The 523,018-nt window shown below is 43.6% G+C and overlaps 12 protein-coding genes across 39 annotated transcripts; 5 read left to right on the top strand and 7 right to left on the bottom strand.

Moving 5' to 3' along the window:
- Nucleotides 1-608: 608 nt before the first annotated feature.
- LOC101164563 (nuclear factor 1 X-type) lies at nucleotides 609-175,845 on the top strand. Of its 19 annotated transcripts, XM_020705512.2 has the most exons (15): nucleotides 609-2,451; nucleotides 23,573-23,656; nucleotides 30,004-30,039; nucleotides 55,890-56,421; nucleotides 139,435-139,500; nucleotides 141,931-142,005; nucleotides 144,092-144,212; nucleotides 144,449-144,484; nucleotides 144,841-144,971; nucleotides 146,120-146,194; nucleotides 155,576-155,704; nucleotides 161,893-162,059; nucleotides 164,275-164,422; nucleotides 167,385-167,476; nucleotides 172,081-175,845. In XM_020705512.2, the coding sequence occupies exons 1-15, from the start codon at nucleotides 2,449-2,451 to the stop codon at nucleotides 172,093-172,095; spliced, it is 1,710 nt and encodes a 569-aa protein (XP_020561171.1). In that variant the 5' UTR covers nucleotides 609-2,448; the 3' UTR covers nucleotides 172,096-175,845. The 19 variants fall into 19 exon arrangements, 15 of the variants coding, with proteins under 15 accessions (XP_020561171.1, XP_020561174.1, XP_020561177.1 ...); XM_020705515.2 differs by lacking the exon at nucleotides 30,004-30,039 and having other exon boundaries at nucleotides 611-2,451; XM_020705517.2 differs by lacking the exons at nucleotides 609-2,451; nucleotides 23,573-23,656 and adding an exon at nucleotides 27,785-28,141.
- A 10,339-nt stretch (nucleotides 175,846-186,184) lies between these two features.
- Nucleotides 186,185-196,891, bottom strand: rad23a (RAD23 homolog A, nucleotide excision repair protein). The gene is made up of 9 exons (XM_023957763.1): nucleotides 196,641-196,891; nucleotides 195,821-195,982; nucleotides 195,520-195,716; nucleotides 193,042-193,085; nucleotides 192,479-192,606; nucleotides 190,417-190,504; nucleotides 187,639-187,769; nucleotides 187,394-187,555; nucleotides 186,185-187,307 (listed from the first exon to the last, which is right to left on the bottom strand). Exons 1-9 carry the CDS (start codon nucleotides 196,704-196,706, stop codon nucleotides 187,194-187,196), a joined length of 1,092 nt encoding a protein of 363 aa, XP_023813531.1. The 5' UTR covers nucleotides 196,707-196,891; the 3' UTR covers nucleotides 186,185-187,193.
- Nucleotides 196,892-219,120: 22,229 nt separating this feature from the next.
- LOC101168467 (guanine nucleotide-binding protein G(I)/G(S)/G(O) subunit gamma-13) lies at nucleotides 219,121-238,218 on the bottom strand. Its single transcript, XM_020705526.1, has 3 exons — nucleotides 237,625-238,218; nucleotides 226,294-226,419; nucleotides 219,121-224,803 (listed from the first exon to the last, which is right to left on the bottom strand). Exons 2-3 carry the CDS (start codon nucleotides 226,389-226,391, stop codon nucleotides 224,698-224,700), a joined length of 204 nt encoding a protein of 67 aa, XP_020561185.1. The 5' UTR covers nucleotides 226,392-226,419; nucleotides 237,625-238,218; the 3' UTR covers nucleotides 219,121-224,697.
- Nucleotides 238,219-257,752: 19,534 nt separating this feature from the next.
- Nucleotides 257,753-271,377, top strand: traf7 (TNF receptor associated factor 7). Of its 2 annotated transcripts, none has more exons than XM_004071851.4 (21): nucleotides 257,753-257,863; nucleotides 260,817-261,037; nucleotides 261,130-261,221; nucleotides 261,299-261,415; nucleotides 261,494-261,586; nucleotides 263,596-263,629; nucleotides 263,712-263,934; nucleotides 264,007-264,141; nucleotides 264,239-264,334; nucleotides 264,407-264,528; nucleotides 265,309-265,382; nucleotides 265,483-265,531; nucleotides 265,618-265,745; nucleotides 266,514-266,596; nucleotides 266,683-266,722; nucleotides 266,811-266,927; nucleotides 267,164-267,286; nucleotides 268,156-268,275; nucleotides 268,425-268,556; nucleotides 270,430-270,549; nucleotides 270,634-271,377. In XM_004071851.4, exons 2-21 carry the CDS (start codon nucleotides 260,986-260,988, stop codon nucleotides 270,646-270,648), a joined length of 1,965 nt encoding a protein of 654 aa, XP_004071899.1. In that variant the 5' UTR covers nucleotides 257,753-257,863; nucleotides 260,817-260,985; the 3' UTR covers nucleotides 270,649-271,377. The 2 variants fall into 2 exon arrangements, with proteins under 2 accessions (XP_004071899.1, XP_011476923.2); XM_011478621.3 differs by having other exon boundaries at nucleotides 261,133-261,221.
- A 3,214-nt stretch (nucleotides 271,378-274,591) lies between these two features.
- On the bottom strand, nucleotides 274,592-392,083 carry caskin1 (CASK interacting protein 1). Of its 7 annotated transcripts, none has more exons than XM_023957765.1 (24): nucleotides 391,393-392,083; nucleotides 335,786-335,837; nucleotides 325,232-325,329; nucleotides 325,018-325,163; nucleotides 320,836-320,931; nucleotides 320,615-320,745; nucleotides 319,621-319,729; nucleotides 313,161-313,269; nucleotides 311,656-311,747; nucleotides 309,538-309,655; nucleotides 305,580-305,825; nucleotides 301,009-301,113; nucleotides 300,225-300,343; nucleotides 297,575-297,656; nucleotides 297,141-297,241; nucleotides 293,461-293,571; nucleotides 291,529-291,630; nucleotides 290,070-290,208; nucleotides 288,405-288,548; nucleotides 285,019-286,184; nucleotides 284,437-284,733; nucleotides 283,185-283,758; nucleotides 280,124-280,619; nucleotides 274,592-278,835 (listed from the first exon to the last, which is right to left on the bottom strand). In XM_023957765.1, the coding sequence occupies exons 1-24, from the start codon at nucleotides 391,478-391,480 to the stop codon at nucleotides 278,739-278,741; spliced, it is 4,818 nt and encodes a 1,605-aa protein (XP_023813533.1). In that variant the 5' UTR covers nucleotides 391,481-392,083; the 3' UTR covers nucleotides 274,592-278,738. The 7 variants fall into 7 exon arrangements, with proteins under 7 accessions (XP_023813533.1, XP_023813532.1, XP_023813534.1 ...); XM_023957764.1 differs by having other exon boundaries at nucleotides 311,656-311,750; XM_023957766.1 differs by having other exon boundaries at nucleotides 283,185-283,734; nucleotides 311,656-311,750; nucleotides 391,393-391,480.
- A 3,268-nt stretch (nucleotides 392,084-395,351) lies between these two features.
- Nucleotides 395,352-405,569, top strand: LOC101168959 (phosphoribosyl pyrophosphate synthase-associated protein 2). Its single transcript, XM_004071852.3, has 11 exons — nucleotides 395,352-395,482; nucleotides 398,600-398,760; nucleotides 398,857-398,909; nucleotides 401,940-402,006; nucleotides 402,086-402,258; nucleotides 402,325-402,440; nucleotides 403,264-403,319; nucleotides 403,397-403,545; nucleotides 403,629-403,699; nucleotides 403,769-403,915; nucleotides 403,997-405,569. The coding sequence occupies exons 2-11, from the start codon at nucleotides 398,678-398,680 to the stop codon at nucleotides 404,153-404,155; spliced, it is 1,074 nt and encodes a 357-aa protein (XP_004071900.1). The 5' UTR covers nucleotides 395,352-395,482; nucleotides 398,600-398,677; the 3' UTR covers nucleotides 404,156-405,569.
- Nucleotides 405,570-408,397: 2,828 nt separating this feature from the next.
- LOC101165312 (neurabin-2) lies at nucleotides 408,398-433,512 on the bottom strand. 2 transcript variants are annotated; one of them, XM_023957772.1, is made up of 15 exons: nucleotides 433,383-433,512; nucleotides 430,226-430,597; nucleotides 427,408-427,598; nucleotides 427,127-427,330; nucleotides 426,257-426,916; nucleotides 416,878-417,010; nucleotides 416,511-416,631; nucleotides 416,084-416,188; nucleotides 415,869-416,004; nucleotides 414,550-414,693; nucleotides 414,415-414,468; nucleotides 414,176-414,307; nucleotides 414,014-414,111; nucleotides 413,845-413,941; nucleotides 408,398-410,836 (listed from the first exon to the last, which is right to left on the bottom strand). In XM_023957772.1, the coding sequence occupies exons 2-15, from the start codon at nucleotides 430,533-430,535 to the stop codon at nucleotides 410,783-410,785; spliced, it is 2,439 nt and encodes an 812-aa protein (XP_023813540.1). In that variant the 5' UTR covers nucleotides 430,536-430,597; nucleotides 433,383-433,512; the 3' UTR covers nucleotides 408,398-410,782. The 2 variants fall into 2 exon arrangements, with proteins under 2 accessions (XP_023813540.1, XP_023813539.1); XM_023957771.1 differs by having other exon boundaries at nucleotides 426,995-427,330.
- Nucleotides 433,513-435,413: 1,901 nt separating this feature from the next.
- On the bottom strand, nucleotides 435,414-458,222 carry LOC101169363 (calcium-regulated heat-stable protein 1). Its single transcript, XM_004071854.3, has 5 exons — nucleotides 458,027-458,222; nucleotides 442,162-442,274; nucleotides 441,040-441,148; nucleotides 436,929-437,051; nucleotides 435,414-435,948 (listed from the first exon to the last, which is right to left on the bottom strand). The coding sequence occupies exons 2-5, from the start codon at nucleotides 442,241-442,243 to the stop codon at nucleotides 435,786-435,788; spliced, it is 477 nt and encodes a 158-aa protein (XP_004071902.1). The 5' UTR covers nucleotides 442,244-442,274; nucleotides 458,027-458,222; the 3' UTR covers nucleotides 435,414-435,785.
- A 1,735-nt stretch (nucleotides 458,223-459,957) lies between these two features.
- naa60 (N(alpha)-acetyltransferase 60, NatF catalytic subunit) lies at nucleotides 459,958-467,770 on the bottom strand. Its single transcript, XM_004071855.4, has 7 exons — nucleotides 467,546-467,770; nucleotides 465,616-465,731; nucleotides 465,388-465,517; nucleotides 464,783-464,879; nucleotides 463,290-463,524; nucleotides 461,368-461,533; nucleotides 459,958-461,299 (listed from the first exon to the last, which is right to left on the bottom strand). Exons 2-6 carry the CDS (start codon nucleotides 465,723-465,725, stop codon nucleotides 461,377-461,379), a joined length of 729 nt encoding a protein of 242 aa, XP_004071903.1. The 5' UTR covers nucleotides 465,726-465,731; nucleotides 467,546-467,770; the 3' UTR covers nucleotides 459,958-461,299; nucleotides 461,368-461,376.
- A 3,461-nt stretch (nucleotides 467,771-471,231) lies between these two features.
- LOC101169858 (deoxyribonuclease-1) lies at nucleotides 471,232-478,168 on the top strand. Of its 2 annotated transcripts, none has more exons than XM_004071856.3 (9): nucleotides 471,232-471,318; nucleotides 472,523-472,661; nucleotides 472,965-473,053; nucleotides 473,143-473,223; nucleotides 476,197-476,312; nucleotides 476,439-476,551; nucleotides 476,627-476,781; nucleotides 476,855-476,948; nucleotides 478,061-478,168. In XM_004071856.3, exons 2-9 carry the CDS (start codon nucleotides 472,524-472,526, stop codon nucleotides 478,109-478,111), a joined length of 837 nt encoding a protein of 278 aa, XP_004071904.1. In that variant the 5' UTR covers nucleotides 471,232-471,318; nucleotide 472,523; the 3' UTR covers nucleotides 478,112-478,168. The 2 variants fall into 2 exon arrangements, with proteins under 2 accessions (XP_004071904.1, XP_023813542.1); XM_023957774.1 differs by lacking the exon at nucleotides 471,232-471,318 and adding an exon at nucleotides 472,008-472,117.
- Nucleotides 478,169-478,248: 80 nt separating this feature from the next.
- On the bottom strand, nucleotides 478,249-484,296 carry eci1 (enoyl-CoA delta isomerase 1). Its single transcript, XM_004071857.4, has 7 exons — nucleotides 484,165-484,296; nucleotides 481,744-481,851; nucleotides 480,724-480,851; nucleotides 479,538-479,684; nucleotides 479,337-479,458; nucleotides 479,086-479,264; nucleotides 478,249-478,671 (listed from the first exon to the last, which is right to left on the bottom strand). The coding sequence occupies exons 1-7, from the start codon at nucleotides 484,205-484,207 to the stop codon at nucleotides 478,505-478,507; spliced, it is 894 nt and encodes a 297-aa protein (XP_004071905.1). The 5' UTR covers nucleotides 484,208-484,296; the 3' UTR covers nucleotides 478,249-478,504.
- A 6,081-nt stretch (nucleotides 484,297-490,377) lies between these two features.
- Nucleotides 490,378-497,462, top strand: LOC101165559. The gene is made up of 4 exons (XM_020705528.1): nucleotides 490,378-491,136; nucleotides 493,098-493,273; nucleotides 495,052-495,859; nucleotides 496,680-497,462. The coding sequence occupies exons 1-4, from the start codon at nucleotides 490,764-490,766 to the stop codon at nucleotides 497,408-497,410; spliced, it is 2,088 nt and encodes a 695-aa protein (XP_020561187.1). The 5' UTR covers nucleotides 490,378-490,763; the 3' UTR covers nucleotides 497,411-497,462.
- The last annotated feature ends 25,556 nt before the right edge of the window (nucleotides 497,463-523,018 follow it).

A 523,018-nucleotide genomic window follows, 5' to 3' on the forward strand; every position in this document is an offset into this window, starting at 1 on the left:
TTGCAAAACAGCAAAATTATGCTAGTAAGTTTAAATAAGTTGAACGTAAAAAATTATCATTAAAAATACTATATATTCTTCTTTTATTTATTTATTTTTTGATATCCAGGTGAAGCAGCTGCGGTTGTGTCGGATATCAGGCACGTGCAGCTGACCACGCGCCGCAAAAAAAAAACCTGACATATTTGTAAATTCCTATTTTAGACATAGACTTGCCATGCGGGGCGTTCAGAGTCACGCGGGCTCCCATTTGTCCCGCAAAGGCCTCAACTGACTTTCCCGCAGGCCGCGCGCCGGAAAAGGCCGCATGCACGTGCACGTCCGCATTCACAGTTGAAATTATGAGCTACCAAAACAAAATAATCCAAATGATTCAACTCGACAATTTTATTTGGAAAGATATAGCAATAAAGCCAAGTACGTTTTAGGGTATCTTCTTTTTAATGGGGCTAAAAATATTATATACACTATAATTTAAAAAAATCTAAATATAGATTTGACTTTCACAGATGAATAAAATGTTTTGTTTTATTTACTCTTAAAGTTTTACACAACATTTTCAGGCCCAAACATAAAAAGTTGGCCTGTTTTTAAGCTTGCATTGTGGAAAAAGTCAAATCTATTTCACTCAATAAATTATTCTTGTCAAATAATTTAAGACACAATTTTGAAATTAGCTGTAAAACAATTTTCAGAACATTTTTTAGATGGTCATGGTTTCTCCTTGTCTGTGTCAGTAAGTTCTGAAAAGAAGGGAAATATTACATTAATAACTACAATGAAGCATTTCTTTTACTGAAGTTAGAAATGTCAGCTGTTAGAATACAAAATTATGAATGTTTTAGAGAATTAATAAAGCTGACTGAGCATCAAGCTGCTTCCTCAGGGGCACAAACTCTTTTCTTTCACATGTCAGTGAAAAAAAGGAAGAAAAAAAACCAAACTGTCTGCAGATTTCTTTTTAAAATCACTTTTCTTTTCCAGCTCAAATCCGTTTGGGGTCTTTCTCTCTGAATCAGGGCGCAGCCTCTCCCTCTGACTTTTTTATGCCTCTTGCAAATGACTTAATGTGTGTTTTGGCAGAGGTGCACGCGCTCCAGCCTAGACTTCGGCACCTGCGCCCTTCAACTTTCTCTGCCCACGCTGATTAGTTCCCTCGAGGAAAAATAAACCCTGGCGCGGGGGTCTGAACGGAACAAGCCGGTGCGGCCCGTCATAACTGGATCTGGAATTGTGGCAAAAAAAAACCAAAAAACAGGTGCAGCGCGACTTGTGGGGCAGTTAAGTGAGGGGAGGGCAGAACGCGCAGGAATCTTCACGCAAACGCGTGAACCGATTCCTCAGTAACTGTGGAGCACATATATGTGTGTGTGTGTGTGTGTGTGTGTGTGTGTGCGTGTGTGTGTGCGTGTGTGTGTGTGTGTGATCCAGATCCAGGTCTGTCACACTGTCAAAAAGCAACCTGCATCCTCCTCGCCCTCCCCGCCTCCCTCCTCCCCCCATCGCTGCCCCAGCACGGCCGGCGGTGCGAGTCTGTAATCCCCCGCGTCCATGCTTTGCCCTGAGCCCGTATTTAATTCCTCTAAACCCCCAGCTGCCGCCCTGGCTGCTCGCTGAGCGGCAGACCGGGAAACGCTCCGGTTATTAATAATTCAACTCCTCTGCTCTGCGCTCCTCCATCCGCGGCCGCAGGACACCGGCGCGCCTGCAGCCACGCGGAGGTTCTTCTCTGTTCTGTCTTCCTACTTTTACGCGCTGTTCGTTTCAGCTGCTCGGTGCCTCTCACGCTCTTTTTTGCTTCTCGGAGGGGGGACAAAAACCGGCAGTCTCGCCGCGGCTTCGCCAACCGCTGCGCGCTGACTTTGTTTGGGAACTCTGGCGAACAGGTGGAGGAGAGCCGAGGAGCACTGCCACGTTTTCACGCACGCATGAAGGCAAGGCGCGTGGCGGCGGCGGCGGCCCCCTCCTCCCCTCCTCGGCAGGAGCAACAGCTGATTTGGTGGAGCGCGTAAGCAGCAGCAGACGGTGCGGGCAACTTACTGTCGGCGCACGGCCACAATTGTCAGGCAGTCGGGCTCAGACCGCGGCGGGGGTCGGACGCTACGGTACCGGGACAGATCGCTGCGCTTAGAGCCGAGCTCGGTGCCAGGCCACGCGCCGTTCTGGAAGGATCCGAACCAGAAACGCGGAGAGACAAGAACTCAGGAGGCGAACTTGGATTACTCTGGCTCTTCTTGGTCGAGGAAAACCGATCACAAATTCCAGCAAAAGCATGTTTTCCCGCGCCGCAGGCCGTGATATAGGGCTGCTTTGCTCCCGGTGAGGCCCGGCTGAACAGGAAACCGAGCACGTTTCTCTCTCCCACACACACTTTTTTTTTTTTTGGAAGCCGAACTTTTGAGTGGAAAATGGGTCTCTGAGAGTGTTGGCACAGATCCTCACCCCACAATGGTACGTGCTATGCAAACCAAATTGCTCACTTATGCGCAGATCTTTTATTTTTGCCTGGTTTTAGCAGCTAATATAAACAAAACGGTTCATTGTTAGAAATAAAATTTGCTGTTTACATTATGACATTCACATTCTGTTTATGTTTTTTAACGTGTCTGTCTTCAACTCTCCAACCTGCACTTGTCTTTGTCAAATTTTAGGATTTTTAGAAAAAACTGGTTTGTTTACATTAAGTCAAAACTTTTTTTCCCACTCAGTGTTTTGTTTTCTCCACCCCACCCCCCATCTCGATGCGTTCTGGGCTTTAATTCTCACAATAACCAAAGCCCTCATAAGTATGTGTCTTTAAGATAATATTTTCAATTCGTTTTCAATTAGTGGCTGATAAAGATGTGTCCGCACGTGCTCCCAAAAGCAAAATCGTGACATATTGGCTCCTCATACAGGACACACACACACAAAATATCCACAAGTTCTGTATTTTTGGCTGTCCAAGAATTGATCATATTTGCGCCAAGATTTGATTGTGCGCCTTGTGCGTAATTACGCACAGGAGTTCGGACTAATTTCTAGATTAATTAATGGATTCATTTGTGCCGCTCAGTAGCAAACTTGGCCTTCAAAAGGTAAAGTTTCATCCCACTTTCTCTGGAAACGATGCCATTTGAATCATTTCCTGCTCAAACATTCATGCATCTTTTTAACCGGCAGTGTTCTTTCAAAATAAAATGTCCAACACTGACTACTATCCCAGTATTTTCCTTGACAGTATTCTATTTCTTGTCTTGTTAGGTCCTGAAAACAAAAGTTTCGAGAAAAGTAGTGCACGTGTTTGCACTTTTACTCAAATATATCTTTTTTTTTAACCTCATCCTTGACCCCTGATTCTGTTTTTGGCACAAAATGACTCAAAGAAGGCAGTAGTTAGGGGAACCTCCCACATACAACCTTGGAGCTGCTTAGATACCAGAAAGGGATCTTATTTGCACATGAATGTGGAAGATTATTAGTAGGAATAATTATTTGTTTACGCGAATCCTCGGCTGACATGGCAGCTACCCAAAAAGCTCATCAGTAAAAAATGATACGGAATTCAGGACAGGCCTCACGCGGGATTATCTTGACTTGTTTTCCTGCTTGCTGCGGCAACTCATCCTTTTCTTGTTTTTAAGACTTCCTGAATTCCTGCCAAGCATTTTCAGCTGCATGATAGTCTAGTCAGAATGCACTGGAGGCATCTGTCAGTCAGCGTCAGGAATCTGCCATCTTTGCCTAAGGATGATGATGATCTGCTCAAATAAATACCCCAAACAACATGTGTTTGTGGAGATGAACTGTTGATTTGCAGGTTAGTGGCTTCTATTATTGAGGCTGAGGACTACATGCAAAGTTTGCAGTGTGAACTGATCGGTTCCTGACAGTGTTGCACAGCTATATCAAATTTTTATTCATCAAGCAGGGAGAAAAAAAAAGGTTGAAATGTAGCTCAGCGTTTAGTGGATGAATCGGGTTGTGTTTGTGTGCACAAACCGCCACATGATGAACAGACAGGCAGCTTTACGCTCTTGTGAGAGCTTCCTCCAGGCCGGTGCAGCTTGTTGTGTAAACTGAACATCAAGTCATTATGCTTGTTCTGGCTTCGCTATGTCCCTGGAAAAATAAATATGACTTCAAGCAGGCTGTAATGGCTGGCGTGGTGTGTAACTGTGGTTTGAGGATGAAAGCTCTGATATACGGTCAGGCTGCATGAATATTAAGAGGCTGAGCTCAGGCTGGCTTTTCAGCCTGATCAGCTTGTAAAGCTCTAATTTAAGTCGAGGCTTCGGAGGATATGTCATCCGATTGATTCGGTGTCTTTGAGTGGATGTCAAAAGTTTGGAGGGAAAACACACACACACACACACTCACACTTGACGATTAAGCTGTATTTGCATTTGGAGCCAAGCAAATTGTGGACACAGAAGTCGGAGACATGCAGGACGCTCTGCTGTGATTTGGTGTAGAGCTTGTGCACAGTTTGCGGACTTACTCTAATATGCACCAAATGCTGTCGTTTGGTGGCAGATCTGGACCACACCGAGGCCAAATTGGAACTCAGACGCTGAGATTAGTACTTGTGATTTTCAAAAAAAGATTTAGAGTTTTGATGCAGAATACACACACACACATACACACAAAAATCCACCGCAGTCTCCCCGATTTAGCTGAGCTCAGGGTGAGGCGTCTCAGACCTGCTGCTGCTGCTGCTGCTGCTGCTGCTGCTGCTGCTGCTGCTGCTGCTGCTGCTGCTGCTGCTGCTGCTGCTGCTGCTGCTGCTGCTGCTGCTGCTGCTGCTGGTAGGGAGTGTCAGGCCAAATTTAGTGAAAAAAAGCCCAGTTCACTGACTGTTGTGTTTTTAGTTATTTCCAAGCTCATGCTGATTCTCTAAATGTTTGTCTGTACCTAGAAAAAAATTTAACAATTTTGCTTATAACGGAACATGAAACTCAAATCCCCAAATGTTGCCCTTTTTTATAAAAAATAAAAGCTTGTTTTTTGTTAATGTTCCAAAAAGTTTTGACAAATTCTACTCTTTTCTCAGCTGAACCTATTAGCAGCTGGCGTTGAACAAATAACAATGTGATTGTTTAGCAATCGAGCTGCTCAACAGTTTTAAAGTGCCTGTACTATGTTACTTCTAAGCCTTTCAGAGTAAACCATATATGTGATAATATATGACCTGTGGCACACTAAAGGACTATGTTTTTAATGAAATATGAGTTATTTTCACTCTCCAGTCAAGGAAGACGACTCTATCTCTGAGGCTCCGCCTTTGCTCCATGTGGGTGCCGCCCATATAATGACATCATCCTAGAGTCTCGTCTGAGAGGCCTCGTCTGCGTCTCTCCCATGAAAACAAACGACATCCGAACTTTTGCAAAGATGGGTGTGCAGATTGTGCATGTAAAAATGAAAGCATTCAGCCGATCACCGCTAGCTGCACTGTGGAAGTGGGTGTGTCTGTTAGCTTGGGGGCGGGGCTGGCAGCTCAAACTCTTGCTGGAATGGGGTGTTCATTTTTGTGGATTGGAAGGGGCTGGTGCTCAGAGCGCAGGTTTTTAGAGGGATACTCAGAAATGTGCGAACGGATAAAAATACCACTTTGAGGTTGATTTTTGTCTTGTAATTGACATTATAATATCGTACATTTAAAAGCTCAGGGCGTTGATTTTGCATGATAAAGATCCTGTAAAACTTCTCATATTTATGTATATGTATGTATAAATGCATCAAGTGTCTTCATTAGCGAGAGAGGTCTGGACTGCTGCTGTGTGGTTCGGCTCTTCGCTGGTCTTCCCTGATGGAGGCTTGAATTTCTCCTCCTCGCAGCGTTGATGGTTCCCTCTCCAGATGTGCCAGCTGCCCATTTCATTTGCAGGAGGGAATATTGAGAGGGCAGCTGGCACAGCCTTTTCATGGCCCACCAAGAAACCAGGGCCTTTGAACTGAGAGCTCATTACAAACTCAATGTGCGCGTCGTCTTTGGTCCGGAGGTTTCCTAACAGAATCCCAAATTCATTTCATCTGACCACACGACGGTTCCTCTTTTTTTACCTCAGTCCTTTTGAAATGAGACTTGGCTGAAGGAGGAGACATCATCTCTGGATCTTGGTCCTCTTTGCTGCATGTAGGTGTATTAAGCTGCATTTTCGGATGTTTTTCCTTTATGCTGTGGAAATGTTCAGGAGTCTGTTCAGTATAATCCACAGCAACATGATGTCTGTTTTAGTCAGTGCTGTCTGTCCAATATGGATTTTTAGATTGATCTCCCGCACACAGAGATTTCTTCAAATTCTTCTGTTGATGATTTTATCATAAGCCAAAAAAAGGATTCCAAAAACACTGTTCCTCTAAATATTTACTTGTTTTGTGTCCTAATAGGAACCAAACATGAGTTTGAGATCATTTATAAGGATTATAAACTGTTTACTCAAAATATAGTCAAATCGCCCTCAGATTTAGAATCTTTGGTTTTCAAGCAAGTCCATTGTTTTTTCTACATGAGACTGACGAGTTGACCCAGAAACATTGATACTTTTACGTTTTTCTCTATGTTTGTTCGCAGTTTCTCACTAACTTGTCTTCTCCAGCAGCTTAGAGGCTCTTGAGTTTAGTGTTAGAACCAGGGTTTGGTGAGCTTTGGACAAATGAGGTCTACGTTTGAATAAAACTATTATTTATTAAAAAAAAAAAACATTTTACTGGGTATTTTAGAATGGTTTTTAAAACTTTGGTTCAGAGGGAGAGAGAAATTGGGGATGGAGGGAGTAACTAAAAGTCATTAAAAGACGAAGAAATGATCAAGGATTGAAAACGGAAACAGCAGAATGAGAAATTAAGTTGTTGTTACTGTTATTAATGTCATTACAACTTTAAAATATTACCTCTTGGGCGGATTTTTGTGCATAAACTCACACATCTGCATGAATACACATAAGTCTCAACCTCCATACAAACATTTACAGACTAACAGACATGCACATATTTATGCAAAAACACATTTCTGCTCCATTTTGATTGAAGAATTTACTGCTGATGGTAGATGTGGCTGCAGGTAAAGGAGGTGGAGCTCAAAACGAAAGGTGTTAGGTCAAACTGCAACCTGTTGTCAGGTGAAAGAATGCAAAGCTATTTCTAAGAAAAAGAAAAGAGAAACAAAGAGTTGATCAATATTTGTTAAGGGAAAAAAGGCTTTTTGGTTTTCAGTCAATGAGCCAAAGGAACAAAAAAACCTTGTTAGAACTTCTTTGGAGTGACAAAAGTGAGAAAGAAAGAGAGCGAAATTAAACCTATTAATACTAGCGATGTCGCTGCCGACACCTATGTAACACCCTCTTTGACATGCTGTTTACGTGATAATGGCGTACACGGATGAAGAGTAACGGTAGTTGAAAGAATCTAAACACTGGAGCTAAAACCCTGGTGTTATAGGGTTAAATGAATAGGAAGTTCGTCTTCTATATAGATAAATAATGATGCACTAAAACTAGGGTTGTGCTTCTTTCTCCCTCACATCAGTCGATATCCATCTCCATATGTGGTCCAGAAATCAACACATAAGAGATTCAACATACTTTGTGATACGAGACAGTCCATTTTTTTAACCTAGATGGATACAATCTAGATCAACATTATTCACTTGATGTTTAAAAATGTATTTTAACAGAGAAATGTTTGTTCTTTTCCTTCTAGCACTTTTTGTTTTAAGCAGCACAAACCAAATGTCTGACTTCACAGATTCAAGCATTTAAAGCTGAGATTTTGGGCCTTTTAGACATTTTTTTCCTTTCAGGTTAAATAAAGTGTTTGAATTTATTCAGGTTTCATTTGAAGTGCTGTGAACTTAAAGGGTTATTATATGTTTTGAGAAAACATCCCTCACTGTGGTTCACCTTCAGCCAATCATTGACCCTATTGGGGGAATCAAGGCTGTGATTGGACGTCTTTGTGTTTGCATTACATGTTCATAAAAAGACAAAAGAGAGTAGATACACTACCGGAAGAGAAACTGACAAAGTTTGACACAAACCAATGATTTGATTTCCTGATGTTTTTAATCTGTTTTACCAACATGATCTTATATCTGTGGCTTTCAACCAATAATGCTGTGACTCTCAATACTAGATCAATGTTTCCATTTGTCTTTTTCCTCTACATCCTTAACTAAACGTCAGAAGGGTCTGACTGAGGCATATTTTAGGAACTCTATCAGTTCAGTTAGTTCTCAACAAAACTTTTAAGGCTGCAGGTGATGAGACTTTCCTGTCAGACTCCCAACACGGTGAACAAGGTGAGCATCGGGAGAGGCTGAAAAGTAACATCTGTAGTGGTGATAAGCATTTCTACTTTGTAGATTTGTCTGTCCGGTTTAAATAAGACCTCCAACCGAGACGGTTTTCCTCCCTTCGTCCACATAATGTGAGATATGTCTGCTGACTTCTCTGAATTGTCCTTATGTGTGAATATGTGTTTGATTGTGTAGCCCTGCAACAGAATGGCAAAAAATTTGCCCAACAGTAGCTGGGATTGGCTCCAGCAACCCCATGACCCCAAAATGGATTCAGCAGATTCAGAAAATGGATGGATGGATGGACGGACGGACGGACGGATAAACGGATGGATGAATGGATGGAGAGATGGACGGATGGATGGATGGATGGACGGATGCATGGAAGGACAGGCGGATGGATAGATGGATGGATGGATGGATGGATGGATGGATGGATGGATGGATGGACGGACGGACGGACGGATAAACGGATGGATGAATGGATGGAGAGACGGACGGATGGATGGATGGATGGATGGATGGATGGATGGATGGATGGATGGACGGATGCATGGAAGGACAGACGGATGGATAGATGGATGGATGAATGGATGGACAGACAGACGGATGGATGGACGGACGGATAAATGGATGGATGAGTGGATGGATGAATGGACGGACAGACGGATGGATGGATGAATGAATGGATGGATGGAGAGACGGACGGATGGATGGATGGATGGATGGATGGATGGATGGATGGATGGAAGGAGAGACGGATGGATGGACAGACAGACGGATGGATGGAAGGACGGATAAATGGATGGATGAGTGGATGGATGAATGGACGGACAGACGGTCGGATGGATGGATGAATGAATGGATGGATGGACGGATGGATGGATGGACGGACAAACAGACGGACGGACAGATGGATGGATGGACAAACAGACGGATGGACAGATGGATGGATGGATGGATGGACGGACGGATAAACGGATGGATGAGTGGATGGATGAATGGACGGACAGATGGATAGACGGATGGACAGATGGAAGGACGAACAGACACATTGATGGATGGACGAATGGATGGACGGACGGATTAACAGATGGATGGGACTTTTAAGTTGTGACATCATTTTAGTTGTCAGGTCTTGCGATGAGGAAAGCTTGTCTCTTCAACACTGTCATTTCCTCAGAATGTGTTGAAGGGGCTGCTTTAGGGGTTGGCCTTGAGGGGCCTCGGTGTCGAGGTGAGATAAAACAGTGACAGGTCATAATGGGACCATTGCTGTACGGCTGCAACCTCCACCGGTTTACTGTACAGATAGAAAAACAAAGATTGGTTGGCCTTAGGAAGCATTTTTCATTTAGCTTCAGACTCTTAATCTGCTCCAAACTCGGGCTCCTCCACTTCAACCTGTACAGTTGGGCTATTTAGTAAGTTTTTGGGGGAGCATCCTCTCCAAAATTTCACAGCTGAAATGGTTGTTTATTTGTTGACAGTGGATGGAGAAGGTTTGAAGACGCAATCCAATCTCTGAGCAGCTGCTGCTTAGCGCAGATCATTTGGATCAAAGCCCAACAGAAAGGTTTCCTCTGAGAAAATGTTCACTTTGACACAATCAAAGGTCAAAATGTTTTCACCTCAAACAATAAAAGAAACCCTGAAGTCTAAAGTTGTCTGCAGAACAACACCTAAGTTGGTTTTCAGATTCTATTTCCTGATTTAATTGATAGGTTTTTTTGCAAGAACCGAAGCCTCATGCTCCAGCATGGATGGTCTTATCTATGTGACATTTCCATTAAGTGAGTGAAGCTTTTTGTGGTTTAGAAGCATTTACCTCTAAGCCAGGGAGTTGGTGGTTCAATTCCTGGCAATTCACCTGTGAGGGTGTCCTTGGGTAAAATGCCGAGCCTTTATTGTTGATGCTTTATTGTTGTGTCTGTGTGTGTTCAGAGGACCACTGTCCTGCTTGCTTTCAGCAGCAATCCCTCTTCTGATTGGCTGGGTACACCTGATCCAGGTGATCGACATTGTCGGGAAAGAATCTCCATAAGCGTGTAGAGACTCTGACCCCTGAGGTCTGGAACTTCCCCAGGTGTTTCGTGTGTTGTTGCTTTTGACAGCGACCAGGTGTTGAAGTTTATGCAAACGAAGCTGTGTTGGAACCTGTCGATGCAACGGGTACGGTCTGATCCAGACTCATCGCGAAATACCGACATTTTTATATGTTCCTCTTCCTCACCACCAGAGTCATCCTCACACCACCATCCTCTGATGACTGGTTGCACTCTCCTCAGCCACAAATTTACAGTTGCTGATCTCTTTCAGGTTACAACATCTGAACAAGATGTCTTCCTTTGCTCCCCTCTTTTCTGGAAAAATCTCATGACACCACTAAACACCAAACCTCTTCATGAGATCTCAGAATTTCTCCTTCTCCTCTCCAACCTTTGAAGCTTTATGATCTCCTCCTTCTTTATTCTTTCCATCCACAGCATAATCTATCCCATCTATAAGCTTGACTCTTTCTTTTCTTTTGGTCTCTTGAACACAGGGACGATCCACCTTTCTTCTTTCCGTCATGTCGACCAGGTCTCCTGTTATGGGTTCGACGTTCAAGCACATGTATGCAGGTGTTTGGTCTAGCGTGTGTTTGTGTATGTAGGCATTTGTAGTCATGTTCATGGCAGCGGTACGTGTTCATGGCAGCTTGTGTAGCGTTTTTGTGTTCACAGTATTTTGTGGGAGGGGCCTACGAGCAGTAAAAATGAGCTTTTTTAACAGGAAGAGAGTCTTTGTGGGAGGTGAACCTAAAATATTTTTTATGGTACTTTCTCTTCACCAAGCAGGCAATTCATTGACGTATTATTACTGACATAAAATCCATTTTGTAAATAATCCAGTTTGTAGAGATTATCATATTATGATCGCATTTAATCACATTTGATTGACTGCAAAAATATTTTTAAAAAGCTGATTGAGTCTTGCAGCGCCCGCCACAGAATTCAATCGGCCAATGACTGATGCTGCCCCAGAATCTGCTAATGGCAAGAACATTCTGAGGTCAATATATGGAGGGAGTATGATGCTGTGGGATAGCCCCCCCACCCCCACCCCGATTTCTAAGCATTATGTCATCGTTGCAGGCCAGCCTCAGTGCAGAAAGATGTCGAGATGAGATTCTCCATCCAGCGGTACCAAGTCGGTGAAGGTTCACATTTATCCAGGTGATGCTCTGAAGTTAAGTCGTGGCATCTGGACTTTAACTCTTTCTAAAAATGTTTTGCCAATGACTTCTGAAAATGGACACTTCTTCAGGCGTCATCCCGCTTATACTGTGATCACTTACAAAAAAAGGATAAATATATTCAATTAGTACTTTAATCTTGTTATTTTAGGTTTAAATAATTTTTCACAAACTATTGGTGTGACGTGTTGGTGTCTGTCATATGTTGTCATAGTGATAGCTACCGAGCCTACACCAACCACGCTCTGCTGCAGCGAAGGAAAGTGGGATATAAGCTAAACCTCGTGTAAAGTCATCCAAAGCATGATTTCAGAGGAAAAGATCCCGTCTTACCGCTGGTTTTGGTCCAAATGATGAAGTTTGTTTCAAAGAAACAAAGTCCGCATTCAGATTGCTTTTATTGTAGAAATATCCACCATTAAATGTGTATCATCCAACAAACCATTTCTTTCTATATTTAATTATAACATTATTTTTAAACATGTATTTAACTTTCAGCATACAGTAAACAAGACAGAAAGACAGACAACGGTTGTTGTTGACCTTTCAGCTTAACCCATTGGGGTCGCCACAGTGAATCTGCCTCCACTAATTCACACAGGTGCAGGAGATTTGAATGTCCTTCCTGACACAGCTCTGTATTAGACCGGCACAGGGAGACCCAGACTTTGGCCTCCTTGTGGCTACATAAGGCAGTAGCGCGAAGGGTCTTGCCCAAGGACCCACACTGAATGAAGCTCATTGCGCCACCATTAGGAATCTAACCCTTCCCTGTGTGCCAGTCCTACACCCAGCCAACTGAGCCGTCCAACCACAGAAATACAGACAACAAACTATTCAGACAACTTTGCCGTTGATGGTAAAACATGACAGACCTATTGTCATGTCCATCATAGAGCCATTTGAAGGACAGACATCTTTTCTACTGCCTTGTTGTTGGAATAAACTGTGAAATAACATTTTCCACCTCGGTTCCCAGTTTCTGTTGACCTTGTTACTAACTGGCATTTGGGCCAGTGCAATAATATAGAACATTAAGGCTATGTCAGCTAAAACTTATTTTATAGGTGTGCATTATGACTTTCATATGACTCCCTGCAGCCAATCAGAATTGACTTTTCACCTGGACAATGATTTAACTCCAGGGTACTCAACTTCAAAATGATAATAATCGAGGTTTATCAGAGACAACCTTGAGTCCGGTGCTGGAATGGTCTCAGCTTGACTATCAGACACTGGTGGGACCTGTTTGGACATGAAAGGACCAACGCCACTACATTAGCTGGCTTGCATTCAATGATAGTTAAACATTGGGAGGCCATCTCCACCCAAACTGGCGACCAGCATGAGGTGGAGGTGCCAAGCTGATGCAGCTGTTTTGTCTTTGCATTCACTGCAGAGGCTTCTGCTATATACATACAATTTGAAGTTATCCTTATATTAAGTTTTTTCCAATTTCAGACATTCAGTGCACTAATCATCACCAAATGGGAGCGAGCAGCAAAATAATTGCCTGGCATTGACGAGGAAGATCTGGCAAATTTTCCATGGCCACAACCCACAAACTCAAGTCTGCTGTTCATCTTAAAAATGCACGTTCTGTACTAATATGACACGATTTAAATAAAAAGGATGAAGATTTCAGATTTATTGGCAATATTTTTAAAACAAAGAAACAACCTGAGAGCACCAGTGTTTTCTGTGGCTACAGGATAATGCAAGATTAGAAATATTCAACAAAAAACTAAAAACCTCTGAAGATAGTTTCTGCTCCACATATTACTGTAATGTGGTCATTTATCTGTACTGATGAATGAAATGTCATCCATTGACTCTTTATGAGGACTGAGTGAGTGTCATGTCCCCCATAGAAAATGCTTTACTCCTGGGGCCAACCAAATAAAGTCAATACAGTTGCCATTTTTTCCCAGTATTCGCTCCATGTTGGAGCCAGACAATGTCAGTAGGCAGTGATTGGTCCAAGTCGGTCTGAGCTGTTGTTTCTTTGGCAACCACTCTCTCCAATCAGGAGGAAGCTTGTCAGAAGGCAACACCGCTGCCACTTGAAAGTTGGCTACACGAAATCTGTCAATCAAATGTTTTGAGCGTTGGATCTGACACCACCTACGGTGAGGCATCTGATTGGTCAGACAAACTTTGGAGAACTTTGCAATAAATGAATCTTAATGAAATACATTAAGATGAACAAAAAAGATATCAGATCAAGAATGGGTAATGTAAATAATAGAATGACTGAGTAACAGCTGTTTATTTCTCTACAGAAGTCTATGGGATTTTGGCTTTTTGAAGCCAGCGGGAACTTCCTGTTAGGGACGCCGGGAGGAGGGATCATTCAGTCCAGTTATCATATGCAGTCAATAGCTGCGTTTCCATGACACATATGCGCGAAACGTTATCAAAATTCTACAAATACTTAAAAAAACACAATTTCGCAATTACACTGTTTCCATTAAATCATGATTATGCAAATAAACAGAAATCAACTAAGTCATTCAAAAACACAGCGATGGATTTGAAAAATACTTTGACAGCAGATACATTCACATTTCTGCCACAGCACTAGCGCTCATCATCATCTATCAAAGGAGTCGTCTGCGTCTTCTTCAGGCCATGGAGTGGCGAGCGCCTCACACGTAGCAGCGGCTAGGGATGAAGCCATTTTGGGAAATGGTGGGTGGTGATTTTTCCAGATGAGCTGTGGATCCAACAATTCCACATGACACACATGATGAGCTGTGTGACACTGTGGGCCCTTGGTGGCGCCCGCTGTGCAGCGCCCAAGGCCGCCGGTTCCTACAAAGAAGCGCATCGCCATCCGGTTGTTGGTCACATGACTCATTTTTATTAGAAAATATTGTTTCCATTGCAAGTTTGGCAAAACATGTAAATTTCCTCAAAAACCACCTCCTCCAAAAACAAAAACAATCTTTTTATGTAAATGTGAGTTTTTTCAAAACTGTCATATTTCCATTTGGTGAATTTATTATCGCAAATCCAATTTGCACAATTTCCTAGTCTATGCACATGCAGCTATTAATGCCATCTTGAATAGTTGGGAAAATGGATTGAACAATGAACTGATGATAAAAAGGGGAAAAAAGAAATCATCCCACATCGATAGCTTTGTGATTTGAGTATTATGGGATACTTATTATTTTTCTTGTAATAAGATAGACCCCCACATTGAAGTGCCTTCATGTATTATATATTAGATTGGTGTAATTTTGACTTTTACTTTTATCATGAATCTCTATAAAATAAAAGAAAGTGGGGTTCTGTTTTATTTAAAAAACTAATGTTTAGGTTTCTGATTCGATTTTTGGAAATGTTTATTATACATCAAATTATTGACATTACTACAATGTAAAAAAGAAGAAATTATTGTACAACAATCTTTTATTATTTACCTCCCCCGCTGTAAAGAAGTCAACAGGAAAAGAGCCTCAGAATTAACAGGAAACCGTCTTCAGGCCTGTTCACACCAGGACGAATTTCGCGCGCGATATTCGCCGATGTTTAACGCCTCGTGACTAAACAAAGGGCACCAATGTGATTGTGCACACCGACGCGAAAAACGCCATGCGTAAAAGCATAGAAATGCCTCGGGTTCGTTTTTTTGGTTTGACGCGCCGCGTCAAAAACTACACGACCAATGAGAATGGCGCTTTTGCACACGTGTCTGGAGCTTCTGAAGTGACAGTAAAACACAACTGGGGGGCGCTCAAACACAAAACTGTCTTGCTGAGCACACATACGTAACGGCAAAGAAGATATACACCAAGTAGCGTCTACACTGCCGCAAACAAATAAGACGAAGAAGATGCACTCACTGACACATTTTCAGCTCTTGTACCAGTCGATAAAACTCCCCATGTTCTTCTCTTCTCGTAACTATGGGATTTACCCAAAATCGGCGTCTTTTCCGGCGTCTTTCATCATTCAACAGAACAATAATTTCTTCATCGCTGGAGCTACTGGTGCTTGAAATATTCATGTTTTCTTTGTATGATTCTGACAATCGCGTAAATACTTGCTCTCTTCTTCTGAGTGAAAAGCGAATTTAAGAAGCGTAAAGTTGCGCAGCGCCACCTTGTGTACAGGAGTATTTCTGTTTTACATTAAGCGCCATCTAATGTCAGGGAATGAAATTGCATGTTCACTCGGCTCATCGTCAGCGAAATTCGCTTGGGCTTGAACACAAAAAACGCTGTTGAAAAACGCTGGCGAATAACGTGCGCCGTTATTCATCCCGGTGAGTACTGCCCATTATTCTGTGTTGATCAGTGTCGTCCATCTCTAATGTCATCCGTCACCCCGCTGACTGTTTTCTAACCTTTCCTCTTTTACTTTATTAAGGCTTAACACTCAGAATAATTAGGTTCACAAGACATCCCAGAATGCACAGCAGCTGTGTAACCCTGTAATCTCAGTTAACTCAATTTAGATGCTGTTTATCTGCATTTATTTAGGAAGTGCAAAAAAAGAAAAAAATCCCAATTTGGATGTTTCCTCTTCTGTTTTAGGCCTTAATGAGAAATCCGAGCCGATAGCATTATTCATTCAGCTGAGCGTGCCAGCTTTTATCCCGGCTGCAATATTAGCATACTTGTGAAACTTTTTAGTACTTGTAACCAGGTTTGGCGTTTTTAACAATCTTGCATCAAATAGATTGTAGCACATTAAATGTTGGGAAGAGAAGAACCAGTGGCAAGCCCCAGAAACACAGTAAACACACACACACACACACACACACACATGCTCTTTTAATTACTGCCTCCCCCGCTCCTATTCTGCACCTCCTGAGATGCAGGTGTAAAATATCACATTTTTCCAGCATTTCTCCCTGAGGTAAAGCTGGCTTGGACTCACACAACATAAATTTCCCCTTTCATATTCCCCCACACATTTTTTTTTCATACAAACAAGTTCCCCCTCCCAGTCCTCCCTGGCTTTGATGTGCTTTCCACATCTGCACAGGTTTGTTAGCTTGTTACCAGCGAAGAATGGGGATGCAATTAGAGCTGAATGCGGCGGGACCGTGGAGGCCGGTCGTCGTGTTTAGCGTGTCTGATGCTCCAGAAAGCGTCCGGCCCGTCAGGTCGATGCTGCGAGTGATTCGGTCGACACGCTGGAACCATCAGGAGGCTGTTAATCAGCCGCTGCGAGGAGCCCCGCCCCTCGCGGATTGTTGCGTATCCATAAATAAGGAAGCCCAGGTGGTTTCTGCGCCGTGTGAAGAACACAATGAGCAAGACAGGGGGAGGCGGGCATTATGTATATGTGCTCCGATTAATCCATTTGAGAGGCAGCCAACTGAGGCATCCAGCCCCTGATTGTGGTTGTCAGAGCGAAGAGAGCGGGCTGAGCACAGCAGAGGGGCTGGACCAACCATAATCTGCACCATGATCGTCTTTGTTACGTTCAGAGAAGTTCAGCACTGTGAGGTTCTAGTGCAAGAATTTGTTCTTCCAAAAAACGCCAAATGAAATGAAAATGTCCAGAACGGCATTAAAGCATCTGAGAAGCAAAGTCCTCACCTGTTTCCTGATTCTAAGTTTAACACTGCACAAAGACTGTATTCATGGCTAATCTGGTTCTAATTAAAGCTTTGAAATGACGCCCTCCTTCATTCTTAAAACTTTGTAATCAACAGGAGGGTAAAACAACCACTTGTGGTTGTTTGAAGGGCAGATTTGGAGAAATGAAAGTGGTCTTGATTTATAAAAATGTCATCGGGTCTCTGTTTCCCTGCAACAGGCGGTTGCTCTGCCAAAGACACACAACCCAAATGATCAGCTCCCAGCTGAAGGGAGGGAAACTTCTCCAGATCAACTTTCCATTCAAAGTTTACTCCTGCTGCCTACAGCTAGTCAACGGTGTTCTAAGCAACCATTGATGTTGGATAAACGATGAGCAACTTTGCTCTTTAAACTAGTTTAAGTCCTACTTATTGTTTGTTTCCGCATTTGACCCATGCCCTGAGGGAGCAGTGAACCGCAGAAACAACCTCTTAATGTTGAGGGTATTAGGTCTCGTTTTTGGAGTCTTTGGTATGACTCAACTATAGATTTGACATAATGTACCGGCCTCAGAGCCGACACTCTACCACTAAACCATTGAGTTGATTAAGAGATTGGCTAAATAATAAAGTTGAATCAGAAGAGTGATGCCAGGGCTGCACAGTGGTGTAGTGGTTAGCGCTCTCACATCACAGTAAAACCGATAAATGGTCTATACTTGTAAATCACTTTTCTACATTCCTTGAAGGCCCATGGCGCTTTACAATCACAGTCCCATTCACACACTGATGGTGGCTCTGTTGCTAAACACTGGCACCAACCTTCCACCAGACTCTAGGTAGGGCTCAATGACTTGCCTAAATTGTCCCTAGGTGAAGGTGTGCATGTGTCTGTCTCTGGTGTTGCCTTGTGATGGACTGTCAAATCATTCAGCGTATACTCTGCTTTTGCCTGAAAGTAGCTGGAATCCGCTCCAGCAACCCTGTGACCCCAAAAGGATTGAGTCCTTTCGAAAATGGACGGATGGACGAAATGTCCGATAGCCAGTGATCCTGTGAGGATTCAACGATCCAGCGCTTGCACTTCCTCTTTGAGGTTTGACTTTAAAACAAGAATATTTGGAGAATATGATTCACGTTATTTTTAAGGATCTGTAGTAATGATGTATCATCATTGTGATCTTAAACCTTGGTCATACGCACCTACACAGGTCAACCCCTGTATGGTTGCTGCAGGTTGTCCGGGTCCATGGAGAGTTTTGGAACAGAGCGGTTTCATCTTAAGGTGAGCGCAGGTGTGTCTTGAAGTTCCCCCGAGGATCGTACAGCCACCTTAAAGGACATCCTGAAACTGGAACGTACCATTGCATGTGTATATCTTGAAGTATTCGTAAGGATAATGTCAGTTGCACACACTTATGTCGTACGGCTAATGCTGTCGTTTGGTGCCCTTACACCACACTCTAGTCATTAGTAAGATGCCAGTACTGGTTACTTACACAAATGCTGGACACATGGGGTGAGCAGGTGATCCGTAATGCCTGTACGATGCCTGCAGGATGTCCACCACACAGGCCGGACTCTGAGAACACATTGATCACTTGTGAACTTCACAAAGTGTGGATTTTGAGGGCGTTGAAAAATATGAAAGATTTGTCTGACGCCTGCTTCTCACCTACTTCACCCTTGCTTAACCTTGCTTGTTGTTTAAGTGTTCTCTATGACCTGTCGCTTGCAGCATGCATGAACAGTGCACTCTACGGGCTCTACGGGCAGTCTATGATATTCCATCTTTTTGCCCCACACAGGTTTAAACTTGTTTTGCTTGCAGTTGGCCCGCATTCAAACGTGAGGGCAGTTGTGACTACCGCTTTAGGAGGTCACACGAAGGCATCTTAAGAGGCTTCATTAGTCAAAATGAGGCTTGTCTTTTGTCTCTTTCATTTTCCCTTTGTTCTTCCTGAGGCAGGTTTTGCTGTAGGTTCCTTCCCATCAGAGAGAGGGGATTATTTTTCATAGGGACCTCGTGCGTGGTCTGCACCAAAAGCATTTTGTCCAAATTATTACTTCCCTCACTTTGTAAACCAGGACATATTTTTTTAAATAAACTGGACTCTGAGGATACTCCAGATATCAGAAGCTGACACAGTTGGTTCACCGCTTTTCTTAACTATCTTTAGATCCAGCCAACACACGTCTGTTTCAGTGATTCTGAGGACTCACAAACAAACTGATGACACACTTTGAATGTGACCAATGAGAACATAACATCTTATTGTTACTTATGAAAGAAATTATATTGGAAAAAGTATATTTTTTAGAAAGATTTTGTCCTTCTGCTTTTTTTTTTTTTTTTAAACCTTCACAGTTTTCTTTTGTCTTGCCTCTTTCAAGTCAACAGATACCCCATCTCCCCATATAGTGACTAATGTTGTCAGTGTGCTAATCAACCGTCACCTTAAACTCCATAACCTCCTTTAGATTTCACTCTGGCTGAATAAGATTCGACTGTTTCTGCCATAAAACCAAAAGCCTCCGAGAGACAAAGCAGAGCTGGAAACTAATTCTCTGTTGGCCAGTGCATCCCTACAGATGGTCATGTGATCTATTGTTATAAAATGTGAAATATAGCTATACTTCAAAGGCACTGCTGCAGACCTCCACTGTCCATTCACCACAAGTCATTTATCATCCTGAAATGGCTAAAACACGCCAGGAAGAGGAGGCAATGTAAAGAACCGCTCGTCTGCCACTTTTTTTATGCGCCTCGGTGATAATCAGCGGAGTGAAAAGCATCCCTCATTTTCATGATGGCATCATTTAGTGGGATAAATGGTTTCAAATGGTTTTCCTCCAGTGTTTCCCCACATATAAGCTGTGACACGCCAGAGGTTGTGTGTTGTGAAGACGACTCACGCCAAGCGCATTGTGAGCAAAAGCGGCTCTGCTGAATAAAACCGCTGTTAGGTTTATGGTAATCAACCTGCCGGAGACCTTTGGCCGCAAACGCAGTGAAACCCCACACACAGATATCCTTCCTGTGGATGGTAGAGGGAAAAAGACGGGGCCGTAACCTCTCATTCTGGAGGATATGAATAGCCTGCGCCTCCCGCCGCAGCTCAGTCAGTCCCAGTCTGGGACTTTATATAGTGTTGTGTGTTTATGTCTCTGCAGGTTTTTGGTCAAGGGCAACCCCATGTCATCCTCTGCATGTATGCAAATGCTAAAGTTAGCTGCCAGTGCCTGTTTGGCCCCCTTGGAACTGTTGATCCCACATACAAACAAAGTTTGTTCCTCTTCCGGGTGGATATCACTCTCAAAAGCCGAGCTGAGGAAAACAGGATTACTTCTCCTCCTCTTACTCATAAAACTGAGTCTGAGTGCCTTCAGGAATAATACCTTCAACATTCTCGCAGACTTTTAGTTATGGCCCCACTCTGATCATCATTTGATCTATTGTAAAGTCGTTTCCTGTGGTCTTTTAATTATAATGATACCATTTTTAGCCAAAATTAAAAAACCTGTGTCGATATCTTGGACATAGTTTCTGCAGAGCGGCAGGAGGTCATCAAAAAAATTCACCTCTAAGCTTCCTAAGGGCTGTTGGCACTTAATAAGCCCCACCCCTCTTCCCATTGCTTGAAGCTCTCTGTTTGCGTGCCTTTCCACTAGCTTACACACCTCCAACCTGTCATTACTGGTGCAACAAAAATGGCGAGCAATGTCAGAGCTGTCCAGCCGTACAGTTTAGATCCAGATTCCAGCTCAGACCAAAAAAACAAAGACGTTCATGTTTTGTGGCCTGCCCAGAGAATTTCCTACCTCACACATACTATCGTTTTTTTTCTCTTTCTGATTTACAACAATGTCAATAAAGAAATATTCAGAAATGTAATGTTGACCTTAATTTTTTTTTTCATAAACCATATTTGCCGCACAAAAGGCTGCTCTGGTTCATGAAGCGCACTGTTAATAAATGGCCTATTTTTTATTTTTATGTCATATATTAGGCACACCGAACTATAAGAGGCATTAAGCAAGATAAAGAAATCAGAGATAAATCCGTCAGTCAGACTTTTTTAACTGTGTTCACAGTAACTTGTTTGTAACACGCTACACGTTAGTGTTAGAAGCATTAGTCACATTAGAAGGATTGGGGGCCGGTTTAGCTCGTGCTGGCTTGCGGCGCCTTCCGTCCGTGAAATCAGGGTTCGAATCCGGGCTGCTCCCTATTCCCTTCTCTGGTGCTGTACCGGTCCCAAGCCCGGTTGGATTGAGAGGGTTGCGTCAGGAAGGGCATCCGGCGTAAAAACATTGCCAAGTTTACCATGCGACTCATCCTCGTGGGAAGGTTATTTCGCTGTGGCGACCCCTGATGGGAGAAGCCGAAAGTGACAGTCACATTAGAAGCATCAGCCACATCAGAACTGCTAGCCGCAAGTAAAGTGTTAGCCACGTTAGAAACATTAGCCGCATTAGAAGCGTTATTCACATTACAACCGTTTGGTACACTGGAAGTGTTAGCTATGTTAGAAACGGTAGCCACATTTAAAGCATTACCCACATTGGAAGCATTAGCCATGTTAGAAGCGTTGGGTAGATTAGCAGCATTAAACACATTTGCAGTGTTAGCCACATTAGAAGCGTTAGGCACGTTAGAAGCGTTAGCTACGTTATCAGCATTAGCCACATTAGAAGCGTTAGTCACATTGGACACATTCGCCAAATTAGACCGTTTGCCACATTAGAAGGGCTAGCTGCATTAGGAGCTAGCAAAAAACTAGTCAGACATCGCAATGTTCAAACATGTTGACCAAGCACGAGGCGCACAAGGTTAAAAGGCATATCGATGTTTTTCTGTAAAAAATTAAAGCCTTTAAGTGTGGCGTATAACGGGAAAAATGTGGAAATTTCTCTTCATATTTGTCCTCCAGCATCAGAAAGTTGCCATAAGAAAGTGTTAAAAACTAGGGCTGGGTTGATAAATCAATCAGAATGGATCCAAGCTAAATAAATCATAAAGAAAAATTCTGCTAGCTTTATGCTAACGTATAATGGAATTTCCCATAGGACGGTTAATGCTAACGCTTGTTCGACTTAAACATACGTTTCTGACTAAATGAACAGCTTTAAATACACACAGGCATGAATTTACCAAACTCTTTTAAGGAAACTTTTTTTTAAGTAACCATTTGTGGTATAAAGCTCAGTTTTTTTGCTTCTGGAATAAAGTGTAATGCTATAGCCCACCTAGTGGCCAAACTGAAACGCCATCCAGGAGTGTCGAAACAATAATCTGCACATTTTTGTTGGAGCTTCTCCTTTTTACAATTTTACAGCATGTGAACAGTATCAGAACAATATAAATATCTTCAAAACGTATATGGATTGTTATTGTTTTTATATACAAATACGTGTAAATTCAAAATCAAATCGAATTGAAACCAGTGGATCAAAAGAATTGAAAAAAATTGATCCAGGCTCTGATGAATTGAATCGATTGTGGATTATGGATGATACTCAGATTTATTAACCCTTGTGCTATCTTAGATGACCCCACCCCTTCCATTGACGTGTTCTCCCTACCATGACAAAGGTGGATAAAGGTGGAAAGATTTCATGTAATCCATGAACACCAGTGAAGATCACAAATCATTGAAGAAAAAAGGTTTAGAGCACTGTCTAGTGGGTCTAGATGACCCAACTCCAAATGTTAAAGTGCCTAGGATAGCACAAGGGTTAAAAACACCATTTTCATCGGAGTGGGGCTTTGAGGCCTAAAAGTTTTCCTTCACTCCCAGAATAAACAGTGAAATTTATCCACCAAGAAACAGAACTTGTTCCAGTTTTGAAGTGGAGAACGGCGCCAGAGCCAAACAGAACTTGCCCTCCGACCCAGATCTCCAGCTTTCGGGTTCCTCCCGTCTCTGCTGTCTGGCCCGGCTGCCTGAATTGGCTTCAGGAAGAAGTCGATGCTCATTCAGGGCCTGGCGTGTCGCCGCATACAAATTAACTGCGCTGAAAAGGGGGAGAAAGGCTTCATGTAAACACTTTATGCGAGCGGTCTGCGCTCGTCTGCGTGGGGGCAGACGTGTGGCCCGGGGTCTGCGCTGAATGCCCCCGCCTGAATGATTTGTGCTGAATCAGTGAGCACCCAGGTGAAATAGCCAGAGCAGGAAATGCTTTTGTGTTTGTAGGCACTGTGCTAAACGCTTCGCTCACCGACCGCGCTGGGCCAGGCCAGGCAAGGTCTGGCCGGGCCTCAGGTCTGCGCAGCATATGGCCGCGGGGAGGCTGTGCACGCCAGCAGCCATGTGCGTGTGCAGATTTTAAAGATGAAAGCAGTTATCTGTTGGAGGGACTTGAGGATGATCTTTAAATAGGTCAAGCAGGAGGATGAGGAGGATTTTCACGGAAGAAATCTGCTTTAGCGGGTTTTGGGACCGGCTTTTCCGTGTCTTTTAAGTTCCCTGATCTTAAATACAACGTTGACTAATGAGTGAATGTTGTGTTTCAGGCAAACGAAAGCTATCTGATGAACGAGGAGCCCTCCAGAGGTCCTGGGATGCCTGAGTGCTTCGTGGTGTCAGATTCTTACAGGGTACGCATCCACTTTGAGTGTCTTTCTGCCTCATCTGTGCGTCTGTCCGCCTAAATATGTTGTTGAAGTCATTTGAAGTCATTTCACTGTCTGCTCCAACTGTCTTGGTAATTGCTTCACAATCATAATGTCATTGTTAAAGCCCCCCCCCTCCTCCTCCTCACTCAGCTGCAAACCATTACAATTATTATTTCCACACATGAACCAAAGAAGAATCTTTACTTCTCGCCACGTGGGAGTGAGAGTTCATGCTTAACGCTTAGCGCCGTGCAGAGGAGTAGAAGGTTAAAAGTGAGAGAAGCAAGGAAGGAGAGGTTGGACCCATGAAGTCCAAAGACTGCAGTGGGGGGGGGGGGGGGGGATTGTGGAGCTGAAAGTGGTTAATGAGGTGGGAGCCACTTTTTCTAGGCTGCGCTCTTTGTTTTCCAGAGTTAAGGCCCATGCCAAGTCTCCCAGAGAATCTGGGTTGCTACAGCGTGCCGAGTGTCTCAGGAGGACAGAAATGAACCGGTCTCGCTGTAACCGAGCAGTTCGGTCGCTAAGGTGGAGAGTTTTTTCAGAGATGGAGGGGTGTTAGAATCTAGAGGTCAGCGGGTTCAGGAGCATCCACGGCTCCTTGTGGGCTCTCCTCATGGAAGCGTAGGGTCCGACTTGGCGTCCCATTCTTGTGCTTTGTTCTTTCAATCCGCAGCCGACATGTGAAGCTCACACTCACACATAACAACATTAAACTGCTCTTTTAATTTCTGTATTGGAAGCAAAAAATAGAGGTCAATAATCCCCATCGTAATTTAGATCTATGGTGTTTTGTTGAGATGCCATTTCTGTTAATACAAATAAAGATTTTGCATCACCAGCCAGCTCGGCTGAAACAGACGTTTCCATGTGTCTTTCAGGCTTCAGGGCTCAGCTTTTGCTTTTCAGAGAATAATTGTGGCTAAATTAAATGCTAAAAATGTGGGCATTTTTTCCTGTTTTGGCTCAAACTCTTCTGAGGTAATGAAATGTATTATTTTAACACAAAAGGGTTTTATTTTAATTAACAGTTACTCAGCTTAATTTTTTTACTTTTTTTTCTGTCTTCAAAAAGATAGTGCCTTATTTTCGGGAGATTTCCCAGAAGCCAGAAAAACACTAAAAATAAAAATTTGAAAATGCTGCAATTCTACAAAAAAATATATATATATTTGAGGATAAACAAAAACTTATAAGAATGTTTTTAAATAAATAAGAAATATAAAATTAATGGCCAGTTAAGAGTTAATCCGGAATCCAGAAATGCCAACTGATAATATCTGATCATTTTTGCAATAAAAAATTAAAAAACTTATTTTATCATAAAACTATTACTACTTTAAACAACTATAAACTCAGTTTTGTCCTCATCAGATGTCTGTAGTTTTTTTTTTAATCCAAAATGTTTTTTCCAAATGCTAAAAAGTCAGATTGAGGATAAACAAGCCATAAATATATCAGTAATTTGCATTAAACTTATTTGTTGAGTTTAAATGTGACCATGAGTCTAAAAGATCAGCTTCAGATCAACATCAGCCAACAAATAAATAAACAGATAGATAGATGAACACATCTAGTTTGAGTGTTTCTTCTTTCAGACATATTTGTTGGTCTACGGGACCAAACCCTCGAGTTTCCTGTTCGGTTGCAGCTCTGCAGAATTACTTGGGGAGGGGGGGCTGTCAGCTGAGCGGCACTTGGAGCAAAAGGCAGACATGTCAGCGCCGGGCTCCAACATCTGCTGAGGGCCAACCGCACCTTAGCTTATCTCGTCCAGACGCCCCCCCCCCCTTCCAGGCTCGGCGGGCAGGTGTGGCGTCCTCCTCCCCAGCTGCGCGGTCTCTCCCATCCTCGTTTAACCTGTTCCAAGCGCCTGGAGCTGCGGTTGTTGACGCTGCGGCTGCAGAGACTCTGGGAGGGCTCGTCGCCCGTTAATGGAAGCTGTGGTGCGGGCGTGCAGCAAGCGGGCTTGTTGCAGAGCTGCAGCAGTGGTAAATATGTATATTCCAAGCGTGTGAAAAAGCAGGACCACAGCAGACCCACCAACCGCAGCATATGGCTCTGCCATGTGTTAGTTAATGAGAGATTTACTCACACAGACCACTAAATGTGTGGCTCATTTAAGGAGCCGCAGCAGAGGAGGCTTTTCTGTGTGAGCTGCAAGGAGGCCAGCTCTGCACAAGCTCGCCGTGACCTTTTGCCCCCACTGGGAGAAAGCAAAGCCAGGCCGTGGAAAGCTGCTGACAGTTGTGAAGTCTGTCAACCTGCCTGGGAGGAAAGAGGCGTGCCCGGAGTTTGCATACTGCTGGTGTAATTACAGGGAGGACTACCGGTCGTGACGGCAGGCTTTAGTCGGCACGCTGACCGCTTGCCGTCTCCCTCTCCGCCTGGCCCCCGGCAGTAATTGGGAGCCCGGCTCTCTTTTGTTTCTCCTGCAGAGGCTTGCGGTTGAAATGCTCGAGCATCAGGCCTCGTGAATCTGCACTCTCTGTTCCTTCGTGTTTCCCTCTCATCCAAACGGCAGAAAAATGTCCCTTTTTGACGTTCCCATGAATCACTCGGCGCTGCTTTGCGTGTGGGAGGCACGTCGATGTCTGACACGTCCCAGTGTAGTATTTAGATTCAGCTCGGAGGCGGTGATTATACGTCTGTCTTCACTGTTTGCTGTGTTTCGACTTCCTTGTGAGCGCCGGAGTCAGTGTTTGGCTTGGACTCACTTCACTGGCTTTGAAGCTGCAGTTGTGGCTCGCAGTCTGGGTCAAATATGGTTCAGTAAATAAATAGAGTCCGGCGTTGCAGCCAGGATGAGAGGATGCATTGATTCAGACGGATTCAAGGAGAAATGCACCTTTTTTTGCTGAAAAACGGATCCATCTCAAAAAAGTATTTGTGCAGCTTCTTTTTCAGCAATTAATGGAAAATTCTGACTCCTACGCAGGACGTCCGCACATCAACATCAGAGAAGATGTTATCCGAGTAAAAATAGTAGTACTTAAAGCTCAACTCCGATAGTCTTTTCCTCTATTTTAAAGGCGTTCCCATTTTCTAGGACATTGTTTCTGCAAAGCGGCAGCAGTTGTGGGCGGGACAGTTGGTGCAGAGTAAGCCCACCCCAACTTCCTGTGATCCATCTCTCCTGCTAGCTTAGAGCTCCTCACACCCCAAATCTAACATTAGTGGTGCAACAAAAATGGTGAGCAATATCGTAGCTATCCAGCTGCAGCTTTGATCCAGATTCCAGGTCAGATGAGGAAAACAAAGACGTTCACGGATCTGTTTGGATTTATCAGAATGGAGAGGAGCAGGCACCTTGTGACCCACCCAATGTCACGAATACAATCTTTTTGTTGACTGAATTTTTTATCTACTCCTGATATTCAACGATTTGAATAAAGAAATACTTTGAAATGCAATTTTGGGCTTTTATATGTCCTTCATCATCAGAAAAATGCCACAAGAACATGGTGCAAACACGGGTTTAAAAATAAATAAATCCATCTGGTTGTCACAGGGTTGCTGGAGCCTATCCCTACTGTTACCCTAGGGTAGGGTCCACCCTGGGTGGTTCCAGTCCACTACAGGGCACCTAAGATTAATATTAAAGTAAAAAGTACCCATTCAAATGAGAGTATCCTGGGGAAAATACTCAAGTTGACAAAAGAAAACTAAAGTTTGAAGAGAAATATTTGAATCTTTATTAATTCTCTTCAAACACTTGGGTTGGTCATGTTGGGATATACTTTTGGAGCAATACTAATTTTTAGGGGGTTATATTGGTTTCATTTGAACCTAATCTATGAGTGTTGTTTTTTCCTGAGTTAAAATAAACCAGAAAAAAAGTTGGTCCCTTTTTAACCTTGGAGTTTGGTTCAAATGAAGCCGACGAGTTTTTGGTGTGAATGACAGTAAAAGTCAAGTTCAGATGCTTTACTTTGAAGTCTACTGTGTCAATCTGCCATTAGGTAGAAGACTGAGTCAAACTTCTTCTGATGGTGCGTTTACGTCTATCGGATGCGCGCCTCACAGCCTCCGATCATTGTTTGCGTGCTCGAAACGCCGCGCGCGCGGGCCAGTAAACGCAGCTCCAGCATGGCACGCGCGCGTGCGTGCAGTCGTGAGCGGAGTGCGCCTTATGGAAGATTTGAACCAAACCCCAGATCTGGTTCCTGTCGAGACCCCGAACTCCCCTCGTGATTGCGCGTCGTCGGGATATCGGGAGACGTGGCTGCGGGGAGGAAAGCGATTTAAAAAAAAACGGGAGGGGGGTGGGGGGAGAAAGTTTTTCGCTGAAAGTTTGTGCAAGCTTTCACTTTCTAGGCGGGGTTACTGTAAGCTGCAGCAGCATGGACTGAGAGAAGCAGGACGGCAAACGATTGCAATGCGGCACCGAGCTTCCATCCAACTCCAATAAGCTCTCCAGTCCTCCCTCCCAGTTGAACAACCATGTACTCCCCGTACTGCCTGACACAGGTAACCCGGCTTCTCTTATTTCTCGGTTCGGTTCGGAAGCAGCCAGAACTCTTCTGTTTTTTTTTTTCCTCTGCATGCGCCGTTTTTGCCTCTGCCTTCCATTTGGGTTCGGTTTCTCTGAAACTTCCTCTCCGCTCTCCCCGCTGGTCCCGGCTTGTCGTGCGTTTGCGGCGCACATGGTTTTCAAGGGAGAAAATGGCGCTTCTCCTAAAATGTATTTCATATATTTTTTTAAAGAGAGAGGAGGAGGAGGTGGTTGGAGGAGGAGGAGGAAAGGAGGGGAGGAGGAGAGCGCGGCGCGCCGGGAAATCCAGAGAAAAGTTTCAAAATGAACCGCTGGAGTTTTCCAAGCGTCCGAGCTGGAGTTGGTGGGGTGAAGGGGGTGTTTTTGACCGGGAGAGGAGGGGTTTGAGCGGGGGGAGCGGGGCGCTCACCGCCGCCTTCAGGGACCGCTTTTGTTTGGGACGGAGACCGGGAGCGCGAGCCGCGTGAGGCGCGCGTAATGACTCATCCAGCGACACTTTCCAGTCAAGTGTTTGCACTTAAACGCAGCACGTGAGGCTCCAGCTTCATTGGAGACTCCATGATTTCATTTGTCGTGGAGCATCACAGGGATTTTATGGAAAATTAATAGAAAATGAAGCAAAAAGTCGGAGTTATGAGTGTTCAGTTTTACTCTTTGAAATCAGCTGATAGGGTTTGGTCACGTGCCACTTTTGTTTATAGGTGCATTTATTGCAAATGTATTTTGGGATTTTTTTGTTGTTGGGTAAAATGTGTATTTTGCTACTCAATTGCCATATTGGCAAATTTGCGATAAAATAACTTTAATTGGATTTTGTTTTTACATTAAAAAAATCGATAATGCTTCACCTTTAACCTGTCTGTGCCGTGACTCCTGCCGCTTTTACCACCACTTCTCCCACCTCGGAGGGGTAATGCTGCTGCAGAAGCTTCACTCCCATGGCTCGTCCCGTCCTCTTTGGATTTTTGGGATGGTCTGGCCTCGGTTAGGTGCGTCACTCACTCCTGGCTCCTTTGCTTGGCTCCGCTCTGAGCGTCGGCCGTGAGGCTCCGAGGATGCCCTCGGCTCCTCTGCAGGCGCAGCTCAGGTTTCCATTTGGACTCACCATGAAAAAAAATCATTTAAAAACATACTTTTTTATATATCACAGAAAATTTTAGTGCAGGAAGGACGTGAGAGTTACTGTTTATTCCCGCTTGGCGCGTGTTTGCTCCAAAAAAGCAAAACGATCCGTCATGGATATAAGATATATTATTCCTTAGACATTTGCAAAATGGCACAAAGGCAGCACAGCGAGGAGTATCAGGCCTAAAATGGGTTTTTGGTTTTTGCGCACTTGAGCGTGCGTGAAGGAGACTTCGCAGATCACGCCCGCGCATTACCGAGCAGCTCCGTGCGTAAAGGGAGCAGATAACGAGAACCCCTAAAGTGCAGCTGATGAGGAGAAAAGGAAATTAGGAAGGATGAAAAAGGGGGCTGTCTGGAGGGGAGTGAAGAGACAGGCCTGTGTGTGTTTACAAGGTGCATCCATCACGCGCTCAAACTGTTGTTTGACTTGTATTCATACATGCGTCTTGTTCGTGATAATCCACACCAACCATGTGTGTGTGTGTGTGTGTCGGTTTGCAGCTGTGCGCGCACTCCTATAGGCCAGCAGTGACGCAGCACAGTTTTTGTGTCTTTTTTCATGGTATTTTCTTGCTCTCACTGTATTTCCAGCTGTCTTGTCACCTCTCTTTCTCTGGTGCACCGTTTTAACATGTTCCTTCCCTCTGCCCCCCCCTGTGCCCGCCTGGACGCTGACCCATGCTCTTCCTCGCCTCTTAACACCCTAAAGTATTACCCCACTCACCTTCTAAACAATGCCTTAGTGGTAAGTCCTGTGAAGTCGCTGTTTATTCAGCATTAGGTGTCTGTCTGTGTTTGTTTTTTGTCCTTTCTTTCCTCCTCAGTTTTCCCTCCCCGTTTGCGCTCCTCCCGCTGCGCCACTGAGGCGCGCGCGCGCGCTCCTGTCCACCTGGAATAGCTCCTCTGCGCAGGAGACGATGCAAATGCGCGAACTTTCTGATGACCTGTACGATTCTGGCAGTGGGAAAAAAAATCCAGAAATCTAGGTTTTACCAGAGAAATCCGTCTGACTAATTACTAGTCAATAACGCGCCCAGAGAAAAGAATCCGTCAATTAGCGGACAGATCCTTCAAAGCTGCCCACTGTAGATTATTTTCTCCACCTGTAATTTTTCCTGAATAATAGTCACAACTCCCAAAAGGCTTCATTCTGCTTTTCGCGTGCTGAAAGGCTGCAGAGGATTATAGTTTTCGTGCGTCACTCAGACGGGCGCATCCAGGTTTCGGGGAAGCAAATGGGAACCCTGATTGCAAAGGATGAAAGTTTGAAACAATCTATTTTCAAGGCTCAAATGAAACAGAGATGTTTTCCATTTTGGTCACAGATTCTGCAGGAATTCTACAGAAAAATGGGATTCAGAAAAGAAAATGCAGAGTTGCAAAAAGCTGAAGGAAACTGGCAGGCAGAGAAAAAGCAAAACTCCTGCAGTTTTCACACATTCAAAAGAAAAGTTAACCCTGCTTCACATATCTTTAGAATTGATTAGTGTTGTGGACATTTCTAGAAGTTCTCAGTTTATTTCATTTCATTTCCAGCCCTTTGTTATTATTTATATTCTTATCTTGACCATATATTTCGCACTAGAGGGGTCACCGGGTTATAAGACGCATTCGGCGAGACAAGAGTCAGAGACAAGTCCGCTAGTCAGTCAGACTTCACTATGTCTGTAGTAACTTGTTTGTAACACGTTAGCTGCGTTAGCAACAGTAGCGTATTCACAATACCTGTGACTCCTGACGTTGTTAGTAACTCTTAAAAAACCCACAGTGCGATACCGCTACACGTTAGCCGCATTAGCGTATTTATAATAACGCCCAACCTGGTTTGAAGCTCGGAAAATAACAGATCGATAACGCTAAAACAAACATCACTGTGGCTACGCTAACTCCCCTCTTTGTTAGTAGCATGTAAAAAAAACAAAAAAAAGATCGGGACCGCTACACATTAGCTGCGTTTTAGGTGTTTGAAAACACTGTTAGCCTCGCAAACCTTTTGACTCCCAACTTTGTTTGCAACATGCAAAATAACAGACAGATCGCTAAAACAAGCATCACTGTTTCCCAGAGGTCTCTGCGAAAAACCAGTGTGCATCGATGTTCACCAGATCGGCGTATATAGACCACAATGCATTGCATCGGAACAATTTTCGCCAAAAAAAGATGATTGTTTTAATAATTTTTGTCTTTAGAGGACAGTGGATTCATAAATAATCGTCGTATTACGTTCATATCAACTTGATTTTCACTTTGTGATGACGTCATATTTAGGGTTTAAAAATAAAAAAAATAGTGAGCATGGTTTCTGAATTGCTTTTAGAATTCAGGGTCACTACAGTCCCACACTACAGTTTTTTAGTAGTTAGGGAATAAAATCAGGGCTTTTAGGTTCGTCTTATAGTGCTGAAAATAAAATACAGTGTGTGTAAAGCTGCCCTCTGCCATACAGAACCAACTGACCCTAAAGACCAGATCAGCGTTTGCTGGTTGGGTGGGTTGATGTCGGTCAGGTTCAGGTTCTGAAGCACGGACGTTTCGGATTTTGGGAAGCGTCTTCCCTCCCCCACTCTTTCCGTCACCCCATCTCTTCCCATGGCTCGAGTCGGAGCAGCTGTTGTTCGGATCAAACCCCCCCCCCCCCCGACTGGTCACAGAAGAAATCTGGACTGTGGCGGCCCGCACGCAGGGTCCGGCCCGGCCCTGGAGTTCTGCTTTGTGCTCCAGCGTCAGTTTGTGGGATTTGATTACTTCCAGAATAAGATTCCCACAAAGGTAAATGAAGTGATCATATCACTGTGGGGTTCTGCTTGAGCTGCACGCAGCTTTAATTGCCATGACTTTGTATACATCGTGGTTGAACTTGCTAAACATCAAGGAGAAGTAATATCCTCTGAATGTTTGAGACGCCAAGTGATGCGGAGGCCAGGAAAGCACTCTGCGGTTGGCCTTCATACAGCCGCTGAACTCAAAGCATATGCCACTCAGTCCCAGCCGTTGGCTTTCTTGGAGCGGAGCACGCAGGATGCTGTGCAAGCAGTCTTTGCTTCTTCTCAGGACACCCAGAGGTCGCCAGGCCACAAGCCGCCCCCCAACACCTGTCTTCCATTAAATTCCAGGAAGAGTCCATCTCCATTTGTTCTCCGGTCTTTGCCCTCCCCTTCCATTGGGACCCACACTGATGAGAGGTCGCAGGTTCTTCTCCACCTCTGATACAAGCGGACAGACTTCTGCAGTTCATGTCACTTCCTCTTCAGTTCCTGTCGTTCGGGGATGGGGGGCCATCACATCTCAGCGGGGGCTCATTTATGGCAAAACTCACTGGTTCCTGCTCAGAAATCCAGTGTTTTCTTTTGGTGGCGCGCACAAAGATGAGCTGAGCCCCCGAGCGCCTTGGCAGCGGACAATATAGATCTGAATGAAGTAGCGTGTAGTTTTTATCTGGAGCCGCATGCAGAGAGAGGCAGACCCGACCGCGTCTCATTCAGCGTCGGCACAGCTGTCTCAGCATCCGTGGAGAATGGATTCCTGCCGCTATTGCCATGGGAGGCTCCAGCCAAGAAGAATGGGAGGATATCCAGTGTGTGCGCGCTCAGAAGGAAGGCGAGGGGCGAGAGGAGAAACGGGAAAAGGCTGTTGTGTCTGTCTCTGTCAATTTGGGGATGAATTTCTTTCATTTTTTTATTTTTTTTGCATGTGTGCGTCGCCTCCTCCCGCTTCACTCCGCCTTCACTCATGTCACCTCTGGCATGGATTATTCTTTGGCAGGACCTCAGCAGCGCCAGTGGCCCCCGGTGCGGCTCTGCGGTTGCCGATATGTTGTGCTGTTGCCGTGGAGACGGAGCACGCACGGCTGCTAAATTACATAATTGAGCTCGAATATACAGAAACAAGTACTTTGTGTACAAGAGGATTGGACAAGTGTGAGAAGATGTACGGTTTGATGGGGGAGGAGGCGGTTCTTGTTTGGAAACCACAAGAACAAAATGTGGTTCCAGCTGGAAGAACCGCGTCACCTGTGAAAAACTCACAAGCTTTCCACGTTTTTCTCGAAGTTTGGGGGTTTCACGACACTAAAGCATACGTTTGTAGCAGACATTTGGTTTAGAGCCTGAGGACTTTGGGGTTTCTGTGGAACTGCGGTGCCGTCAGGTCTGTCGTAGCTGCTGCAGCGCCTCAAATTGATGTCTCCTTCATCAACTCTTCAGGGAATTCTTTTAATGACGCATGAAAATTCCTACAATCCTTTCGATTGGCTGATCTGTGGACATCTGGGAATCCGACAGAATCAGACGAGATGTCTAAAAGTATTGATTTCCACGCTTTAACCTCATTTCACATCATGAAATATTCTCTACCTCCTGAAACGCTTTCCCTTCCTCCCTGAAGCTCATTTCAAACTGGAGCCAGGTCCCTTCACACGGTGCTGAACATCATCAAAATGAATCTTCTTTTCAAAGGTGGGACCATCGGCTGTATCTGACAACTGGAGCGAGTGACGTCATCCTTAGAAAACGCTTTACTTCGAAGTCTGTCGCCTTTTTTTTTTTCGTGGACGCCGCCATGTTGGAGGCAGAAGTCTATGGGATTTTGGCTTCTATGAGCGAGCAGGTACTTCCTGTTTGGAACGCTAGGGGGGGGGGTCACTCAGTCCAGTTCTCATGTACAGTCAATGAGTGTGACAGCTGTTTTTATTGCGCCATCCACTGTTTATTCAAATTCATTTTTATTTATAAACTCAAAATGCTTTAAATAAAATCAAATAAATAAACAATAATAAAAATAATAGCAATAAATAATAAATAAAAGCCCCCCCACCACAATTATATATTATACGAAAACAAACAATCCATGAAATCAATAAAAATCAAAACTTCTCTTCATAACTGAAAGGTCAGCGGTCACAATGAATTTAATTAATCAGCCTGTGCAATTCGCACATTTCAAAAGAGCCTAAACTGTGATAAATAGTTACTTTTAATGTTTACATTCAATCTCATGGTGACTTGAGGCCTTTTCCATTTTTTAACAAATAGGATCGGCTCCTTAGCGTCACTGACCAATCGAATGACCTATGTTAGATGCCCGCCTCTTATGTAGACGAGGGTCATTTGGAGCTTAGTCTAAGTTATGTGGACTTATTCAAACAAAACTGTTGCAGTGAAATGAAACGATGTATTCGTTTTTGTTTTTTCTATTTATTGATGGATCGCAAGTTATGTCAGCATTACAATATCGATTGCTGGTGTTTCTCATATCGTCCAGCACTACCGCCAGGCTTGTTTTGTGTCCCTTTTTGGAACCGGTAGGGGTTTAGTGACTTGGTGAAAAGCGATGGGTCATGTGACCTCAGGGTTTGTCCCCCTTTTTTTTTGTAAACGTAGAGTTGAACGGTTTTGTTTCTTAAAAGAATTCCTCCCTAAAGTGCAGACAGAACCGTACATGATGGCGTCTGTCATCACTGAGGACAGAAGTATTTCTAAGAGAGCTTTGTTCTCTTGGAGGGAACCTGAACAAGTGCCAGAATCAACACATGGAGGCAACGTTGACAGTAATTCATCTTCTCCTCTTTCTGTTTTCATTAAGATGCATTTCCGTAAAGGAGAAGCAACCTGAGGTTCAGTCATGAGCCATCATAACAAAGTCTGCTGCAGGTCAGCGGATAAAGAGCTGATGTGAATATGAGGCGGCCCACTCAAGGTCACTTCAGCGTGGGCAATCTGGATCTGCTATTTGGCTTGTCCTGCCTGTCAGTCTGACCTACATCTGACAGCAGCAGCTAAATATATACAGTAGACCTCTCATTACAGAGTTTCCAGATTAATCTGGATGAAATCTGAGCTCTGTTTGCCCTCCGTGTGTTTGTCCCCGCAGGCGCACGCAGACCGACTCTCAGGTCTCAGTCAGCGCCGCTCGGCATCCAAACACACACACACACAAAAAGCAGGTGCACACATTCATGCAACTGTAGCACACAATCCGCCGCTGCTGCGAGGAAGACGGGAACTTTTTCTGAAGCAATCTGTCTGAACACCTCCAGAAAGGTGCGTCTGATCTCAGCCTTCGCGGCGGCGGTGGCGGGGTGCGTGCGTGCAGAATGCACCTGCACGTGTTTGATGGCTGCAGAAACGCAGGTGTGCATTCTTTATTTAAAAAAAAAAACACTCTTTATGACTGGAACAGGTAAGAGTGTTCTGCATCTGATTAAAGTGAGCCTGGTTCCTTTTCTTCCCCTTTTTCACTCTGAAGGAAAGATGATAAATGGTTGCTGGTTAGCTTCCCCAGCACCACCACAGTGTGTTGTTGACTTCCACATTTTACAAATTGTGCTAAAAAATATTTAATTTAGTCAAGAAGTTTGAGTATTTTAAACCATTTGTTGAATTTGTTTTTACTTTGATAACTACTCGTTATTAACACTGACATTTCTCATAGTTTGAACATTGAGCAGTGTTCATTTCCTCAGCTTTCACCACAGTCTCATCAGAAATAAAGGCTAATTTGGTCTAAGGCATTAAAAATGGAAGAAACGCTGAACAGCCAGAGGTCAAATGACGCTGATTTAATTGAAATTCTGCATGTAAATTTCGTTTCTACTATTAGGATCTTTTATGGTGTCTGAACTCTCAGCAGGAACTGACATTTTTAAACCCTAAAATAAAATAAAAACATACATAAAAGGTCACTTTGTGGTTTATTAGCATTATTTTGTTATTTTCCTACAAAGTAAATCAATTAGACAACTTTTAGGCGTAAAGGTCCCGTCACCCAGCTGCTACGTACATTTTGCGCATTTCCCATGGAGGACATCTTGGTCTTTCGTGATCTACGCCCTTCATGACTGTTTCTTGCGTTCGTCTTTCGTCGATGTGCGCAGATGTCCGTCGAGAGTATCGGTTATCGGGTCTTTCCGATAAGTCTGTTTTGAACTGTTCAGAAGTTTTTGTCAGTTGAGAACTACACATTTTGTGTAGTTTATATGCAATTATTCCGTAAATCTTACGCAATTGTGTGTGCTTTTTGCGTGATGCATACAGAAACTTGGGTCTTTCCACGACTTTCACGCATGTACCACCGATGTATAACTTCTAAATCACATATACGGCGCACATATCGCATTAAAATTACATAACTGACGGACATATTTTGGGTTAGATTTGGCTTTTACATTGATTTAAGTGATTTTTGTGTGGTTTGCTCGTACTTCTTCCGAGATTCATACGTGATGCATCTGTGAAAATTTCACGTAAAGACCACAACTTTTCTCCTTTTTTTCCCACGTACGTTCACGCATGACCAATTTTCATCCATGCAATATGCGTAAAGTGTTCTTAGTGGCTGTGTGACGCGGCCTTAATGTATCCCTTATAGTAACTAAAAAAAACCCAACAAAAACGAGCACCAATGTAAGTGAACCCAGCATGATTTGCTAAATGTTGCTGAGTTCAGGAGGCGGCGCTAATTTTTTACCCACCTGCACTTTTAAACATGTATTCCGGGGCTAAGTCCGAATTCACTCACTACTCCCTTAAAACCCCTGTGCTATCTTGTGGGGTCCTAATGACCCACTGGTTGTTAACGTTGGGAGCTGGTTAGTGCAAATATTGCTCCCCATTTTTTGCTGCACTACTGACGTTAAGTTGGGGGGGTGGGAAAGTTTGTAAACAGAGAGCTCTCATTTATGGGTGACGGGAAGGGGATGGGGTTCCAACTCAAGACAAGACTTATGATGCAATTTTCTAATTAACTCCTGCCACTCTGCAGAAGCTATTTTCTAGTGAACCACATAGGTTTTCTATTTTGGCTAAACCAGGAAACCCCTTGTGCTATCCTTGGCACGTTAACGTTGGGAGTGGGGTCATCTGGACCCACTAGACAGTGCGCTGAACCTTTTTTCTTCAATGATTTGTGATCTTCACTGGTGTCCATGGATTACATGAAATCCTCTTCACCTTTATCCACCTTTGTCGTGGTAGGAATAACACGTCAATGTAAGGGTGGGGTCATCTGGACCCCACAAGATAGCACAAGGGTTAACTAACCCATAGAGACTAGCGTCTACCCAGTACTCTGGATTTTAATATTATTTGGACATGCGCTCACTCATTTATTTATTTTTCAACGCCAACTATGACGTCATCCAAGTAAAAACATAAAAAGTATTAACATTTTACGAAGACTATTTATGAATCCACTGAGTAAAAAATAAAAGAAAAATGTTATTTTTTTTTTAAATTAAAAACAGTTCAAACCGGTGCATTGTGGTCTATATATTCGCCAATCTAGTGGGCATCGATGCACACTAGTTTTTCGCAGAGACTTAAGGGAAATTTTCCAGGGCAGTGGATTTTAGAAATGTAGATTCGGACACCCCAAAAATACAAAAATATGGTCCTGTACAGAGCACTAAGTAGGGAGTAGTGAAGGAAACAGGGTTGTCGTGTGTCTTTCTTGATTTATTACTTTTTGCTTCTTGTTTGTATCAAATTAAAGATATTTCATGACTTTCGGAATAAGAATTATTTGAGTTAGAGCTTTGGTCTTGCTGTAGATTTGTACTTGTGGATATCCCTGGACCATCTGCACGAGTTTTCTGTTACGGTGACTGATGAGCCAAGCAGCGTGCCGGTGGAAGCCACCATTTCTGTTGGAATCGCTATTCAAACCACCTCCACATGTAGTTTGGATCCAATTTGCTAACGCTGTTAAATGCCCAGACTTTGCTAAAATCTATCTTTTTTCCATTCAAAAACGAAAAAAAATCTGATTTGAGTTGGCGATGTGAGCGAGGCCTCTGTGTTCAGGTGTTGCATCCGACTCAATATGCGGATTTTAATCAAACGTCTTATTTTTTCAAATTAGCCGAGCTACTCTGCATTCCTTTCACGTGCCTCTTGGCAACTGCAAATGTACCCCCAGGCACAAGTACCCCTGGCTGCAAATTACTATTACAGGAAGCCAACAAAACAAACACTCGGCTGGTAATCTATTGTGTTCATGTGTTCCCTGCATCTGTCCATCTAACCATCCATTTTATTAGCAGGAAAAAGATGCATTCACCTGGTGAAGCCAGGGGGGGGGATGACAATCATTTGTCCAGGAAGAGCTCTCGGGGCCAAAGTTAATAATGAAGTGGCAGGTAATAGCAGGGATGTAATGACATCTTACAACCAATGAGGTCAGAGCATTCATCATTGTCTTTTTTAGCCTTTATTTAAGACTGCGATGCTTCAGTGACACAGCCTCACATTTCCCAAGGCTTTTTTTTCATTATCGGACTGCATGACCTCATACTGTATGGTCCTGCATTTCTTGATTCCATGGGAGTTAGCCTTTCTTGAACCTGACAGTCTTTAAAGTCCCACTTCGATCATCTTTTGATCGATTTTCAAAGTGTTCCCAATGGTCTTTTAAGTATAACAATGCCGTTTTTAGACAAAATCTAAAACTTGTGTTGTTTTCTGGGACATAGTTTACACCTCCGACTTGTGGACGGGACCGTTGGCACAGAGCAACCCCGCTCCCACTTCTCCTCTATGCTGCTGAGAGCTCTTTGTTTACACGCTCTGCTGCTAGCTTCACACCCCCAACCTTACATTACTGGTGCACGAAAAATGGCGAGCGATATTGGAGCTATGCAGCCGTATGGTGTTGAGCCAGATGGATCAAATTGGAGCGGAGCAGAAAGCCTCTTCCAGGGTCGTTTTTACATAACAAACCCAATAGTTTTTGCACTGAAAAGCCGTAATATTTTTCAAAAAAAACGACAGTGCGCCTTATAATATGGACCGCCTCATGGATTCAATGTGGTTGTGTTCACTGATGTTAAAGTAATTTCGAGAGGCAAACGGCGCGCTGTCAAAATGTTTGGTTGGGGGTTATTGTGAATACGCTAACGCGACTAACATGTAGCGCGGTTGGACTGTTTTTTTATGTGTTACTAGCAAGTTTGGGAATTTGCGTCGTCACATTTACAATTGTTCTAGTGGTCTCAGTCTGTTCTTTTAAGAGTTTCAAACAAGGTTGGCTGTTGTAAATACGCTAACGTAGTGTTTCTGACTTTTTTCTTTTTAATGCGTTACCAACAAGTTTGGTACGCTAACGCTGCTAACGTGTAGCGCAGGGGTGTCAAATTCATTTTCACCGAGGGCCACATCAGCATAGCGGCTGTCCTCAAATGGCCAGATATACATGTAACTAAATGTAATGAAAAATGAATGTAACTCCTCCTTAATGTTAAATAACTCATTTATTTATTTATTATAACTTTTTAAAGTGACAATTACAGTTGCATAGAAAACACGTGTTTGCTTGTTACTCTAGCATAAATCCTTTTAAATTTGATTCTGACAGGTTAGGTTATATTGACAGTGTTTAAGTCCTAATGTGTAGTCGCCCATTTCAAGTCAGATTCCCCCTAGATATGAATAAAAACACACCAATTTTTATTTTTTATTTTTTATTCTAAGAAATTAAAAACTTTTGTGCTCTCGCGGGCCACCTAAAATGACATGACGGGCCACATTTGGCCTGCGGGCCTTGAGTTTGACACATGTGGTGTAGCGGGTCGGACTGTTTTTTTTTCTTTGTGACAGTTACTAATAAGGTTAGGAGTTATTGTAAATACGCCAAAGCTGCTAATCTGTAGCGTGTTGGACTGTTTTTTCTTTTTGCGCTACCAACAAGGTTGAGAGTTACAGGTATTGTAAATATGCTAAAGCAATTAACGTGTAGCAGCTAGCAGTGTCTAGCAGTTTTTGTTTGTTTTTTTTGAGTTACTAACAAGGTTGCGAGTTTGCATAGTCAAGGTAAAGTTTGCTTTAGTGGTATTAGTCTGTTTTTTTTTACAGGTTGCAAACAAAGCTAGTAGTTACAGGTACAGTGACTATGCTACATAGCTAACGCTTCTCATGTGGTTAACGTGTAGCGTGTTACTAACAAGTACGATGAACGCAGTTCTTTTTTGTTTAATGCGTCTTAGTTTAGAGCCCCTTGTATATGCCATAAGTTCAAAAACAGACCATTCATTGACGATATGCCTTATAGTGTTGAAAATACTGTAAGCTATTTTTCAAACATCTATATTTTTGTGATTCATAACAATTTGAATAAATAATTTAAATTTAATTTTAATCTTAGTTTTCCTTATATATTCCTCCATTCTCAGTAAAATTCCACAGCAACATGTAAAAAACACCAGAAACACCATTTTCATAAGAGTGGGTCTTTAGACGTCTACATACTTTTTCACTCCTGCTCTGCTCGGAAATGGCCTTTATTGGCATTTATTGGGTTAAAGTTGGAGGGAAAATCTTTTCCTGTCTTGGGGGTGGGAGGAGGAACTTTGACGCTCGGAGGCTCATGAACCCGCAAGTCAAACAGTAATGAAAACAGTTGTGACCTGATTTCCAGAGCAGCAGCAGAAAACAGTGAAAAGACCAGTTTTACAGAAAACCTACATCCCAGAAGAAGCTCGCTCTTCTTTGCTTCTTTCTCCCCTTTCTTTATGTCGACGAGAATCTGTCAGCACAGGGAACAAAGTGCTCCAGCTTGCTCTGTGGAGCAGGAAGTTGGCGCTGGCCCAGGCCTGGAAAACCTATACTGGGTTGCATAATATAGCATATCTTTACCTTAGACGAACTCTGAGGCCTGGCAGCTGCAAGCGGCAGAAGCTGAAGGGCGGGAGAGCGTGTGCGCTGGAGTGACTGTGTTTGCGTGGAGGTGTTTGGCGTGAGTGCGTGCTCTGTGCTGCTTGCAGCATGTGTTTGCAGGACGGACGGCGCTGCAGGCCCGGGGCTGTTTGACAGTGCAGCAGAGGCTCAGGGTGAGACGCAAACACAACTCTTTGGCTTCCCCCTTTGGCCCTGCTGGCTCCTGATCCCATCTGCAGCTGCAGCGCTGCTGCGCCGACGCAGAACTCCACTTTCTGCTCTGTTTAAGTTCAGAGAAGCAGCGTCGGGATTAGTGTGTAAAAAAAAAAGTCCACATTTGGGTCAAAAATAAGGATTCCTTCAGACGCCCTCCATGTAAAACTGAGGTGGGGTTGAAGCAGCTGGTCTCTCAGGCCAAATTCTAGTCTGGATCCATTGGTGTCTCACTTGCATTTCAGTCTAGTCCAGAGATTATCTGCAGGTTCTCATAGGAGCCTTCTTTCCTCTTTTGTGGCTCCAGCCTTTTGTCTTTTGCTAAAATGGGACGTGGAAGGCCCGAAAGCACTCGGCTGTCACTCTCTTTGGCAACTTCTATAGAGAAAGGCCCGGCTGAAACTTAAACCTGCTCTCATTATGGTCCTCGTCTGGAATAAAGAGCAATCATATCTGCCACCTGTGGCACGCTAAAGGCACTATCTGTCTGTGGACTCGTATCACCTAACACGCACGGAATCGGGTGATTTTGAAGGTGCTTTCCTGCAAATCGCCGGCATGCATTTTGCGGCAAGTGTCCGTCCGTTACGGGTTGAGAGACCATAAAACAGCGGTTGCTGCTCGAACGGAAGGAAGTGAGGACAAAAAAAAGGGGAAAGAATGGATGGAAACGAGGCTGCAGAGCCCTCCACATCCTCCTGTTTTCTCTGCCAGCATGATTTGTTTGATTTGCTCTCCATCCGTCAGCAGTGGACGTATTGAAACGATCCTGAAGTATATTTGAGAAAGTCTCTTTATAGCCGTGGTTGTTTGGATTCTCCTTCTTCTTTCCCTGGAAGCAGACCGTGATTAAAACAGGCGATATAGGCGGATCGGGTTTCCTTGAGGGACTGGGAGGAATGCAAATGCATCATAACCATATTACATTAGTTAGGAGAGCAGAGTGTTGCCAAGCCTCTGGATATAGCAGAGGGCTGACAGAGTTACTGCGAGCCCCCAGAAAGCGGTTGAATCCCACAACAACAGGGTGACATCTGACTCTTGTGGACCGGCTTTGACATTCGGAGAAGAGTTTTTTTTTTTTTTTTTGACGAAGCTCGGCCGAGGAGACCCCCGAAAAACGTGTTTGTGCGAGCGCCGGCGAATCGGCTCGGCATTTGGGTTGTGAGGGAAGCATGCTGCTGGTGGGACTTTGGCCTGCACAATCCCTCCTCTGTTAAAACAATGCACCAGTTGTCCTCCCTAACCTAATTACTCCCTCCAGGGGGAGAAAGGCAACAGCACCAAAATCCCATAGTTAGGAGCTCTGATCTGGGCCCTGCTGTAAGAAAAGGCCTCATTCATTTCTGCCTCTTTTCATCCACAGCACACACTTTCCTTCTGCTGCAGCGTCGCTTCATGTCACTTTTTCTGCTGGTTTGCTGATTTCTACAAGTCAAGATTTAAGGATTTGAGGAAACACGAAAGCAAAAGAGTATGACACCCCCCCCCCCCCCAGAAAAAATGTATTTATCTGAAAAGAAACATCTCTATTTGTTCAGTGTTTTGGTTTTCCAGCTTCAGGCTCGCTGTTTAAATAAACCGCACAGATGCGAGGCGTTTCTGTTCCAACAGTTGGGCTCTCCTGAAAAACACGGACGTGGCAGCAGCTGCTGTTGGCAGTCAGCTAACTTTGCTGCCTGGTTGTACAGCCGTCATCGCTTTAGCCGCCCTAAACGCCGTGCTTCGCCGTTTTTCTGATGATTAAAAAAAGAACTCCTGCCTTCTGCGGGCTGTAAACTTTCTTAAAAAAAAAAAAAAAGATTAATCAGAGTTTCTGGGTAATGGAAGCTTTTTCTGTGGTCTTTTAAATAAATCAAAAATAAGCTATAAAAAACTACATTTACAGCTGAACATGTGACATTTTCTTTTGCTATTCTTTACCAAAATGAATAAATAATAAAATATATGTTCATCTAAACTAGTCAGCAATAAAAAAAATCACGTTTTTCTGATATCCAGATTTTTTTTCCCAAACAATTTTGAGTAAATTTAAAGTTTTACCTGCATTTTGGGGGATATTGATGTGATTTTATTTATTCATGTTAATAAAAATGGGATTTATTTTGTAAACTTCATTATTTTTGCAATAATACAATTAATATGATTTTTTTATCATCATAATTATGACTGTTTTTTTTTATTACTGATATAGAGAAAATTGTAAAAAGAAAAAAATATTATAAAAAAAGATGAAAAATTAAATGTTTTAAAGATTTTTTGCATCATTAAAAAAAAAAAACATATAAATTATAAGTACAAAAATATTGATTGATTGATTTTGAAGTATAGAACTAAAACTGCAAATGAGGACGAATAAATAAACATCCTTATGGGTTTTTATAGATTTATGTCCTAAAGATAGAAGACGTGGGTCCAATGTCCAGCCTGCCTGCTGGTGCTTTCCTTTGTGTCCTTGCTCCTCTTCTCCCTCAGAACTCTAAAAAGGCATCAAGCTTCATTTTCTGAAACTTTTCCGGACATTTCTATCATTAACTATTTTTAACCTGACTGACCAAAAAGACATTTGTAGCTGGGGGGCTGCTGGCTGCTGCGTCACACTGGTGGACGGCCGATTCTTGCTTTTGCTTCCCTGCAGCTGAGCAAACAGACAGAAGCTGAGAGCCTCTTGTGTTGGACTGATTCTATTTTTATACGTGGGCTTCAGTTATAAACTCTGGGCATATATTTGCATAAACCCCCTTTGTATTTGAAACTTTTGTATTTTTATGGATTATTTTAACCTAAGTTTTTTTTTTTTTACTTTAGAAGCAAAAAGTGAAACAGACAGGGAAAGGGGAGTTTAAAACATTTAAAGAAAGAAAAAACTAGAGGAATTAAAGAATAAAAATGTTTTAAAAAAAGTCAATGAAAGTTGCCGAAGGCTTAATATTATGTATGTCATTAATAACTGCTAACATGACATCCCTCTTTGAAGTGTTTCTTTGCAGCCAAAGGTTGTAAATGTTTGTTTTAACTTAAATTCTCTCAGATGCCCACTAAACAACGTTAAAATGACAATTTAATAAATTGATTTGTCTCTTGGTCTCTAAGTGGTTTTAACAAAAAAAACCAACCAAACGTTTTTTATACGGGGTGAGACGACGGTCAAAACGACTTATGTACTTATAGTTGGACACAAAAAGAAAACCATTTGGTTTGACATTTCTGCATTGAATATGAAATATGGTCTGTGAAAGCAAAGTGTGCACGTGTTCTGATTATAACTAGAGAGGGATGTGAGGAACTATTTACATGCTTCATAAACAACTTAAGTTTTTTTTTTCCTGTCGAATTATTTTAATAGTTATTGTTAATTAATTTTGTAGTTATTGTTAATGATCATTGATCACAAAAAATTGGCCCCGTCGCAGCAGTGACATCATAAATGCGAGACGGTGTTGTTTAATGAAATGAAATAGGGTAAAATAATAAAATTACACTACATTTAAGGGTGTGGAGCCAAATAAAATAAAAAAATCATGGCATATGTTAGCAAAAAAAAAGAGAAGAAAGTTTGGTATTTTGATCGGTTCTTTGAATAACTTTATTTTAGGTTTATCTGAACCAACGTCACCAAAAATCTAAAACAAAACAAACCTCGACAATGATGTCACCACATGGTATAAACAAACACAACACACGATGTTACATAAATCTGACAACAGATGATACAGACAAAAGCATAAAGACACGGTATTTTGATGCTAGAGATGTTTTATTTAAGCCAGTACCACAGTAGGATGCCGTTTACTTAGGCTTTGAGTTAGCTTACTTGTTTTTGTTTCGTGATTCTCTTAATTTGAACCTTTTTTTTGACAGACGTGGACTTTTTTTTTTTACACCTAATAAATGTAGCGGCAAGCCTGCTCCTCTGTTTTTGGACTATTTTCCACCACCGAAGCGCTCTGCGGGTCCTTCGTTTACACCGTCAGCTGTGGTCGCTTGGCAACAACAACACTCGTTTTAGGATCAGTAAAGTTCTATTCTATTCTATTTTAGTGAAATAAATGCCTGAGTACGCATGTGCATCTTGCTGAATCCATGTTTTCGGGACTACATTTATAGGCCTAAGACCTCATCACAGTTAAAACACACAAACTGTATTCACAACAGACGTGTTAAACTGCAACTAAACGTTGTATTCGTGTGTTTATGCATAGGTTTCATTTTGATGGTCATCTTATTCCATACATTTAGGGTTTGTATTTTTGTGCATTTGTCAGCTTCTCATCAGGGAAAAGCATTGTGGGTATTTTGTGCATCTTTGCCTGCAGGCAAACTCGACCGCGGTCAGTTTTTGAAAGTCTTTCTCTGGTCTTCCTCCTCCTCCTCCTCGTTGCCGTTTGCTCTTTGTCTTGGCTGGATCCTTCCTGCCAGGCGAAGTCCGTCTTTATCAGGGCCGGCGCAGACACGTGAACCCACACCTCAGTCAAACGCTCGCCGGCTCGGTCCACGCCTTGTGCCCACCGAGGGCGCCGGACCAAGCACAGCCCCCTCCCCCCCCCCAGCGCGCTCGGCTTTTCATTTCATTCAGCATCCATACGTGCAGCACCTCCCGCCATCGGGGTGTAATTAATTACTCATGGCCGTGGCTCCAGATCAGTTACTGGGCAAAATTTTAAAGATAAATGTAAGGGGGATATACCAGGCAGCCGTTGGGGGGGGGGGGGGGGGGGGGGGGGTGCACATGCACAGAGGGTGAAACAGTGGGGGTTGTGAGTTAGAGTTAGGGATGGCAGTGGAGCATTTGCATAAAGGGCAGGGCAGCATGCCCAATGGTGGGAAAGGTTGGCATCACGCCTTTCAGACTGGCAGAAAGGGAAGACTGGGGGTAGGGGGGGTAGTCAATAGTGCATCCCTTGTTCAGAAAGAGGAGGTCCTTAGCTGTTGGCAGCAGCGCAGGCTAAGTCTCTATTTTGATTGTGTGCTAGATTGGCCCTTTATTTGTCTGATTGCAGGGCGTTCAACGCGGCGGGCTTTACTCCTCTGCGGCTTCGATTCAGGAGGGACTTTTTCTCTCTGTCTCTTGGCGTGTTCGCTGATTGTCTCCACACATATGTCACCAAGTGGAATCAGCGCGTCGGGCGATTGGGAAAAGTTTTGAACGTTTGTGTCAAGTTGCCTGTCGCTGCAAGTTCGCTCTCGTCATGATCACCATTATGCACTTTTATAGATGAAAACCGACGGTTTTCATCTATAAAAGTGCATAATGGTGATCATGACGCAGCATGCTGGTCCCCTCATGCATGCTGCGCTCCAAACAATGAGATGCGCGGTGAAAGATGTGTTATTTCTGTCCTCCAGTCCATGAGTAATGCGCATGGAGTCTCGGTGCTGAGCACGTTGCCGGCTCACCGCTCATTATGTCCGTTGACAGTCTGATGCACTTCAAACTCGCCGTCACCAAAACTTTGCAAACTATCAGCACTTGAGGCCTGCGTCTCCATTCAAGAAATATGAACGCACGCCTTCGTATTTCTGTCTTAAATAGAAACTTTTAAAAGGGATAAAAGTTGAAAAAATACAAACATAGAGAGAGAAAAAAATTTTAACTATAGGGGAGCCATACATTTAAAGAACGCTAAGAAGGTAAGAAAATGATGTGACACCAACTAATCAAAACAGTCGCAATTAAATGTTGAAATTATTTAAAGGTGTGTTCAGACTGGAAACACTGAACCAGAGTTTGTTTCCCTCGATAATCAAATGTTCAGTCTGAATGAACCCAAACGAACCCTGGTCCCAACAGGAATAATAAATCCGTAGGATATCAACATCTATTAAAAAAAGACCCTTTAGCATTTAATAAATGTTGTAAATGAAGCTCAAGATTTTGGTTTTTCTGACTTAAGTGACCAACATTTTCAGAAGGGCATGTCCTTCTTAAAAGGGGAGGAGTCACAGCTACAAAAAGCCAGTGTGCATCGATGCTCACCAGATCGGCGAATATAGACCACAATGCATTATGTCAGAATTGTTTTTAACAAACAATGTATTTCAATGTATTTTTTTTAATAAACCATCAATGTTTTTATCTTTAGAAGACAGTGGACTCATAAATAATCGTCACAAAATGCTTATACCAATTAGATTTTAACTTCGTGAAATCAATGACATCATATTGGCCATAAAAAAAAAGGAGTGAGCATGGTGTCCAAATTGCTATTAAAATTCAGGGCACTACATAGTTTTTAGTTGTTTTTAGTTTGTTGTTGGAAATCTGACACAACAAAACAGCTACAGTCTGGCAGCGTCGGACAATGCAACCAACACAAGTTTAAAAAAAGATTTAACTTCAGCAAAAGTTCATTTTTGAATCTGTTGAAGCACCAGTTTCACTCTAGGAATTCTTTTACGGTGCCCATCTGTACCTGCAAACCTCATGTTAGGTGAATAAGATGCACAGGTGTGTTTTAATTTCTTATTTGCAGACCTTTTTCAATATGTTTGCTCATTCTGAAAACCACACAGACTCAAAAATGTGCACAAAACAGCAGTCATTACAGAAAATCCTGTTTTCTCCAAGTCATAGTACTTAGGAAGTAGATATAAAACAGAGAAATGTGCAGGAATTCACTTCAGTAAAGTTTCCTAAAATGTTCTTTTTGGTTTGAATTGTCATTTTGGGTCAGAGTTTCTCAGAACTCTTGGAGCAAAGTTTCTGTGGAAACAGACATTTGAATCTCCGCTTATCTTGATTCATCAGAGTCAGACTATTGACTCAGACTTCAGAGTCTGAATTAAAACACAGACTGTGGGTTTTGGCCGCCATGGAGGGCCATTCCAGGTTCACACAGAGAGGAGAGTTTTTTTTAAAGAAAACTCCAGTTTAAAGTCATCGTAAACAGAGACTCCCGGTCATCTCTGGTGTTGGAAGTATTGGAAACAGGAAACGACTGGCTTTACCGGGTTGCTGAGCTCAGGTTATCATTTGATCTGGCTCCAGCCAAAGGCTATGCGGAGCTCTATGATGAAATCCACCTGTGCACATGGAGGGTGGAGACACAGCCCCTCAAGTCACCAAGCCTGAGTGCCTTTTTCCCAACAGCAACCAGATTACTGGAGTGTTGTGCACAGGTGTAATGGTCAGGTGTAGCGGTCAGGTGTAGCAGTCAGGTGTAACGGTCAGGTGTAGCTGTCAGATGTAACGACCAGGTGTAACGGCCAGGTGTTGCGGTCAGGTGTGATGGTCAGCTGTGATGGTCAGGTGTAATGGTCAGGTGTAGCAGTTAGGTGTAGCAGTCAGGTATAACGGCCAGGTGTAGTGGTCAGGTGTAGCTGTCAGATGTAACGTTCAGGTGTAACGGTCAGCTGTGATGGTCAGGTGTAGCGCTCAGGTTTGATAGTCAGGTGTAGTGATCAGCTGTTATGGTCAGGTGTAATGGTCAGGTGTATCGGTCAGCTTTGATGGTCAGGTGTAGTGGTCAAGTGTAACGGTCAGGTGTGATACTCAAGTGTAACGGTCAGGTGTTGCGGTCAGGTGTTGCGGTCAGGTGTGATGGTCAGCTGTGATGGTCAGGTGTAATGGTCAGGTGTAGCAGTTAGGTGTAGCAGTCAGGTATAACGGCCAGGTGTAGTGGTCAGGTGTAGCTGTCAGATGTAACATTCAGGTGTAATGGTCAGCTGTGATGGTCAGGTGTAGCGCTCAGGTTTGATAGTCAGATGTAGTGGTCAGCTGTTATGGTCAGGTGTAACGGTCAGGTGTAATGGTCAGGTGTGGCGGTCAGGTGTGGCGGTCAGGTATAACGGTCAGCTGTAGCAGTCAGGTATAACGGTCAGGTGTAGCGGTCAGGTTTGATAGTCAGGTGTAGTGATCAGCTGTTATGGTCAGGTGTAGCGGTCAGCTTTGATGGTCAGGTGCGACGCCCAGATGTGACGTACAGGTGTGATAATCAAGGAGGGACGACCAAGTGTGAATCTCAGGTGTGACTCTCAGATTTAAAGATCAGGACTGACAAACAGTTGTGACGCTAAGGTGTGTTGTTTAGGTTTAACACCCAGCTGTGACTCTCAGGTGTGACTCTCAGGTGTGATGGTAATGTTTGTTTCTCTGATGTATCACCCAGATGTGATGCCCAGGTGTAACAGTCAGGTGTGACGCTGCTTCTGTTGCAGTTTAGCTGCAAGACAGACATTGTTCCATCACCGTTCCCCTCCTGGCTGTGTGTGTTCGGCCTTATTTTGACATCTTGGTTCACTTTTGGGGTAAAGGGAGGTAAAGCCCCCCCAGCTCTGCGGAGTGACGGCTCAGCACATGAACGGCACGCTCCCCTTTCATTTCAGGCCCTGCTGAAACTCCAATTCCAAAGGATCTTTTTTTATGCGAGTGCGTACAGCGTCCTCTGCTTTGAGCATATTGATGAATCTGTGTGCTTGAAAGTCTCTGTGATGTCGACCGGCCAGACGGTGCAGATCAGAGATCATGTGACTCGAAGCGCGGGCTCTTTGCATGATATCTCACTTGATGAAACGCTTCTGACAGGTTCATCAAAAATGCATCACCGTCTCTCAGACCAAAGGAGGAATGCTGGATGAAAGAGGATGGATTTGTTGAAGGTGTTTCTTTGTTGTGGGCTGGCTGCAGAGTTTTCTCATTATGAAGACCCAGCACAGGCTAAAAGAGCCAGCTGTGGCTCCTAAGTTAGCTAACAGGATTGGAACTTTTCAGTGTTTTGTTCTCAGAAGCCACATCCAGCAGAAACACGCTTTGTAACTTTCCTGTGGTCTTTGGATCAATCTCTGGAGGGAACTGAAGTCTGAAACCACCTGCACTGCTGGGGTCCCAACACTTGGGGGCAGTAATGAGCTCTGACAAGACAAGGAAAGGAAGCACGAGGAAGAAGACCGCCTCATCCCGCTAGCTCTCGGACTTTTCTGTATTACATGCCTCGAATTCACGTCCGCCTCTTCTCCCGGTGCGTGTGGGAGGAGCTAATATCAAAAGGTTTCGTCCTGGTCGCTACATCTAGCAGAGTCTGTGTATATCTCATTTGTAATGGACGGAAGACACGGATAATCTTGAGAAATCGGGTTCATTGGTTTTTCAGATCTCTATACAAAAGCGTCTGTAATCACGTCTCCATGTTTAGGTTGATGACATCATTCAGAGAATGACGGCGCTTTCAGCTGTACTTCTGCCTCTCTGTGACCCAGTTTGATGACTTGCTGCCCCGCAGGAATGGTAAAATAAAATAACAATAAAGTAGAGGAACTTTGTCTTAGTTTCTCTGTGCAAATAAGTGAAATATAAAGTTCTAGAGGAGAATAATGAGATTGATGTCCATGTTGCTTTTGGACTCCACCCGCTGATCACGTCAACACCTGATTGGTTGACGCAAAGGGCTCAGATATTTGAGCTCTGGAACTCGTGCCTCACACCCCTGTAGCTAGACTGCCTGATGCTCAAAAGGCGCAGCAGGACCCCTCAACACGTCTGTACATTGACTCTGATGCTCGAACCGTGTTGGTTGTGACAGCAGCCGTCAAAAGTGCCTGTTTCTCCACAGTTTACCGTCGAGAATGTTGGTTTGGATTTTCAGGGTGGGCTGTTATCTTTCCTTTGGGTTCTCCTTCATTATTTACTTCCTTTGGTTCCTTTCTGTCGTTTAACCTCCATCCTGTTCACACACCGTACCAAAGTCCAGTTCCAAATGAGTAGGGCTGGAACCATTCATTTTAACAACGATTCTGTTCATTTCATAATTTATGCTTGATGATCCGATTCACTGACCTAAAATCAATCCAGGACGTCTTGAGCCAAAACGTCATCCAGTGGGACTCAGAGAGAAACGCTGGTACTGAACGGTGCAGGTGATGATCAAGATAATCAAGTGTCAATTCAATCGGACTGTAACAAGTATCTGAGTACCCAGATACTCGCGATCTACTATGGAAATTCACCAATTTACTGTATATTGTAAAGTGTAGTAAAAACAAAACTCAGGCACAATGTACATGTATATATGTTGCCCTAGAATCATGTCGGATTTTAAGTTTATAAACTGAAAATAAAACGCTTCTGTCACCAGAAGTAATTGAAGAAAAAATTTTCAGCTCACTGTCTTGTGGGGTCCAGATGACCCCACTCCCAACGTTAATGTGCCTTAACGTTGGGAGTGGGGTCATCTGGACCCCACAAGATAGCACAAGGGATATACTATTTAGGGAATAGGGAAGGAATTTGCACACAACCCAAGTCCACACAGATGCCCGCTAAACCTCTGCCAACATCTGATCTTCAGGAATACTACTCTCAGTTCCTGCCCGGTCTGGAATCAAACCCGCGTGTTGTCAGGCGTGCTGACCGGAGATTTTATAGGATCTTAGGTGAAGCGTTTTCGCTGCAGCCCCTCATATTGCTGCTGTCTAACCTTTTGGAGAGAATCTGAGACGCAGCCACTTCCTGGATGATTGGCGTTTCATTTGTGGAGTAAATCTTCTTCATCGACTCCAAACAGTTTTGCCGTTCCTTCAGAACTCTTTCCAGGTTTGCCTGGAACCACAGCCGCTTCCGCTGGATCCTGTGTTTTTGCTTCTTGGGGCAACACACCTGAAGGTTAGAGACCAGCATGTTTGATAGAAGCAGTAGGGTTTGTTTTTCACGCAGTAACGAACCAAAATCACAGCCAGAGTGGCCAGAACTCTGATTGATGGGGGCTTGGCCGTGCTCGCTTTGGGCTAAAGGCGGAAAGAGTCTGGTTTGGATGAATGTGGAAAAGTTTCAAACTTTCTGAGGCTCCGCCCCCACCAGAAAGGTTTGCAGCATCACCTCTGGGCCCTTCTGACCTCCCACCTTGGCCGTCTGTCAGCGGTCTGTGGCGGCGGCGGCGGCGGTCGGTGTGAGGGCTCGGTGTGGGGTCGGGGACGCCCCACCAGCTCAGAGCTGCACTAATGACGGGGCCCTGGCAGCTGGGAGGCCCTCGGGTTACGTGGACCATTGATTTAATTGGCCTAATGAGATGCAGGGAGGTCAGGTGCCACAGGACGGAGAGGCCGGCTGCCGGGTCACCGAGGCAGAAAGTTTCTTTTTGCCACTATGGTGTTATTTTTGCTTTTACCAGAACGATGGCGTGCTCATTGATGAATCACTACAGCATCTCAGAACATCCAGAGTGGGGGTTTAAGGGAGCAAGATGAGGTTTTTTGCCAGAATTTTGATTGTTTGGCTTGAAGTCGTGGACTTTAACCTCAATACTGCATTTCAAGAGGACCGACAATTAGACGAGGCGGATGATTCCAGGAATTAGACACATCCATACCTACTTTTGTTTAAGAATTCAACTACATTTTTAATTTCTAAACGTTAGAATGCATTTTTCATTAATAAAATATTGGAATAATGTGACATTTTACAACAACAATACTAGTAAGAATTCTGAAAAATATGATATATTTTTTTTGTTTTGATGACTTTTTAGCCATAAAAATGCATTTGAATGTGTTGAAGTTGTGCCTTCAGTGGATTCTGCAGTTGAACAGGCTTGAAGTTCCAAACGGCGTTTTTTTAACGGCCTGAAGGAGTTTTCATCTGAAGTTGGCAGAACCTCCGCGTTTGTCAGAGAATCACAGAATCAAACATTTTTCCTCATTTTATTTTTATGTTTGTAAAAATACTTGAGCTGTTTCAGCCCGCGTGGCCTGTTTCGCGCAGATTGAAGGTTGTGGCGCTTTTTTCCCACCCAAAAACCACGGACAGCTGGTGAGTTTTTGTGCGGGGCCTGCGGGCCGGGAAACCGCATCTACCGTGATTATTTTATGCCCCCCCCCCCTTTTTTTTAAATTCTGCTGGCAGAGTTCATCCCCTCCTTTTCTCATCTTTGATATTTCAAGTGCCCTGAGAGAGGAGTGGAAGGAGCGGCGGCAGTGAGGGTTCATTTTTAATTGCCTTCCCGCTCCTCGTGACGCGGGCCTCCTCGGTGCGTTCCTCTGTTTTTGGAGCAGAAGCCAGACATGGTTTGAAAAGAATCCATGACTTTAATTGCGCGAATATCCGTCTATTAGTGGGAAAAAACTCGCAGTGGGATTGTTTTTGAATTTTTTGATATCTTTAATAAACTGTTTCTGGATGGATGAAAAAAAGGAGGCGGGAAGCTCTTTGCGGGTTATTGATAATAAACTTCAATTGAAGCTGAAGGCCATTTGGCCTTTAATTGAATTTCCAGGTAAGGTGATTATCTCCTAGGCTCTTCGATAACCCAAATAAGCGTGTAGCCTACACACGTTCCATTCGTGCGTAAACCGGCGCAGCAGAGCGCCTCGTTCCATCCAGACTTGGCTCTTTGCGTGACGGCGGTTATTCCTGGGAAATAAATGTGACTTTTTTTGTTTTGTTTTTTTATTTGTGGATGGCAAACAGCATGGCTAAGGAAAATGACTGAAACCTCCTCGCAGTCGAATTCTACTGACATCTGAATGGCGGCGTATTTGCATTTTGGCAGGGTCACTGCGCGCAGCTTTAATTCACTTTGAAAGGCGCAGACGCGCGGAATCACATTCAAGTGCCAGTTACCGTCTCCTGCTCTGCACTGAGTTTCTGCAGGTGCGGGTCCACGCACGCAAACGCGCGCCTCGGCAGCCGCGGAGCCTGCCCCCCGCGCGCGCCCAGCTCTGGCTGAAGCGCACGGATGTCTCTGACACTTTGACACATTTTTGCTCAAATTAATGTTTTAGAGCAAACAGGAGACATTTATGAACTGCGGGATTTGATTATTGCGCCAATAAATAATAAGAATCTGTGGAAAAACTTCAAAGGAGTTATTTTTTTTCCAAAACAGAAAGTTATTATTTGTGACTTATGCACGCTGTTGAGACATTTTAGGTTTTTATTTGTTTTTTACATTTCATAAAATTGCATCTGGGGCTTGTTGAAGTGCGGCGTCACGCGGCTCCCTTTCATTTCCCCCCCCCCCTTCCCCCACGTCATTCACGCGCGTGTGCGCAACGACAGAGGGGCTGCCTGGGTTCGGATCTTCCTCTTTGTCTGCCGCGGTGAGCCCACGAGCAGCTGCGGGGTGGCGGCGGGGTCTGGAGGGACCCTGGAGCTGCGCGTCACTTTGCCATCCTCTGCCAAGGTGGCATTAGAGGACCGGGGGGTGGGGGGGTACTCGGGTGCAGAAGACTTGCCCCCCCCAATCCCTCTGAACTTTGACTCCATGTCAGGGTGGAAACTTGTCGATTTGGCAAATTGCAGCGCGTCAGACGAGGGTGCGCGCTCTCCTCCAACCCCACCTGCTTCTCCACCCCTCCACCCGTCCATCTCTCTCTCTCCTTCCCTCTTTCTCTTCCTCCCTCCCTTTCAGCTCTTGAAGCGAACGCATTGGCTGGGCTGCGCGCGTCTCGCTGCCAAATAGGTGGGCCTACCCCGCTGCTGGCAGAGGCTCAAGCGATGGTTGGGGGAAAGAGCGCGGAGAGGACGAGAGACGGCCAGCGACACGCAGGAAGAGGAAGAAAGAGAGGGAGAGTTGGAGAGAAAAAGGGGGGGAAGAGCCGCGGCAGTCGGCTTTGCCAGCGGTCCTGTGCGCGCGTCCAACATTGATTCGGCTCGATTTTTTTTTCCTTTTTTGCGCTCTGCTCTCCCTGGCCCCCCATCTGTGTGTGTGTAAGGGAGAGAGAGTGTGAGTGTGTGTGTGTGAGTCTTGCGCCAGGCCCGGGGATCAGAACACACACCACCACTAATTACATTTTGCCAAGGATTTTTTTTCCCCTTGCAAGAATCAAACATTTTTTTTTGCAAGGCGCAAAGGATTTTTTAGGTGCATTTTGCCAACAATATTGAACTTTTTTTCTGACATAATTACATTTTATTCCATTTTTTTTACAATTTTTTTACAACCTATGGCTTAATCCAAAATAAGATAAAAGAGAAAAAAAACTTTGGCTCTGCGTAATTTTTAGCGAGTTCTGCTAATTATTTTTCCTGCTCTCACTCATCCTATCCAATTTTTTTTTCATCTCCACTCTGTGCCAAACCAGCATTTGCTTTACATCGGGGAGCGCGCGAGGAAGAAAAAAAAAACTGGTGCAGGAGAATTTTTTTTCCCACTTCTTTAAACGCTGTGCCAAATTTATGATGAGAGTGCAAAATGGTAACTACCAGGCCGTCTGTCTTCCTCTTGCAGTGTGCTTGTCTGTGGTGATTTGTGCCTGCCGTCAGTGTGTTGTGGAAATGTGAGTCTGGTTGGAGCTCCCGCGCGCCACGGTGGCGCACAGATAGGAAATGGTATGGCTGATCTCTTAGCGGCGCATTTCAGCAGTGGTCTTGTGGCGGCAAAGCTTGGCGGGGCTGAGAGACCGATGTGTGGCAACCCTGGCACGGGAGCGCTGTGGCGAGATCTGGGTTTTGTCGCCCAGAGATATGTAGTGAAGGTATCCCGGCCCGGTTCGGATCACTTGTGGTATTTTTTTTTTTGTAGATCAGCGGGAGCGCAACTTGACTTAGTTCTATTATTATTATTTTTTGTGAATTTGTATTTACTTTTATGTGATTATTGACTATTTTAAATGTTATTTTTTTCCTTTTTGGCTGCATGTTTATATGTTTAAACCAAAAATAACCAAATATTTCATTTATTTACTGTATTTTTGTTTCAAGATATTCAATAATTTCATATTGATTTGCCAAAAAAAGTGATTTATTCAGCATTTGGTCCCACAGAATTCCAATGAAAAGCCTTTTTTCCTGCTGTTTCCTCCTCAGGATGAATTTCACCCCTTCATTGAGGCCCTCCTCCCCCATGTGCGTGCCTTCTCCTACACCTGGTTCAACCTGCAGGCCCGCAAGCGCAAGTACTTCAAGAAGCACGAGAGGAGGATGACGAAGGACGAGGAGCGCGCCGTGAAGGACGAGCTGCTGGGAGAGAAGCCAGAGATCAAGCAGAAGTGGGCCTCGCGCCTGCTGGCCAAGCTCCGCAAGGACATCCGGCCCGAGTTCCGCGAGGACTTTGTGCTCACCATCACGGGCAAGAAGTCCCCCTGCTGCGTGCTGTCCAACCCCGACCAGAAGGGCAAGATCCGCCGCATCGACTGCCTCCGCCAGGCGGACAAGGTGTGGCGGCTGGACCTGGTGATGGTCATCCTGTTTAAGGGCAGCCCCTTGGAGAGCACGGACGGCGAGCGGCTGGTCAAGTCGCCCCAGTGCTCGAACCACGGCCTGTGCGTGCAGCCGCATCACATCGGGGTGACGGTCAAAGAGCTGGATCTCTACCTTGCCTACTTCGTCCATACGCCAGGTACGCCCGCCAGGGACACACACACTCACTCACAGATGGGAGGCAGCGTTTCAAAGGACGGGCGGCGTGAAAAAAGCCCGCCCCTCGCACGTTTCCGCCCGCTTCAAAGACATACTGACAGTTTGACAGTCCGGCTTAAAACCTGTGTTTGCCGAGAGACGCCTGCGCATTTGAGCATTTGCTCAAGCATTTGTGTGCAAATTTGTGTAAATCCAAAGGCGCGTGTTCCGTGGCGCCGTCGGTAAACAAAAGCATCTGCAGACCTGTTTATCTGCGCGCGCACGCCGAGAGCCACTTCTGTCATATGTCCGTAATCCCCCGTCTATGCCAGCCTGTCAGGAAGCAGTGCGGCGTGCGTGTGTGCGTGGCGGTCTGCAGCGACCTGTCTGTCTGCGACCCGACTGCCACACACGTGCACACACACACAGGCACGCACACACGGGCAAACACCCCAGCTGACCCTGCTCAGGATTTTTTAGGTGCCGCACATTTCCTGTGAAGGAGAAATGATGGGAGGAAACAATCTGATCCTAAAGCATCAACATGTTTGACACTTTCCATGAAGTGTGGACGAATGATCAGTAATTTATACAAAAATCGGTCAATTTCTCCTCCGTATTGATTGGTTCTTCATCACTGGGATGTCACGGCCTTCATCCTCTTCTGTGACACATTTCTCAGATCTTCCCCCGTCCAGACCTGGACCTCGGTTCTGATTCAGCTCTAAAGGGATGCATTTGTGCTTTGGAGCTTTGCAGAAACTCATCTTTCTGCCTCGAAAAGCCCAAATATTTCAGATCTTGCCCCCCCCGGGACACTCGGCTGTCGTCGGTGAGGCGAATGGGGAACTGATTTGAAATAAAAAACTTTTTTTTTTTTTCCCAGGAGGGAGGCTGAGGTGAAGCAGAGTTTATGGAGGGGCCGTTTTATTCTTAGCTCCACATTCTCAGGAAGCAGCCGAGGTTTCGTTCGGCTCTGCTTTCAAGAGATAGACCCCCCCCCCCACACGCACAGCCCTCCCCGTACAGTATGTGACCCCCACGTTTGTCTGCAGACCCCCAAAAGCAGCTTTCATCCTCATCTCCGGTGGATTCCGTCTACCCAGAATCCTTTGCTGGTTCTGCTGGAGGCTGTCACGGCTCTGGCATGTGCAGGAGTCACGGCGCAGAGGCGGGTGGGTCTGATCTCATCCGAGACCCCGGCTGGAGTCATGCTTTCCAAAGCCCCGACGCTCCGGCATTAGTCATGTTTGGAGCGCGGGCCGCCTCATACGGCTCTCATTACTCCTCCCGATGTGAGAGAGAGAGAGACGCCTCAGAGAGCCTCGCCGTGCGCCGTGTCGGTGCTGGAGACGGGCCGACGAGCCAACGCGCCAAACGCCGCCGCATGTCCACGCCGCGTCCAGCGCCTCTGCTGGCTCCGAGGTGCTCACTCTGTCCTCGGAGCGTCTTTGTCTCGGCATCACAAATGACCCAAAGAATGCCTTTTAAAAAGGGACAAACAAAGGGAGGAATTGGAAACAGAGCGGCAGCCTTCACGCCACGCTAATCCATCAAACACATCTTATCTGCTTTGTCCAATATCCTGAGCTTCAAAGGGGGAACGTTATCAGATGGGCGGTTATATAACGGGGAAGAAAGCGAAAGGGACAGAGCTGGATTTGTTTTTTTTTAGTGTTGTTTTAGCAGACACTTGCAGATCTGGTGGTTTGCAGATTGTTTGGAGATTGAAAGCTTTGGAGAAGCGGATCCAACATCTCTACCTTCATTGGAAAGGGGAGAGTTAATTAAAACGTTGATCTGCAGGTAATAGGATTTTCACGGACATCTCCACTGGCGTCCTTTGACCCCCCCCGTGTCCGACCACTTCCACTCCAAACTTTCCTCACCCTCCATCCATGCAGCTGCCGAGCTTCCTGGTTCGGTTCCAGCCTGCTTTAAATTCACTGTAATTATCCAGTTTAGTGAATAATGCTGCAGATAAAAAGCCCAAAAGGAGCAGAAAGTGATTGAATTCTGAAAAAGTGCTGCAGCTTTATTGTCTAATTTCACTGTATGTGACTTTTAATTACTGGAGTAATTAGGATCCATACAGAAATGCTCAATTTAGTCCACTTTTTTAATTATCGTTCAGCAAATGTATTTTCTTAAGAAATGAAATCAGAGAACGGAGCAAAAAGAAAGACTCCTCCTGGCTCTGGAATGGCTTTTCTGTCATTCCTGGAAGATTGTTTCCACTCGGTTTTACTCGCAGTGAAAGTTGACGTGGTGTCGGTGAGGACGGCTCCTCGGCTCGCTCTGTGCCGGCGCCAGCTCTGAAAACATACGCGTCCCGGTGCAGGAGGGGGCTGCTTGGCGAGGGGCTGTTTCCCGATCGGACCGCTGGAGCAGAGCGGGCCCTGTAATCGGCGTCGGCTCTTTCCGTGAGGAAAACTGGTCTGAAATTCCCAAAAAACACCAGATTTTTATCCAAAAAGACCCCCCCCCCAAATAAAAAGAGCGTGTTTGAATTTCCTTTTGTCTCTGCATCCACATTCATGTCATCTCTAGCTGCTCAGACGGTACGGAGCGCCGATAAAAAAAAATGGAAAAGAAAAGCATGGAGTGAAAATAATGCCGAATATCACGCTGGAAACAAAGGCGGAGGGGGGGGGGGGGGGGGGGGGGGCGCTCGTTCAGGCTGGTGGGGCTGGTTGGCAGCGTTTGGCACCCGAACCCGCCGCTCCGTTTGAAAGGTGCCAGCTTTTCAAATCCACACACAGTCGCTGCCAACTTCTCCTTCTCATCCCCTTTTCCCTCATTTTAACATTTTGCAGCCGTACGTCCGCGCGTCTCGCTCCGCGCGTCAGCCCAACGCCGTTCCGCCGCCGAATAAAACCCTGTTCCTGTTTGTTTTTTTAAAATGTCAGTTATTTCAAACTGTTTAGTTGAAACTGGGGTCCAAAACAAAATGGAGGACGCCGCGCGCTTTTCGTCCAATCAGAGCACAGAACAATTCCACATGTGGAAAAGACAAAAAAAAAAAAAATACCCACAATTCCCCTCTGCCCTAAAAATACTGGACTGTCTTGTTCCCGGCTGGCTGAGGAGGAATCGGGCCTGGGGGGACTAAAGGTCAACGGACCCCCTCTCAAAACGATGCTGTGAGTGATGGGAGCAAGCGTGTGTGTGTGTGTGGGGGGGGGGGGGGGGATGACTCAATAATGATCAGAAAATTAGAGCCATTATTTAGGGAGAGTAAACAGACCTCTCTAAGTGTGAAAGGCCCCCATTCAGCCCCGACCAGGAGCAGGGCTCCTTTCTTCCTTTCATGGGTCACCCATGGCCTCAAGGGCCCCCCCTTTGTCCCCTTAAAATAACAGAGTGAATACACGGGGCTGCAGAGGTGGGGGTCCCGCTCCCAGCCTCCGACTGGCTTCATCTCCAGTTAGCCTAATCGGCTCTTCATTCCGTCCGCTTAACTTTTCCGTTTAGACGCAGCAAAGTCACTGAGTTCAGAGATGCTGGCAGCTTCCAACTTTTTTTTTTTTTTCTCTGGGAGTGCACCTGGGCGTCGGATTTTTTCTTTCTTTCTTCATTATCATCCGTTGAAACGCGGCGCTCCTTCTCCCTCCGCATCCGGGGAGGAGGCATCCAGTTGACTGGGGGGGGGGGTTGTGGGTGTAAACGAGGCGCTAATGCGACCACTTCCGAATTGACGGTGCAAATGCTCTAATTAACAGAAAGCGGGTAAATAAATAAACTTGCCACGTCTCGGAGCAGCTGAGCTGCAAATGTGGCGCTCAGATGGGAGATGAGGAGGAATTTCCAGTCGGTGGAAGAGAAGACGCCGCAGAAAATGTTGCAGATGCACAAGACGGGGGGGGGGGGGGTTCTCCTCTAGAAGTAACTATAGGAACTATAAGCTGCAACTAATTCATTCATTCATTCATTTTTTCATTCATTTTTTCAAGCTCTGGAGGAATCCAAACATTTCGACAAAACCAGGCAGAAACAGGCGACCTTACCACTGAAAGGATGCTTTGCATCACGTCAAAAATGTTTACCACTTCCAGGCTCTGTGGCCGTTACCATGACAACCCATTATAAAATAGTCTGTTTTTTTATATATACATAAAATAAAGTTTTCAACCTAAAAAATAGCAAGGGTTAAGATCAATACTTGAATATTTCTGTCTTTTGTAAGTGACCATAGTATTAACGGGTTAATGCCCTTTGAGGCAAAAGCAACAGCCTTCCTCTTCGTCCTTTAATGATTTATAACTGAAAGGGAATTATTGCTTACATAGTTATGGATAAAACATGAGATTAAAGTGCACTAATTTGCATTAAATCTGCCCATAGAGCTAGCAGAGTTATTCTTGGTGAGGTTTTTTAACATAAATTGTGATTTTTCTGCAGGCTTTCAATCAGCTGTAAATACTCAGATTGAGGTATTTTGCTCTGATAGTTTGAAATAAAATAGGCATTTATTGCTCAAAAACGTTTTATGTCTTTAAAGTTTGTTTTTATTATTTACCCCCCAAAAAAATCTGCTTTGAGCTCTGCGTCATTATCTGAAAATGAAACATTTAAAGATACATTTGTCCAAAAAAATTCAATGTGAATTAGGATTAGAAGAGTTTCACTAAATCAAGCGCGTCTGTTTCTTGAAGCTTCTGCTTAAAAATATCATGTAAAGTAAAAAGAAAAAAACTTGAAAAAGGAGGTTTTTCAAAAACAAAATCAAGACGTTTCATCTTTCTGTTAAGTTACTAGTCAGTTAAATGTATTGAATGGAAATATTGAAATAGAAACGGAGCCAGAGGACGGTTGGATTTTGTGGTCTTGCCGTGTAAAAGCGGCCGTGCTTCCTTTATTTCCCCTCATCTCAGCTTCAGACAGTAAAGCTGCAGCTTGAATGAATCTCTCAGGGATGAAAGTCCCGTTTCTGACATGCCGTCACTTATCTGAGCTCCCATTCCTGCGAAGACGGTTCTCAGGGCGGGACCCGGTCCAGGACTGGGCTCCTGCTCAGAAAAAGGAGGAGGAGGCAGCGATTCACCTGCAGCTCCTTCCTCCATCTGTTTGCTTTTGGATGGAAGGCCGGCTCAATTTCACAGCCTGACTTTGGACAGTCACATTCTCTGACAGCGAGAAACTCTCCCGGCTAGAATTCCAGCCTCGTCTGAATTCCTATCGGCGGCTTGGATTCTGTTTTTACTTGCTGAGCGATGAAATCTGGAGGAGATTCAAGAGGGTAAAACCGTCATTTCACGTCACATTTGATGCGTTCCTCTGTCTGAACGGAGCGTGAATGGGGTTGCCATGGCCACTCTGCTTTGTGTCTGTCTCGCCGTACCTTTCCTGGGTGACATCCAGAGGGGGTGTCGGCCACTGGGGCGTAGGGCCGTTTCCTTTGCGGCGCTTTGGCTCCGCTGTGGCAGCTGCCAGAGAGCATTGGGCTGCTGGAATCCACTTGCACTGTGTCTGTGGCCTCCCCTGCACCCTCGTCGATGCGTAACCCTTGTCCTATCTTGTGGGGTCCAGATGACCCGATCCTTACATTGACGTGTTCTCCTTATCATGACCAAGGGGGATAAAGGTGGAAAGATTTCATGTAATCCATGGACACCATTGAAGATCACAAATCATTGAAGAAGAAAGGTTCAGCGCGCTGTCTAGTGGGGTCTAAATGACCCCTCTCCCAACTTTAACGTACCTTGGAGGCACTTTAACGTTGGGAGTGGGGTCATTTAGACCCCAGAAGATGGCACAAGGAAAAAAGCAGACACGTACGGCGAGGTCACGGCGTCCATGAAGCTGCGATCTAAAACACGATGCACCTTTGGGTGTTTATTGGACCATAGCTTAACTTCTCGCTCTCTGTCGTAGGGCTGGATATCACCAGTAATTTCCAGAATCGATTCACCGAAGCCTGGATTGATTTGATTCACGATTCCGATTTTATTTGAAATTTACACATTTTGAGATATTCGTATAGAAATACGTCGATGATCTGTATTTATTTTGAAGAGATTCTTAGTATTCGGATACGGTTCATACGGCATTACACTTTATTCCAGAAGCAAAAAACGGAAACCACAAATGGTTACTTAAAACACTTTTCCTAAAAGAGTAAATTCCTGCCTGGGCGTCTTTAAAGCTGTTCATTTAGTCAGCAAAGTATGTTTACATAGAACAACCGTTAGCATTAGCCGTCCTATGGGAAATTCCATTATACATTAGCATAAAGCTAGCAGACTTTGACTTTACTGCTGTTTTCCCGAAAGGGCAAAGGCATAAAAGATCAAGATATATATATATATATATATATATATATATATATATATATATATATAAACATAACGGATTTCCTCATTTTGAAGTGAAACAGGGCAGATTGTTTAGTATTGAGACTGAAGCCAGAGCATCTGACAGAAAAGTAGCTGACCATTAAAAGAAAAATATCTTTTTTTCTTGTTCTGCTAACCTGAGCTCAGACTATTTTCTTCAAATATGATGTTTTTCAAACTGTATTCTTGCGTCTGCTCCTAATTCATAACAATTTGAAATAAAGAAATCCTCAGAAATGGAAGTTTAAGTTAAATTTTCTTAATATATGTCCTAAAATAAAACCTAAAAGAGTGGGTCTTTTAGGTTTTCCTTGCGTCCTGACTGAATGTTTTCATCCAGTTGCCTGATCCTGGCTCCGATTCAACACAGCCTCTTGTTCTCCACTTCTCCAACAAAGGAAGTGGAGAAGGAGTGCTTCCCAGCTGCATCTTCAGACGCTTTGATCTGCCTTTTCTGTCCTTCCACACACGGCGCAGGTATCTTCCCTTCCGCATCTTTTGGAACTCCGTGGCTGCAGTTGCATCTCCGGTCGGATGCGCAGAGATCAATCAGAATGGTTCAACTTTAAGGCGGAGGAAAAACTCAAATCGTTGCGAGTGGAACTTCTGATCAGCATGGTTTGGTGGATTGGAAGTTCTCAGGATCTGGAGAAGACAGTGTCTTGCATTAGACGGGGCACGGCTGATGGCGAATGAGGCCGTTTTTTTGCGTGTGAAGATCAGAGCAGCGTCCCTGTTGGCGGCGCCGTCCTCGGAGGTGAAGAGCGTGAAGAAGAACGCTTTCAAGTGCGTGCATGTGCCCATGTGCGCCTCGGTAGCAGGCGGAGTGACAACAAACGCAGTCTGCAGAGCAACACATGAGTGTCCTCGCTGGATTCAGCCTGCACCTGAGCCCCCGCCCGGCCGCCCCCTCCCCACACCTGAATCCTGGAGATGAAGAGCCGAGGTTGAATGCAGCCGCGTACAGAGCGCGCTGATGCGACCCAGCTGGAGAAAAACGGGAGGTAGACCCCACCCCCCCAGCCCTCTCATTGGTCTTTGACTGCAGTCTGTCACCACAAACATGGAAAAATCCAAAAAAACCTGGACTTTTTAAATGATGCGTCCACTGGGAGAAAGAAACCTGCAAGCCATTCAAAGGTGCTGAATCTCCTAATTATTCTCTGGTATTTGAACGTCTCTTAAATCTCTCATCCTCCCTCTCTGTGGCAGCTTTTGATTGGTATATTATTAGCCCCAGACCACCCTGCCTTGCAGCCCCACTTGAGTTTCCATTCTTCTGCTGCTCGGCTTTAATGACAGGCTCTCCTCCAGCGGCCCAAACAGGCCGAAGCGAGTCGAGTCGAGGGGAGGGGAGGCGCACCCCCGCTGCGAGCGAGTTCTGCTCCAGTGGAATGGTGATGGAGAAAGTAATCCAAGCCCGGTGTTTATTTTAAGAGCTGATGATCTAGAGATGGCTGTTAAAAGCAGAGGGCAAACAATTTAGGGGCAGTAAATCCAAAGAGGAGGACGGGGCAGGGAAAGGGGGCGGGGCTCTGCCACTTGCCCTGTCCCGCTACGAATGAGAGCGAGCTGGCCTTCGATCTGTGGTTAGATTTTTATCTGCGGCTTTGGCTCTGAGAGCACCCCCCCACACACACACACACCCCCCGTCTGCTCTTTTATTGCTGTTTCTGCTCATTTCGTCTTGCTGTGCGCTCCTCTCTGGCCTCTCCATAAAACAGGCCTTAACGAGGTTCCATTTACTCCCAACAGCATCGCCAGCAGGACGGCTAACGCCGCCCCCGCGTTCGGGGTCGCCTTCACCCTTTCTCGACTCTAAAACTGCCTTAGAGGCCCGCCCTGATGAAAGGTGGGCTGCTCTTAACAGCGTGTCTGCATTTCTCTGATGATGGAGGACACAGATGAAGAAAATTTGGATCAAAACTGCACTTCAGAATCTCTTTTTGGTTCTGAAAAGATCATATTTGTGATGTAGAAAATATGCTGGGCGGGGCCACAAGCTCCCTGCTCCGCCCCATTTTGATTCAGATAAATACATCTTTGTTTTCCTCGTCTGAGCTGGAATCTGGATCTAAGCGGTACGTCTGGATGGCTCCGCTATTGGTCACGATTTTTAATGTTGGGATTGTGAGCGGCTTGGAGCGGGAGAGCTTGAAAACAGATGGGTGATGAGAGAGGGGCGGGGTTGCTCCGTGCCAGAAGTCCCGCCTTCTGAGGTGAATTTCTGCTGAACTCCTGCCGCTCTGCAGAATTTACGTCCACAGGTTTTTTTATTTTGGCTAAAAATGGCATCATCATAATTAGTGCTGTTATGCGATTAATTATTTTGTCTGATGAATTAATCGTTTTCTGTAATTAATTAATCTAGGTCCTCTTTCTTTACCCAATAATTGTTGTCAAAAACGCCTCATTTTGAGCGATGTTCCTTTAAATTCATGACATCGTGGTGCAGGAAAAGATCAAATTACAGCCAAAAAAATAAGCCTTTATGAAGTTTTCCCAATAAAGCAGACATTTTCACACCAACAACATTTTGAATCTCAAACAGTTAAGGAAAAGAAAACAAAAGAACGAAGAAGCATCTCTTTTCTGAGAAATCCAGAGAATATTGACCCCCTAGATTCTTATTAATACCACGATACATGTAGACATTCTTTAGTCCACGAACCCCATTCGTTTATGAGAACGAACACAGCAGCGACGCGGTGAACGAAGACGATGAAGAGGCCTTTTTAGTTCATGCAAACAAACAGTTGGACCTTTGTTTTGCATATTTGAGAACTCGACAATAGTTAAAGATTAAGATTGAGAAAAATAGGATTTTTTTTAAATATCGCGATCATTTGCCTGTAATTAACTAATGATGTGACCCTTAATCATAATTAAAAGACCCCTGAGAACGCTGTTACAATAAATCAAAAGATGACTTTAGGGGTCAATTCAAACCTGCAAAAGGTCCTTTTTTCAGATCAACATAATTCTTTATTTCTTTAAATAAAATTCTTTATTAAATAAAATTCTTTATTTAAAGAATTTTGTTGCTAAAAGTTGGAAAAAAAGCCTTCCAAAAGTGTTTGTCGCATCCAAACGTGCAGATCGTACCCATTTAGCTCCAAATCTCAAAGCTGACCTTTAAAACCTTCAAATTACGGCTCCGTTTGGCTTTCAAAGGTTACAAAAGACACTTGTGAGCAGAGAATTGGAGCGAAACGGAGCTCCGTATGAATTTTCTGCCGTTAAATTAGCTAAACATAATAAACATTTGCAGCCGTTAGCTGGAAGTGGTGTAGAAAACCTCCCGGCGGAGACAAATGCTGCCGCTGACGGAGTGTTTGAGTTCATCTGAGCCCAGAAAAAAGATGTCAGAGCAGCCCTGCTGCACATGGTTAGACTCTTGTCAAATAGTTTGCAGTAACTTGATGGATCTCCACTGAGGTCGCTATTCTGGCACCAAAAGTCCTCACAGCATTTTTTTTTTGGTTGTTGTTGTTGCGTTTTGCCGAAGCTGTCTTCAGTAGAAACACATTCGATTTGTTGTTTGGATCTGTTTGCCCAAATTTACTTCCCAACTTTGAAAAGAAGGAAAACCTCAAAAACAACTTTGAAAAATATAAAAATAACTGCTTCTGGGTTTTCTCTGAGCTCCAGTTTATCGGTCTTTAGATGTGTGGGGATGTGTTTCCATGTCTTTTCTAACACAAACCAACCTTTCTTCCTTTAAAGTCTCACTTGAGGCAGTTGTTACACCCAAAAAACATTCTCCTTTTTATCCCACTTGTGCTCTCAGTGGGTCTGTCCCGGTGTAGGTACCAAAAGTATTCGGCCTGCAATAACTGTTCGGGGTCCTGCGACTAATGATGACATCATCATTATGTGCTTTGTGTTTACGTCGGTCTGATGACGTTAAAGATAGTGATTGGTCTGCAAGTTTACACGCTAACACCGTTCTTTGTGAGAAACATGGATGACTTGTACATCCAGATTTCCCTCTATATATCAAATGGGGGTTAAAAAGGGACTCCCCTATCAGCATATCATCTGTAGAGACGAGCAGAAAATTGGATTCGAGACATTTAGCATTTATTTTAGTGCTAATTCTTTGTTTTTTTTGTTTCAATAACTTGAATAAGACATAAATGAATTGTTTTTTTAATTAGTATAATACTGCTTTCCACCTGTTTTAAAAAAAAGAAATATAATCTTTGCAATCATAACTGTAAGAAACTGACAATTGGGCTTCTTAAACCAGGCTGCACTCCATAAATAAATATTGTTTTTCATACAGTCATTCATTTACTCATGTTGGAAAATTAAGTTTATATTGTAAATGTCTCTCCCTGTTATATATTTGGTGTAACAAACAATTATGTCAGACACTCCTTAAAATTCAATATGGCATTATTAGTTATGAGGGAAAAGAACTTTAGGTTACAAAATTAAACATGAAATGACAATATAGAGCCGTAGCAGATCTGGACGCCCATAGCTATGTAGTTTGTCCCCCGAACAGTTATTGCAGGCTGAATACTTTTGGTACCTACACCGGCCAGAAGTCGTCTCTGAGCTTCAAGCACAGAGATCCTTTTGTGGTCAAGATCTTTTTTTTTTTCCTAAAGGTGTTTTTGAAAACTGCTCTTTTTTCCCTCCATTTCTTTCTTTAGATTTCTTCTGGTCACGTCTTACCTTTAGGCATACTATCTCATCATTTAAAACTAAAATCCACTCACACCAGAAAACGCCTTATACAACATCACTGCTGCTTTGTCTTGATGCACATAGTTTATTTTTTATTTAAAAAAAAAGATAAAGCACAAAAATATGTTTCCTTCCCTGTTTTCTTCTGGCAGAACTTTGTACATTTAAACCCTGAAAGCTAATTTGAAAAGATGAAAAATGCAGTCCAGTCCCTCAGCACCTACTAAAACCTCACTAATGAGAAAATTAGAATGATTGTGCCAACAAAAGCAGATTTTGTAAACACTTTGTTAAAGTAGATGGAAGAAATGATCCGGCACAGAGAAACGTGAATAAATCAGAGCCTGGGCTAACGGGGAGAGTTTTTGGCCGCTGCTCCTCCACAGTCTGGCCGGGAGGCAGAGGACTTCCTCTGACTCCAGGGCCGCCATGCCTTGATTTTGGATTGGTTGGTCTGAAGCTTTAGGAAACGCTTCTTCGTCTTTCTCTTTCGGCTTTTCCCATCAGGGGTCGCCACAGCGAATCATCGTTTTCCACCTCACTCTATCATGGACATCTTCTACCCTAACATTAGCCAACTTCATGTCCTCTGTTAAGACATCCATGTATCTCCTCTTTGGCCGTCCTCTTGCCCTCCGGCCAGGCAGCTCCATCTCCAACATCCTTCTACCAATATATCCACTATCCCTCCTCTGAACATGTCCAAACCATCTCAGTCTGGCTTCTCTGACTTTGTCGCTAACACAGGCAACATGAGCCGTCCCTCTGATGTACTCGTTCCTTATCCTGTCTAACCTGGTCACTCCTAAGGAGAACCTCAACATCTTCATCTCTGCTACCTCCATCTCAGCCTCTTGTCTCTGTCTCACTGCTACCGTCTCTAACCCATAGAGCAGAGCTGGTCTCACCACTGTCTTGTACACCTTTCCTTTGAGTCTTGCTGACACTCTTCTGTCACACAACACTCCTGACACTTTCCTCCAACCGCTCCAACCTGCCTGCACTCGCCTCTTCACCTCTTTTCCACACTCCCCATCACACTGAACTGTTGACCCCAAGTACTTAAACTCCTGCACCTTCTTCACCTCAGCCCCCTGTAACCTAACGCTTTTACCTTGATCCCTCTCGTTCAGACACATGTATTCTGTCTTACTACGACTGACCTTCATGCCTCTTCTTTCCAGAGCAAACCTCCACCTCTCTAGCTGTTCCTCCACCTGCTCTCTACTCTCACTGCAGATTACAATGTCATCCGCAAACATCATTGTCCAGGGAGATTCCTGTCTTACCTCGTCTGTCAGCCTGTCCATCAGCTGCTCCTAAATGTTCTCATGCAGAATTCCTGTTTTCACTCAAACACACTGACACAGAGGAGAAAGATAACATCATTGTCAACTTATTTCATTTTCAAAAGGCAGCATGCCCAACAGAAACGAAGATCATCAATGCAACAATTTGACCAAAGCTGGCAAATTCAATCTGACCTGCCAGATGGAAATTAGCCTGTGGCTAAAATCTGGCATATTTGATTTAAAATGTTCATTACTATACAATGGCTCTTTTTTAAATTAACATTTATGTGATGTGTCAAATGTGCAGGGGCGGAGCTAGAACATTTTATATATGGCAGGGGGGCGGACGACCATGGAAGGGCGGCAAAACCCCAAGAAGGGATGGAAGGATCAAGTTTTTTTTTTTTTTTTTTACGGTTTCATTATTATTACTGTTTTTATTCATTCAAAAAACATTTTTTTGTTAAAGCTTTTTTCATTTCTTAAAGAAGCTTGTGTTGGTAATTATGATACTAATATTGAGTCAACGATTGTTTGCACACCAGCAGCTCTGCTCTTTCAAATACGGCAACAGAAAACACTTGCATGCTGCTGAGCAAAATGTATTAAAATATGTTCAAATGATACATTTCTAAAGTAAACTACTTTGATGTATTCAGTGATAGTAAAAATCAATATCCTAATTATTTATTAAGAAATTCTAAGTTTTTTCTTTAAAAAAAAGGGCTAACCTAGCTACAGAAAACTTAGCCACGTTTTAAACTATTTTAACATTAAGGATGCAATCTTTTTTTCATTAGTCGATTATTTTTTTAAATATTGGATTAGCTGATGCAAATCTAACAGTCGATGCTGCTTTTTCTTATTAAGCATGCAGCTTGACAGAAATGATTATTGAGGGTCAGTAGAAGAAGAAAAAACAAGCTCTCAAAAGGCCATCTTCAAACTTTTTAGCTTCTAAAATCAGACATAGCTTTTGTCCATTTTCAATTCCTTTAAAATATAATCATGAATTCTTCATTCTCTTTGTATAACAAGTTTTTTTTTTCCCATTACCTTAAATAGCTACTAATTGCACTTATCTGTACTTTTGGATGTAAGACGGCTAATTAAATGCTGCACGTGTACACGGCTGCTTTGTGGTGCATATCATGTTTTGTGCACGTGTCCATGCTAAGAATAATCCCACTTGGCAAACGACATCATTTTTTTTGTATGTTCGACAGAAGAGCGCACACTCCATCACTCAGGCGGACATGTACGTCGCACCGCCTGTCATTAGGATGGCCTTGATGTGGTCGGGGGGGGGGGGGGGGGGGGGTCGAGGCTTCATATTATTGTCCACTTGTGAAAACTTTCACTCTCCCTCCCTCCTCTTTTCTCGCTTTTCCCCCTCTTCCTCTCCTCTCAGTCCCTCCTGTCCTCTTTCATATTCAAACCTCCGTCCATTTCTCCCATGATGCAATGGGATGCTTGATTTGGTTTGTCGATGGTTTCTCAGACCCTCGAGGGCGATGATAGGAGGGGTTTTTTTCTTTTAGGGGATATGAGAAAAAAGAGATGGAGTTGGCCCAGACCTTCATTCCAGCTCTGTTGGTTGTGTCTGACAGTTATTGTTTTTGGTTCTTGAATAATAGCTGACCACCAATAATTAGGATCTGCATAAATCCCAAGCAAAATGACAAAAGACGGATTTAACCGGGGGAGTATTTGACATTTGCAGGACTGTTTGTGTTCCAGCCTTTGCCCCCCACCCCCCACCCCCACCCCGCCACACCCCCACCCTGCCACCTGTCACAGTTCTGTTTGGCTTTGACTATTTATGACAGTATGATTTGTTTACCGTAGGTTTCATGGTAATTCATTTTTCTGTTGCCTGAAGTTGAATAAACTGTACTGATTGAATAAACTCACCTCCCGCCAGCCGAGAGGCTGGAGTTTGGGGGGTAATGGTCGTTCCAGAGATCACTCTGTTAGAAGAAAAGTCAAGCATTTTCAGATGTTTAAATAATCAACCTTAGATTTATATGACTTTATGTGATGCTAACTGCAGTTAAAGCTGTCAGAGTCTATTTAGAAAGTAAAGGGCATTTATGTAGACCTTCTGCCTGTATGGGAGAGAGTTTAGCATTCTGCACTTCCATTAAAAGTAGGTTTGGATACAATCTTTTCCACGTTTTCGTTCCTAGATAAGAATATCAACTCTGCTTGATGTCATTTTTTATGCCATATAACCCTGACTGTATAGAAGAATTTGACCATTTTAATGTGACAACATCTAAAGACAATGGTTTACTTTCGGCTCTAACTTCTAAGGTCATCATGTTGAAACCCAAAGTCGTTAGTAAGCGGTGATTGGTCCCAGTCAGTCTGAGTCATCATCTCTATGGTAACCACTCTCATCAATCAGGAGTGAGATTGTTGGAGGTCCATACTCACTTGAAAGCCACACGAAACCTGTCATATGTTTCTAACGTTGGAAAGTGGGGACCATTATTGGGCGAACCGTCAATGAATGGTCTATTTTTGAACCTATGACATATATAAGCTGCAGAGCGATAAGTCTGGACGTTCGTGCTTCAGTCTGACTTTATTAACTCCGTTTATAGTAACTCTAGAACTTGTTTGTAATATTGTTGGGCGATGTTTGCAGTAAACCATCGGGATGGACGATGATATCATTGGGGGGGGGGGGGGGGGGCTATTTCTAATTTTTCGTTATTATATAATTATTATTCGTTATTTTGCTTTATTTGTTCATTTATTTTATTTCCCAATTAATGACTCATCTACAATGATCCAGTATAAACTGAGGGAAGTGACTTTAACAAAAATAAAAATAAAATAGCAAACAAAATAGAAAGAAGTAGTCCGCTCCTGCACTTGATTAGTCAAGTGGACCGGTGGACCGAGCGACCGTGTCTCTGAGCAGAGCAGATGGACTTATAGCTTTGTGTTTGAGGGGAAGGGAGGATGCTTTGTTACTCTCTATGTGTGGGAGACTTCGGACTGCGAAGCTCTAGGTGAACAAGCTACCGAACTCAGGAGAACCTGGTCTCCCGGTAAAAGTGTGTGTCCGGGCAGAGCTCGGACCATCAGCTCACACGGCGGCTTTGGGGCGGTGTGTGAGCTTTTCAAAGCAGAAATGTCGCTGAGTCTTTAGAAACCGTTCAGATTTTTTGTTTCCTGTCGTGTCCGGACAAAATAAAGGCTGATGTTATTCCCACATCTTTACGTTCAGCCAAGATGCAGATTGCAGCATTTACCGCATGGATTTTATGTTCATCAAAGGCTAAATGTTGTTAGCCCGTGTTAGCCTCTCTTATCCCTGGCTTCTTCCAGCTCCATTCTTCCACCAAAAAAGCACTGACCAGATGGATTAAAATTAAAATGATGAGCGAACAGGCGCTTCATAATAACCGTAACATTAATAAAAGCACGTTTAGAAGATCATCTATGATATTACGGAGCTGCCACATATCTATGTATGTAGCTTCTCAGCGGAACTCGTTTCCTCTTCCGGTATTTCAAACACTTTTGCGCACTACTACACTACGCGAAATCATTCACTACGCGAATGATGTATTCCGACCAAAGTGTGCCCCATTTGAATGTTTGTTATAACTGGAAAAAGTTTTTCTGGGCCCATGTACACGGTTGAATTCTAATCCGACCATTGATCCGATCAAGATATTTTGCACATGTAACCGCGGCTTATGGTGTCGACTCACAGCGTGGCGGGGGCGTGGCATCAAGATGGTGTCTCTCCATCGTGATGTCAGTCAGCCATCACGATGAACGATGATATCGTCCATCGGCACAACCCTAGTTTGTAACACGTTACATGTTAGCCACATTAGAAGGGTTAGCCTATTGCCAATACCTGTAACTCCCAACCTTGTTTGCAAAACATAAAAAAATCAGAATAATACAGGTGAAACAAAAGTTACTGTAAATATATACTAACTCCCAACCTTATTAGGAATAGGAGTGAATTGATCAAATTGATTAATCGATCTGAATCGATCAAAGCTTAATCAATCAATCAATCAATCCATAAAAGTAGAGATTGATCTTTTATGCCTTACCTTTTGCAGTGACCCAACACTTAACAGCAGTAAAAGCCAAGGTCCCCTAGCTTGATGCTAACGTATACTGGAATTTCCCATAGGACGGCTAATGCTAACGCTTGGTTGACCTAAAAAGACGTTTCTGACTAAATGAACAGCTTTGTGTACTCACATGCATACTTTTTTCCAAATTCTTTAAAGAATACATGTGTAACCCTTGTGCTATCCTAGGCACTTTAACGTTGGGAGTTGGGTCATCTAGACCCACTAGACAGTGCGCTGAACTTTTTTTCTTCAATAATTTGTGATCTTCACTGGTGTCCATGGATTACAGGAAATCTTTCCACCTTTATCCACCTTTATTATGGTAGGGAGAACACGTCAATGCAAGGGTGGGGTCATCTAAGATAGCACAAGGGTTAAAAGTAACCATTTGTGGTATAAATCACAGTCTTTTTGCTTCTGGAATACAGTGTAATACTGTAGCATGAGCTCCACCTAGTGGCCAAACTGAAACGCCATCTAGGAGAGTCGGAACAACAATCCTCACATTTTTGTTGGAGCTTCTCCTTTTTACAATTTTACATCATGTGAACAGTACCAGATTATTATGAATATCTTCTAAATGTATATAGATTATTATTGTTTTCTATACAAATATGTCTAAACGTGTAAACCGTGTAAATTCAAAATTGGATCGTGAATCGAATCAATCCAGGCTCTGGTGAATGGAATCCAATCGATTCTGGAAATTATTGGTGATACTCAGCCCTAGTTAGGAACACTTAAAAAAAAAGAAAAAACAGTCCGACACGCTACACGTTATCTGCATTAGCGTTTACACAACAGCATCCAACTATGTTTGCAACTCGTACAAAAACAGACTTATACGTTGTCAGAGTGTTGGGTACTTCTCAAAATCACTTCAGCGTCAGTAAACTGAACCAGAATGAATCCATATATAAGGCGCTCCAGAATATAAGGCGCACTGTTGTTAAGGATTTTAAGTACATGTTGTAGTTTGGAAAATACGCTGTATATACTGTAGTACATTTCTACTAGTCAAACGTTTCTCTGGGAAATTCATTAATGATATACATTGGAAAGCAAAACACTTATTCCCCGTATTTATAAAGTTTCAGTTGATGATTATTCTCTCATGATAACAAAACACTTATAATAATTGAAAGTGATGTCTTATGTCAGGCTTTGTAACAGTACAGAAATGAAATGTTATTTTAATAAAAGACATTTCTGACCTTCCTTTAAAGCAGGGTTACCCAAATCCAGGCCTCCAGGGCCGGAGTCCTACACGTTTTCCAGGAGGCCGGTCCTTCGAGGCCTGGTTAAAGCGGCGACTTTTCATCAAAGCTTAAATGTTAAAATCAACTTTGGGACAGATGCTTGTCGTAGCCAAGTTGGGGGGCTGGGGTGGGATGTGGCAGACAGTTAAAAGTCATGGTCGTGAGTTTTGAACCCCCTGTCTGAGAGGATGAACAATGTCCCACCAGTCAAAGTGGCTAGTGAAATAGTCTTTCTAATCGCCAAATTAAAGTTTTACCTGCATTTGGCGGGTAGGCGGGTGTCAATTGTGAACCATTCCTATATACACGTTTCCTTTTTTGTATGGATGCATCTGATTTGCCATTTTATAACTTGAATGTTTGCACTATAGAAAAAAAAGAGGATTATCAAGATGATGTTAAAAAAAGGTATCAGAGCCAGAATGTTTATTCTGACCAATAGAATAACTGAGTAACTGCTGTTTATTTCACTATAGACGTCTATGGAATATTAGCTTTTTGGAGCCACTTCCTGTTTAAATCACCAGGAGGGGAGGAGTCACTCAGTCCAGTTCTCATACAGTCTATTCACAAAATTTATCACTTTGGTGGAGATTTTATGGCCAGGAGAGGTAAAGCGGTCAATCGTGTCGAAATGTGCTTGGGCAAGACACTTAACCCCCCAGTTGCTCCTGGTGGTTGCAGGTTCATCGCCGGTGTTCGGCAGCAGAGCCGCCGGTCGTAAGGTCGTAAAGTGCTATAGAAGTATTAGTTTACGCCATTTCCCAGTCCTGTTATGGGACCAAACAAATGAATCAAAGGAATACATGTTGAACTGTATATTTAATGCTGCATGTAGAGAAAACGGGCAGAGGATGGTCAGAAAGCGCTGAACTAAACAGAGAGAAAATGTGAACCCCAGACAGTCTCCATGGGTTAGTAATTAGCACCTCTAACTAAATTAGAGTAGTAATTTGTTTTTTACTGGAAGCCCCGTGACTTGATAGCCCACAAAGACTGCTGACCCACAGTCTGAAGTCTAAACCCAACGATACTTTTTCACAAGATCTGGAGCTCATGATGGCAAATGTCTGAAAAAACCAACAGGCCAACCTTCACTCCCGTCTCAGAGATGCCAGCGATCGTATAGGAAACTTCAACACATCTCGAAGCTGTTGAGGGAGCTGCCATGTGGGCGGCTTTTCTCATTACACATTTATTTATGAGGCCGCTGCAAACCAATGGGCTTCCTTCCTGATCCATCTGTTGTGTGAGTGTAACTTACAGTAGTATGGAGGGTCTCCTGAGGTCAGGGAGCTGAAAATCACAAAGACATGTGGAATGCTGTGGGTTGGCCAATAAAAACAGACAGGCCCGGCTCTCCATCTGCGTGAAGCTTCAGAACTACCAGGCCAGCTTAGGCCAGTTCTTTTGCAAAGCCCAGGAGCAGCACGGCTCGGATTCTGTCCACCACGTGGTGGAGGACTGCTAAAACCTCATGTTTATCACACATGTTCATTATTAGCTCTTTATTTTACGTAGAAACAAAGACACTTTAGAAAAGTTTTCTTTAATCGGATGAATCTCTTGTGCCAAACAGTTTTGAACTTCTCGCAATTTTCTTCCAAATGACCACCAGATATGAAACCTTCGTCAGACCGTGTGGATGTGGGTGTAGTTGTGCTCAATAATCCAAGAGTTCTGGATTATTGAGGTAACTCTGGTTCATTTTAAATGAACCAAATGTGTCCAGTCTGAATACACCCTAAGCAAAGCTGCTTTTAGCTGGAATAGAGAACAAAAAGTAGAAATTATATTAAAACTACGTATAATAAGTATATATAATAGACATATTCAACATCACTTGAGTAAAACATTGTAGAAACCCCAATGGAGACAAAAGTGGACAAAAGCCTAACCAGTCTAAATGACAATAACAGGTTCAGATTCATCTTGGTGGTGGGGGTCCATTTGTTACCATGTAAACAGACAGATAAATCGACTGCTTCTTCCAACAGCGCCAAACGGCTGATGGATGCGTTGGACTTTGGGGTCAAAGCCCGGCATAGGGGCGTCGATATCTGCTGCTCAAACAGCAACAAAATAACACATTTTTTTGGCGAAATGATCATGTTTGTGAGATTTGTGTTTGTTGTCTCAGAGGAAAATACAATTTTAAGGTCTAGCTTCACATTAGAGCAGAACCAGACTGGCTTCCCAAACGGGTTTGTGGGCCCGGCCCACATCCACAACCATTGAGGGCCTTTGGATACAACAGAACCAAAATGACAGGAACAGTTCGAGTTTCATTTACTAGGACTCATAATGAGAAAACACGTTGTGGTTTGGGAATTATGGGTACGGGCTGCAGAGGCTCACCAGGTTTGGATTCGGGGTTGATTTTCTTTTTTTTTTTAAACCTAAAATGACTTTGCCCCCTGAGTCTTACTGGAGGGGAGTCTGGTGCTGCAGGCAGAAACATGTGCAGCTGAGCTGTGAGGGAGAGCACCTCCAACAGCACAAAGCCCCAGAGTTCAACATGGTCACGAAAACGTTCCACGTATCCGAAATGCTGATGCCAGAAAGGGAGGAGGTGGAGATGGAGGGAGGGGAGGGATCTGTCCTCACATTTGCTATCAATTTAGTGCACTGAAAACAAGCAGCAGGTTTCAGTGGAGCTGAGCAGAAAAACCTGGAATGTTTTTCTATATAAAACCAAAGGGGGGGGGGGGGCAGAAAAGAGACACACGGAAAAGGGAAATGAGCAGAAGAAGCAAAGACGAGGCCGTTCGGCCGTTGGGTCTCAGATGTGAAGCCACGGTATTCTGGGACGGAGGCGGGTCATTGTCGTGACGACCTCACGAGCAAATGCAGGCTGAGCCTGGGGGGGGGAGTTCTACCACGGCTGTTTGAAGCCTCACTCTGATGAAGACGGTGTTTCTAACCTGTTATTGTGGCATTTTTCTGACGATGTAAACAGAAAGCTCTCACTTCTTGGTGACGGGAATGATTTTCTAATGAACTCCCGCCGCTCTGCAGAAACTATGTTGTTTTGATTTTGGTTAGAAACGGCATAATCGTCATTAAAAGGCCACTGGAATGCTTTAAGTGGGACATTTATACGTTTGGAGAGATAACCTCTGACCTCACCACAAGTTTGCTCTGCCCACCTTATAACAGTGCCTTCAATGGCTTATGGGTTCACCCATCTGTCAATCAAAAAGGCTAGTGACCCTAGATTTGGAGCTGTAAAAGAAATCAAAACAATTGATTAGAAAAAAAAGGAAATGCATAAAGCAGTGATAAGTGTTCCCTCATTGTTACACAGATAAAAACAGTGGTATTCTATATGTTTTTTGACTGTAAAATGCGTCACTACGCACTTTCCATGTTTTTCCTCAAACAGACATGAAGATTTTCACACTTTTCTCTGTTCTTTAAACTTTCAAACCGTCATAGCAAAAAAAGTCCAGGATTACAGAATGAAAACAAAGTTCTGATCACGCTGGAAAATTCATGTAGAACTGTCTAAACTGAATGCATTCGGTACTGGAGACACGACGCAGAAGAGATTGATTGACAATGGTCGGCAGCCAATCCGGACGAAGAACACAGTGCACTGTAGAAGAAACAAAACAACCGGAATATTTAACTTCATTGGTCATTGGTAAATGGCGTATACTTATATAGCGCTCTTCTACCTACAAGGCCCAAAGCACTTTACAGTCACAGACCCATTCACCCAGTCACACACACGTTCACACACTGGTGGCGGCTCCGCTGCCAAACACTGGCGTCAACCTATCACCAGAGGCAAGGTGGGGTTCAGTGTCTTGCCCAAGAACACTTCGACACATGGGTGTGCAAGTCGGGAATTGAACCTGCAATATCATCATGGGTCGACCGCCCTACCGCTGCACCACGGCCGCCCCTTGGTCCCATTGGAAAGTGGCTGTCTTCAGTTTCCAGCCTCCAGTGGTCTTTTGAGGAACTGCAATATCAGTTTTTTTAAAAGTAAATAGACTTGTGTGTTTTAGTGGAACTAGGACAATTGTGTAGGTTTGATCAGTAATGGAGGATTGTTTGTTGAAGGTGAGGTTGAGTCAGGGCATCTGGACTTCAAATCCTCTTCCTCTTCAGTCTTCATCCATCTGCTGGGTTCAAGGATGGGTGGGAAACTGTTTCAAGGAGGAAGTTCTTCATTCCAGAGGCCACATCACCCTCACTTACACGTTTGTTATTTAGTCTGACATCATGAAGGTTACCTGGTCGGAGAACTTCAACCGTAGCCATCTTTGTTCCTCACTTACCCGAGGATTAAGTCTCAAACTTCTCTTAGATCTTCTTCCTCATTCGCTCGACTCTACCTCTCAGCACTCTGGTGACCTCAGAAATGTCGGTCCCTTCCTTCAAATCGTCGCTCAAAGCTCCTCTGTTTAAACTCGCTTTCAACTTGTTACCATGACGACAGTATCTATATTTAACCTGCCATTCATGTCTCTGTGTTTGTTCTCGTCGGGTTTAATGGATTTTTCTATTTTTAAAATGTTGTGATGTGTCATAAATCGTCATCACTAGAACTCAAATGTTTTTATTGTGGAGAAAGTTTAATCAATTTATTGATCTGGCACAGTGAAGGTAAGAGAGGGCAGCCGAGTTTATTCATTTTATCATTTAGGTCTTCAAAACTATATTACTGGTATTCCAACATTATAATGACATGTTGAGGGTATTTACGACAAATAATCAAGCTCAATGGAGGAGAAAAATTCTGCAGAAAACGGGTGAAGCCTGTCTAAGTACCTGTGGGAGGGGCCGAGTCACTGACTGCGGTATCCACGGATTTTTAAGAGGAAAAGCACTAAATGCAGCACAGGCAAAATCCTTACATTTTTCCCTTTACTCAATAAAATTGATTTGCGGTAAATCTCTGGCAGTATCTGAACTATTTCAGGAACATTCGCTCAGCTAAAACATAAGAAGTGAAGAAAACAACATGTTGGCTGGAATGTTTAAAGCCAATATTAGTCAGTAGTGTCCCAAAATGTAGAATATATTCTCATGAGCTCTAAACATTTTCTTGACGATTTTCTGTGAACAATAATTCTATTTTGTCTTTGCTCAAAAAGCACAACATGACGCTGCTGAAGTCAGATTTGGTTTGTTGAAACAATACGATTAAGTGTGACTGAACAATGACAGAAAACCACGAAAATGTTGCAGGAAAATAAATGTGGAAAAGATAACGTTAACCCTTTAACAGCTGCGCTTTGGCTTCAGTGTTGCCGTCCATTCGACCACCGTAGCTCTTTCCCCATTTTTTGTTATTTGCCTTGTGTCGATGTGAAACGTTGTTGAAGTATTTACCTAAATCCGCTGGTTTTGTCACAGAGAAAATAAGCTTCCCGCCGTTGTTGGAGAAAGAAAACAGCCGCAGTCAGAATCCGCTGATTAACGACGATCGGGTAAACGGTCGAGGAGTTACGATACGTTAAAGAGTTTACAGTCGGGTGGTAATAATTACAACTGTTTTCCCAAAATTTGCTAGTAATTACTGTGACGTTGGGATCACTATTTCATGATTTTTATTAAATAGTAAAATACACTTTAAATCAGGAAAATTATCGCTCTAAAATGCCAGAATAATCGTTGTTGGATCTATGAGCCGTAGATTTTGATTCGTGAATCAAATGGCGTGATACAACACTTTAAGTTCCAAAAACCTTACATTAGTGATGCGCTGCAAATTGGCGCAAAGCTGATATGAAACGCCGCTTTTCTCCCCGTCAGGATCAGCTGACTGGCGTCGATCGCGTAAAGGGTAAGACTTAAGGTACGTTAAAAAGGCGTGTGTGGTTTTGATGTCGCCGGCGGCGGCTCTGGTGTTAAACACGTTACCTGCAGTGTGTCGATTAGATTTGTAACCCTGAAAATAGGTGTACGAATATTTGTGACATCCGAGATCGCTAATATAGTTACGTATTGTAGAAAACATTTTAGGAAATGTAATTATCGCTCTGAAATGAGAGAATAATGTTGGATTTGAAGTATATACACTAAAGGAATGCACAACTGTCACCAGAAGTAAATAAACCTTTAAAGTCAAGTGTCAGGGAAGGTTCTCATCCTCACAATCGTGGTTTGATCTGAATCAAATCACTGGATTTTTGGTTTGTATCAAATCAAGCAGCTGGAGCTCAGTTGGTGAAGTCCATGATGGGCACATGGGAAATCAGGGTTCAATTCCCAGGGGCGTGCAATGAGCTTCATCCAGTGTGCGTCCTTGGGCAAGACCTTTAGAGCTGCTGCCTAACACAAGCTGTGTTTCTATTGACTATTTATTGCAATTATCAAACAACGTTTTTGCTCTTGGAGGAGGTGATTTTTGAGGCATATCGTCATTGACATGTTTCCAAAACGGTAAATATATTTTTTATTTTCTTATTAAATGAGTCATGTGACCAACAACCGGATGGCGGTGCACTTCTTGGTAGGAACTGGCGGCCTTGGGCGCTGCACAGTGGGCGCCACCCGAGGTCCCACAGCGTCACACAGATCATCAAAAGTTGAGCGTGTTATAAGGAATTGTTGGATCTACAGCTCCTCCGGAAAATCACCAACCACCATCTCCCAAAATGACTTCATCCGTAGCCGCTCCCACCTGTAAGGAGCTCGCCACTCCATGACCTAAAGAAGACGGCGACGTCTTCTTTGTATAGGTAATGATGAGCGCTAGTGCCGTGGCAGAAATGTGAATGTATCTGCTGTCAATCAAAGTATCGTTCACATCTGTCGCCATGTTTTTGAAAGACTTATCGCGTGAGTTGATTTGTGTTTATTCACATAATTAGGATTTAATGGAAACAGTGTGATTGCCAAATTGTGTTTTTTCAACATTTCTAGAATTTCTATAACGGTTTGCGGATACGTTTATGAAAAAACCGCTTATGAAGCCACAAGGGCGCCTATGTCTGGGTTTCCCTGTGCCGATCCCCAGCCCGGATAAAATCAGGAAGGCCATCAAAATCTCTGCCAAACCACCTGTGCGAGTCAGTGAAAGCTGATGGGGGGCGGAGGGAAAGAAATCAACCAAATGTGTGTTTTTGTTTGACGTTAACAGAAACCAAACAAAGAGTGAAGAAGAGGGACGGAATTTGCTTTTTTCTATTAGAGCCTCCTGTAATGAAGTGAAAGCGTTCAAAGTAAGTGGTGGATTGTGTTGGGGGGGGGGGCTTACAGTATGTGATTACCCACCAGCAAAACCACATTCATTACACTAATTGCTGCAGTGGTCCATGTGGTTGGGGGCTGGAAAGAGGGGGAGGTGGGCTGCATTGTTAACATTTGTTAGGCTCGTTGACTCCACAGTTTCTGTTATTATAGGCCGCCACGTGATCCTCTAGAGTCTGTTTTTAACCAGCTGAGCTAACGGCCCACAGGAACAGAACTCCCCCAAATCTCTCGGGGAACCACATCAGCATCCCCAAAAAAACTCCAAACGCGCGCAGAAGAACCAGCCCATGTGGGATCCATTTGCCTGAAAAACGAATTATCCATCAGAGGAGTGCTGGGAGAAGACGGGAACGATGGAAGGACGAGGCCCTTCCTGCGTTTCGGGCTGTTTTTCCAGCAGCTTGTACCAATATTTCAGCGTGTGTGCAGAATGTGTGCAGAAGGCCCCCGGCAGATGACACAACATGTGCGATGGTGAGCACAAGGAGACTCACACAGCTCAATCTGCTGAGTGCCGGGAGCCCGTGTCAACCCTACCGGGGGGGACTTGCCAGTTGTGATTGCCAATATGGCCAACAGTTGCAGCACATCGCTGAATTCTTCAGTGCGTCTTCACAGGAAACGGAGCTCCAACGCCGTCCTCGTAGACTCTGTGTGCTGGCTGACCAACTCCCCGCATGGCCTCTTCTTCCTCAGCTGGACTTCTCGGACGTTTCGGAATACGGTCAAACTTTCCCAGCCGTTCGCCTCCTTTCTCCCTGACCCAATGCCCGCGGTGAGAATTAGTATCTTCACAGGTTCATGCGCTCACTCGATCCGCCCTCCAAGGGTGTGACACGCAGATGAAGGCTGCTCGTCTTCATCTGCATGATGAGGAGGTTTCGTTGCTTCTGTCCCACTTTTACACGGATAACAGTGTGATTCTGCGGGATGGACATTTCTAGGACCAATTCAGATCTACATTTAAGGATGGAGCTCAAACTTTTGGAGCCCTGTGGGGGTCGTTGGGGGAAGCGGAGTCAGGTTGTCCAGAGCCTTGAGGTCAAATTAGGGTTTGTTTGGTGAAAAAGGTTTCCAAAGTGTTTGCAGAAGTTTTCGTTGGAGTTGCAGTGTCTCAGCGAAGAGGCGTCAACGTGCAGCCTGATTGTTAGTTCCAGGTGAACAGCATGCATCCAAATCTTCAACAGGTCATGTGACCAATTCAGTATAACAGCAGATGAAGTTGATCCAAAAAACAATCCTCTATGTACGTCCTATATATTTCACAACCTTAAGAGTAAAAGGAAAACACTTTCTGCAGCAGTTGTGCATCATTTTATTTTGAAAGTCTGTAAATCCACAAGTAATAACGTCATCATGGTATAAAAACATCCAGCAACCCCAAGAGGGATAAAAAAAAGAGGCAAAAGTGGATGAATGGATGACAGGAAGGATGGATGTTTGTATGCATGATGGATGGATGAATAGATGGAGAGATGGATGGATGGATGGATGGATGGATGGATGCGTGGATGGATGGATGGATGAATAGATGGAGAGATGGATGGATGGATGGATGGATGGATGGATGCGTGGATTGAAACATGGATGGATGAATGTATGGATGGTTGGACAGATGTATTGATGCATGGATGGATGGATGGATTGATGCATTAATGGATGCATGGATGGATGGATGGATGAATGGATGCGTGGATGGATGGATGGATATACTCTTTATAGATCTCATATATATAAACATTCAAGGGCAGATTTTCTAATGTAATAAAGAAACATTTAGCTGCGAAGAATCAATCAAAGAATCAAAAGAGGTCAAAGAGGTCCAATCAACAGAACAGGCTGTCATGACGGCAGAGTGAACGTGAAAAAGTTTGAAAACACTTTTAATATTGAAATGAACACAATGAAACCATCGTACTGTACTGGACATCAGCAGAAAAACAACATTACTTTTGAATTATTAAGAACAAATCAAATCATCTAAAAGTAGAATCAGAGAAGATGATGTCACTGCAGGTCAGGTTAGTGTGACACATCAGTCACTGCATCAGCTGGAGGCTCTGCTTCTTCTGGTTTACGGACATCTTTGCAGCTCAGGAGGTCCAACGAGGAAACGCCACTGAGGTCGCTGCGGTTGACTCCTCCTCCCCATTCAGTGTTAGTTGGAGCTTAAACGGTTCCACGCCGATGGGCGAATCAAAGACATTCTGGAAGCTGACAGCCACGCAGTCTGTAAAGTTTGGCCGCAAACGCACCGCCAGCGCTGATCACATGTGCCACACGTGTGTCTCTGTCCTGCAGCTCTGCCCTACGCTGTCAGGCCTCAGAGGTCAGAGGTCAGCCGCCTCAACGCCTTTGGCAGTTCCTGACAGCAGAACTGGGATCTCAGGCAGCAGGTTGACAAACCGCACAAAGACCAACGTGTTGATCGCAGTCGACGGTTTGGCGACCTCCGAGTCGTCCCAAACTGCCGTTTAACTCTGAGAGAAGAACATTCACCTCTGTTTGGGATTTCTGGAAACTAATGGAAGAATTTGACAAAGAGAAAACGTTTCCATCATTCCTTTGCATTCCAGAATTTTCTTGTTTTTCCTCTGCAAGTTGCTGAACGATTCCCCATCCTGGTTTTCGGCCAGGTCGGGCGTGGATGGAGCGGGCCGCCGTGAAGCAGGGCTGACAGCTCCTGCGAATGACATCACATTTCTTCATCCTGGCACATCAATACCCCCCCCCAGACCTTCCATCCATCCATGCAAGCCTGGCTGGGTGGAATTCTCCCCGGGTCAGAACGAAACCGCGGGGGCCTGAGTAATCGGACCACACAGGCGACCGGGGAGGAGAACGGCGCTGATGTGTGGGTTTATTTTTCGACGCTCTGGAAGGCAGAGGGGAGCCGCTGGAGGTTTCGGATGAGGGAGTTTTGCGTGCTGTATATGGAAATCTGTGGCCTCGCTGCAGAAATAAAAGCAGCGTCAGAGGAAAAGGACGGCATTCAAAGAGGACCAATTAGGGTTCATGAACATTCAGAGTGTGAGTAGGTAGAGTTTCAAATAAAGTTAGCCTTTTAAAAGTTGCTTATTTCCCCCCTTTCTCTTCATTTGTAACCATATCCTGCTGCCTTTTGCAAAAAAAACAGCCTTTACAGTCAGGTGGGTTAAGCTCTTTTTATTGGCATAAATCTTTTTAGTATAACCCCAGATTCCTTTTTTTTTTACAGATATTTTTTCATTAATTTCACAATGAAGTTAAAATTGTCTAAAAAACAACATTTGGAGAACCGTATTTCCTGCACTAAAAGGCGCAATTAAAATCTGTAATTATTTTTTTCAATGAAAGTGTGCTTTAAATACGGATTCCTTTTGGTTGTGTTTTTTTAGGTCAAAGTGATTTTAAGAGGGACACGGCACGGTGTTAACATGTAACGGTGCTGGGCTGTGTTTTTATTGAGTTTTGTTCTTTTTTACGTATTACTAACGATGTTGGGAGTTAGCATAGTCACTGTAAAGCTTGTTGTAGCGGTATCAGTCTGTTTTTTTAACATGTTGCAAAAAAGGTTGCGAGTTACAGGTATTTTAATTGCGCTAACGCAGCTAATGCCTCCACTGCAGCTAATGCTTCTGACGCAGGTCATGTGCAGCGTGTCAGAATGATTATTTCCCCGCATTACTAACAAGGTTGGGAGTTAGCCTAGTCACAGGGACTTTTGTTTTAGTGGTATCAGTCTGGGTTTTTATTGGCGCAATCGAGGTGGAGACTCAGGTATTGTTAATAAGCTCACATGGCTACCATGTAGCGTGTTACAACCAAGTTCTAGTTCTCCCTATTTTCCGCACACAAGGGCACATCGTCAAAGGATGGTCTATTTCTGAACTTATGGCATCTATAAGGTCTGTTAAATAAGACAAAAGAAAACTTGTGATTTGCAATATTAGTGATCAAAATTGCGATGACGATACAACTTGTGATACATGAACAAATAGCAAAACAACCAAAAACATTGTTTCCATTTCACTACAGCAGTGTAATTTAAATAAGAGTCAACATAACTTAAATTATACTCTAAATGACCCTTGTCTACATTGGAGGCCAACATCTAACATAAAAAGAGTCCATCCGATTGGTTAACAACGTAAAGGGGTCCATCCGATTGGTTCAATTTCATTGTACAACGGACAATGACAATAAAGCAAATCTACTGTATCTATCTAACAACATGAAGGGGTCCATCTGATTGGTCACCAACATTAAGTTATTTGTAACATGCCGGGGCGGCCATGGTGCAGCGGTAGGGCGGTCGACCCATGATCGTAAGACTGCATGTTCGATTCCTGCCCTGCATGCCCATGAGTTGATGTGTCCTTGGGCAAGAGACTAAACCCCATCTTGCCTGTGGTGGGAGGTTGGCGCCAGTGTTCGGCAGCGGAGCCGCCACCAGTGTGTGAATGTGTGACTGGGTGAATGGGTCTGTGACTGTAAAGTGCTTTGGGCTTTGTAAGTTGAAAAGTGCTATACTGTATAAGTATACGCCAGTTACCATTTACCATGCTTTGCTTAATGCTCCTCATAGTTTGGTTCACCTACTGTATATAACATAAATAGACCATTTTCTGATGGTATTTCTTATAATCCAGCGTACCCTAGAGTGTAGAAAATCCAGTAGTAGATTTTTATTTATTTATTTATTTAGTTTTAGTGAAAAAGCCCCCAAAAAATTAAGATCAAACTATTTTGTATGTTTTACAACAAAATCATATATGTAGAGACAAAATAAAAACTGTTTATATGCAAAGACAAAGTCAAAACAACATGTAAAAGACCCAGCAAAGCTCCACTAATCTATATCTAATGATTTATAGGCTACTTTCTGTACCTGCCGGCAGTATCTAACTAAAGGGACACGTTTTATTTTTTTAGGGGGGTGGAGGTATTTCTCATAAAGTTCTCCAATACTCTTTGAAGGATCCTTTTGCTTTTCTTCATATCACATATGTAACTTTGGACATTTTTCTTTGTTCAGGCTTAAGTTACACCAATGCGTTTTTTCTTCTTCTAGCAGTTTTAGAGGCAAACATTCCTCTTAGATCCATCTCTGACAGGAAAAACATGAAGGAAACGATGTGAGCAGCAGATTTAAAGACGTGTAGAAGGAAAGCCTGAGCGTTTGCATCAGGTTTCCTTTGGGGGGGAATCGAACGTGCGCCCCTGTGCTCGGCGTGGACCTCGAAAAGAGACGTGGACTTCAAAGAGGCGGCTGTAGGTTAGTGATCTGGTCTTGGGGGTCCGTGCAGCTCTGCGTCGGTGTTGACAGCTGACCCTCTGGGCTGTGTTTGCTCTTTTTTCCCCTCCGTGGCAGGAGGGGCTCCCTTGTTTAAAGTGGCTCCTGGGAGGCCCCGGAGTGTGCCGTGGGGTCAGAGGTTAGAACAACTGGGCCTCCCAGAGATGGGCCCTAAATCCTTCCAACCTCGTCACGGACACGAGGAAACTTTTCACTTCCAGGTCCAGAAAACAGAACCAAAAATCTTCTGACATGCATCAAAAAATGGTCTCCAGCAAGCTTTAGGAAGCTCTGGATCCTAAAGATGGACACTGAGCACGTGGACATGCACAGACTCATGCACAGATTCATGCACAGACTCATGCACAGACTCATGCACAGCCTCAAGCACAGCCTCATGCACAGACTCATGCACAGACTCATGGACAGACTCATGCACAGACTCATGAACAGACTCATGCACAGACTCATGGACAGACTCATGCACAGACTCATGCACAGACTCATGCACAGACTCATGCACAGACTCATGCACAGCCTCATGCACAGACTCATGCACAGACTCATGGACAGACTCATGCACAGACTCATGAACAGACTCATGCACAGACTCATGGACAGACTCATGCACAGACTCATGCACAGACTCATGCACAGCCTCATGCACAGCCTCATGCACAGACTCATGAACAGACTCGTGCACAGACTCATGCACAGACTCATGGACAGACTCATGCACAGACTCATGCACAGACTCATGCACAGACTCATGCACAGCCTCATGCACAGACTCATAGACAGACTCATGCACAGACTCATGCACAGACTCATGCACAGACTCATGCACAGCCTCATGCACAGCCTCATGCACAGACTCATGCACAGACTCATGAACAGACTCATGCACAGACTCATGCACAGACTCATGGACAGACTCATGCACAGACTCATGCACAGACTCATGCACAGCCTCATGCACAGACTCATGAACAGACTCATGCACAGACTCATGCACAGACTCATGGACAGACTCATGCACAGACTCATGCACAGACTCATGCACAGCCTCATGCACAGACTCATGCACAGACTCATGCACAGACTCATGCACAGACTCATAGACAGACTCATGCACAGATTCATGCACAGACTCATGCACAGACTCATGCACAGACTCATGCACAGACTCATAGACAGACTCATGCACAGACTCATGCACAGACTCATGCACAGACTCATGCACAGACTCATGCACAGACTCATGCACAGACTCATGCACAGACTCATAGACAGACTCATGCACAGACTCATGCACAGACTCATGCACAGATTCATGCACAGATTCATGCACAGACTCATAGACAGACTCATGCACAGACTCATGCACAGACTCATGCACAGACTCATGCACAGACTCATGCACAGACTCATGCACAGATTCATGCACAGACTCATGCACAGACTCATGCACAGACTCATGCACAGACTCATGCACAGACTCATGCACAGACTCATAGACAGACTCATGCACAGATTCATGCACAGACTCATGCACAGACTCATGCACAGACTCATGCACAGATTCATGCACAGACTCATGCACAGACTCATGCACAGACTCATGCACAGACTCATGCACAGACTCATAGACAGACTCATGCACAGACTCATGCACAGACTCATGCACAGCTACATGCACAGTCTCATGCACAGCCTCATGCACAGACTCATGCACAGACTCATGCACAGCGTCTCTGAGGGAGGCTTTTGTCCCCCCCCTGCAAACAGAGAGGAATCCGTCACTCGCTCAGCGAGCTGTGAAATTGCACTGCCATCCGCTTCACCTATCAGGGCCGTTGGAGTGACTGCGATCCTGTGGAACACTCGTTCTCTCTGATAATCGGTCATGCTTCCTTCCCCTCCCCTCCACTCAGATCTGCTTTATAATAGGCGCCATTTTCCTCCACCCCCCCCCCCCCTGCAGACACTAACATCTGTTTCCAGTAAGGACCAGAAAGGGGAGGCCGAACTCTTCAAATTAATTAGCGCATTACAGAATGTGAAGAGCCCCCAGTACCCCCCCCCCCCCTCCTCCTTGCTCCTCCCTCTGCTTCGCTAGGCCCCCACGTCTCCCTTTCAGTCCCAGGGGGCTGCTTTATCACCCCGGACCAATTAGAGTAGGAAGTGGGGGTCGCTGACCCTCTGTCAGGCCTCATCAGCTGCCGTGTCACCTGACGGAGGCCATGCCCCCGTGCAGGAGAGTTATACAGCCAGCGGGGGGAGGCGGAGTCAGAGGCGCGTGCCGCCGAGATGCAGAGACGTCCGGATACCTGAGTGGAAATAACAACCCTCCCTTTTTTTGACCTCCTTAGTGTGTTTGTTCAGGTGAACAAAGGTTCCTCTGAACTTCTTCCCAAAAACCTGGACGAGGTCACCTTTAGTCCCAAACTTCAGGTTCTGTGTCACCAATCCCAGAGGATCAGCAAACTTTCCTGACATGCAGTTTGCAGGAACTCTCAAGATGTTTTACAGAACATTTTGCTGCTCTTACTAAATCATAAAAACAATAGCTGTGGTTACCCGGACAAAGGTAATCAGAATAAACGCCTGATCAGAATAAAAATGCGTCATGTAAACACGCCGTTTGGAATCCTCTGTCCCGATCAGACTCATTTTGGATCAAAAACGTTTTCTGATGGAGATAGGTGGGCTGATCCAATCGTGGTGCATAAACAGTTTATTCCGATGTGGGTCACTACTGCTTTGGTTTTACGTCATGCGTAGACGTTGTGACGCTCCAGAGAAAGCTGTGGAGTGCAAACAGGCCTGGCGAGCGGGGCATCTGTCTGAGCAGAGCAGCCAGACTCATAGCTTCATGTTTGCGGGCAGGGGAGGGAGCTTTGTTACGGCGTTGACTCCGGAGGAGGCTTCGGACCGCAGTCAGGCCGGCTGCTCTGCCGGACATCAGGAGAACTGTGGGACGGCTTTGGGACGGTGGGTTTTGAATTCAGAAATGCCGCTCCACAGTCCTGAGAAACCGTGTAAACAATCACGTGAATTCATGTTTCCAATCGTGTCCAGACAAAATCCAGGCTGAAGTTATTCCCACATGTTTACGTTCAGCCAAGATGCACATTGCGGCACTGAGTTTTTAAGTTCATCCAAGGCTATCTTGTTGTTAGCACGCATTAACCTAGTACTAACCCTTCTTCTGGGTCAGTGGGGCCAAGAGAAAAGCACCAAGTCATCATAAATCAATTAACATTAAATCTGCTAGTTTAGCTTTTTTTTTTTGAACATTGAGATTTTCTTAATAAAGTAAAATAAATTTGATCTGACACAAACATTTCAGCTGGTTTCTAACCCACAACCTCATTTCTGTCTTTCATGTTTCTGCTGCTGATCTGCTGCGGTTTCCTCAACAGGTAAGACGTTTATGTTCTGAAAACCTCCTCTGTTTGTGTATTTTTGTTGCTGTCTTTCTTCTGAGCATGCTCATGAATTTCTCCTGTTTGATACGCTGAGAAATGCACCTATTATGCTTTCATGTGAGGTTTTTCAAAACTGCACTCGGGGGGGTCCTTACCCTGACGGAAACACTGATGTCACGTTTGCATCTCGCTTTGACCAAATGACCTTTGTATTTCACACAGAGTCAATTTTTTTTAGACGTTTCAAATTATTTATGGGTCGTGTTATGAGCATTTTAGCTTAAAAAGTGAAGGTGAGAGGAAACCTACTCAACTACTAAACTTTGAGACACTGAAATGTTTCATACTTTAAAACACAGAAACTAACAAGTTAGGTATTTTATACACAAAATATTAGATGTATAGAAGTCATTTTACATGAATTCTGGATCATTTTTAACATATTGAATTCACTAATCCTGCAGGTGAGTGTTATTAAGACCAGAGAAAAACTAGAATCTATATTGGAGGAGAAGTTCTGTAACCTGGATTCAGATATTGTTTGTTCCCTGATCACATCTTTTGTCAATCAGTTCAGGCTCCTGCAAATTATATTTGAATTTTTACTCTCTTTGGGATTTAACCAAATATAACCATTCATATCTCGAGGGAGGGTTGTTTCGCTGTGGCGACCCCTGATGGGAGAAGCCGAAAGTGAAAGTAGATGACCATTCATATCTCATTTGAAAAGCTTCATTTGAGACTCTCTGTCTCCTTAGCGTGATACAAACTGTCCTTGCAAACCAGTTGTATAGAAGTTGGTCCATGTTTTCTGTCCTGTAGTTCATCATCATTCGACTAGGGGCAGTAGAAGGCCTTTTCCTGTTCAATTCAAAATGGCTGCTTCCGTGTAATCTCAAAAACACTTTAGTTTAGCTAATTTTCACAACTTTATGGTGAAAGTAACTCGTGTTGTCATGCATTTCATTAAATGACTACTTGCTATATTAAAATAATGAAAAATTACCATATTTTCTGCACTCTATTTTGTCTCATAAAAGCCCTTTGTCCCCCAAAAAAACGTCAGTGCGCCGTATATTCTGCTGCGCTTTATGTATGGATTCATTCTGGTTGTGTTTACTGATGTTGAAGCGATTTTAAGAAGTACACAGCTCTCTGTCAACACGTCAGTCTGTATTTTTACTTGTTCCAAACAATGTTGGGTGTTATTGTGAATACGCTAGCGCAAAACTGTGTTTTTTGTGTTACTAACAAGGTTGGGAGTTAATAAAGTCACAGTTATGTTTGTTTTTGTGATATCCTTCTGGTTTTTACATGTTGCAAACAAGGTTGGAAGTAAAAAGGATTGTAAATATGCACGCTAATGCTTCTAACACGGCTAACGCTTCTAACGTGTAGCGCTGTCGGACTGTGTTTTGTTGCAAACAAGGTTTGGAGTTGGAGGTACTGAAAATACGCTAATGCTTCTAATGCGGCCAACACTTCTGACAAGTGTAATGTGGCTAAAGTGTAGCGTGTCGGACTGACTTCTCTTTTTACATTTTGCAAAAATAAGTTGTGAGGTAGAAGTATTGTAAATACGCTAACGCCGCTTATGCTTCTAATGCGGCTAACGCAGCTAACGTGTAGTAGGGTTGGACTGGGTTTTTTACGTGTTGCGAACAAAGCTTTGAGTTAGAAATATTGAAAACTAACCCTTCTGACACGGTTAACGTGGCTAACGTTTAGCGGTGTCAGACTGTTCTTTTTTTTTTACATTTTTTACATACACAAAGTTGTGAGCTACAAGTATTGCAAATACGCTAACACCGCTAATGCTTCCAATGCGGCTAACACTTCTGACACGTAGCGATGTCTGTCTTTGTTTTTACGTGTTGCAAACAAAGTGGAAAGGCAGACATATTGAAAATACGCCAGTGCATCTAGTGCGGCTACAGGGTCTGACGCGGCTAACGTGTAGCAGTGTGGGACTGTTGTTTTTTTTTTTTACATTTTGCAAAAAAAGTTGTGAGGTAGAAGTATTGTAAATACGCTAACACCGCTAACACTTCTGACGGGGCTAACCTGGTATCAGACTTCTGACGCGCTATAATTTCTAATGGGGTTTTTCTATTGCCATTCCCTCTTTGCATTTTCACTTTAATTATGTCACAGATTAAGCAGTGTTAAAGTAGAAAATGAAAACATTTTGGAGGATTGTTTTTTAATTTAAGTTTTGAGTCAATTGATGCAGTTACATTGTGAAAATGAAAAAGCATTTCTGTTAATCCATTTTAATTGTCCAATTAGACATTTCTAAAGGAATTTTGCTACCCATTTACTAGAGAACTTTTTGAAAATGAAATGTCAAAAACCATTTTCTTTATCATTTTAATTAAGTGACAGAATGAGTGGTGTTGAAGAAAAAGAAGAAGAAAAAGTGGATTTATTTTTAATTTTAAGTTTGAGTCAACAAATGCAGCTTCATTTTGAAAATGAAAAATCCTTTCTGGTTTTGACTTTTATTTTTAATTATGCTACAGAAATGCTTCCATAGATAGCAGGCGAATGTGTGGGGATAACACAGAAGCGAAGCTGAAGTCCAGAATCAGATCAGGACTCCAGACGTTCTCTGATTGTTCTGCTGTAAAAGATGTCTTTGAAGCTCCCACTCCTCCTCCTCCTCTCCTTCTGTTGGATCTCCACTGCAGCACCTTGGTTTGTTCCCACCCCTCCTCATCATCATTCATTTCTCCTCCTCCTCCTCCTCATTGTCCAAATTGTCAACTCCATCTCTCATTACTCCTCCTGCGTAGCATCAGGTTTATTTTTTCTCCACTTAAGATCTCTGTTCCTCTCCTCCTCCCTCAGCTGCCTTCATTTTTTCCCCTCCCTCCTCCTCCTCCTCCTCTTCCTCCCTCCTCCTGCTTGTGTCTGTTTACCTCCATCATTCCACCAGATGGTACGCGTTAAAACTCAGCCTTTGACAGCTTTGCCTTCTCCTTTTTTTTTTTTTTTAACTTTTCTGATGATATTATTTTAACATCTTTGTACAGACCTGGAGGGGCAGAAGAAGGACATGGGGTGTGTGTGTGTGTGTGTGTGGGGGGGGGGGCTGATGTAGTAAAAGCAATTATTCTGTCAAGTCAAAGGCCCTTTATGGTTTGGTTCCCTGTGTCATTTTTTAAACAAATAATGGGACGTATAATGTAGTGCTGATTTAAATCACAGCTGTGGGGGTGATTTCACCCCCCCCCAACCAGCCTGCTGCGGGAAGGGGGAGGCGGGCTCTGCAGTGACCGAAATAACGGCTTGTTTGCTGGTGTTTCCTGAAAATCTGTCAAAGAGGGAACAGGCTGCCGCCACGGCGAGCGCAGGGAAAGGTCGTCTGAGCAGATAGTGATCTGGCAGTTTGGCTGATCAAACGCCACATAAGCGCTGCTTTCAGGCCACAGGAGGAAAAAGAAAAACACTTTTCATTTTAAGCTTCTTTTATTATTATTAATATTAATATTAAGGCCGATGTCCGTATCTGTGTACACTTGAAGTTGGGGTGAGAATGTGTTGAAGGTCGCTCGCCATTTTTGTTACCAACCCAAATAGTGGGTTGGGGTTGTGAGGGGCTGTAAGCTAGCAGGAGAGAATGTGAACAGAGAGCTCTCAGCCACAGGAAGGGGAAGATGGGTGGGGTTGCTCCGCACCAAAAGGCCCTCCCACAACTGTGTAAGCTAGCGGGAGAGCGTTTCAACTCCTGCCGCTCTGCAGAAACTATGTCCTAGAAAACCACACAAGTTTTTAGATTTTTGCCTAAAAACGGCAACATTGTTATGAAAAGACCACTGGGAACGATTTGAAAATACATCCAAAGATGAGCAGGGTGGGATTTTAATTAATTATATTACGATTTTCTTTTTTGCATAAATAAACAAAGAGAAAAAAAATCCAAATATGAAATAGTTTATAACTTGTGGTTCTAACTTTTGACGTCTTTTCAAAATAAAAGGCACTTCCACCAAAGGATCATCTCCATGCAGCAAATGAAGTAGTAGGTAGTTTGATGTCAGCTGTGATTAGAAAAAGAAAAAAGAAAAACTATTCACAGTTATTTTACTGGTGTTGGTGCATTTCAGCCAGAAATTTGTAAACGTAACAAAATAAAATTTAACCAGAATTAAATGACCTTTACTGGCTTTTCTGCCCTTTCATGGTGCATCTTAAATCAGTGATTTTGTTCAAAAATGGAAAATCTGCCCTATAATCTGCCGAATGAATTCTGGTTACGAAGCTGCACTGCCTGATGGTCTCTTGGAGCATTATGGGTACTGTAGTCCAAAGCCTCACAGAGTGATACGTCATGTCCTTCAACTGTTTGTGAATAAGTTGAATAAAGTTTGACTGTTTTGTTTTGCCGTATTGCAAGGCAAAAAAAAAGTTTATTTTTAAAAATGTAAAAACATTTTGATATTCTAAAACCAGAGAGCCAAAACGGAGGGGTGAAAGAGGCACGTGTGGCCCCGGGGCCTCGGGTTGCAGAACCGTCCACATGCATGAAGAAAAGCACGGTTTGCTTTTAGCAGAGGAGGACGCCGATGCAGAATCTGTGCTGGAAAAGAGGAAAAGTGTTCCTGGAAAGAAAAGCGCGGAAGTTTGGCGCTGCGTGTGTAATCGAATGAAGTGGATTCGTTCAGCGGGTCGGAGAAACCGGCAATGATCTCAACCTAGAGAGATGAGTGTAGTTTGCTGAGCTGCGCTCTAATCGAATTGGCCATCAGATAAAAGCCTTCACTTCCACTTCCTGCAAGGGACTTGGGCATGCTTGACACGCTTCCTCCCAAACCCTCGGTCCTCGCCGCCTCTCGTCAGTGCTGTTGGGCGCTCTCAGCGGCGGTTCTCCCCTAAACGGGCTGCAGAGTGTCAGTCTGCTCGTCTGCCAGCTTCCATAAAGACGCAGGAACGAGGGACCAATCTCATTAGGGGAAGATTAGGCCAACATCTGCTGCTGCTGCTGCTGCTGCTGCTGCTGCTGCTGCTGCTGCTGCGGCGGCGGGGGCCCGGGTTGCAGCCGGCATGAACAAGAAACTACCTCACAAAGTCTAAGCATTGTGGAGAAATTCCTCGCCACCGTCCTCGCCGTCAGCCTGACAGAGTCTAAGTGCGCCCCCTTTTGTTCTGCTGCACGGTTCCAATCCCAAATACCCCAAAGGGTACGAGCAACGGAGCATGCCCAGAACACAAACAGCAACGAGAGCTGCAAGAGCAACAAGTGAAGGGGAGACAGGGCGAGGGGTGGGGGGGCGGCGGAGGAAGAGGAACACGTGAGGAGGTTAAATGTAACAGAGGGTGTATTGTTTGCGGTTCTTCAGGGAGGGAGGAGGAGGAGGAGGAGGGGGAGAAGAGGAAGCAGACCTGCTCCGTCAGCCTGCAGACTTGCCCCCCCCCCGCCTGATAGTGGGACTAATGCCGCTCAGGAGGCAGCAGGGAATCGAACGGCTGCAGAGACGGACACTGCACACCCTCGCAGAAACGCTGTCATTTCTGCATTTGGGTTCTTTTAGATTCCAATGAAAATGTGGCATTTTACTGATGATGGAGGACAAATATAAAGAGAATATTTCATAAAAATTGCATTTCTGAGGATTTCTTTATCATTGTGAATCAGACAAAAACATGCCGTTGGAAAAAGATGGTAGCTTCCTGCTCCGCTCCATTCTGATGCAGACAGACGGATCCATGAACGCTTTTGTTTTCCATCTAAACTGTCGAACCACTTAGCTTGGGGTTATGAGGGGCTGTAAGATAGCAGGAGATTGGTCAACAAAGGCCTGATGGGAAGTAAGCGCAGGCTTACTTTAGCCCCGCCCGCAGCTAAGAGGTGACTTTGGAATGACCTCCTGCTGCTCTGCAGAAACTATGTTCTAGAAAACGACACAGGTTTCTAGATTTTAGCTAAAAAGGGCATCATTTCACTGGGAACGTGTGAAAATAGATTTAAAAATGAGGTTTTTTTTTCTGCAATTGAGTTTGCAGCAGAAAAATATAATATGAGGAAAAACTCGCGATATTAGTGATCAATATCGTGACGTAACTTGTGATACATGAACCAATAGCAAGACAACTGAAAACATCATTACCACGTTACTACAACAGTTTAATTGAAATAAAAGTCAACATGACTTAATTACACTCCAAATGACTCGTCTACAGAGGAGGAGAACATCTAACATGGAAGGGCTCCATCCGATTGGTCAGATGCCGAAAGGGATTTATGTGATTCGTTAAATACTTCAAGCTGCCAGACGATTGTTTTTGCACTTTTAAGGTAACCATTTATCGCAATTTCTGCCGTCTTTTGCGATATGCTTATTGCACAGCTCGATGTCGATCAACGATACATTTGCGATTAAGCGTGCGGGCCTAGCAGGAGCGCCTACACGCATGAGCACGCATGCGTTGGAAACACAGGAACATGTGCAGGTTTTCATGCATGCATGTGCAAAGACCCGCGCGAACAGCAAGTGTCACATGACGCACATTCATGTTGATGTAAGCTGATAGGCGAGCGTGCTGACCTGAGGGGGGGTGTTCTTCATGCATGCTCCACGTGACCTGCAGAGGACGCCTCTGAACAGTCGTCTTCTGTCGCATGTTGGGCTGCAGTTTCTGACTCAAATTTCACGTCTGACATCTCCAGCAGTTTGTTTCCATTTCTTATTTTTTACTTCAGATTCGACGGTTTGTGGTTGCGACTCTAACCCCTCGTCTGTTCTGTCGTGTCTGTTGGCAGTTTAAATAAAGTTGTAAGACAGACGACCGGGTAACTGTAATGCAGACGCTCCAGCTAAAAATAAACAGCCGAGGCTGGAAGCGTTGGGCTGCGTTCAGACGCCTCTCGGACGTTGCTTTGGAGCTGCAGAAAGCGGCCGTTCTAGCGTCGGGTTCTGCTGTTCTTTGGGTTTTTTCCGTCGTGTTCCTCACCGGCTTTAAGGTTCTGGATCTTCTTGATGCAGTGTAGCAGTCAGGACAGGTCGTGTTTTGACCGTTGACTGTACATGAGAGCTGGACTGAGTGGCTCCTCCCCCCTGGTGTTTCAAACAGGAAGTAGCGTTTTTGGTCCTCAGTCTGCTCAGCTTGATGTTTTTTTCAGTGTCTGCTCCTCTTCCTCCTCCACCTTCCTCTCATCTCATGCTTCAGATTTTTCTGCTCTTTAGTTAAATCAACATTTAAATAATAGTTTTTTTCCTTCTTTTTTAACCGTGAACTTTATTTAACAAAGTTTCTGTCGGTGCGTCGATGTCATTTCACCTGCAGAGCTTTATTTTGAAGGTCACTACAGGAAGAAGAGAAGGTAGCGCTCTGATTCTGAACGCTTCTGTAGGAAAATACAGTTTTTGCCGATTTCAAAAGTCAGTCTGCACTGTCAGTTGTAGTTTCTAGAAATAAAAACATTAACCCCTTAAAACCCGGATGCAACGGTAACTTAGTGACACACGGTGTGAAAAGGTTGTCCCAAAAAAGGATGCATCTCGAGTTATTTTTTGTTGCTTGGCTTCATTCTTGTCGTCTTTTTGAAGTTTTCATTAAATGCCACATCGATGGCTAAAATACAAAACTTCAGAGATTTAGAGTTTTTGCATCAAATGGTGAGAAGAGGGATAACGGCACATTTTAGGTGAATCTTCCAGAACACACTGCCCTGTTTTTAATGTCATAAAGGTCACAGGTCAAAAACCTCTGGTCACCATTGGATCAAATGTTTGAAACGTTTCCTAAAAATAGGCACATTTCAGAGAGAAGTTTTTGTATTTTGTTACGGTTCATAAACAGATATTTGTGAGCAGAACTCTCCGATTCGGACCAAACCAAATCCTTTCACCCCCCTGCAGAGAGGAAATGGTTTGGCTCCAGTGTGGAGATGATGCAGCTCATCATCATCTTTACTGTGACTTACTCGCTTCATGCCCAGTAGTTCCACGCTTTGAAGGAAGTGAAAAGATGGGATTTTAACATTTGTGCCACCTGTGTGTGTTTAGGCTCCGCCCCCACGAGTATTAAACCACTTAGACTTCCTTTAAAGTGATTCTTTCTGACTGTCACTGTCCACTCCCACCAGCTTCCAGACATCCGGCGTCACGGGCCGTACAGCTCGGTTCCATCCGGCGCTGATCCGAACAGCAGCGATCTGGAAGGGACCCGGGTGTCACCGGGTCACACTTGACCCCACATGGGAAAGGTCACCTTAGAAGTTTCCTGGAATGGAAGAAAAACCGTATTTTATCTTTACAGACATTTAGAAATGAAGGCTGCATGCTGGTCCAGGGGTTAGCGGCTCACCGTAGAAGGTTCGAATCCCGGATGGGTGCTTCCTGCGTGGAGTTCGCGTGTGCATGCGTGGGTTGGAACTCCGTCTTCCTCCTACATGTTGATTGACGGTTCTGCATTGTCCCTTGGTGTGTGTGTGTGTGTGTGTGTGAGGCCTTTTGACAGACTGACATTGGTTAGGATAGGCTCCAGCAACCCCGCGGCGCTCAAAGGGATTGGTCCTGTTCTGAAAACAGTTTTTTTACGATGAACGCCGTCACCGTTTGACCAAACAGACTCTGGAAAACGCTGAGGTCCTTACTGGAAATCCCACCTTCACCCTTTCATCGGCCTCGGCTCTTTTTCCACGCCGGACTTTTCCTGAAAGGAGACGGCGGTACGGAGACAAAGCGCTGCGTGCAATCGACACATTCCAGAGCTTCTTCTGCTTTAAGAAAACGATGCAACAAATGTTCTGCCGCAGCTCACATATGTGCCCCGAAGTGAGAAAACGCCGCCGTTCTTGGAGGCGTTCACACGTAGGAGGTACAGCGAGCAAAGCGAGAATCAGAGCGCCTCTCTGCTCCTCCAAACGCGTCCTGGAGTCCATGTTTCTGTTTTTGTCCTGCTGTATATGTGTAATTAGCCTCAGACAAGCCTCGTACTTGGAGGGGGGAGGGGGGGCTTCTGAAAACAGAGTCATGCCACATATGCACATATGCAAATGTGCCGCGCGGCGCTCTCGGCGGCGTCCTGAGCCTGTGTGGCCCAGCGCGGCGATGTGGAGGGAAGCAGGAAATGTGTGAGCCATGAAGGCATGTGTTTATGCTGGCTGCAGCCGCCCATCGCCAGCCGGAGGGAAAACAGACACCGGCAGCTCCGCTCTGCGTCCCCAACGCTCCCCCAGATCCACCGGCGGGATCTTTTCTCACCTCCAGGGCTTCTCCTCCTCTCCTCTCCTCTCTCTGCTTCTCGTCTCAAAGACCAGATTGTGGCTCCGATTGTACAGAATCTGCCGTCGACTCACACAAAACGTTCAATCAACGACCCGGTTTCAGTGTAAACATGTGCAGAAGTGCAACAGGGAAGCCGTTTGTCATTAAAAAATGTCCAACAATAAATAAAGGAAGACTCGTTGGCGAAATCCTGCAGAATTCTTGGCTGGAGCCCCGGATCAACAGTCTGCTTTCAGAGAGACGCTCCCTGCTCATGGTTTGGACATAAAACATTTCATGGTACAACAAGTTAACAAGCCTCCAGCCTCTGCTTGGAAGACAGCTACATTAGTTTGTGCTGGTGTCTGACCTCTGACCTCCCTGCAGAGGCGTCCTCATGCCGGGAAAATCAAGAAACCCTCCAAGCTAGGACATTTGATCAGACAATTTCAGCAATTTTACTGATCCGATAATGTCTCTATTCTGTTTATTATTAGTTGGGTTTCATCAGTTGCTTTAAAGGAAACATATTTATATGTTTCTGTTATTTAGTATTGGATTGATTGGTTTTTTGTCCTGAAAGTCCTTTGCAACCAGCCTCTAGTGGTCATTTGGGGAACTGCAGTGTTTCAAATCCAGGAGGCGGGGTCTTGGCTGTCAAATTGACTTAAGTTTATTCAGTTGCTGCTTTCATATCCGTTTTCTTAGCTCTTTTCTTTCCCGTAGATCTGTTGTTCTTGAGGCATTTCCCTGATGATGGAGAACATACATGAAGAAAACTCAAATTCTATTTTCATTTCTCAATTAAAAAAAGCAGCTGTTTTTGTTTCTCTGGTTCCCTCTAGTCGTATAACCCAAAAGTCAAAGATAACAAATGGATAATTCCAGATTTTACTTTGTGTTCAGGTCCACCTGCTCTCTGGCGTCTTTGGTTTTCTCAGACGGGACAAGATACGGATCTGACATTTTATTAAAATGGTCATAGTCTGGGACACTGGAGCTTATTGCCCATCAGGCCGATGCGTTTCCCATCAGCCACCTCTCCCGTCCTCAGCCCCAGCTCTTACCTGTCAAACTACACTATAGAGTCAAACAAAGACTTGTTATCAGACTGAAAACTGGGTGAGATTTTAAAAGATTTGTCTGTTATTTCAAATGCGTAACGGGTTTGTGGTGCAGATCGGGGAAACGCTCGCCTCTTTGCAGGGATGCCGTTCATTTCCTGAACTTCTCGTCTCACAGAACCAGGCTACGTTTATCTTCAGGGTCTGGAAACTTAGAAGATACCGGGTCACAGGAGGACAATGTCATTCTGGGGGGGTGGAGGGGGTTGTTGACTGTCTGACAGTTGACTGTATAAGAGAGCTGGACTGAGTGAGCGTGACGTCTCCCATTGGAAGCCATTCACCTCCAGCTCCGACCAAAGTCCCTTCAGTCGCCATTTTTCTTTGCGATGCGTACGCCGCCACGTTGGAGGCAGACGTCGTTAGTGAGCAGGGATGGGTCCGAGTTGGTCTGAGTCACTGTTTCTATGGCAACCACACTCATCAATCAGGAGGAGGGCCTTTTGGAAGGCCACACTTTTACTACTTGAAAGTGTGAGACCGCCTACTTCTACTAAGGCTTCCGATTGGTCGGTTTCTAACTTGAATAACTTGAACTGCAGTGAAAATATCAGGATAAATAAGGATCAGCAAGAACAGAGGCGTCAGAGTGAGAATGCTTCTCCTGAGGTCCCTAAAACCCGTCGGTCCTGCAGACGGCGAGATCCGTTTCGTTTGTGGAACCGCAGAGAACCTGACCTCTAATCCTGCCTCCACCTTCCCTGTGGTATCATCCTCCATGGCGAGCCGCCGCTGGCGTCGGAGGACCGGTGGATACAGACGGGGACAGATCGGGGGCTGTGGGTCAGCGCAGAGATTTAGCCGCCGTCAATGTCACGGGGATCTGCGGGGCTAAGTCCCAGCCAGCGCGTGGATCCCGGTGATTGAGTGATTGAGCGCTTAGTGTTTTGAGCCTGTGGACAGCCCAAATAAGTTAATCCCCGCCCCCACCCAGCATCGCTGACCTCCTCCGCCCACCCTCATCCTTCCACTAACTCTTGCTTTAGAGGCAAACATCCCCAAATCTCCTTAATGGTTTAATCACCACAGATATGCAATTGCTGTAACGTGGAGGGGGGGGGTTTGCATGGCGCTCTGCGGCCCCGCTCAAGCGGGGGAGCTGTGATTACGGAGCGGGATTAAAAACGGGGTTGTGCTTTTTGATTAGGGACGGAATGAGAGCTGTGGAGGTCAGAGGTCAGGTGGGGCTTGTAGGGAATTGGATGATCCGTTTCAGAATCCACTTAGATTTGTAGACACGCGACCGCAAAAAAATATGACCTTTTGGGATTTCAGACAACCCACACGAAAGCTTTCCGATGAACGCTGGCGGTTACAAAAACGTTGCATCATCTTTCAGCATTTAGGTGATGCTAAAGCGTGAAGATCCTCCAAAATCCTTCTGTGTCCCCTTCGTGCTCCTTTATTCTATGATGTCTGTGCATTAAAAGCATTCTTTTAGAGCTAGAACGCCTTGTTTTTAATGAAACCCCCCCCATGCGGAGTTCCGGTCTCGGTGCTGCTATTGTTGGCGGCACATTCAGAAGCAGCATTTTATGATTCTGCCAAATGTCTAAAATCCTTTTCTGTAAAGTTTCTCCTTTGCAAAAGGCTTAAAAAACAAACTGGAGACGACTATAAAAGTCTGAGGCTCGCGCCAGGAGCATTAAGACCAGAACCAATTTAAAAGGACCCCCCCCCCCCCCCCCCCCCCCCCGAATGAAAAAAATCCAGTCAAATGTTTGGAATGTGGAGGCTCATTTCAAGCAGGAGGCTGCGTTCGGCATTCTTTCAAAATAAAAGGGTTGTGAGTCAAAGGTGATCTGGTTGACTTTTATCTCATAAAAAGGCCTAATAGTTTAACATCAAACCTAGAGGTCAGCAGGTCATCCACGGGACCACTTCCCTTTTCGGACAACTGAGTTTTACATTTTTTAAATACAGATTGTTCTGTCGTAGAGCTTTGAGACGTTCTTCTGTACTGTCCTTCACCTGTATTACCCATAATTCAGCTGGCAGGCCCTGTACCTCCTGTGGGGAGGAGATGTTTGCTGATTTTTCAAAGAAGCTTGAAAAAATTTAGAGATTTCCAGCATCTAAACCGGGGTCCTGCAAGCTGAGGCTCTGGGGCCACAGGGGTGTCTTTGGCCCCTCCTTTTGTGGCTCTCTGGTTAAAGAAAAAAAACTGTTTTTCTGCAACATCAAGTGAAACAAAACTGTCAGAAAACTTTATCCGACTCATTCCTTAACAGTTGCAGCACAGAATGGATCCCCACATTAGGCTCCTGACTACAGTACCCACAATGCCCCGACAATCCATCCAGCAGTGTGGCTTTGTAGTTCAGCAGCGTCAAAGATTTTGACAGATTTTCTGGCGCCGTGTGCCACAGGAAATCTTTTTGAGGTCAGCAGGTCTGATTATGAAGTTGTAGCTGAGATGCAATAAAAAAAATTGTTGAGTGTTGTTGATCTTTTGTCATGACATCACACTACCTACTTTTATTTTGAAAGGCAGTCATGTGAACCAAAACTTATAAACAGTTCCATGTCGCATGTTATTTATGCCAATAAACAATAGTTTATTCATTTTGGATGCAAGTCAGTGTCTTATTTCTTTAAAGGGTGAAGTCTGACTTTGTGGTTCCTACTGGGTTGTTGGGGTCAACTCCAATGGCTCTTTCACCCTTGTGTTATCTTGTGGGGTCAAAATGACCCCACCCTTACATTGATCCTTACAAAGATCACAAATCATTGAAGAAAAAAGGTTCAGAGCACTGTCTAGTGGGTCTAAATGACCCCACTACCAAAGTTGGTAGTGGGGTCATCTGAACCCGACAAGATAGCACAAGTGTCAGTGGTGCCAGTCCGGTGAATCTGGCTCCAGACTTCTAGCCGTTCTCATGAACACTGCAACCTGAGGAAATGGAAATTTGTTTTCTGTCGTCGGTCCGAATCCCGCTCAGTGTTGCAGCGAGCTCGCGGATGAGGTTGTTTACTGCGGCCGGCCGCCTCCCGCCGGCCTCTGGCTGAGCGTGGAGCACAGTAAGTGCAAAAGCAGGGCTGACGTGGCGAGCAGGGATCATGAAATCGCCACCTGTGTGTCTTCGCTGACATCGATCCGGTCGGTTTTTTAGAGCTCTCCCGAGTTAATATTTTCATTGGAATAATCCGAGTTCTCCGCCGAGGCCGGTGTTGATGCGGACGTTCTGTGGTTCTTCTTTGACTTGGTTTTGCTAAATGAATGAGACAGACGATGTGAAAAAGGGAAACTAACATCCTTCTTGTAGGAGGAGGAGGAGGAGGAGGACAGGAGGAGAGACGGAGGTTTTAGTTGGAAAAAAAAAAGATGAATCGAGCCGAATGGAAAGATCCGGCTTCTCGGATCACACCAATTACAGGAACATTCAGGAGGCCGTTTCTGCTGAAAACATTAGCTCCTGGGTTTCTGCTCTCCTCTCACTCGTTTCGTCTTGTTCCCCCTTTCCTTCTCCGTGACTCTTCCCTTTTTTCCATTTTATGTGGGGATCCCAGAGGGGTATCTGCAGTTCCTGCAGTAAGTTTTCCTCCCATGATTGCTTTCTCTCACAACTGTGGAGCATCCAAGCAGAACTGATGCGTTCAAGGACCCTTGGATCTCACTGTTTTCGTCCATCAAGCCTAGCTGCTAGACTAAAAGAACCAGAAGGTCTGAGTCCAGACTTTCTCCATTCTGGACCTCTGTTAGTCGAGCTGCAAAAAAACCCAATGATTGTTCGGCTTCGTTTGAGGACTTTCTCATTCATGTTTGAAACGGGAAAAAAAAGGTTTGGACCCCTTTCCTTCAGATTGACGCAGAGCCCGCTCTGTCCAACCAAAGGTACCGTCTAGTACCATCACACAATGAAGGTACCGAGACGGGCCTTCAGAACGCAGCGGACTCTGGCGAGGACCGGTGGGATCGCTGCACCTGTGATGTCATGTGACCCAACTGTTTTGGCATCAATTAACCAAACTTTGAACCACAGGAAGCTGATCAGTGTTAAAAAAAAAAAAAAGACATGTCCAGTTACACACAAGCTTTCGTCTGTCCTTTGTCCCTTTCGCTCCAGTCTTTATATTCTTTGGACAACCGGAAGTCGTCAACGCCATTATTGTAATTCCAGCGGATTTTGAGGTGGAGAAAAGCGGCGTTGAGCTGATCTGCAACGCTTTACAGGAGCGGCTGATTTATGAATCAACACATGTCACGTGATAATGTCGGTGAGAAGAGCAGTTTTGCGCAGTTATGCAGCATTTTAGACTTATATCGCCAAATACCACAGCGCCGCCACCTAAATGCAGCCTTGTTCAGCAGATATGGCAGGTGGCCGCACGCCGGCGTTTGTAATGGGGAGGCAGCGGTCACATTTTTACACGCCGCATAGCCGCCGTGGAGGAGTTTGGAAAATGACATTGAATCCAACACCATGTGCAGTGGAAAGACAAAAACTAACAAAATATAATGTAAAAAATGAATAATAATAAAAATAAAAAACAGTCATATTTACTATATTTTTTCTCATAAATTTACGACTTTAAATCTTGTCAATTTATGAGAAAACACCAAAGTTGTCAGTTTATCGGAACCTTGCTTGAAAATGAAAAATGTGTCGGTAGGACCGGTTTCAAAAACAAAGACGACTCAAAATCAGATTATTGTCAGTGAAGCCGTCTTTCCAGGGTTCGGTGTCGGTAAAGCGGAGTTTCATCTGTAAAATAGGGATCTCAGAGACACGTTTGGGTGAAGAGGACCGCTACTTTATCTTCCCTTTTCATTCACGAACCCAGAAGTCCATTTGTCCCTTTAGAAACACTAAAGGGGAAGGGAAACAGTGTTACATGGTCCCCTGCTCCAGATGAAACATCCTGTTTGAACAGAAAACAACAAAGATGAATGAAAATAGTCAGTTATATTAGAATACGAATGTTGAAAATGCAAAAAGAGTGCTCCTCCTTGTCTTTGGTGGAGGAAGAAACGGCTGCAGAGATCCTGCAAAACATTAATAAATCGGAAATCGAACAGAAGATCTTCCAAACATTCGTCTGTAGAAATTTTTGCTTAAAGGAAAGGTTTTCGAGATCACGACTCAACAAGAGGTTCAGGTTGTCTTGAATCCTTAAAAACGTACTAAAAGTTACTAAAAGAGGTAAATTTGTCTTTTGTCAATCGTGATACGATGTTAAAACTAGACAAAAATATTTGGGATTTTGTGTTTTAGCGGGAATGTTGGAGTCTGTGCAGACTCACAGAGCGATTACCTTTCTTCACCTGATGTCTGAACGGTTTGAAACCCTTTGAAAAGCCAAATGGAATGGGATTCAGCAGAACTGCTCCAAGCTGAGCAGACAGTTTCAGCTCCTTTACATCACAGGGAATGGAAATCTAGCCTGTCTAAGGCATACTTGTTGAAGGTGACGGCGTTTTGAGGGCTGTTGGGAAATGTTTCAGATGGTGTTTCTTCTGTCAGTTCAGCCAGGAAATGAGTTCAGGGTTTTTCATTTCTGAAAATCATTTGAGCTCTTATTGTGAAGGGAAAGCCAGCAGAGGAGGGTTCTCCAGTGAGTCCTACCGGGCCTGGAGGACGCCGGTTCTGCTCCCACTGACCCGGATCCAGTCAGGACCCGTGTTGATGCTATCTCGCGACTCGTGACCTGGCTGTAAAAGTTCGGCGCGTTTGGTCAACGGTGATTAACGCTAATGACTAAATGTGTCCTTTGGGAGGTTCAGAAACGTGAGACGGGTTCACTGGAGGTCGCAAACGCTCAACAATCTCGCTCGGGATCCATCCTCAAAGTTCGCCAAAGCGTGACGTGAGCTCCTGCATCAGGTAGACGCTTCCTTCGCCTTCAGGTAAAAGGAGTTCGGGAAAAACCCAAATGAAAACCGTTTTCTTGCAGGTCCAGTGTTTTCCTGGGGTTGGAGTTTGCCAGAGTTTTTATGAATCCTGGCGACCAATGCAGTTTTTTTTATTCTTTTTTTTACAGGCAGCAAACCTTGAAGTGAAACCAAACTGGTCGTTTCATTAGGAAAGGGGAGAGGAAAAGAGGCAGAGACAGGGAGATGACCATTAGTCCCTGCTGTTCAACTCTAATTTCACTCAAACTTAAGTGAAATCAGGTGTTGGCAGCAGATCCAGCGGAACAAATGAAACAAAAGAGGAGTAAGAGGAGAATCATGGGAAGTGTAGGACAAATGAAAAGCAGGCCGAAGAGGGCTCATAAAAGTCTGTTTGTTAGCATTCGTACATTCGGACTGGAGTGCTGCTTTTGACCCTTTTTGACCCGATGGTAACCGAACGGTGGCGAGCTGCTCCACGGATGTCGCGACCGTCTCCCAGCAGCCTCTCTGAGCCTGGAGCCGGTTGAGGACATGTGGGGCGGATCATAGCAGAGGGTTCTCACAGAGGAGACCACGCCGATGTGAACGGCCATCCAACAAAGTCTTACCTTTACTTCACTAATCTGATCAGAGAGGACGTTTTTGATAAAATACCACCTAAAAAAGAGAGTAGACGACTGTTCCACTCATAAAAACTGCAGCTTTGAGGCTAAAGCTGCTGTTTTTAAAGTTAAATTAGACTTTTATTTATTAGAGGTCATTTAGCTTTAGTCCTTCCTACAAAATGTCTCCTGATCTACCGTCTCCCATCACCGCCAAACCTTTGGTGGTCTGCTACGTTTCCTACTGCAGCAACAGTCCCTGACCATCATACTACCACCTCCTTTCCAAGAAAGAAGCCCAGCTTCTTTCTTCAGTGCCGATGACACCAAAGCCAACAGAGATTCTCGATGGGGTCTCCCGCAGGTGATAATCTGTCAGCCGTTTTCCCAGATGAATCGCTTTTTCTTTATGTTTGCATGTCATTTCTTTTGTTTTGCATCGCTTTTTTTTCTTTTTTGCTGTGATGGTGGTTATTATTTGCAGCGTTTATTTTTTATTTGCATTTCCTCTTTTTTATTTGCATTTCATTTTCTTTTTGATTGCAGTTGCTTTTTTTTTTTTTTCTTTACTGCAATGTCGGTTCTCGGCCACCGTACAGATCTAAGTGGAATTTTCTTTATATGTTTCCTCCATAATCAGAAAAAATGCTAAAAATGTTAAAAACACCCAAAAAAAGAAAACAGCCTTTTCATCAGATTGCGTCTTTAAATACTTCCTCAGCCTAAGCAGATTTAAAGATGTTGTTTTTAACGAGGCCTTAGATTCCTCCAGATGTTGCTGCAAAAGCCTCCACTTCACAGAAACGCCACTTTAAGCCGTTTTCATCTTCAGATGCGGCGTTGCATCACGCTCCTCCTCCACATGCATTTGGTTTCCATACATGCAGCGCGGCACTCCGCCATGCTTACATGTGGAAAAAGAATCGGTTTAAATGTGCAGCCTGGCTGGTGTTTGCTCATGGACACTGCGGCAGAGCGTTTGCTGGATTTCTCCTCTGAGTCCACTCCGTCTGCCGTTGATCCCGACTGCTTTCCGTGGCTCCATTCATCCTCTCACACCTCCCTTATTTCCTTTCCCCCCTTCCTCTGGCCCCTAAACTCCTCTTCTTCTTCTTTTCCTGCATTTCTTCACTCCTCCCCTCGTGGGTCCCCCCCCCTTTTTCATTTGCAATTACAGTAATATGTAACATCAGGCGTGGTGAGATTTAGGGCTTTACCTTACATAACCCTGGGATTTAGCTGCAGGGCTTTAAGGCTTCTCTGAGCCGCTGAGCTGGGGGCAATCGGGCCTCTTTAAAATATTTTCAAATGATTGAAATCCCCAAAGGGCCAATGAGCGAATAGGGATAGGAAGAGGTTGACAGACGTGATCTGGCACCAGCATTACCGCCGATCCCGATCCCTTTCAAATGCAGCCTCCTCGGTCCGGCGCCGCGGGCACGCGCACGCCGCATCCCACGGTGGAGGTCGTGCACCCCCCCCCCCCCCCCCCCCCCCCCACGCGCTCGAGCAGGGCGGTTGCACGTGTGCGCCGCCCCTGGCTCTCGTCGGTTGATGTGTTGAATTTAATTTGATCTGATTTTATATTCAAGCGGTTGGAGAAGTTTGGCCGCCGATCGCCACGGCAACCCAAAGGCTGATTTCCATCCCTCCTCGAGGCGGACAGGCCGTAAATCTGAAATAATGAACTGCCTGGCCGAACTTGGCGAACTGGAGGAGGAGGGGAGGGGAAGAGCTGGGTACGGCCTGATGCAGAAAGAGGGGAAGGGGTGAAAATAACCTTGACAGATAGCGCCGTGAACAAAAGCAGATGAGGATGTCAGCTGAGGACAAGGCCTTCGCGTGGGAAGCGGCGGAGGTGCAGACTCCAGGACTGCGGAGGCAGAGGGATGCGGCGCGAAAGTCTCCCGCTTCATAGGGGGATTTTTTCATTTCTGCCTGGCAGGGGTCCTAGGACAGAAGGAGGGGGTTAAAGATGTTGGGATTAGGCCTCGCATGAGGGGAAGACACAGACGATGAGCCCCCGCGGGGTCGCAGAGACCGCTGCTGTCAGCGGGAGACTTTGCAGCAGCCCTAAGTGTTGGCGTGGATGAGGAGAACATGAGCTGCAGATGGAAGTGACGGACGGACGGACGCTGAGGCCCGTGAAGGAGCTCTCAGACTGAATTTACGACTTTCGCTCTGGCTTCCACTCTTTCCTTGCTCATTTTCTGCTATTCTGTAACTGCTCTCCCTGCGTTTTACAGGCTTTTCCAGCCGGCCTGCAGCTGCAGAGCAGAGCAGGGTGAGGAAAAAGGGAGTTGGAGGGAGGAGATAGGAAGGGAGCAGGAACTGAATCATGAAATGAGGACCACATTTCCACTCTTGTGACTGCTCTCCTCCTCTTTCTGCGGCGCGTTCCTCCGTGTTTGTTGGTCTTCCTGCTCCTCGCTCCCCCTCTCAGCCTTGAGCTCGCGTAAACTTTGCCTTTTGCCGCACTTTTTGGGCATCTCTGCTTTCCATTAAAGTCAGAGGAGCTCGCCTTCCACTCTAACTAAGACAGACGCCATTTCAGTTTTTTCCTCCCTCCAGATCCTCAGCTCCTTTTGTTTTGGGTCCCAGCTTTCCCAAACTGTGTCTTTCCTCTGAAGGAGAGGTCCTGGCTGTGAGGAGCCAACAGCACACACTCTGCCCCTGACCTCAGCACCCTGAGATGTCTGTTTTCCCGCCGCAGACGCACACACACGCCTGCAGCCGAGCGGGCCGCGAGCATCTGTTTACAGAGCTCCTTCTGCAGTGTGAGATAATGATGGCCAGACGCAGCCCACAGTTAAATAAACACGCTGCCACCTCCATCCTGCAGGCCTGGATTCACACGCTGTGGCGCTGCAGAGGGTCCAACAGCAGGAGGAAGGCTCCAAAATCCCCAGCAGGCTCCAGAAATGGGGACTTTTTTTGGGGGGGGGGCATCAACATAGACCTGCAGTCTGCAGGGATGCGACAGGCTCATTTGACCTGCAGCTGCACAGTATTATTCCTTTTAAGACCAAGCTGTGTGGAATATTGTGCTCATGTCGAACAAGTGCGCAGAGATGAAGACGCTTTAACCTGCCCTGAGACCAGATGGACGGGGATTACCACATCCGCTTTGGGTCAGGGAGGTTCACCGACACCCAAAACGAACTGCCAATCAGCCGATGGTTGGACGATTTTCTGCGCTCTCTCTCCTCCAACAGCTCTCTCATCCCGCATCAGATGGAAAAACAGCAAATAAATGGAAATGTATCTAGTTCTTTGATCAAGCTAGCAAACAGCTGATGATTGTTTTAGTAACTCAGTGATAAGGTCTGATCCCGGGGCATCATGACATGTAAAAGAGTTCATGTTTATGTAAGACTAGGAGGCGCAAACACACGTCTGCACACGCTCAAATGAACTGCTCTACAAACGATCCTGCGTCTGAGGCCATTCCCTTCTGGAGGGGCTGGGTTTCAAGTGTTTGGTAGATTTTGATGAGCAGCATCTGCTAAAAAAAATAATTGTAAGTGAGCAAAACAACAGAGAAATCAGCTTTAGAGGGAACTGACCTCTGATTGGTCGGACGGGTTGCCATAGAAATGTTGACTCAAACCGACACGGACCAACCACTGCGTGCTGACGTCGTCTGGCTTCAGCCCGGCGACTGAATTGACTTCAGTTGGGTGGGGCGGAAGTGAACCATATTCTATGGATGACGTCACGCTCGCTCGGTCCAGTTCTCATATACAGTCAATTGTCATGACCCAGAGAGGTCAGACGTTTACTGAAAACACTAAGAAAGGATTCAAAAACCTTCTTAAGGTTACGGTCACAGCTACAACTGCCACTGCGCGATGGGGAGGCATCGGCAGAATCTTCGAGATGAGCTGCTGTCTGCGTGGTCATGAACGTAGATGGCGGCTGGCAGTCAGGCGGGGATGATGCCTTTATGGAATCTGGCAGCTACAGGGCGGTGGCAGCCGGATCCCCGGCCGGCAGCAGCTCTGATTGGACGATGTGTAAATGTCGGCGACCGTTCATATCAAGGATCACCGGGCGCCTGGTAGCCGGGGCAGTATCTCAAAAGCGGGCCATTCTGCACCCCTCTGCACTGCAACCTCACCTTTGCCTCCCCCAGCAACCTCTTCTTCGTCCTTCTTGTTGCAGCAAACACAACGTTCTGTCTTCTTCATATTCTTCTCAGTATCAACCGGAATTCGCCAAGACGGCTGTGTCGGAGTGGCTGTGGTGCTGTCAATGAGTTTTGTGCATCATCATCATTTATAATCAGGACCCATGCTTGCCTCGGTTGACGTCCAGTCATCGCCAGGCCGCCCTCAGCCCACGTCAACAGCCCTCATGGAGTTCCCGCACTGTCACCGTACGATATGTAACAATGGGACGGCAGCAGGGGCAGGGGGGGTGGCTGGAGGGTCTGACATCGACCTTGAGGTGGTTTGGGGGACCTTGGAGACCTTTGCATGAGTCAATTATCGCACTGCTGCCTGACTGCTGCACTGCAACTTCCAAATCCGCCCACCAACCGATGTCAAAAAACGTTCTGGTCGTCGTTTAACTTAAATTAACTTTTTCCCTAAACTGGAGCCAGACCAGTTCCCCAGGTGACCACCGGGGGGCTTTTTGCACTGCCACAAGTACACAAACAGCAGCAGCATTGTGGCTACGCTGAAAATAAGTCTTTTTTTTTATCAACAACGTTTCTCGACAGTAAAATAATCTTAATTTAGGAAAACATGTTTAGTGACTAGAATATTTTTAATTAAAATAAGAACCATTTTGCTCTTCTAAATAGTGTTTTTGTTTAGGAATTCTTGACTTATTTCTGACGACGTATTTAGTCGGATCTGTCTTCAGAACCACGCTGGCGCTGACAGCAGTGTTTGTGCGTCCTGTAAACGGTGTCTTTTTGGGTCTGACACAGCGGCCTGCGGCTGTGTCTAACGTCTGGAGGTAAACCTTCCTGAAGACCAAAGCTTTTTAAATCTGCCAAAGTCAGAAACGAGAGAGTCAAAAACTTCTGTGATCTGATCCTCTTGCCTTATTCTTTTTTTGGTCTCCAACTTTCCGGTCCAGAACCTAGAGCACATTTTTCGCCTCCACCTGGTGCGTGTATAACGTCTGGATCTATGTGATCGTGTGTTTATATAGCGTGTGATGGGAGTGTGGAGGCTGACAGTGCCGGCGTGACGCAGACCAAAGCCACAGACCGGACCCCTAGGAGCAGATCTGCTGAGGAGAACAGGGATTGATGGAAGGCAGAACCCTGTTGCCCCATCTGAAAATAAAAATATTTAGAGTCTCAAAGTCAAGCAAATATTGGGGCACGTTGGTCCCAGAAACTGTTGGGGGGGGGGGGGGGGGGGCTCGGGCTCCTCGGGGGCATCAGGAAAAAGCCCCGCATGCGGTCTTACCCCAGAGGCTGACAGAAGGAGTGGGACAGATCACATCATCTGATTTTTTGCTGTCCAACCTCCTCGTCGTCTCCTGTCACTCAGCTCATTCTCCTCTGCCTGCACCCCCCCCCCCTTTTCTGTTTGGTTTTCATAAACTCCTGGCTGCGCCGGAGCCGGTGATCCCAGAGGCGCGGTGTGAAACGCTAGACATTTCTGAGCGCCTGCCAAGCAGATGCGGGCTCATCTGGCCGACGGCACAAAGTGAACATCCACCCCGTTTAATAACGGCGAGCCAGGAGTCGCACAATTCGCCGCCACACGGCCATTTAATGCCGTTAACAGGGGCTGAAAAGGACCGGCAGGAGTTCCCAACGTCAAACATGCTGTCCTGCTGAACCGTCAAGGCACGCAGAGGTGGATTGTGGGAATTTAGATGAATTTATGGAGCCGTTCTGATTCTACAGTGGATGCAGACAGTGGTGTCTATTGATTCGTACAGATTTGAAAACAGATCAGTGGATTTCGCTTCTAAAGCTTTTGATCTGGGTTAATAAGTTAATAGATGGATTGATAGATTGTAGGAATAAATCTCCAATTATCAGCTTTGCAGAAGGAGAGTCTGACTGCGGCCATAAGCTGTCCAAACTAGGCTAATCCTCCGGTTGCGTGGCTCACGTATGCCGCAGGAAGCGTGTCAAACGAGGGGGGAGGCGACGGGTTCTGCCTCCAGCCTGCAGCTGGAGCCTCGGCGAAAGGCGGTCTCTATCGGTCGGCTCGTCAGACGCAGGAAGAGCGGGACAGTTGTTTACCCACCTTATCGGGCGGACAGATAACGCCGGCTGTGACACAGACTGTGACAGTCGAAGCGCCGTAAACCTCACTCAGTCAGGTGTGCACAAGGGGTGCAGCGGCCTCCCGCACGTGTGTGCGACGGCGAGCGCCTGGTGGCCAGTGACCCCCGGGGTCGCAGCAGGACACAGACAGGACAAATGTGGCTGAGCGGATGGTGGTCAGAGGTTCCCTCGTTTGGGCTGATCGCCTTTTCTCAGGCCTTACCTGCCTCTTCCCGTCCGTCTGCCTCTTCCTGTTGTTCTCGCTCCCAGCCGACAGGAACCGGGCAGGGATGCGGATCTGGCCCGGCCTCGCTTGGGAACGCAGACTCAAGTCGTGTTTAAAATCTGAAGCTACTTTCAGGTCTCTGTGGGGATTTATTGATTCACTGAGGTGGCAACCGTCTGAAAATAGATCATGGTAGGGAAAAATAAATAATTGCGGTTTGTGTCCGGCCTCGAGTTATATGACATCAGAATAGAGCGGTGAAATTAAAAAAAAAGCCGGATTTACCAGACTTCCACCACTCTGCCAGTAGGTGGCAGACATTCGCTATTAAGCAGTAAAAAAGAAGAAGAAGAAGAAGAAGCCCCTCCCTGCTTGTTCAATGTGAACACCACATGCCAAAAGCGCGTTCTTGAACACGCGTCGCCATAGCTTAAGACAGATTTGTGCAAACAGTTAATTTTGGTGAACAGGACCCGGTAACTGGTAAGACAGTTTGCATCGTCGTCAAAGCCCCTTTGAAGAAGAGGCTCAAAACGAGACGCACATGCAGACAAACCGAAGAGGGAGGAGAATTTCCCATCATCCCTGAGAAGAAGGGGCAGCAGCAGAGGCGGTGAGGATGTTTCAGTCCTTCGATTTGTCATAGATGCTCAGATGCCAGTTTAGGAGAAGCTTTAAGGGGCAAAAACGCATCCCTTATGGAAGTTAAAGCAGGTTGAAGAAAAAAAACTCTCGATGACGTCATCAATAGTCGCCGGTCAGCTACGTTAGCGTGGAGCAGCTAGCGCTCGGAAACACATAAAAGCGTCGGTTTAATAACTAAACAAAAATATATCACATACATTTGAATGTAAACTTCTGTGTATCAGGGCACACCCACGTGAAGAAAAGCGCCTGTCCTCCACGCCACAGCGTGACGTGGAAAACCCTCGTGGTGGAGGTTTAGCCCTTAAAAAATCAATTTCAGACAATCCTACCCCTCCAGATGCCCCTACAAATGAAGGGGTAGGGGAAGCATTGCGATTTGGCCTAACCCCACCCTTAAACACATCGATATTTTATTGAATATAAAGGGAATTTACCGCACACCAGCAGAACCTGACCCAAAACAAGTTCCCGTGCAGCATCTCACCGTTTTCCGTGCATCAAACCAACATTTGTTTTATTCAGTTGAGTCATTCTTTCGACCTTATCCCGATCTTCCATCTTAAAAAATCAAACTAGCTTTTTTTTTGTCAAAATCTTTAGGAACACTGTCCTGACGCCTCCAAGAGTGTTTGCTGCTGAAGCCCCCTCCCACATCCCAAATCTGTCCTTCCTCAGCATCTTCTTCCTTCAACAGATTGTAAAATCTGGTGACCCCTCTCTGTAACCCAGTTCACATGGCTGTTTAGTGCATTGACTGTCTTCTGCGTCCTGATTGGCTGCAGGCTGTTGTCAGTCAATCTCATCTGTCTCCCCTACATAAATCTTTCTTTGGGATCAGATGATTTTCTTTCTTTAATACTGGACTCACTTTTCTGTGAACTTTGAGAGTCTAAGCAATAGAGAAAATGTCCACGTCTGTCTGATAATCACGAATAAAGTGTGTAGTTTCCATAGAAACACAAAACTTTGGGTCAACTCGTTGAAGCTCAGGGTGTTTTAGTGTTCCTGTGGTTTGTGCTCCACCGGCTGATGTAATGGTCGGGTACGGCTGTTGTGGTGGTTAAGATTAGTGAAAGGAAACCAGGTAATTAGGGACTCTGCTGGTGGAAAAGCCTCACGAGTCTCTGAGCTCCTCGTCTGGGTTTGGTTCACTTCAAGCTTTTGGCATCGATCTGAAAGGTCAAGATGAACATCCTGACTGGAGTTTGCGGAACTGTTACTGAGATAAGCAGCCTCTCTTTATGATCCTGCAGAGCACACACACACACACACACACAGCTGATTCAGACACCGTGCAGGTTGTGCGTTAAGTCGCTGCTGACTTCACCCGGGGAGGATGTGGCGTCTTTTTACACGCCCATTCGCTCCCCTAATTCATTAATCCAAATGAGCATTTATGCAGAGCGCACATTATTTTTACGGGCCGGCTTTATGTGTTTGTGTGGAGTTTTACAGCCCTCGTAAAACACGTCCTCCAAGCTCCAGATAGAGATGGGAGCATTTATTTGCATAGTTCAGAAACCCAAAATAAATCTTGAGCGTTTTTTGGCCAACGTTGCATCAGGCTGCAGGCCTCTCGGCGTCAATAAAGAGCGCGGCGGCGATGCAAACAATGCTGTCCTGTACCGAACAATGTTTTGTTGACACTGCAGTGTGGGAAGAATGACTTCATTCTAGCCGACTTGTACTGGCGACGAGGCTTCAGTGGAGCCGCGCCGTTAAACACGAGCGCTCTCATTCATGAGCACGCCGTTTTGTTCTGTAAATGGTGGTTTCGCTATGTTATGCTAACCTGTTAGCCTCGTTTATACGTAAAATCAGCTTACACGTCAGTTTATGAGAGGCTTCAACGTGGTTTCCTAGATCCTTTTTCCCATCATGCAAATCTGCAGAGCACATCCTCAGAAAACCCGAACTACAGCATTAGAGTTCAGTATGTCTCGTCTCGTCATCTCGTGTAATTGTTACTGAACCCTAACATGACCATAGGCAGGGAGGACGCCCAAACTGAACCAGGGTTTGTATGGACAGAAACGCTTGACAAAGCAGCAATTTGTTTAAAAAAAGTAGCTCACTCATCAAATTTACCTAAGCAGCAAAAAGAGCTGATCAAAAGATCAGAGCTGAAGACATCTTGTGTTGAACAGATTTTACCGTTACAACAGGGGTTATGAATATTCAGACTCATAAGGTGTATATTTGTATAAACTCCTTTTGTACTTGAGGCTAAACTTGATTTATTTTGTGTCTTTCATACATTTCTTGTTGGACCGGATGGAAAAAAAGAAGAGAAAAGGAGGGAATGGGTTGTTGAAGATTGGGCATCAGGGTACAAATAAAGAGGCTTAAAGAAGTAGGAGGGGGTAAGGTTACAAGGAGGTTTATCCTCATTACTGACAGGTGTGAATGTTAGTCAAAAGGGGCGGGGCCTGTCCACACAATCAGATACAAACGTAGCTGTTGGCTCCAAAGATCTTCACACACAAACATGTCAACTTGTACCCAATACAACTACAGCAACGCATGTGCCATTCAATCACTCATACGTTTGGGGCAAACGTATGAGTGAGCTGGTATCTGTGCTCAGGTGACTGTGTTCTGCTGTGGTCCATCCTCTTCTAAACCCTCTGAATTCCTGATTGAGTAAAGCTTGGGAACACCCTGGACAGGTCGCCAGTCCATCAACAGCACACATTCACACCTGGGGTAACATCCATGAAGAAATGTTGAGGGGTTTCTTTGAGGCTCTGGCCCAGCAGGTGGTGGTTTTTGGTGTTGATCATGGAGCCCACAGTTTATTTACCTGAAAGTAAAATATTGTGTAATTGGTTAGGCAAGGGAAGTTTATCTAAAAAGCACATTTGTATATGTATATGCATTTGTATAATACTCCAGACATCCCACCGTGCGTTCTTTGGGAAACAGCAAAGGCAGTCATGAGAGGGAAAATCATTTCTTATTCAACGCACAAAAAACGCAAAGAGAAAGCAGATTTATTAGAATTAGAAAATAAAATCAAAACCCTGGAGACTGCTTATGCTGCTTCTGCACAGGAACGCATTCTGGGAGGTCTGAAAAATTTAAAGCTGCTGTTAAATGACATCATTAATAAACGAACACAATTTCAAATACAAAGGCTACGACTTGAAAGATTTGAAAACTCTAATAAATCTGGCAAATTTCTGGCTAATCAGCTTAAAATTAATAGAGAAAAATCATCAATCACCTCTATTATGGACCAAACAGGAAATGTCACCCATGACCCGGTCAAAATTAATAACGCATTTGAAAACTTTTATAAAAACCTGTACACACCGCAGATCAATCCGTCAGAGCAAAGTATTGACTCATTTCTTAATAATGTAAACCTACCCAGGCTAAATGAGGATCAAATCACAAACTTAGATTCTCCGCTCTCGCTGTCTGAACTTCATGAAGCTCTGTTACTTATGCCCAATGGTAAAGCACCAGGGCCTGACGGCTTTCCTGCTGAGTTTTATAAGGAATTCTGGGAACAACTGGCACCAACATTTTATAAAACTGTCACATCTATTAATGAGAACCAATCAATGCCACCTAACATGAACTCAGCCAACATAATTCTTCTTCTAAAACCAGACAAAGATCCCACTAGTCCTTCAAGCTATCGCCCTATTTCTCTAATCAATGCAGATGTAAAAATTATCTGCAAAGCACTAGCACAGAGAATAGAAAAAATCACTCCTCACATAATTCACTTCGACCAGACTGGATTCATCAAAGGCAGACACTCGGATGATAATGTCCGTAGACTAGTTAATATAATAGACTTTGCCACCATTGAAAACCAGGAAATGACGGTACTATCGCTGGATGCTGAAAAAGCCTTTGACAGAGTTAATTGGAAGTTCCTTATTGCTGCCCTCCATAAGTTTGGTTTTGGAGAAGCATTCATCAATTGGATCAAAATATTATATCACAACCCCAATGCATCAGTTAGAACTAATAAACAGACTTCAAACAGGTTTTTTCTTGGAAGAGGAACCAGACAGGGCTGCCCACTCTCTCCTTCTCTTTTTGCTATATTCATTGAGCCTTTAGCTGCAGCAATAAGACAGAATGAGAGCATTATAGGAATAAAAACCAAACACAGCCATCATAAAATTAGTCTTTATGCGGATGACATATTACTGTTTTTAAGGAATTTACATTCTGTAAATGAAACAGCAATGATCATAAATGAATTCTCCTCCATATCAGACTATTCCATTAATTGGAATAAGTCTGTTTTATTACCACTCAACAGGAATATGGAACAAAGACTCACAATTCCAGTTAAAACAGGAAATATAAAATATCTGGTTATCTACTTTTCCCCCAAACTATCAGAACTGGTGCAGCTAAACCACACCCCATTACTGAAAAGCATACAGGACGATCTAACACGCTGGACCAACCTGCCTCTGTCCCTTATGGGCAAGGTAGCCACGGTTAAAATGAAAATCGTACCCAAAGTTAATTATCTCTTCTCAATGATTCCCACACAACCGCCATTAAAATGGTTCAAAACATTAGACTCATCCATATCAAGCTTTCTATGGAACAACAAACCTGCAAGAATTAGTCTAAAAACTTTAAAATCTGCTAAAAGCTGTGGAGGATTAGAATTACCAAACTTCCACAATTACTTTCTTGCAAATAGATTGCAATACATCTTAAAATGGTTAAAAAATAATCCAGAAACCAACTCATGGTTAGACTTGGAACAGGCGTTATGTGGAAAGATCAACCTGTCACAGCTACCATTTATTAGCCAAACAAATAAAAAACAGGATTGTTTCAAAAGCATTAATATAAATGCCACCTTAACAGCCTGGTGGGAATTTCTCAAAATATCAAAATCATCAATTCAACCGTGCAAAATGACACCCATGTGGAACAACCCGGACATCCTTATTAACAAAAAAATGATTCACTTCCCAGCTTGGCAAGCAGGGGGCATAAAACAACTAGAGCACGTAATTATTGATAGAAGATTCATAACTCCCCAGGAACTTCAAGACAAACATGGAATAAATAACTTCTTGGAATATCAGCAACTTAAATCAAGTATTACTAAAAAGTATAAAATTAAAGACGACGATTTAAAGCTACCAGATGTAGTTACCACTCTGATTAATTTTTCAATGAATAGAACTCTCTCCAAAATATACAAACTTTTATGTAATTTAGATAACAATATTGCCCTTCCAACAAAAAAATGGGATGCAGATTTGAGCATCAGCACAGATGAAAGCTTCTGGTCAGAACTCTGTCTAAACACCTTTAAACTGACAAAAAGTCCAAATCTGCAGCTAATCCATCTCAAAACTCTTCACAGAATTTACTACACTGGACAGAGGATGTTCAAGATGGGTCTCAGTAACTCAGACATTTGCGAGCACTGTGATAATAATCTACCCGACAGCTACATGCACGCACTGTGGTTCTGCACTCCTGTCCAGGCTCTCTGGCAGCAGGTATGTGCCGATTTATCAGTCTGGCTTAAGGTTTCAATCACTGCCTCACCGTCACTTTGTGTGCTTGGTGACATGAGTGCCATCGATATAGAAGAAGGATTAGCATCTATCATTTTCATAACTCTTTGTATTGCCATAAAAACTATTTTAATAAATTGGAAAAACAAGAAAAATATAAACATAAGTCAACACAGAAATCTGCTGTTTGATCATATCAGCTTGGAAAAAATGTCAGCCCAAAGCTCAAGTAACTTTGAAAGAATTCAGTCTCTCTGGTCTCCTGTGGTTGACTCCATGACTTAGGGGGTGGGGGGCTTGGTCGTCGCTGCTCCTTGCCCTTCTGCCGTGGTTTGGGGTGGGGTCGGGGCCTCCGGTGCCTGGCGGGGGCGGTGGGGGGCTCCGTTGGTCGGGGGGTCGGGTCCGGTGCCTGGGTGGGGCGGGCTGGGGCGCTGCGTGGTCCTCTGGGCTTGGGTGTGGGGGTGCGTGGTGGGGGGGTGGGGTGGTGGTCTGGCTTGGCTTGGGGGGCTGGTCCCTTTGCCTGTGCTGGGGGGGGTTGGCGGGGGGCCCTGCTCGGGTGGGGGGGGCCCAGCGGCGCCGGATGGGCTGCCCATCTGCACCTGGGGCTGGGATCGGCCCTTCCCTGGCTCTGGGACGGGACGGGACAACCCTCTCGGGGCCCCCGGTCGCTCTGGGTGTCACCCGCTTCGGCTGCGGGGTCTGGGGTGGGGTGGGGTGGGGGGCTTGTCGGCCCTGTCCTGTGGGGGGGCGTTCTGGGGGGGAGGGGGGGCCCATTATTAGTACGGGTCGGGGGGGCTAACGGGTCGGGGTCTCCGCTGAGGCAATCAGTGGTTGCCTCGGCCGGTTGGCCTCCTCGGTCCCGTCAGGGCCTGACCAGAGCTCTTCTAGGGCCGGCGTCTGGGGGTGGGGGCCTGGGCTTGCTCCGGGGGGGGCGACGCTTTCTGGCTCCTCTCTCTCTGTGTGGGGTGGGTGGTGCCGGGCCTGGGGTGTCGGCGCCTCCGGGGGTGGGGACCCTGGGCTGGGTGGCCCTGGCCCCTTTGCTGGGGGTGGGCTGGGGGACGGCTGTTTGACCACCGGGGGACAGTCTACCAGCTGTCCCCAACTTACCCCCTTCCTTATATAACCTCATATTAGGGTGAGGGGGTGGGGGGTCTAGCCTACGATGCGCCTTGGGGGGGGGCTACTTGGGAGTGGCCCCCTCCTATGGTTGCCGTATGGAGTGGGCCCCCCCTCTTTCGGTTTTATTTGCACCTTAGACATGTAGGGTCCTTGGTAGGGGGGGTGCTTGGACATCACTGCAAGCAAGCAGCAGATATCCTCCTGGCACCCTACCCGCCAATTTTAACCGCACCTTAGACATTTAGGGCCCCTTGGTGTGGAGGGTGAGGGGACATCACTGTGAGTAATCAGGAGATGTCCCCTTAGTGCCCTACTCGCCAATTTTAACTGCACCCCCCTTAGTACACACACCCCTCCCCCTTCAATATATACATTCAAACATAAACACACACACATGCACACAAACACCCTCTCAAACACCCATACACGCACACACATTTTACAAGGAAGGTGGGACCTGGGTCCATCTGTCCCCTACCCCTTCCCTGGTGGGGGGTGCGGGCCCCTTGGCGATGGCGGCCGTGTCCCTTGGGTGCCGGCTCCCTGGGCCCGGCGGTGCTCTCTCCGCGCGGTGGGGGGGTTCATATTACACCTGAGCCGGGGGTGTTCGTGTCCCTGGGGGGTGGGTCCTGGTCCTTGCCCCTGGGCGCTGGGCCCCGCCAAACTTCCAACATGGCCGAGCCTGGTCGGGCCATATTTATAACACCCCTTGTGGGCCGCCCTTTTTTCCCCGGGGTTCCCCCCTCCTGGGCGGGGGCGGCGGGCCCCTGCCTTGCTCCTACCTGGACCAACCGTGGGCCGGGTGGGTGGCTGCCTGGAGTGCGGAGCGGGTCTCCCTTGGGGGGTCCTGGCTCGTACCTGGGGTCGGGGCGGGGGGATGCCCGGAACTCCTGGGTGGTGGTGGGGTGCTCGTCTGGGGCTGTGGGCGTCCCTCTCCGGTGGGGCCCTGCGTTGGGCTCTTCCGGCGCGGCGGGGGGCTGCTTTCCTGGCTGGGCTGGGGTGGCGCTCTCTTTCCCTCTGCGCCTCCCTGCTCTCTGGCTCTGGGGGCCTCGCGGCGGTCCTGCTGGCCCTGGCCTGGGTGGCGGGCTTGGTCGCCCGGGGGGCGGTTGTTCCCTGCCTGTTCCCGTGTGGCGTTGGGGGTATTCCGGCTGCCGCTGCTGCTGCGGCGGGGGTCTGGGTGTGGGGGTGGCTGGGCGCTCCTCCTCCTTCTTTTCACATTCCACCATCCATTTTAGAAGAACATAAATACTCACTTGAGCACAGGTGTTAGCTCACCTTTGCACTAATAGTTTGCATGATTGAATGAATGAAAGATTTCACACTAGTTGGTTTAAAGGCATAGGTATGCGTTCGTGAACACTATCTGTTTTGTGTGCATGTTGACATGTGGACATTTTTGCGGCTAGCAGGTGTGTTGATAATATTTGAGTGTGTGTGAACAGGCCACGCCCTTTCTGTACTACATTTGAACCGTACCGTAATGATAAACAACCAGTAAACCTGTCTGCTCTATGCTGCTTCATGGTCTTACCCCCCTTCCCCTCCTATTATCACCCTCCTACCCCCCCCCTCTCTCTAACGTCCCTCTCTCTTCTTCCCCTCTTTCCTTTTCCGTCCGGTCCAACACCAAAGATTTTCAAACATGATTGAAATTAATAAAGTTTGGCCTCAATTACAAAAGGGCTTTATTCAGACATACCTTTGGTTTGTCTGAAGATGAATAACCCCTCTTGTTAAAATAAAATATGTCCAACACAAGAGGCCCTCAGCTCTCATCTGTTTGCCTAGCTGTTGGACAGGACAAGTTAAAAAAAAAAAAAGCACATTTGTTGTAAAAAGACAATTCAAAATGCTTTGCATAAGAAATGCGTCTGCAATATTATTGTAACGGAGTGGATTTTTGCACAGCCAAACCCAGGCAGCACTTCCAGCTCAGTCTGATATTCTGATACCGGTCTACGGTTCTGCCGTTTAATGTAAAAGAGAACGGGACTGAGTGAGTGTGATGACACCCATGGAAGATTCCGGCTCCAATAAACTGAAGTCAATTCAGTCCCAAATCTTTTTGTGATATGGAGCCAGATCTCGTCAGTAAGCAGGGATTGGACCGATTCCGTCGAAGTCCTCGTTTCTATGGCAACCACTCAGGAGTGAGCTTGTTAGAAGTCCTTGAAGTCCACACGAAATCTGTCAAACGTTCGACATGAGACCACCTACTTTTATTGAGATGTCTGATTGGTCAGTTTATACCTTGAATAACTTGAAGTACAGAAAAATATCATGAAAAAAAGGTAATCAAAAATAAATATCGAGAATATTTTTTCAAAAAAGTATCAGAGCAAGAATGGTTCTTCTACCCAATAGAATGACTGAATTTATTTCTCTATAAAAATAAACGCCGGCTACTTCCTGTTTGGAACACCAGGGGGGAGGGTTCGCTCAGTCCAGTTCTCATATACAGTCGATGGGTTCTTACAGCACAGTCCCTGGCTTCACTCATAAGCTGTTTTTACCACGACTGCCCAGACACGGTACAATCTTTGACACATTATTGGATGGTCGCTACGTCTGTTACCTTTAAAATCCACCACTATCCTGTTCTGAAGCACAGTGGCCACTGCTGTGGCCCCCCTTCTGCAAGGTGGGCCGGTGCCAGGGGACTGAGGCGCCCTTTAGGGGCCAGATGGACTCTGACCGTCTGTGTGCTGTGAGTCGGCCCTAAAGGTCAAGTCTCTGACCTAACTGGGATTCTAGCATGAGTTAAACGGGCCAGATGTAGACCAAATGTCAGCCCTTTGGCTTTCATGTGGGTTTCCACAACTGCTGGGAGAGCCAAACCATCAAAGAAATCGCACATTCGCAGCCACACTGACCCCAGTTTGAAACCTGTCAGCCCAGGCCAGTGCTGGGCCAAGATAACTATGGCTGTAGGTCATGTTTGGCTGAACACGCTCTTCCATCTGGGAACCACCTGTCGTGGTATAAATAGATTTCTGCTTGAAGAGGAGACTTATGGAGGTTTTCGTCAGGTTTTTGTTAAATATAAAAACCTGGAGCACAGAGAGCATCTGCAGAGTGGCTGACAATGACGCATGGAGCAGACTTTTTGCCGTATCTGTGTGAGACGACTTTCCAGCGTCCGGGCGGGTCCGGGGACGGGTCCGGGGACGGTTCCAGGGACGGTTCCAGGGACGGTTCCGGAGACGGTTCCGGGGACAGTTCCTTCCATCTTTAGGAGACAATTTCATAGATGTTGAAGGGTCAGTAGGTCGCGTCACCGTTTCAGCCCTCAGACCCACTGAGGCCCGTCTCCGTTTAGGTGGCGTGATGTTCCCATGTGATGTGGTAACAGTTTAGCATGTATTTGCTTTCCCTTGCCCCCCCCCCCCCCCCCCCCCCCCCCGCACGCTGTAGTGTTGATCATGTCTTACCCCCTTTTGTAGCCTCCTTTGCTCTCCTCATCTGCTCTGCCAACAGATCTCTCTTTCTTTCTCATTCCTCCTTTTATTCTCTCAGCTTGTGTTTTCTTTGGTAAGGAAATGTTCCCACAGCCCTCCCCCCCCCTCCCCCACCCAACCTCCCCCCTGGCTCTGTCTCTTTACCCTCTTCCCCCAGTGAAGTCCCCCCCCCCATTTTATCTTATATATCTTATTTTTGTGGTCATAACTACTTCCAACCTCCTAGTGTAGCTGTTTTTTACCTGTGCACCCCCCCCCCCATCATGTGATCTTACGCCCCACTTGACCCCCACTGCACACACGTGCATTGAGAGTTGGAGCTCTGCTTTATGTTCTGCTCTGTCTGCATGAAACATATACACATCATCGCAGAGAATACAGGCTCCTCCCACTTGAGGTCTGGATGGGGGGGGGGGGGGGGGGGTTCTGGAAATCAGGTGAGAACCAGATTTATCTAGCATGTGTTTCATTGCTGCCCCCCTCTGCCAGCAAGTGACACCTGCAGGCCGAATAGAGGAAGGACACCTCTGGCCTCCGGAACCAGACCTTTATTTTCTGACTGGGGAGGGAAAAGTGGCGCCCTCTCCCCGTCGCATCTCTGCTCGTCGAGGAGACAGAGAAGCAGGGGGTAGCAGGTGGGCATCCTGCCAGCCCCCGCCGTCCCTCTACCCCCTGCCCTCTTCTTTCTCCCATGGTTGATTCCCTTTAGGCCCCTCTCACCCCCCTCCCCACCCCCGTCTCTGTGTGGCGTTGGCACGGAGAGGGCGCAGGCGGCACACAGACGGCCACGCAGATGGGTAACGGGCATCCCAGGGCCGCCTTCCCACACCTGCTCCTGCTGGCACGGGGGTTCGAGCCCCACACACACAGATGTGCAGAGTTCCGCCTCTCAATGTATTGACTTTCCCACGTATAGAGGAACCCTGGGGGGGGGGCATGCAAATGGAAACCGCCATCGACGTATGTGTTTTGATAAAAAGAGCCCGTCCGCCTCCCACTCGCCGCCGCTCAGCCTGCCTGTCAGTCACAGATGGCTCCGCGCTTATCTGCCGCCGCGCCTCAACATGTGCTGCCCACCAATCTCTGCGCCTGATTGTAAACATATATGTAAGAAAGATCCGCACCAACCAAGCGGGGTATTTATAGCCCCAATTGCCTACACGTTCACACTTCAGCACCGCCTGCACAGAGACAAGCTTCACTATCAATCACGCCGCCCCCTGCTGCGCTGTCACACGGAGTTACATGCCACTCGTCAGTAACGCACCGCCGTCGTTGCTCTGCTGAGAGCGCGCAGACGCCTCCAGACGGACATGGAGGTGGAGAAAGGAGGAGCGGTGGAGGCCGCCAGCCACAGCCAGGTTTGGGTTCTGCTTTAAGAGCTGGGGTGTGGAACAGCAGGCCAAACGGACTTCCCAGGCAGGCGACAGAAATAGCTGAACGGGAAAATCCCTTCTAAAACTCAGATCCTCTGGTTCCGGTTGGTGAGGACTCCTGAGGAGGGATGAAGGTTCGCTCCAGGCCTTTGCATCAAACCGCTGACTATGGACGTGTTCCCTCACTACCTACTATTATATGATGGTTTTGTCAGGTGTCGGGGCCGCCCTCGCACACCTGGGTGAGGATTGGGTACGGCACACCTGTTCTGCATCTGATCAGACAAACCTTGACCTGTTCATCCACACCCTCCAGCCATCGATTGGAAAATATCGACCACAATGCATTGCGTTTAAAACGTTTTTCTTGTGAATAAAAGGTGTTTTACTTTGTTTTTTATAAACCATCCAATTTTTCAGTAAAAATTTCATATTTATTAAGGTTTCACCTTGAAATTTGAGTGACATCATGAAACTATCTTAATTGTGACTGAATTGCTTTTAAAATCCAAGGCACTTTTGGTCTCTAAATCCTTGTGCTATCCTATGACCCTACCCTTGCATTGACGTGTTCTCCCTACCATGACAAAGGTTGATAAAGGTGGAAAGATTTCATGTAATCCATGGACACCAGTGAGGTTCACAAATCATTGAAGAAAAAAGGTTCAGAGCACTGTCTAGTGGGTCTAGATGACCCAACTCCCAATGTCAAAGTCCCTAGGATAGCACAAGGGTTACGGACATGGCCTGTTCATGAGAACTAGACTGAGTGACTCCTCCCCTCTAGTGTTCCAAACTGGAAGTGGCTCCAAGAAGCCTAACTCCCATAGCTGTTACTCAGTCATTCTATTGGTCAGAATAACTGTTCTTGTTCTGATACTTTTTCTTTTAATGTTTGTAAATTATAAACCGACCAATAAGATGCCTCAATTAAAAGCAGGTGCGTTCATGTCCAACGTTTGATTGATAGATTACGTGTAGCCCGCTTTCAAGTGGTAGGGGTGTGGACTTTCAATAAGCTCACTCCTGATTGGTAGGAGTGTTTGCCATAGAAACGGTGACTAAGATCGACTCGGACCAATCAGATGCCTGCTATTGATTTCTGGTTCCAGCATGGCGGCCTTCATATTGTAAAAAAAATGGTGACTGGATGGACTTTGTTTGGTTGGAGCCAGAAGTAAGTTATTTTTTATGGGTGACGTCACACTCACTCAGTCCAGTTCTCAGATACAGTCATGGTTTAAATCCTGAACCAAAAGACACCAAAAGAAACTCGTGAGAGCAGAAAGCTGTGGATGAATCAGAGAGCCGAGGCTGGAGAGGCGGTTCCAGATGTCCTCCACTAACAGCTCAGCAGGAACAACCACAGTGGTCTTCTCCTTCCCTGTTATTATCCTGTTAGCCTTTACTGTCTATTATCTAATGAAACAGAGTCCTATGAACCTTCCTCAGGCGTCTGAGACTTTCACTGAGTTTGGCCCCTCCCTCAGGCAGAGGGTCCAAAATCTCAGAATGAAATCAGGTCAGACAGCAAGAGGTGTGGCGGTAGAGCGATCAGAGGGACGTTTCCATCAATAAACACTGGAGAAAGACACAAAAAAAAGTAGCAGTGAGGTCCAACAAAAGAGCCGGGCGGACATCTGTGAGGGATAGCCGTGGGGATTGGGAGGGTTTGGAACATTTTAAGCGCATTAAAGATAAAAAAAAGGTCATATTGTTTAGCAACATAGTGATAAACCTCTTAAGCGAAACCCTGTTTGGGAAGCTTTTGGTGGAGGCTGGAGATGTTTTGGTCAATTCAACACTTTTGATTTTTATGTTTTCTGCTCTGCATCTGCAGAAAACCTTAAAAGAATTCCAAGCGATAAATCCTTTCAGGTCTATGTTTCTATTTCTTATTTAAAAAACATGAAAATGTGTCTTATATAACATGTTTCGCACTATAGGGCACACTGGATTACAAGGAATGGTCTATTTTCGAGCTTTTGTCATATTTAAGGCGCACCCAACTTTTAGGCACATCAAGCGAGACAAAGAGATAAGTCTTTTAGTCAGACTTTATTAACTCCGTTCACAGTATTTAGAACTTGTTTGTGACAATCTGCATGCTAGCCATGTTAGAAAAGCTAACTATATTAGCATAAACACAATACCTGTAGCTCCAAAGCTTGTTTGCAACATTTACAAAAAACAAACAGATGCTGCAAAAAGAAACTAACTACGCTAACTCCCAACATTGTTAATTACCCTTTAAAAAAAAGTCTGACACTGCTACATTTTAGCTGCGTTAGCACATTTGCAATACCTTTAACTCCCATGCTTGTTTGCAACACGTGAAAAAAAAATGGTGGACATCTCTTAAAAGAAACGTTACTGTGGCTACGCTAACTTCCAACGATGTTAAAAACACGGAAAAAAAACAGAAACAGTCTCTGGCTATGTCCGAATTTCCACCCTAACCCCCACATAGTGCACTATATAGTAATATAGGCATTTTGTCGTGCCGTCCGAATCTACAATTCCAAAATGGAGTGTCCTAGAAATTTCCCCAAAATTTTTCTAAATTCAGACACAACCTCTGTGTCCAAATTCCCACCCTACTCCCTAACTACTAAAAAACTATATAGTTCGGGACTATGGAGTGCCCTGAATTTTAAATGCAATTTGGACACCACACTCACTATTTTTTTTAAACCACGAATATGATGTCACTAATTTCACAAAGTTAAAATCGAATTGATACGAGCGTTTTGCAACGACCATTTATGAATCCACTGTGTTCTGAAGATGAAAATGTTGATGGTTTATTAAAAAAAAAAACATTTAATTGCATTTTTTGGGCAAAAATTGTTCAGACATTGTGGTCTAAATTTGTCAATACAGTGAATATTGATGCACACTGGTTTTTTGCAAAGACTTCTGGGAAACTTCTTGGGCATTCGATTTTGGAATTGTAGATTCGGACAGCACTACAAAATGAAAGAAATCTGTTAGTCAGTCATTATTAAGTACAGTACAGTATCTTTAGAGCTTGTTTGTTGGTTGCTACATGTTAGCCGCTTTAGAAGCGTTAGAGTTGTCACGGTGAGGGGTGGCTCGAGAGCCGGTTGGACCCAGACGCAGAGGTGGAGGCATGAGGATCAGAGTCTAGAGGGTTTAATGAACAAACAAAAGGCGCTGCAGAGCAGGATGACAAAACTAAACAAAACTCACTGTGGCGTGGAACAAGAAACGAGGAACATGGCATGACAAGGACAACCAGGACAGGAATAACTAATGGACCAACACAGGAGGAAGGCAGAGACAAGACTTAAATACAGACAGGGCAGACAAGACACAGGTGGACACGATCAGGGCTGATGGGGACCAAAGGAAGTAAAACTCAAGAAAACAGACAAGACAGGAGACTTTCAAAATAAAACAGGAAACAGAAACAAGACAGAACAAGGACCAAAAACAAGACAAGTTCAAATCATGACAAAAGTATTCACAATAACTGTAACACTCAACCTTATTTGCAACACAAAAGAAATATAAAAAGACTGAAACTACTACAACAAAAGTTACTGTGGCTATGCATGTCCCAACATCGTTAGTAACAGATAAATAAATAAATAAAAAACACTGCTACACGTTAGCTGTGTTAGCGTATTCAGAATAACAGAATGCCGTGTACGTCTTAAAATCAGCAAACACAACTAAATTAATCCATATGTAAGACACTCTGGATTATGAATCGTATTTTCCTTTTTTGAAAAAAATGAAGGCTGGCTTGTTACAGTGTGGAAAATATAGCTGTCTTTGAATTAGCATAATTCAAGCTTACATGTAGGAAAAACACATTATGTATCATTATGCCATAAACTGAAAGCACACTCGGGACCTGATGGTGATCAGCAGCCAGGTGTGGGTAATCAAAAGCCTGTAATTATCGGATCATCAAAAGGTACGAGGACCTCGGCTGAAGTCTGCCGCGGCGCGTTCACACATGAGACGTCCGCGGCGATGGCAGGAAAATAATCATTACTGCTGCTCAATCTGGAACCAGTTACAGAACAATTTCCAAAGAACGGAGAGTTCACCTCTGCAGAAAGAAGAGTATTTACGCAAGAGGGGAACGTTTGAGACAGAAGACGTCCCATAAATTCACGCCAAAGTCAGGGCGTGTGGGGATCAGAGGAACCGGGAGGTCGTCCCGTTACTCCATGACCACAGGGTGGAGGTCCGTGTTGCTTTCGTTCGTTTGCAGATCCTTTTGTTCCTGTAAACTCAACCTCACAGCAGCGGTTTGAGGAGTTTTCAGTCACAAAAATATGTCTTATTGATCAATTTTGCACAGAAGAACCCTCAAAGGAACCCTCCTGGCAGGTGCTACCCCTCTCGCCGCCGCCCTTCGACCTGTCCTGTCCTCACTGGCTGAGTGTCTGCTAGATGCCCCCCCCCCCCCCCCCCCCTTCCCTTCTCACCCTGCCATCCTGGTCAGATTTAAAAAAAAAAAAAAAACTTTTTCAAAATAAGAGCTTTTAAGTTGTTGTTTTTTCCAGAGCAACCGTTTTATGTTTGGGTTTGATAAGAACTGGCAACAGTAAACATTGTATCATTTAATTCAGCTTTAGACAATGATGCATGAGTTACGTTTTCTAAATATTCCAGTAAATAATTGCGTGAGCAACAGGGAGACGCCCCGTTTTTGAGCTTGCTATGCTAATGGAAGGATGCTTATTGGGAGTGGGGTCATCTAGACCCACTAGACAGTGCGCTGAACCTTTTTTCTTCAATGATTTGTGATCTTCACTGGTGTCCATGGATTACATGAAATCCTCTCCACCTTTATCCACCTTTGTAATGGTAGGAATAACACGTCAATGTAAGGGTGGGGTCATCTGGACCCCATAAGATAGCACAAGGGTTAAAATCTACAAACATTGTTTCCAACATTTTTCCCACATAGCTTCCCATCAATGCTCGAGGAGTTAGAAGGATTTCACATTTCCTGCTGGTACCAAGGGGGATATTTTGGGGGGTAAATTCAAGATCGCAGCCTCTCACTGAGGTCAAAGGTCAACAAAACCTCGGTTGTGGTTGTAGTGTTAAGCTGGCGGTGTGTGTTTGAAACTCTTCTTTCCCCATAATGGGAATTGGCCACTAAGCTGTAGCTCCTGTAGCCGGACATCCCATAATAATATCAAAACGTTTTTTGGATATCCCCAACCCAAGTTTTGGCTTCATTAGTGGCTTTTGAATTATTGCTTTTGAGCCCCATAATGGATTTCAGCCTTATCTCTTTTTTTTTTTGGACAATGTCTTTCGCTGTGATGTCATCCTTTTTTGAGGGGGTTAGGGGGGCACACTTTGTTTGCGTACATTTTTTTTTAAATTTAGCATAGATGAAGCAGTGTGGTAAACAAAAGAGAAGGTCCAGGAATAAAAATCACAAAAACCCAGTCCAAACTGAACTGGTTTCCGGTTTTTCTCTTTGAAATGAGCTTCAACCCGGAAGTAACCTCAAGGAGATCTGGAAAAGCTCCTAAATTTTAACATTTTAACATTTCTATTTAAAGTTTTTGCAGATTAAATTCAGATAAAAGTAGAAAACATTGAATTGTTTCTGAGTTTTCTGTTTCAGTTAGAATGGAGACGCTCCGTGAGCTGTGGGAGATGCCACAGGTTTCAAATCTGTATAATCTGACAGTCCTTACAGTCTGAAGCTTATCTCCTTTAGCGAAGGAGTGTGCTATTGTTGGCTGAACTACGTGAACGCGACCCCCCCCCCCCAGCTGCGTTTCTCCTGCAGCTCTGATGCTGCTGCTGTCCGGCAACAGGGATAACGGGATTCAGATGCTGCAGGGAGCAGAGGAGAAATCCAAAGATGGAGGTAAAGGAGCTGTGGAGCAGCGTGGGGTCACAGCAGAGTGGCGAGGGGGCAGCGACAGAGGAGGGGAGGAATCAGCCTGCAGCGTTCTGCAGCATTCGCTGGAGGGGGGGCCGTGAGGAGACACAGTGCAGGAGGGTGGAGGAGGGGGTCCAGGCTGCAGATATGCATTGCATGCATGTGTGCATTCGAAGACTCTTGAATGAAGTCACGTTTCAACAGCATCTCTAGTTTTACAGCGGTAAAACTGTGACTATCAGAAACAAACATCTACATGTCTGCTGCTAGGAATAAAAAAACACCCAAACCAACATATATTCATTCTTCAAGCTGTCGTTTCTCCAACAAAGATAATCTAATTTACCTATAGGGGGCACTAAGAGCTGTCAGTGAGGACACAGAGCCGGAGGCTGAAGCTCAGTGTTTCCAACTGAAGCAGGGTTTGGACATTTTTAGGCATCAGACGCCCTTTTTACGATTCAACACTGTCCAAACACAACCCTTTAGTTAGAAAACAACAGAAGATTTCATATAATTGGTGAAGCTGAGCCGAAAAACGCAAATAAAACTCATTTTACACACTGCAAATTTTCTTTTTTCTCTTTTTCTTTGTTGGCTGCATGCTGGACATATTGGTCAGGGGTACTTGGTTGATCTGAGCTCCGCTAAAAGAACAGTTTCCCTCTGAAATAATTAAAGTATTCAGATCATTTTTCTGCAAAGAGGCATAATGATGTGTGTTGTAAATGCTGTGTATATTTGATATGGTTACAGACATGCAGAATCAGGCACCCTATTCTGAATGGACGGACAGCTGGATGGATGGATGGGTGGATGGATGGACAGATAGATTGATGGATGGACAAATGGATGGATGATGGACGGGTGGATGGATGGTGGATAGATGGAACTCTGATGGATGGATGGATGGAAGGATGGATGGACGGACAGATAGATGGATAGATGGAGGGATGGACAGATGGATGGAGGGTGGATGGATGGATGGATGGATGGATGAATGGATGGATGGAGGGTGGATGGATGGATGGATGGATGGATGGATGGATGGATGAATGGATGGATGGATGGATGGAGGGTGGATGGATGGTGGATGGATGGATGGATGGATGGATGGATGGATGGATAGATGGATGGACAGATGGATGGATGGATGGATGGATGGATGGATGGATGGATGGACGGACAGATAGGTAGGTAGATAGATAGATGGATGGAGGGATGGACAGATGGATGGATGGTGGTCGGGTGGATGGATGGTGGATAGATGGAAGGCTGGGTGAATGGACGGATAGATGGATAGACAGATGGATGGATGGTGGATGGATGGATTGACGGATGGATGGCGGATGGAGGGATGGATGGATGGATGGAAGGTTGGATAAATGGGTGGATAGATGGATGGATGGCGGATGGAGGGATGGATGGATGGATGGAAGGTTGGATGGATGGCGGATGGAGGGATGGATGGATGGATGGAAGGTTGGATTGATGGGTGGATAGATGGATGGATGGACAGACAGATAGATGGATGGATGGATGGATGGATGGGTGGTGGACAGGTGGATGAATGGATGGACGGACAGATAGGTAGGTAGATAGATAGATAGATAGATAGATAGATAGATAGATAGATAGATAGATAGATAGATAGACGGATGGATGAATGGATTGACAGATGGATAGACAGATAGATGGATGGACAGTCGGATGGATGGTGGATGGGTGGATGGATGGGTGGAAGGTTGGATAGATGGGTGGATGGATGGCGGATGGAGGGATGGATGGATGGAAGGAAGGTTGGATAGATGGGTGGATAGATGGAGGGATGGATGGATGGAAGGTTGGATTGATGGGTGGATAGATGGGTGGATAGATGGATGGATGGTTGATGGGTGGATGGATGGATGGCGGATGGAGGAATGGATGCATTGATGGATGGTATTTCAGGCAGAGCGACCAGCAGCTCATCCTCATTGGACGTTGGCGTGTTGGTGCTGAAAGTTGGAGGTCTGGATTTCTGGCTGTAGGGATTTGTGTTCCTGTCATGTTTACCTCAGGAGCTGAACCATTCTGCGCCGCTGACGTTTGCAGCCTCTCCTCTGGTCGCTCGTTTGTTCCCGTGAAGCACAAACAAACACTCAACAGTGAATTAGCAGAACGTCTGCAGTGAGCGTCTGCTCCATGCGTGCAGTCCGTGAGTCCATTAGCACCAGCCATGGCTGCCAGAGCGCTAAGTGAGCACATGGATTCTACCTTCAAGTGTCTCTTGATGATTGGCACTTTGGTGCGTGCACGTTGGCGTGCCAGCAGTTGGCCGCCGCCGTCTGCCTCTGCGGCGTGATGGATGGAGCTCCACTAACTCTGCTGTATATTGTCCGGGTCGGCAGCAAAAAATGAAGTCAGCGTGTGATTAGAGAGATTGTGCGCTGTATTATCTCTGTCGAGCCATGCGCCGGGGGGCCACGGGGCGACTGTGCACAGGAGATAAGGGTGATTCATCCGTGTTTGAACATTCGGCGTGTGTGAGAGCGCCGTTTGTGCGCCTTGAACCTGGTTACACATGCTGCAGTCACTGTCATGCGTGTTAGCCACGTGGGCGTGCACAAAGGGCTCCGCAGGGATTGAGGCCTGCTCGCAGTGATTCCTCGCCACAGGTGGTCCATAGAGCGCCTATGATAAAACAATCCTGCACAGCTTCTCCATTGTTTTCCTGAAGAGAAGTGGAGCTCTGTGGTTGCAGTTCCTTCTGTGAGGGAACCTTTTGATACCAGCGTGTTCATTAGATACAAAGAGGGGCTTTGGTGCACATCTGCAGGTGGAACATGTGCAAATATCAAAAACAGGGACGTTAGTTTCAGCTTTCTTCAGGTTTTAGACAAAATCAGGAAACTTCAAACTAAACTTTTTATGTAAGTCTAAACTTTCCAGATGTTTACATTGAGATCTCCTCTAACAAAAAGATCAGGAAGAAACTTCCAGCAGAACCAGGATCAGTTACTCAGACCTTCTGCAATCTCAGGCTGGATGACCGAAAAAGTACTTTTTTTAAACTTTTTTTTATTTCATTCAAGAATGTTTGTAGACAAATCAGTATTTGGTTAAAAACGTAGACATCCTGGTGAAGAAAGTAAAAACGGAACCAGCTGTTCTGGAAAACGACACTATTCTGTGACCCGGAGAGGGATTCAGCAGGTTCAGAACATGGATTTATGGACGAACGGAAGGACGGATGGATAGATCAATGGATGGATGAATGGATAAATCAATGGATGGATGGATGGATAAATCAATGGTTGGATGGATAAATGGATGGACGAACGGAAGGAAGGATGGATAAATCAATGGATGGATAGATCAACGGATGGATGGATGGGTGGATGGATGGACGAACAGAAGGACGGATGGATAGATCAATGGATGGATGGATGGATGGATGGATGGATGGATGGACGAACAGAAGGACGGATGGATAGATCAATGGATGGATGGATGGATAAATCAATGGTTGGATGGATGGATGGAAGGATGGACGAACGGAAGGACACATGGATAGATCAATGGATGGATGAATCGATGGATGGATTATTTGGAGTTTTCTGGATCACCATAGTCCCATCTTGGAGGGAGGAGACGTCCGGCTTTGATGGGTTTCTCTGCACACATTTGAGTTCTAAAGTCTTATTCAGTTTATCCCGGAAAACTCTTGGATTCTCTCCACCACATTCATGCCCAATCGCTCGGTCGCGTGTCGAAAATCCATCCGCTACTTTCTTTAAGCGGCTGCACTGAGCGCCACGTTGAAAACCCCCGAGCGTATTTGGAAAGTTTCCTTTCTCGGAAAGGAAACAGAAGAAGAGTCTTTGACTTCATAATAAACAAACAAAAACCAAAAGTCTTTCATCCAAGTATGGATTTATTATGACAGTTGTTCACACAGACTAGGCCTGCACAATAAACCGCAAATTGATTGTTATCGAAATATCAAGCTGTGCAATATGTATGTAGCAAAAGACGGCAAAAATTGCAATAAATGGTTACCTTAAAAGAGCTGAAACATTATTATGGCAGCATGAAGATTTTAACTCTGGTCTGAACCCACTTAAGGTCCCATAGACTTGTTATAGAACTCAAGGTCACCTGGCACTCGCTGCGTTTCCATTGACTTGTTGTTTCTCTTTCGGCTTTTCCCATCAGGGGTCGCCACAGCCAACGAGTCGCATGGTAAACTTGGCAATGTTTTACGCCGGATGCCCTTCCTGACGCAACCCTCTCAAAGTAACCGGGCTTGGGACCGGCACAGAAGTAGAGAAGGGAACAGGGAGCAGCCCGGAGTCGAACCCTGGTTTCACGGACGGAAGGCGCCGCAAACCAGCCGAGCTAAACCGGCTCCCGCTGTGTTTCCATTGACTAAATTACGCAAATTGGATTTGCGATAATAAATTCACGCAATGGAAACAAATCTGTTTTGAAAAAAAACTCGGAGGAGGGGGTTTTTGAGGCGTATGGAATTGACATATTTCGCTAAACTGCAATGGGAACACGTTTTTCTACTTAAATGGGTCATCTGACCAACAACTCTCTTGACAGTTTGCATCCGTTTCCTTAACCCGCTGGGGTTTGCATGAGACTGTCCCAGCTGCTGTTGGACATGGGAGGGATAGACCCTGGACGGGTCGCCAGCGACCGCTGCGCGAAGGGGAGGCAGCCGGCTTGTGCCGCCTAAAACTTCTCATTTTCATCGAGACAATAATAGAAAGATCCTGTAGTTTGCTTCTTGTTTTTATTTTTCCCCTCGTGAACTGATGAGGAACTGCGAGTCATCAAACTGTGACATGAAAGTAAAGAGCAGCAGGTGTGAACCAGCTAAAGACGCTGTGTTTTTTTAAAAGAGCTTTTAATTATTCTGTTCTGTTTATTGTTTATTTCACTCTGTGAAGCACTTAATGATTTTGGTGTTAAACAAATAAAGCTTCTAGTTTGAAAAAAAACGCCTCTCTCTCCAAATGAGGCGACCAGTCCCTGCAGGGAAGCTCGGTTTGAAGAGTTGCAGACTCAGTCGGAGTGGGGTTGCAAACGCAGAGACATAGTAATAAAGCTGGCCTCATGGCAGCATGGCTCAGCGGCTGTCGTGCGTTCGATGCCAGGAGATCCTTAAACAAAACAACACCCTGAGCGTTTGCCAGTGAGCTATATTATTATCTTCATCCCAACTAATTGCCAGACCGAACAGTGACACATATGCACACATGGGCTTCAACAAGCACTCGTCTTTAGGGGCTTCAAGTATAGTGTAGCGTTTCTGATGTCACTAAAGCGCTGGAGCGAGTTCTGGCAGGGGGTATTTTTTATTTTTATTTTTAATTTGCTTTCTTTGGTTGTGAAGGACGGCCTTTGCTGACACGAATGATGTGCTGGAGTTTCTGCCTGCAGGTTTTCCAACACTTTACGAGCCGGCCCTGGCGTCCAGCGCTCGCCGCCGTTAAACTGGTGCAGTTTGTGCACAGGAGGCTGTTCCTGCAGAGGACACGGCGCTCGCAGGACTGCAGACAGACCTCCCGGAGCGCCGCCCTCCCTCCATTCGCCCTGCATATCCTCTGTAGGTCTTTTTATCTTTAAGACCACGGAGGCTGAGGGAGGCTGAGAGAGGCAGAGGAAGCTTCACGAGCATGTGCGTCTGTTTTTGTGTGTGTGTGTGTGTGTGTGCGTGGGCGTGCCGTCAGCTAGCAGGAATGCACAGCTACCGCCAAAGCTAAGATGGCTGCCAAGCACTAAGATGGCTGCCAGGATTCCACTGAGCGACAGAGTGAAAGGGAGGCTCGACGAGTGGGAGAGAAAGTGGAGGAGAGGCCTGAAGATAACTCTTGTTGGATGGTGGGGGGGGGGCTGGGTTTGTGCTTCTCTCCGTCTTCTGTTTTGGCCCAAAACGATGCGGGGATTTTGTGTCTCCTTTTGTTTTGGTGTTTTTGGCAGCGGGGCCGGCGGGGTGAAGAGTGCAGCACTTTGCTGGCACACAGAGCACCGGTGCCACCCAAGATTAGGACTCTGATTTGGGCTCAGAAATAACCGTTATTGGGAGCTCTGAGTGCTTTCTGCTGAAGGGGGGGGGGGCAGGCAGCAGTCGAGGAGCCTCGGCTCAAGGTGCTTTTAAAACTCAAGCGCTGAGTGGTACCTATACCGTACAGCCATAAAAGCCGGCTGCATTACACATCTGAAGGAGAACGGCAGCCAGCGTGGGCCAAACTAAAGGAGCTGAAGTAGGCACCTCTCTGTGGAGGTTAACGTTCCAAAGAACGTTCAGTTCTGAAAGCCTCTTCTTCCATCAAAGAACTTTAAAAACGTGCATCCATACGGGGGGTGACCCGTTCGGCCGCTGCAGGTTTTAATAATAAAAACAATAATTTCCAGACGGTCAAAGCTCTTCCAATGTATCCGTTATTCATTCATACTTGGTAACTACTGATGCAGCCTCAGCTGCCCTGGGGCAGACTGCCAGAGCCGTGGCTTCCGGTTCGCGCATGCCCCCCCTCTGACCATCACCGGGATCATTCACACACCAGTGGAGCCACACTGGAGGCAGGGATGGTGAAGTGTCTTACCCAAGGACACAACGACAGTTGACTGGGGGGAGCGGGGATCGAACCGCCGACCTGCTACACCACCTGAGCCACTGCCGCCAGTTTTGGCTTGTTCGGGCCCATAGAGAGAAGTGCTCACATCTTGAGGGGAGCGCAGGTGCTGTTTTCCAGTTCTCTTAATGCCCTCGCGGCTACTTCATGAAAATGGAACGTACCATTGTTGTGGGGGGGGTAAGTGTATCATGAGGTATACAAGGGTAATTAAAGTAACTTACAACATAAGGGCGATGCTGTTGCATGGTGTCCTCACATTTTGGGGGAGTGGGAGTTGAAAAATTCATACGGCACACCTTCATCTCACGTGCTTTGCCTTTAGTTACACTTGCGTGTTGTAGACGTGTTCGCCACGACCTGTCGCCTGCAGCATGCCCGCGTGCATTACCGGTAGTTGTGACTAATACATAAACGAAACCCTGTAAAGCTATGAGTGTTCAGGAAACAACTCCTTTATTTACCCTCTGCCTCAAATCTGATCCACACATTTGTGACATTTGTGTGTATTATGAAGCATTCATTATCAACAACTCTTTCAATACATCAATTAGTCAAAAAAAGGTTATTCTCATCATAATAAATGTTTGAAAATAAGCTCAACTTTTGCCGCCAAAAGTCTTTTTTGAGATTTCATGGAAGCAGCTGTTCTGAAATGTGCAGGAAAAGTCCTTCTACTGCCCCCAGTGGGATAATGATGAACTGCAGGACAGAAAACATGGACCAGGTTCTTTCCAATGAGTTTTTAAGGGTAGTTTGAATCATGCTGATGAGATTGAGGGCCTCAGACAAGTGTGTATCAAATATGATACAAATGGTTATGTTAGAAAAAACATGATCAAAGCAACTAGACTTAAAATCGGATCAAACTAAAGGGCAAAATCTGTAATTTATTCATTTCTTATTGCTTGTAGTAAAAATGTTTCAGCCTCCATCTTTGAAAGCTGTTCTACCGCCTTAACCACAGTCACACCTCAAAGACAAAGAAGCCTTTAAAGACAGAAAAACCCCGGAACAGGTTGAGGTAAAACGTTCCGTTCACAGTTTTCACCATCGAGTTGAAAATCCAACAAAAAAATAGGTCGAAGAACGAAAGAAAAACGGCTTGTTGAGGCGGTTCCACGCCCTGCTGGGAATCCCAAATGTCCAAACTGTCAGTTACGCCTCAACGGTGGAAAACCAGGAGGTTTTGATGGGAGTTTTGGATGTCAGTGCATTCCAAAGTTTCAGCTTGAAGCGTTCACAGAACCTCCCCATGTATATTTGTACAAGTACCCTTCAGTGTCCATGAGAGCATTGAAAATATTAGGCTTCTGGCTCCTTCTTCAAGCTGCACAGTGATTGGTGTAAAGAAAAAGCCTTCAGAGAGATGACGGGAATGACTGTTGACTCGGATTCACACCTGTTTGCATCAGCAGTCAAAGAACTTTGTGGAGTTCTTCCAACTTCTTTCTGACCATGATGCATCTCCAGTTCGTCTCATCCTTTTTTCCTCTGTTTTTTTATCCTGTTTCCAGAACAATCAGGACAATCAGACAACTCAAACCAGCAAGGAGACACAGATGTCAAACCCCCGGCAAATGGTGAGTGTCTCACTGCTCCAACGCGTGCATGCCTGACCTGAGAAGCTCGGTTAACGCCGCTCACGTTCACGCACGCCTCCAAAAACACACCGGCCTCTCTGTTTGTTGCTGCAGTCGGCCCGATTGTTATGGTAAGGAGAGCCCGTGGGGGCTGTGCTTGGTTTCGGCGGGCCGCTCATAAATCACGCTGACGTTATTGGAAGATGGGAAACACATGGCCGTTGCCGAGCCGACTGCTGACCTCATGCGGCGTCCCCGCTGCGGTTAACCCTGGGCAGGGATGGAGAGGCGGAGGAGAAGATGGAGAAATGGAGGGAAAGGAGGGAAGGGGGGGGGTGAAAGAAGAAAATTAAACAGTGAGGACAGGGTGATGGATGAGTCTTCATAGACAACTAAAGCTCTATTCTGTTTCACCTTTAGCGAAGCCGGAAACACAGGTTCATCCGGCCAAGTCAGCAGCCAAACCAGGACTCAAAGAAGATATTCTATGGATTAAAAGATGGATTATAAACGGCGCTGGAGAGCTTTAATGTAGCCCAGCCATGATCTGCAAATGTCTTGCAGGCCTGATTCACGTCACGGCGGTTCAATATCAGGTTCCTGCAGAGACGATGAGCTGCGTGAGGCGCAGTAGACAGAGACCGACGGGAAGACCTGACGGTCAAAGGAGGTCAAACAGCCCTCAGCAGGTTTAGAAGACTGTTCAGGTCATCCGAGGGGAGAGTTTGGAGTCAAAGAGAAGAAATCCTGAATTGATTTTCAAAAAGAAAAACATTCTGAGTTGGCCTGCACTAGGAATCGCAAGTTTATCGTGATCGCGATCTCAAGCTATGCAAGACGCATATCGCAAAAGTGGTTGAAAATTGTGATTAATGGTCACTTTAAATGTGTAAAACAATCTTATGGCAGCTAGAAGTATTCAACGAGTCAAATGAATCCATTTATGCATTTGACCAATCGGATGGACCCTTTTGATGTCAGTTTCCCACCTGCTGCTATGAAATGGAAATAATGTTTTGCTATTTATTAATGTATCGCAAGTTATATCGTTATTTTGATCACTATATCAAAAAAAAAACATTATATCAGGCAGCCCTAATTCTGATGTTAGAATGCATAAAAAGTGTTGAGGATGGTGTAGTGGTCGACCCAAATCCAGGACTTTGGAGTTTTCCCCGACGTGCCACTCTGATCATCTTTGGATCTATTTTCAAATCCCTCCCAGTCGTCTTTTAATTATGATGATGACACTTTTAGCCAAAATCCCCAAAAACTGTGTCGTTTTCTAGGACATAGTTTCTGCAGAGCGGCAGGACTTCATTAGGAGTTCACATGTGAGTTGGTAGTGGCACTGATGGCGCACAGAGCACTAACCACCCCCACTTTCCCTCACCGTTGCTGAGAGCTCTCTGTTTACACTCTGGCTAGCTTATCAGATCTAACCATCCGTACAGTTTTGATCCAGATTCCAACTCAGACGAGGAAAACAAGGACGTCCATTTATCTATTCGTCTGGAAGTGGATGCATCAGAATGGAGCGGAGCAGGAAGCTCGCGGCCCCGCCCAGCGTTTTTTCTACGTCACAAATACGATCTTTTTCACCTGCTCCTTCCTCACAATGAGTAAGGAAATACTCAGAATTGCCATTTTCTGAGTAAGATCATCAGGAAAATGCTACGAGAACTCCTTAAAAACACCAAAAACATGAACAGGAACTTTATTTAAAAAATAATTCACAAATGATAAATTAAAGACATTTCACTTCTAATCCAAGACACTTTCTCAACGACTTAAAAAAATAATTCCAGAAGACTGAATGAGAGTCTTTACCAACATTTCATTTATTCAAAATTGTAAGTAATCTGTTAATAAACACAAAATGATTCTTCAATTTAGAACATCAGGAGGTGCTGATGAACCAAGACTCTGCAGACGGGCAAAGACAAACAAAGGCTACGAGGAGGAGAACGTTGGAGAACCAAAGCCAGGCGTGAACATTGAGCATACAATGGACATTTCTGCCACACACAGAAAATGCAATAAAGGTTTGGGAATTGTGGGAAGATGGGTGTCAAGAATCCAGTGAAATACCAAAGCAGGTTTAAAACTGAAAGAGATGGCCATGAAGGTTAAGAGGCAGAAATGAAAGTCACCATCAAATTTCATGAAAACGATTCCAAATTCGTGACGTTATCTTTATTATTCTGTGGAGATTCCTGCTCCTGTTCCATAACAGTATGTCAGTGGAAAAAAGGACATTTTCTTCCGGAACCAAACATCTATAGCATGTTATAGAAAACAGGTGAATGTCAAGCTTGTCCGAACATCTGGTTTTCAGCTCCGGTTCCAGCGTTCATGCCCGTCTGAACATGCATGTTCCGTGTCGTGATCGCCCTCACACTCTCCCTTCTGTGTGTTTCTTTCTCCCAGGCCACTTGAGTTTCCAGGACTGCTTTGTGACTTCAGGGGTGTGGAACGTGGCCGAGCTGGTGCGAGTGTCGCAGAGTGAGTCTTTCTCCGCTGGAACCCTCGCCGTCAATCAAGCGGTTGGCCGTCCCGAGCACATGTTGGGCGGCTCCTCCGCTTTAGCACCTAAGATGATTAATGAGCCACATTTGGAGGAGCATCAAAGCTCCAAAAACATACCCACAATGCATTAGCTCATCTAATGGTTTGAAAGTCAGCGCCAGCATGGAGATCTCTGGACTTTATCAGGACGTTTTGGTCCGACTAAAACTGATTCCTTTCATATATAGAAGATTTCCACTGAACAGAGAAGCCCATTAGTGCTGTTCATGTGTGTTGTCCTTGTGTGCAGCCCGACTGTTAGAAATTAGACAATCAGTATAGTTTGATTGGACATCTTTTGGGCGTCCTATGGGATTTTAAGTATCACCTGCACACCTGTACCACCATGCAACACCACACATCACCCATACGTCATAATTAACTTACAGTATCCCTTACAGATACTTCCCGACCCCGTATGAGGTCAACCCCCCATACGATGTGACTTTATCAGTTCAATTTCTCCAAGAAAGCCTCTTTATGCATTGGTTTGGAAGAATGCGATGGGTTTTCTTTCCTTAGAAGATTTGGGGGAAACAAATGTTAAGTTCGTTTAACGTGTGTTGAGTTCCTGATCAAGCAGGTCTTCATCAAGAGGAAGCTCAAGAAACGGTATAACTTTAAAATCAGTTCAATCTGACCCATGTGGGGGCACATTTACAAAATGTTTTGCCCTTTTTGAACATCTGAAAACTCTCAAGCCATGCATCAGCCATCCATTTATCAAATATTCTGCACCGGACTAGCCGCGTTAGACACACCGTCAACGAATGGGCTATTTTTGAATGTGTGTCTTAAATAAAACACATTGAGGGGACAATGAGACAAAAGAGTTACTTTATTACTTTATTACCTTCACAGTAACTCTAGAACATGTTTGTAACACGCTACAGATTAGAAGTGTCAGCCATGCAAGAAGTGTCCGAATTCCCACCCCAACCCTTAGCTTCCATAAAACTATATAGTGCCATGAATTTTAAAAGCAATTCGGACACTAACTAACGTGCTAACTACTTTTTTTTTAAAGGCGGATATGACGTTGTCGATTTAATTAAATAATATATAATTAAAGTTAAAATCTAATTAAAAGCGTTGAGCGATTATTTATGAGTCCACAGTCTTCTAAAGATAAAAACGTTGAAGGTTTATCAAAAACATACATTTAAATACATTTTCTTGGTAAAAAATGTTCTGATGCAATGCATTGTGGTCTACACTCTCCAATCTACTGAGCATTGATTCACGCTGGATTTTTGCAGACACTTCTGGGACGTTTCCAGGGCACTTGATTTTGGAATTGTAGATTCGGACAGCACTACAGAATGGTGCACTATATAGGGGTTAGGGTGGGAGTTCAGACATACCCTAGAAATAATAGACACGTTTCATCATTTCTGTAATGAGTTCGAAACATTTTTTGTGAAATTTTTATTGTATTGACTACAGTGTTTGAAATAAATCAAACAATCGTGTAGAAAACACGTCTACACGTTGGCCACGTTAGCATGATTACAGAATATTCCACCTTGTTTGTAACTCGATTGACATGTTGACCGATCACCGCGTTCCTCTCTAAATCGCTTTAACTTCTTGAACTGGTTTAACCCTTGTGTTATCTTAGATGACCCCACCCTTACTTTGACGTGTTCTCCCTACCATGACAAATGTGGATAAAGGTGGAAAGATTTCATGTAATCCATGGACACCAGTGAGGATCACATATCAGTGTCTTGTGGGGTCCAGAAGACCCTACTCCCAACGTTAAAGTACCTAGGATAGCACAAGGGTTACCATCAGTAAACTCAAGCAGATTGAATCCATATTTCAGGGGCTCTAGGTTTTTAAGGTGGACTGACTTCTTTAAAACAATAAAGGCTTTTTAGGTGCGTCTTATGGTGTGTGTGTGGGGGGGGGGGGGGGCATGTCAGGTGACACCTTTACCTGGATTGCACTTGCTCTGGGAAAAAAAGAAACAGAATGTTAAATTCGGAAATGTATTTTTCTTTCTGCTCCCGTTTCCCAGCTCCAGTTGCCACGGCAACCGGTCCCAATTTCTCCCTGGCAGACCTGGACAGCCCCGGCTACTACAACATCAACCAGGTGGCTCTGGGACGGCGCTCCATCACCTCCACCCCTTCTACCAGGTACAAACTCCATCAGTGGGGACAAAAACTCCAGTACTAATGCTAATACTTCTCATTTGCTAACAGTCTTACTGTTTTCCTAACACTTGGCCTGCTCTTCTTTCTGATTGTGCTTTCTGGTTTTTCTCTCCTTGTTTTTCTGTTTCCCCACTAATTCTTCTAATTCCTCCTCATCCTCGATCTGTGTCGGGATCTCTCTCTTTCTGTCCCCGACTGCTGCTCACCTGATGCTGCAGGACTGAAATGGAGCTTTATGCAAGTCTCCCACGGAGGTAGTTACACTCATGGCAGGATATTTGGCTTGATGCTAATGCAACACAGACGGCACTCCAACAAAAGCCACACACGCATGCTGTACATTCACTGCCCCGTTTTACTCGATTGGACCCAGATGTGTGAATTCAGCAGGACCTGCATGTTTTACCAACGATGTGTTCGATGACGAGGCTGCATCAGGCCGCTGTCTGTTAGCGTCCTGGCTGCTCTCGCCGGGACGCTTTGTTCCCTCGGGCTGCAATCGAAAACAGAAAGGAGAAACCTCAAGACTCCGCCCTCCTTTTGGTCGGGATTTCTGCTAAAATTCAGACTCAAGTGGGGAAAAAAATGTTGTCTGTTTTCCGTCTTTCAGCTCCACCAAGCGCAAGTCCATTGATGACAGTGAGATGGAGAGCCCCGTGGATGATGTCTTTTACTCGGGCCGTTCCCCAGCGGCGGGCAGCAGCTCCCAGTCCAGTGGTTGGCCCAATGATGTGGATGCAGGTAACGCCCCCGCTCGCCGCTCTCCTTCAGAATCAGAATCTGTCTCCACGTGTTGCTCTGGGAGCTGGAGTCGGGTCTCCAGCTTTAACCAGAGGGTGTAGGGGGTGAAGGGGGAATTCTGGGCCTAGTGAACGATGACATCAGAGCAGGCAAATAATTTTTGGCTCCAAAATCGCTTATGGGCCTCAAAAATATACTTTAAAATCAAACTAAAACATGGCAGGGATATCCAAAGGAATTAACCAGAAACGTCAAACACACCTTCATCATCCTCCTTCATAGCATCCATGGAGAAAAAAAGCTTTCAGTTCACCACAGATGAAAATACTTTTTTCCATTTAAAGCAGATTTTAGTGTGGATTCGTGCTCATTGTAATGAAACAAACTGATCAACAGTAAATATTTACTTCACAGCAGTGGATGAACTCCATTTATCTGCTCCAAAAACCCTTTTGGCCTTTTTTAGCCAAAATCCTAAAAACCTGCGTCGTTTTCCAGGACATAGTTTCTGCAGAGCGGCAGGAGTTCGTCAGAAATTCACCCCTGAGTTGTGGGCGGGGCCTCTGCTTTGCTGAGAGCTTGGAGATCGAGGCGTGGGGCAGTGGATTTTTTTACATGACAGATCGAGTGGGACTTTAATCCAAAAGTTTAGAAGAATCTGACTCAAAACAATATTTATAGCTGCATTAGAAAAATCAGTAATGTTCATTCATGCAGGAGAGAATTACATTAAATAGATCAAATATTAAAATGACATAGACGAATGTTAGTTAAAGTGCAAAAACTGACTTTTTCAATGCTAAGTATGTGTTAAAATAATAATTTAGCAGACACGATCAGCTGATAGGGTGGGAGGGGCTTCCTGGTGCCTGCCGCACCTTTTTTTACTAAGTTTCAGGAAAGTGGAGGCTTAGTTAAGCTCACACTCCCCTTCAGGGGTCACAGCAGTCTGAACAAAAGCGTGCTGCAGGGTCATTTCAGAGAGGGGGCCCATTAACATTTTCTGCCTGTGTGAACCCGGACCCCCCACCACCAAGGACCAGTTTTTTAAATGACGTCCATCACGTTAACCTGCCGTCTCTCTGTCTTTCCTCCTCTTCCTGTGTCTCTCCTTAACTTCTCCCTTCTCTCCTTGTTTGGCCTTTCAGTGCAGCACCATTTGGCCAGTGTGCAGGAGAGGAAGATTAAGCATGAGAGCGATGGAGTGCAGTTTCCTTACCATGGTTAGAACATTAAACCTTCTATTGTGTGTTCTACATCCTCTTCCTCTGCTTCCAACCTCCTCCGTCTGTTTGCGCCTCCTCTGAGCTCTGGGAGCTCCTCTGCATCCTCCATCCGTGCCGTATCTTCTCTGCGCCCTCTTCCCTCTCTCCTGTCTTGTTTTTTGGCTGCTGCTGGCTGGAGTTGTGTCTCTGCCAGATGTCTGGTTTTGTCCGTTGTGGGTTTACCGAAGCCGTTCGGTAGCCCGAGCAATGCCATGATATCCAGCGCCTGTCTGTCTGTCTGTCTGTCTGTCTGCCCCGGCGACGCTGCTGAAGGTCTGTGAGGGTCTCTGATGGGGAGGAACAGCATCAGAACCATGGATGAAAAATGCCCCTTTGATTTAGATGATGATTTTCTGTTTGAAGTTATTAGTATTGGACATTTGCAGCTCAGTCTCGTGGATTTCTCCTCTCCAAGGTCCCACCACAGCATTTCAGTGGAGATGCAAGCCAAACTTTGACTGGATCTCTGCGTCTGTAGATCCACTGCTGGGTTTCAGGTCACCCTGATGGTTCACCTGTCCAACCTGAGGCTCCGGCTCCTTTATCCCTCCATCATGGCTCTTTGGTGTGAAAGAAAATGCTAAGGATTAGAAAAAAATGTTTCATTTAGTTTATATGGTTGAGTTTGGTCATATTGGATTTTAAGATAAATGATGGTCAAAGGTTTATCTTCTGTCAGAGGGCTTTAGTACTATTACAGAAGGTTTAAAGCATCATCGGATCTTCTGGTGCAAAACCGTGTCCTGTTGCCGTCCAGAGGCAAAGTTCCTAAAGCAAAATGACCGTTTCATGCAAAGATTTTTGTTTATAGCTTAGATTCTAAACCAGTGCTGTTATGTTTATGTTCAATAGTAAAAGATGAAAAGGATGACAAAAGACGTAACGATAGGATGGATGGATGGATGGATGGATGGATGGATGGATGGATGGATGGATGGATGGATGGATGGGTAGGTAGGTAGGTAGGTAGGTAGATCAATCGATCATGTTTGACTCGAGTTTCTTGAAGTTTTTATTCAAATAAATCTGCAGCAAAAAATATAAAGCTGGGTTGCCTTGTCCTGCCACGTTTTTTTGATTTCAGGTAAAAACGGCTTCCTCATAATGAGAAGAGCGCTGGGAACGCTCTGAAAACAGATCAGAAGACGATCGGGGTGGGACTTTAAAACTGGTTTGATGTTGTGAAGAGCAGTAGTCCACTATGGTGAGGTTTTTGTTCACACCAAACAGAGTTTGATGGGACTGAAATGCGTTCCTGACCAAGAAACGAGAACTTTTATCTTTAGGTTTTGGTTCAAATCTTCCCTTGAATCAGAAAAACTTTCAGCTTTAATGGGTTTAAGGTCTGAAATGTTGCCAGTGGTTTGGATCACGGCATACCTTTAGTATCTGATCCCAGCAGTTGCTGGTTCTAATCCCTCATGTTGCAGATCTCTCACAACAGTCTAGGAAGCCCCCAAGACTCAAACAGACACAGCTGAGGGCATCCTGGCGTACAAAGCTGCCTCTGCGTGTCTCATTTGCACAAACGCCGTTTGCTTGCATCCGCGGCCCCGTAAACGCTGCCTGTCTGGAGGGGAGCGGCGTTCGGCTCCAGATGGCGCCTCCATGTGTCTACAGTGAAGGGAGCTGCCGGGTTACAGCAGACATCTGCTCTGGTGATGGTAGCCGAGGTGTGCAGAGAGTGAAGATGATGGGACGGGGGCGGGGCCTCTGCCGGCCGCGCAGGTGAATCCCGGTCTAAACGAGGGGCTCCCAGGCGCTGCAGGTGATCATGTACTCCATCATTTTGGTGGTGGTGAGGGGGGGGGGCTCTTCAGCAGCAGAGAAAAGGCGCACATCCTGTGCAGAACAATCCCCAAAACCGATGTGTGCTTTAAGCGCTAACGATGCTCCGTGAGGGATGCGGCAGCACAGATATGTGTGGCCGCCAGCTTGTTAGCGTGGTAAGACTGCGGGGTCACGGGAGCAATTGGCTAGCAGGCTGCCGGTGCGGCGTGCCAGGAACAGGACGCAGAACGCGGGAAGCGCTGGAGTGCAGACGCACACACCCACTCCCACACAGCAGCAGCTAGCAGCAGACAGATCACAGCCACTTCTGTTAGCTTCAGGAGACAAAGCTCTCCCTGGACATCTGGGTCTCATTTGCTGCTCCTCGCTGAGAAACCAGGGAAGATTCAGACTAATTAGGGAATATCACAGGGACTCCAAACAATATGTATAATTTAAGGCTCTTCATGCAAAATGAGTCGTTGTAATTGACGCCAGGATGTGCCGCCTTTCCAGCGTGGGCCACAAAGGAGCTGCAACCCGCTGGAGTGGAGTCATCTTGTCCTCCGATTCATGAGCTGATTTTAGGAGCCAATGTGGATTTGAGTCAGTGCGAGGAAGGTTCAGACAGATCTGACGACTTCAGCGTTTTTACGTCTCAGTCGAAACACCAAAGGTTGTGGATAAACAGCTCCGGATCACCTCAGCAACCCCAAAGGTCCCATCACCTTTAATCCGTTCTCAAATGTTCCCTGTGGGCTTTTAGCCAAAATCCAAAAACCTGTGTCGTTTTCCAGGACATAGTTTCTGCAGAGCGGCAGGAGGAAATACCCCTCTGAGTCCTGAACGGGAGTGTTGTTGCAGAGCAACCCCGCCCCCACTTCCCCTTACCGTCGAAAGCGTGTTTTCTATGTCCCAAATACAATCCTTTACAAACTGCATTATGAAGAAAGAAATTCTCAGAGCTTAATTTTTTCTACATGTGTCCGCCGTCATAAGAAAACAAGGAAAAGCTCCGTTTTCATTTGTGTGGATCTTTAATCAGCCTCACAATGTTCCTATTTTTTGGTTGTTTTTCAGCAAAAGCCTGAAGTAATCAGGATTTAATGAAAAAACTGTTTTTGACCCCAGCATGTATTCTAATAACACTTCAGCGGGGTTTAAAGGAAAACTGGATCAAGCAAGAAACAGAAAATGTGATTTTTGTTATTGTTAATTTTTAATCTTATTTTTCTACTTTTCGTACCCTTGTCAAAAAAAAAAAAAAAAAAAAACAACTCAACCACAAAAAAGCTCATATGATTGAATCATTGCTGCTTTTTTTTGAGGAATCCTAAGACGTCATCATGTCGGGTAAATGAAAGCATCCTGCAGCTTGTAACTAACAAACAGATTCATGAGGAAAACATCTGCAGAATACTGACTCCAGGTTATGTTGGTGGGCAGTTTGTGCTTGCAGGGGGGGGGGGGGGTGTTATTCCTCTGGCGGCACGGGAACATCCAGTTTATGGGTCCCAATTTTTTCTAAATCTTTTTTTTTTCCTGAATTAATTCCATTATTTTATTATTTTCACAAAGTGATAAAGTCCAACCTTAAACTAATAAAAAAAATCTGAATTGTTTGTTTGTTGGTTTGTTTTACTTTTTCATGCTAAGAATAAACAAAGTAACATAAAAGAAAGTAAACATGACGGTCAACAATAAAAGCAGACGAACTATAGATTATTTTAATGAGATGTAAATAAAGGGGGACTTCTGTGACTCCTGGCTGGAGTTAAACTCCACGTTGGTGTTAATTTTCCTGCTGGGAATAACTCTGTCTCCTCTGTTGCTCTGCTAATTAACCTGTTAAATCTCTTTACCGTCATAAACAAACAGATGACATAAACAGGTTTATTTGCCCACACAACTCCAAAAGAGAACTGATTATGATGCCAGACGGAGGAGAAATATTATTTATTTCTTTTGTTATTTTGTTTATTGTAAACTTCTATTTAAAAAATGATATTTTGTATTTTTAAAGTCCCACTCCGATCATCTTTTGATCTTTTTTCAAAGCGTTCCCAGTGGTCTACATTTAGCCGATCTTATTGCCAGAACATAGTTTCTGCAGAGCGGCAGGAGTTGGTTAGAAAGTTACCTCTGAGATGTGGCGAGGAGCAACCCCGCCCCCATTCCTGTTGCTGAAAGCTCTGTGTTTACATGCTTTATCGCTAGTCTACACACCTCCAAGCTAACGTCAGCGATGCAACAAAAATGGCGAGCAGCTTCCCGGTTCTGATCCAGATTCCAGCTCCGACGAGGAAAACAAAGACGTTCACGGATCTTTTTGTCTGCAGGCGGATGCATCAGAATGGAGCTGAGCAGGGAGCTTGCGGCCCTCCAACAGTTTTTACATACCGAATACGATCTTTTCCAAACTGCAAACTCCTAAATCACAATATGGATAAAAAATACTAAATAATTTTCCTAAAAAAAATGCTTCCCCGTGAAAAAAATGCCACAAGAACATGTTAAAAACAGCAAAAGCGCCATTTTCATTGGAGTGGGTCTGTAAGTCTTTGGATAGATCAGTGTTTTCCAACCTTTTTTGAGCCAAGGCACACTTTATCCTTGACAAAAATCCCGCGGCACACCAAACTTAAAAAAGGAGAAACTCTATAGTCTGTATCCATGTACGTCCTTCTGAAATATCACGTGCATTTTTGTGATAAAAAGCTGGAAGTTGCAGCTGTTTTTTCTAAAAGATGTAATAAAAGTTAAGTTAGTTTTCTGTAATAATTTTCAGCTAAATTATGTGTAATTTTACCCTGATAGTTGTTTTTTTCTTCCAGTTTATCAACATGCAATTTTATGTAACCTCACTAAAAACCAAATATAATCTTTCTAGTGATTTAGCTTTTAATTTTTTTTTCAATGTTGGTGCAAAGGCAATTGTAATTTTGTGAAAACTTACATGATCAACATATGTTTGATACATTTTACACAAAAAGACTAACATTATGTTAATGTTTTCTGTAGCTACACAAAAAGTGAACATGTTGAAGCTTTATTAGTTTTTCTTTTGTCTTAATCAAAGATGAAGTCTTTGAAAACTTCAACAAAAATGTTTTATTTCTTTTTAGATTATTAAATTGATTCAGTTTAGTTTAATGGTGTCTGTTGGCCACTTCACCTTATCCTGTTTTCTTAAATGTAGTTACTACTTCTACTTAAGCTTAACTTTTAATTTTTCAAAAGTGACATAAGTTGTGGTTTCAAGATGTTTAACAAGGAAAACCCATTGTACGCTGAGATGCTGACACTTTAACCCAATGCATCATGGGAGATGTAGTGCAAAAAAGTGCAGCAGATGGCAAACAGACTCGCTTCTCTGAGCTTCATTGTTTTGTTCACTTGTTCCACGGTCTGACACCGGATTCTGTGGAAAGCTTCACCCCTAAAGACGAACTTTAGCTGGTATTTTTGTTAGAACTGAGAGACTTTACGAGCTAAATCAGAACAAGAAAGTGAATACTTTAACCACTTCTGATTGGTCAGACTGATGACATGTGATTAAGCCTTCAAGAATGATTGGTGGAGACAGTTGAAGGGGCGGGACTTTTCCGAAAACGGAGCTGAAGCTGTGGCTAAATGGCAGTAATGTCTTTAATTTAATCCAATAAACACAAAGAAAATTGTATTTTATGATCTTTTATATTCCTAACTACTCAGTGTTTTATCAGGGGCTGTTTGGATGAACACAGAGCTGATATCCTGGAGATGCTGAATGTTTTTAAATCACAGAATGGGTCATTTCCCACCAGCACACTGGTGTAAGAAGTATATTATCTGAATACTTTAGACTAAATTGGAACATTTTAAGTTTGCCACATATAAAAAGCAAATGTTTAAAGCAGACTAAGTATATCTACATTTAAATAGACTATTTTGTGCGAAGGAAAATTCTTCTTGGGAGTGTGTTGAGGCCTTTAACGTTTGTTTAAAGGCAAACCCCACCGTGGTTTGGAAAAAAGTCTTCACAAAATAGTTTTTTGATGTCCCATATTTTTAAATTTATTAACTTAAACTATTTTTTTTAGCAAAAAATACTGTTTTCTGCTTCTTTAGAGGTCCTTTTAGTTCTGAATATGATGGTTATTTTCTTTTTCTTGGACTTGGAAATGCCGCACTTATGAGCTGAGGCGGTTTAGTCGTCATGATCGCTCCACTCAGTCAAATAAATGCTGCTGTCTTCCTCCCCCCTCCCTACTGCATGTGCAGTGACAGTGAATAGAAATGCTGGCGCCCACCTTTTTCTATACTGGTCGGCGCCCACACAAGCACAGCTGCACCCACAGCGCCTGAGAGCGCCGAGGCGAACAGCGGTAAAATACTTCCCAGTGCTGCATTTAAAAGCGAGCTCCTCACAAATCTGCTGTTAGACTTGAAAAGCGTCGCTCATAAAATCTATTTCCACGTCTCTCAGGGCCACGCTGAAATTACCCCCACTTTTATTTGCCTGTGTTTGTTTTTATATGTGTGAATATTGTGCCGTTTACTTTTTTATGGTCCTTTTTCGCTCGCCAAGGTTGTTTATCACCCCTTCGACCCAATCTGAGGCAAACAAAACGTGGGCTGGGTAGGTTTGTGAGAAACGAACGGCGATGCTCCTCGCTGGGCTTCACGTCCGTCCTCGTTATTTAGTTTTATGGATTCTCCTTCCTGGAGTTTCACTTCAGCGCAGGCTCTGCACTGCGGTTCCTAGCTGAGGTCAGATGCACCGTTTGGCGCTGGTCCTCAAACCCGGGGAGTCTAAATTGCTCCGTTGGATTACCATACATCAAAATAAATTCCCGCAGCCGTCACCACACACAGCCTTGATCACAGAATGGAGCCTCTTTTATCGGTGGCTCTCACACGTTTGGCCATGTTTCTGGTCCGCTGGTGAGCCAGGCCTGTACTTACTCTGTCCTCCTTTTTTCTCCTTTTTTACCAAGCTGAGGCTTGTTTTCCTGCCACTCTTCCTCCAGAGGTGAAGCACTGAAACTGAGGACACTCAAGTCCCTGAGCAGTCTTCTCCTGCTTGACTTTATCTTTCCACGTCACCCGAGTGGGCGACGTGTTGGTGTCACCCGAGTGGGCGACGTGTTGGTGTCACCCATCAATGTTTGTGTCTAAGCGCAATTGTGAGACGCAACCACAAGACCCTGTAGATGACACACCAATGACTCAGACTGTGTGTTTAAAGCACAAAACCATCTGTTCGTACCGTTGACAGTATATCAGAACTGGACTGAGTGGCCCCTCCCCCCCTGGCTTTCTAAACAGGAAGTACCTGCTGGTCCTAAGAAGCCAAAAGCCCATAGACTTCTATAGAGAAATAAACAGCTGTTACTCAGTCAATTTGATGTCAGAAGAACCCTTCTTGATTTTTTTTTTACTTTTTCTTTCTTATTATAATTTTATTTTCATGTTATAAAGTAACCAATCAGAGGCCTCAGTAAACGGTCTCACATCCGATGTTTGAAATGTTTGATTGACAGATTTCATGCTCTGTCAAGTGGTAGGGGTGTGGCCTTCCAACAAGCTCAGTCCTGATTGGCCAGAGAGGTTGCCATAGAAACGTTGACGTAGACAGACTCGGACCTATTACTACTTACTGACGACATCTACCTCCAGCATGGCGGCGTCCAATTCGTGCAAAATAATGTCAACTGAATTGATTTCCTTTGGTTGGAGCTGGAAGTGAACCCTTTTCTGTGGGTGACATCACACTTAGTCCAGTTCTCATACAGGCTATGGTTCAGCCAGAGGATCCTTTTTCGGTGTCTTCTTATGTCACAGCTGAGAGATCTGGTTCTACACCAATTCTTCTTGTTGTTTTTGATTGTATTACACCTGAAATAGGAGCATAAAAGGGGCTTTTTTTGTGGTCTTGTTAATTGGCAGGAGGGTAGTTTTAACAAAAGTTTGATTTCTCAATCATCTAGTGTTGGCCGAGCCACTTAAGGTTTCACAGTCCCTGTTTTAGCGCATGTTTACCTAAAGGGTTGAATATAAAACGTCCACATTTTCCCTCCAAGCATCACATTTAAGCACTGAGTCAGTCTGACAGCCAAGACTTGCAGACTATGTTCGCTCCTTTATTGAAGTTGTGACATTTCTGTATAAATTCTACAAAACGAATGTGGACTTTGGAATTCTGGGATCTTTTTTAAAATGAAGCAACATTAAAACTCAATAGCTTCTGTTCTTGTTTTTACAAACAACGGGTGTGTGTTTTACCTCTCAGGTACAGTTTTCCGATGCCGCTGTTTGTTAACAGAAGGTTCCGTACCTGGGAAGCGTCAGCTATTTAACATTCTAGAGTGTTTTCTATGTCCTACCTGCAGTCCAGAGTATCACAGGGATTCTACCAGACTGGAAGTTTTGAATCTGACGGCAAACAGGCTTCTGTCAAAGCCCTCAGTCACAACTGCCCTTACGGGTGGGTTCGGGTTAGAAAATGGGTAACCCTATATGGGGCACAAAGGTGGTCCACACTAAATACTAAAGCCGTAGGCGGCTCGATGAACCCGTAGAGTGAAGACGTTCATGCACTTCTTTGACCCCACAAGATGACTGAACCTCTTTTCTTCAATGATTTTTGATCTTCACTGGTGTCCATGAAATCCTCTCCACCTTTATCCACCTTTGTCATGGTAGGGAAAACCCATCAATGTAAGGGTGGGGTCATCTGGACCCCACAAGATAGGACAACGGTTAAGATGCAGTCGCTCTTCTTTCAGACCCGGACAACCCAAAAACCAGCAGCACCCGAACGGGTCGACCCCCATGTGACTTGGGCTGGGTGGGCTGAGGGTCAACAGACACACCAACACACTAGCCACATGAGCTAGTGTCTTCATACATACAGTTGGCTTTGATTTGGTTGGGGAAGACCAAACATCTACTAAGTTGTCCTTGGTCTCCATCGTCTCTATGGAGATAAATTTAGGACCATCCCACATTTGCTGCTGTAGCATCAACCTGAGCTGTCCCATCTGGTGGGAGTCCAGCCTGGAAGCTAGTTCTCCAGTTCTGCTAGCGTTGACGGATGTTAGTTGCAGACTGGTTGGTTGTCGGTTGGAGTGCAGTCAACTCTTAACTAGTTTGGACTCTAGATATACCGGTAGTGTAGTGCCCCCCCCCCCCCTTCAATGGCATCTTCCAGCTCCACTCTGTCCTGCCTCTGTGACCCCCCCTCACCCCTCCTCCTGTCCTCTTAACCCCGCCACCTTAAACCCCGCCCCCGATCAGACAAACGTGGTACAGCCCGCTGACTCTACCCCCACTCCAAATTTCTGAGAACCATCTATATGTTCCAGCCAATCAATCAAATCAATGAATGACTCGATCGATCAATCCATTGATTTCAGTCATGACCATTTGATTCCTGTAATCAAACTACAGACGTCTTGATTTTTTTTTTCTATTTTGATTTATATTTTTCTTCTTTTTTTGAGTAGAGTCAAAGTAAGCAAAGAAGCCATGTTTGATTAAAACCTCGTCTCTGTTCTGCCATTCTGTTGATCCCCTTTTTGCCAGGACTCTCGTCGCCTGGTTCTCATAAGAAGCCGGGGAAATTCGATTTCAGCGCCCTGTCCTCCCAGACGAGGCCCCCCCGCATGGCGTTCACCCACCACCCACTGCCAATGCTGGCGGGAGTTAGACCAGGTGAGACCAACCCAGCTCCCGATCCCGCTAATTCCCAACCCCCTCCCTCCTCAACTCTTCACCACTTCCCCCTCCCCACCCACCCACCCCTCAGAGCCCCGCCCCTCTCCATTTAGCTTAGAGGCGGGAGCTTTGGGGCAGGAGAGCAGCTGGGAGTTTGACCGGCAGGTTGTTCTTCCTCCTCTGACCCTGCAGGGGGCAATTATCTTGCTGGGGATGGAGCTTTGGCTGTCTGTGGGTTTCCTGGTGGTGTAGCGGTTGGTGCTGTTCTATCCCGTCGTTTCTGTCCTCAATCAAGTTTCATTTTCTCTGAATAGCAGAGAGTTGAAGGAAAGCTTGCTTTTTTTTAGCTTCAGCTTTGACATTTGATGGGATTCTTTGGAATGGTCTCTCCAGCCGGCAGCAGTCAGTGTTGGCCTCAGGCCTACAGGAGCCTCAGCTGTTTTCTTGTTGTGTAATGCAGAGGTGGGGTCTGACCTCAAACAAGGCGGACCTGCAGCTAAAGGGACTTTAAACCATTGACTGTAAATGAGAACTGGACGGAGTGAGCAGGACGCCTATAAAAATCGCTGAACTTCCGGCACCAGCCAGATGAAGTCACTTCAGTCGCCATTTTGTCACGATGCAAATGCCGCCATATTGGAACCAGATGACATTAGTAAGCAGTGATTGGTCCAAAATCGGTATGAGTCATCGTTTCTATGGCAACCACTCTCACCAGTCAGGAGTTAGTTTGTTGGAAGGCCACACCCCCTACCACTTGAACGCATGAATCAAATGTTCAACATGTGGCCACCTACTTTTTCTTTGTATTGAGGCCGGTACTGAGATTGGTCAGTTTATAACTTAGATAACTTAAAATATAGAAATCGTGAAAAAATAAGTAGTTATCAAGAAGATGTTAAAAGAAAGATCAGATCAAGAATGGTTCTTCTGACTGAGTAACAGCTGTTTATTTCTCTAGGATTTTGGTGGGTACTTCCTGTTTGGAACGCCAGGTGGGAGGGGTCACTCAGTCCAGCTCTCAGATAAACTTAGTGGTTGAAACCCGACCACAGGTGGATCTGCAGCTGAATCGGGCGGCTCCTAAACATGAATGTAGAACTGTGGGAGAGCAAACGGGGTGTTCTCGTAAAACTCATTCCTCCACAGAGCCGTAAAACCAATGCCAAGATGTTGACGTCCATTCTGTAAAAGCTTATACCCGCTAATAACCTACCGGTTCTCCATGAGCACATATGGAGCCATATTTAATTCAGGAAGGTGATACATTTAAACTGTTAGTGCAAAATATATTGTGACTTCTTTCACAGTACATTTTGGTAACTCAGATTGAACTTTTTTTAAAAATAACCTTTTCAATGTCAATCCACGTTCCGTGTCTGTAGTTTGTAGCTTGAATCTTCTTGATCCCTATTTAAGCCTTTTTTTCCTCGGAGTCCCCATGTTGCTCCCGTAGACTGTATGTGAATGACCCCTCCCACTTTGGCGTTCCAAACAGGAAGTTGCTCCAAGAAGCCAAAATCCCACAGACGTCTACAGAGAAATAAACAGCTGTTAGTCAATCATTCTATTGGTCAGAAGAACCGCTCTGGATAATCCTCTTTTTCCCCCCACATTTTTTTCCATACATCAAATTATTTAAGTGACCAATCAGATGCCTCGATAAACGTAGGTGGTCTTACGTTGACCGTTCAAAACATCTGACCGATGCTTCTGACGGTCTGACAGATTTCGTGTAGCTGACTTTCAATTGGTAGTCCGTATCACAGAAAAAATGGCAGCTGCATTGGCTTCTTTTGGTTGGAGCTGGAATTAAACCATTTTCTATGAATGACATCACATTCACTCAGTCCAGTTCTCTATACAGTCAATGGTTGCTCCCAAAGAAGTGAAATGTTGACTTTGTCGGTTCTCGAAGTCACAAGGTGCTTCACAGGTTACACAATCATCCCAAGCCCAAAATAAAAACAGTTTTAGTTTAAATTCTTTGCAAAAATAAGTTTTTATTTGACTTTTAAAACAATATATAGAGTTCAGGGTACGCAGATTTTATATTGAAAGCGGTAAGCAACCGGGAGCCAATGAAGAGCTTCAAGCATTGGGGAGATCTGGATCAACTGCAGAGCAGACAGCTCCTTCTTATTCGGACAGGAAAACAGACGGTCACAGTAGTCTAGCCGTGTAGACACAAATGTATGAATAAGAAGTTCAAGATCTTCATATGACGCCATTTTCCTAAGCTTGAAATGTTCCTCAACTGGAAGAAACAGTTCCTGATCAGCTGTTTGGAGCGCTGCTCCAGCGACATATCTTTGACAAAAATGACACCCAAGTTTCTAAGGCTAGGTTTGACAGCCTGGCCAAGAGAACTGCTTAATCCCTGGAAGAGCATCATCAGGGGCAATAACTAGTGTTTCTGTCTTCTCTGAGTTTAGCCACAGAGAGTTCTAACAGGCCCGACCATTGTTTTATCTGCATCAGGTAGTTCATCAGAGAGTCCAGAGCAATATAGCTGGATATCATCAGCAAAGAAGTGGTGGGAGACATCGCCGAACTCCGGAATGATCTTTCCAAGGACGTTTGCTAAACAATAAAATGATCAGACGATGCTCCTTAAACATGTTGGAAGTCCAAAACTGTGAATTCAAAGAACCAAAGAGGCGTCATGTAGAAATTCTCTGATCTGCAGCAGCTTTTTTCTCATGACGCCACAGAAACAGGCTCTCTGAGTTCCTCGCGCTTTAAGTGGCAGCGTTTCATCGAAGTATTTAAAGCCACCGAGCAGATGTGGGGTAAAAAAGTCAGGCAGCATGTCGTTACCCTCCCCTCTGCGGCCGCGGCAGACCCCACGCCTCCGGAGCTCAAGCTGCGGCGAGCATTTGAGCGTGTCAGCGCTCGCACACGTCCTGCCCTCGCCGTGGTCGGGTGTGTTTGGAGGCCGGCGTGTTTGTAAGCAGTCGCGGCGTTGCCGGGCCAGAGCGGTCAGGGGTTTGGTGGAACTGGAGTCACATCTGTCGTTTTGGGAAACTACTGAAAATCTTGAACGGTTTCTTGTCATCAGCAATAAAGAATAAAAGACTGGATCGTCTGTCGTGGTTGAATTACAGCAATTTCCTACACAATTAAAGACTTTTCAGTATCCGTTTTATTAATGTTTGATTCAGAGCACTGAAATCCACTTCTAGAGAAAACCTTCAAACTATGACAGCTCAACAGTTAGCAGTTAGCCTTAAAGCCGATAAAAAAGGAGAAATTGAATTCCAAATTCTTGTAAATAATGGTTCCAGGAAACTCTAGCAGGATTCATGTTTGAGAAAGAAGATGATAGTTTGAGGAAAAATTCTACCTAGATGTTTTAGTTAAAAGCTATGGATAAAACCAACCATAATCATTGCAAAATAAACACAATCCAGAGTATTATAGTTGATTTAACCATTAGAACCTTTTCATGATGTCAGATTTGAACTGCCTCAAATGTAAGGAAAGGTTACGACGATCCGCTAAAATGCAAGTCTTAAGTCTTAAGTTAAAGGATGACTGGTTTAACTAAATGTTGATCAATCTAAAGGTTTTTGATAAAAGCTAAAGATCATTTTGATGAACAAATGATGAATTATTTGACCAAATGGGACCAAAGTGATGAACGGCGTCTAGTTTCTGCTCATTCCAATATTGTTGGGGTTTTTTTTGTTCAAATGTGTTTAAAAATAGTAAATGAACTAAGAAATGAACAGGCTAAAGCAGGCATGTCCAAAGTCCGGCCAGATTTCTACTGGCTTGTAGGCTTGGATCATAAAATTCATAATAAATGGCCCCCAGCACTTTCTAAGAACTATGATTTCAGGATTTTGATTGGCCAAACGACACTGTAAGCCATGGTAAACATGAGGCAACAACCCGTGGTTACTGGACCTTAAAGCGGCGTTCACAACAAACATGGCGGAAGCGGCCAGGGTTAACGTTAAGTCAACGGTACAGATGTGATCTGAGGTCCTGCGGTGCGAATTGGGCGGAGGCCGCGGCGTGCTAGAGTTTGAAGATAATCGGACCTCTTGGGAGGTCGCCAGGTTTCAGGAACCCGTCCCGACTACTGGACTGACAGCCCACTCGGGCCTCCTGAACGTTCTGATATTTTTCTTATTTTCATGGTAATAATAAAAAAAAGGTCTGCTGGTGTTGCTAAACACCCAGATTTTCATTTCTGCTATCTGAACTCATCCAAAAGGCAGATGCTGAAGGAGTCCAGAGAGTACAAAGACGATGCTTCATTTCTGAGATGAATTAATTCTGCTGCCCTTTCATCAGAAAACTCCAAAAAAGAGATCATAGGGTCGAATAAATACCATACATAGAAACCATAGATTATATAGTACACAAAGTTTGGGAGTAGACAGCTGTAGAAATGGGAGTTGGGAGGAAATGCAGGGATTCCCTCCTCTACATCGCATCCACCTTTCCCCCCTCTAACACCGCCCCCATACCTCCTGCATTTGGCCTCCACCCAGCGTCTAATGGGATTACTATGGGGCTATAGAGGAGGGTGACAGATTCGCTCGGGAGCAGGCAGCCTGGCACAGGCGGCGAGGCGCTGCAGTGCTCAGAGGCATCGCCTCTCTCTCTCTCTCTCGCCTGCATTCAGCAGAGCCGGCTCCCTAATGAAGTACACTTACACAAAATGTAAAGGATGGAGGGGCGTTGGCAGAGCAGCGCGGGCAGCTGGAGGTCTGGATGGATGGGCGTCGGGCTGGCACGGCTCAGCGGAGAACAGGCTCCTAATACAAATCAGGGAGATTTAGTGAAGGCTGTAGGTCTGACACACGGCTTTGTTTGTTCTACCAACTGCTCACGCACCGCCGCCGTTCATCCCTGTACAGAGCCGTTTTTTCATCTCTGCCTCTTCCACGGACACGTATATATTTAAAGATATTAAGCTGCAAACATCAGCTTTAAGTCAACCTACAGATTAGTGAGGCAAGAAGGGAAAAGAAAATAACGGATTTGCCACATGAATGCCAAAATGCATCAGCGGCGGTGACTCACCGCCACAGTGCAGCGTTAAGAGCAGCTAATTTAGGTCTCAAAGACCCCGATGTTGAAGCTTTTTGGGTCCGATTCAAAAGGTAGAGCACGTGATGTTGTGTGTCGACATGTCTGCCACTAAATGTCAGCCAGTTCATCTGTTAGCTAAAGTGTGAGCTAGCTCCACTCTTTGGACGTCAGTGTGCACATTTTTTTTGAAGTCATGTTCATTTTTTTAAACTTTTGGCGTCGGTTTTCTTCTGCCACAGGAAAAGATTTCATCAGAGCTTTTCTACAGTTCCTTAATATTAAAAAACCTGATCTGTCATTAACCCGTCCTCCATTTAGACTTTTGACGGAAGCTCCTCCCACAGCCCAACATTTCTTAAGCTACAGACCAGCTTCATGTAAAACTATTCATTTATGTCTAGTATGAAGAAAAATAAGGCTTTCGGAGGATGAGGTGCATTGTGGGAGCTCACTTTACTGGTTTGTTATGTCAGACTGACTTCTTACTGTCTGTTATCATTATTGTTGTTTGTGAACCTGTGAGCTGGATGTGTGGGAGGGGCTTCATTTCAGTTAAGTGTCTCTCACCTCAATTGTTTTCTATTTGACCTGGAAGTGACTCAGGATTGCGTACAGATTTCACTCTTTTGGACCAATCACTGCTTGCTGATGTCATCTGGTTCCAACATGGTGTTGGGATAAATCAGGGACCAGTGGCTTGCTGGCTTGACATGGGACGTCACCTTTAGCTGTGCAGTGGTCTGCCCCCCCCCCCCCCTACCCCCCACCCCCCCCACCCCCACGTATGGTGATGACAAAAAACAGGAAGCCAAGAAGTCTGCATATGACGTTGACGAAACGTCCACATTTAAACACTCGGAGGTCCTGGTCTGTAGACCGTTGTAGACGTTGGGAAGGAGTTTCACTCTGGGAGGGGGTTGACATCCAACACAACCTAGAAAACACAGCACTCGGACCCCCCCTCTCAGGGGTTTTTGTTCTCGTTTAAGGCAGTTATGACCAGTGCACACCCCTGCATTCTTGCTTTTATGTATAGATCACCTGATTCATAGACGTTACCTTGTGTTCTCACCTTTTCACTGTTTCCGTGTGTTTCTAACAAAAACTTTTGTGTTTTTTATTTTTATTTTTTTAAGGGAGTCCACGTGCTTCAGCCTCGGCCTTGCACTTCCCCTCTCCCTCCATCATCCAGCAGTCCAGCCCCTACTTCACCCACCCCACCATCCGCTACCACCACCAGGATCCCCTGAAGGAATTCGTGCAGTTCGTCTGTACTGACGGCTCGGGGCAGGCCGCCGGACAGGTAGGGCTCGAGCTCGGGGCAAAAGGGCGGATCTGAAGACCATCAGAGGGCTTTTTATAAAAAAAAAACTTTAAAATGATATCAAAACACAAAACTTCAAATCACTTAAATCACAAAAAAGTGAGCCGTCAAACTTTTTAAGGGGTTCAGAGTTACAACCAAAAACAAATGTGACATTAGAGGATGGCCACAATTTACATGAAGACTTAAAAAATCAAAAGCAGATAACCTTTGTGAAATGTAACCCTTATTTGTGCCTATAAAAAAAGTACGGGCGTCACATGACAAGCTGATCCTGTTTCATCCAAAAGTATTCATTTCGATTTGCTGCAACTGAAAGGTTTTGGATATTTTAGCAATTTGCAGATTTTAATCGAGCTCTGGTCCCACTGAAGGCGGAAGCAGAGGAAGCCTGACATCAGTAGTTTTCAAAATAAAACTACTTTGATTAGTGTTTTGTCGGAAGGCTCTGCTCCACTCCTGCTTTCATTTTTACGGAATCTAAAGGAAATATAAAGAGCTGTTGAATGATAACTCGTTCATTTTCCACAAGCATCCACACTCTGTTTCCAAATTTATCAACAACCAGGAAGTACTTAAAATTGCTTTTCCTCAAATTACCACTGGAGTCTGGTTTCAGGAAAAAGCAATTTTCTATTGACTGTGTGTCAAAAGTCTAACTTAATACCAAAGAGAGGTGTACATATAGCTGTTTTTCAAAACACTCGTTGATTAGATTAATTAGATGTTGGAGTGTTATTAGTACTCACATTTGTGCAGAGATGCTCTCAGTGGGACTTTAGAGCGCATACCCTCTACTTTTTCATAAGGTGGAACATATCTTAAAAATTCATTTCTATCATGTGGTTTGAAAAAAAATGCTTTCTGAACTTTTTAAATGTTGACCTTGGATCATTGACTGTATAAGAAACCTGGACTGAGCGAGTGTGACGTCATCCAAAGAAAATGGTTTATTTCCAGTTTCAACGAAATAAAGTCAATTAAGTCGCCCTTTTTTTGTGAAAGGGCAGACGACATCAGTGATTGGTCCAGATCAATCTGAGTTAGTGTTTCTATGGCAACCGCTTTCGCCAATCAGGCGTGAACTTTTTGGAAGTCTACATTTGAAAGCGAGCGACAATGAAATTTGTCAATCAAAGGTTTTGAACGTTGGACTGGAGACTACCTCCTTTTATTGAGGTGTCTGATTGGTCAGTTTATAATTTAAATAACTTGCAATAAAGAAAAAATATAATGAAAAAAAGAGGATGTCAAAAAAAAGTACCAGATCAAGACCAGTTATTCTGACCAATAGAACGACTGAGAAACAGCTGTTTATTTTTTCTGTAGACGTCTGTGGGATTTTGGTGGGTACTTCCTGTTTGGAACACCAGGGGGGAGGGGTCCCTCAGTCTAGTTCTCATATACAGTCTATACTTTTAATACTATCTCGTGGTGCAATGAAATTGCTCTTTAAAAAGGTGTATCGTTATTTTAAGTGGATGCTTAAAATAATGGGTGGTGTCCACTGCAGATCTCCAGTCGTGCACCCGCATCGACATGCAGCCAGGCATCGCTTTAGTCCAGAAACCTCGGCATTGTCTCTGTGTGTGTCATTTTGCCGTTTCCCGTTTCAGACCCCGATTTTCCCCGCCTCTCTTTTTTACTTTTGCTTTCGCTCCACCCAACCCCTCAGAAGTTGCTGCCATCAGTGCAAAAGTGAATAAGTCACAGCACGCCTCAACCAAGCACATCCTTCTTGTGTTGTGCCATCGTGTGCCTGCTTTCATCTCTAGCTGTTCCGATTTTAGTTGGAGTTTGGCTGTTTGGTGCTGGTACTGTTGGTGGTGTTGTGGTTGTGTAGACGAGTGTTCTCTCATGGTTTTGATTTCTCGCCATACGCTGGATGAACACAGTCCAATGATTTGCTCTTCCACACCTACTTCACCTGGAAGGAACCACCCCTAAGGAGCCTTCAGCTCTGAGTCCCACTTCCAACCAGTCCTTGATTATTTTTCACCCCTCCATGACCAACGCCGTCCACATACATCATCTCTTTAGTTGTTTGTCCCCTTCACTCCCTCCATCGCTCCCCACTCCTTCGTACCTCATGGGCATTTTTGTTGGACTGGCTTTGCGAGCCATGTCCCGTTTCCATTCCGTGTCCACGGACTGTCGCATGTCGCCCTCCTGACCCTATTTGTGTTGTCTGCAGCCAAACGGGAGCGGCCAGAGCAAAATGCCAGGCTCCTTCTTGCTGCCTCCACCTCCCCCAGTGGCCCGCCCAGTGCCCCTCCCCATGCCCGACTCTAAACCCAACAGCACGCCCCCTGACGGCGGACTCTCCTCGCCCGCATCTCCGTGTAAGTGACCCCGCAGAGACCGTCCTCTACGTAAAACCAACACACAAAAAAAAGTAAAACTCCGAACCCCCCTCGGCCCCCCCCATTGAACAGACCCGTGTCATTATTCCCTCCCCAACTTGTGCCTTCATTGTGTATCGAGCATCTCACTTCCCTTTGCCGTCAAATGGCTCCAGAGGTCAGAGCACAGAAGGAAGACAGGACGGCCCCCCACAGGTCCAAGGGTCCGAGACGATTACTTCTGTGGTGGTCAGCATGGCTCTGTGTTAGCCCCCCCTGACTTTCCATGGCTTCTGTGTTGTGCCGTGGAAACTGACTTATCTGTGGAGAAATTTTCCCTCCAAGCCTTCCTCCTTGACGTTAGTGGAGTGTTTTTTTTTTTTTCCTTGGGTTAACATTTGAGAGGAAGAACAGGGTTTTCAAGGTAAGCAAGCAACGTCCCACATGGACTCATTTGTCTGACCTGTAACCAAAGGGGCACTGGATGGAGCACTTTTTTTTGTTGGATCGTTGCTCTGTTCTAAAATTAATGTTTTCATCTTATCCCCAGTCAGCGTCTGAAAGTCTTTCATGTCTTTTGTATGTTATTCCAATTCCAAAAAGACAACATGGAACTGCACTGTATCTTCCTGCTCGTCTCTCATTCCTGTCCTCCTCCCTTTCCTGAACACAAACAGACCCACATTCGCTCACGTCTGCCTCCCCAAAGCCCGTGGGGTAACTCCAACTGCCCTAAATTTGTCAGACTTTGATGCTCGTGGGTTTTGAACGTCCCCGACTGCCGCTGCGAGTCAGGGTTCTGGTGCGCTTGATGACTTCCAGCAGGGCCGATTCCCCGCTTTGAATCACTTTGAGAGATCTAAGTTGGAATACTAGATCAGAGCAAACATTCTCAAAAGGTTTGATGACCTTAATGTTACACCTCCTATGTGGAGTTCTAGCTTTTTTTTCTAAATTAGCTCATTAGCAGTAATTTAATACTTTGATCAATGCTGTTTTATGGTAAAGCAGAAGCTGCAATAGTTTGCTGGAAACTCTGAGTTATTTTCTTAGAAAAACAAAGTTAGAGTCAACTTAATGACCATAACCTTAAATCTGTGATCTAATTTGAAAACTCAGTCGTCTTTTCAGTGGTCATTTCCGCTGTTTTTATTTAAAATTTCAGGGAATAGTCACAGGAAAAAAGTACATAACAACTGGACCGTATTTTCCACATTTTAGGTTGCACCAGATAAAAGGAGGCACCATCAATGAATGGTTTATTTTTGAACTCATGTCAGATATAAGGCGAGCTGATCTATAATGCTATATTCACACTGGGTGTTTGAAGAACACGCTAAACCCGTGTCTATCCCGTGGTGTTCACACTGGATAAGCAGGGAGGAGCTTCTTCTTACCATTCTTTTGTTTGCTAGCGCATGTCCATCACCTGCAGTTGGAAGAGACTTGGAGCTAAATGTCAAAGCGGTGCAAATATCGTAAATCTTTCTCCAGGCTTTTTTTTTACAGCTCTATTGTGATATTTGGTGTCATAGAATTCAGGCCAGGCACAAACTGCAACTATTCATTTCTCCTCCAAATTCAATTTTAAACATTTGGCACTTCCGTGAATTAAAAAGAACACCATCCATGCGTTACTACCAAATCCAAGTCCCTGATTGGTCAAAGTTCGACTGTGTGGAAGGTTTGGTTTAACCTTCAACCTTCAGATACTCGTTTTGTACGTAGAGTCCAAAAACGGTCGTAGAAACTTTTTTTTGAACGTGCGTTTACATGCCTTTACATCGAGTTTTTATTGGAAGTGGTCACTTGAACACACATTCACAAGGACGGTGTAAACATTAACCCATCTTGACCAAAACCAAAGAGTCTGTCAGTCAAACTTTATAAATTGTGTTCACAGTAACTCTACAACTTGTTTGTTACACGCAACGTGTACTTTAGCCATGTTAGCATATTTGCGAAACCTGTTACTTCCAATCCTGTTTACAGCGCGTAAAAAAAGACTTATACCGCTAAAAGAAACGTTACTATGACTATGCTAACTCCTAACCTTGTATGTAATACGTTAAAAAAAACACAGTCCGACACCGCTACACGTTAGCCGTGCTAGCTATTCACAACCTTGTTTGGAGCACGTGAAACAACCGACTGACATGTTGACAGAGCGCCGTGTTCCTCTCAAAATCACTTCAATGTCAGTAAACGCAACCAGATGAATTCATCTCTAAGGTGCTCAGTTGTCTTTTGAAAAAATATGTTAGCTTTTAAGTGCAGAAAATACGGTACAATGATGTGCTGCAACAGGTGAAAGAAATGTATCCGAACCAGTGACAGTAGAAGCCATTTTTCTGCCTGGATGCAAGTGTCAGCCATCTTTGCTTCTTAAGTTAAGCTTGAATATACAGCCTGGAGGCCAAAGCTTTCCAGCATGGAAGCATGAAATGGAGCCCAAGTCCCCTAAAACGAGGCCTGTAATCTGAGAGGAACGCTCTTTTAAGGGTTTTCCCATATCCAAGCAGTTTCAGAGGTCAGCCACATGACTGGACCATTTGAAGTTTGGTTTAGAGGAAGAGTTGTGTGTCCGAGACGCTGCACTTTCCAGGATGTCTGAAGATGTTCTGGATCGGGCGAGTCCACCAGGGTGATCCAGGTCATCTGCAGGGCAAGCTGGAAAACAGGCAGCAGTAGATCTGTTATAGAGGATCTCTCTTCTAGAGTATCTCTGTTTCCTGGTCAGTCTGTTGCTTTTTAAAGAACTTTTCTACCAACATTTTAGCCACAAATTTACTGAAAACAATAAGCCAATTGTAGAACTTAAGAGAACTTTGAGAGGGGTAAGCGACTGGACAGAAAACTGAGAATCTGAGATCTGTTTGACCTTAATTTGTAAAAGCCTGAACAGAAATGATCTAAAGTGCTCACTCACTAAATAGTCGCTGTTGATGTTCTGTTTTCTTAGCATACTCCACGCCAGGCGCCACAGCTCCCAACAGGTTTGTCGGCATCGGAACACGGGACAACAACTTTCTGAACATCCCGCAGCAGACACAGGTAAGGAAACGCTGACAAAAAGGAGTGATACACACCTTTGGACTGAGCATCGCCCAACTTTTATTGAAGGGCGCCCAAATCCTTTGCCCAAACCCTAAACCTTAACCCTAACCGTTAACCCAGGGGTGTCCAACCCCAGGCGTTGAGGGGTGACCTCCTGCTGGTTTCCAGAAATTCTGCCTTATCTGCTGCTGATTACCTGAATCAGGTGTATTTAGCCAATAAGGAGCTTCAATGGCAGGTTGGTTGGAAAACATGGTCCTCGAGGCCTAGACTGTTACACCCATAGCCCTAACCCCTAAGGAGGGCCCTCCTTAGAGATCCTTTACCCAGACCTCAACCTTAAACTCTAACCTTTAACCCCTATCCTAACACCTAAAGAGGGTCTGTAAACGTACCTTCCAACAGAGCAGAGGGGCAAGTTGTGATGAACTATTCATCAGCCAATCTCTATCAAAGGGGGTCCAACTCCTTTTCTAAACCCTAATCCTAGGCCCAAACCCCATACCCTAAACCCTGAACCTTGGCTCTAACCTTAAATTCTAACCCCATTTGTTCAGCGTGAGCACAGTGTGCGGTTGGAGGTCCAGAGTCTTATCAACTGAGCTACAACCGTCCTAAAAATCCCCGTTTTCTGGGTTCCCTCTGCTTCTCTGTGCTCACCAACCCACAAGTCATCAATCTGCGAGTTTGCACATCTGTATTTTACTGTATGTGTGGTTTGCCATATGTGTTCCAGTGTTTATGTGGCACACATGGAGCCCACCCTTCAGGCTCAAGGCTCTCTTTTGTTTCTACGCCGGTCCCCTTGTGCTACCTTTCCTCGCGCCGTGGCCTTCTCTCTGGCTTTCCCTCTCCCGCATTTATTGTTCTCTCGTTTGCCACCCTGCGCCTCCTTCCCGGGCCTCCTCCATTATCACGAGCACTTTTCCTATTAGTGTCTAACCACACCCGCCTGGAGCCAGCTCAGCACCACTCCTCAACACATGGAAACCATCTGAGGGTGCAGCGAGGATCCCCTCCCTCATTTCTCCAGCTTGGCTTCTCCTTCCATTCCTGCCTTTGCATTGGTTTTTCACCATCGTCTCGCTCTCACTTTTTCATTCTTTTGCACGTTCGTTTCCTTTTACATTCTAGAAGAAATGCCTCATGCTAAGACCCAAACTTTAGAGGCATCCTGGGTTTGATTCTCCTCCACAACTTTGGCTTTTTAAGGCTAAATTTAGGCTAAAAAATATGGAATGTTCATTTTCTTTAATGACTCTTTTGATTAATTGTATAAAACTAACACTTATTGACTACTAACAGCTGCAGATCTGTTTTATTTCAAAGATCGGGCTTGTTGTGCCCTCTAGTGGCAAGAGATTGACACCACAGCCAAAGCAAAGGTGCAGGAAAAAGGGAAAAGGATTGTCGGAGAGCGACAGATAAACATTTTTGACCCAACGTGGAGTCACGTCCCGGCCTGTCTGGTTACCCCCAGTAACCAGACATGATGTCATAGCCAGTCGATCTTGAATTTGAGACGCGTTTGCTCCAGAGGGGGCAGGAAACAAAAAGAGGGTGGTCACCGTCTGCTGCCAAGGATTTAGTGGGAGTGTTCACGCGGGATGGGTGGATTGTGTGTGTTTGTGGGAGCAGACACACAAGGACAGAGAGTAGCTAAGAGGGGAGGTTACAATGCCCGGGCCCACTGAGACCATGCCCGGGGGGAGTAGGAGTGGGGTAACAGTGGAAGGCAAGAGGCAAGAGGAGGAGGGGTGTGTGTTATTCATGCAACCTGTTAGATTCAAACCAAACAAAAGGCCTCTTCCTTTGGAGAAGCGGAGCAGTTTCCAAGGCTTGACTTCCAGAATGTTGGCACAGCAGAGCCGGAGCCTGCAGGCCAAGCGGGGCGGCCAACAGCAGCAGCGGTGACCCTCCACTGCCCTCCGCCCATGCTGAGTGGAAGGCACCCACACGAAGATGCCGAAAGTGACGGAGAGCGCCAGACTGCCACCCCCTGCTGCTGCACGGTCATAATGAGCCATTTACTGCCTGGCCAACAGCGCTTTTCCCCCGAAACACAGAGACTCTGTTAAAAAGGATGACAGGACGTAGCGGGAGGTCATTTCTGGTTCAGTGGACAGGGTCAGATGTGCCTTTGGGGTCTCACTGTTGCTGCTTCTGGACATTCCAGCAAGTCGATACAGCCGAACAGCCTGCAGCTTTTCTGAGGAAAAACCCAGCAGCAGTTTGTGTTTTCTGAAAGATCTCATCCTTTTGAAGAACTCCACTCGCTTCAACTGTTGAGGTACGAGAGAGTCGGACGACTGGTTCCTTAGTTAAATGCACTCCACTCTCCAAGTATCAGAACTTCATGCTTGTAGGTCGCCTCGTTACCCCCAGGTATCAGCCCCACCACCGTGGTGCCATCGGTGAATTTGACAGTGATGTTGTCTGGGTGGGCCAGATGTATAGAGAAGTGGACTGAGCCCTGAGCAGAACCCAGTTTCACCTGCTGGGCTGGGTTGAGCTTTATCCATGACCAGGTGGACGATACGAGCCCCAGGTGGGCTCACAAAGTGCACAGTCCCCTCCCACAGCACGCCTTTTTTTTATTAAATAGCCTATGCAGGCACTTTGACATGTCTGCAGGTGATAAGGGGTCATACCTGTTCAGGGTCCACAGGTGGCCTGCAGGAAATATCAAGACTGCTCGGTGACCCACAGAGCAAAAAAATTCATCAACATTTTTTCTCCAGGCATGAAACAAATTGTAGTGAATATTTAAACAAAAGGTGAAGGTACGTACGCACCGGCCAGGTGACATTAAGCCCATGATGTTCACACTGGGCAAGCGGGGAGGGGCTTCTTCTTCTCTCTTTCTATAGTTCACTTATCCCAATACCATGAGCCAGTTTAGCTCGTGCTGGTTTGCGGCGCCTTCCGTCCGTGAAACCAGGGTTCGACTCCGGGCTGCTCCCTGTTCCCTTCTCTACCTCTGCCGGTTCCAAGCCCGGTTTGAGAAGGTTGCGTCAGGAAGGGCATCCGGCGTAAAACATTGCCAAATTTACCATGCGACTTGTTCGCTGTGGCGACCCCTGATGGGAGAAGCCGAAAGTGGAAGAAGAAGAAGACTTATCCCAATACCATGGTCCGGGTGAATTCTCGATTCTGATCAGTTGCTGGGTGTGCCATAAAAAGTGATAACGCATAGTGAAAACCGCACACCTAAAAAAGTAGTTCCGGTCAACTTGCTTAAATGTTTTGTATCACTGCGTCGGCTTCTTTAAAAAAACCTTTAGCTACATCATCTGGACAAAAACAAGCGGTAAGAGGAGAACTTTCTCTCTGAACTGATGCTTTATTTAACCGATCAGCACTTATATCGCTTTCCTTTGCCGCTGCTGGTTATATGATGCTGGCTCAGCACCTCGAGGCCACACAACCAATAGTCCAGCTTGTTGTGAAAACAGCGATCCAAACCAAACCAATAACAGAAATAAAGTACTAAAAACCGATTAAATATTTTTTTCTTTTGTAAGTGACCATGGTTTAAGCGGGATAATGGTTGACAAAGAGAGCATTATCAGAATTAACGCTTCGCGTCAGACGGTTCAGGCTTCCACGGCGTGCATTGATTTCTGAACAATGCACGCTTGGTCGGCCATTAACCCTTACATGACCGCCACCTCCAGTTGGAAGAGGCTTGGTGCAAATCTCGTGAAACGCACATTTACGAGCGTTTTTACATGGACTTTTCATTGAAAGTGGTCAACTGAGCGTGCTTTGCTGCGTTCTACAGATTTTTCCCTTTTCCCAAACTTCCCAAACCCTGCACAAAGGGGCGGTTGGTGCTGTGATCAGTATGCGCTACTTGTGCAGAGTGCAGTTTGTGTAAGCATCTCACGTGCAAACCCTGTGCGTGCAGCGTTTGTGTGTGTGAGTGTGGTGTAGGAACACTATAAGACCAGCTCAGTGGCCTTGTGTTAGAGTGTCCGCCCTGTGACTGGAAGGTCATGGGTTCAAACCCAGGCCGAGTCATACCCAAGACTTTAAACAGGGGACCCAATGCCTCCCTGCTTGACACTCAGCATTAATGGGTTAGATTGGGGGGTTATATCCACCGAATGGTTACCGAGCGACTCGTCTGGAGCTCACCACTCCCCCAGGGGATGGGTCAAATGCGGAGAACAAACACCTAGGTGTTTGATTTATTTAATTTAATGACAGCATCACCGGTACGCCATAAGTGCGTGTACCTTCTATTACCCTAACAAATACTTCACGATACACTTACCACACCCAAGACAATGGTACATTCCATCTTCATGACGTCCCCTAAGGTGGTCGTAACTTCAAGACACACCTCCAGTACCTTTAACCCTTGTGCCATCTTGTGGGGTCATCTGGACCCCACAAGATAGCACAAGGTCTAAGATGCAGCAGCTCCTCTTTATGAGCCTCCACGGGTCTGGAAGACCCAAAAACCTGCAGCACCCATATGAGTCGACCTCATGTCTACGACTCAAAGATTTCTTCAACCTCTGTTGGACGGGATAACATGATGAAAATAGCAAGCGCTGAAACTAACGAAATCTTTTCTCTTTTTCCTTTTTCAGTCTTGGTTCCTCTGACAAGATCTGTGCTCCAACCAGCAAGTAGAATGCTTTCGTTACAATCAGAAATGAAAAAAAGGAAAAAATAACACAGAAACCACCCTACAGGATGACACGAAACGTCCTCGAACGACCCGCCCCGACTGTCCGTCTCACCCGTCTCACACAACCAGGCAGCAAATCCCAGCGGCACGGCTCTTTTGGTGGAGCCCGCTCGTCTGCGCGGTCAGGGGGAGGAGCCACGGTGAGGAGAAAGGCGCACAGATGGAGAGATGAGTGGAAGGACAGGGACGCCGGGGGATAAGGGGAAAAAGTGGCAAAAGCGGGTCTTCTCCGGCCAGCATAACCAGCGCGGCAGCGAGAGGAACAAGAGGATGTCTGACAAACAGCCAAGGAAATCAGCAACTCCATCGAAAAACCCGTCAGTATTGAAACCACAGCCAGAAAAACCCGATTGGAACCCTCCAAGGCCCGTCAGAGAAATTCCAATTGGCCGACGTTTCCGTCGCTCCAGACTCCCGCCCTACTACTAAAGAGACCATGCCAAAACATATCAATGATGAAAGGTTGCACTGCAAGCTGAATCAGTTAACACTAATCTTATCGATGTGCACTATTTACCTACGTGGCATGGCAGGTAAACGCGTGAAGGTAAAAGACGCCTTCGCTTTGTCCTCCACTTCGCTCGCAGTGAGCCGGCGCTCTGAGGATCCTTCAGACGCTCCAATCAGATTTGAAGTTTGGCCGGATTCCCAGACACGACGGTTTTGGGCCACTGAGTGGTACAGTTTGGGTCAGAGGGGGGCGCTGCGCCATCACAAGTGTTTCCTGTGTTTTCAAAAGAATCCAACAATCTCTGTTTGGAATTCTTTTTGTATTCACCTCCAAATTAACCAGTGGAGGAAATCCCACCACAAGGGGGCAGAGCGGTACATTTTTTGCCCACCGGAACTGGACTGTACCACTCAGTACAAACATGCCCTTGAAATGCTGAAACGTGTATCACCTTTCCCCTCCTGTTACGTCCATCAACACAGGCTGACGTGTTTTTTGGTTCTTTGTGTTTTCTCTTATTTGAATTTACTCCTGTACTATTTTGTAATTGTTTTGTATTTGTATGATAGCACCTTAAAGAGAAGAAGCAGCAGCGTGTTTAGGGCGGCGCACAGCGGACCCGCTTGGTCAACCAGATATGGTAGAGCTCAAAAACCCTCTTTTGGTTTTTCCTTTTGCTTTGTTTCTATGTTTTTTTTTGCCTATGTTTGATCATTTTTGGTGTTTTTGGTGAGTCACAGCAACATTTTATGAGGACAATGGGAAAGAAATTCAGCCATTTATAGAACCCTAAAAAAAACAACAACCCATTTTTAAACTACATTTGCAGAGCTGTGATTGGCTGCTGTGTTGCCTTCCTCATTATTGGACTTTCTGGTGTTTTGGCCACATTCATGTATGTTAATGCCGACATCATAAAAGCCCCCACCAGTTGAAGGTTTTAAATTCCTTTTTGCAACTACATCCTACAACTTTCCTCATGATGACAAGATTTAAAAGACAATCTAAAGTTTTTAAACCCAAAATGTTGAAATGTTTAAACTTAAAAGCTAATTTTGAATTGGAGTGTTGTCCTCTACCAACAGTGACTGAAAACTGACAGAAGCAGCTTCAGGATAAATGCCATATTTCTTATTTTGATAGGTTTCTTTCTTTCTTTTTTTTGTCCTAAGCCAATTTTCAAGGAACTTTCAAAATTAAGTTTGTATTTAATGCCTGAAACTCACAGGTTAGACATTTTTCAGCCTTGCATACAGAAATTCCTTCAGATTATTTCAAACTTTTGATTAGTCCAATTTTACTTCTCCACAGGTATGTTACAGGCCTTATAATAAGCTAATTTACTTTGTAAAGAGCTGGAGGGTGTCCCCTTTGGGCCCCCTCATGGCCCCCCCTGAGGAATTTCTCATCAGTAAAACTTCATTTGACAGTATTTCCTGGGGAAATGACGTTTCGGTTCATATTTCCCACACATTCCCGCCTCTGTTATGCAATCAGTATCCCAACTCTACAGAAGCTCATTGAAGTACGTCGGTTATTGACACGAGGATCATTGAGAATGACAGCTGTTGAGGTTTTAGAGCCAGCATCTAGTGGTCATGAGTGGTACAGCACTTTAAGATCCTTTGTTTCAGAGTTTGATGCGTTTGAGACCGCTTCAGATTGACGGTCAAAACCCAACAAACGGCTTCTCGGCTGACATTTCTCCCCACACGGTTCCATTCTCATCGGTCCCAGTACGACCTGTCAATCAGGAAAAAAACTAAAACCCGGATTTTGGTTTTTGACAATCAGAGGAATCGGGCCCGCTAAGACAGAGAACTCGCTTGTGGCGTCAGGCCGGCGTTGTGGGGAGTGGCAGCTGGTTCTGGAGGGAAGGTAGCTAAAGATGGGACTCTCCCGTCGGTTTACCGTTTTGTTTACACTCCCGGACGAGCCCCCGCTCCAAGAGCAGACGCGGCCGCGCCGTGGAGCAAAATGAATATGTGACATATCTGGCTGGTTTTGGAGAGAAGAGGAGGAGGAGGGCCCCTGGGGGCCCGCCGTGCAACGATTACAGAGACAGACTGCCCCCCCCCACCCCACCCCAAAAACATGCACCAGCACTCCCCCCTGGCTATTGTGAATAGAATAGTCCTTCTAGATCAAACGACTGCACTAATACAATCATGCCAGCCAACCTTACTTTTGTAGGCGTGACAGCAGATTGACGACACGTCACGCTTCCGACCAGCGGGTGGAAAGAGCACAGATCAGTATTTACCACCCCCCACCCCCCCAGCCCTTCATAGGTTCATCCAACAGACAATCTGAGGAGGCCTTTCAGTCGCCTTATTTCCAGTCCCAGTCAGCCCCATCCCAGCTCACAAAATAACTGGACTGCCAGGCCCGGTTCTGCGCTGCAGGGAACGCCGCGGGCCGCCAGACCGCTGACCTTCATCAGCTTCGTAGAGAGAGCTAGCTCCGCTCTTAAGGTGGAGCTAGCTCCGCTCTTAAGGTGGAGCTAGCTCCGCTCTTAAGGTGGAGCTAGCTCCGCTCTTAAGGTGGAGCTAGCTCCGCTCTTAAGGTGGAGCTAGCTCCGCTCTTAAGGTGGAGCTAGCTCCGCTCTTAAGGTGGTTTCTCCTCTGATCTATGGAAGTGCCTCTGGATTCCCATTATGCAATTTGTCAAACATCAGGTTCTTTTTCTCACATATATAAGCTATAGTGGAAAAAAAAAATGTCAGGAGGGGGGAAATACTGACAGCTCACTAGATAATCACAAGCATCTTTATATACAATACACATATATATTTATAGATATGTACTTTTTTTTTTCTTTTTTGCAAAAATAAGCTCTGTGGCAGTCTAGTTATTTTTGGAAGCGTGACTCACCGCACAGTCATAGGATGCGCCTCCAGCCGAAGCCCCCGCCAACCCAACAGGAAGTCCATCGCTTAGCATTAGAGACCAGGAAAAGAAAAAAACGAGTAGCTGAAGGGTTGAAAGCAGAATAGTCTGTGTTGTTTTCATTACTGTTGTGATGGGAAGTTTTGTCCTTAAACTACATGATGTATGTTGATTGAGCCATGTGCAATGCCTTGGTAGAGGAATTGTGTTTGTTAGATTTGAGGGCGCCAAGAGGGAAGACCCTCGCCACCTTTTCTTTGTGGGTTTGTGTGTTTTGAAGTCCGCGCGCTCCGGGACTCTAAAAAACGAGCAGCGACAAACAAAAGAGAAAAGAAAAGAACATTTGGGGATTCTGGTTTTGGTGTTTTTTTTTCTTTTCTTTTATCACTTTGAAAAAAAAAATGTTTCTATGGATTTTTTGGAAAATGTGGGGGGGGGGGGGGGGGGGGGGGCTGAATACAACAGTCTATTAGGACCACCAAGGAAAAAAAATGAAAATAAATTCATAAATATATGAGAAAAAAGTCCAAATGTTACGAGAACAAAGCCACAAAATTCTAAGAAAGAATAAATTTGTAGAAAAGTCAAAGAATGTTACGATAATTAAGTTAAAATATGAGAAAAGCTTACAAAAATTCACAAGAAGAAACGTGTAAAATTGTGAGAAAATTGTCAAAATTTTACAAGAATAAAGATGTGGGAAAAAAACAAATAAAACATTTTTTATAGTAATCATTTTTTACAGAAATTATGAGAAAAAACGTCTTAATTTTTTAAAAAAGAATAACTAAAATATGAGAAAAAAGCCAAAAAGAAGTTACAAGAATAATAGGAGAAAAGTTGCTAAATGTGACAAGAATACATTTTTAGAATTATGAAATTAAAGTAAAAAATGTTTCAAGAATAAATTTCCAAATATATGAAAAAACAGTCTAAATGTGTTGCATTTGTTGTAAAGTTGCAAAATAATAAGCTAAGTGGCAACATTTTACCAAATAAATTTGTGAAAATATAAAAATAAATAAATAAAATCTACAAGAATAAATTAATTAAATTGTGTGAAATATTTCACAAGCAAACATTAAAAAATGATGAAAAAAATTGCTTTTTAAAAATATATTTGTACAAAACATAATGTAAACAAGTTCAATTCAACGAGTTTCTTTCAAAGAGACACGGCTTTTGCCTTGTAAAAAAATAACTTTTTGAAGCATAAATTTCCAACTTTATTCATAGCTAACAGTTATTATTTTTTTATATCTGTATGATTTGCTTTGTAATATTTTTTTTACTTTTTGGCATAAATTTACAATTTGATCAAGTAAAATTTGGACTCTTCTTCCTTATAATTTTTCCACTTTCTTCTCATATATTTATGGTTTTGTTTGTGTTTTTTCGGTCCTAATACTCCATCGTAGCTAAAGCTCATAAATATATATCAATATGAAAACTGGTGCTGAGGAAGAAAGGACGTTCAGTCTCTATTATACATAAAGAATAATAAGCAAAACTAAGTGTTATTGTAAAAGTAATTTGTTTTTTTTAGGAAAACATGCATTATTCTATTTGTCTTTTTGTATTTACCAGGGAGGGGGTGCTTGTGTGTGTGTGTGTGTGGGGGGGGGGGGGGGGTTTGTACACAAACATATTCTACTCCCCATCATGTAAGATGTTGTAAACCTCACTTCCTCGTAGTTTTTCCAACCCCGTGTAGTCCACGGCGAGGGGGGGTGTGGGGTTCAAAGGCAGCCCCCCACCCCCACCCCGCCCCCTAGCTGTGGCGAGAAGCTGCAGATGAAGTCTGGTTGGGATTTTCAGTTACATTTAAAAATGAAAGAAAAAAAAAACACACTCACAGACTGTCTGCGTGGAGGGCGGGGGTCCTCAGAACCCCGCCCCCCCCCCTCCACCCACATGCCCCCCCCATCCACCAGCTGTAAATGATTATAAATATTTGTTTGGTGACGTAGTGTTTTAGACTCAGAGCATCTTTAAAGGTTGTCCCTAAAAAGTGCCTTTTGTTCACAGATTCCATCTTGTTATCCTGAGTGAAAAGAGAAAAAAAAAAAGCCCCCCCACCCACCCCTCCTTTAATATCTTTCTCCTCTTCTTGCAGCTTTTTAAAGCAGTATACATAGTACTAAAGGAAACTGGTGTGATTTAGTTCTTTTGTTGAATAAAAAAGAAAAACGCTGAGAAAACTCCAAAAAAAGATGCTTCTTTCTGTCTCGTTTCTCTTCCTCTGTATCTTCGTGGTCTGTCTATCTTGGACACTGGAGTAGTCTGTAGCCTTCTCCCCATCCTTCTCTCCCTTTCTCTGAACGGCGGGGTTATGAAAATGTTGGTTTGTTTTTGTTTCCTTCTTCTCCTTCTTTGTTTTGTTCTGATTTTGTTTGCGTCGGAGCAGACTGCAGTTAGCTCACATGTTATCCTTGTCTGTACGCTTCACATTGTATCACCATACCCATCTCCTCCAGCTTCTCCATGCAGCAGCTAATGTAAGTGAACAAGTGACACCACTGGGGCTCTGGGCCGGGCGGAGGGGGCGGCTCCTCAGGCCACGCCCACAACAGAAGGCGGGGGTTTTCCTCGGAATTGGATTTTTTTTGGGTTTGTTTTTGTTCCGATGCTGCATCCGGATCTTCCTGATGTTTGAGTGACAGCTGGAAGAAAACAGCAGGATGGAGACTAAAAGTGACTAAAAGCACCTTAAAGGCGGAGACGTTCCAATTAAGCACAATCATCACTAATTTGACCAAAGCTTCCAAAAACCCAATTAGTGACTTTTGACACGGAAGTCCAGCAGCAAAAGTGAGTGTGGAAAAACACACACTCACACGTGCACAGTCTTTCTTTACCAAGCTTTGACAAAAGACGCAGCAGAGCCATTTTACTGGAGTCTGCGGGGTCCCGCCCCTTTCTTCCCTCCCCAGAGGAGAGGCCCCGTCCAGAGCCCGTGGTGAAATGCATGTGTTAATTACAGTTTCTTTTCCATAATAATGAGAAAAACAGTTTGAAAAGAGCAATGCCTTTACTTGATTGAATAAAAGGATGTTCTCAACTGTATCTCTGCTTTGTTGGCTCCTCTTTTTTTTTTGTCTTTCAAGGATGAAAGAATCCGGGGGGAAAAAACACTTAGAGAAGATGAATTTACAACATTGAGATCTGTTTAAATTTTCTCATAACATTTATTAAATAATAAAATACATACAAAGAGTTTTAAATCAATAATGGACTCATTCAGGATCACTCACCCACTAGGGTGATGATATGAAGAAAGTTGAGCTTAAAATTGCATTTCTGAGTATTTTCTCAAATTGTTGCAAATCAGAAGCAGACAAAAAATATATATATATAAAAATATAAAACCGTTCAAATCATTGCACCGTGTGACAGCAGCATTTATCTGTAACCCTTGTGCTATCCTAGGCACTTTAACATTGGGATTTGGGTCATCTAGACCCACTAGACAGTGCTCTGAAGGGTGGGGTCATAGGATAGCACAAGGGTTAACCCTTGTGCTATCCTAGATGACCCCACCCTTACTTCGACGTGTTCTTCCTACCATGACAAAGGTGGATAAAGGTGGAAAGATTTCATGTAATCCATGGACACCAGTGAAGATCACAAAGCATTGAAGAAAAAAGGTTCAGAGCACTGTCTAGTGGGTCTACATGACCCAAATCCCAATGTTAAAGTGCCTAGGATAGCACAAGGGTTACATAGGAGTGGGGTAAAAAGAAATCTAGTCTGATCCCACCCCTTTTTTACAACACCTGATGATTCGCATTTTTCAATTTACAGATATGATAAAAGTGTCTCATTTGAAAGTTTTTTTTCTTCAATGATTCTTGATCTTCACTGGTGTCCATAGATTACATGAAATCCTCTCCGCCTTTATCATGGTAGGGATAACACCTCAATGTAAGGGTGGGGTCAATATGACTCCACAAGATAGCACAAGGGTAGGGGAGTGGGTATTGTACACAGGGGTTTGGAAAAGTTGGAGAAAGACTGAGCAGAGTTTTGTAAAATAGAGCAGCCACAGAATTTTTCGACGACTGAACCATAAAGTCTGATTTACTGACGACCGAGAAGGACAGTGGTGAGTTTTCATCTTTAGCAGCAGATGCTTACAAGCCGATCTGTTGATGACATCACCACAATCAAGAACAGGAAGGACAGTTGTTTGAACCAATGGTCATCTTGCACATTCTGTACAGAGGGCCTGTTTTTGATTTTACCCTTGACTTCAAATGGCCAATGTGGGTTGAGAAGGACAAAGTGTTGTCCAGCCAGATTCCAGGATATTTGTACTCTGTAACCAGTTCTGGATGTGTCCCATCAAGCGTGGAGATGGTGGAGGTCCCGTCTAACCGAACCATGCAGTCTGGAGAATGAAAGTTGGGTTTGTTGAAGCTGATTTCTCACTAAGTCCAGGGAGGGGCCATCGGAGGGAAAAACTGTGTCGTCAGCGTAGAGATGAATGAAGGAATCACCGACGTTATTGATATATGTGGAGAGAAAATGTGGGTCCAACGATAGAACCCTGTGGTACGCCAATAGTGACACGAAGGGGAGGGGCGGTTGGCCTGATTGAACATGTTGTATTCTTTCACTGAGATGTCAGGAGTCATTAACAGTCAAATGTTATTCTGTTTCACCGGATGATCTTGTTTAGTTTAGTTTTTACTTTTTCACAGCAAATATTAATAATAATAACCTTCGTTTAGACCAGGGGTGGGCAACTATTTTGACTCGCGGGCCACATAGGAGCAGATGAGTGGAGTGAGAAAGAAATAACATGGAATCTGGATGAAAACATTTGGATTGAAAATTATATTTTAAAACCCCATTTTAGAGTTTTAGGTTAAAACTTTTGTTCTCGTTTTAGAGCCAATGGCACCAACGGCTTGATGAACCTCGTGTAAAACCTTCATGTTGTGTTTGAAGGATCAGAAGAATGAAAAAGAACAAATCTTCCAACACAGCATGGATGCTAAAGCGGAGGCCCCAAACTTTTTCTTGTAAGGCCATAATAACTGTTTTTCTTTTAACTTCTGTTGTCTGTCTTTCATTGTAAAGACCTATAATAAAGTTTGATTGATCCATGATCCTTTTAATACATTTTTTTTTAAAATGACCAAATAACTGTGATTTTCAAAGACAAAAAATCAAGAAAAATTTACTAATACATTAAAAATAAAAAATAAATAGTGGATCCTCTGTCGTCATTTTCTCGCTGAGACGTTGAAGCTGCAGCTCCTCACATGTCTCACAGTTTGCAATAAAACTGAGCAGCTGTGTCCTGCACGTCTGTTTCTCATCCAGTAACCACGAAAAAGCTCATTTCTGTGTCTTCTGCTGCAGCTACGCATATATCTGCGTTGCCTTTTCATCAGTATAGAGTTCCCTCGTTTGTTGCAGGAGTTACGTTCCAAAAAGAACCAGTTATGGGTGAAATCCACAGAGAATGATTACAGACGTTTATGGCAGTGAAACTCCTCACTACTCACTTTCTACACTTTTCTCAGACAGACATGAACATTTTCACCCTTTTCTCTTGTTTAAATTCTCAAACCTTCATAGAAATTAAGTCCAGGAACTTAGAATGAAAACAAAGATCTGATCCATCACAGAGTTCTGTAGATCTGAAGAGCTCCACGTTTCTGTACAGGACAGACGGAGGAGATTGATTGACAGGGTCTCCAGCCAATCAGGACACAGAACAGGGTGCGCTGTTTAAAAAAAGCAGCATCATCGCTCTAAAAGAACGAGCTAAACTGGGAAAGATGAACTGTGACGTAGAAAGGAAAGACTGTCTTCTGTTCTGTTTGACAGAGATTTTAGAGGGTTTCAGATCGGGACACAGACTGCAGAAGGGGGGAAGAAAATGTCATGTCGTGATCGTGTGGCCAGATAAAAATCAAAAACATGCGTCTCTGATTGGTTCAGTGGGCCGGACCAAACATGGAGGCGGGCCGGATCCAGCCTGCGGGCCGTAGTTTGCCCACCCCTGAATTTGACACAGTAGGGGTCTGTTTGTGAGGGTAGGTGGTGGTGGGGGGGCAATAGCCTACGTGCACGATAGAACTTCCGGTTAACTTCGGTGTGTTGAGTGTAAGGCCGACAACTTCCTGTTGATCGTGTTATTGTTGTGGGGAGTTTTGTTGAGTTGCTAGTTTTGACTAAATATGAGCGTATTTAGGGTAAAAGAGAGGCGTTTGGTGTTTCAACGCGTGACAAAGACATCACAACATTGTTGTGTACCCCTGTGTGCGAATTTGTCAAAGTACAACAGTACTATAAGCTTTCATAGCTTTCCAGTAGATGTGTCGGTGAGAGCCGAATGGATGGTAACGGCGGGAGGACTTCACCCCAAGCAAGACGAGTCATGTTTGCAGCAGGCAATTCCAAAAGGGTGATTTTGTTAACAACCCCGGGAAATTGAGAAAGTTGAAGAAAGGAGCCATTCCTACTCTTTTTTCCTGGAATGATTTTCAAATACCGGCACCGAAGGCGAGCGCGTGGGAGTGGAGACCCAGACCAGATAGCCCCCCTCCTCCTGTCCATGACATCGACTCAGAAGAAGAGATGCAACTGGATACCCTGGCACCAGATCATGATTAGTGTATTACTCCTACAACAGCAATGGTCGCAGATCAGTTAGCTGAGGAAAACGATACACTTCGCCAGAAAGTTAAGGAGCTCGAACTACACATTGAGGCTCTCCAGCTGCGGAGTTGTTTTGGACTGAAGCGGTTTGCAGGATCGGACGAGGACATCCGATTTTATACCAGGTATGTCATAATTAAGGTTTTTTGAATTGCAGTAAGCTGATGTCTTGTACCATATTAACAGTGATGGACAGAAAATCATGTACAAAGTCATGCACTTAAAAACCCTTGTGCTATCTTAGATGACCCCACCCTTCCATTGACGTGTTCTCCCTACCATGACAAAGGTGGATAAAGGTGGAAAGATTTCATGTAATCCATGGACACCAGTGAAGATCACAAATCATTGAAGAAAAAAGGTTCAGCGCACTGTCTAGTGGGTCTAGATGACCCAACTCCCAATGTTAAAGTGCTTAGGATAGCACAAGGGTTACGTGAAAGTAAAGACGGGCTACCACACATGTAAAATGTTGCTCCACTAAAAGTCCACCTTACAAGATGAAGAGTAGAATGTACAATCGAAATCCTTTTTCACGCTTACAACCGGGTGCAGGTGAACACTGGTCGACAATCCTGTAGATGTCGTTCACGTAGATTTTCGGGAGACCTTGTAGACAATGGGTGAAATATGCCAACTTTCGCAATCAAAATCGGAATTTTTCTGTCCTCCATTCATTACCTGCATTAGTGTCTCCTGTTTGAACTGCTTACCGGCATAAAGACACCTGTCCACACCCTTAAACAGCCAGACTGTGAACTCTCCACCATGATCCAGGCCAAAGAGCTGTCAAAGGACACCAGAGATCAGACTGTAGACCTGAACCAGACTGGGATGAACCAATCGACAATAAAACAGCAGTTTGGAGCAATTATTTAAAAAAAATAAAAGATCACTTGACAATCTCCTTCCACCTGGAGAAGATCTCACTTGGTGGAAACAAATGATCTTCAGAACTGTACCGAAACAGTCCGGAACTACCCAGGAGACCTGGTCAACGACCTGAAGAGCTGTGAGCACAATAACGAAAGGTACAGTGGTAACACATGCATCATATAATCTCAGGAATCTTGCTCCAGGCTTTTTCTTTCACAGGTCTGTACCCATATATGAAAGATTTGGTGTCGGGCACAAACTGCAATTATTAATTTCTCCTTTATGATCAGCTTTCAAGATTGTTGTTTCAAATGGTTGGCACTTTTGTGAATTAAAAAGATCATCATCCATGCTTCCGTACCAAGTCTGAGTCCCTGATTGCTTTGAAGGAGAAAAAATGATGAGTTTCATTCAGAGAACACCATACCCACTGTGAATGTGTCAATCAAACTGTCGCAAAGACGCTCGGTTTGATCTAATGAGCCGCCGTGATGTCAGAACAGCTCAAGAGCGCAAACTCAAAGTCTCCAGTGGATTTTTCCGGTGGACTGCTCGTGAATCTGGACAAAAGTTTGGTTGTTTGATTTGTAACCCTTGTGCTATCCAAGGCACGTTAACGTTGGGAGTGGGGTCATCTGGACCCCTTAAGACAGTGTGCTGAACCTTTTTTCTTCAATGATTTGTGATCTTCTCAGGTGTCCATGGATTACATGAAATCCTCTTCACCTTTATCATGGTAGGGAGAACATGTCACCCCGCCCCCCTGATTTAATGAAGATTCCATGTAGTTATGAACATGGTGCATGGGTTAAATGAAGATTCTAAACTGACCGTGAATGTGTGGCCTTGCAACAGACTGCCATCCTGTCCAAGGTAAACCCAACAGTTGCTGGGATAGGCCCCAGCAACCCCATGACCCCAAAATGGATAAAGCAGGTTTGGAAAATTAATGGATGGATTGATAAAGACAGGGATTATGATCCATTCAGATCAATCACAATAAAGTCCATCTTCAGTAACCCTTGTACTATCCTAGGCACTTTAACATTGGGAGTTGGGTCATCTAGACCCACTAGACAGTGCGCTGAACCTTTTTTCTTCAATGATTTGTGATCTTCACTAGTGTCCATGGATTACATGAAATCTTTCCACCTTTATCCACCTTTGTCATGGTAGGGAGAACACGTCAATGTAAGGGTGGGGTCACCTAAGATGGCATAAGGGATACTTGGTTGGGAATCCCTTTGGCTTAATAACTGCCTCAATAGGTCTTGACATTGACCCAATCAGCTTGTGGCGTTATGGAAGCCCAGATTCTGGTCGTCAGCTTTTCTTTGTTTTGCTGTCTTGTTTTTTCTCTTAAATCTTCAATGGGGTTTGGCGAGTACTGCGGTTTTAGCAGGTTTTGGGCCAGGTCCTGCTGGAGGATCAAATCTCCATCTCCATCCAGATCCTCAGCAGAAGGAATCCTGAAGTCCTCTAGGACATTCTGCCAGACTGTTGCGGTGGTTTTGGAATGAAGAAAGCAGAGTTTACCAACACCAGCGCCTCCAATGCAGCCCAAATCCTGACTGACTGGAGATTTCTCTCTGGAACTTCATTAGCTCGGGTTCTGTTCGTCACCAGTCTTCCTCCATGGCCCTTGGACCTAAATTCCCAAATGAAAGGAACACTTTCCTTCCTTGACAAAAAAATTCTGCGCCCTGAGCGGTACCTTATCTCCAGGTCAAATGCTGCCAGCTGAGCTGCCCACTGTTGCTCCATGGCCTCAAGCTTGGCGGTGGACAGTTAGCCAAGGGGGTTGTTGTCAGTGAAGAACATGCATTTCTTTCCCAAAAGGTACTCCCTGAAGTTCTCCGCCACAGCCCATTGGAGTGCCAAAAGCTCCAATCTCATGGAGCTGTAATTGATAGGATTCCTCTTGGTAGGCTGCAAGGCCCCGCTAGCATAGGCTATCAGTCCATCCTGTTGCGGCAACAGTCCAGTTCTTTATCTCCTTGGTCCAGTTGAGACTTTTCCTCCGTCTGTCCGGGCTCAGAAGTGGTTTGGACCCAAGGAATCCAACAGTTGTAGTCCGTCTCCTGACCACGATGGCTTTTGAAGCTGTTCCTCCACCGCCATTCCACTCTTTCTGGAAGTCTCCAGGTTCTTGAATCTTGTCCTTTTGATAGGGATCATTGATGGTTTTCTGGATAGTTAAGTCTGAAGTCTTTCCCATATTTAACTCCACCGAGACAGCTGAATGACGTGTGGGGAATCTGTGCACATTTATTAGATTTTTTTAGCTGGTGAATCTCAGTTTCAAACATTCATGTCCTGTTAAATTTGGGCAGATTTCTCAACAGTTTTCAATTTTTTTGAAATTCTGTTCGAAGGCACCATCAGTCAACGCAAAACCAATCAAAACCAATTTGCTTTTTGTGGACGGCCAAGTGACTGCCCGTCACCTCAGAGACATCATAGAGCTACGGGTGTAACGATTGATCAATTTATATACCTGTGATCCAACCAGATCAATGTCTGAGGCAAAATATTCTTCAAAACAAATGATCTTGAAGAAATCCAAGGAATCTGGAAAACTTCCCCTGGAGTGGGTGATGTTTTGGATAAAGATGTCCTGGATCCATTTCAGGTCAGTGAATCGGATCGTTAAAATGAATTATCAGCCCCAATTCCGCCAAAACCCCCCACTTTCTGGTCATGGAGGATGCTCCACCACATGCTGCCAGAATCGTCACAGCTAGACTTCAGGAATGACTTGAACCCCATAGAGCAGGTCTGGGACCAGCTGAAGCAGAGACTGGATGATGGGATCCCCAAGTGACCTGGTAGAAACACCGTGTAGCCCCAGTGGAAGAGTGGACCGCCTCAGAACGACATCATGAGGCCGGTGAGGGGGCAGGGGACGCCGCTGCAGTAAATGCAGGAATTGGCACGGTCCATGTTTGTTCTTTGGGGTAATAAAAAAAATCAAACTAACGCAAAATGTTTCTTCTCATACATCATCAATAATATCAAAGGAACTTTAACATCGCATACTTATTTAGTAAAGACGTGGCGCCGAAATGTTCATGTTCTACGAGGAAACCTCTTAAATAAAAGCACGGAGCCGGTTGCCTGAAAGACTGCTGATATTTAATGTAGCACAGCAGAGTCTGAGATCATGTTGATGCTGTAGGACAACCATCAGTAAGACTGCCTGAACACAGATGCAGCTCGCAGGACGCCGCCTCACAGACCAGGAAGCTCAACGCCAACAGCCTGAAGATCTCTGGACATCAAACCTGCCGCCGTTCTGCACCAGAAAAGTCTTTAGGCTTTTATTTGGGTGACTCAACCCCATCTGTTCCTTTAAATTTGTTTTGTTGCCCCCCCCCAAAACTTTTTTTCCCCCCCAAATGTGATGTCATCACTGTCAGTTCCCGCAGAAACGGAGCGAATTGGCAGACGTGGGGTTGAGGGTCCAGCAGTCGCAGAGCTCGGCTCAGAGAAGGTTCTAGTGGTTTGGGGGGCGTTCGCTAAAGGCATGCATCAGTCCGAGCTCTGCGACTGCCACCGGGCGATTCCTGAGGCTGCAGGTTGCTGGTTGAGCTCCCGGGCGCGGCGAGGCGCTGTCATTTTTGGACGCTCACACGAGGAGCAGTGAGGACGGCCGCTCCACAGCATGAACAGGTCGTCTCCTCCAGCCGGGCCGTGTGGCCTCCACCTGCTCAGGCATGACATGGACATCAGACATGGATCCACACACGCAAGACACGCACTCCCCCCTCCCCCTCCCCCATATGTTCACAAAGCGCGCCTAAAATCAAATTAGAGATCTCCCCTAAACGAACCCCACACATTCCATTGGAATTCACGTGGATTTTTTTCATCTTTCTTCCACACTTCTTCTACGCCTTCACCTCCGTTTGACCTTTACACCCCACCCCCCCGTCTCTTTCCCTCCGAGATGTCCCTCCCCCTTCCCGTCCCTCAGCCCCGCCGCCACCGTTCCAACCCCCTCCCCCGGACAGCTCTCCTCCCCCGGGTAGCTGTACAGTGAATCTCGAGGGGGGAGGGGGGAGTTGCAGTCTTTATGCTGAGGGGAGAGGAAGGGCGGGAGGGGGAGGGGGCAGCTCCTGTTCAGTCGTCCTCCAGACCCTGGTTGAGGAGGAAGTTGGCTGCCAGGTTCTCGTTCTTCTCGCAGGCAAAGTAGGCCTGGATCACGAGGGCTTCGGGGAACCCCAACGCTTTTAACTGTGGGTGGAGGGGGGGAGTCAGGTTAGGGGGGGGTGGGAGCACCCCAAAAGCATAAGCCCCGCCCACCCACGGGTCCCACTCACCCTTTCTATGGCTTCCTTCTCCTGAGGTGTCACCTGGATGTAGTTGACAGGCGCTCCCTCCTCACCTGCCGCCCCCATCTCACCCACCTCTGGGGGGTCTCCTCCCTCCCCCACCGGCTCGTTCAGCATCTGAATGAACAGCTCCTGGTGTTGGCTGATTTGCTGCAGGCAGACGGACAGACGGCTGTCAGCAAACTAACATCTGGAGGACGGCGGGAGGCGCCCTGGGGCTTTGGGACTCCCACCTGTAGAAGTTGGGGGTTCTCGCGGCCGAGCTGCTGGAGGAGGGTGGGCAGCAGGGCGGGGTTCTGCTGGATGGCCTGTCTCATGTGCAGGAACTGAGGCTGGGTGCGCAGGAAAGCCAGCGGGTTCTCCCCTGAGGAGACAACATGAACAGAGAGCTTCAGGAACCACAGAGCTCCTCTGGATCCCTTTGGATGCGGAAATGCAGAAAACAGCCATGGAGTCTGTCTTTAATCAAATCGTTGAGTATGAAAAAGATCGGATTTATTTCCTAGAAAGCGTGCTGATCATCAACGGTCAGACAAATAGATCCATTTGTGTCCAGGGGACCCTTTGAACGTAGCAACCTGGCTCTCCTGTCCCCCATGAAGACTCAAGATAAAACATGGACGGTTGCAGCAACGTCCTCACAGCTGGGGCTCAAGGTCAATAGAGCCAAGAACAAGGTCAACGTAGCAAACGCTGTGCCAATCAGGGTGGACAGCGAGGCGCTGGAAGAGGTGGAAAACTTGGCAGCATCGTCAAGCTGGGCGGTACTGACGCAGATGTAACTGTTGGCATCAGTAAGGCAAGAGCTACATTCCACCAGCTGAAGAACATGTGGGGAGCAACGGATCTGAAAGATGAGGATCTTTAGCACCACGGTAAAAGCCAAACTACTCTACAGCGCTGAGACATGGAGGACTACTGCTAAGCTGATGAAGACACTCCAGAGCTTTATCCAGACCCGCCTCAGAAGAGTCCTGAAGGTGCGCTGGCCTGACATCATCAGCAACCATGAGTTCTGGGAGAGGATGGAGCAGCAACCAGTAGAGGAAGACGTCTCTAATAGACGATGGCGATGTATTGGCCACACCCTAAGGAAACCGGCACCCAGCACTACAAGGCAGGCGCTGACATGGAATCCCCAAGGGAAAAGAAAAAGGGGGAGACCTTGGAACACATGGCGCCGAGATCTGGAAGCAGGGGCCAAGAGCAGGGGGAAAACGTGGGGACAGCTGGAAGAACTCGCTCAAGACCGGTTTGCCTGGTGAGCTTTAGTTTGTCCCAACCGGCAGAGGAAGAGGAGACGCCTTGGTTTTCCTCGTCTGAGCTGGAATCTGGATCTAAACCGGATAGCTCCGACTGCTCACCCTTTTTGTTGCACCGCTAATGTTAGGTTGGGGTTGGGAGAGGCTGTAAGCTAGCAGGAGAGAGTGTAAACAGAGAGCTCTCAAGAACAAAGAGGGGAAGCCCTGCAGAAACTATGTCCTAGAAAAACAACCGGATTTTGGCTAAAAAAAAACCAACATATTTATAACTAAAAGACCACCGGAAATGCTTTTAGAATAGTGGGACTTTGAGGATTCAGAAGAAAGTCACTGAAAGTCCTGCTTCTTATTGAAAATCAGGTGACAGTTTGTCATTTACTTCATTCTTGAGTCTTTGAAGTATTTTCTAGATCCATTGATCGACTTGATCGTGTTTTTAAAGCATCAAATCACTTCTTTTTTGTATATTAATCCCATTGTAAACATCAACTGCAACAAACATCCTTTTAGGCTCAATTGTCTTCACAAAGGCTGCGTCTGAATTCCCTAACCCGTACAAATCTGTGTGGTGCCCTGGAGACGACCACTCAGACTCTCACTGCCGTCTTTTCACGGCCATAAGGCGCACTTCAAGGTTTTCTCCAAAATGTACGGCACGCTTCATGTGTTGAGTGACTTCTGTAAAGAAGACGTAGGAGATGAAAGCATGAGAACGGTAAGCAACCCTGAAAATGCAAAGAGACACGATATGAAGCAGAGTTTGAACTGCAAGCTATCTGCTACGAAGAGGAACATAAGAATAGAGCAGCAGCAGCAACGAGAGAATTCAAGACTCATGAATCCGTGCTTCATGGGAATCGTCTCTACAGTCTCCAGTCGACTGAAGGCAGAAACGCGCAGAGGAAATGAAAATTGAACCCTTTCTAGCAGGTCCGTCTTGGTGCTTCCGTTTTATGAAACGCCGCCGTCTTTCCACCGAGCGCCGACTACGGTGGCGCAGCGACTTCCAGTGGATTACAATAGAAAGCTGCTCCTGCTGCAGTAAAAAGATCGCCCACAAACACATCCAGCCCAGCCGCATCACCACTATGGACGAGGCGCCGCGTCACACTGTCGAATGGCAGACGCAGTTTCACAAAGACTGGGAGGCAGCAGCGGGCGAGCTACGCCACAGTTTATGAATGGATTGAAGAAGCTAGGGCTAACGTGTCTGCTTTCTTCTAGCTTTCACAAAAGCCGGCATCATTCATGAGGAGCCGCACGGCAACCAGACGGACTCTGACGATGACGAAAGGGGAGCTGGCGTGTTGGATAGAAATGTAGCCCAGCTGTTCATTTCAGATACAGAAGATGATGACTTTGATGGATTTTGGATGCTGATTGATGACTAAAAATAAACCAGTTTTGCTTCCGCTTCCTTTTTTAAAACACACACATTTGCATGCGTGTTTTACCGGTGTGTGTTAACGCGTTAAAACCTGGTGCTCCTTTTCTCCATGTTAAATACAGAAAAAGCTCCCATAACGGAAACTGCGCCTTATGGTCGTGAAAATACGATAGTTTTGTTTTTTTAACAGCAAATCTGACGTCACCGGTTTGCCAAACTAAAAAACCTAATCAATAGGAACATTTTATGACAACTTTGTTCTGTGTTGTGATAAAGAAAAGGTGGATAATTCATAAAAACTCATTTATGTACATTTTTTCAAATGACAAATCATTCAAAGGCAATGCATTGTGGTCTCATACCTTCTGCTAGAGAGGGGGCGTCTGTGGATCCAGAGGTGGGGGGCTGCACTGGGGGGTTGCTTTCTTGCACGGGGCTGCTGGGAATACCCTGGAAACACAAGAGCGCCTGTGAGCGACCACTTCCTGAGCTGGACAGCGATGTTTCATTCTGAGGCATCTAGAGTCACAAGTTCGACCTAATCAGACGGCTGGTGCCACACAGCGGATGCGGTTACACGCCTTCATTTCCAGATTTACACCCAGAGGCTTTAGCTGTGGTCTCCACCGCACTCGCAGGTGGACACGGCTGTCTGTGGGGGGAACGTGGGCACACCTGGGGGACCATTTTAACACCGTAGACTGTAAGGCGAAAATGCTCGTGCGCAGTTTTTTCTACGGACGACAGGTCGCAGTGAACGCTTCTACAACACGTGAGGATGAAGCAGGTGAGACACAGGCGTGTCGTCAGGACTTTCATGTCTTCAACCCTCCTCATTCCAGCAGAAAGGAGCCGGTGGTGCTGTTCACGTGACACGTGCGCGCTCCTCACATGCAGCCTGACTTAGAAATTAGACAGAGGACATCCTACAGGCACCTGCGTATCAAACATAGCATGTCGTCAGTGACGCCTTACTGATGACTAGGGGGCCATACAACAGCATCACGTGCAACTTACATCATCCCAACGACAAACTTACCACACGCACGCCAATGGTACCTTCCATTTCATGACATTTCCAAGACACCTGCGTTTCCTTAACCTTTAACACCTACGTTGTCACTAGCGACAAAAAACAACAAAAAACACACGCTCTTGGATTGTTTACGTTACTTTTTAGTAATTCTGACAGAGAAAACGTTGCAAAGCTTTGGCTTTTCTGCATAAACAGTTCAAGAGTGGCGGTAGGCTCCTCGCTACGACTTTCCACGTCCCAGACGACCTAAAACCCCGCAGCACCTGTACGGGTGCGTGTCGCTAAAGCCGCGTTCACACCAAATGCGATTCACGCATCAATGTCCAGACGCCATCTGGGGTCTGAACGTTGGTTCTGCAGCAGCATGTTTTGGGCATCGCAGCGAGTCGAATTAAACTTCAACCGCATGTCAACCAATCAGGCGTGGCGGGTTCAGTGATGCAATCGGGAATCACTGAAAAGATTAGGACCATTATTTTGTTTTGCTTTTTCCGTCGATACAATAATGGAAAGTTCCTCTAATTTGATTCTCATTTGTATTTTTTCCCTCCCAGGACTCATGCGGGACAGCGAGTCGTCAAACTGGGTCAGGGAGAGTCGGGAGCAGCTGTCAATCAGACGCAGCTCCTGCAGCAGACGGTGAAGCTCAGCGTACCGGGAGAGTCTCTGAATGATGTCATGAACCCAGACGTGGAGGCGGGATCACCAATGTTTCTGTAGAAGTCTTTTAAAACACGTAAACCTGATCTCTAAACATCATCCGTGTCTTCCATGCACTGTAAACGGGATATGGAGTCAATGCTTCCAAAATCTGAACCGGCAGCTCGTCTCAGACGTCCATTTATGAACGCGTTCTTTGGATAAACATTAAGCAGCAGATCTGACGCGTCAGATACGCGTTTGGTGTGAACGTCTCACACAACCTCACCTCCTGTTGGTCGGATGTCTGTTGTGTGAATGTCCAGCGACACCAGAGCTTTAGCGCCAGTGTTTACATTCTTTCCACTACCGTAACCCTACGACTGTTCACGCAACGGATTCTGAAGTGGAGAAAATGAGCTTCACACTGATGGGCAACACTTTACAGGACTCAAGTGTTTACACAACCAACAGCCGATTCTGCCGTGGCGGAAACAGCTTTGCGCCGTCATGCAACACTTTTAAAGTTAGAAATGTGTGGTCTATCGGTGCAAAGCCAACATGAAAAGCCGCTTTTGTCCGTGTCAGAATCAGCCGATTCGTGTTGATTCCCTACTAAAAAACAGGTTAATGAAAAGAAGAATTGCGTACGCAGTCGAAGGGTTACGGTAGTGAGAGCATCACACCCTGGCTGGGAGCTCAGAGGCAGCGTCCCATCCGGCAGGTGGGCGGGGCCTCAGCATACGTACAGTGAGGAGGTACTCCACGGCTCTGTGCGGGTTGTTGAAGCTGGCCCGCAGCGCCGCCACCACTCGCTCCCTCTCGTATCCCATAGACATGATCTCCGTCAGCATGGCCTCGTACTCCGCTCCAGTCACTGAAACACAAACCGGGAATCAAACCTCTGTGCAAAGGGGGTCAAGCCTGAGCTACAATCAGTCAAGTTTTACGGGTCAAATAAAGAGTTTCGGGATTTGAATAGTCCAAACATTTCATGATTATTGTGTCAGGCTCCCCTGTTTTAAATGGGAACGGTCTCAACTTGACTTCAAGACCAAAAGGCTGAACGCAGAAGACAGAGGCTCTCTGGCACTTGACTGACAAATGACGTGACTTCCTGTCGCCTCTGCGTGCAGCAGATGTGCTCATAACTGCATCACATGGGACTCCCCATCCCTCTGTGTGACCCCGCAACAAGAGCCAGCTCGCTTTTGTCGCCCTCTAATTACAGGAAGGGTTTGTGTTGTGTTGATGAGAGCAGCAACTGCAGGCGGAGCATAGAGTCATCAGGTGAGGGTTCAGCGTCACATACCCAACGCTGAAGAGGCGTCCAGGCCCTGATTCCCGCCGCTGGAGCTACAAAAGACAAGGAAAATCCTGATTGATTTGAAATCCTATCACGTTATTTTAGCTTTATATACAGTAAAACAAATCCGCCTTAATGTGAAAGACTTCAGACCCTCGAAGAGCTTTATCAATCCAACATTTAAACAGCACAAACGCCTAAATTATTCAACAAAATCGACAAAAAACAACATCAATCCATCCCCTAAACCGGCAGAATCAGTTTTAGAGTCACATGGTTGCTGGAGCCTATCCCAACTACTATTGGGTGAAGGTGGGCTACACCCTGAACAGGTCGCCAGTTCACATTCACGCCTAGAGACAATTGAGATTCACCAATTAACCATGAAGCGTGTTTTTGGAATGTTTTTTGGAGTTCCACACATGCAGACAGAACATGCAAACTCCACGCAGACAAAACCCGGCTGGGATTGGAACCAGAACCTTCTCGCTACGAGGGAGGAGCGCTGGCCACTACACCACTGTGCAACCCCTCCACAAAAACACATTTTAAATAAATTTTAAAAAAAGAAGAAAGCAGAAAAGCCGAAAAAAATCAACCACCTGATTTCAGAAACATGACCATCAGTGTTTTCTACTATAAACAGATCTATTTTCATTCTACAATACTGGCCTTAGATTCTGTGAAGGTTTGAACTTTGAGACTTTAAACAAGAGACAAAAGTGTGAAAATGTTCATGTTTGTCTGAGAAACGTAGACAGGTGTGTAGTGAGAAGCTTTACAGCCTTAAATACCAGAATTATTGTACATATAAAGCTTCATTACTTTGCAGATTTCCTATCAAGGGTTATTTTTAGAATGTAATTCCCAAGATAAATAAGGAATCTTTGTTTTTAAAGTTTATGCCATCTCATCCATCTGGCATGTCCAAAGTCTGGCTCAATGACATGCAGGCTTCTGTCATAAAATATGGGGTTTAGCACCCAAGTGACAGACATGCAACCGAAAAGATCTGGTAGTTTTTCAAAATAAAAATATTTTTCAAAATAAAAGCTAGTTTAGCCTCCACTCAATCAACCCCTCCTGCTTTCACCGCCCGGGTGGTAGCCTCCTGCTTTCCCTCCTAGAAGCCTCCTACTCTGAAAACTTTGGAGGCCCCTGTTTAACAGCAGAGAAGTTATTAGTGATGTCCAGATCTGATCACGTGAGCAGAAATCAGGCCGACTGAGTCGTTTCGCATTGGACTGGAAAAAATAACCCCGATCAGGACATCCCTCTAAATTTACTGAATAATGTTGGATTTTACGTTTAGAAACTAAACGAACTTTAAGCGCTTCTGTCCCCCGAAGTAAATAAATCTATACAGTAAAAGTGTTTTTATGTAGATTAAAAAATTGGACAGATGTTCATTTCACTGAAATAAGTTCCGGAAAAGTACCGTAAATTCCGGACTACAAAGCGCACCCAATTACAAGCCGCACCCACCCATTTTCACGTGTTTAACTACTTTTCTACATACACAAGCCGCGTCGGAGTACAAGCCGCATGTATTAGGCAACATTGTCATCCTGACAAATCACGTCCTGCCTCCCAGAGTAAGTGTGATGGTGGATTTTTTCACGCTGCTTCTAACGATTGCTTTTAACTTGAAAGCTTCATCATATTGCAGTGGCGATCACGTGCACGTTGGGTCTAATGGCACCAAAGGATTCTGGGATGCGGCTGGGCATGCGTGTTTCGTTTGTGGAACCATGACTGAAGTGTCTAAGACCTGAAGTTAGGTCCATGCTGTTTGGCTGCCTAGACGTGTATTGAAAAACAAATGACTTGCCCTTGGTGTTAGATAGAGAATTCTAACCATTCACTGTGTCCGAAAGTACGTACATGGCGGCCGCCAAATAAAACCATAAATTAGCCTCGTCACTGAATAAGCCGCACGGCTGTAAGCGCAGGAAAAAAGTAGCGGCTTATAGTTCGGAAATTACGGTAATTGTTTTAAATATGGTCGATGTTATTCGCAGGCGTTTACGTGCAACCAGCACAAAAACTGATGGAAAAACATGTGGATCACACGAAAACCATGTGGCCCAAATACACATTGCTGCACGTATTTGAACCCTAACCTTACCTGTAACCATAAGCCCTGCCCTAATTACGGTGAAATAGTCACTTCCTTTAAATCTAATTGTCGATTTAAGTAAAAAATGTGATACAAAAGTTAAGGATATTATGAAAATCTTGTAAATGATTTGCAAAGTCATTGTAACTATGATGGAGACGTCAGTGTCTGAATCCCGCAAAACAACAAAATGATGTTTGTTTTTGTTTTGTTTATAAAGAAAACAACAGCCGAACTCACTGCATTCTGCTGAATTAAATGCTAAGTCATCGTACAAACCCGCTCAGATTTAAGTGACTTCTTTCCCCATTTCGTCTCCCTTTTCTACCAGCTGACACCGGCGAGCGTGGCGGTACGCCTGTTACCTGGCGGGCTGCTGTGGTTCTGTGGCTTCGGCACTTTGCTCCTGTTTGGCCTCCTCAGGAGGAATAGGGACAGCTGCAGGGGTGGGTGCAGCAGGAGGATTTGAAGGCGGGGCAGCGGTTGATGTGGAGCCAGAGTCCTGTGCGGGGGGCTTGGGGGCTTCCGGGGCTGGTGCCGAGGTCGTGGCTGCAGGCTTAGCCTAACGTGTTCAGAAAACAAATGAAAACGTCAGAGGAACTGCATCCAGACGCGAGTCCGCTGCACACATAAAAAAAGATAAAAAGCTGGACCATGCAGTCTCACCTTGGATACCATCACTACAACAAAATTCTTCTCATCGATTTTGTAGTCTTTGATTGGCGTATCGTCTTGCAAGATTTTCCCGGCGTATATCAGCTTCTGCCCAGAAACAGGAAAGTTGTCTTTTCCTCGTTCAGCCTCTATCTTCTCCTTCAAGGCCTTGACCTGACACACAAGAGGGCAGACATGATGGTCGGACTACCCGGAGGCAGCCTATCCTCAACACCTGAAAGCCACACCCCAGCCGCCTCCATGCGAAAAAGGCCAAATCTGGAGCACCAGCGTGTATTTTACTTTTGTTAGACATCTAAACAGTAGAAGTTAACCCAATCCATCTAGGCTTCCAGAGCTGGGCTATCTATCAGGAGCTAGGCGTGATTGGCAGTGTCATGATGAGCATTTAGAGCACGCGCATCATCCTTCGTCACCACCAGCGCACTGACTGAGCGTCTCTGATTCACACATGTTGGTGGTTTTACCTCATATATTCACAGCCAAAAAGGCCGCAACAATCCTCTGTCAGCAACTTCAACTAGTGACAACCAGCTTTCAGGTGGCGGCCCAATGACTCTGTTAATTTTAGCAACATTAGCTTGAAACCTAGCTTAGCGAGGTAGCTTCAGCGCGTAAAGGAACAGGTGTGTTCTTAATTTTAAGCATTTTTTGTGTGGCTTAAATGTTCACACAATTCAGAAATTAATTCGATGTGATAAAAGTTAGTTCCTTTCACTGTACCTGCTCTATGGAGCTGTCGGGTGTGCACGCGGAGCTAAAAGACAACTCCGGTGCTGGAAGCTAACGCAGTTAGCTGTTAGCCACTTACCGTTTGTTCGGGGTCTATTTCAATCTGAATCGTCTGCTGCTGCAGCGTTTTCAGAGTGATCTGCATGGCGGCGTCCGGTGTGCTTCAAACTGGAAAAAGAGCGGCGCACTAAAGGAAAAAAAAGTCAGTCTGTGTCTCAGGTTCGCGTTTTGAGTAAGATAACAACTAGCCGAGAAATGTGTGTATCCATGAGCACTCAGCAAATCGCCATCTTTGGTGACAAGTTACGGGCACTCCTGCTTGGAGGCTGTGAGATATCGCGAGAAACCACGAGAGGGCCAGCAGCACAAAAGCTTTAGAAAACAAGCAAGACAAACACACGCGCACAGAAATCACAAGACTTATAACTTTTTAACTATATAGAAATACATTCTGATCATGTTAAGTGCCTGTGAGACTCAAAGTCCCACTTTGATCATCTTTTGATCTATTTTCAAAGCGTTCCTGGTGGTCTTTTAGTGACGATTATGCTGTTTTTAGACAAAAAAATTCAAAAACCTGTGTTGATTTCGTGGACGTAGTTCCTGCAAAGCAGCAGCAGTTCATTAAAAATTCACCTCTAAGTTTGTAGGAAACACTTCTGGTGCGGAGCTACCCAGGCCCCCCTTCCCATCACCCTTCTGTTTACATGCTCTCCTGCTAGCTTACAGCCCCACACAACCTAACATTATCAGTGCAACAAATATTGGTGCTGACCGGCTTTGAGCCAGACGCCAGCTCGGACGAGTAAAACAAAGATGTAGCCTACATGGATCTGGTCTACAGGCGGATGCATCAAAATGCAGCAAAGCAGTGAGTTTGTGGCCCCGCCCAGTGTATTTTCTAGGTCACAAGTATCCGTGTCACAGCTACAAGCTTTCTAAGATGGCATTTTTTTTGTCTGTTCCAGATTCACAAAACTTTTATACACATCATGTTCTGACCCATCCCCTGGGGGAGCGGTGACACAGCTGTGCTCGGGATCCCCCCCAATTTGAAGCTGAATTTTCTTTATATGTGTTCTCCATTGTCCGAAAAATGCCACAAGAACAATTTAAAAACCCCACTTTCATTGGGGTGGGTCTTTGAGTCTGAAGCGACGTTTACAACGCCAAATCACTACCAAATCCGAGTCCCTGATTGGTCAAAGTTTGACCTGGTTAACCTTTCATCACACACAGTCAATGGTCGCAAGTTTTGAACACAAAAACCTATAGCTATGCGTGATGCGAGACGCCCAAAACACGCATTTACTTAAACTTTGCATTAGAAGGAGCCACATAACCATAAACTTCATCGTGCTGTAAACTTCTTTTATTCATCATTGGGTATAATATTAACTCACTCTTTGTTTATTTCCTCCTGATTCAGGCACAGTGGATATCTGCATTCACACCTGGAGGGCCTTTTTTCTGCACAGCAGACTTTAATGCCACTATCACACGACCAACACAAACTGGTTCAAACGAAAGGACTTTGGTGTCAACGTGTGTCAATGAAAACCTAGGAGAAAGGGATTCTTTGGGTATCTGCTGCATAAAAGAGTTTAGGAAGTGATTTTAAAAGACAGAATTGAGCACTTTGAACATGATTTGTGTGTCAAATTGTTAAAAATTGGATCTTCCTTACTCATGTGGGAGGAGCTACTAATAAACTTTAATTTTATGGGGAAATTGCTCTTTATGGAAGGTGGATAAGGGTTAGAAAACATCGTGTTTATTTATTTTGGAGAGTTCTACCACAGTGCTGGTAATCACGTCTCCGTTTCTGGGTTCAGGAGATCACTCAGAGACTCGGTGAGCTTCACCATCTGCTGCAGGAGCTGCATCTGAATGACGGTCGCTTTCAGCGGGACTTCCCAACCGAACTCCACAGAAGTTCCAGCAGGAGGTGCTGGACCCCTAAACCAAACCCAAAAGTGGACCAACTGCAGACCCGGCATGATCAGGATGGTCAAAACCACGTTTCAAGCATGCTGCAAATGTATCACAGGACCGACTGAGGAGAGCGCTGCGTGTCCCTTCTGCTTTACCCGGTTTACAACCACCACTGACAGCAGGGAGGCTTTAGGTCCCATTTTTAAAAAACAAATTGTAGGACCTCACCTGGATTTGAACTCTCTGTTGAGACACTGATGATGAAGCCATGAGTCTTCATTGTGTAACCTTTAGTCCTGCTATTATCACCTGCAAAAATCGCCCCTTTTTGACATAATGAGACATTAAAACAAAACTTATCTCAGTCTCTGCTCTGTACCTGACCATGTACCTCGTCTCTGCTCTGTACCTCGTCGTGTATCTCGTCTCTGCTACTGCACCTGGATGTGGATCCTGTCTCCGTATCTAGAAATATCAACAATACTTTCAATATGGAATACAATGACTTAAATTATAAAAGTCTGTCGACTCAGCTGCCTGTAGAGATTTTTAGGGTCCAGCAGGTGTCAGTATGTAGTGACACAGTACCAGTACAAGTTGGCAGTTTGGGAATGTGTCGAAACGCCTCATCTACCCAACACTGTCCTACAGTTAGATCAGGCTGACCCAAGACAAGTGGAATCGGACCAGCATTCGACTTTTAATGGTTAGCCAGTTGCTGATGGACTGCAAAAAAAAAAAAAAAAAAAAGTCCCGAATACAGCCAGGGGGAATGGGGCTGGCTTTCAGGTGTGGCACACAAAACCGAGCCCAAGAGAAAAATGACAGATGTCAGCAGTACCAAAAACAACCAGAAGAGGGAGACAAAGGACCAGACAAACCATGACACCTTATCTCCAGATAAAAAGCTGTTTTTTATTCCGTTCGCACATTTTTTTAAATCTAATTTAACTTTTTGAGATAACTAGCTGAGAAAACTCTTAGCAGACATAGCTGCACTTTTGTTTTTCGAAAATTCAGTTAAAAAAAAGTCAAATGTTGTAATTTTGTTCTGTGTAAAATCCAACAAAGAATCTACATTCATTCTATGGGCTGGCACTATTTAATTAACCTTAACTTCTGTTTCTAGAACTGAGGTATCTTCAACGATTGTTAGTTACCATAGCAACCAACTCCATAAACTCTATAAATTCAACCAGGTTGAATTCCAGGTAAGTTTATACTCCACTAATCACACCATCACAACTTGTTTTGTTGGATATATTTATATTCTTCTTGTACTCTGGATCTCTATATTATGTCTATTTTAAGACTAATTTCTTTTGATTTAGTTTTTTTAGTTTTTTCATAGATTTTGACAAAAAACATTTTTAAAAAACATGACCTGTGCTTTTTCAACCAGCAATATATAATATTATAACAAAATAAGCTCACATTTTTGGAGGCAAAGTTAACCACTTTAAAATTTTAGAAGAGCACAAATTTTTAAATCTATTTGAAAACCGGGGAAAATAGAAATAATAAAACCTCAAACAAAAACACTTAAAAATAGCTTAAAAAAAGAAAACATAAGAACCTTAAAAAAAAACCAATATAATGAATCTAAAATAAAAAACTTAAACAAAAAGAACTTTAAAAAACACTTAATACACTTACAAAAAATGCAAAATAAAAAAAATCTAAAATTTATTAAAAATATAAAAATCTAAGAACCTAAAACAAAAAATAAAAATAACTAAGATGACGCATAAAAGAAAAGAAAAAAAGTTAAACAAATTTTAAAAACTTGCAAAAAAACTGAAAAAAGAGAAACAAAGAAAGCCCTAAAACAAAACAAAAAACTGAAAATCAAAAAGACTATTTAAAAAACGTTAAAACACCTAAAAATAACTTGCAAAAAGAAAGAATAAGACAAAGGAAACCTAAAAAGCTCATTTATCATGCAAAATCCATTTGAGCTTTTGAGTGTTTTATTATGTTCACAAAAAACATCCCCAAAACGGAAAATTTATCCGTTCACACATTTCTGAGTATTCCTGCTCTCAGAGCACCAGCCCCTCCCAATCCACGAAAAGAAGAGGGTGTCACATTGTGACATCAAAGTGAGAACAGCCCCTTCTCAGAAGAATCTGTGCTGCCAGCTCCGCCCCCAGGCTAACACACACACACACACTTTCTCTGTGGAGCTGGCTGTGATCGGCTAAAAAGCTTTCATTTTATATGACCAATATTGTCACAAGAACAGGCAGACGGCTGGATCCAAATGCAGCAGGTTTATTAACTCTGCTAAAAGTCCTATAAGTTCTAAAAAAGGCTCACTGATAGTATGGCATCGGTCTTTCAGTAAAAGAAAATACATTTAAAAAACTCTGAAAAACTTAACCTTTAAAACGACTTACAAAAACACAACAAAATGTACAAAAGAAAAACACAAAAAGAACCAAAAGCAAAAAACCTAAAAATCACAATAAAGAAAAGAGGAAAAAAACTTAAAAAAACACACATTTTACAGAAAAGCTAAAAATAGAAAAAGATAAAACAAAAAAATATATAATAAGAATTATTATATATTAGTATATATTATCATAAGAATTATTATATATTGAAAAAAGCAACAGTTACACCCCCCTGCTGGTTACAACCAGCAGGGGGCAGACTTGTTGCACCATGCAGACTTGTTTTTTGAGAGGACTTTTTGGCAATTCACAAACACTGTTTTGTTTGTTTGTTTTGTGTGTCATTTGTTTATCAAGTTCTGTGGTGATGTGGACATGACGGCCGACTTCCCAAACATCAGAACCTCAACAGTCTGCGACTTTGAAAAGCACAGACAGGAAATGAGGCGTTGGTCGCATGTTTCTTCAGCTGGATTTGCTTGTCAGAAACAGAACACTGGAAGCCGGATTTTTTTGCCGTTTTACTGATAGCCCGTGACCTTACAGATGCCCACACAAACTCACACAATGCAGCATTCAGCGCCGTCTGTGGCGGCCGGTCAAACCTCCCAGCCATGAATTTTGCATTGAATTACCCTCGATCCATCGCTCCTCGCCAGGAGCCTCCCTGCCTGTCGCTCCCCTTCTTTCTGCTCCTCCGTGTTTCTGCTCTATGTTCCTTCTTACCGTCCACATTTAAGCTTTCTGAGGAATTTGGGAGCAAATGGGTTCAGACATTTCTTCAGAGTCAACGTGAAGCCGGCTGTGTGAGTGGATGAACGAGTGCCCCAAATGTGAACTCGACTGGCTTAATTCTTCAGGACAGAACTATTAAAGATTAACAAGCAGTCGCCATATTTTATGGAGACGAGCTGCATTTACAAACACGTGAACTCTGATCCTTAAAGCCACGAAGGGGAAGTCCTCACCTCCTGATTCCTGCAGAACACAGCGCTTCGTGCAGACGCAGCTTAGCTGTTTACGGAGAAGTCATTCAAATTCAAATTCAACTTTATTTGTACATCGCCTATCCTGTTGCACAACACCCCAAAGGGCTTTACACAAAACAAACAAACGACTGTAAAAATAACAGTAAGAATAATAATAGTAATTAATTTTTTGTAATTTTTGTTATGGTGGCTTTTCTAATTTTCTGATGGTTTTATCACCATAGCAACCATTTTACTTTTTGGTCGCCTCGGGGTGACGAACAGAACTTGGTCAAACTCAGCAAAAGTAACCTTTTGGATTTCCTTGGCAACTGAGGTTTTTTGCTGACCCCACCCACATTCCTGGCATGTTCATATCGAATTTCATACCGTTTTGTTAAGCAGGGATTCACGCATTCAATTTTCCACAATGTTCCGATAAAAAAAGTGTAAGCGACAGGAGAACGCCACTTCGGCGAACTCACCAGGCGTTAAATGTTAAAACCAAAATATTTGTCCAAGTAGCTTCCCGATGACGCTCGAGGAGTTTCAATTTGTGGCTGGTACCAAAGGTGTATTTTTTTTTTTTACATTTAAGATGTTTGGATCTTCCCGAGGTCAAAGTTCAATCATACTATGTTGTCACTATGTTGCATACTTGACCTAGTGGTGTATGTCAAACAAAAGTTGAACTTTGTTCCCGTTTTATGATAAAATAAAAAATGCAATAACAACAGCTGAGCAGCTGGCAGGGGACAGTTTCTTCAGGTGAATGCAAAACCTCTGTGAGGAACAATGCGTCCAACTTCTTCCTGGTGTGAAGCTCATTAAAGGAGAAGGTCTTTTTTTGTAGCCGACTGGATGGCGCCATGGCAGCAGCAGGACGCAGCCGGACCGGTGACGGATACCTCCCGCGTGGACTCCCGTTTCGTGACAGTAGTTGATGCGATGTAAGCGCCATTGGCCAGGGGGGCACTGAGGACCAACCACCGCAGCCTCCGGCTGAGATGGATGGCCCCCAACCACAGATACGGTGGTCATCCCATAATAGTTTCAAAACTTCCTTTAGATCTCCCTGACATGTGGGTTTTGCGTTCATTAGTGGATTTGAAAATGTTTCTTTTGGCCCCTTACGAATGTTTGGCCCCATTTTGTCCGCTGTCATGTTATCATTTTTTTGGGGGCGAGGTCAATCACTAGGTCATAAATTCATGTGGCGGGGCCGAAATTTTCACTCAAAGGCGCACCAGGAGGAACTCAATGTAGGAGCAAAACCCAAATCAAATCAGAGCTTCTTCGTGTGCAGATATAAAAGATTGGACAAAAATCGGATTAAGATCGGATAAAGATCGAAAAAAAATCGGATAAAAATCGGACAAAGATCGGATAAAGATAGAAAAAAAATCGGATAAAGATCAGATAAAGATTGGACATAGATCGGATAAATATTGGACAAAGATCAGATAAATATTGGATAAAGATCGGACAAAGATCAGACAAAGATCGGACAAAGATCAGATAAATATCGGACAAAGATCAGATAAAGATAAGTTAAATATCGTATAAAGATCAGACAAAGATCAGATAAATATCGGAGAAAGATCGGACAAAGATCGGATAAAGATCAGATAAAGATCGGACAAAGATCGGATAAAGATCAGATAAATATCGGACAAAGATCGGACAAAGATCAGATAAATATCGGATAAAGATCGGACAAAGATCGGACAAAGATGGGATAAAGATCAGATAACGATCGGAAAAAGATCGGACAAAGATCGGACAAAGATCAGATAAAGATCGGACAAAGATCGGATAAAGATCAGATAAGGATCGGACAAAGATCGGACAAAGATCGGCAAAAGATCAGATAAGGATCGGACAAAGATCGGAAAAAGATCAGATAAAGATCGGACAAAGATCGGATAAAGATCAGATAAGGATCGGACAAAGATCGGACAAAGATCGGAAAAAGATCAGATAAGGATCGGACAAAGATCGGAAAAAGATCAGATAAAGATCGGACAAAGATCGGATAAAGATCAGATAAGGATCGGACAAAGATCGGACAAAGATCGGAAAAATATCTAATAAAGATCGGACAAAGATCGGAAAAAGATCAGATAAAGATCGGACAAAGATCGGATAAAGATCAGATAAAGATCGGACAAAGATCAGATAAAGATTGGTTCCATGCTGAAGAGAATCGGGTTTTTCTTCACGACATTCACATTCATGTTCTTATGATTGGATCGCTGCTATTTTCACATGAAGGACACGATCAGTCAGGAATCAGCTGATGACGGGATCTTCAGTGTTTCTGGAAACAGACTCCCTGCTGGAGGCAGTTAGCGGATTTAAAAACAAGATCGGAGATAAAATCCTTGGAAACAACCCCCTCCTCCCTCCACAGTGTTTGGGGAGGGGTTTTCCTTTGGGACTAGCTCGCTGCTTGAGGTCTGGTTGCTTTGGAATGCCTCCTGAACTCCTTCACCAGGAGGTGTTGAAGCTGGCGAAAAGTGTCCTCCGGCTGGAGGAGAAGGAGGGTGTGCTGCCCGGAAGATGTGCCTGGGTCACGGAGCTGCACCTGATGGACAGACTCATGGGGGGCCCCCCCACTCCCGTCCACCACCGTTCCCCCCCTGAGCCTCATGTACTGTGTCTTTGTCTGAATATGTGCTATTTGTGTTTAAACGGTGTAGTTTTTTTCTTGTATCAACACATTGTACGCAGTGTAGGGATACAACTTTTTTTTTGTCACCAAACCCAACCCCCGGCCCTCTTCGTGGTCCATCTGCATGCTATACAAAGGTGCGCCGGCGCAGGTCATCTAAGGCGCTCGGCTGCATTGACCTCAGTAACCTCTCGAGATGTGTGCGTATCCTGTGTTGTTGTTTGTCTGACCTTCTTCATCGAGATGTACTGGAACTGAGTTTCTCCTTGTTGGGATTAATAAAGTTTTTTTTTTCATTCATTCATTCATTCATTCAAAAGACACTTTGGTGAGAAATCTTGTGACGTTTGCACCTCCTCTTGTCCCAAACCTTGTGCCATCTTGTGGGGTCCAGATGACCCCACCCTTCCATTGACGTGTTATCCCTACCATGACAACGGTGGATAAAGGTGGAAAGATTTCATGTAATCCATGGACACCAAAAAAGCTTCAGTGCACTGTCTAGTGGGTCTAGATGATCCATCTCCCAACGTTAACGTGCCTTTGAGGAACATTAACAAGATACCATTACAAAGATAGCACAAGGGCTAAAGTAGATCAAACCACAGAGGTCAATTAGTGACCCTTTTATGAGCATGGGGGGGATTCAAAAAGAATCGGAGGGTGTCTGTTTTTTAGATCCAGATCTGATGATGTCGTGGGCGGTTTTACATAAAACCCCTCTGCGGAGAACCGCCCACTCCAAGCCGCGTTTGAAGTCCTTCCTAATTGGGATGGTGCTGGCAGAAGAACAGCCCCCCCCCCCAGGTGCGCCCCCACGGTGTGGTGTCATCTGCACTCCCCTTATGCGTCGCACCGCTCTGTGCACACGCTCAGATAGTGGTGGTGGTGGTGGGGGGTTCCTCTGTGAGTCATGTGAGCTTCCTGCTGGGATTTCTGTTGATGACACTCCTGACACCCACAAAGCCCCCCCCCCCCCCCCCCCCATGTAAAACTGTGATGTGTAACTAATTAAAATCAGATTATTACGGGTTTTTAATTAGTTATTTCAAATCCTGAAGCCTGACTCAGACTGTAAGAATGAACTACTAACCAGGTCAAGTTGAGAGTTTAAATCACTTCAGATTCAGGTTTTCACCAAACACACTAACCAGCCTGATGTGTGTGAAATATAAATGCGTGATCCCAAATATGGAAGCTGGTTTAAATTTTCCATAAGCCACGTCTAAATTTAGAAACGTGCAGTTTACTTTTTAAGCGAAACAACAGAATGAGAGAAACACCATATTAAAAGGACTGGCTCACCTGCCTTGACTCCAGTGCCGTCCCATTCCTAACCCATAGAGTTCAATATCATGTGGGTCCACCTTTTGCAGCTTTTACAGCTTCAGCTCTTGTAGGAAGGCTGTCCACAAGGTTGAGGAGTGTGTTGAAGGGAATTTTGGATCATTCTTCCAAAAGTGCATGGGTGAGGTCGCACACTGATGGTGGTGGAGAAGGCCTGACTCTCAGTCTCCGCTCTTATTCATCCCAAAGATGTTCTATGGGGTTCAGGTCAGGACTCCGTGCAGGCCAGTCCAGTTCATCCACACCAGACTCTGTCCTCCAAGGACCTTGCTTTGTGCTCTGGCGCACAGTCATGTTGGAAGAGGAACAAACTGTCCCCAAAAGGTTGGGAGCATGGAATTGTCCAAAATGTTTTGGTATCCTGAAGAATACAAAGTTCCTTTCACTGGAACTTAGGGGCCCAAAAACAATCCCACACCATAATTCCTCCTCCACCAAATTTCACACTCAGCACAGCGCAGTCCCAAATGTACCGTTTTCCAGGCAACCTCCAAACCCAGACTTGTCCATCAAATTGCCAGATGGAAAAGCGTGATTTATCTCTCCAGAGAAGGCGTCTTCACTGTTTTAGAGTCCAGAGGCGGCGTGCTTTATGCCACTGCATCCAACGCTTTGCACTGCACTATAGGTGATGTGTAGCTGCTCGGCCATGGAAACCCATCTGTGTGCGGTACTTGGGCTTGGAGCTCTGTAGCCGTTGTCTGTGCAGAAAGTCGGTGACCTCTTTGCACTTCAGCATCCGCTGACCCCTCTACATTAGTTTACGTGCTCTACCACTTGGTGGCTGAGTTGCTGTTGTTCTCAAACTCTTCCATTTTGTTCTCATAGAGCTGACAGTTGGCTGTGGAATATTTAGGAGAGATAATATTTAAGGAAATGTCACCACTGGATTTGTTGCAAAAGATGAGGACACCTGATTCTGATCTTTTAGATGGGTGTGCCAATACTTTTGGTAGTATAGTGTATGTTCTGTTTACGGTAACTCTAGAACTTGTTTGTAGCACCCTACATGTTGGCCCCATTGGAAGTGTTAGTCACATTAACAACTCCCAAACTTGTTTGCAACACATTCCAAACACAACCACGTGTTAGCTGTGTTAGGGTATTTTACAAAACCTTGTTAGCAACACAGAAGAAATACAGACGCACATTATGATACGTGGTGCAGAAGTAGGGCGGTTGACCTCTAAACAGAAGGTTGGAGGTTCAGTTCCTCAATGCGTTCTCAATACCCGGCCATGTGTCGAAGGTCCTTGGGCAAGACGCCGAACCCCACATTATTCCTGGTGGTTATAGGTGAAGCCGAGTGTGAGCCAGTGGGAATGTGTGTGTGCGTGAGTGGGACTGTGACTGCAAAGCACTTTGGGCCTCCAAGGAAGGTAGAAAAGCACTGAATAGGTATAAGGCACTCACCATTTTACCATTGATGACCAAAAAGACAAGCTGGCAGTCTAGGTGAGGAAATGATGTTTGAGATTTGCAATCATCCAGTAACTTCAATATGAAATGTAACATTTATGTGAGAAATGAGGACTGCACGGTGGTCTACAGGTGTAGAGTTTGCATGTTCTCCTGGTACATGTGTGGGTTTTCTGGGTACTCCAACTTCCTCCCACAGTGCTACATGCTTCATAGATTTATTAATCCCTTTAAATTTTTCCAAGACGTGATTGAGTGGTCCTTCAACAGACTGGTGACCTGGTCCTGGTGAACGCCGCCTTTACCCGACAGTAGGTTGGTTCCAGCAGATCTGTGACCACGAAAGAGATTGAGGAGGTTCGGATGGATGTGAGAAATGAGCAATTTGTTTTCCTACAGTTTCCTGCAGAAAACAGCTGCAGGCCTTAGCAGACGAGCTACACACATCTCATTTCACTTAAAGTTTATAGCAAACGTGCAATTCAGCACTGAAGCCACAACAACCCAGAAAATATTCAAAAATTTAGACAAATTTTCTATCCATTAACACAGGACAACTTGGTGACAGAAATGAGTTTGGGTAACATTTGCACGATTCCAGGCCAGTGTGGTTACATTTACGCTTGTGTACCAAAACCTTCTACCCTCAGTCAAACATGAAGGCTGTAAATGTCTCTTTAGCTGCAGTTTCCCAAACCTTTGAGAGAAAAATCCCTAAAATTGTCCCCTGATCCGAATTCACAATCCCATTTCTCCACAACCTTAAACTTCTGCTCATCCATTAGCTGACAAATGTCTCCTCCTGAGAGCAGAATCAGCTCCAAGGTGACATCCAGTCATGCCCACCGCATCCTTTGGTTGCCGCGGCAACGGCGGATGCACGCCTCCCACGGTGATAGCCCAGAGATCATGCTGTGTAAACACGGACTCCCCTGGGAGCAGGACAGCCGGTAATGACACCGCGGTGGAAAAACCAGACGCACAACAAAAAAAACACACACACACACGCATGAAAGTCGCAGGAGAGCCAGGTGCTTCAGTTGTTAACAAATCCAACATCTCCCTGCGAATCTCCTCCCGCTTCTATCTATATCTGTCCTCTCTAACCCCGTCCTTTTGCACTGTCTTCTCCCTTATTCAGCCCAAACTGGGCCACGGAGCAAAACCCAGCACACACTACAGTACAGGAGCACATGTGTGTGCGCTGGCGTGGACACATACCCACACAAGGAGCGGGTCCATGCTAATTATCTCCACAAACAGGACTGGGATGGCTTTGCGAGTCGGGGTTACAGAGGGGCAGTGTGCTTTTAACTAACTAGCGTGTCAGGATTTCATTTTCTGTCCTCATTTGCGGAAATGAAGTTTGCCCCCTGAGTGACCTACATCCCCCGACACATGGACGCCAGGGACGGGAGGAACAAGAGAAGGGCCGAAGAAACGCATCCTTTCATACAAAATTGGCAGAGGAGGACACCAGACTAAGCTAAAGTGGAAAAAAGGGATGGAGGCGAAGATATGATGCAAACAGGACAGAGATCATGAGCTGGACTCTTCCTTCTAAGGCAAAGAGGCACTGTCGGCGCTCTCAAACCAGAAAGTCAGCTGATGCACGGCCCTGACCACCTTAATAAGCCAGGTCCTTGATCTCCTCTCTATATACTGCCTTGTAGGTGCTGCAGCAGTGATCTCCTGTGACATTAGAACACATGGGGATGGTGCCCCTCTGCATCCTCGCTGTTCTCTTCCTGCTCCAAAAGAATAAAGGATGATAGAAAACCACCTGGGTCTGGTTACAACCTCATTCAGTGTGTTCAACTCACGTCATCAAGGTTTTTCTGTTGGTATTTCTGCTCAAATATTAGGATTTTTTTATTTATCTAAACAGAAGCAGATTATCTGACAAAAGGCTGGAGTCAGTTATTTTTGGGGATTCAGCCGGTAGTCAAATCTCAGAACCGGTAACAACGGCACAGTTGGCGTGCTGGTCGTGGAACAGTGGGACCAATGTGTTTTGTGGATTTGGAGAAGTTGCGTCCCCTTCCGTCGAAGCTGCTCTGGGCGTTTGGGGTCCATGGAGCCTCACCGTTGACTGTCTGGTCTCCAAATGACCGGAGCAGTAAGACGGACCTTTTCCCGCGGTGCATTTTGGAGTCCGGCAGCGCTGGCCTATGCCATCGGTTCTGTTAATCTTTGTTAATCTTTATTTTAGTTTTTTTTATGGTCCTGCAAATAAACACAGCATTATGCAATATGTAAGGATGAAGTAGGTAAGACGCAGGGGTGTCGTATGGATTTTTCATATCTTCAACCCCTTCCAAATACCGTGGACTGTGCAAGGAGCCCGTTAGTGCTGTTCACTTTACTGTACACGTGTGTGATCCTAGCTGGCGCCTGACTGACTGAAAATTAGACAACTGGAGTGTAGTTTGTGTGAACGTCCCATGCCCGGTCAACAAGGAGCCAGTACGCCCACATTACTGACGCAGGATAAGGGCACTTCCAAACACAATTAACGCAAGTACGGCGTTTTATTTCCATGACATCACTCAAGGGGGCCGAGCAAGCCTCAAGAGAACCTTCTGACACACCGTGTTCAACCCAGTCAAAGATTATCCTATGTACTTTATTATTAGCTGCACTTAAGGTGGATCATTAAGGGATCCAGGACATCTTGAGCCCAAACTTCAACCAGTGGGACTCAGAGAGAAATACCTGGTACTGAATTTTGTAGGTAAAGTTTTCTAGATTCCTTGTATTTCTTACAAGATAATCAAGTGTAAATGAAATATGTGTCCAAACAAAAAAGTATACTGAAAAAAGTAACTGAATTTCCCTATGGGGCTTAATAAAGTTGATCTTAATCTTAATCTTAAACAAGAATGAATGTCAAATCCATTCAAATTTTAGTTTAACACAGCCCACTGTTGTTTTTCCACATCGAAACAACCCAAGGGGAACTTGCACACATTGGACTGGAATGATGGTTGTTCAGTTTTTGCTGCATCACATGTCTGTTGTCTGCTGTGATGCACTAGGCCATTTGTACCTTATAGTAAAAAAAAAAACCTACTGCACCTCAATCAAAAGGGTATTTTCCGATTTATATTGATGTAATCGACTTTTTTTATTTTGAAATTGTTTTTAATGATTAATGTTAGGTCTACTCCATTAACAACATGCCTCAGACGGATCGATCTGGTTGGATCGTAGGAAATAATTTTTACACCCCTACTTAATAATTTAAAAACTAACTTAACGCAAACTAAACTGGCATTTTAGGCTATGTGTCCGACTTCCCACCCTAATCCATAACTACTAAAAAACGATATAAAGCGGGACTGTATAATGCCACTATTCTGACACCATACTTACTACTTTTTTTATTTTTAAACGGCGAATATGACGTCATCGATTTCATCAAGTTAAAATCTACAGCAGTTAATATGAGCGACGACCATTTATGAATCAACTGTGTTCTGAAGATGAAAACATTGATGGTTTATTAATAAAGAACATTTAAATACACTTTCTTAGCAAAAATTGTTCAAACGCAATGGTGGTCTATATTCCCCAATCTAGTGAGCATCGATGCACACGTATTTCGCAGAGACTTCTGGGAAATTTCTAGGGAACTTGAATTTGGAATTATAGATTCGGACAGCACTGAAAAATGGCGAACGCACTATATAGTGCACTAAGTAGTGAGTAGTGAAGGAATTCGGACACAACCTTACTAAGTATTTGTAAAATCTCCATTAACCATCATTACCCGAGTCTACATGGGCCGTGATGCGTGACCAAAAGAGGACTGTTTCCCATTTTCCTAACTAGGTATTATAATTACATCTGGCATAACAGTATCTTGTTGGTCAGTGGACTTTCCTTATTTAGACCAGTGCAATGAAAGCATGATGTAACCACACCGTGGTCACTTGCTGCATTTGAAATCTGTCTTTCCATTCTTCTGCCATAAATAAGCACTTGTGAAGCTAAAATTGCTCCAGTGTGAGAGCGAAAGGAAGGCTACCCTGAGCTGCCCCCCCAGCTAAAAAACAAACCCCTCTGGGTGTGACAGCATCATGTGAAGGTCTGTAGGGATCAACCCTTGCAGTGACAATGAGGCCTCAGGACGGTAAATATTTGGGAGATAAGAGAGAAGGGAAGAGCTACCGCCTGTTTTCTGATTGCTAAAAATAGCTGCAGAAGGGAGGAGACACAAACAGATCTCACTTGTTTCAGTTATGAGACAGAAGATGATTTTTCAGAGCTGGATTTTAGATCAGCACGTTTCCCCCTCTTTGTCTAACCTTTACATCTGTCACCATCACGGCGGTTTACAGTCTCTGACGCTGATCAGCAAACTGAACGTCACATTTCTGCTCATGTTTCTACTCGTCCTCATTGTTGGAGCTCTGTGTGCTGCAAAAAATTATAATAATAACAAGGGATTTCATTTGTTTTCAATTAGTTCTTACTTTTCATGACTCTCGCCGTTGATTGAAAGTATCTTCGTGTTGAAGAATAAACCTAAAGAAGTGACGTTTAAGCTTTGATTTAAACCTGTAAATTCAATATTTTTTTATTTAATATGGTTTAAAATTTTTTGACTATGTTATTTTTTATGTGAAACAGATAGTATCAATTGTGTGTCAATGTTTTTTTTACATGAGTGTTCAGAAAAAACGCACCCAACTTGCCCACTGTCTCAAATTTAATCCAAACATTTTTAACATGGTGTTAAATATTAATTATCAACAAATTTTGCATCTTTTCGACACAGCGAGTAGTCATTTGTCAAAAATAGAACAATAAGTGAATTATTCCCACCATAAATATTTGAAAATTAGCTAAACTTCTGTCCGTCAAAAGTGGTTTTGAGATTTTACGAAAGCAGTCGTTTTGGCAGGAAAAGCTCTTTTACTGCCCCTAATGGCATGATGGTGAACTACAGGGCAGAAAACATGGAACGAGTTCATTACAATGGGTTTATAGAGAAAGTCTGGATCATGCTGATGAGATGTGGGTCTCAGAAATTCTGATGTCAAATGTGATACGGAGGGCTATGTAGGGTTAAACACTGGTCTTGGGTTTAGGGTGCAGAGGTCACATGGTAGAGAGCTCCAGAGGTGAGGATCCGACCTGCTGAATGCTCTCCACCACATGGTACTCTCTTTTGTTTCTTTGATGTCACCATCTTGTCTAAGATTTCTAATTAGAAATCATTGGGGCAGCCGTGGGGCAGCCGTGGGGCGGACGACCCATGATTGTAAGATTGCAAGTTCGATTCCCACACGCCCATGAGTCGATGTGTACTTGGGCAAACCCAACCTTGCCTCTGGTGGGAGGTTGGCGCCAGTGTTCGGGAGCGTAGCCACCATCACTGTGTGTATGGGTGTGTCACTGGGTGACTGGGTGAATGGGTCTGTGACTATAAAGCGCTTTGGGCCTTGTAGGTAGAAAAGCGCTTTATAAGTACGGTATACACCATTTAGACCTGTACAGCAGCATTCCTGAAGAGTTTGTTTGTGTTGATGAGACGGCCAGCCTTTTACCCAGAAGCAGAGTATTTAGCATTAGCGATTGTTAATTCTGTGTGTGTCTGGGTGTGTCTAGTGCTTTCTGAGGTGGAGTATTAATCCTAATCCAGTGGCCGGCAAGCCATTAGTGTCAATCTGACATTAGTGCGTTTGTGAGGCTGAGTGTCCATCTGCACATGTTTACTTCTATAGATTATAAACATCAGTCAGAAGTAGTGCTAACCTGCTTCTGTGACTCATTTCTGTCTTTCTTATAGGAGATCAGTTTGTTGCTGCGCTGTTTTGAACTGAAGATCATCTTTAATATCGTTGTCCCTCTTTCCCGCTCCCCTCCAGGGCAGTGGTTCCAGATTCCAGTTGGCCCGTCTGTTCTCCTTGTCCGTGGAACTCGTCTCTGGCTCGTCTCGCGCCCACAGCCGTCCCCCAACTCCATCAGCATGAAGCCGGTCTACTATACAATTCTAACATGTAGTTGTAGAGTTAGATAAGTTCATTCTTCTCCAAGAGTTCTGGTACATCTCCTGTCCATCCTGGGGAGGGTCTGTGGGCAGGGATGCCCTGTTTAGTGTAGTTTAATTTAGCCATTACCTATTATCTATGTATTTTATAACTGATTTTATGTTTTGTAAAATCAGTGAATATTACAACTGTATTCTAATATTGGTCTATAGAAATAAAACTAAATTAAATCGCTAGTGCTGTTTCCAATAAACAAACAATTGATCCTCGTCAATAAAATAAATCCAAAAAGATTAATTTAAGGGACTCAGTGATGTATAACTTTGTGTTTTTACATCATTGAGAACAAATCAGAACAAAAATAATTGAAATGATTGAAAGTGCGGGTGCTGACGACAATAATTTAAATTTTGCAGTGTAGTATTTTAGGGAAGTAGAGCTTTAGATGCAAATTGAGGGAATCCTGAGAGAGAATTCTCTCTGTGAATGCAGCCGTGTTATTGAACGTTATGGCTTTTAAGGGTTTCTTATTGTGCATTTGCTTAGTGATTTAACAATAACAATTATTCTTACAGAAACAAGGAACAAGGACTGCAGTTATATCAATATGGGCCGGACAACCCAAAAAAGCAAAAACCCACAGCACCAATATGGGTCATGTGACTAAGGCTTAAGCATCACGTGTTCAGGGTCTACCATCCATGATGACTGGAATGAATCTCTGGGTTTTAATGTACAATTTATTTATAAAGTGATGATGAATGACATGGGTCATTCATTAGCTGTTTCCATCACACATATGTGCCCAACTTTTATAGAAATTCTACAAATGTTAAAAAAACGCAATGATGCTGTTTCCATTCCTTCCTAATTGAGGGAAAAAACACAAACCAACTCACGCGACAAGTCTGGCAACGGATGTGAACGATACTTGATGAAGTACTGTTAGTTAAAAGAATACTACGGATGAAGCCGTTTTAGGTGATTTAACAGAAAAGTGGTGGAGCCAACAATTCCACATGACACGCTCAACTTTTGATCTCGATAAATGCGAGTTTTCTCAAAATTGGGCAAATTTATCATCACAAATCCAATTTGTGTAATTTCATAGTCTATGGAAATGTAGCTAGTGTTGTAGACCAGGGCAGTCCAACCCTACCTGTGCTCTAAATCTCCCCTCCCAGTTTGCTCCTGATTTGCCTACTCAGGTGATTCCACATCCTGATTGGCTGGAAACACATGGTTTAGGTGGTAAGCATCCAGCAACAGGCTCTTGAGGACCAGGGTTGACCCTTTCTGGTCATTGACAGACCTTAACCCAACGCTATCAAAGTGACAGACATGAGGGGGAACCATTTTTGATACCCCACATGAATGCACTGAGTGGGAATTGTTTTTTGTTATAGTTGTGTAATACTCATATGTCCAGTCTCAAAAGTGCACTGTGAAAGTAGATTTGACAAGAAGACGTGTGACATTTGTCCCCGCTCAAAGGAACTTTGCTGACCCATCCCAGTCTGCACTTACAGGGCACTCACGGACGATGCTCTGGTATGTGTGCTTCTGTGTGATGTGAGTGTAATCTGAGAGTGAGTTTAGGGTTAGAGGGCCATTAAGCAGTGCATTAGCGCAGGCTGGAGACGGAAAAGGACTGAGGAGAAAGCAGGCGTGTGCCTGTGGGTGTGTGGGTGTGGGTGTGTGTGTGTGCGTGGGTGAGTGTGTGTGTGTGCAAGCAGGAAATACAGGGATTTCAGGGGGAAGAGACAATGAGGATTTAGAATAGAGGGTCAGAGAGATTGAGTGCATTAGCGAGAGCATGTGTGTGTTGAGGGGATTGAGGGGATCTGACCCATAAAAAGCATAGAGACACGCCCTCTGTGCCTTCCAACCCCCTCTCCATCCTCCCATCCCTCCAATTTGTAAGAACTAACCATTGTCTAGTGAAACATGCAATTAAAGCACAACCCCTTCAGGGTCAAAATTGAGAAGAAGAAAACAGAAAACGTCAAAATGTAGTTTAAAAACATGAGATACCAAGAGGAACTGGGGGAAAACTGTCCTATATTTGATATTTTTAATAATTAACAAGCTGATGAAGACTGCAGGATGGATAGAGGAAAAACTGATGTTGCTTCATCTCTTTCATTGTCTGTGTTTCTCCCTTCGTACTGCATCTGCTAACTGCATCAACCAACATGTTAGCTAAACAGTTTTCTACTATTATTTGCCACCTCCTACAACTGTTGTGCAGAAAGATGATTCTTCTTACGGTTTAGAAAAAAACAAAAAGAGAGCATCCAGCCATTCAAATGTGCTCTGAGTTGGCTTCCTTCTGGAAGTCCCTCTACTGAGGTCCAGGAACGTGCGTTAGCAAGGCGCGTTAGCAAGGCGCGTTCAAGCGGCCACGTTAAGGAAAAGTATATGCACCGTTTTTTTCAGAGAATAAGTTAAGTTTATTTGCATAGTTTGACCGGGGGATGCGATTTAAAATTAAAAATCACAAAATAGACTCATACGTGTCTCAAAAGTCAAGTTCCGTGAGTGGGGTTTGGGCCGCCGAGGCACCTGCCTTTGACTGCCACCCAAACCACATTGCACCGCCCCTTTTGAGGTCTCCTACGGGTGTTGGGCTCATGGGAGAGTGTCCCACATCGTTCCTTCAGTCTGTAGTTGCATCATGAGATTTGTTTGCTGTTTTGTTTATTCCGTTTATTTAGAAGCATAAAAATGGTTGAAGAAGGGTTGAGTGATTCAGACGTAGCACTACTAAAGGCCCGTCCGGGTGTGTAATGCGGGGTCCGCCATTGCATTTAGACATGAATGGAGTGGTGAATAGTTGATTCTGATTGGCTGCTGGGTGTGCATTAAAAAGTGTTAATGCACGGTGATAACCGCACGCCCCAAAAAGAAGTTCCGGTCACCTATCTTAAATCTTCTGTATCACTTCTTTAAAACAACCTTTTGCTTCATCATCTGGACAAAAACAAGTGGTAAGAGGTGAACTTTCTCTCTGAACTGATGCTTTATTGAGGGAATCCTGAGAGAGGATATACATATATATACATATATATATATATATATATATATGTATATATATATACCCTCTATATCGCCGAATCTTGACTGAAGTGGCACCTTGTCACGTTGACCATGTAACAAATAATCTGCATTTTGTGAAAAAAGCGAACCAAATCGGAAAAAAAAACAAGAATTAAGGACTAAAAACTGGTTAATATTTATTTCTTTTGTAAATGACCATGGTACAAGCGGGTTAATGGCCTTCGAAGTGTGCATTATCACTTTTTAACGCACGCTGTGGAAGCCTGAACCGTCCATGTAATCCATGGACACCAGTTTTTCATCTAAATTAAAAAAAAAAAATTCTTTAACAGAAATGAAAACTGTTAACTAACCGAGTTCTGCTTTTGCAACCGGACACAAGAGAAAACGATAAGAACCAAAACATGAAGCTGGAGACATGCCAGTCATCACTGGTATAGTCATAATTACACATGTGTGTCTCAAGCATGACAAAGTTGTAAAAGTTTCTTTAGAACACACTCTAATGACTTGGTCACATGACCCGAATAGGTACTGGTGGTTTTTGGGTTGTTGGCTTGTGAAGGGTCGTAGAGAGGAGCGTATGCATCTCTAAGGGAGCACAGGTGTGTTTACCCCGGTTCTTTGAGTCTCGTACAGCCACCTTAAGGGGTGCCATGAAAATGGATCATACCATTGTTGTGCATGTATTCTGTTGTGTTGTGAGGTATTCGTAATGATAATAGAAGTTACTTATGACATATGGGGGTTGTTGTTGTACAGTGCTCCTAGACTACACCCTTGACCAGGGGTGTGAGAATCCAGGCCTCGAGGGCCGGTGTCCAACATGCTTTCCAAAAACCCGCCATTGAAGCGCCTTATTGGCGAAACACACCTGATCCAGGTAACCAGCAGCAGATACGGCAGGATTTCTGGAAACAGAGGCCGGCCCTCAAAGCCTGGAGTTTGACACCTGTGCCCCAGACCAATCTGCACCCATGGGGTGTAGGTGATTAGTGCCTGTAGGATGTGAGGGTTGTGGGCGGTAAGGCTTAAGTTTGGTTCTGGTGCGTTCATGCATTGATCTTGACTTCTCTGTTCCAGTTTGTTCAGCAACTGGACATGACCTCATCCTGACAGCCGATCGCAGACTCCATCAGACTCCATCTATCATCTTTAGGAAACATGGAGGTCCAGACTGTACTTTTACCGCCCTTCATCCTTCAATCCTTTGATCTTTACGGACCGAAACCTATCTAACAATTGATCCTTTTGCTGTATTCATGCTTTCCTTTACAAACATTGTATATCCCTTGTGCTATCTTGTGGGGTCCAGATGACCCCACTCCCAACGTTAACATGCCTTGGAAGCACGTTAACGTTGGGAGCGGGGTCATCTGGACCCCACAAGATAGCACAAGGGACAAGAGAGGGCTGTAAAGATTTTGGACCTTTGGTTTTCGTTGGTTCAAACAATAACTCTGAACATCGGTTCCGTCACCTTCTGCTGCAGGTCCACTAGCATCCAGCTGTGATGCTCAAAAAAAAAATCGAACATCCAACTTCCAGCTGAGAGGTTTGTGTTCATCCAGCAGCAGAGATAAGATAATCTTTGGGGGAATCAAGTAGAAAATATAATATGGAAGCCGTGCTAATAAAAAATAAACACCCAGAATGGAAAAGAACTTAAATTCTAGTAATTGGCTGAATTCTATTAAACATTTAACCCATTGTTTTCCTTTTTCTCTTTCTTTATTATAGAATCTTCCTCTATTTTTTCGGCACTTAACTCCTTCTACAATTTTTCTGCTATTTTAACCATTCAACTATTCAAATGTTCAGCCCTTTCAGCTATGACTTTTGGTCCTTCAAATCCTTTAACTTTTCCAGACTTTTCAAGATTTGCAGGATTTTTGCCTCCATTGAAATAGATAAGAAATCCTTGGTGCATTAGCTCACTGGTTTGATACCTGGCACTGGCAATGTTCTACTGGAAATGCAGCTCTTTCTAGTGTAAAATTGTAGTCAAAGACCATTATGGGTGGATACTTGCTGTTTGTGGGTGAAAAATTGAGTAAAACATGGACCTATTGGCATTGGATTGGATTTAGCCTAGAATCTTTCCCATTTGTGGATTATTTTATTTGAATGCCAACAAGAATCTTTTTTTGTGTTCTCATTTGGGTGGGGTCTTTATTTTTAAATGTCCTGTGCAACGTGACCCGAGGAACCATGAGCACCATGATTGTGCATTCATCCAGAAAAAGCATAAAGTAGCCGTGATAATTTGAACGTTAAGCGCAGATCCATTGGTCACTTGTTCAGTTCAGTTTGGGCTCCGTAACACACCCATAATTGCCTTGGAAACATTTTCTTTTCATCTGGACAAGGCACAAAATCCACAAATCGCTGCGTAGAAACAAGACAGAGTGATGTGGTCTCGCTTCATAGAGTCGCTTCATGGCCTGTGGCAGAATCGGCTCCGGACTGCCTATTAGGAAGAGGTGACTGTTGCATGACAGCCTTCTGCTGTTGTAAAAATAATGATAAAAAACATGCTGCTTAAACATTTTCCCCCAAATTAGGGCCACGGAGAATGTTGATCCCTGCAGCCAGGACAGTGACTCAGAAAAACACAATACAGATGAATCGCTTTAGCCATCAACTTCACAAAAACTGGAGCTGTAAGCATGCTGAAATACTCTGAAGAACAACAGTAAACCCACTTTTAACCAGGTGTTCCCACTGAAATGTTGCAGAAAAAATGTCCAAGACAACGAAGCTGTCTAAAAATTGTCTACTTTATTCAGTAAGGTACAGTAAATGTAAAACATTCCATAAAAAAACAATCTATAACTTATTGCTTGTTGTATTTATATTAGGACTTTCGATCTAATGCATTTTTTTTCCAAAGCACACATACAAGGAGTTTTTTTTTTTGCTAAATACCTAAACAAGAACCTATGCAGTCATTATGTTGGTAAAAACATACCCATGTGAAACTGATAGAATACCAAACTAAACAAGTACGGTTACAGTAGCTGGAAAACAGACAAGGGTCAGACAGACCCGGGAGTCCTCTCATGCACTTTTATGACAAGTTTTTGATTAATTTGATCCTTTTTTTTTAGATGTTCTGTGCTTTTTCTGGAAGAAATTTCTAATGTGGAGAAAAGTGTTCCATTTAAAATTTAAGATGATTGTTAGAGACATTATTCAGAAGATGAAATCCCACTTCATAAATAAATTACTTGTGTATTTGACTCTGTTATTTTAATTCATATTTTTTTAATCAGGTTGTGGTTTCAATAAAATTGGCTTTAAATATTTAAAAGGTTCAAATTCTAAAAGTGCATCACAAAAGGTTTTATAGAATTAATGTCAAAAATCTCTAAAGATCCTTCTAAAGATTTAAACTTTAGAGTAATTGTTCATTCTATTATAAAAACTAATATTTATATTATAATGGAAATGAATGTCTGGGTAAGCCAAACTTTGAGATTTGGAGGAGAAAATGTGCCCTGAACAGGAGTAACCACAACATGTTTAAAGATATTTTAAACATTTTTAGTTTATTTTTACTTTTCAAAAGGTTTAGGATAAAGGAAATGTTAATTCAAAAGGCATTAAAGAAGAAAATAAAGGATTTTCACATTGACAGAGCAATGTTAAATGATTATGCTTTAAAGAAACAAATTCATTCTAACGCATTTAAGGAGTTAATTTCTGTCCAAATCCCAGAACTTTTTTTAAACATCATTCAAACTCAGAGATACACATAGAATATTTATTTATTTGCAAGAGGCAATCTTTAGTAGGCCTCTTACAGATTCAGGCTATGTTTGTGTATATTAACCTACATATTTTAGTTTAAGGACTCACCAAGACTACTTCAGTACACAATAAATATTATAATTTTCCTAATTTAAAATAGCTAAATAAATAATTTTTACACTAAAGTTCAATTAACACAGTTTTGTTTTGCTCTGTGGTTTGCGATGTTAGCTAACGGAACCTTTAAAATGGCTTTATTGCTCGATATGAAAACTATAGAAGCTAGCATTAGTGCAGGCTAACACATGGGCTAGCATGCGGCACTGCTATGGTTTGAATCAATCAGTTATAAAGGATAGAGCCGCTACGCCAGGCTGTTAGCATTGTCCAATGGACGTAAAGTTCTGACGCCATATTGGGAAGAGCCGTAAACAATGACATGCAGCTTAGCAGACACAGTAAAATGAGCATAAAATTCTTAATTTTGGTCTGATTTTCAAAAGAAACAACTCTGGTCATCACAGATATAAGATCCTGGTCATGGTACTAATGTTTTTGTACAAGCTGCAACAGATGAACGACATTTCAAACTTTTCTATAAACAAATTCGTCATTATATAGTAAACGTAACTGAACCTGATGCATAGTAGTTATCAAATTCAAATCTACACACAAACTAAGAGTTACACAAACTGTTAGACTCCTTGGTCCGTATATAAAGAGGCGTCGGGTGGGTAGCTGACATCGCCTCAGACCCCCTGCGCCCATTGTATGTGGGCCGGTCCCCACCCGGGGTGGCGTGATGGTCAACACTTGCACCGTCGCAGGGGGGCCCCATCCCTCTACTATCTTTCCCTTTTCAATATAGCGCCCAGCTTTGCATATGTAACACGTAGCGCTGCGACTCTATCACATATAACACACGGGCTTGAATAATGTAGTCCAAATATAGAAATAGATGTTTAAACAGAGGAGTTTGGCTCTAATATCTTCCAGAAATTATTTAAAAAATAAGAGTTATTGAGCCTCTAATTCATTCTGCTTTAATTTTTAAGTTTAAATTGTGGAGGAGGCATGTTAGCACATAGCAAAACGGATGCGGAGGTTTCTCAGTAACAGCAAACCCTTAGTTTCTACAAAAATAAACAATCCAATAACTATCTTTAAGTAGCTTTACAGGGTTTACATTAATTTTTTTTTTCATTATTTACCTTAGGTAATAATAAGGGCATTTAAAAAAAAAACTCATGCCATACTCAGACGAATAAATTAATTAAATGTATAAATTCAGTACAGAGAGGACTGGAGGATCTGCTGTCCCAAGTCCCTCAGAGAACCTCACGGTCCTGCTTCCTCCTCCATGAACGTTTTCTGAGAGCTTTGTGTTGAGTCTGTGTGCTCGTTCGCCCCGTGTGCCGTGCAGCTCCGTGTGTCCCACAGCCCCATAACCCTTGTGCTATCCTATGGGGTCCAGATGACCCGATCCTTACATTGACGTGTTCTCCCTACCATGACAAAGGTGGATAAAGGATAAAGGATTTCATGTAATCCATGGACACCAGTGAAGATCACAAATCATTGAAGAAAAAAGGTTCAGCGCACTGTCTTGTGGGTCTAGATGACCCAACTCCCAACATTAACGTGCCTAGGATAGCACAAGAGTTAAGGAGACAAGTTTTTCTAAAACAAGCACACATAAAGAGCGTTGCCGCCACGTGCAACACAGGGCAGCTCTGAGGTCAGCGATGTTTGTACCTCATGCCACGTATTTACATTCTCACCTTAAGGAAATTGTGTACAAGGCAGTATCAGACGGTGATCTGGATCAAAGTCTGGAGGGATAGTTTTGTCTACTGTTGATTATTTAATTGATTTTTATTTCTTTTTTGGGGGTAATTTTTCTAAGTTGGCCACCAGATAAAAGGAGGGCAAAGAAAGCAGGAAACTTAAGGGAGGAAAAGTTCCCATCCATAATAAATAAATAAGTTAATAAGTTACAAGGGTATGTCTGTACATGTTCAGAGTGTGCTTGAGTTGCGGTGGTTGGTTTCCGTGTCTGCATGCTTGTGGTTGAAAGGCGGGCTAAACGGCAAACCTTCTCCAGAGGCCTGCTTTCATTTTTCCTCTGGCAGCACAACAGGGCTGGTGTGAAATTAAAAGCTGACTTAATGTCACAAAGGTTTGAATTGGATTTGAGGTTTTTACAAGCGACAGCAAAAAAAAGAACATGTGAAGAAAACAGGTTGCAAATGTAAAAGACTGTAAAAATCTTCGGCTGAGGCATCGAGTTTCTCATACAGACAGGAAAGTAGATGTGCTTCAGATATAAGGACTCAATAATGCTCTTAACTCTCCTCTCAACTTATCAAAGTTCATGAAATACGAGAAGTCAATTTGTAAATAAATATTTAAGGATGACATGCAGAGATTAGTCGACTGAACTTCACCCCTGAAGTCAAATGGTCAAGTTTTGTATCAAGACGTTAACATTCCATCATGTGTTTCTTAAATAATTCACAAAGTTGGCGATTGTGCTTGAAGTTCAGTTTGCTTTGATAAATGATTCCATGTCTTTGTGCGAGAACCGTATATTCTGATAAATTGTTTAGGGTTAGCTTACCTATTCAAATGAACCGTACGGTAGATAAATAAACCTTTGTCACTGTCACAACTGTAAATACGCCTGCTTTAACTGTCTGTGGGAGGGGCAGAGTCACAGGCTGCAGCATCTTTGATTGTTGAAAGGGCAAAACAATAAATAATTTACATCTGCGTAAATCTTTAAAATATTGGGGGGGGGGTGTTTTGAACACTTCTGAAGACAAGGAGGAAGAAGGGAAAATAAGACTGTGGTGTCACTGTTGCGCCACCACCAATGTGTGCAGGTTCTCCATTGTCAAAAAGCTTTCTGGACAGTTGTATGTGCGGCTGCACCATAATGCCAAAAGTATTCACTCGTCCATCCAACAGCTAAACTCAGGTGTTTCAATTTATTCATCCTGACTTGCAGGCAGCTTCTACAGACCTTAGTGAAAGAATGGACTGCATTCAGGAGATTGGTGAATTACAGTGTGGCACCATGTCAGGATGAACTCTATGCAACAAGTTTTATCAGGAAATGACCACATTACAAAACACTCCAGCCAACTGTCAGCTAAATTATAACAAAGAACAAGCATCTAGAACAATAGCAATTCTGCCATGATGACCTGAAGAACCGTGTCTAGCGCTTCATCTAATGCAGGGGTCCCCAAAGCCTGGCCTGGAGGGCCGGTGTCCTGCTGGTATTCCAGAAACCCTGCCTTATCTGTCACTGATTACCTGGATCAGGTGTTTTGAACCAATAAAGAGCTTCAATGGCAGGTTGGTTGGAAAGCATGTAGGACACCGGCCCTCCAGGCCAGGATTTGGGCAACCCTGATCTAATGAATTTTTATAGTTGAATGTCTAAATCCAAGTCCTTCATCTCATAATACAAGACAAAGTGTTGGATGCCGTCTGTAAAGTGTGCTGCCACTTTATTTGGAGTGACAAATCAAACTTTCCCATTTTGCCAGATGGGAAATGTGTAGGAGGGGCTATCATGGTGTGGGCTCGCTTTTCATGAGCTGAGTTTATCCCCTAAGTTCCAATGACAGAAACTCTAGAATATGAAGAGATGTTGGAGGGTTTAATGCTTAAATAATGTTGGGAACCTGTTCCAACATGACTGTGTGCAAAGGAAAGTCCAAAAAGACATGGAGAAGCCACTCAAGTGGGAAGGTACAGAACAGCTGCAAAGGGTGAGCCTATTATTGTTTACCCCATGGATTCCGAATGCAATGTCACTTCAGCTGATGCGTATGTTGAGTAATGGAAGAGGATACTTTTGGCACTGTGGTGTACATGCATTAACAGTATGAAAGCAAAAAAGACGAGCAAGCAATCTGATTCGGATTCCAACCTTCATCACTATGAAATCTTTGTCTCCATCCGTATCAAAAGGCATTTGCTGCAGAGCTCTGAACTAGAGCAGAAAAAGGAGTCAAAATGTATTTTAGAATCATCAAAACTTCCTTTTTTTACAGTTGATTGAGATTGAATTGAAAGAAAAACCTGTTTGGTTTGTCTCTAGAAATCAGAGTGGTATAAATTTCCCTCACGCACCTACATGCAGCTTGGCAGTGGTGACAGGACTCTTACTAACCATCAGACATTATTAGAACTGGGTAAAACAAATCCGCACTGATTGAAATCTGCATGAAAAACCAGCAGGTGTTTCTTTAGATGAACTTTAAACACTGATGCTGTTCTCCTGTCAAGGTTACTAGGAACCGCCGTGGCTGCAGTCATAATGTAGTGAACGTGGAGACGAGACAAGCCCAAGTGATCCATGTGAGAGTGTGTTTCCATGCCCTTGCTGTGTGGGAGAGGGGTTGGAGGGGTTCTGCTGTAGTACATTCATGGTGAGAGGTTGGTAGGCATTGTCCTGCCAGTGTCCTCACAGGTCAGGAGGGAGAGATCCAGGGGTCAGACATATAAATATAGATGCGGTGTGCTGACGCTGTTGGGTGAGGAAGATTGGGGTTGGAAGATAACTTTTTCCTCAAAGAATGACGCATTTCCCTTTCTCCACCCACGGGTTGTTCTTCATTAGCTCCGGGTTCAGGAAAGGATCCTCTGGAACGCCATCCTCTATCCACTTCACCAAACTTGAAGAGCAGAAAAGAAAGATATTTGCAGGACAGACATGTAGACCATGTACAAGCAGTAAGGTCTGACATTCAAACGATTTTTTTAAGTAAACTTATACCGGATGTTAGCAAAAACGGTAACATTGTAAATGAAACACACTTAGATAGCGCTCTACTACCTTCTTAGTAGGCCCAAAGCTCTTTACAGTCACAGTCCTATTCCCACACACATTCACACACTTTACTGCCAAACACTGGCGCCAACTTTTAACCACCAGGAGAAATGTGGGGTTCTGCGTCTTGCCCGAGGACTCTTCGATACATGGTCGGGCAACGATACATTGAAAAACTATCCATTTAACCCTTGTGCTATCTCAGATGACCCCACCCTTACATTGACGTTTTCTTCCTACCATGACAAAGGTGGATAAACGTGGAAAGATTTCATGTAATCCATGGACACCAGTGAAGATCACAAATCATTGAAGAAAAAAGGTTCAGCGCACTGTCTAGTGGGTCTAGATGACCCAACTCCCAACGTTAAAGTGCCTAGGATAGCACAAGGGTTACAGAATCTTAGTCCACATAATGGAACTTCTGATCCTTTTTCAAATCCGCCTAGATTTTGACGAGAAAGAGCATTAGTTTGCATTTTCAGACGATTGTAATTTCTGATGGAGGTTTGCTAACATTTACAGGTTTCATTGATACAGTCATGCTGACTGCAGAGATGAAGAGGTTGAGGTTCTCTCTGGGAGTGACCAAGATGGAGAGAATTGGGAGTGAATCCACCAGAGGAACAGCTCATGGTAGATGTTTTGGAGATTCAGATGGTTTGGACAAGATGAGAAGATTTTGTGGCACAGGCACCAAATTTGGCATGGATGTACCTTAGGATCCCCTCTTTCAGAAAAGCACATTAGCCACGAGAAAAATTCAAAATTTACAACCAATGAGGCCCAAGAATTGTATGGTTTGGTCCAGCTCTATAGATGGATCTTAAAATGGAAACGCTCAAAATACCGGACTAGACCAGCCCAGATTGTACCACTCAACGGAAACAAGGCCCTTTTTTCCCAAGAGCCTCTACTGGTGAAGCATTTGGACCCCGTGTTTTTGGACACTTTCACTTTCACAAGCGATAAATCCACTTCGAACCCACACAACTTATCATTAAAAATAGGCATTGTTGATGTGGAAACGTTTACCTGCCAATTTTAATTGAAATTGTTGTTTTTGTTGTGCTAAAATTTCGAAAAATACTTTTCTTCTGACATTTGAGCATTGATCTCCTTATCTTGTCTTATTTTTTAACCAGGATTATATAAATATCTATAGTAGTTGCTCTTCTTCAGGTGAAAAAAGGCCTTGTAAAAAAGATGCTACATTTTGTTCTCTGCTTGCAGGGATTTCTCCATTTTCTTTACCTTTTATGTAAATGTCCTGTGAGATAATGGAGCCAAGTATTTTTATTTTAGCATCATAAATCGGTGTTTTGAAAGACTCACTCTGTTACGGTTTTAGAGGACTTCTCCCGTTTGAAAGCCAGCTGGTATTTCAGGCTCTCCACCTCCTTCTTCATCTGGGGCAGGTCCATCTCATCCATGGCTGCAGTTTGATGTAGGCTGTTCTACCTGTGCACAGACAGAGGAGCCCACAGTTATATTTATGCAGCACACTGTTAAATAACGGGCAGACGATGCGTCGCTGCCCTGCAGCAAAATCCCCCCCCCCCCCCCCAAAAAAAAAAAACCATCTGATTTATGGTTGCTGTTCAGCTTTTCCACCTTCAGTGGGGAAAAAACTGAATTTATTGGAGAACAATCAAATGCTGCTACATCTAGTTGCTGGTCTGCATTTTTCTTTTTACCTCTGTAAAAAAATAACACAAAAATGCCAGATTTAGTTGTTTTTGCTGTTAGAATTTTGCTAATTTAAAAGTTTTCCCCTTTATTTCCTCACATAACTCAAAGCTTCAGATCAATAAGAGCAGAAAAGCTTTGGCATTTCCTCCAGTACAGAGAAAACTTACATTTGTTTCTGTCTGTACCTGCAAACATTGAAGAATGTATTCAGACTGGAAAAGTCTGTCGGGTCGCACCGAGCCGGCTTCATTTGGTCCGGATCGAGTCCTGAAACCTTTGTTTGGTCTGTATGCAGACTGTCAATAACCGGACATTTCTGATTCAAACCTGAGCTTGTAAACAAAACCATGTGACTAAATACCCCTTCAGACATTGGCCAGGGATTACGAGGGCGGGGCAAAGTAACGAAAGGGGGGGGGGGTTAATGGAAGTCCTGCGCTTTGCAGTCCTTGTCGGGAGAGTTCACTTTATGTTTCGCTGACTGGTTTAGAACGTCTGTTTCAACGTCAGGTACAACACTTTGTGTGTGGCATATAGATTGTTGGGAAAACAGTGAGAAGCAATGTGGATGAAATTACAAGTTGTTTTAATGAGCCTGCATTCATCCGATATAATTTTAACGAGTTGCTGTGTCTCATCATCATGGTTGCTTCCGTTCTAGTCTGTTTACATCCCATAAATCCCAGCTATGATGGCTGTTTTGGTTGAGTTGTTTGGCTCCAAGCATGGAGCCTATTCTAAACCAGTCTGATTGGAAACGACCCGAGACCACCGCCAAAGAGAGTGGTTGCTGGTCCCGGACCAGGGTTCACTTGGGTTTATGCAGACTGAAAATTTGTCCCGGATTATCGGGGGAGACGAAATCTGGTCCGCTTAAAGCGAACCAAATGTGTCCAGTCTGAATAGACCCTAAAACATTTGTGAAGTTCTGATCTCGCCAGAGGTGAAACATTTTAAAGTATAAATAAAAAATAAGATAAAACTTTTGGGATTAATTGATCCTGTTGTTAACAGTTAACATAAAAGAAAAACTGGACAATATTCTTATTTTCAGTTCTAGAAAGTGTTTCCTTATAAACTGGGTCTCTGACAAATATCCCTCCAGGTCACAGTGGCAGAAAGTTGAACTGAATTTGTCTCTGTTGATTATTATTGTGACTGCATCACAAAGCTTCGGATTTACATTTGGAAATTAAACCAGATAACAGAAATGTAAATTTGTACAGAAATATATCAAACATGGTATAGGATAGAATAATAATATTAATGGGAAAATACACAAATGCCCACACTAGTACATACACTAGTAAATAATTACATAACTTAATCTTGAATAAACATAATAGCTCTTTTGCATATAGTTCATGACACAGAAAAACGTTCAACAGATTGCTCAAAAGGGAGTGGGGGGAAGTGAAGATGACGTTTTCTTTAAAACATGGGATCCTTGTTTGTCGTGTCTTGGATTTGACACTCCTACAAGCATTTGTGCTTTAAAACTAATTGGACCCATGAACAGAACCCACTCTATTCTTTTCTTTACCACCTTTTCATTCATTTTTCTCCTTGCACACGCAAACTATCCTTGTATTTATGGGTCAAGTGTTGTGTTTTGTGTTTAAAAAAACAAACAACAAAAGGAGGGCGAGAACAGATAATAACTTTGTTTCAGATGAAAAACTTTGCTAAAAAACTAAGACCAGAAGACGAAATAGAAATTAAGCAGCGCTAAATAAAGTTCAGATTAAAAACTAAGACACAAACGTGGCTGAAATGTGCTAAAAACTAAGTCCAGATGAAAATCTAAGCTTGAAATGGCAAAAAAACATAGTCTGGAAACGCTTTAACCCTTGTGCTATCTTGTGGGGTCCAGATGACCCCCCCCCCCCTTCCATTGACGTATTCTCCCTACCATGACAAACGTGGATAAAGGTGAAAAGATTTCATGTAAACCAGTGAAGATCACAAATCAGTGAAGAAAAAAGGTTCAGCGCACTGTCTAGTGGGTCTAGATGACCCCACTACCAACGTTTACGTGCCTCAGAAGCAGGTTAATGTTGTGAGTGGGGTCATCTGGACCCCCCAGAACAGCAAAAAGGGTTAGAACAGATCAAAAGACGATCGAAGAGGAACTTTAAACACAAAGAAGTCGATCCATCCATAGAATCCAGAAAAACCTTCCTTCTGGACGGGAGCCACTTTTTGAAGTGGCTACTCTCTACGCTTTCTTTTGTTAAATGTGTTTTTTTTCCAGTAAATATTTGTGATCTATAAGCTTTAATTGAAATCTTCTTCAACTATTTCTCCTCATTTTTAAAGTCGACTGTTTAACGGAAACCTCCCAGGAACATGCAAACCTAAGTCTGTCCAGCAGGGCCTGGACTCAGAGCGGAGCCACAGAGGATGTTCACGCCGGAACACAGCACTGTTTTATCTATGGAATCTCCAGCGTCGCCATGGTGACGGGGATCCGGTTGGTCTTTAAACCTCGGGCGGCGGTCAGGGTGAGCGCTGGAGCTGCAGGTCTGTGCAGAAACCATCATAAAATAAAATAAAAGCTCCGTTTTGTGTTTGCATTTTTTCCTGACTCCATAAACGTCCTTCACACAATAATAACAATAATGGATTGGATTTATCTGCGCTTTTCAAGACACTCAAAGCGCTTACAGTGTGTCCATTATTCATTCACTGGTCATTCACACTTGGTGATGGTAGCTACTGTTGTAGCCACAGCTGCCCTGGGGCAGACTGACAGAGGTGTGGCTGCCAGTTCGCGCCTACGGCCCCTCTGACCATCACCAGGATCATTCATGCACATTCACACACCAGTGGAGCCACACTGGAGGCAAGGAGGGTGAAGTGTCTTGCCCAAGGACACAACGACATTTTGGCTGGTGGGAGCGGGGATCGAACCGCCAACCCTTCGATCATTGGACGACCCGCTCAACCACCTAAGCCACTGTCGCCCTGATCTGATCTCGAGGGTAAACAGGAACATCGTCACTCGCTGAGGTTTCATCTGTTGGTTTTGTAACGTGACCCTCGGAAATGGAGCGGATTCCGATCGTTTTGTCATCGTATTGATCTGAAGAAATGTTTATAAAAAAAAGTCTGAAATGAGCAAGTTTCTGTGCACGAAAGAGCTTGGAGGTCAAGCGCCCTATTTAATGTTCACTCACATGATCCTTCAAACATGTGAGGATGGGTGGCAATATATTATTCCCCCCCCCCCCCCCCCCCCCCCATACCCTTAGAAAGCAATTCATCAAACCTTTTTTGTGTAGAGTTGTATTTAATGGATTCCATGTGTGTTTGTATTGTTTCAAACATGTCTATTTATAACTATGCTGTGATTTTTTATGAAATTCGATCTTAAATACATTTGATATGTCAATGTATTTTTACTTTTGTCTTTTTAATTGAATTTGCTTGAAATTAATCAATCAATTCCTTATTGGTTCGATCAAATATTGGATATTCTTGTCTGTTATTACCAGTCTTGTAGATGAATCTGTTCTTTCTTTTGACACGTGAACAATAAAGGTTACGAACACTGACCTCTGCGTATGAAAGACCCACTTCGACCGTCTTCTGATCTGTTTTCAAAGTGTTTCCAGAGATCTGTTAAATATAATTATGCTGTTTTAATCCAGAAACCTGAGCAGGGTGGTCCAGTGTGTTAGTCCAGTGTGTTTTCTATGTCACAAATAAGCTCTTTTTCCCAACTGCCTTCTCCCTGATTCACAGTCATTTGAATAAAGACTCAGAAATGCCATTTGAATCTTAATTTTCTTTCTATACGTCCATCATCAGACAAATACTACAAGAACATGTTAAAAAGAACATTTTTTTTATCAGAGAGGGTTTTTTCAACACTTAGCTTATCAAATCCATGCAAATATCTATGTTTTCATTGATTTTATTGGTACATTTATGGATAAAAAGGGATTTCTTTGACTCGTAAAAAGTTCACTTGTGTGACAGAAGCTTTTAAAACTCAACAAGACGACAGAAACTTTCATTTTTTGACTTTAACTGGTCTGAAATCATTTGAGTTGTGGTCTAAGTTAGGCTGTTGGACAAATCATTGATGGTGCCAAACCAAGCCCAAACCATGACACCTCCACCACCGTGTTTTATATGGCGTTAAGGCACAAAAACAGAGCTTTGGGTTTAACTAAACTAGAACGTTTAGGATTTATTTGTGTGTGTTTATTTACAGAGATGATGCTAAAGAAGTAGAAGAGGATGTTCAAAGAACAGGAAAGGGTTTCTAAAAATAGCAGCAAATCCACTTTTCCTCTCGTTCTGTTGCATTTTCCGTTCCTCCTTGCAGATGTCTCTGGTTTCTCACCCACGTCCCCCTTCTGAGCAACGCTCGAGTGAATCCTTAGAAAAGTCCAGGTTCTGGTCTGCAGCATTGATCCTGGTGAGCCAGCTGACCCACAAAGCCCGGTAGTGTTTTTACAGAGCGTTGAATAACACTTTCTGTTACACAAACCTCCTTCCTCACAGGCCGCAGAGGGAGAAGACGGCAGCAACTGGGAAAAACCTCGGTGCTGTCAGGGCAACGCCCACTTAGGATGCAACGGTTTGGTAGGAACCTGAACCCAAGCCCGTGGCGCCGGCTGCCCGCGCTCCATCAATCCAGCTTTTCGCTCTCAGCTCCTCCCACAGAACACCTCGGGGCTCAGGCGCCGAAAATAGAACGACAGCAGGGATTTCAACCCCGTCCTGTGAGGGGGAGTCAAACGCTTCTCGCTCTGCAGCCACATCCGGCTTTTTCATCCGACTTGTTGAGTTCAACCCCAAAAAAAACCCTGCAGATAAGGAAGCCATAGCCCTCCATGATAGACCCGACTTTACTCCAAAGCCTTTAGTTTCCATCAAGACAAAGAAAAATTATATTCAAGCTGATTTTTTAAAATCCTGCTTTGTTTTTTAAAAGTTCAGGTTCTGAATTCAGATTTGTTTTAAATCAAGAGGGAAAAAAACAAGTTTAGAAATGTAGTTACACTGCAAAAAACGGATATCCAAGTGAACACGTCATCCAGAATCTGACATGAATCTGTCAGAATATATTCTCTGTCATGTTAACAGCCTGATGAAGAAGGCCCGGCAGCGTCTTCATCACCTCAGACACCTGAAGGACTCTAAGCCTTTAACACTGGCGCTTTTAGCTCCTCTGTTCACTTTCTTTTGACTACCGAAACTCTTCAACCGTTCACGGTTGATTCTGAAGTGAAGAGAAGCAGCCGTACACGGATATGACACGGACACTTTATGGTCGGTCCCGCGATCAACATCAATCAGATGATTCTGTCACTCAGAAAAACGTCTTTACTTTAGCAACCTGTTGCACATTTTTGCAACGCCGATGTAAAAGCCGCTTTTCTCCACGTCAGCATCAGCTGATCCGCGTCAACCGTGTTTTGTTTGGTCGACGCCTGTGACATCTCTGGAGTCAAAAGGCTAATTTGCCCTCAAAGGTGCTAAAGACGTTCCACACCGGTACCACTGAGAGCTTCCTGACGGGAAGCATCACAGCCTGGTTTGGGAACAGCCCCAAACAGGAAAGCTCCCCGGAGGGAGGTGGGATCAGCAGATCAGCATCTTCAGGCATCATCTGAATCGACCTGGAGACCATCGAGCAGAGCAAAGAGGTCCTGCAGGGCCTCAGTCCTCCAACAAGCAAACCTTTTTTCTGTTCAGGTTCTTGTTTCCCAAACACAGAGAGGATGAGGAGGAGCGCCTCCCTGCAGGTCATTCAGGCCCTTAATACAGCGTTCTGCCAATTGAACTGAACTGGGAGGCCCCTCCCCCTGGGGTGGCCCCAGGGAGCCAAAATCCCAAAGATTTCTTTAGAGAAATAAACAGCAGTTGCTCTGTCATTCTATTGGTCAGAATAACCATTCTGGCTCTGATAACTTATTTTGACATGTTGATGATCATCCTCATTTTTTTTTTCATAATATTTTTTTTTCTGTAGTTAAAGTTATTCAAGTTATAGACCGACCAATCAGATGCATCAATAAAATTAGGTGCTCTCTGACGTTTGAAAAGGTTTGATTGACAGATTGAGCCCCCTTTATTTGTTAGAGGTGTGGCCCTCCAACAAGCTCAACCCCGATTGGTAAGAGTGGTTGCCATAGAAACAATGAATCAGTTCTGTATATCGTGTAATAGGCTGTATTGTCTCTTTTTTTTTCATTTCATTTTTCCATACATAATTATTTATACTTCCTGTTTTAGGCCTTTTACATTGTTGGACAGTCGTGGAATACTTTTCTCTCCATATGCGTGTACAGTAGATGCAGTAGATGTATGGGGGGAAAAAAATCACATTTTAAAGATAAAGCTGCTGGAACGAAAACATTCATGAGCACAAAATCAGAGCAAGCTGGAAATATTTAAAGCCAAAAGGACGGTTCTGATGCAACGTGAAGAAAGACGTTATAACGAGCAGCTTTTAACGAGCCTTTCAAACCTTTTTTCCTTCCTTTTTTACAGGAAGTGGTAACTTTAAGAGAATCAGGAAACTGTTGAATGAAGGACACACTCAGTGTTTCCCACAAACGTATTGTTTTGTTATTTTAAACTATAAATAAAAATTACAATTACAATAAATACAATTTTAATTCATTCTTTTTTGTTCATTTCTTGCTTCCTGGCCTTTTATTTTACTGAAGCTTTGAATAAAAGTTCAGGTTTTCGTTGGATTAAAACCTGCTGTTTCCATTCGTCCTCAGCTGCAGATGTGCACCGTCAGCACACCTGTTGGAGCCTACAGCCGGCCCATCGGTGAGGGCCGTGGTTCCACGCCGAGTTCTGCTGCTGCCTTTGAGCAAGCGCTGCCTGGCTTGGACAGGATTCAGAGCGACAGCGACGCGTCAAGCAGCTGCGGCAGGACGTTTGTCAGACGGTGCAGCAGGTGCAGCATTAACAGCCACGGAGCCCGCTGGTGCTGCTTCCACTTCCTGTCTGGGATCAGATTTCAGCAGCATCCTCAGGGAGGGGGGGGTTCGGACGCTACCCTCTGTCCAACTCCATCTCTCTTTTACATCCCTCCGCTCAACCTCTACCTCCCCTCCACGTACATATCGGGTTTCAGGCTGCAACCATCTTTTTTGCTGAACAAGAAATCACCTTTTCCTTCCCTTCCTCCGCCTCTCTTTGTCCCCCGGTAATTCATATTCCAGAGCTTCGCTTTAGTGTCCTCCGGAAAGAACACGAAAACGCCGACTCCACTGCTCAGAAAAGACTGTTTGGTGGTAAAATGACAGAATAATAATAATAATGACGGGAAAAAGAGGATTTATCTCATCTATGACACACGAACGGTCAAAGAACAAACTGCTCTTATAAATAGGAATGATTGCTTGTTTTTGTGCTGATGGAGCATGTGGCGACAGGAAACAGTAACAAGTGCAGAAAATCACACGGGAAACAGTCGTGTAACACAACTCTAGTGTCTTTTTCTACTGCTGCCTTTAGGGGGCGCCACCACAAATTGCCTGCCTCTAATCCTCTCCATCCTTACTCACTCCAGCCTTCCTCTTGTCCCACTCCAAATATCTTTTGATCTAATTTCAAAGCCATCTTTTAAGTATGAAGTAACCCTTCCCCGACTTCCCATCATCCGTTTGTTTACACACTCCCACTAGCCTACAGCCCCCTTTCAACCCCAACCTACTATTACCAGCAAAACAAACATATGAGCTCAAAAATATAATCTTTTCTTTTCCGTCTGCTTTATATTCTCAATGATTTGATTAAAAAAAAATTCTTTATAAATGTCTTCCATCAGCATTTTCAACATAAGCTGACCCACCAATAAAAGGAACAATAAATGAATTCATCTTTTGCTAAAAAGAACACATAAATTCACCACCAGGTTTAAGTGACATCCTTTCTATAAAAACAAAAATCCTTTTTTGGCAACTTTGACAAATAAATGAAACGTTTTCCTGATTCTGAGACGGCAGGGAAGACCAGTCTGTGCTGAAACTGCACTGAGCACAGAAGAAACCCAGATCTGAACCCATTCTCCAGAGCAGAACCTGGTCCTGGGTGCTGCAGGAAAACCCGATCTGCTGCCGCTGGAGTTTTAGGAAACCTGACAGACATCACCTGTTCTCTGAACGTTTCTTCTCCTACGAGCACCAACACAAACACAACTTCAGGCTCAATAATTCATGAAAACAGCCTTTTTCCAAATTGGATGTTGGGGGTCAGCAATGCAGCCACAGTGGGCGGAGCTGGCTCCGCCTTCTTTGTGAGCTCAAACCTGAACGCACATAAGTTGGGCAAATGCCAGGACACACAAGAGCTCTGGTGGGTTTCAGAATCTAAATGGATCCATTATAAAGGCCGTTACAAACGTCAGGTCATCGGGACAGATCCCCAGTCTGTCATACGCAAAAAGAGGATTTTCTCCACTTCAGAATCCGCTGGAATAACGTTAACCGCATTAATAGTTGAAGAGTTACGGTACTCAAAAGAAAGCCAACACTGAAGCTCTGGTGCCAAGGGTTAACTAGTGGGACAATTTCTAGTACATCGTTTCTCTCTCACTGATTAACACGTTAAATTTTAAAAAGTTATCACTCAAGAACCATTTTATACGTCCCTAATTTACTAGTAGGACATTTTGGCCATTCTATAACTGGTAATGTCTAAACAAGCCCCACTACTGAACTTGTTGAGAGTTTATATTTACAAGTTTGTAACAAACTGGCCAACTTTCTCTTTCACTACCAAACCAAAAAGCTTTACTAGTTCATCCGTTGACATTTTAAGGACACTTTGGTCGCACTAGTTGTTGTGTTCCTCTGTTGTACTGCAGACGAATCACAGACAACGTCGTGCTAAACTCTAGACTCGTCTATTCCGAGATTCCACACACAATCCTCATCGATACGTCACATGACCAGCATACTGGTGTACTTCAGGGCCCAGTGGGAATAATCAGCATTGCCTGAACCAAAAGCTAATTAAGTCTAAATGAAAAGAGAGAGTTTCCATTTCATTTGATAGCTAGTAAGGACTTTGTAACACATTGGCTAACTAACTAACTTTCTTTTTACTGGTTAACTAGTAAATTTAAGGATGTTTTAACTAGTGAACCAGTTGACGTTTAAATATTCATGGCCTACTGGTAAGACAATGTCTACAAGAACTTTACTACTGCATCTCACAAGTTAGCTGGTGGACATTTTGCAGCAGACGAGTTAACTAGTTAAGGGTAGTTGTGATTCATTTACAATAACTGCATAAAAGGCGCCATATGACAGCATCACCCATACATCATAAGTGCGTGTAACTTCAACTAGCCTCACGAATACCTCACGATACACTGTACTACACGCACGACAACGGTACGCTCCGTCGTCCTTGTGCTATCTTGTGGGGTCCAGATGACCCCAATCCCAACGTTGGGAGTGAGGTTATCTGGACCCCACAAGATGGCGCAAGGGTTAGGGTGACCGAATGGCCTCAAGGAAACTGCAAGACAAACCTGGGCTCCCTTTAAGATGCAGGCACTTTTCTCTGTGACAGAGACATGCCCTCTATCATCGGTAAAAAGCTACAAGAACATGTTAAGTGTCACAGGAACAGGCAGACGGCTGGCACGAGATCATCAGAGGAGAGACAGGAGTAGTTAAAATCCAGGCGAGGGTCGGGGCAGGCAAACAGAGTCAGGAGACAGAAGATCAGATCCAGCTATAACGCTCGGTAATGAAAGCCGAGCGGCACAAGCAATACTTTGTGCTTAAGTAGACTGTGGTGGATTGAGTGAATGAGAGTCAGGTGTGCGGCACCCAGGAAGTGAGCGCTGAGGATGCTGGGAGATGAAGTGCCTTCAGTCCACTGCTCCCACCAGTGACCAGAGGAGGAGACAGAGCTCTATCTTCTGACATTAAAAACATCGCTTTTTTTTTTTACTTCATCATTGTGGGCACTTAAAGCTGGTGCATTATAATTTGGAATCAAAATTGTTTTTTCCTGTAGTTTGTCGAACACAACGCCCACCCCCTAAAAAAAAAAAGATTCTGTTAGTGGATTAATAATAGGTTTTGGAGGTGAAGTATTATGTGGGGGTTTTGGGGGTATATGTGGGTCAAACGATGAATTGGGCCACAAGAATCCAGCTTAACCTTTAAAGCCCCCTCTCCTCTGCCATCCCCTACACTGCAGTGGGGGTGGGGGTGGGGGGTGTTTTAACATGATCTGTTTGATTTCTATGGTGACGGTTGGAGGCTGGAGCAGGAAAGCAGCTGTGAGGAGAAAAAAGGAGAGTCAGCAGGAGTGATGGGGACAGAAATGGAAACAGAGCGACTCCTCTCGCCTCCTCTCACTGCTGCGTTGTAAATAGAGGCTAAAAATAGACGGAAGCAGGCAGGCAGAGCTCCTCGGACCGGCCGAGGCACAAAAAGAGGCCGTCCTTCCTTCGGTCCAGCTGAGGGGAGGGATGCTGACACATGATCCCTGCGGCGCTTTGTCATGACGAGGGGCATGTGGGGCACTTTCTGTCGATAGATCCTGATCTACATGAGGCTCGGACTCGTGTCGGCCTGTTGATGTGGGAGGGACGGGAGAGCCTTTCATGACTGCCAACGCCAGCAGCAGACCCCGCCAAAAGCATCCCAAAGTCTCCCAGGAGGAGAGGAGAACCACCACAAATGCCCAAACTTCACAGAAAACAACCGCTGGACTCCACACCAGCACAGACCTGCACCAAGCCACCAGAGGAGGAGAGGATGGAGATGCTTCTCTTCTGTAAAAAGCCACATTCTGAAGTGCATGCGTCTCTAAATGCACCAAGTGACCGTTTAGAGATTTAACAGAGTTCACTGATGCGTTCAAACCCTGAACTTTTGCTGTAACACATCAGCAGCGGCGGCGGGAAGAGCTGATCATCCTTTGTGGGACAGTTAAATGACAGCCACGGATGCTGGGAGACACCTGTCTTACCTGCTGGGGGGCTGTTGGCGCAGCGGGGGCAGAGGAGGACACCGGATGGAGGAGTGACGTCCAGCTGGTGGAGGGAGAACAGGAGGCTTAGATCCGCAGCCCGGGATGCTGCAGCTGCGGCGGATGCTGCTGCTGCTGCTGAAGAAGAAGAAGAAGAAGATTTCCCTCCTGCAGATGAGGAAGATGATACCGAGGAGGAGGAGGAGGAAGAGGCGGTTGCCGGGAAGAAGTTGAGGAAGTACGGCGGCGCGCGCTGCGCTCTGCTCTGTCTGTCCACTTCCTGCCCGGATCCCGCCTTATGAGGCAGAGAAACGCTGCGTTACCGACGCGTGCGGGGATGCGTGATGTGGGGGAGGGGAGGAGGTGCGTGAGGATCGGAGCGCCTTTTCTCTTTCTTTTTGCTTTACTTCTGCTTCTGCCCTTAAATGGACTCAGACGGCATCAACTCCCACCTCCGGACCGGTTTTGTTTGGAACCGATTCAAATCCTGTTTTTGGTGTTTTTAACATGTTTTTGTGGCATTTTTCTGATTATGGAGGAAAGGAAATTAAAATTGCATTTCTGAGTATTTCTTTATTCAAATCGTGGTGGATCAGGAGGTTTGGAAATGCACGTATCTGTGACGTAGAAAACAAACTGGGCGGGGCCACTAGCATTCTGATGCATCCATCTGCAGACGACTATATCCATGTGTCTTTTTTTTCCTGCTCTGAGAAATTACAGTGAACCCAAAGACATTCTAAGGATCGTAATGAAAAATAAAACAAACCCTGAAACCAAAACACAATTTTTAATAAATGAAACAAGATTAAAATTCAGTGTTTCAGAAAACAAATGTAATTTCCAGAAATCAGAAATAAGTGTTAGAAAAACGAAACACAATAAGAAAAGCAAAATGGTTCTTTGGTTTTATGATTGGTACGGAACATTTCCACTTTGTGCTAAATAACTTTCAGTTGAAACGTGATCATCCAATCAGCGACGTCCCATAGTGCTTATCTTTTCTGGGTTCTGTAAAAAACAATTTAAAAAATTGAAACTAATTATGGGAAGAATATTAAAGAGACAAAGAACCCAATTCCTAAACATACGATACAATAATGGTTCCGGGTTCTAAATTACATAAACCAAACTCAACCACTAACACGATACAGACCAATTTGGGGGGAAAAATCCTTCACCCCAGGTTAAGCGGATGCCACCTTTAAAATATGGGCAGCAAAGGGTCTTTCCACCATCCGGGACTTATATTTTCCAGATTCTAATGTTGCCCCAAATGTATGGAAATGAAAGGAACATACTTCCACTGTACTTGGGAATGCAAATGTATGCAAACTTTTTGAGAAGGAGTGAAAGTCACAATAGAGAAAATTACTTAAAAGCAGATCCCACTGGAGCCAAAGTTTTTTTTATTAGGTATATTTCCAAAAATAGACAACTACATCAAAGGTGAGAGAGCGTTTATAAATCTCAGCTTGATTCATGCAAAAATGTGTGTTGCCAAATGATAACACTTACAGTCCAAGCAAAACCCAATGGTTCCAACAAATGCTGGCAGGGGTCCCTTTAGAAAGAACTACTTACATTTTAAAAGACAAAGTAGAAGAATTTGAAAATATATGGCAACCTTCCATATGTTTTGTAAAGAATATGGATCCTTTAGGATAGAAAATTGATTATTATTTTTGGATGGTTACTTTTTAATTTTCTTAATTTTAAGTTTATATTCTTAATGTTGTCAATGTCTAAAGGCCCGTACACACCGGGACAAATATTCGCCAGGCGTTCTTCGCCAGCGTTTTTCGCCACGTTTTTTGTGTTCACACCCAGGCGATTTTCGCTGACGATGAGCCGAGCGAACATGCAATTTCATTCCCTGACATTAGATGGCGCTTAATGTAAACAGAAATACTCCTGTACACAAGGTGGCGCTGCGCAACTTTACGCTTCTTAAAGTCACTTTTCACTCAGAAGAAGAGAGCAAGTATTTACGCGCTAGTCAGAATCAAACAAAGAAAACATGAATATTTCAAGCACCAGTAGCTCCAACTGGTGCTTGGTTCGGGGATATTTAAGAATGTCCGTCATTATTTCTTCACGGCAGTGTAGACGCTACTTGACGTCTATCTTCTTCGCTGGTATGTGTGCTCAGCAAGGCAGTTTTGTGTTTGAGCGCCCCCAAGTTGTGTTTTACTGTAACTTCAGAAGCTCCAGACACGTGTGCAAAAGCGCCATTCTCATTGGTCGAATAGATTTCGACGCGTCGAAAAAAAAACCAAACCCGGGCGTTTTTTCTTTTTGACGCGTGGTGTTTTTTCGCGTCGGTGTGCACACTCACATTGGTGCCTTTTGTTTAGTCACGAGGCGTTAAACGTCGGCGAAAATCGCCGGCGAAATTCGTCCCGGTGTGAACGGGCCTTAAGGAGAGACCCTCTTGTTCTTAGGGGGGGGGGGGGGGGGGGGGGTGTTAAAATAAGACTGTGAACAAGAGAAAGCATTACCTAAATACTGTCGATAAAAGTTGCAATTTTTGTAATGGCTGAATCGAGTTAAATGTAAAATCTTTTTTTGAGTTTTTCATTGCATTGATTAGATTAGAACTCCACCATGTTCGTGGGCCCAGAAAAACTTTTTCCGATTGGAACAAACGTTCACACGGGTCACGCTTTCAGTCGGAATGAATCATTTGGGCGCAGTAGTGTTGAAATGCTAGAAGCGGAAATGAGTCGCGATGTAAACAAGCCAAGCGGCCACATACATATATTTAGCAGCTCCGTAATGTACGAGCTGATCTTCTGAACGTGCTTTTATTATTGTTATGGTTATAATGAAGCGCCTGTTTGCTCATCATTTTATTTTTAATTTGTGTGGTCATTGCTTTTTTGTGGCAGAACAAAGCTGGAAGACGGTTAACACGCGCTAACAACATTTAGCCTGGATGAACATGAAATCCATGCGGGAAATTCCGCAATCTGCATCTTGGCTGCACGTAAGTAAATATGTGGGAATAACATCAGCCTTTATTTTGTCGGGACACGACTGGAAACACAAATCCACGTGATTGGGGCAGAGTATTCCGAACGGCATGTTTACATGACGCATTTTTCTTCCGATCAGGCGTTCTTTACGATTACCTTTCTCCATGTAAAGGCAACTATAGATGCAGAACTGACTTGATGCAATTATGATGCTGAGAGTTAAATGCATTTTGTAGTTATCTGTGGTAAATTCATCAAAATAAGCTTAACTTAAACACAATTTTAATCTTCATTTTTTTCTACATGTCCTCCATCGTGACACAAATGCCACAAAGAAATGTTAAAAACACCTAAAACGCCATTTTAAAGAATTACAGTTGTATAGAAGACGCTTTGATTGACAGGGACACAAACAGTCTGAGAAAGTCAATCTTAATCTGTAAAAGTTAGTGATGTTTGCTCACATGTTCCTGCTCCTTCCATCAGCTTGTTGCCCTGATGTTTGCTCTGTCCATCTGGAAGCTCAGCATGGATGGAAGACCAGTGAGGAGCATCAGGTAACCAAAAAATCATGGGCTTTGAATGTGGGTCAGTGGTCGATTGAACCATCGACCTGTGGTTGTTTTGGATCACAGGCAAACATCTGAATAAGGAAATGCTCTCCCTGCAGCATCAATACTTTAATGATTATCTGACCCCCATCAGCCACGTGGGTTTTCTGGACTGTTGACTCCAAGCCCGTACCTTCACAGCAGGAAGTATAGCAAAGGCTGCAGTTCCCCTAAAGCCCACTAGAGGCTGGTTACAGAGGGGCAGAAGCACTCCATCAACTTTCATGTTGAAAGTCTAGAGAGCCTCGTTTCCACTGAGCGGTACAGTTCAGATTGGTCAAGGCAATTCAGGCGAGTGTTTGGACCCCATGCGGGGTGTAGAGGCATCGCTTCACATCCCAGTAGAGGCCATCAGGAACAACAATTGAGGTCATCCAGCAGCTCTTTTTCCCTCTTGGCTTTTGGTACTTCGTGTATACAAGCCAATTAATGTTTGAGAGAAGATTGCAGGCGGCTGAGAGGAACGTTGGTGCTGGTTTGCCGCTTTCTTTTGTCGTAATGACCTTCCGCCAATCAACAGGTTTTATCGCCCCATCCGCCCCAACCATTCTGTTTCATTTTTCTATGGATCTACCAGAAATGGAATGGCTGGGTCTGGCTTAATGGGCTTAATGGGTCCATTGGTAAAATCATTTTTCTTTCCCCACTGTTAGTTTTTTTTTTATATAGAAATGTTTTCAAATTGTAAGAATTTTTGACTTATTGCTAGGGACCTGTTTTTAATATAGCTTTTAATATCATTATGTCAGAAAAAATAAACTATTTTTACCATTCATTTTGTGGCTGTTTGGTTAAGTCCTGTGGCAGATACTTTGGGAGGGGTTTTGTTAATAAAACTGTGCAGCAAAAATGGTGAAAAACTCAGTCAGCAGTAAATCGATTCATGTTTGGATAAAGAAAAACTTTCAGGATAAGAACTTCTTCTAGAAGAACCTAAAAAGGAAGAGCTCCTGTGAGGAAACTGACCGACAACACCAAAACAAAAAGCCCCAACAGAAAAGAGAAGATACCAAAAGTCCTGCAGAAGAGCCGACCTTTTGCAGTCTTTCCAAATGAAAGCCTTTGGAGGACACAGAATGAAGGTGGAGTTTATTTCAATGATTTGAACCGTTGTGGAGATCTGCAGTCAGATGCTGAGATTCAGAAAACACCAATGGTGCTAAAATGCATGAAAGATCTAAAACAGTAAGCTGAAAAATGAGTTTGGGACTGAAGATTAAATTCCGTTTCAATTCACAAACTCACATTTTTCCTTCCAACTCAAAGATTTATCGTTTCTAATCAATTGGATTATAAAATGGTTGGGTTTGGCTATAGGAAAAAAAAACATAATAAATAAATAAATTAGGCTTATAATGAACAGAAGTGTAAAACAATGGGAATTGTTTTGTTGAAAATGTGCAGAAAACAACAGGTTTTACCAAAAATAGATACAAAAAAAAAGCTACAAAAGTGAACAGATTTGTGGACTGGATGAGTCAATATTGCATTTTCTAATAAAACTTGATTTGATTTAGATCAAATCAAATCAGCAGGAGACTGAAACAAAAAGCAAAACAAAAAAAAGCAACTTTAAATTTTTATTAACATTATTAAGCCTCATTTTCGACAGTACATTCGAATGAGACTCGTGGTTTCATTTACGAGAGAGAATAACATCAGCGTTAAAATAACTTTCAAAGTTCACTGAAGAAGAGGAATAATTCAATACTTTTATATCAACAACATTGGATTCATTAAAAAGCGGTTCTCATGTTTTTCGGTCCGTTCAGTAAAACTTTAAAGCCCCTGAGTGTGAGCGGACAAAGAGACGGTGACTCATTATTCACAACAAAACATTTGTCTTTAGAATCTAAACACCTTTAAACTAAATCTCTTTAGTACAGCATAGGCAGATTTGAATCATGAAGACATAAATGTCAACATGTTGCTTTAATGCTTTAATCTGTCAAGTTTGGGATTAGAAACTGCTTGGATCGTTTTGAACAGAGGTCGCAATGCGAATCATTTGAGTCTCTTGACTCTCTCAGATGCTTTTATCCAAACCAGGAAACAAGTCAAAACGTTCTAAACGAAGCTCTGGAGGCTGTCCAGAGCATCAAAAGTCATGGGGAGAGCCGGTTCTGCTCAATCCTGATGACCACAGAAACCGAGCCTATGAACAGAACTTCGAAATTGAACCAGGTGATTATTCACCTTCAGAGTTTACGACCCGACCCTATGAAACAGTGTTCTTAAAAATTTTCTTGTGGCATTTTTCTGATGATAGAGAACATAAATAAAGAAAGTTAAGCTTAAATTTGTATTTACAAGTTTTTCTTTATTCAAATTGTTGGGAATCGGGAGTAAACGATAAAATGCAGTTTGAAAAAGGTTGTAAAAAAACGTTTTTATTTTGTTTATTTAATCAGATAAGCTATTAAGAACATGTTCTTGTTTACAGAAACGACCTGGGAGCAAACCAAGGAACCAGTGGCCTCATCACAAAAAACCCTGATAGGTTCACATGACTTCTACTTGAGGGGACAGATGCTACCGGATTGCACCGCGGAAACGGGTGGAGTAAGTGTGATACGAGGAGCAAAGAACGCCGCCCCGCTTCTGCATCTCCAAACGGTTCACTGCTCCGTGTTTCTTCAGGGAATTACCTGAAGAAACCTTTCGGTTCGTGCTCAACCCTTCTTACGTTGAAGAGATTTCCCATCAAATATTTCAAAACAAATTCCATTTATTGTCGTCTGCGCTCTGTCTACAAGGAAATTCTGACTTTGCTGCCCACAGGGAATGCCAGAATAAAATAAGCAAGTAGCAAATGACAGGGGTAATTAAGCATGACACTGTAAAAACTCCAACATGATTTAAAAAAAGAAAAACAGAAGAAAAAAAGGAAAAAAAACTGTAATGCGCGCATGTCCAAAGTCCGGCTCATGGGCGATGTGCGCCTTGTGTTCAAATTTTCACCGGCCTGCAGGCTCCTGTCATAATATCAATCATTTGTGGCCCCCAGCACTTTTTCTTTCTCATTCGGCTTTTCCCATTAGGGGTCACCGCAGCGAAACAACCTCTAATACAAGGATGAGTCCCATGGTAAACTTGGCAATGTTTCACGCCGGATGCCCTTCCTGACGCAACCCTCTCAATTCATCCAGGCTTGGGACCGGCACAGAAGCAGAGAAGGGAATAGGGAGCTGCCTGTATTCGAACCCTGGTTTCACGGATGGAAGGCGCCACAAACCAGCATGAGCTAAACTGGCTCCCTGCACTTCCTGAAAACTAAGATTTCTTAATTGTAAATGGACTAAATTACATTAGCAGCTGTTCTAAACCTCTGGGTTCTTGACCTTCAGAGCCTGAAGGGCCAAATGAGAAGTCCAGATTTATTTGATGAAAACCCCAGTGGTTTCTGACTCAGAAACTGTAATATAATATGTAATATGCATATAACATTATTATTTATTGATATATAATATAACACTTCATTTGCGCACAGATTTAATTTTGACAGAAGTTTTTTTTTTTTTAGACAGGGTTATTTTCTTTATTTTATTTCTGGTCATCAAATCAGAAATTCACAGTAATTTTGGTGAACATGTATTCAGAAATATTTCTATTTTTTGTGCAGAAATGAAAATTATCGTATTTATTTTCATTAAATAGTCCATTTGCTTTTAAGGCTATGGTTCAAAGAATGCAGGCTGAATGGTCGGTGTAGGTACCATAACCATTCGGCCTGCAATAACCGTTCGGGGTCCTTTCAACTGAGGATGACGTCACACTTGGACAAACTACGTAGCTTCGAGATCTGCTCGGGCTCTACAAATCGTCATTTCACGTTTCCTTTTGTAGCCTAAAGTTATTTTCCCTCATAAGTTGTCTCTGACATTACTCTTTGCAGTGTTTATAGAGAGATTTTGCCACAACCCACCTAGTAAAAGAATGAACCTGCTGCTCCACACAAGTGAACCGTGTCTCTGAGCAGAGCAGCTGGAGTCTCGTAGCTTCGTTTTCACAGGCAGGGAAGCTGCTTTGTTATAGTGTGCGGCCTGGAGAAGGATTCGGACCGCAATCCGTTCAGCTGCAATGCACTCCATAATAATCATAACAATTAAAGCATGTTTAGAAGATAGTCTCGCTCCATGTCCGAGCTCTTGTTTGAAATGGACCGGATGATATCTTCTTCTATGGTAGTATCGTAATTTGTCCAGACCAATCACTATCTGACACGTCATCGGACCAACGGACAGCCAATCACATAATGCGACGTCAGCACTAGTCGAAGGACCCTGAACGGTTGTTGTAGGCCGGATGGTTATGGTACCTGCATCGGCCCTCATAAATTTTCCCCTCACCAAATCTGAACTGCTTTGCAAAAGGTTTGGGGACCCCTGTAGTAATGAAATCTAAAACTATTAACTCCACAGTCATGAAAAAGACAACAGGATTTCCTAAAGAAGATGGGGATTGTGTCAGGAAGGGCATCCGGCGTAAAAATCTTTGCCGAACCACCAACCACTGCCACTGCAAAAACGACTCAAGAGTCAGACCGGGTGAATCCACTTATCTGATCCAGAATCGAACGGTTAAAGGAAATAATGAGTTTCTGAGTCTGGAGGTCAAACATTCAGAGTTTTCCACTTTCAACCATTGGCTGTTCCTGAGAACTGCACCCAAGGAAAATGGGTTACTTCTGGTTCCAACCAAATGAAGGCAATTCAGAAACCTTTTTTTTCCATTTTGGAAACAGACAACGTCAGTTAGCAGTGATTGGTCCGAGTTGGTCTGAGTCATTGGTTGTGTCCGAATTCCCACCCTAGTCCCTAAATACTAAAAAACATTACAGTGTGGGACCATGTAGTGCCCTCATTGATTTTTAAAGCAATTCGGTCACAATGCTCTCTACGTTTTTTTTAAATTGTAAATATGACGTCACTGATTTCAAAAAGTTCAAATCTAATTGTTTTATAACGACTATTTATGAATCCACTGTGCTCTGATGATGAAAACGTGGATTGTCTATTAAAAAGAAAAAACATTAAGATACATTTTTTTTGCAAAAATAGTTCAAAGGCAATGCATTGTGGTCTATATTCACAAATCTAGTGAGCATCGATCCACACTGGTATTTTGTAGAGACTTCTGGGAAATTTCTAGGGACACCATTTTTGAATTGTAGATTCGGACAGCAATAGAAAATGGCAAACGCACTATATAGTGCACTATGTGGTGAGTACTGAAGGAATCCGGACATAGTCCCTGTTACTATGACTCAGCCCCCCTGGCCAATCAGGAGTGAGCTTGTTGGAAGGTCACACCCCTACCACTGAAAGTGGGCTTGGGAAAGTCTGTCAGTCTTTTTTTTTTTTCAAGACTTTCATTGAGGCATCTGATTGGTCAATTTATGGCTTGAAAAACTTTTACTGAAGAAAAAAAAAAGACAAATTATCAAGAAGATGTTTAAAAAAGGTATCTGAGCAAACTGGTTATCTGACCAATAGAATGGCAGAATAAAAGCTATTGATTTCTCCATAGAAGTCTATGGGACTTGGCTTTGTGGGCCAGTGGGTACTTCCAGTTTGGAACGCCAGGGGGGGGGGGGGGGGGGGGGGGGCACTCAGTCCAGCTCTGACATACAGTCGATGTTTCAACCTGAATGGAGAGCAGCCCATGTGGAGTAATGTTCTTCAGAATGGAGGCAGCCCTCTGTTTATTGATCTACTGTGATAAATAACATGTCTCGCCTCTCCCCAGGTGTTCCACACCTGTCGGAACCCATTTTTAGTACAGCTTGAGAAATGTAAGCAAACATACGCTGGTCAGTCATTTCTTGTGACTGACTGCTGATGAACATGAGAATCTTGTTTGTGTCAATAAAGTTTGAAACCTCAGGTGAGTTAACGCTCACATATGGAGGCAGTTCCTGCAGTTTTCAGGAGAAAAATAAACATTGTCCCTTTTGTTGTGTGTGTGTCTTTTATGGACTGCTAAAGCTCTGGGATTCTAACATTCTCCATCAAACTCGGACAACGGAAATTTTCCACAGCAGGTCCAGAGGTCCTTCAGCTGCTGCTTTGGAGAAAACAGTGAATATTTCTGGACCTGCAGAACTTGCTGGCAGACTCTGCAGTTCCAGCAAAGGATTTACAAACACCTTTAAACATTTAGGAAACTGCTCTGCAATAATTCACCGCCAGCAGTTGCTGCTCTGTGAGATTAAAGCTTTCAGGAATCCAGGTTTCGTTCTAATCCCAACTCCCTTTGTTTAATGCATTTATCCGGGTTGAGATCGATTAAACAAATTGAACGTAAACAAAACCGGACTTGCTGCTGTTGGAATCTCAAACGTTAGCATGCTAGCTCTGTAAACCCATTCAATTAAAGTGTTTCCTCTTAATCTGTGATAAAAGTTCACGTCTGGATTATTCCAAATGTGTGTCAGCTCTGCTCAAAACTGGTTTCCACACTGAATATCTCACCTGGGGGATTAGGATTAGGAGGTTATAATTCAGAAAGTCTCTCTTTTTAATCCTCTAACATTAACAGTGTGGCACATGTGATCTCTGCTCACAGCCAAAAAAGAGCAAAGAGGGTCTGGATTAGATTAGATTAGATTACAGCTCTTTGTGTAAATGCACACTAAGAAATGGCGCTGCTCTGGGATTAAAAGTCTTTCAACAGATTACTCATTTTACATTTGTCAACATTGGATGTGAATTTTGCATAAACATACGTTTCTGAAACATTTATTTTATTCTATGAATGAAGCCGTTTTCAATGTGTGTGTGGAGGAGGAGGAAGAGGAGGAGGAGGAGGAGGAGGAGCTTTTCCAGAAGCAGTAAACAAAGTGCTTAGCAGGGCGGCTGTGAGGAGCAGCAGCACTTAGAGAAACGCTCTTACTCAGCACTGATCATTAATTCATGACGTTGTTCTCCGATCAGGAACCTCAGCTTTCCGTCCCCAGCAGAACCAGAACCCATCGGATCCAGACAGACATTGGAGGCTGGTTGGATCGAGAAACGCCGACATGTTTTTGTTCTGGTGCTAAAAATATCCTCTCCCGTTATGGAAGTTTTCCACTCCAGCTTTCCCATCATTCCTTTCTGCCTCTGCCCGGCTCCTCTGAGCTGAACTCCGCTGACCCGACACCAGATCCTGAGCCTCCACCAAGCAGATGAAGTGGATGGGGGCGGAGGTTTTCATGCTCTTCCCCTCAAACCACAAAATAAATAAATGCCAGACTTAAATAAAATGATTCAAACGTTCACTGGGACCAAAAGAATCTTCTGGAACAGATTGGGTTTTTGTTTTTGTCCTGTTGTTCTTTCATGCTCCTCTTCTCACCCTGCACCCCCCGTGGCCTGTTTCTGTAACCCATGTGGCCTGGCTGCCCGTTTGCCTCCTAATGGATGGAGTGATGGAGAGTGACCCCCCCCCCCCCATCGTCCATCCGGGTCATCTCAGTTCTTCTGGATCTGTTTGTACTGTAGCTGTTTTGCATGTTTGTGTGAGTGACCAAGGTACTCCTGTTGACTTCTCCTTGTTTTTATTTGTTATTTTGCCTTCTCAGTTTATTTTTTATGTTTGTGCTGTAAACTCAAACACCAATCTTTTTTTCATTTAAAAACGGGAAACACCGGAACCTTCCAACTGGAACTTGGATTCTCCCAAATATGTGAAACTCCTTTGAATTGTGTGGAAGCAGCAACATCCGAGACGTCACCCATAGAAAATGTTTCAACCAATGAGATCAATTCAGTCGTGATTTTTTTTTTTTTTTAAATACGGATGCCGCCATGTTGGAGATGGACATCATCAGAAAGAAGCGATTGGTCCGGGTCGGTCTGAATTATCGTTTCTATGGCAACCGCTTTCGTCAGTCAGGAGTGAACTTATTGGAAGGCCACACCCCCGACATTTGAAAGTGGGCTCACTGTCATGGCTAACATAACGGACAGACCCAGACGCTGGAACCCGGAAGAAACACAGGTGAGTTTGTGGGTGAGAAAAAGAGGTTTTAATATTGATTCTCGGTTAGTAGATGGGTCCTGGCGGAGCTGTGGCGTCCCTGGGGGAAACCGATGGCGGGGATGGTTCGGTTCGGCGGCCCGTGGCTTCACTGGTGGAAACGACCGTAGGGAGACAGAGGCTCGTGGTGAGACAGGAGGTTTTCTGTGGCTTGGATCCGAGGGGAGGATGACTGCTGCAACCACTTGTGGTGAATGAATCCTGGAGACAAACGGAGAGCAAGGCTTAGAGAAGAGCAAAACAAGGACTGTGGCTATGAACGTGGCGACCATGCTATGAGCCATAGAGAAGCAATGAACTGGCGATGAATCCTGGTCCTGGAACTCCTCATGAAGGCCATGAGATTAGGTGAGTGGAAGCAGCTGTGTCTAATCAGGAGCCAAGCAGAGAGGGGAGGGGGAGGAGTCTGACAGAGGCACCATGACACTCACATTGGACGTGAGACCACTTATTTTTATTGAGGCATCTGATTGGTCGGTTTCTAACTTGAATAATCTGAACTACAGAAAAAGTAACATGAAAAAAAAAGGTATCAGAGCAAGAATGGTTATTCTGTCAAATACAATGACTTGGTGATTGCTGTTTATTTCTCTGCTTCTTGGAGCCAGCAGGTACTTCCTGTTTGGAACCCCAGGGGGAGGAGTCACTCTGTCCAAGTTCTCAAATACAGTCAATGAATTCAACAACAAAATCCAATCTCATCCAGTTATGACAGCACCACGATCTGACTCCTGAGCCCAGGGCCCGATGCCTTAGGACATCTCTGCGGGGCGAGCCAGGGGCCAGAGCCCGGGGGCGGCACCACAGGGATCACAGCAAACAAAAGAGCCGGATGGTTCCGGCATCACCCAACTGTGTGCTGTGAGCAAGCCCCTGTTCTGGTGACCAGAAAAGAAAACATTTCAATAAACATGAAGTTTTACTCTTTTTATAGATAGCGGTAACAATTGAAACTAAATACACAAATCGGAATATGAGGGGGATTGACTGACCTGTAGTTGACGTGGTAGGAGCAACGTTGTCAACAAGGACCTCAGCGGCTGTCAGCGCTGCTGTGGATCCTCATGACCTGCAGTCACCTTCCGAAATGGATGCAGCTCAGAGTCAAATAATGAAGCCATTAAACTTTAAACACACTTCTGGGCTAAAGGAATCAGAGAACATCACATATCTTCATTAACCAGACCATATGGGTCCTGATTAGACAGTTGGTACTAATGATTTATTTAATAGCCGGGACAAAATCAATAAAGTTCCAAATTAAATTTCTAGCCATACTGACGCCAGTCCTCAAAAGATGAATATCCTCTGTGGGGCTGGATGTCGCTGCATAAAACTGAATCCATCTGACTTTCATGTCCAGTTTCAGAATTCAATACATTTATCTGCTTACATCTTAAATTGATTCTGTTTGGATATGAAAAACTTAAATCTAAACAAAGGGGTAACATTTATTACTAAAATCAGAAATATGTAATAAAAAACACCCTCAAAAATCTTTTTTTTGTCTTAAGACCATGAAAAATAGCTCTTAAGATGAAAAAATATTACATATTTCAAATGAGGGTCACCTTAGTTAAATTAAATGATAATTTTTTTCAATTCAGTACCTCCCTACGGAGCCCGTGTCCTGACATTAAGATATAAAAATATATCTTGTTCCCACAGATTAATATCTCGTTTGCACGAAATACTATTCCGTTCCCACAAGATACTATTGCGTTCCCTCAAAATACTATTCCGTGCCCTCGAAATGATTAACTCGTGCGAACGCAATAATTATGTCGTTCGAACACAATAATTAATCCGTTCGAATGCAATAATTATTCACGTCATAAGTCATTCACGCGGATATGCTCTCTGTACGCCGGCAAAAGCCGCTTTCAGCGGTAACGTCCGTGTCTCTGTGACCCATATTCGTTCAAAAAGGGAACATGAAAAACAAAAATGATCACTTTATTACTGTCTCAATGAATATAAGAAAAATATCAATAGATTTATGATAACTAGGCTGCTTTGTCATACGATAGCTCCTGCTAGGCTACTACTAGCTCCGCCGCAGACCTCTTTGATGTATGCCGGCATTTGGGCAACTGGCTGGTCTGTTGTCAGACAGCTGATATTGTAGTTTAGGGTCGAATAGGAATAATAATATTCAGGACTTGTCTTTTATTAACTTTAGCAGTCAGTTGCTTTACATTCGAAGGCTATAAGGATACATGCTAACTGACTAGCCGATCATTGATGCTGTTATTAATTTACGTCATAGATTTACAGCAAATACCTTCACATTTCTGTCTGTGTGTGTCTCATTACATTGCATTGAAGACACGGAGGATGTTTAGAGAACAGATTTATTTATTTCAAAAAGCACAAGAGCATCCATCGTATTTACGTTCATTCACATGATGATGATGATCTGGTACGCCCTCCGGTCATCTTGCTGCAAAAGCCGCTTCCTGCCGCTACTTCCGTGTCTCTGAGCATTCAATAGGGGTAAAAATAAAAGCAAGAATGGTCGATCTGTTATTGTCTCTACGTCACGTTTCCCAGCATGCTTTGCTGCCAATCATTGGCCAATCACCGTGTCCCTGTGACCAAGGTCTAACAACAAGACCAATGATTGGAAGCAAAGTATGCTGGGAAACGTGACGTAGTGCTATTGTTGTTATGCTACGAGCTAAAGGTAAGTGCATTAGGCGAAGCAGCCAGCTTAATATGATATTTTTCAGATTTTCATCGAGAAAATAACAGATCAACCATTGTTGCTTTTATTTTTACCCCTATTGAATGCTCACAGAAACACGGAAGTAGCGGCAGGAAGCGGCTTTTGCATCAAGTTGACTGAGGGCGTACCAGATCATCATCATCATGTGTATGAACGTGAATACGATGGATGCTCTTGTGCTTTTTGAAATAAATAAATCTGTTCTGTAAACATCCTCCGTGTCTTCAATGCAATGTAATGAGACACACAGACAGAAATGTGAAGGTATCTGCTGTAAATCTATGACGTAAATTAATAACAGGATCAATGATCGGCTAGTCAGTTAGCATGTATACTTATAGCCTTCGAATGTAAAGCAACTGACTGCTAAAGTTAATAAAAGACAAGTCCTGAATATTATTATTCCTATTCGACCCTAAACTACAAAATCAGCTGTCTGTCAACCGACCAGCCAGTTGCCCAAATGCCGGCATACATCAAAGAGGTCTGCGGCGGAGCTAGTAGTAGCCTAGCAGGAGCTATCGTATGACAAAACAGCCTAGTTATCATAAATCTTTTGATATTTTTCTTATATTCATTGAGAAGGTAATAAAGTGATCATTTTTGTTTTTCATATTCCTTTTTTGAACGAATATGGGTCACAGAGACACGGAAGTTACCGCTGAAAGCGGCTTTTGCCGGCGTACAGAGAGCATATCTGCCTGAATGACTTATGACGTGAATAATTATTGCGTTCGAACGGATTAATTATTGCGTTCGAACGACATAATTATTGCGTTCGCACAAGTTAATCATTTCGAGGGAACGGAATAGTATTTTGGGGGAACGCAATAGTATCTTGTGGGAACGCAATAGTATTTCATGCGAACGAGATAATAATCTGTGGGAACAAGATATTAATCTGTGGGAACAAGATATATTTTTATATCTTAATGTCAGGACACGGGCTCAGTACCTCCCCATTTCGTGCAAACTAAAATATTTCGTATGAAAAATGAAATTAACTTTAACAGCTATCAGCTTCTGTTTATTAATGCACAATGTTGTTCATTTCGGGAAATGGTGGTTGGTGATTTTCCAGAGGAACTGTGGATCCAACAATTCCACATGACACGTTCAACTTTTGATGAGCTGTGTGACGCTGTGGGACTTGTGGTGTGCAGCACCCAAGGCAGCCAGTTCCCACCAAGAAGCGCATCGCCTTCAACATAAATTGAATTGTATTATTATGTACAATGACAATAAAGGATTCTGATTCTGATCTACAAACTGCCTATGGTCATGTGACTCATTAAATTTGAAAAAAAGGGTTTCCATTACAGTTTTGCAAAATACGTTTATTTTGGTGCACATCAAAAACCACCTCCTCCACGTAGAAAAACAGTTTTTCAATAAATGCAGGTGTTAAAAAAAATTGTTTCCATTAGCCGAATTTAGTATCGCAAATCCAATTTGTGCTCTTTCATAGTCAAGGGAAATGCGGCTCCTGTTGCGTTATGATAATCCTAGTTAGGGTTAAATGCCCAAATCATTGGTACTTCCTGTTTGGAATGCCAGGAGTCACTCAGTCTAGTTCACATATACGGTCAATGTTCTGGGACATGACACTCTTGTAGATGTTTTCATGTGTACATTTTAATATAAAGAACAGGGTGTCCTTCACATAGAAAGTTGTGAATTCAGGTATAGAGAGACTGAATATGAGTGCAGACTTTCTCCCTGCAGCACAGTAAAACCTTTAAACCCGACAGACAGGACGTGTTTTCTGTGTGGAGCAGGAAAAGCAGAGCAATGTGCAGACGGTTCGTCGTCACCAACATTATCTGCACAGAAGGAGACAAGTGTTTTGTCAATGAGAACTGAGTCACTGGGATACTCGGTAATTACACATTGAGAGACACTGGCAGATATATACTGTGGAGATGTTTGACGCCTCTTTAGTTTTAAAGGAAGAGCCGTTTGGAAATGAATGCATCTCAGAAGACGAGATCTTGGTAAAAAGCCTCATGGGAAGGGTGGCTAGATGTACTTTTTGATGCAAGTTTGCATGTTTCTGTGATAAAGGGTGTGTGTGAGGGGGGTGGGGGTCCGGGTAGTGCTGTCCTACACAAAGAAGAAAAAGCCAATAGTGCTGTGGGTCTCCTCTAATGGAACGCCGAACTGAGTGTGTGCAAATGTGTGTGTGTGCATCCACAAAGCTGCATTCAAAACATCTTTTATTAATGGTTACATTCAAGGCCGCTCTTGTCTCTCTGCTATTTCAAGCTGGCTGTGCGGCTGAACATGTGGGCATGTGTTCGGCAACCATTTGGCAGGCAACACGTCACCCTGCAGCAACATGCCTCGGGCTAAAATTAACCTGCTTTTCTTCAGAGGGTTTATTTATGTTGGGTTTTTTTTTAACTGCATTTAACTTTTTGTTCACACAAAATGTCACAAATGCAGAATTGTTATATTTGCATTAAAACCAAAGAGTTGTTTAGTCAGTTCTAAACTGAAGAGCACAGCCAGGACTTATGTCCCCCCCACATATGGTAATTTACACTTATCATTAGCTACTGTAGGGACATGTAAACTTCCAGGAAAATGCATTTGCATGGCTTGACACTACTGTTTCAGGCCTTTCTTTGAATTGGTTCAAAGTACTTCTGGATGGGGGGCGCCATCTTCTGGACAAATTGTGGCAGCTTAAAACGATAAATGAGAAAAATTAACAATTTTATTCCTTTAGGGAGTCAGAGAGAATTCTGGGAAATGATTTCTGCAAATATTCAGCACATCACGTGAGTTTACAAATGTTTATGTGTGCAAATGCAACCTGTGTGTGGGTGTATTGGCGTGTGTGCATCTCTGCATGTGTGTTTCTTTATATGTACATATGTGTCTTCATGTCTGTGTGTGTGTGTGTGTGAGTGTGTATGTGTGTAAAGAAACAGATGTCTTGAGCTGTTGCGGTTGTGCTGAGGTGCAGCCTTTAATAAGATGTCATCTGCAAAACAAAGGAGGGAAGAGTCATTTACGCCAACAAATACATAAAAGTCATTAATACCACGCTCCACAGAACTCGATTCCCACCTCGAATTTGTGTCTACTGCCTATGTTTGGACACGCAGCAAATTCCCTCCTCAACGTTTGACCAAAATATTGTTAATAAACTTGAGGCCCCAGGCCTGTGGGGGAGGAGCTACCACTAAAGGTTTTTAGCCTCATTGATTTACATCTTATTTACAATGTACGGAGGACACGGATGATGTAGGGAGATCAGGTTTATTTGTTTTGAAGAGTTCTACAAAAGCATCTGTAATTCTCAGGGTTATGACATCCTTCAGAGACTCTCCAGTACGGTGAACCCCACCATCTACTGCAGGAGTTGCATCTGAATGACGGCCGCTTTCAAGTGGTACTTCCCTCACTTTGTGACCCAGTTTGACAACTTGCCCTCACACATTACTCAGAGGAAGTAAAAAATAAAAATAAGATTAGAGGATCTTTTTATTTTTGTCTTGACACCAATAAGAAAAATATCAACAGGTTCAGTATGAGAATGATCAAATTCTCCTCCATGTTGGTTATGGACTCCACCCACTGATCGTGCCTCAGGACCTCAGATCGCCACTGTATGTTGACCTGAACCTGGACGCTTCTCCCGCAGTGTGAATGCAGCGTAACGAATGCCTGAGACGAGGCCCACGACAAAGAGGACAGAAGCTTGAATTTCAGACACACAGAAGGGAGACTGATCGCCCTTATAACAGGTATAACAAAATCAGTCTTTTTTGCAGGACAATGATAGTTCTATGGATCTATCCTCATTGGTCCATGTGGACGTCTTCATGAGGGTTAGATAAAGGAGGCGGGTCCATGTGGCCATGCATCGTCCAGCTGAGACAACAACTGATTTTTATCAATTACCTAAGTACCCTAAGTACCCTAAGGTACCTAAGTACCCTTCCTCTCTCATAGACCCGCAAACACACACGCACGACCCATAAACAAACACACAGACTCATACACAGGTAGGGTGAATACACCCTACCTGTAAGGTGTATTCACCACCCTACAGGTAGGGTGGTGAACATACCCTACCTGTAGGGTAGGGTGTGTTCACCCTACCCTACAGCGCTGGAGCACTTTTTCCCCTCTGGTTTAGTTTTTTTGAACACCAACAATGTATATCTGCACGTGTCCTTTCGTAGGCCAACAGGGACTAACCTCAGGTAGTGTTATGGGTATCTGTAAGGGCATCAGCTACCAGGTTAATAACAAGGTTGTAGGGCATCACCAATTGGTTGTGCACAAGAGAAACCCTAGTAGGTCAGTGCAAACAACAACCTGAGATTGACTTCAAAGTGAAGTAAACCAGGAAAACAATGTCTCCTGTTCAATGCTGGGATAGATCAATTGATGTTTGTTAAACCACTTGGTATAGACACTAACAAGATGCTATAAATCTTCTGCATCTTCCTGCAAAAGGACGGCACCTGATTCTTGCCCAACCTCCAACTGAAAATGTTTTGGTTGGGTTGGATGCAACGAGAAAAGGCCACAACACAACAAACTCTTTGTACTTTCAAAACTATGCAGTCAATAGGAAGTCCACTCAAATGTTGCTTTAGGGCTGAGCAGGGTGGTCCAGAGACAGACCGCTGTAGAGAAGTTTTGACAAAGGTTTTGGTAAAAACCGACAATTTCAAGAACCTGGTGCTACTCAAGCCTTGAGGTCAGAGCGGAAAAGTTTAATATAGCCTTGACCAGACGTTCTTTACCTTGGCCTACTTGGTAGTAAGTAAAACACTTGGTGGCTATTCCCAAATTCACATCATGTAAGGAATGCTTAAGACTTGCTTTGTTCATTAGAGATTCTCCTCTGATTGGGGGCGGGACTGTTGGTGCAGAACATCCCTGCTCCCCTTCCCATTATCCATAACTGAAAACGCTCACTCTCACTCATTTACTTTTCTAAAGTTTGTAAATAAATATGTACTACCGTCTGACTTTATCTGTATCAAGCAGGGTGAGCTTAGACCAGGGTCTCCTGTTTCATCAGATATCATCATATTATCATTAGATAACACTGGCTTTGTTCTGAGTTTGTTCCAGTTACCTTTATGTCATGTTAGGACAATGGTGGGATTTGGTACATTCATGAAAAGACATTGTAAGTATGCAATACATGAGAAAATAGGACTCCTCTGCTCCTCCTGTAGATGAGTAAGATACACTTTCATCTACAGTTTTTTTTTTTTAACATTTCAAAGCAAATTAAACTGGGGAGGTCAAAGGGAGTCTTTATATGGTCACACCTTGTGCTGCGTGTCCCTGTCTGTTCTGTGTCCCACTTTTTCCTAACTAGCCTTTTTCCCTTCAAACTCGCCCGAACTTTTTCATTCAAGTTTTCCTAAATAACATTTTTGGTTAATTGCAAAAATAAAAATGGGACCCAAAAAAAGTTAATTTTGTAATAACATAGTGGCAACACTTGATCTTCCAGCTCCTCCGCGACGTTGGTTAGTTCCAGCATTAGCCTCAGCAAGAACCACCCCTCTAAAAAAATTAAACTAAAAACACGTAACATTACAAGTGCTGAGCTTTCGAAGTAAAACTTGTTGAGTTCTTCTGACAAATTCTAGTTCTTCTGATCTGTCAGCTCGCCTTCAGCAAGAGCTAACAACAACGTAATAAAAGTATTTGGCAATACTATTCTGTGCAGTTTTTACTTTGGAATTTACCTTTCACAAGTGGACTTTGGGGAGTGTAGTCCATAACTAAACATAAGAGCAGTGACATCACCTTGTACGTACTACACATCCCAGAATACACTGCTTCCTCAATGGTTGGTAACGAGAGGAAAAGAGGAAGAATTCATCCACAGACATGGAGTAATGCAGGCGAAACAAAATGTAAGTTTTTGACCCTTTTCCCCGTCGACCGTTTTAAAAAACTTGTTGATCCAGTTAGAAAACAGTCCAAATTATCCGGTTGTACTTAGCAGCGTTCGCTGAAGGCTGCTAGAAGGAGTGATGCTAATTAAGACAGGGAAATTAGCTAACTTAAGCTAGCAAATTCTTTAGATTGTTGAGAATAATGTTTGAAAAGACGACAATCATATAAACATAACCCAGCGAGGTGGTCTCATTTCCTTTTTTCCGCGCGGGTGAGTAGTTTTATGTGTTAAGTTTTAACATTTATTCGGACATATTCACCGGAAAGCAGCGAACTTTGGCTGCGTTCCGCCCCCTTTCTGCTGGCTCGAGCTTCTTCTCCTTTGCGGGCTTGTTGCGGCGGCACACGGAGGCGCTGTGCGGGGCAGAGGGCACCTCCTGCACCTCCAGTTTGTGGGACTAACTTCCCAAAAATGCGGTTCATTTGAATAAAACATTAAAATTCCCACTCTGACCTTCTTTTGATCTATTTTCAAAGGGTTCCCAGCAGTGTTTAATTTACGAATATGCCGTTGTTAGACTAAAACGTCAATGCCTGTGTCGTTTTGTTGGACATAGTTTCAGCAGAGCGGTTGGAGTTCATTAGAAATTCACCTCTGAGTTGTGGGCCAGACCATTTTGCAAAGCAACCCTGCCCCCCTTCCCTTCCCCGTTGCTGAGAGCTCTCCGTTCACATGCTTCCCCGCTAGCTTACAGCCCAGCACACCCCCCAACCTAACATCAGTAGTGCATTAGATCCATTTTTATTGTTAAAGTAGGTTTTTTTTGTTTAAAAAGATTCATGTTTGGGAAGTCTAGATTGTATTCTCCCAGCGCTCTGCTTCCTTGGGTTTCCATTGTTCGGAGTAAGGTCAGCCTGCCTGTTTCTCGCTGTAGACGAGATTTAAATCTACTGCCATGTCGCCTAGCCCTACAGTCCAGTTTTGTGCCAGATTCCTGCTTAGACGAGGAAAACAAGTGGATGCATCGGAATGGAGCGGAGCACAAATACAATCAAACTGCATTTTTTCCTTCTGCTCCTGACAATCATTTTAATTAATAAATACTACGAAACGCAGTTTGATGCTTATTTTTTTTAAGATTCTCATTAATTTTTCCTATACAGTAAAGCCTTCTTTTTCGCGGGGGTTACGTTCCAAAAAGAACCCGTGATAGGCAAAATCCGGCGTTTGGCACGCTGTTTTACGTACGTGTACATATTAAACTGCAACGTTATTGACGCACAGGTAGAGAAGTCGTGGAGGGACTTTTTAGCCAATCAGAATGCGGAACACAATGCACGATGCAAATCCATGAAGTAGCAAAACCGTGAAAAGTAAACCGCGTTATAGCGAGGGATCCCTGTATACTGTTTTTTTGCTGGATTATGTAAAGAAGTTTTGACAAAGGTTTTGGTAAAAGCCAACAATTTCAAGAACATGAGGCGCACTGAACTAAAAGAGGCATTAGAGGAGACAAAAGATTAAGAGATAAGTGTATCAGTCAGTCAGTCAGACTTTATTAAGTGCGTTCACAGTAACTCTAGAAGTTGTTAGCGTTAGCCACGTTAGCGTAATCCCAACACCATCCAAACATGTTGACAGAGCGGTATGTTCTTCTCAGAGCCACTTCTCCATCAGTAAACACAACCAGAATTAATCCACACATAAGGTGCTCTAGACCAGTGTTTTTCAACCAGTGTGCCGCGGCACACTAGTGTGTCGTGGGAGACGGTCAAGTGTGCCGTGGGAAATTACTCTCATTAACTGATCTAAAAACATTTTCCATCTCCAGGATATCAGCTCTGTGTTCATCCAAACAGGCCCTGATAAAACACTGAGAAATTAGGAATATGAAAGATCGTAAAACATTTTTTTCTTTGTGTTTATTTGATTGTATTAAAGACATTTTGATAAGATTGACGGTACCGCGATTTAGCCGCAGCTTCAGCTCTGTTTTTGGAAAAGTCCCGCCCCTTTAACTGTCTCCACCAATCATTCTTGGAGTCTTAATCACAAATCATCAGTCTGACCAATCAGAAGTGGTTAAAGTCTTCACTTCTTTGTTTCGATTTAGCTCATAAGTCTCTCAGTTCTAACAAAAATACCAGCTAAAGCTCGTCTTTAGCGGTGTAGCTTTCCACAGAATCCGGTGTCAGACCGTGGTAAAAGTGAACAAAACAATGAAGCTCAGAGACGCTTGTCTGTCTGCGGTCGGTCGATATTTTTGCACTACATCTCCCATGATGCATTGGGTTAAAGTGACAGTGTCTTAGCGCACAATGAGTCTCTCCTCTTAACGTCTTAAAACTACAACAAAGACACATCAAACAGTTTTTAAATCTTTTAACTCAACTTTTATTACATCTTTAAAAAAAACAGCTGCAGCTTCCAGCTTTTTCTGCCATAATTATCACAAAAATGCATGTGAGATTATGGAGGGACTGTAGATTAATCCAGACTATGAGCTTTTCCCAGTTTTTCTTTTTTCCTTTTTTTTTGGATGCTGTTGTGCCGCGGGATTTTTGTCAAGGTTAAAGTGTGCCGTGGCTCAAAAAAAGTTGAAAAACACTGCTCTAGATTATAAAGTGCACTGTTTTAAAAAAAACAAAACAATTAAAGCTTTTATCAGATCAAAAACCCCATGTTCATCAGAGTTGATCTTTAAACAATTGTCTTTGTTCATATCTTTGATATTTAATTGTTTTCTTTATTGGGAGCAGAAGCAGAACAATGTGATGTTTATTGTTTTTCTTTGATCATTACAGCTGATTCATCAGTCGTCATTTCTTTTAAGTTATTCAGACTCTTTCATTTTAGCTTCCAGTCAGTTCCCTTCCTCCTCCTCGAGGGAGGAAGGTGTACTCGTCTTCCATTTTTGTGGAACGTTAACCTCCTTCCGTGATGGTTATTCACCGCGCTGTGCTTCTCAGATCTGAGACCAGCCCGCTGCTGGCGTTTCCTCCAGTGTTGGATCTGTTATGCGCGGCGGTAAAACTCCCTACAACCTATACTCCGGAGGAGCAGCAGCACCACCCACGTCCTCCTCCTCCAGCAGCCCCTCCACCCCCCATCCATCCCACTTTTTCCTCTGCGGGCAGGATGGAGGCGTCGTTTGGCCCCGCCTTCTCAGCGGTGGCTTCTGGAGCCAAAGGTGAAACACAGATTATACCTTTCCTTTGGTTTGTCCTCAAATCCGACAAAATGAGATCTGCTTTTTCCAATTGCTCTGTGTTTTTTTTGTAGCAGAAGCATCCAACAGTTACAAACAACACCGGAGGACTCCCTCCTCCACCTCCACCCTCAACTACTCCCCTCGTGAGGAGGAGGATGGAATGGTAAAAAGAATGCACACTCCCTGTAAACGTTGCTCCTGTCAGTGCTAAACTCCTCTGGATGCTTTCTTCATCCTCAGCCTCCCATCGGCACTCCCCGAAGATCCGACTCCGCCATCTCCGTGCGATCCCTGCACTCCGAGTCCAACATGTCCCTTCGCTCCACGTTCTCTCTGCACGAGGAGGAGGAGGACGCGGTAAGACTGGAGGAAGGGTAAACCTCGCTCGCGCTCTGCGGCCGCCTCTCTAATGGAGCGCGTCTGTCTTTGCCGCAGGAGCCTCAGGTGTTTGCAGAGCAGCCGTCGGTCAAGCTGTGCTGCCAGCTGTGCTGCAGCGTCTTCAAGGACCCCGTCATCACCACCTGCGGGGTGAGCCTCCTCCCAATCTCCTGCTTCCGGTTTCTCCAACTCTGCTGCTGTTTGTGGGAAATAAATGCCGGATAGATGCTGAACTCCAGAGATTTTAGCTGCTCGTCTGCAACCTGTGGTTGCCGTTAGCAACGTTTCTGCTGCTCGCATTCCAACATTTGGCGGATAAATCTTCCTCCTGCGCGTTCTGGTGGGTGGGTGGAGGGAGGGAGCCGGACAAATTCAACAAATCCCAATCAGCCAATGCCAAGTGTGAGGAATTGGACTCCAGTAACGTCAGTTCTCGAGAGCTTAAATAGCTGTAAAAACAACAAAAAAATCTGAAAATATAGCAGATACATGCAAAGTCTAGGAATTTGTACAGCAAATATTTATGAGCTAGAGCCTGGTTCGCATAGCCGGCAGTAAATCGGACCTTTTCCCGCTGCGTGTTGGACTCCGGCAGGGCTGCCTTTCATCACCGGTTCTGTTTGTAGTTTTTATGGACAGAATTTCTAGGTGCAGCCAGGGCTGGATGGGGTCTGGTTTGGGGGTCAGGATGACCTCTCTGCTCTTTGCAGATGATGTTGTCCTGTTAGCTTCATTGAGCCAGGAAGCGTCTGGAATGAGGGTTAGCAGCGCTAAATCTGAGGCCATGGTTCTTGAACGGAGAAAGGTAGTTTGCCATCTCTGGGTGGGTGGAGTGCTCCTGCCCCAGGTGGAGGAGTTTAAGGCGTTTAGGGGCTTGTTCACGAGTGAGGGAAGACCGTGAGATTGACAGGCGGATGGGAGCAGCGTCCGTGGTTATGTGGTCGCTGTATCGGTCCGTTGTGGTGAAGAGAGAGCTGAGCCAGAAATTAAAGTTCTCAATTTACCGGTTGATCTTTGTTCCAATACTCACCTATAAATGAGCTCTGGGTCATGACCGAAAGAACGAGGTCCTGAAAACAAGCGGCAGAATGAGCTTCCTCTGTAGGGGGGCTGGGCTCTCCCTTCGGGGTAGACGCTGGGTCACCCATGGAGAGCTTGGAGTAGAAACGCTTCTCCTCCACAACCAGAGGAACCAGTTGAGGTGGCTCAGGCATCCACTCCGGATGCCTCCTTGATGCCTCCCTGGGGAGGTGTTCCGGGCATGTCCCACTGGGCGGAGGCCCCGGGGAAGACCCAGGACACGCTGGGGAGACTAAGTCTCTCGGCTGGCCTGGGAACACCTCGGGGTCTCCCCAGAGGAACTGGAGGAAGTGGCCGGGGCGAGGGAAGTCTGGGGATCTATGCTTATGACTGCTGCCCCCCTGAACCGGACCCGCTTAAGCAGAAGATGGATGGATATTTATACAGGGATCCCTCGCTATAATGCGGTTCACTTCTTGTTGTCTCGTTTTCCACATTTGAACGAGTATTTTAGGACAATTTGGCATGTTTTTTTACAGTGTTCTGCGTTCTGATTGGCTGTTGACCTGATCAGTCAATTTCCTCCATCTCTGTCACCCGAACAGAATGCGTTCAGTTTGCAAAAGACCACATAAATTTTCATCGCAATCAGATCTTTGTCTTCCTCCTATAATTCTGGACTTATTTTTCTATGAAGCTTTGAACTTTGAGAGTTTGAACAAACGAGAAAAGTCTGAAAATCTTCATGTCTGTCTGAGAAACGCTGAAAAAGTGTGCATAGAGGAGTTTTACTACCGACTACTTATTGGATTTTACTTATCACAAGTAATTTTAGCAACGTTGTTGACATTCTTTTTATCACCGTAACTTACGCAATCATCGTAATTCTAGCGGATTCTGTAGCGGAGAAAAGCACTGAATAGCAACACTAAATTAATAAAAAATACAACGCCGATATGCAATACTACGTTTGTAAATGATGAGTTACGGTATGTTAAATAGCATGTTATGTCACTGGCGTTGCCGTTGGCAACCATCCATTTGTCTGCTGGAAAAGGCTCACGGCTAGTTTGCTTTGGACCGTCCTGCGATTGTTGCAGCACGGTCAGGAATTTGAACGTTTCCGTTTGTCTCTGCAGCACACCTTCTGCAGACGCTGCGCCTTGACTTCAGGTGAGTTTCTACCGGCGTGGATTTACCGCTTGGCGTTGTGATTTGGTTCATTCCAACTTCCTGTCGCCCTCCCACCTCACAGATAAGTGCCCGGTGGATGCCGCCAAGCTCACCGTCGTGGTGAACAACATCGCCGTCGCTGAGCAGATCGGGGAGCTTTTTGTCCACTGCAAATACGGCTGCAGAGCTACCACCCCCGGAGGGGGCGGAGCTCCTGCCCCTACCTCCAACGTGGCAGGAAAGCCCGGAGCGTTTGAGGTGGACCCTCTGGGCTGCCCATTCACCATTAAACTGTCTACGCGCAAGTACGCCCCGCAGAACCGAACCCAGAACCGCGCGTTTGGGCCGCTCTGACCTGTGCGTCTGTTTCTGCTCAGAGAGCACGAGTCCAGCTGCGACTACCGGCCGGTCCGCTGCCCCAACAACCCCTCCTGCCCCCCACTGCTCACCATGAACCTGGAGGCGCACCTCAAGGAATGCGAGCACATCAAATGTCCACACTCCAAATACGGGTGAGCGTCTGAGCCGGTTGTGTTCCGGCTCTGAATCCACGTCATTCCACAGGTGAAGATGCCGGGATCTCATTCTGCCCCCCCCACACACATACAGGTGCACCTTCATCGGGAACCAGGACACGTACGAAACCCACCTGGAGGTGTGCAAGTTCGAAGGCCTGAAGGAGTTCCTGCAGCAGACGGACGACAGGTCCGTAAACACGCCGCCGTTGGCGCTGCGTTTGCGGTTCCGTCTTTGTGGACCTGATGTGTCGCCGTTCAGGTTCCACGAGATGCAGCTGACCCTGGCCCAGAAGGACCAGGACATCGCCTTCCTGCGCTCCATGCTGGGAAAACTCTCTGAGAAGCTGGACCAGCTGGAGAAAAACCTGGAACTCAAGTTTGGTGAGGGCAGCTTTTTCCTCTCCGGCGCTCCTGATGGATGTTGACGGAATCCGACGGGAGCGTTTGGAGTTTGCCGACGCTCCTGTCGGCTTCCTCCGAAGAAAACTCAGCTCAGTGGCCTTGTGGTAGAGCGTCTGCCTTGTGACTGGAAAGTCGTGAGTTCCAATCCAGGTCGAGTCATACCAAACACTCTAAAAATGGGACCCAATGCCTCCCTGGTTGACACTCAGCATTAAGAGGCTGGATTTGGGGGTTAAACCACCAAAAGGTCTGCAGCTCCCCGCTCCCCCAGGGGAGGGGTCACCTGTTCTAGGTGTGTGACAGCTGATGGGACTTTGAACTGCTGCTCACATGCAGGGATCCTAGACCGAGTCCTCCCAGAGGAACACGTGCCTGATCCCTCAGCAGATCTCTGTCTGTGATCGGTTTAAAGACGAACGGCTTCACCATCATTGATGTTAGCGGCTGGAACCTGGGATGAGCAGCCAAACTTTAAAATTCAGCTGGAAGAGAATCCTGTGAGAACTCGACCATCTTCAGACAGAGCTCTCACATCCTAAAAGTCCACGCCGATCCTCTTCGGTTCTATTTTCAACGTTTTTTCACTTTTCACTCTGATTATGCCGTTTTTAGCCAAAATCCCAAAAAGCTGTTGCTTGGTGTAGCTGCATTAGGCTGTGAGTGAGTCTGCCGAGCTGAGGTCGGATCCAGTGAACTCGGCGTTCAGGTGAACGTGCAGGTCTTCTTCAGCTCCCCTCATTTCCTGCTGGTGTTTTGCAGACATGTTGGATGAGAACCAGAGCAAACTGAGCGAAGACCTGATGGAGTTTCGCCGCGACGCCTCCATGCTCAACGTAAGTGAACGCTGACCAGGAGGAGCGCGTGAAACGGGAAAGGCGGGGGGCGCTTTCGTGATGCTGAAACTAAAGGCTCATGTGGTTGTAACTCCTGCAGGACGAGCTGTCCCACATCAACGCCAGACTCAACATGGGGATCCTGGGATGTGAGTTCCTGTCTGGTCTCCTGTCTGGTGCTTCCACACCTGGATTCAGTTCAGTTTGCAGCATTTGTTGAAATGTTTGTGTGCAGCTTATGATCCACAGCAGATCTTCAAGTGTAAGGGGACCTTTGTGGGCCACCAGGGGCCCGTCTGGTGTCTGTGCGTCTACTCCACCGGAGACCTGCTGTTTTCAGGCTCCTCTGATAAGACAATTAAGGTAACCCCCCCCCAAACAAAAGATTGTTTTATGCAGTTATTTTAAACTTTTGGTGCTTTTTCACAAACAACCAGAGTTTACTGTCTAAAGATGGACACACACACGCATGCAGACTCACACACACACACAAACTTGCACATGTACCCCTCGCACACACACACACACACACACTCACATACAAAACTCAAAAAACTCATGCACACACACATTTACAAGCTTAAAAACTCATGCACACATGTGCATAAATACATGCACACACTTACACATGAACACATCCACATGCACACACGTCCACATGCACACACTTACACATTCACATATGCACACATGTACACTCAAGCACATGCTCACACCCGCTTGCACACGTGCCCCCCACACACAAACGCATGCACACACATACACATGCGCACACACGTATGCAGACTTGCATGCACAGAAACACACACAGGAAAACGCACAAACACGTGAACATACACAAACACACATGCGCATGCGTACACATGCTAACGCTTATACACACATGCATTCAGGCACATGATTTTTTTTTTCTATATTATTTTTTACATTTTTTTCAGTTTTTCATTTATAGTATTTACATATTACAATATAAACAAACAAACAATAAAAAAAAAAGAACAGGCGGAAACGTATGAAGCTTGTTAGACGCCTATCCTCCAATATGCTTCAATGTCCATGCTGATCGTTTTAACAAACCAGATACAAACAAATCAAAACAATCCATTCAATGTATTGTTTGTTTGCTGTCAGGTGTGGGACACGTGCACCACCTACAAGTGTCAGAAAACCCTGGAGGGACACGACGGCATCGTTTTGGCTCTGTGCATCCAGGGGTAACTCCACAGAAACCACAACTTTAAAGAATAAAAAAACAACCATCCCCCCAGACGTTGACCCCACTGTCTCTCTGTTTCCATAGCAACAGGCTGTACAGCGGCTCTGCGGACTGCACCATCATTGTAAGTCGTCCCGCCGCGTCGCCTCTTCCCTTTGACGTGAGCGGCTGGGCTGACGGGGGCGGCGTCTTTCTGTGTTTTACGCCTGCAGGTGTGGGACATCCAGACTCTGCAGAAAGTCAACACCATCCGCGCCCACGACAACCCCGTGTGCACGCTGGTCTCCTCCCACAACATGCTGTTCAGCGGCTCCCTTAAAGCCATCAAGGTGCGTCTGCTGTCGTCATCAGCGCAAAGGTTTGGGGAGGAGAGGATGATGGGAGAAAGTCTGAAGATAAACAGCATCAGAGGTTCCGTCTGCATCCCTGCTTCATAGTTCTGAGTCAGCGCTCTCTCCCAACTCCTCGCCGGCCTCCGGCGTTGTCCCGGTTCCTCCTCGGCTCTGTCGCAGATGGTCGCAGACTAATGGAAGGTAAACAGCTGGACTGTTGTCATGTGTTTAAGGTTTGGGACATCGTGGGGACGGAGCTGAAACTCAAGAAGGAGCTGACCGGTCTCAATCACTGGGTCCGAGCGCTGGTGGCCTCCCAGAACCACCTGTACAGCGGCTCCTACCAAACCATCAAGGTATGAGGGGGAAGTTATTTATTTCACCTCTTCTTTTAAAAAAAAAGTGTTTTAATACCCAGCATGCAACATGACTGTTGAATGTTTATAATCCTTCCTGCAATTTAGAAAGAGCTTTGGAGCAAATGCTGTTAGACACACAGGAGGGGTTAGTTTCTGCATCCCAGAAAGCATGAAGGTCAGTACCTGCTGCAGGTACAAGTCACAGAAGACGGACCAAACATCCCTGGGATATCCGTCACAGGAAAAAAAAAGGAAGAGGAAAAGCAAAACATGGAACAGAAGAAGTAGAATTCTGGGATAGATCCTGTTGTTCCTGCTGTCTGAACTAGCTGAGAACATTTTCCCATGATCCTCTTCTTCCACACAGGCGAAGGTTCCAGATCCTCCGTCGTTTGTCTGTTTGGCACAGAGAGAAGATCTGTTCTGTTATTTTTCTGTAAACGATCCTGAATCCCTGAGGATCGTTGATCTGTGCAAATACAGAAATAATCCTTTTGAGAAGAAAAAGTCCAATTCTTCAGAAGGATTTAGGAAATGAAGTGTAAGCTATGGTGAAAGCTGCCACATAGCTGACATCGGTCCATTTCCTCACCAGATCAGTCTATTTAAAGCAATCCAAAAAAAAAAAAAACTAGCAAATGTCGACACGTTTTTTTTTTACTCTGATCTAAATAGAAACCTGTTCTGTTAACATTATTCATGTTTGCCTTCATTCGTCTCATTTTCAGTCTGTTTAATCAAATTTGTCATAGATTAAGTTACGTTATTTTTATTGTTGATTCCTCGGCTGCTTTTATTTTGACGCGGTCGCTGGTATATACATTAGCGGCGGTGGCGGCTAACAAACGTCTCCCCCCGTCTGTCAGATTTGGGACATCCGCTCCTTGGAGTGCGTCCACGTCCTGCAGACCAGCGGGGGCAGCGTCTACTCCATCGCCGTCACCAACCACCACATCGTCTGCGGCACCTATGAGAACCTGATCCACGTAAGAGCGCCCCCTGTCTGTTCGCTGGGTCAACGCTCAGTTCTGCTGCTCCCCTTGAGCAAGGCACTGTGTTTGAACCTGAGCAGCCTCCGCGTACGAAGTGAAGACGCTCCCTCCAGGCAGGTGACGCTCATGTATTTCCTCTGCAGGTGTGGGACATTGAGTCCAAAGAGCAGGTGCGGACCCTGACGGGCCACGTGGGCACCGTCTACGCGCTGGCCGTCATCTCCACGCCGGACCAGACCAAAGTGTTCAGCGCCTCCTACGACCGCTCCCTCAGGGTGAGAGTCGCTGACGCAGAGGCCCGGGCCAGCATTCTGAAAACAGCATTTGGGCGGGGCAAAGCAAAGTTTGACCCGTTGGTTCACCCATTGGACAGCCCACCTGTCAATCAAAACAACCTCCACACCCCTAAAAATGATCACAAAAGAGCTCCAGGAAGTTTGGGCTTCTGGACTTTCATATTCACCAACGCTCCATATGTTTGTGTTTCTGTCCGCCACATTATCCAGAACCGCAGGAGAGGTTCTGGATAATGCCTGCCCCCCCCCCAATTGATGACATCACAGCGGGAGAAACTGTCAAAAAGATGAATGCGGTCAAGCTCTCTTCTGGAGCGGTCTTTCCTTTCTACCTCGTAGTTCATCTTTCCCAGTTTAGCTCGTTCTTTTAGAGCGATGATACTGCTTTTTTTAAACAGCGCACCCTGTTCTGTGTCCTGATTGGCTGGAGACCCTGTCAATCAATCTCCTCCGTCTGTCCTGTACAGAAACGTGGAGCTCTTCAGATCTACAGAAATCTGTGATGGATCAGATCTTTGTTTTCATTCTAAGTTCCTGGACTTAATTTCTATGAAGGTTTGAGAATTTAAACAAGAGAAAAGGGTGAAAATGTTCATGTCTGTCTGAGAAAAGTGTAGAAAGTGAGTAGTGAGGAGTTTCACTGCCATAAACGTCTGTAATCATTCTCTCTGGATTTCACCCATAACTGGTTCTTTTTGGAACGTAACTCCTGCAACAAACGAGGGAACTCTATACTGATGAAAAGGCAACGCAGATATATGCGTAGCTGCAGCAGAAGACACAGAAATGAGCTTTTTCGTGGTTACTGGATGAGAAACAGACGTGCAGGACACAGCTGCTCAGTTTTATTGCAAACTGTGAGACATGTGAGGAGCTGCAGCTTCAACGTCTCAGCGAGAAAATGACGACAGAGGATCCACTATTTACTATTATTATTTTTACTGTATCAGTAGATGTTTTCTTTTTTGTCTTTGAAAATCACAGAGAGAGTTATTTGGTCATTTTTTATTTCATAAATAGTGTTATTTATTCTATTTAAAGGATCATGAATGAATCAAACTTTATTATAGGGCTTTACAATGAAAGACAGACAAAAGAAGTTAAAAGAAAAACAGTTATTGTGGCCTCACAAGAAAAAGTTTGGGGCCTCCGCTCTAGCATCCATGCTGTGTTGGAAGATTTGTTCTTTTTCATTCTTCTGATCATTAAAACACCACCTGAACGCAGCATTTCTCTACGTTTTACATGAGGTTCATCAAGCCGTTGGTGCCATTGCCTTTAAAATGAGAACAAAAGTTTTAACCTAAAAACTCTAAAATGTTTGGTTTTAAAATATAATTTTCCATCCAAATGTTTTCATCCAGATTCCATGTTATTTCTTTCTCACTCCACTCTTCTGCTCCTGGTTCGGCCCTTCTGTCCAATTTTAGAACTTTGTAACCCGCCAGTCAAAATAATTGCCCACCCCTGCCTTAGGGTGACCAAAGTGTAAAATGGTTGCTATGGAGATAAAACCAACGGGAGAGCTGCTATTTTGAAAAAAGTGTTTCATCTCCTAAACCCGTTTTGTCCCTTTTGGGGTCACCGGGCTGCCGGAGCCCATCCCTGCCACCCGTGGGGGAGGGGACATCCTGGTCAGGTCACCAGGGTGAAAAAAAGTTATTTTTTTTGTTTTTTATGAATTTCTCTTGTGCAGCTTGGACCAGGGTGGCCGGGGCACAGAGGGGAGAGAGGGCGGGTCAAAAGGGGGTGGCGAGGGCAGGCCATACCATCTGTCCACTACTGAGGAGGAGATCAAAAGTGGAATCTGTTTGCTTCCTGAAAAAGCCTCTTGTTTTGTTCTGTTCTTCAGGTGTGGAGCATGGACAACATGATCTGCACCCAGACCCTGCTGAGACACCAGGGCAGTGTGACGGCGCTGGCCGTGTCCAGAGGACGCCTCTTCTCTGGAGCCGTTGACAGCACCGTCAAGGTTGGGGGGGCCGCCGCCCACCACCGTCAGCCGATGGAGCTGCTTCTGCGTCAGTCATGTGACCGTGTCTCCTCTCCGTTCCAGGTGTGGACCTGCTGAAGAGGCTCAGCGGGCGTCAGGCCGACTCGGGCGCTCTGAAGCCGTCGGCGTGGCCGTGACTCTGCAGACGACGCCTGGAGCACTGAGCTCAGTGATGGAAAGGTTGTCGCTTTGACACCACATGTTTGTTCTTTTATAGTTTTGCAGATATCAGTGTTGTGATTCTCCTCTGAGCTTTTAACACTCGCGCTTTGTCGTGTCCTCGGCGTTACGTCTTTTCTAAAAACTCCTCGGAGAAGCCGCTAAACCTCTGCAGTGGCGGTTCCACTGAGCTCCACCCAGAGCCGTCAAACGGTTGTAACCTTGTGTATAAAAGTTTCCACGCTCCGCCCCCCCTCCTCACTCCCCGGACAGGAAGCTGGGCGGCGCTCCTGACCCGTCTCTGAGGGGAAACGACCAATTGGTTCACTCCAGGGTTCTGAACCCGACAAACAGCTAAAGCGAAAACGGTCCCCGCAAAGTCCTCCGCCGGTTTCTGGACCCATATTGGGTTGAAAATATGAACAAATTTCTGAGGAAGCGTAAGAAGACTGAAGATCTTCATGGTGTTAATCGTTTTGGCTGAACCAGGTTTTTTACTGTTTCTTTTTTTAAAACCCAGTTCACAGGAAGAACAGGGAAAGAAAACGATGAAGAGTTACACCCCACCTAAACTTTCAGTAACATCTTATATACTTGTAGTAATTTAAGATGCAGTTGGTCCTTGATCAATAAAAATGTTGTACACTTTGTTGTGTGTGTGAGTGTGTGAGTGTGTGTCAGCTGAAAACTTGTCCTTTCCAGCAGCTGAGCAAACAGATGGAGCTGATAGCCTCACGTGTTGGACACATTTTACTTTAACAGCAGGGGTTCTGAATATTTGGACACACTAGGTGTATATTTGAATAAACCCCTTTTGTAGTTTAGACTAAACTTTGTTCATCTTGCTCATATTTGCAGCAATGTTTTTGTTGGATTAGAGGGAAAAGTAAAGGTGGGAAGAAGAGAGAGAGAGATGGGGGGGGGGGGTGCGCGGTAGAACTGTGAAGCAGCATAAAGTAACAAGTTGCTGTATGTTTATAATCAAATCTAAAAGGGGCGGAGCCTGTCCACACACACACTCAAATGTAACAAACATACCTGTTGGCTCCAAAAATGTTCACATACAAACATGTACACAATACAGCCAATGTTCACACGCATACGTATGCCCACAGACCAACACGTGAAATGTTTCATTCAGTCACGCAAACCACCTGTGCAATGGGGAGACGGCTCCTGTGCTCGAGAGTTTCTGTTCTTCTAAGGAGAGTGCCCGGTCGGTCATCCCCACACCAAGACCCCCGCCGCGGCAGCCAGGACCCCCCCAACACCCACAATCGCATCTGCCAGCAGGACCACCGCACGGGCCCCCAAACCCAGAGAGCAGGGAGTCACAGGGGGACGGAGAGTCCAGGCCCCTGCCGCGTTGGGAGGGCCCCAACGCTGGGCCCCGCCCTAGGAGAGCACCCCATCACCACCCAGTAGTTCTTTATAAATTCACCTGTGAGTTGTAAAAGGACTGTTGGCGTGGAGCAAGCCCGCCCATACTTCCCAACATCCATCTATTAAACTCTGCCGCTAGCTCACAGACCCTAACACCCTCAAACTAACATTACCAAGGCAACAAAAATGGCGATCAATATCGTAGTTATTGTCATGTTGTTGCTCTCAACCCTTGTGCTATCCTAGGCACTTTAACATTGGGAGTTGGGTCATCAAGACCCACTAGACGGGACCCGCTAAAACCCTACACAACCACCCTGGACCCGCTAAAACCCCAAACAACTGCCCTGGACCCATTACAACCCCAGCTATTGGGCCTGCCCCTCATTAGGTCCCCCAACTTGGGGTTTAACCCGTAACACGTCTGATACCACATTTATCCAGCTGCACATGCAGTTTAGATCCTGATTCCAGCTCTGACAAGGAAAACAAAGACTTTTATGGATCCGTTCTTAGAGAGTTCGTGATCAGAATAGAGCTTGTGGCCTAGTTTCTACATCACAAATACAATCTTTTTAAACGGTATTTTTTCATCTCTAATTTACTTACCACCATCATCAGAAAAAGATGTTTAAAACACTTGAAACCCAGTTCTCATCAGAGCGGGTCTTTAAATGCCATATAATATCTTAAGAACGGACAAAAGACTTTAGTTTAGCAGATTGTTCTCATGTTTTAATCTGGGCCTAATCTACATAATCCACTGATCATTTTAATTACCAGAGCATCTGAATTTAGGTGTGGGTTAAAGCTCATCTCTTTGTGAAAAAACACAATTACAAGCATGTTTGCTATACATAACATGCAAATTCCCAAAGGAAAAAATAGAATCAATATGAATAAGTATTCTTTTCTACTCCTTTGAAGGGAATACAAATGTGAATGCAATAAGTCTCGTTGTTGGAGTGGAACTTCTCGTTTGCCTCCAATCAATCCTGATTTCCATTAAACCAACTCCACGAGGTCGAGATTCATTTTACTCACTGGCCTAAAGAACTTCAACTGAAAACGGCTCAAGACAAAACGTCCCAAATCATCTCCACCATTTTCAGATAAACTATAGGGTTTAAAATGAGCATCATAAGAGCAAGGCTCAATGGTAGAAGTAAGAAAAGCTGTTTGCAGTTGTTGCGTCATCTCAGTAAAGATGATGACCATTTGGTCTTCATCACCAGTGGTCTTTTGTTTATGATTATGCCGTTTTGGGGAAATTCTTTTTTTTTAAGTGTCGTTTTCTAGAACCTAGTGTCTGCAGAGCGACAGGAGTTCATTAGAAATGTATCTCTGAGTTGTGGGCGGGGTTGCTGGGCATGAAAATTTTCTTTCCTATCCCACTCATGTCAATATTTGTTGTTGTATAAATTATGAGTCATATTATTCACTAAAAGCTGATAAAATAACCCCAGAATGAAGAAATGGAGAACTATAGTCTACATTTGACCATTTTCCACATACTTCCCCTCGTAAAGCCTCTATACCTTGAAAAGCCTTTAACCAATTACAGACATCAGCTTCCTGCTGACTCTGGGCTCGCTTCTGCCTAATTCGGATTTTACTCTGTTCATTTCACGTAGTTGAAATGATTTGACTGTAGTGTGTTAAATAGTAGAAAGATGGACTGTATACAGTACTGAGGCCCTACGTCAGTCCAAAGCTTTTGCCTTTTCTCATCATGTTTGCTAAACCTGTTTTGGCAGCCATGTTTTAACCTCCATGACGTCAAAATCTCTGATAAGACAAGAAGGTAATTTGTGGAAAAAAATGCTAGTCGGTACACACTAGATATGAATTTGTGCGCACCAAATGCTAATTTCTTTGCACGAAATGCTAACTTTTACTCCAAGATGGTAATTTGTGCTCACAAAAAGCTAATTAGTGCAACAAAATGCTAATTTGTTTGCACAGAATGCTAATTTGTACGTGCAAGATAGCAATTTGTGCACACAAACTGCTAACTTTTACTCCGACGTAGTAATTTGTGAATACAAAATGCTAATTGGTTTTCACAAAATGCTAATTTATTCTCACAAAATGTTAAATTTTACTTACAAAATAGTCATTTGTGCTCACAGAATGCAACTTGTGCACACAAGTTACTATTTTATGTGCACAAGATAGTAACTAGTATTTTGTATGCACAAAATGCAAATAAAATGCTTATCTGTGGCCTCAAAATATTAATAGTAGCACAAGGTAACATATTGTGGGCACGAGATACTAACTACTTTACACAAATTAGCATTTTGTGGCCATAAATTAGTAATCTTTGGAAACAATGTCATGTCCAGGGCTCTGCAGTTTCTAAAAATTCTGTATTTCCATATATATTCCTCCAAGTCTGCCAGTGGGGCGCCAACATGACTGAAAGCCAAAAACTACATCGAGTTGGACCACAAAAGAGAAAATGAAGGATCCGCCATTTTTGTTCATACCCATCTACTGTATTGAAGTCAGGCCAAAATCACAAAGCAAGGCACATTTTAAAGAAAAGAATTCAAACAATACAAAAAAATGCATTAGAGTGAACAAGTTTTACACATTGCCACACCTGGACACATGTAGGCAGAGAAATAAATATGAAAAAAAAAAAAGAAATTACACAATGAAATATTCCATGATGGTATCCTACAATGACTCTTTAGCTTAGACCACTTAAGCAGGAGAAGCAACTGATTCAACACCTAGATTAGATCTGTTTACCTTGAAAAATACTCTTCAGGATAACAAACACATCATAAATACACTTCCTATTTTTACTTTTGGCAAATATCCATATATATAGAATCTCTATGTGATCAGAATTTAAATACCAAAGCTCTGAATTATTATTTATTGATAAATATGTGGCGTTTGGCTGCAAATGAGACTGTGAAACCCTTTATTTTCTGAACGGGTTGAGAAGCTAATTAAATACAGGAACATTACACCAACTTATCATTTAGTACACGAAACAAAGCAAACAACACCAGGCTTCACAGATCTCCATGACTGATAACTCCATCCCAACTTTCCCCTTTCTCCTTTTTACGTGGCAGTGGCAAACGTTCGTGGAGACGTCCTGCGGTTGCCACGGTGATGCTGATGAGAGTGGTGATAGATTGTCATGACAAAACAGGGGGGCGAGTGCGACTTCAATCCCTTTTTTCTCAAAACTGCATGTGCTGTTGAAACCTCCTGAGCTTTATGCCGATCCGACTTGAGAGTCTGACTTTCCAAAGTTTTATTGTGCGACACGCCAAATCTAAAAGCATCAAAAAACGGACAGAATAGTGGCATAAACCTGAGTCATTCCTGGTGCAGGAGGTTGACGTTGAATGATCTTCAAAATGACTGTTACTAAACCTTTAGAAACACAGATTAAGACGAGAGGCAGAGCTAATCTGACAGATTATCAAATGGGGTTTAACTCAACAAAACCTAAATGTTGATTATGAAGGGAGGTATCAAGGTCATAAACATTAGGGATGCCACAGTTCTTGGTTTAAAACTGAGTCGTACGTTGATCCATTGAACCGAACAGTGGTGAAAGTCAACCGTTGCAGACCTCCCGCCTACCGCCTCCTGTGTTGTGCTAAATGTATTATTGATTGTTTTTTTGCATTACGTCAGGCCCTCGTAAAGATGTTTCTTCTTTATTACTTGCTTATTAGCAAATTAAAAATGTCGGAATTTTACTTTTTGTAAAACACAAATCGTACATCAAAACTAAACAGAATGGATGTTTGAACAGAATTGTTAAGAAAGTGGCATCCCTAAAAAAACATGGATCCCAGGATCAAGCATGGCGGTAGAAGCATCATGTTTGCCCTGATGCTCATTAAGTCACCTACACATCTTTTGACCCACTAAACACAAAACAGTGTTTTTGATTAACGCTCACTGTTATTTTAGAGTATAGAGAGTAAAATACTAATATGAATGCGTGACCAAATTCATAGTTTTCCTCTTGCTGATGAAAATCTAGAATTCGTAGACATGTAAAGGTGAAATCGTCTTTGCTAGCTTTTAATCTATTTTCCATCATCCTGCGAAAGAAACAGATGAATGCTGACGTCTGCTAACTTTGCATGTTCAGGGTTTACTAACTTCATTCAGGATCATGGAAGGTAGGTGAACATGTGACCAAACACGGACATGCTCCACAGCACGCAGCTGCTCTTCCCTGGGAATCAAACGGTAGAAAAATGCTGACATTTTTACTGGGATGGACGTAAAAACTGCGTCTGGAACATGACGCTAGGCCTTCATTGCTCTGTCAGGAGAGTCGGAACCGGACCTGATCCTGAATCCGTCCGTGGGGGTTTGTCCGTCGCATCTCTGGATGTGCATGTCTGGAGCTGCTTGACCTCATGATGGGAAGTGTCAGATATGATAAAGGTAAAGCTGAAGCCCTTCAGGAAACAATGACACATTTAAAAACCGACTTTTGTTGTTTCTCTAAAGAGAATCTGTCTGATGTGCAAGAAGAAACAGTTTCTTCTCTTTAACTGCTCGTGTGTGCAAACGTGGAATCCTTCAAAGACATAACTGAAATATTTCTTATTTTCCATCATTAATTTACTGTTGAGATAAAAACTGGACCCTTTTTTCAAAAAAAACACAAAAAATGCATCAAACTGGCTGCAGCACTTTCTATGAACAGGGATTCTTTTCTCCTTATATGAAAGAGGAGTTGGGGGGAAAAAAACAAAACATTTGCATCGTTTTTAGATTCAACTCAAAGTATTATGAAACAATTCTGCATTCAAAGATGCATTTAAGAGAATCTGAAATCTAAGGTTCAAGTCAAAACTCTGGGAAAATGGGAAAAATTGCCAAATTTTTGAGGAATAAAAGCTACAATTTTACCCTTGAAAATGTTCTCAGGACTAAATCAGACCTCAGATTATTTTAGAACTCCAACACTTTTTTTTCTCTATTGACATTTTGAAAACAAAAGTCAAAGTTTGAGAAAAGAGTTAAAATCTGATGAGGAAAAAAATCTTTGATTTTCTGTCATCAAGGAAAAATCAGATCAGAATCAGGACATGGTGTCAGAATAATCAGGAAAATGGTTCCAACTGGCAACAAAATCTGATCTGAATTTCAAAACTCTTCATTTTAGGATTAAAGGAAACATTTTAGAAATTTAATCTCTGCTCTGGAAATGATATAAGCGGTTTTCCTCCTCAGTGGCCTTTTTTCTCTTTTCTCACAAACGTCTAAAAAATCTTTTCCTTTTTTTTCTGTCTTTATTGTCTTTGTAACATACACTGCCCTAATCTGCTCCCTGACCCTCAGACATCCTGCTGGAACCATAGACTGTATAAGAGAACTGGACTGAGTGACTGTGATGTCATCCATAGAAAACCGTTGACTTCCAGCTCCAACCAGATGAAGTCAACTCAGTCGCCATGTTTCTGTGATAAGGACGCCGCCATGTTGGAGCCATTACATTAAGTAATGTTCGGTCCATAACGGTCTGAGTCATTGTTTCTATGGCAACTACCTGCCATTGAGGAGCTTGCTTGAATACGAAATCTGTCAAACGTTTTGAACGTTCTGCATGAGAACTCATGCTTTTATTGAGGCATCTGATTGGTCAGTTTTTAACTCGAATAACTTTCCCTCCAGTAAATATATCAAGAACTTGTTTAAAAAAAAACGTATCAGAGCAAGAACGGTTCTTCTAACCAATAGAATGATTTTGGCGGGTACTTCCTGTTTGGGACGCCAGGGAGCAAGAGTCACTATGTCCAGCTCTCCAATACACTCAATGGCTGTAACCTACCACAGCTGTGTGTGTGCGTGTGTGTGTGTGTGTCCGGGTCATTGTGCTTCTTCCGTGTGTGCGTGTGTACAGGATGGTAAAGATGATGATGGGTTTAGAGATTCGTCCAATGCAAGAAACTGAATCTAATCCTGAATTTCCACAAGTCCTCCTCCACACTTTCTACACACCTACACACACACACCCCCACACACACACACCAATCCTTTTGGAAATCTCATTTTGGTCACAGATTAAAAAAAAAAAAAAGAAATTCCATCAAGTCATTTACATCATCACAACACCAGAGGTCACCATTCCACACAGAACCAGGACATCAAACCAAGAGCTAGAGATGTATATATATCTATATATATATCATATATTACTGTGCTAATGCAGGACTTTTCAGTAGATATAAACTCTCCATGCTTAGAATGTACATAAACCGGCACTATGATTCATCACATAGTGGGTTTTTAATCAGTGTTTTTTTGTTCCTCTTGAAGAGTCTGATTAGTTTGGGGCTGCTCCTCTTCATCTCTTATATTTCTGTTCTGTCCTCGTATGTCTTTTGGTCCTTACAATCCTCAGCTCTCTTTTAGCACCTCCTATGCTCCTTTTCTCTGCGAGATGAGGAAAGGAGCAGGCCTTCAGGAGACAAGTGGATGGATGGCAGTTGGAGCAGGGAGAAGGGCGGAGTTTGCTTGAGAGAGAGAGAGGAGGATGAGGAGGCAGGGAGATGGAGAAGCATGCCGCCTGTCGTGCCGCCCGAGTCTCTCCTGGTGCGGCTGCCACAGGGGGGAAAAGCTCCCTGCTACTCCAACATGGCGTCCAGCTGATCGGCCAGGTCGTCGAACATGCTGCCGATGTCGTCCAGGATGCTCACCGTGGTTTTCTGCTCCGCCACGGAGCTGCATCCAAACACAGAAGAAGACGTCAGTGAGACAGGAAACCCTGGAAAACTATCATCATGAGCTACCCTGAGGTTACTGATGCTGTGCTAACACGGAGAGGTCTTCTCTAGCCTCACGATGAGACACTTCACACAGCACCGCAGGGGCAAGCTACTGGTTAGCTCCTGCAACGAATTGGTTTGTACAAAATTATGAAAAACAAGTTGAATCTCAGGCCTTTATAGCACTAATGTCTCAATGATTGCCAACCAGCTCAGTGGCCTTGAGAGTCCACCTTGAGACTGGAAGGTCGTGAGTTCAAATCCAGGTCAAGTCATACCAAAGACTCCAAAAAAAGGGCCCAATGTCCTCCTCCTTCACACTCGGCATTAAGGGGTTGGATTGGGAGCTTAAACCCCCAAATGGTTGGCTGTGTCTGCAGCTCCCCAACGGGATGGGTCAAATGCCGACCACAAATTTCCCACACCGAGGTGCGTGACAACTGATGGGACTTAAACCTTAGTGATGAGTGAAACAACTGTTTGTAAGTCCAAGTTGTGCCCTAATTTCTTTGCATTTGAGTTTAAGTCAAGTCTCGAGTCTTAAAAACTATAGTTGAAATGAATGTTTCTAGGTTATGTATATTTCCATTTTAACAGCCTGTGAGGACGCGGACAGTTTCTGCATTTCCACTGCGGAAGCTTTAAAAAAACGTGTAATTTTACACCTGAAAGTCAATTCATGGATATGAAACAAATACACAAACCTGAATTTTCAAGCCTTTTAGGTTGACTTCAGTCTGACTCAGGCCTCTGAGTCATGAAAGTAAAATTTAGCAACATAAAGAAACTGCGATAAAACTTTGTCTTATGTCAGCAGCTGAAGCGTTTGATATCCTATTTTGTAGGTGTCATGTGATCTTCTTCCATCTACCTGTCATCGTTTTTGTGCATTCTGCCATTTTATGGGTTTATCAAACGCACTAAAGGGATTGTGTTCACTATTTAAAAAGAATTAGAAAATGACGTTTGAGCAGAATTTTTACATAAACACACCGTTACAAGGTTAGGCCCTTCGATTGGCTGCTTTAGACCATTTACATCATTTAAAAACAGTATTACAGGTCAGATGATGAGACAACATGAACTATAAGTAACTAAACCCTTCCAAACACGTATACAGCTGTTTGACTTTTAGAAGGATGAGGTTCAACCAAACGCCAACTGCTTCACTGGAGTTTGAACATGAATGTTCAAACTCCAGTGAAGGTTAGGGAGGACAGCTGGTGTGGAGGTGTGTGTCTTACTCCTCCTGTCGCAGGATCTTGTCCTCCACCGCCTGCAGAGCGGCAGCCAGGGATGCGCTCGTCTCCTCCAGCTTCTGATGCACCAAAGAATCCACGCCAAACTCTGCGGTGGTGTTGGCGTGAGGCATGAAGCCGCCCCCAGCTATCCCACTGTCCACTGACACCCCCCCAATGGAGGAGCGGGGCGGCTTGACAGGAGGAGGGGTTGGGCTGGGAGTGGCAGGAGTAAGTGGCGTTGTGGGGGTTTGGGGTGTGTGGGGGCTCTGGGAAGAAGGACTCGTTGGCTTGGCGTTTGGGGGGCTGGGAGTGTTGGATGTTGGGAATGTGGGGGGCGAACTGGTCTGTCGTGCCACTACAGCATGCTGCTTGACAGGAACAGAAGCCGTGGTCGGGGATGAGGGGCCGGTCATGGAGTGGATGAGCTTGGCTGGTTTGGGAGCTGTGGGCGGGGGCGCTGGTTTGGGCGAGACAGGTGGAGGAATCTTCTTTCCTTCCACTGCAGAGGAGAGGGAGGAAGGAGGTCATTGAAAAAAGGAACCATTTCAAGATTTTGATGTTTGCAGCTTGTTCAGCACCGTCATTTTCATTTAGTTTTGAAAGATTCTGCGGGAACAAAAAAACGTTGTTGTATAGAGTTTGTACCAAAAGCTCAGAATCCACTTGGCAAAGGATTAGGCCTTTGTTACAACTGCCCTTAAAGGTGGTCTACGGGAGAAAGATGCGCAAACCTGTACGGGACACGCAGAGCCAAAATGCTCATCCACTTTAAACGTCATGAAAAGCCCAGAAAACTTAAATCTATTTTTATTAGCCTTACGAATACATTTTGATACCAGGGCTCCAGACTAACTTTTTTCACTAGGAGCACTGTGGCCCCTAACTGAAAATTTTAGGGCCACAACCGGCAAATTTAGGGACGCATACCGTAAATCAACATTCTAACCAAATCTACTAATTTCCACTGTATAACTAATAAATACTTTAATAATATATGCAGAAATTACAATGTGCTGTTTCAAATTCAGTGTCACATTTTATTCTGCACTTTTGAAGATGCAACAAGAAGGTAAACTGACAAAAGCATTGCTGTCATGACAGTACAAATACTTAAGAAAACGGATGGAAATGTATGTTGGTGACACCAAATAAGTGCAGCCAAGATGCACACTAAGCGTGTTTGAGATCACCCAGGTGAACTCAACGCTGCACAGATCACCTGGTGTGTGACATTTATTTTTGTTTTTGCTCCAACTTCACCTGTCAATCATCACAAAAATATCAGGAGAAAGGGGTGGGAGCAAGGGGCAAACCTACCCGGACACAGCTGAAAATTTAGTACTGAACTAGGGCAGAAAGCTGCCCTACGACTACAAAACAATGCATTATGGGACATGTGTCCTGATGGTTTTTGTAGTTGAGTGATTAATTAAAATAATGTAAAATACCAATTCATTAAAAAAAGGCTACATCCATTACAAAACATTAAAATAATCATAAAATATATAATAACACAGATCACACTAAGGGGGAGAAGAATATTAAAACTAAATTGAATGTTAAGGACAACTCCAATTTCCTGTTCTCCTTCAGTCTTGCGTCTTGCTGCAGATTCGCTTTCATCTCACAGCCCCCCCCCCCCCCCCCCCCCCCCATTCTGGTCTCCCTAACGATCCAGGCGAGGTGCTGGTTCATCTCAAACACATCTATCATTGCATTTTCCCCACGTATTTTCAGTGAGTCTAAAACTAATGTTGTTGTTGCTCACACGTGTTTAAAGTTCAAGCCCCGTTAGCTGTCACGCATGTAGGTGTGGGACATTTATTCTCCTCAGCTGACCCGACTCCCGCGGGAGCGATGTGCTGCCGTAACAGCCGTGCATAAACCGTTTGATGCTACGCCGTAACCGTAACCAATACCTAAACCTTCCTCCGGGTCTGTGTGACCCAGAGAAAAGTTCAGCACGGGCTGCATGTATTAAGAAAATTACGAGCGAATAGATACGTTCTAAAAAAGAAAGTAAGGAACTCCTTAATGAGGTCCGGGGAGGGAGGGGGCTGTCAGGGTTCCTGCTTTCAAGCCCTGTCACAGTCACGCCCCCCAAGAGTCACATACTCCACTGTGATTGGTTGGTCAGCTCCGCGCACGACAATGAAAAAGTGTCTTTCATACAAACTGCCGGGCTGCAGTAACATTAAACTTTCATATTAAGGTGGGGGCCGCAAAATATCATCTTGGGGGCCGCAAATAGCCCGCGGGCCGCGAGTTTGAGACCCCTGCTGTACACTCTGGCACTGGTACACTAGCCGCAGGTCGGAAGAACGAATCAATGGTTTGCTTGCTCATAGCTCAGACGCACATATCAGGTTGTGATGATATTTGTCTCTGTTTCCTTCCCGCAGATATTTACGCGCGCGCGAATATCTCTAGGCCCCTCCCCCTACACGCATTTTAGCCACTCATTGATGTGCCCCTTCCACGTTTGATGTATAAAAAAATACGTAGGGTGGGGGAGGCAAATTTACTGGTCGCACATGTGCGAATGGATGTAAAATTCAGTCGCACACTCTCAAATTTTGGTCGCAAAATGCGACCAAATGGTCGCAGTCTGGAGCCCTGCTTGATACACTTCCACACTCATGACAATGGTATGTTCCAATTTTCTTGAGGTGGCCATCAGAGCCTCCCAGACAAACATTACCCTTTAGATGCTGCCATTCTTTTTTGCAATCCTCTATGGGCCCGGACAACCCAAAAACCCGCAGCACCCATATCTATTCAACCCTCATATGGGTGCATGTGACTAAGGCTATCAGGTTGTTTTTAAAGCTTTGTCCAAAACATCACACTAGTTACCACACTTGACACATATAATCTTTCAAATCTTTTCTCTTAAAAAAATTTGCCAAATTCTAAATCTGTCCCACAATGTCTATGACCAAAGATCTGAAGGGCCTCTTTAACAACAGTACAACATTCATAATACCCCATTAGGATCCCAAATTCTCCTATACTGGCTTTATAAACTGCTATGTGCACAGTAACAGTTTTACACTGTCAGTACCTGGACTTCCAGGCGTTCCAGGGCCTGGCAGTGGGATCTTCTTGTTGGGCGCGGCCTGTTGGGTGGTCTGTTGGGTGCTTTGTCTCTTTATCTGTGCAACAACAGGCTTTGGGGAGACCGGAGGCTTTGGCTTTCTCAAAGGACCTCCGTCATTTGCAGTTGGAGCTCCATGGTCCACGCTGTCTCTGTGAGGGATAGTGGTCACTCCTTGCTGTGGATAATTCTGGGGTTGTGGCTCTGACACTGGGACGTCAGATGGTTGGCAACGTTTCACTGTGACTGTGCCGTTTTGATAGGGAACTGGTTGGGTAGTTTTAGGCTGGATGGTGCTCATGGGCTGTCCATTGGCTGCAGACAGTTCTGTGTAGCCCTCTGGTTCTTTGTCTCGACTTTTGGGTCGTCGTTTGACGGTGGATGACTCTTGAAGGATGAAGTCCGAGCCGTTGGGGTGGGACTTGGAGCTGCGCGGCCTTCGTTTGAGGGTACCCGTTGATTCCGCTCTGTCCTCCTGGGTGTGTCCGGCGTCCGGCTGGGGGCCATCGCCGTCACCCTGCAGGCAAACACAAAATACACACTAACGGAAAATTCATACATTCGTGGTAAGAGGTCATTGAAGCACAAACAATTAAAAACATTTATATAGACAAACGTAAATGAATAAAAAAGCCAAGCGATCATAGCATTACAGCTATAGTTTACATTCAAATTCGCATCTAGAAAATGTACAACAAAGCTGACTAGATAGACAATTAGCATAAACTAGATAGGCAGAAGGCAAAAACTAGAGTTAGCATAAACTAGATACACAGTTAGCATAAACTAGACAGCATTGTTAAGGTAGCGTAGCGATTGCAGACTAGATAATCTTCAAGCATAGCTGTTGCTGACAAAGTAGCACACAAAACGCAGGTTTGACATCGGTCAGAGTGGCTTAAATGCAAAGCACTGACAGCACAAAGCGTTTATGCTGAGCAGGAAGCATACGTTAACTAGATAGCATAGCTAACATGAAAAGCGCAGACAAGAAAGCATTGAGAGATAGTGTAGACTAGACAGATTAAGATAGATTTTACAGACTATTAACACAAAGTGCGAAGACTGCTTGACTAGATGTAAAACACAGTTAGATAGCATGAAACAGACAGCATTAAAGGTCTTTACTTGGTACTTAGCAAAATGTTTGCATACAAACATTGACATTGGATAAAAGCTACAGACAGACGTTGATGTATATTTAGAAATAGATAGCTACCTGTCCTTCTCCTCCTTCTCGCCCCTGGCGGCGAATCGTTTGACTTCCCTCTTCAGCAAATGGTAGGTTTTCTGTTGAACTGCCGCTGCCTCCTGAATTGGGTTGCGTTGATGACGTATAGTGAGGTGACGGCAGGGGAGGGGAGGCTTCCGTTAGGGTGGAGATGGGGAGTAAGTCTGAGTTGGTTGGCTGTTCACGCTTTGCGGCCTCGACTAGCTCAGTTACTGGGCCACTGATGGTCCGCCTTCGATTCACCACCTCTCCATTCAGACCAATGGCATCGCGGGTTTTTCCCACCTGGGTAAAACACCAGAAAATCAACAGCTGATTGTTTTGAAAATGTAGCTTAGAAATACTCTATGAGCAATTAATGATCGAACGTCTTGACACGGCATTAAACAACGTTAAACGTTAGCATTATATAATAATCACCATAATTTTTCTGTCACCCATCATTTTTTTTTGTTTTGAAATTTACTTATAAGTCTAGTATTCACTAACCAAAGACTTCTCTGACTGCACCTAAACACTAAACCCCAAACACCACCCAACAGTTTGTTGGAGAAGGTAGTTGTTACTTACCTGCAGGAAGTTCTTTTGAAGAGCCATGCCTTTAGCTCCACCCCCTATGGAGGACATCTCTAGCATGGCAGCTATGCTCCTTACACTACCCATGCTGGTGGTCTCCACTGCTGTGGTCTCCAAAGACATCCCCAGGTCGCTGGCCCTGCGCTGCTGGTGGTAAGGCACGTCCAACATCCCACCGGTGGTGGTCAGTGTCTGCAGCTCTGTGTTGGCTTCTGTCAGGTTGGAACTGGAGCTGGAGATGGCGGAGCTGGAACGTTTGGGTGGTGGTGGTGGGGGACCTTTTTTCTTCTGGCGCAGGGCAAAGGTCTGCGTGTGGTTGCGGTTGGCTCCCTTGTCCTGGTTGCGAACAGAGTGGCTTCGGCTCACGCGGTGAGTCACCGTTGCATATTTGCCCCCTTCCCCTCTTACAACGGCCGGACCCTGACCTCCAGGTGTTTCTGCTTCCCTCTCGTCTCTGTTTGGCCTCTCATCACACTCCCCGTCTGAGACGGCATTTCTGTTGAGGCTGTGTGCATGTTTCTTCTGGAGAAGCGAGGGATCTGCTTCCTCTTCTTCTGCCAGTTCAGCCTCTGGTGGTAAACAGAGAAGTGGGAGCTGAGCCTGCTGGGTCTCCCTAACATCCATTGCCTGTGGGTGGTGCTGAGGTTGTGGCTGCTGCTCCAACTGGAATTGAGATTGCTGTTGGGGGAGCTGACAGGGTGCTCCGCGATGGGTTGGAGAATGTGGGGGGTGTGAGCGTGGCGCCTGAGGGCGCTCCTCCTGGATCAACTCTTGAGACGGCCTGGATCTGGGCTGTGGGGAAGCGGTGCTCTGAACAGAGGAGGTGGATGAGGAAGAGGAAGTCCTGGTCTTGGTTGGCGTATGAGGTGGTGTGTAGGGTGGTGCCGGCTGGGAGTGGGAATGGGAGTGACGGTGTTTCCCTTGGGAGGACACGCTGCCTCTGTGGGAGGTGGTGCTCCCCTGGCTGCTCTGCTGCCTCATAGTCCGTGCTTCCTTCTTAGGCGGCCCCCCACCTCCTCCTGCTGTGGTCTCCTCGTAGTCTTTGCTGAGGGTGCGAACTCGCTGACCTTTCACCTCCTGCCGTGGCTGCGTCATGGCATTTTGCAGCTCAGGGCTTAGTTCACTGTCCTGGAAGGTGCTCATCTTTGGAGACATCACCTCTAAAAAAATGAAAGACTTTATTTAGAGAATCTAAGGAGGCCAAGTATGAGCTAAACTGCCTTCCCTCATGCTATATGGTGGTCCTCGCTATAATGCCATTCACCTCTCGCTGTTTTGTATATCTTTTCAGTGTAATTTTGTACAAGTTTTTTTTTTACAGTGCATTGTGTTCTTTGTCCTAATTGACTCTTGACCTTGTCAGTATATCTCCTCTGTGCCGTGTCTCCTGTAAAATAACGCCAAATTTCTCTAAATCTTCTATCACGAGCAAAACGTATTTTTCTTCGAAGGTTTGAACTTTGAGAGTTTAAACGACAGAAAATGTGTCAAAATGTTCATGTCTGTCTGAGAAAAGTGGATAAAATCTGTAGTGAGGAGTTTTGCTGCCTTAAAAGATCTATAGGAATTATAAATAAAATAAAGATGACTAGTTTGTGGATTTCACCTATGGCAGGTTATCTTTAGAATGTGACCCCTACAATGAACGAGAGAACACTGTATTAATAAAACACAGTGGGGCACAGAGTATTTACTCAGCCACCAATTGTGCAAGTTCTCCTACTTAAAAAGATGAAAGGCCAGTCATTTTCATCATAGGTTTACCTCAACTGAGAAAAATCCAGAAAATCACAATGTTTGATTTTAAAGAATGTATTTGTAAATGATGGTGGAAAATACTGGCTTGGCCACGCCAGGACCTTGACATGCTTCTTATGAAGCCACTCCCTTGTTACCCGGGCAGTGCGTTTTGGATCATTGTCATGCTGAAAGACCCAGCCATGTTTCATCTTCAATGCCCTGGCTGATGGAAGGAGGTTTTCACTCAAAACCTGACCATACATGACTCCATTCATTCCTTCCTTTGCACAAATTAGTCGTCCTGGTCCCAGCCCCAAAGCATGATGTTTCCACCCCCATGCTTTACAGTAGGTATACAGTAGGTAAAGGCTGCCATGGTGCAGCAGTAGGGCGGTCGACCCATGATCGTAACATTGCGGGTTTGATTCCCGCCTCGAAAAGTCCTTGGGCAAGACACTAAACCCCACCTTGCCTCTGGTGGGAGGTTGGCGCCAGTGTTCGGCAGCGCCACCAGTGTGTGAATGTGTGTGTGACTGGGTGAATGGGTCTTGACTATAAAGCGCTTTGGGCCTTGTAGGTAGAAAAGTTCTAAATAAGTATACGCCATTTACCATTTAGGTATGGTGTTCTTTGGATGCAGCTCAGCATTCTTTCACCTCCAAACACGAGTAGAGTTCTCACCAAAAAGTTCTATTTTGGTTTCATCTGACCATAGGACATTCTCCCAATCCTCTGATTGATCATCCAAATGCTCTCTAGCAAACGTCACCTGATGGGACCTGCACATGTACTGGCTTTAGCGGAGGGACCCGTCTGGCGTGCAGTGGTGTAGTGTGTTACTGATGGCCTTTGTTTATTTTGGTCCCAGCTCTCTGCAGGTCATTCACTAGGTCCCCCGTGTGGTTCTGGGATTTTTACTCACTGTTCTTGTGATCACTTTGACCCCACGGGGTGAGATCTTGCCGGAGTTCCAGATGGAGGGAGGTAATCAGTAGTCTTGTACGTCTTTCATTTCCTAATAATTACTCCTACAGTAGATTCTTTCACACAAAGCTGCTTACCTATTGCAGGTTCAGTCTTCCCATCCTGGTGCAGATCAAACATTGTGGTTCTGGTGTCCTCAGACAGCTCTTTGGTCTTGATCATAGTGGAGTTTGTAGTGTGACTGTTTGAGGTTGTGGACAGGTGTCTTTTTTATAGATAACCAGTTTAAAGAGGTGCCATCAATACAGGGAACGAATAGAGGACAGAGGATTCTCTACAGAAGAATTTACAGGTCCGTGAGAGACAGAAATCTAGCTTGTTTGTAGTTGACTAAATACTTATTTTCCAACATAATTTATCAAATAAATTCTTTGAAAATCAGACAATTTGATTCTCTGGATTTTTTTTCTCATTTCTCATTACAGGCCTCTTTCATCATTTAAGTGGAAGAACTTGCACAATTGGTGGCTGACTAAATACTTTTTACCTGACTGTATAGTAGAGTATGGAAAAGGTACATTGTGGTACTGATCAAGGTACTGATTTAGAATATGATAATTTGTTATATTAGCATGAATTCACTTTGCTCTGTGTTTTACCTGTGACTGAATCAAGCTGAATCATAACCAGTCAGTCAGAGGCGATGCTTCACTTACCCTCTGGGGGCGGGCTGTCAATAGACATGAGTTCCTGCTGTTGCGTGATTGGCGGTGGCTTTTTTCTCGGAGAGCCCCTCCCATCTGTCAAGCGCTGTAGTTCTGCCAACTTCTTCACTGCCAGCATCAACTTCTTTTGGTGGCCTGCGGCAATGATAGAGTCAAAAAATGGAATGAAAATAACCGTCTTTGTACAGACATTGTTCCTGGACATAAAAAAAAACATATAACACTCCAATAAATTGGTTCCTTTGGGGTCCATCAGATTTAATCGTTTATTTATAAGATTTTAATGTCAACAACACTTGTTCCCTGTTACTGTAACTTTTCACTTTGAGATTTAATTTTTTACACATTCAGGGTCTTCTGAGACCACAAACTTTCTTTTTTTTCTTTCCAAGACGTTTCCCCCTAACGTCTTTCTTGTGGTTACACTTGGACCTCTCTGGCTGAGTCATAAAAAAAGAGTGGTACTGAAGTGACCTGGTTTTGGAGGAACACTGGATCAATTCAGCCCCATGAAAAACCCAGTTTTGCACTCGCTTTGCCTCTAAAAGAAATCTTTTTGTCCTTTGACTTTAATGCAGGAAAACCTGAACACAACATTTACAAAACAAGACTTGAGTTTTTTCAGTGCATTTCAATAGACTCATGCAGCGTTTTTTTGAGCACAGAGAAGAGAGGATGATAATACTTTTAATTTTTAAACTGAGTGATCCGGATGATCAAATCCCCTGATCCGATGTCATAGATCAAAGTTTGAATACTAGGTTTTCACAACTTGGTTGGATTAGATCAAACTTGTTCAGATCTGCTCAGATTGGGATTTCCAAATCTGTCCCGCCTCATCAGAGATGAGAACCCAGAAAAAGGTTGAGTTTTCCTCCGCAGCATGGAAGACTGTACAACATTTGCGACCAAACATGGGTACAAAATACCCAACAGAGGCCTTTAATGGAGATTAAAGGCAGGATTGAATCACCAGACCTAAATCCCAGTCCTCAGGAAAGACAGAAATTTGATTTGAAATACCCAATTTTAGTTTAGGATCCAATCCTGGAGGTTTAATCTTATGGGATTCTGTTCAAAATACCGACCCTACGGCATCATCTTTACATTTTTGGATTAAAAGTGTTTGTTTTTCAAAATTGAGGTAAATTTATACACCAATGTTATACAGCTGCAACAAACTGATGACCTGCCTAGGTTGTACCCTTCCTATACCCAACAGGAGCTGGGATAGGCTCCAGCAACTCCGTAACCTTAAAAGGGATTCAGTGGGTTACGAAGATGGATGGATGAACATTATCCAGGACACATGAACCAGTTTCCCAGAGGAGGACACTTCTGTCCTCTGTTTTTGCTGCTTTAGTTACAACTCCAGAAATCTATGTATGTGGGAGGGGCAGAGTCACCAGCTGCAGCAGAAGATGACTTTTAAGGAGAGTAAAAACAACATGTTTTTTATGTTAGTCTTTATAATTCTTCAAAAGTTCATAAAGTTTTTCCTGTATTGCTAAAGCACCCGCTTTGATAATTATCTGCTAAAAGAATCTAAAAGCTTGTTAATTAAAGCAACAAAATGTTTGTTTAGTCACATCTACTGGTCTGCAGGGAAAAGGTGGGAATAAATCGACTAAATAAATCGAATAAATCAAAACGTACCCAGTTTGGTGATGCCGATCTCCTGCAGGTCTTCCCATGTGATGTCGGTGATGAAGTCGACGTTTTCGTAGCCATTCTGAACCAACACCTGGTGGTACTGACTGAGCCCGATGGCGGACAACCACTCCTCGAGGTTGTTCTGTCAGAAAACCACAGAAATATCTGCTCAGCTGATGTCTGAAAAAGGCTGCAGCTGCTGAACAATATCATCCATTTCAATGTATGCTCTACTCACAATAAGCTACATGGGTTTTTACATGAGGGCTTTTCCTATTTGATCTGAATTTAATGAAATACATAAAATTCCCTTCGATATTAATAACAATGAACGAGAAGTCACACTATTTTCATTAGTTTGATATTTTTTATCCCAAATAACAAAAATTGACTGTTTCGACAGCAGGTATGCTCTCCATTTGCTGCAATGACAGCTTGACAGCGGCGTCTCCTGCTCCTCACTGGCCTCATGATGTCGTTCTGAGGCGTCCCACTCTTCCACGAGTGCTACATGCAGTTCTGCCAGGTCACTTGGAGGTCCCATCATCCAGTCTCTGCTTGGACTGGTCCCACACGTGGTCTATGGGGTTCAGGTCAGTGTTCAATTGATGATGATGGTTCTATGCTGATGAGACTGGACCATCTACAGCTAACTGGTGATGCCTGCCCAGACCAAAGTGGACCCTGGAGACCACGTTGACCTCGACGTATCGCTCCCTTCGCCTTCTCCACCAACGCTGATGACCATGGTTACAGCACGGTGACCTGACACTCATCCGTGAACAGGACGGTAGACGGTTGCTGCATCGTCCAGGTCACGTGGTCTTCACTGCAAACGTTCACGGCGGTGTCTTTATGTGGGTGGAGTCACCTGCAGCGGTCGTCTGTCATTCTAGTCAGAGCGGTGGAGTCGAATGGTTCGTCTGGAGACCCTAGAACCCCTCACATCTGGTAAACGGGCCTGCAGCTGTGTGGCGTTTGCTAAACCATGTCTGAGGTCAGAGGTCATTAGGTTCTGGTCATGGTTGTGGTCTGTCAACCATCAACCTGAAGGCGCTGTGGCCAGGAGATGCCGCTCGTCCGTTCAGTGGTGTCGTGTCTCTGTGGCTCTTTGAATGAGGAACTTGGAATGACTTACTGACTAAATCTGCTTTTTATCCCCACAGAATGTCGACATTGAGGCCACGCTGAAAAGAGTTTTCTTTTAGAATGTTTTGGTTTTGGCTCCTATAAGTCAGACACACTAAACACAGTGAGACCCTGATGTGGAAAAGGCCAAGTGTGGTGTTTCTAACACCCTGATACAGTTTACCTCCCTATCCTGAAAATCTGCACAAAAACTGTTGACAGCATCCACTGAGTTTTTCACAATATCCTGAACTTATTGTGAGTGGTGTTGTTTCCTAAAGTTGAGGTTTGTGTTGAAGGCTGCATTTGTGCGTTTGTGTTAAGTTGAACTCACAGGTTTCTGCTCAGGCAGCCATTCTGTGGCACTAAGTTTGTTGATCTCCGTTGTAATCTTCTTCCTGTGACCCGGTTTGGTGATCCCGATCGCTGTCAGGTCCTACGCACAAGCAAACACACATGAGACGCCGTCCCAGAACACACAAAGTGCTCCGAACCCAGGAGACGCCTTCTCTGCCACTCACAGACTCACACCAAGGAAAGCTCGCAGCACAAGAAAAAAAAAAAAAACATCTAAAGAAAGCTTCTGCCAACAGAGGAGAAGATGTGAATGTGTCAAAAAAAGTAAAGAAAAAGTCTGCAATGATAAAAAGCTTGAAAAAATACACATCAATTCAGCGTCATGCTAATTTTTGTCAAGTTTCAATTGATAGAAAATGTTTTCACAATGTTTGCATGAATGCAAATGGAAGAAGCAGCCTGATTTTATGAGCTCTAAAAACCCCTCACCTGAAAATCTGCATTTTTGTCCATAAAAAATGTATTGTGTAGATGAATATTTAATGTTTTTAATGATAAAATCTGATGAATCGTTAATTTTTAAGCAACAAATGTATTTTCTGTACAAAAGAATATGATGGTAATCGTTATTACAGGTTCCTTTTGTTTATTTTTTTATCTTCCATCAGATTTAAGTTCATGTAAAACACAGAATTCCTGGAACTTTTCCTGTCTTGATGAACTGATCATAACCAGACATACAGATTTTTAAAAAAGAACTAAAATGTTTTGCTGATCGAAGCATTCTGTTTATGAAATGTCAGATATAAAAATATAAAACTGTTTCACTAAATGCAGTTAGGGAAGTTTGGTTTCTTTGTTAAGTTTTAAATTATATATTTCTTTTTTTAAATATTTATATTTCAAGTTCATGTATTTAAAAGGGACAGGTTCTCTCTTGAACCTCTCTACTGTTTTTCATAGAGCTGTAGTCATTTCCCCTTTGTGGGATCAATACATTTCTATTCTATTCTATTCTGTTCTATTCTATTCTATTCTATTTTGTTGTAGTCGTCCCCTTGTTTCAGATTTTTCTTGTTTACATTTAGTTTTTGCGTTCATTTACCAAAGTTTTAGTTCCCAGCACAGAGCCAGGGGTCCTGCGTTCATGACGTCCACCACCATGTTTCCTGGCTGCTGTGGAAGAACTTTACCACAGAGAAAACCTTCAACACGGCAGGTTGGTTTCCTGTCAGCGGACGTTCTCCAGGTTCACCTTAGGTTGGATCTACAGGCTTCACAAAGCATCCAATTTCCAACAAAACTCCCAACGAAAATATTGGACGAGGACCACCAAGAGTCTCAGCCAAACTGCTGTCTTTGCAAAAGCTTCTCATGCACTCTGTCAAGCATGGCGGTGAAAGCATGATGATTTGGGATTCTTTTACACACTGAAATGATTGAATTTAGGTCAGTGCTTAAATAAATCAATGAACTGAAGCCAAATTTAAAATATAGACAAAGCTGCTACTCTGCAGTGTATTTATCCAACGCCTTTTAAAGATCTATAAGTTCAAAAGTAGACAATTAATTGACAATGCACATTATAATCTGGTGCGCCCTGTAGTGTGGAAAATGTAGTATTTTGTTTTATTTGTAAAACATTTCCAGTTCACTTTCAAGGTTTCCCAAAGCTTAAAATGGTGTATTTCTTGAAAGTTTCATGACAAACTAGTTTTAGATGTTTTGTTGTTGTGATCTCAGAGAGACGAAGGCAGGACCGCACCAGTTCAGGGGTAAAAGGGAAACCAGGGCAGGTGCGACAGGAAGCACAGGCGGTTCAGGTGTCGTCTTTTAGGGAAATGACATTCATGCATAAGAGGACAGCACAGGGAGGGAAGGGGGGTGGGGGTGGGGGGCCTGGCTAGTTTTCACTTTGCTCTGTTAACGGGGGGTGTAAAATCTGGGGCTCGGGGGTCACATGCCTTACCTCCGGGGTCATTCGGCTAATGGTGGGCAAGTCATACCCAGCATTCAGGAAGTTTGGAGCGTAGACCTGCAGCTGAAAGTCACTCAGCCATTGGACAACAGCCTCTGAGCTCTACAGGAGAGAAGACAGGGGGGACGTGGTCACTGACAGGGTGTCTGCTTCCTTAATGGACACTTTTCACCAGCAGGGTCACGGAAGGATTTGGAGGGGCTGTTTATGATGTCTGTTTTATTTCTCAATCAATCTTTGTAAAGTAAAGCCGTTCAGCAGCATCAGAACCGGTCTGGATCCAGAACGCTTGCACTGGTTTGTCCCACTTGGCTCTGGTGGTCTTAATTTGTGAGAACGAAGGACACGACATTTGTAAAAAAAAACAAAGAAACTTGAAGCTAATCTGTATTTGTATAAAAAAAGAATATTTGGAAATAGTTGCTGTTAGTAACAGAACATAGACAAATATAAAGTAGACTGGTTCTTCAGTCTTCAGTCGTCATCTGCTGAACAGAGGCTACATGAAGACAAGTGTATTTTAGTCATCTGGTTCTGGAAGATGTTCTACTTTAAAAGCTGAGTTTGGTCTGTGATGTTCATCATAGATAAACGTTCACTGTGAGAGACAGAATGTAAACAAAGAATCCAGAACCCATGCAGAAAATAAAGATTTGGTCTATGACAAACATTCACCTCTATACTTGGTTGGTAATGTCAGAGGTCAAAGGTCTTCAGCAGGTTTGCACAGTTGCTGCTATTTCGGTCCATTCCTACATGCAGATCTTCTTAAGAGCTGTGATGTTTTGCGACTGTTGCTGGGCAACACAGACTTTCACTTCCCTTCATAGATTCTCTGTTTCATTGAGATCCAGAGTCTGGCTAGACCACTACAGAACCTTGAAATGCTGTTTACGTAGATGCCCTCTGGTTGCCTTGGCAATGTGTTTGGGACCACTGTAATGCTGAAACAGAGTGAGACAATGGTCTCACTCATGGAAGGAGGATTTTGACCATAATATGTCCATATATTCATCCACTCCTTAATACAGATCAATTGTCCTGTTACCTTTGCAAAAAGCAGTGACAAACCATAATGTTTCCACACCCCCGCTTCACAGTGAATGTGGTGTTCTTCAGCACGGTGAGTGGCACTTAAACTAAAGATTTCCATTTTGGTTTCATCCAACCATGACGTTTATCTGGATCATCCATATGGTCTCTGCAGAACTGTAGACGGGCCTGGACATGTGCTGGTTTTAAGCAGGAGGATCTTTGGAGAACTCCATGGTCAATCCATGAAAGCTTGACGTAAGCGTTGTTTCTCTTTCTTCCTACATCCCACTTTGGACATTTCTTGAGCTCTGTGCTGCAAGGTTCCGATGAGACCAGGTTTGTGCTGTAGCTGGTGGTTCAAGTTAATAAACCCTTGTGCTATCTTAGATGACCCCACCCTTCCATTGACGTGTTCTCCCTACCATGACAAAGGTGGATAAAGGTGGAAAGATTTCATGTAATCCATGGACACCAGTGAAGATCACAAATCATTGAAGAAAAAAGGTTCAGAGCACTGTCTAGTGGGTCTAGATGACCCAACTCCCAATGTTAAAGTGCCTAGGATAGCACAAGGGTTACGAAGTACTGATCTGTATGAATGCGTGGGTATTCTGTAAACTTGTAGATAGATGCCTGTCCTCTCCAATGATCAGTGAAAAGTCCCAAATAGCTAGGCTCTCCTCAGCATCCTCATGAGTGGATTTTTTTGTCAACAGAATTGATGAAAAGCATGAAGTCATCCAGTTCCTGGGCTTTGATCTTGACTTAGCCGTTGTCCGTGTTTCAGAACCAGAGTCTGGGAATAATACCTGTGGAAGAGGAGTCCAGAGCTCTTCTCTCAACTTTCAGCACAAACAGGTTATAGAGAATGCTTGAGACTAGGGACCCATAGCTTAGCCATGTCTTTATCTGTAGAGGTGGTTTCTGAAATGCTGAGACAAACTTTGGGTAATTAGGTACTGTTTTTGTCCTTTTCTTGTAATCCAGACTCTTCCTCACTGCGTGACGGCCTTAGTGATGGGGAAACAGGTGAACTAGCGGTTACATCAGAAGACACAAATGTCTGGGACCAATGGTTTTCATCATTGGTACCAGAGTACCACGATGAACATTACAGATCTAATTCTTGCAAAAAAATGATTTTTGCCCCACTGTATCTTAGATTCTTTCTTTTTTCCTCCCAGTTGTTGTTCTTGGCTTTTCCCTTCGGGGGTCGCCGCAGCGAATCAGCTTTCGCTGATTTGGATATTTGGTTCGGCAGACAGTTTTACGCTGGTTGCCCTTCCTGACACAACTTTGTATTTTAACCAGGGTGAGGACCGGCACAGCAAGACCCAGACTTGGGCCCCCCCTGTAGCTACATAGTATTAATTGGTAAAAATGCTCCATCTGGTTACCTTTATGTTAAATTTACCAAAGAATTCAACTCTGAATTAGACACGTTTACATGACTCCAGTCAGTGGCGGAGCGAGAACATTTTATGTTGGGGCAGGAGGGGGGCAGAGGAATTCGGAAGGGTGACAAATGAGAACAGCAGAGTGGACGGCCATTACAATAAAAGGACCAAAACCACACATATGAAATGGTTTTATTATTGTTATTCATATTAAAACAGCAGTTCTATTGGCTGAGGTTCTATAGCTAACGCTTCATGGAGCTTGTTTGAATACGTTTTTTAATCTGTTGCAGAGACCACGACCAGTCAATTTACGTTATCGTGGAAGGACTTTAGTGATACATACTAGAGCACAGAGGCTGTTCTGAAATCACGTAAACAATTGAAGAGTTACGCCTACGCCAGAGCTGAGGTCTTCAAGGGTTAATTTTATCTACCCTGGTGTCGGTGCTCCTCTTTTCTGCATCATCTTCCTCACAGCTCCTTCATGATGTCCGGTTTTTCCTCTTCGAGCTCGTCCCTCATGGGGGACGGATCAGACGACAGTCCAGTGAGGAATCAGGACTCCACAGTGGCTAACAGATGGTCATTAGACCATGCTTTACATAGCAGCACACACAAAAACTGCAGGCACGCTCACCATGACCACCTGCCGTTCAAAGATGCTCCGCGGTTTTTCAGCGTCCAAACCCAAAGCTTTATTTATAGTTTTTTCTTTATTTTTTTACCAAATGTCATTTCATTGTTGAGGATTTAACGGGAGATTTGACCCCTTTTTTCATGTCGTACTCCCACACCCCAACACACCTGCAAACAGCCCCTTAAGATAGGTGTTGCTGGTTTTTGAGATCTAACCCCCGGGGAAAGAGATAAGTAAGAAGCTGCAATGGAGGAAGAGAAGCTGCAACCAAAAGGAGTGAGTGATGAGGAAAAGAAATGGAAAAAAGAACAGCATACGCTCTCTGATGGCTGCACAGGAATCACCACATCCAGTCACACACTCACCGTGTCGTGGCTGCATCCAAACACTCGCAGCACGGATGAAGCCAGCTGTGAGAGGAACCGCTGGGACATCATTGTGTGTGTGTGTGTGTGTGTGATTGCGTGCATGCACAAGAGTGGTGGTTAAGAGCGGGTGAGGTGGCGGCGCAGATACATTCTCATCATCTGATGCAGGCGACTGTGTGCACGAGAGGAGCGCTTTTACGCTCAGTCTGTGGACAGAGGGGGCCGTCCTACCTTCCCTTCGACTGGGCCCTCCCCCTTCCTGGTTGCCGTGGCATCATAAGGCGGCGCTTCGTGTAGCGGACAGCCCGATTGGCTCGCTGTCCGAGTGGAGGCTGTTTGGGGGAAAAGAAACACCAGATCCGTTGAGTCAGATTGTCTGAAACCTGTCGGACGATTTCTGCTCTATCTCCATCGGCGCTCAGACCAACAGCCAATCACACGTTTGCTTTCTGAGAGACTAAAACACAGTGAGCCAATCGCAGCTTTCTGCGCCTCCTCCCACAGCTCCTGCTTTACCATCTGTCTGCTGAACCAGCCAAGATCTGTGTGAAAAACTCACCACCACAGCTTTCAAAGTTGACTCGTACTTTTTAATTGTCTGTTTTTTTCAACCCGTTTTTGTTTTTAAAATACCTTAAAGCAGCTTAAAGTTTCACCCGTCTTACCTGCAGGCTGGTCCACAGACTTGGACTGCTCCATTAGATGCTCCTTGGCTTTGGCCGACTGTGACAACACCGTGGCCAGAAGCTGGAATTACACAAAGATGCACATTTATAAGTATTTTCATTTATTTGCAGTCATTTGGCACCGCTTCAATGTTAATATTTTAGATAGTTTATTTCAGACCATTTTGCATTTAGATCCAGAAAATTCAAGCTCCAACCAGAATATTCGATCGTCTCTGAGCTGTTACAGTGGAGCAGAACAGTAAACCTGGGTAAATCCTGCTCAGGTGTCCAAACCAGCGATCTGCAGTTTGACTGCAGACAGGTGAGAATAGAAAGACGCATAGGTGCTTCATGAGCCACCATTCAACACCTCATCTATGTGTCTGTGGACAGGCCCCGCCCTTTTTTGGTAAACATCGACATTTGGCACTAATAATGATCAGCCTTCAGCAGCTTGTTACCTATTTTTGTAAATACACCATGGTATGGGTGAATTCTGAGTGGCTGTGGATTAAAAAGTGATCCACAGTGATAATGCACACCTAAAAAGGAGTTCCGGTCAGCCTGTCCAGATACTCATCTTGTGATTTATCAGATGATTTAATAATTAATCTGTGTTGTGATTTTCTATCAACTTTAAAATCTTTTCTTTTAAATAGCAGGAAGGAAAATTGTTTACCCCAGAGAACCAATGGGGTCAAATTTGGTTCCATTTTTTTCTTCTAAAACGTGTTTTGTATTTTACGACAGAGTTTCAGGGCCACAAAACAAAAGAAGTAAAATTACGAGATTTAAAGTCGTGAATTTACGACTTTTTTCTCGTAAATTTTTTTTACATCAAAGTCGAAGAGAACACACAGGGCAGCAGGTGAACGCCGCGCAGCAGCGGAGTAGACTGACTAAACTTAATGGAACAGGTGAGCTGAATGTTCATGGGCAACGTAACAAATGTTTGGAAGCTCATTTGTTTGATTTATAATTCATTAATGTTTTATGCATTGATTGGTGGCTTGCAGGATCTCTGCAGACGTTGATGAAAACATCGGCGTCCCTGCAGATGTCTACTTCAATCCTTTCTTCCTCCAAAGACCTCAGATCTCTAAGTCTGTGTGACGCTTTCGTCGGAGGAGGAGCACTTTTCAGAATTCAGAATTTCAGAATTCATTCATCTTTGTTGTTTTCTGTTGAAACGGGACGTATCATCTGGAGAAAGGGGACTATGAAACATTGTTTTCCTTCCCCTTTAGTGTTTCTTGTGCGCATGACAGTCACATGACGTAAGGGAACAAAAGGACTTCTGGGAATGTGATTGAAAAGGAGAATAGAAAAATGAAAATAAATTATTGGTCCTCCTCAACCAAACGTATCTCTGAGCTCCTTATTTTACAGATGAAACTCCGCTTTAGCGACACCGAAGCCCGGAAAGACTGACAATAATTTCATTTTGAGTCGCCAAAAGGTTCAGAATTTTTTGAAACCCGTCCGGAAAAGAAGCTTCACAAAATGCTCCACATCTTTCATCTTCAAGCTAGGCTCCAATAAACGGACAACTTGGGTGTCTCTTCTCGTACATTTACAAGATTTAAAGTCGTGAAAGTACGATAAAAAATATTGCAAACTTATTAGTTTTTTTCTCGTAAATTTGCAACTTAAAATCTTGTGAGTTTACAAGAAAAAAACATCAAAGTTGTCTGTTTACTGAAGCCTTGCTTGAAAATGAAAGATGGGCGTAAATTTGTGACTTGAAATCTAGTAAATTTGAGAGAGAAAAAACTTGTAAATTTAAGAGATTTTAAGTATAAATTTTATGACTTTATTCTCGTAATTTTTATGACTTTGTTTCTCGTAAATTCACGACTTTAAAGTCGTAATTTAAAAAAAGAAATTAAACACTCCGGATTGATGTTAGATGACCCCGCTATACTCCGGATAGATGACCCCACTCCCAATGTTAAAGGATAGCACAAGGGTTAACATTGGGAGTTGGGTCATCTAGACCCAGTAGACCAGTGGTTCCCAAACTGGGGGGCGCGCCCTATTGCAGGGGGGGCGCGGTGGAGTTTAGAAACAAAGGATTTGTATGTTTGTGTCAGTGTGGGGGGGCTCGAAAATATTCTATTCTTCAGAAAGGGGGGCCCTGCAGAAAAAGTTTGGGAACCACTGCACTAGACGGTGTGCTGAACCTTTTTTCTTCAAGGATTTGTGATCTTTACATGAAATCCTCTCCACCTTTATCCACCTTTGTCATGGTAGGGAGAACACGTCAATGTAAGGGTGGGGTCATCTGGACCCCATAAGATAGCACAAGGGTTAAGTACAGTAAAGAGTTGCATCTCGGAGCTGCGTTGCTCGTCTACAGAATCCACTGGAATGACGTTAAATGCGTAAACGGTTGAAGAGTCTCTGTTGTTCAAACAGTGTGCGTTGTTTAGCTGTCGCCACCAACAGATCCACTGTTAACAGATGAAGAGCTAAGAATAAATGTTCTTCCATAAGTAAAACATTTTTTCCATATTTGCCTTTTTCACTTGCAGCTATATGTTGGACACAGCTGGAGTGACCTAATTTTAGAGACATGAAATGACCATTTTAAAGAATCCAATGATGCTAAGACTGTAGTAGGGTGGGTTTTCAGTGTGTGTGGTACCTTAACGCCTTCCGCCTGCGCGTGGAGAATGTGTGGAGCGCTGCCAGCACTCTGACCGCTGCCCGAAGACCTCAAGCTGGTCACACTTCCCGAGCTTCCCACACTGCTGCGGTCTCCACCTACGTCAAGCAAACACACACCCGACAACATCCACATGCAGCCATACATCCGCCCAAACAATATGTGCAGTTTGTGTCAAAACAACAGTACATCCAGTCACACAGACACACAAACAGACACAGTGGTTTAGCCGACTTCCAAGAGAACACTGTGAGAACTCTCCACTGAAATGCACTGGGCAGCGGGTGAATGGATGGACAGGACGGAGAGACAGTTTGACGGACGACTGAAGGACGAACTCAAGAGTGGAGTCGAGACATGCCGCTCACTTTTGCATTCATTGCCAGCCTTTCCTCCTCAGCTCCCCCACATGTAGCATCCCAGTAAAACCAGTTGCAAAGTCACACACGCACACAGACTGTAGACCGATGCAGATGCCTGCAGCCTACACATGAGGCTACGGAGTTCAGCTGGGTTTCAGATGACGGATAAGCATAACATGGGAGGCTGTCAGGAGCAGGTCAAAGAGTATCTGAGAGCCCTCAGACATAAACTGGCTCAAACCAGCACACCGGCAGGTTCGGCTCCAGTTGTACCACAGGCACACGCCGTTAGAGGTGCCGGGCAGAATAGATTTTGCCTGCAGACGTCAGATACTGTTTGGCCCCTGGGCAGACTCTAAGGAGTCAGCGGTCGAGGGCTCAGCGCAGCGCAGCTTAGTTACCTGCCACGGGCTTGCGCAGAACCCAGATTTCTTCATTGGAGCCTCCATGGGGCCCGCTGGATGGAGTGGGAGAACTGTGAGGACTTGCCTCTGAGCCTCGACAACCTTCAACACAGAACACCACCATTAACGCTCGTCTACCCTAAACTAACCCCGAGGAGCTGCTGTCCCCGGGGAAACGGGGATTAAAGAGGATTCGCCTCTTTGAATGGGCCTTTTGCTTTTGTCCACACCTGTACTTATGTTTAGTGTTTACATTTCTCTATCTCCAAAGATGGCGGTACTTGATACCATGCCGTCACTGATCTGGCCTGCAAATGGGTTCGTAGTCCAAGTAAGTACACAGAGTAATTAGTTAGTGGGTTTTTCAGTGTGCTGCGACAGTCCAGAAGTGTTAGGAACACAAAGTTATTGAGCCAAAAACACAAATTAGCTTCAAATTACTTTGTATATTTTACATCTTTCCAAAACATCAGATTTGTATTTCTGTGTTTAATCAGCCATAATTTAAAGAGTTGGAAATTCCAGATTGAGCTAGCCACAAACAACGCCTTAAAAGCTTCACAAGAAAACTGCAACAACATTGGCAAATTCTCCGGTAGATTTGGGAAACCCTCCTGCTGAAGCCGTTTGCCCTGTCACAGCCCAGAGAGGTACAACTTTGATAATCAAACCATTGCCTGCTAATGTTGCAGAGTAAAAAATTATCATGATGCACATGGTTTGCTAACAAACTCTAGAGGAAATTATGAGCTAACGCTGAAGCACATGTAACTTGCTGACACGGATTTAAAGTTACCACTTCAATGTCACTTTTTCTTTAAATGAGTCTACAAGTTCTGCTCCGCTAAGTGCAAACAGTCGCTAAGTAAACAAATATTGTGGACAAGGACGTTTTAAAGCTAAAATATCCAAAAAAACATGCTTACTCTGATACAGACAGTGTAGCATGCTAACACTCGTACTGGAAAATGCTAAAAAAATAGCGTACACGGGTACAGGAAATGACATGCTAACGCTAATATCATGAAGTATTCCAGGGTTATACGTGAATTCCCTCACTGCTTCCTAATGATACAGCGCAGGACTATCCAGTTTCCTGGATTTTAACGTAATTCGGACACCATGCTCTACTTTTTTTATTAAACGTCAAATATGCCAAAGTAAAAGCCAAATAAATATGAACATTTTACGAAAACTATATATGAATCCACTTTTTTCAAATTACTTGTTAAAATGCAATGCATCGTGGTCGATATTTGAAAATCAAGTTAGCAGCGATACACAATAGCTGTGTCCGAATTCCTTCAGTACTCACTACATAGTTTACTATATAGTGCTTTCACCATTTTGTAGTGCTGTCCGGATCTACAATTCCATAATAAAGTGCTCTAGAAATTTCTCAGAAGTCTCGGTAAAAAAACAGAGTGCACCGACGCTCACTAGATCGGGTCATATAGACCACAATGCATTGTAATTGAACAATTTTTGCAAAAAAATGTATTTAAATGTATTTTTTTTTAAACCATCAACGTTTTTCATCTTCAAAACACAGTTGATTCATTAATAGTTGTATTTATTAGGCTTTTACTTTGTGAAATCGGTGACACCATATTCGCCAATTTAAAAAAGTGTAATGTCGTGAGCATGGAGTCTGAATTGCACTACATAGTCCAACACTCTTTAGTTTTTTAGTGGTTGGGGGTTAGGGAAGACATTTGGACACAGCCACTAGTTACTTCTGGTAAATTTCTAGAACACTGGATTTTTGAATAGTAGATTCGGACACCCCGACAAAATGGTGAACGCTCTGTTTCGTGGACTAACCGGTGAGTATTGAGTGAATTTGGACACCATATAACACAGGTTGTGTTTTATAAAATTCTTAAACTTTACTTTGAACTTTGTTACGTCACATAGGACTTAAATTCTGATTCAGTAAATCGCACCCATGGCTTAGGGAGCAGGCCTTGAAGGTTTGTATTGGAGCTTCTCTGAAAGCAGTTTTGAACAGATACATCAACAAGATTCTCTAAAGAGGCACATTTCTTTTCATTTTTTTGTAAGTCATCTTTTATTTATAGCTTTGCTTCTACTTGCCCTTGTTTTGTTTAAGACCATGATTCAATTTTTCAAACGCGCCTGATATTCCACACTTCCTAAAACTGGAATTGTGACACATCAGGCAGTAATGAAAAATGGAAAATAATAAAATACAGACAGGGCCCAGCGGGGAGAAGGGAAATTAAAAAAAGAGGGTTTATTAATCTAAAAAGAGACCAAACGCTTCAATCTTCATACATTCTCTCCATCTCATCCTCACAAACACACACAGGAAAATACAGCATATAGATAAATGAAAACGTAGCACATAAATAAATATATTTCTCCATTCCTGTGTATATACACATATATCCCGTAATTTACATACACACACATATATAATACATCCATACGTGTGTGATTATATATGTTAAGCATCGCAATGGGGCTGCTGTAGTGCATTTGGAGAGCTTCATAAACCATTAAAAACATCTAGGAAGGGTTTATTAATGGTTTATATGTGGGGTATGCAGTGCTCCAGTGAAAAATAACAATTTCCTTTGCTTTCATGTGACAACACAGCTCCTTCTTGTGGCCATTTTCCTTCCCTCCATGTAGACAAATGAAAAAAAGTGGACCTTCTACTGCCCTTTAAATCCACTCATTGGTACAAATGCTGCTTTGCAGCAACGTTAGGGAGATTAAAGACATCCTGTTATTAATGGATTAGTACTTTTCTTAGATTTTAGTGTTGAAGGTCAGCAAATCCGTCAGAAAGACGTCAGTCTCCTGGAGGTGACAAAACGGCGTCCACAGAAGGCGCTCGTTCACAGATGAGCTTACCTTACCTTCAAAATCCTTACTAGTTTTAAGTAAACCTGACAGTTTATAACAAGCTTTACTTTACTGATGCGGGTCAAGGTTTTGTCTGGTATTTTGCACTTTAAACTTAGTAATAACATGTAGAAAACTGTTGACCAATGTGAAGTTTCATTGACTGACCGCTGTCTCTTTGGGTTTTATTTACCTGTTACAGCTTCTACCTCTCTCCTCTCAACACAAACATGTTTCGGTCTGAGGTCCGGCGGGATAAAGGAACGTTAAACAGATCATAAGATGGCACCACAGGACAAGGACAGGACAAGAACACAGTCTAGTCAGGGTTGGAGGAGTGTATGCGGTATATCAGTGGGGAACTAGGGAGGGTCGTCGTGGCAGCTGCAACGGTGATAAGAACAGAGAAAAAGGAAAAAAACTAAAGGAAAAAGAAATGGAAAAACTAATGAAAAGAAAGAAAAATGTGAAGGAAATCGGGATATACCACAAGTAAACCAAACACAGGTTTGAGATGGCTTTTTAAAAATCTCTTAGACTATTAGATTAGCTTATTTAAAGCTGATGGTAACAGTCAGTTTTGACATGTATAATGTTACATGTAATAGCATGACTTAACACTAGATGGCTCTATTGTTTCTGTTCCTGTGGCTGTAGCTTATGTACCATGTCTAACCCTTCTGCTATCTTGTGGGGTCCAGATGACCCCACTCCCAACGTTAACGTGCCTCCAAGGTCTTGTGGGGTCATCTGGAACCCACAAGACAGTGCGCTGAACAAGCCGACATCCCACTCCCAGCGCACGTTAACGTTGGGAGTGGGATGTCGGCTTGTTCAGCGCACTGTCTTGTGGGGTCCAGATGACCCCACAAGACCTTGGAGGCACGTTAACGTTGGGAGTGGGGTCATCTAGACCCTCTAGACAGTGCTCTGAACCTTTTTTCTTCAATGATTTGTGATCTTCACTGGTGTCCATGGGTTACATGAAATTTTTCCACCTTTATCCATCTTTGTCATGGTAGGGAGAACACGGCAAGGTAAGGGTGGGGTCATCTGGACCCAATAACATAGCACAAGGGTTAAAGGTGCTCACCACCTTTGAAGCAAAGTTACCCAAGACCACAACTTTTCTCACATTTTCCACGTCTATTCTCGCATGACCAATTTTCATCTATGCAGTATACAGCAAAATGTACGTAGTGGCTGAGTGATGGGGCCTTTAGAGGACAACGGGGGTCCTGATGAGGATAGTGGAGCCATGTCAGAGAGTTTCTAATTGACTGTTGCTCATAGAGCTTTCACCACTAAAAGACTGATATTTCTTTTTATTTCTACGACTTCTACTACGAGATTTACCAGTAAGCTCCAAATAACTCTTCCATCATTTTTTTTAGGTTGATTGACTCTCATTAAAGAGAATGTTAACAGAAAGAATGGAAAGAAAAACAATGTTAGACATAATGACGAACATATAACCTTACAGAAATTAGGATCAGAACAGAAAACTTTAAAGGATACCTTCCCCAGAGAACGTTTGCTGACACAAATTCGAATTTCACACGATCAATTAAAGTTGAACTTTTGGCAAAAAAAGGATTTATGAAATAGCAATGAGAAGGGATCCCTTGAAGCTTTACTTTTAACACTAATAATAATAATAATAATAATAATAATAATGAAAAGTGGGTGTGTACCTGGGGCAGTGGGTGTGTCTCCCTGTGGAGTTGTCACGGGCGACCTGTTATAGCCAAAGGAAGTGAAAAGTGGAAGCAGTGGCTGATGGGAATGTGGTGGAGGAGGAGGCGGTGGAGGCAGGATATGGATCTGATGAAACGTGGTGTCGTTGCCGTTGACAACCGCGTTGGCAGGGGCAACCGTTGCCGGGGGAACCAGCGGTATCTTTTGAAACTGTTGAGTGCAAATGACTTTGCTGGCCAAACCTAGATAACACCCACCGCGACGACACACGGAGACAGACACACAACCAGCCGACAGTGAACCACCGGCACGAAACAGCCAAACAACAGAACACAGAGTTACACGCAAGAAAGAGGAGGGGAAAAGGAAAATTAAACACAGACTGAAGTAACAACGTGGCACAAAATGAAGGAGGGGAGCCATGCAATGGACAGAATGAGCAGGAAACGGGAGATTTGATGAAGGAGAGGAATGCCGCTAACTTTTATTCACGCTAAGGTTCAAAACCAAAATCTACACAATACAGGAGGAAACCCTGTGGCATTGAAAAATTTGTTTTTTTTCTCTTATCAGCTTCTGGACACCCAAATTACAAAAATGCATTCCTTTAAGGCGGTGTTAAAAAAACACAAATCAGCTTAACTTTTGTATGATTATAAATCGTTTCCTTTTTGATTTAGTCATTGCAAAACTTGTAACTCGGCATAAACCCATCTGAAAATATTGGGCCCATCAATTATTAGAAATATAGCTGTGGCTGAAAACAGTTTAGATTTTAGTTCTTTTATTGTGGTAGCACATTCCTTCACATGGTCACTTCCTGTCAAACGTGATGGTTTAATAATGTTTCTGATGTGAATAAACATCTTCAGTTTTATTAAATCCGTCTGTCATAAAGCTTTTTTACTTGTTGCCCTCCTACCGTATCACTACAGAATAAAACCGGTTAAGGATTGTTTTAGTATATTTTTGGACCCCGACTTAAAGATCCACTCTGATAAAAAGTTGTTTTTTTTAGCATCTATTTGTTTGAGTCCTAGAAAACGGCAAAGGTTTGTTTGACTTGAACTAAAAACAGCATAATCATAATTAAACACAATTCGGACCACCTTGAAAATAGACCTAAAGACGATCCGAGTGGCACTTTAAACTAGTTGTATAAGACGTTTACAGTCAAAAAGTGTCTGAGGATGGAAATGTTAAAGAAAGGAGCAACTTCTTGGGGTAACAGCTGCTGTAGCCTCCAGATCTGTTTTCCTGCATGGGGGGGGGGGGGGGGGGGGGGGGGGTTTCCAGCTGTTCTTTTGCTGCTTCAACTGCTGCTGTTCTGGGTTGAGCTGAGCGGAGACGTCTGATCGAGGAGGAGGAGGAGGAGGCGACATGGGGATGAAGCAGCTCCAGAGAGGAGGCGGCTGGTGATGGGGCTGTCAGAGGTGAGTGACGACCACCACATGGATGTACAAGCCAACAGACGGAGACCAGCAGAAATGAACAGCGACCGACACACAGATGGACAAACACAACAACCTGTCATGTTAAAGTGACCACGGTGAACGCGGACACCTCTTAGTTTACAGGATGAACCTGAATGCTCTGCTAATGGCGCACTGATAAAACCCTGGAGAGAGGAGGTTCAAGAATGGACCGAGAAGCTGTGGAAGTCTGTGTTCTAAAGACACAAGTGGGAATCACTTCCATTCCAGTGATAAAGAATGTTCCGTCTTATGAGATAACTGACAAACGTTTGTGAGTGAGCCTCCACATGGCTACTGTAGTGTGACGAAGGCAGAAAAAGATTCGTTCATGAACATTTGTCTGCATGTGACTTTGTACATTTGATGTCACATTCCTGAGCTGTTCCCTAAAGGGGCAAAAAGCAAAGATAAACGTCTGCGTTCTGGAACGTTCATAGGGTGATGAACTAAAAGACTCAATCCTATCAGGGTTTCTACAGTCTTGATCCTTCGATGTCGGCTCTTCCTATCATTGTGAAGCAGAATTCACCAAGCCTTGGATTGTTCACCCACTAATAGGGAACGTGAGCTGGGTTTAGACCGTCGTGAGACAGGTTAGTTTTACCTACTGATGATGTGTTGTTGCAATGGTAATCCTACAGCATTTTGAGTTTTGTGCCTAAAAACACAGTAAACTGACTGAAAAACGCTCAAGTCTTCCTGCAGTTTCCCTGGAAAACTGTCTGAAAGTCAAATATCCGATATTTTGGATGTATAAAACTATATCAACAATTTGTTAGCTAAACAGTGAAGGAGCTCAGATTTTCATGTTTATCTAAAAAATACAATCGGATTCAGAAGCTTCTTTGGGGTTTTTTATGAACGATCTTTGAATAAGTAAAAAGATTTATGATCCCTGATGGAAGGAGACCCAAAGAAATCATCTAATGATTAAACTTTAAGAAGCACCTGCATCTCCATTTTAACCTGCTACCTTGCCCAAAATGGACTTTTATTTTCTTTCCTTCACCTGAGTCGCCCTGAGGGCTCTTTTACTGAATTTTTCCAGTACTTTTTAAGTAATCTCTTTAGTTTGTTTCGCTATTTGGAAATTTGAAGCTAAACCGCGATCTGAAGCGGAGCAGGGCGCAGTTGTTTGGCCCTAACTTAGAGTTTAGGTGACCGTTTTTAACTAAAGAAAGCTCTAAACTAATGAGATTATCTGTTCTAATCCTCTGCAGTCAAATAAAATATGGAACAAACATGTTGCCTGGGCTTTTGTGTGCGGATTCAAACATCTGCATTTGATTTTTACAAAAAAAAATAACCCAAGTGAACACAAAATGATCATAAATAATTTTTAGTTCAGGATTTTTAACTATTAAAATAACAATAGTAATGAGATTCTAGGAGGAAACCGTAACTGATCAAAATCCAAATCTCATTTTCTTTATGTCGGGATCTTTTCCACATCTATCTGAATCTCTGGACCGATGAAAGAAAAAAACATGAACAGCCTGAGCTAAAACAGCCTTCAATAAAAACAACTTCATAACCGTTAGTCAGACAGGGCGGTGGAAGTGTGATGATGTGTAAAGGATGCAGCTCCACCAACTGCATGATTTATCATAAATAACTCAGCCAATAATTCTTGGCTCTACCAGAAAATCCTGCAGACAAGTCAAGTCTACATCTAGTGACCTCAAGACCTTAATTAGCACAAAAATGATCAAACAGCAACAGAAAACCAATCACTGATTAACTGATGAAATATACAAAAAAACATTTCAGTTTGAAGATTCGAAGATGGATCAAAGTCCAGATTAAATTTGACGGGAAACTTAACTTAAAAAGTTGGTTCAGGGTGGGAAAAAAAACGAAATTCGGCAAAATGAAGAAAACAAATCAAAGTAAAACTCAACAGTCATCTACAAAAGTCACTTTAAAAACATTATTTAAAAATGGGAACACCAGGGAATAGGATTACTTTTCTCTGTCATGAAGGTCAGAAGAGCACTTTGAATGCATGTTTTGTGTTTAGTTGGGTTATTTCTAAAATCCCATCTCAGTGTGAAGGGAAAAAGGTTTTTGCATCTGACTTATCGTTCTGGGTCAATGTTGAGGTGAACCCTAACCAGGGTCCATCACATCTATGAAGAAAGTCTAAAAAAAACAAACATATTTGTCAATAACATTTGTTTTGCGCTTTTAAATGTGTTGCTTCATTTCATCGATAAGGATTTGATATTTCTCTGTAGTCGTGTCATTTTAAAGCCTCTTCTCGTGTGAACCTTTGATTGGATATTTTTAGGGATGTGAGGAGGTCAGAGGGTTGCGTGTCCACTGTGTCATGTCCAGATGGCTGACGCTCCTTGATTCACGCTAGCGGTGCTTGTAACTGTGAGATTCTTCAGTCGATGCTCTTCCTTTTGCAACACCGCGCCCGTACCTGCCATGACTCACGCACGCTCCCACAACGCACAAAAGACCGCCCACTTACCGGTGCGCTTGCTGATGACCTCCACCAGAGTGGACGGGAAGTACCCGACTCGATCATTTCCTGTCCGGTTGTCATGGATACAGCCCTTCCAGCGTCCATCGGGGTGCTGCTCCAGAACCTGTCAGGCAAACATGACAACAAATGAAAAATTTTACTTTTTTAGGTCATTTTTCCATTATTTGTCTTTTTTTTCTGTAAAATGTGAATCCCTGACAAGCAAAGACTTTTTTCACGGCCTCAGTGAAGACGCAGAGCGTTGTTTCCCTTCATTCCCCCTGGAATACTTACCCAACGGCTGATAAATATTCATAAAATGTGACACACCTTAGTGCGATGAAATAACTTCATACATATTTGATGGTAAAGGAGTGAGAACTCGCCTGTAGGAACTGTTGTCGGAGACATGTGAAGCGTTTTTTTGTGCATGTTTTTATCTAGTTTTGCCGCTTGAAAAATGCTGTGAGCTGCAAAAAAAAAAAACAGTAACATGACAAATGAGGCGAACGCGAAGCTCCTCTGGATTTTACCGGAGGGTTTAGTTCAGAAGCTGATGTGAAAGCGCTGCTTCGCTTATGAGAGATTAACTGTCAAATGTACAGAACCAGATGGAAAAATGGAACTCCTGCTCTAGAGTTTGATAGGAAATTCAAACCAAAAACACAATAGGTTCACTTTATGTGTTTTTATTTTATGCAGCAACTTTAACAGCCAAATGTGACGATAAATAACCAGGAAGAGAGACGGTTTTGCTGCTGATTGAAAACAGAAAATAGAGTTTTAGGAAAGCACATTTTTGTCAGATAGATTGTTGGCCCTCCTCTGTTAAAACCAAAAAAAACCTACTTCTGAGTCACTATAAGTAACTCGGTCAAAAGTAACAATACATCAAGCGATTGCAGAGTGGGCCTCTAATCAGCATCCTACACCTTTAAACCTGTAACCATGGAGACAGCGGCTCCTGGGCTGTTTGCTGACATTGAATATGTACCAAAAAACGAGGACATGGCTCTCAGACCAGCGTGTTAAAGGTGGAGACTTTAAAAGCTTCTCCCCTCAGCCTGATGTTGCTTCACTGAGCACAGGCACCCCACAGGGATGAGTGCTTAGCCCACTGCTGCACAGCCTTTACACTGCTGACCAGCAGGTGTCTGAGCTGTCTGGATGGTGTCAGGCCAACAATCTCATCCTAAACCCAACAGAGACCAAAGACGTCATCCTAGACTTCAGGAGGTGCAGAGGAGACAACCCCCTCCTCTCTGCATCAACACAGAGTGCGTGGAGATGGTCTCCAACTTGACGTTCCTCGGCTCCACCATCTCAGCTGACCTCCCACGACCTTCACACTCTGCTAATGGTCCGATCAAGACCAAAACCAGCAGACTGATTATTAAGTTAAATTATTGGACACAAACAAAAACAAGCCACACCCACTCAATGACACAGATGTTGTCAACCCTCGTCTTATGTAAGGGTTAACGGGCGACAGAGTGTGCATTATCAGAAATAAACGCACGCATGAAGCTAAGAGAACCATTTCATTAGCTCCTTCCTGTTTCACTGGTTTATGTTTTTAAAGACTCAACTAAACAACAACTGAGAGCAACTTCTGATTCATAACACGTCTGAGCTTTTTATCATGTTGCTCCAGTGATTGAATGAGCTTTCTAAATGTATCAGAAATTTTCTGTCCACATCTCTAACTTACTGTCACTGAGTCACTGTTGGATTTAGAGAACATCGTTTGGATTAGATCCAAATGCAGATGGACAGAAACTCAAGGGTCAACTCATGAAACTGACAAATTGAAACAAAGAAAATATTAAACTATCTGGAAAATAAAGATAAATACATGAGAAAACAAGACAAAACAGCTGGAAACATGTCATAAAAATCCGCCAAAAAAGTCACCAAACTGAAACAGAATCCCTAACCCTAAAACCAAAACAAGACAAGCTGGACAGAACTCAAGCAAAATCTGGTGAATTGAAAGCAAGACATATTTTAATTAAAAAAATCTTTTCAGGCTGACTTAGCTTCACAAGCCCTCATTTATGCTCTGGAATACATGAAAACTCGTCCCTAAGTGCCCCGTTTGGGGATGGTGGGGGTGTGCGTTACCGTGATGACGTCTCCTGCTTTGATGTTGAGGCTGGTCAGGTCGTAGTTGTTACAATAGTCCTTCAGAGCCCGAACCTGCAAAGCTGCTGATGCTTCTGAGACACAGGGACAGACAGTTACACAATGCACCAACACGGCCCTGTAACAATCAGTTTGCTGCCCTTCTGCTTAAAGGAACCAACAAGCATTTGACTCCATCATCAGATCTGCAGATTATCAGCAGTTTGTTAAGAAGGTCTGACATCAGAAAAACAGGTAGATCATCAGAATATCAGAACTCTGAAGTACAGAAAAGTGGCCGTTAGGTTATAACTGCCTTCAAACAGACAGCCTGCAGTAACGTAAAACGTTCAGAATAGAACTGACATTTTTGTCCTCTTCTAAGGGAAAAACAGTAGTTGCACTTTTTGTGTTGATAGAAAGAAAATCGGTTTTATACTGTAGGGTTTCCCGCCAATCAGATGGACAATTTGTGGTTTATGAGGATGTTTGGGTTAAACCAAAACCAAAAAAATGTTCCATTAAATATCGCAGCCTCAGTCATTCATAAGATTTTTTTTTCACAGTAAACTTTTATGTCAGCATGTAGACATTTTTAAAACTGTTAGTCTGTCAATCCATCTGTCCATGCATCCATCATCAATCTACCCTTCCAGAGTGTCAGAAAGGTCAGAATAGCATTTCAAATGCATGTTTTCTGTTTGATTGGGTTATTTCTAAAATTGCAAATCAGTGTGCATGGAACAATCCATCCATCTGTCCATCCATCCATCTGTCCAGGCATCTATTTGTCCATGCATTCATCATTCCATCTATTCCTCTATCCATCCATCCATTTATCCCCCCAATTTATCACCCATTCCTCAATCCTTCTCTCCATCCATGTATCTACCCATCCATTTTTCTGACATGTACCTACCCGTCCATCCATATATCCATCATTCCTTCTACTCATCCATCCATCCCTCATTCCTTCTACTCATCCATCTATCATCCATCTATCCCTCCATCTATCATCTATGTATCCCTCCATTCATCCATCCATCCGTCTATCATCTTCCTGTCTTTCAATCCATCCATCCATCATTCCTTCTACTCATCCATCTATCCCTCCATCTATCATCTATGTATCCCTCCATTCATCCATCCATCCGTCTATCATCTTCCTGTCTTTCAATCCATCCATCCATCATTCCTTCTACTCATCCATCTATCCCTCCATCTATCCCTCCATCTATCATCCATTTATCCCTACATTCATCCATCCGTCCATCTATCCATCTTCCTGTCTGTCAATCAATCCATCTACCAATCCATCCAATCACCTACTTATCCGTCCACATATCTATTTATACATCCATTCACTCATCTTTCCTCACATATTCATTGCTCCATCTGCCCACCCACCCATATATCCATCCAACCATCCACTTATCTAAACATACATCCGAACCACACATCCGTCCATCTATTCATACATTCATCATGCAATCCATCCATCTTACCCCGCAGGAGTTGCTTTATCTCCCTGCTAGCTTGGGTTGCAGTGAACTGGTAGACGATGTCCAGTGCCGTCTGGCTGTAGGTGTTTCTCACAGTAGCATTGATTCCACTCTGTGACAAAGAAGAGCAGATTGATTTGTTTAGAATGACCTTTTCTTTTGAAAAATTACTCCTGAAGCCTTAGGAAGAATCTGATTTAAACTTTCAGCTTAAATAAATGAAAAAAGTTTGTTGGTTTAAACAGGAGAACAATGAAGGTCTGTCGTCTCAACGGTGTAGGACGTCACCATGCTCCCAGGCAAGGGGTGATTCACCATCATGATGTTAGCTGAATATAATCTTGATCCATTGTGACTCTTCCGGCTAATTACAGCCACAGCAACCTCAGATTCAGTTCTCTGAAATCCAGTGTGGGCTAAAGGAACAAAGATGAATTCAGTCCAAAAGCGCCTCGAGACAAAGACTCCCAGCTTTTCACAGTCGGGGGTCTAAATGAAACAGTTAGTTCCTCCCATTGGAGGACATGCAGCCATTGAAACAAGTCCTTTCTGTTGGTGTTTTTATAATTCTGCGGCTTTGCAGGATCCTTCACATTTGTTTTTACAGATGTCATGTCACGTCACATGATCAATTTTATAAACAGAAAACAACATAAACTTCACTTTATTTCATGGGAAGTTTTCTCAAAAAGAGTCGTTTAGCCTGTGGGCGTTTTAATCCTATGACTTACAGTTGGTTCCACATAACACTTAGAACACTGTTAGACTCATTGGTTTCCCTTTTCCAGTCATTTTCTGGGCTAGTGTCTGCACAGCTTTCCTCCAAAGGCAGAAAGGTAAAAACAAGGAAGATATCCCACATTCATGGTCATTACATGAACTAAACCTACACTTTTATTAACACAGAGTTGCTTCTGAACTGTTGAGCAGCAACAAGTTTTTCAAAATAACTGTTCTAAAAACTCGAACACATTTAGTAGCATTTATGTCACAGTATTACATGGAATGTGGATTATAAGTCACATGGTGTGAATGTCTGGATATACACAATAATTATAGAAAAATCCTTTCTTCTGTCTTCATGGACAGAAAAAGTTTGTTTGTTTTTTTATTCTGACAAATTGAAGGATTTGAATGTAGTTCACATCATGACAGCTAGTTGTGGTGGGCGTGGCCTGCCAGCAAACCCTCTCTTTGTCTGAATTCCCTCACGAATCCCCAACCCCCCCAAGTACTAAATGGTGTAAGACTATCCAGTGCCCTAGACTTTAATGCAATATGAAAACATTACTTTTTTTTAAAGCCAAATAGGATGTCACCCATTTGCTGAAGTGAAAACTAGGGGTGTGACAATTAATCAAAGATTTCTGTTCCAACAATCCAACCAGATCGGTCTGTCTGAGGGGAGTTGTCAATCAAAACAAATCGTCCATTATAAAATCATTTTTAAATGAAATCAATTGGTTTTAATTTATCTTGGAAAATACCATTTGGATTGAGACTTGGTAAGTTTTTTTTTACTATAATGTAAAAAATGACCAAGTGCATCACATAGGTGATGCAGCAAAAAAACGATCAGTCCATCATTCCAGTCCAATGTGTGGAAAGACTTTGAATAAAGTCATGTGACCATCCAGTGTCTAGAATGTTCTGATAATGTTCCCTTTGGATTCTTTGGATGTGGAAAAACAACAGTGGGCTGAACTTTAGGAAACTCAAAAGTGAATGGATTTGACATTCATTCTAGTTTACTTGTTTATTTGTACACATATTTAATTTTCACTTGATGATCTGGAAGAAATCCAAGAATCTGGAAAACTTCACCTGCACTGTTCAGGACCGGGTCTTAATCATTTTAGGTCAGTGAATGGGATGTTTCAAAATCAACCAAAAACGACTATGAATGGTATTAGCAACCACAAATTATGATATGATTCAAATCATTACATTTGTACAAACACAATAAATATGAACATTTTACCAAAACTATTGATAAATCCCCTGAGTTCTGACGATGAAATGCGTCAGTGAAGCGCAAAGCATTGTGGTCTATGATCACCAGCACACTGTTTTTTAACAAAGACTGCAGGGAAATGTCCTGGGCAGTGGTTTTTGGATAGATTTAGACACGCCATATACTGGATATAGTGCACTAACCGGGGAGTTGAACTCAGCCCTTGTCAGCTCCTTGGAGTAGACCCTCCCTAAAGGGGGACAGGGGGTACGTCCCCTCATCTTGATTCATGTATTTATTGTTTCTTTTCTTGGCCTCTTTGATTCTTTTTGTTCTCTTTATGTTTGTGTTGTCCCCATCTATCGTTTTTATTTTACAGTGATCTAAATTTGCTGCCCGACTTTATTCTTTTTTTTTTTGTTTCTTAAGGACTTACACAGCATTTAATCAATAGTGTTTCAATCCTTCTGTTTAGTTCTTTAGGTAAACCATTTCTTCTCTGAGGTTCATGACTCTTTGTGTTGGTTTTATTGTTCTCTGGACGTTTTGAATACTTATAGATTTCTTTGCTCTTTATTCAATTCTTGTGCTTAAATTGTTTCTTTCTTTAGTTTTTGTTTCTTTATTTGTCACCTGTTTTCCTTTTTCACGGCCCATCTTGAATCTTGGTGGGGTTCCAGTGTTTCATCTGTCTTCTTGTGTCCCTGTTGTCTGTCGTGATGCTGGTCCTCTTTGCTGTTTGTGTTCAACAGGGACCAAAGCAGCTCCTGGTTTGTGTGTGTTTCTATTATTCTGTTGTTTTATGCTGCTGCTGTCCTCTTTGTGTTGGATCTTCACGTCCAGGTTTTTGTATCTTCTGTTTGCTCCTCATGACTGAGTTTTCTGCTGAAGATCAGTGAGTCCTTTTTAGATTTTTCCAGTATATATCATCTTTTCCATCCTGGTTTCCTGCTGTTCTGGCTGCTGTTTGTTCCAGAACTTCCAGAAAAAAGCTGCTCATTACAGTCCACAGACTAGCATTTTCCATTGTAAAACCTTCTTTTTGTCTGTACATGTTTCTGAAGCTGAAAAATGTGGATTTGGCGTTGACATGATGTGTCATCCATTGTTAAATGTCTGCATTATTCAAGGGTCTTAAATATTTTTCTGAACAGCTGACATCAGTCATGCTTTTAGTAAATAGTGACATCATGTCAGGAGAATTTCATCTCTTTGGGTTGATATGTGAGGGTTTGTGCCGGTTGTTTTGCGGGGGGGGGGCTTTTTGTCCCAGCCTGGATCTTTACAGTGACCGATTCAGTAGTGTCCACATTGGGGCACAGGGGAGCCTATAGACTTTGGGTAAAAACGTTGGATCAAAGAAGCTGCCAAAATTTAAGAATCTTCCATGAACAGAGATGAGGGAACATTGTGGGTGACAGCATGTATGTTGCTCGTCTGTAACCCTTGTGCTATCCTAGGCACTTTAACATTGGGAGTTGGGTCATCTAGACCCACTAGACAGTGCTCTGAACCTTTTTTCTTCAATGATTTGTGAACCTAACTGGTGTCCATGGATTACATGAAATCTTTCCACCTTTATCCACCTTTGTCATGGTAGGGAGAACACGTCAATGGAAGGGTGGGGTCATCTAAGATAGCACAAGGGTTAAGGACCATGACCAAAAAGAGTGGGTGTGGTCACTTGGATAGCCCTAAGGATTTTCTGGAGGGCCACGTTCATCACAAAGAAACCTTCTGAGGAAAACTGCAGGCTTAAAACATGTCAAGGTAAAAATATCTTCATCCTTTGAGATGTTTTCAATCAGAGAATGTTTGCTGAAGTTTCATGACACAGGGCTCTCAGCAGGGACTCCAATGGATTATGTATGCAATGTATTTTAACCCTTGTGCTATCCTAGGCACTTTAACGTTGGGAGTTGGGTCATCTAGACCAGTGTTTTTCAACCTTTTCTGAGCCACGGCACACTTTAAGCTTAAAAAAAATCCCGCGGCACAACAGCATCCAAAAATGGAAAAAAAAGGAGAAACTCATAGTCTGTATTGATCTACAGCCCCTCCACAATCTCACATGCATTTTTTTGATAATTATTGCAGAAAAAGCTGGAAGCTGCAGCTGTTTTTCTAAAAGATGCAATAAAAGTTAAGTTAGAAGATTTAAAAAAAGTTTGAAGTGTGTTCGTTGTTTTCAAGACGTTTAACAACAGAACTCCTTTTACGCTGTCACTCTCACAACCCAATGCATCATGGGAGATGTAGTGCATAAAACGGCCGGCGGAGATCGCTTTTCGGAGCTTCATGGTTTTGTTCACTTGTTCCACGGTCTGATACTGGATGCTGTGGAGAGCTACACCGCTAAAGACGAGCTTTAGCTGCTATTTTTGTTAGAACTGAGCGACTTTACGAGCTAAATCGGGACAAGGAAGTGAATACTTTAACCACTTCTGATTGGGCAGACTGATGACATGTGATTAAGCCTTCAAGAATGATTGGTGGAGACAGGTAAAGGGGCGGGACTTTTCCTAAATACAGCCGGAGCTGCAGCTGAATCGCGCTGCCGTCATTCTTATCAAAATGTCTTTAATAAAATAAAATAAACGCAAAGAGAAAGTATTTTACGATCTTTTATATTCCTAACTCCTCAGTGTTTTATCAGGGCCTGTTTGGATGAACAGAGAGCTGAAATCCTGGAGATGGGAAATGTTTTTAGATCAGTTAATGAGGGCAATTTCACACGGCACACTTGACCATCTCCTACGGCACACTAGTGTGCCGCGGCACACTGGTTGAAAAACACTGATCTAGACCCACTAGACAGTGCTCTGAACCTTTGGTCTTCAATGATTTGTGATCTTCACTGGTGTCCATGGATTACATGAAATCTTTCCACCTTTATCCACCTTTGTCATGGTAGGGAGAACACGTCAATGGAAGGGTGGGGTCATCTAAGATAGCACAAGGGTTACACAGAAACACCAAAGGTATGAGAGCATAATTAACTTTTTCTTTTTTATTAGCTGAAGCTTGGACAGTTATGACTCAACAGGGCCAGTGAAAGGAGGGGGTTGTCTTCGTTTTTTTTATACTATTTATTTATTGTGATGGTTCTAATCATGGACAGTTTGCGGAGATTCTTCCTTAAAATTGGGGGATGCTTCATGACATGTTTGAACCTATAGAAGTGTCTTTAAAGATTGAACACAATTAACAAAATGGTTTACCGCCCACTACACAGACTTGCATTCTTTTCTGGTGCTCTTGTGTCCTTTTTGCACAATGTGTTTGTCCCACAGAAATGATAGAGGGACTGCATGTGTGAGGGTGTGGAGTTTGTACTTTAAAATTGGTTTGTTTGGTTGAAGATTTGACAGGTAAAGAAGGACTACAGCATGTCTCTGTCATTTTCTCTGTATGTTGACATAGGGGATTTATTGTATGGGATTTCATTCATCCATTTCATGGATGGATGGATGCCACTTCTTCTGCTCATCCAGGAGCTCAGGGGCAGCAGTCTAAGCAAAGATCCCCAGACTTCCCTCTCCGTGGCCACTTCCCAGAAGCGTTCCAAAGCCATACATAGTCTCTCCAGCATGTCCTGAGTCTTCCGTGGGGTCTCCATCCAGTCGAACACTTCCCCATGGAGGCGTCCAGGAGGCATCGGGACCAGATGCCACCTCAACTGGTTCCTTTGGATGTGGAGGCGCAGCGGCTTTGATCCGAGCTCTCTCCGGGTGACAGAGCGTCTCTAAGGGAGTGGCCAGCCACCCTACGGAGGAAGCTCATGTTGGCCGCTCTTATTGGGGACCTTGTTCTTTCAGCCATGTCCCAGAACTCATGACCATAGGTGAGTAATGGTACGAAGATTGAGCGGTAAATCGACAGCTTTGCTTTCAGGCGGTACAGCAACCAAACAACGACGGATGCCGCTCCAATTTGCCTGTTGATCTCACACTCTTGGTTTCCCTTACAAGTTATCTTTCCTCACTCGTAAACAAGACCCCAAGATACTTAAATTCCTCCACTTAGGGCAGGAGCACTCCACCGACCCAGAGAGGGCAAACCACCGCTCTCCGGCCGGCCCCATGGCTGACCCTCACCTCGATTCACATGACATCATCTGAGATTTCCCAGTTTTTCAATATTCTTCGTATTGATGCCTGTTGAAGCTGAGTTTGTTACTGCCTTTTCCGCATTCCGTATGATAGAAGCAAACTTTGAGACGATGTTTAAAAGCTGTCATAATTTTATAATAAGCACTGCACCCACCCTTAGTGAAAAAATGGCTTAACTGCAAAGAGGTTTGTTTTGAAAGGTACGTGTCCTGATTCTTTGCAGCAACATTTCAAAATTTGAGGTTTTTGAATTTTACTGCATTGGTTGCACTGATAATGTGATAGATGTTTTTTTTAGCAAATCCTTTTTTAGTCAAATTCTGTGTTGATTATTGGTTTTCAATTCTCAGTTTAAAAAAATGAATGGTAAGAAATGATTTCTGACATTTCCACCCACCTCCAGCAGGAGTCTCACTACCTCAGTCTTCCCGCAGAGGGCAGCTTCATGCAGGGCAGTGCCCGCTTTAGTCTGCCTGTTGATGTCGATGCCGGCCTGTATCAAGAGTCTGGAAGAGAAATGCAGAAAAAGACCGACAGTGGTTAAAAATACAGCGGGAACATATTTTTTCCAATCATTATTTCCAATTAATATTAGACACTTAGTCAATCATGTACAACCTGTACAATTTTCAGTTTTCTGAAATGCTTGGTAAATAATAAAGTCTCTGATATGATTTGATTGTCTGACGATCTGAACCTGTTTGCCCTTCAGAGAAGAGGCAGAAGATGTTGTTGAAGAGGAGCCAGTTGTCTTTAACTTTAGGGAGAAATCTGGAGTTCAGAAGCTGCCAAACGTCTTTAAAGTACTGCTGTGAGGGAGTCTATGTGTGTTCTCCACGGACAGTTGGTCATGGCTAATGAGCCTCGTTTATCAGCGTCCCGCTCTGCTCCATCGACCATGACCGGCTTTATTCCTCCCTCTTCTCTTCATCACTGCTCCTCTCATTTTCCTACACCTGCATGAAGGAATGAGGAGGTGAGATCCGATGTCCTGAGGTTTTGTGGTCAACGCAACAGTGACCGGATGGTGTTTTCTTCAGGCTGTCTGTTCTGGGGTCACTGGGTTTCTTCAAGGCTGGACCTCTGGGGGTTTTTAGAGCCTCCTCCCAGTTGGATATGGTCGTCATCTCGGTGGAATTTCAGCCAGATTTCCGAACCGCCTGATGTGGCTCTTCTAGTGGAGGAGGAGCACTCTTCTGCTTATCTCTGCGGAGGTGCCTAAGATCCTCCTATCTAACCCAAACCTCCACATCAGAGCCATCATGCTCCACCTTCCCCTTCCTCGTGAACAAAACAGGCTGACAGCAGTGACGTTAGGCTATAATCTCCCCAAGATCAGGATGACATGTTTAATCCCTGTTTGTCATGGTGTATTACAGAATTTAGTGTACCTGATGATGTCAATATGTCCGTTCTTTGCAGCCAGGTGTAGCGGCGACATGCCATTCGGGTCTGTGGTGTCTCCTTTTTTGGGCTCCAGCAAAGCAGCACACATATTACTGGACAGCAGCAGCTGGACCACCTGCAGGCGCACGAGACCATCAGGACTTTTTCCCCCACTACCGTCTCCTGACGGAGGGTGAAGAAAAAATAAATGAAAGCGCCTTTTTACCCCGACTCTGCCAAACTCGCATGCCAGGTCCAGAGGTGTCTTCCCTGCATTGTCCACGATGCACGGGTTGGACTGGTGCTGCAGCAGCATCTCAGACTGGAGTCAGGAAACACAAGGAGAGACACATCAGAGAATAATGATGAACATGCCAAAGCCTGAAACGTACAAACCCGGGGGGTCGACCCGTACAGGTGCTGTGGGTTTTTGGGTTGTCCGGGTCTTTGGAGGGTCACACAGAGGAGCGACTGCCTCTTAAAGGGAGCACAGATGTGCAGTTCCCTTGAGGCTCGTCCAGCTACCTCAAGGAACATTATTAAAATGGAATGTACCATTGTTGTGGGTGTGGTACGTGTATCATAAAGTATTTGTATGAATAATGCAAGTTGGACGCACTCATGGCGTACAGGTGATGCTGTTGTGAGATGTCCTTACGCCTCACTCCAGCAAGAACTATTGGACCCGCGTAAGATGTCTACACAAACTAAACTGAACAGCAGTAACGGGTCCCTTGTGCAATTTGCAAGATTTTTGGGGGGGTGGATAAAATAAAACATCTGTAGGGCAGGCCTGCGTCTACTTGCCCATCCCTACCCTTCTGTGTTGTTAAAGTGTTCACTGTGACCTGTCGCCTGCAGCATGCCCATGGAAAATGTGCATGATCACTTTCTCCCACCAAGCGGTCTAAAACTTTGATATTTCGTGCGGGTCTCCTGTGTGATGGCCTGCAAACAGTTTGGCAAACAGGTTTGTCCCCTGCAGACACACCCCATCTACCGTCTCATGATACCTTCTCACTGCAACAACCTTACTTACTACTTAAGCATTAGATACTTAAGCACACGTAATGACCTGAAATGGTGTTGGTAAGGCATTGATATCAGATCAAAGGTTAGGAACCGGATAATGATAAATCATGTAATAAAAATGGTTACGGTAGAACAGGGGGTGGGATTAAACGAGTTCGCTTCCTTCTCTCCCTTTCAAGCAATCTTTAATATCTAATTATCCTAAGTTTGATAAGTCTTTGAATGAATGTATGGATGCTGATTGTATTGTTTTGTGCATTATTCTTGCTTTGATTGCTTGAAAAAAACATTTCAAATCGAAAACAACCTCAGATGAAAAGTCGATGTGAACGCACGTTTACGCGTGTTTAGGGCTTCTGCTTTTAATGCACGCCGTTTACGGACCAATCAGGGACTTGGATTTGGTTGTAACGATAGATGATGCTCCTTTCAAATCACAGAGGTCCCAAACGTTTGAAAACTGATCATGGACGAGAGATTAATAATTGCAGCTTTTGCCCGGCTGGAATTCTTTGACACCGAGTCTTTCATATATCAAAATAGGGCTGTGAAAGAAAGAAAGCCTGGCGCCACTGCCACCAGATTAGCACGCTTTCAACGTTTAGCACCAAGCCTCTTCAGGTTCAAGTGTTGGTTTCAGATGATTTCCAGAGTGAACACAACTTCTTGGGTGCACATCACATCCCAGGTGATGCATACGTAGCAGAAAAACCAACCAGAGGAGACGTTCAGACGATTCTCTGGACAGAACATTTACTACTAATTGTTAACGAGTCATTGCATTTGTCTGCAACAGAGCTGCACTTTTTTCCGCTTTGCTTTGCTGAGTAGTCACCAGCTCACAGCGGCAGGTGGAGGGCTCCAAAGGACCTTCAGGAGGTGCCTGAGACATGATTTGTTTCAGTGAAAACATGATAAAAGGCCAAACAGAGCACAGGTGTTACTGAGTACTGGAGGAGGGGGGGGGTTATAATGAGGTACCGGGGGGGGGGGCACCGACAAGGTGAGAAGGCTCACTGAGGAAGAAGAGGATGGCATATTTGTGCATAGACAACAATGCGAGTCCATCTTTTGTAACGCTGATGTAACCCAGTCCTGCATGCGCTACAGGAGGCGACTTTTCTACCGCTGCTGTCCGTCAAACACGAGAGCTGCACACAAACGGCTCTCACAGGATTTACCAGCAGCTGATGCTTGAAACATGGAAGAGTTGAGAGCTTCTCCAGTTTTCAACAAAGCCAGATGAGCTGATGTAACCGCTCTGCCCCCCAGAGCTGATTCCATACTGAGTTATTTAAGCGCTCTGTGGTTGTTGCCGGTCGGTCTCTGCAGGACATCCCTGAACCCTGCCCCGCCCACTTAAGAGCTGAGACTCTGACAGTCCTGTCAATCAAATACCACCCGGCAGGTCGAAAATAGTATAAATGTTTAAACCACAACATTTCACCCTCATTATGGAGACAAAAGCGGTTTCTAAAACCACAACATGGGTTTGTGTTGTTGGGAGTTTTTAGGAATCCAGAGTAAACCGCCCAAACAAAAGTTTTTGAATAAGCTTCATTCTGGAAGCTGGGGGGTGGGGCTAAAATGTAATTCCTCTACTACTACTAGAAATGTGGTTATGGACAAGCTGACAGAGCAGCATTTAGATTTATCAATGACAAAATCTTTTGAAATTCAAAAGACCAGATGATCTCAGGTCCACCGGAGACGCAGACTTGAGTCAGATCATGATCAAGATCATGCTGTTCGGGCTGTGAACTTCAAAACTTTGAACTTTAATTAAGATCCAGAATAGTGTGGCCACATTCATGTAGAAAATGAGTTCAAATAAGAAACATAAAAGTAACTGAAATGGAATTTCTTCTTAAAAAAAGGTTTTTATCCACCTCAAAAATAATGTTTACTGTTTTGTGGGCATTTGGCTGCATCAGATGCAGCTGATTTTTCAGCCTGGAGATCAGGATCAGACTTTCTGAGAGTATTTTTTCAGATTTACATTGTAATTATGATCTGCTTCTATTCTATGATCTATTCGAGCATCTTTGGTTTTTCCTCTTTTGAACATCAATCACAACTTCATCCTGGATACCAAAAATGAGTTATTTTTCAATCTGAGCTCCTCTTCGGTTCATTTCTCTTGATTTGTCCTCACGCATTAGAAGCTGCATCAGTTTCAGGCCCAGTGTGAAGCCCTGCATTAATCATGTTTATTTAATTAAGAGATGCAGGAAGTGAGCTGCTGTACTGAGTCTGCTGGATTGCACTCTGCTCTCTTCGACCGGCCTGCAGCAGCACTGCAGAGCTTCCCACACTGTTTTGCTTCGGCTCTTTTGTTCCCGCTTCATGTTTTTAGCACGGACAAAATGTGAGCCCTTGTTAACAATGACTTATTATTAGACAAGAATGAAAGGTGGGATTTCCGAACAACAGCTGCAGCAACAGCTGTTATTAACAACACCTGAGTGGTTCTGATGCAAAGACCAGAGACTTTCAGCTCTGAATGTTGTCTTTATTCAGCTATTAAGGCGGAAGAACATCCAAATACATATCTTTTTTTTATTTTTTACTCATTATTGTGACAAACACTTAAACCATTTTGCATAAAAAAGGAAAAAAATCAGTTTTAAGTGTAAAAAAAATCTTTTATTTGTTTGTTAGCTTGTTTAATAACCCAAACAATGATCAATAAATCACTCAACATCCGTGCCGTTCCACTTTTACACGTTGACTGTATATGACAACTGGACTGAGTGATCCCGACCCCTTTGGCTTTCCAAACAGGAAATACCCGCTGGCTCCACGAAGCCAATATCACAAAGATTTCTATGGAGAAATAAACAGCTGCTTCTCTGTCATTCTATTGGTCAGAAGAACAATTATTTTCCTTTCTTTACCATGGTGATGATAATCCTCTTTGTTTCAAGTTTTTTCTGTAGTGAAAGTTATAAAGCGACCAATCGGATGCCTCAATAAAAGTAGGTGGTCTCACTTCCATCACCTTAAAACACTTGACAGATTTTATTTAGCCTGCGCATTTACATATTTTTATTCAAAAAGGTCACTTGAAGGGGCTTGCCAGAGGCCGCCGTGAACCCGGCTTCAGACACAGTCCGTGTGGGGAACCCACGGTCTCCAGTGGCCTCCAGCAGGTTTGGGACGTGGAACAGAGTCACTTCACCAATGTGACAAAAGCTCAGCAGCTGCATGACGCCGGAGATGAACCAACATCTCTGGAGGTTTTCTAACCTTTTGTCTGCTTTATGCTGCCAGAACGGAAGTCAGATCAATGAGATGTTCCTGGTAAAACCGATGTTTTAAAGTTAATCGTGGGATTTTGTGAGTTTGATGAAGTGCAGGATATGCTGTCACTCACCACATCGTAGTGGCCGTGCTGAGCCGACAGGTGCAAAGGGATCTGACCCTCGTCCGACTGGCCGTTGACGGACGAGCCCGACTTCAGCAGCATCTTCATAGGCTCCGCCTTCCCCTGCCAGGCCGCGTAGTGCAGCGGCCGCATGCCTGCACAACAGGAGGAGCTCAGTCCACACACCCCAGAGCGTTCGTGTCGGAGGAGGAGGTCGGCTCACCTTTCTGGTCTCGGATGTCCACCGCTGCCTGAGACTCCAGCAGCAGAGAAATGAGCTCCAGGTTCCCGTTAAGAGCCGCATGATGCAGCGGAGAAAACCTGCAGCACAAACCCACACGGTTCAGCATCATCACCTTCACTGCATCCATCAGCTGCATTCATCAGATGCAGGACTTTGACAGTAAAACAATCATTTCTGTCAGCTGCTATGTGGACTCGCCCCACCCTCCTACCAAGAACAAAATATTTGAGGGGGACGATCTGAATCATGTGATCATTTATGTCCATTTATCCTTGTGTTTGCGATGTTTGAAGATGAACACAGACACACAGGGTCCCGACAACAGCCTGACAAATGGCTTTAATCTCAGATGATTGGGGATTAAACATGGAATGCATCTGGAGGAGTCAAAGCATCGGAGGAAAGGTGCTCCGTCAAACCGAAACCCCGGCGAGCGCTGGAGGCCAGAGGGAGCGTGTCGAGCAGATTAGACGCACGAGGCAACGATTTGATGGACGAGCGTGAGGAGGAGGAGGAGGAAGACACGGCCCAACCTGAGGATGCAGAGATGCAGATCAGAGGAAGCATCCACGCCAGGGCTTCGTGCGCTCCGCTGCACCACAGCTGTCAGGATTCTGACAGTGTTTTTGGGTGAAAACATGCTCTCTTCCTCTGACTGAGCGGTGTGACAAACCTGTGAGCTGAGCCATGTTCAGGAGGGTGCTGAGCGGGCACATTCCTCGGGGAGGCAGCTTCACATGAAGCTCCAGAATGTCAGAAAACACACACATCCTGCTTCGATATGTTGATTTAAACACAGCTTTGGTTCAGCGTCTCTGATCCACAAAGCCCTGCTGTGTGTTTTGGCCTTAGATTTGTGGAATCGGTACCGACCGGACCTGAAATTATGTCAGTGAACCAAACAGATGTTGGAGAATAAATGTTGCTGGATTACTTTCTTTGGTTTGAAGTTTGATCTTTTCCAGTTGAACAAGACTCGACTTTGAACCCTTTAATGCAAAAAAAAAGCGCAAAATCATTTTTATGAAATATAGATGGTTTAAATTATGATACATTGGGTGATTTGTTAATATATTAATCACAACAAGGTTTAAAATGCAAAAATATTGACTTGGATGTTGAGGGGAAAAAAGCACCTATGTACACACTGTCTCAAATTTGATCCTCACATTTTTTTTAAATATTGGTTAAATACAGCAAATTGTCATTTGAAAAAACATAGTTGACTCACTGTAAAGTTTCAAAATTGTCTAAACTTTTCCCAATAAAAGTGTTATCGAGATTTCATGAAAGCAGCCATTGGAAACGAGCAGGAAAAGCCTTTCTACTGCCCCTAGTGGAATGAGGATGAACTACAGGGCAGAAAACATGGACTAATAAAAATTGTGTTTTTTGTGTTTTTTTGAATGTTCTTGCACCCCTTTTTCTGATGATGGAGGACATTTATAAGGAAAATCAAGATTAAAATTGAATTTCTGAGTATTTCTTTATGCAAATCGTGGAGTATCAGGAGCAGCAGGAAAAATGTTTGAAAACAGAGTGAAGGGCCTAATAGGAAAGTTTGGATCATTCTAACAAGATAGGGGCTTCAGAAATGTGTCTATCAAATGTAACATAAATGGTTATATGGGCTCAAAAGCTTCTCCTCTCCTGTATTTGATCCTTTTGTCGGATCTGCCTGTTTGGAACCTGACTTGTTAAAGGAAAAATGCTACAAGACCATGTTAAAAACACCATTTTAGTTGGAGTGGGTTTTTAAAATAGGTCACACTATAATTTCATGTAAATGTTTGGGTGATACCATCCGTGATTATTTCTCTGCTTTTTGTGAATGTTTCCTTAAACCCAAACAGGAACCAAAGTTCTGCCCTTTAGTTTTAAACTGGATAAAACATAAGCTTCATTTCCACGGATTCTCTGCTGATTCTCATTCAAATCAAATCAAACTTTATTTATAAAGCACTTTTCATCCCAAAGCAGCACAACGTGCCTCACAGTTTTGTTTTGTTTCAAACAAAAAACATCAACGGAGGCCTTGACACAAAACTTAGACACACAAAACAGTTAAACCAGTTTATCTGCGCATGTGGCTTTGGTCTGAAACAACATGGGCTGCTCACATCAAAGGACACATCCTGGACTTTATTTCCTGCACTGAGTTGTGATGCTGCTGATTCTTTCATCAGATGATCATTTTAATGTTAAACATTATTTACATACAGTACATGGTGGTTTACTACCTTCTTAGAAGGCCCAAAGCTCTTTCCAGCCTCATGCACACACACACACACACACACACGCACACACACACACACATACGCTCACACAGAGTCCTGGACCAGGGTCCGCTTGGGTTTATTCAGGCTGAAAATTTGTCCCGGATTATCAGGGAAAACGAACTGTAGCTCACTCAAAGTGTACCAAATGTGTCCAGTCCGAATACACCTTTATACACGGTGCGACTTACACTCTGATGCGACTTACACTCCGGTGCGACTTATACTCTGATGCGACTTATACTCCGATGCGACTTATACTCTGATGCGACTTATACTCCGATGCGACTTATACTCTGATGCGACTTATACTCCGATGCGACTTATACTCTGATGCGACTTACACTCCGATGCGACTTATACTCTGATGCGACTTATACTCCGATGCGACTTATACTCTGATGCGACTTATACTCCGATGCGACTTATACTCTGATGCGACTTACACTCCGGTGCGACTTATACTCTGATGCGACTTATCCTGTGATGCGACTTATACTCCGATGCGACTTATACTCCGATGCGACTTATACTCCGATGCGACTTATACTCTGATGCGACTTATACTCTGATGCGACTTATACTCTGATGCGACTTATACTCCGATGCGACTTATACTCTGATGCGACTTACACTCTGATGCGACTTATACTCCGATGCGACTTATACTCTGGTGCGACTTATACTCTGATGCGACTTATACTCTGATGCGACTTATACTCCGATGCGACTTATACTGTGATGCGACTTATACTCTGATGCGACTTATACTCTGATGCGACTTATACTCTGATGCGACTTATACTCTGATGCGACTTATACTCCGATGCGACTTATACTCTGATGCGAATTACACTCCGGTGCGACTTATACTCTGATGCGACTTATACTGTGATGCGACTTATACTCCGATGCGACTTACACTGTGATGCGACTTATACTCTGATGCGACTTATACTCTGATGCGACTTATACTCCGGTGCGACTTATACTCTGATGCGACTTATACTGTGATGCGACTTATACTCTGATGCGACTTATACTCTGATGCGACTTATACTCTGATGCGACTTATACTCCGATGCGACTTATACTCTGATGCGACTTATACTGTGATGCGACTTATACTCTGATGCGACTTATACTCCGATGCGACTTATACTCTGATGCGACTTACACTCCGGTGCGACTTATACTCTGATGCGACTTATACTGTGATGCGACTTATACTCCGATGCGACTTACACTGTGATGTGACTTATACTCTGATGCGACTTATACTCTGATGCGACTTATCCTGTGATGCGACTTATACTCCGATGCGACTTATACTCCGATGCGACTTATACTCTGATGCGACTTATACTCTGATGCGACTTATACTCCGATGCGACTTATACTCTGATGCGACTTATACTCTGATGCGACTTATACTCCGATGTGACTTATACTCTGATGCGACTTACACTCTGATGCGACTTATACTCCGATGCGACTTATACTCTGGTGCGACTTATACTCTGATGCGACTTATACTCTGATGCGACTTATACTCCGATGCGACTTATACTGTGATGCGACTTATACTCCGGTGCGACTTATACTCTGATGCGACTTATACTGTGATGCGACTTATACTCTGATGCGACTTATACTCCGATGCGACTTATACTCTGATGCGACTTACACTCCGGTGCGACTTATACTCTGATGCGACTTATACTGTGATGCGACTTATACTCCGATGCGACTTACACTGTGATGCGACTTATACTCTGATGCGACTTATACTCTGATGCGACTTATACTCCGGTGCGACTTGTACTCTGATGCGACTTATACTGTGATGCGACTTATACTCTGATGCGACTTATACTCTGATGCGACTTATACTCTGATGCGACTTATACTCCGATGCGACTTATCCTCTGGAAAATACAGTAACTTAGTAAGCGGCAACCAGCTCATCCAAGGTAACATCTACCCCAAAGATAACTAAAATCAAACCATCTGTGTTTGGAAAAGCAGCAGTTCACCAACAAAAACCAGAAAAACAAAGCGGAGGAGCAAAGTCTCCACATTACATCACTGCTCTGCCGTCCCGGGCTGCGGGCGTGTTCAGCGACGCGGCGTTGGGGGAAATCACATCATGTTCAGTGAACTGCGTCTTTCTCAGCTGCATTATGGACAGACTCCTGAGCAAACACGTCCCGTGACCTACTTCTGCGTGTCTCCCAGCAACAAGCCTCCACCTTGATCCCCTCCAGGGGGGACAGTTACACAAGGCATCGATGCTGGAGCAGCTTTTGTGTGTCAGCGGGGTGAAAGGAGGGAAGGCGCGGAGGAAAGCCCTCGCTTTTGCCAAGTAGTAAAGCACGGTATGTAATATTTATACCCTCCTCTCCCTTTTTTCCCTCCTAGATTTCCCCTGCGCATCCCAGATTCCTCCCATTCCTCTCCCTGCTCCTCCTCTCCTGTTGTTCTCCTGGCATGCCCATGGCATCTGCAGCTTCTTCAAGCAGAATTGGGTTTTCAGTGCAGCTGTGCAGTTAGATCCTCGCTCATGTGATCTGTGCTCCGAAGATGCAACTCAGAGGAAGACGAGTCAGCCGAAGAGCTCACCTAAACAGCGGTGCGTTTGTGGATCATCTGGATTTAGGATTATCCAGAGTTTTGAGGCTTTGAGACAGCAGGAGTGCAGCAAAATAAAGAAATATAAAAACAGATAAATGTACATGAAAAGAATAATGTTTATTCAAATGATTATTTTGTGGTAAAATAATATTTTTGGCACAGTTTTTGTGTTGTTTTGATTAAATTTTTCTATTTCTGTGGAATTTTTTTTTTCTAATTATCTTCTTTTTTTCTGTCTTAGCATCGTTTGTTTGCCCTGAATCTCTTGAGTTGGAGATAAAAATGAAGGAAAAGCTAAGAAGCTAAGCTGAACGACAGAAAATAGAAAAACCTACAGATTCACGTTTACACAAAAGTATCTTGAGTAAAACCGCAAAAAGTCCCAAAAAACCAAAACAATTTTTATTTTATTTCCAAGAAATTAGACGCACGAGGGAACGGTAATTTATTTTCCAAGAAATTAATGCTGTTTGTGATTTTATTTGTGATATTATTTTAACATTAGAAATAAGAGGAAAATGCTGTTCAGTCATATTAGTTCTTTAGTTCTCTCGTCTTCCTAGAATCAGAATTCGATTGAGGTTTTATAGCATCACAAAACAGTTCAGTCAACACGTATTTGTGACACTTCAGACTCTATTTTGTTGTCATAATGACTGTTTTCAGTGACAAAAAAATGCTATTCCTTAATTAATGAACTGTAAAGATGAAAGTAAAAAGTTTTCAAATCCATTTTAATTAAGTCCTCTTGGTTTCACGTTAGATTTTATCATCATTGGAGGAACATCCTCCCTTTTTTTTATAATGCAACAAAAAGTTTCATGGAAACTCCTTCCTCTGACCTTAATCCCACATGTGGGTCAGACAGAACAAGTTGGTCCAGGATTGTCTGGAGCCAAATCCGAACCTCAAACATGCAGATTTAGGACGTTTTGTTTAAATATGAAACAAAATATGTCTCTTGCAAGAAACTAAATTAATTTATAGCTAATTATAAAAGAAACTGAGGATTTTTATTTGTTTCTCTTTGAAAACCAAAATGTTTTGAGATATTTGTTTCCGATTGATGAACATGTATGAGGCTTTTGCCACCCTGTTTATGACGTCCTTCAAAGGAGATATGGTCTGATCAGTGACTCCCTCAGCCATGTGGCCTTCAGTGAATGCAATTATTGTCGGCACACCAACTCTATGCAATCATTTACATGAAAACAGAAAAAAACAGAAGTAAGGAGGGAAAATCCTTTCCTCAGAATGCTGTTTTGATGGATGTAAAGCAAAAGGTACGGAGGCCCTGAAGTGCAAATCATTCAACAAATCACTCGATACAAAAGCATTTTTAAGATCATAACAACAATAAAATTTTTTGAATGATTTGCACTTCAGGGTCGCCGTAGAAAGCTGCACAGACTCAACCAACACCTGTCAGCCATTAGTCACTCTGATTACTAATGATGACAATAGTAAAACATGAACATATATAGGGAGGCATTTTTCAAGTGCTTTAATTTGCACATTAAACATCTGCAGCATGATACTATGAACTTCCACTTTTGGCAAATACATCAGATTTTCTGTGAAAATCAAGATTTAAAAAAAAACATCCGTATTTTGCCTTTTGGCAGAAATGCATTCGACTAAAGTAGGTTTGTTGTTTAAGTACATCAGAGGCATCAAAACGTCCCATTTTCCTAAAAACAGAAAAATGATCTTTAGTTTATTTCTGCATTGATCCTCAGTTTCTGCAGAGAATTGAAAAACAAAAATGTTCTGCTCCAGATGAAGACAGAAATGTGAACTGTTGCTAAACTTCAATACGAGTCTGTGATGCAATGATGTCATATCAGAATAATAGATTCAGGCAACAATGAAAACTTAAAAAGACAATAAAAGAAAAGAAGACGGAGGGTAAAATAACACAGCCTGTTTATATTATTCATGGAGTAATCCAACTCAAATTTGAGGTTTAACTGCAAAAAAAGCAGCCGCTGACTGGAGATCATTGAACTAAAAGGATTTTTAGGGAACAATATTAGATGCTTTTAAAGATTTCATTTTTATTGTCTTCAGGATTTCGTTCTTCCCCTCTGTCCCTGTCAGAAACATCTACAGCGGCGTCTCTGCAGGTCGGTTTTCCAAAGTTCTTCTCGGTTTTATCGTCGTGTTTTAAAGTCAGACTGCTGCAGCATTTTTAGACCCAGTTTGTCACTGGTGTGTGGTTGGACATTTTGGGCTAATGTCTATTTTAAAAGTTGTATTCAGTTTGTTTTTCCTAAAGTAGATGAAATGATCCAGAGCTTTACCTCAAAAAAAAAAGTTTGAAAATCTTTTACGAACTTAATTACCAAATTAATGGTTTTATTTCTAACTGCCATAAAATACTTTTAGACTAGTTTCAACTTCTGTATCAAAAGATGATAAATTTGAACCAAAGTAAAAGTAACCATCTGCACATTTTAAGGAGAGAAAATGTTAGTCCTTTTAACTCTATTAAAAACATGTTTTAAACATGTTTTTGTAGCATTTTTCTTATGATGGAGTACACATAAAAAGACATGTTTAGCTCAAAATTGCAGTTTTTCTTTATTCAAATTGTTGTGAATCGGGAGCACATTAAAACAACTCAGTTTAAAAAGGATTTCTGATATAGAAAATACACTGGGCGGGCCTCAAACTCCCTGCTCCACTTGAACAGAGAGGTCTGTGCAACGTGAAGGGGAAGAGGGGCGGGGTTGCTCCGGAACTCTGAGGTAAAGTCCTAATGAACTCCTGCTGCTCTGCAGAAACTACGTCCTAGAAAATGACTCTGTTGTTTTTATTTCAGCTGAAAATGGCATAATCATAATTTAAAGACCACTAGGGACGATTTGAAAATAGATCAGAAGATGATCGGATTGGGTCATTAAAAAAAAAACTCTCAGTGGTGGGATTTGGAAAGAAAGGACTTGCAAAGCATAAACTTTATAAAGAGCAGTAGGTCAGCTCGAGGGCGTTTCATTATCCAGATTTCCTGGAGGAAGTAGAAAAGTCTGCACGGCGCCTTTGACCTTTCAGATGCTTGGAAAAGGTCGGGCAGATGTTAACATCTGTTGATGCCACAGACTCCTAAAATGGAGCCAGCATTTGATTGGGATAGGGTTATAAAAATACATCTATGTATTTGCTTTGTTGAGCAAATGTTTTCAACTCTGTTTATTTTGTGCCTCTGTGTGATTTGAGCCAAACAATGTAATGTTCTTGAAAGAGCTGACTGTTATGGAAGAGATTCATTGAGTGCTAGAATCATGTCAGAAACAATAAAAAATAATATTTTGTGTTTTTAAAGTCGCAAGTTCAACGGAGTCAATCGATCACTTTGTTTGACAAACTGTCATTTAACGCAGTGTCATAGCCTGATGTATCTGCAGGAGTTGGTAGTTGGGACAACATCTACTGCTTTCTGTGACTAAAAAACCCAACATGATTGTCTGAACTGGAAGTTTTAGACTCAGAAGTATGTTGATGTGATATTAGAGGATAGTGTGAGCCCTCTGTTACAGTTTTAGGGCTACTTCCTGTTCTGGCTTTTATTTTGACATTAGGCCTTCCTGTCTATACTTTTAAATATATTTAAATTTACCTCCAACAATATAATTGTTTTCACCTTTGAGTTATCTGTTCTATTCTCTGGCAACTACTTTTCAGCACCTTTTCAGCAACTCTCCTCCAACTCTCCAACGACTCTCTTCTAACTCTCCAGCTGCTCTCCTGCAACCTTCGAGCTACTCTCCAGCAGTTCTTCTCAACTTTCCAGCTAAGTTCCAGCAACTTTCCGGCAACACTTAGCAGTTCTTCAGCAACTTTCCAGGTACTATCCAGCATCGTTTCAGAAATTATTCAGACATTTACTAGCAACTCTCTAGCTCTGATCCTTTATTATCTGATTATTTAGTGTTTCTGAATCTGATTTGGCTCCTGGATGCTCTCCATCTGCCTCTGGTCCTTTTGATTTTCTTTCTACCCTCTGAATCTGCCTCTCTCTTTTGGATTCTACATTCTGGATCTCTGAATGTGGAGCTTGAATAGATTTTTGGATTTTCTGACTTGTTTCTTCTTCACCCGCTCCTGCGTTGGACACCCCTTCTTGCTACACCATCGCCTCCTTCCACTTGCAGATCTATTTCCCCTGACCTCCTCCTCTGTAAGCTCAGCCTCTAATGCCCCCCCACCAAGCCTGTCTGTTATCAAGCATCTTCTCTCGTCTTCCTCGAGCACCCTGCAGAGCATTCCCTTCCACCCGAGGACATCCATACTTCCTGCACCAAGTTCATCAATAAATCAGTATCTAACTTTATTCAGAGTACAGGTTTTGTAATTGGGTTCCATTATTTTACACGCAGCCTCAAATTCTCAACATCAACTGTACTGGAATTGAGTGAAAACATCAAAAACTGCAGCCTAACCGGCTTTAAACGGCTTAAAGTACATCCTGCCCATAAAATAGTATTCCTAATGTAGCACATGCATGTGAACATTAGCACAGATTTTATCTATGGCTGCCCTGCAGCACCAATTCAGTGGCAATTCAAGCCAACTTTATTTGTACACAATTAGAAAACGGCAATCGACTACAGTGCTGTAAAGGAGTCAAAAATATCATAAAATTAACGGGAAAAATGAAAGTATTAGGTTAAACTTAAAATGATTAGAAATGATCAAAGATAGTAAAGTATTCCACAGTCTAACTGCAGCAACAGTTAAAACACACGCAGAAATATTTTTACAGCCTGGACCCACAAAATTCTGAAGAGTCGAGTGACCAGCTGAGATCTCACAAAACCAGGATTTACGGGGTCAAACTGTTAAGAACATGCTCTTAGTTAACATAAACAGCCCATAAACCAGATAGCTGGGTTGGAGTGCTAAGGTCTCCAGCAGGAGGAACCTTTCTTTTGTTTTCTTTTCAAAATAAAAGAAGTTGGGAGTTTTTAGGTCATTTCAACAAACTTGGTCAGAACTCTAGATGAAGTGACATTTTGCTTTTATGCACCAAAAGTGAAAAGAACTGTTGAGCTTCCCTTAAAAATGAAGACGAAGGAGAGCAAAAATGGATGAGTGAATATCCAGTAATAACCTTTACTGACTCTAGGATCTGGTTTTTCTGTTGCCCTTCTCTCTCGGTGAGTTTTTGAGCAGCAGAAGCCACGAAAATACACAACATAGACAAAATACGGCTGTCAGCTTTTCATGGTGAAACCATAAAGGTGAGCCGTGCCTCTCCATTTTTATGTGTATCTTCACGTCTGCCTGAAAGAGTAGCTTATTGTCTCACACTCACTGACAACTTTTCATAGTTGCTCTTACATAAACTGAGACGAAGACAGAAATGCAATAACATCATGTCGAAATGAATCTCAGGCCTGGCGGCCAAACGCGCCGCTGTAGTCAACAGTTAAGTGGTGTGCGCGCTAATCCTATACCGCTTTAATCCCGTGGAGACAGGCAGCAAAACCATCTTGATAATGCAGCTTTGAACGAGTCCAGGGATGCGCAGGGGTGGGAGTATGAGGACAGATGCTGAATGGGAGTCGAACAGGGACCACAGCTGAGCTGAAGACATGAAAGAAGTAGATGAGACACTCACCCGTCTGTATCCTGGAAGTTGACATTGACTTTCTTTGTTGAACCGAGGAGCTCTGAAAAACAAACGAAGGAGAGCGTCAGGGAATGCCTGCTACAGAAAGACAGCAGAGCGGAATGATGTTGAAAACTTCCACCGGATACCAGTGGTTTTTTTATATCTGGGTCCACATGACCCGATCCTTACATTGACGTGTTATCCCTGCCATGACAGAGGTGGATAAAGAGGATTTATGTATTCCATGGACACCAGTGACGCACATGCACATAACATGCCTTGGAGGCACGTTAACGTTAGGAGTGGGGTCATCCAGACCCCACAAGATGGCACAAGGGACATAAACGACCAGTGAGGCACAGGGGTGGAAGGGAGTTAATGAGGGCTAGCTAGCTGTGACTGTGAGGCCACCTGACAGCCAACGATTGGCTTTGACTGAAGTCAGTCAATCTTTAGAGGGGCTTAAGAAAATGTGCAAAGGATGGTTGACATAATCTGGTTAAAGTTCAGTCTTTTTACCTTTAGGGGTTTGATCATGAAAATATCTAAACAAATCTACACAGAAACCTTTCCTTTCCATTACGGCTGTTGGATTGTAGCTTTCCCTTTTACTCGTCTGCATATGAACCAGAGGTGAATGTTTAGGAAAGACTTTAAGCCTCTGTCTCAACAGCCCTTATGGGTGGACACAGGCTGTCTGCAGCTGAAAAATGGAGTAAACCTGTATGAGGGAAGCAGGTATGTGTTATTTCAAGATTGAAGATTGAATGTTTTATGGGCATGCTGCCAGCAACAGGTCACAGAGCAGACCCTAAAAATGGACATTAGAACAAAGTGAGCACAGAATGATCAGGCAGTAACGACACTACTTCAGCGTCAGCGTCAGCAAGTGCAGCCAAGCACTGCAGTGAACAGAAGACCAAAGCAACGGCACCTCAAAGATTAAGCAGGGCAAAGAAAGAAAACCCAGTTTCTCTGGTTCTTGGAACCAAAACAAACCCTCGTTAAAATATTCAGCAAGGACAGATGCTGCACACTCTCCCCCATGCAGGCAGTTGATCACAATTTGATTTGATGGAAGTGATTTGTGAATTCTTCTTTTTTAAGTTTTTATTTACAGTTAAGGTTTGAGCTTCTATTGTAAATGTTTTAAAAAATATCAAAATATCAAAAAATATCAAAATATAATGTGTGATAGCCGCCCCCCCCAAATTGCCAACCCCCTCCCAGCTAAACTCCTCTAGAGCCAGATCTGTGCAGGTGTCCACCCATTTTCTACCTGCTACACCCCCTTTGGGGTCACGGGGTTGCTGGAGTTTGTTGGGTAACTGTTGTGGATGCAGGCGGGGAACACCCTGTTCAGGTCCCCAGCCTGTTGTAGGGCAATAGACTGGCACAGGTGTGTCACAGGTGTGACAACTACTAAAGTGTGGCGTATGAGCCCTGTACCACCGCGTCACCCATACGCCATAAGTATTTGCCACTTCCTTTTTCCCTACAAATGCGTCAGTCTGCACTTACCACACGCATTTTTAACAACGCCCCTTAAGGTGGCCGCACCGGCGCTCCTGTCAAGATGCGGTCGCTTCTCTCTACGACCGTCGACGGGCCCGAACGTCCGAAAAACCCGCGGCACCTTTACAGCTCAACACCCCGTGCAGGTGCATGTGACAAAGGCTGAGGTGAAGACGCTTAGGAGCTGTAGACTTCAATTCCTGAACTCCAGATGATCTTATTGAAGTTTATTCTCACTTGCTGGAGCGTCTCTACTGAAGTTGTAAAGATCAAGCTGATCTAAAAGGTGTTTGTACTTTCGTGTGCATACACAGAAGTGCTGAATGAAGGTAAAGATTTCACTGCATGCTGACTTCGCCCATATTTCTGGGTTATGCTGTGAAATGAAGCGCCGTTCTGCTCCTTCCAACTGTTAGCAATGATTCAAATGGACCGTTGGCCAGCTGGATCACGTGTAAAATCATAAAACTGTCTTTTCAGATTTAAGGAAGTCAGAGGATTTAGTGGTTTTGAATGCTGAGTCTGCTTTAAAAATTAACCATTCAGTGCCTGAACGTCTATTATGAAAGAACCATAAACAATTTAAGATCTTGACTCCTGAATAGTAAAAGTCTTGCATTAGATCAGAAATCAAAGGTTTTAGACCAAAATCTTCCACAGAAATATCGTGATTTTGAACATCTGAGTTGCAGAGAAACCTTCACTTGGACACCAGGCCGTGCAAAGTGGCAGACTTTCACATTCATCAAGTCTGACACATCAGCAGAGACATCACTTTTCTGCACAAGTGCTGAACGGAAAAAGAGAAGCAGAAAATTCTTCCTCACTATCAGAATTTGGTCTAATAAGATTTCGGTGCAGTCGCCCAGAACTGTCTACCCGTGACGGGAATGATGAGGCTCTACTCTCACCGGTTCTCTCCATCAAAAACCCTGAAGGCCTCCTGACTGGCTGACAGTAGCTGGACTGTCGGGAAAGCTGGTGACATGCCTCCCGATATGACACAGCCAAGTAAAGCATCTCACTGCTGTGAAGCACATAAAATAACTGAGGAAAGTGAAGCATGTTTCAGGCTGGATGAGATTATTGCTCACACACACAAAATATTTTAAAAAGTTTCTGTTAAAATAAGATCCGATTCGAAGTAGCTGATCAGTTTCAGGTCAATGGTAAAGCAAGTAAAAACTATGCAGTACAAAGCAGAATGACATCCAGACACACATGTCCCCACATTTTCCTCCTAGATGCACACTATGGTAAATGGCATATATACTGTACAGTATAGCGCTTTTCGACCTTATTTCGAAGACCCAAAGCGCTTTAAAGTCACAGTCCCATTCACCCATGCACACACACATTCACACACTGTATGGCAGGGGTCCCCAAATCCAGGCCTGGAGGGCCGGTGTCCCGCTAGTTTTCCAGAAACCCTGCCTTTTCTGCTGTTGATTGCCTGGATCAGGTGAGTTTAGCCAATAAGGACCTTCAATGGCAGGTTGGTTGGAAAACACCCTTGAGGCTCATAGAGCCACCATAGGGAACGTTAAGGAAATGGAACGTACCATTGTCGTGCATGTGGTAAGTGTGTCCGAATGAGTCTGACCGGGGCAGACTATTCCGAACGGCGTGTTTACATGACGCGTTTTTTTTCCGATCAGGCATTCTTTCCGATTACTTTTGCCCACGTAAACGCAGCTAGGATGATGTACAGGTGATTTTCACACTTAAATAAAAAAAACGAGTGGGTCCCCACATTGTGATGTCACAAAGTGAGGAACAGCCCCTTCAAGGAAGAGTGTGCGCTGCCAGCTCCGCCCCCAGGCTAACAAACAATGTTGGCCTCAGAGATCGAGTAGGATCAAACAGGAAGAGAGCTATGAAAATAACTCATGTTTTATTAAAAAAAAAAACAACCTTCTTTTGTGTGTCAAAGGTAATATTCCATCATATATATATATATATATATATATATATATATATATATATATATATATATATATATATATATATATATATATATATATATATATATATATATATATATATATATATATATATATATATATATATGATGGAATATATGGTGGAATAATATATAATATATATATATATATATGATGGAATAATATATATATATATATATATATATATATATATATATATATATATATATATATATATATATATATATATATATATATATATATATATATATATATATATATAGGTATTGATGATTATAAAAGACTTAAGATTAGCCTAGTATAGGCCATTTAAGTCTCAGGTCCTCCACACATTCTCAGGACTCCAAACACAACTTCCAGCTTCATTTACCACAATTACTTTTCATGCTTTGCCCTTTAATTTTACATCCAGCTGATGATGCGTAACAGAGCAAAGATGAGACTGCATTCTCTTTTTCTGCCCCATCTGCCTCCTCACACTTCCTGTCATTGCACACACACACACACACACACACACACTGCGGGGTGCAGGAAACAGAACAGTCCCTGTATTGTTGCAACGACGGCTCCCAGCGCCACTGGAAGAGGAACATTGATTTCCTCCCTGACTATTCCTGGCTGCTGAATGCAGGGATTCACTCACTTAGTCATGCACACAAGCATAAAAGCTTCCAGAGGATAGTTCCTCATCCTGCCCGTGTTGTGACATCCAACTTGCCGTCCTCCGTTCAGCGACGACGAGCTGAAAGGAGTCATGCCGGCCAGAGAAGCACAGGATTGGAGCTGATTTCTTTTCTAAACCAAAAGGAACGATGGTCTCCTTTTATAGACATCTCCATCTGCTTCATCTGCCACCAACCACGACCTCTCGACCCACAAATGAAGACCATCATGTCTCCATGTGGCTCTGCCATGTGACTAGAGAAGTCACACCCGGCAGACCATTTCACATCTTTCTTTCCTTTCTTTTCATTATTACGACAGGTTCGATGTTGGCACAACCCAAACACTGAGGAAATCCTCTGCAGCTGAGAATTTCTCATTACAAAGCAAAGCATGTGTGCAGAAATCCTGCAGGAGTCCAAACATTTAGGATCTAACAAAAAACAGACAAAAAGAAAATCCTAATTTGAGGTCATTTTTGCCTTTTTTGCCAGCTGTTCTTCAGAGATCTCTTTACTTATTTATTAGTAGTCAGGGGTCCATAAAACAGTGACTGATTTCTGCAGCCACTGGTCTTCCTGCTGTTGATCTCCGTGTCTTTTCTGAGAGACTCTGTGTTTTTTGGGAGTATTTATTTGAATCTGATCTAAATTTCAACACATATTTGTTGAAAAACTAATATAAAATTACAGTGAATAAAATGTGAAGTTTGTTCCTTGACTTTGGTTTTAGCCTATCCTAATAACTTCTTTCAGAACTTTAGAAGACGAGAAGAAAACAGTCACCTGCATGGAGAGGGATTTGTTACCGTGCTCTTCATTTTATTCTATTTTATGCTTTTGCTATTGTAAAAAAGGCTACTTCTAGGACTAATAATTGTTTTCTTATTCTTTTTTGACAAAACTGAAGGTTGTATTAACATGGAATAGAATCCCTTCCTTACTGTACCCTGAATATCAAACTATGGATTTTATTTGAGAGAAAGACAACGTCATAAATAATTGCATCCGAATAATAACATTTTGGGAAAACCTGGGCGTAAATTTAATGAGGATCAACAACATAATTACTAAATAACTAGAAGTGTTGGATTTCATGTCATTTTTCAGGACATTACATTCATTCATTAGAAATTCACCTCTGAGTGGGCAGGACTGTTGGTGCGGAGCAAGCCTGCACTCATTTCCCATCATCCCTTTGTTTATGCTCTAGTTTACTAGCTTACAGCCCCTCATACCCCCAAGCGGTGCAACAAAAATGGGGCAATATTGGACCTATCCAGTTTATCCATTAATCTGTAGGTGGATGCATCAGAATGGAGCAGAGCAGCGAGCTAGTGGACTGCCAATTGTAATTTGTAATGACTAAAATCTTTTTAAAATTGCATTTTTTTTGTCTTCTCCTTTGAACAAAGACATACTCAGAGATGCAGTTTTAATCTTCGTTTTGTTTATATATGACCTCCATTATGAGAGAAATGCTACAAAAATGTGTTAAAAAACACAATTTTTATTGGAGTGGGTCTTTAAACTCTTTCTATTTAAGGTCAGTTCAGGGACGTCCAATTGTGCTTTTGTTTCCTGTAGATCTGATCGCTGTGCTTCTGTTCTTTATGAGACGGCACTGTCACACAAACTCTATTGCACACTCTGACACAAATCCTGTTTACAAAGACTGTTAAACCCTCGTACATCCTGTTAAACTCTTGTTGAAGAGTTTAGTAGAGTTTGTGTGACAGGTATGAATTCCATCTCATATGTTCTTCCACAGCCGTCTGTTAACAAACTAGAGTTCAACTGCTGGTTTCCTATAACGGCGAGGAGCGCTGACGTGGCTCCGCCTCTAAGGTCTTTGGCTGTCTGTCAGCTTCAGGATCCTCTTTTAAACTATTAATGGTCTCAGCCCTTCCAAACATTTAGACCCTCTCTTACCTCAAAAACCCTCACGGTTGTTCTCCTGTGGAAATCGGAGCTTCTGCTTCTGTTGAGAACTTTAGTCACTGATTGAAAAACATCTTAACTAATATATAAGAGGGTTTTGTTTTAAATTACTGTTTTACTCTACGTGTTTTTTTCAAGCCTTAATAATTTTCTTTTATATTATCATACTTAGCTTTAATCTATGTATTAGTTTAACCATCTTATCCTTTTCTAACTTCTTCTTTTTTTCCCTTTGTTTATTCGACAGACATGCAGAGAGTATAAACAGATATCAGAGCAAAGACAGAGTTGAGTAAAACCCTAACCCAGCAACCCCCAAACGGCCAGGACAGACAAAAAAAACCCAAATAGATAGATAAATAAACCACTTAGTCCTTGTATAGTAAAAATGGGTGTGGGTCACATAAGCAAACCTTGAAGTGAGCACCTTAGCTCACCTCAGGGACACAGTGGACATGCGTAAGGGGGGCGGGGGAGCTTCCAGTTCAGCAGGATCAGCCTGCGTACTAACAAGGCCGGTCAACGCCATGGCCCGCTTCAGTGCACCCCCCCATGTCTGAGGTTGGGGGAACAACGCATGTTGCAGACATGGGATTCAACGTGACGGCGTATCTATATGCTCTCCATAATGTGTCAATCATATCTGACCAGAATGATACAAGCGCGGGGCACGACCAAAACATGTGGGCACGATTAGCAGGAGAGAGGTGACATCTGCCGCTGGCATCGCTAACAGAAGGATGTATTTTAGCCAATCTGGCGTTGGTGTAGTGGACCCTGCAAATAATCAGTCTGTGGTGGGCGCAGATAGAGGACAAATGGACAAGAGACAGTGCTGACGTCATGTGGACATTAAGAATGTCTTCCCGTGCATGTTTGACAGTTCTGGATGACTTTGTGGACGTTAACCAAAGTGACTTGCAGAAGCTTAAAAATGCAATAACAAGGTTTTTGGAGAGAAGAGCATCTAATAGGGTTTCTGGGGGTCAATTTGGAAGGTGAGGAAACAGTTTTTCAACAGAGTAACTTCTTCTAATTTTTGATGACGACCACCATAAATCAATAGATTTCTCTTGATAGATTTATTCATTGAGGATTTTCTATCGTATAAATAAATTCTTATCTTTTGGTTTATTTATTGATTCTCTCTGCTGTGTTTTCTCACTCTGCAGCTTTTTAAATGAAAAACAGATCACAGGCTTTCATTTCATTTTATTACTATTACAGTCAAATGTCTGTTTGAATTTATTGCAATTAATTACGTAAATCGATTGTATAGAAAAGTGTGCAGTTTTGTTGTAAATACCACATAGAGACACTTTGTTTGCCATCGATAATAGACTTTGGTCGAAAGAGAAGAAAAGGGTAAACAGCAGCAATGAGCTGCTCTATTCTGTTCCACAAACCAAACCGAAACCCTTGTGTTATCTTGTGGGGTCCAGATGACCCCGCAAGATAACACAAGGGTTAAGGGTTCCTGCAGCATCAGGATAACAACTTAATGTTGACACATCTCAGATTGAATGGCAAAAAAATTCAGAAGGTAAAATTTCAATGTAACTCTTGTGCTATCTTAGATGACACCCCCCCCCTCCATTGACGTGTTCTTCCTACCATGAAAAAGGTGGATAAAGGTGGAAAGATTTCATGTAATCCATGGACACCAGTGAAGATCACAAATCATTGAAGAAAAAAGGTTCAGAGCACTGTCTAGTGGGTCTAGATGACCCAACTCCCAATGTTAAAGAGCCTAGGATAGCACAAGGGTTAAAGCTTTGATTTAAAATTAACCTTGACAGTTTATCTTCCTAATCCTAACAGACAGTCCACCATCTCATTGAAAAGCTAGCGGGAGAAAGTGTAAACAGAGAGCTCTCAATAACAGGGAGAGGAAGGGGTCGGGGTTGCGCCACAACAATCCCACCCGCAACTCAGAGGTGAATTTCTAATGAACTCCTGCCGCTTTGCAGAAACTATGTCTCAGAAAATAACCCAGGTTTTTTTGATTTTGTCTAACAACAGCACAATCGTAATTAAAAGACAACTAGGAACGTTAGATCAAAAGAGGATAGAAGTAGGACTAGACTGGAGCGTCAACAGGACTTTAAGTAACCTGAAGGAAGCACTGCCTGCAGGAAAAACCCATTCATGAGGATCCAAACCAGAGACGGGCCTTTAAACCTCTTTGTGTTTGCAGCATCAGAAGCTCAGGCGTTTGTGCTGACGGTGACTGCAGAGACACTCTGAGAAGTGAAGAAAACCCAACCATCTGTGCAGCTGCTCTCCATTCCAGCTGTGAGCATGAAGACGGCACCGACTGCCAAAGCACAGACAGACCTGCTGAGCACAGGACTCCAGCGGCAGCAGCAGCCACACTGATGCAGCCTCAGACAAAAGAAAAGGCTGTTCCCCAACATCCGTGTTTATCAGGGTTTGAAAATAGAAACTGAAAAGAGCATCGCCCAACCTGCAGTTTAAAAGAGTCCAATTTCATTCAATGACGTATGATGGAGCTGCCTCAAATCATGGAGAGACTATCTCCTCATGTGGAACTCAGAATATGAGGAGGACAAAAGTTACAGTCAAGAAACCACTTCAGGTCATGTTTTAGACCAGCGGTCCCCAACCCCCGGGCCGCGGACCGGTGAGTCATTTGGTACCGGGCCGCACAGAAAGAATAAACAACTTAGATGACTTCTGTTTTATTTATTTTAGAATCTGAAAGATGTTTTATTTTGAAAAATTGCCTGATTCTCTGTTACATCAGTCCATGTCACTGTTGATGCAGAACAAGGCGCTCTTCTCAGTCACATGATAGGTCATCGCTAAAATAAAACCCAGGAGCTAGCAAATTGCGTTAAAAAAAAAACATCTTTGGAAAGTTTCTTTGCCAAGTGGAAAAGGCCCAGCCAGGAGACAAAAGAGGTCTTCAACTTCCAAATAAAGAAAGCTACATTCTTTTTTGCACCATGAGTGTGTGAGGGGGAGAGGATGATCACACCTGTGCGATGTACAATGACTTTCAAAATAAAAGCTCAGAGTTCGTCTCGTCATGTGTCTGTTCCTCCTTCATCGTAGCGTTACTACAATCATCGTCCGCCACATCTCAAAGACCGGTCCATCATAACTTTGTATGATGTCATACCGGTCTGCGGCGTCAGAAAGGTTGGGGACCCCTGTTTTAGACAACACTGCTATAGAAAAACATAATATAAGAAAAAAAACAAGGGGCTGCACTGTGGTGCAGTGGTTAGCGCTCTGACCTTACAGGCCCTGGTTCAAATCCCAGCTGGGGGATTTTCCAAAAAGTATGCTTCTTGGGTCAGTTAGAGTTTCTAATGTGTGTTTGAGTGTGTAGCCCTGACAGACTAGCTTCTTGTTCAGGCTGTACCCTTTACCCAACAGTTGGGATAGGCTCTAGCAACCTCGTGACCCCCCCCCCCAACAAAATCCATCAATTTTCATGACCCACTAAATCTCTTTGGGAGTCACGGGGATGCCAGAACCGGTACACCCTGAATAGGTTGCCAGTCTGTTGCAGGACACAAAACCTCTCCCACACACATAAAACTAAGGAACAGCCCAGGCATGTACAGGGAGAACATGCAAACTCCACACAGAGAGGTCCCTGCTGGGATTTGAACCAGGGCCTTTTCGCTGTGAGGCAGCCGCTGCACCACCACCACCACGCAGCCTGTTGTGAAAAAAATAAAGTGAGATTTCATTCTCTGAGGTCTTTCTCAGTCCAGACGAGGCTGCATTTCAAGAGGCTCCTCCTACTCCCCGCCAGGGTTCAGTGGAAGATGCTCCTCACTGAAACTCGGTGGTCCAGGCTGTAGGGAGGGGCAGAACCTGGACCTAGTTTGAGGAAGACGTCCAGATCTTTTAAAAATGATTTGGTCATTTAGTCAGTAACTACAATAAATCAGCGGCCAGCTGTTAAGTAGAACTAAATACACCAGATGAAGAGAAGAATGAACACTCAAAAAGTGCTAGATGTTCCTCTGAAAGTGTGACGCCGCTCAACGGTGGCGGAGCTGCTGCATTGATGCAGACGTGTCAGACGGGTGACATTTCCCCCAGGTGGGGTCTGAGGGGGAGGGATAGAAAACCTGTGGCGTGGGGGGGGGGAGTTCAAAGCCTGACACAGCTATCCACTCATGCCCACACTGTGCCCACCCCCCCCCCCCCACACACACACACACACACACACACACCCTGCCTCAGAATGTGAAGGTCGGGGTTTATGAGAGCTCAAAGGTATGTTTGGTTTTCTCTGCAGAGCTCTGCGTATGCAAAGCACCTTCCTACAAATGGAGGTGCTAATGTTCCTTAACCCTTGTGCTATCTTAGATGACCCCGCCCTTACATTGACGTGTTCTCCCTACCATGACAAAGGTGGATAAAGGTGGAAAGAATTCATGTAATCCATGGACACCAGTGAAGATCACAAATCATTGAAGATAAAAGGTTCAGAGCACTGTCTAGTGGGTCTGGATGACCCAACTCCCAACGTTAAAGTGCCTAGGATAGCACAAGGGTTAAACCCTTAAAGGTTATTGAACACACACCAAGAAACCATTCTTCAGTGCCTCTGTAATTGAAACCTCATCCCCAAAAGTTTGGATTTGATTTTTTTTCTTCCCAAATCAGAAAACTTTAAGTTGAAGTGAGAAGTTAAAGAAGTCCGTTTTCAGAATATCCTGAATCCCTTCTAGGGTCTCGGGGTTGCTGGGGCCTATCCCAGCTTCTGTTGGGCAAAGGAGGGGTACACCCCGAACAGGTCACAGTCTGTCGCTGCCCCACACACTCACTTACACTCATATGCACATCCAGAAGCAATTTAGAATCAACAATTAACACATAAATCATGTTTTTGGACAAAAACCCACACATGAATGAGGAGAACACCACACACAAAGAAAATCCTGAAATTAGGCTTGGATTACCATAAGTGGCTCTAAATGTTGGAGAAACGCTTGCCATGACACATGTCTTTCCTGGAAACTCATTACAGCATCTTAGCAAGTTCTCTTTCATCTTCTGGATCCTTTTTTTAAATAAAATTTGCATCACTGGTCCAGCTTAAAACAAAGAAAGCGGCCAGCGTTCATGTTGGAATGAACCCGTTTACTTTCACCTCCTTCTTTGGATTTTCCATCGCTCGCCTCCGCCCACTCGCTCTGGCAGTCAGGATGGAAAACAGGCAGGCCTCTGGAGCTCTTTCTGACAGCAGACCTGTTTTCTTGACTCGGATCAACCCCTCCACCCCCCCCCCCCCCGCGTTTTCTCTAAACAGCTTCTCATTTAGCTCCACAAGTGAGAAACGTGACTTTCTCTTTCATTCCGTCCATTATTCCGCACATCAGCAACAGACTTGCATCTTTCTTCCTGTTTTATTCTTGGTAATTAAACCAGGAAAGTTGCCAGCGACTAGTTTTTTTTTAGTTGCTGTAATGCCTCATGATGCTAAAAACTGTCATGCAGGAAATGAGAGGGTAAATGACTGACACGACACGAGCCGTGCACGTGACAGCTGCCTGTACTTCAAAGATTCATTCCAGGGTTGGATTTGCTGCCGTCAAAAGGCTTTCCAGAGAAGATCTGTCAAAAGGGAACAACCAAAGAGCAGAGAATCATTTTCTCAGAGCTAAACAAACATCAATAACACTGAGGAATCTTATGGGAGGCGTAAGTGCAGAATGGACGGAGGCGAAAGCAGCAAGTCCTGCTGAAGAATTTCATGCTGAAAGCTGAGGAGCAGCGAGGATACGCTGACGTTCTCCTCCACAGAGCTGCTTCTCAGAATGGATAAACAAGGACAGGACTCGCTGACTTTTAGAGCTTCAGAAAATCAAAGCAGAAATAGATCCAGGCCAAAAGAATGTGGGGCGACCTTCTTTTTCACTTTGAGTTAAAGGTTTGACGCTTTCACACCGGAGCCTCAGCTTCAGCGTTGGCATTCTTTCAACTACCAGAACCCTTTAACCATTTCAACATCAATCAGCTGATAAACAGTAGAGGAGTTATAGTACGCCCAAAAGAATGTTTGGTTTAGGTTTTGCCAGCAACATCTCCAGCATTAAAGGGTTAAAGTTTAAACTTATCTTTTCATTTTTATTAACTTACTTTTTCAAGTACCGATAAAGTTGCAGATTTGTTTTTGTTTTTCATTAACCGACAGCTGCAGCATTTTTGGGTTATTTAGAAAAAATGGCTAAATGTTTGTGAGGCAAAAAATAACCATTAACCCTTGTGCTGTCCTGTGGGGTCCAGATGACCCCATCCTTACATTGACGTGTTCTCCCTACCATGACAAAGCTGGATAAAGGTGGAATGATTTCATGTAATCCATGGACACCAGTGAAGATCACAAATCATTGAAGAAAAAAGGTTCAGAGCACTGTCTAGTGGGTCTAGATGACCCAACTCCCAACGTTAAAGTGCCTAGGATAGCACAAGGGTTATGCATGAAAATGGTCACAAACCGTAATCATGATGTGTCGCACAGGAGCAACAGATAAGTGAGAAACTGTTTTGATTCTTCAGGAGAAATTCCTCCTCTACATCTGTACTGCTGACACAAAGGCACCCAGGAAGCAGCCGGGGGTTAGATTCCTTGCTCAAGGGGAAGAGCCGCACTCAAAATCATGATGATGCATGTTTTCCACAAACTGCATCTCCAGCCTCCAAATATTTTCTCCAGGAATCACCTGGATCCGATCTGTCATCAGTCAGGATCTCCAATCAGCCCAAGAGGCTCTTTTTTTTGTTTTTTTGTTTCCAGAATGAAAGTCAAGAAGCAAACAGCACATAGGGATGTGAACCAGCCTTGCTGTGCAGTAAAACTACTTTAAGACACGCTTTGATGGAGAGCAGAGGATGACGGTCATCGTCTCAACACTGTTCTGGAGAGCTGACTGCCTGCTTGGGTCTCTGCGACCTCGCTGGGACATTTTGTGACACGGTCGTGATGTTAAAGTCATGTATCATCATGTTAGACTGAGTCAGGGAGGGCGGATGATGCGCCGCAACAAGAACAGCGAATCATCCGTCAGTGTGTTTCTGGGTCTTCATCATCCAGCTGCTGGGACTTCCTGACTATCTGCAAACTTTTTTTCTTGAATGCCAAGTTAGCAAAACAAACTTGAGGATGAAATCTAAAGTTTGTGTTTGACTTTAACCATCTATCGAGTGTGTGGTTCCACTGCACACCTCCTTTTCCAGCGAGGCTCAAAAGTAGGCTGACGTACTGATACTCTCTGGAGCTCAGTGGTCTGCCAAAGAGCAGATCTGTGCCTAGAGGAGGGGATTGGAGGTCATTTTGGTGTTAGTTCCACATCTGCTGCAGCTTCCATCCTGTTAGCCACATGTGGAAGGACGCAGGCTGCACTCTTTGACTGGATTGGACGGACGGGACTGTTTGAGAACACTAAACAAGTGTCTGCAAATTTGTGTGCAACCATTACACATTTGTGCCACACAGGGTGAGGCAAACAGGTATTTGAACACTCTGTGCTTTAGCAAGTTCTCTAACTTGGAAATCATGGAGGGGGTCTGACATTTTCCTCTTAGTAACATGCCCACCATGAGAGACATGATCTAAAAAAATCCGGAGATCTCATTGCATTATTTTTTAATTATTTATTTGTATTCTACTGCTGCACATAAGTATTTGAACACCTGAGAAAGTCAATGTTAATATTTGGAACAGCAGCCAGTAGACAGGTCAAACATTTTCTGAAGGTTTCACCAGGTTTGCACACACTGCAGGAGGGATTTCGGCCCGTTCCTCCACACAGATCAGTCTTCTCTAGATCAGTCGGCTGTCGCTGAGAAACACAGAGTGTGAGCTCCCCCCAAAGATTTTCTATTGAGGTCTGGAAACGGGCTAGGCCACTCCAGAACCTTGATATGCTTCTTAGGGAGCCACTCCTTGGTTCTTCTGGCTGTCTGCTTTGGGTTCAAATCCGTGTATGATTTCAAACCATGACGTCTTAGTGGCTTACCAACAGTAACCATGGAAACGGTGGTGCCAGATATGCAAACTCCACACATAAGCAGAGTCCCAATTATTTCCCTCCCCCTCTGGTCCTATTGCTCCAATTGTAGGGGCATTTGAAGCAGTAGCAGTCTCTACATGTGATTTTTCTGGAACTTAGAGCTGGCTTTCCCTCCGTCACTTACCTATCACCTGCACATCCGTCTGTGCAGCATCTTGTGTATGGTCAGTAAGGAGCCAGTACTCTAACCGAACTAATGGCCAGAGTACCGTATGACAGCATCACCCGTATGTCATAACTTCCATAATTCTTACAAATACTTCACAATACACTCAGCCCGTTATTTCTGATTGTCAAGCATTCCACTCGGCCGTGGATTTGAACCTACATCCCTCCAGTCTCAGGGTGGACACTCCGCCACTAGGCCAATGAGTTGCTTCAGAACCAGCTGCAGAAACAAAGCGGCCTAATGATGGTTTGCAAACTCTAATGGAAAAACACATAAAATGACATAAAAAGATGCAAAGATGATTCACAGATAGATGTTGCCTTGGTAACCTCCCATCCACAGCTTCCTTATGAGTCACAAACAAATACTTCAGTCCTGGTTACTTAACAGTTCTACATCGACGTGCTCCTCCTGACACAGAAACAGCCGTGCACGCCTGCACATCCAGCCAGCCCTGCACGCCTGCACAGGCTGCTGCAGCAGGACTCCGGGAAAATACTGATTTCATCACGTTGCTGCAAACCTTCAGCCCAGCTCTCCCTTCCTCCACACATGCACACTTATGTTCGCATGCGGGGAGCACTGAGTTTTTCATGGAGGCAGGTTGCTAGGTAACAAGCATCCTAGGTCTTCCCACACAAGAGAAAGGAGTGCTGAATACACACCTAAAACATAGAAACACCACACAGAAAGACACCCATGCAAAGAGAATGACAGTGCAACATCTTCATTTCCAGAGGAACGGTTGCTCCCTCAGAGGAGGGCAAAAGGGATTCAAAGCAACTCAGGGGGTAGTTGTGAGTCTTTGAATGAAAAAAGTCGGCAACGAAAGATGAAACATATGCATAACGAAGCATAAGTGACACCAGAGGCAGCATAAACTGTAAATATGTGTACATTTGAGTCTGTGTGAGCTCGTGCATTTGTGTATTTACTTTTTCCTTTATTTGCTTTTTTATTTGGTGGGTTTGAACAGTGTTTGTTGCTTTTGTGTGTGTGCTGTGCGTTATTCTGTGGATCTCACTTTCTCCCATCCTAATGTCTGTCAATGATGTACTTTTATTTAGAATAATGTTAAATGGTGTGTACTTATACAGCGCTTCTCTACCTTCCTCCCAGGCCCAAGGCTCTTCGCAGTCACAGTCCCATCCACCCATTCACACGCTGGTGGCGGCCCCACTGCCGAACACTGGCACCAACCTTCCACCAGAGGCAAGGTGGGGTTCAGTGTCTTGCCCAAGGACACTTCGACGGGCAAAAAAGCTTTTAAACTCTCTTAATGTGATCATTACGTTACATGATGATGGCGAGCAGCAAACCATGACAAAGAGACGTTCTGGATGTTCCAAAAGCTGATGGATGGGGATGTTCCGTCATTGTACAGGTTTGAATAAAAACTGACTTTAGTGAGTAAACTGTAACAAAACGTGGATCAAAGAGCAGAGGAACTTTCTAAACCAGCTCACCAAACCAGACGTGGATCAAACTGAATGCAGGGAAAAACTGCTGTGTCATTGTTCGGTGTGTGCATCATTGACATCGACATAGCAGAGCATTCAGTGTTATGTGTGAACAAACAGGGAAGTAAAGGCGGCGTTCAGCTTGTGATCCTGACTGTGAACACGTGAAAACAAAAGCGAACAAACAAGGATGAGCGCCGCTCAGAACCCCGCCCCCCAGGAAAGCCAGAGGGGCAGCCCGTTGAATCCATTAAGGTCCTTTGAACTTTGTTCATGGAATAGTGTGACCCAACACATCTGTGTCTGGAGTGTCCAGCAGCGGAGGAAGAAGAGCGGGAAACCCGGGACGCAGGAAGAGGAAGGGCCGTGTGTTTGTCAAGAAAACAGACTTCTATAACTTCATCCATATTTGTGCCGTCCTTCCTGTCCCCCTTCCTTAGATCTGCTCTCTCCTCAGAACTGAGGGGGGGTTTCTTTCATTTTTATGTGAGTTCTGGGTCCATCCCATTTCCAAACCACAGAGGCAGATTTTCCCAAACAAAACAGTTAAGCCCTGGGACGTCAGCAAGCAGAAATCCCACTTTCAATTCCCAAATCTGACCCTAAATCCACCAAACACTGCAGTTCCTTAAATGGCCACTGGAGGCTGGTTGCCATTTGTGTGTTTTTTACCATATTAAAACTAGTGTTTATTATTGTTGTTCACTGCTTTGTTTTTCACTAATAACAACTGTATGTGTTTAAAATGGTAAATCAGCAATTTTGTAAGATTTGTTTCCACTTTTTTCTGATTTTATTTTGTTTAAAGGGCAATAAGTCAAGAGTTTTAAGAAACAAACCACAGGTCAGGTGTTAACAGACAGCAGCATTGATGAATATTTATTTTTTAAGGAAAAAATGGATTAAAGGTCAACTGGCTACAGCTTATTTTTTCAGATTTCTTGTGACTAAAAACATGTGTCTGGAAAATTTAACATTTTTACCCATTTTTACAAACAACAAAGACCCAGATATGAGATAAACGTTTCATTTCTGGCTGAAGGTTTCTCATCTATGCAGGTGGCGTTGTCCTGAAGTTGACTCAGAGCTACTGGACCGAAAATCGTCGTAATTAGAACGTTTCGCCGCTCGTTCCCTTGTCTACATCTTTAACAGCCTAAGAAGGCATAAAGCAAACACAAAAACAAAGAATGAATGGCTGGGTTTGGGTTATTTGCCTTTAAATCACACAATCTCTGAACAATAAACATTTCATTTCATCTATGAGAATACAAATCAGCTGCTGCCGAAAACTCTTGATATTGATAAGATCCTGTTTTTGTGTTTTTATGAAGCATAAAGAATAATCTTCATTAGATTCTGTTGTACACACACCTTCACATTAAATACAAACATAGCAGACACACGTTAGACTTTCCTCCTTAAGTCAACTTTCAATAAACCAATAAAGAAAACGAGGCAGCGTCTCACAGATGTTTGAAAAAACCAGCAGACACAAATAGGAATTTAAAAACACTTAGTAAAGAAAAAATATAGAAAGAGGTGGGAACTGTTGTCTCTGCTGTGTCTGATCCAGGAAAGATGGTCTCTAAGTTTTCACCAGGCTGTTCATGTGTATAAAACCAGCTTTAATACATCTTTATTTTAAAGTTTCTAAATGCTGAATTGAATCTTCTCGGTAGATCCCCCAACACCAAAATGACTAGAAAAGCACAAAAACAGTTTTTGGAAAGCATGCGTGGCGGTGCTTTCGGAGTGAAATTCACACAAAGTTTAATATAGAGTCACTCTAACAGTCACACATACTGGTGGTACTATATTAGAGTCAAAATGTAGGACTTGTCAAAACATCTTAGCCCTGGAGAACTAAAGAACAATTTTTTTTCCTGGCTTTTAAAATGAATTGGATATTAATTTTAACCAGTTTTTTTGTGTGGTTGTTTTTTGTTCCTATCAGTTATCAGGTTTTAACAGCACACAGTCACACACAAAAATAAATTAACAAATAAATTAAATTGATAAAAAGGGAGTGGGGGGTAATTTTTGACCTAGTGGACTCTCCGAGGTCTAAATGTACAAGAAAATCATGAGGGAACGTCTCCATCACCTGAAGTTCAGGAGCCATACGGTTCTGCAACAGAACAATGATCCAAGTGGGTTAAAACATAAAACATTTCTTTACTGTTCTGACATAAGCATGAGGACTACAACTATCCAGTGTTATGAAACTGCACAACAAAGTCTCAATGAATTCGTTCCTGCAGGACTTTTCCTCGTGTCAGCATCTGAAGTAGCTGCACCAGCAAACGCAGCACTGATGCACTCCCCTAATTAAACCAACTGCAGCACAGTATATCACACTTCCATCGTGTCGTTTGATGTCTTAGTTCTGTGTTGAAGAAGTGCACGCTGGTTTTTCCTGCAGGTCCACTGTGTGGCTCCGCCGGTCAAATGCATCAGCAGGGCTGAAAGCTCCTGCAGCTCCGTGTGGGTGTGTTTGTTTGTGGGAACAACATTAGCCAAGCGAATAGGAAGGGCCGATGAGTGGTAATTAGCTCTGATCTACCAATCCATATTTGCACAGCTGCCCCGACAGACGGCCGCGAATGGGACTGTGGAAGCAGGTAAACAGGAAAAGGGAGATCCAATTAGCGAGGAGAGACTCTCCGAACGGATCCGCGACGCTGCAAGAGCTCAGAGATGGATGGAGGAGGCCTGAATGGCTGCAGGTCAGAGAGGAAGCTCAGAGACAGGACGCAGTTTGTAAGCAAATACCGTACATTTACAACCAAAGGCATAGTATTGATGGTCATTGGTGTAATTGGGCATAAACGCCCCGCCTCCCAAAGAGGAAGACCGTCTTCAAATGCAGTTGGTCCAACAGCATCATATTTTTCCAGTTCTCTGCCCCTCAGAACCAGCTGCACCAGTAGGGTCAGAGGTCTGAGGTCTTCTGCTGGCCTCACATCGGTTTCACTGATGTTCTATTATCAGTAAAGCCCCCTCTAACTTCCACTGGTTCTCTACTTTTACCTACAACATTCGCTTTAAAGACCCACTCTGATGGAAAAGGTGTTTTTGTTTTTTTTTAACAAGTTCTTGTGGCATTTTTTTCTCATAATGGAGGACATATATAAAGGAAATTAAGATTAAAATTTTATTTCTGGGTATTTCTTTATTCAAATTGTTGTGAATCAGTAACAGACGAAAAAAGATTGTATCTCTGAAGGACATACGCTGGCCACAAGCTCCCTGCTCTGCTCCATTCTGATGCAGACAAATGGATCCGTGTACGTCTTTGCTTTCCTCATCTGATCTGGGATCTGGATCAGAACGGTACAGCTGGGTTGCTCCCCATTTTTGTTGCACCAGTAATGCTAAGTTGGGGTTGTGAGGGGCTCTAAGCTAGCGAGGGAGAGTGTAAATAGATAGGTGACGGGAAGTGGGGTGGGGTCGCCCCACGCCAACAGTCCCGCCCACAACCCGAAGGTAAATTTCGAATGAACTGCCGCTCTGCAGATACTATGTCCTAGAAAATGACACAGGTTTCTAGATTATGTAAAAAACAGCATAATGATAATCAAAAGACCCCTGGGAATAATTTGAAAATTGATCAAAAGATGATCAGAGTGGCACTAAAGCAAACATGTGCAGCTGAACGTCATCTTTATTTGCTTCTCTCACTAACATCCCCATTTCTATTAAGTTGAATGTCATTTTTTCTCCTCTGATGTTCTTTCAAACCTCCATGGTAAAGCCATGCACTAATTTTTCATCTAAAGTAGTCAGCTGCACATGTCCAGAGATCTACCCCTTGTGGGGGCTTCAGGTTTCCAGGTTGTCCGGGTCTGTGGAGGCATCTTAAGGGTAGCACAGGTGGGTCTTGTGGTTCCCCTGAGTGCCCATAGGATGTCCACATAAAGAAGCACGCACTCATCACGTGAACAGCACCAACGGGGTCCTTGCACAGTATGCAGGATTTGGCGGGATTCAAAAACAAAAAAAGAAAAATCCTGATGTGTAGACGTTCAAAATCATGTTTCATAGGTTCACTGGTCACTCTAAATTGTCCATAGGTGTGAGTGTGAATGGGTGTGTGATTTGTAGCCCTGCGACAGACTGGTGACCTGTCCAGGGTGTCCCCTGCCTTCACCAACGAGTGGCCGGGATAGGCTCCAGCAGCCCTGTGACCGTGAAAGGGACATAAACTTTTTACCCACAGACAGCCAGTATCCACCCTTAAGGACAGTTGGGACTTCTCCATTCCTAATCGATCCCCTTCAGAACCTTGAATGCTTGATTTCTTTTTACATCAAGCGGAACCTATTATGTAATGACAGGGCTGTAAGAACTGGATTCAGAGCGGACCTGTGATTGGACAGAGAGAGCATCGCTGTCCTGACTCAGACGCAGACACCTGCCTTACTGATGAAAATCCCATCAGTTGACCTGATCGCACCAACCTCTGCTTCAACCATGCTATCAAATCTGGTTGCCACAGGAGGCGGTCTCCATGGCAACCAGAGCGCTCCTCCGTTAAACACCTGTATGAACAGGACAAAAAGCGACACTTCTATGATCGGACACATTTTCACGTCCAGGTCATCCCCACTGAAAGCTCCCCATCACCAATCAGCGAACGTCCGGACTCAGAGCGGAGCAGCATAACGGATATAAGGCGTGCTGAACACGCCGTCTCCTTCACCTTGATGTGTTACTCTGGTCATTGTGGGCAGCAAAAGAGGAAAAAAAGCTGCTCACTTTGAACTTCTAGATGTCTAGAAGAGGAAACGTCCCTTTATTTGAACAAAAATGACATATTTGACAGTTAATTGTTTATTCATATGCTTGGCGTCATACACTATTCCAGGTGTATCTGTCTTTTACTCAAACCGTCACACGTCCTGACCGATCTTTTACAGTCTTTCTACAGCTAAAAGTCCAGACGTTTTTTTATGTATCGATCCCTGTTGCTCATCAGACCAGGAACTAAAGCATTCCAAGTGTCACAGCTCAAGGTGCTCCGACACTTTGCAGTTGCCTAGCAACAGCTTCCTCACCCGGTATCAAGGTTATCTTTCTGATGGCTCACACGTTTCTAATGCATGCTGGAGGGTTTGTCAAACTGAAAGTTTTCTAAAATCAAAGAGCAGAATTAATCCAAAAAGGAGTGAGAGAAGGAGAGATGTTTGGAAAAGGAAGAATGGACATTAAGAGGGAACCGAGAGAATTCAAGAACCCAATAAAATTGATTTTTCTGCAGGTACCCCCCATCTTTGACACACTTAACAGGATGCTGTAATGACCAACACTTACGCCTGTTTATTGTTTTACCTTTGTGGTTGTTTGTCAAGAAAAAATTATAAACTTGATGAATTCCAACACAGACGGTGCATCGACAGCCTCAGAACAGGGCCTCCCGCTCCCAGAGAGAGACTTACGGCAACCCAAGAGGGACAATCCCAGTCTTGGATATTAACGCAGACCAGGTGACTGACTTCCCACTGGGTAAAGCTACATTCACACCTGACTCAGCAACATGCATTCAAGCAGCTACCTCCAACAATGAAAAGTCTATGTTAACGTGCGATTTGGACGTCCACTTTGATGCAACCCTATGGAGCAGGGGTGTCAGAATCCCGGCCTTGAGGGCCGGTGTCCAACATGTTTTCCAACTAACCTGCCATTGAAGCTCCTTTTTGGCTAAACACACCTGATGCAGGTAATCAGCAGCAGATTAAGAGGGATTTCTGTAAATGGAGTTTGACACTCCTGTTAAACAACGCAATTGGGAATGATTTAATGCATGATGGCAACATGTACACAAAATTAGGACAAATGTTTATCCAAATGTCAACAACAATCATTTGTTAAATGTTCTGGATTTTTGCTGGAAGTTTATTTTTGCTCTAAAACTCAATCGTTGCTCAAACTGCTTTTAAATGTCTGCTCAACCACATGTGTAATCCAGTCATACCAGAAACAGTTTTAACCAGATCGTTTTTTAAAACCAAATGAAGATGCAGTGATCTATCAGTGAAGTGAATGCATACAGAACGGTAACAATCCTACAGGCGGCTGGCAGGCGAGGATGACACGGCTGTCCTGCAGTAAATGTGGTCAAACATGCATGTATGCAAGCTCAAACTGTGAAATCTCGTGTTTATGAAAGCCCAGCTAAACCACTCTCCGTCAGATTATGAGGATCTCATTATCAGCAGATTAAACGGCTTGGATGTGATCTACTCATCGCCTTTGTCAGAAAAAAGACGCTCCAGAACCCTGTGGAAACAGCAGATCAGTAGAGGTTTTAGGTACGGGTGGTACGGGCGATTGCCCTGGGCGCTGCTATGGTTTTCTATTATCTCTTATGTCACTGTGTTTTTGCAACTGCCTGAAACCGGTGAATCTGTGCCATGTGCAGCCCCTGTCGACTGAAGAGGCACCGGAAAGGTGTGGAGGGGTGGTCTCTCCCAAATTAAGTGGACGAATGGAGGAGGAAGGTGGGGGAAGGGGCGAAATCTACTTTATAAAATATTTTGAAAATCAGTCATACTACGAAATTCTATAGATTTTAATACATGAATATAGAATTCTGTATTTTTATTTTTTATTTTTGAGTGAAATGGACAAATAAAATAGAAAACACAAAATGATGAGATCACCAAGGTTGAAAATTGGTTGAGTTGATGACTTTGGTGGGACGTTTATTGTTTATTGTTTTTCCTCAGAGCTAGCGATGCACGTTTTCTGCTACCTGCCACATTAACAACCATAACTTTTGTTATTTGTGGTTGTTTTTACTGAAGTAATTCAACTTTCAAGTGGAAATTTCTGCTTTTTTCTGAACTGAGCGTAAAGACCTGAAGTCAGCTGAACCTTCAAGTCTATATTTGAGTTTGCAGAACTCCAGTCTAGTCAACAAAGACTTGGAGTGGAGAGAAAGATGCGACAGATTCCTCACAAGTGTGACGAGTCAGTCAGCAGAGCAGCGACAGAATAAACAGCCTCCGCTTATTGCTCCGAAGTTTGCCTCCTCTTTAATTGGACTTTTCTCTTTTTCCTGTTATTAAAAGCCCACAGGACTGTTATGACAGGAGGAGCAAAGGAAGCACTGGGATGATTTTAAAATGCATCATTTCTGTAAAGTTTTTAGGCATTCATAAAGCAGAGCTCTGCATCTTAAGACAGCGAGTGTGTTGTCCCAGTTAATCTGACCTCCATGTGTCTGACTGTCGTCCCTGACGACGCCACGCAAATATCATGCAAAGCTCCGGAGGGCCTCTGCCTGCCTGGGACTGTCACTGAGCTGCTCCCCCAGAGGCCCTGCAGCCTCCCTGGGCAAGCATTCCTCCTCCTCCTCTTCCTCCTCCATTCACCAGTGCTCCTCATTTACCGCTGCTCCTCCTCATGCCCCCACTGAAAAAGTCTCTGCTTTCCAATCCCCTCCTTCTTCTTTAGGCACTGAATCACTCTCCTCTTCTTCCTGCACCCGTTCCTGTTCTCCCACTCCTACCCCCTCCGCCTCTCTGCCACCGCCGCCCTCATCATCATCATCATCTTCTTCGATCTAAGCTGGCCCGTGAACTCCCCTTTCTCTCTATCCTGCGCCCCTCTCCGTCATAACCTTACTTCTTCTGCGACCGCCTCGTCTTATCTGCTGCTTCCAGGCCGCGGATCGGCTCTGGAAACAAATAAACACCGCCGGCACAGCTGCCAGCAACCCCGACGCCCAAACACGGGCGACCCGAATCCAATGAGAAATTAATGCAAGCACCTTGCTCAAGAGCAGATGGAAGAGAAACTGTGAGGCAACGGGAGTTTCTCTGTGAACCCTCTAAGCCTTTGTTAGATCTGTTTAAACATTGCTTGTTTTTTTTCTGAAGGAAAAGTGATCTGATCTGCAGAGGTCATGTGACCGGGTTCTGTTTTCTCTCTCTTCCACAGATGTAAAGGCAAGGCAGCTTTTGTGAACTGAAGCAATTTAAAGAGCTGTAGAGGAAACAACAGCACCTTAAAGACCCACTCTGATGAATGTCTTCGATGTTTTTAAACTATGAAAATTAGGATTTCTCTATTTCAATCGTTGTGAATCAGGAGCAGACGAAAACATGCAGTTTGAAAAAGAGAAAATATGCTGGACGGGGCACAAGCTTCTCCGTTTTCCTCGTCTGAGCTGGAATCTGGCTCAAAACTGTCCTGCTGGACAGATGCAATGTCGCTCGCCATTTTTGCTGCACCAGTAATGTTGGGTTGGGGGTGTGAGGGGGCTGTGAGCCAGCAGCAGAACATGTAAACAGAGAGCTCTGAGTTATGGGTGATCGGAAAGGGGTGGAGTTGCTCCATGCCAACAGTCCTGCCCACATTCAGAGGAGAATTTCTGACGAACTCCTGCTGCTCTGCAGAAACTATGTCCTAGAAAACAACACAGGTTTTAATTTTGGCTAAAAAACAGCATAATCATAACTGAACGACCACTAGGAACGCTTGGGAAAAAGATCAAATGATTAGAGAGGGAATTAAAGTGAGAAAATGGGTTTTTAAACATGCAAAAAATATGTGAATTTGTTTATTCTCCGATCACTGTTGCTTTCGTTTTTTCTTCCATTTTCGAACCTTCTGTCACAGGAGCATCTTTCCTGGTCTGCAGAACACCACACTTGATTCCGGATTGAACCATAATTACCCAATTACCATTAGTGTCTATGCAGAGTTACTGTCGAAACACGTCACAGATGCTCACATCGCCGACTTGCATCTGTTCATGTTGCTGTCTGTCAAAAACTACAACCAGAGTCAAGAAGCAACCTCATAAAAAGTATTCTATTACAAACACGTGTATTTCATACTGCATTCTATTCAATTATAAATCTATGCAGCCCACAGAAGCTGTTTCATTAACAGAAACGGGGGCTTTTCTGCACCAGTTTGTAATCAGAGGTCTCTGCTGGGTCTTCTTAATAAGATCACCAACTACAGGAAGACTCACAGGATTTCTGATGATCATACATGGCTCATGATAGCAATAATAAAGTCATAGATCCTGTAATCCTGTGACAATTGGCCAGGATCGGCTCCGGCAGACCCGTGACCCCGAAAGGGACAAAACGGTTAAGAAGATGAACGGATGGAGAAAAAAAAAGATCCTGTGATAGTTGATCAATAATTGAACCTACTTTCTGTAGCATTAAGTGTGGTACTCTGTCTTTTTTTTCTTTGTTTGATACTTTTTTTATGCTCATTGAGAAGCCATGAAGCTCCACAGTCTGCAGGCGTTCACGTCTTCTCTTCTCCAAAGAAAAGGACCAATACTTTGGTGGACTGTGTGAAACCTCCCGATCCCTCCGAAGGCCGAGGCACAGTGAACGCCTCGTGGCTCCCAGAGGACGCCGTTCTGAAGCAAAGCCCTGTTTGGTGCAGCTTGATCTAGTTTTGGAGATTTCCCAGAAGCCACTGCCCTTAAACAACAATGCGGGCATGGGAAAAAGAGAAGCCAGAAAGCTGGAAAAGAACTTTACAAGAACCACATTTGTAGACAAGTCAGGATGATTTTACTCTGGATTTGTGTCTGATATGTAAAGCTAATATGTAAGATAATTAGTCTGTTGTTGAAATCTAGAACCTTTTGGTGACATCTGATGATACATCATACAATATAAATAAATAGTAGCCAAAAGAAAGTTAATTTTTTAAAAACAAAACAGGCTACTACTTATAATATCAAACTAGTGGTCCGTAGGAAAAGAACATTGACATGGAGTAAAGCTACACGATGAATAGAGACGGTATGATTGAGGCAAAAAAATGAGCTATTTGGAGAAGAAATCATCATTTCGGAGACATTATAACAGGATATTTAATAAATTTACCCAGCTGTCTAGGGAAGATAATAACACCATGAATGGTCATTTCGTTTGTGTACTGCTTGGGCCTGTGTACTTTTTGCCATTTCAAGTTTCTGTAACAGAAAGAAACAAACGGAGAAAGAAAAGTTTTTTTTTTATAGCCTTTAAGAGAAATCGCAGTAAGTACCTTCAGGACTCTTTTATGTACATATTTATGTGATATGAACAAAGAACACAGAACATTTAGCAAAAATCTCAGTCTCATTTTGTCATCTTTAGAATCGGTTGTTCCAAATCCTTTGCAATGATCCATACAAGCAACAACAACAAATGCTGAGAACCAATGTTCATGTTGGTCACCACGGCGACCAGCAAACAAATGAAGACCAAGTAAGGAAGTAGCACTTTTTTTTATTATTTGACATTTTATTTTCAGACAAACACGAAGAAACAGAGTTTTAGTTTCTGTTAGATATCAATTTTAAAATTGAAAAGTGATTAAAAAGATCTTTTTAAAAAAAAAAAACTTTTTTGAGGAGACTTAAAATACCAAAAAAATTCCATGAAAATCTATTTCATGGTCAATAATGAGTAAACTTTCCTCTTTATACAAATAACTCTTTTGTTCTAACACTGTAACTATTTCGTGCCTCTCAATAGTAATTATTCGGACGTTTCTTTTTTGTTTTGCACATGCTTGCATTTCCTGACTTTTTGTGGCCACAAATCATTTTAAACAATTTTGTGCCCATGAATTTGTATTTTGTTTGCACCTTTGAGCTATTTTGTGGCTACAATTTATTTATATTTTGTCATTAATGAGTCTGAAATGTGAATTACAGTAACCTAAGACCGGCACTAAACATGTTCATAGTTTCTGTTTTGCAAATATTTTACTTCATTAGATATTTGACTTTTTCTTTTATTTAAAATAAATCTAAAATTAAAATAAGACACACTGTCATTATATTACAAACTTACAAAATGTCTGTAAGTGCTGTTCTATATTGCACACATACATCAATGGTTTTACAAAACTCTTCTGTAAAAAAAAAAAAAAAAAAAGGTAAGACAACATCCACAGCTGCGCTCTACCCATGAAAAATAAACTGCATCCACTGCAGACTGAGGAAAAACTCTTCTGTCCTCTGTACCCAAACAAAACTTAATTTGCATCTTTGTTAGTCTTTAAATTATTGTAGGTAGACTTTTCAAAATAACCGAATGGGTTTTTGACAGAGTTTGCAGGAAAACACATTTCTTTCAGAAAAAAATGCAAAAATATTGGGGAAAAAATTAACCGTGCAGACAAGACAATGAAATAAGGCCTCAAAGTTCATCGCATTGGAAGAAAAAACAAATCAAGTATTATTTCAGTCTTCATTTCAAATCCTTGTATCTACTGTGAAGCACATGTTTGTGTTCCAGCTGGGTATCTAGCAGTCAGTTCTGAACTCCTCTGTGTAACCCTTGTGCTATCCTAGGCACTTTAACTTTGGGAGTTGGGTCATCTAGACCCACTGGACAGTGCTCTGAACCTTTTTTCTTCAATGATTTGTGATCTTCACTGGTGTCCATGGATTACATGAAATCTTTCCACCTTTATCCACCTTTGTCATGGTAGGGAGAACACGTCAATGTAAGGGTGGGGTCATCTAGGATAGCACTAGGGACACTTGTGTGGTCTAGTCAACAGCTAAAATTTGGTGAAAATAGCCGAATGAGGCGCACATTTCTGTAAAATGATTCTAAATTTTACCACAAAGATAAAAAAAGAAAGAAATCACAGTTACTGCTACAAGCAGCCACATATCTTCCAGAAATAGTTTTTGTTCAATCGTTTTTTATTGTTTTTTCAATTCTAACCTGATATCGGTTTCAATATTAATTTGTTTGTGATTCCTAGAGATGCATTTGATCTGCTGTTCTACCAAGACCTGCAGGAGTGTTTCAGGCCAACAATGCCAAGCTCTTGTCCTGGTCAGAGGGCAGTAGCTGTGAGGTAAGGGGCAGTCTTTGAAATGTCCCAACAGCAGCAGCACATGCAAATGATTCTGCCCTAAAACCTCTTCTGCAGCTTCTATAATGAACGCTGGCTGATGGATTTGAACGTTTTAAAGCAGAGAAGCTTTTATTTCAGTAGAAACTGAGTTTCTTCCACTTTATTAGGCTTCGGATGCCCAGTTTTGAAAAACTGCTGTAAAAAAAAAGAGAAAGCACTTTTTACAGATCTCTCTATTGAGGTCATGAAAGCTTATGCAACATGATCCACGCTGTCATCAGAACTAAATGTTCTCTTAGGAAAACAGCTCATTTAACAGTCAAATGCTGCTGACTTTATTAAACCTTAACTACCATCTCAACTATCAGAGACCTGTGGAAATGGGAAGAAAGGTGCTTTAGTTTGTGGCAATTTTAGCAGAGAGGGGACTTATTTCTGCAGCAGTCAGTGACACAAATTCACAGAGAGGAAGGCAGGGCCATCAGCCTGCTTTATGAGCTTTATTAGGACTCAGATCTCTGCTGGTTTCGATGCTTACATGGATCAGGGGCGTTCATGTGCATCTGAACTCTGTTACCGATTCAACTTGTGAACCAATTTCCAAACATTTGAAAATAGATTATATCCTTTTTATTAGATAGATTCACAGCAAATGCTGCTTCCCTGAGACTAAGGCTGATGGCTTTTCTTATCAGACATCAGTAAACAGACGCCGCCATGGTGAGCAGAGGGCAGAATGTCACAGATGCTACCGTCCAGCAGGGATCCCACAGACACGGCTGCATTAAAGTCTACGGATCAAGCAGCATCTGGAAGAATTCACAGCACCGAGTTTGCTGCGGTTGGTTTCCACTTCATTCACAGCCCCCACTCCGATTTTTTTAAGGTTTTGTTGACTTTGCTTTGATGAAAGCCTCTCCTCTATTGACCCGTCTGTGTGTCACAGGACGTAGCTATGAAAGTTCAATCGAGCTGGATCTTTGATGTGAAACAATATATTTGTGTTTAAGGGATGGCACGACATAATCAAAAATTGGCTAAATAATTTCTCAAAGAGTTTGGATTTTGATGCTGAAAAATGCTCGTGTGCTGATCCAGACGGCTCGAGCGAATACGTCTGCAACTTACAGCGGATTTTCTTGTTGTGTCTAATGTCTTTTTCCATTAACATCACAACTTTATTGTTCCATGAGTGTACTTTTACTCAGACGCATATGATATGATAGCAATATTTTGTTCCGGACATGCTTTAAAGGAAAAATAAGACAGTATTTAAGAAAAACTTGGGGGCAAAAACTAGAAATGTGTGAAGAAGAAGTAAAAGTCGAATAAATTCTCACCGCCCAGCACAATAAATCTCAAATTTATCGTTATCGCGATATCAAGCTCCGCAATAGTCATAGCAAAAATTGTGATAAATGGTAACCTTAAATGTGCTAAAAGAATCTTATGGCAGCTGGAAGTGTTTAACAAATCAAATATACATCAATTTATGCATTTGACCAATCTGATGGACTCCTTTGATGTTACATGCCCGCCTCCTACAGGGACGAAGGTCATTTGGAGTGTTTATTAAGTTATGTTGACTTTTACTTAAATTAAACTGTTGCAGTGAAATGGAAATGCTGTATTGATGTTTTGCAAGTTATATCATCATCACAATATTGATCACTAATATCGCAAATCGCGGGTTTTCCTCATATCATGCAGCCCTAGTATTCACTATCTAATTTAGCCCTGTCCTCTCTCTAATGAGTACATAATCAGATATACACATACATAATTTTTTATATAGATCAATATCCACATAGAAACAAACACACAAACACTCATTTGGTTCCATTTAAACCAGGGGTCCCTAAATCCAGGCCTCAAGGGCCGGTGTCCTACATGTATACCAACCAACCTGCCATTGAAGCTCCTTATTGGCTTAACACACCTGATCCAGGTAATCAGTAACAGATAAGGGGGGGTTTCTAGAAAACTAGCGGGACACCGGCCCTCCAGGTCTGGATTTGGGGACCCCTGATTTAAACCCTATTCCACCAAGTGCACCCCCACACAATACATTCGTCGAAACATATCAGGTGTCTGATACACAACTGTATCTGATAACAGAAGTAACTAAGAAGTCAGTTAATTAATAGTACAGATACTCTAAATGTTATGTTCTATGTCTTCTGCAGAAACTTGTGTAAAAAAGATGTACAACACAAAAATTCTTGGCTGGCAAATGTGTTTCACTTTTGTTTTTGTTAACAAACTATGGAAATCCAACAGTTTGAAGATTTTGATCTAACCCTTTCACACCTGAGGTGTCGCCAAAATAACACGCGATCTTTGAACAACTACAACAGCAGTAATTTCTCTGCTTCAGAGTCAGGGGGAATTTGTTTAATTGCGTAAACAGTTGAAGAGTTCCGGTAGTTCAAACAATGTCAGTACGGAAGCTACAGCTTGTGCTATCCTAGGCACTTTAACATTGGGAGTGGGGTCATCTGAACCTTTGGTCTTCAATGATTTGTGATCTTCACTGGTGTCCATGGATTACATGAAATCCTCTCCACCTTTCATCCACCTTTGTCATGGTAGGGAGAACACGTCATTGTAAGGGTGGGGTCATTTTGACCTCACGAAATAGCACAAGGGTTCACGGGGATGTCATTCTAACAGAAAAATATGAGAAATGGGTTCTGTGGTCCACTTGGTTTGTGTTCAGATGCACATCATTTTACTTTTAAGAAAAAATGGGTCAGTGTTTGTACGGGTTAAAGGTTCAGTGACTTTTTAAAAAATTTTCTATGGTTTGCTTAACTTTTGCCACAGATTTGGTCCCCAAGCGCTGCAGCTTTAAAGAGACATCAAGCCAAATGAACTGTAATGCAATAAACGAGTCAAAGTACATTTGATGATCTGATAATATGCAGCATCAAATGTTTCATTTTGAAAAGATCACAGTTTCAGTTCCTGAGTCAACGATTTTAAATGCAATGTAGCCATTTGGAGCAGTGCATGTAACGTCAATTCAAACACCCCAAAACACATTAACCCTTGTGCTATCCTAGATGACCCCACCCTTACATTGACGTGTTCTCCCTACCATGACAAAGGTGGATAAAGGTGGAAAGATTTCATGTAATCCATGGACACCAGTGAAGATCACAAATCATTGAAGAAAAAAGGTTCAGCGCACTGTCTAGTGGGTCTAGATGACCCAACTCCCAATGTTAAAGTGCCTAGGATAGCACAAGGGTTACAGTTGCAAATGTTTTGGGTTGAAATCAGCCCCAAGTTCCCAGTTTAAGGAGTTTAGGAAAGCTCCATTCAGCATGACTTTGATCTGCCAGTTTGAGCATCTTTGGCAGAGTAAATGTCAGGTTTCTAACAGGGTGTGTGCATGTGAGAGATCCTGGGGTGGACCACTCCTGATACTCACAGGAGCTATTTCTGTCCATCTGCTGGGAAACACGAACACAAATGGAGGAAGATGGAGGAAGGACGTGAGGAGGAGATGAAGAGACGAATGGAAGAAGAGCTGGTTTTGGATGAGCAGAATTTAAGATCTCACATTTAAACATCTGCAAAAAAAAAAAAAAAAGCCCCGTTCCTTGGGTTTGATTGCATTAAACTAAAAGGAAAAAGACAGAGGAGAATAGAACAAAAAGACTGATGCCAGAACATGGCACTGAAAACTGATATCCTCTGTGTTTCATTTCGGTCTAAAAATACCAGAAGCAGCCTGGAAGATAAAAATCAGCCTCAGAAAATGAAAAAACTTACAGAGAGGTTATGATTTAGTTGGGTTTAGGAGAAAAAAACAAGAGATAACAAAAAATGAAAGATTATATATATATATATATATATATATATATATATATATATATATATATATATATATATATATATATATATATATATATATATATATATATATATATTGTATCTGTACTTTTAGATTTTTTAAATCTTAAAAAGGGACATTAATCTGCCAAAAATTCAAAAGTAATGTTAGAAGAATCACAAATTTGATGTGAGATTAAAGACCCACTATTGTCGGTGTTCTTCACATGTTCTAGTGGCGTTTTCCTGTTGGACATATGGAAAGACAGCATTGAATTTTTTAATATTTCTTCATTCAAATCGTTGTGAATCAGGAGCAGGAGAACTAATGCTGAAAAGGTCTTATTTGTTTCATAAAAAATATGCTGCATGGGCAACAAATGTACATTTTTCTCGTCCAAGCTGGCATCTGGCTCAAAACTGTACGGCTGGACAGCTCCACTATTGCTCGCCATTTTCGATGCGTCGCATTGTTAGGTTGGGGTTGATGGTCATGATTCATATAAAAATGTATGTATTTATACAGTATGAATGCTGTCTTTGTGGTAAAGGAGCAACAGTTCTAGGCGCTCTGTGTGGTTTAGTGACATCATTTCTAGTCAACATGCCGCAGCTGAAAACCTGGATTTTAGTAGAAAACTATCCCTGCAGAGTTCTTCCAGCTATAATAAATGCAGTCCACAGGTGTCTTGTTGCAGGTGGATTTGGTCCAGCAACCCCATGAACCCTAATTAGAGCAGATGCAGGACAGATGGGGCCAAAGAGGGGTCATGGCCACCCTTAGAATTTCATCAGCTACTCCAAAGGTCAGCAATAGTGCAAACATTTGGAGGATAAATGCAATCTGGGATCCAGGTTTGGCAGGTGGGGAGAAAAATAAGCAGATTGTGAGTTTGACCTCGGACCTAGATCTTCACGGCACTTCCTGGACCCTCCATGGACGTTCCCGTCCGTCGCAGGGAAGGAGGATGGATTCAGAATCACAGGAAACCCATCCCACAGTGGCAGAACCTGATCTGAAGCTCATCCAACAAGTCTCAGTTCTGTCCAACTGCTCCACAGCTGCACTTTACTCTGTCGTCTGCAATCGAACTATGCAGAAACACCCAGAAGATGACTCAAATGAGATCAAATTAAAGATGCAGGAGAGCAGCAAACTGGAATGAGAGTGGAGTGAAGGCTTGTGGGAAAAGTGTGTGAACTTTGCGGATTCATGCAGCGTCAGCAGGACCCTCTTCATTTACTGCTGCAGAACAACCCTCACAGGAGAAACTACACACCAATGAAGTAAAAATAAAAGCATGCAGGAGCTGCTAAAGAGATGTTAAAGGAAAGCTCCTGTTCAAAATGATAAACCAACACCACAAACAGGGGTTTTGTGTCGCTAAAGTCGACATCTACGTTTCTGCATGATGTCGAATCACAGCCTTCTGCTGTGGTTTACCAGATTGTGTCTTTTTGCTCCACCAGACATGTGACAATCCATGCTCTGCATCTTTTTGATGCATCTGTTTCCTATTTCCTTTGTTTGTTGGTGGATGATAAAAACCAGCAACAATAATGCCACATACTGAAAAAGAGGAAACTTCCTCTTTTAAAGATGTTTTATTTTCAGAATATGACTGATTATATCATACATGATGTTTTTGTTTTGTCATTGGCACAGTGTAAAAGCAACACACAGTAAAATCTATAGCCAAAAAGGTTCTTATTGCTTGTTATCATCTGGATTTAGTTCAGCAGTGGCGGAGCTAGAATATTTTATATGGGGGGTATAAGACCCTGGAAGGGGGGCAAACGAGAACAGGAGACTGGAAGGCTGTTACAAATGAAAGGATGAATAATACGTATTTCAAACTGTTTTACTATTCTTACTTTTATGTAACCCTTGTGCTATCCTAGGCCCTTTAACATTGGCTATTTCTAATGCTCCCCTGTAGCTCCGCCCCTGAAGGTCAGTATTTTGTGACTGAAATCTGCTAGGTCCTACATCAAAGAATTGGCAGAAAATTCTCATTCTTTTAGGTAAAAGTGGGGTTTTTTAAACCCCTTGAGAAAATCCCAAAAATAAGAATTGCCACATCCTTTTTTATGACATATAGATAGGATCAGTCATGTTGGGTGATTAAGATGTAAAATTATTGACCTGAGTGTTCAGGAAAAAAGAAGTTTATTTACCAGCTCTCACTTATTTGATCTAAACATTTTTAACTTGCTGTAGTTGTATTGTAAAATTTAATTATCGACTTATTTAGCAGTTTTGATTACAGAAATAAGTCATGTAAACATATATAAATAACAGTAGATAAGTTATTCTCACTATAAATGTTTGAAAATTAGCAAAACTTTCTCGCCAAAAGTGTTATTGAGATTTCGCTGAAGCAGTCCATTTGAAATGAGCAGGGAAAGTCCTTCCATTGCCCCTAGTGGAATGATAATGAACTGCAGGACAAAAAAATAGACCAGAATGGAATTTTAAGGAAAGTTGGGATCATGCTGAAGAGATAGGGGTCTCAGAAATGCGCATATCGAATATAATATGAATGGTTATGAAGGGTTAAGTCTATGAAGTCACCTGAAGCTGAATTATTTCTTAAGAAAATAATTTGCCTTTAAAATGTGAGTGAAACTCTTTGTTTTAAGGAAAGCACAAACAAGTTAAATAAAAATTCATGTGATGCTTCTACAGACATTTACAGGACGTTTTTGCTCTCATTTATATTCTTAAAATAATTGATATGTTTTTCTGTCCAGCAGACCTCTGAACCAGTTTAAACCCAATCATGGACAAAAATATTCATGTAAGTAAATTCATATAAAAATAGTCTTCTTTAAAATAGGATTTGTTTTGAACTTTTTTATGAGGGAGAATAATGAATCAGGGTATTGGGGAAATGGGCGGGGCTACATCACAGGAACTGCAGCAGAGAGAGTTGGAGCAGCAGCTTCAAACTTCAATTATTTGCTGGAGGTCAGTAAACGGCGTTTCAGCCGGTAACACTGTTAACCATTAATCACCACCTGCGTAACAAGCTGCTCTCTGAAGCAGCCAAACAGAAACAGTCAGATCAAGGGTTAGGGGTCCAGACAGCAGTCAGTATAACAAAAACAACCCAACAGTTTAGCACTTAAAAAAGGGTCTGTTTCTTCTGGCTTTGATGTAAACAAAAGCACTACGGACTAACTATGTGAACCACATAGTACAAACGTTGAGCAAATTTTTATTTTAGAACTCTGAGTCCAGTATGATTTTGAAAGAATAGGGAATAAGACATGATAAAATGGGTAAAGCAGATGTTACATACGTATATGCAGGGGTTTTGCACTGTCTTTCAGTCTCCCTTCCTCTGCATGTGCTTCCTGTGCTGAGTGAGGACACCTGGTGGAGACCTGACAAGCTGTCCGACCAGGTCCCAGATCCAGCCACCAGGCCCCAGAGCCAGCCACCAGGCCTAAAAACCATCCACCAGGCCCCAGAATTAGTCACCAGGCCCCAGAGTAAGCCACTAGGCCCTGTGAGTCCTTTAAAGGGCCAATATTATAAAAAAAATCAACTTTTTTGAGCTCTTAATTGTATTATAATGTTCATTTTTCACAAAAAGAAACCCCAAAGCGGTATTTTGTTCCATTCATCCATCTTTGAGTATTCCCCTAAAAAAACGGCTCTCTGAGCACCAGCCCCTCCCAATCTATTAAATCGAGTATCACATTGTGACATCACAAAGTGAAGAACAGCCCCATCCAGGAAGAGTCTGCGCTGCCAGCACCGCCCCCAGGCTAAAAGACACACCCACTTTCCCTGTGGAGCTAGCGGTGGTTGCCTAAAACAATTTCATTTTATTTGCACATCCATCTTTGCAAAAGTTCGGATGGATTTTTTTTCGTGGGGGAAACGCGGAAATGCTACCAAGGCCAGCTCTAGTTTGACGTCATGAAATGGGCGGAGCCCACGGGGAGCAAAAGGCGGTGCCTCAGAGGTCGAGTCATCTTACTTCTCGGTAGAAAAATGAGCTGTGAAAATAATTCACATATTTTTTTAAAACATTCTTTAGTGTGCCAAAGGTAATACCATAATTTCCGGACTATAAGCCGCTACTTTTTTCCTGCACTTACAGCCCTGCGGCTTATTCAGTGACGCGGCTAATTTATGGATTTAATTGGCAGCTGCCATGTACCTACTTTCGGACTTGGTGTATGGTTTGAAATCTCTATCCAACTCCAAGCAACAAGTCCTTTATTTTTCAACACACCTCTTAGCAGCCAAACAGCATGGAACTCACTTCAGGAATTAGACACTTCAGTCATGGTTCAACAAAAAGAAACACGCATGCCCAGCCGCATCCCAGAATCCTTTGGTGCCATTAGACCCAACGTGCACGTGATCGCCACTACAATATGATGCAGCTTTCAAGTTAAAAGCAATCGTTAAAAGCAGCGTGAAAAAATCCACCATCACCAACGGGATTGGAAAAGCCGGTCAGCTGCTGACAGAAAAGCTGCAATCTGCAGCTGGGCTGCACGTAAATATGTGGGAATAACATCAGCCTTTATTTTGTTGGGACACGACTGGAAACACAAATTGACGTAGTCGTTTTAACTGTTTCTAAGGACTGAGTGGAATTTTACTTTGAAAAGCTCACAGCCTCTGTGTGAGCTGGAGACACTGCCGATGGCAGTCTGAAGGCTCCCACACGTAACAACGCATCCGCCCCTCATCCACAAAACGTACAGTATTAAGTCCGATTGCTCTGCACAGACACGATTTGCTCGGTCCACCGGCGCAATGGGGACGAAGCGCTCCTCCGTGGAGCCGCCCTGGCCAGGGGTGTCGGAGAACATAGGAAGGGTAGACAAAGAGCCCGCTTGGCGAGCGCGGAGGCGTCCGCGGAGCAACAGTGTTTGTTGTGGAAGGAAACTTCTGACGCACGCGCCGCGCTGAGGCGCGCATATCGCGCTGAGGCGCGCGCTTTTCAGTCGCCGCTGCTTTATTTTACTGGTGTGTTTTTTTAACCAGCCCTGTTACTCCCATAATGCTGCCGCGACACAAGCGGAAGGAGAGCTGTTCTTCTGTTCGCCCCTCCATCCACTGCTGTTCCTTGCTCATTCTTAAACACGTACAACAGTGTGGCGAGCCGGGTTAGACCCGCCTTTAGCCCCTAAGACTCATGGGAAATGGGGTATCGCGGTTGTAAATTTCCTCATCATAACTGAGGGATGTAATGTTGATTATATGGTTGCTGTTTGTAATTTTATGTATGATACCTAGATTGTCAATAAGTTAAAAAAAAAAAAAAAATTAAAATAAAAAAACCATAACTGAGGAACTTGTGAACAGAATAGAGGTGCATACTGTTTGGGAGATATGGGTGTATTTAAATACATGAGCCTGAGGCAAAGCTGTCTCCTCCCACAGTGTGCTAATGAAATGCACTCTGTCTGGGAGTCAGGACGTGATTTATCAGGCTGACCATGTTGCATAATGCTTGCGGCTTGTACACTGACGCGGCTTGTTTATGTACAAAAGAAGTTAAGCACGTGGAAATGGGTGGGTGCGGCTTGTAATCGGGTGCGCTTTGTAGTCCGGAAATTACAGTATATTGTCATATATTTGTATACAGCTTACTTTGAAAGGCTTAAGAAAAGCTTGATATAGGCCCTTTAAGTCCCAATCTGATCATCTATTAATCTATTTTCAAAGTGTTTCCATTGGTCTTTTATTATGATTGTGCCAGTTTTTAGTCCAAATTAAAAAAAAACTGTGTCATTCTCTACGACATAGTTTCTGCAGAGTGACAGTTGTGTGAGCGACTGCTGGTGCGGAGCAACCCCACTCCGCCCTTCCCTGTTGCTGCTGAGAGCTCTCTGTTCACATGTTCTCTGGCTAGTTTACAGCCCCGCACTCCCCAACCTTGCATAACCAGTGCAGCAAAAACAGCGAGCAATGGTGGATCCATCCAGCCGTACGGGGTAGATCCCGATTCCAGTTCTGGCCAGGAAAACAAAGACGTTCATGGATCTATTTGTCTGCAAGTGGAAGCAGCTCTTGGCCCCGCCCAGCGTATTTTCTATGTCACAAATACAATGTTTTTCAATCAAATCACAGATTTGAATAAAGAAACACTCAGAAATGTAATTTTTGTCCTAATTTCCTTTCAAAATGTCCTCCATCATCAGGAAAAAAAACATTTTAAAATCACCAAAAACATCATTTTCATTACAGTCTATGAGACAGACCGCCTGATTTGGAGTTTTGTAGCAATAAAACAAACTGATACATGGAGGTTCAAATCAATTTCCCTTTGAGCGCGGAACCCGGCGTTCCAGCCTTCATTCCACGTCTTTCTAAATTGTCAGAGGTCTCTTTGTGTCCCACCTATTTACAGGCACGAGGCCATGGAGAGCTGTGGTCTGATGCTCGCTGTGTGTTTGTGTGATTGTTGTAGCGCCGAGGCTGGGCCAGTTCTGGGCTCTGAATCCACTGGAAGCCCTGCGTGTGCGTGTGCATGTGTGCGGTAGAGTTACATGGAGAACAATAGCCTTATTGTACCTGCGTCTGCAGCTACTGTCTGCTTTGTGTCCCTGACCCGCTTTGCCCGGAGAAGCTGCGCCTGATTGTCAGAACGTTCTCCGGAGGAAGAATATCGTCTCTGGAAGGCTGTTTTCAAACTACAGAGGGAAAGGAAGCTCATCCGTGTCACTGAATTATTAGCTTTCATTCCTAAATCAAACGCTTGAATTGGTGAAATGCTGAATTGGCGGGGTTTGGATGTGGAACGGCGTGGATTTGCGGGCTGCCTGCACCATCCCCCCATCCCGGCGCTGGCACTTGGCCCTGCAACCATAGCAGCAAACATAAAGAGGCCCAGCGTGAGGGAACGGAGGCTGCTGGGAGAGGTGATACAGGGAACGATTAAAGTCTCCAGATTAACAGTGATTAGCAGAAATGTGTGAAACTGAGTTTTTCCTCCCAGGGCGGGTGCAGGTCATTAGGGACTAAGAACTAGAAAGATTAGTGCAGAGAATAGTAAGGGACTATAAATCTCAGTATAAAATACAGAAAGATAGTTAAAGTAAGGAAAATGTGCCTTTAAAATATAGATTTGGTAGATTATTCTGCATCCTAGTCAGATTATTGTCTAATCCCAGGCTAAGAAACGGTAACGTGCACATGCCCCCCCCACCAGGGTTGAGGGTCCAATCTGACCCCGCAGAGCTGAACTGAAACAAAAGATATCAATTCCAGAAGCGTTCTGGCCAACGCTGCTTCTTGTTGCCATGACGACGGCTCAGAGAACAAGGAAAACAAGACAGGAAGGAAGAGTGCTGCAGGCCGGAAGAGGAGTGAAGGAAGATAAGATGGGAGAAAAGCAGCATGTGAAAACTGAGACCAGAACCAGACGGCGCCACGCTGGGTTTGTAAACTCCCCCTCACATGTACGCACACATGCATACTGTATGCATGCGCGCTTAGCACACGCATGAGGGCGTGCAACGCCAGACCACATGCCCCGCATGTGCAGAACAGCTGCAGAAAAGCCGGAGAACATCATTTTGATCGGCTCTAGATCTGCACAGCTTCCTTTGACGCACATCAAAACAGCTGTCTAATTGGGCGACACACTCACTGTAGCGGCAACATCAAAGGGACGAACAACACGCTGGGGCTCGGCCTCCATCACTCCATCACTGAGTTCAGCTCCTGAAGTTCAGTCTGGATTCTCCTGAAAACTTTAAAACTCACAGGATTTTAAGTAGGAAGCTTCTGTTCCATCAAAATAAACCTTGACATCATCATTTTTCCTGAATCCCCTTCATGGTCTGCTGGAGCCCCTCCCACCTGTAAGCGGGCTAGAGGAACGGTACAACCTGGACAAGTTCCCATCCCACTGGCAGCCATGATCAGGCACTTCAACGGGCAATTGAACCCAATGCGCTGGAGCGAGAGGCAAGCCAAGACCTCTGCTGAGAGGTTGAACATCCATGGAGGTGGGAAAGAGCCTCCCCAGCAGCACCAGAGCAGAAGCTCCACCATTACAGGTCATTCCAGGCCAACAAACGCCGGAATACCAGAAAAGGCCTTTTAGATCCTCTGCACTGAAACACTCACCCATGTGCCACAAACCAAAATAAACAATCAGCTGATTTTCTGAACATTAAATTCATTTTCAGAGTAAAACTGAAAACCATCCATACACAAAAATAAAATACAGTATACAGGCGTCGCTGGGATGTTAAAAAAAGAGATTGTGAATGGATAATACGTAAATTTTATAATTAAAGAATCAATGCAGATTTATCAATTCCACTAATTATTTTCCTTCAAAGAAATTCTTATATTATTTCTGACTGATAACAGCTTCATTCCTTTTCAATGTAAGAATTCATAACTTTGTTCATGTGTTTCATTACTCACTAGTCAGTTAGGTGTGACTGCGAGTGTGTATATGTGTGTGGTTGTGGCCTCTGGCGTCAGACCAGGGTGTACCCTGCCTTCGCCCATGAGTGGCCAGGATAGGCTCCAGCAGCCCTGTGAGCCCGAAAGGGACAAAACAGCCTCAAAAGATGGATTATAGTTAAAAGACGACCATCGGATTCCATCCCAAAATGCCTTCTACTCTCACACACATCACACACACACCTACACACCTTTACAGTGTATGTGCAGAGAGGAGCACGCGTGTATAGTCTCTTGGAGAGGCACACGGTAACGCAAATATTTGTTCTAGGAGGCTCATCTGGATTAAAGGTTCATCCATCCATTTGCCGGAATCCCTGTTGACATCACAGGGTTGCTGGAGCCTATACCAACGACTGTTAAGTTAAGTCAGGGTGCAACTCGGATGAGTTGCCAGTCCATCCCAGGAATTTACAATCATCAATGAACCTATGAAACATGTTTATGGACCGTTGGAAAAACAGACACATGCGCGAGGAGAACATACAAATTCCAGACGGAAAGGTCCCAGCTGGGATTCAAACCAGGGCCTTCTTGCTGTGAGTCGAGAGTGCTAACCACTACAGCATCGTGGACCCCTCGATTCAAGGTGCTGTACTTTCCGCACACCTAAAAGTCTTCATTTTTTTCAAAAAACAACAATGTGGCCAATGAAGTGTGCATTATCAGAAATTACCCCCCTTTGGTGAAGCAACCATCTGTGTGAAAGGGTGTGAAAGTTCACCTCTCACCGCTTGTTTGTGTCCAGATGATGAAGCTAAAGGTTGTTTTAAAGAAGCCGGCGGAGTGATACAGACCATTTAAACTATGTGACTGGAACTTCTCTTTCAGACGTGCGGTCATCACTGAGCGTTATCATTTTTTAATGAACACCCAGCAGCCAATCAGAATCAAGAATTCACCCGGACCATGATATAAATCTGCATTCAATCTGGTTTTACTTGATGATGTCGAAGCGATTTTGAGAGGAACACGTGTGTTCAGCGTGTTTGTTGCAAACAATATTGTGTGTTATGGAGAAAAAGCTAGCTTTGCTTGGATTTGCACTCAGTGTTAAGGGGGTGTGTTTGTCACTTGGGGGCAGTAAACCTTTCTGGCCGAAATTTGCTGGTCAAATGCGAGGGGGCAGGACTTTCATTTTTCAGAGCAGGGGGGGTTAACAGGCGGCTCTTGAGCTGCACGCGGCTCTCCGTCTTTTATCATAGTTTCTATATACATATGTTTTTACATTTATTTATTCAATAAACCATCAACATTTTAATCTTCAGAAGACAGTGGACTCATAAATAATCAAACACTCATATTAATTAGATTCTAACTTTGTAAAGTCGAGGACGTCATACCAGATAAAAAATGTTAAAAAGTAGTGAGCATGGTGTCCGAATTGCTTTCAAAGTTCAGGGCAGTACAAACTGCCACACTGTTTCGTTTTTTAGTAGTTAGGGGGTTAGGATGGAAATATCGGACACAGCCGAAGTGTAACGATGATGGGACTTAGCGTCATCACAGTCATCATTGTTTCAGTGTGTCAGTCTGTTCTTTTATGTTTTGCAATCCAAGCTGAGGGTTACAGGTTTTATGAATACGGCAACACAGCTAATGTGTATCGCGTTGCAAACCAGCTCTAGAGTTTCTGTGAGCACGGGTGATAAAGTCTGACTGACGTATGGACCGCTTAATGCACTTTATAATACAATAACAACAGTTCCAAAACAGACGATTGACTGACGATGCACCTTATAATTGAGTGCGTCTTATAGTGCGGCGCATACGGCAACCTGGGTTCTTTCCTTTGAGTCTTTTCTAACAATCTTGCAGGTTTCGATTTAGAGAAAATGAGCAGCCACTGTTCAAGTTGGAGTTCTTTCCTGAGTTATGACCGTGAGCTGCTCCCTGACAGCAGAACGCTGCAAAAGCCAGACGGAAACAGGGGGCCGGCCGGGACAGAGGCGGGACAAGAACAAAAAGAGATGAGACTGCAGAACCGCAGAGCAGTAAAATGCAGATAACAGGAGGTCCAAGAGTTTAGCTCATAACCAGGAGTAATTATAAGAAACAGCTGAAGTGGGAGGGAGGAGTTCTGAGAAAATAAAAGCCTCTGAGAAGAATATTTTGGGATGAAACAGAACTATGACGGAGTATTAGGGCTGAAAAATAAAAAAATAAATACAAGAATTAAGTCAACATCATGAGAAAAAAAACTACATTTTACAATAACAAAACATTGATTCAATGAGTTATAAATTGAGAATTTACTAGTTTAAAGTAATAGATTTATGAGGGGAAAAGCTGTTTAATTTTGTTCTTTTATGGGTTTGGGTTGGGTCCATCCTTCGGTCACAGACGGTTCCAGGTTCTTTTATGCTCAGCCGTTTCAGTTTCAGTGAACTGCTCCGCAGCCTGATTCAGTTTATGCTTTTCAGTCTGGTCCTCTGCTAGTTTTGATCATCCGTCTTTTTGTTCCTTAAGTCTCATCAGGTGGTGAATGCAGTTCATTCAGTAAAATCATTGAGTTCCCGACGTGTTCCTCCTTCGTTTGGGTCTCCCACGCCTCTTCACAACTGTCTCCCTCCCCTCTGCTGCATCGACCCACTCACAAAAACAGGAAAGGACACAAATCTAAAAAAAAAGTTTAACGTCAAAGCGATAACAACGTAGTCAAGTTTCCAGTAAGCAACAAATGATGTTTTAAGTTAGTGTTACAGATCAATATGGACAGAACATAAGGTCATCTTGGAAAATGAAATGTCTGCAGCGAAGCAGATCCATCTCCCTTCTGGATGAAACTGGAATACATTCATGGTAATTAATCACTGAGTGCTGCTATCTGGTATCAACTTCCACATTGAAACCACAGGGCTTTTATTGTGGAGGTCCAGCCTGCATGTGAATGTTGGAGTCGCAGCACGACGTCTGACAGCACATCAACAGGCATCTGACAGACACAGAACTCTGTTTTCTCCCTTTTGTTGGGTTGAGTCAACTTCCTTCTTCCTCCATAGGACTCCTCTTTCACTGGGGGGGGGGGTCCACAGTCATTCATTATACAGGAGTTTTCACAGCTGCTCTTCAGGACGCCAGCTCCGCTGATCACTTCCAACAATTTCCGCAGATCTCAGACGTCCTTCCTGGAGAATAAATCCGACCCAGATATTTATCTAGATATTTAGCCTCCTCACAGACGACACCAGAAACTCGCCCCTGACGGACACTTTAGAGAGAAACCCACAAAATCAGAGCTCACAGCGTGAGACTGACAGATTCAGATCTGCAGCTTCCCTTACAGGTGGATACGTGTCACACCTGTGCAGGGCACACAGGTGTCCCATGCAAAATCTCAGGATCATAGACCGCTTGGTGAGACCGTAGAGTGAAGTGCACATTTTCTCTACTGGATTGCTGCAGGCGATAGGTCATAGAGAACACTTAAAGCATGTTCTTGTAGGATTTTTCTCATGATGGAGGACTTTTCTTTCTTGAAAAATAAAATTAAGTGTATTTAACCAAAAATCTGAGTGGACCACAGAATCCATTTCTGATATTTTCTGTTTTACCGATGTCACCATAGGTTCTTATGGGTTAAGCTTAGAATTGTGTTTTTGGGTATTTCTTTACTCAAATAAATCTGGAGCAGATGAAAGGTTTGAAAAAGCTTTATGATGTAGAAAACACGCTGGGCGGGCCACAAGCTCCCTGCTCTGCTCTATTCTGATCATCCACCTGCAGACAAATAGATTCATGAGCGTCTTTGTTTTCCTCGTCTGAGCGGGAATCTGGATCTAAACTGTACAGCATGACAGCCCCAATATTGCTCACCATTTTTGTTTTTTTTTTGCACCGATAATGTTAACATGGGGTTGCGGGGGGGCTGTGAGCTAGCGGAAGAGGAGCATGTACACAAAGGGATGATGGGAACTAAGCTGAGGTTTACTTCCACATCAGCAGTCCCTCATGTGTGAGATTATGACAAACTCCCGCCGCTCTGCAGAAAATAATTTTTCCTAGAAAACATCACAATTGTTTGTTTTTTCCTGACAAAAAATGGCATCATCATAGTTAGAGACCACTGGGAACGCTTTGAAAATAGATCAAAAGATGACTGGAGTGGGAGTTAAAGCAACACGTAAGGGTAAAAGTAAGGATGAGATGGACTTGTGGAACAGATTTTTGTATTTTTTCAACCCCCTCAAATCCCTTCAGTGCGATTTAAAGTTAAAGTTAAAAGGTTTTAAGCTTCAATAGTGCAACATTTGATCAATTTAAAGGGAAACTGACCCTACTGTAGCCTCATAAGAGCTTCCCTTATTTTAAAACCTAGTTTTTATCATATTTTAAAAATGTTTGATCTAATCAGAGTAAGAATGAAGTTCAAGAAATTAAAAAAATGGGGGGGAAAAGTTGAGCCGGATCTAATTTTGATTGAAATACTTCTACTCTTCTCTGCACGTTCAGTACAGAAATAGAGATCTGCTGGACAACATCCACCATCTGCTCAGGCCGGCATCACACATGCATGTTCGCATGCACACACTCAACATCTGTGCTGCTGGCCGCCGCGCTCCGGTCTCAGACCGCCGCCCTGCAGGGGGACAAACAGGCAGATCTCATCCTGCAGCAGATGCTCCAGAACACAGCCGCCAAACAAATGTGAAAGTGGGACGCCGCAAAGTCACACTTCCACGCCGATAAGATTTTCAGTTAAGAAACAGGAACTTTCAGGGCAACAAGACGCTGTGATCCCAAAGTAATTCCTGTTTATGACCAAAGCAACTCTGTAAACTGATTGAAGCTTTCAATAAAAGATAAGTGAGGCATGAAAGGCTCAGATCCAGACTTTGATGCTTCTTTTACAGCTGAGTTGTCGTTTTATATTGAAGAGGCCGACTGCTGTGGGATTGACAAGTTCTGACAAATGCTTTGAAAAACCAACACAGTCCAGGTTAATCCCAGGCCTGAATTTATCACTTTGACCGTAAAACTTGGGTCAAAAAAGTCTTAAACATCAAACAAAACATTTTATAACCAATAAAAAAACAAAAATTACTTTATAGGAAACTTGTAAGTAATTTTTATTGCGCTGTCACATTTTTCTTGGTTTATTTAAAGCAATTTGTTTTGCTGGAAACAGAACTATTTTATTCTGGACTTTTACAGTTAATCAACTTTTTTTGTTTGTTTGTTCATTTTGGGAGGTACCAAATAACAGCAGCAAAAATTATTAAAAAAAAGGAAAAAAAAGCCCTCAGATTTTCACTGCAAAATGATTTGTCGAAATAAAATGTTCTTAGATGCATTTGATAAGCAAATTCTCATTTTTTAAATAATGTTTTGTCTTTAGTTTTGTTTTTTGTGTGTTATGTAGTTTTATTGTTCAAATGAGAGATGTGTTCATCAAAAACGGTCCTGGTTACCAGGCAACCACTAGAAGGCCTACTCAGATGCAAAATGGGGTTTTTGCTGTTTTTTAACATGGTCTTGATGATAGATGACAAATATAAAGAAATTTTAATGGAACTGAATTTGGAACTGGATGGGGAATTCAGAAGGGAATTTCTGATGATGTTCTGCAGAAACTATGTCCTAGAAAGCGACAGGTTTTTTGATTTTGTCCAAAAATCCTAGTAAAAAAGCCACTGGGAACGCTTTGCAAACAGATCAAAGGATGATGGGAGTGGGATTTTAGCGTCACATGTGTGGAGCTATTTTAAAGTTCTGGATGAAATCAGTGTTTTGGGATTTCTTCAGCACTTTGTGTTTCACTGCTGTACAGTTTTCAGCTTCGGGCTCTTCTCCGCCACAGCCGGCTCTCCCCACACGGACGACGCCGGAGTCCATTTGGCAGAACTTTCCCAGAGTCCTGCGGGTGTGTCGGCGCCGCCTCATTCCTCCCACAGGCAGAGCCGGCACCCAAACTGTGTCCCTGCCCCGGTGCCAGTGTTCATTCAGAATCCACGCTAAGTGGATTCACTGTGAGCGTCTGGAACATTCTGACAGATTCTGCAGCAGAGCACACTGGGACCTTGTCCTGAACCCGCGTCAGGGTTTTAAGAGGCCTGGTTTCCTGCCGTCGGTGCCTGAACAAACATGAATGTGCAGCTGTTTTTTAATGGAGGTCATGGCACTGGAGGCTTTCGGTGGGCTCAGGTGAACCCCAGAAAAAGGCAACAAACAATCATCTCCTGATCTTCTTTTAGTTGTATTTATTTGGGGGGGAAAAAACACAATTTGTTTTCAAATATGAGACCACTGCTGCTGCTGGTGGCAGGAGGACATCACCCACCTTACGTTTGATTTACAATCTCTGTTTCCATAGCAACAACACACATGTGCCGGTCTGTTGCATGTTGCAGCTTTGCAGATGACATGCAGAGCTTGTGGATTATTCAGAGTGGGCTCTGCTCCCGCACGCCTCTCGATCGCTAGCGTTCGCTTTGGGTCGACAGGAAAAACCGGTTCTGATGGACAGCCGTGGAGCTCAAACACTCCTGACTGAATCATCTGTGATTTGGGTCTAGAAACAGCTGATTTGTGGGTCACCCACGTCTGCTGGGCAATGACAATCCCAGAGTGTCAGTGAACGCATCGTACAGTCAAAGATTTGATTCCCAGTTGAATTCTAAATGACATTTTTTGTAATTTTACAGAGAACGAACTCCTATTTTTGTTGAACAAGTGTTGAGTTACAACACTTTTTGTGTTGTAACTCAAATTCTAAAATCAAACAATGGACATGAAAGTCTTCGGTTTATAATTTTAAATGTTGATCTTATTTAGCTGTGATTGTTTTGATGTTTGCTCCTGAAACCAGATCAAAAGATCTCCTGCACTTCTCCGCGCAGCAGGAATATAAGTCGGCTGAACATTTGGCTCAATTATTGTCAGTAATATTTAAACAAACATGTTGCGCCGCTCTGTCCGACATGCTGCACATGCCCCGCCCCTGCGATGACCTCTGGAGGCGTGCCGCCAAAGGACAGTCACGTCAGGGGAGGGTTTTTCTCCAAAAAAGTCCAGCTGTTTTTCAGTTTTCACCTGTCAGGAGGCAGAAGACTGCCGGGTTGCTCTGCCAGGGGGCTGTGCACCTTCTTCAAGCATGTTTGCCCTTTTGCAAACGACAACGTTCACAAATGGACAGATGGAGAACCAGGAAGAGACAATCTGCACCTCAACCTGTGGGTTTCCCAGGAGGAACCTTCTGAAGGAGGCAAAGCTGAACTCTGACCCACCGCATCAGCAGGTGGATGAATGAAGAGTCTTTAACTGAACATCCGCCTTCACTCTGCAGGACAAAGTGACGTGAAATCCAACCTGACCGAGCGATTGTAGGTCAGATTCGTGTCTAACCTGCAGACGGTTTTCTCTGGTCCATCAAACAACTTATGAAGCATGTGGGAGAAAACTGACACGCTACACGCAAACAACCCAGCCGGCCGGGATTTGAACCAGGGCCAAACCGCTAATCACTGCGCCACCGTGGCAGTGGGAGAGAATCTCTGGTGGTCTCCGTGTTGGACAGTGAGCACGTGCATCAGTCTGCGGCGCTGTTACACCGCACACGTGTCACGTCAAGACTCCAACGTGAATCCGATAAAGGTCTGATTCAAATGAAAAGTGTGAAAAAAAAAGGATTTGAACTAACCAATCAGAATCATGCATTAAGACCTGCAGTGAGAATTATGGTCCAACGATAAACAATGACTATTCTTGTCTGGTGCTGTTGTTTCCCATAATGCTTTGAGCTTGTTCAGAAAGGTGAGCGTCTGGCGTGGAACAGTGACCAGCCAGCAGCCAAGATGACCTCGATGGAGCTTAGAAACTGTCCGATCTGCCGTGTTTTTTCCTTTCACGCCCCCCTTGCCATCAAGGAGTAAGAGTGTCCACATGGATCGGCGCTCTGAGAGCTTTTTTCAAGCCAGAAATGACAACATTTTTTGCTCTTCATGAAACACTGAAGCCCCCCCCCAATGAGGAGGATAGCCCCGACGGCGTGAGTTCCAGTTCCAGGGGTCCGAGCCGCTCTGTGCCAGTCACCTGATGGGGAAGGGGGCGGGACGTGGAGGATAAGCCACATCAGTTGCTGGTCTTCAGATCGGCGCCACCCTTCACCTCCGTTTGTGGGTGGTCTTTCGCATCAGTGCTGCAGGAAGCCCCACCACCAACAGCACCGCCCCCACCCACTGCTGATCCTATGAACAGAGCCTTTCCTGCATGTGATAAAACATGAAACACCTGTATTTTTAGCTTCCCTCCTCATTATCACCTGTTTTCTCACTCCAACACTCGCTTTCACACCTTTGTTCCACTTCCTGCTCTTCTCCTTCTCCTTTTACTCCCCATTTCTCCACCTCTCTGCTGCCTTTTCCATGTTTCCTTTCCTGTTCTTTTCATCCCTCTTTTACCTCCCAGGACTTCCCTTCCATCTCCCTCCTTCTCCTCCACCTCCCTCCATCCTCCCTGCCTCTCCTTGAACTCGCCACTGACCCACAAAACGACACGGATGTTATTTTTAGTGCGGCCGTTGGCGCAGGAGTAAACGCGCGCGAGACGGAGACCTGCAATCAGAGGAAGTGAAGGGAAAAGGACAGCTACACCTCCGTTTCATCCTCCTATCCCCTTCTCCGTCTGTCCCACACACTCATCACTCGCTCCCATCCTCCATCCAGATCCCGCTTCCTTGTTCTTCCTTTTCTGGGACTGCATTCCCAGTTTTCCTCAACGCAAAGCTATCCATCCACCGTCTGTTCTGTAATTCAATCGTGGAGCTTGAGCAGATGATGGAGTTTGGGAGGAAATTCCCAGGAGCCGGTCTCTCCCTGTAAATGTTCTCCTTTTGAAGCGTCAAATTCCAGAAAAGCTGCAGATCAATAAACATCTGAACGACCTTTTTTAACCCCTTTTCTCATTTTTTGGGGGTCTTTCTGTTTGGTTGATGGACAGATAGCCTTCAGCAAAGACGCTGGTTAAACGGATTCAGTCACATTCTAGAACTAGAAATGAAGAAGATGCATCATCTTCCAGAGTGTGTTATAAAACTTTTACATGATGTCCTTCACTGTGCTTTATCCAAAACAGAACAAATAAAAAAACGAAATTATATCAAACTCAATATTAAATGTGGCTGAAAAAAGCCCAGAAGAAAAAAACGAAATGATAAATTATCAAATGAGTCGATGTTTATATTAAAAAAAGCAACTTTTATGCGTACATGCTGCTTTTCTTATTCATCTTTAACAAACAGAACGATTGCTTTAATAGTTAAATGGAGTTTGAATCTAAAAATAAACAAAAGTATATATTCAGTAACGATGTGGGAAAAATTAAAAATAAAGTAAATCAAATTTTCCCTAATTATAAAATTCATTATCAGATTACTTTCCAAAAAAAATATAATTTACTACATTTGTGACTCTTTTAGAGATATTTGTATGAGAAAAGAATCAGAACTATTGTTACTGATCGACTTTGTTTTACCACCAGTTTAATCCGGACTTTTGGCCAATCTCAAATTTCTCCATTTTATGCAGTCAAGATTATTTTCTGAATCCTATTTTAAACTTTCATGCACCCAATAAAATCAAGGAAATAAAGTTGTCAAGTTCAGATAAATATAAAGTTTTAAATAAGTCAAAATGATAGACGTATGAGTAAAAATAAAAAATTGGAAGCGTTAGCAAAATTTAATGATTCAGTTCATTTCATTCTTCTTGAATTAATTAATACTTGAATAAAGATTAAGATCTAAACTCTCCTGCATGGACAAGTGATTGCGACAGATCAATAGCTGCCAAAAAAATAGCCCACATGATCAGCCCTCCACCACCGTGCTTGAAAGAAGTTATTCCTGATGTGCAAATTGGCTCATGGAACAGTGTTGACAGTTCTGTTTCTGATTTCCAGAAGAGTCTGAGTCTCCCGGTTAGACGTCTTTTTCTTGGCATCATTTCCACGCATTCCCTGTTGGAAAAAGCTGCGTTTCTCTCTTCTGTGTGCAGACGGAGGAGTCTTTTTCTGACGTGATGGACGGTTTGTTGGAACCAAACATTGGCGGTGTTGGAGTTTTCTGGACACCTTTGCTCTGTTCAGCTTTGGTGTGGTTAGAAAGAGGCGTTTGGCCCTGAACTCCTCCGTGTGGTCACACGGTCACAGCAGTCTGGAACATTTCCAAAAGCCTTGAAAACTGCTGCCAACAAGCCTCTGGAAGGAGAGCCGTCTTGATGCACTCAACAACTGTCAGTTTTCTTCTGAAATCGTTAAAAAGTTGTTTCCTAAAAAGCTTCTGAACAAACTCTCCCTTCTGATCAACGTGATGCTTTGAGGATTTTCAGTTTTTAGGCCTCATCACAGACTGATCCATCAGAGCGACCGAGGCCGTCATGACTGCAACATCTGATTCCAACTAGAACTTTAACAGTCACGTTAAAACTAAAATATATTCACTTTAGCATCTAAAACCTGAATCAGAGGTTTGCGGTCTAAAGCAGAACTGAAAGAGCCTCGTTCGTGCAGCAGGTTAGACCCCCAGGAGGACTCGGTAAAGCTGCAGTGGATCCGGAACGCTGGTGCTCAAGTCCTGACTACGACCAGAAGTCTGGACTCCTTTTTCTCAGAACAGACTTTGTTGCTGCTCTGCTGGTGCTCAGGTCTCTGCGTGGCTTAGTGCCAACGTACGTTTGTGTCGTGTAAACCAGCTGGACTCTGGAGAACCTTCTGCTGGTTCCCACACTCTGGACTATCCACGCTGAAGGTTCTGGTACATGCAGCAAGTCTGACGGCTGAGATGTTTGGTCCAAAGAAGATTGCTTCAAGAAGATTTCTTTTTTTTTTCAGCAGATAAACGTCTGAATGTAAATCTGAAGGACCACAAACGGAGAAGGCCTGATAGCAACCATGATATAGTCAGAAAATGAAGGAGTTTTTCAGTATAGATAAGATTCCTGGCTCCAGGTTGTTTAGCCGTCGTAGCTGCTTTCCAAAAGGTTCTGTAAAGGCAAACCGGAAAAAATAAAGACTCCTCTTTATCTTCCTGATGGAAACAGCGTGTTAGTCCTGATGTTCCCGAGGCTGAAACTTCTGCCTCCAAAGACGTCAACTCCTAAAGACGATCAGATGAAAGGGATGGGATTCTTTCCGAAAGGTTGGACCCGCTTGTTCGGACTGATTCCTCCTTCCATGGTTATCTGCGCGTCTATTTAACAGAGTATGGTATCGATGACCTCTGACCTTCTCTTTCCCGTGACTGCAGCAGCAGACAGGCTGCTCCCGTGGCGTGAACGCGGTCCTCTGCTCTCCTCCCACAGTCGGCCTCGCATGCCGACTTGAAAAAAGTTGGGTGAGGAGAGAAGAGATCGAGGGGAGTGAGAACTCGAAGACTGGGGGGGGTTAGCATCACCCTCTGAGCTGCGCAGCAGGCCGACTGAGGCGGACAGCGATAGGAGCATCTGTGCCGGACGGCGGCGAGCAGACATTGTGTGTTAAAAAAAAAAATCCCTTGGTGGAAGTTCAACCTCACAGCTCAGCCGCCGCCTCCAAGCAGCACTTAAACAGCCGTGAACAAACACGCTGGAGGTCAAAGCCGAGGTCTGGTCCTTCCACAAACACCCGCAGAGACCCGCTGGCCTCGACAGCAGAGTGACCAGATGTGCGTGTTTCTGCGAGGCTAACACGCATGCCTGGAACTTACCTTTACACATGGACACACACACACAGCTGCCTTCAGGCTGCCAGCGTCACACGCCGGATGACAAACAGGCCTGTGATACCTTCGTGGTCTTCCCTGCTGTTTGTCTGGCTCTTTGGGTCTCACTCTGTCATTACCCACTTCCTGTGTCTGTTGGCGTCTTCTCTCCTCTCAACTTTCTTGACTTAAAACCACTGACTGTCTATGAGAACTGGAAAATGCTTCACTGCTGGCTCCAACCCAATAGAGTCAATTGCGTTGCCCTTTTTTCTTCTATAGACTTCTGTAGACGTCTTTGGGATTTTGGTTGGTACTTCCTGCTTGGAGTCTCTCAGTCCTGTTCTCATGTACAGTCCATACCTAAACCCTCAGAGACTCAGTGCACCCTCAACTCAAACGCATGTTAGTCGCAGTTGGGCTCTGAGGGAAGCGAGCAGCTTCAAAATGAAGCAGGAAAAACCTGGACGATGCGTTCAAGTGTCTGCAGACGTGTGCGATGGCAATCAGAACCAATCAGAAGTGACGCCGCTGAGAGCTGCAGCCAAGAATGCTCTATTCTGGAATGCACGGTCAGCACGCTGGTGGTCACTCTGGACTGTCGCCACCTGATGCAAGCTCATCCACCTACAGTTGGAAGAGGCTTGGTGCAAAACGTCAAAGCGGTGCAAATCTGGTGAATCTCGCTCCAGGCTTTGACTTTCACAGCTCTATTCTGATACATGAAAGACTTGCTGTCGTTTGATTCCTGTCGGCCACAAACCACAGTTATTGATTTCTCCTTTATGATCAATTTAAAAATGGTCTGTGACTTTATAGGGATGCCATCCGTATGTCACTACAAAATCAGATTCCCTGATTGGTCCAAGTTCCACCTGATTTAACTTCAACTTGCGCTCTGCGGCCACATGTTTTGTACCTAGAGGCTAAGAAAGGGTCTAATAAATGTGCGTAGCTACATGTCAATGCGAGGGAAGCCCACAGACTTTACACAGACTTTTTTATCAGAACATGGTCGCTTGAACGTGCGTTTCTGGTGTGAACGGTGCTTCAGTGTTTTTACATCCTCCAAACCAGACATTCATTTCTAAGAAGCAGCAAATCTTTTCCTCAAACCATGCATTTAGGTTTGCGGAGGTATCGTACATGAATGTTTTTAATTCTGAAAAGTTTCAAGATGAAAAATCTCCTTTTTCTGTTGTGTGGAAACACTTCCACCAGATGTTTGTGGAGGAGCAAACAGGAAGGAAACATCAGGGGATCTTGGGAGTCCAAATGTCTTCTGAGGACACGAATGAACGTTCCTGTGGAGGGAAGTGAGCTGGAGGGACTGCCCGTCAACATTTGACTCTGGGATAAGGTTTTCCAAAGATGTCTTCCTGTTTGCTTGATGCAGTGAGAACCAGCAGCTTCGGGGAGGTTTGCAGCTGAGTGAGATGATGAATTAGCACCTCCTGAAGTCACATTAGGATCCCTGATTCTGCTGCAAAAGCAGGAATTACTCTCTGTGGTGAAAGAAACAAGGAAACTTTCTAACCAGTCGCTTGAATTGGTTGTAAAAAACTGACTGATAGAGTCAAATCAATTTTTACATAGAAAATGAAACATGAAACACTCAATTCCTTTATTTTAAAGCAATTGATTGTATTTTATTGAGTGAAAAGGATTTTTAGTTATTTTTAAGGGTTAGAAATCAAAGTTTTATTAACAAAAGTTTTACTTTTGTTGAGTTTTAGTGACTAGTAAATTAAAAAAGTTCTTCTTAAAGACCCACTCCGATGAAAATTGCGTTTCTAACATGTTCTGGTGATATTTTTCTGAGGATGGATCAAGAAAATTAAGGATAAAACTGCATTTCTGCGTATTTTTATGTTTAAATTGTTGGGAATGAGGGGCCGAACGAAAGAAATGCTGTTTGTGATGCGGAAAACACGTCAAAAAGAATGTAAGGGCTGGACAGCTCCAATATTATGTCACCGTTTTTGTTGCAACGGTAATGTTATGTTTGGGGTTTGAGGGGCTGTAAGCTAGCGGATCATGGGAAATGGAGGCGGGGTTGACTCAGAGTGAATTACTGATGAAATCATGCCGTTCTGCTTAGCTAAAAACAGCATCGTCAGAATTAAAAGACGACTTGGAACGCTTTGAAAATAAATCCAAAGATGATAGGAGCTGGACATGAAGGTGTAAATCAGACCTTTTTAAGGTTGTAGTTGGCTATTTTTGATCTTGCTGAAAAATTTGCAAATTGTTAAATTCTTAATTCTTAGATCGCCTCAAAGCATCAACGAGAAACCTTAAACGTTGCTTGAAAATGAAGGGGAAAAAAATCAGCAAAAAGTGAAGGCAGTTGATCCCTAAGCAACGTCTATGGAAATAGAAACTTTGTAAATGATGAGTAAATGATCTGGATTAGTAGCTTTCTGATTTGTTTTCTGTTTTTCCCCTTTCTGATTGAAAGCATTAGGAATTTGATGTTAAATCATGAAGCTGTGAGGGAAATCCAGCGTTCGGCTGCATCCTGCAGCTGCTGCCGACTTGATGATTCTGGTTTTTCTGAGCTGGAGTGCACTTTACCGTCGCCTGAAGGGGTTTTTGTGATGTCCTCCTGTACATAATGTCCACTGTGACGCACTGGCGCTTTTTGGAGGCTACGCAATGTCCTGTGCTTTCACTCTTTCAGGGACTTCCTTTCAGTTTTGCCAGAAACAGCTGGAAGGTTTTTCTTTTCTTTCTTCCAGGATTGTTCCTGCTTCCTCTGTTTCCCGGAGCCTGTTTCAGTTTCTGACACTTATTCATGCTTTGACTCACGAACCCAACCCAGCAGAAGCCTCATTAGCTCTTTTTGAAAGGTTGTTTTGAGTCAAATCAAAATTATTGTTGAGCTAAATGTGATTAGAAATACACAACAACCCCAATACAGTAAATACACATTTTATGAGCAAAAACTTTGAATTTGTGTGCAAAAACACAAATTTAGTTGTAGAAACATTGAGGTACCTGTGAGACACAAAAGGGGGACAGAACTGAAGGCCTTCAGGACCGCAGCGGCATCACCAAACCGGCCTGACATCTGAAAAGCAGGTTTAGTTTGTGACACGAGGAACCACAAAGCCCAACCTGAAGACGTGGACCCAAACCGACTCCAGCTCTCAGCTTGGTCTCCACTAAAGTTCACTCAGTCACTTTAAACCAAGCCTCATTCAGCTCTGATCAGCTCATAAAAAGGAACGTTGAACTGGTTCTGGTAGATGAAAGTCTCTGATTTTCTTTGAAGGTCCTCTGACCATGGCGTCCTGACCTTGGGATGACCTTAAAGAACGTCCCTCCTGAAGGCCCTGCCTGCTGTTAAATCTGAACCCAACTACAGGAAGCCACTTTTATTCTCACAGTGAGGCGACAAACTGCTGGGTTTTAGCTGAAGGCTCCAGAACCAACGATCCAGTCAGAACCTGGACGGAATATAAACTCTGGTGGCGGACGAGCGGACCCCCTCTCATTTCAGTCCAGAGAAGCAAAACTGTAAAAATGGGACAAGATGCTTTGATTTGCTCATGAGCGCTCAGGCAGGCCGGTGTCTGTGCTGCCCACACACTAGAGTGGGCTGAGTGAGGAACAGACTGGAGGCTGCAGAGCAGCACCAACGAGGGGAGAGGGTCTGCACACCCAGCAGAACCAAGCAGAACCCAACATGACTGACTAGAATAGAATAGAATAGAGTAGAGTAGAGTAGAGTAGAGTAGAATAGAATAGAATAGAATAGAATAGAATAGAATAGAATAGAATAGAATAGAATAGAATAGAATGACTGAGCCAACAGTCAAAGGAGTATCATCTTCAGCAGGCTCACATCCTCCTCCCTGTGCTGCAGTGGCCTCACTTGGGGTCTGGAGATGGACTATCGGTCTCCAATCCTGCTGCTAATCTTCTCCAGAGACCCCCCCCCCCACACACACACACACACACACACACGCTCGTGAGGCCTCGCGGCAGCAAACCTCCAGCTGTGTCTGTAGCTCTTACTTGCTTTCCCAGGCCTCTGCAGCAGCTTCTGCACGGTGAGCAGGTCCTCGGTCTTCACCGCCTGCAGCAGTTCCTGGTCCTTCCCCATCTTCCGCTCTGAGCAGCTTCACTCCCGCAGCATCCTCCGACGCGGCGGCGCCTCTGCGCAGCCTCTTCGCGTGCAGGGCGCGTCTGCGGCCGCGAGCCGCCTGCCTCCACCGCCTCCTGGCTGTCTGGCTGAGAGGAAGACCTCCACCCGCTGTGGCATGTGATGCAGCGAGGAGGCAGAGCCGCTGGAATGGAGGGATGCTCTCTGGTCCCCCCCCTCCTCCTCCACCACCACCACCACCAGCCGCCACCCCGCCTATGGGTGCAGCGTGGCTGGATTCAGAATCCCGGGCGCGTCTGGAGGCTCGTGAGGTTGATGGAGATGAAAGGTCCGGTGTCACGTCGGCAGTCGGGACCGGAGGTTCGAAGCTCCAAACGCACAGCAGCGCACCGCTCAGCCCCGATCCGCGCCGAAGAGGACGCGGTGCGGCCAGAGACGAGCTCCACGCGCTGCGCGTCAGCGCTGCGAGGATCGTGCGCGCGCCAGGCTGGCCTCTCTCGGCGCCGTGCGTCCTAAACTCGGCCCAGCGGCGCTGCAGCAACCATCGCTCCGCGTGCGCCCCGGCTCTCTATTCGGTGACGGTTTCTGTCCGCGTGGGGGGGGGGGAGGGGGGAGGGACCGCGCGGGAGGGGGCACGCGCTCGCGCGCTCTACAGCTGGCCCAGCTCTCCAACCACTAAACGGCTCATGTGTTCCAAGTTGGGGGCGGACCCCAACAGAACGGCTCTCCCGCCTCCTCCTCTGTCTGTTTGTGCGGCTGCTGTGCGCAGATGGATCCGGATCATGACGACACACCCATCAGCCTCCGAACCGAACCTCAGTCAGAACCCTTTCTATTCACTACGATCTGCTTTTTATCGAGTTTCATCGCGGAGAAACCTTTGATTAGTGACATCATGTTCTCACTCAACCAACAAAACATAATCTAATTTCAGCTGTCAGGCACGAGAGAGGCAGAATCATGATGTGGGCCTGTTTGGGCGCCCATGAACTGCTCTGTGTGCAGAAGTAAATGACTGCTGTTGGCTCTAGATCACACCGGGAGCACATCCACGTCCAGAACTCTGGATTTCAGGAGAAGAAACCCGTTAAAGGTGAAATCCTCAAACTGTCTAAAATGCGGGACAGCAGCAGGTGGATCCTTTGGGTGTTTCATGTTTTTCAATACAAAATAATTCCAGAGTTTATCTAGAAAAAGAATCTAGAAAAATATTGTGACAGCGGAAAATGAAACTACAAGTAAACTAAATGTTTGGCTTGATTACAGAGAACTTAAACCCTAATCTGATGTGTTTTTGACGTTTTTAACAGGTTCTTATGGCTTTTTTCGGACGATGGAGGATGTAAAAAAGGAGTTTAAAAATGCATTTCTGAGTATTTCTTTAATCAAATTATTGTGAAAAAGGAGCAGATGAAAAAAGATCCGATTTGTGACCGAGGGGCGGGGCCACAGGCTCCCTGCTCTGCTCCGTTCTGATGCCTCCACTTATAGACAAATAGATCCAGGAACGCCCTTTTTGTCCCCGTCTGAGCCGGAATCTGGATCAGAACTCTACGGCTGGAGGCCGCCAATACTGCTCGCCATTTTTGTTGCACCGCTGTTGCTAAGGTTGGGGATGTGAGGGGCTGTAAGCTAGCTGGAGAGAGTGTAAACAGACAGTTTGCAGCAACGTGGAGGAGAAGGGGGGCAGGATTGCTCCACCAAGATTCCTGCCAACAATTCAAAGGTAAATTTCTAATGAACTCCTGCCGCTCTGCAGCAACTATGTCCTAGAAAATGGCAAAAGGTTTTTTTGTTTTGTTATTTTGGCTGAAAATTGCATAATCATAATTAAAAGACCAAAACAGTTTAAGAAAAGATCAAAAGATGAACAAACTTTAAAGTTTTATTGAACTGTGTCTGTTTTTTTTAAATTGACTGAGTCACTTAAATAATAACTAAATATGGTGTAATTTGGTAAATTTGGTGTCATTCTGTTTCAGTCTAGTTTAAATAAACACGGTTTGTTAAAGAGACATTAGGCGATCAATCAAACTTTATTTACAAAAAAGAGCTTTACAGTTAAAAACAGAGACAGATTGACATAAAACGAGGAAAACACAGCCCGTCCTTTACCATAACCCCCCTCCCTCCACTGGCACACACAACCCATGACCCCACACACAATGAATAAGTGAATTCTAACAGAAGCACAAGGCTTGTCTCTGCTGTGAGGAAACAGTATTTGGAAATCTGTTCATATCAGGAGCCGCCTCAGCCACAGTCCCCACCACAACCGGGACGACTATTTTAATCTTTTACATTTAAAATATGTTGATGGTTCAGTGATTTTTGTGTTTCATGCTTAATTAATGGATCATTACATGAAATTCAAGCAAGAATACCAAAAACCTATAAGCTGCTGCAGCGATTCCTTCAAGTTTGTAATGCAACAACGAAACTAAAGATGTATATTGTTTTTGTTTTGTTTTTTAAATGGGGGGGCATTAGCTGCATTCACAATGCAGACCAAATAGGTGAAAGACACAAACCTCTGATTATTGATTGTATTTCTGCTCAAACTATCATCAAAGCGTCTTTTTCATCAATGGCAGTCGGTTGGAGCTGAGACTGTTGTTGTTCAGCTGAGGGTCCAACAGCAGGAACGGATCCAGCAGTTCTGTTCAGCTGAGTTCAGTTAATCTGCTGCTGCAGCCAAAAACACCTGGAAGTTGGGAAGAATCTATCATCTTCTGCCAAAATATAAGCAGAAAAAAAAAATCAGGAATTTGATATTTTCTCCTGACTATCCATCCATATTCAGGAGCACGTCCAGAACTGGAAAGACTCTTCCGACTTTTGCCAGCAACATGTTATTTGTCTCTGTCCGTCCTCCTCCAGATTTTTTGACTCCACTCTCCTCTCCATTGTGTGTGTGTGGGCAGAGAGCGGAGCTTCATCGCTGCTCCAGGCCTCCTCCACACATCCACGAGTTATGTAAGAACACTAAAGGTTGGCCCGTGTGCTACCGGGAGATTATTCATGTATCTATAGAATGCAAATGTTGCTCTTTGTGTAGCTTGGACCTGTGTTAATACAATGCTTAGGGAGTAAATGTACATATGAAGAGCACTTTTCTGCACCAGCTTGTCCGTCCTGCTGCTGCTGTAGTTTTTTATGTTTGTCTAAAGAATGAAGCAGCAGTAACATTAAAGCAAAGCAAAGACATTATAGATAGCAAAGCAAAGACATTATAGATAGATTTAATTTGTCTATTTTATATTAGATTTGTATTTTTCTAATTTTATTTAAGAACTGTGGGATATAGTTTATGTTTGATGTGAATACGACATGAGGAAGGGTGAAGAAGTTCATCCATCTTGAAACTGCAACATCATGGCATTGAAATAGAAATTTACCCACAATATCAGCAAATAATGAGACATATGAATATTTTTTACAAGTAGCAACACAATTTTATTCGGCATTGTTTATTTTTATATAAATCTTGAACTTCTATGTCATTTTTAACATTAGGAGTAAGATGTTACAGGTTTGTGTGGAGAGTTTACAGTAACACTGCCCCCACGTGGCAGAAAACAGTATATACACACTAAAAAACTGATCGAAACTTCATATCTGCTCGTTTACAACTATGTCACTGAAAAATTAAAGAGTTATAGCATATATTGTGTTACATATTTAAACTCTATTATCATTTTAAAAATAAGATTCTACAATAGTGTGACGTAGTACAAAATAAACGCCAACTTTCATGATAGAAACATGACAGTAGTGACGGTGGGGATTTGTTAACAATTTTCTCCCTGGTACTTGAATGCAGCTTCTTGCCTCGCCCTTCTCAGCGTTCTGGTTTCTGATTGGCTAAGGCCGTTGCAAAGGCTGATGACGCGGAGTCCGACAGTCGTAGAGTGAGTGAAGGGAGCAGGTTGACAACAGTCCGAGATTTCTTAGCTCAAAACAGTTGTTTGCAGGTTACAGCTGGACTTAACGCACAAGCTGGTGAGGAGCTGTGCTTGGTTTGTTTGATCCTCGAAATTTCGAAGCGTTTTGACGCAACGCAGTTGAGAGACGCGCGTGATTTCCCGGCAGGGTTCTCCTGTTCAGCGAGAAAACGCGTTAGTACCGCGGTGTTAGCCGCTGGCTAGCTGCTGCTCTATTGATTGTAGTTTACACATTTCAATTTACTGGAACAAACAAACCAGCTCGCCTTTACTTTATCTAATAATTATTACTATATACCCTAACATTACGTATATCTCAGAGTTTATAATTAAAATCCAAAGTAAACGACAATCGAGAATTAAGCTAGCTTAGCAACACGAAGCTAACGTCCTTGTGTTTGGTAGTTAGGAGTCCCGGGTGTCCTCGCAGTTTTCAGGTTATAAATAACATATTAAACAACATTGTTGCTAAAAATGCAATCATTTCAGTTTGATTCTTGATTTTTCTCACAGTGAAAGCTGTGAAAAAGGCACATTTTTCTGTCTTCTGGCTGCATCTCCTACATTTTAATACCAATGAATGAATTCAAAGCTGTATTGCATTTATTTGTGTGCAATGACACACTTCATGCAAAAAGGAAACATTTAGAGTTTATTCCTTTAGTTTATAATCAAAAGTTGCCTTTTTAGGTATGTTAGAAACAAATCTACACACTAAAGCTGCGTTCATAGAAGAATACTTCATATCTTTTTTATATTATTATTTTAAAGATGTTTATAATTACAAATCATATGAGACAAACTTAAAGATGATAACAGCTACAACATCAGTAGTATAACAGCAACACAAATAGGCTTTTTTACATTATTGAAGGCTGCCCCTAAAAAAGAAAATCAAGCAAACACCAACTATAATAGATGAGGAAAAAGAGAAAAATAGTAATAATACAAATATTAATGATTATAATAAATAATTCAAATGTATTTGAAAGAAGAGAAAACCCAAATCTTCTGGCGTTGTGGTTGGATGAAGTCCGATCGTAATTACATCAGGAAATGGGACTTAAACTGGAGTCAGATTCGCTCAAAAACAAGTTTAACTGACAAATTCAAATAACTTTTTACCAAAACGAATCATTTAAAGTCCAATCAAAGACCAAACACGGCATTTAAGGTCATTTCTTCTCATTTTGTTCTTCCAGATACTAAAAAACTGAAGTATGTTTTGAAATGTCAGTGCACTGTTGTATGTTTGAAATTAAAATCACAGTTTCTTTGCATTTTTTCAGCTGCCTACTAGTTTTGGAGACAGTTTTGTTCTTGCTTAAGTCCATTTTAGGCTAAAACGATAATGACTAATGGAAATGTCCGTTAATACTTTTAATAAACCGAAACATGTTGGTCTCAGCTTGAAGACCTGCAGAGGTGGCCTGTGTGACTTTCTGTCTGATGTTTGGCCTCAGCTTTACATTTTATGTCAAGAAGTTCAGGTGAACGTAATCCAGGTGTGCCTATAAACAGGTAGAAAGGTAATGAAGAGTTTCCAGAAGGTCAGTCTGCGGACTGACGTAAGCACCGATGCAATAAAAGCCTGAACATTTTGATGCTGTTCTTCCCCCCAAAGTCAACATTTATTCACGTGTTTCTATTCTGCAGCGGCTGAAATAACGAATCAAAACATTTCATTTAGATTTAAATGGAAGTTAAAATCGTTTCTTTTATGTTCGTTCGCAGTCAGAATCAGTTCTTGGGACTAAATTCCTATTTTCAGGTTTCCCTTAGCACCCATATCTCTAAAATCTGATCCCGACCCGGGATGGAGAACGCTGCTCTGTTCTCAGAATAATGTCACCCGCTCCTCACACGGTGAAGGCGTGACCTTCGTGAACACGGAGAAGCCGTGCTCTCCTCCTGCGGCTCTCTGCTGATGCAGGTTTGGAAAAACACAAATATTTGGATCTTTGACTTTGAGATCATTGATTCCATTTGGGAAAGCCTGGTTCATGCTAGCAGAGGAGCGTCTGTGTGGTTCTAAAACACTGTGACAGGAACACACTCACGATGTAGGAGAACACGTTCCTTCAAGATTACTTTGGAGCTTCCATCCACGCTGAGAGTTTTGGATAAAAGCCTTTTTTTGGCTTTTGCCAGAAATCTGATCACATGTTAAAGACCCACTCAGAGGAAAATGATGTTTTTATTGAAGCAAACAGGCTTTTATTCTGAAAATCAGATAAAACAAGAAGTTAAATCTGAAATGTAAAAGTGTTTTTTTTCTATTACAGGAAAAAAATCGAAGCAATCCACAACATTTTAAAGAATTTTGTTCTTAAACCTGTGCTTGTAGCGTGTTTCTGATGATCAAAATGAGTTCATCTTTTCTGAAGTTGTCGTGACTCAGGATCAGACAAATAAATGCAGTTTTTATGTAGAAAGTACGCTGGGCGGGCCACAAGCTTCACTCAAGAAGAGAGCTGTCAGTGATGGGAAGGGGGGCGGGGTTGCCTGTTGTCCCGCCCACAACTTTCTAATGAACTCCTGGTGCTCTGCAGAAACTGTGTTTTAGAAAATGACACCGTTTTGTAGATTTATAGTGATAATTGAAAGACTCCAGGGAAAAGTGACAGAAAAAGAAACTTCCTGGTTGAATGAACGTCAAAATGAAACCAAACAACAACAAAAACAGCTGCTGGCTTTTATTTTTTTAAAGGAGACAATAGCATCACATGGAGAGAATTCCGGTACGAGTCTTCAGAAAAGAGGAAGTGGGAAGAATTCTGCAGCATAAATCGTTTCATTTTCTCTCGTTTCTGTCTTTCTGAATCGACCTTTTTTCAGTTTCTGCTGGTTGTGTCAGAGTCTGGGTAACCCTTGTGCTATCCTATGGGGTCCAGATGACCCCACCCTTACATTGATGTGTTATCCATTGAAGAAAAAAGGTTCTGAGCCCTGTATAGTGGGTCTAGATGACCCAACGTAAACAAGCCGATACCTGTCTTGTGAAATCCTCTCCACCTTTATCCGCCTTTGTCATGGTAGGGATAACATGTAAGGGTGGGGTCATCTGGACCCCATAAGATAGCATAAGGGATATATATCGGTACAAACTTGTGGACGTCCGGCGCGCTCCTTCCTCGCCTCCTCCGGAGGAGCTGACGCCTCCGCTGTGTTGCAGGAAGGTGTCAGCGCCGCCTGGGTGCCCAGGGATCCACTGCCCGAGTGCGGCCAGAGCGCCGGCCGAGACCCCGGAGACATGAACCACACCAAGGGGGGCCTGGTCATCTTCACCGCCAACTCGCACGCGTCCAGCCGGGAGCTGGGGAAGCGGATCGCAGAGTGAGTTCAGGAGTCGACTCGGTGTTGTGTTGTCCACCATGTAAGGCGCTCCTTCACCTCCCTTTGATGAGCTTCAAATCATTTCCTCCTCCTCAGGCGGCTGGGGGTGGAGCTTGGAAAAGTGCAGGTGTACCAGGAAGCCAACAGAGGTGAGAGACATGTTTGCACAGAAATGTTGGATCTGGAAGCTGTAAACACAAACAAAAGCCTCTTTACATCCTTTTTCTCATTTAGTCAGCTGCTCGACGCTTTTTGTGCAGCAGTTTGTCTCAATTGTCAACAACGGTTCACGTGGTCACAACCACCTGTGTCCACCTGTACAGGTGGACACAGGTGGTTCAGACGAAATGTCGACGAATGCTCGGTGAAACCACGCAGCAAAACCGCTGTGAGTGACAGGTCGTACGTTTTTTAGGTGTCTAACTAACACACTGACGTTTGTGTGGGGGCAGAAGGTTACTCGGCATTCACCTGGGGCCTGTTTCACAAAGGAGGTTCAACCAACTCTGAGGTCAAACCTGAACTCTGAGTTGGTCAATCGAGAGATTGACAACTCTGAGTTTTCAGTTTCAGAGCAGCTGATCCGCGTTAGATCAATCAACTCTGAGTGGACTGATTCGGAGGTGAGCGTGAGCACCGTGACTAAAAGAAGCCATTATCAATGGAGCGCAGATATCACGAGTCACCATGGCAACCGTGAAAACAAAGAGGTCTGCGTATTTTTCGCCAGCTGAACTTGACGTGCTGCTGCAGAGTTGCAGTGAATATGAGAACATATTCCAGAAGAAAAGCAACACCGCTGCATCTGCAAAACAGAGACAGTTAGCGTGGGAAAACATAGCTGCTCAAGTTAATGCCTAAGTTTGCATTTAAATCATTGTTATAAATATTGACTGTAATAACTTTTTAAATAGCGTAAGGTGTGAAATAAAAAATGGTGATATTTAGGTGTACTTTTGAAGTGTTATTCCTGGTGTAAATGCATGAAATGCTGCATAGTGTACAGAACCAATCTGGGGGAAAATGCATTTAACGTCGGTAATGTTTAGAGGACTTTTTTGTTAACCTTCCCCTCTTGCAAACGTTGGTCATTTTAATATTAATACATGCAATTGTGTTTTTAAAAGTGAACTTTTGTCTACTGTTGAACCTTTCGCTGCGCAAAGACTTCCTTCTTTTCTCTCGTCTTTCCGACCGTGCGTGGTCAAAAGCGCAGGGGAGATTTCCTTCAGGGCTGAAGGGAATTCTCCTTCGGGGTTCACTTCCCGTTGGAAACCCTCAACCTCCAGAGCGGAATAAGAATGACTCCAAAACAGTTATTCTGGGAATGACACCTTCTCCGTCCTCCTCATCCGTGCTCACCCCCCCCCCCCCCCCCCCCATCTGCACCTGCAATCGCCCCTCCCCTTGTCTCTCGTGGATTGCACCCCGCTCAGCACACACACGCTGCAACACTACCCCTGTATTGATCAAGTGGTATAGGTTTATATGGGATTAAGAAAGTAAGCAGTGCTAGAAAATTGTGTTTCCAAAAAGTAATTGTTACATTAATCTAATTCAATGTCCCTGATTTCATTTTCATGTAGATGCAATCCTGCAGGAATTAAAAGAAACATGGCAGCAGCTAAAAATGAAGTATAAAAACATAATTCAATCAGGTCAAATGTGAGCATGTCATGGATGTAGGCTTTGTTGACAATATTTGACATATGAAACATCTACATAGCAAGACCTAATGTTGTTTTCATTTTGTATATGTAATTGACTGCAACGAAAAACGGTAACACTCAAACAAAAACGTATGGGGAAATGACAAAACATCGAGTCGAGGTCTCAAAATCCTCGTACGACGTAAATGTAATTCTCTACGAATTAATGCAGCCTCCTCATCTATTGGGTCCTCCAAAAAAGGACAAGCCATTCTTGTCACTTAGATCGCGTGACGGAAATGTGGGCAATTAAGGTTGAAGCCAAATATAGTGCTTCGTCTTTAAAAAGGGGAGGGGACCGGCAAAAACTTCGAGTTTGGAGAATAAAACCTGCTCCCGACCAGGTTAGGTTCACAGCATAAGTAACCATGGATACGGACTCCGAGTAAAAGTTAACTCTCTTTCAGAAACGGGTTTGACTTACTCTGCTTTCTCTGGTTTGACAAACCTCCGATTCTGAAACGGAAAACCCAGGGTTTCCCTGATTTCCGGGTTTATGAACTCAGAGTTTACACTTAACCTCCTTTGTGAAACAGGCCCCTGGTGTTGGAAGATTTGCGTGTTTTCCAAGCCGGAGGCCTTTTTTCCCGATCATTCCAACACCACACGAACGCAGCATTCCTTTAGTTTTGTGTTTTCCCCGAACGACATCAACCCATCTGCGCAGTTAGCACTAAAACGAGAACAAAGGTTTTTAAATAAAAACTCAAAACATTTTCTGTTTACAAATATATACACATGTAAATATTTAATACATATACATTAATTTTTAATTAAAATTGTAGCAAGTTTTAATCCAAATTTCATCCTATTACTTTCCCTTATGAGGTGGATCACCTAAACCGTCATCAGCTCTTTGGTCCGGCCCGTCTGTCAAGGTTTAGACGCCTTTGTGGCCCACAAGTCTAAAAGTATTCTTTCATCTGCTCCTGATTCCCAAAGATCGGAATCAAGAGATTCTCACAAATGCAGTTTTTAATCTTCATGTTCTCTAGTTATTTCTCAGAAAAATACTACAAGAACATGTTCAAACCCCGTTTTCACCATGTTTAAACCCAGCCAGAAGGCTGAACAGGACTAACTTCAGATGGGTCTCCTCTAACAGAACCCAGCAGCTGCTCGGTTACGCAACCAGAGTTTGTTTTCTGTGAAAGCATCGGCGCCGTCAACTTTGACTGTTGCCATAACAATGCTGGTACTTCAGCTGGAGCGTGGCGGTCTCCACCTGACGCTCCTCCCACCGTCACCACTGCACCTGTGACTGACGCCTCTCTCAGGTTCATGTTCCAGCAACAGTCCTCCCGTCTGCCGTCCGCAGAGCGTTCCGTTTCTCCTCTGGGGGAGGATCGCTCCTCCGTTTCACACCGTGAGGAGGCGGGTGGAGGAGCGAGGCTGACAGCCTTTGTTCTGAGAGTGTGTGGACGGGCCTTCTTCTGGGCGCCGCTTTCACGTTCTGCATTGTTTCCGTAGAAACGCGGGTGCAGATCCAAGAGTCGGTGCGAGGAAAAGACGTCTTCGTCATCCAGACGGTGTCCAAGTAAGAGGAAGAGGCATCGGCGCCGCACGAGCGCTGAAACCCCCGCCTGTTTGCTGATGTGTTCCTCCTGCCGCCTCAGGGATGTCAACACCACCATCATGGAGATGCTGATCATGGTGTACGCCTGCAGGACGTCCTGCGCCCGCAGCATCACCGGCGTCCTCCCCTACTTCCCCTACAGCAAGCAGTGCAAGATGAGGAAGAGGGGCTCCATCGTCTCCAAGCTGATGGCCTCCATGATGTGTAAAGCGGGTGAGTTCAGACGCTCAACCAGAGGGTCTTCATCACTGATGATGATGATGATGAGTGTGTGTGTAGGTCTCACCCACCTGATCACCATGGACCTCCATCAGAAAGAGATCCAAGGTTTCTTCAACATCCCGGTGGACAACCTAAGAGCGTCTCCCTTCCTGCTTCAGTACATCCAGGAGGAGGTACAACGACCCGAGCCGCCCCGCTTTCACTCTGAAGCTACGCTCACATCATTCCTGCACGTGATGTTCACACTGGACCAGCAGGGAGGGGCTTCTCCAGCACCTACAGTTGGAAGAGCGGCGTAAATCCAGGGAATCTCGCTCTATGCTTTTTCTGACAAATGAAAGACTTCCGAGTCCCTGATTGGTCCAAGTTAAAACCCGAAAACGGTTGTAAAAACTTTGCAGCTTGAGAGTTTCTGATCCTGGATTTATTTACGTAGACTTAAAACTGAAAGTGGTCCTTTGAAGCTGCAGAGGCTGAGCGTAGCTCAACTCCCAAACAGCTGCTGCTTTTACTTTGAAAATCCTCCAGGACGTTCCAGAACCAGACTCCACTTTTAGAAGATTTTCATCAGCTGCTGTTTGAACACTTTAGGACTTTGAACTGAAAGGAAATTCTTAATGTTTGCTCTCAGTTCCTCCATGCTGGAAGCTGAAGCTCCTCCCTGAGCATTGAGCGGTCAGCTGACCCGTGGTTCCAGATGGATTACCCATCATGCCTTCAGGCAGAAACACAGAAGCAGCAAAAGAACCAGGCTCAATGAATTTGCATGTTGAGTAACGGCTCAAAACAAACAAATAAAAAAACTTCTGTGACTTGAATCCCACATCATGATCCCTCCGCCGCTTTGCTTGACAGTATGAATGTGACTTCAGTGCTGAATTGCTCGTTCCAGAGCTTTGCTGTGGACTTTGATCTACTTCTTTGACATTTTTCCCCCATAATTCCTGTTGTTTGTTCAGACTCGCAGTGATTTTGTCTGTTTGTCTGAACCTGCAGATTCCAGATTACAGGAACGCCGTCATCGTGGCCAAGTCCCCTGCTTCTGCTAAAAGGTAAGTTCTGCTCCCCGCCGTCCCTCCCCTCCTGCGCCGTTGCTCGAGCGCTCGGCCTGCCGTCTGCTGGCTCGCAGGGCGCAGTCCTTCGCCGAGCGGTTGCGTCTGGGCATCGCGGTGATCCACGGCGAAGCTCAGGATGCCGAGTCCGACCAGGTGGACGGGCGACACTCCCCGCCGACCGTCAAGACCACGGGGGCCATCCACCCCAGCATGGAGATCCCACGTAAAGCACCGCCCCACTCAATTGGCGTCGAGCGGCGGCGGGTTTGAGCTGTGACCAACCGCTGCTTCTGTTTTGACCCGCAGTGCTGATCCCCAAAGAGAAGCCCCCCATCTCCGTGGTAGGGGATGTGGGAGGACGCATCGCCATCATCGTGGTGAGTGCGAGCGCCCCCGGGCGAGTCTGGGAGGGAGGGCGCCGCTCTGACAGCCTGCTGTCTCCGCAGGATGACATCATCGATGACGTCGACAGCTTCGTGGCGGCGGCAGAGACGCTGAAGGAGCGAGGCGCCTACAAAATCTTTGTCATGGCGACACACGGGCTCCTGTCCTGCGAAGCGCCGCGCTTCATCGAGGAGTCGGCCATCGACGAGGTGAGCGCACGTTTCATTTTTCCCGCTGCTGGATGACTCCGCCCCCTTTTTTCAAAAATGCCGGGCTTGTGGCGCCCTCAGGTGGTGGTGACCAACACGATCCCTCATGAGCTTCAGAAGCTTCAGTGTCCAAAGATCAAAACGGTGGACATCAGCATGATCCTGTCAGAGGCCATCCGCCGCATTCACAACGGGGAGTCCATGTCCTACCTGTTCCGCAACATCGGCGTGGACGACTGAACGGCGGCGGCGCTCGCTCGCTCACGCAGGCAGAAGCACCCCAATGCACCTCCAACCGTCTCTCTGTGTCTGCGGGGACTCGCACGCTTCATCCACCCGCTCCATGTCCCCGCCTGCAAGGACCCCCCAGGACCTTCAGGCACCCACAGGCCTGCGCGTTTCCTCATCTCTGCCCCGCCCCCCCGCGGCTCACCTGGACCAGGTGTGTTCCACCAATCAGCGGGCGGAAAAGAAGCGGGGTTCTGTTATTCTGCCTCCAGGAGTTTCTGTTACCTGCAGCAGCTTCGTGAAACCTTCTCACCTCCATTTTTCTCACACACTTTCAAAGTAAAAGCTTCTTAACTTATTATATTCTAAAAATTTTTTTTATACATTTATTAATTTTTTGTTTTACTTTAGGTATGAAAAAAAATCATTAGCAACCCCCCCCACACACACACACCTACTTAAAAATGTTTTCATTTTTTTGACCTCACCAATCGTCCAGAGGACAGGAAACAGGAAGTGCATCGACCTTCTAGTGCTTAGTGATCAGCTCTTATTTTGGAGGATTCATCTTCACTCAGCAGATGATTGAAGCAACAGATTTGCTCCGTTCTGTTGTTTCAATTTCGCTTTTCTTCCGTCTGAATCTCTGTTGCTGGTAAAGAGATTAAAATGTCAGGTTGTTGGTGCCTTCAGCAGATCTTCATCACACAGACATTCATCACATAGATCTTCATCACGCAGACCATCATCACACAGATCTTCATCACGCAGATCTTCATCACATAGATCTTCATCACGCAGACCTTCATCACACAGATCTTCATCACGCAGACCTTCATCACACAGATCTTCATCACGCAGACCTTCATCACATAGACCATCATCACACAGATCTTCATCACGCAGACCCTCACCTGCTTCCTGGAGGAGGGCGGTTCCTAGAGCTGGTAGTGTTTAAGTGCAGGTCTCCATTTAAACCCCAAAAAGCTCAGATCTGTCTAATGCACTAAACTGGACTGGTTCATCTTTGTGCCATCATCATCATCACAGAGCTTCCTCACAACAGATTCAAGATTCTAGAAACGGCTCTGAAGTTTTCAACCAGACCCAAGTTCAGGAAGTTCTTCTCAGGTCCGTAGGAGAGGCCTTTTCCTGAAGTTCTGGACGTTTTTGGTCCTTAAATCAGAGAGGAGAGCATCCTCGTTTCATTTGAAACTCCGTTGAGGAGAAAACGGAAGCAGAAGTTCAACCTTTATTCTGAAAAACTTGACTGAAGCAGGACTTTGTCACGTTCCAAGAAAACGTTTTTGTATTTATTTTTAGTTGTTACTGTTGGTAGATGAAGCCTCCCCGTATTTGTGAATCCTAGCTTAATAAATGTGCACGTGTACTTTCTTTTTACACAAATAAATGTTACAACCTCAGAGTCGACCAGGTTTTCTTTGGGGACCGCTCCACCACAGCACCCCACCTTTCACTCCACCCACACAACCCAGTTGGCACGGAGGCTCCAAACATATCATGATGCGTTTAGGGAAAAACCCAGAAAACAAAGAAATTTAACAAAAAAGTAACAGAGTTCCATTTCCAGATAAGAATATTACAAATTGTAAAGTTGTTTCAAAATAAAAGCATATAAATTGAAACTGTTTAATCATAAAAGCCTCACTGTTGCCAAAAAATACTGTAAAGATTTTTATTTATGTTTATTAGTTTATGTCTTTTATCAGCAGTGTGTTGATTTACTGATTACATCAGACTTTAAAAAGACATTTTCAGTTCCTCAATACTTTCCTCACTATGTATAACTACTTTTTACTTATGATTAATACTTCAAAATCCACTGTTATTACTTTAATGCTTGTTAATTAATTCAAATTTTGCCTTTTTCAGCAACACAAAGAGAATTAAACGCACAATTCCTGCTCAAAGTGTCCAGATCCCAAATTTTTTTGTCTCATTCAAGTCCAAGTTTGAGAAACTTTTCTCCCAATTTTTTCAAAAACGTTTTCCAAGCTTTCACATTAAAAGGGAGCTTCAGTGGTTTTCCAGGACTTTCTGCTCACAGGAAGAACATTTGAGGAAACTTCCTGTTTGAGTTCAAAGTCAGGAAGAAACCAGATAAATTAAAGTTTTCTTAATCAAACGAAATAAAAAAGGCATTAAATTGTGTTTAAAGATACGTTACTGAACTAAAACTGCTGGTGAGGAGACACTTTTACACAGAGAAACTTTAAAGACCCACTCAGAGGAAAATGATGTTTTTGTAGAATTTTTCTGGTGATGGAGAACATATATTAAGAAAATTAAGATTAAATAGCATTTTTGAGTATTTATTTATTCAGATCATATTAGAAAAAGATCCTATTTGTGACGTAGAAGCCAGAGAGGAAACAGTGAGTTCTCAACAAGGGGGAGGGGAAGGGGGGCGGGGTTGATCCGCACCCACACTTCAAGAGGTGAATGTCTGCAGAACGCCAGGCGCTCTGCAGAAACTATGTCCCAGAAAACAACACGGGTTTTTAGATTTTGGCTAAAATCGGCATGACTATTTATGAAAATAGATCAAAAAACGATTGAAGTGGGTCTTTAAATTCCTCGACCCACAGTCAGAGGCTTCAACCAAAGCAGACGCTGAACCACAGCCTGGTTTTATTGTTGTACTGCAGACATGAGGGGCGGGCAGACGGACAGCTCTGAACACACAGAAGGCTTCGTAGAGGCGAAAGCAGCAAGTTGTCTAAAAAGAAGGCAAACCGATCACCCGCTGAGCTTAAAGTGACCAGAATTCAATTTGGTGAAACGAGAAGTGTTGGCGCGTTCACATAGTTTCCACATGAAGATGAACACTGAAGAGCTGCTTATGGCTGATTTACATTCCATACACAAAGAAATACGAGCATTTTTTTTTTTGTCAATACAGCAACTTTTGGGACAAAACACTTCTTTTAAAAATTCATTCATTTTACAGCGGGAAAAAAAATCTAATATGGCATTTCTCCTTGTCAATCAAACAGGGGTTGAAAAACAAAAAGTAACATTCTTGTTTGTGAGAAAATACACAAAAACAACACTTCCTGCAGACCAGAATACAAAAACTCAGTAAGTGCAGCTTCTCCAACCCATTCGGTATCTTGTGGGGTCCAGATGACCCAACTCCCAATGTTAATGTTGGGAGTTGGGTCATCTAGACCCACTAGACAGTGCTCTGAACCTTTTTTCTTCAATGATTTGTGATCTTCACTGGTGTCCATAGATTACATGAAATCTTTCCACCTTTATCATGGTAGGGAGAACACGTCAATGTGAGGGTGGGGTCATCTGGACCCCACAAGATCACACAAGGGCTACAACTGATTTACTCAACAAAATGTTGGATTATTGAAAACTAGTTGGGTTTACGATATATATTTACAATTAAAACATGTTTTTGCAGAAACAGGAATACTCTATTTGTGGTGGATTAGAGCAAAAATAAAAGGCCTAATTTAAGTTTAGGATTTTCCAGAAACATGACCGGATGAAAGCTTGCCAGCAAGCCGCGGCTGTTCAGATGAATCCATGTTTCCGAGCACCGATCTGCCATAAATGATCCTTTTACTGGCAGGAGCCGAGAGATATGTAAATGCGATGACTTTTGAGAGACTAGCATGTTCTCCACGCAGAAACTTATTGCATTTAGTGAAGAAAGTAAACTGTCCAGTGGCTGAGGCGGGAAACCACCTGACTGGCTCCTGGTTGACCTGAATGATGTCTGGAAGCCATAATACTGAGACGTTCACGCCACGTCAGTAACACAGAGCGCGTTTACATGGTCACAGTTTCCAGAACGCTGCGGCTTTTCCCCACAAAGCACCGCACTTACAGAAGGCTAAGCTATCCCGTTAGCACAGAGGCTAGCAGGAACCACATTATACTTTGATTTGTTTTTAATTGCTAAAGAAAAACAAAGAGTAAAAATGTACAGAGCTGAAATGTCCTGTGCGTTTGGGAGTCACATTTACTTTATTTTCTCCAATAAGGTCAAAATGTGACAAATGTCTTTTTTGTTTTTACTGTTTTAGCAGCTACAGGTTACAAAATGTCAACACTTGCTAGCTTAGTGGAGGGGAGAGTTTTTCAGGTTTAAGCCTTCAAAGAAACATTTGGAGGCCTAGACCTGAACTTTAAATTAAATAACTATTTAATTTGAGTTAAATTAAAAATCGTATTAAATTGAATAAATGGTTGCACGACTTAAAAGGAAGTTTCTACTTTTGGTTAAGCTAAACGTATTTTTCAGATCTACAGACATCACGAGACCTTCTCTAAAATTGAAGACTTTACAAGTTTTTTTTATTATCAAGAGTTTTATAGAAAGGAGCCAACTTGAAGTTGGCATCTGGGGTTCATGTGGACTTGAAACTTAACTTCAAGACCTGGATAAACAAGAACCGTCATAAGCTGCGTGAGCTTCTGAAGCTTCATGAACTTTAGAAGCTGCGTGAGCTTCAGAAGCTTCATAAGCTGCGCAAGCTTTTAATGCTCATGAAGCTGCATAAGCTTCTAAAGCTCATGAAGCTGCGTAAACTTCAGAAGCTTCATAAGATGCTTGAGCTTCATAAGCTTCTAAAGCTCATGAAGCTGCGTGAGCTTCAAAAGCTTCATAAGCTGCGTAAGCTTCTTAAGCTCATGAAGCTGCGTGAGCTTCTGAAGCACCACAAGCTTCATGAAGCTGGGTGAGCGTCCAAAGCTTCGTGAAGCTGCGTAAGCTTCTAAAGCTCATGAAGCTGCGTGAGCGTCCAAAGCTTCATGAAGCTGCATAAGCTTCAAAAGCTTCATTAAGCTGCGTGAGCTTCTGAAGCTTCACAAGCTGCGTAAGCTTCAAAAGCTTCATAAAGCTGCGTGAGCGTCCAAAGCTCCATGAAGCTGCATAAGCTTCAAAAGCTTCATGAAGCTGCATAAGCTTCAAAAGCCCATGAAGCTGCGTAAGCTTCAAAAGCTCATGAAGCTGCGTGAGCTTTTTGAAGCTTCATGTGCTTGTACAGGTTTGGGGGCTTCTGGAATGTGGCCCCTGCCGGAGGAGCCTTAGAGGAACCAACTGACAGCATCTCCTGAGGTGGACTCCTTTCTTGAGATTCCCACAATAGGGACGGTACAGGCAGGTGTGGAGGACCTTGTAGTTTCCTCCTAACAGGAGTGAGGAGGTGTCTTCAGCTCAGGGAGCAGCTCTTTGGTGCTTTTGCACTAATGGAGGGACCGCCCACTAAGATCTCTGTTGGAAGCGTGACCATGTGCTCGTCAAAAATAAACTCCAACTTTCACATCGTGCTTTTGCCTAATCTTTTGAAAACTAATCGGTACGGGGGGGGGGGGGGGGGGGGGGGGGTCCAGATGGCTCACAAAGGGCAGGGCCATGTTTGATGAGAAGAACTGCAAATTTTTAGATGATTTGATCTTTAGGTAAATGGAGAAAAAAACTCCCTTTTTGGATTAACACGCAGATTAATACTGCTTTGAGCAAATTTCTAATCTAAAACGACATTTGTTTTAAATTAGGCGATAAACGTAAACTGTCTGTACATTTGGTGGAATTCCGTTGGTCAGTAGTAGTCGACAAATTGCATTTTTAGTTGCATATAAAGTTCTAATCATTTAGATACATTTTTGGACTCTTTTTTTTTCGTGGTCCTAATCCGGGTTTGTATCTCCAGATTAGTGGCATGAACCTTCGCTGCAGATGAAATGAAGTCTGAGCTGCCACTGCAGAGCAGGTTTTAGAATTATCCTCAGCGTAGAATTTGTGAAACTTTTTAAAACTCAGAGTGTCTGCACCCTTTGGGACATGCTCATGCATACGTCAACCGTTTGAGACGAGGAGGCAAAGATCAACCGCCTGTTTGTGGGATTAACCCACAGATTAGCTCCAAACAAAGTAATTTCTGAGTTTTGGGGAGTTTGACTGCAGGAATTTGATGCTTTTGAGTGTCCCGCCACCGCCAGCTGAACCTGGTGCTGGTGTGACCCCATCCCCACAAGACTCGCTCTAAAGGGGGAGGGGAACAAGGGCCGAAGCGTCTCTCCAAAGGAGGTTGAGAGCCCCGCTGGGATCGAACCACCTGGAATACATGTGAGGGTATTTACAACAGGTTTCACACCTGAAAGAACGTCTGAGAGTTCTCTGCACCTCCAGTTCCAGATCAAAAGTTTGTTTTTTTCCACATTTTTCAGGAGGTTCCGACCCAAACAACACCTCTATTGAGCCGGCTAGCACTTCACAGAATCACAGAATCTGCTTTTGTTCCAAACATCCCAGGAAAAGAAAGGAGGGTCAGCGTCTCCGGCCACGCCCCCTCGGCTCCACCCTGTCGCTCCGTAAAGCACTTTGTGACGAGCCTGGGTATTAAAAGCGCTTTTTGGGGGAAAAAGGTGACAGACGGAGCAAATGGATCGTCCGCTAATGGAGAACAGAGTCAGCGGCGGGTTCTGCAGTGACCAGCAGGAAGACACATGAGGAGGACCGGAGGGGGGCAGAACCGTCCCTGTCCTCAGCCTGCTGTCCCCTCCTCTCCTCCTGCTGCTGCTAATGACTGAATATGGACACAGCTCTGGCTGAGATGAAGACCCAGCTCCTCGTCCTCGACGGGAATCGGCAGCATTCTAGGACGGTTGGGGGGTTTTCAAGGCATCCACTTTGGTCTCCAAGTCAGATATCTGTGGAGACACAGCAGAGGACAACTCTGATCCATCTCATCACCATCCACACATTAAATCCTGGATTATTTCCCAGAATTGAAATAATCCTCAGAATTTGCTGAACCCCTTTTGGGGTCATGGGGTTGCTGGAGCCTATCCCAGCTACCACTGGGTGGAGGTGGGCTGCGTCACCGGGGACAGTTTAGAATCACCAGAACCTAAGAAGAATGTTTTTGGACTGTGGGAGAAAAGCCTCACATGCATGAGGAGAACAGCTGGGATTTGAGCCAGGACCTTCTTGCCGTGAGACGGAAGGGCTAACCACTCCACCACAGTGCAGCCCTCACTTCAACTCTTAACGTCCAAAGACAGTAAACCGAATCACAAAAATTCTGGACTCTGTTCAGATTTTATTCATTTCTCAGTTAAAACTTTAGTTTTCCTTCAAAATGTTTTTCTGAAGTGAAATTCCTTCTAAGAACGCACATTTTTCTAGAATATTTTTAGGATTATTATCAATATTTAGCAAAATCTTTATTTATGAATCCACTCCAATCCTGTTTGGATCTATTTTCAAAGCGTTGCCAGAAATCTTTTTATGATGATGATGCTGTTTTTTTAGCCAACATCTATAAACCTGTTTCGTTTTCTTGGTCGCATAGGGGCAAAAAAAAAATCGGAATTGGGTTGTTTCAGCCTGCAGTGTGAACGTAGCCATAGTTTTTGCAGAGCGGCAGGCGTTCATTTGAGTAACCCCCACCGCCGTTCCCCTCCCTATTACTGAGAGCTCTCTGTTTACACTCCCTCCTGCTAGCTTACAGCCCAGCATGCTAAAAACACCATTTTCATCAGAGTGGGTCTCTTGCTGAAATGAGACGTTCAAAGTCACGTCTGTACGTTGGATTTGAGTCTTGAGGTGGACTCCACACCGCAGGTCGGGTTTGGTTCTCATGGGGACTTCTGGGATTATTTTCCAGAACCAAAACAATCCTGAGTTTGGTCTCAGAACCTCACAGAGGAGACCCTGTTTCAGGAATTTCCAGAGGAGCACAAAAGGCCTGGGGCCTCATTTATAAAACTTTGCGTAGGATTTGCGTCAGAAGTGGCGTACGGATGAAACATAGGACGTGCGTACGCACAGAAATATTCGGATTTATAAAACCGTGCGCACGCACATCCTACGCATCTTTCCCTTAATAAATCACAACCGATTCTAAATGCTGCGCAGCTTTTGCGGCTACATGACACGCCCATAGTTGCCCATAAATAGTCTGTGAAACGCCCACAAATTAATATTCATGTCTTGAGAAATCATGGCAAACACCGAGAGGAAATGAAAAAAACGTAACTTCACTCAATGTGAAGTAGAAGTTATCGTTGGCGAGGTGGAAAAGTGGAGAAAAGTGTTGTTTGGAGGGCACAGTGTGGGCATTACTAATGCCAAAAAGGCACGTGAGCGGCAAACGGCGGCAGACGCTGTAAATGCTGCAGCCTCACAACCTCGGACCGTGGCCGAAATAAAAAAGAAATGGTCGGACATCGAAGTCGAGGCAAAAAAACGTCTAGCGCTGCATCGCCAGAGTGTGTCTGCCACCGGGGGGGGGGGGCACCGGAGCGCCAGATGCACTGGGTGACACGCGTGGTTCCTCCGAGTGCTCCTCTGTAACGCCGGGCCCAAAAGCCCACAGAGGCCCAAGAGGACGGCTCGAGGAAGTCGGAACCGGCTCATAAGCCAGTCGTCCTCGTTTGCCAGCACGTCTCCTTGCTGTCTAAAGATGCGTTCTCTCCGAATTCTTCCATTTGCCACATCTTCTAAGAGCGCAAGATCAGCCATTGTGCGTCATTACGCATTGTGATGGGGCATTTTATTTCCATCCATTTAATTACATCTGACAAGCTACAGATGTCGGTAATAATCGACGTGGAAATGGGAAATTGATCAGCGCAAATGTAATTTGTTGTTTCTTTCTGAATGGTTGAGACATACGCCATACATTGTTTTATCAAAAATAAAACAAACTAAAGGCATATGCATGAATACCATAATTCCGTAGCTTATGAAGAAATGTTTTACTATGAAAACAACTTTCCCCAGTAGACAATTAATACGTCTCTCTCTATCTATCCATCTGTCTGTCTGATTGCACCTAAATCTGCTCCGACAGACGGACACATTAACGAGAATATCAGTTTTGTACATTATTTCGTTCTGTTAACTATATTATTTATGAGGATGAATTGCACAACATGCCAATATTGCAGAACATGTTTCACTTTTCTTTTTGCAAATATGTGTTCATTTGAATTTCTGTTGTAATTTTCGTTTGATTTTTTTATTTGTTTCACTGCTGATCGGTCAAACGGGTGTTCGTGTTCGTGTTGGCTGTTAATTGTAAGACTTGCTTTGTGAAGTCTTCCTGTTATTTATGAGAGGCAGTATGGTCATTTTCACTTTCACGTGTTTCTTCCATCTGCCGACGGTGTTGCCGTTTCTCATTTCACCCGTTTTTGTGCGTACGCCTGGGTCAGAGCCTGAGTGAAGGACCGCACATTTTCCCGTCAAGTTTGCTTTTTATAAAGCTCAACTATTGCGTAGAGAGTGGCGTACGCCTTCTTTTGTGCGTACGCAACCTTTATAAATGAGGCCCCTGGACTGGTACCGGTCCACTGAGCCCTGAACCTTCAGAGCAGTTCCACATCATCACACTACCGCCACCGTGCTGCTGGGATTTTCTGTATTCTATATAGTTCAAAGAGCTGAGGCGGTTTAGCTCCAGATTTGGGGATTTAATTCATTATAGAATGATTTGAAATGAGTTTGTTTTGCCTGAAACTTGCATGAACACGTCATATAATCCAGGATAATCTCTTTGTTTGGAACACGGTGCTGTGATCTCAGCTCCTTTCATCTCCATCCACGATCTGCCTCCGCTTGGAGAACCTCAGATTCTTCTCGATCACCATGACGTCCTGTCAGTCGTCATGGTGATGAACTGTGACCCTTTCAGACGGAGGATGTCGCTCACCTTCTCCTGCAGGTTGTCCGTCTCCTCTTTGTGCGAGGCCTGGCTCTCCTCCTGGGCCTGGCGCTGAGCCGCCTCCTTCTGCAGATGCTCCGCCTCCCTAGAGGTCAGAAAGGTCAGCGTCAGTGTGTGGTGGAGCTCCTCCGGCCTCAGGCTGCTCCCCTGTCCTTACTTCTGCTGGTACTCTTTGATCATTCTCTTGGCTTTGCTGTATTTCCTCTCCAGAGTCTGGTACTGGGCCTGGGTTTCCTTCAGGTGCTCGTCCACGGCCTGGAAACACAGACGGGCGGGTACTGCCGGATCCTCTGGGGCGATCAAAGCCTCCCCGTCTTACCTTACACAGCGACTGCGCCTCCATCCAGTAGCTCTCCAGCTTCTCCATCCTCTCCTTGCTGTCCCGGATGTTCTGCTCCAGCTGGGCGCGCTCCATCCGCCAGCGCAGCCGGTCCTGCTCCGCGTGAGCTAGCTGGAGTCAACGGGGGGCAACGCAAAAACCACAGAAGAGAAAAGTGAGTTATGGCGGAGCTGAACGTAGCCGAGATTTCCACCTCCGCCTAGGCGGGCGGAGCTCACCTTCCTCTTCAGCAGCTGCACCTCCGCCTGGGTGACAGCGTGTTTGATCTGCAGCTACGAAGACGAGACAAGGAGAACCCGGGTCAGAGTTCAGAAGCATGGGTGGAGGGGTCGGGGTGCGGCCTCCAGACTAACCTCCTTGTATTTGTGGGCCAGTTTTTCAGGATCCAGCTCCACCGGAGACAGAGAGTCCTGATGCTCCGCCAGGTCGAACACCTCGATGGAGTTCGGGAACATTGGACTCATCTCCTCGTCCTCGTCTGTGGCGTATTCCCCCGTCTGTGGGTTCCCGTAAACGAGCAGGTTATTCTGAGCAAACGCTGACGTCTGACTTCCCCTCCCTGACCCGAGGATGAGCCACCTTTAACACTTAAAGAACCGTTCGGGTCCATCTTTTCACCGACAAAACCCAGCAGGAGCCACAAAGTCTGACTTCAGTCTTTAGAAGAATGATGTCATTATTACTATTAACATAAATATAAATAAACAGTTGTTATTCTGGTATAAATAAAACAGAAGCATAAAGAGAGAAAAAAAGAATTTCTTTCAAAATAAAAGCCCCCCAGTCATATCTCAGTTTCTCTCCTGTGGATCGTAGAATCAACGAGCGAGATGGACGAGTAGGTTTTCAGAGTTTTGCTGAGTCTGTCTGTACGTGAACCAGCAGAATGACTAAAAAACGACAAATGTGACCGACATATTGAGGTGTTTCAATCATTTAAAGAAAGATTTCTTGGGAATTTGAAGCGGATGATGAGGTGGACGATCCTTCGTACCAGGAAGGCGTCTGAAGGATGTTGTTTTGGCCTCTAATTGGATTTGTTTTTTCTTTTTTCATTTTATCTATACGCTGTTTATCTTTGCTGTAAAACATAAGAACAGTTTGCTCTTAATTTTTGTGAATTTAGAAGTTAAAAAATGGCCACTCTGACTTGTGTTTTTTGGCACAGTTTCAGGTCTACTGTAAAGCGATTGCATAAACAAAAAAAATTTGTATTTAAAAAAAAAAGAAGCTGGGTTATACTAAGAGGATGGATATCTAGCATTGCAACGGATTATAAATGAGCACAAAACACTCAAAAAGGCCCAGGAAGGGTTAGGCCCCTCTGTGAGCAGATAAACAGTAAATAACACAAAAAATACACCTTTAAAAATGAGTTATTATTGTTATTATTGGGTTAACTTCTTCATTGGGATTCTGCTTTAGTGACATGAAAAGTTATCAAGCTTAATGCTAATAAGAACTGAACTTTCAACCTCAACCACAAGGGGGAGCTGTTGGGCTGATGCAGAAAGAAGGCGGAACCGACATTTTGTACAAACACAAACACACTGACAGTTACGATTTCCTGAGGCTATTAAAAGGCTCTGAGGCCACGCCCCCCCCCCCCCCCCCCCCCCCTGGCGTGCTGCAGTGAAAGCTGGAGGAAGGACAGCAGAGGTTTGGCCCGTACCTCCTCATCTTCATCCGTGTACTGCTTGTATCTCTGCTCCATCATCTCCCTCTGCCATCGCTCCTGCTCCAGCGTCTGCTGGATCAGCTGCGCCACCTCGCTCTGCTCCCCCGGCTTTTCCCGGCCGATCACGAACCTGCGGCCCGAGAAAACACCTCCGGTCACCCGGAGAGTTCAGAAGCAAAAAAACACGAGGAAAAAGAACGCCGACCCACTTGACCGTTCCTGAGGTGTTGCGCAGGACTGAGGCGGCGAAGCTCTGAGTGACGCCGACCAGGCTGGTCCCGTCGACCTCCACGATGAGGTCGTTCACCTGGATCCTGCAAAACGCACAGAAGGCCGTCATGGAGAGAGCGGACAGAACCTGGCTTACAACCCCAGCGGTTACGCTTATGGCAGCAAAGTTCAGCCAAGATACTGAATTCTAAAAAATGCAGCGTCGAGGTTTGTTTAGACTCTCTGAAATCAGAGCATGTGGCTGCAGCAGGCGGAGGGTAACATGCCGGGGCAGTTCTTATCTGAAGGGCGAGATAAGAGCCACGGCTTCTTATCTGCAGCTTCTGAAGGCTTCAGTGAAGCCGAAGAGTCACAGAAGCAACTACCTGACGTCTGAGCACGTCTGTGGGTGGGCGGGTGGGGTACCTGCCGTCTCGGTGCGCAGCTCCGCCCTCGGTGACGGTCTTCACGAAGATGCCCAGCTTCTCCAGGCCCATGTCGGCGCCCGCCCCCATGCCGATGATGCTGATGCCGAGGCCGTCGCTGTCTGCGGGACGCCAAAGCACAGAGCGGGTGATCCTCACCAGTGTGTCACCTCTGACCGCTCACATCTCTGCCTCCACTGTTTACACGCAGGGCTGCTGGTTCAAATCCCCCGCCTCCAGAATACCAAGACGCTAATTAGGCTAATCTGCGCTGAATTTAATCCCATAAGGGGATGATGGAGCTCCTGCAGAGGCCTGTGTGTGTCAGTGTGTGTTTGTGTGAGTCTGTGTGCGTTGAGCCGGCAAACCTTTCTCCAGATCCACGGGGAACAGCTCCAGCTTCTCCACGCGCTTCTCCAGCTCGTACTCCGCCGACGCCGCCATGGGGTCCACGTCGTCATTGCGTCGGTCGTAGTCTTCGTTGGAGTAGGTGGTGAAGACCTGAACGCAGGGCAGAGGTCAAAGGTCACGCAGGGTCAGCAGATTAGCCAGCTCCCGCGCGGAGACGGTCCTCTGGAGCAGCGTCTCTGACAGGAAGCGGGAGGGCCGCCGCTCTTATCGGTGCTTCCAAAATAAAAGCATGCCTGTGTGCTGGAGACTGGAGTCTGTGCACCACGCCGCCTCTCCCCCGCCTGCAAAAGGTCAACAGCATCCGTCTCCCCGGTGATCATTTGAAATGATCACATGGCTTCGTCTCCATGGCAACCACCGGGCAGGCACAGTGGGAGTTTGGCTCTGACTTTCTCTCTCTCTCTCTCTCTCTCTCAGTCCCTGTCTGGTGCATATGCTAATCCACACACCCGCAAACAGACATTCAAGCACTCGTGCACAAGTGTGTGCACGAGTGAAGCTGAAGGCGCCTTTTGGGATGGGGATGGGGATGTGGGGGGAGGGGGGAGCAGCAGCATTGTGTGGTCTCAAGTGCGTATGCGCACAGAAACACACCGTTTCCTGTCGTCACGTTTCCTTCCTGTTGAGTAACTAAAGCTGTGCAGCTTCAACCAGCGCCGGCAGACACGCGCTAACGTCCAAAGAAAGTCGGGCCGAGACCCAATTACACCGGCACCGCAGTTTCACCGCCTGCTGGTGGACTCCACAAAAACACTCCTCAGATGGTTTGGTCCATGTTGACATGACAGAATTGTCTGCTGCACATTAATGATGCTGGTCTCCCGTTCCACCACATCCCAAAGGTTCTCTATTGGGTTCTGGTGACTGTGGAGGCCGTTTGAGTCCACAGAACTCACTGTCATGTTCTAGAGACCAATCTGAGATGATTCCAGTTTAAGGACATGGCGCCTTATCCTGCTGGAAGTAGCCATCAGGAGATGGTTCACTGTGGTCAGAAAAGGATGGACATGGTCAGCAACAACACTCAGGTAGGCTGTGGAGTTGCTACTAAGGGGCCCAAAATGTGCCAAATAAATATCCCCACACCATGACACCACCACCACCAGCCTGAACCGTTACAAAGGAGGATGGATCCATGCTTCCATGTTGTTCTGACCCAACCATCTGAATGTGGCAGCAGAAATGGAGACTCATCAGACCAGACAACGTTTTTCCATCTTCTATGGTCCAGTTTTAGTGAGTCTGTGTGAGTTGTAGCCTCAGTTTCCTGTTCTTAGCTGACAGGAGTGGCACCCTGTGTGGTCTCCTGCTATTTAGTCCATCTGCCTCCAGGTTGGACGTGTTGTGCGTTTCAGTCAAAAAAAAAATAAGGCATGTTAGCAGCAACATCCATGATTAGGAGTCCCGCACCTTCCTAAAGCTTAGGAGGAAAAGTTCCTAAAGCAGGAATGAACCACTCAGGGATATGAAAGGCTCAATAAGGACACGACGTTACAAAGTCCGCCTGAAGGAGAAGATGATGATGATGATGATGCAACTCAAACAACTTTCCTCGTCATGTGACTAAGAGGCTTCATTGTATGCAGAAGAGTTGGTTCTCTTCGTAGAATGAAGTCAAACCACAGCAGGAGGAAGGAGGTTCCTGAGCCTCCATGCAGCATAAACCCTTGTGCTATCCTAGGCACTTTAACGTTGGGTCATCTAGACCCACTAGACAGTGCTCTGAACCTTTTATCTTCAATGATTTGTGATCTTCACTGGTGTCCATGCATTACATGAAATCTTTCCACCTTTATCCACCTTTGTCATGGTAGGGAGAACACATCAAGGTAAGGGGGGGGGGGTCATAGGATGGCACAAGGGTTAAATCTGAAAGTCCAAATCAAGTTTCATCCGTTCTTCGTCTTATGAAGGCGGCGCTTTAGACGTCAGAGCAGTTTCCAGGCCTGGAATCATTCTGATTAGAGATGGGCCAACATCACTGGCCAATAACTTATATTTCCCTTGACACTGAGGCCAACTTTGTTGATACTAAAGTGTCTACGGTTGTTTCTTTATCAGCCCTTGTACTATCTTGTGGGGTCATCTGGACCCCACAAGATAGTACAAGGTTTAGAAAAGCACAACTTATCTTTTACTGGACAATCACATGACCTTTTTAACATCCAGTACATGATCTCAAAGGAACAAGTATCACTTTCATATAAATATATCTATGAGACCATTTATGGATTATTGGACATAACAGTGAACCACAAGTTCCTGGTTCTATAAGCCTTTGTGCTATCTTAGATGACCCCCCCCCCCCCCCCCCCCCCCCTTCCATTGACGTGTTCTCCCTCCCATGACAAAGGTGGATAAAGCTGGAAAGATTTCATGGTGGGTCTAGATGACCCAACTCCCAACGTTAAAGTGTTTTGAGAACAGTCAGAGGAATATCGGTTGATTTTTTTTAAATATCAGACCGATATGCATAAACTCAAATCGTGCAAATATCGGCCGATACTGGCACCGATTTATCGCCCCTCCCTAATTCTAACTTTTACCAAACCATGGTTCTGACGCGGGGATCAACCAGACCTGGACTGTCTTCAGCTTTCTGCTTTTCTGCTATCTGGCTGTTTCCGAGGATTTGTTGGAAAAACGGACAGTTGGGCTTCGGTTCACGAGTAAAGGATTTTCGTGCCTCTTTGCTGCAGGAGACGTCCTGCAGGTACAGACCTCCGTCGCCTCTGCACGGCTTTAAGTTCATCGCTGTGACCCGTGAACCCGGTTAGCCGTGGAAAGCTAAAGTCTGGTCACCATGGAGCTGCCATACGAGCCTCTCAGCTCGTCGTGTAACTTCATGATGCCTCTGCTTCAAAGACCCACTCCAATGAAAATGCTGTTTTTACCACCTTCATGCAGCAGTTTACGATGTTGTTTGATTGAATATTGATTTGTTTTTTCAATATTTTTATCTAGAAAAATGAACGTCTTGGTTACAAAGAGGACTTTTTTACCAAACTAGTGATGAAACCTGTGTGAAAAAAGGCTTAATTCTTATGTTCAAATCAGCAAAAGTGCTTTTCTATTTAGTTTAAGAACAAGGAATAGAATTGAAAGAAAAGAAATCATGAATTCACTTCACATTTGGCGAATTCAAATGAATAAAATCCTTCCAAAGTGTCAGGAATCTCTCTTTGCTGGGCTTTGGACTTGTCCAGGTAAATCCTGAGACAGCTGATCCTCCCGAGTGCGTCAGTCAGGAGGTTCAAGGCCGTCTCAAGTTGCACTGGATGTAGCAAAACACTGAAATGCTAAACAACAACGGTAAAGAGCCGGAGATAAACCAAATGTGACCCTGTGGAGCGTTTGGAGTGGCCCCCGCTGGAGTCGGCTCCCAGTTTTCTGCTGCAGCCCACAGATGGAAAAAGCCAGAATCTCCCTCCGTCTCCCTCTGGGCTCCCATAGGTTCTGGCTGAACAAGCTTTTTGGCATTTTTCTCCGTTTATTGACAAAGTCTGCCCTTCTGCCCGAAGGCGTTCCCGAGAGCGGAGCAGAACGTCTTTCCCAACATGCTGCTCTGTGTTTTCTCACACGGTGGATGACTTTAAAGTCACGCCGGTTCATCACCTTGACTTTGACATAAAATAAATAAAATGGACGATGAATTAATCTATGCCTGTAAAATCTGTCAATTCTTCAAGTTTGAGGCATTTTCTTTTATCTTTTAGGGTAAAAAACTGCTTTTAGTACTTTTCTAATGTAATAATTCATCATGGGTTGAATGCTATAAAGTCTTCCATTGTTTTCCTGTTTCTCTTTCTTTATTCTAGTATCTTCTGTCATTTTTGGCCGCTTAACTCCTACAATTTTTAATCTATTTCAACCATTCAACTATTCAAATGTTCAGCTTTTTCCAGCTGTGACTTTTGGTCCGTCAAATCCTTGAACTTTTCAAGATTTCCAGGATTTTTGCCTCCATAGAAATACATGAGGAATCCTTGGTGCAGAAGCTCGCTGGTTCGATACCCGGCGCTGGCATTTTAATATCTTTTTTGCAAATATCTTTTTTGCTACTGTGCTGTTTTCACTTCATTTATGGTGAACTTTTTCATTTTCTTTCTTTCTTTCTTTTGCCAATTATTACCCTATAACTCCCCTTGTGCTATCCTAGGCACTTTAACGTTGGGAGTTGGGTCATCTAGACCCACTAGACAGTGCTCTGAACCTTTTTTCTTCAATGATTTGTGATCTTCACTGGTGTCCATGGATTACATGAAATCTTTCCACCTTTATCCACCTTTGTCATAGTAGGGAGAACACGTCAATGGAAGGGGGGGGTCATCTAAGATAGCACAACGGTTACGTTTCATTTTCATTCAGCACTATAGCATTCAACCTACATTTTTTACTGGAAATACAGATCCTTCCACTTTTGTTCACTGTATTTATTGATTCGGAGCCAATATAAATTGGTCACATTTAAAAATCTATATCTAATAAGAGCAGAAACTCGGGTCAAAATGACCCCACGGCAGTCCAACCACCAGCAGAGAAGCGGAAGGGCGCTTTAAAACCTAAAAATCTTTTCAACGCACCCGGCTTCAAAGAGAAAATGTCACCAAGCAAAGGAGTCCTCTCCTGAAATCTTCTGCCACCTCTCTGGATTATAATCTAAACCCAGAGAGCTTTCAAATGGATCCAACAGGTAATCTCAACAGGCTCTGGCTGCAGTTTGCCTTTAAATCTGACCTCAGCTTTTGTGTTCCTGGGACAGAAACTTGGATCAGACACAGATTTCCACTTTGATATCAAAGTAAAGGCCCGTCCCCCCCCCCCTCCCCCCAGCTTTTTTTTTTTTTTTAATACCAACAGGTTTCGTTCTGATCCCATCAACCTGCTTTCCTGAGCGTGTTCCTGCGCAGGCACGCGTTCCCAGGGAAAACAAACACACCCCGCCACATTCCAGCCGCTTTCACAGAGCCCGCCGTGTGAGCAGCACCGGCGCAGGAATTCCAGGCAGATTCTGCAGAGTGTCTGCCTGCTTGATCGTTTTCTGAACCCTCCAGGTCTTTGGAGACGCGGCGAGCGTGTATCTTTGTCTGCCGGGCCGGAGAACCACTCTGAACCCTCACCGTGACGCCATGGCAACAGTTTCCAACCCGCTCGGAAGTTGCGACACCCCGACGTGTCCAGACAGCGATGCTTCCTGCAGCTACAAACTGCCACCTGAAACCCCGGCAGTTCCGAACTGTTCGCTGCGCGGGTTGGCCGCTGCAGCACAGCTTTCACTGTGACACCCGTTTTCTGTGTCCGTTTGAGTCCCGCTGATCCAGTTCCGCAAACGTCAGAGCTTTGACCTGTGAGGTTTCACGCTACGCAGCGTCACAAAAACCGTTTGGCTCCTGATCCCATCAGTGCAACACAGGACGTCCCACTGATCCACAGGAACAAGCGTGTGGATCAATTCCCTCTTTTATCTTCACACTGGGACTGACGTCTGGATTCCTGAAGCCCTGCTCTGTTTCTGCTGCGTCTCATGATTCCTGATGCCACACAGACAGATGGAGCCCTCGCAAAGAGGACAGAAAGCCCATACCACCAACCCTCCACTTCTGTGCCTGAAAGGAGGGCCTCTCCAACAAACAGGGAAAACTTAACCCTTGTGCTATCTTGTGGGGTCCAGATGACCCCCCCCTTCCATTGACGTGTTCTTTCTACCATGACAAAGGTGGATAAAGGTGGAAAGATTTCATGGACACCAGTGAAGATCACAAATGATTGAAGAAAAAAGGTTCAGCGCACTGTCTAGTGGGTCTAGATGACCCAACTCCCAACGTTAAAGTGCCTAGGATGTCACAAGGGTTAAAAAGAACGGTTCTTCTGACCAATAGAATGACTGAGTAAAAGTTTACTTCTCTCTAGAAGTCCGTGGAATTTGGTCTTCTTGGAGCCAGCCAACGCTGCGTGCCGCATGGCAGCAGGAAACCAGCAGATACCCGACGCTCAAAACTGGAAGCGAATTACAGAATTGAGCTGAGCTCACGGTGCAGAGACGTCAGCAAAGATCCAAGATGGATCCAAGAGCCTCCAGAACACAGCAGGAGAAGAACCCGTCCACGGAATCCGGAGGTTTCCTCGCAGACGGAACAGGAGGAGCAGGGATGCATTGTTCTCCAGAACAGACGGAGGAACAGGGAGAAAAGGCAGGAACGAAGGCTGGACCCGATTCCAGAGCCACAGCCACAACAATGACGGATCCTTACGCTTACAGTAGTCGCGTCTGGATCTCCCTGTGCCGGTCCCCAGCCCGGATCAAACAGAGGCTCGTGTCAGGAAGGGCAGCCGGTGTAAAAATCTCTGCCACATCAGCTGTGAGACTCGGGGAAAGCTGATTGTGTCGACCCCTGAGGGGATGTGCCGAAAGGTGAACAACCACCACAAGGTAGTATAAAATGATTTAAGGTGGTGGTTTAAATTGGTTTACGGTAGCTTAAGGTGGTCTGAGGTGTTCTAAAGTAGTGGTTTAAGGTGGTTTAAAGTTGAATTCATCAGTCAAACCTTAAATCAAGACAAACTTTGGCTCAAAGATGACTATGACTAGAGATCATTATGAAATGAAAAGATTTGAAACTTTTGGAGTAAAATGTGGGTAAAAAAAGACGTTTTGTTTTCCTGCTAAATCTTGTAAAAAAGACCCAGAAGTGGATGGTTTTTCCCATGAACGGACGGATGTTTGAACAGCTGCATTCCAGGGTCAGACCACGTCTCCGGGCCGCTTCATGAGACTGGACGTGACCGAGGAGGAGCCGTCACCCGTTCAAGGCCAGACCGCTGCTGTCCTGTGTGGTCATCTCTGAGAAGGCGAGTCATCGCCTGTCAGGATGCGTTTCGTTGCGGGTGTTCTGCACCGGCTGCAGCAGAGCAACCAAAACAAGATGAGATGCTAACGAACTGTCCAACGGGATCACATTAGGACAGCTGCTAACCCTGTTCTGTCATCGAACGTTCCTGCTCTGTTCCTGATAGAATCACTCCAACCATCACGGCAGCGGTTGGTTGGTTCCCTTCTGTGGTGTTCATGATATTTCATAACAGCAGATTCTTTAGTTCCACTTTTGTTCAGCAGAAGATGAAGCGTCATGTTTGCACAAACCGCTTCCTGTCCTCTTCCTTCTTTGATCAAAGGAGTGTCTGCACCTACAGAACCAAACCAACAAGCGCCGATGTGACGGACTCTCTTCTGGAACACATTCAAACTGAATCCAGATGTTTGATCATTTAGAATAAAACTTCTTCTGGATCTGGATCTGACGCCTTCACGTGCACCGTGTTCTGGTAAAAGTGCACGCACCAGCGGCGAGCACAAATGAAACCCCGCTGTTACAGCCAGACGCAGAAACCACAACGGATGAGCTGCATGTCAGCTTGATGCGCTGAAGTCTCCTCCTTCCACTCACGGTTCATCATTCGGTAAATCAGAGGATGATGTGAGCAGAGGTTTGGGTCTCACTGAGGGAAACGAACAGCTAATGTCAGAGAGTTTAAATATGGAGAACCCGATGTGTAGAACTGTCTTCATTACAATGGAAACAAACTTGACCAAACAGAAACGATGTCAGACACAGGTGGAGGAAGTGAGCTTCCTAGCTATGATTACTCTACAGTCTGATCCACTGACCGTACGTGAGAACTAACAATAGACGCTCAAAGTGCTTACGATGTGTCCGTTATTCATTCACACTTGGTGATGGTAACTACTGAGGCGTGGCTGCCAGTTCGCCTCTGACCAACACCGGGACATTCATGCACATTCACAGACCAGTGGAGCCACACTGGAGGCAGGGAGGGTGAAATGTCATGCCCAAGGACACAACGACAGTTGACTGAGGGGAGCGGGGATCGAACCACCGACCCCTTGATTATTGGCTGAAAACTCAACCGCCTGAGGCCCTGGCGTTCCACACAGGAAGTACCCGTTCATGCTCTGATACCTTTTTTTAACATGTTCTTGATGAGCCCCATTCAGCTCGCTCCTGATTGGTTAGAGTGGTTTTATCGGACCAATCACTGCTTACCAACCTTGTCTGACTCCAACATGTCTGGTTCACGAAAAATATGAATACTTCATCTCATTGAAGCAAAAGTAAACTATTTACTATGGGTGACGTCCCACTCACTCAGTCCAGTTCTCTTATATAGTCAATGGTCTGAACATCTGACAAGAACATGTGCTGGAATGTTCTGTTAACATGAATGGATGGATGGATGGATGGACGGATGGATTAATGAATGAATGGATGGACGTGATGGATGGATGTGATGGATGAGTGGGTGGATGGATGTGATGGATGAGTGGGTGGATGGATCAATGAATGAATGAATGGATTAATGAATGAATGAATGGATGGATGGATGGATGGATTAATGAATGAATGAATAGATGTGATGGATGAATGGATGGATGGATGGATCAATGAATGAATGAATGAATGGATGGATGGATGGATGGATCAATGAATGAATGAATGGATTAATGAATGAATGAATGGATGGATGGATGGATCAATGAATGAATGAATGGATTAATGAATGAATGAATGAATGGATGGATGGATTAATGAATGAATGGATGGATCAATGAATGAATGAATGAATGGATGGATGGATGGATGGATCAATGAATGAATGAATGGATTAATGAATGAATGAATGGATGGATGGATGGATCAATGAATGAATGAATGGATTAATGAATGAATGAATGAATGGATGGATGGATTAATGAATGAATGGATGGACGTGATGGATGGATGGATGGATGGATGGATGGATGGATGGATGGATCAATGAATGAATGAATGGATTAATGAATGAATGAATGGATGGATGGATGGATCAATGAATGAATGAATGGATTAATGAATGAATGAATGAATAGATGTGATGGATGAGTGGGTGGATGGATGGCCTTTTATCTTCAAGCCAAAATGTCATAAACCCGTTGTCATACATACAGTCTATACTGCATGTCTACATGTACATGTATGTACATAAGTCAAACAATAAAATAAATTTCCCACCTTTTTATTAAAACTCTGAAAGCTCTTTTGAACTGAAGTTCCATGTTTAGTTTAGTTTCAGCCTCTAGTTAAACTCTTTACTTTAACCAGGTTAAGTAGTTTTAGGAATCGGTCCAATAAGAGCTGATTGTTGACAAGATGACCACGCAGCGAGCCACATGTAACGCTGCTGACCTCTGAGGTCGTTTCCCACCAAGAGAGGAAAGAGAGGAAAGTCCCTCAGTCTTTGTGTTCTTGCTAATCTAAACAGGAGATAAGACCCGCCCACCTTGATTGGTCCAGTGCTGAACCGGATCTTCCTATTGGGCGGCGGCTGCTCCTCTTCCTCGGGTAGGCCCGGCATTTCGGAGCAACTGCTCTCTGGGTGATATGCTTCCTCGTCCTCTTCGTCTTCCTCGTCCTCGTCCAGCTGGCTTCCCCCGGAGTCTTCCTCCCCGAGCCCGCTGTACGCGCTGACGTCCACCAGATCTCCCTCCGAGTAATCCTCCTTTTTCGAGCCGTCGTCATTGTCCTCCTCTTCCTCTTTCCACTCAGAGTCTGCTTGTTTCTCTTCTAATGAGGTAGAGGAGGGTGGACGCTCCTTCTCCCCGTTTTCCAGAGAAGCGTGGACGTCGGCCTGCAGCAAACTGCCTCCGGTTTCAGGCTCCCCGCTGGCGCTGTCCTGCTCTCCTGCAGACGACGGCGCCGCCGCTACCTCTGAAGCGCTCCCGTCTGCAGCAGCCAGTTTGGGCTCAGATGATGAAGAGGAGGACCCGACCGTCACTGAGGAGGAGGAGGAGAGGCTTGGGGGCTGGTCTCCTGACTGTGCGTCCTCCGGAGGTTTCCTCTTGTGAGAGGCGTCGGATTCTGACGCTTCCTCTGCCAGCGACCCCCTTTCTCCTGCGATTGTCTCCTCCTTGGACTCTTTCCCTTTTGGGGGGGCCCTCGTCTGCAAGACAGAGAGAGGCGCTCAGTCCGACCTATAAAAACACGCCCAGACTCGTTTGAAAGCAGCCGCTCCCCTCACCTTCCTCTCTGCACCTTCTACTCTGTCGGGAAGTCTGGGTTTTGGCGCCAGTGCGGGGGCCGAGCGGCGTTTCGGGAGGTAGACATTGTTTTGCTGTTCGCTTTTTTCAAACACGGCACTCAGCTGGCTCACCGTGGGGCTGACGGCGTCGCCGGGTCCGGCTGCGGCTGCAGCGGCCGAGGGGACGGGCGCCGCAGCGGAGGTGGGAGGATCCTCCAATCGATCCAGAGCCTCCGTGGAGCCGTTGAAGCGAGCCACCACATCCAGACGGCCGTCCTGGAAGCCGGACGCGCGCTCCTTCTTCAGCAAGATGCGGTTGGTGGCAGCTTGTTTCTCCTAAAAACCACAGAGGGATCAGTCCAAGACCAAAACCCAAACCCCCACACGGAGGAGGAGGAGGAGGAGGAGCTCACCTGCAGAGTCCGCTGCTCAAAGATCCTCCTGGTCTCTTGGAGTTTGGACAAACCTCCACCTTCTCCGCCCCTTTTGGAGTCAAAGCGGTTCACCCGTTCTGAGACCGAACTCCCGAGGTTCAGCAAGGCGCTGTGGTCGACATTCTCACCGAGGCCTTTAGGGAGGGACAGTTTGGGGGGCTCGTCCTTCCCTGAACGATGATAGAGGTCATGGGGCACAGTTAGAATCACAACGTCAAAGCCGAGAGTCACAAGAAAAAAAACGACAGGAAAAGTCTGGTGACGTTTTCCAGCAGAAAGCCGTCAGAGATCCGGATCCACGTTTGCCAAACGCAGAGGAACGGCTTCAGTGAAGCAACAGCAGAGCAAACAGAAATACTGACCTGTAAACCCCTGAAAGTGCTAACATCAATCTCAACTTTACTCTTTTACTATCGCGATAAGTAGAAATGCATGAAATACTGCAATAACCACAAATACGCAATATATTGCGTGTATGCATGATAAATGATAAATGCATGATATATCGCAATAACAACAGTTGTCGGATACATCGCAGAAAAGATAAATGTGATGTAAATAAGAATTAATGTGCGAGACGTGCTAATAGCGATATTCGATATAATGATAAAATATTTGTAATATATATTAATAATGATAAATATGTGATATATCGCAATAATGATGAATATACGATATATTGCATTAATGGTAAATTAGCATTATATCGCAATAATGATGATATATCACAGTAATAGTAAATATGCGATATATCGCTATAATGGTAAATATGTGAGATATCACGAAGATGATAAATATACGATATAACGCAATACCAACAGTTGTCGGATATACAGTGATCCCTCGCTATAACGCGGTTTACTGTTCTTGGTTTTGCTACTTTACAGATCTGCATCGTGCATTGTGTTCTGCATTCTAATTGGCTAAAAAGTCACTCCGCTTCTTCTTTACCTGTGCGTCAATAATGGTACAGTTTAATATGCACACATACGTAAAACAGCTTGCCGGTGCAAATTCTCTTGCAATTTCATGTTTCTCTAAAACCCATTTTGTCGACAAAACGCTGTGGAGCGACAGAAGCAAGAAGAAGGAAGAAGAGGACACAAGTGTGGCTAAAGATGAGGAGGAAGGACTAACACTTGGTTGCTTAGCAACCATGGTGAGAATGGCCACTGAACTTCAGCGAGTAGCTCAAGAATGGGACCCTTTGATGAGCCGTTCATTACAGTTCTCCAACATAATCGATGGTGGCATGTCGGTGTATAAGGATCGGTTTGCAAAGAAGAAAAAAGAGCGACAACAACTGCTTATCACTATGTTCTTCTCCTGCAGGTGTGTTTGTTCGGGAGTCAGGATGCAGCGGCTCAGTCTGAAGAGCAGTGAAATACACCTGAGTCACTATTTGTCCGACTGTACTTTGTATTTTTTTTATAATCATTTTAAATTTTCTCCCGTTTAATTCAATTACTCTCGGGTCGCGGTGGGCGGGGCTGATCTCCGCAATTTGAAGCCTTCTGTTCACATCGATGATTAAAATTATTATTTGACAGTAAAGTACAGAAGTTATTTGTTGAAAAAAACGTTTCTAAAGTACTTTGATTTGTGAAACAAATGCTTGAGCCTATAAAATGGTTTGTTCTTTCTTTTCAATGTATAATAGAGTATTTAATTGTATAATAATTGTAAAAAAAAATAAAGGTTTCTACTTCTACTTCACAGGTTTTGCCTATCACGGGTTCTTTTTGGAACATAACCCCCGCGAAAAACAAGGGTTTACTGTATCGCAATACTGATGAATATACGATATGTGGCAATAATGGTAAATATGCGATATATCGTAATAACCACAGTTGTCGGATGTATCACAGAAAGGGTAAATGTGTGATATATTGGAATATTGATAAATGTGATGTAAAAAAGTAAAAATGTGCTAATAGCTATGTGGAATTTATCGTTATCGCAATATCAAGCAGTGCTATATCCATATCGCAAAAGTCTTTGAAAATCGCAAACAATGGTTGCCTTAAATGTGCTAAAACAATCCTATGGCAGCTTGAAGCATTTAACGAATCAAATAAATCCATTTATGCATTTGACCAATTGGATGGACCCTTTCCGATGTTGACCAATCAGATGAGCCCTTTTATGTTAGATGTTTGCCTCCTACGTCAACGAGGGTCATTTGGAGCATCGTTTTTTTAAACTGTTGCAATGTAATGATGTTCTTGGTTGTTTTGCTATTTGTTTACATACCGCAAATTATATTGCAATATTGATCACTAATATCGCATATCGCAAGTTTTGCTCATATCGTGCAGCCCTACAATATATCAATAAAATATTTGTAATATATAGTAATAATGATAAATATGTGATATATCGCAATAACAAGAAATGTGCAACAGGCTGCAATAAGGATAAATGTCTGATATACTGATTGCAATTTGCAATATATTTCTAAGATATTTGCGATATATCGCAATTCAGATGAAAATACAAAATACTGAATTAAGAATAAATGCCCGATATATAATGACAAATGGCTGACATATTGCAATAACGATAAATTTGCAATATATTAGATATTTGTGCGATATATCGCAATAGGAATAAATATGTCACGCTAAGGATAAATGCCCAACAGATAATGATAAATATGTGATATTTTGCAATAATAAAAATCTGCTAAATGCATGTGTGAAGTGTTGGTATTTTGTTCTGCCCTGGTTTCTATGCTAGCACCTGCAGCTCCCTACAGAACAAACTGCGACCAAAGTTTGACCAAACTGGTTCTTACCGATCACTTTGGACCCGTCCTCTTCGTCCCCGGGGGACTGCATCTGCATGAACATGTTCTTGATGCGGTGAACGTTGGAGCCGTACTTCCGGCCCCTCCCGTTGGGGCGGGGCAGGAGAGCGGGTTTGGAGGACGGGCCGGCGCCTCCGTTAGCGGCATTGTTGAGATGGTCCGTGGCTTTCTTCAGCGCCGCCAGCCCCGCCTCGTAGGCGTTGCGGTGGGGGGACGGACTCCTCAGAGTGGAACTGTCACCGCTTCCGGCGGAGGCCCCGTTCCCCCCGCTGGCCGCCGGGGGCTCGGTCTTCATCATGTTTGGCGAATCAGATGCCTCCAGGAGAAGGCGGCTGCATCCCGGAGTGGACCTACATTCACCTGCAGAGTGAAGGGGAGGGAAAATGTGAGAAGAACACCTTCAGAACTGCTGAGTCGTGTTTGGAAACACCCACACCGGCCCCCGTGAGGCGCTGAAACACAGATCCGAGCTGGTCATCGCACTTCAAACTGACATCTGCTCACTGACTGAGAGAATTCGACAACTTTTCCAATAAATTAAGTCCAAGGACTTTGGACGAAATCGCATTTCCAACCTGAACCTACAGCAGTAAGAAGAAAAACAAAAATGTGTTGGACTAGCAGACGACTTCCGGGTTGAATCGCACAGAACAGAAATTACACACAGCGTTTCATCTGAGCTCGCACACGACGAGTAAATACAGAAAATTGATCCCGACTTGTTTTTCTTACTGAAGGAATGATCCCGAACAGAGAGGAGATACATGTACTGTAAGTCCAGACACACGTGTTTCATGTATGTGACTGCAGCAGACTTTGTCCTGTCAGATTAACATTAAAAACCTCAGAGCAGGCGGCCGCCGCGATGCAAACAGCCACAACAAACCATTTAAAGACCCACTCCCATGAAAATGGTGCTTTTGCGTGTTCTTTTCTGTTCCTGGAGGACAAATAGAAAGACGATTATTAGAGGAAAACTGCATCTCTGAGTGCGTCTTTGTTCCGATCGTCGCGAATCAGGAGCAGACGGAAAAAAAATGCAGTTGGGAAAAGGTTGGAGACGATAACTCCAACAGTCAGAAGCGAATTTCTGATGACGCTCTGCAGAAATTATGTCCTAGAAAACGACGTTTTTTTTCCCCCTTTATGGCTAAAATATGGCATCATCATAATAAGAACGCCCCTTTGAAAATAGATCGAAAGATGATCAGAGTGGGACTTTAAACCTCAAGACGTATCCAATAAAAGTTTAGAATGGAAATGTAAAAATAGAACATTTGCATAAAGAGGAGAGGCTGAAATCAATGCCTCCAGAGGGAATATCGTGCAGCTTGAGTTGCACTGTCGCAGCCTGGAGGCATCTAACCTTTGTGTTTTTGCTGCTCACATCTGACAGTGTCTTTCATTGACGTGTTAAGATGTCAGGACTGCACTTCAGGTAAGCTTCGTTGACATAAAAATGTCACTGATTTGCATATTTTCAGAATATCTGTTAGCTCTTGCATCACAGAACTGGTGTTTTGCACTAAAAAGCCATAAGATGATCGGAGTGGGACTTGATAGAAATGTTAAAAACGCAACTTCCAAATGGCAAAGACTAGACTTGCCAAAAAAAACTGCAGCATTCGTGTGTGTGCAGGTGTGAGATTTACTGTCCGTTTAAAGGTGCAGCATGAGCGTGAAGCCAACCTTTGTCACCATTTCCTGTCGTGAGCACATGAAGCAACTAATGAAGAGAGAAAGTTGCAGGTTAATCGATGTCTGGAATCAGACTTTGGGTGCAGCAGCAGCTCAGTAAAACGCAGCTTACAGGGCGGCGTGGGCGACAGTCATGTGACACTTTCTCACCAAATGAGATTCCCACAATGATCATGTGAGGAGAGCAAATAGAGGAAAAACAACAGCCTTTTCAGATGAAGCTGGGGGCTCCTGCTGAGACACGCTGCTGCTGCTGCACCTTTCCTGTGGGCGGTGCAGTCAGTCAGACAGTTAAAAACAAGATGAAGCAGCCTCCTCCGCCTGCTTCAGGGTTTTTTCTCACTTTTCTATGTCCTACAGACCGAATGGGAAGCCATAGCATTTACAAATAAAATAAAATAAAAACAATCCTGCTTCAGAGGTCCACGCGCTCCCCGGCCGGACAAGCCCCCGGTCCAGGCTGCTGTCTGCTCTGATCATCTTCTGCAGCCAAATGACTTTTGACATGCGGTTCTATTTCTGGGGAGGTCCCTGAACGCCTCATTTTGTCGCCCCGCAGCCTCCAAAACAAGGCGCGAGACAGACGCCGCTTGTGTGCGTCACGCGCGCTTTTCTCCACAGAGGGGACATTCTAGTAAACACAATGACAGCACGCATTCAGCTGTGCTTTGGGGACGGGGGGTCTGGACCAGTGCAGCGGCTCGGCCCCCCAGCAGCCCCGCTCCTGCAGGCGGAAGCTGCGGAGGAGTTCCGCTGTAGCGCCGAGCTCCGAACTTCCCGCCCGGAAAGCTCGCTTTTATCTCCCGCCGGGCTCGGCGCCGGTTCGCTCCTCCGGACGGACCGCTGCCATGAATTCCGCAGAACCAGAACACAGACCCGAGCTGCTTAAATTCGGTAAAAGCGGCTGTGAAATGAGAGAGCCCCCCCCCCCCCCCTCCTCCTTTACCCTCCGCTTTTACTTTATAATTTAAATTCTTTTGAATTTGGCGCAGTTTTAGTGACGCAAAATGGGGCCGAATGCAGCGGAAGACGTAGACGAGTCCGGGTGAAGCTCTGCTGACATCAGGGGGAAACGGTAGCCTTTGTCCGGACTGACGTGAACCCGAACCCGCAGCTTTCTGTGGAGACGTTCGGCCTGATGCTTCGGGCAGCAGCGAGCGGGTGTTCCGGGGGGGGAGGGGGGGTTCCTGTCGTGATTTATGGCCCCGATTCGTTCGGGGGGGACATTTAGCGGCGCCCGGTGGGAGTTGTGTCCGTTTGAAGCGGCGTCGCATCGCCGGCTTGTGAGGCAGAGGCGGCCGGTTAGCATACAGGCAGGCCCCGCGGGGGAAGCTGCCCGCCCGCGGCCGCTTCCCGCCGCCTGTGATGATCCGCTTCGTGGCGGGGGGGGGGGGGGGGGGGGGGGGGACTGGCCCCCCGCCGCGCGCCACAGAGCCGCGCGCCCTACCTTCTGATCCAGTCTCCTGAAGCCCGTTAGGATCCGCGGCGGAGACGCTCCATTGTCCTGCAGCCGAGTCCTCCGTAGCGCCTGCCTCCTCTCTGCTCCTCCTCCTCCCTTCTCATCATCCGCTCTCCTCCATCCCTTTCTCTCTCTCCTCACCTCCAGTCTCGCCCGCCCTCTTCCTCAGTTCTCCAGTTTCTATCCTCCTGGTTCGTTCATCAGTTTTATGAAACACATAAATATAAACTTTTTATTTAGTAATTGTGACCACCGACGCGTTTATCCAGATCTCCTCCGTTTTCTGCCTACTTTTGATGTTTTGGTGCCGCTTTTGGTGATGTTACAGCGACCTCTGGCGGCGGCGGCTGGAACTGCAGAGCAGATGTGGCTTCAGGTGCAAACATCTGCTCACACTTGTCTGCGGAAAGCAGCACTCTCCTTCAATCGGAGAAGGTTTCTCAGCAATCAAATCACGTTTCTGCTGGATTTGGTTTACGTTGATTTCAATGATGTATTGTGATTTTAATGCATTTTTCTGTTTTGTGAAGCACCTTGAATTACTTTGTGTACGAATTGTGCTATACAAATAAACTTGCCTTGCCTTGCCTTGCCTTCGGTAGACTCAGCAGCGAGCAGTAAAACTCGCAAATTGAAGAATATTTCAAACAGCAGCAAGTCATTTTTACCATTTGGAATGAGGGAAAATAAATGTATAGAAACGAAAATAATAACTCACCCATGAAAAACAGGAAATCACAGGTCAAAGATCAGCAGGTTCCACAAACATAGCGACTGTTAGCTAATATTCTGTCATGTAAAACACATTAGAATAAAAATGTAATTTATCTTGATATAAACACTACATTGAGAAAATTGCTTTTATTTTGAAAAAAGGTCTGAGGAAAGTTCTGACCTCAACATGAAAATAAAAGCTTTTCCTTCAGTGAAGCATGGCGGTGGGAGTTTAATACTGTGGGAATAATCAGGTAATTTTGGACCTAATGTTTGATATGGGTTGAATAAAAAAGGGGAAATTGTTTAAATACTGTTAAATGCCCCCCCCCCCCCCTTTTTTTTAATTACCAAATTATTCAAGTGAATGCATCTCCACAATATGGATCTCCATAACGTATTCTACGGTTAGAGACCTGACAATGACAGGTGAATGTTCTTCCAGGTAAATCTTTTTAGTATTTCTTTGGTGTTTGATTAATTTTTAATCTCAACCATTTTGAAAACCTTTTAGGCATCAAGTTTGGTCTGAGGCTAATTTTCCTAATGAAAGAAGAACTTTTAACACGTTTTTCTTTTCTATTTTGTTCTATTGTGAATAAAATGCTGAATTGAGTGATTTCAAAGTCTTTGTTTTTTTGTTGTTGTTTACCTTTCTAACTAAATCAGAACTCATGAATAAATCCTGGATTGGAATACTTTAGAAGAAGTATGTTTTACAGGAAAAACAAGCAAACATGCAGAATTTTACTAATTTACTCTGCATTACAATGATCTGTAATGAATCAACGTGACCAGAAGAGGGCAGCATACCCACATTTTGATCTTTTCCTTTGGTTCTAAGTGACAATTTCAAAGCAAAATAAATAAAGGGAAATAAAAAAAAAAAGGAATCTGTTCAGAGGGAAGAAGATTTCTACCAGAGGAGGTCACTGCAGAGGAAATAGGACCTCCCGATGTTCCTGCAGATGCTTCATTTTTCTTTGTGGGGAACAGAAGGAAGTTCATACTTAGAAGGAAAATAAACTGAAGATTGAAAATAAAATGGAAATTAGTCAGTCCAAAAAAAACCTTCAGCTCTGATAATCATCTGTTCTGGTCTGGCTGGAGTCCAGAACTCAGGAACCATCAGCTGAGGAGACGCCAGAATCTCCATAAAGTGTTTTAAAGTTAATCATCTGAAGTTTGTGGAGATTGGTTTTTTTTTTTTTGGTACTTTGATTTTATGGATGCTAAATGAGTGAATCCTGTTGACCCGCAGAAGCTCCTTCAAAAGCGTCTAAAGTGAACGAGCGGAGCCACAGATTCAGCAGATGAAGTCTTTATTCCACTTTTAACAGCAAACATCGTTACAGCTTCTACAGAAAAACATGTCAGCAGTCTGTCAGGAAACAAAGATCCTCGCTGCAGGAAGAGCATCACTTCACAAAAAAAATTATTCCTGAAGCCAGGAAATCAGAAACGGTTAAATCTAGTTTAGTCTTTCAAACATGATCTTCAAACACCCCCCTCCCCACCCCCATCCCCATTTCAACACCAGCAGATATGAATGAGATGGAAAGGATTTGTGTTTTGTACTCCACATACGTCACTAGTTAGCTTTGTCCTCCACCCCCCCATGCCCCACTCTTCTCTCTCCTGCTCCCCACCCCCGTCCCATCTGGTTGAGCTCTCCGTTCAGCTGCTGATGATGTGCCCTCCCCAGGTCTCGTGCTTGGTTCCCGGTTTGAGGTGGGTGATGGCGACCTCCACCGCCTGCACCTTCTCGTGTTTGGGGGGGATGGCGCAGACCTTGTAGCTCACTTCGTCTCCTTCCACCGGCACATACTCTCCTTCAATGCTGGGGGGGTGCAGGAAAAATGGGAGGTAAGAAACGGGTCAAAGCCCACGGCGGGTGTCAAGAGGAGATCCGACAGTTTCCACCAATGAAGCTAACGTTAGCCAACATACAAATGTTAGCTAACGTTGTTTTTAAACGTGTTTGATTAAAAGTACGATTTTAATTAGAGAAAACCAACAAAATAAAAAAACTACACTGAGAAAAGTGCATTTATTTATTTTAAATTAAAAAAAAAAGCTCTAAAGAAAGGTAAGACAAAATGAAAAGCTCTTCCTGTAGTAAAGCACGGCAGTGGGAGTGTAATGCTATGGGAATAATAAGTAACTTTAGAGTACGAGAATTATGCACATAAAATCAAAAAGAAAGATTGTTTAAATGCTGTAAAAAAATGTGACTGACCCAGGGACTTACAGTTTGGAAAATGTCTGATAAAGATCACATTCATCTGAAAATGACCCAAAAACTCAAAAAAAAAAAGCATTCCTGAGGGTCCAGAGAGTCTACAAACAATGATAAATAAAATGCGTGTGGGTCTGAGACCTTTACAAAAACATAAATATTTATCATTCTAACTTTTAAGGTCAGCTCTTGTGAGCGTAGGCATGAACAGTAGAAATGATGACATTTGTCGTCTTGTTTAGATTCAGGAAAATGTTCTGACGCCTCGGGAAGAGCCTGACTGATAACCTGAACTCTTCCTGGAGCAGCACCTCCTCTGACCGATGGCATAAGACTCATGAACACGCAGAACACACGGAAAGAAGCCCGTCTGAGTTCTAGTGACGTCTTCTCTCAGAGTGGGCGAAGTCTGCAGCTCTAAGCCTGTGGGGGCAAACAAAGCCACAGAGCTGAAGGTCATCAGACCTCCTCCTCCTCCTCCTCTGTACTCCCACGCTGCCCTGGTGTCAAGGATGAAAGCCCGAGCAGCTCCACCGAGCAGCTCCACCGAGCAGCTCCACCGCCGACGCGCACACACTTACTCAGAGATGTGGACGAAGATGTCGCTGCCGCCATCCGACGGCGTGATGAAGCCGTGGCCTTTGGAGCGCGAGAAGCATTTACAGACCCCGGTGAAGACGGGACCCTCTGAAGCTCGGGCCGTCCTGTGGATGGATGGAAAACACAGGTGAGGACCTCATTGTCCTGCAGGTGGGGCCGATAGGGCTCAGGTGGGGCCGGTAGGGCTCAGGTGGGGCCGGTAGGGCTCAGGTGGGGCCGGTAGGGCTCAGGTGGGGCCGGTAGGGCTCAGGTGGGGCCGGTAGGGCTCAGGTGGGGCCGGTAGGGCTCAGGTGGGGCCGATAGGGCTCAAGGGGAGGAGAGTTTTTGAGCTTCAACAGGTCGTCTGAAATTGAGGTTTAATGAAGAGGATGGAGGAACATTCCCCTCTAGATGTTCAGACACTAACACATAATAACCGCTGCAGTCTTTCCCGGCTGTATAAGAGAACTGGACTGAGTGGCCCCCCCGCCCCCCCAGTGTTCCCCACAGGAAGTAGCCGCTGGCTCCAAAAAGCGTTGAGCCGTGTCCAAACTCCCACCCTAACCCATAACTACTAAAAAAACGATATAATGCGGGTCTCTGCAGAGCCCTGAATTTTAAAAGCAATGTGGACACCGTGTTCAATGCTGATTTTTTTTTTTACGGCGTATATGACATCATCGATTTTACAAAGTTAAAATCCAAATAATATGAGTGTTTTGCGATGATTATTTATGAGTCCACTGTCTTCTGAAGATAAAAACGTTGATGGTTTAATTAAAAAATACTTTTTTTTTGGTTAAAAAATAAAAGTTTGACGCAATGCATTGTGGTCCATATCCGCCGATCTAGTGAGCATCGATGCACACTGGTTTTTCACAGAGACTTCTGGGAGATTTCTGGAGCACTGGATTTTGGAGTTGTAGATTCGGACAGCAGTACAAAATGACGTGAGTGGTGAAGGAATTCGGATATAGCCAGTATCATCTATCGAGAAAGAAACAGCTGTTGCTGTCATTCTATTGGTCAGAGGAACCATCCTTCCTCTGATAACCTTTGTTAACACGCTCTGGATAATGATTTTCTTTAGTTCAAGTTATAAACTGAACAAACAGATGCCTCAAATAAAGCCCCATATTTCCCAGACTCTAAGGCTCACTTAAAAGCCTTAAGAAGTTTCAAAAAGATTTTGAGAGACAGGCGTTTAGTCGGGTGTTAATGAGAGTCCGATAACTTGGCTAACGTGTAGCGGTGTCAGACTATGTCACCAAGAACGTTGTGAGTTAGCGTGGTCCCAGTTTCAGTGGCATCAGTCGGGTTTTTTTTTAGAGAGAAAACGCCAACGTACCGCACCGTACGGTATGTGGGCTCACATTGAACACTGGAAACCTTTGCCAGATTTCGTGCAGCCCGCTTTCAGTGCTATAGGGGTGTGGACTTCCAACAAGCTCACTCCTGATTGGTGAGAGTGGTGGCCACAAAAATGCTGACGCAGACCAATCACTGTCTGGTTCCAACATGTCCGTATCCTGAAACGAATGGTGACTGAATTGACTTCATTTGGTTGGAGCTGGAAGTAAACCCTTTTCTATGGGGGACATCACACTCACTCAGTCCAGTTCTTTTATACAGTCAATGAATTGGAAAATATCTGCCGTTGCCTTGGAGATGAAATGGGATCTAAAGAAACCTCTGACTTTTCCTTTAACTAGCTTCTTTGCTTCTTCAGCACTTCTTAAATCTGAAATCAGCTGAGTGACAGCTTCAGGTCAGAGAGGAGCCAAAGTCTGCAAGAAGTCTGAGCCCTCGTGAACCGAATTCTGGTTCCAGCGTCAGAAACCGATGCAGGACAGAAGCTGAGTTCTGTAACTGAGAACCATTTCCATAGTTTTAGAGAAGTGGAGGTCATAAATGCATATTGAGGTTGATTTACAGCAGAGGGTCAAAGTCCAGGTGTTCAACATGTTTTCCAACCAAACTACCATTGAAGCTCCATGCTGGCTAAACACACCTGATGCAGGTAAATCAGCAGTGGATTAGGCAGGATTTGTAGAAAACCTGCAGGATGCCAGCCCTCATGCCTGAATTTTGACACCTCTGACTAAAGAGGACAGAAAAATACCGGAGATTGAGTTTTTGGGGCTTTTTCTGCCCTTTTCTCCACAATATTCTCACCGTCAGAACTCCAGCAGGAACAATCTTCAAACAACGTCATCAAAGCCAATTCTGGGCTAAACTCTGATGAGGCGTTTTCAGTTTTTACCCTCATCAGACCATGAATGAGTCGTTTTTGTTCACGATTAGGGCTCATGGTAAATGTTACACACCGTTCCCCTGGTTACCGTGGGACTTATGGCACGTTCTAAAAACAACCTGGATTACAGATGTCTTCAGGTGGTGAAACTCCTCACTACACACTTTTCTGTTGGCTCAAACTCTCAAGTTCAGACTCTCATAAGTCCAGTTTTAAAAACATGAAAACAAAGACTGACTGGAATGAAACTGTATGTGAATTTGTCAAAACAAACACATTCTGTACAGGAGACACGGCACACAGGAAACTGATCGACAAGCTCTACAGCCAATCAGGAGGCAGGACACAGAGCACTGTAAAAAAAAAGACGAAACAAAAAAAGGCGCACAAACTGCACTATAAAAAATGAGCTGGCTGCGAAAGGTGAACCGCAATTTAGCAAGAGAACACAATAAACTACCGCTTTTGTTTAGCCCAAAGTGTATGAAGTGATATTTATGCCACCGCAGTAAAAACAAAACTTTGAATATCAACTGAAAATATTAAATATTTGCTTGTTTTTGTTTTCCAAAACTAATTTAGCTTTTTTCAACACAACTGTTTCTCCCCATCTGTGATTTTGCGTTTCAGTTTAGGGTGACACATCTTTCATCAAACAGCTGCTGATTGGTGTAGATTCTAACCAATCAAAGCGCCAAATTGATCTAACATGGTGTCTGTAACAGAGCCAAACCGGCTCTTTTTATCCTCGATTTAGCCTCTTTGGCTGAGGAAAGATACGTTTTTAATTATTTTAAAAATAATTCATACTTTCTTTCTTTTTGGCTGAGGATCTCCCGAAACTGTAAAATAAACTGTTTAGTTTATCTGCTGACATTAAACCAACATGTGTGTGATCTGTGAATCCTCTGCAGCAAAATATCACTAAAAAAAAAGTTTGTTTTTCTTTAAGATCCGTTTGTTAAAAGTAGACTTCATGAATGTAGCAGAAGAAACATTTTTAACTTTTATGTTACTGTAATTTTTTTTTCCCCAGAGTAAATTTGCTTCAGCAGATGATCCTGTGTTAATAAAAAAACAAAAATATTTTAAAAAAACAATATTATTAATTTAAATAAAAAACAATGGCTCTGATCCAAATCTTTATCCGAATAATATGTAATTCCAGTTTGACAGAGTCTGAGCAGAAATAATTTTTTCTGCTGCAGACATTTTAAACACAAAGATGAATAAATACAAAACCCTGTTTGATTTTATTTCTGAGGTTCTGCTGCTCCTTCTGGGTTTTACCCGGAGAAAAACGCGCCAGATCGGTTGAAGACGGCAGAATCCCGGTTGAACAGAATAGAGACGAAGTCCAAAGTCCGTCTCTGCCTCCAAACACCGTCAATACGAGACAGAGACACCTGATTGGTTAGAATCTGGACCAATCAGCAGGCTGTTCGATGGCAGCTATGTCACGCTAAACGGAAACTTATGAACGCAAAATCCAAGATAGGGAGAAAGTGAGAAACTTAGGAAGTTTTGAAGTTTTTTTAGGAAGTTTTGTTTGAAATGTGGTGGCATGAATGTCACCTCATAAAAGCATCCCAACCCGACCATCAGGAGTGATGTGGGCTTCCGTTCATACTTCAACACATCAGCAGGTGAAGCTGGAACCGAACCATTGACTTGGGGTCAGAGGTTGACCGCTCTACCACCACCGGCCCAGTTGAAAAGAACATTCCTGACCCGACCCATCCTCACAGTTTCAATGAGTGTTATCAGATTTAACAGCTGGTTTAGCTTCGGAGTTGAAAGGTAAACATGGAAAGACCAGAACAAAAAGAACGCTGAACTCGTGTTTGTGTGTTACTTACGCAGAGTAGGTTCTGTTCCTGCGGGTGGGCAGGGGGCTGGGGATGAGGTAGCCTCTCATGGGGGAGGAGGAGCGTTCTCTCTGCCTGCCGGCCGGAGGCCTCAGGGACTCTGGAGCCAGAAAACACAGAGTTTCCTCCTGACAAACGTCACGCAGAAGAGAACGTGCTGTTCCAACAGTGACCATTTCCCATCATGCTCTGTGTGTCTTTGTTACTTTAACATCTAGCAGACCTTGAGGCCTCCAAGAGGGCTTCTGCTGAAGATCTCTTGTTTTCTAGGACAAGAGTTCTTTAGAAAAATCACTCCGAGTGGGCGGGGCTGTTGGCGCTGAGCAACCTCGCCCCTGCTTGTAATCATTCATCTGTTTACTCTCTCTCCTGCTAGCTTACAGCCCCTCAGCGGTGGGACAAAAACAGTGATCAATATCAGATCCGTCCAGCCGTACAGTTTAGATTCAGATTCCAGCTCAGACGATTAAAACAAAGACGTTCATGGATCTGTTTGTCTGACAGTAGATGATCAGAATGGAGCATCACAAATAGGCTTTTTTCATCTGCTCTTGATTCACAGTGATATGATACGCAGAAATGCAATTTTAAGTTGTCTTCCTATCTGTCCCCCATCATCAGAAAAACACAATTTTCAGCAGAGTGGCTCTAACTTTTAAGTGGAAGTCATGCAGTAACGTTATATTCTGCTGCTCACAGTGACATCAGCTCTCAGTGTCTGAACGTACGGGGGAATCAGGATTCTTTTTCTACTTTTTTTCATTCATAGTTTGACAAACTTTGACCTTTTTGACACACGTGTTCAGAAAAAGTCAAACAGCAGCATGGAGAAGCATCAGCGGTGGCTTAGCTGCTCAGACAGAGAAGCTTCATTCGTCCGTGATTAACACACATGTAGAGGTTGTTTCCTCCCGGAGTTTGTGTCTGACAGCTTTCAGGAGGACAGGATGTTGCACCAAATGATTGAGGGACAGAGTGAACTTCACTACAGTCAATGTTCTGTGGATGATTAACCTGAACGTCGTTTCAGAACTTCCTGTAAAGTCATGTAATCTAGAAAAACGGACTCGGCATTCGCAGGGTCGAGGAGGTAAATCTTTTTATATTTATTACCAGGAGATGTTGGGGATCTGGGAGAGGGCATCGGCGGGGTGGTGGGTCGGGGCTCCTGGATGGGCGCGGCCTCAGACGACATGCTCACTCGAAAACCTCAAAGCAGCAAACACCTGTGGAGAGGAGCACAAAGGAGCTGCACTTAGAAAAGTGTCTCCGCTTCACCACGTCTGTGTCACAACGGCCGTTACCGTGGCAACGGCGCTACGGGAACTGTCCGGTGTGACCTGATGACAAAAACGGGTGACAGAGGCTCGATTCAGAGCTGGGATCATTAGCGGCTTCTCCGTAGAGCAGCAGAGGGGAGGAGGAGAGGACTTTGTCCCGTCACTCCTGGATGAAGGAGGCGCTGGGATCAGTTTTGTGGTCTCATTCAGAGTCTTTCCAGCAGAACTGGAGCTTCTAGTTTCCCCACAACGGCAGATTTACCACATGTGCTTGTGATGACAAACATTCAAGACAGAGGAGCGTGAAAACAGTCGTCCAGTAGGTTTTGCTGACTGTTCTGCTATCAGTCGAGCAGAGAACGAACCAAATGTCTGAGCAGGAGGCAGAGACACGTTTCACTCACTTTTCACTTTGCAGTCATAATTACTAGAGCTGGGAACAAAGAAAATCCATCTGCACTTCATAGGTACAATATGGATTCAATAAATCAATGAATTTATTTTATTGTTAAAACATTTACTGGACTTTTTGTTAGACAAAAAAAAGCTACTTTTCTATCAAATCTAAAACAGTAACGGATTGCTTTTTTTCATTTATCTTAAATCCTTAGATTTGTGAAATCATTTGATCAACAGATGCTAATTTGAGCGTTAATCGCGTTTGGTGTGAACGGGGCATTTTTTTCTGAAGCGATGCACTTTCTCCCAAAGCGCAACTTATACGGTGCATAAATTGGGCTGAAAATGACTGAATATGTTTTAATGTCCACAAATTTACTCTCGTGTTTTGTTTTTGAATTGAGACTCTTACTTCTTGAAGACATCTTCTGTAAACCGTCTCAATGGTGCCAACCATGCATCGGGTCTCTGCTTTAGTTCTAGCATTTAGAATCAAATGTTAATACTCTTTATAGACATGGAGAGGAAACGTGACTGGAGCGGTGAAGGTTCTGCAGCAGAACCAGCCTTTGGGCGGCAGAACCAGCCTTTGTGCGGCAGAACCAGCCTTTGTGCGGCAGAACCAGCCTTTCTGCAGTTTCCTGAGGGAGTCAGGAAGCAAACGAAGAAACAGCAGCGATGCGGAAGTGTCTGACAGTAAATTTATCTGGAGCAAAGGTTGATAAGGCCTTTGTTTTTGTTTTGATAAATCTGCTGTCCTGTTTATGCAGGAAATGGATGATTGAGAACTTCTGCAGCAAAGAAACCAGCAGAAATCCTGCAGGAGACCTCTGCAGTCACACCGTAATTCAACCACAGACCTTTTCAGAAGAAGCAGAAGGGAAACAGTTGTAGCACAATTTAAGAGTTTAACTGTGTTATCATTTGCTAATGTTTAGCTCAGCTTCACATGCATTCACTGACACCGATAGCTGCTATTTGAATGAGCTGCATATAAAGCCCTCCCAGCCTCTCTGGACAACAGGCTGCTGTCTGAGCTGCCATTAGCATTCATTAGTAGGTCTATTTCAAGTCCACTTTTTTGCATCTCAGCAGCATCAACAGCCACGACAGACGTGTGAACCGGATCCAACACGACAACAAAACACCTCCGTGTCCAGAGATTAGCCGCAGAAACAGATCCTCATGCAGACACCAGTGCAGCATGTTGGGGCGAATGACGGTTAAACACAAGTTCAGGATTTCACTAAAAAGCTGCAAACTGCATATTCTCCACTCTGTTCTTGTAACTCCATCCAGCTCGTCTGATCACTGGAACATTCTAGTTCAAACCCTTATGCTTTGAGAAGAGAACTGCAGCCAACTGGATCAAAACAGTCTTGGCAGAACAATCCCATTTGATAGGAGTTCATTCGTGCTGCAGTATCTCAAAAACAGAGAACAGGACCAGCAACAAGTCCAAGAATATCCAAAGAGAGACGGTCAACGGCAGAAGGATAAGCCTCTCCTTTCATGTCTGGAAACCATGTCAGCCTGCAGGCTGAGAGCAAAGTCCTCACACTACTACATCTGCGGTCAAGAAGGATCCAACAAGACCAAGTCCTAACCAAGTTTCCCTCTGAAATGATGCGGATGTTCAGCATATTCATCTCCTTCACCCACTGTAGGCTTGGTAGCCGTTACAATGATAAAGTGTCGCACAGTGTTTCCAATAATTTGTTTTTGTGAAAAAAGATTTCAATGTAAAAAATAACAAGAATAAAGTACTAAGAGTTACTGTGGCATTTATTATTTCATAAGTGACAAAAACTGCATGGAGTCTCAGAGCTCACTGGAGTAAAACCACAAAAATGAGGAAAAGTTTCTGCAGAGGGCAAATATGGACTCTGAATCTACTCAAACTAGAAGGTTTGGCACCTCCAGCGTGTAGCAACAGTTCCATCCTCTAACAACAGCAGGCCTCTGTTGTTCTCCCACAGTGGTGTTAAGCCTCTGCTCAGTGGAATATTCCATGATGGTCGTCTCTGGTGTCTCGTCACCAAGAGACCCTGCTGACACATCACATAGCGATCCACCAGGACACCGTTCCTGCCCATGCTCCAACCATCTACAATTAATAGATGAAGTCCTCCTTCAACACAAACAAATATTTATAAACGCATGGCTTTTTCCTGTTGAAACACCGCAATAGATTCGTTATTGTTGCATATAAACTGATAAGACTCTGGTCTGTGCGACACCCACTTGATAACTGTCATCAGGAAGACGTGTGGCAGAAAAACACCAGCATTTCCACAGCAGCAAAGACAATGTTCAATGAGGACAAACTTTTTCAAACAAATTCTCCAGACATAAATAACAACTGTGTTGAAGGTTTTTCCCCCCAGAGATTTTAAAGAACCATTGTAGCCTGGAAGGTGAGACAAACCTGAGACGAGCTTTGAACTCTTGTTCAGACTTTCTGTGTTCACGATGTGGCCTGATAACCAAGCTAACCAAAACCCGTTGCCCCAGATTATCTCAGAACGTTTGTCCTCATAAAACTGAAGGCTAATTTACACTGGTCTCCATTGCATTGGGTTAACTCAAAATAAAAAAAATAGAATATTCATTTGATCAGAATGTTTGCATCTCCTCCGTCATGTCTGCGTCTGATGTTCGTCCCTCTGTAAAACACAAGCTTTACGCCGATTTGTTGCAAAAAGCTGGAAAAATGTGAAAATGTTTCACTGTGGTTTTAAAATAAAAACGTATTTTATTTTTCGTCTACGGTGACGCGCCTATGCATTAATACACATCAACACAAAACTAAGTGGCAACTAAATTGTTTGTTTTTTTTGGAGCCACAAGTAAACCAGTTTCTATGGGTGACATCACAGTCTCAGTCCAGTTCTCTTGTACAGTCAATGAGAAACACCAATGATGCAATAAAGTGGTTGAGTGACAGAATCTACACTCCGTGGGAAAAAATCTGCCTTCCAGCTCTACCAAGAATACATTTATACTATGAAATTGAAAATTAGAAATGTGCTTTCTTTTCCTCACCTTTATCTTTCCCTCACCTTACGGGAAGTTCTTTTTGAAAGATGTAAAGACATTTCAAATGACTTTAGCAGTGTTAACAACTAATGACAAGAGGTTTCTGGTCAAAGCACAAATCCGCACCAAAATGTCCCTTAAACACAGCAGGTGCTTGATTGCTTGCCATCCCATGATACACTAAAAATGTTTCTTTAGCCCTCGACTCCATATATAGTTGTGTTAAAAATAACCAAAGTTGGGTTATTTTTAACTACTGAGTTTTTAGTGTGAAGGATGACGAATCAGAGTGCTGAAAGTAAACTCAAAATAGAAAACATACTGAAAGAACAGAATGTTAAATACTCTAGCTGTAATGATTTGAATGAAACATCCCATAATGACATTTACCTTAACAGCTGAAATGACTCAAACAACGGATCCAAACCACAACTTTCTACTAACTCACTAAGCCTTAATAATCGGCGTTTAAACCAACAATGGAAGAAAAAAAAAGCATTTAGTTTACGTTTTATAGTTATACAAAATACAAAATTGATCTAGGCTAAATACAATGTCTGTCTTTAAAGGGCCTATAACATGCAAAATTAAACTTTTGATGTTTTAAGTGTATTAAAATGTTCATTCCTCACAAAAAAAACAACCCCAAAGAAGTATTTTGATCCATTCACGCATTTCTGAGTATTCCTCTAAAACGCTGCTCTCTGAGCAAAAACAAACAGCCCTGTCCCAGACAAAGGGAATACTTAAGATGAATAGCTTCAAAACATAGATTACGTCTATACAAATATGACTAAATCTGTGAAAACCATGTAAATTCAAAATCCCATTGAATCGAATCGAGTGGATTGAGCAAAACAAAAGCATTAACAGAATCGATCCAGCCCTAATATTTTTGATCAAAAAGGTTTTGTCTTGTAAAACTTTAATCTCAAATGTTTTTTGACATGATAGAAAAATGAACTCATTGAGTTGACATGTTAAAAAAACAAAACACAAACAGCAAAAGCTCTAGTTTTACTGACCACAAAAAAAAGTTAAAACAAAAAACACTTTAATTTTAAAGAAACTACAAAGACGATTGTGATGAGGCTGTGAGGCAGAAGAAAATATGAACTATGGATGCATACTGCTGACATGGTATGAAAGACCTCCACGCACCAACACAAAGCTAAACGTTGTCTGCTTCATGTGTTTAGGCAGCCAGTGCTCAAACATAAAGCATCACGCTCAAATCCAAGCTTTGTATGAGCTCTACAGTCAGTGTGGGTGGCAGAGTGAGCAGTTTGAATGGGGAGAGCAAAATGGGACAACAAAAGATGATCTTGATACTACAATTTGATGACTCACTCCTGTCTAATGTGCGTCAAAGCAGCTTTTTTTCCCCATCATTCAGAGCTGAAGGCACAAATGATTTGCATCTGTCACCTCCTGCTCTGCACAGGTTTACTTCAGTGTCGGGTCCTTAGCACGTACGCAATCATAGCAGTGGAAACAAAATCAACCATCATGAAGTCTCTCTCTCTTAAAACAGATATTTACATTTGACATTAATGTGTTTTCTAAAAAAGGTTATTCATTCATTTTTCCTCAACAAACACAGGATCATTGTCTTCTTTTGCTTTAACAATTTATCTAAAAGATAAAATAAAAATAAAAAGGGGGGGGAATTTTGTCACACACGCCTTTTGGAGTTCTATTTAGTAATACCTCTGTGTTTGAGTGTCTACATCATCATTTATTAGTATACCAGACACATTTCATGCATCACCCTTCCATTAGTGATCTCCGTTAGAAAAGCAGACCATGCTTTGCACTTAGCCTGAAAAGGCGGATGTCTGTCTGAGCCGCAGCGTCCAAGAATCACGTGACATTGAGAAATATGATTAAAGAAAAATTTGCAGCTCCATCTCTGGGAAGCACTAAAATACCTATATCCTACAAATAAAGACTGATAACATAAGGAGTAATCAATGAATTCAATTCAATTTTATTTTATTTGTATAGGCTAAATTCACAACAACAGTTGTCTCAATGGGCTTCGTACCGGTAAGGTAAAGTGAACATACAATGTTATCAGAAGTAATAAAGACTTCAGCCCTTCAGTAATTGTCTAACATGATCATTCTGTATAGTGATAGGCAACTTTCTTATTATTTATGTTGGTTTTATCAGAATGTGTTTTGTTCAACAACCCAAGCTGCGCAATACACGTCGCAGAAGACTGCAAAAAACGGTGATAAATGGTTACCTTAATGTGCTAAAAAACAATCTTATGGTTGCTTGAAATATTTCATGATTCAAATAAATCCATTTATGCCTTTGACCAGTCGGATGGAGCTCTTCCTGTTGTTAACATGAAAAAACAACTACCAGGGGAAAATTTCAAATAATTTTGTTGAAAATTATTACTGACTACTTACTTAACTTTTATTACATCTTTTAGAAAAAACATCTGAAACTTCCAGCTTTTTCTGCCACAGTTATCACAAAAATGCATGTGAGATTGCAGAGGGACCGTACATCATTACAGAATATAGCATTGTTCGGGTGAATACTCGATTCTGATTGGCTGCTGGGTCTGCGTTAAAAAGTGATAGACAGTAAACCCTTGTTTTTCGCGGGGGTTACGTTCCAAAAAGAACCCGTGATAGGCAAAATCCGTGAAGTAGAAACCTCTATTTTTTTTTCAATTATTATATAATTAAATACTCTATTATACATTGAAAAGAAAGAACAAACCATTTTACAGACTCAAGCATTTGTTTCACAAATCAAAGTACTTTAGAAACGTTTTTTTTTCAACAAATAACTCTGTACTGTACTGTCAAATAATAATTTTAATCATCAATGTGAACAGAAGGCTTCAAATCGCGGAGATTAGCCCCGCCCACCGCGATCCGAGTAATTGGATTAAACGGGAGAAAATATAAAATGATTATGAAAAAAATACAAAGTACAGTCGGACAAATAGTGACTCGGGTGTATTTCACTGCTCTAGCCGCTGCATCCTGACTCCGCTCTGCAGTGTTTTCTTCTTGAAGCCCGCGGTGCAGCTGTGTTTGTTCGGGAGAAGAACATAGTGATAGGCAGTTGTTGCTCTTTTTTCTATGGGTTTTAGAGAAACTTGAAATTGCAAGAGAATTTGCACGTACGTGCTGTAAATTTGGCAAGCTGTTTTACCTACGTGTACATATTAAACTGCAGCGTTATTGACGCACAGGTAGAGAAGAAGCGGAGTGACTTTTTAGCCAATCAGAATGCAGAACACAATGCACGATGCAAATCCGCGAAGTAGCGAAACCGTGAAAAGTAAACCGCGTTGTAGCAAGGGATCACTGTACCACAGGATAACTGCACAGTGGAAAAGAAGTTCCGGTCACCTAGCTTAAATGTTTTGTATCACTGCGCCGGCTTCTTTAAAACAACCTTTTGCTTCATCATTTGGACAAAAACAAGCGGTAAGGGATTGAACTTTCTCTCTGAACTGATGCTTTATTCAACCCATCGGAAAGATCAGCATATATATATGTCGTTTTTTATCGCCGAATCTTGACTCCAGCGGTGGTGCAACGCAACGCGGACTATTTGTTACGTGATGCGGCGCAACGTGACAAATAGTTCCCTTGTTGTGAGAAAAGCGATCCAAATTGGAAAAAAAAACAAGAATTAAGGACTAAAAACTGGACGGGACGGGACCGGACGGTTCAGGCTTCCACAGCGTGCATTAAAAAGTGATAATGGACACTTCGTCTGCCATTAACTATGAATTTCTCCCTTTTTCAATTTTTGGATGCTGGTGTGCCGCAGGATTTTTGTCAAGGATAGAGTGTTTACCTTGGCTCAAAAAAGGTTGAAAAACACCAAGTTGGATGACACTAAAGATACGACTATGACATTCACGAATGCCTTTTATGTCATTTCATTTTCTTACAAAAAAATGAAAAAAGATTTTTCCTGTAGGGATTTTTTTTAGCAGTGATTTGCAGCTGCGCTAAAGAAAACAAAAGTAACTTATTTGTGCTAAATAAAGGGTTAAAGCATTATAGTGAGTGAAAACAGCAAATATAAAGAGCATGTTTTGAATGAATAAGCTCTCAAAATATTTTGATGAAAAATCATAGAAGTTACTTAGAAAATAAAATTAAGTAAGTAAATAAATAATAAATTAAATTGGTCTTATGCTTTAAATATGACACCAGAGGTTTTTTTGAGTAAAATAATGTAATAATTTGGCTGGTAAAAAAACATGTGTGGCCTGTAGATTTCATCGGTCTCTTTTGAAAGTATTTCAGTAATGACCATAACAGATAACTGGAATAATATAGCATCTTTTGACTCATGCAAATGTGAACTTTCAATCAATTCTACGACAATAGGATCCATCTCCATCTGCGGCACAGAACACCATATATAACCCTGTAACTGCTCTGAATACCTGACTAATAGAGCAATCCCTGACCAACCAAATGCAAACACTGAAACCTGATCGTCTGGGTTTTCTCTTAAGTAAGCCTGACAAAGAAACAGCTTCAATAGTCCTTCAAAACATCAGAGGTGTTAGGAAGATAGCCTCTCCTTTCCATATGGTAACAGTAAAAAAAATGTTTAAAGCTCCACTAATTGGAAAAGGAAATCCCATCTCTAACACAATTTTAACAGGCAGGTAAAAAAGCAAGCTACTGGACAGTCATTACGAAAGAGATCACTCTTTGGGATTGGAAAAGTACAATGGCAGGTTCTTGACGAATCTCAAACACAGGAAGACCCAAGAAGACATTGTTCAGTACCTCTATCTGCTGAAGTTACGATTAAACAATGTTGCTCACTTTCACTAGTGTCCAATTATTCTGACATGCACATATGCTTTGTGCCTAATTTGAAACACATTTTGTTAAGTTTGACCAGAATCTGGAAAGTGTGAACACCACCAAAGTCAAAAGTCTCAATCCCAATTTGGGTTCAGCTCTACAGGAAGAGTAGGTGTCTACCAGGCACCCAGGGACAGGACACTTAAACCTGTTTTGATCCCAATAGAAAGAATCCAGCAAGTTGATTTCAATTTAATTTGGAGTTGGACCATGGAAGTAAGAGGATTCGAGCGCAACATCTACGCAGGACGATTGACTGCTATCACAGAGACAATGGTGAGCCCAAGGTGGGGAGTGAGAGGGCCAACTCTTAAAAAGAATTGCTTACCCCAGAAACCATTTAGGGGAAATCCAGTGTTTTGAATGTTATGACAAGTTTACACAATCTGTGTCTTTGTTTTTAAATCAAAACATTTAAAAAAAAGTAAAAAAAAAAAATTCCTAAATGATGATACATCAGAACTTCACCTATGGAGGAAGTGGGTGCAAAAATGCATTTAGTCTGTCCAAAAGCCAACAAAGAACTAGTTCTGCTATGAACCGAGTTCACAACTTCACTTCAGAATGTAGAGCCAAAACCATGGTAGACCAACAGTTTAAGATGTTTAAACTAGAGATCCAAAGATTCACTTTCCCCACAATTCAGTCCAAACCTAGATTTTAGGTTTGGTTTGATATCTGAATTGTGTTTTACAAAAACAACAAAAACAAAAATATCAGGAAGAATTTGAGCCTGAAAAGTAGCTGTAGAAAATTATGTACACGAAAGCTTTAAACATGGAAGCCCAAAACGTGTGCTAACAAAAGACTCTTCATCTGAAGTCGGCACGGGTTGCTGAGGGCGGTGTGAAGGTGGCTTCAAATTTAGCACGATAATTTGACAGTTTCAACTAGGGTTGGGCGATGTCCCCTAATTTGGCCGTTGACGATGTTTGCTGTCAACCATCGGGATGGACGATGACATCGTCGGGGGGGGGGGGGGGGGGGGGGGTATTTTTACATTTTTCGTTCTTATATAACTGCTATTCGTTATTTTGCTTTTTTCATTTTATTTCCCAACTAATGGTTAATCCGCGATGATCCAGTATAAACTGAGGGAAGTGACTTTAACAGAAAAAGTAACAAGCAAAATAGAAAAGAAGTGGTCCGCTCCCGCACTTAACTAGTGAAGTGGACCGGCGGAGGGCGGATTTACAGCTTTATGTTTGATGGGAAGGGGGGGGGGGGGGTACATGAGCGGTATGTGTGGGAGATTTAAGACTGCGATCCGTCCCGCAGCTCTAGGGGTACAAGCAACCGAACTCAGAACCGGGTCTAAACGTGTGTCTGAGCACAGTTCGGATCGTCAGCACACACAGCGGTTTGAGCTTCAAAAGCAGAAATGTCGCTCAGTCCTTAGAAAACATTCAATCAATCACGTGGATTTGTGTTTCCAGTCGTGTCCCGACTAAATAAAGGCTGATGTTATTCACAGGATGCAGCGCCACCCAAAGCTAATGTTGTTAGCCCGTGTTAGCATACTGCTAATCCTGGCTACGTTCAGAAAAAGCACTGACCACACGGATTAAAATTCAAATGATGAGCGAACAGGTGTTTCATAATAACCGTAACATTATTAAAAGCACGTTTAGAAGATCGTCTCGTATTTTACCGAGCTGACATGTCAATGTATATAGCTGCTCGCCGCTGTTATCGTTTTGTATTGAATTGTTACCTTCAATAAAGTTTGGAAAAAAAGCCGCTCGGCGGAAGTTGTATCCTCTTCCGGTTTTCAAACTGCGCATGTGCGAATACTGCGCGTGTGCGAATGATTTATTCCAACCGAAATTGTGACCTTAGTGAACGTTTTTATATTCTGAAAACATTTTTCTGGGCCCATGTACACGGTTGGATTCTAATCCGACCATTGATCCCATCAAGATATTTTGTACATGTAACCGCGGCTTATGGTGTCGACGCGCAACGTGGCGGGGGCGTGGCATCACGATGGTGGTCTCTCCATCGGGATGTCAGTCACCCATCACGATGGACGATGATATCGTCCATCGGCACAACCCTAGTTTCAACACAAACACACTGGTAAGCAGTAGAGATAGTAGAAATCTCCATTGAATAAACGGATCACGACACTTTATAGCAGCGAAAGACGCTTCCAACAGTTCGGTGAAGTTAGTAAAACATTTACAGATTCGGTCTTAAAGGGCTCAAAAATTATTTAAGTAAACATTTTACACCGACAACAAATTTTTCTTACTTTTTGCTATACAAAAAATAGCAACATTAAAAGAAACAAAGTACAGATTTCTTTTTCTAATGCTAAGGTTTCCAAACTTTCTCATGTGGCTTTTCAGCACCTACTTTTACTAGTTAATAGTTTAACTTTTTAAAAATTGATTGGGCTTTGACATGCAATATCAACTTTTTGAGCTTGTAGGTGTATTTTAATGTAATTATAATGTTAATTTCTTTTCTATTTTCTAATAGTTTGATCCATTTAGTTATTTTTGAGCATTCCTCTAAAAACCTCCTCTCTGAACACCAGCCCCTCCCAATCCATGAAAACAAGCCTGTTATCATATTCATACTTTGGTAAATGGGGAAAAGCCCCTTCAATTAAGAGTCTGAGCTGCCAGCCCCGCCCCCAGGCTAACACACACACACACACACACTTTTTCCGCTGGGCTAGCAGTGTCTAAAATTCTTTCATTTTATATGCACAGAATCTATTTTTGCAAATCTTTAGATGTTTGTTTTCATGACGCAGACACGCTACCGCTAGGTTGACGTCATGAAATAGGCGGCACCCTAGTTTAGGAGCAAAAGCCGGCGTATGGGGTAAAATAACTGTCAACAAAAAGAGTGTTTATGAAAAACAAAATTTAGCACGATATAATAATTTGTCTCACACTTAAAAAAAATGAATACATCATTTAGTTTTGAGTTTGACATGTCTGTTTGACATGATTTGTTTTTGCTCTGAAGCTCTTGCTTAGCTTGAATATGAAATTTCCTGTTAAAAAACTGTGAAAAAATATGTCAGGGGGGGTCATAGGCATATTCATCGAGTCCCGGAACATCGAATCAACTAAGTGAGCATGCTCTCTGTGCCTCATCAATTCATTTTAAAACAGAATTTACCTTTTTAGAATGTAATTGATACCTGGAAGGTAAATGATCTTCATACCATAGCTCCACTGAATGAAAACAAAACTGATAAACACAAAAAAAAAATACACCAGACCCAGAGGTGGTGGGAAAATGATCAAACAAAATTTAAAAAAAAAAACCTGAGCAGGCAGTGGCAGCCTACCATTTTATTCCTTGGACAGGTGGGGCTTGCTCCACCCCCTGGACCTGTCCAAGTGTACGCCCAACAGTAGCCGGGACAGGCTCCGGCAGCACCTTGACCCCGAAAAGGATACAGCGGGTAAAGAAAATAGATGGAAAATAACAAAATCGGAAAGCTAACTAGGAGCTAAAGTAGGCTAACTGGTAGGGGTGTAAGAAAAAAAATCGATTCGGCAATATATCGCAATACTTCATTTGGCAATACTTGTATCGATTCAAAATGCTGCCATGACGATATTTATTTAATTATTTCTGAGCGTCCGCCAGTGTCTGACTCTTGTTGTCCACTTCACCCTCCGACCGCTAGTTGGCAGCAGAGAACACGGAGCCTCTTCGAGCAGCTCTACACCACAAAACAACAGGAAGACTGCAGCGAGATGCAGCTTGTTCTGTTGTTATAAGGCATGAAATACTTCGTTTTTAGTTGGTATGGATACCAAACAGAAAGTCTGTGCCATGTTGCTGCCAGTAAGATATAAAAACGTGGATTGCTGTGTTTTTTAGCGGCTCAGATAAAAACGAAAAGCAGTGCAGCTGCGCAGCGGCTAATGCACTTAGCATCGGCTAATGCTGTCGGCAAAGCGGGCCAAAGTTCTGCAGAACCTCCCCGCAATAGATTCTAGTTCAGAGACCTGATGAATCAGAGGGATGTGTACAACGCTCTGAAAAAAGGCCGACATCGTGGTGATCGATGTTATAGGTTTGCTAGTATGAGAAAGCCTGGCTGCAACGGTGCAGAGCAGAGTGATATGTTAACAAAACAAAGCATCTTTGTTACATAAAGCGTCTCCTTCATTCCGTCATCATGCTGCCTCATCATCACACTTTATTGTTTCTGGAAAGAATCAGTGCCCCCACCCTTTATTTTTGAAGCACCATTCAGGCTCCTGAACCGTTTAAAAGCACATGAGAAGCTACATTAAGCAATATAAAAAAAATACCCAGCATTTTAATTCCCCAATAGAAACTTATTAGTTAAGGCACATTCATTCTTTGTTTTTTCTTATACTGAAAAATATTTTGTTGTGGAAATCTTTCTATATTTTTAGTTACCAAAATAAAAGCACTATGAATTTGCCTTGGTAAAAGCAACTTATATATGAGATACAGTTGCAGTGCTTAATATTTTGATCATTAAATAAACTGAATTTGAAAATTTTAGTACAATGGAAGACATATTGAAATTCAGGTAGAGTTTTTTCAAAGTCATATTTTAAAAAAAAAAGAAAGAAAATATGTTTCGGCATAGTATATTGGGATACGTATCGCGGGGCGCATATCGGGATACGTATCGTATCGCCAGACTCTTGCCAATACACACCTCTACTAACTGGTAGCCGACCCACCCAAATTGCCAACTTGCGATGCATGAACAAATAGCAATACAATTATTTCCATTTTACTGCAACAGCTTAAATGAGAGTCAACATAACTTGAATTATACTGGAAATGACCCTCATCTATAAAGGAAGCGAGAATCTAACATAAAAGGGTCCATCCGATTGGTCAATGTGGAAGGGTCCATGTGATCAAATGCACAAAGGGATTTATTTGATTTGTTACAATACTTCAATAGGCCAAATAATCGTTTTAGCACATATAAGTTAACCATTTATCACAATTTTCACCATCTTTCGTATTGCATAGCGTGATATCGCAATAATAGCAAATTTGCGATTTATTGTGCGGGCCTAGTATAAAATATTCATTTGTTGGTACCCCATACCAGTGCCTCTGAGAGCGAGTTGTCTTACTTCCTGGTAAGAAAATTAGCTGTGAAATTAACCAATATTTCATTTTAAAAATGGTTCTTTAGTGTGGCAAACGTAATATATTATCTGGATTTATACCATGGTTCGGGTGAATACTCTGTTCCGATTGGCTGCTTAAAATGTGATATACCACAGTGATAACCGCACGGTGAAGGAGAAACTCATTGTCTGTATTGATCTACAGCCCCTCCACAATCTCACACGCATTTTTGAGATAATTATTGCAGAAAAAGCTGGAAACTGCAGCTGTTTTTTCTAAAAGATGCAATAAAAGTTAAGTTAGAAGATTTAAAAATAGTTTGATGTGTGTTCGTTGGTTTCAAGACGTTTAACAACAGATCTCCTTGTGCGCTGTCACTCTCACATACCAATGCATCATGGGAGATGTAGTGCATAAAACGGCCGGAGATCGCTTTTCGGAGCTTCATCGTTTTGTTCACTTGTTCCACGGTCTGATACCGGATTCTGTGGAGAGCTACACCGCTAAAGAAGAGCTTTAGCTGGTATTTTTGTTGGAACTGAGCGACTTTACGAGCTAAATCGGGACAAGGAAGTGAAGACTTTAACCACTTCTGATTGGTCAGACTGATGACATGTGATTAAGCCCCCCAAGAATGATTGGTGGAGACAGTTAAAGGGACAGGACTTTTCCAAAATACAGCCGAAGGTGCAGCTGAATCGCGGTACCGTCATTCTTATCAAAATGTCTTTAATAAAATAAAATAAACGCAAAGAAAAAGTATTTTACGATCTTTTATATTCCTAACTCCTCAGTGTTTTATCAGGGCCTGTTTGGATGAACACAGAGCTGAAATCCTGGAGATGGGAAATGTTTTTAGATCAGTTAATGAGGGTAATTTCTCACGGCACACTTGACCGTCTCCCACAGCACACTAGTGTGCCGCGGCACACTGATTGAAAAACACTGCTTTATTCAACCCATCAAGACAATGAGCATATATATGTTGCCGAATCTTGACTGCAGCGGTGGTGCGGCGCGACACGGACTATTTGCTACGTGGTGTGGCACGAAAAAAATAGTCTGCTTTTTTTTAGAAAAGCTATCCATATCGGGGAAAAAACAAGAATTAAGGACTAAAAACTGGTTAATATTTATTGCTTTTCTAAGTGACCATGGTATAAGCGAGTTAATGGCCTTCGAAGTGTGCATTATTACTTTTTAACGCACTTCGCGGAAGCAACTGTCCTCCGCTTCGCGTCGGATGGTTCAGGCTTCCACGGCGTGCGTTAAAAAGTGCTAATGCACACTTCGAAGGCCATTAACCCTTACATAGTTTACTATGAAAGCTTAAGAAAAGCACATAATAGCTACTTCACAGAAATCGTCTGTTTATTTCTTAAATGATAAAATAAAAATAGGAACCAGCCTGGATTGATTTATTACTACATAATTTTAAAATATTTTTAAAAAGTATCGGAACAGGACGCTGTAATGACTCAAAATCGGATCCGGACATCCCCAGTTAACACTAATATTTTAGTTGTTTATATTAAATGTTTGCTTTCTACAAATTTATGAAAATGGTGATCATTAAGTAACTTAACTTGGTTGATGCTCTAATCACTTTCTGGAGGCAGTGTGACTTCTGTTTGACACAATCACAGACAAGCGAGTTCAGACAAGCTCGGGCAGGCGTTTATGGGATGCAGGACCGCTGAAGCCGGATAAACAATCAGTTTACTGTTTATCTGATGGCTGATCGAAGACGGGAGGGAGGGGGGCCCTCCGTTCCTAAGCCAACCACATGGCGGCAGGTCACCGCCCTCTCAAGAAGCCTGTCACTTGTTCTGGGCGGTAAAACGAGCGGCCCACCTCCCCAACCACCAAACTGCCTCGTTTTTTTGTCGTTTAGCCCACTCGGGTCTAAACGTGGCCCCCCAGCCTTGCTGATTGACCCCCCTCAAGCTTCAGGGAAGTGATCAAGCGCGGAGTTGCTGAGTCAATATTAGCAGTCTGATAAAAGCTTCATGACGTTTTTTTCTTTTCAAAAGCCTCTCCTGATGTCCTCTGCCTTGGTATTTCTGCCCCCACCCCCACCTTTTATAACAAATTAGTGCCACTCAACCCCCAAAGTGGATAAATGAGTGAACTCCATCATAGGAAATGGGGGGAAAAAGATTTAAATGCGGATTTTCCCGCCGTCCGTCGACTTCTTATCGCAACACCGAAAACCAAGAAAGTAAAAGTTTAAAGCTAGCTCGGTTAGCCGAACCCCCCACAGCCCCCCGTATGGGGAGCATCACTCACCCTGATTCCTTCAACTTTTGTGGCTCCTCGAATCCCACTTCCACTCAGGAAAAAGGAAGACCGCCTGCTTTGTTAGAGAGGTGAAAGTTTTCCCTTCACTGCGCGAAGCGTCACCGAGCTGACGGTCATTCTCCAGGAGCCGTAAATCGCTGCTCCTTTGATGGCCCCTCCAGTTTTTTTCAGTAGGGGCGTGGCTAATCTGCGGCTACGTCATCAGGTGCCGTAAAGACTCTAGAAGACTCCACATTTACCGTAAACACCATCGTGAGAGCACGCGGGCTGGAGGAATCCACTGAAACTTCATAAAATACAACAAGCAGAACTTTAACGCAACAAAAAAATAACAAGACAAATTTGATTGACTCTTTTATGTCGTTGTAAAACGTATTTACAAGCATTTATTTACAGTAAACACATTAAAAAGACAATAATGAAAACAATTTGGAAAAAGTGGTTTATGGCCTTTTGTTCATTACATGCAGTTTAATACAAGAACTATGAGTTGACTGCACAATTATTGACAACTACATTTCTTTAATGATAAGAAAAGAGTTAAAGTGTGCCGTTCTCTTTTGTTACAAGTGACCAGTTATTTCAAATGCATTATTTCAATGTATAACATTTGCATCCCTGGACAGACTGACTAGCTATGATGATCCAATTACTCCCTCTTCTGGTCACAATCAAGTACTATTCTTGTTGCTGCTTTAAATAAGTTTGATAATAAAAAAAATGTAATATGTGACCAATAAAGTGATGTAAGTGTACTAGATGTGTGTGTGTGTAGGTAAAAGGGTGAAACAAGAAAACAGGAAATTCTGATGCACCACTCAGGTCTGATTTTGGCTCAAGTATCATAATATTGTGTGATGCAAATCCAAATCTTTTACTTTCGTCTAGTGCTACACTCTGATTTATAATAAGAGTCTAAGTGGCGGTTTAATTACACCCCTCAACTGGGAATCGGGTCTGAACAAAAATTTAATTTCTCCTGACTATTTTTACTTAGAAATATGTCTTTCATCATAGGAAGATTCATGATTCAGAGCATTAAATTGCTAAATTTCAAATCATAATACTACCACCACTTGTTGAGTTTAATAATTACTTAAAAATTAATTGAAAAGAAGAATTTTTAGGGGGAAAAATCTCATTGAAATCCTTTAGTTTTTCTCTGACGACCATGTTGGATTGTGTGTATGTTTTTGTGCCTTACACAACCATGATGTGTGTATGTTTTAATGTTAGTGTGCAAACATCTCTTAGTACTGTAGCACACACGCTGATGCCACTGATTCATGCAGTCAAATGAGTGTAAGCTGGAGAGAACCAAAGTAGCAGGAAGATATTTTAAAGTTCCACTCCGATCATCTTTTGTAAAAATGTTCCCAGTGGTCTTTTAATTATGATTACGCCGTTTTAAGAAATCATTTAAAAATAAAAATCTGTCTTGTTTTATAGGACATATTTTCTGTAGAGCTGCAGCAGCTCATGAGAAATTCCCCTCCGAGTTGTGGATGTTGGTGCAGAGCAGCCCCACCCCCTTCCTGTAGCTGAGAGCTCTCCGTTTACATTCTCTCCTGCTAGCTTACAGCCCCTCACAACCCCAACCAAACATTAGCTGTACAACAAAGACATTTTGTTGTGGTCTGCCGATTGTCGCACCTACGTCACAGCTACAGACTTTTAAAACGCCATTTTTCCCCCCGTCTGCTTCCGATTCACAACAATTTAAATAAAGAAATACTCAGACATGCAAATTTGATATTCATCTTTTTTGTATTTGTCTTCCACCTTTAGAAAAACGCCACAAGAACATGTTAGCAACCCCAAAAACACAAGTTTCATGGGAGTGGGTCTTTGGGGGAAAAATTTAACAGTAATTCTGTTATTCTTTGAACGATTTTCCTAGAATAACTAAACATTCAGCATTTAGTTTGAATCATATTTTATTCAGTCTATCCCAAGTTCAAACAGACGGACAGAAATGCAACACAGAGTCACAAAGTGTTGAAGCCGTGGTATGAGGTATTCAAAACAACTGAACAGGAACAAGAAGACTATCACAACACGACAAAGCTTGGAAGCCGGGACAGAGTCAGTTTTCACAGCCTCTCCAATCATCACACAAACAACATCGGAAAGGTACTTTTGATTTCCCACAATCCCACATGACTTCCCCGCTGTTCAGTCACATCAAACTCTGATTTGTTCCCTGACGGACAAACTGGACTGATGTGTAAATCAAACTGAAGTCAAAGAAAACCGACAAAAAATGATCAAGATCTCAAACAAAGTGACCCTAAGACTAATTTGTCCAATATTTGGCACTTCGTTGGTGCAAACTGACCCTGCGAGTCGGTGGATTTACCGCGACCCTCCTGCAGGAGGCGCCGTTTGTTTGAGAGCCAACATAAAAGCCCAACGTGGGACACGTTTTAAAAGTTTTCGCATTACCAGCAATGTTACAATCAATGAAGGGGAAAAAACAAATAAAAACTACCTGTCATCATTTAAAATCTTTAAAATGACATCCACAATAGGGCGGGGCTTCTGCTGGACTGATGACCACGCATAAATATAAAAGGACATTTGGTCTGACGGGTTTCTACTAAATCTTTGATTGAGAAAAAAAAGAGGAAACTGCTAACTTTACCGAAATTTACTGCATTGTGTTTAAAAGGTTTCTGAGTGCAATAAAGTTTATTCAAACTCCCAGATTGATAAACTCCTTCATCTTTCAAATGGTCTTTAGGAACAAAGGAGCAAGTATGGTCTTACCTTTCATTCAGATCTACTAACAGCATAGAATACGTATAAATATGGAAATAAGTGGATATATTAGTATATATAATATACAAATAAAGTACATAAACTCTGATAGTAGCTGGAAGGAGAAGGGCAACAGGAAGGGCTAGATTAAACCCTCAGTATCATTCTGTGTGCGTGCAGACCAGAACTACAATGTGTGCTATCACGCTGTGGTCTGAAGGTGGGTCCGGCGCTGCACAAACACAGGCTACGGGTCTAGATAAGAGTTCTGTACGAGTGAGAACCAAACCAGGAGAAAAAATCCGGTGGTTTTTCCAGTAGATCCTGAAAATGTGAGGACAACGTTGAAGAATGGAGGATCCCGCAGCGTCACCTCCCCGCACGGGTCCGTGACTGCATCACTGGGTCGAATGCAGGGGGGGAGGAAGCCGATGAAGTGAAAGCACGCGTGTGTTTTGGTCTGCACGGGGAAGACTGGCGAGCGTCAGAAGAGCCGGGCTCCTGGGAAAACAGGAAACGACAACAGTGAGGACACCGGACGGCGTGGGCGTTTGCATCAGCGGACTCACCGCCTCGCGTCACATGGTTCTGCTGTACTGGATGCCGGTCTTGGAGGCGATGTTGGACCAGGGGAGCAGAGAGCGTAGCAGGGACTGGGCCTGCCGGTACAGCCGCTGGGGGATGGAGCAGGGGCTCAGGCTGGCCAGAGCCGAACCGATGTGCTGGATGTAGTCAGTGAAGGCGTTGGTTAAGGAAAACAGACAAATGCTAAACTGGAATTTCTGGAGAGCAAAGAAAATCCTTTTCTAGAGACGGTGAAGAGCTGTGCACAGTGCTCGCTTGTTTATCACGTTGTAAAAAAACAACAACCATACGATAGGTGTGGTATACCGGTAGGTATGTAGTAGAATTACAGATTGTTAAACTCAAAACCTTCACAGGGGGGGGAAAAAATTAAAAATTCCACTAAAGAAATGCCAAAGATGAACCACAATATAGTGAGGGAACACTGCACTGATGCATCACGACACATCGCTCCATGTTCAAACTCCTGTCAGCTCCATGCCCTCCTTCAAAAGAAGAGTCAGAAGGTCGACCACAAAGACCAAGCCCTGAAAACACCAGACTGTGTTCAATGCCCATCATGTGACCATAGAGAACCCATCAAACCAGCTGCAGAACCAGAGGCTCTAGATCAGTCATCTGGGAAATCTTTCAGAGTTAAAAGGACCGTGTCGCTGCTAAATGGCCTGTACTTATATAGCGCTTTAAAGTCCCAGCCCCCTTCACCCACGCACACACATTCACACACTGGTGCCAACCTGTCACCACCAACAGTAATGTGGTGTCATGGCCAAGGACAAATGACCGGGCATCAAACCTGCGATCTACCACTCTGAAGGGGTGAAGTGGTCAGAGGTGGACCTCAGCTGCCTCGTCACTGAGCATGTATATGCAGACTCCCTCTAACAGTTATCCACACGTCTGAACCTCTTCACAGAGTCACGGTCCAACACGGTTCTAAAAAACAAACCAGGTAAAGTCGTTTAAAGGGAACACAGCGGGCAGCTGTCGCACGTTCAAGACCGTGCCTTCTTGAACAGGCTTTTAGCATGTGGTGCTCACACTGGTCCATCACTACCCGCTACCCCACCGGCACATGTATCTACATTTGGAAGAGGCTTGGTGAGAAGGGTGGAAACGGTGAAAATGTCGGGAATCTTGCTCCAGGATTTCTCTTTCACAGCTCTATGAAAGACTTGGCGTCATGGTGTTTTATCCAGCTCAGTGGCCTTGTGGTGGAGTGTCTGCCCTAAGACAGCTGGTCATGAGTTCAAATCAATGGCCAAGTCATACCAAAGACTCTAAAAAATAGGACCCAAAGCCAAAACCTTCCTACCCGAGACTCAGCATTAACGGGTTGGACTGGGGGGGTTTAAACCACCAAATTGTGGATAGCGGCTCACTGCTCCCCAGGGGAGGTGTCAAATGTGGAGAAAAAATTTCACACATCTGAGTGCGTGAAAACTAACTTTAACTTTAATATAATTCCGGCCGGGCAAAAACTGCAACTATTAATTTCTTCTTTATGATCAATTTTCAAATAGTTGGCACTTCCGTGAACTAAAAAGGACACCACCCACTACCAAATCCAAGTCCCTGATTGGTCAAAGTTCAACAGGACAATTTACCTTTCAGCACGCGTTCAATGGCTGCAGGTTTTGTACGTAGAGCCTGAAAACTGACTTCATAACTTGGCAACGCGTGAGAGTTTTAAACGCAGAATCACAAAATGCAGATTTATACACGTCTACATAGACTTTTCATTGGAATTGGTGGTTTGAACGTGCGTTGCTGAGCCCTGTGGGAACCTAGCTTTACCCTTGATAAAGACAAAACATAAAATATCAGGAATAGGATAAAATGTGGTGAAGGAAAAGCTTCTACAGAAGTGTTTGTTTGTGTTTTGTTTGCTTTCTCAAATGGATATAATATCGTCCAGGGCGGATGACCCCCATTAATGTAGAGCACGTATGTGAATCCATCTTTGAGGACGCCGCGGATGGAGTAGTAGTAGGGCAGGTAGTGGTGCTGTCTGAAGTCTCTGTTCTCATAGAAGTGGATGGCAGTGTTGTTGGTGGTGAGGACGTGCAGGTAGATGGCCTTGCAGTGGTCCTGGGCGGTGGTGGAGATGTGCTCCTTCAGACTGTCCAGCAGTAAGGAGCCTGAGCAGATGGAGGAAGGAATCACAGCGAAGGAAAGAAAGCTTCAGTCAGACAAAGACACAGAAAGTCACCGTACGGTTGAAATGTTTGTGTTTTTTATCTCCTCTAAATGAAATAAGACTCCTCGATCTCACACATCGAAATTCTACCAGAAGTGTGAATTATCAGAAATTAACGCACGTCGTGGAAGTCTGATGGTTGCTTTCACAATGTGAATGGAGGAGAATTCATTAATAATTCTTATTGTTTCACTGACAGAACGTGAATTATTTAAAAAAAAAATAAAGTAATATGTCATCTGCATAGAGAATAATTTTATGGCTGTATGTTTTATTACTGCAGCTATAGGCTCAGTAAATTTAGCAAAAAGAGAGGGGGAGAGTGGCCAACCCGGACTGGTTTATCTTCAAGAAAAAACCTGTCGCAACTCTGTTTGTTGGTTCTGACTGATGCATTGGGGTTGTGACAGAATATTTTAATCTAGTGAACGAATGATTCCCACACTAGAGCTGTGACGGTGTGGGATTTTTGATCACAGCGGTGATGAAGCAGCAAGAGTCCCTGGTTAAATGCAAAATAGAGCAAAAAGTGAACAAGTGCAGCTTAAAAGGTGCCGCTGCTTTTTTGTGTCCTTCATTTTGCATGACAGGAACACCAACATGTTAACCTTGCCAGGTTTCAGCGAGGATCTTATCGGGGTGGCGATGTTTCCAGCTGCACTGAGTACGCGCTCCGATGGAGTGCTGGTAGTGCATACAGAGAAATATTTTTCCCCCAGAAGCCCCTGAAGTATGAACATAGGACTCGCAGAAAAAGTAAATTATTAGAAAAGATGAATGTGTTTATTATAGTCATAACACACACCATATGCAGTCCTGTAACTTTCAAAAATTAACGTGCGGTGATGCGGTTATGGTCACACCCCTAATCCACACCCAGCAGCCAATCAGAATCGAGTATTAACCCAGACCATGATATAAAAAAAGATGAAAGTCAAACTTTAAAGGAACCAGTTTAAGAAGAAAAACAAAGAGTTTAGTGTTCAGATCCATGCAGTTTTTTAAGAGTGGATTTTATTTATAAATCTAAACTGTGTTGGAATTAGAACTTTTATAGATATGAAACCCAAAAATATTCACCTGTATTTATGAACAAGGCCATGACATAAACAACCAAAATGACACACATTCTAACACTATGTGTGAGTACATTAGTGTGTTTTTGTGAATATATACATATGTATGTGTGTGTTTAGTACCAATTCCGTGTTTCCTGAACTCTTTGACCACTCCCAGGCTGAGGATGTAGGCTACCTGTGTGTCCACAGGAAAACTGGAGGACAGGATGTCTCCATCCTAACACACAAATCCGACAGAAGAGGCAGAATGAGACGTGAAAGATGAAAAAAAATGTAAATGAACGTTTAGCTTTGTAATGTAAAAACAGCGTAAAGCCAAGGCGCTTTGAACTCTGGAATACTGACCTGCTGCCATTTCTGTCAGAAAACAAACCCCCAAAAAGATGATTGTATGGTTATAAATGTCCTTTATATGTTTCTACTGTAACTGATGTCATTAAAGTTAGATTTTATGTGAAACCATGGAAAATATACAGGAAATATTAACTCAGAAAATAGGGGTTTTATCCTGGAAGGCTGGTCTGAACCAAAAGCAGCAGATGATGGAGGCATGCATGAATTATCGTGACTGCATGAACCTTTTATCCTATTTGAAGCTCACTCTAAACATGGCCTCTGCTTTGTTTAGGTAGGATTTAAAAATGAGAGCAACTTCTCCAAACAGCTTCAGAGGACGCAGCAACATCAGATCCAAAACGCTCAGGGAGGCGTTTCCTCCAGCGTACCTCTTTGTGTACTTTGGTCCGGCCTTTGATCTCCGCCACAATCATTCCCACGATGCCTCCTCTGAAGGTGGCAGCGAGGGAGAAGAACTTCTTGTTGGAGGTGATGTCTTGATACCATGAGTCTGGGTACCTGCAGTCAAACCCCAAACCATCAAACTTCACTTTCACAGTGCGTCCGTTCTGTCAGCAGCTGCAGGAACGTTTCACACAGACGGCGGGATTTCTTACTCGATTGGAAACCAATCGCTGCAGAGCTGCTTGACGTTCTCTATGTCATCTTGGCAGAGGAAGCGGAGCTGGACTTCACTGAGGGCTGTGGGAGGCGCCACGTCACTCATTCACTCCTGCAGCAGAACCAGGATTTCACAGTCTTATAATCGCATCAGACAAAATCTGGGAACCAAGTTTCAATTTAACCAAAAAAACAACAACAGCTTCTTTCTAAATAAATCTGGTTTGCTCTAAAGGTTGTTGGGCAGATTTGGTAATAAAAACTAAAAAAGTAAATATTTTTTTTGTATTGAAAAAACAGGTTTATTTCCAAATTTGAAATACAACTCCTACTCAGACATGCAGATAGGAAGCATTTCAGGTGTAATACACCAATAAAAATGCTATATAAGTAAAATTTAATTGGTTTCAACTGACAAAAAGTATTTAAGACACTGGCAGTAAAGAAATCGACTGACCCACACATCAAACACCCACCATTTGGCGGAAGACTCTGTTCTCATAGAACAGGAGTCTTGGGAAATTCGGACTAAATAGGATTAACTAACAGTTTGCATATTTAGAATATTGACTTTAATACTGCCAAAAATATACACTTATGTAGAAGAATCTGTTAACAATTCAGTCTCTTTAGAATCAGTCATAGAAGAAACTTCATTCACATTCTGGATGTTTTTTTTTAACACCTTTCAGATTTTAATTTTAAGCCAAACTTTTCAAAAACAATTGTTTTCCAGAGGAAGAGCATAGCTTGTACTCATGTCATAAGCATTGGTTGAAGTCCCACTCCGATCATCTGTTGATCTATTTCCCGATACTCTTAATTACGATTATGCTGGGACTGTTGGCACTGAGGAACCCTTTACCTCCACGTTGCTGAGAGCTCTCTGTCTATGTGCTCTCCCGCTAGCTTACAGGCCTTCAGACCCCCAACCCAACATCAGCGGTGCAACAAAAATGGCGACAGATATCGTAGCTATCCAGCCGTCCAGTTCTGATCCAGATTCCAGCTCAGGCGAGGAAAACAAAGACGTACATGGATGTATTTGTCTGCAGGTGGATGCATCAGAATGGCGCTTGTGGCCCCGCCCAGTCTTTTCCAAGTCACAAATACGATCTTTACAAAGGGAGTTTTTGCGTCTGCTCCTGATTCACAACGATTTGAATATAGTAATACTTAGAGATGAGATTTTAAGTTGAATTTTCTTTATACAAGTCCTCTATCATCAGAAAAAAATGCCACAATAACATGTTAAAAACACTTTTTTTCACAGTGGCTGTGACATTGAGCTGAGGTACAGCGTCCTGCCACTGTGTAAACATGGGAGTCACAAAATTCAAATCTGTTAATACTCTTCATATCATACATTATCTGGGGTTTAAAGCAAAACTTAAGTGAAGCAGTGACAGATAAAAAAAACTCCAAATGATTATATTTCCTTGTCACAGCTAACAGGAGTATTGAATCGCCAGAAAACCCAGCGAGTAAAGATCCCTTTGATTTGACTGTTTTCACAGTAGCATCAGCTGTGACCGAAGGACAAAAAAGAAAGAAAGAAAATAAAAGGAAAACACTCTAATTCTGAAACAATCCCACGCAAACGGTTCAAACTAACATCCTCTAGGCGGGACTTTGGGGGATAGAAAGTTCGTCCTTCTTGGGGGCGTCTGAAAAAAATACCCCGTATCTGATCTGCTCATGATGATGAACATGATGAACCCACTTCTGTGCCGACTAAGTGTTAGCAAACAAACCTATAAACATGCACGTGCTTGACTTTCTAAACCATAATCTTCTTTTATGAAATGTTGACATTAAAGAAACTGTAAAAATATTAGTTTGGCGGACTTGAGGGACGTTTTAATGAACTCACAGAAGATAAGAACCCATGCTAACACAGCTAGCACTGATGCTAAGCTAACGCACCTCGTTATGAGACTCGTAGCGGACGAAAGTCGATCAGAAACAGACTCTTTGGGAATCCGTCGCAGCTGCCTCTACTCCGCGCATAGCATGACAGCGCAGCTGTTTGTTCTTCAGTCTCAGAAGCGATTCATTACGTTAGGAACGACAAAACAGGCTGCTCCACCAGCGGCTAGATGTTTTCTTCCTGTTTGGAGCCGTCAGCATCACCCATGACGTCACGAGGATTACTTCTCCTCCCCCTCAATGCGCGTTCACAAATAATTTGTGCGCTTTCCCGCCACCTAGAGGCCAGTAGATGTTCTTGCGGAGAGGTAAAAAAAAAAACTGGGTAAAAAGCAACCAAACCCGCTTCTCGTGATATGTTAACACCCAAAACAAAAACAAAATAAAACACGATTCCAACAACAAACATTAAACCAAAAATTAAAGAATTACCTTTTCAATTTTCAAGTTCCTCTCATTCACACAGAGATTCTCTGTCTCGCTGGCCTTCATTCCTCTCCTTTCCAGATCAATCTTCCTCCTCTGTAGATATTCCTCCACCCGCTCTCTGCTCTCACTAAAGATCACAGTGTCATCTGCAAACAGTAGGGTACATGGAGATTCCTGTCTAACCCCATCTTTCAGTCTGTCCATTGCTACAGCAAACAAGATGATGATCCTTGGTGCAGTTTCTGGAAGTCCTCTGTCAAACCTACAGAAGCTTTCACCACTGCGAGAGTCATAGACATCTCCAATGTTCTTCCAGACTTCCTTATCCAATCCACAGCCTCTCTCTATGTATCCTGACCATCTCTAGGTCGTAAAGAAGACGCAAAGAACCATGAAAATATCTGTACCATTTTAATCACACAAACTTAATTAATTAATAAAATACAATGAAAACTCTAGGAAAGAATAAATTAGTGTCAAAACTAAAGACACTTTTTTTCAAAATTTGAAACTGAAGTTGACTGAACTTTGATTTAGGCTTTTAGAATTTTTAACCTCAGTCAAAACCAAAAAATATAGAAAAGTTTTAAGAGGTTATTTTTACAAATCATATATTCATTATTTTTTTTGCAAAAAAAAAAAAAATATATATATATATATATAAATATATAAAAAGTCAGATTATTGATCACTAAGAGTAAAAACTGTCCACAATGGTTGGAAAGACTGAACGAGTGAAAGAAAAAAAACATTTTTTTAATCATGACCTTTTTACCTTTTCAGAAACCGTTGTGTGTCTTTTCACCTGCCTCTTACCCCAACTAGGATGAGGGGGTTTGACGACACGCCGTCCTAAGGAAAAAATGCTGTTTGAACTGAAACATACCAAACGGTTCAAATCTGCATCCCTGGAAGAGGACCACGGAGATTTAAGACCTGTGACTAGGTCTCCAGCAGAAAGTCTGTTGTAGTGAATTCTATGCCGGCCAATAGACTGGTCCCATCCCTGGGTCCGGATGGACCTGATCCGTGAACCAGTCAGACCACAACAACAAAGCAAGTAAAAGCACTTTATGTTGGGGTTCGAGTCCCCAAAGTGGCCTGGAATTCTGAAAAAAGGTACAGGTTTGATTCCTGTTGCCTAAAGCACTTGTGTAAGGGTTCGAGTCCTCAAAGTGGCAGAGAATTCTAAAAGAAAATGGTTCGAGTCCTGTTTTAAAAGTGTCAAAAAGAAAGAAAAAACAGACATTTATATCAGATCAAAGTTAGTCTGCAAATCAGGTCAGACAAACATGTATCAGGTGTTCAGTCACGAGTCATGGAGCACACAAAAAGACTTTATTCACTTTTCCTGTTTTCTTTACAGAAGACTCAAAACTTTGATGGGTGAAAATGCAGTTTGTCAGCTCCAATGAAGAAAACTGCAGGTTAAAGGAAAATGTTTATAATGTTCTCAGTAATAAAACCAAAAAAACGTTTGCTTTTTGAGGTGACTGGATTATTCCTTCCAGAAAAAGCGGCTTTGGACAGACAGTCCAAATCGGATTCTGATTCTGATTCAGACTGTTTTCTCCTTTCGGGCCTGTCAAACTTGGAACATAATCCCAGAAAGCGTTTGACAGCTCTCCACACTTACAATTAAGATCATGGCTGCTGGAAAACCAAACTTGCACTCACAAATAACACCAGGGAAAATGCCATAAAACTGCTACCAAAACAAAAGTCAAAAATAAAACATGGGGGGAAAAGTGGTCATAAATGTTTGCAGTATTGTTCTGATTTTGGCGATTTTATTGTTGTACACAGTGGGGAACTATGTATTTAAACCTTTTTAAACTTAATATATGTTGTGCCAATTTTATTTCATTCAGTTTCATGTCAATAATGTAATTTTATTTATTTTATTTTATTATATTTAACCTACAGTGTCTTGGTGGATGGAGGATGAAAATGAGCCAAAGCTATAATCCTGCATATGTACAGTGTATTTTAGAGCACTCCACAGTATTTTTGTTGCATGCATTGTCCCTTTAATAAATACATACAAATACATACACACAATTTTAAACCAATTACTTTCACACTTTTGTCATTTTTCATGCCAGACAAGGAAAAACTACAGAAAACAAGCTGAGAAACCAGCAGTGAAGTTCTCACTCATCAGCTGTTTAAAGATGGATTGTTCTATTTATAGGTATAGATTATATGACTTTATACAGAGGAAGGGTCAGAGCTGAGAGGCGTCAGAGTTTGTCAATAAAACCTCAAAATTCGCAGATTAAAGCTGTAGAAATTTTCCATCACACGGTCCTTTAATGGACTCTCTTTATCAAAAATGTTCTCCACCTGCTGCTTTCCCATATCTGCTAAATACTCAGCTTATCTTCTGCTTATAGTTCAAAACACGGTTTTGGTTCTGTTTGGAGAGAAAAAACATTTTCTCCTATCAAAAAAAGAAAACTTTGCATACATTTCTTGCAAGTTTTATTTTTTTTAAAAAAGGCTAGAAACATTTGCTAAGTTGTCCTGAAAATGGTCTCCATGACAACATTTGATCCAAAGGGGTTCCCGTATTTTTACATCTAAAATTTGCAGATCAATAGTTTCTGCAGCCACACTAGGATATTTGATCACAGCTGTTTTCATTGTGACAACAACAGTACAAATAGTTAATAACACAAAGACTGTGCCTCTAATTCTTTAATTATACATTTCAAAAGTAAAAACTTTTCACAAGTAAAGGAAAAACGTGCTTGATTAAGACAAATAAAGAATTCAGAAAAATAATTTTTTGATTGAAAAATAGACTTAATTCCAATTCAGAACTCAAACCTGGCTTTGAAGAGCTTGAAAAACCAATTCTGTGCTCACTTGTTGAAGTCAAAGAGAAAATAAACTTTGTAATATTCACATTTCTGGAAAAGCAAAAAAGAACTTCTCACAGAAAGAACGGTTTGTCTCCAGTTGTCTTTAAAATAAACATTTCTTTTTTCTGAACCGTCTTTATCAAAATAGGAAGAATGTTGCAGAGTATCAAAGTATTCAGACGCTTCTCTGCTTATCAGAGTCGCTTCTTCAGAACCGAAGCAACAAAACGTCTCCGGGATGAAGCTGGAGTAACAGAATCCTGCGAGAAGCTGACCTGAATGATGGAGAATCTTCACAGACAGAAACACATTAAAACCCCATTAAAGGTCAGCAGCCAGCATTCTGCACCCACAGCACACCTTTGCTCCTGGCTCCTCCCACCTGCTTTTGTCACACGAGGCAAATAAAAGGCTTGAGCAGTGGACCCCAGCAGAGACCTCCCGTCTACAGATCTGGTTTCTTCAACAGTTCAGGTAAGGCTCATTCTCTCTAAAAAAATCTTGTGTTGGAGCTTCGATTTGCATGAGCGGTTCAGTGTTAAAAACTCAGTTAAAGAACAGAAAACAGTTCTGGGACCTTTTTGTTAAAGTTTGACAAACTCTAACAGACGTGAAAACCCTGACTTCCAGCTGCCCTTTTTTTAATCTTTATTTTCTGGAAATTGCTCCCACTGTCGCGGCGTAACCACGGTGACAGGATACCATAACCTGCAGGTCTGCAAAAGTCTTGAAAGCCATAGCGTCCAGAGCAGAGCCTGGATGACGGCGTGCCGTTGGGTCACGCTGCCACATGTCCAGCCGAGCAGGTGCTGGCTTCTTCTCTTTCTCCCGTCCATTGACTTCTAGTGGAAAACGGGATGCTGTCCAAACCAAGTCATTCTTAAAGGTTTTGGATGAACTTCTTTAACCATCGGACTCAAAAATGACTTTGTAATGATGGTCTGATACGGTTTGAGAAGGTTCGCCGGCTCCTGTCACAGAGCTGGAGCTGCACTTACTCCACGTCTCTACATTTCAGTTGTTGTCTTTCAGCCGCCCTGAAGTAAATTAGCTCTTTTAGTCTCCGATCTCAGCCCTCAGGGGCCGTGTCCTGCTCCTTTTCCTGCTGCTTCTGTTCTTCGGCTTCTGATAGGAGGGACACACCTGATGCAGAAACCTGGAAAACAGCTGGAAACTAGTCCTGAGGACCGGAGATTTGTTGTTTAGCTCCACTGGCTGAAAAACAAACCTAAACCATTACACTTCCACCGCCGTGCTTCACAGTAGGGACAAGGCCAGTCCAAACCCTTTTTCCTGACTTTAAATTTTTTTTTTTTACCACAGTAAAACAACCTAGGACATATTTTCTGCAGAACGGCAGCAGATCTTTGGAAATTAACCTCTCACTTGGACAATTTCCTACATCATAACTAAGCTCTTTTTCAAACAGAATTTCTCACAGTTCACAACGATTTGTATAAAGAAATACTCAGAAATGCACTTTTGAGCTTAATTTTCTTATATATGTCCTCCATCATCAAAACAATGCTACAAGAACAGGCTAAAAACATCATTTTGTGGGTCTTTAAAATGACAGAAGTGTCTGAGTTGAAGACGACGAGTGACATGATGAACTCAGAGGGTTTTCTATGCAGAGAACCTTCAGACTGACCTGTTTGCATCGCTCTCTGGCTCTCAGGATGCGCTGGCTTTGCACCACGGGGCTCTTTGCGGGCCTCCTGCACCTGTCCTCCTCCCTGCTGCTGGGGGCCTTCAACATCAGGACTTTCGGAGACGCCAAAGCTTCCAACGAAACCCTGATGAACATCATCAGCACGGTCTGCGGCAGCAGGCCTTCCTTTTTATTTTGGGTTTCTAAAAAGGCTATAGCACTTCAAAATAAAAGAAAAAAACGTGATTAAAATGGAAATTTTAAAGAAAAAAGGAGTGAGAGTTGCATAAAACTGAAACAGAACTTACTTCATAGGCAAATGTCGCTTTGAGATGTTTCAAACTTTGTCAAATCTTTTATTCTGTTGGAGTTAAATTGCTCCTTTCTATACATTCTCACAAACAGACTGATAGAAACAGTTCCAGCTGAAGTTTGGAGCGCCTGAGCAGAACTTATGGTTCCTCCACAGGTTGTCCATCGCTATGACATCATTCTGATCCAGGAGGTCAGAGACGTCGACCTTTCAGCGACCACAAAATTGATGGAGTACGTCAACAAGTAAGGCTGGCTTTGCTCAAACCGAACACAGAGAATCCTGCGGTTTGATGAAGAAAAGGAGGTTTTTGATTCCCTCTCTGTGCCTCCAGAGGTTCTTCTGAGTTTGGGTACATCGTCAGTGAGCCTTTGGGGCGTAGCACCTACAAGGAGAGATACCTCTTCCTCTACAGGTAAACACAGCTGCAACAAATCAACACTCAAACAACCTTTTCTATTAAAAATGTTTTAGAAATAACTAAAGTCAAAACTGAAGATCTTTTCATAAACTATTGATACTTGAAGGCTAAAAGTCTTCAATGTTTCTGGAACTTTTAGCGGTTTAAAAAAAAGACTCGGGTCATTTGAAACCCAAGGATTGAGGTTAATGGGAACTCTGGCTGCAAAGCCAAAGTATTTAACCATTTAAAGTCACCAAGAAACCACTTTACCAAAAAAAAAAATTTTTTTTCAATATCAAAAATATTAAAAACCAACATTTCAAAGAGATTCTTAATCCAAATCCTAAAACCAAAAGGGAAGATGATGATATTTTTAGGCAAAACTTAGTTATTCAACGGAAAAAAGTCTGTTCCTGCTTCTGTCTTTTATTTCCAAGCTGCTTTTGCTTTTTATTCTCTCTGTGAAGACGTTGAAAACAGAAACACTCTGTCCTCCCTACAGTTACTATCACTGAGTTTGATGTTCCACAGTGACTGGATAAAGCAGGTTTTTGAAATTGACTGAAGAGATGTAAGTCCGTGGAGATGCGACCTCCATCTGACGTTTCTTGTGGGGTTTTTCTGTGAGGCTGGAGGAGCAGAAGAAGAGACGAGGTCCTTTATGAAACCAAACAAGCCAGAGATGAAAATAAAACACAGCTATGGCACATCTTTATAAAACACTCTAAACGCAGAGACTTAAGCATTTCTGAGACCCCTATCTCCCGAACATGATCACCACTTTCCTTGGACAGTTGGACATACACACACTGGCCACTTTTTAAGGCACACCTGTCCAACTGCTAATAGATGAACATTTCTAATCAGCCAATCACCTTGCAGCAACTCAGTGCCTTTAGGTCTGTAGACATGGTCAAGAGAATCTGCTGCAGTTCAAAGCGATCAGAACGGAGAAGAAATGTGATTGAAGGGACTTTGAACGTGGCATGGTTGTTGGTGCCAGACGGGCTGGTCTGAGGATTTCAGAAACTGCTGATCTACTGGGATTTTCACCCACAACCCTCTCTGGGGTTTACACAGAATAGTTAGAAAAAGAGAAAATATCCAGTGAGCGGCAGTTCTTTGGGCAGAAATGTCTTGTTGACATCAGAGGAGAACGACCAGACTGATTCCATCTGATAGAAAGACAACAGGAACTCAAAGAACCACTGGTTCCAACCGAGGTCTACAGGAGAGCATCTCTGAAAGCACAACACGTCCAACCTGGAGGCAGATGGGCTACAGCAGCAGAAGACCACACCGGGTACCACTGCTGTTCAGTTAAGAACAGGAAACTGAGGCTACAACTCACACAGACAAAACAAAAAATGGACCATAGAAGATGGAAAAACGTTGTCTGGTCTTATGAGTCTTCATTTCTGCTGCCACATTCGGATGGTAGGGTCAGAAGAACATGGAGGCATGGATCCATCCTCAACGGTTCAGGCTGGTGGTGGTGGTGTCATGGTGTGGGGGTTATTTTCTTGGCACACTTTGGGCCCCTTAGCACCAGTTTAGCATGGTTCCAATGCCACAGCCTACCTGAGTGTTGTTGCTGACCGTGTCCATACCTTTCTGACCACAGTGGACCATCTTCTGATGCTACTTCCAGCAGGATAAGGCGCCATGTCATAAAGCTGGAATCATCTCCGACTGGTCTCTAGAACATGACAATGAGTTCTCTGGACTCAAACGGCCTCCACAGTCACCAGAACCCAATAGAGAACCTTTGGGATGTGGTGGAACGGGAGACCAGCATCATGGATGTTCAGCCCAATAAATCTGCAGCAATTGTGTGATGCTGTCATGTCAACATGGACCAAACTCTCTGAGGAATGTTTCCAGAACCGTGTTGAATCGATGCCACCAAGGATTAAGGCAGTTCTGAAGATAAAAGGGGGTCCCAATCGGGACTGGGAAGGTGTAGCTAATAAAGTGGGCCGAGAGCGTAACTTGGTCTAGATTTCCTGTCCTGTAGTTCATCTTCATTCCACTAGGGGCAGAAGAAGGGCTTATCCTGGTCGTTTAAAAAATGGCTACTTCTGTGAAATCTCAAAAACACTTTTGACGGAAAATGTTTTGTTTACTTCTTCTGTTGTGATTCATTTTTGTAAAATGACTACTTGCTGTTCAGAAAGAATACACAATTTGCTGATAATGAATTCTTTATAAAACAGTTAGACCATTTTAAAAATGTGTGGATTAAATATGAGACAGTGGGAAAATTAGTTTTTTTCCCTCTAAACACTCAAGTTAGGATTGATGCAACCTGAGAGCAAAAACTTACTGAGTCATCCATTGTTTCATAATTATAAGTACAATTTATATCTATTTATATAAGTTATATTGCAAAAAGTGTGATTTATCTGTCAATTCTTTGATGTAGTGGGCTGTACAGGGTTAGAAATAGTAAGGCGTCATCACCTGCGATTATTTACTCTGAATTCTTTGGTTCTCAATTGTAAAACTGAGCTAAAATGTGTTTTTTTGGTCACAATCTTGGGTTTTGTTTATCCTGGCTTCTTTTTTTCTGTTCATCTTCATTGTGTTGACTCTTATGTTTCTTCAAGCACTCCACTTTTGTGATTTTTTTCCCTTGTGGTTGCAAAGCTCCTGTTCCTTCCTGCTGTTTGTGGTTTCTGTTGTTTTAATTTGTTGCACGTGTTTTGTGTTTTCAGACAGTTTTTCCTGATTAAATCCACCTCCTCTTCCTCCCCCTCACAGCTCTCCGGCTGTTCTCTCCTGCCCATGTTTTAAGATTTAATCCTCAGATGCTGTTCTCCTCAAAGTTGGTAATTGTTCTACTAGTTATTAATTAAAATCCAGAGGAGGAACTTGTGTTTTCAGTGAAATAGCCCAAAAATGAGTCTTTTTTTTTTCTTTTTCTAAACAAATTCAGGTATTCTTAGAAAAACAGGATGATTGAATGCACGGGTCTGTCTGCAGGACGCAGGCGGCGTCTGTGGTGAAGAGCTACACCTACGATGATGGCTGTGAGTCCTGCGGAACCGACACCTTCAACAGGGAGCCGTTCGTGGTCATGTTCTCCTCCAAACTCAGCGGTACGCTCAGCAGGAGAGTGCTGCTCTCCTCTTTTCAGTCATACCTTCAGTTAGGACAATGCTTTCGTGAGAGTGTGACGTTCCTTGGTCTGGGTTGATGTCAGGAACGTTCTTGCTGTTTTGCAGCCGCCGCCAGCTTTGCTTTGGTTCCTCAGCACACCTCTCCAGACTCGGCCGTGCAGGAAGTGGATGCTCTGTACGATGTGGTCACTGATGTCCGTTCTCGCTGGAGCACCAACGTCAGTCTCTGAGTCTGGACGTTTCCTGGAGAAAGTTGAGAGAGGTTGGCTGACCTTTGCTCTGACTGTTGGCAGAACATTGTCCTACTGGGCGACTTCAACTCCGGCTGTAGCTACGTGGCGGGCTCGGATTGGGAGCAGATCCGCCTTTTCACCGATAAGAGCTTCCACTGGCTGATCCCAGATTCCGCGGACACCACTGTAACCACCACCGTCTGTCCCTACGACAGGTAGGAGGACGGCCTGCCGGTGGCGACGGCCTGCAGGACCATCAGATCCACTCGTGGTGTTCTGTGTCTGCAGGATCGTGGTCACAGCTGACATGATGAAGGCCGTGGTGCAGGGCAGTGCGCAGGTCTACGACTTCATGGCGGACTTGAAACTCAGCCACAGTCTGGTAAAAACTCTCTTGGTGATTATTTTTACCAAATAAAAACAGTTAATAAATCCAAACATTTTTTCAAACAAAGTTCAGCTCCTTAGATTTTCACCCGCAAAAGTTCCTTCATCTTTCCCTGACTTCATCATTTTCTTCCTGGCACATTCTTCTTATCAAGCAACCAAATTTCCAATTATCACACCGCCGCCACCATGCTGGACAGTGGGTGCTTCTGCCGATAAGCCATAGATTGAAAGTTCCTGCTTTGGCGTGGCGGGTAGCACGCTTGCCTGACAGCGAAAAAGCCTCTGGTTCAAATCCCAGTAGGGGCTTGCATGTGTGAGGTTTCTCTGTGGTCGTGCGGCCCTGACTGGTGACCTGTTCAGGGTGTCATAGCCAGGATAGGCTCCAGCAACCCCCTGTGACCCCCCCCCAAAAAAAAAGGGATGCAGCTTGTTCAGATGACGGATGGATTTGCAGTCAATGGTCTGAGACTCTTATTGAACCTTAGTAGCAACACCTGAAGAACAAACGTGAGCTCGCATGCAGCCGCTACATTGAGGCCGAGTTGCTTGCTGCTTCATCTTGGCTTTTCCGTGCAACATTAGGTTCTGAACGTTAAACGAACAAAGAACGCGAGATACATCACCTGTAAATGGAAACGTGAGGACATGCTATAATAATGTCTAAAATGTGTGACAGTTTTTCAAAGATAAAGTTAAAACAGGAAGCGCTGAGTGATCTAAAGGCACGTGCATAAACCAGGCAGAGCTCGGTACTGCAGCACATGTAACCGAACAGGAAATGTGCAAAATACAGCAATTCTGAGGATAGAAAATGATTAGAATCATGTATATATAAATTGCATTTTTGGTACAGATTAGGCGACACATTTGTTTTAGTATTTGTATACATTTCATGACAACAACAGGTGAGGATGATGACTACGTCCCTGACTTTAAATGTTGCACACACAACTTTTCTAAGGTGAACATTTAGGTTTTCCAAAACCTCTCAACATTTCCAGTTCTGCTGAAACGCAGTTAAAGGTCAGTGACGTGAGTTCTAGCAGGCTGCTTATGCTGAACCTGCATCCGTTTGTGGAACCGACTCCAGTTTGTGTCTTTCAGGCTCTGGATGTCAGCGATCATTTCCCCGTGGAGGTGAAACTGAGCTCCTGAAACGGACGACCTTTCATCCAACAGTTACCAGTGAAATAAACATCAACCATCTTTACAGCCAAGACTTTCTGGTCGTCTTTCTGCACATCGCAGTATTTCATTTTGAAGAGCGTCAGCATGAACTCTGCTTCACTCACGGTTTGGATCTGACTCTTTATTAAGAAAAAAGACAGAAAACAGGTCAGACTTACAACCAGGTGGTCAAAGTCCAGTGAAAACAGGCACTTAAACTGTTGACTTTCACAAACATCTCTGGACTAAGCTGCAGTAAAGGCAGACAACAAACATGTTCACCCAAATGGATGTCACTGATGCTGCCTGATGAACGTAGATGCTAAGTGCTGCATTCAAAGACCTCCGGACGAGAAGAAAACGCGGAGTTCAGAGTTCCCTCTAAGTCTTCTTCTTTTTGAGAATCTCCAGATACGCGCGCAGAGATTTCTGGATGGAGTCCTTGGTGATGAAGTTGACAAAGTTCTGGATGTCAGCTTCTCTGTTGGACGTCAGCCTGTCGATGGTGGGCTTCCTCATCATGGACTTGGTGATCTGCCGGGCGTGGTCTGCGAAGGGAGGGAACCAGCAGTCAGATTGGAGCTTTGCTTTGGGGAGCCTGAAGGTGGTTTTCTCCGTCATGTGGTATTGAGACGCCGCTCGTACGGCTGACGGTGCAGGAAGGCAGTTAGCGTTTCACAAAGAAAATGAATCAAACAAAAATAAAAAAGGAAAAGATTGCTCGTCCTCCACCAAAACCAGCTCTTCTTCAGATCTTTGACTCTGATCTCCAAAGCAAAGCTGGAGCTAAACAGTTGGTCAGAACTGCCAACGCTCTGAATATTGAACTGTATTAATCTAATGGGTGAAAACAAGAAGAAAAACTATCATTTAAAACGTCTTTTACCTGCAGGAATCTCTCCAAAAGAACCCCAAACACATTTGAAAGCATCACCTGAAGATGCAGAAGTGTGAAGCAGTACCTGGGATAGCCAGCCACTTGGTCATGGTCTGTGTGGCGGCGCTGAGGATCTGATCTTCAGGAACCAGCTGGTCCACCAGCCCAACGTTCAGGGCCTCCGAGGGGTCGTAGAGCAGTCCGAGCTGCAGCGCCATCTCCGTGGTCCTGTGGCCCACCGTGTTGGCCATGGTGTCTTTGAACCTGCAGAATCCAAAAGCCATTATTTCCTTTAGTCTTTCCTTCACGACTCAACAACCCTTTCATTTTTTTTACCAAAACGGCGCGACGATGCCGAGCAGCGTCTCATTCAGACCGATGGTGTAGCGAGGCTGATCTGCCATGATCCTGTAGTCGCAGGTCAGAGCCATTAAACAGCCCCCTGCAGGACTGGAGCCCTATTAAAGGCAGGAAGGGGGCTTCAAACGGGGGCTTTTTCAGCAGCAGGGATGGAGGAGGAAGCCGGTCCATACGTACATTGATCGCCGCTATGGTGATCATGTCGGAGCCGTACAACTTCAGCCACATCTCCTGCACGGCCTTCCAGAACTCTCCGCAGCGCTCCGGACTCTTCCCGTACATCTCCAGGATGTCCAGGCCGGCGGAGAAGACCTTCGGCTGGCTCTGGACCACAAACACCACCACAAGAAGCGTCTCAAAGCGTGTGAAAACAGTCCAAAATTTACAAAAGGAAGTATCAAAACTAGAAGGAAAAAAGACACATTTTGGGGGGAAAAAAAAGTTATACTTTTTAAAGTCCTAAAATTTTTCCACCAGAATAAATTACCGTAGCAGGAAAGAAAAAAAAAGCCAAAAGAAAAAAAAGTAGTCATATTTTGTGAAAAGGTTGAATTTTACGAGAATAAAGTCGTACTATTGTGAGAAAATGTAAACATTTTAACACATAATAGTCATAACATTTTGAGAAAATTCTAATTCAATTTCACAAGAATTACGTCAAAGTTATGAAACAAAAGTGAAGATTTTTTACAAAAAAGTTTGAGAATAAAGTTGAATTGTTAGGGAAAAAAAAGTTATTTTACAAAGTAAAAGCCTTGCAAGCTTTCTCCAAAAAAAGTTATGCTAAAATCTAAATTAACAGCTTTAATTTTTTTTAATTGTAAAATTTTGTTAAAAATATTGTACAACTTTATTATAGTTCATTATTATTTTTTACCCTGATTCAAGTTTCCAATCATTTATCTTCTTTTTTGGAGGCCCCAATACTTTGTGGAATAGAAGACTTAAGGTTTGTGCAGCTTGAGGTCTATAAATGCTACAAATGCGTTGGTGGCTCTTAATTTAGGAGGGGTGGGGCCTGAAGATGTGGGAGGGGCTTATAGCAGCCCCAACTGCATGATAAAAAATGTAATAAAAATACATATTTCATGCTAAAGTCCTCTTTAACACCATTGGTGACACCATGAAACTGCTTTAGAACTGGCAAGCATGGTGGTGGAGCAATGATGATATGGGCATGTTCTGAGAAATGTTGACATTTTCGTTTGTGTTTCCGCTAATTAACAATAAAACTTTAAATGTTATGAAGTTGTGGATCAATTAACTGCAACTTCAGATGTTTGTTTTTTCCTCCCAAACATGACCAGTGGAGTTTGTGGGGAAGCAGAGCCGAACGGCCGCCTGCATGGGTGCGGCTTCGTACGGAGGTGATGATGAGGCCTCGGCAGCCCTTATCCATCTCCAGCTTCTCCAGGCCGATGCAGAACTCTGTGAGGAAATCCAGGCTGAGACTGTTGACCGGAGGACTCTGCATGTGCATCACGGCCACGCCTGCAGACACAGCGGGTTCAAAGAGAGGGTTTCAGAGACGGGGAACTGATGTTCTCCAGGCTCCAGGTGGACGTCAGAGTGTCTTTAGGTCTGAAACCCAGAAAGTGACGGTTTGGGTGAACATGTTAGCTGTGGAACTGACACAAGCAGGCAAACAGGACAGATCATTAGGGTACAGATTTGTGCTTTGAAGGTGCCGCCAGGGCCGGATACTGGCATGGGCAAGGGGGTCACTGGCCCCCTCTCCCCAATGACAGTCCTCCCCCCCAACGTGATGGCTCACATCTACCTAAAATTAACTAAGGAAATGGTCATTCCAAAAAAATTCACACACAAAAAAAATAAAGATAGAAAAAACTAAAATAACCAATAAAAGACAAACTGTAGGACAGATGGACAAATAGACAGACAAAAATAAGAAAAAGACTAAAAGGATCATTGCAGCCGGGCTCAAACCCATGTCCTGCTTGTGCCGGTCCAAAGCCCGGTAAATGAGGAGGGTAGTGTCAGGAAGAGTGTCTATAGAAGACATTCTCTGTAGGATAAATATGTTCTTGTGTATATCTTATAAGCTGTTACCTGCTGTTGGATGAACAGTGAAATATTCAGTTCATTCATTGTAAATCTGACTCCAGAGGAGTCGGTGCCTCACCAGCCATCAACCTCACCGGACGTCACTGGGGTCGGCTAAATATAAAGGCTTAAAATCTCTGTTCTCCATCTGAGAAATGGATCTATAGAATAAAGACCGTGTTTTTCGCCCGCTCCACCACAGCTGTTCAGGTTTCCCATCGTCAGACTCTCTTTGGTTAGTTGTATTTGTAGAGTGACCGTCATGAGAGGATAATAATTATTATGTCACTAAATGCAGACGGTCACACACAGTCCTCACCTGAGGTGGGGTTGAACTCCACCCTGATCTTTGGAGAGGTGGAGTTGTTTCTCTGCTGGCTGAAGAGGAGGGGAGGCGCTTGGCCATGGCCCCAGCGGGGGAGAAGACCTTAATGGAAGCAGAAACACAACAGTGAGTCAGCATTTCTACAGACCAGACAACCATGGGCGTGTCCTTCAACGGCCGCGTCCTTCGTCGAGCGGCGAGGCCGGATGTGAATTTGAAGGAGTCGTTGGATTTGGACGGCCCTTGTCGCAAGCAGCCTAAAAATGCAGTCCAGGAAGAACGCAACCCTCCACCAATTTGGACAAGTTGACTCAGCAGATCACATGCATGAAAGGCGAGAAACGGCGAGCGACTGCAGCGCCACGAACCGCAAATTTATCGTTATCGTGATTTCAAGCTGTGCAATATCCGTATCGCAAAAGTTAGCCAAAATTGCAATAAATGTGCCTTAAATGATAAACCTTTAATAAATCTTAAATGTGCTAAAACAAACTTGATCTATTTAATGAACTGAATTAATCCCTTTATGCATTTGACCAAGCGGATGGAGCTGTTATGCTAGACGTTGCCCTCCTAATTGGACGAGGGTCATTTGGAGAATAATTTAACTTATTTTGACTCATATTTAAATTAAACTTTTGCAGTGAAATGAAAATATTTTTGCTGTTTTTGCTATTTGTTCATTTATCGCAAGTTATATCGTCATAGCAATATTGATCACTAATATCGCATATCGCGAGTTTTCCTCACATCGTGCGGCCCTAGACTGACGTGTAAACATCAAAAAGGAGTTTCTAATGATAGAATAAAAATATTCAGATCAGATGAAAAAAAAAACAATTACCAATAAATATCAATAAAATTTGTAGCAGAAATAAAAGGCGTGTAGTGAAATAAATAAATTTGTAAATGAAGACACTATAGACAGCTGGAGAAGACATGATTGTGTAAAAAAATGAAACAATACAGTAAAATTAAAATAGAAAACATTAACAAAATAAAAGCATATATATGGTGGGGTTTTAAAGACAGTATATAAAGTAAAGTGACAAGATGAAAAAGAAAAACGTTCTGGTTCAGATCAAATTTGACATCCAAGTATTTAGTTTGGTTCTGAAAAACTTTGAACTTTAAGGGACTTATTCAGAAAGAAATTTGAATATACACAAATAAATTATGAGTTATTGTATTGAACCTACCAGAAAAGACGTTCTTTAAATAGAACGGTCACAAAATGGAAATGTAGATTTAATTAATAAATAGTTTAAACAGTTTAAATAATAAATAGGTTTCCAAAATAAAATCTGGTTCAGATATCAGATGTGGGCAAGTGTTCCAAAATAGAGAGGTTGTCCTGCTCTGCGGCGGCGGCGCCACCGGTGAGACCAGACGAGTGAGTCAGGAGGACAGGAGGATGAAGACGCCAGCGGGAAGCCTAGACCTGTTTACACGGGTTCTGCAGTTCTGGTAGGACAGACCTGAACAGCAGAACCCGTTCTACGTCGGATGATCCACCACGTTCCACGCCACCTTAAGTCACGTCTTTCTTCCAAAAAGGCAGGAAGACAAAGGCTTTGACAGAGCAGAATGCAGATATTTGAATGTTCTTCTGATGTTAACATAAAGGTGAATAAATGCAGCTAAAGTTGAATACATTAATAAATACTGACCTTTAATCTTTATGGTTTCAATGATCTCTTTAAAAAAAATTATCTAGTCCACCTTAAACTTTGAATTCCCTTTTTAATGTATTATTGGTTTATTTATTGACTTTAATTTTTCACATAACTTTAAAGCAAAACCATTAACAGCATAAAGTAAGATTTTCTCCCTTTATCCAGAATAACTCTGCAAATTTGAATAAAGTACATTAAATAACTGAGCATAACAAAGAATAAAACTAAGGAAATTGAATAATGTTCTTTAATATTACAAGCATATGATTTTTATTTTTTAGAATTTCTATTGTCTTTCGTTTATTTTTAAGATAATTTCAGATCATTAAATACATTTGATGGATTATTTAAAGCTGTTTGGATTATTTCATAAACTGACTCCACACAGATTTGTTTACCTTCAGCTCCATAAAGATGGTTTTATTTTGAAATGATGTAACTAAACTGGATCAAAGGAACCGCTTTAATGAAACGTCGTCATTAACTGCTGTGGTAATCAATAACTCTCTGCTGTCTTCAGGTGAAAGCTCATTAAAGGAGCGCCAATAATGCCTTTGATTGACCACGCCCCCAAATGATCAATGTGAAGTAATTAGCAGAAAGTGCGCGCGCGCTCGCGTCACCCAACAGGGGGTCGGACGTGACCGTAACCTTTGCTCTACTTTTGTCCCGCTCGCTTCTCAGGCTTTTGTGGATCGGAGGAGCGCGAGGCCGCGCTGCACGCGGGGTCCCTTCCTACCTGAAAGGCTGCGGGTCACGCGCGTAGCCGCTCTGAGGGACATTGTGTGGAAAGAGCAGCGGCTCTTCGTCCTCCTGGTTTGGGGTGCCGCTCCTCTTCCTCTGCTCCAGCTCCAGGCGCTTCACTGCATCCTGTGACGCAGCACTGCCCCCTACCGCCCAGGAGAAGCAGCAACAAACCAGACCATTTTGAAATTCAACTAGTTTTTTTAAATATTATTTTTAAATGCATTTATAAATATTATTATTATTATAAAATAAGAGAAAAAATATAATGAAACTTTAAATGGAATTTCCTTGTTTGCAAATAAATACAAAATGACAACACAAGCTGTTTACTACTGTGCCTCTGAATGAAAGGTCTTTCCTAAATGACGTTCTCTCAACCAGTTGGCTTCAATTTACAATTTTGGCCAATTCACAACCAACATAGTCTCAAGTTGCTGCACTAGAACAAATATCAAAGAGATAAATACAGAAAAAAAAGTAATTTAAATAAAGAATTTAGTTTTGTCATAATCAAATTGTTTATTTCCCAATACAACACATTTTGAAATTAACAACTTAATTCTAAACAAATAAAAACAGATTAAATCAAGGATTTTGGTGTAATCCTTGTACTGAGGAGCCAAAGGGTGACAGAGGAGAAGAAAACTTAATTTAAATAGAAGAACGAGAATAAACCAGCAGAAGCAGAAGATGTGACCATCTAGTATGATCTATGAATGACACAGTACTGAAACATCTGCAGGCAGACAAGTTAGTCGATGCAAACTCCCTGGAAGTCTGAACCCAATAAACCCAGAGGAAATATTATTCATGACAGTGTGGTGTAAAAACTGTAAAGTTGGGTGGTCAAAGTTAGATTAGCTAAAGCTGTGGTCCGAGGCCTTTAATGCTAAAGGAGCCATTTGGTCCACTTTCCTACAGACCGACACCACACAAGAGCCGTCCCACATCATCCAAACACACTTGATGGATGCTTTTGTAGCTATAAGCCCATCATTTATAAAATGTAGCTTTTAAATATTAACAATAACTGTGTTATATTTTTCTATATGTAAAAATATTATCAGAAGCAAGTTCTTTTCAAAATAAAACACATCCTGTGTCTAATAAGATCCTCCTGCAGCAGATAAACACAAATTAAAAATGCAAAAAAGTCCAATGGGTGTTTTATAAGACTGGTCATCTTTTTGCCTCCTTTTAACATCAAATTAGATTATGAAAATATTGGTGTAAAGTCCAATTAAAAAATCTAGACATGTAAAATCAACTAGACACTGGTGTGCAGCAGAAGATAAGGAAATATTTGCTTTAAGATTATTTAATAATAGATGACTCGGATGGTAGTTATTTAACATGTTAAAAGGCTAAAAATAAACGATAAAGAATGTATTAATGAAAACAAATCAACCAAAATAAACCCAATATTTATTGAAATTGTTTGCTTATTTTTTTCAAAGCCAAAGAGGGAAGAAGGGACAAAAGAGCTGCATGAGGTTGCACACCAAAACTAAAAATGTGTGAGTTAACTTTAGAGCTAAAACTCTTTGTTAAAGATGAAATTAGGGGCTGTATGGTGGTATAGTGGTTACCACTCTTACCTCACAGCAGGAAGGTGCTGGTTCAAATCCCAATACCTGTCTGTTTGGAGTTTGCATATGCTCCTCACGCATGTTTTCTGCAGATTCCTGCACAGCCCAAAAACATGCTTCATGGGTTAAATGATGGATCTGAATACTGGTAGTCCCTGTCTGTAAGTGAATGTGTGTGTAGTCTTGTGATGACTGCTGAACTGTAGCCTGGGATAGGCTCCAGCGTCCCCGCGACCCTGAACGCGTTACTTGGGTTTAGAAGATGGTTGGATGGTGAGCAACATTTGACTTTACTACTGCTCAGTTCTGTGGAAAAATGTTTCCAGAAGCTGCATTGGATTAAACAAAAAGACCTACAAATAAACCCACATTCAGATGCTTGTGACCTTTACTTTATAGTTTACCACAATGCTTTTGAACATGTGTGCTGTGATACACCACTGTGCTGTGAGGGATGGCCAGGCGTGCGAGAAATATTCATTTTCCTCTAATCGGTCTAAGAAAAATTTACCATCATCATTAGTATTCATTAGTATTTAGGAATATGACGGATCAAGAAAGACTTTTTTCTTTGTGTTTATTTGATTCTTATTTAAACTACTATGATAAGAATGTGAATGTTCATTTTTAATACAGACTACTGAGTTTCTTTTTCTTTTTTTGGTTGGTGGTGTTCCTTGGGAATTTTATCAAGGAAAAAGTAGAGAATGGCTAAAAAAAAAAAAGTCTGAAACACACTGGCTTATCAGCAGAAGCATCAGTTCTCCAGCACGGTGGTGGAGGTGTGATGATTCAGGTTTCAGCTGCTTACAATGAAGCATTCAGCAAGTTCAAGGAAATGGACAAATAAAAAAGCTAAATTAGGTGAGTGAGCAACCCAAAATAAGTTCAGTTCAATGTCAAAAACATGCACATATATATTCAAGACACAAAAAAGTACCATGTAAACACACTGTAAGTACCCAGTAGATTCCATAAAAAGTACCATGTACATACCCTGAAAGTACCCAGTAGTTACACAATAAGTACCATGTAAATACGCCTTAAATACACTGTAAGTACTGTACTGTAAAAGAAAGCGTTACCATTCAAGCCCTATATGACAAAAGCACCAAGGTAAACATTTGACCATAAACCCGTAAATAAAGCATTATGGATTGAATAAAATATGGAAAGATTGTAGTAAAACATTGCAACCAGAGAGGAGGGTTTCCACTGTGAAAAAAACCTGTCTGGATAAAAAACTTTGGTCCTGAGCTGTGAAATGTTTATGTAAAGCTTTATCTGAAGAATAGTCTAAATAACATTAGCATGAGTTTTGAAGGTTACCCTTAAATTTTCCATCAGTGGGATTTAACTCCACATTTTAAAATGGTGGACATGAACAATTTCAGAAGGAAAAACATTTTAGGAGTGGAAAAAAAACCCACACAGCTGGAAGCGAAAGTGGATTAAAAACAACAAAGCAAAATATGTTCACATTTTCAGAGGAATCATCTGCTGAGTTTTAGGATGTAAAAACAAAGAAATAAAGCAGAAGGTCTGCTCACTAACGGGGAAACGTGTCGGCAAGAAAACAGCCGTCTGAAGAAACGGCGCAGGGAACTCAGAAAGGTAATTCAGCGGCGTTCCTAGTTTCTGGGTCGAGTGCAGGCAGAATGGGAGGGTTGTTAAAGGAAAATGACAAAGAAGATGTCCGATTAGGGCAGAAAAGTCAAAGCAATGTTCCTTCCGAGCAGAGAATGAACAAAGAAACATGAAAACAAACTGGCAGAAACAGAACAGGGACATCTAGAAACTAAACCACCTGCTTAGAATGGGCATCTGCTTATTTACTTTGAAAGAGAAGGCTGCATTTCTCTGCAGATTGAAGATGATTAAAGCGTCTAAATAAAGTCCAACTTAACCTCCATGGTCCACAGGAAGACTCGGTTCTGTAAAAACCTCTGCAGCTGGATCAGAAAGCCGACTAAAGAAGTAATAAAATGTTATTTGTGGCAAACTGCTGTTAAAGACCTACCCATGGAAATGATGTTTTTGTTGTTTTTAACATCTTCTCAGGACTTTTTCGCAGGATGAAGGACATTTCTGGACAGTGGGGCAAGAAAGTATTCAGTCAAGATGAGAGAGGCCTGCAATTTGCATCACAGGTTTACCTCAACTATGAAAGACAAAATGAGAAAAAACAATCCAGAAAATTCCACAGTCTGATTTTAAAGAATTTATAAGAAAATGAGTATTTGGTCACCTACAAAAGAAACTCTTTAAAAATCAGACAATGGGATTTCCTGGATCTTTTTTAAGTGGGAGAACTTGCACAATTGGTGGCTGTTTCAAATATTTTTATCGAAAGCATTCAATAGTATGTTCATACAGATTTGACAAAGTTTATATGCTTTCTTCTTTTTTTTTCCTGCAACACAACAATACCAACAAAAACTGATAAAAGTCAATACAAATAAACCTTTTTTACCCATTCCAAACCATTACCCACTTATCTGCACACATTAAGCATCTCCAAGAAAAGATATAAATGTTTGCCAAATCTTTTCAAAGTTTTCTGTACTGTCATGAATGGTGTGTCTTATTTTCTCAAGATGAAGAGTATTAAGATCTGATTTTTAGAGAGGGAATGTCTTTGCCTTTCCACAGTTACATAATAAGTTTCTTTGCAATGATCAGTCTGCATGAAATTAAACATTCTTGTGCACGTCCCAGGTCTTTTGACTGAGGAGAGACACCAAATACAATGAGAATTGGCTTTGGGGACATTTTGATCCATCAGACAGGTGTGTGAAAATGTTGGTCCAGAAGGTCTGAGGCTTGGGACACAAAAAATTGGTGTCTGACTAGCCCTTGTGCAATCTTGTGGGGGTCCACATGACCCGATACTTCCATTGACGTGTTCTTCCTACCATGACAAAGGTGGATAAAGGTGGAAAGATTTCATGTAATCCATGGACACCAGTGAAGATCACAAATCATTGAAGAAAAAAGGTTCAGAGCACTGTCTAGTGGGTCTAGATGACCCCCACACCAGAGGCGATACGATGAGTATCGCAATACATCCCAATGACTGTACCAGAACAATTTATTATATATATTTTTTAAAGAGTATAATGACTTAGAAAAAAACTGTAGCTGAATATTAATATTTCATTGTAATAAAATGGTAACATTCCTTTTATTTAATGATCAGGATGTTAAGCACTGCAACTGTATCTCGTGTACATGGTGCTTTTCTTTTGGTAAATTAAGATATATTGTTTCTTAAAGGGATCAGTCAATATTGTTTGATTTACACAACAAAATATTTTTCAGTATAAAAAACACAATGAATTTGCCTCAACCAGGAAGGTTCTGTAGGTTGTCCATGTCTGGACCACGAGGCTGACTGAATACTTAACACGAGCTGGTCCTCGCGAGATCTTGTAGTTGTTTTGTGTAGAGCCAAAGAGGCTCAGTGGGCGGTGCTGCCAACTAGAGGTTGGGGGTTTAAGTGGAAAACAGGAGTCAGACGTTGAAGAACGCTCAACAATAGTACATGCCAAAATGATACGTACAAGTATCGCCAGTATGTCGCTGAATCCATTTTTTCCTACACCCTTATGGGTGTAAAATTTTGTGAATCAGGAGTGGACAAAAAAATGCACATTTTCTAAACATGCAGGTGAAATGCAGAAGGACAGTAACAACAAATGTGCAAAAACAAGAATAAAAAAATACATTGGATTGCCTTAATTGGCTCAACAGGATTTTGTAACATTCTCCAAGTACGAGTCCTGATAACATTTTTTTTGTTTTTTGCAGGCGGCTGGGGAAACTTTAAACTAAATATTTGTCATTTTTAAATCCATTTTCTGCTATGTTGCAGAGATTCGCTCGTCTTTGGAATACAGTGATCCCTTGCTATATCACGGTTTCGCTACTTCACGGATTTGGATTGTGCATTGTGTTCTGCATTCTGATTGGCTAAAAAGTCACTCAGCGAGTAGCTCAAGAATGGGACCCTTTGATGAGCCGTTCATTACAGTTCTCCAACATAATCGATAGGGGCATGTCGGTGTAAGAGGGTCTTTAGCAAAGAAGAAAAAAGAGCAACAACAACTGCCTATCACTATGTTCCTCTCCCGAACAAACACACCTGCAGCTGCACCGCGGGCTTCAGAAGGAAAAAACGCTGCAGAGGATGCAGCGGCTCAGTATGAACTAAGAGCAGTGAAAAAGAAGACCGGAGTCACTATCTGTCCCACTGTACTTTTTTATTTTTTTCATAATCATTTTAAATTTTCCTCCGTTTAATCCACTCGGGTCGCGGTGGGCGGGGCTAATCTCCGCAATTTAAAGCCTTTTGTTTTTATCGATGATTGAAATTATTATTTGACAGAACACTATACAAGTTATTTGTTGAAAAAACGTTTCTAAAGTACTTTTATTTGTTAAAAAACAATTGATTTAGCCTGTTAAATGGTTTGTTCTTTCTTTTCAATGTATAATAGTGAATTTCATTGTATAATAATTGTAAAAAAAATAAAGGTTTCTACTTCACGGGTTTCGCTTATCACGGGTTCTATTTGGAACGTAACCCCGCGATAATCAAGGGATCACTGTATTGCATCCGTGCTTCATTTGAAAGCATCGTGAGATGGAAGTGGAGGTTGCAGACATGCGGGATGTGAGAAGGAGGTGTGAGAGGAGAGTGAGCATTCAGAGGAGCGCATGAGTGAGGCGCAGGAGTGTGTGCTCGCTGCAGAGGAGCAGCAGATTTCCAATCCAGCAGAGATCCTCTCACTTGGTGAGTCAACCTCATTCAAATATAATAAATTCATCAGTTTTTAGTTTGCTGCGTTTTTGGAATGAATTAAAAAACTTTGAAATGCTTTAGAGTTATTATTGATAAAGATTTATCAAATGGTCAGTGGTAGTTTAAAGCTTTAAAAGTAAATAAAAATGGAAACAACATGAAAAAATCATAGTTTGTGTTTCACATTAAATTATTTTCATGCTTCTAATTCTACAGCTCAGCTTCGTTTTCCATTTTTCCCATTTAAAGAGTCACAAACACTCGGTTGAAACGTCTCCTTCTCCTTTTTTATTTCCTTTCCCAGAAGCTGCTCTCCAACGCTCTCGTCACATTCCACCCCGGTGGCCATTGAGCTGCAAAGGAAATCCATCAGCGTGCGTCACCTCTGCCCCCGTAACCCGGGGGACGCGCCGCTCCTCTCAGCCGAACCCCATCATCGCCATGGGTTTGATGGGAGAGCAGAGCGGCGGCTGCGGAGGGGAAAACTGCAGCCTGATGCCGGACCCCCCCACAAACTGCTCCCACCCAGACTGCCTCTGGGAGGAACCCGTGTTCGGATGGGTCGAGTTAGGTGGGTCACACAACCGGGAACCCAAAAACACGAAGCATCTCACCCCGTCCACAGATTGGAGGATTTTTACCTCACATTTGTAAATACATCTGCACTGCTGCCTCGATCGATACGGACTAAAAATAAAAGGGAATCCTGAAAGAGACCACTAAGATCTGTAGTTCAAACAAACCTATTTGTCGGTGAATAATTTACTTTAACTGTTGTTTCTGCTTTTAAAGCCTTAAAGCCCACCACATCAAAGAATTGACACAAGATTCTAATGTTTTGGAATTAAGATTCTGTAAACGCTTTGATCAAATCCACAAAATAAATCAGTTTGTTTGATGAGATATGCTGTAAATAGTATCAACTTTGATACATTTATAATCTCTACAATGTAGTTTTAGATGCAAAAATATTGACTTGAGTGTTTAGCACCTTATTTATCCATTCTGTCAAATTCGATCCACACATGATTCACATGGTGGCGCGGTTTTATAAATAATTAATAATCAACAAAATTTGCATTTTCTTCAATACAGCAAGTAGTTATTTAAGAAAATAAATAACAACAGATGAGTTATTCTTACCATAAAGTTCAGAAAACTAGCCAAATCTTTCCCGCCAAAAGGGTTTCGGGGATTTCATTGGAGCAGCCATTTTGAAATGAGCAGGAAAAGCCCTTCTACTGCCCCCTAGTGGAAACAGCGGCAAATTACAAGGCAGAAAACATGAACTGAGTTCTATACAGGGGTGGACAAACTACAGCCCGGGGGCCACATGCGGGGTCTCCCCTTGGATAGTGCACTAGAAATAAACTGACATTTGTCGCATGGTCATTTTTTCCAATCATTCCAACACCGAATGCAGCGTTTCTGTAAATTTGCACTTTCCCTGCAGAAACGTCAAACCACAACTTTGAAACCAACAAACTAAGATGTTCTGTTCAAAGAGATATACTTTTTAATTTTCAATCAAAATGAAAGCATGTTTTTGTTCAGATTCTGTGCTTTTACTTTCTCTAATAAGGTTGATTACCAAAACATTCCACGCTTCTCTAATGGTGCAGCTCTTCTGTACAATTTAAAAGCCCTCTGTGGCCCATGTGTCCAAAAGTTTCCCTACCTTTGTTCTATTGATTTGTCAGGAAAGTTGGGATTTAAGGGTCTCAGAAATGCACCTCTGAGATAGGATTCGATTGGGTAAACAGAGTTAATAACAAAAAGCTTGTCTGAATTTCATGACACTCACACAAACAAATATCTGTATTTCCAAGAGAATTTGTGAAAACAACAAGAAATGTGTTTTTGAGGCTGATGATGTAAAAAAAAAAAAAAAGAGTCGATATTCCTTTTTCTTTTACCAATTTTCTTTAATTGCATTTTTTAAGGCTGGAGAGACAAACTGTTCCCCTTTTTAATGTGAAATTAAGCTTCACGATCATCAAGTTTGGATAAATGAAAGGATCTATTTATCTTAAAGGATGTTATATTATATTCATGGGGAACATTGCAACTGAGAGAATATCAGGTTCCGGGTAAAGAGATGTCTGAAAAGATTTTAAATAGTTGTTATTTTTTTCTATTTGGGTTTAATTGTAATAAAAACAAAAATAAATTCTTTTTTCGTGCTTCAACCTGGCTGTGACTCTTCAAACTGTAAAAAAATGGCCTTAAGTGGCCTGAATTTATGTAAATCATAGGGATGAGTGTCTGAATGTCACAGCGGCAGCAGCATGGAGGTGCAGGGAAAAGTCAAAACTGACATCTTTAACCCAAAAACTGGAGAGGATGAGATCTTTCAGGAGTCAGCTGCACAGAAAATCAAGAGTTCCAACAGAAAAGCAAAACTTCAGGGCTTTCTGGGTCAATTTCAGTTTAGGCCAGATTCAAAGAAACTCGACCTGACGTCAGTAAACACCAGAACAGTCTTCTGCTGAATGAGTGGAGTCATGAAAACTGTCAAACTCTCTGTTCCAGTCGTTGTGACGATTATCTACGTCCCACTGATGCTATTTGGACTCCTGGGAAACATTCTAACCATTCTGGTGGTTTGGCTCCGCCCACACATGAGAAGCTCCACCTACCTGTACCTGAGTAGCATGGCCATCAGCGACCTGCTGATCCTCTTGCTCCTCCCCCTGGACCTGTATAAGGTAGGGATGGACGTTTGTTAGTGTTGGTGTGGCTGCAGCGGCAGGAAGTGGGCTGTTTGAAGGAGGGAAATGTTTGTTTCATGCTTGTTGTTCGGGGCAACAGGCGAGGCTAGCATTGCAGGTCTAAACAAGTTATCCCCTCCATCCCCTCAGGGGGGGTCCCTGCTTTCAAATCATGTTTTGTTGCATTAAAGGCTGAGTCGTACTCCACAGAGATCTCAATTCTCTCTTCTATCATTTCCTTTTCCTTTTAAACCCTTGTGAAACAACAATAAAAAGCTAAATTGAGGTTAAAAATTGAGATACGCTGATTTACTTTATTGGTGAAGACAGAAGAAAACAAATTCCTTCTAAAGATCAGACTTTGATTGGAATAAAAACAGAGGATTTGCCCCCTATGCAGCATGGAGGGGGAAGAAAATCACATTTATTTAACACAAAAACATCATATTAACTGCAAACAAACTATAGTTTTTTGCTCTGATGTCTTTTTAACTTGTTTTTGATCATCCAAATTTTTCTAACGTGGCTTTTTTCTGTACTTCAAGTTTTTCAAGGCATAAACCGACCAATCAGATGCCTCAATCAATAAAGGCGGTCAGAGTGTTAGAAACATTGGATTGACAAATTCTCCTGAGCCCGCTCTCGTGGTAGGTAAGGTGGCCTTCCAACAAGCTCCCTCCTGATTGGAGAGAGCAGTTGCCATAGGAACGATGAGTCAGACTGACTTGGATCAACATAATTGACTTTGGAGTAACCCATTTCCTCTGGATGACTCGATCCAGTTCTCAGATTCAGTCAACGGTGGGCTCACTTTTGACAAATATAGACTATAGTGCATAGCGTTAGAACCATTTGCCATACTTATCTTTATTTTTGATCATCCACATTTTCATCATCATAACACAGTGAATCCTTAAATAGTCCTTTAAATATATTTTTAGGTTTTTACCTCAGCATTATTAGTAGTGAGAGTGTCTCAAAACTGCATTAAAATCCAGAGTATTGGGTGCAAGACACGTTTACATTTAAGATACAACAACAACAAATCCCAGTACAAATGAACAAATACTGAAACACAACAATGAAAGCTGCTTCTAACAGAAAGGGACGTAATATAAAACCAATAGTGTATGATTTTTTTAAAATTATTTATTACTGTTTTCTTTATGTGGACATTATAAATACATGAAACGCTGACTTACCGCATGCAGCTCAACAGCAAATCACAGACGCTGTCGTAACGTCACTTCCTGTATGAAGGGTTTTCCCTTTCCGTCAGCAGCTGCCCGCTTTCCTTCGTTTTTTCTCCATCTACTCGTCGTGTTTTGCTTAACGGCTTAACGGAAAGGGAAACCCTCAATGCCGGAAGTGACCCAGAAACTTTACCTTGCTAAACATTGTTATTGTAGTAATACAATTTAAAAAAATGCTTTTGGACTCTCTCACATATTTAAAATGTCCACATAAAGAAAACAGTAATAAATAACTATAAAAAATCATAGACGATTGGTTTTATATTACGCTCCTTTCTGTTAGAAGCCGCTTTTGTTGTTGTGTTTCAGTGTTTGTTCATTTGTACTGGGATTTGCTGTTGTTGTATCTTAAATGTTAACGTGTCTTGGACCTCTCGGCCGCCGTAGGAAAGGGAATCTAGACACAGCGAATGTCTAGTAAATGAAGCGGAAAGTTTGAATTTCTAATATTTCATAAGATAACAGATTCCCAAAGCCCGTGTTTAACCGTGTTTGATCCCCAAATCCTTGTCTCCTCTCCAGCTGTGGAGGCCTCGACCTTGGCCTTTAGGGGATCTCGCCTGCAAACTGACCATGTTCCTGTCGGAGTGCTGCACCTTCTGCACCATCCTTCACATCACCTTCCTCTCCCTCGAGAGGTACGTGGCGGTCTGCTGGCCGATCACAGCCAAAACCCTGGTGACGCGGCGCAGAACCAGGGCCATCATCGGCTGCCTGTGGCTGGGAGCCGCCGTCAGCGCTGCACCGGTTCTGCTGATGGTGGGGGTGGAGGACATCGGAGGAGATGAGGTCGGATTCAACCAGTGGAGAGAAGAGGCGGGGTGGTCGGGGAGGGATGGGGAGCGTGCTGAATTAGTTATCAGCGAAAGGGAAGGAAGAAGCTCTCACCTGCTGGATACGGGGACCACGTTTGGGGAGAAACCGGGTCAAGGATGGAGAGACGGAGGACAGGAAGTCCAGTGGTTTGAAGACAAAGAGGAGAGTGATGTGAGAAATGAAACCCAACAAGAAGAAGTTTTAAAAGAAGAAGAAGAAAGAACCGAATTTAAAAGAGACCAGCGAAACAAAAAGAAGGAAGACGAAGGTGGGGGTGAAGGCGGGAGCTCTGAAGGAAGCCGTGAAGGAGAGGCTGACAGGAGGGAGTGCCGCTGCACGCAGTACGCCATCTCCTCCGGCCTGCTGTCCGCCATGATGATCCTCTCCAACTTGTACTTCCTGGTGCCGCTCAGCATCCTGGGGCTGGTGTACAGCCTGATTGGACGAACTCTTTGGCTCCGCCCAAAAAGCAGCCGGAAGGAGCAGGGTCACAGGAACACAGTAAAGATGCTAGGTGAGCTTCAGCACGCATCTGTCCACAAGTTCTAATAGACAATAAACTAAAAAATAAATAAATAAAAGCTCAAATATCGAGCTTTTAATCGGGGTCTGCCACAGACCCCAGAAGGTATCAAAGGACGGGTTTGTTCTCAAAGGTTGTAGTAGAGAATCGCATAATTAGGTGCATTTAAAACGTTGGCTAATCAATGGGGAATCATTAATCACTTCAAAAGATGCTGTTTTTGTTCTAACGGGTCAGACTATTTCGTTTATTTAGTGATATTTTCATGAAAGTTCCTCCTTTGCTGCAATCAGACCAAACTTTATCCTACAAGTTCTTTTTACAACTAAATATAATCTCCTTTCAATCATTTTTCAACAGAATTCTGTTGAAACCTGAACTTCCGAATAAAAATTGAAGTCATTCAGAACATGGATGGCAGTGATGTCCGCCTCCAGAACCATTCTGGAAAACCTGCAAAAGACCGTCAGAAGTCCCTCAGAGCAGACAGGGTCAGGAAACCTCTCCCTTCAGCCATCCAGCCTTTATTTTCTTTGGTAGAGTTCAGGAAGACCAAACAACAGATTAAAGTGGCTCCAGGAGTTCAGCTCTCCTTCTTGGTTCTTTACAGATGACACATCTTCCAAACATTTAGCGGCACAGCAGAGGTGAACCTGTGGGTGTCTCTTTCCAAAATGTAACTTGTAATTCTCCACCATTGCTAAATAGAGATCTACAGACAAAAATTCAGATGTTGGATGCAGAGCGTCCCTTCATGTTCCTCACAGAGTCACACACTGTTCTCTTTCTTCTGCTCCTCTTCCTCCTCCAGGAGTGATTGTCTTGGCCTTCGTCCTGTGCTGGCTGCCCTTCCATGTTGGCCGGACCATATTCTCCCTTTCCCTTGGCAGCGTTGGCGACAGGCAGGAATCAAACCCGAACGCAGACGTTCTTGCAGATGTCTTTGAACCGTCCAAAGCTCACTTCCATGAGCCGCTCTCCCAGCCCGGTGAGATGGCCGCACGCCCTCTGACGGACGACAGGCTCTGTGACAAATGTGCTCGGACCAAAGACAGAACCGGCCCTCAAACGGGCTCGGACCAACAAGCACGTCCCCGTGTCGTCACACAAACTGAACCGCCACGGGAGAACACACGAAGCACAGAGACACACACTAACCCAGCACAACGAGACACACACAGTGGCACAAACCTTCACCAAAGAAACACAACCCTCTCCATGCAAGACACAACTGCTGCTATGACGACACAAAACGCGAGCAAATCAGAGCAAAACACAACTTCACCCGCCAACGACACTCTTCTCCACGACCCGCTCTGGCCCTCTGACATGCACGGCTACTTTTTATACTACCTGTCCCAGTATTTTAACCTGGTGTCCTCTGTCCTCTTCTACCTCAGCGCCGCCATTAACCCTTTGCTCTACAACCTGATGTCTGCCAGATACAGACTGGCTGTGCGCAGCCTCGTGCGCGGGCCCTCGCAGACGCAGGCGCAGCACCTGCGCACGCTCACGGTCCGCCAGTCCACCACCACCGTGTGAGGGACAGTGGTCACATCTGAGCTCTTTGGTGGGAAAAGCGTCGACTCTATCAGAGAACTGGACTGAGCAGGTGTGACGTCACCCACAGCAAATAACTCACATTCCGGCTCCAACCACATGTAGGCAATTCAGGCGCCATTTTTTGGTGATACAGGCGGCATTTTGGAGCCAGAAGCAGTGATTGGTTCCAGTCGGTCTGAACCAACATTTTTTTTGGAACCAGCAGGTACTTCCTGTTAGGAATGCCAGGGGGGGAGGAGGAGTCACACACTCCAGTTCTCATTTACAGTCAATGGGCAATCTATTATCTGTTTTTGTAATGCTGTAGAAATTTTGATTTGAAGCAGCAAACTCTTTAGGGAACTCACAATCAGGTTTTAATGTCAGTGTCTGTCAATGTGATTGAAGGTCATGCACAGAATGAATGATATGTAAACTATAAGTATTAAGTTATTCCCATCAGGGATTTTCTGACAGCTTTTTTTCTTCCCATAACAGACTCTTCCTGGTTTCAGTAAACAAAAGCAAAAGAAACGGTGCGTTGGTTGGACCTGCTGCTCCTCAGCTTGATGTCATAAACAGGAAAATCAACCTTCTTTAAGGTTTCCTGGTGGAGCTCTAATTTCATGAAGTCATTCAAGTCATGTCTCTGAAATGTTGTGATAGTTTCAATGCTTCGAGTCTCACACATTTTTTAAAATGTTTTGGTGTCATTAGTCCACATTTATCTGGAAACGCTATTATCCCAAAGGGGAAAAACTGTTTGTTTTCTTTTGTGTCAAAAGTTTCTTTCAGCAGACCTTTTCTCATTTGGACAGCTATTGTCCTAAACTGGACCGTAGAATATTGGGAAACCTTGTCTGGTCTGATGAGTCTCCATTTCTGCTGCCACATTCGGATGCTAGGGTCAGAATTTGGCGTCAACAACATGAAAGCATGGATCCATCCTGTCTTGTATCAACAGTTCAGGCTGGTAGTGGTGGTGTCATGGTTAGTACCAGTCCAGTTGAACATGGTTCCAGTGCCACAGCCTACCTGTGTGTTGTTGCTGACCATGTCCGTCCCTTTCTGACCACACTGTACCATCTTCTGATGGCTACTTTAATAGCACATTCCAACTAATTTGACCATTACAAAAAATATGCATGAAAACACTAACAATACCCCCCCCCCCCCAAACACACACGCATGCAATGTTTACCTAATGAGATGCAAAGTACAAATCTGGCTGTGTACCGAAGTGGGGAAACAGTATTTTGGGGACCTGTCCATACCAGTGACACTCCCCCCCCCACACACACACACACATACACACATGTTCACAGAAGACACTACCACAGGACCCCCCAGATCTAGGCAAAGAGTCAAACTGAGGAGATGCCACTGCAAAAAAAACCTTCACTGAGAAGGCTCAACCGTCTTGGTGAGTGAGGACAACATGTAAGGGTAAGTAAGGGTGAGGTAGGTGGGAGGCAGGAATGTTGTACAGGTTCCTGTGGACTCCCTGCATGCATGCAGCCTGACTGAGCTTGCAGGCACATCCTACAGGCGCCCTTTGTGCACTCACGTATCACCTGCACAACCTGTAAGGACCCAGTGAGCGCACCTTACTAATGACTAGAGTGTGGCATAAGGAACCCATTTGACAACATCCCCTGTACGCCATAAGTGCGTGTACTCATGAAATCCAAATACTTTGTGATATGCTTACCACACAAACGACGATGGTTTGTTCCATTTTCCTGGTTCAAGTTCTCAACCATCCAGCACTGTCTTTATTCCACCTGTCTATCCATCCGTCTGTCTGTCTGTCTGTCTATACTGTATATCTGTCTACCTGCTGGTCTTTACATGTACAGCACCAGCAGACATTTTACCAGCTGCGGATCATTTTGGAAAACGTTTCTGCTCCTTCTGCCTCTCCATCATGGGTGTTTGTTGTAGTCATCGTGAACGATGTGGTGCAGGTTTGGAGGTTGGGCTCTGCTGTTCATCTGCAGTGTGATGTGTTTTCTGTATCCCTTATTGCATTAGGCGTGACGCTCTCCAGTCCAGCTGTGGAAGTCTTTATTCGATTCGCATGCGCATGAACCTGTATTTCCTCCTCATCCAATGCCTTCCTCTCACGCCTGGAAGAAGCACACGGACGCTTCACGCGTGTGTGGCCCGAGGCAGAGAAACGGCTGATCTGATTGTTTTTTTTCTGTTTCTTACTCAGGTCATTTCTGAAGGGAGGTCTAAAATATGACCTGAATAAATCTCAGAGGTTTTCTCACATTAGGGGGGGCTGAACTCATGACTGTTACTGCTGCACCTTACTGTAGGAACCAGGGGGAGGACGGGCTTCTTTGGTTTGTTGTGTAACGTGTTCTGACGTAAACTTGTGTTTATGAAAACGTAGATTGATTTAAAAACGTGTGCTGCGCCAAAACACTGCACATTAATTGTTGATAAAGAGTAAAAGATTTTGAACAGATTCCACATTTGTGTTAATTTAAAAAATTTTCATTTTACTTGTTTTGATAAAATTGAGTAAAATCGCTTAACACTCAAAGCATTTCCTCAATTAACCAAAATTTAAATAAAAGTTCAAACAGCACAAAAATGAAAGATATTATGTCACAATTTTTCTTGAAATAAAAAAACAAGTTTAATAGGCTGCTGTTAAGAAGAGCAGGAATTTTTAAGTTTGAAGTATGTAGCGAATCAAATAAATCCTTTTGTACATTTGACCGATCGGATGGAGCCCTATATGCTAGATTCTCGCCTCCTATGTGGATGAGGTTTAACTCTTGTTTAAATGAAACTGCTGTAGTGAAATGGAAATGATGTTTTTGGTTGTTTTGCTGTTTGTTCATGTATCGCAAGTTATACAGTCATCACAACATTGAGTTTTCCTCATATCGTGCAGCTCCAGTCGCCGGTCATCCATGTTAGCACGTAGCTGCCAGTCCTCGGAAAATACATAACAGCAGTTTTATAACTTTACAAAGCCCTGCTAAAACAAAAAGCCAGACTTCGGATTGGGCTTTAGTTTGCTTACCGGTCTTTCAGGGAGTCCAAAGCTGCTGCCCCCTGCTGGACTGGAGAAGCAACACAGTGAATGAGGAATGAATGAAGTCCCAAAGGAATTTAGAGGAAGCAGCCATGTTACTTGAAACTGCTAGACATTCTTCTTTTTAAAGCTGAAATAATAGTTTTAATCATCTGGTTTTAAAAATACTGATGTAGCTTTTTGCTACACACCTCCTCAAAGCAGCTACTTTTACTTCAATTGGGCTTGAAAACAGTGACAGATTTTCTCAATCTGTATTTAAATAATACTAAAAGCAATGCGAATGTGTCACGGAATAGAAATAATGTGTTTTATTTCAATCTTCTGACAGACAGTGAAAGAAACTCTCCACCAGATGGCATCATTCTCCACCAGAAGGTGTCCTCAGGTTGATGCAGCTGAACATTTTCTCTTATCATTTAGCACAGTGATGCTGAATCTGTAAAAATAAAAACCAACACATTATTCTGATCTTTAAAAACCGCAATTGTGACAAGTGTGAGGTTATAGTGGCTGCCAGATATAGTTTTTAAAACTGTGTAAATGTTTTAAAAAAAAAGATTTTCTGAATTTATTGAATTATTCCCTGACTTTTGTGGGTTGTCATGCTTGGAGAGGGTAGTCACACCATTGTGGATCCATGGAAAATTTTGGAAAGTTTGGAAAATTCAAAACTAAAACAAGCTGAACAGGATTTCACTAAAACAACCACTTTTCAAAGATGTTCCACCAAAAGAATGGGCTCAAAACCTCCACAGCAACATCTGCAGGAAGCGCTCCAAGGTCCTCGGCTCCTCAAACTGTGCAGTTTCTCCATCTTTTTATGGACCCACTCTTCCTCTGAGTTTGCTTCCTTTGCACTGTTGTGGGCAGTTTCACATAGTTCAACAACGTACAGCGAAATAAGAGGCTATCCTAGAATTAACCCAATAATCCTGAGAGCAAAATCACACAAATGAATGCTTGTAATTAGTTGTTTATTTGGCCTCTGCGCTGTTTCCTGTCCAATTAAAGTCCGAGAGGGCTGAATAACAATTAAGAAAAACAATGTTTGTTTCAATGCGGTGATCCTAATCGGTGTGAAATGTTTACGCACATCCCTCCTCTTACAGACGTGCACCTGAGGTGCACCGTGCCGTCACCTTAACGTGTCTTTGTTTGCACAGACCCCAGACATTAAAGCGCGTCCATGCAGTAAACTCAAACGTCTGCCTGCAGAGCACGCAAACGTTTGCACTGCAGCCCGTGATTGAACGGTCTAATAATGAAGCTGGGAAAGCGTCCAGTCGGCTTTACGGCCTGGAATTCATTACCTGTGCAGGAGGAGGGATTTCAGCTGAGACCTTTAAACGTTTGAGCAAGATGCTGAGCTGAGTTTGGAGGTCAAACGTTGAAACTTTTGGGCCAACAGCCCTTCTTTTGCTGATTAAAGTCTACAGGCCAGATGATGTCTCTCACCCATAATAATTTACAGTGAAAAAGCTGAGTCTTAAAAAAAAAAGTCTGATTTTTACAAGAAAAAATAATCTTATTAAAAAGTTTTTCGAAAGTAAAATAATCTTAGTTGGAAAAACATGCCTTAGTGAGTAGAATTTTTTCTCAAAAAAATTTTTTCGGTCTCTTACCCTGTTGGCAGATTTTTATTTCTTTTCAAATGTGAAGAAATTTTGGCTTTTTTTCTAAGGAGCCTGTTTTTGCAGTGTACCTGTAAACCCGCAGGAGTCAAATTCAATTCAATTCAATTCAATTTCATTTGCATAGCCCAAATTCACAACAACAGTCGTCTCGATGGGCTTCGTATCGGTAATTGAAAAAGTGAAACATGAACTCAAAAGGATCATGAATACAATTCAGCATCATAGAAGGAATTTAACTCAACAAATGAACCCAAGCAGGAAAATTCAAGGTGAAAAAGAGAGAAAAGGAGAACCACGACATAATCCAGGCTCTGAAGCAGGAATGCCTCGAGGGCCGGCGTTCTGGTAGGTTTACAGAAACCCTGTCTTATCTGCTGCTGATCACCTGGATCAGGGGCGTTCAGCCAATAAAGAGCTTCATCAGATGGGATGGTTATAAAACACGTAGGATGCCAGCACTCGAGGCATCCCTGCTTTACAGGAAAAAGAGGGATTTTCAGAGGATCTTTCTCCAGATTCTCTCCAAAAGTGTCTTTATGCAAACTTCACAAAAACACGATAAACAAACCTGACAGATTTATGTCAGACGGCAGGATTTCTCTAAAACGGTCACAGAGAGATTGCTGTTTCCTGTCTGGACGACAATCTTCCTATTGGGGGGGAGGGGGGGGTGCTGTTTTTCTTCTTGTATTTTTCCAATGTGCCTGCAGCAGGCGTCCACCTGCAGGTGTCTCACACATGTCTGTGTGACGACGCCTCGTTGGAAGAGCTGGTGACGGTGGCTGAAGAAGATGGTTCAGACTTTATACAGGCAACGAATCAACAATTTTCCATCTAAAGTACGAAATAAAAAAACCTGCATCTCATCTAAAGTGAAAAGATGTATAAAATCTTAGCGGGTTGCCACTAAGAGCTCATTTATTCAGCAGAAAAGAATAAAAAGGCGCCTTGTTTCCACCAAGTACAGGAAATCTTTCATCCATCAAATCCAAACAATCCTTTTCTCAGTCTAAAGTTGTGTTTTGCAAACTTTACACGATCCATCAGTCCTAAACATAATTGAGGTTTTGAGTCCGTGGAAACAATGATCCGTCAGTTCTCCTGCAAAAACCCTCATTTCTAGGCGCTGTGGGTTGAAGCTAGAAGCTGAAACTGGAGATGAGCACAGACCCTCCCAGGCCACCGCACGGTGCAGATGCAGGGTCTTCTTTTCATTAGTCTGTGCTGACCTCTGCTCTGGGCGTCTGTCTGTTTGGGTCTGCGCCTGGATTGAGCGCCTCAACCGGGTCAGCAGAGACCCACGGATGAATGAAAGCGGATCTGCAGGCAGCAGAATGACTACACCTGCTTCCTGTCACCTTCTACACCCCGCACTGATGGGTTTTTATTTCAGCTCGGACCGCTCCTGACTCGTCTGAAAGGAGGCCACAAAACAGATTGTTTGTCCCCGGGTCACCCAGACCCATCAGTTTAATCTGATGCATGGCAGTTTTTTGAGGGGGGAGATGGCTGAGAACATCTGACTAAAGACGTCTGCTCGTTCCAAGTCTAAGTGTTGGAGCACCGTTCTTCTTCTTTAAGAGGAAGTTTAAACTTCCACAGACATTCAAGGTTCTCTCATCTGCAGGTGTTTCTCAGGATCAGTGATGAAAACACTTCACACACCTGAGCAGATTGCTCAGAACCCCCACGGCCCGGATCCCTTCACCTGGACTCTCCCTGACGCATTGTCTCTTCTGCCTTCGTTGAATCCTTGCTTGTTTTTATTGAACTGTTCTGATTGATGCAAAGATCAAGTTGTTTTGGTCCTGAGTTGCTCATTCTGGCCTTTCTTAATGAGTTTCAGTGAAATTCCCCACAGCCTCAGTATCAGTGATCCTTTTTGTTCAGGGAACTGGACTGAGTGACCCCTCCCCCCTGGCGTTTCAAACAGGAAGTACCAACTGTTACTATTTGTCCAAAGAACAATTCTTGCTCCGATACCTTTTTTTCTTTAGACATCTTCTTGATGATCTTCATTTTTTTCAAGTTATGAACGGACCAATCAGATGTCTCAATGAAAGCATGTGGTCTGGCATTGAAGCATTTGATTGACCACTTCTCCCGAGCCGGCTTTCAGTGGAAGGGGCGTGGCTTTCAGCGTGCTCACTCCTGATAGGTGAGAGTGGAATCCATAGAAATGAAGACTTAGACCGATTGGGACCGAGCGTGCAAGCGTGGATTCTCTCTGGCTTCCTCCCACCATCCAAAAACGTGCTTCATAGGTCAATTGGGAACTCTAAATTGTCCCTAGGTGTGAGCGTGAGTATGAATGGGTGTGTGATTGTGACCCTGCGACAGACTGTCCAGAGCGTACCCTGCCTTCGCCCACAAGTGGCCAGGATAGGCTCCAGCAGCCCCGTGACCCCAAAAGGGATAAAACGGCAGAAGATGAATGAATGAATGAAGTAAATAAACCTGCCAATGTGGTAAGAAAATTATCAAATCAAGAATTCTTATTTAAATTAATTTGCCATTAAAACTTTCTTGATAAGATTATTTTTCTTGCAAGACAGAAAATAGAACATTTACTCTTGAAGTAACATTCTCAACCTTAAATAACCATCTGTATCATATTTGATATACACATTTCTGAGACCCCCCCCATCTCACCAGCATGATCCAAACTAACCTTTTCCATGGAACCTGGTCCATGTTTTCTGCCCTGCAGTTCAGCATCATTCCACTAGGGGCAGCAGAGGGTCTTTTCCTGCTCAATGGCTTCTTCTATGAAATCTCAAAAACAAAAGCTTTTGTTAATTTTCAAACTTTACGCAAGACTAATACATCTATTGTCTTTCATGTTTTAAATGAAAGACTGGAAAATCTGTGACTAATTACTTTTTTACAATACAGTGACAGTAATGTTAAAAATGTGTGTCTCAAATTTGAGACAGTGAGTAAGTAAGGGGGTTTTTAACTGAACACTTTTGTCAAACTAACATTGTTTCGAACAGAAATGTGCCAAATCATCCAAAGTGTTATAATTGATAATTATTTAAAAGAAATATTGAAAAATATTGCACATTTTTTGTGGATTTCATCAAAGGATTTAAAAAACATCTTAATTCCAATTCCTGTCAATTCTTTGATGTCATGGAACTCACAAGGTTAGGATTCAGTTCTGGCCGTGAGTTTTTATATTTAAGCAAATATAAAGCAATAATAAAGTTGATATTTTAGCTGCCAGCTGTGTTCCTCTGTCCAGTAATTCAATTTCTTCTCCTTTCTTGTCAGTAAACCTCATGGATTTCTGTGTGGCCATCATAAGCGTGGCATCTGTGCTGAAATGACCTGTCGTCTGTTTAGCTGTGAGTCACAGAAGCATCACAGAGCGGGGATTAAATGTGACTGACATTTTTCTTTGGTTTGCAGTCATGCAGAGGTGCAGCGTTGCTGCAAGCTGCAGCAGAATGGAGTGTTTCCCAACAAAAATCAAAGGAAACGATGCTGATACACTGTAAAAGCAGGAAATAAGTCCAAAGTTATCTTACTCCACTGTAGGGGTGGGGGTATCGATCTGAGTATCGATAGTATCAATATAATGGTGAAGTATTGATACTAGCATGCTGAGATCAATACTTTTGTTGCAGTTTTTCTTCAATACGTACAGTAAAGAGCTTGAATTTACAAGTGCAAGTGCAGCGTCCGGACGGACAGACAGACAGACAGACATGCAGGCAGGCAGGCAGGCAGACAGACAGACAGACAGACAGACAGACAGACAGACAGACAGACAGGCAGGCAGGCAGGCAGACAGACAGACAGGCAGGCAGGCAGGCAGGCAGGCAGGCAGGCAGGCAGACAGACAGACAGACAGGCAGGCAGGCAGGCAGGCAGGCAGGCAGGCAGGCAGGCAGGCAGGCAGACAGACAGACAGACAGGCAGGCAGGCAGGCAGGCAGGCAGGCAGGCAGGCAGACAGACAGACAGACAGGCAGGCAGGCAGGCAGGCAGGCAGGCAGGCAGGCAGGCAGGCAGGCAGGCAGGCAGGCAGGCAGGCAGGCAGGCAGACAGACAGACAGGCAGGCAGGCAGGCAGGCAGGCAGGCAGGCAGGCAGGCAGGCAGGCAGACAGACAGACAGACAGACAGACAGACAGACAGACAGACAGGCAGGCAGACAGACAGACAGACAGACAGGCAGGCAGGCAGACAGACAGACAGACAGACAGGCAGGCAGGCAGGCAGACAGACAGACAGACAGACAGACAGACAGATAGCAAAACACACACAACCACACACAATAAAATGACAGTTCATAAAATAAAATATCAGTTCATATCTGGCAGGTTCATTAAACAGCCTGATAGCTGAAGGGACAAATGAGTTCTTTAAGCGTTCTGTCCTGCAGCGCAGTGAAAGGAGCCGTTTACTCTGTGTACTCCTCTGTGCAGACATCGTGTTATACAAAGGATGTCTGGGATTGTCCAGGATGCTTTGCGTTAAGGCCCTCATCCTCTTCTGCAGCACAGTTCCCATAGAGTCCACCCTCCTCCCGATCACAGATGCACACCTCTTTATCAGTTTGTCCAACCGATTGCATCCCCTTGAGGTCATACTGCCACCCCAGCATACAACCCTGTAGAAAACAGCACTCGCCACAACCGACTGATAAAAGAGGAGGGGCATGTCGGTACACACATCAAAGGACCTTAGCTTTCTCAGGAAGAACAGCCAAAATACGCACCCAGGGTTCTTATTACAGTGTTGCTTTCATTTTTTAATGCCCTTTTTAAAAATATTTGATTGTGGTGCTGTTATACTAACATTTCTGTTCGGTATCGGTATCGGCTATCGGGCCTGTAATTACTTGGTATCAGATCTGCCAACCATTGTCTTCAAAGAATTCTGGTTTAAGAAAATGCTCTGGTCACTAACACATTTTTTCAAACTGAGACCAGAGACTTTACTATAGAAAACTTTCTTAATAAGGTAATTTTGTTGCAAGACAGAAAATAAAACAATTTTTCATTAAACTAGAAGGATCTGCATTTCCAGAAGAAAATGGAGGGTTGAATGTTGTAATGCTGAGCGGACATGAAACTTAAAGTGTATTAATTATTAATTGGAAAAATAAATAAAAATAAAAAATAAAAAATGATCAAGGTTGATCATAAATAAAGTGAAAACAGCACAATAACAAAAAAGATATTTTTTTCTCCAGGAAAATTCTGAAAATCCTGGAATTTCTTGAAAAGTCCAAGGATTTAAAGGACCAAAAGTTATAGCTGGAAAAAGCTGAAAGAGCTGAACATTTTAATAATTGAACGGTTAAAATAGCTGAAGAATTGTAGGAGTAAAGCGCCAAAAAATGGCGGAAGATACTATAATAAAGAAAGAGGAACGGGAAAATAATGGATTGACGGCGTAAAAGCTTTGAACCAACAAGGATCTTTTTACTTTGTTAAAACAGTTTGCAGGGCAAAAACAACAAAAAATGTTCAAGTCTCTCACTAAACATTGATTCTCTCTTTTTTTTTTTTGAGAAATGTTTTCATGGAAATTATTTTAATTCAGAGTTTCAGAAGAATCCAAACAGAAACAGCCGATCCCTGGTCAGGCACGGCAGCGGAAGTGTTATGGTTTAAACTCAACGTGCTCAGTAGACAGTCGGGCCGGCTGTTTGACAGTTGAGATTGGATCAAGCGTCAAAATGTGTGACCCAGCAGAACCTTTTATTCTGAATTATCCTGCCTATTGTGTCCACACCGATCCTGACACAGGAGTCCACTGTTGATGGAAATGAGGCTTTCATATGGAGGTTTCCTCAGAGATCTTTTTAGTTTCCATCAGATAAACTTCTCACTTTTTCGTCATGTTTGTTGCTAAATGTTCAAACTTGTGACTCTGAGGACGGTTGTGGATTCTTTTTTGTGCGTTTCATTTGCATTGTTGATGAACGACAGACTTGTGGTGCTGAGGATACTGCTCTGGTCTTCAATGGACCTTAATTAATTGAAAAGAGGCTCGTTGCACCTGATAATTTTACCCAAGCTTCGACAAAAAGGGTGAAGGAGGCAGAGAAGAACCTGGACGTTTCCCATCAACGGCTGATTAACTGGAGTTTGATTGAGGGTCAGGTGCTGACCCCGAATGGGAAAGTTTCAACAAACAATAAAAAGCTAAAAAGAAATAGGAAAAAAAACAGAATCTGCAGTGTGGAGGCACGTTAATTTTTCTTATTTAACCTTTATTTATCCAGGCCAGACAGATTAAGAAAATACATTCTTATTTTCAAATGTGGCCTGGCAAAAGGCAAGACCTTTACAGAGACAAAAAGATAAAAAAAATTAATAACTAGTTATAGTTAAAATATGTGTTAAACATAACTTTATTAGAAATGTAGAGTCCTAATTTATTCAGTGAATGTGTGCAGCTATTCAGGGCATCTGATGGTGAAACAGGCTCACATTACATGAATATTTCTTTAAAAAAAAGCCAAGGTTATAAAAGAAGACAAATTGAAAAAGTTAAAAAGTGAGCTGGATTCTGTAAAAAAAAACTTGAAAGGTTTGTTTTTTTTCAAAGGTTTTGTTCATTAAATTTCATTTTAGTCAACGTCTGATGCATGAATCAAAGACCCGATTTGTTTTTACCACCACAGAGGAACATATGTTCGTGAGTATGGTGCACGGTGGTGTAGTGGTTAGCACTCTCACCTCACAGCAAGAAATAGAAAATGGCATTTACTGGTTATGCGCTTTTCTACCTTCCTCAAAGGCCCAAAAGCAGGAAGAATCTCCACATAAAGTGTTTGCTCTTTCCTTCTCTGAAATATTTTTTTGTTATTTTTTTTTTGTGGAAATATATATATTAAAAAGAATTGGAGATGCATTTTAAAAAAACGTTGACAGATCTTTTCTGTGTCTGGACATATCTGCACAGAAGTGCAGAACAAAAACGTTTTCTGCAAAGTTTGATGCTCCGATGGTCTCGTTCAAACGTGACCTTTCCACTCAGATGATGCCGTTTTTAGCCAGAATCCTCCAGGACACCGTTTCCTGCAGAGCGGCACGAGTCGTTGGGAAGTTCACCTCCGGGTTGAGGGCGGGAACGTTGGTGTGGAGTGAGTCCGCCCCCTTTTTTCATCATCTCCTTGTTTACACTCTCTTCTGCTAGCTTACAGCCGTCCTCCAACCTAACATCATTGGTGCAACAGAAAAGGTGAGCCATATTGGAGCTGTCCAGACATACAGTTCCGATCCAGATTCCAGATTCTGATCCAGACTCCTCAGACGAGCAAAATCAAGGACGTACATGTTTTGTCTGCAAGTGGATGCATCAGGATGAAGCGGAGCAGGAAGACTTTGGCATCCTGGTTGTAGTTTTTGTACATAACAACTACAAGCAACCCTGCCCCCCCCCCCCCCCCCCCTCTTCTCCCCATTTCTGTACAATCTTTTTCCAACAGAAATACTCAGAAATGCAGTTTATAAAAACACCAAAAACACCATTTTCATGGTAGTGGATCTTTAAGCAGAAAAACCTGCAAAGATAAAAATCGTACTTTCCTGGCTTGAAGTTGAAAAAGTACTTTCAAACCTGCGGCTGAATTCAGAGATGTTCTGAAGGAGTCCTGTCCTTTTCCTCATTCATTTTCTACACTAATCCATCCTTGACAACATTAACTCAGTGCACATGATCAGACACCTTTCGTGGTATTATCTGCCTGACATATGCGTGCAAAGCGTATTAGTTTGTGTAATGAGGTATTAGTGAACAATCATTCTCCGTCTGATCCCCCGGAGTGAATTATCTTGTCTTCGTTTCTGCATTTTAAAGAGCTCGAGCACTCTCTTCCATCCTTCCCCAGGCTTGAGTTCTGACAGTAAGCCTGTCCACCTGGAGTCTAACCAGAACCTCGGCGTCCTTTGGAGAGGCCTGTCATCCTAAAGGTCGAGGGCAATCTGAGCTCTTAATCCTCAGAGTTTGAAACCAGATGAATGAGTTCACATGAAAAAACAACAGTGATGAGAATTGCATCATATTTAACCAACTAAAACCTAAGATAATGTTTGCAAACAGACGGTAAAACCAGGAATTCTGGTGGGGTTTGTACTCTGTGGCTTGATTCAGTATTCCTGTCAATTTACATTCATTCATTGACATGAAAGTCTGATGGATAACTTTCTTAATCTTAGTTTTTCTGGATCATTTAACACCAATAATTGTTCTGTTTCTGTGTTTCTGCTTTGGCGCATTTCCTGTGTCAAAGGGCTCACAATAAGCTAAAGATATAGTGAAAAACTCAGTGGATGTCGTAAACACAGTGTTTGTTTCACTTCCCAGATTTTCATAGGCTGTCAGGTAATTGTATTGGGGTGATAGACACACCTCATTGAATGTTTTCCACATGATGGTCTCACTGGGTTCAGTGTGTCTTACTGATTGGAGCCAAAACCAAATGTCAACATTCTGTGGGTCTAAAAAGCTGATTTTAACCGTCAGTCATTCCAAGTTCCTCATTCTAACAGCCATGAACACAAGACGTCACGGAACGGACGAGCGGCACCACACGACCACAGCGTCATCAGGTTAGTAGCAGACAGTCAGGTGTTGCAGGTGAACTTCTCTCCAAGTGTCATCAGCAGACTTGCATCAAGACTCTGAACTACCAACAGAGTTTGTGAACGACCCAGGAGTGGAGCCCCACCAGTGACAGACCACAACCATGACCAGAACCTCTGACCTCTGACCTCAGACATGGTTTAGCAAAACGCCACACAGCTGCAGGCCTGTTTACCAGATGTGAGGGGTAGTCGGGTCTCCAGACGAACCATTCGACTGCACCACTTTGACTGGGATGACAGACGACCGCTGCAGGTGACTCCGCCCACATCAAGACACTGCTGTGAACGTTTGCAGTGAAGACCATGGGACCTGGACGATGCAGCAACGGTCTACCGTCCTGTTCTCTGATGAGTGTCAGGTCACCGTGCAGAAACGATGGTCGTCAGCGTTGGTGAAGAAGGCGGGAATCAAGATGGTCCCCAGGAGTCTCTTTGGTGGAGGAGGTACAACCGATTTGGTTATTGTAGATGGTCCAGTCACTGCAGATTCTAACCTCTGAGGCATCATAGAACCATCATCATCCCCCAATTCCACCACCACACCCCCAACTTTCTGTTCATGGATGATAATGTCACCACACGCCCCTTACTCCGGCAGTAGGCAGCCTTTCCAGGTAACTGAACTGAATCATCTCACTTGTGTTGCAGTCCATTTAGCTGTTGCTGCTCAGTGCCTCTACAGCCAGAGTGGGAATCCCTGTTCTTGCCTGCCCAGACCTTGCTGCATTTGCTGTCTCTGTTGCCCCTCTGGTGAGACAGCGTTTCAGTGGACGTGGATCCCAAGACCTTCATATTCTTTTTTTTTTCTGTTTCTGAAGCTGAACTAATATTTTTCTTGGATTCCCCAGCTGTGTGTGTCTCCCTCTCACCTCCTCTGAGTGTTTTCAGGTGCGTTCATGTGAGTGAGTGACACTGACACTGATCCTCCATCTCTGTAAGGATATAATGGTTTGGTTTCCTTTGTCAGTCACTCCACTTTCAGGTTCAGGATCCCCAGCTGTTTTCAGTTCAGTTAATTACCCTCAGCCTATTTAAGTGTCTTGGTTTCTGTTCATCCTTGTCAGGTCATCTGCTCTGTTTTGTCACTGGTTTGTTTCTCCCCATAGTTTTGTCATGTTTCAGTTTGTTAAATGTTTTATTTCCTGTCACCAGGCTTGGTCTCCTGCATTTTGGGTCCTCCACCACCAGTTCCTGACAATCTCCTGGAATTAAACCTGTTCTCCATTTTCAGATCTTGACACTGCCTGGTGGAACAAAGAGTTATCACCCCAGACTCTCAAGGAACTTTTTGTCTTTTTAAATAAATACTGTTGTGTTGCCAGTTCTGAGCAGTGTACATCTCTGGGATCCAGTAATTCACAGACTGGGATGATCCAGCACATGGAGCTGGAATTGTCACAGCTGGACTTCAGGAAGTGGGAGTGGCTCATATGGTTTGGCCAGCATTGACCCCTGACCTGAGCCACATAGAGCACGTCTGAGACTGTGTGATCAGACCTCCAAGTGACCTGGCAGAACTGCATGTGGAAGAGTGGACTTCCTCAGAACATCATGAGGCCAGTGAAGAGCAGGAGACGGCGCTGTCATTGCAGCAAATGGAGGACAATTCTGCTATTGAAGTGGTCAATTTGTATTTTTTTGGGTCTATTTTTATAGTCTTAACTTTTAGGGTAATGTCAAAGTAATGAAAATTGTGTTTCATTAGAAATCAGACCAAATAGGAAAAGTGCTCATATCAATAACATCCATAACTTATTGTGAATAATGTATATGACACCGCTTCTCCTTTAGGGTCCCACTAGGCTTTGTTCTTGGCCATCTTCTCTTCTCAGCTTGTTACCATATCTCTGAGCTTCACTTTCCTTCTTTTTTCTTTTAAAACTTTTTTTTTCTTTGCCAAAGGCGCACAGTTCTTTCTGCCTTTTTCCCCAGAAGACACGACTGTGTCATCACACATCCCTGCTCAGATGAGAGAAAACGTCTTCACTCTCAGAGGCTGGAGTCTTGATCTTTCCTGCCAGCCCTTCCACACAGCAGAACTTCACCATCAACAGGCAGAATCCTGTAATGAACCAAAAAGCTGCTGCATGTCTCAGTTTTAATCAGCAAAAAATACAATTTTCCCCCAACTGTACTTCCCCTTGATGTCCTTCTCCAGGTCTGCAGAACCGCAAAAGATCAACTCCTCAGCTTTGCACAGCGGCTTGGCTGTGAGGATTGTGTAGTCCTTGTACTATCTTATGGGGTCCAGATGACCCCACCTTTTCATCGACGTGTTCTCCCTACCATAATAAAGGTGGAAAGATTTCATGTAATCCATGGACACCAGTGAAGATCACAAATCATTGAAGAAAAAAGGTTCAGTGCACTGTCTAGTGGGGTCCAGATGACCCCACATCCAACGTTAACGTGCCTTAAGGCTGTCTTTTTCCCCACAAGACAAGGTTAATAAGACAGGTTAAGACAAGTGTTAATTTGTGTTTTTGAGGTATGTTTTTTTTTTTTGGTTGTGTTTTGCTTTGTACTGAGCCCGTGTCCTGACATTAAGTCATAAAAATATATCTTGTTTCCACAGATTAATATCTTGTTCCCACAGGTTATTATGTCGTTCGCACGAAATACTATTCCGTTCCCACAAGATACTATTGCGTTCCCTCAAAATACTATTCCGTTCCCTCGAAATGATTAACTCGTGCGAACGCAATAATTATGTCGTTCGAACGCAATAATTAATCCGTTCGAACGCAGTAATTATTCACGTCATAAGTCATACACGCGGATATGCTCTCTGTACGCCGGCAAAATCCGCTTTCAGCGGTAACTTCCGTGTCTCTGTGACCCATATTCGTTCAAAAAAGGAACATGAAAAACAAAAATGATCACTTTATTACCGTCTCAATGAATATAAGAAAAATATCAATAGATTTATGATAACTAGGCTGCTTTGTCATACGATAGCTCCTGCTAGGCTCCTACTAGCGCCGCCGCAGAGCTCTTTGATGTATGCCGGCATTGTGGCAACTGGCTGGTCGGTTGACAGACAGCTGATATTGTAGTTTGGGGTCGAATAGGAATAATAATATTCAGGACTTGTCTTTTATTAACTTTAGCTGTCAGTCGCTTTACATTCGAAGGCTATTCAGGAATCAGGAATCAGGAATCAGGAAACTTTATTGTCATTTTATCATGATAAAACGAAATTAGGCTCTCTGGTCCCGGGCCAGCCGTTTACATTCAGACATAAATAATATATATCAATAATAATGTCAGTAAAATATCAGTCTGTTATGGTGTGGTTCCTGATGAGTATTGCACAGAAGTATTTTTCAAATTGCACAGTATTTTATGTTAAGTATTGCACAGCCCTGTGATATTGCACTTGGGAATTAGCTTCTTGTCCATAGAGGGGGGGGGGGGGGGGTGCAGTGATCAACCGGAGTTAAGCAGTCTGACTGCTTCAGGAAAGAAACTGTTCCTCAGTCTGGTGGTCCTGCTCTTTATGCTCCTCAGTCTCCTGCCTGAGGGGAGCAGGGAGAACAGAGGGTGTGAGGGGTGGGTGGGGTCTTTCAGGATGCGAGAGGCCCGTTTCCTGCATCTGGTCGTATAGATGTCAGTGGTGGACGGCAGGCTGCAGCCCACAGTCCTCTGTGCAGCTTTGGTCACTCGTTGCAGAGCTTTCCTCTCTGCCGCAGAGCAGCTGCCGTGCCACACCGTGATGCAGGAGGTCATGACGCTCTCCACCACACACCTGTAGAAGGAGGTCAGGACTGGGATCCCCATCCCAGCTCGCTTGAGCCTCCTCAGGAAATAAAGGCGCTGGTGTGCCTTCTTGACCAGGCAGGAGGTGTTGGTGCTCCAGGTGAGGTCGCTGGAGATGTGCACGCCCAGATACCTGAAGCTGGAAACCACTTCCACCGCGTCCCCTCCGATGTGAATGGGGGGAGGGGGGCATCTGTCCTTCCTAAAATCCACGATCATCTCCTTGGTCTTCTTCCCATTGATGCAGAGGTTGTTGTCTCTGCACCAGCTCTCCAGATGTTCCACCTCCTGCCTGTAGTCAGACTCATCGTTGTTGGAGATGCGTCCAACCACAGCTGTGTCATCCGCAAACTTCACGATCAGACAGCTGGGGTGACTCGCTGTGCAGTCGTGCGTCAGCAGGGTGAACAGGAGGGGGCTCAGCACACAGCCCTGGGGGGAGCCCGTGCTGAGGGTGATCGGGGAGGAGGAGACGTTGCGGATTTTTACAGACTGTGGTCTGTCTGTCAGGAAGTCCAAGACCCAGTTGCACAGAGTGGGGCTCAGTCCAAGTGTGTGTAGTTTCTGGGTGAGGGTCTGCGGGATGATGGTGTTAAAAGCTGATGTGAAGTCCACGAAGAGCAGTCGAACGTACGCCTATTACGCCTATTAGGCTACATGCTAACTGACTAGCCGATCGATCATTTCCTGTTATTAATTTACGTCATAGATTTACAGCAGATACCTTCACATTTCTGTCTGTGTGTGTCTCATTACATTGCATTGAAGACACGGAGGATGTTTAGAGAACAGATTTATTTATTTCAAAAAGCACAAAAGCATCCATCGTATTGATTCACGTTCATTCACATGATCATCTGTACGCCCTCAGTCATCTTGCTGCAAAAGCCGCTTCCTGGGGGGGGAGGAGGCAAGATGGCGGAATGAACGAACGTACTTTGCGGGCTCCGGTGTAAGATTTTTTTTTCTGTCCTTGTTTGTGAGTTTTTTTGCATTCTATAACCAAGAACACTGCAAGTTTTTTCTTTTTTTCTATTCAAAGTTTGTGAGAGGAATCGCGGACTACCGTAAACTTAATTTTTTCTTCCTTTTGAAAATCGAAAGTAAGCTAACCAAAATGCAAATGGACGAGCACGACTATTATTCCCAGTCCGATATTCACGAGATGACAGAGGAAGCTATTGAAGTCACTTCAGGGGATGGAGAAAGGTCCAAAGAAAAGTTAGTGAACCTTGCACACACTCCAGTCAAAGCTCCTCATCCTAAAAAGCAAAAGAAAGGGAGCGGGCAGAACGTGCAGGATGAAAGTATGTTTGAAAGAATTATGGAAGCCGTGGCCGCCCTGACGGAGAAGGTCGACATGCAAACGACCAAAATGGATGAGCAGACAGCCCTACTGAAAAAGTTTGACGAAAGAATTGATGCCAACTCAGAAGCTATAAAAAAGAATAAGGGAGTTCTAGAACACCTGGAGAAAAGAGTGGCTGAACTTCAAGGAGACAACAAGCGGCTAAAGGAAGCGGTGGCTGAGCATGCCCGCTACAAACGGAGGTGGAATCTGCGGCTGAATGGTTTGGCTGAGAAGGATGGAGAAGACATCAGAGAAACCGTCATCGGCATCTTGACCAGGGTGGTTCCCATCGGCGCGGACCGCCTGCGAGAGGCGGTTGACACGGTCCATCGGTTGGGAAGAAAGGGGAGCGCGGCGACTTCCAACAATACGCCGCGGTCGATAATCCTGCAGTTTGTGTCCAGAGTGGTCCGGGATGACGTGTGGAAACGGTCAAGAGAGGCGAGAGTCTGCAAGGAAAAGCACATCCACTTCAAAGAAGATTTCTCCAAGGAGGACAGGGAGGCGAGAGCCAAGCTGTGGCCGCTGGTCCAAGAGGCGAGGAAGAGGGGTCAGAGAGCGTTCCTGAAGGAGGGGTACGCACTGATCGACAGTCGAAGAGTGGACCCTCAATAGGTTCCAGTCAGTGAGAGTTAGTGTTCTGTTAGTTCATGTTCTTGGTGAAGAATGCTCATTGAATTGTCTGGTAAGGACAATATTGTTCATTCCTGCACATCTTCTGCGGTTGCTGTGCTATTGGTAATCCCTAAATGTTTTCTTTCCTTTCTTTAAACACTAGGGGGCTTAAAAACAATGTTAAGCGAAAAGCTATTTTTTTATTTTGCAAGGAGCAAAAAGCAAAATGTGTTTTTTTGCAGGAAACCCATTCAGTTGAAGAAGATGTAAACTTCTGGAAATTACAGTGGGGTGATTCTATTTATGTCAGTCATGGGACCTCTCATTCAGCTGGTGTTATGATACTTTTAAACAAATTCCCGGGAAAAGTTATAAACCATTTTGGGGATACTTATGGCCATTGGTTGATATTAATATTTGAGTTTAATGGTGAAATGTTTATTTTGGTTTGTGTATATGGTTATAATGAAAGAGCTAAAAACAAAATACTCCTCTCAGACTTATGTAAACAAATTCTAGACCTTAAACGCGCTCATTTAACTGATAATGTCATAGTTGGAGGTGACTTTAACCTGGTGCCAGACCTTTGGTTAGACAGACATCCACCTAGAGCACAATGTCACAAGTTTGATGATCTGGTTGTTGAATTTATGAATGTTGTCAATTTGGTTGATTATTGGAGAATTCAGAACCCAGTGACCAGGCAATATACATGGTTTAATGCTGCAGGAAATGGACAATCTTCAAGGTTAGATTATTGGTTAATATCTTCATCATTAGTAAAATATATTGATAAATGTTCCATTTCTGCTTCGCCCTTAACAGACCACTGTGCTGTTTCCTTATCCCTTCAATGTAATAGGTCAGTAACTGATTTAATTCAAATTTGGAAATTTAACAATATGCTTTTGGAACAAGGTTAGAGAATTAATAACAGAAGTTGAGGCTTTGGACATGTCACCTGTGAGTAAATGGGAATGGTTTAAGTTTAAAATTAGAAGTCTTGCAATTGATTTTAGTAAAAGTGCCTTTAGATTGAAACGTCTAAAACAACAAAATATTTTAAGAAATATTAATGACCTATGTAAAAAGATGGATTTGTCGACTGAGGAATTATTAGAATTAAGTAAAGTACAAAGCGAGTTAGACATTTTGTATATTGAAAAAGCTAAAGGTGCATTTGTAAGATCCCGAGCTCGCTGGATTGAAGAGGGTGAAAAAAATACCACATATTTTTTTAATCTTGAAAAGCAAAGGCAATTAAGAAAGCAAATTAACAAATTATCAGTAAATAATTTTGTTTATGAAGACCAAGGGGAGATTAACAAAGAAATACACACATTTTACTCCAATTTATATAAGTCCTATCATTCCGAAGCTGACTGTGAAATTTTATTCGAAAGCATTGAAGGATTGAACCAAAACATTGATTTAGAATTTAAGCTTTTTATGGAAAACGATTTAGACATTGAGGAAATGGATGCTGCTGTACTAAAGATGTCCTCTGGGAAATCTCCTGGCTTGGATGGTTTAACAGCAGAATTTTATAAATTCTTTTGGTCAGATATAAGACGTTTGTTGCATGAAGCTTTTCTGGAATGTATCTCAGCAGGTAGCCTTTCTAACACAATGAGACAGGGGTTAATCACTTTAATCCCCAAACCTAACAAAAACACTTTATATTTGGATAATTGGAGACCAATTACTTTGTTATGCAATGACTATAAAATATTAGCTCATGTTTTTGCAGAGCGTCTAAACAGAGGACTGAAGGATTTAGTGGATGAGTGTCAGTCAGCATTTATTAAAGGAAGAAATATTCATAATCACATCAGGTTGGTGGTAGATTTGTTGGATTATTGTGACTTTGTTGACCCCGATAGTTTGATATTATTTCTAGATTTTTATAAAGCATTTGACACATTGGAGCATTCCTTTTTAATTAAAGCCCTGAAATTTTTAGGATTTGGTGATAAATTTTGTAATATTATTAAAATGTTTTATAATGATATTTATAGTTCAGTTTCCTTAAATCCAGGAATTACTCCCCGATTTGTAATTAAAAGGGGTATCCGACAAGGTTGCCCCATCTCACCCAAACTGTTTATATTAGCTACTCAGTTATTAACCATTCTCATAAAACACAGTCATGATATTCAAGGTATTTCTATTTTTGATAAGCAATACAAAATTAGTCAGTTTGCAGACGATACTGCTTTACTTCTAAAAAACGTTGCAGAGGTTGTTAAAGCTCTAAGTAGGATTCAGTTATTTTCCAAAGCATCAGGATTGAAGTTAAATATTTCCAAATGTGAAATTCTCCCCATTCACTCATGTCAGCACCAAACTATTGAAGCCATTAGGGTTGTTCATGAAGTGAAATATCTGGGTGTGTTATTGTCTAAAAACACAATAAGGAGGGAAGAAGTCAACATTACAAACCGATTGTTTGACATAAAGAAAAGTTTGAGTCGTTGGTTGACAAGAGATTTAACTATCTTTGGGAGAAATCTGTTAACCAAAGCAGAAGGCGTCTCTAAGATTATTTATCCCTGCTATTCCTTATACATATCCCCTCCAAACATCAAGAAAGTTAACTCTATTATTTTTCAATTCATATGGACAAACAAAACACATTATATCAAACGTTCCCAACTGGTCAAAAGTTATGATAATGGTGGCATCAGTGCTCTAGATTTTGAAGCTATGGTCGGTACTTTCAGAATTAATTTTTTAAAAGCTCTTCTGCTTGATAGTAACTCCATGTGGTTTCATATTCCAAGATCCATCTTTAAACATTTAGGAGGCATAGACTTCCTTTTGAAATGTGATTTTGAAGTAAATAAGATTCCATTCATTTTGTCCAACTTCCATAAACAGGTTCTTCAGTTTTGGAAAGTGATATTTAATCACAATTTTACCCCCCATGGATCAACATTATGGAATAACAGAACAGTATTAGTTGGTAGGAAATTTATATTCAAACAGGATTGGTTTGACAGGAACATTCTTTTTGTTACAGATTTAACTGACAGTGACGGTAATTTATTGACTTTTTCTTCGTTTATAGATAAATACCATCTCACCTGCAGCCTTAAAGAATTTAAAAAAGTATGTCGAGCTATTCCTGCTGCTTTGATTCATTTAATAAAGAACACTGTTTTTACTCCTCTTAGAACAATTATCTCATTACCAAAATTACAGATAAATGGATGTAATTTCTTAGATTTTAAACTAAATAACAATCTGTTGAACAACTGTTTAAAAGAAAGAATTTATCATGTCCATAATCGAGCCTCTTTTAGATCATTCTCTTATTCCAACAGCCAATCTCTGTCAGTTAAAGCACACTCAAAGTACATTAAATGGCCTGTTCTGCCCAAAATAAAAGAAACTCATTTCAAAATAATAAATAAATATTATCCTGTCTCCGATTTTCTTCAAAGCAGATTTAAATTTGATGTGGAATCTTGCATTTTTTGTAACTCCAATGTGGAAACGCTGGAACATTTGTTTTTTTCATGCGATTACTCCAAGGAATTCTGGACTCAAATAAGGAATTGGATTAATTTAAAACTGAACATTCCCCCTTTTGGTATTTCTGATGTCCTGCTGTTTATGGAAAATATTGAAGATTCTTTCTCAAATATCATTAATATCATCTTACTTTTAGGAAAATACCACATCCACTGTTGCAAGTGGAGAGGTTCCAAGCCCTCCTTCCCAGGTTTTATTAACGATTTTAAATTATATTATTCCTCAGTGAAAAGATTACAATCCTCAGTAGGTGTTAAAAAAATAGCGAAACAAATTTCCTTGTGGCTTTTATTCTAGTTTCCGTCCTGTGTTATCATTTGGCTCCTGTTATTTATTATTTTATTTTTTGCAAGTGTTTTTAACACTATATGTTAATGACTGAGAATATTTTCTACCCCCTTAGTGTTTTTGTATTTTGTGGTGTGTTCATCCTCTGCGAGAGTTTGTATTTTTGTCTTTGAAAAGTTCAATAAAAAAAAAAAAAACAAAAAAAAAAGATGACTGAGGGCGTACAGATGATCATGTGAATGAACGTGAATCAATACGATGGATGCTTTTGTGCTTTTTGAAATAAATAAATCTGTTCTCTAAACATCTTCCGTGTCTTCAATGCAATGTAATGAGACACACACAGACAGAAATGTGAAGGTATCTGCTGTAAATCTATGACGTAAATTAATAACAGGAAATGATCGATCGGCTAGTCAGTTAGCATGTAGCCTAATAGCCTTCGAATGTAAAGCGACTGACAGCTAAAGTTAATAAAAGACAAGTCCTGAATATTATTATTCCTATTCGACCCCAAACTACAATATCAGCTGTCTGTCAACCGACCAGCCAGTTGCCACAATGCCGGCATACATCAAAGAGCTCTGCGGCGGAGCTAGTAGTAGCCTAGCAGGAGCTATCGTATGACAAAGCAGCCTAGTTATCATAAATCTATTGATATTTTTCTTATATTCATTGAGCCGGTAATAAAGTGATCATTTTTGTTTTTCATGTTCCTTTTTTGAATATGGGTCACAGAGACACGGAAGTTACCGCTGAAAGCGGATTTTGCCTGCGTACAGAGAGCATATCCGCGTGTATGACTTATGACGTGAATAATTACTGCGTTCGAACGGATTAATTATTGCGTTCGAACGACATAATTATTGCGTTCGCACGAGTTAATCATTTCGAGGGAACGGAATAGTATTTTGAGGGAACGCAATAGTATCTTGTGGGAACGGAATAGTATTTCGTGCGAACGACATAATAACCTGTGGGAACAAGATATTAATCTGTGGAAACAAGATATATTTTTATGACTTAATGTCAGGACACGGGCTCCGTAGCTTTGGGTTAGTTACCTCCAGTGTATTCAATGATTTAGTTTTCAGTTCTTCATTGTCAGGTCACCGTTTTTGTTTCATGCTTAAGTTTATTTATTATTTTTGGGTCTGCATTTTGGGTCTTGATCCGCCAGTTCTTGACATTGACTCAACATTCCAACAGGATAAACTGACCGTTCATGTGGTTCCTTTTCACTCCAAGTTAATCTTTTCCCTTTATGGACCTCATTCCTAAATCTCTGCAAATGGAAACGATTCCTGAAGAGATGAATATGAACATCCATCCATCCATCCATCCATCCATCCATTTTCTAAACCCACTTTAGGCCTTTCGGGGTCACGGGAGCCAAACCTGGCTACTTTTGGGGGAAGACATCATTTCGAAAAAAAACTCCCACGTCTGACATCACCAGCCAACTAAACGCATCAATTTCTCTGCACTATACAGCGGACCCGTTTACAATGCACATCGTCAATGAATGGTCTATTACTGAACTTGTGTCATCTATAAGACACACCGAACCATGAGGATTAAGGAAGACAAAAGAGTCTGACACAAGTCTGTCCGTCAAGCTTTATTAACTGTGTTCACAGTAACTCTGGGACAGGGCTGCTCATTCCTGGTCCTGGAGTTCTACCACCCTGCCTGTTTTCCAGCTCTCCCTGCACTGCTTGCTGCTGATTACCTGGACCAGGTGTGTTCATTCAATAAGAATGTGGAGACATCTGATTGGACTAATCAGCAGCTAGCAGGACTTGGAGACCTGGACAACAGTCAGGTTGATCTCAAGGACCAGGAATGAGCAGCCCTGCTCTAGAACTTGTTTAAAACATGCTATATATGTTAGCCACATTAGGAGTGTTAGCCATTTTAGCGTATTCACAATTCCTGTAAACCCCCAACCTTGTTTGCAACTCATTAAAAAAGAAAAACAGACTGACATTTTCATAGAGTGCCTCTCAAAATCGCTTCAACATCAGAATTAATCTACGTACTGCTGATTATAAGATGCATCGTTGTTATTTCTTGAGAAAGCGTAAGACTTTTAGGTGGAAAATTTATTTTTTTCTAAAACTAGTTCAAGGCAAAGTACAAAACGCTCCCAGATTCATTCATTTAAAAAGCAAAAAGTTAATATACTTATTTACTGCAGATCTTGACACAAAAAGAACCACATGCAGATGTAAGGACACGCAACTGAGGATCACACAAGTCGGCTTTTCTTCTAAAACATCTCAGAAAAGTGTGAGAAGTGCACTAAACTGCAGGAATCGTGTCCTGAAAGCAGCTCGTTGGCTCTAGAAACAAACATTTTCATTATGAAAGTTCTGTAAATGAAGCTGAAGGCAGCAAAGCCAAATGTTTCAAACATGAATCGGTTTCAGGACGCTGGAGATTTTCCTGTGGAGGACATCAGGTGTCCAGGATGCGTCTTTAAATCAGGGACTCCTAAATAGAGCCTGATGGATTTGCCCTGTCATCAAACACACCAGGCAGATCCAACCAGATCAGGACGCTCCGGACCCAACCTCCAACATGCTTAATGTAATGTGTGAAGCAGACTGATGGAAAGACCGTGTCATCTCGGGATTATTAAGGGTGTAAATGATTCAGGTTGCCGTGGCACCACCTGCAGGCTCACAAACACATCGGGGCCGGTTAAATCACAGCCGGGTAATGAGATTGGAGCAGAAGCAGGAGGTGACATGA

This window comes from Oryzias latipes, chromosome 8 (assembly GCF_002234675.1).
Source record: "Oryzias latipes chromosome 8, ASM223467v1".
Classification (NCBI taxonomy): Eukaryota; Metazoa; Chordata; class Actinopteri; order Beloniformes; family Adrianichthyidae; genus Oryzias; species Oryzias latipes.

What these genes read in the sequence shown, in the direction of transcription:
- LOC101164563 (XM_020705511.2), top strand. Translation starts at nt 55,415, where the DNA reads ATGGCTGATCTCTTAGCGGCGCATTTCAGCAGTGGTCTTGTGGCGGCA. An exon ending in CCCAGAGATATGTAGTGAAG is followed by an intron (nt 55,559 to 55,889) that starts GTATCCCGGCCC and finishes TTTCCTCCTCAG; the next exon opens with GATGAATTTCACCCCTTCAT. An exon ending in TGTCAAACCCCCGGCAAATG is followed by an intron (nt 139,501 to 141,930) that starts GTGAGTGTCTCA and finishes TCTTTCTCCCAG; the next exon opens with GCCACTTGAGTTTCCAGGAC.
- rad23a (XM_023957763.1), bottom strand. Translation starts at nt 196,706, where the DNA reads ATGCAGATCACTCTGAAAACGCTGCAGCAGCAGACGATTCAGATTGAA. An exon ending in GAACCACAGCAGCCCGCCAG is followed by an intron (nt 193,086 to 195,519) that starts GTAACAGGCGTA and finishes TGTCTTTTGTAG; the next exon opens with CTCCAGCGGCGGGAATCAGG. An exon ending in CGCCCCCTCTCTAGCAGAAG is followed by an intron (nt 187,770 to 190,416) that starts GTATGAGACCAC and finishes TTGTCTCCTCAG; the next exon opens with GGGAGAACCCGCTGGCTTTC.
- LOC101168467 (XM_020705526.1), bottom strand. Translation starts at nt 226,391, where the DNA reads ATGGATGAGATGGACCTGCCCCAGATGAAGAAGGAGGTGGAGAGCCTG. An exon ending in TCCTCTAAAACCGTAACAGA is followed by an intron (nt 224,804 to 226,293) that starts GTGAGTCTTTCA and finishes CTGCTCTTCAAG; the next exon opens with TTTGGTGAAGTGGATAGAGG.
- traf7 (XM_004071851.4), top strand. Translation starts at nt 260,986, where the DNA reads ATGGAGGCGTCGTTTGGCCCCGCCTTCTCAGCGGTGGCTTCTGGAGCC. An exon ending in CTGCAGCAGACGGACGACAG is followed by an intron (nt 264,335 to 264,406) that starts GTCCGTAAACAC and finishes GTCGCCGTTCAG; the next exon opens with GTTCCACGAGATGCAGCTGA. An exon ending in GCGACGCCTCCATGCTCAAC is followed by an intron (nt 265,383 to 265,482) that starts GTAAGTGAACGC and finishes TAACTCCTGCAG; the next exon opens with GACGAGCTGTCCCACATCAA.
- caskin1 (XM_023957764.1), bottom strand. Translation starts at nt 391,480, where the DNA reads ATGGGGAAGGACCAGGAACTGCTGCAGGCGGTGAAGACCGAGGACCTG. An exon ending in AACTTCCAGGATACAGACGG is followed by an intron (nt 325,330 to 335,785) that starts GTGAGTGTCTCA and finishes TTTGTGCTGCAG; the next exon opens with GTTTTCTCCGCTGCATCATG. An exon ending in GATCGGCATCACCAAACTGG is followed by an intron (nt 288,549 to 290,069) that starts GTACGTTTTGAT and finishes TCATTGCCGCAG; the next exon opens with GCCACCAAAAGAAGTTGATG.
- LOC101168959 (XM_004071852.3), top strand. Translation starts at nt 398,678, where the DNA reads ATGAACCACACCAAGGGGGGCCTGGTCATCTTCACCGCCAACTCGCAC. An exon ending in GTACCAGGAAGCCAACAGAG is followed by an intron (nt 398,910 to 401,939) that starts GTGAGAGACATG and finishes TTGTTTCCGTAG; the next exon opens with AAACGCGGGTGCAGATCCAA. An exon ending in GTCATCCAGACGGTGTCCAA is followed by an intron (nt 402,007 to 402,085) that starts GTAAGAGGAAGA and finishes CTGCCGCCTCAG; the next exon opens with GGATGTCAACACCACCATCA.
- LOC101165312 (XM_023957771.1), bottom strand. Translation starts at nt 430,535, where the DNA reads ATGATGAAGACCGAGCCCCCGGCGGCCAGCGGGGGGAACGGGGCCTCC. An exon ending in GGACGGGTCCAAAGTGATCG is followed by an intron (nt 427,599 to 430,225) that starts GTAAGAACCAGT and finishes ATCATCGTTCAG; the next exon opens with GGAAGGACGAGCCCCCCAAA. An exon ending in ACACGGATGAAGATGAGGAG is followed by an intron (nt 414,694 to 415,868) that starts GTACGGGCCAAA and finishes GGGAACCCACAG; the next exon opens with ACGGGGGAATACGCCACAGA.
- LOC101169363 (XM_004071854.3), bottom strand. Translation starts at nt 442,243, where the DNA reads ATGTCGTCTGAGGCCGCGCCCATCCAGGAGCCCCGACCCACCACCCCG. An exon ending in CAGATCCCCAACATCTCCTG is followed by an intron (nt 441,149 to 442,161) that starts GTAATAAATATA and finishes TTCTGGCTCCAG; the next exon opens with AGTCCCTGAGGCCTCCGGCC. An exon ending in AGGAACAGAACCTACTCTGC is followed by an intron (nt 437,052 to 441,039) that starts GTAAGTAACACA and finishes ATCCATCCACAG; the next exon opens with GACGGCCCGAGCTTCAGAGG.
- naa60 (XM_004071855.4), bottom strand. Translation starts at nt 465,725, where the DNA reads ATGAGTGACGTGGCGCCTCCCACAGCCCTCAGTGAAGTCCAGCTCCGC. An exon ending in GTTCAGGAAACACGGAATTG is followed by an intron (nt 463,525 to 464,782) that starts GTACTAAACACA and finishes CCATCTGCTCAG; the next exon opens with GCTCCTTACTGCTGGACAGT. An exon ending in CATCCGCCCTGGACGATATT is followed by an intron (nt 461,534 to 463,289) that starts ATATCCATTTGA and finishes CAACGCCTTCAC; the next exon opens with TGACTACATCCAGCACATCG.
- LOC101169858 (XM_004071856.3), top strand. Translation starts at nt 472,524, where the DNA reads ATGCGCTGGCTTTGCACCACGGGGCTCTTTGCGGGCCTCCTGCACCTG. An exon ending in GTTCTCGCTGGAGCACCAAC is followed by an intron (nt 476,552 to 476,626) that starts GTCAGTCTCTGA and finishes GACTGTTGGCAG; the next exon opens with AACATTGTCCTACTGGGCGA. An exon ending in ACCGTCTGTCCCTACGACAG is followed by an intron (nt 476,782 to 476,854) that starts GTAGGAGGACGG and finishes CTGTGTCTGCAG; the next exon opens with GATCGTGGTCACAGCTGACA.
- eci1 (XM_004071857.4), bottom strand. Translation starts at nt 484,207, where the DNA reads ATGTCCCTCAGAGCGGCTACGCGCGTGACCCGCAGCCTTTCAG. An exon ending in CGTGACCCGCAGCCTTTCAG is followed by an intron (nt 481,852 to 484,164) that starts GTAGGAAGGGAC and finishes GCTTCCATTAAG; the next exon opens with GTCTTCTCCCCCGCTGGGGC. An exon ending in TCACCATAGCGGCGATCAAT is followed by an intron (nt 479,459 to 479,537) that starts GTACGTATGGAC and finishes TGCCTTTAATAG; the next exon opens with GGCTCCAGTCCTGCAGGGGG.
- LOC101165559 (XM_020705528.1), top strand. Translation starts at nt 490,764, where the DNA reads ATGCTTCTAATTCTACAGCTCAGCTTCGTTTTCCATTTTTCCCATTTA. An exon ending in GTTCGGATGGGTCGAGTTAG is followed by an intron (nt 491,137 to 493,097) that starts GTGGGTCACACA and finishes TCTCTGTTCCAG; the next exon opens with TCGTTGTGACGATTATCTAC. An exon ending in TCCCCCTGGACCTGTATAAG is followed by an intron (nt 493,274 to 495,051) that starts GTAGGGATGGAC and finishes TCTCCTCTCCAG; the next exon opens with CTGTGGAGGCCTCGACCTTG.